This window comes from Aotus nancymaae, unplaced genomic scaffold (assembly GCF_030222135.1).
Source record: "Aotus nancymaae isolate 86718 unplaced genomic scaffold, 86718_ANA_hifiasm-v0.15.2.pri h1tg000025l, whole genome shotgun sequence".
NCBI classification, from domain to species: domain Eukaryota; kingdom Metazoa; phylum Chordata; class Mammalia; order Primates; family Aotidae; genus Aotus; species Aotus nancymaae.
This window is the reverse complement of record NW_026988438.1, coordinates 17,221,692-17,676,082: the sequence shown is the minus strand read 5'-3', so window position 1 is coordinate 17,676,082 and position 454,391 is coordinate 17,221,692. Positions and strand designations below refer to the sequence as shown.

At 38.6% G+C, this 454,391-nt stretch overlaps 4 protein-coding genes and 3 long non-coding RNA genes across 18 annotated transcripts; 3 read left to right on the top strand and 4 right to left on the bottom strand.

Annotated features, from left to right (window-relative positions):
• Positions 1–5,250: 5,250 nt before the first annotated feature.
• PEX1 (peroxisomal biogenesis factor 1) lies at positions 5,251–54,154 on the bottom strand. Of its 4 annotated transcripts, none has more exons than XM_021674212.2 (24): positions 54,088–54,154; positions 46,774–46,917; positions 43,073–43,156; positions 42,221–42,335; positions 41,353–42,122; positions 38,236–38,355; positions 36,156–36,279; positions 35,527–35,630; positions 33,956–34,038; positions 31,628–31,760; positions 30,943–31,039; positions 29,071–29,241; positions 27,411–27,565; positions 25,956–26,145; positions 25,576–25,742; positions 23,761–23,895; positions 20,763–20,827; positions 17,959–18,101; positions 17,765–17,868; positions 16,442–16,618; positions 14,338–14,568; positions 12,181–12,378; positions 11,764–11,894; positions 5,251–5,753 (listed from the first exon to the last, which is right to left on the bottom strand). In XM_021674212.2, exons 1-24 carry the CDS (start codon positions 54,127–54,129, stop codon positions 5,669–5,671), a joined length of 3,768 nt encoding a protein of 1,255 aa, XP_021529887.1. In that variant the 5' UTR covers positions 54,130–54,154; the 3' UTR covers positions 5,251–5,668. The 4 variants fall into 4 exon arrangements, with proteins under 4 accessions (XP_021529887.1, XP_021529886.1, XP_021529888.1 ...); XM_021674211.2 differs by lacking the exon at positions 54,088–54,154 and adding an exon at positions 53,787–53,930; XM_021674213.2 differs by lacking the exons at positions 5,251–5,753; positions 54,088–54,154 and adding an exon at positions 53,787–53,930 and having other exon boundaries at positions 11,804–11,894; positions 12,186–12,378.
• Positions 54,155–54,247: 93 nt separating this feature from the next.
• On the top strand, positions 54,248–62,793 carry RBM48 (RNA binding motif protein 48). 3 transcript variants are annotated; one of them, XM_012450821.3, is made up of 5 exons: positions 54,248–54,388; positions 54,944–55,134; positions 57,300–57,445; positions 59,300–59,868; positions 62,417–62,793. In XM_012450821.3, the coding sequence occupies exons 1-5, from the start codon at positions 54,278–54,280 to the stop codon at positions 62,501–62,503; spliced, it is 1,104 nt and encodes a 367-aa protein (XP_012306244.1). In that variant the 5' UTR covers positions 54,248–54,277; the 3' UTR covers positions 62,504–62,793. The 3 variants fall into 3 exon arrangements, with proteins under 3 accessions (XP_012306244.1, XP_012306245.1, XP_064236460.1); XM_012450822.3 differs by lacking the exon at positions 54,248–54,388 and adding an exon at positions 54,431–54,650; XM_064380390.1 differs by lacking the exons at positions 54,248–54,388; positions 57,300–57,445 and having other exon boundaries at positions 55,046–55,134.
• A 2,148-nt stretch (positions 62,794–64,941) lies between these two features.
• Positions 64,942–78,596, bottom strand: LOC105716218 (uncharacterized). Its single transcript, XR_002479132.2, has 4 exons — positions 75,697–78,596; positions 74,281–74,385; positions 72,312–72,456; positions 64,942–65,552 (listed from the first exon to the last, which is right to left on the bottom strand). It is a non-coding gene; the product is annotated as an uncharacterized LOC105716218 (long non-coding RNA).
• A 5,531-nt stretch (positions 78,597–84,127) lies between these two features.
• On the bottom strand, positions 84,128–116,897 carry FAM133B (family with sequence similarity 133 member B). 3 transcript variants are annotated; one of them, XM_012450820.3, is made up of 12 exons: positions 116,817–116,897; positions 115,709–115,908; positions 104,697–104,794; positions 102,469–102,547; positions 101,501–101,575; positions 101,329–101,361; positions 100,835–100,897; positions 100,305–100,397; positions 98,978–99,028; positions 92,097–92,189; positions 89,038–89,085; positions 84,128–85,704 (listed from the first exon to the last, which is right to left on the bottom strand). In XM_012450820.3, exons 3-12 carry the CDS (start codon positions 104,786–104,788, stop codon positions 85,618–85,620), a joined length of 714 nt encoding a protein of 237 aa, XP_012306243.1. In that variant the 5' UTR covers positions 104,789–104,794; positions 115,709–115,908; positions 116,817–116,897; the 3' UTR covers positions 84,128–85,617. The 3 variants fall into 3 exon arrangements, with proteins under 3 accessions (XP_012306243.1, XP_012306241.1, XP_012306242.1); XM_012450818.3 differs by lacking the exons at positions 115,709–115,908; positions 116,817–116,897 and adding an exon at positions 114,011–114,137; XM_012450819.3 differs by lacking the exons at positions 115,709–115,908; positions 116,817–116,897 and adding an exon at positions 108,692–108,789.
• A 7,169-nt stretch (positions 116,898–124,066) lies between these two features.
• On the bottom strand, positions 124,067–363,946 carry CDK6 (cyclin dependent kinase 6). Of its 5 annotated transcripts, none has more exons than XR_010344042.1 (8): positions 360,459–360,691; positions 302,283–302,418; positions 251,429–251,596; positions 199,428–199,537; positions 144,000–144,050; positions 138,992–139,127; positions 133,222–135,947; positions 124,067–124,303 (listed from the first exon to the last, which is right to left on the bottom strand). XR_010344042.1 is itself a non-coding variant. In XM_012450814.2 (8 exons), the coding sequence occupies exons 2-8, from the start codon at positions 360,689–360,691 to the stop codon at positions 135,801–135,803; spliced, it is 981 nt and encodes a 326-aa protein (XP_012306237.1). In that variant the 5' UTR covers positions 360,692–361,064; positions 363,851–363,946; the 3' UTR covers positions 125,708–135,800. The 5 variants fall into 5 exon arrangements, 3 of the variants coding, with proteins under 3 accessions (XP_012306237.1, XP_012306238.1, XP_012306239.1); XR_010344043.1 differs by having other exon boundaries at positions 124,067–124,299; XM_012450814.2 differs by lacking the exon at positions 124,067–124,303 and adding an exon at positions 363,851–363,946 and having other exon boundaries at positions 125,708–135,947; positions 360,459–361,064.
• Positions 363,856–395,528, top strand: LOC135276514 (uncharacterized). Its single transcript, XR_010344044.1, has 4 exons — positions 363,856–363,936; positions 370,507–370,640; positions 388,007–388,126; positions 394,547–395,528. It is a non-coding gene; the product is annotated as an uncharacterized LOC135276514 (long non-coding RNA).
• A 43,198-nt stretch (positions 395,529–438,726) lies between these two features.
• LOC105716215 (uncharacterized) lies at positions 438,727–446,733 on the top strand. The gene is made up of 3 exons (XR_001107223.2): positions 438,727–438,858; positions 444,984–445,190; positions 446,334–446,733. It is a non-coding gene; the product is annotated as an uncharacterized LOC105716215 (long non-coding RNA).
• The last annotated feature ends 7,658 nt before the right edge of the window (positions 446,734–454,391 follow it).

Genomic DNA, 454,391 nt, shown 5'->3' with positions numbered 1-454,391 from the left:
TAGAGAATGAATGGTAGAATGGGGGAAGGATTTGGGTCTTATGGGGTCAGCTAAGTTTCCTTTTGTAAGTTTATGAAGTGGTTTGGTTAGGAGAGCAAAACCTCCTGGTATCCAGGGGTGAAAGTATCCTGGGAAAGGGTTTGACTAAAGTAATGAGGGCTATCTCGGAAACCTTGGGGAAGAACAGTCCGAGTTAACTGCTGGGACTGGTGGGTGTCAGGGTCAGTCCAAGTAAAGGCGAAAAGAGGCTGATAGGAGGGGCGTAAGGGATGGTGAAAAAGGCGTCTTTCAGGTCAAGAATAGAATAGTGAGTTGTGGAAGGGGGTATGGAAGGAAGGAGGGTATAGGTGTTTGGTACTATGGGATGGATGGGGAGTGCAGTCTGATTGATGAGGCAGAGGTCTTGGACTAGTCTGTGGGATTTGTCTGGTTTTTGGACAGCTAGGATAGGGAAATTGTAGAAAGTTTGTAGGAATTAAAAAGGCCATGTTGTAATGGGTGGGTGATAACAGGCTTTAGGCCTTCTAAAGCCTGTTGTGGGATGGGGTACTGGTGCTGGGCGGGGTAAGGGTCGTTAGGTTTTAATGGGATGATAAGAGGTGCATGGTCATTTTGACAGGGATGGGGCGGATGTGTCCCATACCTTTGGGTTGAGGTAAGGAGATGTGAGGAGGGGTTGTGAGGGAGATTTTGAATTGGGTAGTAGGGTGGCAATGAGGTGTGGCTTAGTCCAGGAATAGCTAAAGAGGCAGACAATTTTGCTAGGATATCTCGGCCTAACAGGGGAACTAGACAAGTGGGGATAATTAGTTAAGAATGTGGAAAGGACTGCTGGCCTAATTGACACCAAACTTGGGGAGTTTTGAGAGGCCTGGAGGCCTTGCCGTTAATTCCCACAACAGTTATGGAGGCCAAGGAGACAGGTCCTTAAAAAGAAGGCAGCGTGGGGTGGGTGGCCTCTGTGTTAATTAAGAAGGGAATGGACTTACCCTCCACTGTAAGAGTTACCCAAAGCTTGGCATCTATCATGGTCCTGGAGGCCTCCAAGATGTTCAGGCAGTGTCAGTCTTCAGCTGCCAAGCTGAGGAGATCTGGGAAGGATTTGGTCCAGGAGCTTCCGGTTGGAGCTCTGGGAGCAGTGACATGAGTTAGACAGTCTGACTTTCAATGGGGGCTCCACACAGACAGGGCAGGGCTTAGGAGGAATCCCAGGCTGTGGGCATCCCTTGGCCCAGTGGCCAGGTTTCCAACGCTTGAGGCAAGGTCCAGGAGGGGCGGCTGGATGCTGCAGTCTGGGCACTTTGAGGTCTGTGAGCCGGTGGTGTGGCTGGGGTCTGTCTGATGGCAGAGGCAAGCATTTGTGGTTCTGAGATGCGCTGCTGCTGGGCAGCTTTTTTCCTATTACTGAACACCTTGAAGGCTAGGTTGATTAATTCCTGTTGTGGGGTTTGAGGGCCAGATTCTAATTTCTATGGCTTTTTGTAATGTTAGGGGCTGACTGGGTGATAAAATGCATAATGAGCATTTTTTTAGGGGTGAGAATAGGATGACATTTAAGTTACTCCAGGTGAGATTTTTTTTTTTTTTGAGACGGAGTTTCACTCTTGTTACCCAGGCTGGAGTGCAATGGCGCGATCTCGGCTCACCGCAACCTCTGCCTCCTGGGTTCTGGCAATTCTCCTGCCTCAGCCTCCTGAGTAGCTGGGATTACAGGCACGCGCCACCATGCCCAGCTAATTTTTTGTATTTTTAGTAGAGACGGGGTTTCACCATGTTGACCGGGATGGTCTCGATCTCTTGACCTCGTGATCCACCCGTCTCGGCCTCCCAAAGTGCTGGGATTACAGGCTTGAGCCACCGCGCCCGGCTCCAGGTGAGATTATAGGACTGGGTTAAGTATTGGAGGATCTGATGAAAAGGAGCCTAACTGTTGGCCGATTTGGGAAAGGTTGGATAAAGAGAAAGGAACGTGCACCTTAACTATGCCTTTGGCTCCAGCCACCTCTCGAAGGGGCAATTGTTGGGCAGGGGTGGAGGAGTTAGCCATGGGACTAAACTGTAAACAGGATGGGTTATGAGGTGGGGAGGTGACAGGAGGGGAATAAGGAGGTGGGTTGTGGGCAGAGGAAGAAGAGGGAGGCTTTCTGGGCGGGGGAGGAGTTAGGGCCTAGATTAGGGTCTAGTTCAGACAGGCGGGGAGGAGATAGGTTGGAAGGGTTTATGGACAAGGAAGATTTGAGTCGCTGGCATCAGCAGGAGGGGCGGATGGAAGGGAGAGAAGGAGTAGAGATTAGGGAGGGATTGGAGTGTAAAAAAATGCCTGGATGTATGACACTTCAGACCATTTGCCCGTTTGTTGACAAAAATTGTCTAGGTCTCTCAGAACAGAAAAAGTAAAGTGCTGTTTTCTGGCCATTTGGAACCATTGTTTAATTTGTATTGAGGCCAGGCCGTGTTACAGAAAAAATGAGACCTATAGGTTTCAGATTGGGTGACAGTTGAAGAGGTTTTAGGTTTTTTTTCAGAGGCAGGCTAGAGGCAAAGCCTGAGGAATAGAGGGCGGAATATTGCCCATAATGAAGGAGATAAGTTTTAAGGAGAGAAGTAGCGACGAGAGTGAGAGCAGCTACCCGGGTTTTCAGTAGGCGTTCCTGACTGCGTCCTGGGCTGTAATGTGGGTGAGTGATCAAGGCAGGTGTCCCCGCTATTGACCAGACACCAAGGGAAGACTCTCATCCCAAGTCCGTGACCAATGATGGAGTTTTTGAGCAAGAGGGAGAGACTTGTCTCCTCTGTCTCTACACAGATAAAGAGTGTCTCCTTTGTCTCTACTTAGATCGAGAAAGATTTAAAGGAAAAGAGAGAGTGGGATAGACTTGTCTCCTTTTCGCTACCTAGAAGGAGGATTTAAAAGAGAGAAAGAGGGAGAGACTTGTCTCTTTTTCTCCAAAGGAAAAGAGAGAAAGAGGAAGAGACTGCTTACCTGATCTGAAGGTGATGAGAGGGTTGTTGGGCTGGTCTGATGTGCTGAGGTTGCAGGTGGGTCTCTTCACAGAGGGAGAGTGGGGACAGGGGGTCGGTCTCCCAAAGGAGTACCCCTGTCCTGGGTCTCGGCACCAAATGTTAAGTGCACTCTGAATGAAGAGACCCCTAAACAGGCTTTGTGTGAGTAAACATGGCTGTTTATTCACCTGGGTGTAGACGGGCTGAGTCTGAAGAGTCAGTGGAGAGCGGTGGGATAGGAGTTGGTTTTATAGGTTTGGGGTAGGCAGTGGAAAGTTAGAGAAGTTACAGTTCGGGGTGGTTTTTGCAAGCTGGAAGTGGGTCATAAGATCTGGAGTCACGAGGTTGACCTATCAGTTGAGCAAGGTCAGTTACAAAGTCCAGTTGCCTTATCAGTTGAGGCGGGAATAAGGAATAATAGAAGAAATGTCTCAAAGTTAATTAGGTGCTGCAGGGATTGGTCATTCTTCTCCTTTGGTGGTTTTCCAGTTACTTCAGACTTTCTAGTTCCAAGAACTCATCTGGAGGTGTACGTGCAGGTCACAGAGGATACCATGCTGTCCATGGCACAGTCAGTCAGCCTAAAAGACCTTACTCTTGTCAGCAGCAGTGACCAACTCCCAAAGGAGTTGGTATTGGAGGATCTCCAATAAGCAAGTCCACACCTACGAGAGACCAGCCCAAGTCTGGTGGCAGGTTGATTATATCTTACCCTCTTCTATCACAGAGGAAGCAGCAATTTGTCCTTCCTGGAGGGACACATCTTGAAATTGTATCTGTTTTGTGTTTCTCCAAACTTTTAGCACCACCACCTTTCATGAACTTACTAAATGCTTTTTACATTGTCATGCTATCCCATAGTCATTGCTTCTGGTCATGAAACTCACTTTATGGTGAAAACAGGGCAGGTATGTCAGATCAGTGATGCCATCAAAGAACTGAGAAAGTACAGTGGCAGGTGGCACTTCTCAGTTTTATACCAGTGATCCACAAAGTGTTTGCTTCTATCCCCTGGGATTCTGAGCTTTGCTGGTTTAGAGATAATTGAAAGACAAATGCTTCTACCCAGTGGTTTGGAAGGGAACAGTTATGATGCTGGCTGAGTAAATTGATTCTAATGAAGGACTACAGAGTTGGTGCTACACACTGGGGGATGGAGAAAGTATGGATAGAACTTTGTGGATAACATTGGCCAATGACAATATTTAATGGGAGACTTTTGCAACCTTAAACAGGCAGGCCTACCCATGGTTCACATAGGAATGAAGGTTTTGGGCTATCCCATCTTTTTTTAGTTGGAGTCTTGCTCTGTCACCCAGGCTAGAGTGCAGTGGTGTGATCTTAGCTCACTGCAATCTCCACCTCCTGAGCTCAAGCATTTCTCCTGCCTCAGCCTCCCAAATAGCTGGGATTATAGGCATGCGCCAACATGCCCAGTTAATTTTTGTATTTTTAGTAGAGACGGGGTTTCACCACGCTGGCCAGGATGGTCTTGAACTCTCGACCTCATGATCTGCCCATCTTGGCCTCCCGAAGTGCTGGGATTACAGGTGTGAGCTGCTGTGCCCAGCCTAGAAAAGCTTTCTAATCCACTGAAGCACTGGCTCAATTCAGAGGAACATGAAATAAGTAACAAAACAGAGAAGTAAAATATATCAGCCATGGCCACATGTTTAGTTGGAGAAAGGGCAATGGTTGCTGCCTATACATCCTTCATTGCTGTCTCCTTTATTTAAATTTTAATTTTAGAGACAGGGTCTTACTCTGTTGCCCAGGCTAAAGTACAGTGGTACTATCATGGCTCAGTGCAGCCTCAACCTCCTGGGATCAAGTGATTTTCCTGCCTCAGCCTCCCAGGTAGCTGGGACTAGAAGCACACCATCATGCATGGCTAATTCTTTTTTAAAAAGAGATAGGGTCTCACTATGTTGCCCAGACTTATTTGTGTATTTAACTAATGTTCTCTTTTGTGCTTTTTCTTTACCCCATTACTATATAGATATCAGATACACAGATTGTATTGATAGTGGCTAATGTTACAATTTAGTTTATAGATGAGAGAATATCAAGATAAAATCATAACTGGAACTAGGAGAGGAATGGATGACATTTAAATATCTTGGGCTTGGAGCCAGATGTAGCATATTAGAGGGATGTGAGTTCATTTCTGGTTGAGCAGATAATTAAATGTATTTGAGTTATGTGTAAACTTTGCACTTTTTGATATAAGAACAACAGATAATAGTATCAGTCAGTAATAGGATATTTTATTTCAAAAACAGTGAAGAAGCTGCTAAGCATAAAATTTGTCAAATGCTACCAAGATGTTGAATGTGCAACTGTGAATGCCAAGAAATTTAAATTTAATTACATTCTTTATGATCTTTTCCTCAAAGGAAATAAATTAGTTCCGCCATTTGGCTAATATTATTTCATTAAAGACTGAATATAGATTTATAGGAAATTATAGAATCCATTATAAATGTCCCAATTTATACTACAGTATTAATCTCAATCCTGATCATTACATAATTACAGCATTTATCAATCTGATTTTATAAATCAACCAAATTTGTTAAATTAAGAAGAAATTTACAGACGCTATTTTTCCCTGTTACAACATATGGACAAGCCATCAAAAACAAAACCCCAAAAGAAGTGTATTTTATGCTAAAGTTACTTTCTGTCCAGGTCGAAACATTGTTCCACTTTGATTTTTCCTCTTCTTTGGATTTTGAAAGCTTTCATATCTGAAAAGAGATAATTTAATATGTGTAAATAGTACAATTACAAAAGATAATGGATTGTTTGCAAACTCAATTATATTTTAAGAAATGAATGGGAAATAACAAACTAGAAAAAAAAATGGCAGTCACAGAAATTAAAAGAATTCTTACAAATAAAGTTGCACTCCAATAGAAAACGGAGCAAAGGGGATGAAAAGACAAATTAGAAAAGATAAAATACAAAGGACAATGAATAATATAAAAAAAAGTATAACCTCTACACTTTTAATCAAAGAAATGTAAATTATTTTTTTTATTGCATTTTAGGTTTTGGGGTACACGTGAAGAACATGCAAGACTGTTGCATAGGTACACACGTGGCAGTGTGATTTGCTGCCTTCCTCCCCTTCACCTATATCTGGCCTTTCTCCCCATGCCATCTCTTCCCCAACTCCCCACCCCCCGCCGTCCCTCCCCTATTTCTCCCCAACAGACCCCAGTGTGTAGTGCTCCCCTCCCTGTGTCCATGTATTCTCATTGTTCAACACCTGCCTATGAGTGAGAACATGTGGCGTTTTTGTGTTCTTCTGTCAGTTTGCTGAGAATGATGGTTTCCAGATTCATCCATGTCCCTACAAAGGACATGAACGCAGTGTTTTTGATGGCTACATAATATTCCATGGTGTATATGTGCCACATTTTCCCTGTCCAGTCGATCATCGATGGGCATTTGGGTTGGTTCCAGGTCTTTGCTATTGTAAACTGTGCCGCAGTGAACATTCGCGTGCATGTGTCCTTATAGTAGAACGATTTATAATCCTTTAGATATATACCCAGTAATGGGATTGCTGGATCAAATGGTATTTCTGTCCAGATCCTTAAGGAATAGTCACACTGTCTTCCTCAATGGTTGAAGTGTTCCTATTTCTCCACATCCTCTCCAGCATCTGTTGTCTCCAGATTTTTTAATGATCGCCATTCTAACTGGCATGAGATGGTATCTCAATGTAGTTTTGATTTGCATTTCTCTAATGACCAGTGATAATGAGCATTTTTTCATATGTTTGTTGGCCTCATGTATGTCTTATTTTGTAAAGTGTCAGTTCATATCCTTCGCCTACTTTTGAATGGGCTTGTTTTTTTCTTGTAAATCTGTTTAGTTCTTTGTAAATTCTGGATATCACCCCTTTGTCAGATGGGTAAACTGCAAAAATTTTTTCCCATTCTGTTGGTTGCCGATTCACTCTAATGACTGTTTCTTTTGCTGTGCAGAAGCTGTGGAGTTTGATTAGGTCCCATTTGTCTATTTTGCTTTTGTTGCCAATGCTTTTGGTGTTTTGGTCATGAAGTCCTTGCCTATGCCTATGTCCTGAATGGTTTTGCCTAGGTTTTCTTCTAGGGTTTTTATGGTGTTAGGTCTTATGTTTAAGTCTTTAATCCATCTGGAGTTAATTTTAGTGTAAGGTGTCAGGAAGGGGTCCAGTTTCTGCTTTCTGCACATGGCTAGCCAGTTTTCCCAACACCATTCAGTAAACAGGGAATCCTTTCTCCATTGCTTGTTTTTGTCAGGTTTGTCAAAGATCGGATGGTTGTAGATATGTTACATTGCCTCCAAGGCCTCTGTTCTGTTCCATTGGTCTATATCTCTGTTTTGGTACCAGTACTATGCTGTTTTGATTACTGTAGCTTTGTAGTATAGTTTGAAGTCCAGTAGTGTGGTGCCTTCAGCTTTGTTCTTTTTGCTTAGAATTGACTTGGCTATGCGGGCTTTCTTTTGGTTCCATATGAAGTTTAAGGTGTTTTTTTCCAGTTCTGTGAAGAAGGTCATTGGTAGCTTGATGGGGATAGTTGAATCTGTAAATTACTTTGGGCAGTATGGCCATTTTCACGATATTGATTCTTCCTAACCATGAACGTGGAATGTTTCTCCAACTGTTTGTGTCCGCTCTTATTTCATTGAGCAGTGTTTTGTAGTTCTCCCTGAAGAGGTCCTTTACGTTCCTTGTTAGTTGTATTCCTAGGTATTTTATTCTCTTTGTAGCAATTGTGAATGGCAGTTCATTCTTGATTTGGCTCTCTTTAAGTCTGTTATTGGTGTATAGGAATGCTTGTGATTTTTGCACATTGATTTTGTATCCTGAGACTTTGCTGAAGTTGCTCATCAGTTTCAGGAGATTTTGGGCTGAGATGATAGGGTCTTCTAAATATACAATCATGTCGTCTGCAAATAGAGACAATTTGACTTCCTCCTTTCCTAATTGAATACCCTTTATTTCTTTTTCTTGCCTGATTGCTCTGGCTAGAACTTCCAGTACTATATTGAATAGGAGTGGTGAGAGAGGGCATCCTTGTCTAGTGCCAGATTTCAAAGGGAATGCTTCCAGTTTTTGCCCATTCAGTATGATACTGGCTGTAGGTGTGTCATAAATAGCTTTTATTATTTTGAGATATGTTCTGTCAATACTTAGTTTATTGAGGGTTTTTAGCATAAAGTGCTGTTGAATTTTGTCAAAGGCCTTCTCTGCATCAATTGGGATAGTCATGTGGTTTTTGTCTTTGGTTCTGTTTATGTGGTGAATTACGTTTATAGACTTGCATATGTTGAACCAGCCTTGCATCCCCGGGATGAATCCTACTTGATCATGGTGGATAAGCTTTTTGATGTGCTGTTGCAATTGGCTTGCCAGTATTTTATTGAAGATTTTTGCATCTATGTTCATCATGGATATTGGCTTGAAGTTTTCTTTCTTACTGAGTCTCTGCCGGGTTTTGGTATCAAGATGATGTTGGTCTCATAAAATGATTTGGGAAGGATTCTCTCTTTTTGGATTATTTGGAATAGTTTCAGAAGGAATGGAACCAGCTCCTCTTTGTATGTCTGGTAGAATTTAGCTGTGAACCCATCTGGACCTGGGCTTTTTTTGGGTGGTAGGCTCTTAATTGCTGCCTCAACTTCAGACCTTGTTATTGGTCTATTCAGGGTTTCGACTTCTTCCTGATTTAGGCTTGGGAGGAGACAAGTGTCCAGGAATTTATCCATTTCTTCCAGGTTGTTTTCTAGTTTATGTGCATAGAATTGTTTGTAATAATCTCTGATGGTTTGAATTTCTGTGGAATCTGTGGTGATATCCCCTTTATCATTTTTTATTGCATCTATTTAGTTATTCTCTTTTTTATTAATCTGGCTAGTAGTCTATTTTGTTGATCTTTTCGAAAAACCAGCTCCTGGATTTATTGATTTTTTTTGAAGGTTTTTTTGTGTCTCTAGCTCCTTCAGTTCTGCTTTGATTTTAGTTATTTCTTGTCTTATGCTAGGTTTTGAGTTTTTTTGATCTTGCTCCTCTAGCTCTTTGAATTTTGATGATAGGGTGTCAATTTTAGATCTCTCCTTGCTTCTCATGTGGGCACTTATTGTTATATATTTTCCTCTAGAGACTGCTTTAAATGTGTCCCAGAGATTCTGGTATGTTGTGTCTTCGTTCTCATTGGTTTCGAAGAACATCTTTATTTCTGCCTTCGTTTCACTGTTTATCCAGTCAACATTCAAGAGCCAGTTGTTCAGTTTCCATGAAGCTGTGCGGTTCTGAGTTAGTTTCTGAATTCTGAGTTCTAACTTGATTGCACTGTGGTCTGAGACCGTTTGTTTGTTATGATTTCTGTTCTTTTGCATTTGCTGAGGAGTGATTTACTTCCAATTATGTGGTCAGTTTTAGAGTAGATGTGATGTGGTGCCGAGAAGAATGTATATTCTGTGGATTTGGAGTGGAGATTTCCGTAAATGTCTGTTAGGTTTGCTTGTTCCAGGTCTGAGTTCAAGTCCTGGATATCCTTGTTAATTTTCTGTCTGGTTGATCTGTCTAATATTGACAATGGGGTGTTAAAGTCTCCCACTATTATTGTGTGGGAGTCTAAGTCTCTTTATAAGTCATTAAGAACTTGCCTTATGTATCTGGGTGCTCCTGTATTGGGTGCGTATATATTTAGGATCGTTAGCTCTTCTTGTTGTATTGATCCTTTTACCATTATGTAATGTCCTTCTTTGTCTCTTTTGATCTTTGTTGCTTTAAAGTCTATTTTATCAGAGACAAGAATTGCAACTCCTGCTTTTCTTTGCTCTCCATTTGCTTAGTAAATCTTCATCCCTTTATTTTGAGCCTTTGTGTATCCCTGCATGTGAGATGGGTTTCCTGGATACAGCACACCAATAGGTTTTGGCTTTTTAATGTAAATTTTTAAGATACCATTTTTCTCCAATCAAAAGGGCCAAGTTTAGAAAAATACTGCAACAACACACAATATTAGTAGTGATGGTGCAGTATATCTGACACTCTCACATACTGCTGTTGAAATATATATTGTACAGTATTTCTGGAAGGCAATTTGGCAATACATTTCAAAAGCCTTAAATGTGAGCTCCCCGTTATGTAGTAATTCCACCTCTATCCCAGTGAAACAATGAGATATGTGCATATATTCACAGCTGCAAGAATGTTCATTACCACATTGCCTGGGAGCAATTTAAATGTGTAAATATTGGATATTGTGGAATAGCTACACTATAAAATGACATTTAAAAATAAAGTAAACACTTAAAATGTAAAACAGTTTTCAGGATGTATATGGATAAAGGGGGACTGCTATATAGCAATAGGTACAGAGTGTTCTTACAGTAGGAAAAAGTATATAAGCATGTAAACTAATATGCTTTGGGAGGTGGTGGAGTTAGGTGAAATTTGTTTCATTTTTCCTTCTGTTTTCTGATTCTTCTAGAATAAATACATAGAACTAATGTATGTACACATACATACTCCGAAGTACTGCAAAATTAGGTAACAAAGGGCAGCAGCTTCTGAAGACCAGAAATAAATATCTCTTAAATTGAATTACATTGAATCATTGACCTAGAATGATTCCGAGTCATGGGTCTCAGATTCATAGGTGGCCATAAATTCATCTGCAAGAATTCTATAAATCCAATGTATAACAAATGTGGTTTGCAAATGAATAAATCTGAATGTATTTAAATGCTCTTGAGATTAATAAAATACAAATTATTTTTAAGCTAAAACAAGTATTTTATAACAACTTTTACATGCTCTTGAGATTAATAAAATATAAATTACTTTTAAGGCAAAACAAGTATTTTATAACAAATTTTACAAATTATACATTAGAATCAATTTGAACTTTTTTTTTTTTAAGATGCAGTTTTGGTCTTGTTGCCTAGGCTGGAGTGCAGTGGCGCTCGGCTCACCACAACCTCTGCCTCCCAAGTCGCTGGGATTACAGGTATGCGCCACCATGCCTGGCTAATTTTGTATTTTTAGTAGAGATGGGGTTTCTCCACGTTGATGAGGCTGGTCTAGAACTCCCAACCTCAGGTGATCCATCTGCCTCCCAAAGTTTTGGGATTAAAGGCGTGAGCCACCATGCTTGGCCACTTTGAATTTTTAATTTTCCTTCTTATTTCTTCAAAGTTACTATTTTTTTAAAATTGAGATGGAGTCTTGCTCTGTTGCCCAGGATGGAGTACAGTGGTGCAATCTCATCTCACTGCAACCTCCGCCTCCCAGGTTCAAGCAATTGTCCTGTTTTGGCCTCCCGAGTAACTGGGAATATGGGTGCATGCCACCACACCTGGCTAATTTTTGTATTTTTAGTAGAGGCGGCATTTCACTGTATTGGCCAGGCTGGTCTCAACTCCTGACCTCACCATCCACCTCAGCCTCCCAAAGTGTTGGGATTACAGGCATGAGCCACTGTGCCCAGCCCAAAGTTACTAAAATTAAATGAGTCTATTATGAATAATTCAAATATAATCAAATGAACTGGTTAATGAAACCTCAATTTTGACTTCTGTACTTCTGACATTTTGGGATTTTTAAATGCATAGCTACCACACAGATTTTTTTGAATTGGCTTTTAAATATTCAAAATATTACTTTTTATTCTAAACAAGAACTTAAAATTTTAAGTGTATTACTATGTGACTTGTAATAGTAGCTATACTTCCAAATCAGAATCTGTTACTTACAGCTCAGCAAAATTCTTCCAGTCATCTTCACTAATGGATGGTCTTGTGTGACCAAGTGCAGTCATTAAATGCGACTGATTAATAGCCAGTCTGGTTTTGATTGGTCCTGGTTGGTTAATGGATTCATCTTCCTTAAGTAATAAAAGAAATTGACAAAGAGTTAACTTAGGGATATAAAGAAAAATGTGATAGTCCAATTGTTATTTATTTTTGTCAGTTTTTTCAAGAGATTATATATTCTCTTCCTTATAATGAAACATCGAAAGCAAGAAAGTACATAACCATTTGACTGAGTTAATGTGTTCTGGTCCCTTGTTTATAAATATAGTTCATTTGTAAATCAAAGAAATACTATCAAAGGGAGAAACAATTTTTAAGAACTTTTAAAAATTATAATGAGGAGGAAAAAAGTCATACTCCACTTTGGCTCCGGTATCTGCCTTTGATAATACTGATATCTGCCCTCAGTTGATCTCTTTGTTCTTGTGTAAGTTCTTGGCAACCCTCTTGTGAAGCTGTCCTTAACACTGGAGGCTGTGAAAACAACTGGTCTTTCCCAGGAACTCCAGGCAAATCCTGAGTCACAGAGCTTGGTGCAGAGAGACACTGTGAGCTCTGCATGGTAAATTGCAGTAATGAAAGATGGAAGGAAGTAGGGAGAGAAAAAACTATCAGTTTACCAAAGATAAAAATTAAACATTTTAAGCAATAAAACATTAACACAGATAAGTATATATGTTAACTGAAGTGAAGCAAGTTGAAAAGTTGTTTATATTCTATAAAGGTTCACTGATATCTATGTTATAGAACCACCATAGAGTGAAAACTGCCATAACACAAGGTAGGTTTTTTTAATGCTTTGTTGCTTAAATCCAACACACTAATGCCCAAGGACAGGTTTCTTTGTTTTCAGAAAACAAATTTTCAGAAAACAAAGCTTCTGTAGATAGAAGAAATAAAAAACAGAATTAAAGACTAAAAACACCACCTTACTATTGGGAATAAAAATGGGTCATTTTTATATTTTTAAAGTCTTAGTTAGGCTGGGCATGGTGGCTGACACCTGTAATCCTAGCACTTTGGGAGGTCAAGGCAGGCAAACTGCTTGAGCCCATGAGTTTGAGACCAGCCTGGGCAACATGGTAAAACCTTGCCTCTACAAAAAATACAAAAATTAGCTGGGCATGGTGGCATGTGCCTGTAGTCCCAACTACTCAGGAGGCTGAGGTGGGAGGATCACCTAAGCCCATGAGGTCAAGGCTGCAGTGAGCCATAATTGTGCCACTGCACTCTAGTTTGGGTGACAGAGTGAGAGTCTATCTATCTCAAAAAAAAAAAAAGAAAGCACGAATAAAGCAAATGTACAAAAACACAGGAAACATGTAACCAAATATATGTACAATATATGTACAAATCTTACATGTACTAATAAAATTACAGTGAACCACTAACAGTTTTGAGAAGAGATGTTGAATGCTAGTAGAGTAACAGTGATACTGCCCACATTTAATCAAAACGCTTTCCTGTTGAAACATTATTAGTACACTTCACTGTGCTTACACTTTGCAGCAAAAGTATCACAGATAACATTTTGTTTTCAGGAATTTTTGACATTATTGTATCAAATTACTCATTATCCTCAACTGTTCGTGATAATAGAATTTAAGTTTACTATTACATGGAACTGCTCCTAAAGACGTTTTAAAACCACTAGGTTAAGAGAGATGAACCTGAGGGCCGGTGCGGTGGCTCATGCCTGCAATTCTAGCACTTTGGGAGGCTGAGGTGAGTGGATCACGAGGTCATGAGATTGAGACCATCCTGGCCAGCATGGTAAAACCCCGTCTCTACTAAAAATACAAAAATTAGCTGGGTATGGTGGCACACTTCTATAATCCCAGCTACTTGAGAGGCTGAGGGTGAGGGAGGAGAATCCTTTAAACCCAGGACCTGATGGAGGTCACAGTGAGCTGAGATTGCGCCACTGCACTCCACCCCAGCGACAGAGCGAGCCTTCATCTAAAAAAAAATCCAGGTGCGGTGGCTCACGCCTGTAATCCCAGCACTTTGGGAGGCCAAGGCAAGCAGATCATGAGGTCAGGAGTTCGAGACCAGCCTGACCAACATGGTGAAACCCCGTCTCTACTAAAAATACAAAAATTAGCCAGGTGTGGTGGCGTGCACCTGTAATCCCATAATCCCAGCTACTGAAGAGGCTGAGGCAGGAGAACCGCTTGAACCTGGGAGGTGGAGGCTGCAGTGAGCCATGGTTGCATCACTGCACTCTAGCTTGGGTGAAAGAGTAAGACTCTCTATCTCAAAAAAAAAGAGAACCCTGAAAGAAACCAAGGTTATCACAACCATGTGCTACTTTGGTTCCTTGCTTCCAGCTCTGTTTTAAAAATCTTAACAAGGAATGAAAATTACCAATTAGTGTTAGTAAGAAAACAAGACTATCTTACTGAAGAACCAACCAGGAAGAATATGAGGGGCTGGTTAAGACAGAAATCACTCCAACTTTACAACATACAGCTTTATATTTCAGAACTATATAATGATCACTGCACAAGATACCAAATCAGAAGAGGTTCCATTTCCAAGTTCTGATTCATAAGAGCTTCCAAAGTAGAGCCGGTACATATTGAATTTTGATTCATCTGGAAGGATCTCGGACATCTCTAAAGAAACAAGAGATTGATCTAAGCCACATTCTCCATCTCCAGCTGAATCGTCAGAGCCACTGCTATGGTTAAGAAAGACCATTGAAGACAGACTTAGGTCACTATCAGAGCTGGAACTTCCATCCTAAAATACACAAAAGGACAACCAGTTTAAATATGTAAACAATTTTAGTCTCAGAAATAAATAATAACATAGATAGCATTCTAATAGAGCAATACAAGAAACCTGAAGCATTTTTTCAAAAAGCTCATTAATTCTCTAACGGTTTTGAGGCACATGGTAAAAATTTAACTATTAAAATATAAAGACAAGACAGAATTTGTAGATAATTTACCACCATCTTCCCCTCCCTCCAAGCCAGAAAGTCTGTAATGAAGCTAACACTCAGACCTCTGGGTTTTATTTTTATGTCTCTGACTTTCCATTTATACTTTTCCACATCAAAATGATGAATGAACCATATTATAGAGTGCTTTCTCATTATAGCAAGCTCTACAAATATACACCTTTCTTTGTAGTAAAGGGAGGGAGGAGAACTTCAATGGCTTGCCAAAATAAATAACAAAAATTTGGGCAGTATCCGATTTAGAAACTGTAGGCTCTGTAGACATTCCAACAAAATGTGGTAAAGAAGGGTATACAGAATAATCCTTCCTAGAAAATATATGGTAAAGTCTATAACAGTTCAAATTATCTACTGTAAATAATAAAATCTTAATACTATCTTTAGAGAAAAGGCTGATGCTAGGGCTGGGATACAGAAAGAATAAGATAAACAATATATTTCTTGTTTTTGAGACAGGGTCTCTGTCATTCAGGCTGGAGTGCAATGGCACAATCATGGCTCACTGCATACTGGACTTCCCTCGCTCAAGGGATCCTCCTGCCTCAGCTTCTCCCAAGTAGCTAGGACTACAGGTATGTGCCACCATGCCCAGCTAATTTTTAATTTCTTTGTAGAGACAAGATCCCACTCTGTTGCCCATAGTGGGTATAGTTTGTGTGCCCATAGTTGGTCTCAAAGTAGGCTCAAGCAATCCTCCTGTATTGGCTTGCGCAAGTGTTGGGATTACGGGCGTAAGCCACCACACCAGGCCAAGAATATCTTGTATCTGGAAGTAAGAAAGTGATCCAAGAATGATGACGATGCGTCATAAGGATACAGGAGCCATACAAAAAGGGCTTCTATTGGCCAGACTGGGACAATTTAAGCTTCAAAATAACAACTTTAACTGATTTTTTTAAAAAAATTAAAGTACAAAACAAACTAAAAGCGCTAATTATTTTTCTGTTTGTAGTGAAGGCTACATGGTATCCCAATTCATGGTATCCCGATTTAAATAATATCCTTGTAAATACCAACATGTTTTTGCCAATTATTTTTTTTTATTTATTTTTTCTTTTTTTGAGACGGAGTTTCGCTCTTGTTACCCAAGCTGGAGTGCAATGGCGCAATCTCGGCTCACCGCAACCTCCGCCTCCTGGGTTCAGGCAATTCTCCTGCCTCAGCTTCCTGAGTAGCTGGGATTACAGGCACGCGCCACCATGCCCAGCTAATTTTTTGCATTTTTAGTAGAGACGGGGTTTCACCATGTTGACCAGGATGGTCTCGATCTCTTGACCTCGTGATCCACCCGCCTCGGCCTCCCAAAGTGCTGGGATTACAGGCGTGAGCCACCGCGCCCGGCCGTTTTTGCCAATTATTAAGGTAATGTTAAAGAAACAAATACCAAACCCTTCATGATTACAAATTCTCTGCAAAACCCATATTCCAACTATGGAACACTCAACTAAAGGTAAATTTAAATTTCTGTACAGTTTTAGCAAAGTTGTTTAAAAAATAGTATTATGCTGAAGAGTTTGAGGTTACAGGAAGAAAGAGAGGAAAGATACAAAAAAGAAAAAAAAAATAGCATTTTTTTTCAGGTTGAAATTTTGACACTATAATTCTCTTATCACTCATAAAATGTCATAACAGCTGCTTCATATAACTTACCTGGAGTCCACTTGAGAGCAGCCTTCCATGTAAGGCCTCCAACTGGGCATTGTAAAGTAAAGCTTTCAAATCAGCTCCAGTAAAGGAGTTGGTTAGTGATGCTATATGCTGAAGGTCAACATCATCTGCCAGAGGTAGAGAGTCACTGAGAACACTTAAAATTTCAAGACGTGATACCTGAAGAGAGAAAAATTTGTTTAACAAAAAATTAAAAACATCTTAAATTGTGTATCTCATGATTTTCTTCATAAATTAACCTTATACATCTAATAAGCTTTATAAGTAAGTTGAGAAATGTTCCAACAGCCTACTATTTATCTTCCTTGGAACTTTTTCCCCCGACAGAAATAATATAGGTAGGAAAATGAATGAAAATCAACATTCTTAAGCCTGGAAACGGTGGCTGACACCTGACCCTGTAATCCCAACGCTTTGGGAGGCTGAGGTGGGAGGATCACATGAGCCCAGGAGTTCAAGGACAGCCCAGGCAACACAGGAGACCCCATCTCTACAAAATAATTAAAAATAAAGTTAGGTGGGCATGATAGTGTGTGCCTGTGGTCCTAGCTACTCAGGAGGCTAAAGTGGGAATATTGGTTGAGCCTGGGACATAGAGGCTGCAGTGAGCTGTGATTCCATCACTGTACTCCAGGCTGGGTGATAAGTGAGACCTTGTCTCAAAAACAAAAAAACCGACAAAATATTCAGTGTAAATAATTTCTTATTCACAGTGCTTATTTTCTAGATCTGGGCAAGTATGCCAAGAAGGTATTTCAAAAGGAAAATTTAAAATAAATAGCTTTTTGTAACATATTCAGATACTTTATACTTTTGACTGTTCATTTATCTATGTTCTTTCATTTATTTGTTCATTTCTAAATTGGAGAACAACAGTTGGAACAACACAAGACTAGGTAGAATTGAAAAACTCTGTCTCTATGAAACCTGCTTACATGCTTATGATTCACATGCTTGATTCTGTATCAGAGTTTTTTTTGACAGGATAATGGAACTATGTGATTTCTGAACACAAGAGAATGTGAAAATACAGTACTTTAGGTTTCTTACATTTTTTTTCTCCCAAGCAGCCAACAAGGAAGGATTACAAAGTTTTCAGACTTGCATGGAAATGGCTGGGTCAAAGAAAGGCTTTGTATCTAATTCAGAATCTTTTTTATGCTTTGTGCAAACAAACAGTGGCTAAGGCCTTTGCCTAAGAAAGCTGGTCTTCTAAGGACAATTGCCATTACCTGGCAGAAGTAAAGCTCACAAGGAAAGATGTAGCATTTGTTGGGTTTTGGACTCTAAATATGAAATTGTCACCTGATCAGGAGGAGGACAGTATACACATTTATCTAGTCGACCAGGCCTAAGCAGGGCAGGGTCAATCAAGTCAGGGCGACTAGTAGCAGCCAATACATAAACACCTAGAGGAAAAAAGAACATTTTTTTACTAAAATCTGATGACATGATGACATTTTGTCAAAACATTATATTTCTGTATTTATAATTATTACCCTGTAAGCCTTCTACTCCATCCAACTGAGTCAGCAACTGGTTAACCACTCGGTCTGTAACTCCTGTATTATCATGACCCCTTCGAGGAGCAATGGATTCAAATTCATCAAAGAAAAGAATGCAGGGCTTTGCAGCCTGCGCTCTGGGAAAAACAAACAACATTTCATATTTGAATCAGGCTTCATGGTTTGCAAAGTGATTTGATGTATTTATTTTATGTATTTATATATATTTATGTACTTGTTTTAATCTTTACAACAAACCCTTAAAGACAAGGTATATGTAAATTATGTATAAATATATAAAAATATATGTATATATATGTATTTATTTTAATTTTCACAACAAACCCTTAAGGCAAGGTATGTATAATTACCCTCATATTCAGTAAACTGCTGGGGTCAAGGTGTTTATTAAGACCCATGCCTTCTGGATAGACTAACAGGGATCAAAACAAAGATCTGAGTCTTAGTCAATAAGTCAAACACTTCTTTGATTCCTATTATAAGTAACCATTTTTATATTAATATATACTTATTAGCCACCCTTACTTTTGTGAAATGTCTATTCATTTCTTTTGCCCATTCAAAATTTGGCAAGCTCATTTTGTTGGTACTTTTTTTTTTTTTTTTTTTTTTGAGATGGAGTCTCACTCTGTTGCCAGGCTGGAGTGCAGTGGCACTATCTCGGCTCACTGAAACCTCTGCCTCCTGGGTTTAAGTGATTCCCCTGGCTCAGCCTCCTGAGTAGCTGGGACTGCAGACATTTGCCACCACGGTCGGCTAGTTTTTTTATATTTTAGTAGAGGCGGGGTTTCACCATGTTGGCCAGGATGGTCTCCATCTCTTGACCGCATGATCCACCTGCCTTAGCCTCGCAAAGTGCTGGGATTACAGGCGTGAGCCACCGCGCCTGGTTGTTGGTACTGCTTTGTAAGGGCTCTCTATAAAATAAATTTTATTTCTCTTTCTTAATAATTGGAACTTTGACTTTGTTTTATTAATTTATTCACATTTTATTTCAAAAGAAGTGAACAGCCGATTGCGGTGGCGCGTGCCTGTAGTCCCAGGTACTCGGGAGGCTGAGGTGGGAGGAATGCTTGAACCCAGGAGTTCTGGGCTGTAGTGTGCTATGCCGATTGGGTGCCCGCACTAAGTTCAGCAGCAATTTGGTGACCTCCTGGGAGCGAGGGACCACCAGGTTGCCTAAGGAGGGGTTAACCAGCCCAGGTTGGAAACGGAGCAGGTCAAAACTCCCGTGCTGATCAGTAGTGGGATCGCACCTGTGAATAGCCACTGCACTCCAGCCTGGGCAACATAGCAGACCTTGTCTCTCAAAAAAAAAAAAAAAAAAAAAGTAAATATTCCATCTCTGGCAACAGGTGAATAAGATGTCTGGAAAATAAGCCCTAACATAAAACATCTGTCATAGTGATTAAAAAACACCAACAGCTATCTCATTAAATGCATGGCAAGTAAAAAGGTATCTTCTGGGGCCAAAAATAGACCAGAATTATCTGCTCCTTAAATGTTTGGCAAAACTCTCCTAGAAAACTGAGTCTGATGTTTGATTTGTGTAAAGATTTTTTAACTTTTCTAACTCTATTTTTTTTTTTTACTAAGTTATAGGGCTACTCAGATTTTATTTCTTCTTTGCTCAATTTTGGTCTGTCACCTAAGTTTTCCAATGTATTGGCATAAATATTTTCATAATATTCCCTTATTATCTTTTACATTTCTGGGATATCTTTAGTTATGTTTCCCTTTTTATCCCTAAAATTATTCATGCTTTCTTTTTTCTTACACCTGCTAGAGATTTGTCAGTTATACTCAGTTTTCAAAAAATAAATTTTGGCTTTGTGAACTTCTTTGTTGAATTGTTTTGTGTTTTATTAAACTTCATTCTTTATTTCCCTTTTAATCTAGTTTTTAGTTTATATAATTTTCCTAATTTCATGAGATACATACATAAGTGGTTAACTTTCAACCTTTTTTTTTTTCCTAAACATTTACGGCTATAAATTTTCCTTGAAATCAGTTTTGCAACATCTCACAATTTTAATGGATAGTGTTATTATTATTTGCTGCCAAATATATTCCATTATATTCTCTTTAACCTATGAATTATGTAGAAGAGGTTTATTTTGTTTATGCTCTTTCCTGGTAAATTGGGTAGTGAATACGTTAAGTATTCATTTTATTATTCTTCCTTAAGCTGCATAAGTATTTTATATACATTCTCTTAACTGTTACTTAACTCTTACTTTATAATAACATTTTTAGAATAAAACAGTAACTTCTAAAACTCCCCAAAATTCTGTTACATTTGAATAATTATTTTCATCCTTAAATACTATCTTCTGAATTCACATATAGTTTCTTAATATATGCAAAATAGTTATACTCACTGAAATTAAATTGGCCAGATGGAATCTTGATTTATAAGAGATAAATTGGGGGAAAAAAGAATTTAGAACTTATAAAATTTAGAGATAAATTAGGGGCAATTATTTGCTTCATATAAGAATCTACTTTAAGAATTCTTTGAATAAGCACTTATTATTCCACTTTGAGGAGTATTTCTATTGTAAATACAAAACCAAATAATTTCCAAAATTTAATATCTAAAATGTCTTATATTTAAGTAGTATTTGGTGAAATAGAGAATCCATGTCCTCTAGCTTACTAATTCACATAAACCACAGGTTTCAAATATCAGGTTCTTCAAAAAACAAGACCAAAAAAAACCACTGATTGACAAATAACAGAGTCAGTTACTTTAAAAACATTCACAGGGAACCAACCTAATAAAAATATCCCGAACAGCTTGTTCACTTGCTCCAATATATTTGCTGAGTAACTCTGGCCCCTATTGGGTAAAACAGAGTTGAGATAAAATTATTTATAAAGAAAATATAAATTTAGTTTCTAAGTCTAAATGAATCATGGAAATTTTTAATATGATTAAATGGATGTCTTGTGCATTTAAAAAAATTAATGTGTGCTAGAATAAATATACCACAAGTACTACACTTGGTGTTTCTTCTGCCCGGAACATTTTTCCCCAGATGGTCTCATGGCTTGTTGCTTCATTTTATTTAGATCTCTGCCCAAATGCCACCTCTTCAGAACCCTTTCCTGACAAGTCCATCTGTGACTCTCCAGTTACTCTAAGCCTCGTTACCCTGCTTTTCTTCCTACGTAAGACTTACCACCACCATCTGATGGTGGATTCTATACTGAATGTGTCTATCTGCTTATTGTCACTCTTCACTAGTAGAATGTAACCTCCAAAAAGGCAGTTTTGTTCACTGCTGAATTCCTGGTGCCAAAAACAGTATTGCCACATAAGTATTGGATAATCATTTTTCAAGTGAATAAGTGAATGGTTTAAGAAGGGACAAAGTCCCATCTATCTCAAATTAAAAAAAAAAAAAGTGTAGAGATATTACATTAATCCGCATATTCAATTACTGAAATAATTTATTTGCATAGGAGTTAAAGAATATATCATTTTTAGAACATGGGAAAAGGTCAAAAAAAGAGAATATATAAGCTTCCTTTAAAAGCCAACTGAAAAAACTTTCTAAATAAACTTTCCTGCATATAGCAAAATCAATAATGAGAATAGTCTTTCCTTAAATTGGAATCTTAAAAAAAAAACTGAATAGGTCCTAAAGTGATCTCTAGTAAAAAATCACTATCTCCAAAAGACCAACTACTGATCAGGATATGTGACCAAAGTAAAGAATTTCTAATCTTCAGCCACACAGATATCTGTTAACATAATAATATTTAATTACATTTCCTCAATATAGTCAGAGAAATATAGGACTAGAAGAGGAAACATGAAATAACTAAGGCAAGGCTGGGCATGGTGGCTCACTCTGTAATCCCAGCACTTTGCGAGGTCGAGGCAGGCGCATCATGAGGTCAGGAGCTTGTGACCAGCCTGGCCAACATGGTGAAACCTCATCTCTACTAAAAATACAAAAATTCACCAGGTGTGGTGGCAGGTGCCTGTAATCCCAGCTACTCAGGAGGCTGAGGCAGGAATCACTTAAACCCAGGAGGTGGAGGTTGCAGTGAGCTGAGATCACACCACTGCACTCCAGCCTGGGTAACAGCAATACTTGGTCACAGGGAAAAAGAAACAAACAATGAAGAAATAAGGCAAAATAACGGGAATAAGGCGACATCCTGTTACTTTTAGTGTTTCTCCATCATTGCCAGTGCACCAGGTATCCAGTTCACACACACACACACATACAAACATGATAAAATAATAATTTACAACTGAGCAAAACCCAGTTATACATTACTAAACTGAACTGGGTGTGGTAGCTAATGCCTGTAATCCCAGCACTCTGGGAGGCCGAGGTGGGCAGATCACTTGAGGTCAGGAGTTCAAAACCAGCCTGGCCAACATGGTGAAACCCCATCTCTACTAAAAATACAAAAATTAGCCTCGCCTGTAATCCCAGCTACTCGAGAGGCTGAGGCAGAACAGCTTCAACCCAGGAGGCAGAGGTTGCACTGGGCCAAGATTGTGCCACTGCACTCCAGCGTGACCAACAGAGTGAGACTCCATCTCAAAAAAAATAAAGAGTAAATAAATAAATTACTAAACTAATTTATAAATCAAGTTTGAATAAGGCTAGAATAATACGATTCCTTTGTCTTAGAATCTGAGTGCCCTTTGATAAACTAATATTGCTGATGTGCTGAAACTGTACAGCTATTAGATCTGCGACCACAATGACACAGAAGTGGTGGACTGTGAAGCATTACCCAAAATGATCTGCTAGCATGCCCCTTAATTACCAAACTCACTTTATGCCTTAAAAAACTTAGACCTAGTCTCACTTTGACACAAGCAAGGGTGAGATATAGTCAACAAGCCACAGAGCCATAAAAACCCCAGCTTCCCGCCTCAGTATGGTCTCCAGCCTCTAGCTGGCTACTCCTTTTAAGTATAGTTTGCCCTTTTATCTGAGTATTTATGTATAATTCTTTTCACAGTGCATGAAGATTTGCCTTAAGCAAGAACATAAGCCTTACGAGAGAGGTGGCTCGTTACTCAGTTTCACACAAATTTTAATAGATGGATCACTGCTCCTACCAGCTTTCCAAATGTGAGACTAGCCCACAATCGAGAAACATAATGGTGTTGGTAAAGATGGGAAGAATCAGGAACCCCCCACATTGCTGGTGGGAATAGTGTATTGCTGTGAAAGACAGTTTGGTGGTTCTTTGAAAAGTTAGAGCATTATCCTCAGACCCAACAATTCTCCTCACTTTATACCCAAGAGATGAAAACATGTCCATGGAGAAATTTGTACATGAATGTTTACAGCAACATTATTCATAATAATCAAAAGGTAGAAACGATTCAAATGTTCACTACTGATATATGGATAAACAAAGTATGGCATATATATACAATGGAACATTATTCAGTCATGAAAAGGAATGAAGTACTGATACATGCTACTACTTGGATGAACCATGAACACATTACATAAGTGAAAGAAGCCAGACACAAAAGGTCACATAATGCATGATTCCTTTATGAAATATACAGAACAGACAAATTCCTAGAGATAAAGAGCAAATTAATGGTTACCAGGGAATGAGAAGAAGAGTGAATGGAATGAAAAAGTTTTGAAATTAGAGAGAGGTGGTGGTTGCATAGCATTGTGAATGCACTAAATGCCAGTTAATTGTATACTTTAAAATGGCTAATTGCATGTTATGTAAATTTTATCTCAATAAAAAAAGAATGATAAATGGGCAACATACCTTGATGCTTATAAAATTCATTCTACTCTCTTGTGCAATTACCCCAGCTAGTAAGGTTTTTCCTGTTCCAGGAGGACCATACAACAGTATTCCTGTTCTTTGTCGTATGGGTAAGTTTGCAAATAATTCTGGATACTGAAAAATAAATATATGAAAAAGAGCTCAAGTCTAAACAGAAATGACTAAGTAGCACCTAAGGATCTATGTATAGAAAAAAATTCAGATGGTAATCACCACCACCTTTCTTTAGTAACAGCAAGTATAACAGTAGAAAATAAAATTTCTACTAAAAATTATAAATGAACTCAAAGGAACTACTAAAATTTTTCCCCATTAAGAACACGTTGTATATAAAATAAATATAACTGCATCAGAACTTCTATTTTTCCTGTTTTATTAAAAGTACTACATTTAAAGAGTAAAAACCAATGTTTTAATAAGCATATGCCTTTCATGAATATGCTTCATGGGGCAAGTTACGACAGCAGAGTACATTCAAATATATTCAATCAAAGATAGTAAAATATCCCAAGAGTATCCAGGCTGAACAAATGATCAACTGCTTCTCAAATTACCCTCTAAATCACCACTGCTCAAAATACAACAGAACTTTTTGAACAGGCGAGCCAAACATGAGGCTACTGTCAGCTACATCCTGGTCTCCTTTATTAGGTTTGCCTATTTAGTTCCTTCTAAATAGGCAAGGAACTATTCCCATTCACTTCTACCTCTGCTCTAATCTAAGAAGCCCAAAGTCAGCAGTTAACGCATAGAGTCTCCATGTATTGTATCTGGATATACTGAATCTCCATGTACTAATGCTTGATGCTCCCACCCCAGCATCGGGGTCATGATCCTGCTAGCTAGTACTTCCACGCCTATGTTCTCTCACACAGGTTTTAATAGTCCTGGGTTGCAATTAACATGTCCCAGGCCCCAGTGGCCACTGTTCCCAGGAGTTAATTGCCATGCAGTTACATGTAACCCAGGGTCCTTATCCATTTTTTTTTTTAATCCCTTTGCATGAGTCCTTGATCTCATGCAACAATCTTTGCCTCTTAGATCTCGGATTAAAACATACTACCTCCTAGTCTCTACCATCTGATCTTCTGAAGAACAATCTATATTTGCCTCCTTTATCTTGCCATCAGCCTCGTCTATGCCGCCTGCCAACTCTGCTTTTCAAGGACTGACATTCCGGGTCTGGAAATCTAGTTTCATCCATCGGTCCTGTGAACCTTGATAACTCTTCCACCTCCTAGTTTATTCCTATCTGTTTCTACTCAAATCCCAGCAGATGGTTCATCTTGCTTTACTAAAATTTGAATGATTAAAGCAAAAAGAATTATACATCAAAATGTATTTACTGTAACTATCACCTCAGCTTTCTATTATAAATTTCTCATGGCCAAAGACTGTATCATACACTTTAAAATCTGTCAGCCTGGGCAACATAGCAAGACTCTGTCTCTACAAAAAATTAAAGAGTTAACCAGGCATGGTGGTTCATCCCTGTAGTTCTAGCTACTGTGGAGGCTGAGGCAGGAGGATTGCTTGAGCCCAGGAGTTCGAGGTTGCAGCGAGGTATGAGTGTGCCACTGCACTCCAGCCTAGATGACAAGAGTGAGGTCTCAATTCTAATAAAAAATTAATTAATAAAATAAAAATGTGTCAGATTACCTAAAATAGTGCTAGACATTTATTTGGTAATTCACTAAACACTTGTTGACTCACATGAGATTAGGCAAGCTAACACATAAAGCCAAAGGCAATAATACAGTGGTTCTTCACTTTTTCTTTTTTTTTTAAACATACCTTGGCAGGTAGCTGGATAGTATCCATGAGTATCTGCCTAACTTCATGTAATCCACCAATCTTGTCCCAACCCAGGTCTCTGGGTTTATGCAGGTTGACACTTCGCAAAGACACAGGAATAAATCCTTGGAGAGCCTTTTGGAAGTCCAATGTTGTTAAAACTAATTCTGTTTAAAAATAAAATTTCTTTTAGTAGTTATATTTCACTATACAAATTTTCAAAATATGCCATCATCTTAGCTGGATATGCTAATTTTCTACTCAAATAACTGCTTATTCAAATACTACAATGGAATATATTTAATTCTTGTCTTACTACAATTACATTTCTCCACAATAGAAAGAAGATTCCAAGTTCAGGTTTTAACAGTAAAACATACCTTCCCTGGTGGATATAGTCTGATGAGAGAGTCGAGAATGTATGGCTCGATCCACAAGTACTGTAAAATCTCTAGCCACAAACCCTCCAGTTTCTTTAGCTACATGCTGCAGGTCAAGATTGGGGAACTTGTTTATATCACAGTCCAGTTTATTTTTTATTACATTATGCAGAATTTCACATCTTTGTTCCTAAAGAAAAAACACAAAATTCAAATTTCCAATTTTATTCAGCTGTATATTTTAGAATGTATCTTTGGAGAAAATCAGGTTGAAAAATCTATAGTGACAGAAAGCAAACTGGTGGTTGAATGCGGATGGAGCAGGGGAGGGATGGGTAGTAAATGGGCTAGGAGACTTCTGGGAGTGATGAAAATGTTTGTTTCCTTAATTGTGGTAATGGTTTCCTGGCATCTACATATGCTAATACTGATCAAATTGTACACTGTATGTGAGTTTGTTGTAATTAAATTGTATCTCAATAAGGTTGTAAAAAAATCACATTAATAAATGACTGTCATTTCTTTCTCCAATAAGAAGCATTTTTAGTGATATATGGCTTAAAAATTTTTTTTGGTTCCTATAAAACTTATTTCTAAAAATATATTCAAGCCGGGCGCGGTGGCTCAAGCCTGTAATCCCAGCACTTTGGGAGGCCGAGGCAGGTGGATCACGAGGTCAAGAGATCGAGACCATCTTGGTCAACATAGTGAAACCCCGTCTCTACTAAAAATACAAAACTTAGCTGGGCACGGTGGCGCATGCCTGTAATCCCAGCTACTCAGGAAGCTGAGGCAGGAGAATTGCCTGAACCCAGGAGGTGGAGGTTGTGGTAAGCGAGATTGCGCCATTGCACTCCAGCCTGGGTAACAAGAGCGAAACTCTGTCTCGGAAAAAAAAAAAAATATATATATATATATATATATATTCAATGACCATTATCTCAAATACCATTCTATTATCCTTAATAATAGATATAAACCTATGTTCTTCAACAACAGTTAACTAGCACAGGGTCTGAACATTTAGGGTAGATGCTAAGTGAAAATTTTAAACAAGAATTTAAAATATGTTTTCCAGTCCTGGAACATACTTCTTTCAGCTCATTGCCACTAAAACCCTCATGAGTTTCCAAAGGGGACTAAGTACCATAATGTGATGGTGGGAAAAAAAAACTTAATGAAGTATTTAAAAGCCATCTGTTTATTTTATGCTGTTCTTTCTCAAAGAAATGCCATTTTCAAAAAAGTCATTTTCTTGGAAAGTGCATATTAACATTTCAGGTGGCTATAAACTATAACTTGTGCCTCTAGCACAATACGTACCAAATGCTGACTTACCTACCCTTAAGATCATTAAGAGAAGCATAAGTTTAAAGCCATAAATTACTAATAAAATTGAAAAATAATTTCTATAAAAGGGACATATTTCAATAGTCTTTACAAGCAGTGTATTACCTGATTAGGAGGCTGAATGTGTTGGATGCACTGAAATATGTGAACTCCTTGAGCAGAAACAAGTAAAGGATGTAGAGAATGTTGAGACTGACTTGTGGCAATCAGTGCAACCAAACTTCCCATGGAGATGAACTCTTTTATCATATCATTCAAAGCTGGAATTAAGCAATACAGTGTAAAAGCTTAGGAAAAATAAACATGAAATTTAAAAACTACAGATTCATTAAAAATAATGGTACTCTAAGGTTGTGTTTTAAGGTGGAGTATGTATGGTATTGCTCTTTCATGACTTTGAAAAATTAATCCATCTAATTATTCACTGATTTATCTATCAAGGACCTAATAAATCTAATGGAAGCACAAGGGGTACTGCAAACTCAGACCATATACTCAGAGCAATGTCCAGTGAGGTTCCCTACTCCTGGATCTTATGAAATAAATGAATGACTAAAAATATTGTAGGAGGGTGATAAAATTCCATATTGTATTCTGTTCGTTAAACAAAATACAGCTCATATTCCTATGACTTCCAGAACAATCTCTTTCTATCCTAGTTCTTGTAAGGTTTGATATGAGAAGGTCAGAAGTGAAATAGGTAATAATGTACATCTGAGTCCTGTCCTGACCTAGAAATTTGCAGCACTCCCTTAAACACTGGACTAATAGATCCAGTGTTTAAGATCTAGTGTAAGAACAGTAACAGATCTAGTGTAAGATTAGTAACATTAGTGCATAATTTCAAAATCTGAGATTAACACACTAGTTAATAATAATCCGTGACTCTTGCTTGCATTTTATATCTATTTCAACTCTTAAGAACCTTGAAGCAAGTCAATGCTGCAAACCCTCCAACCTCACCTCCCTACCACTCCTCTCCTTGCACTCTAAGCTCCAGTCAACAGGGAATTCCCCAACATATCATTACTTCTTGTACCTCTGTGCCTTTGTCTATAGACCACGCTTCCTTTGCTTCTTTATTAGCATGAAATTGCTTCATGCTAATTTCTACTCTTCCATCAAAACTCAACTCAGTTATCAACTCCTCCAAAAAGCTGTCCCTGATAACTCCTCCTTATCCCACCTCACCCCCAGTTTAGGTTATATGCTCCCACACTACCCTGTGTATACTTCTCGCATAGTATTTTCTGTCACCTCCTCATTGGTCATGCTGGTCAAATTAATCTCTCTGAATTTCCATTTATTGACCTGTAAAGGCCAGAGAATATCTTCATGTAGAATACAAAGCAATCCAAGAAAGCCAAGAAAGGGATGGCTACTCATACATAGTAGCCATCATTAATAGCAGCATTCTGTACTAACACTGTTCACTCTTCTTTTTCTCCTAGACTTTGAGAATGCAGACTGTGCACAAGCATTTGATAAATATTTGTCAAATGAACAAAAAAGTAAATCTGTAAATTAAACAAGAAGGAGAATGAAAAACCCTAAAGGATTAACCATGAAGTTGCAGAATTTTCACACTGTTTTAACTCTACCATTTTTGCTAATACAGTCTATAGGACAATAGCAGAATGCTATCAGGGGCCTCAAACACAACTCTTAACACATACAATATTCTCTGAAGAGAGATTTATTATTAAGACTAAAAATACTGACTGACAAAAGAACAAGACCTTAAGCCAGTAGTGGATGCATTTACCATGAGCAAGCCGCTGGCTCTGCACTGCATCAGGACTGTGCTCGTGTTCTGGGACAGCAGGCAGTCCAGCAATGAGGTCAAGGTCATCCAGCAGAACAACAGATGGCTGCCTCCACACTGCCTCTGAGAAAGCCACCTCTAGGGTTTTTTGTATGTTTTCAAGCCTTTTTCCTTAATACAGAAGATATGAAATGGTTTCAATATTATTTCAGAGCTGGGAAAGTTCAGGCTGTCCTTTTGAAAGCACTAGAAAAGTTCAATTTTAATTTAACTATAAAAATTTGATCTACATTTTGTTAATATATCAATTACAAAAACTTGTTCATTGTTAACATGGTTCAATTAATAGAGTCTCAAAAGGTGCAGTAAATTATCAAATTTTATAAAACTAAGAAAAGGAGGCCGGGTGCAGTGGCTCATGCTAGTAATCCCAGCACTTTGGGAGGCCAAGGCAGGCAGATAATTTTGAGCTCAGGAGTTTGAGACCAGCCTGGCCAACATAGTGAGACCCCATCTCTACTAAAAAAACACAAATTAGCCAGGTATGGTGGCATGTACCTGTAGTCCCAACTACTTGGGAGGTTGAGGCATAAGAATCGCTTGAACCTGAGAGGCAGAGGTTGCAGTGAGCCAAGATCGTGCAACTGTACTCCAGCCTGGGCGACAGAGCAAGACTCTGTCTCCAAAAAAAAAAAAAAGAAAGAAAAGGAAAGAAAAAAATATGCTACCATAATTTCTGTATGCATGTATTCATTTATACCCAGTTTCATTCCATTGAGAATTTCAGATGGCTTACAACAAAATAAAAAATGTAAGATGTTGGAAAACATAAGTGAGAGTAAGGGATCAAGATTCATGTAACATCAAATGCAAATGCAGCTGCCTAGAGATCCTGTGGTTGCTATATTTAAATCACAAATTTGACTTCAAACTTCCTGGTGAGTTACAAAGGTTAAATTTACAAAGAACAGAAAACACACAGTTCATGATTAGTTGGGACTATATGATAGCGGTACCCAAAGGGGAAAAATGAACTGTTCAAAGTAAAATCTTCCCAATATTTTAATTAATTAATTAATTAATTTTTTTGAGACGGAGTTTAGCTCTTGTTGTCTAGGCTGGAGCGCAATGGTGTGATCTTGGCTCACCACAACCTCCGCCTCCCGGGTTCAAGTAATTCTCCTGCTTCAGCCTCTCCAGTAGCTGGGATTACAGGCACCTGCCACCATGACCAGTTAATTTTTTGTATTTTCAGTAGAGATGGGGTTTCACTATGTTGGCCAGGCTGATCTTGAACTCAAATATGGAGAGTCACCTGACTTCAGGTGATCCACCCACCTCAGCCTCCCAAAGTGCTGGGATTATAGGCGTGAGCCACTGCGCCCAGCCCAATATTTTTTAATTGAATAAATAATAATGTAAATGTTAAGGACTTTAAAAGTACAAAAGTATTACATGGTAAACTGTAATTCTCATTGCTGATCACAGCCTCCTACTTTCTCTCCCCTGAAGCAACCATTCTCCCAGTTTCCCATAGCAATTTAGAGATCATTTATACTGATTAGAGTGTATTCTAAGTATAATTTTTCAGAGCAGTCTCAGTGAGCACTTCCAGTAATACAGTCCACAAAGAGTTCTGGCTAGAAAAAAAAAGGCCTCTATCAAATATGGAGAGTTTTAGATATTTTATCAAAAACTTTAGAAAGCCAAAGACTTAAAATTTCTAAGAAATTTCAATGACTAAATGATCAAGAGAAAAGTTAAATAAAGACTAGATGATATGTGTTATTTATCAGATTGATAGCATTAATTATAACATTCCTGTCTTTCTAATGAAAAAGGGATTTATGTAGAGTGTTACCATACTCATACCTCGTAAAGCTTTACAGTCAACTCTCTCCACATGGGCATCCAGTTTGTCAAATGCTTCTTTACAGATTGCTTTGGCTAAAGTCGATTTTCCACTTCCCTAGAAAATAATTTCTTTATAAGAATTCCCAAGATATTCAGTCACAGAAATAGTTTCTGTCATTGTGGTAACCACCAAGTTTCAGCCTCAATTTTATACAACCTCTTACAAAAAAAACGAAAAAGGAGGAGGGAATACTTCCCAACTCATTTTATGAGGCCAGAATTACACTGATAGCAAAACCAAACAAAGACAATACAAAAACAGAAAACTGCAAACTAATCACTCTTAAACTTTTTGGACAAAAGCTCAACAGAACATCAGCAGACAGAACTCAGCAATGTAGAAAGAATGACACACCACAACTACGTGGTATTTATCACTGGTAGGCAAGGCTGGTTCAACATTTGTAAGCACCTTATAGCCTAAAAAAAAATCATATATTATCAAGTGACACAGAAAAAGGGGAGGGAGAACATCAGTCTTATTCATCACTCCCCCAACACCTGAAAGCAGGCACACTGAAATATTAGTGAACAAATGAGTGCTTTCCACATGTCGTATAAACAACTCTATATAATAGATGGTCAAGAAAGATAAATGAAAAGTTATTAGTTACTGAAAAATGAACACACTGTAACGCCTTACCTTTCCTCCTGTGAGTAAAAGAGCTCCATTCCTAAGTCCTGCAACAAGAGACATCAGCTGCCGAGACAAAGGGCGTCCCAGGAGGCTATGAGTGATGTGCTCCAAGGAGGATATGCCTAAGGAATTCACTCCTCTGTAAAAGATATACATGGTTACACGATAAAAGACTGAAGCAAGATAAAATTTAGCTATAAAAAAGGCTGAAGCTTTTCTTCCCAGTGTAGTTACTTTTATTTTTAATCTTTTTTTTTTTTTTTAGAAAGGGGCTTGCCGTGTCATCCAGGCTGGAGTGCAGTGGCGTGAACCCAGCTCCCTGCAGCCTCAAACTTACTGGCACAGGTGATCCTACCTCAGCCTCCTGAGTAGCTGGAACTTCAGGCATGTACCACCACACCCAACTGGTGTGTGTGTGTGTGTGTGTGTGCACATTTGTTATAGAGACAGGGTTTTGCCATGTTGGCCAGGCTAGTTTCTAACTCCTGGTCTCAAGTGATCCATCTGCCTCCACCTCCCAAAATGCTGGGATTACAGAAATGAGCCACTGTGCTCAGACTAGTTAATAAATTTTAAGACTAAAATCTTAGAAATTGTCCCCTACTTGAGAGAAAGTATACTGATTAATGTTGTATCTGAATCCTAGCTTTTTTTTTTTTTTTTTTTGAGACAGAGTCTTGCTCTGTCGCCCAAGCGGAAGTGCAGTGGCACAATCTCAGCTCACTGTAACCTCTGCCTCCCAGGTTCAAGTGATTCTCCTGCCTCAGCCTCCTGAGTAGTTGAGATTATAAGCATCCACCACCACACACAGCTAATTTTTGTATTTTTAGTAGAAATGGAGTTTCACCATGTTGGCCAGGTTGGTCTTGAACTCCTGACCTCAGGTGATCCACCCACCTCGGCCTCCCAAAGTGCTGGGATTATAGGCATGAGCCACTGTGCCTGGCCTCCAAGCTTTAAAATTAGTTTTATTACTTTTAAAATGTGCAGTTACTGAAAGTTTTGCCCTAATAGAACTCCTTAAGGAATCTTAACACACAAAAAAAACCTCTAACCCCCAAATGATTTTTAGTTTAGTAATCAACATAATCATAAATGGGTGCTTTTGAAGTACTGAGGATAACTAAAAACTTAATTTTCTCTTAAACATTATCTATGAAATCCAGTATCGATCTGCAGATTACATTATACAAACATGAACTTTAAAATACTTCTTGACTGTGACTGCCTGCCACTTTATCTTAGCACGAGAGTCTGAACAGATTTTACTTTACGCTGGGCGCAATGGTTCATGCCTGTAATCCCAGCACTTTGGGAGTCTGAGGCAGGTGGATCACTTGAGACCAGCCTGGCCAAAATGGTGAAAGCCTGTCTCTACTAAAAATACAAAAAATTAGGCAGGAGTGGTGGCGCGTGCTTGTAATTCCAGCTACTTGGGAGGTTGAGGCGGGAGGATCGCTTGAACCAGGGAGGTGGAGGTGGTAGTAAGCTGAGATCGCACCACTGCATTCCAGCCTGGGTGACAAAGTGAGACTCCAACTCAAAAAAAAAAAAAAAAAAAAGATTTTATTTTATATTAATAAATACTGTTCTATATTTAAACATTTTTACTTTATGGTTTAATCCTTTTACCAGAATATTTACAGATGATACCATTCTAGGACATCAAATCACTACTACTACATCAACCAAAGCTTCTATGAAGAATTCTAAGACGTAATGTTTATATGAGATTCTCATATAAGAAATATGGAAATTAAAAGGAGTTTAAAAAATTTTTTGTATATTATTTAGCCTTACTGAATCAAAAAGAGGAATTTTAAAAAATTTGTTTTAAAAGTTGAGAAAAATACAAATAATCTCAAATTATTACAGTAATATAAGACAGTGAAGGAATAACTTAATTTGAAATATTTTTAAACATTCAACTAATGTTTTGGGTTTAACTTTTAAAATATATTCATTTGTTCTAAGAATTATTGTTTTATTCAAGCATATATTATCCAGGTGATATCTGGTTGCTTCCTTCTCATTGATCAATCTCAAAGTAAAATTTCTAATAAGCTTCAGATTTCTTGTTATCTAAGAAGACAAGGTTATCACCTTCCATCAGGGGCTGACAAAAACATAAAAATAAAGAAAAACAAAAAGAAGACAAGGCAAGTTACAAAGAAAGTGTGAAGATAGAGACAATCCTTGAAAAAATATCTACTAATGCATTAGTAAGATCACTTATTGACATTAACATCTATTTTAATATTTACATTGAAAACTCTGCCAGATATAATGTCAAAACATGTCTCTAAACATGCTAGTTTGGCCATAACTTCTTACCCCAAAGAGCTCAGCTTTAAAAAAGGAAGAATAAAGTCAATTTCCTCACTGTTTTCTTCTTTTACCATAGGATCTAGAAGGACCTACAGTTGCAAGGAAAAATCAGTTTTACATTTCAAAATATGTCTTTTGCATGTTTTTCTCGGGTCCCAGAAAATTAAATTGCTGATTCTGTTATACCAGAGAGAACAATTAAATTATGCATGCAACATCATTATTTAAACACCCTTGATAATAACAATGTACTCATCCAGGGAACATAAATATTTACGGTCAACAAGCAGAAAGAATGTTATTGCCTTAATACATTTTACAGATATATTTTAAATTTTAATTTGTGTCAATTATCCTTTTCACAATTCTTACACTTGTAACTTCTCCGAATATTCCTTCAATAATATTTCAAAAATAAAGGAACAACATCTAATTCCAAAACACTGAAATTCTAAATGACTAGAGTATCTTCAATTTTATAATGACAAGAATGAATGTCATAATCAAAAAATAATATTAAAAGACCACTCTTGACTGGACGTGGTGGCTCATACCTATATTCCCAAGCACTTTGGGAGGCTGAGGAGGGCAGATCACTTGAGGTCAGGAGTTCAAGACCAGCCTGGCCAACATGGTGAAACCCCATCTCTACTAAAAATACAAAAATTAGCAGGATGTGGTGGCATATGCCTGGAGTCCTAGCTACTAGGGAAGCTGAGGTAGGAGAATCACTTGAACCTGGGAGGTGGAGGTTGTTGTGAGCCGAGATCGTGCCACTGCACTCCTGCCTGGGCAACAGAGAGAGACTTCATCTCAAAAAAAAAAAAAAAAAAAAAAAAAGACACTCTTAATATACTTCTGGAAGAGCTGGGCTCAGAGGCTTACACTTGTAATCCCACCACTTCAGGAGGCCAAAGCAGAACAATCACTTGAACCCAGGAGTTTAAGACAAGTCTGGGCAACATGGTGAAACCCTGTCTCTACAAAACATACAAAAATTAGCCAGGCATTGTGGTGTGTGCCTGTCGTCCCAGGTACTTGGGAGGCTGAGGTGGGAGAATCACCTGAGCCCAGGAGGTTGAGGCTGCAGTGAGCCATGATTGTGCCACTGCATTCCAGCCTAGGTGAAAAAGTGAGACACTGCCTTTAAAAAAATATTTATGGAAGAAAAGTGATCTGATAATATTTTGAAGAGTTGGGAATTTAAGAACTGTCAAAATAATATGGGTTGTGCAGTAGAACTGGATGTAAAAATAGGAATTTTAAAAATTAAACCCTTAAAACTACATTTTCATTTGTTTCAATCCTAGAAGAATTTTAAATCATGGTCCATTTACCAGTTAACACAACCAACTGTATTCTTGAAACTTAATTGTGCTAACGCATTCATTTTTAAGTTTAGGATAGGTCAATAATTTGTACAGATAAAGAGATTACAGAATAAAATATTTTAAATCAAGTTATTCCTTACTCTTATTCAGGTTTTTAATATACTTCATGACGCATGGTGTTACAAGGAAATTCATACTGTATTATCAATCATATGTAACAAATATTATTCGATAATATGCTATTACTTGTATTGTGGTCTTCTGCAGCAAATTGGGACTCAACAGAAAAATATTTTTTTCTTTTTCTTTTTTCCAAGAATGAACTATACTCAGAGAAAATTCCTTCAGCCCTATTAAAAAGAAAGTAATAAATGCAGAGTTAGTATTGAAACAGAGATGAAATAATTTAAGATTTTCAATGTCACATTTATTTAAGTTAAAGGCTTTTTTTTTTTATCTCAATAGGGTCTCGCTCTGTTGCCCAGGCTGGAGTGCAGTGACAGGAACATGGACCTCCTAGGCTCAAGTGATCCTTCTGCCTCAGCCTCCCAAGTAGCTGGGACTACAGGCATACACTACTATGCCCGGCTAATTTTTGTATTTTTTGTACAGATGGGGTTGAGCCATGTTGGCAGGCTGCTCTTGAACTCTTGTCCTCAGATGCTGTGTCTGCCTTGGCCTCCCAAAGTGCTGGGGTTAGAGGCGTGAGCCACCACACCTGGCCAAAGACATTTTTCAATATGTAAAATCTACTGTTCAATTATCATAATTATATTTCACTATTCACATGCTGTTCACGTGTCACAGGTTGTAAGAAAAATTAAAAATGTACAACGATTTAAATAGAAAAAAGGTTAAATAACAAATGTACTCACCATCTCTAGTTTCCAGCTTAATAAATTCTTCCTCTGGTATTACCAAAGGAAGCATGGTGGTAGTAGACTGCTGTAGCCATGAATAAAATACAGTTTTTATGTCTTCTTCACTTAGGTCTTTAGGCTGCCAAAGAAAGGAAGAGTAATGAATTATCCTCATATATGAACTTAACTTTAACACCCTTATTTTAACAACTCATCTTCCTAATAAGGTGTGAGCCTTACCAAAAAATCCAGTGAAGGATGTTCATATTCTATGGGCACAGGTTTGGGATTTGACATTACAGTTAGTACAATGAGTACAGTGTAGCCTGAAGAAACATCTGTTAGATGGAAAAGTTTTAAATGCTCCTCTTCTCTATGCCCAGTGATACACCTACCATAATTTGGCTCACTCAATAACCATTCCACCCCCATTCTCCCCTTCTTCCCTCTACTATAGAGATAGAAAAGCGATTCTCTTTTCTCTTTGAGACAGGGGCTTGCTCTGTTGCCCAGGCTGGAGTGCAGTGGTGCAATCTCCACTCACTGCAACCTCTACTTCCCGGGTTCAACTGATTCTCCTGCCTCAGCCTCCCAAGTAGCTAGGATTACAGGTGTTGCTGGCTAATTCTGTATTTTTAGTCTGGCCTAATAATCTGTTTTAAAAGATTTTTTTTTTTTGAGACATTGCCTAGGCTGGAGTGCAGTGGCATAATCATAGTTCACTGCTGTGTTGAACACCTGGCTGGGCTCAAGAGATCCTCTCACCTCAGTCAGCCTTCTGAGTAGCTAGGACTAAAGGCATGTACCACACCTGTTTCTTTCTTTTTTTTTTTGAGATGGAGTCTTACTCTGTTGTCCAGGTTGGATGGAGTGCACTGGCGAGATCTAGGCTCACTGCAACTTCCACCTTCTGGGTTCAAGTGATTCTCTTGCCTCAGCCTCCCAAGTAGTTGGGATTACAGCATTAGCCACCATACGCAACTAATTTTTGTATTTTTAGTAGAGATGGGGTTTCACCATGTTGGCCAGGCTGGTCTCCAACTCCTAACCTCAAGTGATCTGCCTGCCTCAGCCTCCCAAAGTGGTGGGATTACAGGCATGAGCTACCACGCCCGGCTTAACTTTTTTACATTTTTTGTAGAGATGGGGTCTTACTATGTTGCCCAGGCTGTTCTCAAACTTTCGGCCTCAAGCAATCCTCCCATCTCAGCATCCCAAAGTGCTAAGATTACAGGTGTGAGCCACTGAGCCCCACCTACAAAGATCTTTAAGTTCTATATCTCATTTCCTGACTCTACCAGTTTCCAAAGAATTAACTGAGTAGAAAAGTAAAACAGTATAGCACTCTTTTAGGCTACAATATTAATACTGAAACAACATGGGACAATGATTTTTAATTACATCCATGTGGCAAAAATATCAATATCTTAAAAACCAAAAATGTCCATATTTGTGTTGGCAAATATACATATTTGTGTTATTGTTTATTAAAGTTTTCTCAGGTTCTCAAAAAGTTAAACATAATTCCTAAGTATATCCCAAAGGAGCTGAAAAGAGGAACTCAAACAGATACTTGTACACCAATGTTCACTGTAGCATTATTCACAGTAGCCAAAAATGTGGAAATAACCCAAGTGTCCATCAACAGATGAATGAATAAACAAATGTGGTATACACATACAATGCAATAGTATTCAGCCATGAAAAGGAATGATGTTCTGATACATGTGACAACACAGATGAGCTTTGAAAACATTACGTTAAATGAAGTAAGTCAGATACATAAGACAAACGTATACTTCCACTTATATAGGAAATATCTAGAATAAGTAAATTCATAGACACATAATATACATTAGTGATTACCAGAGACTGGGGAGAGGTGGGGACAGGGAGTTATTATTTAATGGGCACCAAGTTTCTGTTTGGGGTGATGGAAAAGTTCTGCAAGTAGATAGTGGCGATGGCTGTACAATATTATGAATGTAATTAATGCCTCTGAATTATATACTTAAAAATGACCAACATGGCATATATATATTTTAACACAATAAAAAACATGTAAAAGAATTTTGATATATATATTTGAACTCACTAAATTCTCTCGAGGTTGTAACTTTAGAGATCTTGGAATTTTAGGGGTAATTTCCACTGGAGTTATCCTGACTACGGCATGCATTTCTATGTTTAGTCTCTTCCTCAGGTCATCTGGAATCTGAAATTTAAAAATAAATAACCAAAAATACAAATATGTTCAAAGCTTGGTTAAGAAATATTTCATAGCATAAATACTGATATATTATCTTCTAAAAATTTAGGTGAAATAATAGAAGCTATCATAATAAGTGTCTGAGTCCATGCAGGCTGCTATATCAAAATATCCCAAACTGGGTGGCTTATAAACGACAGAAACTTATTTTTCACAGTTCTTTTTTTGTGTTTTTTTAAAGACGGGGTTTCACCATGTTGGTCAGGCTGGTCTTGAACTCCTGACCTCAGGTGATCCGCCCGCCTTGGCCTCCAAAGTGCTTGGATTACAGGCGTGAGCCACCACACCCGGCCTCACAGTTCTCTTTTATAAGAGCACTAATCCCATTCATGAGGGCTTTACCCTTATGAACTAATCACTTCCCAAAGACCACACCTCCTAATACCATCACCTTGGGAGTTAGGATTTCAACATAAGAATTTGAGAGGACACAAACATTCAAATGGCAACAGTGTAACCAGATGGATGTTCAGATATTGTTATACCATGAACATTTCAATATTCTCCCTACATTACTTTCCTTTTCTTTACATAATCTTCAGAATTAGAGCTTTAAATGAATGTATTTGACTGTACCCACCAAACCCATCTTTTAAACTGTGGTACATTTACATCCTGATTAAATGATATTTCTAATCTTTGAGCAGTCTTTTATTTTCAAAAGTTGAGAACCAATGAAGAAGCAAGAATGGCCAAAACTAATCATAGACAATCTGCTAATTGTCTGATTAAATGATTAAATACAGACAGAAACTTAGAGCTAAGAGTAAAATTTCTCCCAACCCCTAACAAATATGTTCTAAACTTAGATTGGGGTGATGGTTGTACAACTATTATAAATATACTAAAAATGACTGAATTATACACTTTAATTTTTACCTCAATAATGATGTTAAAAATTTTTTTCAACTTCCCAAATATAAGAAAGCGTTGAAAGACATAAAGATGACTACTCTCTATTAACTTCTAAAGAGCAGGTGCAGACATATTAATGGTAGACAAAAGCATACAAACTCTAAGGTACACATTCTGACTTAAAGAGAATGTAACAATCAAGTTTCCTGTTGTTTTTTTTTAAATCACTATACTTCAGAGGGCAATAAAGTCTCAAGTTAACATGAATTTGTTAGTTTTATCACCAAGTGATCAATTTTGATCTCTCAAGCCAAGTCCATTTGAGTACCTGATTTCAACTACTGTGATTTCTCACTGTCCATGGCTCTCCAACCTTCAGTGGAGTGGGAAAGGTAGAGTCCTTACTGCTATCTTAATATGGTTCACAGGACTTTACCATCAACACTTCTTCTCTCTGTTCTCACCATACAATTTCAAGGAAATAAAAGGATATTCCTGTCTAATGACAGAACCAGCTAAATCATAATAAGCTCAGGGTTAAACATTTGGAATTTGAGGACGCAGTGGGATCTCCTAAACAAACAGTTTAAAGCAGAAAGTAATGATCTGAGGCCAGGCACAATGGCTCATGCCTATAATCCCAGCACTTTGGGAGGCAGAGGTGGATGGATCACTTGAGACCAGGAGTTTGAGACCAGCCTGGCCAACCTGGTGAAACCTCATCCCTACTAAAAATACAAAAATTAGCCAGGCGTGGTGGTGCACACCTGTAGTTCAAGGAGAATTGCTTGAACCCAGGAGGAGGAGGTTGCAGTGAACCGAGATTGTGCCACTGCCGTCCAGCCTGGGCAACAAAGCAAGACTCTGACTCAAAAAAAAAAAAATAAAGATAAAAATAATGGTCTGGAGCTTTAGAAAATGATGTAGGCCAGCTGGGCGCAGTGGCTCATGCCTGTAAGCCCAGCACTTTGGGAGGCCAAGGCGGTGGATCACCTCAGGTCAGGAGTTTGAGACCATCCTAGCTAATGTGGTGAAACTCCATTTCTACTAAAAATACAAAAAATTAGCCGGGCATGGTGATGCATGCCTGTAGTCCCAGCTACTTGGAAGGCTGAGGCAGGAGAGTTGATTGAACCCCGGAGGCAGAGGTTGCAGTGAGCTGAGATTGTGCCATTGCACTACAGCTTGGGCAACAAGAGCGAAACTCTTGTCTCAGAAAGACAAAAAAAAGAAAGAAAGAAAGAGAGAGAGAGAAAGAAAGAAAGAAAGAAAATGATGTAGGCCAAAGAGATTAAAGCTTTGTAAGTTATTTGGATAAAGGTCACAGGTAAAACTACAGGAGAAAAAAAAACCTACAAAGGAGCCAAACATCCCCTTCTTTATTCCCTTTCCTAACAGGTTCCTCTCTTTATGAAGTCTTACTTTACAGTGGTTCAAATTTAGGTTCAAATAAAGGGACTAGTGACTTATGTCATATAAAGGTAGCATTAATATTTGTGGCCAGGATGAGGAGCTGGAACACTAGTGGCCCCATCTACTTCCTCTCTATTATACAAATTAAAGAGCAGACACCACCAGGGTAAGCAGCTTCTGGGTGCATTCCAATCCAGGTGCCACCACACGCAGCAAGAAGATAACCTCATGCCATGGATCTCTCCCTACACTGGGCCTTTTCCCTAATACTAACAAGTCCTTCCTTTGCTTTCAGTAACTGGGGAACAAATCTGTAAGCATTAAAGATTAAGGCTTTGTAGGGCACTCCATGCTGATGAACACTCAAGTCAATCTGCCTGAGTTTGAATTCTAGTTTTAACACTTACTAGCTATACAATCTCAGGCAAGTAATTTTGACCTCTCTGGGCCTGAACCTATCTAAGCTTGCACCTATTCAAGCTTACTTGGCCAGAAAATACACAATCTTTATCTAAACAAGGACTTTACTCCACAAACATAAATGTGTCTGCCAATGCCTTTAGGCACTTGTTTCTTTTTAATTTTCAATTTATATATAAAATACTATTCTAATTCATAACTGGGGGATGTTTAAGCCACATACAATTTTTCCCAAATTATAAAACTTATACTAACCCACACTTTCCCAAGATGGAGAATTTCTACATTTTTGGTGTATTTTATGGCATTCTTCAATTCTTCAAGTCCATTCCAGACTACTTGTAGCACACAGTTCTTCTCATCTTCTTCACTATGATCTGACCTAACTTTTTTTTGATCTAGTGGCTCTGACATCTGCTTCTCTTTTTCAGGTGATAAGACATTTTGTTTTGTTTTACTTTGCTGTTGCTTTGGAGAAAGTAGCTTAACTAGCTTTCCGTAGGTCACAGTAAAGCTGGGCTCTATATCAAAATATTCCTGATCCCATGGAAATACATGAATGGCAAAGTGTTTATGAAAAACAGAAGTTGCTGATGCATTATATATACTAGGAGGTTGAGATTTGCATACTCTGAAAATATTGTCTAGAGGAACAACCTTTGACTGCATATTTTTGAATGCATGGATTTCAGTTAAACCCCAGGATGTCTCTTGTTTCTTCTCAGATCGAAAAGAAAAAATGCTTCCTATCATAGTCCATAAACTTGCTACTGATGATGAGTCAACTGGAAACTCTGACTTGTTTTCATTAGACTCAGTGATTCCCGCAGTATTTGACTGTAGTTGCTTGGTTTGAAGTTCTTTCATCACTCCTTTTTGGTCTCTTCCACAACTATGAAGTTTTTTACATTCAGCATCTGTTTTTGAAAATGCAGATTTCTCTTTGGCTTGGCGTGTCTTTGGCTGAATAAGGAGTTTGGTGTCAGTTTCCAGCCTTCCATAAGTGGCAGCTGGTATTAGTGCAACTGCATAGAAAATAAACCTCATTAGTGCACATTCCTTTCTACTTTGGACTCAATGCTATAGTGTAGAACGTGACAGCAAATAGTACAACAGCACCTACCAATCTGAATAAATATGTAAGTTTGTTGATCAACCCAAACAGGAAAAATGGCTTTTGGAAAAACGATTCGAATTTGATCTAGAAGATGCTGTTCAAGGGAAACAGCATGCAGCTCCTAGAACCAACAGACGAAAAGATCAATTCACTTTACATTTTGTCCATTCCATGTTTAGTAGGAAAAATCTCATTCTTTTTAAAAAACAAATTTAATGTGCATATTTATTGTATACAACATGATGTTATGAGCTACATGTAGATAGTAAAATGGTTACTATAGTGAAGTAAATTAACATATATATCATCTAACAGTTACCCACTTTTTTTGTGGTAAGGATAGTTAAAATCTACTCATTTAACATGAATTCCCAAATACAATTATATTACCTATAGTTGTCAGATTGTACATTAGATTGCTACCAATTCATTCTTTTTTTATGTGAAACAAGGTCTCGCTCTGTTGTCCAGACTGGAGTACAACGGCGTGATCCTGACTCACTGCAGCCTTGACTTTCTGGGCTCAAGCAATCCTCCTGCCTCAGCCTCTCAAGTAGCTGGGACTCTATAGGCATGCACTATCACGCCCAGCTAATTTTTGTATTTTTAGTAGAGGTGGGGTTTCACCATGTTGCCCAGCCTGGTCTTGAACTCCTGGACTCAAGCAATCCACCTGCCTCGGCCTCCCAAAGTGCTGGGATTATAGGCATGAGCTACTGTGCCTAGCCCCAATTCATTCTTATAATTCAAAACCAACTTGGAATATGTAATAAAGTTTAGAGAAGAGAAATCTAAAGACATTGATATTGTGAAGTAATTTAACCTTAAATGAGATAGTTCTTATTTGGTTTTCTTTACCAGTATCTCCCAATCATCTGCTGAGAGGGGTTCCACCTCAACTTGTTGACAAGATACCACATGGGAACATGGCTTGAGAAATACCTAGAAAAAAATTAAAAATTTAAAACTACTTTAAAAAATTTTTCTGTGTCATACAGAAAATAAGAAATTATCTTATCATTTTAGGTAAGTAGATGTGTGTGTTTTAGAGGGGGTTGTATATGCAGTCTATGTAATCTTTCTTTTTTTTTTTTTGAGACAGTCTTGTTCCATCGCCAGGCGCCAGGCTGGAGTGTAGTGGCACGATCTCGGCTCACTGCAACCTCCGCCTCCCTGGTTCTAGCAATTCTCCTGCCTCAGCCTCCTGAGTAGCTGGGACTACAGGTGCGTGCCACCACGTCCAGCTAATTTTTGTATTTTAAGTAGAGACGGGGTTTCACCATGTTGGCCAGGATGGTCTTGATCTCCTGACCTCGTGATCTGCCCACCTTGGCCTCCCAAAGTGCTGGGATTACAGGCCTGAGCCACCTCACCCAGGCTTTTTTTTTTTTTTTTTTTTAAGAGATGGGGCCTGACTCTGTTACCCACACTGAAGTGCAGTGGTGCAATCATAGCTCACTGCAGCCTGGAAACCCTGGGCTCAAGCAGTCCTCCTGCCTTAGCCTCCTGGGTAGGTGGGAAAATAGGTGCAAGCCACTGTGCCTGGCTATATGTGTAGTCTTTCATGTGACAGATATTTATTAAGTACTTATTCTTAGCCAGGCCTTGCTATACTCAGCAATTTAGGAAAAACTGCTTCATAACTAATTAGAGATTGAAGAAAAATACATCTCAGCACGTTTCGTAAATAAACGTGGTAATAAAGGTAATCATTAAAAAAGGTAAGTAAAAAATTAAAGAAGAAATGACTATATCATCAAGTTATAGCTTGATCTAATAAATACATATTCTCATTATTTCTAGAAGTTTTGCAACAGCCATGCTGCTTCGAGAAAAGTGGAAAAATACACTGAAATAGAAACTAGAGACAAATATTTAGAAGTATAATCCTTCACAGCTAAAAGTTAAGTAAAACAAATAATACCCTCTTATTGTAGTTTAAATATCTGAAACACTAGTATGTCTCAATAAGCTGGAGTCACCATCTTACTTCCTTTCCCCTTCTATAGGCATTTCCAAGGATTAAAGAAGTAAAATCCAAAGGCTCTGCATGTTAAATATTCTAGGTAACTTGACCCTTCCTCTCTGTTTTTGTGGACTGGAGCAGAATTTCCCCAAGTCCCTCACCCCCAGCCTCCTCAGTGAATTTCTCTTCAATATCTCCCTTACTGAAAAGGATGATTCTGAGCAAGTACAAAGCAGCTCCTGCCTACCAAGAAGCTAGAGACTCCACAGTTTCTTAGCAGGATTGCTGCAATAAATGATCTAAAAAAAGCAGGTAAAGTCACTTCAAAGCAAATGGGAATTAAAAACAATTAGGATTCTTCAGAGTACTAATTAAGACATGAAAATCAGGAAGTTGATGTTGCCCACAGGGAAGTGCTGGGTACTCAGAGAGCAGAACTGTAACTTGCTAAGCAATCCTGGGTAAAATACTCCATCTCCTTGTATTGTAGAACAAAGCACCAAAGTTAATGATTTCTAAGGTCCCTTTGGCGCAAAAATTTTAAGATTCTAGCAACAATTGAGAGTATGCAAGGGACTAGTGCTAGGTTTGTAGATTTCTCATGAGTAGCCTATTCTCATCAAAAACATGCATAAACAAAATTAGTCTGTGCTCAAAACAAGTAAAAAGACATGGCACTCTTGTGTATTGTCATGGGAAATTGGTAATAGAGAGCAATGTAGCCCCATCTATAGAAGTTTTAAATGTATAGCATCCTTGGCTATTCTGTTTTTAAATGTTTCACTCCACATATATATCTGATTCTGAGAAAGGACAAAGCAGCTCCTGCCCACTAAGAAGCTAAGGACTCCTGGGCTAGCCAGTCCACTTTCTGTTTCTATCAGTGATTCTTTAGGAGACAGTGTCTTCGTGGCAGTGCTGCAACACAGGATCATAAAGATACAGACAGAGAGAGGGAAAGAGACATGTTCAATGCACATTGTAATACATGGAAAGGTATCTGATATATTTTGTGGGATAATAATTGCAGAAAGTATGTATGATCTCATTTTTCAAATCCTAAAGGTCTAGTGAGATCCCCCAAAACAGTAGACATTAATTCTAAGGATGGGATTGGGGAAAGGTAAAAACTCATTTTTTACTTTCAATGGTAAAATAGGTATAATGAACATGTATTATTACTATTTCTTCTTCTTAGGAGACAGGGTCTTGCTGTTGCCTAGGCTGGAGAGCAGAACCATAGGCCACGTAATTCCTGGGCTCAAGCACTCCTCCTACCTCAGTCTCCTGAGTAGCTAGGACTATAAGCATGTGTCACCACACCCAGCTAATTTTTTTCATTTTTTTGTAGAAACAGGGTCTTGCTATGCTGCCTGGCCAGGCTCATCTTGTGAACTCGTGACCTCCAGTGGTCCTCCCACCTTGGCCTCCCAAAACACTGGGATTATAGGCATAAGCCACTGAGCCCAGCCTTATATTACTTCTACAGTTATTTTTAAAGAATAACTTGATAAACATAAAACAAAAAATAGACATGGGTTTCAAGCCTTCAGGTTTATAATCTAAGCATATTAAATTCATAAGGGAAGACAAAAGTGAGAAAATAATAATCCTGTGTTGTAGGATTATTTTATTTATTTATTTATTTTGAGACTTTGTTTCCCTTTTGTCACCCAGCTGAAGTGTGGTGGTGCAATCTCGGCTCACTGCAACCTCCACCTCCCAGGTTCAAGCAATTCTTCTGCCTCAGCCTACCAAGTAGCTGGGATTATAGGTGCCCACCACCATGCCCAGCTAATTTTTGTATTTTTAGTAGAGACAGGGTTTCACCATGTTGGCCAGGCTGAGTCTTGAACTCCTGACCTCAAATGATCTGTCCACCTTGGCCTTCCAAAGTGCCGGGATTACAAGCGTGAGCCACTGCACCTGGCTGAATTTTTATTATTTTTTTTAATCAAGTGAGACCATGGAAGGGTGTAAAATATGCCTGAAACAAAGTTCAATAATAGTAAGTAAAACCTAGTAATTCAAAAGGAAAAATAATTTCATGAAACCAAAATTAGGGAATGTGGAAAATGAGTTAAATAGTAGAATAAGAAGCAAGTAGGCTGGGTGCGGTGGCTCATGTCTGTAATCCCAGCACTTTGGGAGGCCGAGGAGGGAGGATCACAAGGTCAGGAGTTCGAGACCAGCCTGGCCAACATGGCAAAACCCTGTCTCCAATAAAAATACAAAAAAATTAGCCAGGCGTGGTGGCGTGGTTCCTGTAATCCTAGCTACCGGGGAGGCTGAGGCAGGAGAATCGCTTAAACACAGGAGGCAGAGTTGCAGTGAGCCGAGATCATGCCACTGCACTCCAGTCTGGGTGACAGAGTGAGACTCTGTCTCAAAAAAAAAAAAAAGGAAGCAAGCAGGGAGTAAACTACAAGATAATGATTTAAAAACAGAATAGTCAGCTTCAATATCTTACACTAGTTATATAATAGCATACAAGTTAGGTGTCATCTCATTTTAAAAAAAAAATCTAAACTTTTATTTCCATTGCTATATTATGTGACATTAGAAGAAAGTTACGGCCATCATATGTGCTTACCTGTCCCCCATTTGAGAGTCCAAGTTTTTGACCAACTTGTCTGTTAATTTCAGCTACATTTTCACCTTGATCACTAAAATGCCTGCCTTCTACCCAGCTCAAGAATGCAGGCTGGTGACTCCAGACCACTTCTATAGCTTGATTCTATTCATATAAGAAACGGGAGGAAAAAAGGTTTTCGATGTTTACACATTTTTCTAGACTCACATGAAAATAAACTATTACTGCAATTCACACATACAAAAAGAGTTCTATAGGTAGTTCTCTGTTATCTACATTTGTTGTAGCATTTAAAAATCTATAATCATTTCCAATACCCAATGCTGGTGATGGTAATGAATGAAACCTATACCATTATATTCTTATGGTAGCATTATAAATTTAATCAACCCTTTCAGAATTCAAAATGGCAACAGTCAATAAACTTACATAACAATTGAGCAACATATAACTATTTGAGCATTTATTCCCAATTAATGATTCAAAGGAAAAAGAAACAACAGCAAAAGCTATTTGTGCAGTTATTTTCTACAATAGTGAACACTTGGGACTGTCTTAAATGTCTATCAATAGGGAAAATATTAAATAAGCTATAAATTTACTATTTTAACATATGAGTTAATAAGTAGAAACATATATCATCTTTAAAAATGTAACATTATAGTTTCAGAATTATGAAACACCAAACAGATGGAGTACACAATCCATATTTATTTACTTATTGGAAGAGTAATACATGCATGTGGCAAAAACACAGAAAGTACAAAAGGGTAAAACGTGAAGCCATGTCCCTGTTCCCAGAGGTAATTACCACTGTTTCTTCTGTACCCTTCCAGAAATGTTATATTATGCAACTTCTTAATAATTTTAAGGGCTCATATAACTATGAAGTTTAAAAAAAGCAAAATATAACATTTATTCTTATTAAAAGAGCAATTATATAAAACATGTAAGTTTGTGGCCAAGGACCAAACAAGGGTTTTCTACGATTAAACAATTACAAACTCATTATAGGGACCTCGGAAAATATATAAACTTGGAAGGAAACAAAGGAATTACCAATATTCTCTCCACAAAAAACACAACCATGTAAACAATTTAGTCTATTTCTTGCTAATCGTTTTTTATGTGCAAGGTAATTTTTCATATAGTTGTGTATTATAGGCACAATTTAATATACTTTTCCCCTACTTATATTCATCATAAGCATTTTCAAACCTTTTTTTTTTTTTTTTTTTTTGAGACAAGATTTTGCTCTGTTGCCCAGGCTGGAGTACAGTAGCACAATCACAGGTTACTGTAACTTGAAACTCCTGGGCTCTAGCAACCCTCTCACTTCAGTTTACTGAGTAGCTAAGAATACAGGCACATACCACCACACCTAATTTTTTTTTTCTATAGAGATAGGATCTCACTAGGTTGCTTAGTCTGGCCTTAAGCTCCTGGCCTAAAGTGATCCTCCCACCTAAGACTTCAAACTGTTGGGATTACAGGCATGAGCCACCATGCCCAGCCACATGTATCATTTTTAAAATAAAAAGAATTTGATTAATAGATATCAAGACTAAATTTAAAAAAATCAGCCAGGTGTGGTGGCACACACCTGTGGTTCCTGCTACTTGGGAAACTGAGGTTGAAGGATCGCTTGAGCCAGGGATGTTGAGGCTATAGTGAGCCATGATAGTGCTATTATACTCCAACCTGGGAAACAGAGAATCTGTCACATTAAAAAAAAAAAAAAGACTTATTATATGAGAAACCTTCAGTTTTATTAATTTATTTATATCAAAATAAATTCATTAAGTTTAAAATATTAGGCCAGGCACAGTGGCTCACATGTGTAATCTTTATACTTTGGGAGGCTGAGACAGGGGGATTGTTTGAGCCTAGAAATTCAAGGCCAGCCTGGGCAACATGGCAAGATCCACATTTCTACAGAACATTTTTCATAATTTAAAACATTAAATATCAAATTCATTCATTTACACAGATTTTTTTTTTCCCGAGACAGGATCTCACTGTATTGCCCAGGCTGGAGTGCAGTGGCACAATCATCGGCTCATTGCAGCCTCAACCTCCTGGGCTCAAGTGATCTTCCCACCTCAGTCTCTCAAAGTGCTGAGATTACAGGCGTGAGCCAACATGCCCAGCCTTTATGTTTCTTTAAATGGGAAGAATTTCAAACAATGTTGGAGCAACTTCTAAGACAATATAATGTACTGGAAATTAACCATGTTATTATAATTTTAAGAAAGCCATCATCATGTATCGCTTAGTTGTATAATTTTTCTCAAAATTTTCACAGAACAGTCCAACTGTTCTGGCTGACAAATTCTTTCAATTGAGTGTATTTTGCCTAGATTTGGAGTCAAAAGTCTTAAGTTACTGTATCAGCTGTAACCATGTAAGCTACTTCAAGAATGAAAGTGACCAAGCCCCAGATGCTTTTTGTGGGTTTTCATCAGAGTCAGCAATACATAATCCAGATCAATTCTACTTCATGTGAAGAAACTTAAGAGATGGAAATATGAAAGATGCCCTGAAATATCAAAAAAGGAAACTCTACCAGCTCATTGAAAAAAGGAAAAATGAACCTTATTGAGGAGGAAAAAATACTTCTAATTATTTATTTGGTCAAAAAGTAGTAACCAGCTCCATAAAGCTATAATATGTGCCCAGTTAGATTTGGCAAACTTTGCAGACTAATGTTCTAAGTTCCTTTTCATGTCAAAATGCTTCACCTGAACCAGAGACCCCTGGCTATTTAGGTAAAGAGAAGAAACAGACAGCTAGAAAAGAACCTCTTTTCCAGGAGTCAAGTCAAATCAATCAATCAGTTGACCTTCTTTGACCCAAACTGAGGTATCAGTATTACCAGAAAATCTGCAGGTAAAACCATCAGTTGGAATGCCTTAGGAATGTCCAGGTCCAAAGCCTGGGGTATCTCTTGCTAACACAAGGAAAACGAAAATTGTGTAGCCATATCCGAATGGTGATTTAGGTTCATTTGCATTCACTATGTATATGAATCCTTTCCCTCTGCTGCAATCACAAGTCCTGAGTACAGAGAAGGTAACTTAGTTGAAGCAGTGGTTCTCAATCAGAGGTGATTTTGTCCTTCAGCAGACATCTGGCATTGTCTGGAGACATTTTTGGTTGTCACAAATAAAGGGAGGGAGTACAGGCCATCTACTGGATAGAGGCCAAGGGTGCTGTTAAACATCGTAAAATGTACAGGAGAGCCCCCAAAACAAAAAATTATCCAAAATGTCAACAGTCAGGCCGGGCGCGGTGGCTCACACATGTAATCCTAGCACCTTGGGAGGCTGAGGCAGGTAGATCACGAGGTCAAGAGACTGAGATCATCCTGGCCAACATGGTGAAACCCCGCCTCTACTAAAAATACAAAAATTAGCTGGGCGTGGTGGTGCGTGTCTGTAGTCCCAGCTACTTGAGAGGCTGAGGCAGAACTGCTTGAACCTGGGAGGCATGGGTTGCAGTGAGCCAAGACTGTGCCATTGCACTCCAACCTGGCAACAGAGTGAGACTCCATCTCAAAAAAAAAAAAAAGAATGTCAACAGTGCCAAGGTTGAGAAATCCTGACCTAAAGCATCTACTCGGTAGTCAGTCCTGAAATAATGACTTGAGGAAACAAGAGAATACACACCAGGCGGGGTGGCTCACGCCTGTAATCCTAGCACTTTGGGAGGCCAAGGCAGGTGGATCACCACCTGAGGTCGGGAGTTTGAGACCAGCCTGACCAGCATGGAGAAACCTCATCTCTACTTAAAATACAAAATTAGCCGAGCGTGGTGGTACATGCCTGTAATCCCAGCTACTTGCGAGGCTGAGGCAGAATTGCTTGAATCCAGGAGGCGGAGGTTGCTGTGAGCAGAGATTGCTCCATTACACTCCAGCCTTGTCAACAAAAGTGAAACTCCATCTCAAAAAAAAAGAGAATACTTGAAACACAGAACAGAGCATATCAAATGTGATGTGTCACATAACACAATAGTGAAGTTTTGAAAGGGAGACAAATGTGGGCAACAGAGAACTGGAAAGCTATGTGGAGGAGGTAAGATTCTGCTCTTTTTAAAGACGTGGAATTTGTATGAAAGGAAGAAAAGTGACTGAGGGAAGAACGGCATGAGTAAGAGAACAGAAGTGGGCAAAAGATTGGTTATAGAAGAAACAGTGATTGGGTGATGCAGAGTAAGCTGTAGACAAGAAGGCAAATTAGCTGCCTGGCAGTGGTACTGGTCTAGGAATGCCAGTTTCCTTACGTGTAAAAGTACAGAAATGACCTAGATGCATAAGGTCTCTATCGTCATTAATGTTCTATGACTCTAGGACGTCATTAATGTTCTATGATTCTAGGACAGTATGCTCAACTCTTTTGTGCATCCAAGTAGCACGAATAAATTTTTTAAAGTTAGAGATGCCTAAAGCCTATTCCCTAAGATTTTGATTTAATAGGTCTGAAGATTGATCAGAACATCTGTATTTTTAAAAGCTTCAAGGTGAGTCTGACACAGGCCAGAAAACCATTGTTCTGACCCTTCCTCTCATTACTGCATGATCTGTATTATGTACTCAACGATTCACCCCAAATAAAGTAATTCAAGTATTAACTCCCAACTTGTGAACCTTTCTGCTTTCATAATTGTCTATGGCCTCTAACCCAGTAATTCTTGGGAATATATCCTAAATGACCAGAAATAAAAATGATGTTTTCTAAACAAAGATGTGCTATTTTCAACGTTTTATTAAAATATAGTTTATCACTTCTAATGCCTAAGGATTAAGTACAATCTAAATGGTCAATCAGTGAACAATTAAATTATGGCAAATTCGTGCTAGAATGCTAATTAACAAATTAAAATGATGACCTTTTAACAAAATAAAACACTCATAATAACATTAAAGAAAAACACCAGGACACAAAACTGTATGTGTGTATATAGGACGTCATTTCTGTTAAATCAAGATTAGAAACAAAACTGGAAGATTTGATCCAAACTGTCAACCTTAGTCATCTCTAAGTTCTGGGATTATGGGTAACTTATTTTCTTGTTAACAATTTTCCATGCTTTCCAAATTTTCTATAAAACGTAAATTCTATTATGTTTATATAATTTATCAAAGAATAAATGTATAGATTTGTAGAAGCTATAAAGTAATAAACTTATTACATTGATAATTAGAAAGCAAAGTTGCCCTATTCTGCTAATACAGGCTGAATGGAAACAGCAATTTGTTCCAGAGCTAAAGACATTTACATTTCAAAAAGATAACGCATGAATTCTTAAAAGTACTTCTTGAAGTCTCAAATTTAAAACAAAGATCAAGACCACTCAACTCTTAAACAGTGATGAATCTACTGTAACAACTACATCTTAGGATCAAATTAGAGTTACTGTAAGAAAGCATTCCTACTATTACTTGCAGATTTGAAAACACGTTGAAAATCTCATGAGCTGACAGAGCACTGAACAAACTTCTACCTGGAACTTAGTGACAGTGACTGATTTGTCTGTCCCTAGCCATAAAGCCCATCAAGGACCAAAAGATCGTCTACTTAGTGGTAAAAAATAATAACGACAACGATAGAGGATTCTGCTGAATTCATGTTTTGGAAGAAGGACCAAAAAAATCTTCCCCTAGGTATGGGGAAGTAACTCAAGTGGAAAGAAGGGATGCTTGAAATTATTGCAAACTCTTTAACTATTATTGCATAGATTAGCCACTGGTGGGTACCACGCCTCCAGGATTTATGAGTATTAGGGACAAAGCTGCTTCAGAAAAGCCCTTCGCGCAAGCTGACCCCCGACCCCCACACCCGGCCCCCACAGCCTGATTGCTCTGCAGCTGCTTTCCATTCCTGAACGCCTATCTAGGTGCTACAATTAAGCAAAGCCTGATTACAGCCATCTGTGCAGGTCGGGGGAGGGCAGGGAAAACAAATGTTTGTTATCCATACTCATAAATTCCTGTTTTACATACACCTGTAAAATCCTGTTTCTTAAAAACCTGCCGCCACAAAAGTCACAGGATTCGCAGGATGATGTACTGTAAGTCAGTCACAAGTTAACAAACTATCTCTGTGCCTTGTACAAGCTGATAAATTATCTCAGTCCTGAAACTCTGCTAAGCCCCTCTCACCCCATAAAAGCCCCTCATTTTGTGACCTCGGGGCTGCCTCCTCTGATTGTTACTGGCAGCCTGGCAGGTTAATAAAACTTGCTTGCCTGACTTTGCGTCTATTCTCCTTTCCTCTCGGCTACCTTACAATGAGAACTTCAAATACGCTATCCTTTTGCCCCCATAAGCACGCTCAAATTCTTAAGACCATGTGCCTCTATTTTTAATTATGAAAATAGGGACGCTGTATCTCCGCCAGTGGTTACAACTGTGAAACTTCCCTACCACAAGGTCCAGAAGAGCGACTTATCTCGGAGCTTCAGGTGATCCTAACTACGTTACGTGTTCCTGACACACCACAGCTGTGTTCCGAGGGTCAGCGATGCCGCGCAGAACCATCATTGTATTAACCTTTCCCGCTTATGGGACGCGGTGGTCAGTCCCCGGGAATCTACCCGGGCTCAGCCAACAACTCTCCGCCTCCCTCTCGCGGCAGGGACGGCAGCAGCGCCGGTAACTGGAAATGGCTGGCAAGAAAAACACCTTTTAAAATAATAAAAACAAACGAATTCTCAGGAGATTTTCCAACCTGGAATAAGGAATATTTCTAAAAACAATGGTAGAATGTTAGGACGTTTCTAGGCCCAGTTTCACCAAGTGAAAAGACCTGGGATAAGACAAGCTCAGGGCTGCCCAGGACTTGTGGGACGCAGACTATTCAGAGGGGCCCTGCCCTTGAGGGACCCTCAGTCTGACCTCTGCGCGCTTCGGCGGCGCCCGAAAGGCAGCAGGCGTCCCGCCGCTTCCCAGAGAGGCTTCGGCCTAGTCCGACCCCAGGCTGAAGACCAGGTGGCCGGGGCCGGCACGTTACCTGCAGCAGGTGCAGCTGGGCCACGAGACGCCGCGGCAGGTGGAGGAAGCAGTCGCGAGCGTTGGTGAAGACCACAGTCACTGCCGCCCCGCCTCGCCCAGCACCCGCCAGGCTATCGCTGCCCCACATCGTCCCTGAGCGTCGCTCTGGGCTCGCCCACCCTAGCGCCGCAGCGGACGCGGGACCTGGCAGGCCAAGGGCTTCGGAGCCGGAGGAGATCGATGGGCCCCGCCCCCTCTCCCCGCTGCGCGTCTCTTCGCAAGCCTGTATTAGGTGGGACAAGCAAGCTTCTGTCACTCACCGCGCCTCTCCGCCGTGCCGCTCGGGGCGGCAACTCGTTCATCAAATCCTCTCACGGAGGAAACGATGGCCGACGCTATCGAGTCTCCAGCCAATCGTGGGACTCCTTGACCCAACTCGCTCTCTTATTGGGTAAAAGGGAGCTCAGCCGGGCGGATGTTGTCTTCTCGGCGAGGATCAAAGCAGGCAAGATGGCGTCGAGCGACGGGGAGTTAGGGAGTGTATTTGACCACCACGTCCAGCGGGCGGTATGCGACACGCGGGCCAAATATCGGGAGGGACGACGGCCTCGTGCTGTCAAGGTAAAGTGATTTTGGTTTCATTCGCTCTCCTCGGTAGCTTTATATGAGTGCTAGAGCTATATAGCCAGCCTACAGAAATAAAGGCATGAAAAGGCTGCTGTCAGATCCCTCTCTCTAGAGCTGGCGTGAAGAACCTTGCTTGGGTCAGGTATCAAAGATTCTCACGACCCTTTTGGTCGACTATTAGAACATCAACTCCACGAGACTAAGGCTTGGTTTTAGTCATTGGATCTTCTGTATTTACAGTACTACTTGGCACAAGGTAAGCGCTCAATGAATATTCGTTGATTGTTCCCGGTGAATTCTACCGACTCAATTTCTGGAAAAAAATGTCGACTGAAGGTAGTCTGTTATATGCCTTAGTTAGGTACCCTCTCACATGGGCTGTTATTCTTTATGCAGAGGGAATGGCAGACATTTTATTTTGTGTTTTTTGCTGACTGGGTTGAACAGATTATTTCTTGTTTTCAAAGCTCTGTTTAAAAAAAAAGATAGAGGCAGATTCGTCCTAGGTTTATTTGCGAAATACGTTTAACGACTCTGCATTTCTTTCAGGTATATACAATCAATTTGGAATCTCAGTACTTATTAATACAAGGAGTTCCTGCTGTGGGAGCCATGAAGGAATTAGTTGAGCGATTCGCTTTATATGGTCCAATTGAACAGTACAATGCTCTAGATGAATACCCGGCAGAAGACTTTACTGAAGTTTATCTTATTAAATTTATGAACTTACAAAGTGCAAGGTAATGTGCAAGTTAAGCAGTGACTCATTTTCTCCATTCATATTTCTATCATTTTGGCCCCAAGTTTCCCTCATTCATACCTCATTCAACGTAATCTAGCCTATATTCCACTTATTTTCCTCCATCCTTTTTAAAGGTATACTTTACTGAAGCACTGTTCCCATCACATCATTCCCATGCTTAACAATTTAATGTCCTGTGGTGTGGTAGATTAAAAGTTGGGTTTGGAGGCAGGGCACGGCGGCTCACGCCTGTAATCGCACCACTTTGGGAGACTGAGGCAGGCAGATCACTTGATGTCAAGAGTTCAAGACCAGCCTGGCCAACATGACAGAAACCCCAGCTCTACTAAAAATACAAAAATTAGCTGGGCATGGTGGTGCAGACCTGTAGTCCCAGCTACTCAGGTGGCTGAGGCATGGGAATCACTTGAACCTGGGAGGTGGAGGATTGCAGTGAGCCAAGATCATGCCACAGGACTCCAGCCTAGAGTCCAAAAAGGCTGAAGTATGCAATGCCTTATCTATTTTTATGTTATAAAGCAAGGCTCTGTCTCAAAAAAAAAAAAAAAAAGTTGGGTTTGAGGCCAGGCACGTGGCTCACGCCTGTAATCCCAGCACTTTGGGAGGTCGAGATAGGTGGATCACCTGAAGTCAGGAGTTCAAGCCCAGCCTGGGCAACATGGTGAAACCCTGACTCTACTAAACACAAAAATTAGCCAAGTGTGGTTGCACAAGCCTGTAATCCCAGCTACTGGGAAGATTGAGGCACAAGGATCACTTGAATCCAGGAAGTGGAGGTTGTGGTGAACTGAGATCATACCACCGCACTCCAGTCTGGCGAGAGTGAGACTGTCTCAAAAAAAAAAAAAAAAAGTTGAATGTGATCCCAGCACTTTGGAAGACCAAGGTGGACAGATCGCTTGAGCCCAGGAGTTCGAGATCAGATTGGCCAACATGGTGAAACCCTGCCTCTACGAAAAATACAAAAATCAAGCTGGGTATGCTAATGCATGCCTGTAGTCCCAGCTACTTGGGAGGTTGAGGTGGGAGAATCAGTTGAGCCCAGGAGGCACAGGTTGCAGTGAGTTGTTTATGGGCCACTACACTTTAGCCTGGGTGACAGAGTGAGACACTGTCTCAAAAAAATAAAACAAAAAGTTGGGCTTGGAGTAAGTTTTCCAGTCCCACTGCTTACTAGCTTCATGACCTTGGACAAGTTATTTAACCAGGTTAAACCTGTTTTTCCTCTTCCATAAAATCTGTATGCTAAAGGGACCTTCCTGAGGTTGTATGCCGATGAAATGAGATGATGCATATAAAGGGTTTAGCATAGTCCCTCCTGGTCAGAATACAGTAAGCTTAGCTATTGTCACTCCTTTCTGCGAATTGACTCAGTTTTTTCCAGCCTTCTATCTGACATAAGTCCTCTGCTCCAAAAAAGCTGAAGTATGCAATACCTTATTTGAATCCTTGCTCCTCAAATGAGAGTATGAGCATGGCTAAGTTATATAATGACCTAGTGCTTCACTTTCATTATAGGGTTGTTGTGAGGTGAAGCACTTATGACATTGCTTGGCATATGGTAAAATCTCAACAAGTATTGATCATTATGCCTGGATATAGGAGTAGTTAAATTTATTCATTGTAGTACTTGGCAAATCACAGATGTTTAGTAAGTATTTATTGACTGAATAACATATTTATGTTCTCATTGTTATATATTATTTCCTCAGTTATTGAAGGTATTATGATTATAGTATTTTTCATCTGATTTTTAAGGCATAAATCCCATTACAGAAGTACATTGTGCTGAAAAAGCTTAATTGGATGTGAACTAACTCTTCAGGGCCACAGAAAAGCTCTATTTTATGACTACAGTTTACATACCTCAGGCCAACCAGCTTGGGTCCTTAGTTGTTTAAAGACTAGGGAACAAATCCAAGAGGTTCAAAGGGAAGAGGAGGCTCTAAGAGTACAAACTGGATGGGTGGTATGAATACCATCCACAAACAGAGCATCTTAATTCCCAGTCCACAGGATATATACATACACATTGCAAAAGCTGGACTTTGGTCTTTAGCTCCAGGTATTGTATACTAGTTAAGCTCTCATTTTTAAGTAAATCTGTATTAAAAAACCATGCTATCTTGTATTTCCATTCAGGACAGCCAAGAGAAAAATGGATGAACAGAGTTTCTTTGGTGGATTGCTTCATGTGTGCTATGCTCCAGAATTTGAAACAGTTGAAGAAACTAGAAAAAAACTAGCAGTACGAAAGGCATATGTAGTAAGAACTACTAAAAATAAAGGTATTGAAAGCATATTTGCTAAATGCCTCCTGTGTGTCAGGCACTCTGCCAAGTGTGTCATCATGCAGTTCCCAGTCTAGTGGGAAGAGAGGCAAGTAAATCATCACAGTATTCAGCAAGTGTAAACCACAGGGTTCTCTGCAGCATACTACATAATCTGGGTTGAGAAGGGAGAAATGTTGGTTCATAGAAGACTTCCTACAGTCTGTGAGAAGTGGTTGAATTCTGAAGGATAAGTAGACATTACTTAGAAGGGAGAGGAAAAGATGGAAAGGCAAGCCAGGCAGGATGTTTAAATGCTTAGAGGAATAAATGAGCATCATGTATTTAAGAAACTTTAACTCATACAATATAATCAAAGCCCAGAGGTTTCAGTGAGAGATAAGTTTAGAATAGTGGATAGGAAGTGAATCATGAAGGGCCTTGTGTCCCACGCTAAGGAATTAAGGCTTTGACCAGAACGCAGTGAGAAGCAGTTGTGATTTGCAGACTAATTGTCACTGCTAATCATGGAGAAGTTCTACTTTTGACCAAGCAACTGTGTAAATGCCCCACATGCCCCTTCTGCCAGATAGTGGTAGAGAGAAATAAAGTGGGAAAACTCTTGGAAAACGTACTCAGAAATCTGGCAAGAGAGCTGTTGAGAATCCCCAGTCATTTGTAGACATTAACTTATAAGATATGTAAATAGCACCAGGAAAATTTGTATTATTTGTGTGAAATTATATAATATAAAAAAAAAAACAAAAAATAAAAAACGGAAAGGAAATTATAAAATATTAGTGTGGAGGAAGACCTTTGACATTATCTGACCTGTGTCCTAATTCTTCTTGGTGAGGAAACAAAGTCTCAGAGTTTGTGACTGGCCTATATTACTAGAGATAAATTAAGGACAAAAATAAGGATTAAAACTCAAGCTTTGGACTCTCTGGCCAGAGCTTACTTTTAAACTGCTTTAATCATCTCAGTGTTGGTGGTGGCCTAGTATTATCTTCATTATTTGCTCCCCTTCCCCTTAAGACCTTTTGCCCTGCCCCCTCAGAATTAGATTCAGTGTTGTTAAACTATGACTTTTTTGGCCTTGAACACTTTAGTTAAGCTCTATTTTATCTGCAGCATTCTAGCATCTACACGTATTTGTATATTTGGTCTTTTCAAAAACTTCTATTAATGAAATTTCAAAACACACAGGTAGAAAAACTAAGATAACATACCTCCCATGTATTAACACTAACAATCATCAACAGATAGCCAATTTCATCTTTACCACATCTTCCACACCCCACTCATGTTGTAGTCTGCTTTTGGGAGAGTAAACCAGGGAAGAGGCCCTTTCCAGCCCTAGAAGTAAGCCACACATATTGCTTTCTTTAGTAACTAACAAACACAAGCTAAGCAGCATGATACATCCAGATACTGGAATACTCTGAAACTGCAAAAATAAAAATAAAAATAAAAATTTATAAGATCTACAGTGAAGTGGAAAATACAGAGGTGCAGAGAAGTACCTATTACAGGTTACCTTTTTTAGTGGGGAGAAAAAGAATGGGAGGAAGGAGGCAGCAAAGTAAGGCATACTGAACAGATAAATAAAAAACAATAGCGCTTACTTATGGGGTGAAACCAGGCCCATGGAGAGCAAGGAAAGGGTGACACTTGATGCTACATATCTTTTTATCCATTTTAGGTTTTAAACCACGTGAATATATTCCCTTCTCAAGAAATAAATTTTTTGGCGTAGAATTTGTTACCATTTTTAAGTGATTTTTAAAATTATATGATTCTGAATGATGCAAACAATAAATAAACTACTTCTGTTTTCCTTTCTCTCATCTTTTAAATTGTAATAAAAAGACCATTATGTGACAAAGAAGAAATTGGTTACAGAGCATAAAGACACAGAGGATTTTAGACAAGACTTCCACTCAGAGATGTCCGGATTTTGTACAGCTGCTCTGAACACTTCTGCAGGGAGCTCAAATCCTTATCTTCCATATTCCTGTGAATTGCCTTTATGTTATTTCTCCTCAAAATGTATGTGTTCATCCGGGAAGCATGTAGACAGAGCATCAAACTCCTCTAAGGATGGTAGAAACCATGATAAAACAATGGAGCATTATAACCACAATGACTCTTTGCAGAAAACACAGATAAACCCTTTTAAAAACTCAGTAGACCGCCCTGGTGCACGAAAGGCTATTATTCCTTCAGAGGCAGTTGACAGATTTATGCCTAGGACAACACAACTGAAGGAGCGCAAAAGAAGACGAGAAGATGACCGTAAACTTGGAACTTTTCTTGAAACAAACCCAAGTAGTAATGAGGTTATGATTGGACCTCTGTTACCAGACATATCAAAAGTGGATATGCATGATGACTCATTGAATACAACAGCAAATTTAATTCGAAATAAACTTAAAGAGGTAAGCTTATTTTTTTAAAAACTGTTCTAAGAGACGATTTGGTTACAGGACTAAATAAATGGAGAATTATTTGTCGGAACAATAGTCATTTTTTTTTTCACCTTTTAGTTTTTTGACGTGTTCTTCTACAGTTCTCTGTTGAAATAACTTAATTTGGCTAATATTTTATTTGCTTTGATACTGTTAATACTTGCTTAAACAATGAACAGACATTTTATGTCACTGTAGATACAAAATATTAAAGCAGTGGTTTCAGCCACTTAAATCAATCTGTGAGAGTGGAGCCCAGGCCTGCCATTTTTGTTAAAAACTCCCCAGATAGTTCTAATATGAGCCAGAGTTAAGAAGGAAAAGTATTATAAATTATTTCTCTCAAATTTAGAATTATTACAGTTTATATAAAATTCAAAATGCTTAATTTGCTTTTGTGATAAAGAGCAATAGAAGGTGATGAGATTTCTAAAAATTGGGCCTCCAGGTATGCATTTCAAATGTAGACTTCTTAAATGATTAGCACCAGATTGTGCTGCCTAGGTAGTCTTTTTTTAAATGTCATTTACATAATCATTTTCCATTTCCTAAGCACAAATAAAGTTAACATTTGAGTCAGCTTTTGAAAGACACCTTTTTGGGCTGGGCGCGGTGGCTCAAGCCTGTAATCCCAGCACTTTGGGAGGCCGAGGCGGGTGGATCACGAGGTCAAGAGATCGAGACCATCCTGGTCAACATGGTGAAACCCCGTCTCTACTAATACAAAAAATTAGCTGGGCACGGTGGCGCGTGCCTGTAATCCCAGCTACTCAGGAGGCTGAGGCAGGAGAATTGCCTGAACCCAGGAGGCGGAGGTTGCGGTGAGCCGAGATCGCGCCATTGCACTCCAGCCTGGGTATCAAGAGCGAAACTCCGTCTAAAAAAAAAAAAAAAAAAAAAAAAAAGAAAGACACCTTTTTGTGGGGTAGGGGCTGCTGTTAAAAATCATAAACTGAGGGTTATGACATTCTCTTACATTTACTCCAAGAAGCAGAAAGTGCTTTTCACAGTTCTACTCACGTTTTACAATGTGATTAAGGGAGGCTAAGGTAGTGTAATTTCTTATATGTACATTTTTTACCTAAAAATTATTAACTGATTAAAGAGGCATTATTTAATAATAATTAAAATCCATGGACACAGTTTTTGTGCTGAAGCCTTCTTTAGTTTTTCAATTTAGGCTGGGCACAGTGGCTTACACCAATAATCTCAGCACTTTGGGAGGCTGAGACGAGCCAATTGCTTGAGCCCAGGAGTCCAAGACCAGCCTGACCAACATGGTGAAACCCCATCTCTACCAAAAATATACAAAAACTAGCCAGGCATGGTGGTACACTCTTGTAGTCCCAGCTACTTGGGAGGCTGAGGTAGAAGGATACTTGAGCCTGAGAGGCGGAAGTTGCAATGAGCCAAGATGATGCCACTGCACTTCAGCCTGGGTGACCGTGTGAGACCCTGTCTCAAAAAAAAAAAAAAAAAAAAAGAAGTTTTTCAGTTTGTGCTGTCACCCTTCCTTCAGTTATGGCTGAACTGAGGCATAGACATAGATACACAGCTGTCTCAGCCAGAGCTGATTACATTTTCAAGAAAAACGTGTGAAGTCCAAAATCTAGGTCCTTCTAGAAATAGTAGAACAACAAAAAAGAAATATTAAATAAAATTTGCTATAGTTTCTAATATTTTCCATTTCAAATGAAGACTCTTTTACTCTGTTTTGACTTACTGTATGCTCTTTGTACACTCTTTTTCTGATGGTGTGTTTGCTTTTCCTTTTTCACCGAGGAAATTGAGGATTATACTGCTTTCTGCTCATTTCTCTAAATGTTTCATTTCCCCCAAATCTATCAAACATTATCAATGTTTCAAGAATGCAAAACCAGGATATCTATCTGTATCCATAAAATAACAAGTGACTTTAGATCTATAAAGAAATGTTAAAGTAGAGCATATGTTCACTTTTCTTCCTCCAATTTCTTTTTTCTTTTTAAATAGCTTTAGAAATTTTACTCTCATCAGTGTTTGAACAGAAAACTTCACTTTGTGCCTAGATCATAGGCTGTACCTTGAACTTAGGCCAACTCTGCCTGAAAAGTGATGTCAAGGATTAAACTAAGGGCCGGGCGCGGTGGCTCAAGCCTGTAATCCCAGCACTTTGGGAGGCCGAGGCGGGTGGATCACGAGGTCAAGAGATCGAGACCATCCTGGTCAACATGGTGAAACCCCGTCTCTACTAATACAAAAAATTAGCTGGGCATGGTGGCGCGTGCCTGTAATCCCAGCTACTCAGGAGGCTGAGGCAGGAGAATTGCCTGAACCCAGGAGGCGGAGATTGCGGTGAGCCGAGATCGCGCCATTGCGCTCCAGCCTGGGTATCAAGAGCGAAACTCCGTCTCAAAAAAAAAAAAAAAAAAAAAAAAAGGATTAAACTATTGGATGTAATCTTACCTCTTCTAATAGCTTATTTACTCCTGCACTGTAGAAATTAAGTTTCAATGGTTCTTTTTTTTTTTTTAATTAGGTAATTTCATCTGTGCCAAAGCTTCCGGAGGACAAGTCCGAAGATGTACATACAAGTCATCCACTAAAACAAAGAAGAAGAATATAGAGTACCAGCAGCAAATTAGTATTTTCTGGAAAGAGCATTTATTTTTTATTTTTAGCCTGTCATTTTAATTCTTCAAGAGATTTTACTGCTGGTATTTTTTAATGCACTCTTCTTTGTAATTTCATTCAAGATATTTGTCTAAAGTCATTTCTTCTTTTTTTGATCCATACTTAATGTTGCAAACTATTCTTGTCATTATAACGTTACCTCTCATGTGCAGTAATTATATGTAAATTAATTGAAGCAAATATGGCAACTTTACAATATAAATAAAGATAGGCAACCAGGATCTGTTTCTGATTAAATACAATTATTGAATGAGTCATTGAAACACTAGAAGTCAGGATGTTTCCGAATGCCAGGATTTCAAAATCAAGACAATTCTGTGAAGTAGAAAGTAGATTAACTATTAGAACAAAGCTGAAATTAGAAGCTTACATGCTTTAGTTAACTTTTAAGAAGAATTTGCTTGACCTGTGGCAATACAAAAATAAATCAGTATTTGTAAATTCTAGACTTCTGTTACTACTTGTGGCATATCCATACTTTTTCCTGTCAGTTGATCACATAATTGGAAATTTCAATACATCTAGGCTGTCTCTATTTTTCTTTTTTTATTTTTAGTAGAGACAAGGTCTCACGGTGTTACCCAAGCAGGTATTGAACTCCTGGGCTCAAGTGATCCACCCACCTCGGCCTCCCAAAGTACTGGGATTGCAGGCGTGACGCACTGCACCTGGCCATTTTCTTTACTGATAAAAATAACTTGAGAAGGTCCATACCGTGGCGTGTTGTTTTCATTTCTCCCTATCTTTAATGGCCTCTTGCCTAGTAGATTGAATTTGAACATATCAGTTAATAAGGTTCCATTTCAGCTATAATGTACTGATCTAAATTTCCTAGGATGGCTCTAAGTGGAAAATGGTACTAACAGCAAGCTGCAGATAAGGAGGGTAGGCCCTACTCCATGTGAGGTAATTATATATAGTTTTTGCTGAAATCTCAAGGTAAAGGATATATTAGAGACCTAAGCATAGAATTGGAAGAGAAAATTGCTGTCTGCTTAGGCTTCTCAGACTATAAATAAGTTTTTATGATCTCTACCTCAGGATCTTGTTAAAATGCAGATTCTAGTGGTGGTGGCCAGGGGTTGTGGGGAGGGAAAATGAGGAGTTATTATTTAGTAGGTATAGAATTTCAGTTTTGGAAGATGAAAAGAGCTCTAGAGATTTGTTGCATGACAAAAGTTATCTGACACTTAAGGAGAGGAGCTGCTAAATGGGTCATGTGCTTCTGAATGGGTTCCTGATAAGTCTTGTGACCTTGTGTAAGTCAGCACTCCTCATCACCACCAACATAATTAATCATGAGGAGAGAAAGAAAGAAACCTCTGTGGTATCAAGCAGCAAAACAAAAAGATTCAAGTTCAGTTAGTTTTGGGTGGTGCCTGGGATTCTGCATTTTTCCCAAGTTCCTAGGTGCTGCCAGTGCTCCTGGTGCAAAGACCATGCTTTGAATAGTAAGGCTCTAGATAACTGGGCTACACATGAACTCTGGGAGCAGCTGAAGAACTGTCGGCTGTTCCATCCTAAGTTGTTACTCTCATCTAGTCCATTATGCTATATACTGTTTTCACCCATCTTTTTTCAGATTGGAAGCCTGCCTTTCATACATTGCTTTTTACCACACGTTTCCAGAAAGTTAAAATGTGGGGTAGAGAGAATAAACCACAGGGGTCAAATAGAGAGATGAGTTTAGATGGTAAGAATAGTTTAATAACATGCAAGTTGATTTACAAAATTTCCATATAGGTTATTATTTCAGACATGGTGGCTCATGCCTGTAATCCCAGCACTTTGGGAGGTCAAGGTGGGAGGATCACTTGAGGTCAAACGTTTGAGACCAGCCTGGCCAACATGACAAAAACCCCATCTCTATAAAAAATTCAAAAAGTAACCAGGCGTGATGGTAAATGCCTATAATCCCAGCTACTCAGGAGGCTGAGGCATGAGAATCGCTTGAACTCGGGAGGCAGAGGTCGCAGTGAGCTGAGATTGCACCACTGTACTCCAGTATGGGCAACAGAGGGAGACTCTGTCTCAAAAAAGAAAAAAAAGTGTTTGGTATACCAGTGTCTGAAAGTACAGTTGATAAAGGAAGAATATGTAAGGCCAAATCAATTATTAGACTGACACTTGCAGCTCAGAAAACTTTTTTTTTTTTTTTTTGAGACGGAGTTTTGCTCTTGTTACCCAGGCTGGAGTGCAATGGCGCGATCTCGGCTCACCGCAGTCTCTGCCTCCTGGGTTCAGGCAATTCTGCCTCAGCCTCCTGAGTAGCTGGGATTACAGGCATGCGCCACCATGCCCAGCTAATTTTTTGTATTTTTAGTAGAGACGGGGTTTCACCATGTTGACCAGGATGGTCTCGATCTCTTGACCTCGTGATCCACCCGCCTCGGCCTCCCAAAGTGCTGGGATTACAGGCGTGAGCCACCGCGCCCGGCCCTCAGAAAACTTTTGTCAGATGCATACGTGAAAAACCTTCATAAGCACAAAGTACTCTATGTCTCCAAAATTTTAAAAACATTGACAGCAATTGGGTTGAAAGGGATCAAGTGTTCTAGTAGTTTGTGGTATACTTGCTGAAACTCTTCCTAGAACCCTAGATTTGGTTTGGGAAATACACCATACTTACAGGAAACAGGAATTGTGTGTTGCTAAAGAGGTTAAAAGCTCAATGAAAGTCTTGAATATAGTTACTGAAATAATCATGAATGTCTTCTTGGGGCCCAAATGCCAGGATGGGGCTGAATTCTCAATGATAGCCTTAACTTCAGCAGTGGGCTGCAGCCCAACAGAGGAGAATGTCTAGCAAGTATTACTTTCTGACCCTTTAAAATTTTTCCTGAATCTATTTGGGCTGTTGGCACTAGTAACTATACCTTTGCTTCTGGTAAACATGGTCCAAACGCCTCCAACAGAAGTCTGTCTTCTCTTACTGCTTTTTCAAAGTCTGCAAGAGCTATCTTGCCATCATTGTCAGAATCCTAGAGAGGAGATATTTCTTGATAAATGCTTGTTTTAAATTTTGCATGGAAAATAGCTCTCTAGACTAAAAAAATTTTACCAAGTAAAAGTTGTCATACTTCTGTAGACTCTCTACATAAATTAAAAATTATTTACAGAGTCCCCTTATTTTATTTTTATTATTCTAATAGGCAAACCTGAGTCACTTTAGATATATAAAATGTAGCCCTGCTCCTAAAACACTTACACTCTAATTGGAGAAATAAGATAAAAATTAGGGGAAGTTCATTTTTTTTCTTTTTTTTTTTTTTTTTATCTAACACCGATTAAACATCTCAGGAGGGAAGTTCATTATTATACGGCTACTTTATGATAAAAATAAGTACAATAGGGTAATGATTTTCAAGCTTATTTTTTTGTAGAATTTGCTCCACAAAGGATCTCTTCCTTGGGAGCCCACCAGGTAAAAAGGGTAACAGTGAAGTTGCTCTATTAAGGAGCAAGGCACTGGGAGTTATTATGGCAGTAACAGTTCTGAAGAAGACTTGGAGACCACTACTGAACCTTTAAGGATGGTTGGGATCTGGATTGGTAGAGAGGTATGAGGAGGAAGTGCAGAAGAGTGGACCACCTGAATTAAGACAGCAAATGAGTATAAATTAAGAAGACAAAGCTGCCTGGAGTGAAGCGTTCATGACAGGGATCATGAGAGATTAAGTATATTGTATAGGAGTAGCGAGTAAACATAGCATGTGTAGAGATTATGAATGCCTTTAAGCGCTTAATTTAATTGGTTTCAACAGGTTCTTGTTTTTTCACTTATGGGCATAATTACTCAGGGCTGCTGAGAGTCTAATCTATAGAAAAATTTGAGTAATTGTAAAAATTTACTCCATTAATTTTCTTTCAAAGGAGAGGTCCTAGCTAGCAATTAGAGAAGACAGAAATAAAGGGGATCCAAATTAGAAAGGAAGAAATCAAATTATCCTTGTTTGTAAATGATATAATCTTACATTTGGAAAAACCTAAAGACTACACCAAAAAACACTAGAACTGACAAATTCAGTAATGTTGTGGTATACAAAATCAACATAGCATTTCAACATAGCAAAAATCAGTAGCATTTCTATATGTCAACATTCTGAAAAAGAAGAAAAGTAATCCCATTTACAATAGGTATACATAAAATTAAATACATAGGAATTAACCTAAGAAATAAAAGAGCTCTACAATGAAAACTATAAGATACTAATGAAAGAAACTGAAGAGGAAACCAAAAAAAATGAAAAGATATTCCATGTTCATGAACTGGAAGAATCAATATTGTTAAAATGTCCATACTACCCAAAGCAATCTACAAATTCAATGTAATCTTCTTCACAGAAATAGAAAAAACAATGCTAAAATTTATATGGAACCACAAAAGACCCAGAATAACCAAAGCTATCCTGAACAAAAAGAACAAAACTGGTGGAATCATGTTACCTAACTTCAAATTATACTACAGTGCTATAGTAACCAAAACAGCATGGTACTGGCATAAAAACACACACATAGAGCAATGGAACAGAATAGAGAACCCAGAAACAAATCCTTACATCTACAGTGAACTCATTTTTGGCAAAGGTATCAAGAACATGTTAGGGAAAAGACAGTCTCTTCAGTAAAGGGTGCTGGGAAAACTAGATATCCATATGTAGAAGAATGAAACTAGACCCCTACCTCTCACCATATACAAAAATTAAGTCAAAATGGATTAAAGACATAAATGTAAGACTTCAAACTATGAAAACTACTAGAAGAAAACATCAGAGAAACTCTCCAGGTCATTGGTTGGTCTGGGTGAAGATTTCTCACAAGCACAGGCAACCAAAGTAAAAGTGGACAAATTGGATCACATCAAGTTCAAAAACTTCTGCACAGCAAATCAACAAAGTGAAGAGAAAACCCATAGAATGGGAGAAAATATTAATATTTGCAAACTATCCATCTGACAAGGGATTAATAACCAGAATATATAAGGAGTTCAAACAACTCTACAGGAAAAAAAATCTAATAATAAAATTTAAAATTTCACAGAAGACCTGACATTTCTCAAAAGAAAATGTAGAAATGTCAAACAGGTATATGAAACGGTACTCAACATTCATTGATCATCAGAGAAATGCAAATAAAAACTACAATGAGATATCATTTCACCCCAATTAAAATGGCTTATATCCCCAAATCAGGCAATAACAAATGCTACCAGGGATGTGGAGAAAAGGGAACCCTCGTAAACTGGAGGTAGGAAGTTAAATTAGTACAACCACCATGGAGAACAGTTTGGAGGTTCCTCAAAACTGGACATGGTGGCTCACATCAAACCTAGCAATTTTGGAGGCAGAGGCAGGAGGATCGCTTGAATCTAGAAGTTCAAGACTAGCCTGGACAACATAGTAAGACTCTGTCTCTAAAAAAAGATATTTAAAAAATTAGCTGGGTATGGTGGCACATGCCTGTAGTCCCAGCTGCTTGAAAGGCTGAGGCAGCAGGACTGCTTGAGCACAGGTCAAGACTGCAGTGAGTTGTGATCATGCCACTGCACTCTAGCCTAGGTGACAGAGTGAGACCTTGTCTCAAAAAACTAACTAAAAATAGAGCTACCCTATGATCCACCAATCCCATTGCTTGGTATGTATCTAAAAGAAATCAGGATATCGAAGAGATAGCTGCACTCCCATGCTTATTGCAGTATCACTCACAATAGCCAAGACTTTTAGGAAACAATGTGTCTATCAACAGGTGACTGGATTAAAAAAAATGTGGCCGGGTGCGGTGGCTCAACCCTGTAATCCCAGCACTTTGGGAGGCTGAGGTGGGCAGATCACCTGAGGTCAGGAGTTCGAGACCAGCCTGGCCAACATGGTAAAACCCCATCTCTACTAAAAAACCAAAAATTAGCTGGGTGTGGTACCGGGCGCCTGTAATCCCAGCTACTCAGGGAGGCAGAGGCTGCCCTGAGCCGAGATTGTGCCGCCTGGGCAACAAGAGCAAAATTCAGTCTCAGAAAAAAAAAGTGGTACATATATATAATGGAGTACTATTCAGCCATGAAAAAGAATGAGATCCTGTTGTTTGCAACAACATAGATGGAACTATAAGCCATTATGTTAAGTGAAATAAGCCAGACATAGAAAGAAATTTCACATGTTCTCACTTATTTGTGGGAGTTAAAATTAAAACAACTGTATTCACGGACATAGAGAGTAGAATGATGGTTACCAGAGGCTGGAAAGGTAGTAGAGGTGTGTGGGGGAGGTCGGGATGGTTAATAGGTACAAAAATGGGAAGAATGAAGAGGACCTAGTATTTGATAGCACAACAGGGTGACCACAGTCAATAATCATTTCATTGTACATTTAAAAATAACTAAAAGAGGCAGGCGCAGTGGCTCAAACCTGTAATCCTAGCACTTTGGAAGGCCAAGGTGGATGGATCACTTGTGGTCAGAAGTTTGAGACCAGCCTGGCCAACATGATGAAACCCAATCTCTACTAAAAATACAAATATTAAGCTGGACATCTAATTTTTGGCATCTGTAATCCCAACTACTAGGGAGGCTAAGGCAGGAGAATCCCTTGAACCCGGGAGGCAGAGATTGCAGTGAGCCAGGATGGCACCACTGCACTCCAGCCTGGGCAACAGAGTGACACTCCTTCTCAAAAAAAGAAAAAGCATAATACTGATAATAACTAAAAGAGTATAATTGGATCGTTTGTAACACAAAGGATAAATGCTTGAGAGAATGGATACCCCATTTACCATGATGTGATTGTTATGCATTACATGCCTCTATCAAAGTATCTCATATACCCCATAAATATATACATCTACTATGTACCCACAAAAATTAAAAATAAAAAAAAATTGATACCAAAAAAACAGTGTGTGTAGTATTGGGAGCATACTGTCTCTCAAGAATGAATCTACCCTCAGCCTTAACAGGCCTAGTGAGTGTATTTCCAAAAGAAGAGGATACTTTGGAGACTGCATTATCTAGATCTGAGACTCCAAAACCTCCCACCATCTGTTTCTTTCCTGAACTCCAAGGTAATACAGGTGAACTGGGCCTGGGCTGCCTTAGAGTCACAAAACCTCACCGGTAACCAGCTTAGGATCAAAGAAAGAATAGGGTAGAAATCACCATGACCATAGTAAAGTAATTATCTTAAACCTTTTTTTTTTTTTAAGACAGTCTCCTTCTGTCACCCAGGCTGGAGTGCAGTAGCATGATCCCGGCTGATTGCAACCTCCATTTCCTGGGTTCAAGCTGGGATTACAGGTGCACACCACCACGCCTGGCTAATTTTTATATTTTCGGTAGAGATGGGGTTTCACCATGTTGGCCAGGCTGGTCTTGAACTCCTGACCTCAAGTGATCTGCTCATCTCAGCCTCCCAAAGTGCTGGGATGAGAGGCATAAGCCACTGCATTCAGCCAAGAATTACCTTGGGTTTTATTGAGAGATGAATTATGCACCTCATTTTCTAGAGTTACCTTGGGTAAAGCTTTCTGTATTTCATTTTTCTCATTTGCAAAATGGAGACAATAGTTTTTACTTCATAGTAATGGCAACAGGGGTCCATCTGGAGCAGCCACTGCAAAGGTGCCAACTGCAGCAAGGAGGCATGGCTGGGGCTATTGCACTCCACATAGCAGGCAGGAGCCCCACCCTCCTGGGCACAGCTGTAGCCACCCAAGCCACAGCTGCAGGCATCTCTGCACTCTTGGGGACTGGGAAGGGCCCCTTTCCCTCCACAGGCTTGGAGGTGCCTGCTCCTGGTGCCTACTCTGCAGGCTTGTGAGTGCCTGCTGCCACTTCCTGGACTCTTCCTGCTGACGTGGCCCCTCTGGACTTTGGGCACTAACTAGCATTGGAGGCAGGCTGAGGGGGTGCTGAAGGCAGCTCAGTGCTGGCTTGTAGGCACCCCTTGGCACAAACAACCTGGGCTCCATGAACAGCAGCAGGAGGCAGACAGGCTCTGGTGTAAAAAGGGGCGGGTCCCCAATTAAGCCCCACCTTCAAGCTGGGGAAGGCCTGGACCAGAGTGGGAACTTACGGTGGTTTTTCTGGGCTGCTCATAACTAACATTGGACCAATCAGCACACACTTCTTCTCCTCTGATGCTCATAAAAACCCCCAGACTCAGCCAGACTCGAGGAGACAAGGAGATGACCTGCTTGTGGAGAGGAGCTACCCAATTCAGTGTCTCCCCTCTGCTGAGAGTTGAACACTCAATGGTACATCTTGCCTGTGGAGAGGAGCTACCCACTGCAGGTCTCTTCTGAGCTGTTCTGTCACTCAGGAAAACTCCTCTTTGCCTTGCTCACCCACTACTTGTTTGCATACCTCATTCTTCTTGGATGCAGGACAAAAACTTGGGATTTGCTGAATGGTGGGGCTAAAAGAGCTATAACACAAACAGGGCTGAAACATGCCCCTTGCTCACCATGCTGTGGGTGACAAGGAGAGAAGAAAGAAGGAGAGAAGAGCTGTGGCCCTTCAGAGAGCCCAGACCTAGGAGCTCCCCAAGCCAGGGATGTGACACCCTCTTTGGGGATCTGCAGTTCCTGGCATCTCCAAGTTTCTGGTCACTACCACATTCCCTGGTGCCAACTGTGGAAGCTGCTTGCAGTATACCTGGTCCAGCTGTAGCCTCACAGAGAGATAGTGCCTGTGCTGGCACCTGGAGCTGCCCACCCCGCCACAGCCAGTGTGCCTGTGTGTGTGCAGTGGCCGGACCCCATGGTCACTCATTCACACACCCTTTGTCTAACTCACCCTTGGCAGACATGGGATCCAGGCCAGTAGCATAAGCCAAGCACAGCCTGCCAGCCAAGTTGGTGGAATGAGTCCAGTGGGACCAAGTAAAACTTAGACAAAGGTGCCACTAGCCACAGAAGTTTCTGGCTGGCAAAGTGATACCCCAAGAATCCCATGACAATAAGTTTGCGTTGAGGATACAATGAATTCATGGCCAGGTGCGGTGACTCAAACCTTTAACCCAGCACTTTCGGAGGCTGAGGTGGGCAGATCATGAGGTCAGGAGTTTGAGACCAGCCTGGACAACATGGTGAAACCCCGTCTCTACTAAAAATACAAAAATTAGCCAGGCGTGGTGGCACATGCCTGTAATCTACGTTACTCAGGAGACTGAGGCAGAAGAATCAGTTGAACTCAGGAAGGGGAGGTTGCAGTGAGCTGAGATCGCACCATTGAGATCCAGCCTAGGTGACAGAGTGAGACTCTGTCTCAAAATAAAATAAAATAAAATATAAAATGAGTTTCACACATTAAAGCTTCCTGAAGGGCCTCACATTTAGAAAGCACTCTATAGGGGTCAACTATTTTTATTATTATGTTATTGTATTATAATGAATATTTACATGGATTGGAGGAGTTAGGTCATGAAGACAAAACAGAGTAGCATTCAATTGTACATGCACTGCATCTGGTCTCCCCTGAAACTAATGAGGTTTTACTGATAGTAAAATTTTTTAAAATAATAAAATAAATATCCATTTTGAATAGTGATTCATTTAGTGCCCAGCTACTCTACAAATATTTATTGAGCACCACTATCAGCCAGGCATTGTTCTAGGCAATAGATAGGTCAGAGAGCAAACAAAAACTCCTGCACTCATAAAGGATGCATTCATTATGGAAGAAAAGAAATCATTTCCGTGCTTTATCTAATATCTATTTGATTGAATATAATTCATTGCAGTTTTCTTACCATTTTCTTCAGTGTTATATCTACCAGTTCTTTTATTGCTTCATCAGTATCTTCTTCAGAAGACTGTTGTAGACTGTTCTTCAACATGTCAAACATTGCTCTTGAGAAATGTAACCATCTCCATTCAAATAAACTTCAAAACAGACTTTTTAAAGCAAAAGAAGTTAAAAGATTTAGACAACAGCAGTTAAAGTGGCATTAGTCTTCTCTTTAGTTATTTCAATTTATGAAAAAGATAAAAACAATTTATATTCCATACAATTACTAATTTAATCTATTATATGGTAGAGATATTTTAGAATAAAGTACTCTTTACTACATTTTTTTCTATCAGATTAAATATTCTTTGGGATGTGAAAATAAAAAAATAATTTCTGGATATTTATACTGAAGGTTTAAAAATGATATGAAGCTGCAATCAAGAAGCTTTGAGATAAAGTTTTTAAACCTTCGATCATGCAAACGTATATACACATACATGTATAAACGTGTGTATCTTTATCAATATTATGATTCTCTTCTTCCATAGAGTGCAAAAATGAAGTACACACTTCACTATATCCCTGGCAAAGAACATTTCTGGATATATTTGGATGGTGAATCAGTAATGTCCTTGGGATCTGCCCATCTGCACTATCCAAAATTATCAAATAACCTCTTCCTGGAGAATGCTTTCCATGACTTAGATTTTTGTAAGTACCAAACTTCACTCACTCATCCCACAAATGATCTTACTCAGGTCATTTGTGAATAAGGGAGTCTCACAGTGAAGGAGCTTTTGTGGAGTTTGTAATTCTAATTAAATGTTTTCACAAAAGTAGGAATAAAACTCGAGAGTATCAGATTTGTTGGGTCTTTCTGTTGAATTTCTTCAATCTATAGCATACATATGAGTTTGCAATACAACCTGACCAGAAAGCAGTATTTTCTCAAAATTAACGTATCTTTAAATGTATATGAAACATTTTTAGGAACTGAGATTAGAGAAATGTTTTTTGCTAATGGGAGGCTGTTCAACCATGTACAGCTGCATTCAGTGTCACGACCATTTTCATCAAATATTAGCATTACCACAGAATTTACATTCAGAAAACAACTTTTCACTCTTCAGTGAGACTTTTGTATAAAACACTGCAGCAAACCTAAGTGGAAACTTTATTTATTTATTTATTTATCTATTTTCATTATTTTTTGAAACAGAGTCTCACTCTGTTGCCCAGGCTGGAATGCACTGGTATGATCTCAGCTCACTGCAACCTCTGCCTCCTGGGTTCAAGCTATTCTCCTGCCTCAGCCTCCCTAGTAGCTGGGATTATAGGGATGTTCAACCATGCCCAGCTACTTTTTGTATTTTCTATAGAGATGGGGTTTCACCATGTTAGCGAGGCTGGTCTCGACCTCCTGACCTCAAGTGATCCATTGACCCAGGCCTCCCAAAGTGTTGGGATTATAGGAGTGAGCCACCGTACCCAACTGGAAACTACATTTAAAAGTTATCTTATCTCATGAAAAATTAGAGTGGGAGAAAAAAAGTACAACACAGAGAAACTAAAACATTCATGAATGTCAAAGAATAGACAAAAGAATTACCCCTATATAATACATGTTTCCTCAGAGGCAGCCTTAGAAACTCAGCCTTGCCAGCTGATTAGAGTTAGCACAAGCCCTGACCCTTAGCTGCTGTTCTTAGCATGGGTTGGAAGCCAAAGACCCAACCTGGTGGTAACATTTGGGCATTCCGAAACCAGTGAAGGAAAATGTTTGGGAGCCCTGGGGCTGGGGACTCTTCCATGACCTTACAATTATGCCACCCATTTCATCTGCTTTTTTTTTTTTTAAGCTGTCATGAACTATTTTTGCAGGGCTGCTATAAAGAACACTGATTTTATATTTTTAAACATTTAAGCATTCACTAAGTACAAAATTGACTATATATTACTAAGGCAGTAATCACATACAGAAATCTTACACTTCAGCTTTTCTTCAAAAGTTCCTCGAAGAAACACTGATAATCCTTTAACCCATTCTTTAATATTTATGTAGTTATCATTGTCTTTGTCAAATGCAAAAAACACTGAAAGAAAAAGAATGTGTAAGTGTATTGTAATTTAGGGCTATTATGTAATTCAACAGTATGTAAGCATGAATAGATAGAAAAATGTTTCTCCCAAATTGAGGGGGAAAAGTTTTGACACAGTCTTCTTGAAAGAATCAAAATTACCAGAAATGTGTTTTTCACCATATTCTTAAAGAAAAGAACTCATCATTGCTTATGGAGATATTCTCCTCCATAAGCAATGAGTTTCATTTGTCATGTTTTGTACAGTTACTATGAGCCCAGAAGACACACAGTGGAGTTCATGTGATAGTTTCTTTTTTTCTTTTTTCTCATTTTTTAAATTATTCTAGCCACACATCAACAGAAGTGATAATGTTTATTCTAAAAAAAAGTGTCAAAAATTCTGTTCTAAAGTTTGCACAATATCTAAAGGTAAATTACTAAAATAACACATTATTTTTTTTAATTGGAAATTTTATTGTCCTATAAAAATAAGTTAAAACGTTATTCTTTTTGAGATGATGACTGTTAATTATTTTGATTGTGGTGATGGTTTAGTAGGTATACCCGTATCAAAACTTATCAAATTGTACATCTTAAAAATCTATTACTAGCCAGGCACATCCCTGTAATCCCAGCTACTCTGGAGGTTGAGGCATGAGAATTGCTTGAACCTGGCAGGTGGAAGCTGCAGTGAGCTGAGACTACACCACTGCACTCCAGCCTGGGCAACAGAAGGAGATTGCCTGGAAAAAAAAAAAGATACTGCTAGCTTACTTAGCTCATTATTGGTTATTTCTCTCTCTCTCTCTTTTTTTTTTAGATGGAGTTTCTCTCTTGCATTGCCAGGCTGGAGTGCAATGGCACAATCTTGGCTCACTGCAACCTTCACCTCCTGGGCTCAAGCAATTCTCCTGCCTCAGCCTCCCAAGTAGCTGGGATTACAGGCATGTGCCACCACGCCTCACTCATTTTTGTATTTTAGGTAGAGACAGGGTTTCACCATGTTGGTCAGGCTGGTCTCGAACTCCTGACCTCAGGTGATCCACCTGCCACTGCCTTCCAAAGTGTTGGGATTACAGGCATTAGCCACCGTGCCTGGCCCTACTGGTTATTTCTCAAAGCTGTACAGGTATGAGATATGAAATTCTGAGTGAGTTTGTATTGAAAACCATCCTCACAATCAAACCAATGTTTGCAGCCTACATTTCTGGAATTATGCCTTCTAGTTTGGAGTTAAAAAAATTCAAAGTCTTTCATGAAAATGGAATATGTGTATGTTTGCTATTTTAGATTGGCTCTTTTTAGTCTCTTATAACTTCTTACCCCTATTCATCAACGTATCATCAGTCATTCCAAATACGCTGTACAAGACTCCTCAAAATGTGTTACGATCTAGCCCAATGTTACCAAATCTTCCACCAGCTCTTCCCACCAAGCTGTAGAAGAGTCTTATGAGACACTCTAGCTCACTTTTTTTGACTGTAAAATGAAAAGAGAAATAAATACAACTTAATCACTGAGTTATTCAATCCAATTAAATATGGTCAGCAGATTAACATTTATCGTACAGGAGCAGTAGTTCTTATGGTATCATTTTTGGACCATTTGTATGAGAATTAACCCCCTTTCCACTGCCCCATGCTTGCAGTTTCCCAGAACTTGCCCTAGATCTGCTAAACCAGAATTGTTAACAGCAAGCCCAGGAATTCGCTTTTGAACAAGAGCTCAGCTTCTATGCCCCAGGAGCTGAGAATCTTTGGGTTAAGCCACTGAAAATTTTGGAAGAGGAGAGGGGCATAACAGTAAAAGTGGTTTAGGAAAATCCATCTGGTGAAGCTGTATTGAAGTAGGAAAGCTGGAAGCATGGAAGCCAGGCTTGGAGGTATAGTGTTTGGGATAGGGAGGTGGAAATAAAGACAGAAAGATGGGGGTGAGAGCCTCAGATGCTACAGAAAGTCAGTCAGTCTTTGTGACTGATCAGATCTGCAGTGTTCAAATGGAAATTTTTAAATATGCACATACCTGGTTCTCACTCCAGATTTAGTAAAATGCTATTTTGAAGAAGCGCACAAGCATCTGATGCACTGTCAGGACTGAGAACCAATGGGTGAGACTTTGTGGGCTGGGGATCGAAGACTTAATAAGCCCCTGGGTTCCACTTCCATTTCTTATCCTAAATAGCTGAGGGACTTACACAAGTCACACAGCTTCTTTATGTCTCACTGCCCTCACCTATAACACTTAGTGATCTCTGAGATTCCTTCAGTCTCTAAAAGCATAAAATGTAATCCTTTTTTTTTAACAGACAGGATCTCTCTCTGTCTCCCAGGCTGGAGTGCAGCAGTGAAATCATAGCCCACTGCAGTCTTGAACTCCTGGGCTCAAGGAATCCGCCTGCCTCAGCCTCTTGAGTAGCTGGGACTACAGGTGTACACCATTATGTCTGGCTAATTTTAATTAAAAATTTTTATTTCAATAGTTTTTGGGGTACATATGGTTTTTGGTTACATGAATAAGTTCTTTAGTGGTGATATCTGATATTTTGATGCATTCATCACCTGGGCAGTGTACAGTGTATCCAGTATGTAGTCTTTTATCCCTCACCCACCTCCCACCCTTCCCACAGAGTCCCTAAAGTCCATTGTATCATTCTTATGTGTTTGCATCCTCATAGCTTAGTTCCCACTTACGAGAACATGCGATATTCGGTTCTCCATTCCTGAGTTACTTCACTTTGAATAATAGCCTCCAGGTCCACCCAAGTTGCTCCATCCAAAAGCCATTAACTTTTAAATTTTTAGTAGAGATGAAGTCTCACTATGTTGGCCAGGCTGGTCTCAAACTCCTTGGCTCCTGCCTTGGCCTCCAAAAGTGCTGGGATTACAGGTGTGAGCCACTGTGCCCAGCCTGGAAGTAGATTTTTTTTTTTTTTTTTGAGGTGGAGTCTCGCTCTGTCACCCAGGCTGGAGGGCAGTGACATGATCTCAGCTCACTGCAACCTCTGCCTCCCAAATTCAAGCGATTCTCCTATCTCAGCCTCTTGAGTAGCTGGGATTACAGGCACCTGCCACCATACCTGGCTAATTTTTATATTTTTAGTAGAGATGGGGCTTCACCATGTTGTCCAGGATGGTCTTGAGCTCCTGACCTAAAGTGATCCACCCGCCTCAGCCTCACAAAGTGCTAGGATTACAGACGTAAGCCACCATGCCTGGCCACCTGGCAGTAGATTCTTGAAACTACCTTGTTAATGGTGAATTCTGATGAGGCTGTTTGTATTTTCCTAAAGATGATCATATCAATGTATCCCATTGAACATGCTCTTCGTGCATTGTGACTTTGATACTCCTCTCTTAGAGAGATAGGGGTCTATCTATGTCTTCTCCCTTTAAAAGTAGGAGGATTTTTGTAACTGTTTTAACCAATAGAGTACAGTGAAAATGAGGCTCGGTGATTTTCAAGGTTAGGTCATAAAACGAATGCAGCTGCTTTGAGGACAAGAACTTGGAATGTTTTTCTTGTTTGGAATATGAAGAAAAAGGAAGCTCAGGTATAGATGCATTATATATAGTATATTAATGCTTGCCTGAAAGCAACCCTGCTCAACTCTGGTAGAAAGTTATTATCTGAATGGAAATGTTAGCACCAACAGTGGTGTGAAAATGGAAGTCTGAGAAAAGGGAGGTTGGAATAATAAGTCAGGAGTTGCTCTGAGAGTCAAAGGTTGACAAGTCATCCAACAAAGCAATCAAATATTTGAGATACAATCTTCAGCAAGTAATAAGTTAACCTTTCCTGAATTTTATCAGTGTATCTCAGATTTCATTATATCTAAATACCTTACACATGTGGTCAAGAAACTATTGTAAAGCCAGGCACGGTGGCCTTACCATGTAATCCTGGCACGAGGTGGGCAGATTGCTTGAGCTCAGGATTTCGAGACCAGCTGGGCAATATAATGAAACCCCATCTCTACAAAAAATACAAAAATTAGCCAAGCGTGGTGGCACATGCCTTTAGGCCCAAGCTACCAGGGAGGCTGAGGTGAAAGAATGGCTTGAGTTAGGGAGGTCGAGGGTGCAGTGTGCTGTTTGTGCCACTACTACAGTCCAGCCTGGGTGACAAAGTGAGACTCTGTCTAAAAAAGAAAAAAGAAAGGAAACCATGAGTCATTAATGAGGATGGTGTTGAGATACTAGAAATTGACCCATTGTAGTTTGGAATAATTTTAGATTAAGAGATGCAGGCCGGGCGCGGTGGCTCAAGCCTGTAATCCCAGCACTTTGGGAGGCCGAGGCGGGTGGATCACGAGGTCAACAGATCGAGACCATCCTGGTCAACATGGTGAAACCCCGTCTCTACTAATACAAAAAATTAGCTGGGCATGGTGGCGCGTGCCTGTAATCCCAGCTACTCAGGAGGCTGAGGCAGGAGAATTGCCTGAACCCAGGAGGCGGAAGTTGCGGTGAGCCGAGATCGCGCCATTGCACTCCAGCCTGGGTAACAAGAGCGAAACTCCGCCTCGGAAAAAAAAAAAAAAAAGAGATGCAAAGATATTACAGAGTTCCTACATACCCTTCACCTAGTTTCTCCCTAATGCTAATGTCTTACATCACCATGGTACATTTGTCAAAACTAATGTATTAACATTGGTACACTACATTGGTTAACTATAGATTTTAACTGGATTTCCAGTTTTTACACTAACATCCTTTGTTTTAATACCAGAATTCAATCTGGGATACCAGATTCGGTTGTCATGCCTCCTCCAACCTGTGATAGTTTTCAATCTTTCCTTGCTTTTCATGAATATGACAGTTTTGGATTTATTTTGTAGAATGAAATGGTCATCATTTTAAGTTTACCTGTCTTGTAAAATTATTTTTTTCTTTTTTTTAAGAGATGGAATCTTGCTATGTTTCCCAGGCTGGAGAGCAGTGGTGTGAGCTCATTGCAGCCTTGAACTCCTGGGCTCAAAATATCCTCCTGCCTTAACCTCCCCAGTAGCTAGGATTACAGGTGCTTGTCATGACATCTGGCTGTGTGCCTGTTTTTCTCATGATTAGACTGTGATTGTGTTTTGGGGAATAATACCACAGAGGTAAAGTGCTGCTCTAGTCACATGTAAAGAGAAACATGATCTCAACATGATATATCACTATGGATGTTAAACTTTATTATTTGGTTAAGCTAGAGTCTGACAGCTCTCTACACTGTAGTTACTATTTTTCTCTTTCCACAATATTTGTTTGAAGCTAGTCACTCAATAAGGGAATTAAGCTCTACTTCCTGGAAAGTGGTATCTATACTACTATTTAGAATTCTCCCGTAAGGAAGATTTTTCTCTTTTCCATTTATTTATTTATTTATTTTTTATTTTTATTTTTTTTGAGACGGAGTTTCGCTCTCGTTACCCAGGCTGGAGTGCAATGGCGCGATCTCGGCTCACTGCAACCTCCGCCTCCTGGGTTCAGGCAATTCTCCTGCCTCAGCCTCCTGAGTAGCTGGGATTACAGGCACACGCCACCATGCCCAGCTAATTTTTTTTGTATTTTTAGTAGAGACGGGGTTTCACCGTGTTGACCAGGATGGTCTCGATCTCTTGACCTTGTGATCCACCCGCCTCGGCCTCCCAAAGTGCTGGGATTACAGGCTTGAGCCACCGCGCCCGGCCTTCCATTTATTTATAATTATTATTTATTTATGTCAGTATTAAGTCACATGTATTTAATTTATACTACGAGTTACATACTGCTATCGTCTGTTTGGGCCCCTCCCTGCCCCCCACCAAATTCATGTTGAAATTTTATCCCCCAAGGTAATGGTATTAGGAGGTGTGGCCTTTGGGAGGCAGTTAGGCCTCGTGTTCTTATAAAGAGGCCCCAGAGAGCTAGCTAGTCCCTTCCATTTCAGTGAGGACACAGCAAGGAAGTGCCATCCATGAGCCAGAAAGCAAGCAGGCCCTTCTTTACCAGACAGCGAATCTGTCTCAACCTTGGGCTTCCCAGCCTCCAGAACTATTAAGTACATTTCTTTTGCTTATAAACCATCCAGTCTATGATATTTTGTTCAGAAGCCCAAATAGACTAAGATGCCTATCAATACTGTCACTTTGCTGCTCAAGTTGTTCCAGGTTTGGCCATTGGGAGTTTTCAGGTTGGCTCCTGTATCTTTTTAATATATCCTCATCTTTTTTGCATTTTAAACATTTCTATGAATCAAGATGTTCAGGCAGCACTGAGGTCTGGCCAGTACTTACAGCTCTTGACAGTTTCACTGATGGATTCCACCAGTTTCCTCAGAGCCTTTTGGTCCATGTCCAGTATGGCTTTAACACACACCAGATTTCCCAGATAGCCTACCTTCAAGCCTGGGCATCCTGAGCTTCTACAGTTCACTACTCCAATCCCAACATGGTATGTGACCATGGCAACATCTCAGCAACCAAACACAGAAGATTCTCAAGAAACTAGAAAAGTATGCAATAATGGTTGCTACCACTCCAAATATGGTAATTTCATTACGGTTTCTGTGATCTAAAAATTTATTATTTTCTTTTTGAGACAGGGTCTTGCTCTGCATCGCCTAGGATGCAGTGCAGTGGCGCCATCTCAGCTCAATGCAACTTCCACCTCCTGGGCTCGAGTGATCCTCCCACCTCAGCCTCCCCAGTATATGGGATTAAAGGCAAGCACCACCACACCTGACTTATCTTTTGCATTTTTTTGTAGAGATGAAGTTTTGCCATGTTGCCCAGGCTGGTCTCGAATTCCTGGGCTCAATCAATCCACTCACCCCAGCCTACCTAAGTACTGGGATTACAGGCCTGAGCCATAGTGCCCGGCCTATTTTTATTTTTTAGGCAGGGTCTTGCTGTATCACATTGCCCAGGCTGAAGTGTAGCGGCACAATCATAGCTCACTGCCGCATAGACTTCCTAGGCTCAAGCCATCCTCCACTTCAGCCTCCCAAATAGTTGGGACTGCAGGCATGAGCCACGACATCCAGCTAATGTGATTAAAAAATTTATAACAATTCCAACATTTATCTTTTCTTTGGGGCTAAACACCACTTAAAGCAGTATTTGATATCATTTATACTCCTTCAGCACCAACAGAACAGTTGAAAACACAAACAGTTGAAAACATATTTGAACGTATTATAACTAAGATTACAAAAACCCTTTTTTTCATAAATGAATAAAGAACATGACACCTTTATTTCTACTGCTTTTTTTTTTTTTTTTTTTTTTTAAAAGACAGGGTTTCACCATGTTGGTCAGGCTGGTCTTGAACTCCCGACCTCAGGTGATCTGCCCGCCTTGGCCTTCAAAGTGCTTGGATTACAGGCATGAGCCGCCATGACCGGCCATAAAAACCCTCATTTTTAAGTGGAAATAATTTCCCAGACTATCAATAGCTCCTTCAAAGATTACAACCTCCTCTAAACTCTAACCAACCACCCTTTTATGATATCCAAACAGGCTTCAGTCTGGGAGCTTCTAGAAAAACAAAAAATGTAAAAACTCACTTTTACCCCTCCAACTTTGATTGGACCGACTGGTAAATCCTGGTGGAGAGAACAAACATGTCATCTACGTCTGCTGGCCTTCACTGTGGTAAGGCAAGAAAATGTATTTAGAATTGTAGAAATTGTATTTAGAAAATGTAATTTAGAATTTAGGACATTACATTCTAAATTTTAAATAAAATATAAAAACAAAATTTAAAATACAGAGTGGGGAGGCGGGGGGAGAGGAACATGCAAAATAAAGAAAAAAGAATTTTAAATATGGTAAAGGCTGGGCATGGCGGCTTATGCTTGTAATCTCAGCATTTTGGGAAACTGAAGTGGGAGGATTGCTTGAGCCCAGGAGTTCAAGACCAGCCTGGGCAACATAGGGAGACCCTATCAATACAAAAAATTTTAAAAATTAGCAGGGTGCAGTGGTGCATGCCTGTCACAGGTTCCAGCTACTGGGAAGGCTGAAGTGGGAGGCTGGCTTGAGCCCAGGAAGTCAAGAATGCAATGACCTATGATTAAATACAGTTGGGGAGAAAATAAAGTTTCCCAAAACTTTTCTTAAGCAAATGACAAAATGAGTATTCATAGATTTTAAGTTAAAAGGTGACAATTTTTTAAAAAGTGTGAACCCTGTCACTTAAGTTTTAAGAATAACTTTTCTCACTTGGTTTCCAAGTCTTGTCTATGGTTCTCTATGAAATGTCAGAAAATTAAGCAGTAAGTTTTTAATACATCTTGACTGAAGGAATGTAAATCTGTATTCTAATTAAAATAAATTCAGGACACTCTAATGGTATTTAAAACATCTATATATACTACAGGCAGCCAAAGGAATCCAAACAATTACAGAGGTAGCACGAGTATAAAGCCCATTTTTCTATCTGGACATCCACCAATTTATGGGTTATTCCAGTACCATTATCCTAGTAACATACCTTGCATTTGCAAAAAATTGGTGTAAAGTTTGTCAAGAAAAAGGGTAGTCTGGAAGGGAGGAAGAGATGTTAGTAATTTGCACAGGGTAGCAACTTTGGAATAAATATAACTGATAATATTACTCTGTCAGCTGGGCACGGTGGTTCACACCTGTAATCCTAGCACTTTGGGAGGCAGAGAGGGATGGATCACTTGAGCCCAGGAGTTTGGGACTAGCCTAGCCAACATGGTGGAACCCCGTCTCTACAAAAAATAGAAAAAATTGGCCTGGTACAGTGGCTCACGCCTGTAATCCCAGTACTTTGAGGCCGAGATGGGAGTATCACCTGAGGTCAAGAGTTCAAGACCAACGTGACCAACATGGAGAAACCCCAACTCTACTAAAAACACAAAAATTGGCCAGGCGTGGTGGCACATGCCTGTAATCCCAGCTACTCAGGAGGCTGAGGCAGGAGAATTGCTTGAATCCAGGAGATGGAAGTTACAGTGAGCCAAGACTGAGCCATTGCACTCCAGCCTGGGTAACAAGAGTGAGATTCTGTCTCAAAAAAATAAAAAAAATTAGACAGGTGTGGTGGTATGTGCCTGAAGTCCTGGCTACTTGGGAGATGGAGGTGGGAGGATCACTTGAGCCTGGGAAGTTGAGGCTGCAGTGGGCTGGAGTGCAGTGAGCTGAAATTGTCCATTGCACTCCAGCCCAGGAAACAGAGTGAGACCCTATCACCAAAACAAACAAACAAAAACTAACTAAAAATAAAAAAAATCACTCTGTCAAATATTCTTTTCTTTGCATATCTTGTGAGGAGACTGTTAAGGCTACCTTCAGAGGACTAGAAAAAAAGTGTTGCCTAGACAGTTAACAGTCTGAAAAGAGTAGTTTTTTGCCAAATCACTTTCTTCCCCAATCTAATAAAATAAACTGTTGCTTCTAGTGGGATATAATCATCATATACTGGACTAGTCTGTAAACTTATACTTCTGTGTCATAACAAAAGTGATGAACATACGACCTGATAAATTTATCTTCTGGCATTTTCATGAACAATTCTAGAAAACTTTCTTCTGGATGTAAAATGTCCCTCAAATTTTCTGAGTATTCAAAAGCATATAGATATCTTTTACTAGGAAATAGTATGTAGTTTTGAGTATTAAATTTAAAGAAACCAAGAAATTTTTTTTTTGCAGCTAAAAATTTAGGGATATGTCTTACCTATCTACAACTTAACATCTAGGAGTGTTTCTTATCTTTATAAGTTTACTTGCAGTCCAAAGGGAGCTGATAAGAACACTGCTATTTTAAAGTAAAATAGCTATTTATTCAGCCTGTTGTCATGCCAACATGTTCTGTGCATATTCCACTATAATTAGCACGCCCTTTGTAATAGGCAAAATTGTACATCAAGTTGTATTTCATGTTATCTGATTATATAAAAATGAAAATGAATTATCAATTCCTTTTAACATTCCTAGTAAACAATTCAGCAGTAGATATGAGGCACAAAATCTTAGTAAAATATGACACAGGAAGAGCAATAATGTAACTCTTATTTAAATTAAACTTGTCATAACTTGTTATTAATATGCAAAGACAACAAACTTTTAAAACATTACGTTTACTAAGATTCTGGCAATAAGACACAGCATACCAGGCTTGCCACTTAACTTGTTTATGGTAAGGTAAGTCTCAGCTTCAATATGAAGCTTTTTTTTTTTTTTTTTTTTTTTAAATCAAAACCCTGCTTTTTACATGCTAAATATCTTGGCAAGTAGGCCATTAAACATAGTAATGAACTTAAGACAGCAAGAGTGAGGAGTTAACAAAAGCTAAACATTGCAGCCTAAACAAAATTCATACAAAAAATAAACTATCACTGGTTACATAAAATTTTCCTGACTGGTTAAAACTTAGTATAAAACATGCATTTTAGAATCTTTAGCTATCAAGTTCAAAAAGTACCAGTGTCTATTTAAAATAATTCCTCTCCCAAGCCAAAGTATAATCAAAATTAATTCAAATGACATAACACATTCTAATGCTAAAAAATATTCATTATTATTGAAGTGGAGGTAAATCCCAGAGCTTTTGGGGCTTTCTCATGCTGCAAATGGCTGTTTCTCTGGTTCACTCAAAGCAGCATATGACAGCATCCAAGGATGACATTAAGCTCAGTAAAGGGCAAGACTGCTGGTAGCCAGCTCTGACCTCCCAGTGAAGCATGGCTACTGTGTCCACAATATAGGATGTGTGAAGATCAAAGGCACACTATTCTGCTAGTGAGATAGCAAACCACCTCCCTCAACCCTAAAAGCTCCTTCCCCAGGTAAATACAAGTATACGAGGGGAAAAAAATTAAAATACACTTATCTACAGAGTAAGAGTTCTGAAATATTAATGTAATCCCTCCTTCAAAAATTTTAACTAGAGTCATCTGGTCATTTCTGATTACATCTTAAAGGTGTATCCAGATTCAATTTCTGTTGCTTTATCCTTAGACACTTCTAGTCAAGAGTATTAATTTTATTCCCAAATATCTTAACCACTAGTACAACTGCAGTGTATTATCTCCCAGAGTTATCAAGCACTGAAAGAAACAGATGTTCAAGCAGCAGGCAACATTTATGGCCCTTTCACACAGTGGCATCTGAGTGGCTACTTAACAGTCCAGGAATAATTCTAAAAACAAGAAAATTCATGCATTTTAGTAAGTATGTTGTAGGTTTCACAGTTGAAATTTCCTCAGACATTGCACTTTCTTTATAAGAGAATCCTGATTTTTCTTAATGTTATGGTGAGTCAGGACTTGAACTAGCAGCCTTCTTTTTCTTCTTCTTACTGTGTTTCTTATGCTTCTTTTTCTTTTTTGTTTTTTCCTGTGAAGATAATTCCAGGTTAGACATTACTATATACAAATATGCGGATTAAAAGCATCTTTACCATGCTTCTTCTAAGCTACCACATAATTATTCCAAACAATCCACACAACCAAGTAAACTACTCAAAACATTTCTTGAAAAGTCTCAACAACCAGAATCATATGAGGACTAAGAGTTCTTGTTGATTTTCAAAAAGATAGGGAGAAACTCTTAAGTCATTAGCACATTAACATAATTTCTAACAAAATTTCCTGTAGGAAATAATCAATTGAATCATGCTCCCAATCACTATATTTTATGCTATATAACTTCTAAAGGTAAAGCAATTGCAGTTACTGGAAAGGAGTAACCACAGAAAAACATATTTGTTTTTATAAAATAGTTTACAGATAGAACAGAAATATTAAATGTGCTACAGGTATTGCGTACTGCTCAGACTGGCAGCACTACTTGAAGTTATCATTAATTATTAAATTAAATTATTATATTAAAATCAACTAATTAGTACAAATTATCAATGTATAGTTAAAAAGTCTATTTTGCTAAGCAAAACAGATGTCTGATTTTTAGAACAAAATGCCACTAAAGCCTGGTAAAAGTAGTTAAACTATGAGTGGATAAAAGAGAGCTGGAGTTTTGTTGAAGTCTGACTCTCCTATTTCTGTAACAGAAGGCAGAACTTTTAGAAACACAGATACTTGGAAAGGTAGTATCAAATGAGAGATTGCTGTTAGTCTATTGATATTCAAGAGAAGAAAATGAAAAGCAAGAAAGGAGAAGAGACCTATAAGGATGGCAACAGCAGAGCTTCCTACCATTTCCTATCTATCAGCACTGTTCACTCTCCCCTCTCCCAAAGTCTCTATCGCTCTGTGGCACTAAGCTAATTTTCATCATTCTTTTTTCACTACATGTTTAAAGTACATAGGGAACTTTACAGAGTCCAAAATCTTGTAATTTGGGCTTTTAAAACTAAGTTTTGGGTATAGGCTGCTTTTTCATAAAAGGACAGCTGACCACTCTCTTCTAAAAATAATTTTCTTCTTAGCTTCCATTACACCTCTCTGTTGGTTTTCTTCTATTAAAAAGACCTCTTCATGTACTTTGCTGACTCTTGTTCCTCTGCTTGGCTTTTCTGGGGCTTCCTTCCCTTGTTTTCCACACACTCTCCCAGTCACATGCTTTATACCAATGATGCCCAATCTTTATATGCAGTCCTACACTTTGACCTCAGGACTGTAAGTGCCTCATTAACAGCTCTACCTGGGATGTCTAGTAGGCATATCTGAAATTTCCACAACAAAAAGCTTCATTTTTCTCTCCAAATCCTCAGCCATCTTAGTAACTGGCACCACTAATCTGTCATTTTGCTTAAGTCAAAGAATCTAGGCTATCTTTGATTCTGCTCTTTGCTATAACTCGACTGCCCACATTCAAATCAGGCAAATCTTACCATTTAAGTAGAAAATATATCTCAAATCTATCCTTGCCAGTCCAACTCCATTACTATCATTGCAGTACAAACAACATTCCTCATTTGTGCCCACTTACCTCCTCTACCAAAGCATTTACAAAATAGAAAATATTTAGGTCACCCTCTTTGTTTAAAACTCTCAAAACAGCTTCTTCTAACATTCTGATGAAATGGACTCTGCTGTGTGATGTAAGCAGGCCTTTGCTTACTTCCTACCCTCATTGTATGGCATTCCTCTCTCCTCACCAGGCTTATACCACTTACGTTCTCAGTCCTTTAAATAGATCAAACTTATTCTCATTATAGGTCCTTAAAAGCTCTTCTCTCTCCCTAGGATATTCTTCCCTTTGATCTTCACATGGTTGGCTCTTTCTTGTAAATCAGATTTCAGCTTAATTTCACTTCCTCAGAGAGGATTTCATGAGCTTCTCCCCACAATCTCTCTCTCACGTGTCATACTCTTCTATCTTGTACTCCACTATATTCAAAGATTTAGAAAACTGCCTACATAGAGATGCTTCATATATACACACTAGCTGAAAGCATGAAACTGTGAAAGTATGCAAATACTAATTTGGTTATATCTTAATTAATTAATCCAAACCACAGACCAAAGCTGTCTTTACCCAAATTACTTAAACATTCAGGAAAAAAAAAACAACTTATTTGTCATCGTGGGCTTGGAGCACGTAAAACGTTATTTCTGAATCATACATTACTAGGTAAGCCTTCCTATCAGAGAAGGCACTTCATTTTTAGATCAGGGAAATTCAGGGAAGGGGTTACTCAAACCTACAAATGATGATGTTTTCATTTTTCTTTCACCTTTCCCCAAGAAAATGCCTCCGAAGGTCATACCTCACATTTACAGAGGGCCCCCTAAATTACTTTGCTGATATTGTATTTGCAATTACTCTCTGAAAACAATCTCTGTTAACCATTTTCTCTTGGTTGATCTGCTTCTTGCTTGGATACTACTTCTATTTTCCTTAATTTGCCTCTTTTTTCTCTTTTCTTCTCAATTTGCATTAATAGCAGAGGTTGGCTTTCAAAGCTATCAAAAGAATCATCTTTATTAATGAGTCGTTTAAATTGTTGTATTCTTGCTTATTTTTTCATTGCAGCTAGTGCTTGGAGAGGTTTTTTCTGTTATTACCAGATTTGGCTGTTTGGAAGTAACCACTATCAAAGATAAAGGAAATCACCATACTTTGATCTCTTATATTTCATATTGTAGCTTAAGAAAGTCAAAGAGCATTTGAGCTTATATTTCTTCTTCTTTTTTTTTTTTGAGACAGAGTCTTGCCCTGTTGCCCAGGCTGGAGTGCAGTGGCGTGATCTCTGCTAACTGCAACCTCTGTCGCCTGGGTTCAAGTGATTCTCCTGCCTTAGCTTCCTGAGTAGCTGGGATTACAGGTGCCTGCTACCACATCTGGCTAATTTTTGTATTTTTTTTTTTAATTAATTGATTTTTTCTCTTTTCCTCTACACCTAACCAATGTGCATATATATAGATACATATATATTTTTTTTTAGTAGAGATGGGGTTTCACCATCTTGGTCAAGCTGGTCTTGAACTTCTGACCTTGTGATCTACCATGCCTGGCCTGAGCTTTTATTTCTAACAGTAAAATACTGACGTGAAAACAGGACATGCTTGCTACCAGGGTATTCTTTATTTTTCCTGAACCATTTTAACTTTCTCCTACCAATTAGGTGAAGCTGCTGAACACCACACCTTTCCCAACAAATACTTATATGGTCCCAGTAAATCCAATCAAGCTTTACCATGACCCATTTTATATTAAACCAAACCACCTATACTATTGTCTGTAAAAATGTTAAGAGATACTTGCTGTTGCTTTTTCTCGTTCTTCACTGCTTTTCTTCTTTTTGGCTCGTACCTAAAAAGTTTAAATTTTTGTGGAGAACAGAAGACAAACATGTAATTTGTACTCAAGGCATTTTTATTTCAATCTCTATCTTGCATCTTCAAAATGTAAATGTAAAAAACATTTTGACAATCACAGGACACTTAAAGTAACTCCTGTTATATCTCAATGAGGTTTCAATAAAAAACACATAAAGAAAGGACAATAAAGATGTGAACTCTCTAGACACCTTCTCTTACATTCCCTTTCAGCACCTAAAAAAATGTCGTACAGTGGAAAAAAACATGAGCTCCAGACTAAGTGCGGTGGCTCTCGCCTGTAATCTCAGCACTTTGGGAGGCCAAGGTGGGAGGCTCGCTTCAGCCTAGGAGTTCAAGGCCAGCCTGAGAAAAATGGTAAGACCCCCTGTTTGCACCACGGCACTCCAGCCTGGGTGACAGAGTGAGGCCTTGTCTCAAAACACACGAATAAAACATCAGCTCTGAAATGAGACAAATTCCAAAGTCTGAATCCTATCTCACTCTCAACATCTGTAAAATGGAGATAATATTCACCTTCAAGGGGAAGTACCTGAAATATAGCAGGTATTTCTCTCACTCTATGGCGCTCAACAAATGGTAGCTCTATATTCAGTGTAGTTAGTATAAGCCAACAGATTAAAATTCTTCTAAGTAAGAATTATCATCCCATTTATATTTTATTTCAATCTTTTTGAGTGTGGTACACTGGATTTAAATTAAACTGAGGTTGGGAGTAGTGGTTCGTGCCTGTGATCCCAGAGCTTTGATAGGCCAATGTGGTAGAATTACTTGAGGCCAGGAATTCAAGACCAGCCTGGGTAACCTAGGTAACTCCACCTCTACAAAAAAATTTCTGTTAAAAATTAGTGTGGTGTGGTGGCATGTGACTGTAGTCCCAGCTACTTGGGAGGCTGAGGTGGAAAATCACTTGAGCCCAGGAGTTCCAGGGTGCAGTGATCTATGATTGCACTGTTGCACTCCAACCTGGGCAACAGAGCAAGAACCTGCCTCTAAAAAAAATTAGAATAAATAAACTGAAAGTTGCCAAAGCTTATGAATATTTCATGTTAAGTCCAAATGTAAGATATTTCATATTAAATTTGCTATTATGTAGCAAATGTAATACAATACTAATATATTACATAGAAAGCAATATTTATAAAATTGCCTAACGTTGAATTGTGTGGTTTTACTGACTACAATATTAAATATATGTCAAATACACAAAAATGCAATTAATAATAAAAGGAAACATAAGGACTAAAAAAATACAACATATAAGGATTAGAGATTATAAGCTCACAATACAGATCATTAGCTCACTAGCTCTCTTTATGGAGCACCTAAGAAACAATTATTTTTATTGTTATTCTTGTTATTACAATGACTAAAGGTGACAGTAGATGTACTGCATTCATGTTTAGCCAAGCACAGATGAGGGATGCTGTCACACCATGTCCTGAACAGCCCTGTACATCCTCCATGACTTTTGAATAGCCTGCTAAACATTCATGTGATTAATCTGTTTGTAATACAGAAACTAAACTTTTTTTTTTTTTGACAGTCTCACTCTGTTACCCAGGCTAGAGTGCAGTGGTGCAATCTTGGCTCACTGCAACCTCCAACTCCTTGGTTCAAGTGATTCTCCTGCCTCAGCCTCCCGGGTACCTGGGATTACAGGTCTGCGCCACCATGCCTGGCTAATTTTTGTATTTTTAGTAGAGATGGGGTTTTGCCATGTTGGTCAGGCTGGTCTTGAACTCCTAACCTCAGGTGATCCATCTACCTGGGCCTCCTAAAGTGTTGGGATTACAGGTGTGAGCCACCACTCCTGGCCCAGAAACTAAATTTAAAAAAATATATATATTTTTTAAGAGATGGGGTCTCAATATGTTGCCCAGGCTAGTCATGAACTCCTGGCTTGAACTGATTCTCCTGCAACAGCCTCCCAAATTGCTGAGATTATAGGTACCATAAGAGAGTCACTGTATCCAGTCTCTTGTGCAGGATTTTAAGGTACAATGTAATGCCACTGTATAGTTTTTAAAGGGCATATGTTATATACATGCTAGAGCCTGCATTTTGTTTTTTCTTCTGGTGTTTGTTTTGTTTGTTTTCTGGTGTTATGGCATTTATTTATTTATTTTTTGAGATGGAGTTTCACTCTTGTTGCCCAGGCTGGAGTGTAATCGCACAATCTTGGCTTACTGCAACCTCTGCCTCCTGGGTTCGAGTGATTCTCCTGCCTCAGCCTCCTGAGTAGCTGGGATTACAGGCACCTGCCACCATGCCTGGCTAATTTTTTTTTTTTTTTTTTTTTTTTCAGTAGAGATGGGGTTTCACCATGTTGGCCATGCTGGTCTGGAACTCCTGACCTCAGATGATCCACCCACCTCAGGCTCCCAAAGTGCTGGGATTACAAGTATGAGCCAACGCACCCAGTCTGGTGTTACCACAATTCAAGCATTTACACTGAAGTACAATTTCATAAAATTACACAATGCCTTTCGTAATTTATCAGCTCATTTAGTTCTCACAATAAAGTGATAGGTTTCCTTCTAACATTTCTTCTCCACCTCATCACTTTTCTACTGCCTGAAAAGTAGCGCAAAAGAAAGCTAAATAATATCAATTAAACTAAGATAGTATATGCAATGTTCTGTTTTAACAATGTAGGAGAACGTTGGGTTTCAACATGCTGTACGTTACACAACTTCTTTCACGTAATAAGAATGGTAGTATAATAAAAAGAAAATATTAGAAGACTAAAAATAAAATATCTCAGATTGGAAAGGTATGTGGAAATATGGTTAATTATAAAAACTAATAGATAATTGTCTTCTGGAAAAAAGGAAAACTTATTCCAAAATGAAATAACTTTCTTTTTTTCATACTAGAAAGGTGAATAAATTAAATATGAAATTTCTTTTTACTGATTCCTATTTATGAAATCAATAACTAAGCATTTTAAAGTAGAGAAAATGGATTTGATCATATACTCACCTCCTCAATATACTCTGATTCTGACAAGGACTCAGATGATAAAGGTTTATCTTCAGAATACATCTTTCTCTTTTTGCCGAGTCCTTTAATGTCCTATGAAAAAAAAATACATTTATCTTGACTTAAAAAGATACACTTTGTCACACAGATTTTACGTTTCTATTTAATTATTCTAATTATTACAATTACCCATTTTTATTTTAGAATGTCTAAAAATTGTGACATTTACCAGGATTTAAGTCTTTAATTCCACTAAAGCAATATTAAATAACTTAGAAAGAAATAACTATGTCTCAATTTAGATGTAATATCCTCCTTATTTTCTTAAATTATACAGAACAGACTTTTAAACAGTCATATGAAACCATGCAGATGGTATAAGATTTGGTTCCTTTGTATTCTAACTCTTTTGTTTCCACCCAGGATTGGATTAGACAGGCCCAGTACTGCAGAAAAGAAAACAAATGGGTAATTATTTGCAATGATCTAAAAGGATCTCTACATAGTAATTCCTAAAGTGTTAAATGTAAATTTGTGTTAAAAAAAATTTTAACCTCTAAGTATTTTTAATGTTGAAAAATGAGTAACTCTGGAGAAAGAAAGGGGACTGAGACTGGGAGTAGCACGTAGGGACTTAAATATATATCTGAAGAAATAAAAAATTAAAAAAACACCCAAAGGAAGTATAACAAAATGTTAAGATTTATTAGAGCTGCATAGTGGATATGCTCATTATCATCTTACTATTTTTCATATAACTGTTCTGTATGTCTGAAGTAGTTCATAACGAAAACAAAACTACACAATGGAAAAAATGTTCACCACGTAATCTTACATAAAAATTCAGGACGGCCGGGTGCAGTGGCTCATGTCTGTAATCCCAGCACTTTGGGAGGCCAAGGTGGGCGGATCACCTGAGATCAGGAGTTTGAGACCAGCCTGGCCAACATGGTGAAACCCCATGTCTACTACAAATACAAAAAATATCAGCTGGGTGTAGTGGTGCATGCCTGTAATCCCAGCTACTCAGCAGGCTGAGGCAGGAGAATCACTTGAACCCGGGAGGCAGAGGTTGCAGTGAGCTGAGATCGTGCCACTGCACTCCAGCCTGGGTGACAGATTTTATGTTTTGAGACTGCCTCAAAAAAAAAACAAAACAAAACAAAACAAAACTCAGGATATAAAACTTTTTATACAGCATGAGTCTAATTTTGAAGACAGACAAAAATGCAGAAAGTAAACTAACGGTGATGATCTCTCTATGGGCGAGATTACAGGTGACTTCCTTTTGTTTCTGCAAACAGCACTGTTATTCTGGCTAAAATGTTAAATGTTAATTGTAAGAAAATGGATCCAAATCTCACTACCAGAGATTAAACATCATTAAGATTTTTGGAAACATCTTTCTACATGTATGTTTACAAATACTACATAAATACTTGCCATTTGGAACCTGTTCTTCTCACTCAATAATAACTTTCCACGACAACTACAACATCATTTATGGCTGCATTTAACATTCACTGAAAGTATATGCCAGAATTTACTTAACCCATCTCCTTCTGGAGGGCAGGCATGTGGGTTCTTTGCTATTAACAACAAAGTTGAAATAGAATGAAGTGTATGTGAGTGCAAACTCTTCAATAATGATGACTAAATCAAAGACCAACGTAGCCTTCACACAAATGACCATCTTGCTCTTCCACCATTTCCTAAATTGTCACCCATTTATGAATCACACTTTATCAAGAACCTCCCTCTCAGGCTCTTTATCAATCGTATCTGAGAATACAGTTTGTGTTTTCTTTTAGAATTGCCTAAACGTATATTTGCCAATTTGTCTATGTGTGGTATTTTTTCCTTATTTAAGATCACTAATTTTTTGTGTTATATATTCTTAGAAGTTTTTCTTAGTCTGATCATTGTATTTAAACTTTGTTCAGTTTAATTTTTATTATCACTTTTTGCCATTCAGAATTTGAAATATGTGGTCAAGTTTCTGAGTTTTGAGGCATAAGCCTTCCTCACCTCAGCATTGTAATATTCACCCTTTCTGTAGTTGTCTTTTCATACATTTAAAATCTCTGCCGGGCGCAGTGGCTCACGCCTGTAATCCCAGCACTTTGGGAGGCTGAGGAGGGTGGATCACGAGGTCAAAAGATCGAGACCATCCTGGTCAACATGGTGAAACCCCATCTCTACTAAAAATACAAAAAATTAGCTGGGCACGGTGGTGCGTGCCTGTAATCCCAGCTACTCAGGAGGCTGAGGCAGGAGAATTGCCTGAACCCAGGAGGCGGAGGTTGCGGTGAGCCGAGATTGTGCCATTGCACTCCAGCCTGGGTAACAAGAGCGAAACTCCGTCTCAAAAAAATAAATAAATAAAATAATAAAATAAAATCTCTGACCTATATGGGATTTATTTGGCCTTACAGACTGTCCAGCTTTATGTTTTCTAAATGTTAATCATTTTGTTCCAAGAAATGCCTTCTTTCTCATATTAAATTCCACAAATTCCCGAATTTTTACCTGGACTCTACGCTGTTTCATTGTTTTATCTATTCCTGTACTAGTACTGCAATGTGTTAATTAAAACATTCTTTCAATGTTTTAATATCCAGTATGGCAAGTCATACCCAGGAACATGTTATGAGTCTCCATTTATTCAATCTTCATATATGTCTCTGAACAGATTTGTATAGTTTTCTTCAATTAAGTACTGCTTACTTCTTTAAAATTTTCCTACAGATTTTTGGTTACTACTTTAAATGGGATATTTTCTTCTACTGTATTTTCTAATTGAGTATTATTAGCACTTTCAGAACAATTTTAAATAATAAAGGGGCTAAAAACAATGATTATGTGGCTTAAAATTAAAGCCTTTATATGACTATAATAGATAGAAAAACAAAGTAAAGAGAAGCCAAGGACCAGAGAAAATGTTGTTGTGTTCCAACATAAAAATGGACAAAGACAATGAAAGGCAATGCAAAGAAGATAAAATAGGAATGGCTAATAAGCAAGTTAAGAAGCTCAACCATTTGTATACATTAAATTGGCAATAACGACATCTCCCTGGATTGACAAGTATGTGAAACAAGGGTACTTTTATACACTACTAGCAAGAAAGCAAAATAACAAGCACTTGGGCAAGCAAAATGTTGACAAGTTACATACGTATAGACATCCTAGAACTTAGAAATTATAGACTAAAGTAGCCTTTAGAAAATTAACAGTAACTGGCTGGGCGTGGTGGCTCATGCCTATAATCCCAGCACTTTGGGAGGCCGAGGCAGGTGGATCACGAGGTCAGGAGTTTGAGACCAGCCTGGCCAACATAGTGAAACCCCCTCTCTACTAAAAATACAAAAATTAGCCGGGCATGGTGGCATGGACCTATAATCCCAGTTACTCGAGAGACTGAAGCAGAAGAATGCTTGAACCCGGAAGGTGGAGGTTGCAGTGAGCCAAGATCGCGCCTCTGCACTCTAGCCCCGGTGACAGTGTGAGACTGTCTCAAAAAACTAAAAAGAAAAAAAAAAAGAAAAGAAAATTAACAGTAACTGTGGAAGAGGAGAAATGGGTAAGAAATATCCACCGTAGCACTGTTTGCATTACTGAAAAATGAAAACAATCTAGATGTCCATAAATAGGAAAATGAAGAAATAATTTGTGGTAAATTAATTAATAGAATACCATAAGCAAAAGAAATGAACTTGAAAGTATCAATAAGGATAGATGTCAATAGTAATGCTGAATGAAAAGAAACAAGTTTCAGAAGGAAACACGATGATACCATTTTGAAAATACACAATATTCTTTCCATTCCACTAGGTATACCTAGTTTAAAAAAAAAAGAAACAATATTCTTTTATTTATGAACACATACTAATATAATAAAACTGTATAAATGTGGATGGGAAAGACATACACTAGTTTCAGGATCAGCTGCCTCAGAGGAAGAAATGAGAGTCTGGGGACTTTTTTTTTAGAGACGGGTTTTTACCCTGTCATTCAAGCTGGAGTGCACGATCGTAACTCACTGTAACCTCCAATTTCTGGGCTTAAGTGATCCTCCCACTTCAGTTTCCGGAAAAACTAGGACTACCATGCCTTGCTAATTTGTTTTCTTTTTGTAGAGATGGGGTCTCACTATGTTGCCCAGGCTGGTCTCGAACTCCTGGCCTTAAGCGATCCTCCTGCCTCAGCCTCCCAAAGTGTTTGGATTACAAGCATGAGCCATTGTACCCAGGTGCCCAGTCTTTTTTTTTTTCCTTAACATAAAACAAGACCTGAAACCAGTGTGAATCATTTATTAATTCTAGCTGGTACATATATTAATGTTTGTTGATTATATGTGTGTATATTACTCTGTATCTAATAGTTTAAGTACTTAAAAATCACAATGCAGTTTTAGTATTTCATGTTTCTACATTACTAGATTTAATTTCACATACACACATATATATGTGTAAAATTATATATGTGTGTGTATAATGGTTTTGAAAATCAGGAATTAATGTTGAATTACATCACATTCTTCTGGTAACTACTGAAATAATCATATGGTTTCTTTCCTTCATCAGTTAATATGGCAAATTATATTAACAAATTATCCTTGAATTCTTGAAATTGGTCATTACAGTTTCCCTTTTAAGTGTCTTTTTAAATTAAATTTTATTTCTTTAAAATTTAGAAACAGGGTCTCTCTCTCTCTCTCTCTCTCCCAGGATAAAGTGTAGTGGCATGACTTTGAACTCCTGGGCTCAGTCTTACAAGTATCGAGGACTACAGGCATGTGCCATCATGCCTTGTTAGTTTTTGAAATCAATTAAAAAATTTTTTTAAATTAATTTTTTATTTGGGTTATATAAACCACTCCTAGGCATATACTCAAGAGAAATGAAAACAGACATCCATACAAAAAGTTGTGTTTACAAATGCCCATAGCATCATTGTAATAGCCAAAAGGCAGAAGCAAAACCAAATGTCCATCAACAAATAAATGGAGAAATCATGAAATACACACACACACACACACACACACACACACACACACACAAACACAGAGATTATTTAGCCGTACAAAAAACCAAAGTATTAATACATGCTACAACTTGGATGAAACTTGAAAATATGCTAGCTGAAAGACACAAAAGGTCGCATATTGTATGACTGCTTTTATATGATATATCCAGAATAGGCAAATCCACTGAGTTAGAAAGCCAATTAGAGGTTGCCAGAGAATGAGGGAGTAGTGGTGATTATTTAATGGATATGGAGTATTTTCATGGGATGATGAAAAAGTTTTGAAACTAGAGATGGTGGCTGTACAACACTGTAAATACACTAAATACTACTGAATTTTAGCTTTAAAATGTCAATGGTATATTATGTGAACTCCATTTCAGTTTCATTTTCATTGATTGACTGACTGATTGAGACAGAGTCTTGCCCAGGCTGGAGTGCAGTGGTGCGATCCGGGCTCACTGCAACCTCCACCTACCAGATTGAAGCAATTCTCCTGCGTCAGCTTCCTGGGGAAGCTGGGATTACAGGCACACGCCACCACACCCGGCTAATATTTTATGTATTTTTAGTAGAGACGGGGTTTCACAATGTTAGTCAGGGTGGTCTTGAACTCCTGACCTCATGATCTGCCTGCCTCAGCCTCCCAAAGTGCTGCAATTACAGGCATAAGCCACTGTGCCTGGCTTTTATCATTTAAAAATACATATATAAATTCTGAGTAAAATATAGTGACATTGGTCTGTAGTTTTCTTTTATTACTGCCCTCTTTATGTTTTTCTTTATTTTTAATAAACAGAATAACAATTTTAAATGTAAACTAGAAATTAAGGTAGGCATAAATTCTGCTTTAACTATATAGATAAGTTATAAATGAAGGTAAAACATCTATTTACAATAGTAAGAAGATTTTTCAATATTTATCTATGGCATATTCAATTTGAAAGAGAAATTCATGTTCTTAATTGGAAAGGCCTTCTTTAAAATGATTTAAGAAATCAAAGGAAATAGGCCAGGCGTGGAGAGGCTGAGGTGGCGGATCACTTGAGGTCAGGATTTTGAGACCAGTCTGTCCAACATGGTGAAACCCTGTCTCTGCTAAAAATACAAAAATTAGCTGGGCATGGTGGTGCACACCTGTAGTCCTAGCTACAGGGAGGCTGAGGCACGAGAATCACTTAAACCCAGGAGTAAGCTGAGATGGCACCACTGTACTCCAGCCTGGGTGACACAGTGAGACTCCATTGCCAAAGAAAAAGAAAAAAAAAAAAAAAAAGAAATCAAAGGAAATGGTTAATCTGCTAATCTGCATTATTTTGTATTTTTAACCTGAGATATTCCATTAACCTATACAAATTCAAACTCTCAGCCTGGAATACTCTTTTGATCCTTTATCTTCAATAATGAATCTAGCTTTAATTGAAACAAATATTACAAAAGTGTAAGAATTACATCTCTTTTTTTTTTTTTAAGATGGAGTTTCACTCTTGTTACCCAAGCTGGAGATCAATGGTGCGATCTCGGCTCACCGCAACCTCTGCCTCTTGGGTTCAAGCAATTCTCCTGCCTTAGTCTCCCGAGTAGCTGGGACTACAGGCGCGCACCACCATGCCCAGCTAATTTTTGTATTTTTAGTAGAGATGGGGTTTCACCATGTTGACCAGGATGGTCTCGATCTCTTGACCTTGCGATCCACCCGCCTCGGCCTCCCAAAGTGCTGGGATTATAGGCCTGAGCCACCGTGCCCGGCCAGAACTACATCTCTTAAATTAAAAAAGGTACACATTATTGTATTTAAGTCAACTAAGCATTATATTACACACTATATTAAGGCAATGTAAAAGTATAGTTACCTTTTCTTTCTCAGTTGCATCTTTTGACTTCTTTTTCTTTTTTAAACTATCCTAAATAAAAAAATGTATGTATCAATTTTAAATGCTAAGGACACAGCATTACAGAACAACGACAAAAATACCCAAAAAGCGATTTGCTCTATGACTGAAAAAAGGCTACTCAATCCCAGTACATTATTCCAAAAATTTAAGAGAAATGAATGGTATATATACATTTGCTTGTAAGCAAACAGGCTTCTTTATTTATTTGGCTGTATACCACATTTACTCTTAAAATTGTAAGTATTGCCTATAATACCCACATGGCTTATTTTAACATAGGACTTTGTGCTATTGCCTATGTTTGCTTATGGTGGTCACATGCACTGGCGTTGTAATTTGAGAAGGCAATAATTTCTGCTTTTGAATCTTTGAGTTCTAGCTATTAATCTTCCTGAGCCCAGTTTCCTTATCCACTTTATCTGTAAAGTGGATTACCAAATTACTTCCTAGAGTTGTTGAGATTAAATAAATAAATTAAGTTCTTAGAACTGTACCTAACACATAGTAGACACTCAATAAATTTTAGCTATCATTATCATGAGATTGGTTCTTCTGCTTTAAAAGACAAAGAGAAAACCAACATTTACTCATTACTTTCTAGATGCCAGTATTTTGTCAGAAGACCTCTCACTGGGGCAAGTAGCTATCTGTTATAAATGCAGACAGCTGCTTTGGTTTCCTGAGACCTAGTATAGTGTTTGTCAAATTGCGGTCCATATATACCCCAGTATCAGAATCACATAGGGCATCTGTTAAAGATGTCGATTTCTAAGCCTAAACAGATTTGTTAAATCAGACTCTGGAATAGGGCTCAGGAATCAATAATTTTATCTAGAACTTCTTAACTTTTTCCTGATGACTAATATTTGACAGCCAACTAACTGTGTGTCTGACAATCTTGGTTCATACAGAACAAATTTAGGTACAGTATAGTAGAAAGGACACTGGACCAGATTTTAGAAGGTAAAGATTCAACTTTTAATTCTAATACTAGCTGTATCATTTTAAGCAAATGCTCTTTCTCTGAACTCTAACTTCTTTATGAAAATGAGGACAATAATGTCAGTTGCCATGGAAACGTGGAGACATGGAAATATATATATGAAAATGCCTGAAGAATTATTAAATGTCACATGCAAGATGTTATCAAGTACATCAATTAAGTGGCACAAAACATCAAGGTACAAATATCAGACTATCTCATTTTTAAATTGAGAGCAACTTAAGGTAGGAAGAAAAACTAAATGTCTTTGTATCCAATATATTAATAATTTAAATAATTTACCTTACTGTCTGATTCAGTTTCTGACAAGGAGCTTTCAGAAGATTTATGTGAACGGTTCTTCTTCTTCTTTCTCCGTTTTCCTTGTTTTTTATCCTACATAAAATATTTTTAGAAACATTTGCTTTCTGTCTCAATATAATTTATACATTTATTAATATAAAACTTATCAATGAACAAAATTTAATGAAAGTATCAGCTTATTAACATATTTTTAAATTAATACTTAATACATCACTTTCCTGTTATAAAGATCAAGTGATTTGAATCACATGTAATGCCTAGCATCTAGTCAAATAGCATCTGATTTTTCAATTTTTTTCTACTGATATTTTTAAGTCAACAAAACAAATTTTAAAATCTAAGAAATATATACCAATATTTACGTTTCTAGTTATCACTCATTCATGTTAGTGTTCTAAGTTATGGATAATTAATCAAAACCTGGAAGTCAACATTTCACAATAGGTTTCCACTTGACATTAAAGAAATTAAGAGATTTTATTTCATGAACCATTATAAGCAAACCTTACCTCATCTTCAGAATCAGAAGAACTGCTGGAAGAATCAGAGCTTGATGAAGAAGAAGATGAATACTTGACCAAGCACAAAACAATGAAAGCTTGTGAGATGCGGGAATTTTTTTCTTTTACAAAGTCTCTCAAATACTTAGTGAAATCAATCTAGTGTCTGAGAAACAGATGCCATATTCGTAAGTCATAAATATGAAAATGTAAAATGTCACACTTGTCCCCCATACAACAGCTCAACAGAGTAACATGTGGCCATGGTCACCAATCTTCCTTTTTAAATAGCAACAGAAAATTTACTAGGTTATAAGGTGGTTGGTACCTTTTTTTAATATCAGTGATAGAACAAAACCACTCTTCACAAAGAACATCTAAGTTCCTTGACTCATCTAGAGTTTAAGTTACCTTGAGCATACAGGTTAAATAAATTATTCTTACTTTTTTTTTTTGTTTGCTCTTAATTGTAACATTTAGAAAAATGGAAAACTTTTGCTCACCCTACCAGATTTCTTCTTTTCTTTTTTCTTTCTCTAAATGGAAAAAATAAAAGCACAAGTCTAAATAAGCTGATGTGAGTTTCCAAATGCATCTATTAATAGCAGTATACAGCATTATTATGAAAATTCAACTATGAGATTAAGAATAGCAATAGACTAAAAGTGGTATTACCTGTCTTTTTTTGGATGAGCTCTCACTTCCACTTAACAATTTCTCCCTGTGTTTTTCTAGTTCTTTCTTCCAGTTCTGAAAAAGGTTATAAACACCATCAGGGGTTATCTATCCTTTCTAATACACCCAATATACAGAGACGGCCACTGCTTCCTTCCCTTCATCCTCTAATACCTCTCACCCAGCTCAGCTTCTAATTAAAGTCAAAAGAAACACAGGCGCCAATCTTTGACCCTTATCACCAAAGGACCCTCTACTAGCTCTTTTCAAAGAGAAACAGGTATTATTCAGAGAGGAGCAGGGATGGGGGTTCTGTATTATTGAGGAGCAGGTATTATTACTGAAGCTGAGGTCTCTCCTAGTCTGTAAAAGTTGAATTAATTGATACTGTGATTGATATGTTATATACATGTTTGTAATCAAAACAGGCTGGGTACAGTGGTTCACACCATAATCCTAGGACTTTGGGAGGCTAAGGTGGAAGGATTGCTTGGGCTCAGGAGTTGGAGACCAGCCTGGACAACAACAGAGAGACTTTGTCTCTACTAAAAAAAAAAAAATTAGCTGGGCATAGTGGACTGTACCTGTTACTCAGGTGGCTGAAGTGGGAGGACTGCTCAACCCTAACTTGGAATACAAGTAATCTAAGTCTTGAACGACTTATATTACAAGACGGTTTTTTCTCTATTTTTTAAAGCATGCACATAAATACAAACTTGTATTCCCTATGACATAACACTTCTAAAATACAGTACCTCTTTAACTCAGAAAGCTATGCCCAAATACTTAGGGCATTTTTTTTATTTTTAATACAGATAAGGGAGGGTTGGGGGGGTTTTATTTTGCTGCCCAGGCTGGTACTGAACTCCTGGCCTCCTGTCTTGGCTTCCCAAAGTGCTGGAATTATGGGTGTGAGCCTCAACTGGCCAAATTACTCTAATTTTTTTTAACAGATACTTTTTACAAACCTCATTCATTTTTTCTTCAAATTCAGCCAAAGCCTTGGAGCCTTTCTTTTTCTTTTCTAGTTGCTCTTTTACTTCTTCCCTTAAAAAATAGAATGTATGAATAAAATCTCAAGCAACTCAAATTAGATAAATGCTTACAAACAAGACAACAAAATTTCATAAACTCTTCTAAATATCCTAATAGACCACTATTCAATGTTAGTACATTTCAAATTTCTTTGTTCACATCTAAGAAAATAAATTACCATATTAAAGCCTATCAGATAACATCAATTCCTCCTTTTTTGAATATGGATTATAAGAGCTAATACACCAAACATCTAAGCACTTACAACAGGCACTATTTAAAACATATTTTCATTTAATTCTCACAATAACCCTGTGAGAAAAGATATGGATCCCCATTTTACAGATAAAGAAACCAAAGCTTGGACAAGGTAAGAAATCCACCTAAGGTCATAAACCTGGTAGTTTTCAGTGTTAGGATGCCTTCAAATCTCTCTGACTGAACGACTATATTCTATATATGACCCATTTAATAAGGTATCTGACATGCTGCGCAGAGAAGAGTTAATAAGCAGCTTGCCGGACTGCTTATTCTTGGAAAGACGAACTGGAAAGACGAACTTAAAAGGCTGGCCCTAGGTGGGCATCTGGGAGCTTGAATTTGGAGGATTCCTATTATTCTCTGATATGAACAGATCATTGTGCCTAAACTGTTTGTACAAACAATATCGTTGAGGCTAAAAACCTGTTTTCTTTCTGGGAATCTGGATTTTTTTTGTTTGTTTTTTTTAAAAGAGACAAGGCCTGATCTCTTGATTGACAAGAGCTTTGATTTGCTCTGTCACCTAAGCTAGAATGCAGTGGTGTGATCATAGTTCACTGTAATCTTCAACTCCTGGCCTCAAGCAATCCTCCTGCCTCGGTCTCCCAAGTAGCTAAGACTACAGGCATGTAGTACTACATCCAGCTAATTTAAATATATATATATATATTTCTTGTAGAGACAGCATCTTGCTATGTTGCCTAGGCTCATCTTGAACTCCTGGCCTCAAGTGATCCTCCTGCATCGGCCTCCCAACGTACAGAAACTATAGGCCTGAGCAACCACACCCAGCCCTGGAATCTGGAATTTTGGTTCACGACAGGTAGAGGCTGACCAGCCTCAATAAAAACCCTGGGCACTGAGTCTTTAATGAACTACCATTGGTTGGCAATATCTTACATGTATTACCACAACTCCTTACTAAGGGAATTAAGTGCCTCTCATGTGATCCCACTAGGAGAGGACCTTTCAAAATCTTCTCCAAGTCTTATCCAAATTTCGCTCCAAGTGCCTTTTCCTTTTGCTGAATGTGCTTGGTAGTCTTTCACTGTAATAAATCTTACCATGAGTACGACTATCTGCTGAAACTCCTGTGAGTCTCTATGAGTTACCCAACCTGAGGGATGTCTTGAAGATCTCTGCTATACATGTAATATATTTACTTGGACATTTCCCCTTTAAAGTTCATTCCCTCTCCCCATTAAAACATACTTTGTTTTGGGATGATGCATTTTCCAGTATGCTGCAATGGTTAACAATGGCACTCATGCACACTGCTAACAAACCTTACTTCCTATTTAACTCAAAGGAAGGATTCCCTATTATATATAAGCATACTTTTTGCCCAGTTTTCAGGGGCACTTGGGATTCTGAAGTTAACAGCTCTGAAGCATGTCATACGTTGTCTCAGGAGTATGGTATTAATAACAAGGAAGACATACTAAAGAATAATACAGCCGACACTCTAATGCTTTATTTACAAAAATCAGTTAAGTTTTTCTAACTCATTGAAAAGCTGGCAGATAAAACTAGAAACAAAGCTGAACATTATTCTTCCTGATACCTGCTTACACCTCAGTAAAGGACAAGACTATTTAAACTCACTAAACAGCTTTGACCACTGCAACGTTAAGGTTTTTTATGGGATAGAGAAGAGACTGGTGTGAAAAATTTACCTGGCAGTGCTTTCGCTAAATTGGGTAGTGGGTTCTCAAATGTTTGCTGTATAATTGCACATGTGTTTCATACATTCAAAAGAAAGCACATATCAAATGCTACTAAAAAAAAAATCACTTATCTGGTAATTGCTTGGCAATCAGTAAAATGAATTAAAGTCCTAAGAACAGGCTTTAAAAAGTTGATAAAAAGCTTATAAATAGGTAAAGTGTTTCACAAATACCAGGTTGGCCTTGGTCGATTCAGATAATCCTGTATTGTTGGCCCTGAAGACTGGATTGGACCCCTTGATCTTGCCATTGCTATTGGGTTCATATAGGCCTTTGGGAAAGAACAAAAATTAATTTCATTAAAGCAATCATTAAACATGCAAAAACTCACTTACTCATCAAGTAATCTTTACTATAAATAAATAATATATCCAGCTAAGTACATGCAATCTGACTAACCAACTTTTCATTCTAAAAAAAATTAATCCTCTTTTAAGTCTTGAAAGTTTAGGAGATAATATCACTGTTGCAGAGAAAATGTGTGTGTGTGTTTTACAAGAGATTTGAGGAAATAATAGATACCTCTGACCTACTGATGGCTTTACAGCTCTTTCTCCTAAAGCCCAGTAACTCTGTGAGGGTGGTATCAATATGTTCACTAGAAAATTAGGAAACTCAATTCCAGGCTGAGTGCAATGGCTCACGCCTGTAATCCCAGCACTTTGGGAGGCTGAGGCAAGTGGATCACCTGAGGTCAGGAGTTCAACATCAGCCTGGCCAACATGTTGAAACCCCATCTCTACTAAAAATACAAAAATTAGTTGGGCATGTGGCACACGCCTGTAATCCTAGCTACTTGGGAGGCTGAGGCAGGAGAATCGCTTGAACCCAGGAGGCGGAGGTTGCAGTGAGCTGAGATCGCGCCACTGCACTCCAGCCTGGGCGACAGAGCAAGACTCCTTCTCATAAATAAATAAATAAATAAATTAATTTAAAAAGAAACTCAATTCCAAAGAAGTTAAATAAGATCTAACTCTAAATTCGTTGTTTATTCAACGACATCTTGCTTCCCAGGAAATACTACGTCATACTGATGACAATTTTATTCATAAATAGATAACATCAAAAATTATACACAGGCAACAAAAAAATAAATAGAACACCAAAATGTAAAATGTTTATGCATCAAAGGACACTGTTAAGAGTGAAAAGACGATTCACAGAATGAGAGAAGCAAATATTTGTAAATCATAAATCTAATCAGAGATTAATATCCAGAATGTAAAATGAGCTCCTACAACTTAACAACAACAAAACCCCCAAGTAATTCAAAAATGGGCAAAAGACTTGAATAGATATTTCTCTTAAGAAGGTATACAGTAAATGGCCAATACAAAATATGTTCAATATCACTAGTCATTAGGGAAATGCAAATCGAAACCACAAAGAGTTGCTATTCTATACCCATTAGGATGGCTATTATCAAACAGAAAATTGCAAGGGTTAGCAAGCATGTGGAGAAACTGAAACCCTTTCACATTGCTGATGGGAATGTAAAATGGTGTGGCCACTGTGAAAAACAGTTTAGTGGTTCCTCAAAAAGTTAAACATAGCCCTACCACATGATCTTTTATTAACACTTCTAGGTATATACCCAAAAGAATTCAAAGAAGGGACTAAACAGATACTTGTACACAAATGCTCACAACTACAGGGTTCACAAAAGCTGAAACATGGAAATAATGCAAATGTCCATCTATGGATAAATGGATAAACAAAACTGTGGTATATACATACAATGGAATATTATTCGGCCTTAAAAAAGAATGCAATTCTGATACATACTATATACAACCTGGATGAGCCTTGAAAATATGCTAAGTGAAATAAAATAAGAAAAACACAAAGGAACAAATATATTATTCCATTTATATGAGATACTTAGAAAAGAAAATAGAATGCAGATTACCAGGGTCTGGAGAGAAGAGGAGTTTAGGAGTTTATTGTTGAATGGATACAGAGGTTCTTGTATGGGATGATGAAAATGGATAGTGGTGATGGTTGTACAACACTATAAATGTACTTAAGGTCACTAAACTATATACTTAGAAAGAGTTAAAATGGTAAATTTTGTTATATATATTTTAGTTCAATTAAAACACCTGCAAAAATTTAAATCATGCTGTCTACTACACTTACTACAGCAGAAAAATATTTTAAGAGATTTTTTTTCAAAAACATATTAAGGCAAAACAAAGCAAAAGGTTTCTTTGTTAATGGCAGTGTCTAGCAAAGAGATGATGTCTTATTAAAATTCACATTGCTACTGATATAAAGTCTGGTCTTTAATTCAGTCTCTTCTTATATTTAGTTTTTCCAAATTTAAGTCAGTAAAAATTTTATTTATTACTATTATTATCTTTTCAAAGACTGGGTCAGCCAGGCGCAGTGGCTCACACCTATAATCCTAGCACTTTGGGAGGCCGAGGCGGGTGGATCACCTGAGGTCAGAAATTCAAGACCAGCCTGGCCAACATGGTGAAATCCTGTCTCTATTAAAAATACAAAAATTAGCCGAGTGTGGTGGTGGGCACCTATAATCTCAGCTACTCGGGAGGCTGAGGCAGGAGAATTGCTTGAACCTGGTGGGTGGAGGTTGCAGTGAGCCAAGACTGAGCCACATCACTCCTGCCTGGGTGAAACAACAACTATGTCTCAAAAAAAAAAATAAATAAAATAAAAGACAGGGTCTAGCTCTTTTGCCCAGGCTGGAGTGCACTGGTGTGATCACAGCTCACTGCAGCTTCAAACGATCTCCCTACCTTGGCCTCCAGAGTAGCTAGGACTACAGGTGTGAGCCACTGTGTCCAGTCTCATTCAACTGACATTTATGAAACTATTCTACTTTTTTTTTTTTTTTGAGATGGAGTTTCACTCATTGCCCAGGCTGGAGTGCAATGGCGCGATCTCGGCTCACTGCAACCTCTGGCTTCTGGGTTCAAGGGATTCTCCTGCCTTAGCCTCCTGAGTAGCTGGAATTACAGGCATGCGCCACCACACCCGGCTAATATTGTATTTTTAGTAGAGACAGGGTTTCTCCATGTTGGTCAGGCTCGTCTTGAACTCCCAACCTCAGGTGACCTGCCCACCTCAGCCTCCCAAAGTGCTGGGATTACAGGCATGAGCCATCATACCTGGCCAACTCTTCTACTTTTTAAAGAAAAATAATTTTGATTGAAAATGACTACCCTCAAGGTTTGTTTTAAGGCCTTATGCCTTGTAATAATCCAAAATAAGTGAAAGGAACAATGTATTTGTTGCATTTTATTTAACATAATCTTTGAAAATGACCATAATTTCTCACCTTTATAACAGATAAAAGTTGTATACTTCCAGATTTTTTCTGGCAGAGTAAACAATATAAAACTAGCATAAACAACACATACTGACAAGTATTCCAGTCAACTGACACAGCCCAATTACTTGGCATGAAAAAAAGAAATCTTTGACATACTCTTCTACAAGCAGGAACAAATACTAGAACCCCTAAAGTTAGGAATGTTTATAGAATCAGGGCAAGATGTGGATATCATATACAATGTTAAAGACAGAGGCATATTGTTATATTTTTCGTATAAACTGTTATACCCTCAAATATTTCATTCAACTGATTCTGCTAAGCATTTCGATTAGTTGGTGTGGAAGTATGACAAACAATGAGAGCAGAAATGCAGACAATGAAGGCAAGTACCATGTGCAGCTTAGTTCACCGTTTGTAAAACAGAGTATTATTTGTACTGTTCACAGTCAAGTTTGGCTCAAAGCTTCCTCCTACTTGGGTAACAAAATCTGGCTCAAAAGGCCAGGCGCACTGGCTCACACCTATAATCTAGAACTTTGGGAGGATGAAGTGGGAGGAGCTTGAGCTCAGGAGAGACCAACCTGGGCAACAGCAAGATCTTGTCTCTACTGGGTGGCGGGGAGAAGAGGCTCAAAGCTGCCTCTGTATATGGTGAGCTGCAACCTGGCTTGATGTGCAACTAAGTTCTAATCTAATCTAACAGTATACCCTCTTAACCTATCAACTGAGTCTCAGCCAATCACAGTAGCCCAACCCTCAACCAACCCCAAACAGAAGGCTGCCAAATTATGCCCAAATAAGGCAAACTCAGAACTGTACCAATCAGGTAATCTCTGTAAGTCATTTCCTGTTGCACATAGAGCTCACCAGGAGGTGGAACATCTTCCTCCACTTCTGTAATCTTTTTCTTGCCAAATAACCTTTGTTAAATTTAACTGGTCTCAGGGCTTTTTTTTTTTTTTTTAACAATATTCATCATATTCTAACTTCCTTGGTATCATGTCGTAATTTTGGCAGTACCTAATGGCAAAATATTTTAGGTTAGAATAGTAAAAACTGTTTATTTCCAAAGAGTGCAAATATATACATATCAAGGATATTCAGGTCTAAATTACTAAAACAGCAAACATTGAAAACACCCAAATAGCTATCAAACTGGGATTCACTAAATATATTAAATTATACCACCTATGAAATATTATACAGCTACTAAAATGAATGAAGTAGATTCATAGTTCCTGATAAGAAAGATGTTTAACATTTCTCAAGTGAAAAGCAAAGGCAAGTTGCCAAAATGAAATAATTATTTTAATAAATAACTAAAAATTTAAAAATCAGGCTGCATGTGGCAAAATATAAAGGGAAACATCCATATTCATTCACACACTGGAGAAAAAAAATTTAAATAGTGACTACCTTTACAAAAGAAAACAAAAAATGTAACTATGCACAAATATTATTACAGTAATAATAAAGGTAAACAAAATGACAAAAATCCAACCACAATACTGCCATTCCAACTCAGAGAGCTGAACTTGTCCTTATGTAAAAATTCACAGATAATGCAGTAGCAATTTTTCATTCTAATGAAAAAAATACATAACATTTACCATGTTTTACAGTCTTCAAGTTTTCTATATCTTTAAAGTACATTAATATTTTTACTGTCTTACTGTGTACTATCAAACTGCTTTCTTAAAGTACATATCAACCTATTCCTACTTTTCAGAAGAAAATAATAGTAAAGTAGTATATTCACATGTTAGGACTACAGGTGCAATTATATGAGCTACTGCTGAATAAGGTTTACTTTAAACTTTTGACCACAAACACTATCTCAGTCTGCTTAAGTACACTCCAAATAGCTCCATTATTTATTTCAATTATAATAGCAATTTTTACTTATTTATTTATTTTTTTTTTGAGAGGGAGTTTCGCTCTTGTTACCCAGGCTGGAGTGTAATGGCGCAATCTCGGCTCACCGCAACCTCCACCTCCTGGGTTCAGGCAATTCTCCTGCCTCAGCCTCCTGAGTAGCTGGGATTACAGGCACGTGCCACCATGCCCAGCTAATTTTTTGTATTTTTAGGAGAGATGGGGTTTCACCTTGTTGACCAGGATGGTCTCGATTTCTTGACCTCGTGATCCACCCGCCTCGGCCTCCCAAAGTGCTGGGATTATAGGCGCGAGCCACCGCGCCCGGCCAATAGCAATATTTTAAAAGTACATCTTATGTTCTAGGCTCCATAAACACTTGATAGTCTGCTCTTACTCATTAAGCAACAATACTTTTCGTTAAAACTATACACATCAAAAAGCTTTTAAAACAAGAAAAGTAACTATTTTTACAAAGGTACAAGACTTTTCATTTTTATATCAGTGTGAAAAGGAATGCTCCTAACATTAAGTAGGTGGTATGGTTAAGCATTCACTAAAATATAGAGATCGTGCAATTTCTTGAAACATTTCACTATGACTTAATCATTTTAAGTACTGTGACCTTGTAAATCAAGCATTCATATCCATATGCAACTAGAATTGTCTGTGGCTTCAAAGTGCTGCATGAGTTTAGGTAAAAGAAAATTATTTGTTTTTGAAACTCAGGATGGCAAATTGGGCTCAAGGGGGTATGTACGTGGGCAGTTACAAAAAGAGCAAAGCAGCAAAACTGGCTAAGACACAATGTGCAGAATTTCATTTGTTAATTTGATTACCTATTATTATCTAGAGGACATACCTATTTTAGAGGGCCCAAAGTAGCAGAAAAGAACATGAAGAAAACTTCCAGAAAACAACAGGCACAAAGGGTGGCCATCATGAACTTAAGAGCCCTTTACGAGTCCTGAATTAAACTGTTCAGTTAAAAAAATTGTCAAGAATGTACACCAAGAGTGAACCCTAATGTAAACTACTGACTCCGGGTGATGATGATGTGTCAATGTAGGTTCATCAAACGTAACAAATGTACCACCCCCCTGGTGCTGGCGGATGTTGATAAAGGGAGAACTGCACAAGTGTGGAGGTATATGGGAACCCTCTGTACTTTCTGTTCAATTTTGCTGTGAACCTAAAACTGCTCTAAAAATAACATTTAAAAAACTGTTCAACCTGAAATTTCATGGTTTTTTTTTTTTTTTGGAAAGCAATCCTATCATCTTTAAAACTATGATTGTATCATTAATGTAAGAAAGAAGAGGAATTTTCCTGAGACAATCTCAAAAAATGCCAATATTTTCAGAGGCAAATATTCATTCTGCTACTCAAAATCAAGTGTTATGGCAAAACTATGGAGTCAGTAAAAAGATCAGTGGTTGCCTACTTGGGGGCAGGGGTGGTAGAGGAATGACTAGGCCAAACAGAGGATTTTTACTCTTTATACTATACTGGTGAACACACATCATAAAAAATTTGTTGGTTGCGTGTGGTGGCACTCTTATAATCCAAGCACTTTTGGAGGCCGAGGTGGGAGGATTGCTTGAGGCCAGGAATTTGAGACCAACCTGGGCAATATGGTGAAATCCCATCTCTACAAAAAAAACCCACAAAAAATTAGCCAGGTGTGGTGGCGCACACCTATGGTCCCAGCTATTCGGGAGGCTGAGGTGAGAGGATCCCTTGAGCCTGCGAAGTTGAAGCTGTAGTGAGCCATGATGGTGACGCTGCACTCCAGCTTGGGCCACAGAGTGAGATCCTGTCTCAAAATAAACAAATAAATAAGTACATTTGTCCAGGCCCACAGAGAATGAACAGTAAGAGTGAGCACTAATGTAAACTACTGACTGGATGATACTAATATGTCAATGTAGGTTCATCGATTGTAACAAACGTACACTCTGGTGAAGGATGTTCATAATGGGGAGGCTATGCATGAGTGGGGCCAGGAGGTAAATGACAGCTCTTTGTACCTTCCTCTCAATTTTGTGGTAAAACTAAAACTGCTTTAAAAAGATAGTCTTAAAAAGAAAATCAAGAGTTATGACACACAGAACTGAGTGTCAGATGACTGAAGTTTTGGTCTCAGTTTAAACAGTCTTATCCCCTCCTCTATGCAATGAGGAGACTGAATTAGACAATCTGTGTCTTCTACCTCTTAATTTCTTGTTCTTAATCTCAATCTTTGAAATGCATACAAAATGTTACCAGAATACTCTATGCCATGTCAGCATACCAAAAGTCTTAAGTAGAGCCCAGAGCTATCAAAGTGTTCTAAGTAAATAAAGCTAATTTGTTAAGTTTTTCAAACGCTTTAAAGGGATGTTTAAACTGAAATGTTTTTTCAGTAATATGAAACATTTTAGGTCTGTATATGAAACTGTATCCAATGTCAGGTGATCTCGGAACATTCAAGGTCCAAGGGTATTAAAAGAGCCCAAATACTCAAACACCTAAGGATGCTCCAGCATAACACCATATCAATGCTATGACAATCAAGACACCACAACAAAGCCTCATCTGTGGCCAGGAGAAAGAACATTCCGCAATCTTGTAATCAAGATTCACTACCACAGTAGTTCCTAGACATTTTCCATTATAAAGACTACAAAGTTTTTAAGATGGTGAAATGGTTTGGATCTGTGTCCCCGCCCAAATCTCATGAGGAATTGTAATACCCAAGGTCGGAGGTGAGGCCTGGTGGGAGATGACTGGATCACGGGGACGGAGTTCTCATGAATGGCTTAGCGCCCCCCTCTCCCGACACTGTATAGTGATGAGTCCTCAAGAGATGTGGTTGTTTAAAACCGTGTAGCACCTCTCCCCTGACCCTCTCTTGATCCTGCTCCTGCCATGTAAGACACCTGCTCCTGCTTTGCCCTCCACCATGAGTAACGGCTCCTGGAGGCCTCCCCAGAAGCAGAGGCTACGAAGCTTCCTGTACAGCCCACAGAACTGTGAGCCAAATAAACCGTTTTCTTTATAAATTACCCAGCCTCAGATTTTTCTTTATAAAAGCCATGCAACAGCGGGCTATTACAGATGGGAAGTGTCATCATTTCATAAATGTAAGTCTCCTTAAGTGCGAGACACACAGAGCTTGCAAATAACTGTTGAATAAAAAAGCGACTTCACGAAACGTAGCACATTCGTTTTACGTGAATTTTCCTCATTTTGCTACTCAATGGCTAAAACTTTGTCACAGACAAGCCCAGAATCTGTCAGGCTGGAACCCAAGCTTATTGGTGTTTCATTTTGTTTACTATCCCATTCAATCTCATTAATAACCTGAGCTTTCAGCCCTCCCCACCAGTGACGTAGACATCTCCACCTCTCAAAAGCGTCTTTTCTCTTAATGCCTTTGGAATCTATAATATCAATCAAGTACTATTTCTTACTCTTTCTGCTATAAGTTATGTATGCATCTCTTTTATCTCATTTACTAGAGTAATAATTTTCATGCCCAGTACTTGCTCACACATCTTGCCTTTTGTGGTTTCAATTATTCTGCAAGGTTGTAGGTAATAATGATCTCCTTTTACAAACGAAGGCACAGAGATGAAAAGTAACTTGCTCTAGGTCACCTAACTTCAGACGGAACAAAACTGACATTCCAGTTTTCTGCCGGACTCCAAAGCCAACTATTTTCACGCCATTCATTCCGTAACAGGTTCTATAGGTGCCAGGTCCTATAGGGCGCTGGAGATACGAAGGCAAACGCTGCCATCCCATTTTCAAACGAGAGCCCGCTTGTCAGTAAAACCAGGCGTGCTGCTCGCCCTCCCGGGCAGGGACCACGTAGTGGCCTCTGTGCCCCCCTCCCACTTGGGTGCGCAGAAGGAGAGTGCGAGCTGGCGAGGGGGCGGATACGGAGGAGCGGGTGGGTCCAGCGCCTCAAAGGGCCTAACACTTCGGAGTTACGTGGCGGGGAGGAGTTCCCCGAGCCCTCGCGGTTCTAAGTGGGCATTGCTGGCCCGCGTGCAGGAGGCAAGACTGCAAAGAAGCAGTGCCAGAGGGAGCGGCGGGGTGAGGAAAGAAAAAAGGGGCGGGCAAGAGAGAGTGTTGGGAACCCTAAAGCGCCAACTTCGTGCGCGGCGCACGCGCATCTGGGATACGGCAGAGGGTGCTGGGTCTCCAAGCCCCACGTCCGAGGGCTGCCGCTGGCTATCCGGCCCGGCCGGGAACTGCGAGGGGTCTCGCTCTCCCGCCGCCCAGCCCTGCGTCGCTCCATTGTTTTCCCCGCCGAGTACTCACCACCCGATTGTCCCGCTTCCCCATGGTGCTGGGCCGAGCGCACAGTCGCAAACCGAGGGAAACCGGGACGGAGAGACGGCCGAAGTGGGCCCACCGCACGTCCTCCTGCCGCCTCCCCACTCCGCCCAGAGAGCGGCACTGCGCGGACCCGACGGCCGCGCTTGGCCACAGCGCCCCCTGCCTCTGCGGAGGACACGGCAGCTCCGGCGATTACAGCAGTTGGTTGAGGGCCTGCGGGAGTCCGGTTGTTTATTACGGACCCAGGAGCAGGCGATGCTGCACTTCTGCACCGCAGCCCTACCAAGGCAGCTCGCTTCCGTTTGGCCTTGGATTGTTTTGCTTTCTTCCATTCTTTTTTTTTTTGGAGACAGAGTCTCGCTCCGTTTGCCCAGGCCGGAGTGTAGTGGCGAGATCTCGGCTCACTGCAGCCTCTGCCTCCCTGCTTCAAGTGATTCTCCTGCCTCGAGTAGCTGAGATTACAGGCGCCTGCCACCATGCTGGGCTAAATTTTTTGTATTTTTAATAGAGACGGGGTTTCACCATGTTGGCCAGGCTGGTCTGTAACTCCTGACCTCAAGTGATCCTCCCGCCTCGACCTCCCAAAGTGCTGGGATTATAGGCGGGAGCCAATGCTCGCGGCCTTTCTTTTATTCTTAATGCACTGAAATACTCATTCTAGGGGACACAGAGATTCTTCCGATGCTTATTTTGTGCTTGGCGGAGTGCAAGTGCTGGGGACAAAGTGAGGACCAAGGAGCCTTGGTCCCTCACGGAGTCCATCAGCTGGTAGGGGGGAAAGACAGTGCTGTCATAGACACTGCTAACGAAATCACCCTTTAATTTCAATCCCATTCATTCATCACCTATTCATTCATTTCACACTAATTTTTGAACATGTAGTTTGTACAGTTTTCACTAATTGGGTGGCTGGAAGCTGGAGCTGGGTAGGGCACAAAGATGATTAAGAAAAATTCCTATTGTAAAAGACCAAAAAAAAAAAGAAAAATCGCTATTGTCAAGAAGCCTGTTTATAAACTCGTAAGGGAGATAAACACACACAGGGCCAAGTTTACTGCATAGGATATCATAATACTGGCACCACAGTACTGAAACTTCAAGGAAGATGATCTGGGCTCCAGAGAAGATAAGTTTTATTTAGTAAGTATTTATACATAATGCAACCCCTCTGGGCTCACCTTGCAAGTGTCATTAGGAAGTAGTTGAAAATCAATTAGGATCTTCTCTGGACTCTTGGAAAATGGCAAACTGGGAATTATACTCATTACATACAAGAACATGCTTTAAAATCATCTTTCCCAATCTCTGCCTCCCTCCCTGCATTTTTCATGCTACACTATATGACAGATGCGCCAAACTCCCATTTTCTGTCTCAGAACTTTTCCAAACTCTTACATGAAGCCCTTGGTGGTTCTGCTCCCCACAAAGTGTTGATTCTTCCTCAATAACCCACTTTCCAAAATAAGGCCTCCAGTCTCTCATTTCTCCTCCTCTTCCCTTACCCCGACTTAAGCTGAGGACTCTGACTAAAGACAAGCTTCTCTTTATGCACAGGAGGAAGAGGAGAACCTGTGAATATTAAGTTATTCTTTTTTCCTGGCTCATTTTTCATTTTTTAAATATTCTATGCACTTGACAGATATTATTTTTAATACTCCAACATAATAAGCATGATAATACCTGTGAGAGAATATAGGTTTTTTTTTCCTCTTCACCTCCTTCTTGCCTTTCACTTCCTTAGTTGGCTGATTTTACAGAACACAGAGGTTTTTAAAAATATGGTATAAGCCAACAGAAAGGTTGTGTTTCCTTTAGAAGTCTCTCTCTCTCTCTCTCTCTCTGCCAATGTACACAGCCCCTCCTGGATGAAACATGGATCCCTGGGGAGGACAGAGAAAGAGGAAAATGACCAGGAGCCTGTGGAGATAATGAAGATGGCAAGAGCTATTGGGAGCTCATCTGAGTGAACTCCATAAAGACCAAATCAGTCCAAGACGTCTCAGGATATAATTCAGCAAGAGTAGAAATCTTTACACATTCTCTGCACATGTGTTATCTGCTAATAAATACACTTTCCTGCTAGCAGTGGGCCTATGTACCCTCCCAAATGTTCTAGGCATAACCAAGAGATTACCTTCCATTTTGGATGAAAAAAACTGAGTCTAAGAGAAGCCAAGTATTTTGTGCCAACTTCCACAGCAAGATTGAGCTCAGGAGTTGAAGGCCAGCCTGGGCAACAGGGCAAAACCTCATCTCTACAAAAAATCAGCCTGGATTGGTGGTGCATAATAGTTCCAGCTACTTGGGAGGCTGAGTCAGGAGGATCACCTGAGCGTGGGGATGTTAAGGCTGCAGCGAGCCATGTTCATGCTACTGCACTCCAGCCTGGGTGACAGGGTGACAGAGTGAGACCCTGTCTCAAAAACAAAACAACAAAAATACTGTGAGTATATACAGTATCGCAGTACATGCAACAAGAGGATGTATTGGTTGAGCCTTATGAAATTGCTGATATGCAGTAATTTCTAACCTATGAGAATGGCAATTTCATATGGTTCAACTTTTTACATATGTATGCTTGAAACCTTCACTGCTGGTTACTTCATGATGGTATTATATATAATAAAATCCGCCAGTTTAAAATGTTCAGTTTGATGAGTTTTGACAAATGTATAGAGGGTGGGCATAGGAATTTTTATTTCCCACCATATTCCCTTCTTTCCTGATTTATTTTATTTAATAGGACTGCTCAACTAATCAATTCCCTTTGCTCCGATTCAACACTCACCATGTAACTTCTGGATGCAATTTTGCCTACATGGAGAGAAAACGATGAGCAGCAAACATGATCATCTTGTGCTCCTGACAACTCTGTTTTTCACTGTAAAAAGTTTTAAAAGGATGTTTTTCAAAAAAGGATTTGGATCATGAAAAGCAAATAGACATTCATTTTAATTAATTTTCCTCTTGTAAACCCCAGGTTGAGTACTATTACTGGATAAAGGCAGTGGAAGCTACCAAGTAAAGTGAGTCAGAAAGGAAAGTTCCTGGTGTTCATGAGAGCGCCAACTGAATCAATGGCTTATAATTTCACTGTAATTTTCCTCTTGTTCCACCCTTGTTGAGGTGACTCACAAGCTATAAATGTTCTTGGACAATTATTTCAGGATGGCTTTGTTAGCATTTGAAAGAAAACATCTTTACTTTTTCTTTTAAAAATCAGCTTTGTTGAGGTATATTTCACATATAATGAAATCCACCAGTTTAAAATGTGCAGTTTGATGAGTTTTGACAAATGTGTATGATAATGTAACCATGACTACCATCAGGATATCATTTTCCATCTCTCTAGAAAGTTTCCTTTTGCCCTTTTGCAGTTAATCCTATAAGCTTGCTAAATTTATTCATTCTATTAGCTTTTTTTTTTTTTTTTGGTAGAGGCTTTGGAGTTTCTGCATAGAAACTCGTACTGTCTTTGAATAAAGAGAGACTTGCCAGGCATGGTAGCTCATGCCTATAATGCCAGCACTTTGGGAGGCCGAGGCAGGTGGATCACTTGAGGTCAGCCTGGCCAACATGGTGAAACCTCGTCTCTAATAACACACGCTTCTAATCCCAGCTATTTGGGAGGCTGAGGCGGGAGGATTGCTTGAACCCAGGAGGCGGAAGTTGCAGTGAGCCGAGATCTTGCCACTGCACTCCAGCCTGGGTGACAGAGGGAGACTCTGTCTCAAAAAAAAAAAAAGAAAAGAAAAGAAAAGAAAAGAAAAAGAAACAAAGAAAGAGAGAGAGACTTGACTTTTCTTCCAATCTGTGTGCTTTTAGTTTTCTTGCTCATTGCATTAGCTACCACCTCTAGTACAATATTGAATAGAAGTGGCAAGAGCTGACATATGTGCCTTGTTCTTGATCTTAGGAGGAAAGTATGCTGACCTTATCCAAGTGTAGGGTCACTATCGCACCAGGTCACACTTCACACCTCACATCTTTTACTTTATACTTAGTAACTTTCATTTCACAGTTAATATTGTTCACATCCCACTTACTGATCAATTCTTTATTGAATCCAATCTAATCAGGCTTCTACCTCTACCACCTAATCAAGATTTCTTTTCAAGATTGCTCACCTTCTCCATGGTGCTTAATCAGTTGCCCCTCGTTTTCCGTGACCTATCAGCAGCATTTGTCACAACAATGACTCTCTAATTATTACAACAGCCTCCTAACCCGGGCTCCCCGATTACAGCTTTGCCACACTGAAGTCTATTCTCAGCAGAGCAGCCACAGTGGTACTTTACAAACACAGTCAGATCATATGTCACGTCTGTGATTCTTGCCTTCCAGCAGTTTCCCATCTTATTCAGAGTAAATACCAGAGTCTTTGCATTGGCCAAGAAGCCCCACCAAGATATGCCTCTCATGCCATTAACTTCTCTGGAAGATCTCCTTTCTTTCTCCTGAAGTCAATTGCTGCTACAGCCCCTTTTGCTGTTATTTGAACCTGCCGGTCACGCTCCTGCCTTAAGGCATTTGCTCCTGTTTTTTTCTTCATCACTAGCACACCTAGATCCCTCTTCTCTGTAAGGCATTTGATCAAGTGTCACCTTCTCTTTGTGGCCTTCACTGACCTCCTCGTTTAAAATTGCATCCCCACAGCACTTTCTATTCCTTTCTTCGTTTTTTCCCCACACCACTTACCTAACATCCAAGTTTATTATAGTTATCTGTTTGTTGCCCGTCACTAGAAAATAAGCTCCATAAAAACAAGACATTTTGTGTGTTTTGTTTGCTGCCACATTCCCAGTGTCTAGGACAGTGCCGGGCACATCGTGGTGCTCAGTGAATAGTTACTAAATGAATGAATGGTTTCACCACCATATCTGCCGGTCTGTTTGTACCTGTACCCACAGCTTTACCTGCCCTCCCATTAATCCTTTTCTCTCTCAAGTCCAGCTCTTCCTCTTGTTCTCCTGACCCCTTCCTCTCCCCCTTCTCCTCACCTTGGCTTCTGCTGTTATTCCTTCTTTTTCACCCTCAGTCTCACTGTTTCCACAATGGACTGTCCTCCATCTCGTAAAACAAGAATTTTCCTTTGACACCACATTCTCCCTGAGTTCTACCTCCATTTCTCTGTTCTAGTTTATGATTTAGCTTCTCAAATAGGCTGTCTACATCCTCTGTCTACCTCTCTAACCTCTTCTCTGACCACTCCTCCCCCAACTGAGTATGCTCTAGTTGCCTTGATGTCCTTTCTGCAGACCAAACTTTCCCACCTTAAGGCTTTCAGTTGCCTTCCCCTCAGCACCCCACCTAGCTGCCTCAGTCTCAGAGTAAATACCGAAGTCTTTGCATTGGCCAATGCAAGTACTTTCCACCTTATAGCATTTATAGGACTTATCATAGTGTAATTATCATGTGAATATTTATGTTAGCTCCATGACAGCAAGCACCTTGTTTTGTTCACTGCTGTATTTCTAGGGTTTGCTGGTGACTGGAACACTTCATTAAGTGTTGAATGAATGAGTGTATGAGTTTCCAGTGATGAGATGACTTAAAGCTAGCTGCTGACATATGCAAATAAATGCATGCACAGTATTGCCCTTAGAAGCATTGTTCTTTTTTTTTTCCTTTTTGAGACTGAGTCTCACTCTGTCACCCAGGCTGGAGTGCAGCGGCACAATGATGTCTCACTACTTGGACCTCCCTGGCTCCAGCCATCCTCCCACCTCAGTCTCACGAGTAGCTGGGACTACAGGTCCATGCCACGGTGCCTGGCTACAGAGTTTTACCATGTTGCTCAGGCTGGTCTCAAATCCCTGGGCTTGGCCTCCCAAAGTGCTGGGATTAGAGGCATGAGCCACTGCACCCTCCTTAGAAGCATTGTTTCTAACGGTAAAAAACTGGGGATGTGGTGGGGTTGGGTAAATAAATTATAGTACATTTACGCAGTGGCTCACTATTCAGCTATAAGAGATATTGATATAGATTTATATGTATTGCCATGACAAATTGTCCAAGATCTTTTGTAAAGCACACAACTCTCAAAACACAAGTTATTGAATGGGGTGTACAGCCAGCCCATCATCACAGCGTAAAATTTTATTCCTGAATCTTACGTGTATCTATATAAAGCTAGGTGTCTAGAAATTATTTATCAAAATATTAGCAGTGATTTTCTCTAGGTGGTAGGGTTTCAGGTAATATTAATTTTTTTCCTTGGTAGTTTTTGTATTAAGTATTTTGCTGTAAATATGTGATCATTTTATTTCAGCAGTTACATTTCAGTCACTTGGCCACTGAAAATTCATTCACTTACTCGTTCAATACTGTTGAACCTCTCTTCTGTTTAGGCACCACTAGACCCTAGAGCATGCATTGGTATTTCTTTCCTATGTGTTTATATTCAACTTTATTTCAGAAGTTTTTGGGGCTGACCACACCATCTACTTATTCTCACTTGGAGGTAAGAATGACTTGAAATAAGAAAATTTGTGTGGCATGTACCAGAATTGGCAGTAGGGGAGTTCACTGATTGTTAATTGCTTCCCTTCTCCTCCAGGGTGCTATTTTTGCTGCACTCACAGTTAAATAACATTGTATCACAAAGCAATCCAAGGATCAGGAGGGAGGGTCTATTATTACAAACCATCACTGTTGAACCAATGAACTACTGGGTGCCTCTTGATGCTTCTGTCTCCTTGTATCAGATGCTTTTTGAAAGCCAAGACCCATTGTAGACATCCAGTGAATATGGGTAAACTTGACTTTCTTTATCACAGAATAGATATCATTTTCCAGTGAAGAATCCTGGAGACCAGAGGAGGTATAGCATTTAGAACGACAGGCGTCATTCCAACCAAGAGCTAATGTGTTCTCTTGGTTGCTGCGGTGCTTCTCAGGAGAGGGAATTTTCCACAGGAGAGGGAATTGTATCAAGTGGTGTCCTCCAATGCAGTTATTAAAGTCAAATAATATCTTTGAAGTTATCTGTATTATTTTTTCATTTTTATAAAAATGTGTTTATTTAAAAATAATTCTATGTAAGTAGAAATAAGTTGTCTTAAGAATCTAAATTTTGCATTCTGTTCCACAGAGTTTTGCTCTGTCACCCAGGCTAGAGTACAGTGGTATGATATCAGCTCACTGCAGGCTCTGCCTCCTGGGTTGAAGTGACCCTCCTGCATCAACCTCCTAAGCAGCTGAGATTACAAGTGTATGCCACCATGCTTGGCTAATTTTAGTATTTTTAGTAGAGACTGGGTTTCACCACATTGCAGAACAAATGTGGCCTCCTGGGACCTGTCCCTACCATTAGGAGTGTTTCCCTAGAGAACAAGAGGTGCAAATTGAGCTGACATTCCAAAGGGCAAAATCAGTGGCAAACGGCTACTAGGTTCTTAATGTAGTGTATAGTAGGTTCTGAGTGAGTAACACGGAGATAACTGAAGGAGTTGTTCATACATAGCTTCAAAGAAAATGGTCCAGTCAGGGCACGGTGGTGTACACCTGTAATCCCAGCAGTTTGGGAGGCCAACACGGGTGGATCACCTGAGGTCAGGAGTTCATGACCCATCTAACTAATGTAGTGAAACCCAGTCTCTACTAAATACAAAAAAATTAGCCAGGTGTGGTGGTGCATGCCTATAATCCTAGGTACTTGGGAGGCTGAGACAGGAGAATTGCTTGTACCTGGGAGGCAGAGGTTGCAGTGAGCCAAGATTGCACTATTGCGCTCCAGCCTGGGCAACAAGAGTGAAACTCTGTCTCAAAAGAAAAACAATAATAATAATAAAGAAAATGGTCCAGTCAAACCTGGTTGTAAGTGCCTACAGTTTGTGGAAACATGTATCATCATGATTGACTCCTTAATAAATCACAAGTTTTCAATATCTTAATAAAGATCAAATTCTTGACCCTTTATATTACCTCTCATGAATATTTCTTTTTTAATATTTAAATGCAGGACTGGGTATGGTGGCTCATGCCAGCACTTTGGGAGGCCAAGGCGGAAGGATCACCTGAGTCCAAGAGTTTGATACCAGCCTGGGCAACATAGACCCTGTCTCTACAAATAATATAATAATAATAATAATAATAATAATAATGGTTAGCCAGGAGTGGTGGTGCCTGCCCGTAGTCCCGGATACATGGGGGCTGAGGTCATGCCACTGCACTTTAGCCTATGTGACAGAGATCGATCCTGCCTCAAAAATAAATAAATAAATACAATTTAAATACAATTTAGGACCTATAAAAAAATAAAGGCAAGTCCTAATGGGAGCTTCTAGGGAATTCTGAAAGTTCAATTTAAATATAGTATACCTGCTATTATATACAAAGAGAGGAATATATGTATCAGTGATGATAATCTCCCTTTTGATTTATTGTGTACTGTCTCAGGAGCTGCTTGATCTATTCGTCCTTCTGCCTTCAGTAAATAAATTGTTGAACAAAGGTTAACAGAAGTAATCTTCTTTAAGGTCCTTCTGTGGTTTCAAGCTCCTTTACATGGCATATATGACCTTACCTCCTGACTCTTCTTCACAAACCCTCCTCCTTTATCAATAATTTTCAAACTGTAATTCATGGCCTATTCGTGCAATTGTGAAATCAGCATTAGTCACTAGTCATTTTCAGAGTAGAAGATAATAAATTAGAAGAGAATGTGTGGATCACATGGCATCATTTTGTAAAATGTAAGTTTGAACAAATATGGCCTTCTGGGAGCCATCCCCACCGTAAGAACTTCGTCCCTAGAGAACGGGAAATGTAAATTGGGATGACACTCCAGAGGGTAAAATCAATGGCAAAAGGCTACAAGACTTTTTTAATGCAATGTGGTCCTAAGTGAGTACCAAATAGCAGAGATAATCAAAGGAGTTGTTTGTACATAGTTTCAAAGAAAATTATCCAACATGTGTGTGTACCAGCTCATGCTGGCAGGTTCTATTTCTCTCTCTAGGTTATGATCCAGATATTTTGAAGGCCACTGTCCCAGGCACAGTCTCGCTAGCCTCCTGACCCTCCCTGCCTGCTCTTTCATAAAACTACTGGCCTCTCCATGGGTAAAGTACTTCTCCTTGTGAAACTGGAAAACATTGCTCTTTGTTTTTGAGTCCCATCAAGCATGATTTCCATAAAACTCCTTTGCTCATCTCCAGGTGATTAGCAATGAGTTACACAAACCTTTTTCACAGCCTCTTTTCTTTCCTGTAAGCTTCTCAAAGGACTGCCCATTGCCTTACTCATTTTTGTAACTTCAGTGCTTAACATAGTAAACTAATGAGGGTTCAATAGTCATGCACTGCATAATGATGAACTGCATAATGATGAACTGCATATATAACGGTGGCCTGGTAAGATTACAATGGAGCTGAAAAATTACTATTGCCTAGTGATGTCACAGTGTAACACATTACTCACGTTTGTGATGATAATGATAAATGGCTGTTACTGATTTATGCATTTACTATACTATACTTTTAATCATTGCTATAGGGTGTACTTCTCTTCTTATAAAAAAAAGTTAACTGGGTTGGGCGTGGTGGCTCATTCCTGTAATCCCAGCACTTTGGGAGGCTGAGGTGGGAGGATCACCTGAGGTTGGGAGTTCGAGACCAGCCTGACCAACATGGAGAAACCCCATCTCTACTAAAAATACAAAATTAGCAGGGCGTGGTGGCACATGCCTGTAGTGCCAGCTACTCTGGAGGCTGAAGCAGGAGAATCTCTTGAACCTGGGAGGCGGAGGTTGTGGTGAGCTGAGATCATGCCATTGCGCTCCAGCATGGGCAACAAGAGCAAAACTCTGTCTCAAAAAAAAAAAAGTTAACTGCAAAACAGCCCAAGGCAGGTCCTTCAGGAGGTATTTCAGAAGGCACTATCATAGGAGATGACTATGTGTGTTATTGCCCCTGAAGTCCTTCCTGCGGGACAAGATATGGAGGTAGAAGATAATAATATTGATAACCCTGACCCTGACCCTGTGTAGGCCTAGGCTAATATGCGTGTTTGCATCTTAGTTCTTAATGAAACAGTTAAAAAAAAATTAAAAATAGAAAAAAATCTTATAAATTATTTTTGTATAGCTGGGCAATGTGTTTGTGTTTAAAAATAAAGTGTTATTATAAAAGAGTCAATCATACCCTTGAAGTCCCAGCTACTTGGAGGCGGGGGACTGAAGTGGGAGGATAGCTTCAGCCTGGGAGGTGGAGGCTGCAGTGAGCCAGGATCGTGCCACTGCACTCCAGCCTGGGTGACAGAGTGAGGCCCTGTCTCAAAAAAAAAAAAAAGCAAAAAGTTAAAAAAATTAAAGTTTATAATCTAAAAAATTTACAGTAAGCCAAGGTTTATTATGGAATAAAAAATATAAAATAAATGTGGCGTGGCCTAGGTGTACAGTGTTATAAAGTCTACAGTGGTATAATGGCCTAGGTCTTCACATTCACTCACCATTCACTGACTCATCCAGAGAAACTTCCAGTCCTTAAAGCTCTGTTCATGGTAACTGCCCGATGCAGGTGTACCATTTTTTATCTTTTATACCATAATTTGACTGTACCTTGTCTATATTAGATACACAAATACTTACCAGTGTATTACAATTTGCCTACAGTATTCAGTACTACACAGGTTTGTAGCCTAGGAGCCACAGGCTATAGCATCTAGCCTAGGTGTGTAGTAGGCTATACCACCTAAGTTTGTGTAAATACACTCTATCATGTTCTCACAATGATGAAATCCCCTAACGATGCATCTCTCCGACTGTATCCCAGTCATTAAGCAATGCATGATTGTTGAATGAGTTTTTTTTTTTTTTTTTTTTTTTTGAGACGGAGTCTCGCTCTGTAGCCCAGGTGGGAGTACAGCAGCATGATCTCAGCTCACTGCAATCTCTGCATCCCAGGTTCAAATATTCTCCTGCCTCAGTCTCCTGAGTAGCTGGGATTACAGGGGAGTGTCCCACACCTGGCTACTTTAAATGTATTTTTAGTAGAGACATGGTTTCACCATGTTGGCCAGGCTGGTCTCGAACTCCTGACCTCATGACTTGCCTGCTTTGGCCTCCCAAAGTGCTGGGATTACAGGTGTGAATCACAGTCAGGCTCATGGCTTTAATCTCAGCACTTTAGGAGGCCAAGGCGGGTGGATCATGAGGTTAGGAGTTTGAGACCAGCCAGACCAACATGGTGAAACCCCATCTCTACTAAAACTACAAAAACTAGCTGGGCATGGTGGTGTGGGCCTATAATCCCAGCTACTCAGGAGAGTGAGGCAGGAGAATCACTTGAACCTGGGAGGCAGAGGTTGCAGTGAGCCAAGATCATGCCACTGCACTCCAGCCTGGGCGACAGAGACTTCTGTCTCAAAAAAAAAAAAAAGGGCGTGAACCACCGTGCCCAACCAATTGCTGAATGAGTTCTAAGGTCACTTAGCTGCTATTTACTTTTTAAACACTGGAAGCCTGAAAAGGAATCTCTTAACGTAAAAGTTTAAAACACATTCTTTCTACCACATGGCCAGGTTGCAAATAAGAAGCAAAAAAGAAAAAACAAAAACAAAAACATAAAAAACAAAGAAAAAAACATTCTGTTAAAACTTGCAATTTAGTGAACTGTTACTCATTACAGTTATACTCACGTTACATTCAAGTGAAAAAGGAAACAGCCAGGAGAGTAATTCATCTCCAGAAAGCAGTTTAAAATTATTTATTATTTTTATTTGCTACCAATATTTTTATTGTAAGAATTACAAAAGGCATGACAAAATACAAACTATTTTCTCTTTTTGCTTCATTCAATTTAACTTTCACATAAGTGAACACATTGGATAATGATATTTCAACATCAATTTTTAAGAAAAACAATGAATTTCACCATCTGACAATAAATACCTAAATTTGCATTCTAGCACCCAGTAAGACATCCAGTTTCCAAAGGATTATTGGTACGCAGCCCTCTGAATTTTCTGACATGTTACCTTTGCCACCGCAACAGAAACACTACTGCAGTTCTCCCTCTCCCAATAAATCAGAGTAAGGGGCAGGCAAGAATGGCTATCTGACTTCAGAAACCCAGGGTCATAAAGCATCCCTTACTTGAGCTACTTTTAAAAACACGTTTTTAATGATAGGGTACGTAACAACAGTTTTGGTGGTCCTTGACTGCCATATTTTATATTACATATTTACCTTCTTTTCTATCCTCCCCCTCAGATGAGAAGGGTCTAGATAAACTGGCCTGTATTTTCATCTTCCTCTTGGGAAGGGAGCAAGAACATTTAGCTCAGAGCACTCTAAAGACAGTAGCCTTAGAGATAAGCTTTCTTTCTTTCTTATTCTTTTGCTTCAAGAGGGCTTTCTGTGTGGAATGGAGGGATGGTTGCTAGAGGGAGACAGCCCTTCCCCTCTTGCTACGTCTATACCTGAGGCCATTTTTCTTAGAGGGCAAAAACGTTAGAATAGGTAGGAAGGTCCTTGCTTTCAGAGAGCTGTGCTGTACCCACAGGGTGGACCTGACAGGCCAGTGTGGTAACTCTCAATCTTGTGTACAGATAAAAGAGAAGAAGCAACATCTGATACCAAGTCACCTGCCAACATTCTTATAAGACTGTGTTCCAGGCAGTGAATTTCCACACTGTTTCTTGGGTCTGCAGAACTCAAAGCACCAAAACAGAGCATTCTGTAGCAATATAAGCAAACGGAATGAGAATAATTATGCACCTTTAAGGAACATGCACCCTTATAAGTCTGTACCCTGATATGAAAATAGCAGAATGAGTTTCAAGTATGAAGAAATACAGTAAAAGTATGGCCTGTAGATGGAGAGAAAACAGCAGCCTGGAATGTGGTTTATATTTTTGTTTAGTTTTTCTCTTGGTACCACAGCCAAAACTGAATGCTCTGTACAATGACTTGGTTTAAAAATCAAGATGCATACAAAGATGCTAGAGGCATTTCTAATGGGTGCCATGAGCAAAGTCTGTGCACAGAATCAGGAACCATCTCTTGATGAACCTGGCTAGCCAAAGGTCAAGTTGGGAGTGGTGGCCACGCCTAGACAGGCACAGCTGTGGTCCTTGGTGTGGAGGAGGATGGAGAGCACCATGTGGACAGGCCAGGATGGTGGCAGGGAGCACTTTAGTGGTAGAGAGGAAGAGATGCAGGGACAGGGATGCAGAGGTATGGGGATGTTGGTCATCTTGGGCTGGTTCACACGGCCTAGATTAGTATCTGATACACATAATTTCTACATTTCTAGAACTGTGATTTCAAACACAGAAATCAACAAGTCAAAATTTCCAAATTAAGAATTTTTTTTACTTTCAAAATACTTTCTATCATAAGTCAGAAGGAAAAAAGCTTACTGTATGTGACACAGTAAGGTTCCTGAAACCTAGTAGAAAGCTTTAACCAGGCCCTATGGCAATGCAGAAACACTAACACATTTTACAGTGAAAACCTACTTTAACATATCTCACAATGATAATCCTATAAAACTCTCTAGTTCTAATTTGCACTCTAGGGGAACCAATATTGTTCTTTTCTTAACACATACTGCTTTTCTATACCAAACACTTGCCCTTTAACCTTCAGATCAAAACCTCAAATACCCAAAAAATGCAACAAGCTTTTGAGGCGTTGGGAATTGTTGGTTGTTATAATAACTTCGTTGGTTATTATACAGGCAATCCTTGCTTTTTATTACCAGGCTGGATTGCTTCTGTACACAGCCAAGTTGCCTGAAGCATGGAAACTTGGACTTCTCCATCTGACACCTTCTGGAAGCCTCAAGGCACAAGCTGACAGTTCTGCTTATACAGAAAAACTCTCACATTGCTCTCCTTCTCAACAGTACTGCTTGTTCCCACTACTGCACATGACACCAATCACGTGAAGGAAGCTTCTTCATGAGGCCAGACAAGAGGAGGCATTACCCCGGCACCACTCTGCCTGGCGTGTACTCCGAGAGCCACCTGGCACAGTTCCTAAATTAAGACATATCTGAAATGCTTTTCTACCTTTAGTTTTATTTTTGCTGTATTTTCACACTCTACTATATGCATACTTAATAAAAACAACTACAAAGTACTTTACTTTAATTCCTTTACTTAATGATAAAACACCTAGATACCCAAAATACTACATCTATAGATTCAAACCTACTAATAATGTTAAAAATGCATGCAGCTTATTTGGGGGCTTAGTCTAATTTTAACTTTCTTAGCTCCATCAAGACCATGACAGTGAACGTTAAATGCAAGTCCTAACGCTTTCTGCCTTCAGTTGTACTTTCACAGGACTAGTGTGATTCAGAAATAAATAATATACATGAATAATAATAGAAATAATTTATGCAAATGTAGAACAACTTGAAAAATATTCTCCGCCTGTGAGGTGCTGTTCCTGGGGGTAGCTGATGCTATAAGTTCCATGTACTAACTAATATATTTACTATAGGTAATAGGAAAACAAATGAATAAAAAGGAACTATGAGATACATGTATATATTGTTGCAAATACAAGATCAGAATGAAAAGATATACCATGCACTGGGAGGTTCAAGAAATGTACTAGCGCTGGAATCTGTTTCATTATTCAGACTTTAAGGTCAAACTGAGAGTTGCTGGTGATCACAGAAGTATTGCTAGCTGATACATATTATTGCATTTCATAAAACTTAAGATTAGAAACTTTCAAGTAAGGGTACAACGGGTATCTTCAGAACTTTAACCTAAGCATATCAACAGAATTTGGCTAGGAACCACAGAGAGTTAGAAATTAAATAGTTGTGTGGCTCGACATTTGCTGATTAGTGCTACAGTCATAGTTCTTGGCAGTCAATCTGTACAGTTATATGTCCCCTTTGAGAAAAACCTACATTTGACAATCCAAACTCCTAAAATTGAGAAAGCGTTGTGTGACCAAAGCCACACAGAAGATTCCTCTCAACATGAAAATCTCCTGCTACATGAGATAATATGTTTACATACCTTTAATTACCTGACAAAGAAAGGAAACTGATAGCTAAAGAATTAGGAGCTTTTGCCAACTGAAGACAAAGCAGAAAATAAACACCTTTAAAAAAAAAAAAAAAAAAAACTTTTCCAGGCATATCTTTCACTATCACATATGTAGAATGATGGAAAATAAAAAAATAAAAAAAATCTTTCCTGCAAGTATACATCTTTTCTTAAAAAAGAAAACAAAAACAAAAAACAAAAACTGAGCTTAGCGCCTGAGAGATGCGGGGTAGACAGCTTCGCACAGAGCAGCTGCTACAGCATCTCTTTTTACCCGAACTTTCGGAGAATTGTGTTGTACATGCACAGAAGACACCCGTTTGCTTCTAGGGACATTTTTCCTCCTAAGATTTGCAGAACAGGTGCCTCTGATACAGCAGCAGGGCACTCTGACCTCGGACAGCAACCCGCAGAGCCGCACATCATTTCAGACACCAGTGGGTGAGCGGGAGGCGGGGCCCCAGCCGGCCACGCCCACTGCCACTCTCCTGCCAAAGGGGCGGGGCCACGAGCAGCGCACCCGGAAGGCTTTCAAGTGGGAGTCAAGTTTTGAACCCGAGCAAATAGAGTCAAGACTGGCCACTGATAACAAACCCGGGGGTGAAATTCGGCCTTTCATATAGGGGCTTTAACTGGACTCTAGTTCTTGGGAGCAGAGGGACAAATGAGGCGGGGGGATTTCTCTGTGATCTTCTGACTGCCTCTAGTGTATGTGGCACTTCGGTTCAGTATGAATTACTGAGACTCGTCTGCTTGCCACTCTGGAGGAAAGCTGGGCAGGCACCATCGAGTGTCTGCCACTCAGAAGGAATAATCTGCTTTCTGTGGTGCTGTGCTAAGGAAACTGAAAAACACTGCAATGTCCTTCCCTACTAAATTTCAAGTGACACTATTGTGAGGAAGGTGACTTCTAAAATTAACTTAATCATTTGGGGGATAAGGAGTCCTTAAGTAGACTTGTGAATTTAAACAAATCTCTGTATAAAGTTGTCAGAAAACTTCAAAAGTGAAGGAAATATGTAAGTAGACACACTCCTAAGTTGTTATGCTCATATTTAGATTTTTTTTTAAATTAGAGCTTCTTATGAATTTACATTTGTGATTACACAAATTTAAAAAAATCACAAGGTTTTTTGGTATTTTAGGGCTCTGTTTCAATATAGCAATTCTTCAGACAAAAGTTTTGTCTACCGAATTACTGATGTGTGACTTATTTTGCTCACCTGATCTTTAAATTAGGATTTTAAAATTTAATCAGTGTTGAAAGGCCACCATGCTACGGAATATGAAAGCAGCAGAGAGGGTATGAATGTTATAACTGGGGCCACCAAAGGAGTTTTATACTTCTAATGAAACTATCCTGTTCACAGATGAGGGCTGCCTTTTTAGTAAGAAAGCCTATTTTACTTTAGAAAAGTAAGGTAATTAGGTACCTCAAAAAATGTTTCTTGACTAAATGACATGACTAGGCTTTCTCTACTTAAATGGTCAAAATGAGTGTATTATCCATCCTTAAGCACAATTGATTTGCAGACAATTGTTCAGAACCTAGATAACAAGTAAAATAATGAAGTTACAGAACATTATAAAGACTATTAATCATCCCAAAAAACAAATGCTAGGAAAGAGTTAAATATGTGCAGAAAAATAAAGTTAGAATGAAATCTCTTTTAGAAGCAGCTCTTTAGTCTTCATGGAATTTGTTTTTCTCTACAAGTGGCATCTTGTGGAATATACTGGAATAAAACAAGAAAGCTAATCTCTTAGGACAGTGTCAATTTTTAGAAAGACTTTTGCAAGAAAGCCACCTTCCTTTCCTACCATAGTAACTTCAAATTACTGTAATAGTATTTCAATAGATGCTTGAAAAGAGCCTGTATTTATTTTCAGGTGGTTCTTGTTTTCTTTCTAAGGCTAGACAAGGTAACAATATGTTGAAGGAAATCCACTTCTACTCATTTATCTAAATGTTATAACTTCCTGGGAATGCTAAGAAATAGAAGACATTTTGAAGAGCTGATTGGTACTTCATTAAGAAAATAAACAAAAATCCCCAGAAAGACTAGTCGAGAAAAAACATTTACAAATTGGATCCCTTCTGTTTCTACATTTCTGTTGCTTACAAAGTTCAGAAGATAGAGAGGCCAAGGGACTATTTTTGGTTTATTTTCTGAAAAAGTACAAGGTAGAAATGCTTGAGATATAGTTATGTATTAAAATTGGGTTTGAATTGCATTGATATAGAAAGGAAGCCAGTAAGAAACGAAAATGCTAGTTTCTCATGCTTTTGAGGAAAACAGCATTTATAATTATTCTTAGGACTTACATTTCTTGGCAGGCTTTCGTAGCCTCAATAAGTTTTTCCACTGTGGAGAAGGAACATGTAAATATCTTCCTAATTATATACCCAAATGTACTTAATGGACATGATAAATAGTTTTGGGTAGTAATATTCACAATTTTTCAAAAGTATTGGTGGCATAGGAAACACATGCCTTTTAAAAATTTATTTGTATTTTTTCAATGAACATTCTTAGGCATGTGTAAGAAGTATTGCTTCATGTGGCTGCCTCTTCCCTTGAAATGAGAAAAAAAGTACAGATGATTTCGTTTGCTTGGAACAGTTTCTTCATAAAATTTGTTTTCGACCATATTAATCCCACAGTTGCCAGATGACCTTAGTATAAATTCTCATATTTGTTCATAAAGAATATATCCTTCAATATATATATAGCTTTGAAACTACCCTTTAAATACTTTCATTTTCTCCAGAATTTCCTTTATCTATTGCCCACTGTTTTATAATTTTTAAAGCCTTAGAAATCGTGTAACACCTTTTTCTGTCAATGTGAAACATGCATTCTTTTGAATTAATTATATAAATATCTAAGAGTTTATAATAATATTCCAATATTTTCTTTCCAAGGTAAATATTCTGTAGTTTCTATATTAACATAAAGTAATTATGGTGGCATGTTAACTTTTAACATTATTTTTTCCTAGACCCAATTATGCAATTAAAGCCTGCTTTTGGAAAATGTGAGACACTCTCATGTGCTTATCATAAGAATAGTGAAATTGTCACTTAAAAGAAAAGCAATTTTTAAGACAGAATTTTAATATATTTATGATTTTAGGAGGCTTACGTAATTTAATTTCCACAATGGAACAATAATTGCCATTACAACTTTAATAGGCACCACTTTTAAAGGAAGCAGCTACTGTTTCTTAAACACTCACTTTAAATGTATAATTTTAAATTCAAAATGTTTGGTACTATTTAAGTTTTCTCATCAAGATGGATAGTACCGCATTCTGGAGTCAAACTATAAATTTCTCCATAGAAAAGAAACATGCTTTCTTTGAGATAGGAACATCTTGTGCATTCTAAAGCTTTCATTTTTATTTAACACAATGTGGAGATTCTATTCTTAGGTGAATAATTTTGAACTATTTTTAGTAAGTCACCTGGGGCTAAATTAACATTCACAGTGTGTGCTTCCTAAGAGAAAATCATGAGAATACAGGGGGCTGAAATGGCCCCAAGCTTTCTTCTAAAACAGGTTCTTTGCACCTTGAGTTCCCATCCACTTCAAAGAAGGGACCAAGTGGGAGTCTCCAACCCATTGGGTTCTTACGCTTGGAAATTGTGTTTTTAAGATTAGGTTCTTTTTATTACCCTTTGCCATGGGATTTCTTATGAAAGCTAAATGGACAGGTTTCTCTGTTTTCCTTTTTATATGTAGGTTATTTTGACTCCACCCTATGCAACAGTTCCCAAAATGTCTGGGCCACCAGAACCAAACATCAAACAGAAACTAGCAGGCACATCCTTGTACTGGTCCTACTGTGAAATTCAAACATGATTTCAAATCTGTCACAGTATTTTTACTTGTTATGAGCTGCTTCAGTGTAACCTTGGGGCAGTATGCCCTTTTCAGTTAACCACTGCCTAGCTTTTGGCAAAGATGTTTGAAACCATATGTTACAGAAGAATAAGCTGCAGTCACTAAGTTCTTACTCTATTATCCGCTTCAAAATTCCCTAATGGCAATTTGTGTTGGATCTGGATTTCAGAAATGGTGAATCTGGACATAAAATACATAAATCAAGAGAATATTCACTCAAATGCAATAACCACAACGATGCAAGAGCTAGGGACAGATTCTTACCAAGTTCGGACAGGCTGAGAGATGCCCTTTCATTCTGTGTCATCAGAAGATAATTTACCAACAATTGAATGCCAGAATGTTGGTGCTTTAATTTTTCTTTACAAGCACTGCCTAGAAATGAGACAAAAGCAGATGCTAGAAATAAAAGTTGAGCTCTCTACTCATTTAAAATTCTAAAGAATGCTGAAAAATTCCAGTTCAGAACAGCTGCATTTTTCTTGAGTGAACTTATGAAAACACTTTTACAACAGCAAAAACTAAAGCTATGTTCACTCTAGCCACAACTACTAACCAAAAAGCTCAGGATGAATCAGTGCAGTGAGTTTCAAAATTCAATTTCTAGGCCCCAGCAAAAATGTCTTTGTATTTTGACCCTCAATCAAAGGAAAGGCAGAACTCACTTTTCCATGTGAGACTTCGAGTAGACCTGACCTTGAATGCTGTGACCTTGAAGGCTGTGGATTCACTATATCTCAAGCATTTATAGTACTGACAACATGTAATCAATGTTGTCACAACGAAAGTAGAAAACATGTGTATGGCCCATCTTCTTCATTATCTTCCTTCAGAATATAATTTCCTGTTCTTTAAGCTACTGAATTAGAACAATGTTAAACAATATAGCAATTAAAAAAGAATAGTTCCTAACCCCAAAAGCTCTTCAGGAGAAACATCTAGTTTTTTCTCTTGTTCAAGATAGTAATATAACATATTAAGCTGCAAAGAATTCAGTACAACTTGATAATATATAAATATCATCTGAATTATTTTCTGAGTGCCGCAACAACCATTCTTTGAAAATCCTAACTCTAAACATGATCTAACTGTTACATGCACTCTGAACTTGAGTCAGAAAGCACAGGTGGCTAAATTTCCCAAAAGATACTTTCTATGTCTTCTGGTTATTAGAGCCAGCTGAGCACTAAACCACTTATAAGGCAGAGACGGTGTGAAATATAAAGGACTGTAGAGAAAACAGTAGGAGAAAAAGGAAAAGCTGTTTACAGTGCCCAGGCCAGGCTGGCTCTGTAGAGAGCAGGAGTGAGCACAAGGCACTAGAAACAAGCACAGCCTGGGGGATGGAGGAAGGTCATTTGATAGAGTAATATACCCCTAAAACATGGCTAAAGACATACCCTCAGAACAAGACACTGACAATATCTTCTATAAAAATGTAAAACACAAAGTAACAGTTTGTAGCAATTTATGTGCTGGTAATAAAACAAAACAAGATCCTACTCATTGTTTAGGTAACAAAAGTGAACACCAGGTAGAAGGACTGCATTAGAGTGAGAACGTATGGGACCCTGTTAGGTTTGCAGAATTGAGGCCATAAACCAGAATCTGAGACTGCAAATTTATGAAAGGTTCATTGAAAGCAAGCTAACAGGTGGTGCATGGGAACAGCTTAAGCAATCTGTTATTAGTTATACAATGGTAGCAATATATTTCAGAAGTGCTGGGAGATAGACAAGATGGATACTTTGCCATCAAGGCAGTGTGTGGCAGAAAGTACAGTGTAATAGATGAGGAAAATTTAAAGGCCACTCCTGTCTCTAGTTAGAGTGAGAACTACTCTCCAAACCAAAACAGGAAAGAATTTCTGACAAACTCCTAAAAACAAAAACCAAATAACAACAACAACCACCACCACCACCACCGAGAAAAAAAAAAAAGGGAATAAAGGAATTTCAAACTAGGAAATAAAGGCTATTTTTCTTTTAACCTATCTGAGGTACACTCCCTAAATCTATAGCAAGTAATAAAAAGCTTATAGGGTATTTCCCAAAAGAAACAATGAAGCACGATTATCATATAGAAGGTTAAAACAGACTTACAATAAGTAGATTCAGCATTTTGAAGACTAAATAGAATGCATGCACATCTCTTAAAATATACTAGAATTTTTTTATCCTTTTTGCTGTGTATATAAAACTTCATCTTTTACTGCTAGCAAATTTACTGCTTTTGGCCAGAAAAGAAATGCTGAGGACATGGGCTTTACTTTCTAATTTGAGAACACCATTTTGGTGAATCACCTTCAGTGAACAAATGACTGTTATTTACCGGTCACCTTGAGTCTTTAAAATTCAATTATTCTTGTTGTTTACAGAAAGTAACACTTTAAGAGATCACAGAATCTCTCTCTCTCACACACACACACATACACACACACAAACACTCAGAAGTACCAAATCAGGCCCGGCAGCTGCAGAGAGATTACATCATAACTCAGCTGTGCCTGGATTACCCACTCCACACTGGCAGCATTCAAGGTTAGAAAAATGAAATGGCAGCACAATTGGTCAGCAGCTTCTCTTCTTCTGGAATTTTTCCAGGTTCTTGAAACAAACAGACAAACAAACAAACAAACGAACATAAAGCTGCAATCACTCTTGCATTGATTTCAAAACAGTAAACTAGGCGGTTTCCTTGGAGAAGCAGAGCCTGTCCAGAAGACAGCAGCTGGAAGGCCTCCAGACAGCAATCCTCCACAGCTCTGTAGGGCTTGCTCAGGGGGACCCAGAAGCCACCAAGGGTGTTCTCTGCAGGATCAGCTTAAGGCAGCTGCTGAGACCTCAGGCTGTATTCATCTCTGAGGTGTTCTGGCTGGGAGGCAGGTGGGTATCCAGGTTTTCTCTGCACCTCTCCAGGTCCTGGAAGTATGGGTGAGACAGGGCGCTGTAGGCAGATATTCTTTTGGCTGGGTTAAATGTCAAACACTTCTGTAATAAAGAAGAAAATAATTGGTTGATATAGAACCTATCAATGTAAATAATGTACTTACAGAGTTATCCCTTTATTCACTACCATGTGTTAAGTGCATCTAGACTGGGAATGAATATTTAATTAAAAGGACACTAACTAATATAGAGACAGTACTCATATATATCCCTAATGTATAAAATGCCCCTCAGAAGAAGACTCTTTAGGTGCCTATGGACTGTTTCTTGCCCAGAATTTCTCTCTAAGCCATTAAAGTATGCATATAACTTTATTTAGTAATACTTATATTGCTAGCAAACTTAGTGCTACAGTCGGAGACTTCAGTGTAACTTCTTACCCTGCCCCAAGGTAATATCACGCAGAGACAGGGATGTCTTCCTTCTAATTCATATCAAAGTGTCACATGGCTAGCAGTAGCTCTCCCAGGAGACTATTAGATTCGGTTTGAGTCACTAAACTCTATTCTACACGGACAGATCAAGTGTAGGGTTACCAAAGGTGAATGAGCTGGTGGCTGCACTTAATAGGCTCCTGGTCCTGGTCAAGTGGTTTGGGCAGTTTGGCTGGGCTACTAAGGTAGAAGGTGAAAGGAGAGAAAGGAAAACCTTTGCAGTAGCAACAATCTCTATTCCCAAACTGTCCCTACCTAAATTAGTCTGAATGTGTCCCTAATCTCAGTCTCATTTCCACCGCTACCTCAGGTAATCCTGTTCCTCAAATCCTCTTCCTCTCCTTCCATCAACACCTCCTGCTGGGTGCCTAGCAGGTGGCAAGCACTAACTAATGATGAGTAAGACCTCTTCATTGCCCCAGGAGCTCACATGTAACAGGGCTTCTCCATCCTAAAGTGAACTGGGTATACGAAATGTCTATGCATTCCAGTCATCTATGTAATTTACAGACTTCATGTTATTATGGTTAACGGAAGACCTCTTCCACTTAAGAGGCCTGCATAACCATGATATTAATAGGACTGCTGCTCAAGTGCTAGTCAGGTTCCGACTGGATTAGGGACCTCTCTTATATTCTACTGAAAGCTACTGACCTAGGAAAACAAATACAAACAGAAAGTTCCACATGTAATTTCAGGCAAATTCTTGGGTCCTCTGAAATCTGATTTATCCTGAGCTCCCATGGTGGCTAGCCTCCCTATAGGATCTTCTGAACACCAAGAGCTAAAGGGCATGTAGAAGAAACAGCTTGTTTGTAGAATGGTTCCAACTGTCTCTAACAGCAATAAACATCTCTGGAAAAGCTTTGCAAAGGCTAAACTCCCAAAGGACGGGAAAGCAGGGGCAAAATTCTTGAGCCCGAGTTTTCTTTTCCAAGAGTCCAAGAAGAAAACTGGTGGCATTAGAAAAGGAAGCAGTTAATTCAATCTCCAGGACATAGGAAAGAAGAGAAAAGAGCTGTGGGAATATGTTCATGATACAGAGACATGTCTCTAGAGGATTATGTGAGAAGAAGCCCTTTCCTCACAGCTACATTGATGGCTTAAAGCTGGGAAGAGGGTGGAGAGAAGGCGAATGCCTTAGCCAAGTGTGGGGATGCGGGAGAATCTCAAGTTGGAAGTCCTAATACATTTTGTCCTATAAAAATACAGTTAAATAAAGGTGTTTAAGTTCTATTATTGCCTACTTCAGAAACAAGGTTGCTGGCTTGATAATTAATTCAAAAACCTTGTGTTGGCCGGGCGCGGTGGCTCAAGCCTGTAATCCCAGCACTTTGGGAGGCCGAGGCGGGTGGATCACGAGGTCAAGAGATCGAGACCATCCTGGTCAACATGGTGAAACCCCGTCTCTACTAATACAAAAAATTAGCTGGGCATGGTGGCGCGTGCCTGTAATCCCAGCTACTCAGGAGGCTGAGGCAGGAGAATTGCCTGAACCCAGGAGGCGGAGATTGCGGTGAGCCGAGATCGCGCCATTGCGCTCCAGCCTGGGTATCAAGAGCGAAACTCCGTCTCAAAAAAAAAAAAAAAAAAAAAAACCTTGTGTTAATAATATTGTTTTTGGAAGAAAATTTAATTTAATTGCCAAATAGTTTACTTATAAAATGAGCTTCTGGAATCACAACTTAGTCAAGAGTTGGATACTATGGTAGATTGGATAACTTTTAGTAAATATTCTCTTTTTTCTCTCCCCTCTCGCCATAGGGGGAGCATCCTTTCCTCCACTAAAGTTGGCCTTAGGCATGGAACTTGCTTTGGCCAATGGAACGTGGGCAGAGTGGCGGATGTTTCTCCCAAGTATGGGCCTTTGGGGGCATTGTATACTTCTGCTTGCCCTTCTGGAGCATCCACCTTCTATCGTGAGAAAAACATGCCCCAGGGAGCTGCTGCCTCTCTGGAATGGGCCCCAGAATGAGACACATGGAGAAAACCTGTACTTTACCCACAGGCAGAAGCAGATATCAAAGGCTGTTAATTCAGGAGGTAAAGGATACACTCATTACTCATTGGATTTCAGACATCAAGATCAGCCCAATAGGTACACTCTTCTACCTATTGTTCTGGCCTCCAAGTACAGGAAATTATGTATATGGTTGAGTATTATGAGTCTGAGTCTCAAACGGAGCACAGAAGTCCTTATTTTCAGTGAGTTAAATGACTCAGTAATAGAAGAAGTATTGTTATATAGTTCTTTTGGAAAAACATCTCCCCAAAATTGTGGATGTTTAAGAAAAGGCACATTAAAATGACAAACAAATTGCTTAAGGCAGCATGAAACTGTAAGCAAGGAAACATAATATTTACTTCTAAAGAAACATATGTCCAAGTGAATTGTGAGGCTTCTAAAGCTGCACTGAAATAAACATTCAAAGATGGCAGATTTTAAAAAATGTGGATCAGAATCCAAAAGCCACCAGCTGCTGTAAGCGTAAAAATGAAACCTCTGGAGGAAGTTGCCTTCTGTCCCATGTTACTGTGGCATGTGATGCCTATAGCAGGTACTGAACTGATATTTGTGTCCACCACCCAGTCTGAGTAGGGCAGGTGTCTCATTGGCACAGTGCAGACCAGCTTGGCATCACAAAAACTTACCAGAAGTAGGTCTTTGCCTAGTTCATCGATATCTGTCACAAACTTCTCAATTGGTTGGGCAGATTTTGCATGAAAAGCCTGCCTGGGAAGGGCAACATCTCTAGGCCAGTCTTCTTCTCCTGGGAGTCCAATTACGCTACAAAAGAACCACACATGGACATGAGCATTGGCTACTACGCAGAAGCTGTTTTCTCATCAATTTCCAGAGAAAGGCAAAACCTAAGGGGCAGGCATGGGGGACAGAGTCCCAGGAGACCTTCACTTTATGACTGGCAGGGTCTCTGTTTAGCTCTGTCCTACTGCAATATGGTCATGAGGTAGAAGGTAATCTCATGGAAGAATTATAAAACTCACTGGGAGGAGATGAGAGATTGCTCTGGCAGCAGATACTAAATGTAAGGGACGATGTAGAAATAGAAAATATATTACCAGGCAGTAAGCTGTGACTTAGTGACAAAGCAGGACTTACTGTATTCAAAGGAGACATCCATACCTGTATACATTTTCCTTTATGCCCAATAATGCTTTTTGTGTTTTGATGGAACACCCCAGTATTGACATGATTTTATGATGCTCATCCAACATGGTTTATTAATGTATCAATTTGGTTGCATTTTTGGTTAAAGAATAATTCCCCAATTATTAAGTATATACATTAGAATCAGAAGGAAAAATGATGCTAAAAGGTGTGTTAGTCCTGCATTATGCAAACATTATTTTATGAAAGTCTGTGGTATTCCAAAATGAACAAACAATAAATTAAAAGACTATTATTTATATTTCCCCTGAAAACCACTCTGGGATCAGAAATATGGAAAGAATAGCAAGTGATAAAAAGCTCAGCCTTTGGAAATAGGCAGACTTGGGTTCAAATCTTGGACCTGCCATTTACTGGCAGGTAAGGACAAATTACTAAGCATCTAAGACCCTTAGTGTCTTTATGTATACAATGATAATAATTTACAGTTGTCATGAGGATCAGCTGTACTTTATTGAAATTTATAGTAATACATAAATTTATAAACAATCACACATAGTCAATATCAATTAATACATTGCCAATTATTATAATTAGAAAATGTTATTAATCCAAGATGCATAGAAAATACATCACTACCACACTTAAAATATGAACTGCTTATATCCTATTTATGTAGGACTTAAGACTCTTTAAAAATATTAATAGGTCAATGGACTTACATAACTTATACATTATATGGATATTATTTGTAGTTTACACATAGGTCATAAGTAGGTTTGACAGAGAAAATCAGAGGATGCAGGGACTTATTTCTCACACAGACTGCGTAACTCTGAACTAAAAAAAAACACCATAGTTTAGTGGATAGGATATATAGCTATTCAAATACTGGACCAAATAATTTTAACTACAGTTAGAAATTGTGCTGGCCCACATTAGGGTCTTCTGCTTGGCTTATACTTGCTGGGACTAAAGTCCAGGAAGAGGTATTCTTTTGAATGTACTTCCGGATTGTAGGAAGACATAGTACAGGTCCCAAGATTTATAAGACTTCATCCCCTTTCCTCAGCTACACAGAGCCCAGGCTACAGACTTCAGCTGGGAAGAGCAGATACCCCTGTCACCATGGCTTCTCTGCCTGGGTGTCTGCGGAAGACACTGTAATTCTGCCTCTATCAGGCATACTGAGAGAGCTACATTATTGAGGCAAAGACAGACTCATGGACATATTTACTTGAACCAATAAACAGAAATGACAATGAGCAATATATAGATTTGACCAACAGTAAGGTCTACAATAGAAGTAAAAAGAAAAAACCAAAAATACCACTATTAATTACGAAAACAAATGCACGTGTAAGTGTCTGGATACAATGGGACAGGGTAGAGGAGGGAATGAAGGATGTTTGTTAGAGATCTTTAAACATTTTCTTTCATTCCTTTTTAGTTTTTAGCTCTCTGTATATCAATATTTTTGTGTATATTCACCAGTCACCTAGAAATTGATTATATTAATAACAACTCCTAGAAATATTTAAAATCTTTTTATTTGTGGCTTTGAATATATCTACATTGAGTTAATCTTGCAAGCATATGATCAACTGAATGCCAAAAGCCTTCAGAGAATAGCACGTCTCTGCATGTGTGTGTGTATATATACACATTACTCTAGACAAATTTATATACAATTTTAAACAAACACATAACAATTTATATATATATAAAACTTTAAGTCTATCCTCTCCTCTGATTCCTATAACAATCTCCTAAGACATATAGGTCAGGTGTATTAGTCTCATTTTTTGATGGGGAAACTGAGAATGAGGAATAAAACGAACTGACAAAGTCACAGATAGGAAGTTCAGTCACAGAGCCCAGAGTGAGCTCAGTTCTATTCCAATATTTTATTTCCATTTAACTATGACATTGTTCTTAAAAATGCTCTAAGATGTCACAGGCTAAAACTATTGTTTCACTTTTAATACTTGCTATTCCTTGAAGGCTTAAATCCTCCTAAACACAGAAATGTTTTTCCCTTTAAGAGTATGTGAACATGGGCCAGGCGGGTGGCTCATGCCTGTAATCCTAGCAGTTTGGGAGGCTGAGGCAGGAGGACCACTTGAGCCCAAGAGTTCAAGAACAGCCTGGGCAACATGGTGAAGCCTCGTTTCTACAAAAACTACAAAAATTAGCTGGCCATGGTGTCCTGTGCCTGTAGTCCCAGCTACTTGGGAGGCTGAGATAGGAGGATTACCCGAGCTTGGGAGGCCAAGGCTTCAGTGAACCAAGATCGTGCCACTGCATTCCAGCCTGGACAACAGGGCAAGACCTTGTCTCAAAAAAAAAAAAAAGAAAGTGAATATGGCTTTCCTTAAAAAAATTTGGTTTTATGTCTACTATGAACTTTTATGGCCCATATATGTGTTGTGAAATTCTGATAGGTCCATTAAAAAATGCTTCCATTTAATTCCACTATTTGAACACTGAATATAAGCCTTAAAAGTTGACATTTATACTGGCAAGCCCGACAGGGCACAAAAATCTATAAATGGCAGTGATGGTGGAGACAAATATTTTTTCAAACACTCCAGCAGTGACACTAGGGTGCAGCATTGTCCCTCTACTCTGGCAAGGTAATGCATTCAAAGGAAATAGAACATAATTTTGATGAATCAATGCCAGAAACCACAAAGTAAAATCTAAAGGCACAAGCCATAGAACTCTACAGCTTCTTTTCTGTTGGCAACCTATGATGTCAGGCCTTTGCCAAAAGTAGAACTGGCTTTTCCTTGGAAGCAAGTCAAACATGCCGATCAAATGTTCCTTCTGGTCCCTTTCATCGGCCTCATGTACTAAGGGGGCACTAACAATGTTAACAAGGTAGCAGACATCAGCGCTGGAGGTAGACACAACTGTCAGGTAATATAAATAAGGGAAAGAAGGTGATGGCTTCAAGGCCCGGCAAGTTGACTTCAGTCAAGATTCTCTTTCCTTTAAACAGAAGGTCACCAGTATGTCTGATTTCCCTGGTTTCTTCTTTAAGATCACATGCATACAAAATATATTCAACAGTCATGGGGGAAAATAGATGGGAGTTTATCACTGAGTGATTAAAGAACTTGCCACTCAGAAACAGGGGTAACATGGAGGCTTTGTGTTGAATGTATCCACAGTACAGAGTAGTCAGTAGTAGGAGCAGTAGCATCAGCTGCCCTGGACCCAGGAAGACTCCAAGCATAATGTTAGTTGAATAACTAGCAAATGTTATTCAGGCCTTAAAGCTATTAGGTTCTGACTCAGCAGTAGCACTGGCACTAACAGAAGTCTAGCTGCTTCTAGTCACCAAATGAACAAAATCAGGTTCCAGTTTTATTAACTGCTTTAAGCAGTCATGCTTGAGCAGATAGTGCTGAAATGCAAATCTGTTCTTTAGGGGTGCTTTTTCTTTAAAGCATCTTACAGATTTCGAATTTCACAAAAATCACCGAGATTCCTATAAAATGTCACGGACCAATGATTAGGGCTATTTTTGGTCTAGAACTCCAACCTTCTTCCTACTCCACTCCAATTCTTTTTTTTGTTTTTCTTTTTACCAATTGAAGGTGCTGAAAACTCCACTCCAATTCTGATGGGCCTCACAAACCCAAAAGCCCAGGAAAGGATGCCATACTGCATGCTTTGTGAGAAGTGCCCCAGTTACATTCTAGAAACATGAATGCATACATGCCCTTACATGCATGAACATGCAGACATGAATGAAACTGCATAAATCATCAAGGAGCTATGTAACTGAAACCAAAGAATCTGAGCACAAGAAAGGATCTTATGGACAATTCAAGTCAGAGTTTCACTTCTCAGATGAAGTTAAGGAACAAAAAGGTTAAATAATTAATGATGAACTCTAATAATAACAATAACAGAACATTTTTAAAGTGCTTACCTATGTGCCAGGCACTGTGTAAGCCCTTCACAGGGTGTTTTAAATGACTTTCTCAAAGTTGCTGAGTTATTTTGCCAAAGACTTAGGGTTTTCATTTCCTATTTTGGATCTTCAAAGAAAAATGAGATGTGTAGCAAACCATCCCTGGCCCAGGAAAACAAAACAATGCAGAACCAACCTGGGTGACCGAGGATACTCACTGGGGACAGGAAGCTCACTGGACAAGGATGGGATGGGTACTTGGCCACCAGGAGTCCCATCTCTGATGGTGGCTGCATTTGAAATGATCACAAGCAGAGAATGTATTTGAACTAAAGAGCTGGAGCTCAGCCACGCGAAGAAAGAGAAGCAGCAAAAAGATTCACCACACAAGCAACATACAAGCTAGCAGAGCAGAGCAGTTAGGGCTCTGCATAAAACAGCGTTTCTACCATGTCTCCACTCACCACACAAATAGTAACGCTGTCTGCAGCAGCTGCTTGAAGTAAGAAAGACAAGAGATAAACATATGATATGAACGTCAGGGAAAGCCACTGTGAATGTTTTAATGCTACGGACACTGATGTAAAATTATAGTCATTACTTACTCCAAGATTTTTCCTAGTTGATCGACATCTGAACTTCCACGAAAAAGAGGCCTAAAAGAATAAAGACACATTTTAAACAAGAAATGTTCTCAGATTACATTTTAATCATATTTGCCATTATGATTGTTTAACAGGAAGCAAAATATTCTTTATGGGTTAGGAAGAAGTGAAAAATGGAGACATTTTTCCTTTGGTAAGTGAAGGTTTTCCCTGCATTTCACTTATGGTTAAGGATCTTTCATGAATACCTGGTGGTACATGATTCTGTTTTACAATCATGGGTATTCTACTTGCAGTCATTGTAACAACAGTGCTACTGTAAAATTCAGTTCCAGGTTTCAAAGATCTGCTTAACTTTGTGATAGGGTGGAACATACCACTGTTCTATTCTCGAACCACGAATAGGTGGGATTCTTTGAAACTTCTCAGAGTACTCTTTCCATACTACTCTGCTATCAGAGTACTTCCTTGTGGGTCTCTCTCCTTCCATTTGTCCTCAATGTTGTGGTGAACTACCTCTGGGTCTATTTTTCTAATTATACCACTTTCCTTCCTCCCAATATTATGGCAGCTAACCATTACAAGTTCTAAATCTTAACTCTGGGCTTTAGGGGCAATTGTGCCCGCTTTGAACACACAGCCTTCCTTGTCTACATTTAGCGTTTAACCGGCAATTAAAAAAGGTCATTTTGTGACATTTCTGGCATTTCCCCAAGAAGATCAAGTAGCCCCGTGAGGAGAGACTTCTCTAGGTTTCCCTATAAATCCCTGCCATAGAGCTTTACTCTGACAGACGCACAGTTACTAAATATTTTATTTGATTTTGCATATACCTATGGTACACAAGTAAATGTTCCCTAACTCCTTCCTCAACAAATGCCATAAACAGGTAATTTTTCAACATTAATATATTAAAAATATTTGTAGCCCATTATTAGGTATCGTATTTCTTTTTATATTATATATCAATTTATAGAGCCTTGACCTCTTAAATATTTTCTGTGCATAATAAATGAACTCACTATATATGGTCATCTATGGAGAATCCTGCAGTCACAGCATTTCAGTGGTTAGAACACACCCTCACATTTGTCAACCATACCTTCTATTGATGTTACTATGCTTGAAAATAATTATTTCCAAATGCAGTGGAAAAGAATTTACTTATGGCAAAGTGATGGGGTAAATTATTTCCCTCCAAATTCATGTTGAAGTCCAACTCCCAGGATCTCTGAATTTAACTGTATTTGGAGATAGAATCTTTAAATAAGTAATTAAATTAAAATAAGACAGGATGGGCCCTAATCCAATCTAACTGTTTTCCTTGTAAGAAGAGGCTATTTATTGATTACGAGGTTAAGAGATCGAGACCATCCTGGTCAACATGGTGAAACCCTGTCTCTACTAAAAATACAAAAAAATTAGCTGGGTGTGGTGGTGTGCACCTGTAGTCCCAACTACCCAGGAGGCTGAGGCAGGAGAATTGCTTGAACCCAGGAGGTGGAGGTTGCAGTGAGCCAAGATTGCACCACTGTACTCCAGCATGGTGCCTGGCGACAGAGTGAGACTCTGACTTAAAAAAAAAAAAAAAGAAGAAGAAGAAGAGGCTATTTGGACACAAAGAGATATCAGGGGTGCACATACACACAGAGAAATGAACATGTGAGAACCATGAGAAGGCAAGCCTAAAAGAGAGCCGTCAGAAGAAACCAAACCTGCTGATACCTTCATCTTGGACTTCCATCCTCTAGAACTATGAGAAAATAAGCTTTGTTGTTTAAGCAAGCCAGTCTGGCATTTTGTTGTGGCAGTCTTATAAAATTAATATAAGCCACTTGCACATCAGTAATGCAGCCAAATTCATAAAAATCACAAAGTTGGGTTCTAAAAGACCTCTGGATGGGTCTTAAAAGATGACAAGGTGAGAAGTCTAAGTTTTTTTCCAAAAGTTCCAAAAAAAGGCAAAAAATGGAATCTAAATAACTGTAATTTATTGAGCATGAATGTTGTATCTGGCCTAGTGCCAAGTACCCCAAATATAATCTCACTTAATTCTCACAAAAATTCCAGGAGAAATGTAGCAGTATAATCAACCCTACTTTCAGATGAGGAAACTGAGTACTGTAGATGTTACATGACTTAATTAAGGGCACAATATTCCCCTCTCCTTTTATCCCTTTTTAGTTACACTTGTACAGTGACATGTTGATTTTTCAAGATTTTTTTAGTGGGGAAAGGGACTATTTGGCGATGGACTGTCCTGGGAGTGAATCTCTACTTAGCTGTTTCTTCCTATATGATCTTAGGAAAGTCTCTTTATTTCTTTGACGTAGGTGCTTCATTTGTAAAATGGAAATAATGATACTTACTTCATAGGATCAACTAAGTGAGGTTATGAATATATCTCGTCTACTAGAACGCCCAGCTTACAGCACAGTTACAATTAAGTGGTAACTACATACACACACACACACACACACACACACACAATCTCTCTTCTTCCTGGCTAATATTATATACAGATAATCACATAAAGTATTTCACATGGTGAATTAGAAAGGAGGGGACCATTTACCACCATGTGGTGAGGTCCAAGTCACATTAAAGTCTAACAGTCTTTCCTGTGGGGTGACTATATATTGCTTACATGTTACAGCTCTTACAACTTTATCAAGAAAAGAATTTTCTAAAAAGTGAATGCCAAATTTTTAAGGATTAATTAATTCTGAATTGGCAATATCACTTCCTGTATGCAGTTTTGCAAACAACAACAACAACAAGAAGTATTAAAATCTATCAGTGAGATAAATTTTCTCAGGTCAAATTATCACGGGATTAAGTTACAGATTATATGCCTTTTTAAACAAACAACTCAAAAACACATACATAGCATTTGTAATCTCAGTAACAGTGGCAAACAGCATTTAGAAGTTGGGTATGTTTTTTAACAGATGAAAAGTGTATACTGATATGTCTGTTATAGAAAGGAAATGATTCATGCATAATGGGGGATGAAAGATTTCAGTTAGTTACAATACTTTCATTGTACTCAAAAGACAAGGAAGTCAGCCGGGCGCGGTGGCTCACGCCTGTAATCCCAGCACTTTGGGAGGCTGAGGCGGGTGGATCACAAGGTCAAGAGATCGAGACCATCCTGGTCAACATGGTGAAACCCCGTCTCTACTAAAAATACAAAAAATTAGCTGGGCATGGTGGCGCGCGCCTGTAATCCCAGCTGCTCAGGAGGCTGAGGCAGGAGAATTGCTTGAACCCAGGAGGCGGAGGTTGCGGTGAGCCGAGATCGCGCCATTGCACTCCAGCCTGGGCAACAAGAGAGAAACTCCGTCTCAAAAAAAAAAAGATAAGGAAGTCAAGTGTTAACCTATAGAACACCTTTGTGACCTGCAGCTATGCTTTGCTATTTTTCTTGATTAGTAGAAGAATTTTCTATGTTCATAAAGTGATCTTTCAAAAATATATTACTGGGGAATATATATTATTTTATACTCATTCCCACATTCCATTCAAGAGTTGTTACCAGTTAAGTTAAAATTGTTAACTTATCACCTTACAGTTACTACCTATTCAAATAACTGGATTAAACAAAATCAATTAACTGATCTGCTTAGTAAACACTAATTGAATGATCACCCACTAAGCATATATGGCTGTAACTGGTGCTGGGAGTTACTAAGAAATACATATATATAGAAAATATAAATTATATTGAAAAGCATATACTTATAATATAATAGTCATATACATATAATATGTATTTATACATTAATAACAGGAGACAAGATATACAAATGCAGAATCAATGAATAGAAGTTTACCTCATTTTACTAATGGGAGACAGAAGTCTCAGTAAACATTTCATCTTAATAGAATGTTAGGAGGTGGTTTGATTAACCTCCTTTTACAGATGAGAAGTAAAGTAACATCTAAGGAACACAGATGAGTAAGTGGCTAAGCTGATCTGTCTGATTTCAATGAACAGCAATATAGAAGAAGTGTTTTAGAAGGATTAATTTGGCAGGGCTTTACTGAGTCAATAAGAGGGGATGGAACCAAGCCAAGGAGGTCAACTGGGAAGTCCATGTACCAGTGAGATGACAAGGGCCTAAACTAGGTGGGCCAAGGAAATGGCTTGGGATTCAAAGACATTTAAAAGATGATCAGAACTTGATGGAAGTCTGAACATGACTTGAAAGGAGAAGCATGATTTTAAGTTTGTATTATGTTATTAGTAAAGTCAGGGAGAATGACACAGATGGAGGTGGTGGGGAGAGGAGATTAGAATGTAACTAATTAGTTTTAAATATTTTCCTTTTATAATAAAATTATATAAAACATTTCACTAAAATTTGAGAATGAATAATATGCAAAAAAGGTAGTTAGGCATACTTACATATATAATACACCCAAGAGAATTAACATACAGGTCTACATCAAAACTTGTACATGAATGTTCATAGCTGCATTATTCATAACAGCCAAAAAGTAGAAACAATCCAAATGTCCATTGACTGATAAATGGATAAACAGAATGTGGTACAGACACACAGTGATACAATGGAGTATCACTGAGCCATAAAAAGGATGAAGTACTGAAAACAACATGGATGACCCTTGAAACCATTATGCTCAGTAAAAGAAGCCAGTCACACAAGATCACTTATATTATGATTCCATTTATATAGACAATATAAATTTATGGGATCAGAAAGTAGATTGGTGGTTGCCTAGGACTAGGGAATTTGAAGGAACCGACTGTACACAGACCGAATGTCTGTGCCCCTGAAAACTTCCTGTGTTGAAATCCTAATAATTAAGGTGATGGCATTAGGAACTGGGGCCTCTGGGAGGTGATTGTATCATGAAAGGGATTAGTGCCCTTATAACAGAGATCCTGGAAGGCTCCCTTGCCCCCTTTGCCATATGAAGATGATTATCATCAATGAATGAGGAAATGGACCCTCACCAGATACTGGCTCTGACCTTGGACTTCCCAGCCTCCAGAACTGTGAGGAAGAACTTTTTGTTGTTTATAAGCCAATCCAGTTCACGGTATTTTGTTAGCAGCCCAAGCTAACTAATACAGACTGCTAATGGGTATGGTGTTTCCTTTTGGGGAAATAAAAATGTTCTAAAATGGACTGTGGTGATAGTGGCACAACTCTGTGGATACACTAAACTGAAAAACACTGAATTGTACTATTTATATTGGTAAATTGTGTGGTATATCAATTATATTTTGATAGAGCTGTTTAAAAATGTAGTTAAGAAATTATATTTCCAAGAAAACATTACAGATTCAGGAGAAGAGTAAAAAAACTGCTAAGAATTTGGAACCCATCCACACACACACCATAATAAATTTAAAAAAACTGCTAGGAAAACTGTTAGGCCTACATATATGAAAGGCTCAAGCACATGGTATTAACGTATAGTGACAAACATTTTACCATATATTCAATCAAGTACTTGTCTGGAGACATGTGCTCCACAAGTTTTGATAATCTATTGTTATGATTCGAATCTTTCCAAACACCTGACTTATCAGATTAGGGTTAAATAATAGACCAAAAATGTCTATGCATGGAAAAAAAGGCCCTGGTATGAAACTATTATCTTATGCTTTACTCTGGATGGTGAGATGACCAGTGATTTGTTTTCTGCATTTTTCTACTTTTCTATATTGCATTTTGTGAGTGTTAGTTTTAAAATCAGAAAGAAAAGAAACAACATTGCCTTTTGCCATATACTACATGTATATGATCCGTTCACCTCCCCTCTGCATTCCCTACTTTAATACTAATGCACTTCTATTACTCGTTTGCCTTCTGGTCTCTACACACAAACTGGAAGTTCTCTGAGGACAGGGCCAACCCTTACTTGATTCTGAATTCAGAGCACTTAATTTACTGCCCAGTTTGGCCATAATTAGAACTCAATTAATACATGCTGAGTGGTTATTGCTCCTCCCTGCAAGAAGGCTTTCTCTCCCTTCATTCCTTCAACTTCAGCTCCTCCTGTTTCAAAATTCACTTCCTTGGTTCATTTCTGGGTAATTCAAGTGCAAGCAGGTGTATCTGCAGAGATATGTATATATGATTAGATGTATACACACCAAGAGCCAACTCTGAATCCGATTTATATAGATTTATATTGTTGTGTCCGTTTATGCTTCAACCTGTCTGTGGCACCAGACAATGTCTGCCTGCAAATAATGTGTATTTTAAAACTGGGGCTGGCTGACAATTATTCTCCTATATCCGAAACCTTGCCAAAATCTTTATAGAAGCTGCAAGAGGCAAGCAGGATAGGAACTTTGCCCTCCAGTGCTTGCTTCAGCCAGGTATGCAGGCTAGGGATGGGCTCCTTGGAAGACAAAGAAAGAGAAGTGTTGAGAAAACGTGTAGCAAAGGTAAAACTAAGAGTATAGGATTAAGGAAGGTGAGGAGGGGACAGATGCACTTGAAGGAAACTGGTCCAGAAGGGAGAAGGGCTGGTGGGAAAGAGCACAGAAGGAAACAATTAAAAGCCCAAGTAATGAGACAGAAAGACTGGAGCAGAAAGAAGGATCTGAGACGAAGTTCCCTCACAGAGACCGAGACTGATAGGAAAAACCCTCTGCCAAGGCAGGGAGGTGCCACTTACAGGAAAGCCTCGTGTCTCTAACACAAGTTAGAGAGTGTGCTGGCATCACTGTCCATAGGAGGGACTACGAGTCTGGTAACTTCCTTAAAAATAAATAGCTGAATTAATTTTTCCTTGTTACCAGATGTGAATAATTTATTTATCCACAGAGGGCTCATATTTACTGGATTATGAGTAACTTCCTTTAGAGAGAGAGGGAGAGAAAAAAGAGATGGAGAGCAGAGAGACAAACCTTACCATTTTTCAACTCAAAATTGATGATTAAAATTAAACTAGAGCTCAAACTACTTCAGATTTCTGAAACATTACAAAACTCATAAATTAATATATTTACTGAGTCCATTTTACATATGACTAAAATAAGATTAAGTGATCGAGATGAAAAAGTCATTTCTAATCACTTTGACAAAAATTGAATGAGTATCTCCAATTTGCAAAAAAAAAATTATTTCTCTTAAATATTTAAAGAATTTCATTTCTGTTCTCACAGTGTCATCTCTTCCTGCCTTAGTCTTCTCAGGTTGCAATAACAGAGCACTGCAAACTGGATGACTTAAACAACAGAAATTTATTTTCTTGTGGTTCTGGAGGGTGGAAAGCCTCAGATCACCGTGCCAGTGTCGTAACTCAACAATTTAGGGTTCTGGTGAGATCCCTCTTGCTGGCTTGTTCCTGCCTTCTTGCTATGTACTCACGTGGCTAGAGAGAGGACATTCTCTCTAGTGTCTCTTCTTAGAATGGCACTAATCCAATCATGGGAGTCCCATCCTCATGACCTCATTTAACCCTAATAATCTCCCAGAAGCCCCATCTCCAAATAGCATCACATTGGGGGTTAAGGCTTCAACGTAAGAATTTTGGGGGGGACACAAACAGTCACTAACACGTCCTTCCTCACATTACTGAATACAATATACCTTGCATACTTTTAAAATAAAAAAGTTGGGCTGGCACATTCTTGTCCACTACAGCAGCAACAAATGTGATTTGTCTTTCTGTGTCTAGGAGCCAACTCTTCATTTTATATACTTTTTGATGTTTTTTCTTACCAAATTACATGTTTTTAATTTTAATTAATTAATTAATTACCTTTCCAAAGCCTCCCTTATCTCTTGCTCTCCAATCACACTGTTCAGGGGCATTCTTAAGGCTGAGAAAGAAACGGTGATGTATTTAGCGTTTTCTAAGGGCTGGGTTTCTAATACATTGTTGCATTTTAATTCTCACTCTAACCCTGAAGTTAGGCGACTAGCAAGTACTAAAGAACTTTGCAACTGAAAGTTTTAGAACCAGGAATATAAATCTGAGTCAAACTTAGGAAGCTATAATTTGCAAGGGTAAAGCCTTTATATTAGTATTACTAAAAAACTGGAGGCAAGTCAAGGATATGGTACTTCCATGGAATCACCCCGTCACCATGAGCTTCTTTAATAGTCAGATATCGCAGGCTCAACACTCCGGGGAATATTGTCTTCTCTCTCTTTATATAACCACAGAGCTTGGATAACCCTCCTGCTCCTTTGTGGAAATTCTAGCTATAATACTCACTATAGTTTAAATTGGGCTTAGGATTGAAAAACTTTAATGACAATATGCTGGAAGGTCATTTGGAGCAAGGATGACAGTGTTGTGTGGAGATAGAATAGATGATTAGAGATGATCAGAGACACCTGGCAAAATAAGTGCCACTGATTAATTAATGAGGCTTTGATTATTAACTGGACTCAGGGCTTATCAATTGCCTTCACTCTGCAGCAGAACTCTGAAACAGACATACCACTCAACCAGATCAGAACCTCATCATACCTGGTAATAAACTTATTCTGTCTCACAACTCCTAGTCTTGCTTTATACTGTGCCTTCCTGGGAGAGAAGGAAAAGCTTTACCAGGGAATTTGTTCATGAGTGGGAACCTTAGCACTGTTGTGCTTCAATACCTGGCCATTTGGGTAGGAGAGAGCCCAGGAATGGGGTAACTAATGATCCCAGTTTGCCCAAGATTGTAGTAGTTTCAGTACTGAAAATGCTGTGTCCTGGGAAACCTCTCTGTCCCAGGCAAACTGGGATGGTTGGTTACCCTATCCCGGAGACTCAGAACAAGAGGCTGTAGAAGACAGAATTAAAAAAAAATAAGTTCTTTGTTATTTCAGGGGGCAGGCTGTTTAAAAAAATCAAATGAGCATACCTCAAAAAAATCAGAACGAAAGTGGTCCAGACAGACAGGTTTTATTCTCTTTTTTTCCTAATAATTCCCTGCTACTTTGTAATAAGGAACTAGACCAAGGGGAGTCCCCTCCTCATACCAGAGTTCAATAGGTTACTTCTCTCTCTCAGTAAATGACCTTGTAAAACTATATGCATCTTGCCTCTTTTGCAGGGAAAGCATTGCCTATGGTTTGGTCCACATGGTTAAATTAATAGTCTGCAGGAAGTGCTGGATCTAAGGAGGCAACCACAACTGGGAGGGGTCACTGGGGTGGAGCTATCTACACATATAGAATGACAAGGAGATTTCATCCAATCTGATTGGTTGGTAGTAATAGGCTGTAAGCTGGGTTAAGAATGATTCTGAAGTGCTATGTAGGTGTAGCAGAAGAGAGTGCTAGATTAATCAGCAACACACACCTCTGAAAACGAACTAGCTAAGTGACTCACGTTTTCTCTCATGATAGGCTGACTTCAAAGCAATACTGACACAAGGAATAAAAATTAGAAAATACAAAAGTAAGTCTGTCTAACAGAGACATTTCAACAGTAAATACTACATACATTACAGCAACCAAAATGTGGCTCTCAAAACCACTTCTTACTTTTAACCTCTGAATCCACTGGTTTTGTCTTCAACACAACATTTTTTGCCAAAGGGAGTCTTAAGGGCTCTGTTGTGGGTGTGTCTTTGGGTATATAATCATCATCACCTCTATGCTCACATCCTTCTCTTGCAAAAACTCGAATATTGACATCAGCCGGATGTCAGCAAAATGACATCTTTCTGTGGCTGAAGGTTTTAATGTTGCCTTTGGGGGAAAATAATCACTAGACATTTTCTGAAATGGAAGTGTCTGTTGGCTGAAGTGGTTTCTTTAAAAAAAAAAAAAAAAGCTTTGCTCAAAATGGAACCAAAAGTATCAGTCATAGAGTATTACAAATGATCTAAAAATATTCTCAAATTGGATTCAATCATTGGTTAAAAATAGTCCAAACACTGAAAGACTGATTTTCTCATTTTTTCCTTTAAAAAATTATAATCTGCTCAATATATAAGGAAGGGCTCTGGCCCTTGAATGTCAGTGATGTTGTCTACCAGTCTCTAGTATTGAGAGTTTAGTGTGGTGATTAATCAACAAAAGCTAGCATTTATTTTGTCAGGATAAAATTTTACTGGTCCAACCGCAAGCTTAATTTTTTCAAAAAGCTTATTTACTGAATTTGTATTTTGAACGATACATCACGGATACTGTTAAAAATAACAAATTATTGCATGCCTGTATCAAAACAACTCATGTACCCCATAAATACATATCTACTATGTACTTACAAAAATTAAAAATAAAAGAATTTCAAAAGTAACAGATTTTGCTGATCATAAAATACATATGCATTGTAGAAAATTTGGAATATAGAGAAGAGTGAATAGATGAAAATAAATTACACAGCATCGCTTCCATTCTTATCTCTTTTTATATACAAATGGATATGATGGTATCTCTAAAGGTCTTTTATTTTTTTTTTTCAAATGGAAGAACCGAGTCCTGACTACAGTCCTTAGTTTTGAACAGATACAGTGTGACAAGGAAGTGCATAACAAAGCGATGACTGAATAAAACCCAAACCTTGGTGAAGAAAAGAATCAAGGACACATTAAGAAAAATTATGGGTACATACATTTTCACCTATCTCTTAGTTTGTATCTTATGACAGGAGCAAGGGTAATCTTTTCTTTTTCCTTTATGAATGGTAAGGACAACTGGTATCCTGTCTGAATATAATATGCCTATCCAGCACACTTTGGGTAGAATCCAATGATGTGTGATAACTCCACAATTTGGTACAGGAAACAGAGTCCACAACATTCCTCAGAAATTTCACAGACAATCTAGACAGAACAGACCTATTTGAATAGGGTTTTCTGTTCAGTAATATTTGAAGGATGCAATTTTTCATGGTGGACACATTGGGTTTGTGACAGATGCAAATTCAGATATGAATAAAACACAATTAAATGATTCAGACTCTCGAGCTGTGCTTCCACAGACCTGATTTCTGCATGGGTCAAACAAAGGAATTGGTGTTTGACAACTGTGGATGACTCATCAGAGGAAGTTCTTACCATGTGGATGTACTTGTTGAAATAGAGCTGGTTAACAAAGCTAGCCTTTTTTTTCTCTCTCTGTGGGCCAGCGAGGGTTTTGTTTTAGGAAATGGAAGTGTCAATGTGGACAAACTGTTCTGAAGTATTTATAGAATATTGTGTAGTTTCTTTAAACTGCCTTTGGACAAAGAATATATGAATGGAGAATAAGATCTGAATTTCTTTCACTGTCTTGTGTCATCTGAACTGTATTATGTTTATGTAACGATTTAGCACTGTGACATGTACAGAGTGTGATAGGAATGTAGTGTAGCTACAGTGTGATGTGCCAGTGGCTTCAGTTAAGAGCTCTTTTATTCATTAAGGATGCTACATCTTTGTCACATTGATTCATTTTCTCCAAGATTATCACATGCTTTTTAACTTGGCAATGTTTTTATTTTCTGATGAATAAAAGTTTTCAATTTTTATATAGTCAAATATATTAGTATTTTTGTTTGTGACTTTTTAATGCTTTGAAAATCTATCTCCATTATATGGTTACAAATACTTCTTATAGTTTCTTTATTCTTTTATGGTTTCACTTTTAATATTTAACTCTTTAAGCCATTTGTCATTTGTTCTGTGGTAAGGAATAGTGAGAATCTAATCAAGTTACCATTTTACCCCCACGAAATTGACCAATTACCCTTTCTCATTTGTTGCATATGCCATTCTGTTCTCCCAGATTTGTGATTTATGATAAATTGCATCACTTCCTAAATTATGGTTTCAAGTCTCATTCTCTATTCTGTTCTGTTAATGACTGTCACTTCTGCTGGTACCACATTGTTTTTATTATTGTAGTTGCATAATTTCTTTTAGTGCTTGGTAGCAGGAGTTTCTCTTCATAACTTTTTTTTTTAACAAAAAATTCTTGGCTATTTTTACCAGTTTAACTCTTCCAAATGCATTTCAGAAAATCCCACTGGAATTCTGACTGGAGTTGCATAAACATATAAATTAATCTGGAAAGATTTTATATCCTTACAACTAACTATTCAATCTTGTTCAGGAAAATGGAATATTTAATATCTTTCTAATATTCAAATATTCTCTACATCTAGGTAAGTCTTTTATGTCTCTCAACCAAGTTTTATAGTTTTCTTTCAATACAGATGCCACATATTGATTTACATCATCTACATTTTTGATTTTTTATACTGGGAATGAGATGGAGCTGCTGCTAACTCTGGAGAAATTTTCTGCTGATTTTTTAATCTTTGCACATGATCCTGACTGTTCTCCTGAGTCACGGATTATCTTAGATTTGAAAACTGTAGGAAGCAAAGTACAGGAGGGACATGTTGTGGGGATGCAGTAGAGTCTGTCTTATATTCATAGTGAGAAGACTCCGGACCTCCCAGGAGGGCTCTAAAGGTTAAAAAACATGCAACCAAAAGCACCGAGGATTAGTAAAAAGGAGAAATAATGTGCTAGTAAGTGCTCAGAGGGATGACTCATCGTATTGGATCATCCTTGGGAAACCACCTACTAAGCAGAATTTAGCAGCTAAAGTGTTATTTTTGGTGCACAGTTTATTGCTACTTCCTCTTGGGAAAAAAAGATTAATCCTAGCTCCCTAAAACACATAAGAATGGTCATTCTGACAAACCAGCCTGTCAGGTAACAATGCTGTTTCTAGAACACGGCAAGATTGGGTCTCTGGTAGAGATTTCTTTAGAACAAGCCAGAAGCACTTTACGACACGTTATGGAAAGGAGTATATAGACCAGGAGACAGAAGACCCAGCTCTTAATGCTGGTTCTGTAACTGATTAACAAATAAATCCCAGAGTGCAGGCAGGCCACTTAATCTCTGCTCATCTGTAAAAAACCAGATATCACAGCTTCTGTCCTACTCCATATTACAGATGAAAATAACACAAAATAATAAACCATGTGAATGAAGCAGTTAGAACTGCTGAGAAAAATTAACCTGATCAGTAAAAGTAAGGCTACTAATCAAGAACAAATAGAATGAACTCTTACTCGTTCCAAAGTTATTCATTTTTGCTTAATACTGTATTACCTTCTTCTCTGCCCTGTGGTTTCTTTTCCTTGTTTCATTGTGACTAAATATGTAAGGAAAATTCAATGCTGTTATTTTGGTCCTATCTCTGGATGAAATCTCTAGATTTAATTTACCCATAATACCTTACTGTGCTATTTACAAGATCACTAAGAAAACGAAGTTAGGAAAATGACAAATAATGGGATAAATGCGTTTCCTTATTTAGGTGAGGGAACTTTGGTTGAGGAGATTCTGTAACTTAGACATAGTCAGGCATGTGATAAGAGCAGGAGCTGTAATCAGTTTTGCTAATCATGATTTCTTAACAATACTATTTTATCAAGTATTTAAATGCAATCTATCACAGCACATCTAAAAAAAGTTATAACTTTTTTTTTTTTTTTTTAGATGGAGTCTTGCTCTGTGGCTCAAGCTGGAGTGCAGTGGTGCAATCTCGGCTCACTGCAACTTCTGCCTCCCCAGTTCAAGCAATTCTACTTCTGTCTCAGCCTCCCAAGTAGCTAGGATTACAGGCATGCGCCACCATGCTGACTAATTTTTGTTTTTTAGTAGAAATGGGGTTTTTCCATGTTGGCCAGGCTGGTCTCAAACTACTGACCTCAGGTGATCTGCCCATCTTGGCCTCCCAAAGTGCTGGGATTACAGGTGTGAGCCACTGTACCCAGCCAAAATATTTTTATATAATATGAAATATATTAATATTATACATGTACATCTATATAAAATACTAGAAATAAGGATATAATGAAAATGTTGATATGTTATCTATGAGTTACAGATAATTTTCGTTGTCTTTTTTTTGATTGTCTGTATTTTCCTTTTTTTTTTTTTTTTTTTGAGATGGACTCTCACTCTGTCATCCAGGCTGGAGTGCAGTGGCACAATCTTGGCTCACTGCAACCTTGTCTCCTGGGTTCGAGTGATTCTCCTGCCTCAGCCTCCCAAGTAGCTGGGATTACAGGCACCCACCACCACACCCAGCTAATTTTTGTTTTAGTAGAGATGGGGTTTTGTCATGTTGGCTAGGCTGCTCTCGAACTCCTAACCTCAGGTGATTTGCCACTTCAGCCTCCCGAAATGTTGGGACTACAGGCTTGAGTCACAGCGCCCAGCCTGATTGTTTGTATTTTCCTAAATCAAACTTCAAAAATTTTGCTAGTATATTACTTTTTAATATGAAAATACAATAAAAGTTGTTAAAAACGCAGCCATATGTTGCTACACATATGGTTTTAGAAAGAGAAGAATATGTAGACATAAAAAAATAAAAGCTTCAGGAGGGATTTCTTCTATACTGTACTTAAGATTATGTGGCCACAGACGGCTGCCAGGTTTTACAGACCTACAGGTTAAATTGCAACTGAATGTTTTACTCAAAAACTCCTTTTGAATTTAGAAAACAATTTGGTCTGATGTTGGAATATTAAGAAAATAAATGTCTACTTCCAATATAAAGGAAAATTACTGACCAGTTAGACTTGTTGATCATCACTGGCAGTCTTGGCATTATAACTGAGGGATACATTTTCTTTGAAAATGAAATTTAGATTCTTTCTAACTATAAAATAACTTCTGACAACTTCTGGCGAGATTAAAATCCTGAAAGGAATGTTAAAAAAATATATTAGAGACTTTCCCCTTAAGATCACTATTTTTAAGAAATTAAGTAGATAAAAACCAGTGTGACCTAAAAAATGTTGAGTAGATAACTTTTCTTCAACATCGACAGCTAATAATAATAATAAATGCAATTTACTAAACACTTACTACAGGAAAGGGGCTGCTTTGCTCTGTTTTACATATGTTGTTTTACTTAATCCTAATGACACTCTGCTAGGTAAATGTCATTATCCTCATTTCAAAGGGAGAAACTGAGACTTAGAGAGGTTAAGTCAAGATCAAACACCAAATTGTAAAACTCTAACATCTACTATGCAATAGCAGCCAACGACATGGCCAATGGTATACACACAAGGTGATTATCATATTTTGGGGAAGCAGAAAAAAAGTGAGTCTTGAGATAAATTTCAAAATTTGATCACTTGCTGAAAGGCACTGAAGAAAAAAGAAAGTCTGTACTGTGTTCGTTTATCTCATCTAATTAAGTAGAGCCCTTTAAAGCTTACAAAGCACTATGAGTAACAGTATTTAATATATTACAAATAACATGTTGGTATAATTTGGTAGTAGACATTGTACGCATTGCTCATAAAATGCACCTTCAGATGGTGTAATTTTAGCTATAACTAATGTATATTTTAGATTACTTTGGTTTTGCATGCTAAGAAGTTTAAAAGACATTTTCATTTTCTTTATATGAAAGTTTATTAATTTATCAAAAGATAGGAAAAATAAACTTTTAATTTATCTTTGGCATTATTTTTATCAACATCAGTATATTTTAAAAATAAAATGACGTATTTCAAAAGATTTACCTGGAAGTAGGAAGGCCTTGACACCAGGGAGGAGGCTACAGGCTGAGCACAGGGCAGCTGAGTGACTCTGCCACGCCAATCCCACATCCCACCATTGAACAAAGTTTTACTGTCTCATGTCTTACTGACCCACTCATTTAAGGCTGAACCTTTTTGGTACCTTTACCCACTTGTTTGGGAGTTCTGCCAGTGGCCAGATAGAAGGATGCTTCAGAGCAAACTGGGGTCTGCCTCACTGAGTCTTGCTTTGTGCCTGCTCTGACAGGGAGCAGGACAATACACCCTGTGTTGACCCTCCAGACTGGGCAGGAACGTCAGTCCAGCTCTGCCACTGACCGGCTGTGACCCTCGTGGGCAACATTACTCTGAGACTCAGTCTCTTTAGTCTATTCCAGAGTGGGTTCCTTGAATGCCTTGAAGGAACATCACTTACCTACTAAATTATAATAAAAATGTCCACAAATTAAATATGTCTTGTTTACTGGTGCTTGAAGATGTTTTTTGGCACCCCCAGAGTTAAACAAACATTGGATGCCAATGATACGCAGAAAATTACTAACTTTTGCTTTTCAAAGAGAACCATCATATCTCATCAAATCTAAGATGCCACCAACTGACTGCAATTCACATTCTGATTTTAGAAATAAATGTGAACAAAATGTAGATCTTAGAAACACTGCAATTGTAAGAATAGTTGGCAAAATGGCGATTTTCTTGTTGAGAGGTGATGAAATGCTTCAGCTACACTGTATTCAGACTCTCCTGATGTTACCCTGGTACTTATATCTTCTGCTTCTTCATGGATCTATTTAATATTTCATTCAATGAATACGGATTTACTGAAAATATTTTCTCAAATATTAAAAAAAAAATCTTGGAGCTTTGGAGAACACACATAGAAAGCTGCCTGCCTAAAGTTCTTGAAATAAAAAAAGTACACATGAGATAGACTATTTGCTAAGCACTTCTCAGTTACAATGAGCATTTCTTGATAAGCAATGAACAATAGCGACATTACTGAACATTTGTTCTGAAAAGGCAGTAAAAAGGACTATGGGATAAACTCTTTTGACGTAACTTTGTGACCAGATCCTTAGGTTCTTTTGCATATTAGTGGTCTGAGGAGCATGTTAGGAGACTGACAAAAATAGTCTCAATTAAACGCTATTCTCTTCCTTCAAGAAAAGCTCTCTTGCTCAGCAGTATTACTGGACAGCATGGCTTTGGTGCTTAAAGCTTTCCTGTTCTCACTGGAAAATTGGAGTCAGTGCCTTAGGCACCACCACACTGAGGCACCCTCATGCTCAATGATCACATCAGACTATGCAGGCTTCAACCACTTTAAACAATTTCCTTTGTCTCCCCTTCCTTTTCTGTAGATTTTTTTGTTGTTTCGTTGTTATGGGTAGTGACAGTTTCTGGTTTCTTTCGTTTACCAACGGTTTCCTTTACCACAGCCTCTATTCCTGCTGCTGGAAGCCTGGCATGATTGGAAGCTGGAAGAAAAACCACAACTGAATAGGCTGGCACTTACTTTAACAGTCATTTCCAACCACAGATTAATACTGTTACTGGATTTGACTAACGGCTCTCAATCAGACCAACTGTCATCACTTGAGAACATGCTAGCCAGTGAAAGCCAAAAAGGAAAATATAAGCAAATCCAAATCATGGTATAATTTTTCTGACTGCTCATCTTTTGAATCCAAAGGTATTTATCTCTCTAAATATCTTCTTCTGGCTTCTCCTTGATAATATGTTTAATTTACAGATCAGGAGATAATACACCACTCAGCTGCAACTAGTGGGAGGCTGAAGTCAGGAGGTACGGGTTGCCACAGGCACTGGCTAGCATAAGAGGGCAGGCACACTGCTCAGCTGCCCATGGAACATATAGGTATCCTGCCCCTTGCTCTGCCCACCTTTGGAAATGGCACTGGAAATGGCTGGTGTTCAAGTGTGCTAAGTAGCCAGCATCAAAGTGCAAATGAAAGGGGGCCCTCTTGGAGGTTCTGTGTTGATAGCAGTGGTGTTGAACGCTAGCAAACAGGAACCGGGTTTTTCTCTTTATCATTTACCTTGACATAGTAGACTTTAGGTCCAGTGCAGCAGATAGAATTTTTCAATAGATACAAAAGAAGGATGGCATAGCACATGATATAGTATATGACTGGCATAACTAAAATAAGAGTCTGTCCCAACTGGGAGCTTCCAGTATCAACAGAAACTCCATTTTCTATGACTGAAGGCTTTGAAAACCATTACTGATCCCAGCTTTTGGTCCTGACAGAATCTAACCTACAGACACAGAGAAAAGAATTTGGATGACTATTACTTTCTGGGTCTTACTCTGGTGTTTCACACAAATTTAATCCCTTCTTAAATCTTCCTTCTTAAAAATGTATTGAATGGCATTCATTTAATACACTCTGGAGGGAAAATAAAGTAGAAAAATCTTTCTGGAGAGCAATCTGGCTCTGTGTATCAAAGGACTTAGGGTTTTAAAATATGCTTTGTATCACTACTCCACTTCCGGGAGTTAGTCCTAAAGGAATAACCATGAGAACACAGAAAACTTTACTTATAAGGACAGGCATCACAGCTTTCCTTAAAGAAGTCTTGCAAATTTCATTCACTCAACCAGTATTTACTACGTGCCTACTATGTGCCTCAGAATATTTAAATACAAATAAGTAAGATCCAGATATGTTTTTATAGAAGAAATGCAGATTACAAAAAAGCATGATGTCATTTTATAAGAAATTAAAATGTTATAATGCACAGGAAACAGTTAAAAGATAACTATTAAACCATTAGTAATAGTCATCTCTTGGTCACTGGTTTATGGTTTTTCTTTCCTCTTTCTTTTCTTATTTTTAAAATAAGTATCTTGTAAAGAGCCATTTTGACACTATATAAATCTCCTGATCAAATGTCCACTCAGTAGTTTTAGCATCCACTGATAATTTTTTAACTCTATCACTCACTCTGTATTTATTGGTTGTCAGTCTATGGTAAGGCAAAGCTCTCTTTTCTCCCATTTTATTATAATTCTTTACTATAATTATGTATTTTGATGCCCAAATTGTTTCATATTTGTCCAGTGGTTCCTTCAAGCTAAATTCTGTGCCTTTTTGATATGTTCCCAAATTTTTGAGCATATTCTTACTTTCTGTTACAATATACTATAGACTTGTACTTTTTACTCTTTTTTAAAAGTTCTACAACAACCATGTATACTTTTGTTAAATGAAAGAACGTAATACATACTATTTAAAAAATAATAATACATAAGATGCATACATTATACAGATTTTTATAAGATTAAAAAAAAAGTCCAGATTGCTGATCCTACATGGTTCAGGAATATTAAAACAAATGGGCCTTTTCTTTGAGTTCCACTTGAGATGGGAGAGGATAGCACCTCTCCCATCTCAAGTGGTTTCATTACAAACCAATATGAAAGGAAATTATGTCCAGTGAGATCATTAAATGTGTAACTCATTGCTCTTTACTTGATTAAAACCAGCCTTAGATAAGAAAGGTAACAGTTAAAGTACATTCTGTTCAATTAATTAATGTCTCATAGCCAAACGTCTCTGTCTTGCCCCCTAGAAAACTGCATAGAAGAATGGTGAGACACCATCATTTTCATCTGAGTGATTGAGTTTCTTCCTGCTGACTGTTTGGAGTTCCCCTATGAGCTGGCATAAGGTACTTCTTCCTGTGGCTCAGAGTAGGACTCTGAGAGCCTGGGAGACTGCCCTCTGGATTCTGTGAGGAACTATGGAAAACAAAGGAAGACCAAGTAGGAGCCCCCAAGTCCTCCTTGTGGAACGGTCAGCTGACCCCATGCCTTGACCCCAGAGCCCTGCCTAGTTTCTTTAAATCTTACTAGATGGGTTTCCTTAAATTCACTTGCATACTCAGCCTTTTGCCAGACTCTAGGACCAGCTCTGGCCTTTGTGGTAACTGTGGTGGGATGCGGGGGGGAAAGACATAAGGAGCTCTGCAATTGTAACTCATCATTTGACTACTGAGTCATTTGGCCACGCCATCCAGCCTGCGGTGACTTCAGTTCATGCTCTGTACCCCAGGCTCGAAGCTCTATCTAGAATCCCAGTAGTCCAGGTCCTTGGCCTTTTTTGACTCCGAATTCTTCTAATGTCTTATGTTACCTCCAGCAAGAAGCCATCCTTTATCCTGTTCTAGAAAAATGATACACCAAAGTAACTTAACATTATGAACAGGAAATTCAATGGCTAAGTCTCACTGAACACGTACAATGCAAAAGACAAAAGTGAAGTGCTTTACACATACTCTTTAACCTCAGATCAATGCTATGAGGGAGATATATATTAATATCCTCATTTTACAGTTGAGGAAATTGAGGTTGAGGGATGGTTAATAATAACTCATCATCACTGAGCTAAGAAATGATAGAGACAAGGCTGGGCATGGTAGCTTATGCCTGTAATCCCAGCACTTGGGAGGCTGAGGTGGGCAGATCACAAGGTCAGGAGTTCAAGACCAGACTGGCCAACGTCACCACGTTTATAGTAGAGGTGACACCCCACCTCTACTAAAAAATAAACAAATTAGCTGGGCATGGTGGCTTCTGCTTGTAATTCCAGCTACTCAGGAGGCTGAGGTAGGAGAATTGCTTGAACCGGGACCCAGGAGGTGGAGGTTGCAGTGAGCCAAGATTGCGCCATTACACTCTAGCCTGGGATACAGAGCAAGACTCCATCTCAAAAGAAAAAAAAAAAGAAATGATAGAGACAACTAGTGGCTCTCATGACCACTTCACTCTATTGCGTCGTTGACTACGAAACTGCTAGAGGACTTGAGACTCAGGTTGAACAACAACAACAAAAATTTTTTTTTGAGACAGGGTCTACTTCTGTCACCAAAGCTGGAGTGCAGTTGGGTGATCACAGCTCAATGCAGCCTTGACCTCCTGGGCTCAGGTAATCCTCCCACTTCAGCCCCCAAGGCAGCTGGGACTATAGGCATGCACCATCACCCCTCACTAATTTTTTGTAGAGACAGGGTTTGGGCATGTTGCCCAGGCTGGTCTTGAACTCCTGGGCTCAAGTTATCTGCTTGCCTCAGACTCCCAAAATGTTGGGATTACAGGCATGAACCACCACACCCGGCCAAATCCCAGGTTTTTAAAAATAAAAATGAATGAATGGGAATAACACTGGTAAACCTGATGTTGAGACTAAGTAGTGTTCTTCAGTTGGTTCTAAGAAAAGAAAGAGGTGATCCCAAGGAGCCTGTAAGTCCATGAAGAACTTGGAACAGGTTTGCCATATAGCACACTGCAGTAGTTCATTCACTCATTCAGCACATTTGGAGTCTGTGATGTGCTCATCACTATGCTGAGTGCAGGGAATACAGAAATAAGACTGACGTGGTCCTTGCCCTTGTGAGGCTTACAGTTTAGGGAGAAAGAAAGAAAATGATTAAATAAGTGGTAAGTGTTATCAAGAAAGTAAGACATGCTGGTAGAGAATAATAGAAAACGCCTCTTTAAGGAGGTAGTATTTAACCTAAAGAACGAAACAGAGGAGTCAGGGCTGCTGAGGTCTATTCACTTTCTTTTTGTCTCTGGTGTAGCTGGAATTTTTGAGTACTCTTCAAGGGAGCTTTATGACTTGGGTTCTGTTAACAAGTCGACCACGATTTTATAATCCATGTGCTTTATCACGAATGCTTTCCGTCACCCTGTTCAAAACATCACAAATGTGATATAAATGGGACACTTACTATTCAGTCTAAAACCGTCCTCATTTATTTATTTATTAAATACCGAAAAATCCCTTTAGAATCAGGGGTAAGAGGAAAGGTCTTTGTGTTCCGCAGAGTTCATCCAAGTGTACTATTTGTTTCTTCCCTGGGGAATTGCCGTATCAGCTTTAAGAAAGATGATGAAAGAAAAGAAATGGGCCCAGAAGGACCTAAGGAAACCAGGCCAAGCTTGTTGTTCACGTGGACCCTTAGCGGGAGAATGGAAGGCAAAAGCAGAGAACTGGGTCCAGTTTTCTTTCTCAGTGCTATGTGTGCAGTGGTCAGATGTGGCACCCACAACCAAAAGCCTTTTGAAACAGCACTGGTGAGTCCTGATCGATCTTCTTCAAATTTCTGAAGCTGATACATTTTATTATCTCATGAGTGGAGATACTGAAGATTCCCCTTAAGGCAGGAGGGGGAGACCTAGGGTCCCTTTCTTTGCTATAATCTAACTGCATTTTCTCTGGGAGAACAGAAGTTCCCCACGGATTTGTGGGGTTGGGACAAGTGGCCATTTACAGCTAAGAAGGGAGTATTTTTGAGGTTTAGAGAATTCAAATCATGATTATTACCTCATGTTCAAAGACTGCAATAAAAATGGCTATGCACTCTTCATGGAGCAATCTGACGTTTTGAGACTCTCTACTCCCTGGCTTCTGGAAATCTGTTTTCCCTCCATCACAATATTTCCTCTAACTGTTGAATAATTAACCCTAAGTGACTAACCTAGTCTCATAGGAAGAAGGCTTGTGAAATCTGCTCCTGATGCATGTAATAAGTGTAGATTAAGTAATGTGTACAGTCTGGGAAGGCCAAAATTCCTTTCCCAAGGCCTGGTCCACGCTGAAAAAGAGGAAGGAAAGCTCATACTTTAATTATTGGAGCAGCTATTTCACTGGTTCACACATCACCAGGACCTTAGAGGTTTCTTCTATCATACAGAAGTCACCTGGATCAGCATGCTTGCCTCTCTTCTTTGTCTGCCAGTGGAACTCCACTGCCCGAGGCTGCCCATGTGGGCCTCCAGATTGTGAGGCCACAGGGTCAGATATGGGGCCTGGCACTGCACTGCCACAGGGCTGTGTGTCCAAAGAGGCAAGCAGCCAGGCAGAGCCCTCTCTGTCACAGCGTGGCCACCTGTCTGAGAGGGAAGACAAATCCCATGTCATTGGGTTTGGCATGGAAAGCAAATTGTCCACCCCCACACGCAAAAGCACTTGAGTGGCAGAAGGAAAAGTACACATCCCAGGTGCAAATATAAAAGTGGGTCTCTTCAGGACGAACCTTCTGGTTAATTTAATTTGGAGTCTATGGTGTTCTCATGGGTTTTTAAGCCATATTACAGCTCCCAGGCTTTTAGGATAATTCTCTTAATGAAGTAATGAAATGCCAAAGAAATGGCATCATAGGGCTTTGCCCTTTCCTGCTTTTTAAAGGCCATCAAAATCATCATTCTCTAACATACCCGTACAGGAAAAAAGATGAGGCTTATCTTGTTTTTAAGCTATTGTGTTGCCAGCATTTCCATCGTACAAGCAAGATAAGTAAATGCTTGCAAAATAAAGTCTGACCCAAGCTTCACCTGATATGTGTTTCTATCTTGCTGAGTGCACATGATAATAAGATTTCAAATCGGCATTAGAAACCATGGTTCAATCCCGAAGTGTGCTCCTGCAACCCTGTGGGGGATCCTGATGACTTCACAGTGAAGCCAGCGTCACAAACAGGATTTCCTAAAGAGGTCTTAGGGCGAGGAAGCTTCATTCTAACTTTGGCTCTGCCATCTGGGCAGCACTGCTGCTCCTCCTCTCCTGTAAACAGGCAGTTGGAGGGGGCCAGGGGCACTCCTTCCTATTGTTCCTCATGGCTCTCACTTCCCTTTCATCTTCAGTAATAGCTGGAATTTATGAGCATGTTGGATGACCTTCCAAGTCTTTCCTTCGCAGTTTATTTACTTTGTGGATTCTCCTTAGCAAGGCTCCATCTTTTGATGGTTCTCACCACAGCTGTATTTGTCCAAAGGTGTGGCTTTATCTGTATGGCATTTAACTGAATGGAAAAGGAGTCATAAAGACTGTATGTGATTCATATAGTCCAACAGTGATTGTGCATACATGACACTATTTCCCAGCGTATACCTTCCAGTACAGCCAGGTCTTGCTCTTCTGAGAATGCACTGCTATTTCTGTGGCTTGCCTCATGAAATTCTTGTTAAATATCTAATTAAACATCTCCAAAATCCAGCTCAGGACTAACTTCAGGAAGCCCCTACTATTCCAGTTCGGGGTAATATTTAACTTTTCTAAGCTCTTAACAGTTTTAAAAATCTGTACCATGTGGCTCAGCACTTACATATACATGGTCTGATACTGCTTGCTACTTATTACATGCTAACACATCATGCACATTTTTATTTGCTCATGTAGGTTATAACCTCCTTGAGGCTCAGTCTTCATGATTTTCCTGTCTTCCACAGTGCCCAGAATGATTGTAAGCACCTGGTACGTTTCTTTCTTTTCTTTTTTTTTTTTAAGATGGAGTCTCGCTCTGTTGCCCAGGCTGGAGTGCAGTGATGCAGTCTCAGCCCCCTGCAGCCTCTGCCTCCCAGGTTCAAGCGATTCTCCTGCCTCAGCCTCCTGAGTAGCTGGGATTACAGGCACCTGCCACAACATCTGGCTAATTTTTGTATTTTTAGTATAGATAGGGTTTTACCATGTTAGCCAGGCTGGTCCTGAACTCCCAATCTCAGGCAATTGGCCTGCCTCGGCCTCCCAAAGTGCTGGGATTACAGGCATGAACCACCATACCTGGCCAGCACCTGGTAGGTGTTCAAAGAATATTTGCTCATTCATTAATTGAGATTAATGGGATTCTTCTGGAAGTTCCATTTCCTTATTATGCAACTGAGTTAAATACATAAGTGTAAACATTAGAATTACCAAAGGAGTAATGCTAGGACCAGTACTGACTTAATATGTTTATACTGTTTTGATTAGTCAAATGACATGACACCTCTGAATTTAAAATCAAGTGCTTTCTGGGACTATAACATAAAAAAAATGACTAAACTCTACTGAAGAAAAATCTTGACTTTGTGACTGAAGAGAAAGATGGCAAAATGTTTTGAAAAAGGCGAGGAGCAAACAATGCATTTGGCCCATTTTATGCCAAAGCCACTCATAGCAATGGGCTCTGACCCACAGGCTGCAATATGTTCACTCATGTATTCATTACTCATTTATTTGGTGGCCACTTTATGCCAGGCTCTGTTAGGTACTAGCTATACAGTGGTGAGCAAAATAGAGATGGTCTGGTTTATAGTTTCATGAGTGATAGAGCAAATGGGTTTTAAGCCAGAAAACACTAAAATACATATAAGTACAAACCGTGCTAAGTGCTATGAAGGAAAAAAGCCAAGGTGTTGTGAGAGTGAATTCCCAAAAGTACTGATTTTATTCTGGGTTAGGAAAGGTCTCTTTGAGGAAATAACATTTAAGATGAGATTGGAAGAATGAGATGGAGCAGCCAGGAGGTGAGTTGAGGGGGTGAGCGGGCAGTGTTCCAGGCAGATGACTCCAAGAATCTCTGCAGGCAGTTTCTTGAAGGTACTCATGTAACTGCTGCTTCTGCACAGCAAAGCCAATAAACTTACGGATCCAAATAAGAAGAATATAGGAAATTCATTCAACGCATCTTTATTGAATGCTATGTGCCAGATATAGTTCTCTGCCTCTGGGATATCCAAGTAAACAAAGCAAAGATCCTTGCCCCTGTGGAGTTTAAGTTCTATAATATGAAATAAATGCACCAACATATATTCATCTAAATATTGCAGGTTTGGCTACAGACCTTGATATATGTGTAATGACACTTGACATGTCTCAGAGGAAGGAATAGTGGTGTAGCAGATGTAGGGGACAGCTGTTCCCTGTTGGGAGACAATTCTGCATGGGTCCCTTGTATTTCTGCACACCTTGCAAGTAGAAACACTAACTGCATTTGTGCTGGACTAGATTTTCAAGTAAACTTCTTTGGAAGGTGATAGTGTCTCCCTCTACAGCATGAGCAGGTTTGTTTACTCTTAAACATAATAATACCTTCTGCTGGGGCAACGGTCAAGTCGACTTACTAACCATTATAAAAGATTCATGTTCCCAAAGCTTGGGGATTTTTTTTTTGTAACACACACTGTGTGTGTGTGTGTGTTTGTGCATGCATGCAGGTGTCATCTGGTCCTCTTACTTTCCTAAGGGAATTGGGAATCTGGTGCAAATGCTGATACTATAGCTACTGCTATGGGTGTGAGTAATAAACTGGCCTTTGTCTCTAACCCAAGAGTCTTGTGTCTTTTGCCAGCATTCATGAAACTGTGGTAGACTAATTTGTTAACTTGTAAGTAGGGGAAAATCTCACATCCTTCAAAGGTCTTGACATGAGTCAAGTGACAAACTAAAAAATGGGGACTTTTTAGTCGAGAAAGACAATGACCAAAGGAGTGGAGGATAAGGCTGAAGTCTACAAAATCAATAAAAGTAAACTTGGTTGTATTCACCAGTTTTGAATATCAAGTGAAGGGATGAATCCCTGACATTTGAGACAGGTAAGTTTAGGTCAATAGAAAGGAATTTCCTCACATAGAGGATACTAACCTTATAGAACTTACCATTTCAATAAATGGTGCTGGCTGAAACTACAGATTCTTTTATAAAAGGCCTCACTAAAGTGATGGATGACAAACCATATATTGATGTATCGACTGATGCCCAGTTCAATACATATTTGATGACCAAGTGTTTGCTAAGTGACCAGCGACAAGATGATCTCATTATCTGTCAGAGAAGAACTACTGGGAAAAGTCATTAATCTGACCTAACAAGGGCCATTTTTAATCTATAAAATGGGAAATAGACTCTTCACTACTTTATCTAATTTTAGTTTTTACTATGGATACACATACATAAACATATACATTTGGGATATGTAAGTATAAAAATCTCCTTTACAACAGGCTACAATTCATAATAATCCTAATTCATAAATGTTAAACAATCCTGGTAAAATATGCTCCTATTTTAGAGCAGCTGTTTCCCAAACTGGATGTGAAGAATACTTCCAGGTAATTTTAAGAGGCATATCCTGAAAAAAAAGTCCCATGGTCAAATATGTTTGGGGAGCTATGCACTACATGTATATATATCTTTGGAAATTCACAATTTACATTAATAATAGGGCTTTGTTAAGTCCTGAGTCACAGAAACCTTTGTTTAACCCAGTGTTTCCCAAATTATTTAGTATTGACCCATCATTTCACAGCATGCCCGTCATTACCTCATAAAATATTATTCCATAAAACAGATTGAGAAATGCATTTGTCAACTGTTATAAAATGAAGATTTATATGGCAAGGACTCCTATAATGCCAACATTATCTATACAGCCTCACTAATTTGAAGTGAAAAACACCAGTGAAGGGGGGACAGATGGGCCTCATAGGTGACTAGCTGTCCTGGTTTGTTTCTCTCATACAGATGGTCGGGACATCTTCACTTGGGGGGAATCATTGGGATTAATTGTTTCTTGTGTCCAAGGAGCCCAAATGCCCCAATTTCATGAATATTTTCATGTTTAAGGAAAGGATAACAATCATAGTTATTGCTAACATTTATTGCTTCCAATCAATGTGCTAAAATGCCATTTTGAGCTCTTTATATTATAAAATTCTCAGAATAAACCATGAGAGAGGTAGTTTTATTATCTATTTTCACACCAAAGGAAACTGAGGCACTGGTGATTATGTCACTCAGCCTGGGCTATGCAGCTAGTAAGTGGAAGAGCTAGGATTTAAACCCAGGCAGTCTGGCTCCAACATTATCTCCTATGCTCGACTACCTTTGGAATTACAGCATATGTTAGCAAACTTCCACGTTACCAGTGCAATTCATACCACAAAGCAATTCACTGTATCTTCTAGTTGGGTTGAGCCTTACGTAAGTAGCCTTCAGAGCTTAGGAACCATAAATAACACCCAGATCTTGTGCTAACACATCTTGAAAAGCATGTCTAAGTTTTACAGTCGTACTAGAAGAAGTGAAGTACAAAAAGGACAGCACGTGCCATTGCCAAAACAATCTCCCCTTTGTATAGTTTCTTCTTCTCCTCACCAATTTGTTACTATATGCAATAATGACTTTAAGTAAACGAACAAGAAGCTACAAACAATACACCCACCCTCTTTTAATTACAGCACTATAACAAGGCCACTTTGTTAAAATGGTTCATCTCTAAAATGTTTTTCTTACCAAAAATGATACACAGATACATACATATTCACACATTTCCCCCTAAAACCCCAATCCTTTTTGTATGTTTTTAGTGGAGTGCAGTAAATAAAGCTCCCATCAAGTGCTTTTGGCCTTCAGATTTGGTGCTCATTACTGAGACATTCTCAGCCAGAGCGCGACAACAGCCATTCCTAACTGTGTTTTCTGCAATGTTTAGTGTTTATTCCACAACCTTCTGTTGGGTTTTTTGTTGTTGCTGTTATTTTACATGTTGGTATATTAATTTTCTATTGCTGTTGTAATAAATTGCCACAAATTTAGTGGCTTAAAACAACACTCATGTATCATCTCACAGTTTCGTAGGTCAAAAGTCCAAGTATGGCATGGCTCAGCTGGTTCTCTGTTTAGAGCGGTACAAAGCTGACATCAAGGTGTCGGCAGAGCTGCATTCCATTCTGGAAGTTCTGGGGCTAAATCTGCTTCCAATCTTGTACATGACTGTTGGCTGAATTCAGTCTGATGTGGTTTTAAGACTGAGGTCCCTGTCTCCTTGCTAGCTGACAGCTGGGGGCTGCCCATGGTTTCCAGAGGTCTCTCTCTGGTTCCTAATGTGGCTACTACGTCTCAGAGCCAGCAAAGCACACTTGATCCTTCCCATACTCGGAGTCTCTCTCTCTGTCATATCTCTTTTGCTTCTAGCCTGAGAAAGTTCTCTGTTTTTAAATGGCTCTAGATTGGGTCCACTCAGATAATCCAGAATAATCTCCCTATTGTAAGGTTCATAACCTTAAATACATCTGCAAAATCCCTTCTGCTATGTAATGTAACAAATTCATAGTGTTTAGGGTGTAGATCTATTAGGGGATCATTCTGGGTACCACTTCTGGTAAACATTTCTGTGCCAAGATGGCTAACAGCGGTTAATGATAATGCTAAATCTGCCCCAAAACAACAACAAACAACAACAAAACCAAAGGAAGAACTTCACAGCTAGACATTAAATTCCAAATTTTACCCATTTCCAGAAGCCTTCAAGGTCCAAGAAACAGGATAAAGATCAGAAGTGAGTTAGGGACTAGTAGTAGGAGGTCTTCGATATTATAAGGAGCATAATCAATTGCTCTAGACCAGCAATTGTGCAAATCGTACCTGGAAGAAACCACTGCCAGAAACAGGATGACTTCGGGGGGCTTAAAGAGAATACAGGAATAACAGCAAATGTCCTAGGAATGCATTTCTATAATCGGAAATAATACTAAAAAACCCTTTTCTCTTTTTTTGACGTGGAAGAACCTGGTGTCAGCTGTTAACTCTCTAGTGGTGGGATCTTAGGGAGGGCCTGGGGATCCTGGAGAGAGACAGGAGCATCCAGGGAGCTGGGGTGCTCCAAGGAGGGGCTCTTTACCAGTGGGTCTGGAAGCACATCAATATTTTAACAATGGGTAAGGGATGCAGTAATATTTATAACAATAACACATCCAATAACATGAATGAGAGTCGACACTCTGACAGGGAGGAACATTACAGTACAAATATTTTCAAATTTCAATACTTCATAATGTACTGATAGATTGTAATTTATTAAGCAATCCCACCAATAATGAACATTTTGATTAATTTCACTTTTTGTATTCATATACACTATTTTCAAGTAGAGAAATGTATGTTAAGAAAATTGGGGAAAATGCCAGAAATGATATCAGAGGAACACATCACCCACCTGAGAGTTTAACGCAGTTTGCCTTTGCATCACTTCCTCAATTCTCCTCAAGTGTCAGTTTTGTTCTTTGCTGCCTGCCTTAAGGGGACTGTAATTTAGCTACTCCATTTTACGTCTTCATAATTCTTTCTTATCTCATTTATCTCCCTTTCCGTTTCATCTTTGGTTTTTCACTTTGAATAGCCTTTTATATATTTATTTTTTAGGTCTTTAGAGACCATTTCTTTCTAGTCAAAGGTGGGCTAAAATGAAACACAGTTTTAGTCATACTTAATTAGACTTTTAAATCTGATGGTACACTCTGCCTGAAGCTTTTCAGGGGGAATTTCTGAGGGCTAGTCTCATAATAAGAACTAATAATTCATAATGAAATTATTTGCTTTTAAACCTCATCCAGATGCTGTTGTGAAAAATACAGTAACCCAACCACATTCCTATAGGGTCATTAACATGGCCAGTACAAACAGGGGAGGTCTGCTGAAGTAATAGTTCTCAGAGCTTCTGTGAAGAGTTGGATGTTGGTTCTGTGACAGTATCACTGCAGGGCAACCCTTTCGTACCAGTCCTTTCACAGTATGGCATCCTGTTCTTGCTGTACAGATTTTGATATCCTTCTCAGTTAGCTCAGGTATGCCCACTGGGTATTTACCAAATATACAAATAGAAACTGAATCCTTGTATCACTAAACTTTGTACTGCTTTCACACATTAAGACAACTCAGCTGAGAATAAAGTTCTTGGGTTACAGACTCTGCCCCCAAAAAAGCTGTAGAATTTTTTCTATTCTCCTCTATTCAACAAGAGAGTAGTCTGGGGCCAGCTTGATTTTCTTTTCTTTTGTATAGCTTTAAAATAAATGTATTTGATCCTTGTAGGCTATTTATTTTCTCCCTGCAATTCAAACATTTTTCCAAATGTGCTCTGTGTCAATCTTTGGAGTGAATTCTGTGGGTTGTCTTTTCCTCTTTCACCTTGTAACACAATGCTGATGTTCTTCAATCTACCATCTATCTGATCAACAAATTCCTTTGTTCTGGTCTCAGTCACTGGTTCTACTGCAGGCCCATATCACAAGCAGTCCTAAGAATGAATCTCAGGGCTCCTGTTTGAAATCCTGACACAGGCCGGGCGCAGTGGCTCAAGCCTGTAATCCCAGCACTTTGGGAGGCTGAGGCGGGTGGATCACGAGGTCAAGAGATCGAGACCATCCTGGTCAACATGGTGAAACCCCGTCTCTACTAATACAAAAAATTAGCTGGGCATGGTGGCGCGTGCCTGTAATCCCAGCTACTCAGGAGGCTGAGGCAGGAGAATTGCCTGAACCCAGGAGACGGAGGTTGCAGTGAGCCGAGATCGTGCCATTGCACTCCAGCCTGGGTAACAAGAGCGAAACTCCGTCTCAAAAAAAAAAAAAAAAAGAAATCCTGACACAGAAGAATGAGCTCATAGTATCTAAGTATCCTGCAGGGCCGATGTGAAACCTGAAACTACTGCAACCACTTTGCCATGAGAGAAGACAGCCTTTGAAGATGCCAAGACATAAAAAATGGAATCCTAGGGAGACGGAGCTGCAGCTTCTGGATTAAGCCAATCCTGAAGCTCACCTATGAGGGAATCACCATTTACGTGAGTCAATAAGTTCTTCATTCTTTAGTGGATCCAAAATGAGTTTTCTGTATTCACAGCCCTGAGTATACCAACTGCTAGTGTCTCTATTCAATGATTTCCCCCAAAATACTGCAAGATCTTTTAATCTGTGTACTCAAGTCTTTCCTCAGTTTAGGAACACGTTCTTTACTTGTGGCTTTGATTGCTGCATTTTAAGACCATCAGTTTCCTTTCTTTTTTCTTTTTTAGATACAGGGTGTCACCATGTAGCCCAGGCTGGTTTTGAACTCCCGGGCTTAAGCAATCCTCTTGCCTTCACCTCCCAAAGTGCTGGGATTATAGGAGTGAACCACCGCATCTGGCCTCAAGATCATCAACTTCTTAGGCCAGATTTCCATTATTTATCTTTCATGTTTGTCAGTTTCTCACCATTTTATAAGCCTTTTGTTCTTTTTCCTCAGTATTTTGTGAGAACTTCCAATATTGTCATTTATGTCAGTGGTTCCATTTCCTCCAGTATTAATTCTATGTTTTACTGCTTCCTATCAGATTTTGACTGCGCTACATACTTAGTTTCCTTACTATTCCATGTCTCATTCGTCTCCCTTTCCATCTCAGATTGCTGTTTTTACATTTTAGAGCGTTCAGTTCTTGTGGCTTTTCGTGTCTGTTTTAGAGAGTATGTCTTATAGCATTCTTTTGAGTTAGTCTACTGACTTTTAGAAATTTTCTTCTGACTTAGCTAATCATTTTCAGAATTTTTACCTTTTGGCTTTTTGAGCCTTTTGGATAATGTTACTTTGCCTTATCTAGTAGTATTTTTTCAAAAGTTACAATAATTTTTCTTTTAGATAGTTGTTCTTCATTTTCTAAGGGGAGCCAATCTAACCAGACAACGGAGTTAATGCAATGTAGACATTACTTTGAACTTATTCGGTAAATTTTTAATTTTAATTTTTTTATTTTGAGATGAAGCCTCGCTCTGTCACTCAGACTGGAGTGCAGTGGCAGAATCCTGGCTCACTACAACCTCCACCTTCCAGGTTCAAGCAATTCTCCTGCCTCAACCTCCTGAGTAGCTGGGATTACAGACGCGTGCCACCCCACGCCCAGCTAATTTTTTTGTATTTTTTAGTAGAAAAGGGGTTTCCTCATGTTGGTCAGACTGGTCTCGAACTCCTGACCTTGTTATCTGCCCACCTCAGCCTCCCAAAGTGCTGGGATTACAGGTGTGAGCCACCGTGCCTGGCCTCTGTAAGTATTTAATGCTCTCTGAGTAGCTTAGATGTTAATATCTAGCATGTTTCATCAAATATTCTCTTATGTCTCTGTCCCCACTTACCAAATATCATATTTTTCTTACTTCCAGACCCCTACTTCCTTTTGGTATGTATGTGTTTTCTGGTATTTGAAGCCTCTTACCTGAGAGAGCAAAAGATGTAATACTGTGGAGTAGATAAGTCAACAGCACTGTGGAGATCTCAATAGGAAGGGCAGTGGGAAGAGCTGGCTATTTTCTGAACTGAAATCAGCCTAGTGTTTCTGAAACAAGGGGAGTTGAGGGAGGGGGAAAAAAGGTCTACCTATTTCCAGGTGCATATAACAAACCTATGTCACCAAATATATATACTTTTTCCTGAGACAGAAAAAAAGCCAGTCACCCAGGCTGGATTGCAGTGGTGCGATCATGGCTCACTGCAGCCTCAATCTCCCAGGCTCAAGCGATTCTCCCACCTCAGCCTCCCAAGTAGGTGGGACTACAGGCATGTGCCAGCATGCCTGGATTTTTCCTTTTTTTTTTTGGTAGAGACAGGGTCTCCCAATGTTGCCTAGGCTGGTCTTTAACTCTTGGACTCAAGTGATCTGCCCACCTTGATCTCCCAAAGTGCTAGGTGTGAGGCACTGCACCTGGCCACCAAATGGATTTTTCAATCCTGTTCTGGCTAAATGAAGATTATTCCTATAATTTTGATAATTATTTCACTGCCAGTCTTAGTTTTCAATGTGGGATGTTTGTGCAGGCCAGTAGGTATCATTTTAAACCAAAAGCTCCTAACATTTTGAATAAATTTTGATTGAGGATTTACAGAGGTAAATGCAACAAGAAGCTGTTAACATGCAATCTGTAAAAAAGGTACTAGTTTAGAGAAAAAAATGAAAAATGCCCAAGTACTAAGTTCAGTGCTGTTTTTAATCAGGGCTGTATGCCACCTAACAAAGTGTCTTTTGAAATCAAGTTTATTGCATGCTGATGCCTGGAGAATTCAATATGACTCTGGCAAGCAAAACAGAGCAATTGGCTTCCAAATTACTGCTGAATATTGTAATATTAGTATGTCAAATTATTACCAATTAAATGGTCGGGCAACACAGTGCAAACACATTTGGCAGGCTCTTGTCGTTCCACTTTCAAAGTATTGGATCTCCTCCCAAGTTCTGGACTGGAAATGTCCAGCAAACTTTGTGCCAGTGATAAGAGAAGAGCTGGTAGTATCCAGTTCAGTTCATGGTAAAATCTAATCTCCAGTAGAAATCTGCCATATTGAATTGTCCCTTGCAATGTTTCAATCAGCAAGTAAGTACAGTCCACATGTCTGCAGTTGTCCCTGTCACACCTTTCTTTCTTCTGTTATAAAAGTCCACGCATGTGTGTGTGCACATATATACACACTCCCAAGCAGTCAACAACTTTTAATTAATCCTATCTATGAGTAAATTCTAATACCTGTAAATTTAATTTGGCAAGCAAAACTGGAGCAATAAATCACAAACCCAATACTATTATGTATTTCCAGAGAAGGTCAATGTGAAAGACCATGCTGAATGCTCTATATTTCTTATGGTTAAAATGGGAGGAAGAGAAGGACAAAGGGAGAGAAGGAAAGAGAAGGAAGAGAAAGAAGGAGAAGAGGAATGTGGACAGAGGGAAGAGGAGAAAGAAGTGAAGGAAGGGAATAAAAGAAGCTCGGTAATATCTTTTATTTCTCTAAGAATATATCCAGTGTTTCTCAGTTAAACCAAGTGCTGGGTCTTATCAGAGGCCAGCTCCTTCAGCCACCATTGGAACACCAGATGGGAGGTAAACAATACAGCAAGGGTATCAGACAGCCACAGACAGCAGGGGCCCATATGGAGTTACTCGGATTGTCACTACCACCTATCATTTTAGTACAAGATCTACTAGAATCTTTCGATACATCTTACTATTTATTGTAATTTAGTGCCTTAGTTGAGTTTGGTGGAAGATTGTGTAGGCATACAATAAAATCTCAGCAATCTACATTTACCTGAAATATCTTGCATTAATTACTCTATTTATTATTGTCTAGTAAATGTGCATGAACACTATAAAACAAATGCCAATGTTACATCATGCTTTAAAGGAGTCACCAAGGCCAGACTCAACACAGATTGGAGGTTCAAGCCCCAGCTAGAATAATTTTGTGCAGGTGTGGTTCTTTCTATTCTGTAGGGCTATGAGGTGCCTCCTGCTCATGACAAAAATGAGATGGTAGGTTTGCCACCAACTAAACATTAGACTGGTAAGAACTGACTTTCCATCCGGGACGCAAAAGGATTCTCTAATTTTCCTTTAGAGTTGGTCATAAACTTTCATTCCAGAGGTGCCCACGCTATACCTGGAGGAAAGGAGCATTCTTATCTCTGAAGACACGGTGACACAGAGAGCATCTGAATAAGCAGGCCTTGTCCGGTTTCCCCCAGTTTATCACCATTAGATCACGCCTTTGGTCTTCCACTCATGCTTCTGCATGACTGTCCATAAAAATGCACAGTTGTCCCTGTTTCTTTGGGTCTTCATTTTTGAAGGTCACACATGTTACATAAAACATATTAACTACATTTGTATGTTTTTCTCTGAAAGAAATTGGCTTTCAGTGTATAAAATATCGACTCTCTCTGTGTTTTATAATCAAAAGTGGGTGGCTTCTTGTCTCCAGCTGAATATTTTCATCTGACTCAATGGTTGAAAGATATGACCAGGTAGACCTGAGACTTTATGACCAGGTAGACTTGAAACTACTAGTTTGATTATTTTCCTATTATAAGTGGCTGATGGAAATGCTTCTAGAGTTATTCCAAGGATTAGACCTGGAAGGCATCCAAAGTAATGATGCACAAGCATCGGTGACTAAGAAGGAAAAATGACATGAAGGACCCAAAGTCTGTCTGGAAGGAATATCAGAACTCAATATACATTATTCTTCAAGCCTAGGCACTTATGAAATTCTGTAGAATAATCTTTGAACTGCTGTGCACTAGAAAAAAACCTGGTCTGAAAAACTGCTTGGGACATGATCTGAGATAATTTTTTTTAACTGACAAAATGAGGTTGATTCCTTCCCTATCGCTGTGCAACTGATAAAAAGGAAACCCACAGTGAATTTTACAGTTGAAAGATGTCTCTTATGCATCAAACCAAGCTTAACAAAAGTTTTATAAAATTTCCATATTCACTTATGTTTTCCACTTATTATTTTTGACACAGTCTCACTCTGTTGCCCAGCCTGGAGTGCAGTTGTGCAGCCCTAGCTCACTGCAGCCTCCATCTCCCAGGCTCAAGTGATCCTCCCACCTAGCCTCTGAATAGTAGGAACTACAGGAGCACACCACTATGCCTGGCTGATTTCTGTTTTTTTTTTTTTGATTTTTATTAGAGACAGGGTCTTACCATATTGCCCAGAGCTCCTGAGCTCAAGTGATTCTCCTGCCTTGGCCTTCCAAAGTGCTTGGATTACAGGTGTAAGCCAACCTGTCCAGCCTCCACTTGACACTATTTTAAGGTAGTGGTACAAAAGGTAGCAAGGCTTATGTAAGAGTTCTTGTCTTGCTTTACTGTTGACAACGTTTCTTCATCTTTGAGAATCTCGATCCTACCTCCCACCTCAAGCTAAAAACAGAGTTTTTAGTTGAAACTTCTTGCAGGGTAATTTGGTTTAGCTAGCAGAATTTAAAAAATTTGCATGTCATTTGACCCTGTAATTTCACTTCTGGAATTTATCATACAGAAATACTTGGACAAATGCTCCATAAAATAAGCACAAAGATTTTACTGCAACACTGCTTGCTGTAAACATTGTTTGTATTTTTTTGACAAAAAAATACCCTAAATGTCCATCAAGAGGAAATTAGTAAATTATGAAATAAATGAACTGTCAGTTATTAATCTGTTTAAAAATGAGTTAAATCTCTATGTACTGACATATTATAATAAAATAAAGCAAATAAGCAATGTACAGAAGAGTATCAGGTAAGCTTATTTCTGTGAGAGAAATGTACAGATCTACACGTGTACCTATGTATTTTATGCATTTATAAATGCATGCTCTCTCTCGCTCTCTCTCAAATTTGTGACAAGGAAGATGTGGAAGTATATCGAGGGGGTATCTTTGGGAGTTTGGAGGGGAGTACAGGAAAGACAATGTTCACATTTTATACTTCTGTATTAACAGGTGTTTTTACAACCAGACAATGTTATCTTACTTTTTGGTTTAATTTTTTTTTCAATTAAATAAAACTAACAGGCATTGAAATCTCCTACTTTGATCCCTCCTACAGCAATTTTTGTTTCTTAAAGTGGCATGTGGAATGAAAGCTCACAGAGACAATGAGGCTCCCCAGGTGCAAGCATTTTTAAAGTCAGGACACACTGAGGACGGTTCACTAGTGTCGATAAACACTTTATACTTGCAAGTTGGAGCTCAAGCACCACGAATTTAGGGGAAGAAGCCCGGGCAGCTGCTTCAACCTCAGCTTGGCTGGTTTCACATGCAAGAGCCCCAGTGTCTATAGCCCCTACACAAACCAGAAAAGACGACAATGTGGGAGACAGAAGAATGAGACTTCAGTGAGAAGGGCACTGACTTATTTTCTTCTCTCTTCCTGACAAATGGCAAGTTGTCTGCTTCTTCTTTAATTTATCCTTTTATTTGATGACTTAGACCTGCATTGTCCCCTCAGTACATGTGGCTACTGAGCACTTGAAATGTGGCCGGTCTGAACTGAGATGTGCTATAAGTGTAAAATACACATTGGAGTTTGAACACTTAGTTAAAAAAAAAAAAGAATGTAAAAATATCTCATTCATCCATATATTTATATTCATTACATGTTGAAATGATATTTTAGATGTACTGTGTTAAATAAAATATATTATTAAAAGTAATTCGACTTGTTTCTTTTTACCTCTTAAAGTGTGGCTACTAGAAAATTCAAAAATGTATTTGTGGCTCACATTACATTTCTCCCAAACAGAGCTGGTTTATACTTTTATAGATATTCCACATGCCAATGCAAATGTTCAAAAAAAGGAACAGCAGCGTAGAGAAACAGGCATGTCGCAAACACACACACACACACAACAGTTGTTTTATGGCTACCCTCTATCTTGTGCCTGCCGAATTTTCCAGTGTAGCTTGTTATAGTTCACTGTAGCTGCTATAGTTTATATAGCGTTGAGCTCAAGCTCTACTAGTGACCACATGTGGGGTCCTGGGACAAGTCACAAGGGAGGATTAAATTGAATAATGTATATCAAGATTTCAAGGTTAGAAGAGTAATGAGTTTGTGTAATAAGCTCTGTGGACACACACACACACACACACACACTCTCTTTCTCTCTCCTCACCTCCCCTTTCACTCACACATTCTCACACACACACTCTTTCTCTTTCCTCACACCCTCTTTCACACACACACACTCTCTCCTCACACCCTTTCACTCTCACACACACACACTCTCTTTCCTCACACCCTCGTTCACTCACACACACACTCACTCTCCCTCTCTCTCTCTCTTGAATTCTTAATAAGGAAGAACTGGAAGTATATCCAGGGGGATATCTTTGGGAGTCTGGAGGGGAGTACAGGAAATACAATATTCACATTTTATACTTCTGTATTAACATCAGCCATATTAGACATAGTAAGAATTCCAGAAATGACCAGGATATGGTTTTCTCTGGAAGCAAAGAATCTGAGAGTTGGAGTGAATCTTGAGCATCATCCATGCCAGTGTTTTAGAACCCTTTTAAATCTCAGAAGCCCAATAGAGAGAAAAGATGAAAGCAAGATACTCTTGCTGAGTGTGGGAGCAAGAAGGGCTGAGAACTCCCTGGACCATACATAGGAGGGAGATCTAAGTTCTCTGAAGCACAGTTTGAATTCCATGGATGTGGTATTCCAGCCTCTCCATTTTACAGATAAAGATGCTAAGTTCCAGAGGTTGATGGTTTACCTTCAGTCACAGAGCTGTAAGGGCAAGGCTGGAACCCATTCTTAGATGTCTGGTTCCTAAGAAAGAACACTGTGCTCTGCATGACATCATTGCTGCAGCTGTGGTGGACAACTTGTGTGCATGGAAAGATAGTGGTGCAGGAAAGTGTACCGACACAGGTGCAAACAGAATGCGATGCGGCTACTGGGGTGGGAGACAGTGCTTCAGGCCTCTTCGCTAAATAAGCAGCTTCTAGGTTTACCTTTGAAAGATGACAGAGGCCGCTGGGTACCCAGGACAAGAGAAGGGCAAGGGTTCTGAGGAGGAAAACCTTGAGGCATGTTTTGAGGCCAAAAAGTAGGTCTCTTTGACTAATAGTGACATCTTGGAGAATAATATATGCTATGGCCAGAATAGAGTGGGAGCCTTCTTTAAAAAAGCCTTGAGAGCCAAGGATCCTATGCCAGACTTAGCGAGGTTTTGAAAAGGGTGATAATAAGAATATTAATTCATCATAAACACGTGAATGGGCAAGAAACAGGGAGACAGATTGGTAGGTTACTGGGTGACCGTTAATGACAGTCTCAATTAGGGAGACGCAGGTCGTGACGGAAATGGGCCAACTGGAGGGGCCCCATGAGACAAAATCCACAGGACTTGGATACAGAAGGACGAAGATGATTCCACGGTGACTCTGAGGACCTAGCTGGGGGTGTGTGTGACAAGGGTTCCATTAACAGAAATGGAGAAGGTAAGAGAAGCTGGTTGGATGGATTCAGTGAAGAAAGGGTATCTGTGAGGTGGTTGGTGGAAGAGTCAGTCCATTAGGAAACTGCAGTGTGGCCCTAGGGCCCATCTGAGGGTCACCTGCATCTTATCTAGATAGAACTCTTTGTAAATACCTACGTTTGGGAGAAGGGAGATGAAGAGCTAGGGAAGGGGATACGAGCAGAGGCACCCAAAAGGGTGCTTTTCACCAACAGTGAGGACAGGGAGGCTTTCATGGAGTGAGTGGCCACAAGATTGAAATGCTGCAGACATCAAGTGAGATAAGAATGAAGAGGAGGCCCCTGGATGCAATGATGAGGTGATCACCATCAACCTCTAACACAGCAGCCTAAGTGTCTGGAGCACTCTGAAGTCAAATAACCCTGGTCAAAGCCTCTTCTTGGGCCTCAGTTTTCTTACCTGTAAAATGGGGATGACAACAGTACTCCTTACAAAGTTACTCTGAGATTTAAATGAAATTGCTCATTTCTTCATCCCTTCCAATTATAAAGATAATAGGTAACATTTATTGTGCACTTACTGTGAGCCAAGCTCTGTACAGTTCACCCTTGAACAACATAGGTTTGAACTGCACAGGTCCACTTACATACAGGTACTTTTCAGTAAACGTTACCAAATACAGCTGACCCTTGAACAACACTGGGGCTAAGAATGCTGACCCCCTGTGCAGTCAAAAGTGACTCCCCTAAAACTTAACTATAAACAGCCTACTATTGACTGGAAACCATGCAAATACCAAACAGCCGATTAACACATATTTGGTATGTTATATGCATTATTCCCTGTACTCTTACAATAAAGTAAGCCACAGAAAAGAAAATGTTATTAAGAAAATCATAAGAATGAGAAAACATATTTATTATTCACTAAGTGGAAGTGGATCATCATAAGGGTCTTCATCTTCCTCATCTTCATATTGAGTAGGCTGAGGGTAAAGGGGAGGAGGGGTTGGTCTTGCTGTCTCATGGGTGACAGAGGCGGAAGAGGTGGAGGTGGAAAGGCAGATAGGAGAGGCAGGCACACTTGGTGTAACTTTTACTGAAAAACGTCTGTATATAAGAGGACCTGTGCAGTTCAAACCTATGTTGTTCAAGGGTGAACTGTACAGAGCTTGGCTCACAGTAAGTGCACAATAAATGTTATCTATTATTTTTATGATTGGAAGGGATGAAGTAATGAGCAAGTGATGAAGAAGTGGAGGCTACATGTGCAGACTCTATTCTTTCAAGAAGTTTGGACAGGAAGGGAAAGAGAAAGACCAGGGGAATACAAAGAGGAGTGAGAATCTTTTTCAGAATGGAGAGATGAGGGCATGATTTGACTCTTTTTTTTTTTTTTTGAGACGGAGTTTCGCTCTTGTTACCCAGGCTGGAGTGCAATGGCGCGATCTCGGCTCACCGCAACCTCCGCCTCCTGGGTTCAGGCAATTCTCCTGCCTCAGCCTCCTGAGTAGCTGGGATTACAGGCACGCACCACCATGCCCAGCTAATTTTTTGTATTACTAGAGACGGGGTTTCACCATGTTGACCAGGATGGTCTTGATCTCTTGACCTCGTGATCCACCCGCCTTGGCCTCCCGAAGTGCTGGGATTACAGGTTTGAGCCACCGCGCCCGGCCTGATTTGACTCTTTAAGAGGCAAGTCAGAAAGGGATGATGGATGAAGTGAGAACCCAGAAGCAGGGTAGGAACGAGAGCAAGGGTTGAGGGATTTGCCTTATAAGCAGGGAGAATGCATCCTCAGAAACTGGAGTGAAGGAAGGAGAAGGTGAAGATAAAGAGAGATTTTTGAATTGAAAGAAAAAAGGAGCTCACTTTGAGGGCTTCACTCATCTTAATTAACTGGAGATGAGACTGTATGTTGGGTTGAGAGTGTAGGTTGGGGCTTAAGGACCGTGGGGATGGGAAGAGAAGGGAATCCTAGCATGGAACTGGGTCTGAGACCAAAGGAGGGGAGCTGGAGGAGAGGGAACATGCCCACCAAAAGCCTAGATCCAAGTGCTGAACAAGCATGTGCGCTCTAGTTCCTCTTATTTCTGTCTCCAAGTAGAGCTTTCTTTTCAGTGGTGGACATTTGGATGATGAAGTCCCTAATGTACAGCGTAGTGAGAACAGAGAAGAGAACATGAATTCTCACAGGGGTCACTAAATGCTTGTGTATAGGCTGGGGGACAGGGAGAGTGCAAGCTGAGTGACGCAGCTGCTGAGTCAAACTGCTCTGTCTCCACATATGTCAAAATACTTCCATCAGTGACATTTACTCTTGACTCTGTAGTGACTCTGCTTAAAAATCACGGGTCCTGAAGATCTCCAGGTCATGCAATTAGGACTGGGGAGATGGGAGTGTAAGAGAATGGCAAAGAAGTTGAGAGGCTTTGGCAGAATTGTGCCCCCAAGGAGCAGACAGCTAAAAACACTGCAATTCCCTTCTTAAGGGGATACAGCACCTACAGAAAAAGGCCTGGTTTTAGTTACTTTGAAGAAGAAGATTGTGAGTAAAAGTTCAGGAAAGAGAGGAACTTCTTCCTATGTGACAAGGAGTCCAAAAGGCAGATTTGAAAGAAGTAGCAGAGAGAGGGGAGGTGTTGGCTGCTAAGAACAGGGACGGGAACATGGGAGGAAGTAATAAAGAGGGAAGCAATGGCTTGGGAAGTAAGAGGGAAGAATGGTAGAGTGGTCTATGACATATGATAGGATGGCTAGAAGAAGACTAAGCAGAGAAAATCTGGTTTGTGGTAAAGACCACAGAGCAGGCAGACCCAGGATGTGAGACTGGGGGGGCCCTGGAGTGGGAAGGTGGAGGGCCAAGAGATGCTCCCACAGGGAAACGCCAGGTCTGGCAGTGGCTTCTCAATATATGCCATGAAAACAAATAGAGTTTTCAAATTCATGTTAAAATACACATTAAGAATTTAAAAAATCAATATTATAACATTAAAAAGTATTAATTTGCTCTTACTTAGAACTATCTTGTATGTACTACTCAACCAAGATTGGACCTTTTCCTGGGTGCCATCTTGGATATTTTCTCACTCATGAAAATGCTTTTTAAAGAGATCTTCCCATTTGGCTGGTCCTTTAAAGGAAGAATAAAAAGGGTCTAGGAAAATATCCAATAAGAGGTAAGAAATCTGAAAGTCTAGAGTGCCTGGTTTCCATGCACGTGTTTTGACCTGACTTGAAATGATGAGTTTCTTCTCATGGGCTAGGGTGTGCCTTCTGGTGCCTCAGTGTTAGGTCAGCTTGTGAAGGACCTCATTTCTTGGAGTTCACCAGGGAGGCTGCTCAAATATGAGGAGGCACCAACACAGTAACCAATGGGAAAATTGGCAAGGCACTCTGACATTTTAAAGACATTTGCTCACTGACCACTGACCCACAAAGGACAGTTTCACTGTCAGTTTCTCAGCTACTGGTGCTTAATTCATAGAAATCAGTGACGACAAGCCTAGAGAGGCCACCAGACAGAGGCAATATGACCGATCATGAAGCCTTGTTTGTTTCCTTCGAACAGTGACTCTATTTTTTACATTCTTCTTGGTAGCATTTGGCATTTCTTTGCTAAGGATTGGCAGAGCTGGCAACTCAGAACTTCTAAGAATTTGCTTACCACAATCTTCATATTCAAAGAATCATGTTTTCTTTTCTTTTTTTTCTTTTTGAGACTGAGTCTTGCTCTGTCACCCAGGCTGGAGTGCAGTGGCCCGATCTCGGCTCACTGCAACCTTCACCTCCCGGATTCAAGTTATTCTCTTGTCTCAGCCTCTTGAGTAGGTGGGGCTACAGGTGTGTGTCACCATGCCAGGCTATTTTTTTTCTACTTTTAGTAGAGATGGGGTTTCACCATGCTAGCCAGGATGGTCTCAATCTCCTGACCTCATAATTCGCCTGCCTCAGCCTCCCAAAGTGCTGGGATTACAGGCATGAGCCACCACACCTGGCCACATGTTTTATTTTCTAAATGTGCATTTTATGTGACTTTGCTGTAGCCTAGGAAACCCCATAACTTTCAAACTACAGACAATAGTTCTGACTAGGATCAAAAGGCAACCAACAGATACCTGGGGAGTTAATGTTGTGAATTTATTTTGCTGTATAGTTAAAAACCAATCTATCACATCCATCCATCCATCCATCCAGTTTCATTGTTTAAGATGACTAGTTGGTGACTAACCAAATTTATAACAATAATTTTTTTTTTTTAGTATTAAAATACAATTCCGGGGGGTGGGGAGTTGGGGAGAGACAGCATGGGGAGAAATGCCAGATATAGCTGAAGGGGAGGAAGGCAGCAAATCACACTGCCACGTGTGTACCTATGCAACAATCTTGCATGTTCTTCACATGTACCCCAAAACCTAAAATGCAATAAAAAAAAAATAAAATAAAATACAATTCAATGTGGAGTAAGGATGGGTTACTCTGGATGAAAAATTAAAGGAGAAAGATAAAAAATTTAGCTGTTATCCGCTTTGTAGAATGCTTCTGTGGGCCAGTGTGGGTAATTATTAAGCCCAGATAACAGTGACAGATTATATTTAAACTCTCTGGCTCTTTGTCAAAAATCTGCTGTAAGACTCTATTGAGTTTATATTTCCTAGGAATTTCATTTTTGAATAAAAGATACGCACCACTTAATAATATGACAGAGAACTGGCCAACCTTTCCAATACAGGAGAGATTCTTTATCAAAGCTATTAAATAAATGTGTGATTTGCTTCTTGATGACTCTAAAATCATTGCTGCTAAATCATAACTACACAAAACATTCCAGAAAAAAATACGGCCTAAGCTGGGTGTGGTGGCTCACACCTGTAATCCCAGCACTTTGGAAGGCCGAGGTGGGTGGATCATGAGGTCAGGAGTTCGAGACCAGTATGGCCAAGATGGTGAAACCCTGTCTCTACTGAAAGTACGAAAAAATATTTTTCTACTAAAAAATTAGGTGGGCGTGGTGGCACATACCTGTAGTCCCAGCTACTCAGGAGGCTGAGGCAGAAGAATTGCTTGAACCCAGGAGGCGGAGGATGCAGTGAGCCAGGATTGTGCCACTGCACTCCAGCCTGGGCGACAGAGCGAGACGCTATCTCAAAAACAAAAACAGGGATCGATCCAAGATGGCCACTTAGGAGGAACTCGGGAATGCAGCTCCGAGAGAAAGCACAGAGGGTGAGTGGACGCCGTATTTCCAGACTGATTTTTACTGCCCACAGACCAGGAGATTCACACGCAGGAGAGCCACACGGGTCGCCAGCGCCGCTGGTTTGAACGGTGCAGCCGCTGGGCCGGCACCCTGAGGCAACGGCTCACAGTACAGAGTGAGAGAGTCTGAGTCCCCTATAAGCCAGCAAGGGGAGCTGAAACGGGGAGCCAGGCCAGCGCCACGAATCTCAGAGCCGCGGCTTTAGCCAACGCAGCAGCTCCGGAGGCAGATCAGATGAGACGGTGTCCCCTCTTACCCAGCAAGAAGACCTGAAACAGGGAGAGAAGACAGGAGATTCCCGAGCAAAAAAAAAAAAAAAGCGCCACTGCAAACACAACTGAAACCGGGACGGTCCAGCTCTGTGGAGGAGGGGCGTTCTCCATAGGCACCCTGCTGTTCCCAGGGCAATCTAACAAGGCAATCCGCCACTACAGAGACTCCGTCACTACAGGGGCGGGCCAACATAGCGGAAGCAGTTCTAACTACACCCAGAAGTTCACACGGAAGCTGGGTGGAGCCCACAGCAGCTTAGCGAAGCCTCTGCAGCCTGAGTGTGACTAGGCTGCCACCTTGTGGGCAGGGAAAACAGCAACCGCACAGGGGAACATCATAAAACCGTAACTCCCTGGGACAGAACACCTGGGGGGAAGAGCAGGGGGTTTATGAGTTCTGCCACAGCAGACTTAAAATTACCAAAATCAGAAAGACAGCAACTACAAAGTCAACAGGTGGATAAATCCACAAAGATGGGAAGAAACCAGCGCAAAAAGGATGAAAACACCCAAAACCAGAACACTTCTCCTCCTACAAGGGATCACAACTCCTCACCAGCAAGGGAACAAGACTGGATGGAGAATGAATGTCATGAAATGACAGAATCAGCTTTCAGAAAGTGGATAATAAGAAACTTCCATGAGCTAAAAGAACATGTTCTAACCCAATGCAAAGAAACTAAGAACCTTGAAAAAAGACTTGACGAAATGCTAACAAGAATGGACAACTTAGAGAGGAATATGAGCGAATTGATGGAGCTGAAAAACACAACACGAGAACTTCGCAAAGCATGCACAAGTTTCAACAGCAGAATTGACCAAGCAGAAGAAAGGATATCAGAGGTCGAAGATCAACTCAATGAAATAAAACGAGAAGGCAAGATTAGAGAAAACAGGGTAAAAAGGAATGAACAAAGCCAACAAGAAATATGGGACTATGTGAAAAGACCTAATCTACGTTTGATAGGTGTACCTGAATGTGACGAAGAGAATGAATCCAAGCTGGAAAATACTCTTCAGGATATTATCCAGGAAAACTTCCCCAACCTAACAAGGCAGGCCAATATTCAAGTCCAGGAAATACAGAGAACACCACAAAGATATTCCTCTAGAAGAGCAACCCCAAGGCACATAATCATCAGATTCACCAGGGTTGAAATGAAGGAGAAAATACTAAGGGCAGCCAGAGAGAAAGGTCGGGTTACCCACAAAGGGAAGCCCATCAGACTCACTGCAGATCTCTCAGCAGAAACCCTACAGGCCAGAAGAGAGTGGGGGCCGATATTCAACATCCTTAAGGAAAAGAACTTTCAACCCAGAATTTCGTATCCAGCCAAACTAAGCTTCATAAGTGAAGGAAAAATAAAATCCTTTGTGAACAAGCAAGAACTCAGAGAGTTCATCACCACCAGACCAGCTCTACAAGAGCTCCTGAAGGAGGCACTACACATAGAAAAGAACAACCAGTACCAGCCACTCCAAAAACACACGAAAAGGTAAAGAGCATCAACACAATGAAGAATCTGCATCAACCAAAGGGCAAAACAGCCACCTAGCACCAAAATGACAGGATCGAATTCACACATAACAATATTAACCCTAAATGTAAACGGACTAAATGCCCCAATCAAAAGACACAGACTGGCAAATTGGATAAAAAGCCAAAACCCATCAGTGTGCTGTATCCAGGAAACCCATCTCGCATGCAAGGATACACAAAGGCTCAAAATAAAGGGATGGAGGAAGATTTACCAAGCAAATGGAGAGCAAAAAAAAGCAGGAGTTGCAATTCTCATCTCTGATAAAATAGACTTTAAAGCAACAAAGATCAAAAGAGACAAAGAAGGACATTACGTAATGGTAAAAGGATCAATGCAGCAAGAAGAGCTAACGATCCTAAATATATATGCACCTAATACAGGAGCACCCAGATACATAATGCAAGTTCTTAAAGACTTACAAAGAGACTTAGACTCCCACACAATAATAGTGGGAGACTTCAACACACCATTGTCAATATTAGACAGATCAACGAGACAGAAAATTAACAAGGATATCCAGGACTTGAACTCAGACCTGGAACAAGCAAACCTAACAGACATTTACAGAACTCTCCACCCCAAATCCACAGAATATACATTCTTCTCAGCACCATATCACACCTACTCTAAAATTGACCACATAATTGGAAGTAAATCCCTCCTCAGCAAATGCAAAAGAACGGAAACCATAACAAACAGTCTCTCAGACCACAGTGCAATCAAGTTAGAACTCAGAATTCAGAAACCAAACCAGAACCGCACAGCCTCATGGAAAATGAACAACTTTCTCCTGAATGTTGACTGGATAAACAATGAAATGAAGGCAGAAATAGAGACGTTCTTCGAAACCAACGAGAATGAAGACACCACATACCAGAATCTCTGGGACACATTTAAAGCAGTCTCTAGAGGAAAATATATAGCAATAGGTGCCCACATGAGAAGAAAGGAGAGACCTAAAATTGACACCCTATCGTCAAAATTGAAAGAGCTAGAGGAGCAAGATCAAAAAAACTCAAAACCTAGCAGAAGACAAGAAATAACTAAGATCAAAGCAGAATTGAAGGAGATAGAGACACGAAAAACCCTACAAAAAATCAATAAATCCAGGAGCTGGTTTTTTGAAAAGATCAACAAAATAGACAGACCACTAGTCAGATTAATAAAAAAGAAAAGAGAGAATAACCAAATAGATGCAATAAAAAATGATAAAGGGGATATCACCACAGATTCCACAGAAATTCAAATCATCATCAGAGATTATTACAAACAACTCTATGCACATAAACTAGAAAACCTGGAGGAAATGGATAAATTCCTGGACAGCTGCCTCCTCCCAAGCCTAAACCAGGAAGAAGTCGAAACCCTGAATAGACCAATAACAAGGTCTGAAGTCGAGGCAGCAATTAAGAGCCTACCACCCAAAAAAAGCCCAGGTCCAGATGGGTTCACAGCAGAATTCTACCAGACATACAAAGAGGAACTGATACCATTCCTACTGAAACTATTCCAAATAATCCAAAAAGAGGGAATCCTTCCCAAATCATTTTATGAGACCAACATCATCCTAATACCAAAACCTGGCAGAGACTCAACAAGAAAAGAAAACTTCAGGCCAATATCCATGATGAACATAGATGCAAAAATCTTCAATAAAATACTGGCAAGCCGATTACAACAACACATCAAAAAGCTTATCCACCATGATCAAGTAGGATTCATCCCGGGGATGCAAGGCTGGTTCAATATACGCAAGTCTATAAATGTAATTCACCACATAAACAGAACCAAAGACAAAAACCACATGATTATCTCAATCGATGCAGAGAAGGCCTTCGACAAAATTCAACTGCCCTTTATGCTAAAAACCCTCAATAAACTAGGTTTCGACGGAACGTATCTCAAAATAATAAAAGCTATTTACGACAAACTGACAGCCAATATCATACTGAACGGGCAAAAACTGGAAGCATTCCCTTTGAAATCTGGCACTAGACAAGGATGCCCTCTCTCACCACTCCTATTCAATATAGTACTGGAAGTTCTAGCCAGAGCAATTAGGCAAGAAAAAGAAATAAAGGGTATTCAATTAGGAAAGGAGGAAGTCAAATTGTCTCTATTTGCAGACGACATGATTGTATATCTAGAAGACCCCATCATCTCAGCCCAAAATCTCCTGAAAATGATAAGCAACTTCAGCAAAGTCTCAGGATACAAAATCAACGTGCAAAAATCACAAGCATTCCTATACACCAATAACAGACTTAAAGAGAGCCAAATCAAGAATGAACTGCCATTCACAATTGCTACAAAGAGAATAAAATACCTAGGAATACAACTAACAAGGAATGTAAAGGACCTCTTCAAGGAGAACTACAAACCACTACTCAATGAAATAAGAGAGGACACAAACAGATGGAGAAACATTCCATGTTCATGGTTAGGAAGAATTAATATCGTGAAAATGGCCATACTGCCCAAAGTAATATACAGATTCAATGCTATCCCCATCAAGCTACCAATGACCTTCTTCACAGAACTGGAAAAAACCACCTTAAACTTCATATGGAACCAGAAGAGAGTCCGCATAGCCAAGTCAATTCTAAGCAAAAAGAACAAAGCGGGAGGCATCACACTACCAGATATCAAACTCTACTACAAGGCTACAGTAATCAAAACAGCATGGTACTGGTACCAAAACAGAGATATAGACCAATGGAACAGAACAGAGGCGTCGGAGGCAACACAACATATCTACAACCACCCGATCTTTGACAAACCTTATAAAAACAAGCAATGGGGAAAGGATTCCCTGTTCAATAAGTGGTGTTGGGAAAACTGGCTAGCCATATGCAGAAAGCAGAAACTCGACCCCTTCCTGACACCTTACACTTAAATTGACTCCAGATGGATTAAAGACAAACATAAGACCTAACACCATAAAATCACTAGAAGGAAACCTAGGCAAAACCATTCAGGACATAGGCGTAGGCAAGGACTTCATGACCAAAACACCAAAAGCATTGGCAACAAAAGCCAAAATAGACAAATGGGACGTAATCAAACTCCACAGCTTCTGCACAGCAAAAGAAACAGTCACTAGAGTGAATCGGCAACCAACAGAATGGGAAAAAATTTTTGCAGCCTACCCATCTGACAAAGGGCTGATATCCAGAATTTACAACGAGCTAAAAAAGATTTACAAGAAAAAAACAAACAAGCCCATTCAAAAGTGGGCGAAGGATATGAACAGATACTTTACAAAAGAAGACATACATGAGGCCAAAAAGCATATGAAAAAATGCTCATCATCACTGGCCATTAGAGAAATGCAAATCAAAACTACATTGAGATACCATCTCACGCCAGTTAGAATGGCGATCATTAAAAAATCTGGAGACAACAGATGCTGGAGAGGATGTGGGGAAATAGGAATACTTTTACACTGTTGGTGGGAGTGTAAATTAGTTCAACCATTGTGGAAAACAGTGTGGCGATTCCTCAAGGACCTGGAAATAGAAATTCCATTTGACCCAGCAATCCCATTACTGGGCATATATCCAAAGGATTATAAATCGTTCTACTATAAGGACACATGCACACGAATGTTCATAGCAGCACAGTTTACAATAGCAAAGACCTGGAACCAACCCAAATGCCCATCGATGATAGACTGGACAGGAAAAATGTGGCACATATACACCATGGAATATTATGCAGCCATTAAAAACGAGGAATTCGCGTCCTTTGTAGGGACATGGATGAACCTGGAAACCATCATTCTCAGCAAACTGACACAAGAACACAAAATCAAACACCACATGTTCTCACTCATAGGCAGGTGTTGAACAAGGAGAACACATGGACACAGTGAGGGGAGCACTATACACGGGGGTCTGTTGTGGGGGAGTGGGGGGGACAGCGGGGGGGTGGGGAGTTGGGGAGGGATAGCATGGGGAGAAATGCCAGATATGGGTGAAGGGGAGGAAGGCAGCAAATCACACTGCCACGTATGCACCTATGCAACAACCTTGCATGTTTTTCACATGTACCCCAAAACCTAAAATGCAATAAAAAAAAAACAAAAAAACAAAAAAACAAAAAAACAAAAATAAATAAATAAAATAAAAGCCCTAGTAGGTCAAACAACAGCAATTGTGGAAACTCAGCAGAGTAGAAAAATCAAAGGTGATGGAGTCAGGAAGACCTGGGGGCTTGGCTCTGCCATTTAATTATTGTACGCTCATGGGCAAGTTATTCACTCTCCTTGTGGAAGGCTCTAGTTCTTTATCTGTAAGCTCTGGAGAGAAGCCTTCAGAATAGGGGTTTAAGCAGATAATGCACGTGAAGGCCCCCCCACCCCCGGCCCCGCTCTGCCACAGCATGGGCCTGTCACATGACAAACAGTAATTCCCTTTGCTTCTTTTCTTTTCTCTAGGTTATGAAGGATGGAGAGCCAGGCTGATGCATAGATGATTATTCCTCAAAGATTTTAAATAAACAACTAGGACGTGACCTCTAAAGAAGGCTAATCCCAACTTCTGGCCTTCCCCTGAGAAATCTTCCCTCTCCGAAAACAGACTTGTCATTATACCCACTCACAGTACCCTACACTTCTTCCCAGCATTTATCCCAGCTCCGACTAATTAACTAATTGTGCCGGTGATGCACCTTTTCTCTACTAGGATTTAAGTCACCCCCTCTAGAAGTGTGCCTGGCATACAGCAGTCACTCAGTAAGTTATTTGTAGATTGAAAGGAACACTTGTTATAGGGTTTCCAACATGTGACATATACAACATGTTTCCAACATTGGTGACATGTGAGATGATTTAGGGAGTAAAAATGCATTAACTTTCTCAATAATTTTAATGGTTATAAATTTATTCTCATGTGTATCAGACAAATAAATAACTAGTCAAATCTCTGATTTTTATATATAGCCACGACCCTCATAATAACGTTTTGGTCAACAATGAATGAACTGCCTATGTGAGGGTGGTCCTCAAAGATGATAATGAAGGGGAATGATTCCTATCTCCTAGTGACGTCATAGCCATCTTAATGTTATTGTCATGCAGCATATTACCGCACGTTTGTGGTGATGATGGTGTAAATAAACCTATTGCATTGCCAGTCATATTAAAGTATAGCACGTATAACTATATACAGTACATAACATTTGCTAATACAAGACCATGTTACTGGTTTATGTGTTAACTATATTATACTTTTATCATTATTTTAGAGTGTACTATTTATAAAAAGAGAGTTAACTGTACAACTGTCTCAGCCAGGTCCTCCACGAGGTATTCTAGAAGACGGCATTGTTATCATAGGGAATGACGTCTCCAGGTGTGTTACTGCCCCTGAAGACCTCCCAATGGGACAAGAAGTGGAGAGGCAACACAGTGATATTGATCATCGCCGTCCTGTGTAGGTCTGGGCTAATCTGTGTGTTTGTCATGGTTCTCACCAAAAAAGTATAAAAAGTAAAAAAAAAAAATAAATAAATAAAAAATAAAAAAGCTTATGGAATGAGGATATAAAGAAAATATTTTATATAGACATACAATGTGTTTGTGTTTATTTTTTGTTTAGTTTTTTTTTTAGACACAGGCTCATCTAGGCTAGGGTGTAGTGGCATGATCCTAGCTCAACCCTGAACTCCTGGGCTCCAGTGATCCTCTCACCTCAGCCTCTTGAGGAGCCAGCACAAAAGATGTGTGCCACCATGCTCGGCTGATTTTTCATTTTTATTTTTTGTAGCGATGGGGGGGATCTCACTAAGTTGCCCTGGCTGGTCTTGAACATCTAAGCTCAAGTGATCCTCCTGCCTTAGTTTTCCAAAGTGTTGTGATTACAGTGAGCCTCTGCATCAGGCATGCTTGTATTTTAACATGTGTTATTACAATAGAATAAAACAGTTAAAAATTTTTTAAAGTTTCTTTCTTTTTTTTTTTTTTTTGAAACAGGGTCTCCTTCTGTTGCCCAGTCTGGAGTGCAGTGGTGTGATCTCAGCTCACTGCAACTCCTGCCTACCAGGCTCAAGCAATCCTCCCACCTCAGCATGTACCACCATGCCTGGGTAATTTTTGTCTTTTTTGTAGAGACGGGGTTTTGCCACGTTACTCAGACTGGTCTTGAACTCTTGAGCTCAAGCAATCCACCTGTCTCAAATCCCAAAGGGCTGGGATTACAGGAGTGAGCCACCACACTCAGCCAAAAAATTGAAAAAGTTTATAAAGTAAAAATGTTACAGTAAGCCAAGGTTAATTGATTATTGAAGAAAAATACTTTTAGATAAATTTGTTGTAGACTAAGTGTACAGTGCTGATAAAGTCTACAGTAGTGTACAGTAACATCCTAGGCCTTCAATTCACTCACCACTCACTCACTGACTTACCCAGAGCAACTTCCAGTCCTGCAAGCCTTATTCATGTTAAGTGTTCTATATAGGTATATCATTTTTTAGCTTTTATACCATATTTCTACTGTATCTTTTCTATGTTTAGAGATATAAATACCATTGTTACAACTGCCTACAGTAGTCAGTACAGTAATATGTCATACAGATTGGCAGCCTAAGAGCCATAAGCTATACCATACAACCCAGGTGTATGGTAGGCTATATCATCTTGCTTTGTGTAAGTACACACTACGATGTTTGCAAAATGACGAAATCACCTAACAATCCATTTCCCAGAATGTAATCCCATTGTTAAGCAACAAATGACTGTACTTTTGTTTAGGATGAGGCTAAATGAAAAAGTAAACTGATAAAGAGTAGTAGAAAAACCCTGAGTAAATAATAGTACCAATGTCATAAGAATATGGCAAAAACAACACAGGTGATAAAGAAATGACAACATTTGTAACTACTGCCTTAGCATCAAGTGGGTAACCAGAGTGGTCACATGCCAGGATTCCCTGATTTAGGATTAGCCTAAAGCAATGAATGAGTCTGCTTTAAGAATCTACGGCTTGTGAAGTCTCAACAGGGTCAATACTGAATCAGGTGTACTTAAGTCAGAACCAGGTCAAGATGGGGAGGGACCCAGAACTCCTCTGGCATAAGTAAGAAGCATGCCACATTCAGATATCTGGCAGTATCACAGGAAATACCAAGGAGACAGGGTACCCACCCTAGGAGGGATGTATGTCCAATATTTGAGTCCCACTTCTCAGTCCCAATGCTGAGATGGAGAGAGGACTATTCCTCTAGTCTTGGATTGGAACATAGAATGAATTTTCCCACAGAAAAAAACGTTTTGATGAATTAGCACAATGGGTGTTTTATATATGCTCCAGGTCATAGAGGATTCTGCAAGCTAGGCTTGGAATCCAATGACCACTTATCACTTCAGGGGAAAATGCTTTTAACGCTTTAAAATAAAATCATTCCACGAGTGGAGATTGCCTATATTTAAACATACAGCAAATTTCTTAATCGTGAATACTTAATTCAATAAATCTCAAATTTTATCTTTCTTTTAACATCTTAAAAAAAGGGACTTTCATCATCAATCATGACTAGTATCCAAGTCTGTAACTGTTGAAGGACTCTGTCTTTACAGTTGGGACTATTCTAGACACATAAATATAATTCCAATAAGCATTTCTCTAATCAACTCTTGGCTGTGCAGAGTTATTCCCGGGATGAAGTAGAGTGACTGTCCAAACTCCTACTCTGCTCTATTGACAGTAAATTATTCTCAGTTCTAACTATAAGCCTTTAACCCATGTCTTCCACACTTGTTGGATAAAAAGAATTGCTGAAGGTACTTTTAAAAACAAGAATTCCTGGCCCCAGCCCAGTAATGAATCAGAATCTCAAGGGAGAGGCCTGGGAGCTGCACTTTTAAAGACTGCCCATCCCTGGTGACTGTCATTCAACCCAGGGGTTCTTATCCTGGAAGCTGTATTAGGATCGGAAGACGTGTTAAAACACAGGTTGCTGGATCCCAGCCCAAGACTTCTGAGCTGATAGGTTTGGGGAGGGGCCTGAGAATTTGCATTTCCAACAAGGTGCCTGGTGATGCTGAGGTTCCTGGTCCAGGGAGCAAACTTTCAAAATCACTAATTTAGCTGTTTGGCAAACACTGCAGCTAAATTCAAGATTACTTTTTCCCTCCCCTCCTTGGGAAAAAAACCAATGCTGGATTAGAACTTGCAAGACTTCCTTTGGACTCATACCCCCACTACTTCTCAGCTGTCTAATGTTAGACAAATAAATGTACCACTTCATCTCAGTTTCCTCTTATTGGTAGGACTAAGAAAGGCAGTATAAAGGAAGAGGCTTGACACTATACTTGGCATACGGTAGGGCTGCATTAAACATCTGTGTACTCTGATCTCCTTGCCATGCTCTTGCATCCTATGAGCCACAGATTAATTTGCTGAGTACTAGCAATAGTTCCAAAAATTTATTACATGCACAAAACTTTGGCTGACACCAACCAAACAACAAGCAAACAATGGCTGACCACTTCTTTTCCTTGTGAGCTACCATGGAGCTACATTTTAAACATAATATGTCCAATGGGAATATATTGTTTCTTAACTTATCTAACTCACATTTTCCCACCGAAGTAAAAATAGAAAAGAAAAGGAGATTAGATTATAATTAGGTTTAATTTTGATTAGGCTGAACTTAGTACCCAGGTATGGATTATTTTCCTGGCAAATCTTTATTATGTTATTTGGCAATTTCTTGTGACCTGAAAATCAAACAAATGAATCACATGCTCTCTCAGAGGGAAGTTGGAGGGCGTCTAGCCTACCCACCAACCCTATAAATGCTACTGAAACATCTCCAACGTGTGGAGGTCCAGTCTCTTCTTAGACACACAATGAGAACCCAATATTTTCACAATCTACTTTTCAGATAACTGTCTAATCATTAGATTTCTACCCCTTTTAACAAAAATCTTTCTTTTTGTGATTTCTGTATCCTTGGTCCTGTTTCTGTCCTCTATAGTTCCTGAATATGTCTAATCTCTCCTGTACATGGCAGCATTTTAAGTGCTCTGAAGTGGCACTGACATCCCCCTTGCCTATACTTTTTCAGCCTAAATATTGTTTCTTTTCAACTATTCTCACCATCAAAATTCCATTAAAAATTTTCATATAATTAACAGTCTTGGTTCTCCTCCTATGAATAAAGTCCACTTTGAGAATATTTCTTCACTAAAAAAATGTCAAAATATGTATTATGTTCACCATGTCCTATCATCACCAATAAAACAATGTAAATTATAAGAACAGTGAGGTGTTGCTTCCCAGGCAGAGTTTCCAAAAGCTGCAAGCTACAGTCATATAAAGCAACACTGTAAGCACTGAGAAGGCAGTTTCAAGACAGGCTTGTAAGCGTCAGCCTGGGGCAGATGGATCTGGCCATCATGACCCCTAATGACAGAAATGCCATGCTGCCATTTAAACTCACAAAGATCCACAGTCTCTTTTCAAGGAAAGCAGAGTGAACAAAACGTATTTCTTACTTTCTACGAAACATTTCTGCAAATATGCAGCCAACACTCCAGAGATCCACGGGGGTGGCGTAGCTGGACTGGAGCAAGACTTCGGGCGCTCTGTACCACAGCGTGACGACCTGCAACGGCAAGCGGATCTGAGTGTTACTGACGAAGACGGCTGTTGGCTTAGACTCCTCACAAAACCTGGTTTAATGACAAGATCTAGTTCGGAAAGAACTCCTATAAATCATACAAGGACACTGCAATAGAAGCAATAAGTAAATAGGACTCATCACTGAGAGGCCAGGAAATTACATCATCCCCACAAACTGGGTTCCCACCTCCGACTCTATGTCTAACTAGGAAGGCATAATAACAAGAGTTTCAGAAAGCAAAGCCTCAAAAACATTTTTTTTAAACTCAGAAACTTTTTTTTTTTTTTTTAACCCCTTAAGGCCCTTTAAAAAATAATACACGGAAAACAGGTGAAGGCAACAATTACAACTCAATCCCCAGGTCAGCATTATTGGCAAATTAGAAGATGATGCCATACAGAGCGGTATAATAGACTCTGGATTTTGGAGACTCAGAAAGGGGGTGGTTAGAGAAAGGGGTGAAAAAGAAAAAACGATATCTTGGGTAAAATGTACACTACTTGGGTGACAAGAGCACTAAAATCTCAGACTTCATCACTATACAATTCATCCATGTAACCCAAAACCACTTGTACCCCAAAAGCTATATATATACATACGCACATATATATATATATATATATGAAGATGGTGCCAGGGCTGCTGGATGGTGACCCTGAAGTCTACAGAACACCCAGGACAAGTCAAAACTGCTCTTACCATGACAGCTTGGGGAAGCAAAGTAAAACCCCTCTCCATGCTGCTCTTTTCAGAAAACAACTAAAAAATGGGGAAGAACTTGAGAATGTGTAACCCAATTGTTCATATCATGTGTGAAAAAGCCAGCCAGAGGAAGGGATTCCAAAAAGACAAGAAGAACCTCATTTAATACAGAGCAGTGTATAGTAATAGATGAAACAAACACAACTGTAATTTTTTCTGCCAGGTTGAGGGCTGAAGAAAGCATACCACGTTAAGGCTGTAGATTTGAGTACATAGTGAGGGTTCAGGTGATTCCTTTTGTAGGGGAAGGGGCAGATAGTCTGTGGATACCTGAAATGTGTATTCTTTATTGTTAGATAAGGAATTCAGAATATAAATCTATTATATCACAATTTTATAATATTCAGATCCCTTTTATCCGTATTGTTTCACCTAGTTGTATTATTATGGACATCTATCTAAATTTTCTGAAATTCTGCTATATATATATTTGATGCTATATTACTTGGTATGCTAAGATTACAGTAGCAAGTCTCCAAAAATGGCAGCTGCCATCAATTTCCTTCTCTCCTTATTTGCATACCCTGTTCCTTGTATCAAGGGATGGAGTTTATTCACCTCCCATTGAATCTGAGCTGGCCTTAGTGACTTGCTTGACCTACAGAATACAGTAGAAGTAATGTCTGAGACTACCAGTGTTAGGTCATAAGAAGCCTGAGCCTAGGGCTTTTCTCTTGAGATGCTAACTCTTGGAACCCAGCTGTCATGCTGTGAGAAGCCCATGAAGACGACGCCCTGGTTGACAGCCCTAGTTGAGCTCTCAGCTGAAAGCCTGCAAATGAGCCATCCTGGACATTCAAGCCAACTGATCTCCCAAATAACTGCAGTCCCAGCCAATGTCACACAGAGCAGAACTGCCAACTGAGTCCGGTCAGCTGACAATATTATGAGTGATAATAAAATAACTGTTTGAAGTTTTGAGGCGATTATATTGCAACATCAAATTAAAACAAGATTCTTGATAGGTTTGCCCTTTTTATCTCATCTAACTTATTTTGCTTTAAATTCATACATGGGTCAAGTTTTGTTTAAGTAAATAAAAAACAAAACACAGAAATAAAAAACAAAACACAAAACTGATAATACCAAAACAATGTTACTTATCATTTGCCCCCAACATATCTTTCTATCAATGCATCACCTCCCACAGTACTTTTCATTAATGTATCACCTCCCATAGAACTTCCATAGCCTTTATTACTAGTCACATCTATACTGTACCACTGGTTCTTAAGTCTGCCTGTTTATCAGAATCCTCGCGGGGCTTTTAGAAAGCTTAGGTGTATAGGTCTTACCTTGTGCCACTGAATTAGATTCTCTGTGGATTGAGCTTTTTGGGTTGGAGTTTTCCTCTTTTGTTTCTTCCATCTTTCTTCTTCTTCTTTTTTTTTTTTTTTTAAGAGATGGAGTCTCCCTCTGTCGCCCAGGGTGGGCTGCAGTGGCGTGATCTTGGCTCACTGCAACCTCTGCCTCCTGGGTTCAAGCAATTCTCTTGCCTCAGCCTCCTGAGTAGCTGGGACTACAGGTGCACACCACCACACCCAGCTAATTTCTTTTGTATTTTAGTAGAGATGAGGTTTCACCGTGTTTTCCAGGCTGGTCTCAAACTTCTGAGCTCAGGCAATCCTCATACCTTGGCTTCCCAAAGTGTTAGGATTACAGGCATGAGCCACTGCACCCAGCCCTTTATTCTTCTTCTTCTTCTTTTTTAAAGTTCTTCAAGTAACACTCACCCTTGGCTAGGTTTGAATATCACTAGATTATGCAAACATATCCTATTGCTCTTATCTCCATGCTTTTGTTTATATCATTTTCCTAGCCTGGGAAACTCTTCTGTCTCCTCTCCACATGTGTAAATTTCACCTATCCTACAAGGTCTAGCCTAGATGCCAGCACCACCCTGAACTTGCTGCTATCTGAAAATCATACCTTGTAACATAGCTCATAATATGGTTTGTTCCTGAGGACATGGCCCTGCCTTAATCTATGTTTATATCTGTAAATGCCTATCACAGTACTGTAAATACAACAATAAGGGTTTAACACCTATCTAATTCTTTTAAGGCAATCATTCCTAGAAAGATAATTGGGCAAAATTAAATGATCAGTCATTCCCAAAAGAGAAGGTACTGTTTTTGCTAAGAAAGTGTCCAATACTGGGCTCTAGTTTTCAGTTACATGACTTGTTTCTGCTTTATTAATATTTCTAGCTGGAAAAATACTTCTTTGCTTTCCTGACATACTGTAAACAAAACTGCAGGTGCAAACTGTTCATAAGGTTCCACTTGAGTGGTTCACAGAAATACACAGATATCATGAGGGCACACACTTATCTTTCCAACTCAATTCAAACAATTCAAAATAAAGTCTAGCATCATAAGAAGAAAAGTTTAATCTGAATACAGGCTTATTTTAAGCTGTTCTAAGGAAACTGTGATTTATTTATTTTTTCTTTTGAGATTGGATCTTGCTTTGTTGCCCAGACTGCAGTGCAATGGTGCGATTTGGCTCACTGCAACCTCTGACTCCTGGGCTTAAGCAATTCTCATGTCTCAGCCTCCCAGGTAGCTGAGACTACAGGCACATGCCACCACACTCGGCTAATATTTTTGTATTTTTTGTAGAGACAGGGTTTCACCATGTTGGCCAGGCTGGTCAGGAACTCCTGACCTCAAGTGATCCGCCCACCTCGGCCTCTCCAAATGCTGGGATTACACGTGTGAGCCACTGTGCCCAGCAAGAAACTGTGGTTTCTGATTGATTATCCATCCTAAAAAAACTTTAGTAGGGCTGACTGTCTTCATTTTCAATACTTTAGTCAGCTATACCTATTATGATCATCAAATAAATGTTTAGACAGTCAAAATAATAACAATATTGATATATTAGGGAAATTCCCTTCTACTCCTTTTAAAATTTAGTTACCACTCAAAATGTAGAATGAATTTTCATCAAATGCTTTCTAAAATGTCTATTAATAATGACCATAAGATCATTCACCTTTTATTAATGATATATTAATTATATTAACAGATTTCCCAATATTGTAGCATCCCAATATTGTAAACTTGCTTTCTTGGAATAAATAATTTGATTGTTGTGCATCATTCTTTTAAGACACTCTGAAATTCTATTTGCTAATATCTATTTAGGATATTAACATATTTATAAATGAGACTGATCTGTAGTTTTCTTTTTTTTGAGACGGAGTTTCGCTCTTGTTACCCAGGCTGAGTGCAATGGCGCGATCTCGGCTCACCGCAACCTCTGCCTCCTGGGTTCAGGCAATTCTCCTGCCTCAGCCTCCTGAGTAGCTGGGACTACAGGCGTGCGCCACCATGCCCAGCTATCTTTTGTATTTAGAGACGGGGTTTCACCATGTTGACCAGGATGGTCTCGATCTCTTGACCTTGTGATCCACCCGCCTCGGCCTCCCGAAGTGCTGGGATTACAGGCGTGAGCCACTGCGTCTGGCCCAGCTTTCTTTTTTGTGTTAATTTTTCATGTTTTGATATCAGAGATATTCAAGCTTCCAATATTTACTATATTCTGGAATAGTACAAATAACAGAATAATAATCAGTTCCTTGAGGGTTAAACAATCTTGCTCATAGAACTGTCTGGATCTTTGTTAGCAGTGTGTCTTAACAGTCTTTTGAATTTCTTCTTGGTAATTAGTCTGCTCAGCTTTCAAACTCTTTTTGAGCAAATTTTGGTAATTTTAAAGGTTCCTATGAACATCCTTAATCTAGATTTAAACATGCAAAGACTTAAACTTGAACATAGTATTTCTTATAATAATTTTAATTTCATCTGTTTTCTTGGTTATACTTACTTTCTTTTCCTTAATGTTGCAAATTTTTGTTTTCTTTTTATATCTGTCAGGTTTGTCAGAAGTTTAGCCATATTATTTATTTAAAAAAATGGACATAATTTTATTTCCATTTTGGGAGGATTCTTGTTTTATTTTATTGTATGAATTGTTGATTTCTATTTTTATGTTTTTAAATTTTCTCCTAATTTCTGTTTTTCTTTGTATTTTTAAGTTAAAATTTAGCTCATTACAATTTTAATTAATGATAAAATGCTAACTACATATTTGTAGATGAACTTTTCTCATTTTTGCTCATCTTTAAATACTATGTAATTTTTCTTTAATTTTCTCTTTAATCCAAGAGTACATCACTGTGAGGAATAAATTGTTTAGAAAAGTGTTTTAAAATGTCCATATAGGTTATTTATGGCTGTGTTTTAACGGTTGAATTTCTACTTCTATGAATTACAACCAGAGACTGTAATCTGTACAATTTCTACTTGGTAGGATTTATTGTTGTTTTCTTTACAATAATGTATATACTTGGTTTTTGTTCTGAGAGTGTAATGGAAGTACTCTCTTTAAAGTTCTTTACTGATAAGAGTTTGTCTTATATAAATCTTTACTTACGTTTGTCTATACTTTGTCAAACTCTAAAAGAGAACTGAGTTTCTGTTTTCCTTCTCCCAGTATCTGTCTGTCCTTCTAAGAGTTTCTACCTTGTGCTCATTGGCCTTATGTTTTTGGCAAATAAAATTTATAGTAACAAAAATATTATTAAAATCATAAAAATTTAGATGATGGTAGACACATGACATAAAATAAATACACAATTCATAGTAATTCAGTCACAAAATAAAATGGAAAAAGAAGCCCATTCATACTGGTAACAAAAAAATGTAAAACATTGAGGAATTAAAAGAAATTTACAAAATCCCTATTAGGAAAATGATATACTACTGTTGAAGAACATAAAATAAAATAAATAAATGGTGATACAGACATGGCTAAGATGGGAAAAGGCCATGTTATAACGGTAACAGTCATCCTGTATTAACATAAAAATTCAGGACAGTCCCATGATTTTGGGGAGAAACTTAACTTTGACAATAAAGAGGCTTTGTTGGAATAATGCTTAAGAAGAGCCATAAATAGTTTGAGAAACAGGAATAAGGAGCATTTTCTCTTAATACCAAAACATACTCTAAGGCATGTTAAGTAGTAAATAAAATAGTAGGTGCTAACAGATCAAGAAAACAAAATAATGTCCAGAAACAGACTGATATATTTATGCGGCTTAACATTCTTATAGGTGGTCAAATTTCAGCTTAGTACAAAAAAAAAGGTACTTCAATAACTGAAAGAAAGCCAGGTGGGGTGGCCAGTGCCTTTAGACCCATCTACTCAGGAGGCTACGATATCACGTGAGCCCAGGAGTCTGAGTTCAACTTGGGCAACATAGGGAGACCCTGTCTCTAAAAAAAAATTGTTTTAATTGAAAGTAAGACAAGTGGCCATTAATTTGGAAGACAGTATGTTTGATTTCTGCTTTATGTAGAAAAAATTTCTTTAAAAATTTCCTATGGATAAAATTTTTAAAAATTTCATGGAACATCTAAATGTATGGAGCAGAACTAGAAAAAGGTACTATAGGAAAACAGCAGAGGACCTTGGGATGTGAAGGACTTTTTCAGCATGATGGAAATCTAGAAACCTTAGATGAAGAGTCACAGATACCAGCTATTTAAAATTGAAATCCTCCTCAGCAAAAAACACTAGAAATAAAGCCTGGGAGAAAACACACATAAAGTCAAAAGAATATAACATCCATATTTCATAAAGCACTTGCATAAATCTGTAAGAAATAAAACCATACAACAGAAAAACAGATGAAAGATATAAAAAGGAAAGTCACAAAGAAAAAACCATCAGAGATAATCTCATTAAAGAAAAGAGGAAAGAAAAGGAAGGAAAGTAACAGAAACTCATTTTGTGCATGATTTGCAGGAATGAACACAATGACACTGTTCAGGGTTGACCATCATATTGAAAAAGTCTTTTAAATTGCAATTTGGGCTCCTCTTGGTGGCCCATGCCTGTAATCCCAGCATCTTGGGAGGCCAAGGCAGGAAAATTGCTTGAGTTGAGGGGTTGGGGACCAGCCTGGGCAACATAGTAAAACCTCGCCTCTACAAAAAAATTAAAACATTAGCCAAGTGTGGTGGTACATGCCTGAAGTCTCAGCAACTCAATAGGTTGACATGGGAGGTTCGCTTGAGCCCGAGAGGTCAAGACTGCAGTGAGCCATGATCATGCCACTGTACTCCAGTCAGGGCAACAGAGTAAGACTCTTGTTTCAAGTAAGTAAACAAACAAACAAGAAATAAAAACACAAACACAAACAAACCCCAAACTCCTGCAAATTGGCACAAACTTTTTAGAAGACAAAATGACAATATCTATAAAATTAATAGCGCACACGTTCCCAACCCAGAGTTCCACTTATGGAAATTTATCTTATAGAAATATTCATACTAATATACAAACAGATATTCACAAGGATATTTACTCCACAATAATTACCAAAAGGGGAATATCATTCAGTCATCAAAAAGAATAAGATAGTTCCCATCTTGCTTATTCCTGTTCACACAGAAAAGACATCCATGATACAGTAACTAAGTTAATAAATAAGTTTTGGAACTGTGTAAAATACATTTCAGTTTATGTTAAAAGATTATGTCTGGGTATAATTATAATAATCATAGATGCATAGAAAAATGTCTGTAAGGACACAAAGACATCAAACTTTAAATGGACAATTGCCACAAAACAAGGAGGGTGGAGGGTGGAAAGTGGAAAGGAAAAGAGATGCTGGGTGGTTATTTCAGGGGCACCGAGTTAGTCAGCTGCTGTCAGTAAGCACATGTTACATCTGAGACAACTGAATGTCAGAGAGGCTGAGTAACCAGCCAGCGTTCATTAGCTGAGATTTGGAAGAGCTGGGATTCTTACCAGGACTGTCTGATTTCAACCCTGTGTCCCTTCTTCAATTTGCAACATAGCACCTTCAACTCAGCCCCTCCAACATTCACAAAATAAGGGGCAAAGATACAGGTTGTAAGTAAAAAACCAACAGGAAACAATTTTAAATTTACTTTGAAATATCTTAATGTAAAAATTTATAATAGCTTACAAATCTCAAAAGTTCAGCTGTCCTTTAGGGTTAAGTGATTTCCCAAAAAACTGTTTAAGAAAAAGGTTTCTATTACTTTCCAGTGCTCTATATAACATCTACTCATCACTTCACATTTAATAACTTCAATGAAAGCTAAAATTTAAATATCTTGTTTTTATCTGTAATATTTTGCGTTAGTCTCCGTGTAAATCATTGTAAACAAGTGAGAGAGAAATTAGACTAATTATCCTCTATTTTGAACTATCGACATTTTGTATAAAGAGACATCATTTTTGGTTCCATCTTTGAGGAATTCAATTTCTAAAGAAAGTATGAATTGTGCAAGACTTACATTTCCAGTTAATTCTCTAATAAAATAACCCAACAATGACCTGGGCCTACATTTAAAAATAACAAACTACTGGGCCGGGCGTGGTGGCTCATGCTTGTAAACCCAGCACTTTGGGAGGCTGAGGTGGGCAGATCATTTGAGGTTAGGAGTTTGAGACCAGCTTGGGCAACATGGTGAAACCCCATCTCTACTAAAAGTACAAAAAATTAGCTGAGGGTGGTGATGCATGCCTGTGATTCCAGCTGCTAGGGAGGCTGAAGCAGGAAACTTGCTTGAACACGGGAGGTGGAGGTTGCAGGAGCTGAGATCATGCCACTCCACTCTAGTCTGGGCGACAAGTGAAACTACATCTCACAAAAACGAAAAACAAACTACTATATTTTGGAACAGATATAAAAGAATACCATTTTCTAATAGTTGTTTCCTTATTTATGTAATATTATTCTATATATCAAGACAGCATCCCCAGTTTTAATTTGTTAATTTACTTAGCTGTTCTATAATCTCTGAACCAGAGTCTTTTAATCCCTACATTAAGTCACTGTAATTTTAATTATCTAAAATTATGACAACTTTTGTAATTTTGTAGGATTTAAAATATCTACTGCAACTAAATCTGGATCCAAATTTTTGAGAACCAATTGTAACAAATTTTTCTGACAGTAAAATGTAAATTCCCTTTGCTTAGAAATTATTATATTTCTGTGCCTCTAAAAACTTCTGATGGAAGACTGCCTAACTTAAAATCAGTTTAAGTCGTGCATGAGCAGAAATTTATTTTTATTTGAAAGCTTTATAAAGAATGAATAATATCAATAAAATTGTTTCAAGGTTTTAGTGCATGAAAGTTCTCAACAATATAATCCATTCTACCAAAAGTTCTCTATGTTTAATAACTCTGTCCTTAAAAACAAAACATAATGCTAAATTTAAATTTTAAGATATGTTGAGGAAAACAATGAGTGCAACATATAAAGATCAACATTTAGAAATCCATAACAAAAGTAGCTACTAATGGTAACAATGCAGTTGTCTAGTAAGCAAAGACAATAGGAATTACAGACAGAGTTTGGTGATCGGAGCCAGCTGGAACCAAAGCAAATACGATGTTTAATTACAATCATTACACGTATCAACAGCCTCTAGAGGTGCGGAATGGATTTGGCAACATGCGGAATGGATTTGGAGGGGGAGCGGAAAGCAGGGGGAGTTCAAGGATATTTACACAAGTGGATGTATCTGTTTAAACTGCTTTGATCTCTATTCATATTTTTTTGAACCAGTTCAATAATAGTATAAGATAAAGTACAGCCAAGGCCAACTCTGACTTAAAATACATTTCAGAGTAAACTGCTCTCACTCGATATTATATTTAACAATCTTTTATCATGTACCCTTTCACCAAGGTCTTAAAAAAACTAGATGTTATCTTATTCATCCTCATTATATGGCCACAATGGCAGAAAAGCACGGTATGAACATTGTGCTGCATGTATTCTTTTTGTTGCTCCGGAAGCAGAAGTATATCTGCCACATGCCTCCAGTTTCTTATTGGCTTTGGCCAATGGGAAGCCTCGGCCGATGGGAAGCCTCGGCAGGAGTTCAGAGAAAAGGAGAAACGTGAGGTCAGGATCCTTAACTCCTTGATTTTCCTCCCAGCAAAGCTGTCTAGAGCTGACTGAGTTGCCATCACAAAGTCAATGTCCATCTCAAGCAGTCTACTCTACTTGATTTCCTCCCCCTGGATTCCAGTAACTGCTCGCTCTCTTCTTCTCAGGCCTGAGAGTATGCCACCTATTTCCTCTTGGGACCCCAGCTAATACATCCAGTTTACAGATGGAGAAACTAGCGTGGGTGGCAACTTCTCCAAGCCTCAGTTTTCCCATCTGTTAAAGAAGATGTTTGGACTGGGTAAGCTGTAAGGTGTCCTCTGTTAACATTTTCGGAGTCCCTAAATGATATGGGAACGGCAATGAAGGTTTAAAAAACATATACTTTACAGACCCAAGAAAGTTATCTTTAAATATCCTTGCTGTCTTTTTATTTAGTAATTACTTACGAAGTGTTCCAATATAGTGATATTCTCTTTATTGGGCCCACTTCAACAGCATGTGTCAAATGCAAACATAGATAATGGTTTATAAGGAATATAAATGTAATCCCTGATACCTATGGTATCTTTATTTTGTCAAAGTGAAGGTTTTCTAAACAGTGCTCTAATGAATGTTTATTTGCATCAGAATTTTATTTGCATCAGAATGTTTATTTGCATCAGAATTTGCATCTAGAATGTTTATTTGCATCAGAGCAATAGAAAACTCTCAAATACATGTTTTTCTCCCTATAGAAAACTAGTATGATATGGTTTTAGGAAGTGAAAATCAAAATTAGTGATAATTTTACTGACTTTTCACAGAGTTACAAAATTTACTTCTTTTGGGGAGGGGAGACTGAGCCTTGCTCTGTGGCCCAGGCTGGAGTACAGTGGTGCGATCTTGGCTCACTTCAAACTCCATCTCCTGGTTCAAGTGATTCTCCTGCCTCAGCATCCCCAGAAGGTGGGATTACATGCCCAACTAATTTTTTGTATTTTTAGTAGAGACGGAGTTTCACCATGTTGCCTAGGCTGGTCTCAAACGCCTGACCACAAGTGATCCACCCACCTCAGCCTCCTAAAGTGCTGGGATTACAGGTGTGAGCCATTGCGCCCGGCCAAAAGTTAGTTCTTTAAAATTATATATTTAAATTAAGAATATGATAATTAATCGGAATTTTAATTCTGCCAAGCACAGTCTTCTCATTATAACACCTTAACTGGTTATGGAAACTATTAAGAATTAAATACCAATATAATAATGGAATCATCTCAAATTCACCCATTTGTAATTTAAGGGCTAGAAGGAGATGTTTTGACATATGACAAAAAAATGTCTGAGGTCAATACAAAGATGAGAGTCTCAGAGCATGGAGCACTGTGCCAATAACTTTGTCCTCAGTGCTGTGATGCATCCATTACCAGCAGGAGCGCTGTATTTCCTCAGACCTAGAGCTGCCTTGGCTCACGTGGGGCCACTGGCTCCCTGCAGATGCGTGGATTTCCTATCACCTGCCATTGCTGGTGTGGTTCTCTGATTCTCTCTGTGGGATTCTCTTTCTTTGAGTCTCTGCAGGTCCAAATCCTACCCATCTTTTAAGCCTGACTCACATATTGCCTCCTCCACAAAGGCTTTCCTGATTTCCCAGCTGAAAGTAATGGCTCTCCTCTGAGCTTCCACTGCATTTCTATAGTACTTGACCCTTTCTATCTTGCATTATAGTTTTTCAATTTGTTGGCCACAATGCACTTATAGTATCATGCATGGAAGGTGCTCAGTAATTACCTGATAGCTGGATACATGAATGAACCACAGGAAACCCCCAGTGGCGGTGCTGAAGATGGATAGAGGCAATGCCCTAGACTGGAGAATATGAGGACAATACTGTCCAATAATCACTTAATATCTTTGAGTAATCATGTATCTTTAACAAAGGAAATGATCCTGTGGAGGGAGGAGCTGAACCTGATTAGATTTGGAGAATGCGTAAGAAGACTCACAGGGCGATGAAAGGCACAGGGAAAAAGAGCTGAATGGGTGTTCCCTCCAAATAGAGACGAAAGGCATCTTGGGGGAAGAGAGTCATTCAGTAGACAGCAGGGCTGTGTACTTGTGTCAGGGGAGGGATGATAATGACTCACTGAATGACCAGCAAAGGTGGAATTCAGGGATCCAGGCTTCTGACCTTTTGTGATAGCAGTGGCACTTACTATCTCTTACTGAGTCGTATACCTCTCCCCCATTTTATCTATGTCTAAGCAGATCAACATAAAAAAGGCCCAGAAAACAAGCCTTTAAGTCAAAGTAAGCTTCCATTCAATTCATGTGAATGTCTTCTCTATGAGATACCATGTTAGTCCTGGACAGTGTGGTCACAAATTAGGAAAGCAATGAGTCAAATGAGTTGGCTGAAGGACAACTGGGTTGGGGGGAAGAGTGGTGTCTGTGTAGCAATGTAAGTGCAGAATGCTATGGTCCTGTCCTAGTGTTCCTCCTGCCTTTGTCTCTTTTAAATTTTGCTTTATCTAAGGGAACATCCTCAGGCAGTCACTTTTCTTATATGAAGCACAATCCTTGGGGAGCATTCCATGTGCCTGTCCCCCCACCCCCAATGCATGCTGTACTCAACCCGGCAAAGTCTCTAACCCACAAATCCAACTGTCTCCTGGACATCACCACTTAGTACTGCTACCAGTACCTCAAATTCAAAATGCATGCATTGTCTTTCCTCTGGAACTTGCTTTTCCTATATTTCCTCTCTCTGCAAGCAAAATCACCACCTACCCAGCTTCCCTACTCATCTTGACTTTCAGTGAAGCCACCAGTGGATCCTGACAATTCCATCGAGAACCTGTCCTCTCCTGCATGGTGCAAACAGCTTCCTCTGGGGTCTTTTCCTGCCAATATGCTCCCTGACACTCTGTCTTCTCTACTGCATCTGAAGCTGAGCTCACCACTCTCCTGCTTAAAATCCTTGATCTATTCTTCAGAGATTTCAGGGTCAAGCTCAGCTCTAGTTTACCTCCAATGCTCTCATAATCTGGTTCCTACCCATTCTCTGGCTTCACTGTCTGCTCCCCTTTCAGATGAAAGCTTTCCTTAACTTGTCAGAGACCTTGAGGTTCTTTGAACACATGTGCTATGTCATGCCTCATGTGGTCTTCCCATAGGCCCTTCTTTGGAATGCCCTCTTCACAACTCCATTCTCAATTCCTGTGAAGCTTGCTCTGCCTAGTCCTCCCCAAGCATAAATAACTGCAGCACTTATCACACTGCATCACAATCATTGTATCCTTACAGTCTACTAGACCCAAAGCCAGCCCTATAAGCGTAGAGAGTATTTCTGAGTGGACTTTTAATTCCAGTCCCTTGCAGAGTACTGTATAAAGCAAGCATAAAATGAACATATGTTCCAACAAATGTATGGGTGGCCAGAAGACAGCAGAATGGAGAGAGTTACAGGGTGAGGAGGGCTAACACAGGGCAGGACAGAGTGTTTCTATTATAGTATAAATTTTACAGGCCATAGTTGTGTCTCCATGTCCACACCAGGCATTCTAAGAGTCCACCAACATGATCCTTAGTCAACAGATGACTTTTTAATAAAGTGCAAGGACCATTTTATTTTTGTAAAATGAAGTTTTAAAATGCCTAAAGGGCCCATGTTTTCCTTTAGGCTTCACTGTTTAAATTTCCTCCTGAACTCGTGAAACTTAAAATAGTTACCACTTGCTAAATGTCTATTATGTTTCAAGTAACAAACTCATTCCCTTTGTAGAAGTACAGTATAGTGGTAGTTTTGATTTTGACACTAAACAATCACACATTTGATCTCTCTCTGCCTTCACCATAGAAACCAAGCAAATATTTGTAGACATTCCTTCAACCTTCACAGATAAGTAGAAATGAAAAGTATTCTGAACACAGGATATGGCAGGCTGCAGGGCTCATTGTTTCCTCTTAAAAGTTGTTTTAACTCTTAAGGAAGTCTATTTGCTTTGAGAGGCCACATAATTACTCAGATTTGTAAGAGAATTAAAAAAATTTTTTTTCCCCTTACTATGGAAACAGTCAAATGCCTCTAAGTCTATGCCTTCTTTCTCATTGGTTACTATGTTCCTTTTGACACAGGCTGAAAGCAAACCTACTAAATGAGTACTAGCAGGTTATATGGTTAATGCAAGTGACGAGGGAAATGGAAGCATAGTTTTAAAATCCAAGTTCAGGCACAAACATTCTTGAACATTAAAAAATTCTATGGGCACTGCCTTCCTTAAATGGGGAGGATCTGCAGATTGTCAGCTGGCAGTAGTCATGAAGGTATAGCTCATACAGCTCATTCTGCAGTACGCTCTCCTCCCCAAACACCTTTACCTAAAATGGGTCATCAAGATGTGTGCAGGAAAATAAAACCAGTCACAACATGTCCCAGTAATCCAGGCAATCAGAAATGATTTAAAGTGCACAGAGGACTGGGGTGGGGAGGGGGGTGGTCCCACTATATTTTGTGCTTTAAGCTATTAAAGGAAAGACATAAAGAAAATATGCTTCTGGCTGGGCACAGTGTCTCACACCTGTAATCCCAGCACTTCAGGAGGCCGAGGTGGGTGGATCACCTGTGGTCAGGAGTTCGAGACCAGCCTGGTCAACATGGCAAAACCCCGTCTCTACTAAAAATACAAAAATTAGCCAGGCGTGGTGGTAGGCACCTGTAATCCCAGCTACTGGGGAGGCTGAGGCAGGAGAATCGCTTGAACCTGGAAGGTGGAGGTTGCAGTGAGCCGAAATTGTGCCACTGCACTACTCCAGCCTGGGCAACAAGAGCCAGACTCCATCTCAAAAAAATAAAAATAAATAAAAGAAAATATGCTTCTGAAGATTAGGGTGTTTCATGCTGTTCATTTAGCAAGATTAAAACTGCAAACAGAAAAGGAGGACACACCTGATAGAAGGACTCAGATTGCAGCATTAGGAATTTGGGTTAGAGAGAAGGAAGTATTTTCTGACAATAAGAACTGTTAAATATCAGAATGGATTACTGTGGACCTTGTAATGTTTTCTCTTCTCCAAAACTTTTCATTTTTATTTTGAGTATAAATAAGTAGGGGGCTATGGAATGAGAGAAAGGAAACCTTTGTAAAGCACAAAAGATGTAACATACTGTGCTGAATTAACTTCATCTGTTCTCTTATATAATTTTCAGTTTAATGGTGTGAGGTGAGTATCAATGACTCTATTTTTACAGCTAAGGAAGCTGAGACCCACAGAAGTTAAGAACCAATGGCAGAACCAGAATCTGAAGCAGGTCTCATTGAATTCAAGTTCATTCTCCTCACTGTGGAGTCTAAATGACCTCGGGTCTTTTCTCTTTTGGTCTTAAGCCTAATTACAGCAAAAATTAGGCTTGTATTTCCAGAACAGTCAACATTTCCATAGTAATGCAGTTTACGAGAAAAGCTGACAAAAACAAAAGAAGTTGTTTTTCTAAGATAATGAGACCCCAACGGATTTCACCAAGGTGGCTGTCAGTTGAGAGATCAGGGTCATTGGATATGCAAATGATGGGGTCCTGGATGGAGATTAGGGAAGGTTTGCCTACCCACAATGCTCTGCACAGGATCCAGCAGTCGGGCTCTGTGTGCACACGCATGTTTCTGCTGTCCCTTAGAACATCCCTTCCCTGGAGACCAACCATCACCCTTCCTCCCTAAAATTTTCTCCTTTTGTACTCCATCTCTCTGCAAATGAAATCAGTATCTCACCAGCTCCCCACGTCAGGCTCTTCCTCAAATTCACCCCTCACCCATTTTTGCAGATGTAGTATAAAATGGGTGCCTTTTTGTTTACAAAAGAACAAAATGCACAGAAGACTAGAGCTGTGAAAATAGGAGAGAAGGAAAAAACACAGTTTAGGGAATCTGAATACTATCACCCAATATTTTCTAACATAGTCACTAGGCAACATGTAAAAAAAAAATCATATTACTTGGCATAAGAATCCTTTGGGTTTGAACAGAGTGCAATTGTATGGACTTGATAAAATCACCTAGATTTTACTATCTGATTTCAGAGTTGCTTAAAAAAGGCCTAATAGGTAATATGTGTCCTAGCCCTTCATTTAATTTCCTTTCTTTTATAATACAGTTTTCTGTACTTACTGAATTTTAAATGTCTTCACAATCTAAAATCATTTCATATATCTTCTATGAGCAGAGATGAAAGGATCACTGAAAAGCAATATAGTTCTGTTGATTAAATAATTACAGAATATATAAATTAATTTGCTCTTAATGAGTCGCAATGCTTTTCTTAAAATTGTCTCAGTTTCTAGGAAGAACCACACTAATACCAAGGACTTACAGAGTATTTCTAGGTATATCCGCTGTCAGGAGAGATACATGTGTGAACATAAAAACCAGCGGAAGGCTTCTCACCTAGACTCAGGGACTCATGCTGCACACGTGCTGGGGGCAGCGTGGTTGTTGCATGCAAACACTACTTGAAAGGAAAAGTAACCCTCTGAGTTTGAATAAAACTTGGCTTCTAACTCAGAACTAATTCAAAGAAACGCTACCTTTCCATTTATAAACATTTCAAAGAATGTTATTGCTTTCTAGAAACCTGTGGCAGGAAGCTTCTTTTATCCTGGAAACTGTTAGGGCTTTGAAAATGGCCTAAGAAATATTCAACAAAAATTATAGGAGACCATTATTTTGCACTAAACTTCTGCACTAGGCCCCAACAAACTGGACTAAAAGTTAAAATGGAGTCACCCATGTCAGGAGAGACAGAGAGGTCACAAGAGAAAGATGGCCTGATTTCCTGAACAGGACAGTTTTGATTTTAAATAAGCATAATAATGAAGTTTCCTCTGTTTTAATCTTTACAACAAAGAGTAACTTGAAGTAACCTGATGTTAACCAGTTATCTTTCTATCGTTCTGTCTCCCTGTCCTTTTACATGGAAGTAACTTTGAAATGACCAAGCTGCTTTCTATTCTTGTTTCTGCTTTCTTCTGCTCCTTTTCTGCCTGTAAAGCCGGTCTCTTTTGTTTGTTTGACTCACTGGAACACTCACTGTTTTACAGAACGTGGTGTTGTCCAATTCTAGAATCGCAATAAAGCCAACTGAGATCTTTAAATCTCTTGTAATCACAGAAGTGATTACAATGATATCTAAGAAAAACATGTAGATTTCATATTTTAACTATCTTTTAGTAACTGAAAAGCACTTTCTTTCTCATTTATATATTTATTTACTTTTGTACATGAGTAAGTTCTTTAGCGGTGATTTCTGATTTCGGTGCACCCATCACTTGAGCAGTGTACACTCTACCCTACGTGTAGTCTTTTATCTCTCACCCACCTCCCACCCTTTCCCTGAGTCTGCCTTTGCATCTTCATAGCTTAGCTCCTGGGACTCCATGTTTGGATCCCCTTCCACACTCTCTCGTGGAAGCCCGTCTTCATGGACGCCGTCTTTCTCTCTCCTGGATTTCCCCTCTGGAGTCCCCTTCCACACTCTCTCATGGAAGCCTGTCTTCCCCTCCTAAACTCCATCTCTCTCTATGCCCTTCCACTCAATGTGGAAGCTGCTTTCCTCTCCTGGATTCCATCTGTCTGAATTCTCTCACATATTAAGTGTTAGTTGTTTCCTTCTCTCTCCTCCTGTTTTTCTCTCTTTAAATAAATTACTTTCTATAAACAAAACAAACAAACAAACAAACAAAACATAGCTTAGCTCCCACTTACAAGTGAGAACATATGATGGTGGTTTCCATTCCTGAGTTACTTCACTTAGAATAATGGTCTCCAATTCCACCCTGGTTGCTGCGAGTGCCATTATTTTGTTCCTTTTATGGCTGAGTAGTATTTCATGGTATATATACACCACATTTTCTTTATCCACTTGTTGACTGATGGGCATCTGGGCTGGTTCCATATTTTTGGAATTGTGAATTGTGCTGCTATAACATGCATGTGCAAGTATCTTTTTTGTATAATGACTTCTTTTCCTCTGTGTAGATACCCAGGAGTGGGACTGCTGGATCAAATGGTAGATCTGCTTTTAGTTCCTTAAAGAATCTCCTCCATACTGTTTTCCATAGTGGTTGTACTAGTTTATTTACATTCCCATCAACAGTGTAAAAGTGTTCCCTTTTCACCACATCTGTGCCACCATGTATTATTTTTTTGATTTTTTTAATATGGCCATTCTTGCAGGAGTAAGGTCATATGGCATTGTGGTTTTGACTTGCATTTTCCTGGTAACTAGTGATGTTGGGCATTTTTTCATATATTTGCTGGCCATTTGTGTATCTTCTTTGGAGAATTGTCTATTCATGTCCTTAGCCCACTTTTTCATAGGAATGTTTGTTTTTCTTCTTGCTGATTTTATTTGAGTTCCTTGTAGATTCTGGATATTAGTCCTTTGTTGGAAGAATAGATTGTGAAGAAAGGTACTTTTAAATCACAATTGTAGACACTTAATAGATAGAGGACTCTGACATATGGCAAAAATAGCAGCAGGACCTAGTGATACCCTCTGTGAAAGCCTTCCAGAATATTCTGAGAAAGGAAGCAGATTTCTACTTCACACTACTGCAGTACACCTCTCTTACAGTCCTTGCTGACGTGTGGTGTGATCAGAAGAATCTGTGTCCATCTCTGTTACCCCCACAAAATTGAATGCTACAGTGGCAGGGACTGGGGCTTAGTAGCTAATCTTTGGATCCCCAGTGCTTGGCGCAGTATCTCACACAAGGCAGGCAGGGAGACATTCAATGACTATTTGTTAAATATATGACCAAGAAAAGTTTCTTTTCTGATAAAGAAGTTCTTCCAAATTTGCCCCTAAACTCCAAAACATCAACTCCCCACAAAGCAACAAATCAAAACAAGAAGGAAAAATATCCATTTGTACTTGTGTAATTCTGAAGGTATGAAAAACGTTCTAGATTAATAATTATAGCAATAGAATACATTTTATACATAATATATTAAAAAATATTTCTTGTAAAGAATAATTTTAGACACTATTGGCATTGGCTCATATATAATTGCCTAAGGCATTTATTTATCTGTTTATACCAAGGTATACACAAATCTTAACATGTTTGATTTATTTTTACACATGTATGCACCTATATAACCACCACTTAGACCAACATATAGAATACTTACATCACCACAGAAGGTCCTCTCGTATTTTTCCTAGCAATACCATTCCTGCACCCCTATTTATATAACCATGGATTAATGTTGCCGTTTCTTGAATTTCATATAAAGGAATCATGTGTCTTGCTTCTTTTGCTCAAGATAATATATAAAAACTGTGCATGCTGTTGTCGTTATCAGGACATAGTTTTCTCCCTTTTATTGCTGTGTAGTATTCCACTGCATCATTACGCCAGAATTAGTATAGCTATTTTTTTCTGTTGATGGTTATTTCTAGTTTTTGGATATAGTAAAATAAACATTCTATTTTCAACATTTTTGTACATGTCTCTTGTTGGATATAGGAATGCATTTCTCTTGGGTATGTACAGAGAGTAGGCAAATGTTTAGCAGATACTACCAGTTTTCCAAGTGGTTGAACCATTGTACACTCCCACCAGAAATGTATGAGAGTTCCAGTCTCCCTACATCTTGGCCAATACTTGATATTCCCAACCATTCAAATTAGTGTGTAGTGATACTTTCTGTACTTTTGACTAAACAATTTTTATTCTAAAATGATAATATAATCTGGATTTATTAAAGCACGAACTAGACTTTCTTGGTAATGATAGAATAGTATCTGTCATTTGTGACTAACATTTTAAATTGTCTTAGACTATTGTGTGACTCAGTAGTTTAAGGCAGTTTTAAAATGTTAGGCTTTCTTTCTCACTTTTGTCCCTTCTGTGTCTAACTCAGCAAACTCCCAACTCTTTAAGCATCTGCTTGTCCTCCTCTTGAGGTGTATAGATTATATATCCATTATACACACACGCACGCATGCGCGCGCGCGCACACACACACACAGAGTTCTTAGGCAATCTGGGCATTGAAAAAGAAATGAACTTAATTCCTACATTAGTTAAGCGCTTCTAAATTACAAGGGAAAAATGGTACCATGTGTACACTGATTATTGTCCTTCAGCCTCCCTCCCCTGAAATAGTTGCGGTGGTTCCCCATTTTAAAACTCTATGCATGGGTGAATCTTTGCCTGTGCCTATGTCCTGAAAGGTATTGCCCAGGTTGTCTTCCTGGGTTTTTATAGTTTTGGGTTTTACATTTAAGTCTTTAATCCATCTTGAGTTAATTTTTGTATATGATATAAGGAAGGGGTCCAGTTTCAATCTTCTGCATATGGTGAGCCAGTTATCTTAGCACCGTTTATGGAGTAGGGAATCCTTTCCCCATTGTTTTCGTTAGGTTTGTCAAAAATCAGATAGTTTTAAGGGTGCAGTTTTGTTTCTGGGCTCTCTGTTCCGTTCCATTGGTCTATGTGCCTGTGTTTGTAGCAGTACAATGATGTTTTGGTTACTGTAGTCCTGTAGTATAGTTTGAAGCTGGGTAGCATGATGCCTCCAGCTTTGTTCAAAAAGAAATATTTAATTCAGCATTTACCAAGCTAAATGGCTTTCCCCCCTCCTCATATAATACCTATTAACATTCTATAGAATTAGTGTTCCTTGGAAAACAAGTTGAAAAGCACTACTCTATGATAATACATGGGGTTGAACACAAATACTCTAAAATAATATTTAAAATGTATGTATGCATGTAATTTAATAAGAAAAATAAGAGCCGGTGTATCTTGCTTTAAACAAGCAAAATATATGAAAACCTAGTTTTGCATTAAAAATGAAAGTAAAAGTTAAGAACCCTTCAGGGCTTTGGTATAACCATTATGGGTGTCAATTACCACTACATATTATTATAGATGTGGATAGTGAGACATCTTGCTATTTATCTGTATTAACTATATCATTTCTATTAATTCAGATATACTCACATTCAGGTAGTGGCTTTTCTGAATAAACACCTTATTTACTTTCAATTACTTCTTCATGATAAAAGTAGAGTGCAGAAAAAATTCTAATTACTTACACTTTCTGTCTGTACAGCATTTGAGAAAACATGTTTTGTAGTATAATGTTGAAGTTCATCAATAATTACTGGGCAGTCAACCTACCAACACAGAAGCTGAGACTACAAAGACAAATAATATATCATGTCTGTCCTGGAAGAGTTCATGGTCAAGCTAGGCAAATATAAAAAGAAATAACTGTAATACTGTGTGGTTGGAAGTATAATAAGGCATTGAGAAAGTGCTACAGAAACACAGATGACTTCATTAAACAGAATGGGTGATTTATTGCTCCTATAATAAAGTACACACCATGTCTATGTACAATAAATATATGACTGCAATCAAGAAACTAATAAATATTTATTGAGCACTTACTATATATTGTAAATCTGCATGCCGGAATTTCTTAATTATCAAATCACTATTAATCTCAGAGCATTTCATATTGTTCTCAAAAGGAATCTAAAATGTTTCTTAGATTTGTGGGCAATTTTATTATTCAGAATCAGAGGGAGCCAGACAAAAGTTTAATTTTACATTTTAGAAAACAGTCTAAGGAAAATACCATGGTACGCAAGCAATCCCTTGGATTGGTAACCAGAACTATATAGATTATGTGCTTTCATTTCACAGTTAGAGCCAGCAGAGGGAGTAAACCTCTTCAAAGAAAAGACTGAAGGATGTATGGAAAAATGTAAGACTTCAGATGTAAAGAATGCCTTTGATAAAAAAGAAATTCTGAGTACTGAGACACATATGTCAAATACAGGAAAGTAATTGAACTATACTTTTAAAATTCATTAAATGTAAGTACAAGAGCAAGAGCAACCATTGAGTAAACTGAAGGCTGCCATCTTACTGCTTCAATGAGACCTACGGGACTAAAAAGTATTAACTTGCCCATCTGAAAGCTGTGACAATAAGAAAGTTCTGTAAACATGTTCTGCAGCAAAATCTGACTAAGTGGCATTAACAGGAAGGAATTTCAATAGTCCATTTGCTAATCAGCAAGAGCTACCATCTGTTGAGTGCCTGTTTTATTACAAAGGTTAAGTCCATATACACCAATCACATTTCTGCCTGAATTTCTAAGGTTATGAAATTGCTACCTATGAAGAGAATGAAAACTATCTCAGGCTGGGCACAGCGCCTTATGCCTGTAATAATCCAGTACTTTGGAAGGCCGAAGTAGGCAGACTGCTTGAGCCCAGGAGTTCAAGACCAGCCTGGGTAACATGGCAAAACCCTGCCTCTACTAAAAATACAAAAAATTAGCTGGGTGTAGTGGTGCATGCCTGTGGTCCCAGCTACTCTGGAGACTGAGTTGGGAGAATCACGTGAGCCTATGAAGTCGAGGCTGTAGAGAGCCGTGATGATCATGCCACCGCACTCCAGCCTGGGTGTCAGAGTAAGACTCAATCTCAAAAATGAAAAAACAAAAAACAAAAATAACTACCTTAGGAACACAAATTCCTTGTTGAATATTTCAATAAATTCATTTTTTAACAGAACTACACAGGACTAAGCCTTTCTTTGATTTTCCTTGTGTGGAGTATTGAGAGAAAAAAATTTTATCAATGAAAACCAAGCATTTTTACTCACTTTCATCTCTGGTACACCCATAATATTTTATCATCTTTGCTCTTCACAGGGTACTTCTTGTACCCTTCCCAGTTGGTAATTTTACCATATTTGATTCACCTACCAAAAAAACTATAAACACAATCTGCACAGTGGAAAATTAGAATAGGAATGTCTGTTTTGCACAGGCCCAAACTCTCTTTTTGCAGGATATTATTTTCCCTGTCTTTTGCTTCCCTGTGGACCTATAAGAAGTATACGTAGGAGATATTTGTCTTTCTTGCCTGGGTTAAGAGAAAGAGATACAAGCAGAGAAAGAAATGAGGGTACCCAGGCTTGAGAATAACTGGGTATGGGCTGGGTTCACAAGGAAACCCTGATCAGCACTCCCTCCCAGCCCTATGTGATCCTGTTTTGTATGCCACAAGTTCTTTCAAAAGTTCTATTACCCAGTAACAAAGTGGGCTGGTGTGATCTAGCAGGTGACTCTCAGGACCAACTGGTAGGTTTATGTTTCCATTTTACCGTTACCTGTTTTCTGATTTATTCATTTATATTTTAAATTTTTCCTGTGTCCTAGTTTATATAGGTATATTCTAATTAATTTATCATTATGAACTTTAGCAATCTTTTAATTTTTCATAATGAGTATATGTAAATACAACAGATGCTTGTTGAAAAGAATTATTTTTCTTTTGTGCCACTTGGATCGAAGGCTTTAGCAATCAATCTTTCTTTTCTAGAGTTCACTGTTGTCATGTGAAGTCACTGTTACATATTAAATAGGCAAGTGAAGAGGGGGATTTTACAGATTGTGATAAATTTATAGTGAAATTGGGTATGAAGCTGAATGGTTGAAATGTCAGATTCCAGGTGCCCTTGGGAACAAGTAAAGAAGAAGACCTCATGTTACCTCCTGCTCAGTGCACAAAATGTCTGCTCATAATCATTTACGTGGTCATCTACTTGCTGAAGGTGATCTAAATATCAGCCATTTTTAGTCTCATCTTTAGTCATCAGTGAACACCATACAGTATAGGGGGTACATGATTAGATGGAGTAAGACACAGAGTCCCAGACTGAGATTTGGAAACCTGAGTTTTTGTTCCAGATGTACCTCTGGATGTTAGTTATAAATAACCTCTACACATTTATTATCTTGCAAAAAAGTAATTTTATATCATTGGGCCCTAGTTTTCTCAACTATAAAATCAAGAAGTCACATTTAATTATTTCTAAAGTCTTTCTAACTCCAGAATCCTCTAATTGAGAATAAATAAATTCTACACGCTCAGTGACACCATCTGAACATCGCACTGTGTACCAATACATCCAGGTCAATGATGCTGTTCACAGAAGCTTGACATTTACAGAAATCAAACTTTAACCAAGAGGAAAACTGAAAGAACATTAATAATTACCCAATATAATTTGTGATTCCATAAAGCAAAACTGGAATTCCAGAAGAGACTGTGAAGAGCCTTTAAGAGTTATTTAGCTTGACCGGCAAAAGGCAAAGCCACATATCACTTATCAATGCAGTTACAGGTGAGAGAACAATCATGTCTGCATGTCATGTAATATGGGAGGGGCTACTGTCTATCTCACGTTCTTTTCAGAATCAAGCATCATTGATCAAACACGAATGTGTAGTGATTGATTGTGCTTTCGTTAGGTAAGCATCCAAATTTGTTACAAAATATGCTCAGAGTGGCTGTTTCAGAAGAAATGTCTGTCTCTGAAATAGACAATTGTATATATAAAGACCGCAGCAAAAAGGAAAGACATGGGGTATAATTTTTCTCTTCTTACCTATTGAAATTTATCTCTGATTCATGTCTTTAGAAATTACTGAAGAGAAAAATATCATCTCAAATGACTGAAATTACTTATAGACACAAGGATATTAACCTCCTATGACATATTAAAAAGTTTGGGAGAGAGAAATGTAAGCTACACATGATACCTCTGGAAATTCCATTCTGTTTCATGCAAATGATCAGTGAAAGTTATAATGATACAAAGTTATGCCAATCAATAATAGACTTTTAAAGAATCAGGTATAAATGGCAGTGTAAATATACAAATCATCTTGGTTTCTTTTAAACATTACCAAACAAATACGATCCTAGCACTAAGGCAGAAATTAGGGGGAAAAGCCTCATAGCTTCTTTGTTGGTGATTAAAGAACTCTGAAGTAAAAATAATAATAATAATAAAAAAAAATCAAGAAGCAATGCTGAAGGTAATAAGTGCTTCCATGTTTCCAGTTCTCATATCTGAGGGCACTGGATCAAGCTAAAGGACAAAGAGATAAGGACAATATTGCAAGTTATGAACAAATGGCAGATAAAAGAGCTCTTCTGGGTTCTGATTAAGTGACAGCATTCTACACATTCTTTTGACTTGAGAAAGTCAGACTAAGAGCAGCGGCTAAGTTCCATGTGAAGCACCACTAAATAAGCGTATCTGCGGGCTTTCACATTCCGGCAGGACAGGATTCCTCCCCTTTCATTGAACAGACACACGTTCTCTGGGCTCACAGCAATAATGCGCCTCTGCTTCAACTTCCATAAAAAAGCATAAATGTATATGCTGAAAGCACAGAGAAGTTTTGTGCTTTGGGACGTGGTGGCCGGGAGCCAATGTTTACAATCCCCTGGGTGGGGAAGGCAGGCTGAAAGGCTCAGGACGGCAGGCTTTAAAAGTCTTTGCTGTTGCCGCCAGTGACCTTCGCCTCTGTTTTCAAAGCAGCTCTCACATTAACCCCTTGGATTCTGTGTGCACTGAGCTGCACAAAGGAAATACCTTTCTTTGAAGGACACCTCTCTCATGCACATCGGTTTCTGATTTCAGTTGGAGCAGCTCAGAAACACAGGATTGAGAAAGAAGCGTGTATTCAATCTGCTGTCAGACCCACGGGCATGTCAGTGGTATTGGATCTGGATTTCGGTGTGTGTTCTGTTCTACAAAGTGAAAGTTTCCAGCTTTAGGCAATGGACTCAAGGTTACAAACCGGGGGATTGTGAAACATGAGCATATTTGGTCTCCAGGGGAGAAGGAAGCATCCAATTTATGCAGAAATGCTCTTTTCCCAGCTAGCCAATGAGAGGCGAGGCTTCGAGAGTGGGCTTCCTATTGGGATCTCCTGACTAGAAGAATGGTGCTTAAAATTAAAGACAGGCTAAATTGCTAACAGCCCAACTTAAAAAGCAGCTGAAGAGAAAACACCAGTTGTAGAAATGAAAAAGGAGTTTTCCCATTATGAAATCAAAGCTGACCACATTTAGCTTATTATTATATGCTGTTGTTTTGCTGGGAAAGAATTAATAATTTTTTATTCTTAATGGTCAGAAGTAAAGATCCTGTAAAATCTTACCATATATGTGTATTTTTTTTTTAACAGTCTTTACTAAATTACTCAAATGATAATATTCAAGAGTGGTATTATTTAAGGCCTGAAAATGTTTTCAGGACACAAGATTTACTTTGAAAAAACTGGTTGATATGTCAGGGACTAGAACAAATGCTTTGGTCTATGAGAAATTTTGTGGATTTAAAGATGTTTGCCATCTAAACATTGATCATCATTAACATTGTCACCCCTTTATTCAATGGACAACATATGGAATTCTGGGGTGATAAATTGTACGATTCTAATATTCAGAGTCTCTGAACTCCTAACACATTTCCTGTCTTCAAGAGGGTTAAGATTTCTGGAGAAGAAAATGAAAAGCACCAGAAGATTTAACTGATACGCAAGAAAGTCCTGAAGCCTTACTAAAATCATCCAGTCAAATATGAGACAGGAATGAGAGACAGAGAATTTTCTCTTTCATTTGGGGATGAAGCCTGGCCTCTATGTTACCAGGCAGCCATCTCTAATGTCATAAAGTACGTTTATACTGTAGCTGGAAGTCCATCTCGGGAAGAATGATGATATTTGAGAGAACTGTTTTTCAGGACTAATAATTGGATCATAATAAGTGCTTCTGGAAACAGTTAATAACATTTCAGCTTCTCAAAGAATGCTTAATAGTAATCATAACTATCACCCTGGCTTTCATTACAGACCAAACAACCTGTTCCTTGTTATCTATTATAGAAGTCAATGGTGATTAAGAAAATACATTCCACCCTGATGCAGACACTGACTAGAAAGAATGTTTTGAGAGGCTCAAAGAAACCCCTGAGCTGCACAACAGAGAAGATACAGCTGAGGACAAACAAAGTTTATCATGGGTCTTCCATATGTCTGGCACTTCACTAAGGATTTCACACATTTTATGTGATTTAAATATAAAAACTTGCGAGATAGGCACAGAATTTTTTTCCCCCAATTTAGGTAAGATACTGATATTCAAACATGTTAATAACCACAGTAGTCCCAAACTAGCCACTCGTCAGAGTTAGAATTCAAACCCAGGTCTAACTCCAGAGTCTGTAAGTGTAACCACTGAGCATGACAACCACGCAAACAGCTCTCTACCACTGCAAAGAAGCCCCCGGGAAACACACTTCACAGCTCGAACCAATTGGTATACATTACAATTACTATTTTATTGGGGACTCCAAGGCATGTCAATCTTTTAAGAAGGAAGCTGTGTTCAGTTGGAGATTTTTCATTGTATTACTGAATTAAAAGTCACATATGACTTCTATCAGAGGTTGAGAAGCTCCAATACTTGGTTTCTGCAATAGATTTGCTAACATTTATATATTAATTTCACATTTTAAATGGAATCTAAAAGTAGCAGATGATACCATGCTATCACAAATTTTCATGTTTTACAAGCTAGTGGAAAATGCTTTATTCATAGGCTACAGGATCCATATTCTCATCATTCCCAGTCTGGGCCCCTCACTCCCGCTCAAAGCCTTTAAGACACTGTTTCTTGCCATCTTTTATAGTAATGACATGTCACTTAAAAAGTTTTCAGCTTAGACTCTGGTTTTTGAAGCAGCTTCTATGTAACTAAAAACCTAACAGCTCTCCATGAACTTTAATTATTGCAATAGAATTATTAGGCACCACCAGTTACAACTGAACTCCTCCACACACAGTATAAAGTTAAAACTGTACAAATGAAGCCAAAATATGCACAGCTAAAAGGAATGTTACAGGGGGCCTCTCTCAGCGAACAAAGCAAGCTCAGTTTGGCTCTTTTTCCCTCACTACCACATCCGCACATCGTTAGTTGGAAAATTCCTGATATATGCTGTAATTTTTTGTGCTTTTTTTTCCCCCCAGCACACTTGAGGCTTTAATGTCCAGATGCCATTTTCCCCCTTATCTGTCCCTGTTTGGGGCTCTGCCAGCTATGGTCAACAATTAATACAGCTGAAGAAAAAAATACAGTACGCTCCCTGGCAACTGGTACAGCCTCGCAGGAAATACCAAATAAAAACTTGATTATGTATTGTTTAACCATTTTGTTTGCCTGTAGGCCACCCTGTCGTCGGTGTAATTCAGACGAGCATGCTTCATCTGGACGGTCTGTGCACTGCACCATTGTTCCCAGAGTCTGTCACGCACAATCACTGGCTTCAGCCTGTGGCCCTCTAAATGAAAGGAGCAGATTTGTGGCAGCTTTCCAACCTGCATTCCTTTTAATTAGTCAACTTGTGGCCCAATGTTATAATAGATAAGTAACCTCTTAATATTCATGTAATTAATTTATTTTTTTCTCATTCAGTTATAAGCCTTTGCATGGGGGAGAAAAGGCTTTTTCCTATATGGGCTCTGGCTTATGAAATAAGCATGCTACTATTATAAAGGACATTAGAGATCATGTCTCAGTGATTCTCCAGGAGGACAATTCCAGAAACCACAGTATGCCCATACCTCTACTTTAAGCATATTATTCTTGCATTTAAAATAGTAACAGAAATCTTTCTTTTGCAATCAATTTGATGTATGTAAGATGAATCATCTTCTTGCCAACTTCAACTGGGCTGATACATTTTAACTGATAAATTAGTTCACTATCAGAGAGACAGAAAGCTTTCACTTTTTTAGGATCTCTTTTAAAGCAAGGCTGACATGAAAAGTGACCAGGAGTTCCCAAAGTACTAGAAGTCCTCTGCCCTAGACCTCGATTAAGTCAGTAATTAAACTGTGGATGCTGTTAGCTATTAGCACATGATGAACCTTTAAAAAGATAAGTTGATTTCTATACATACTAATAATCCCCTTGGCACCAGGAATCAGAATGGCTTTTAAAAGCTCCATATTTAAGTTCTTTCAACTATTTACATTTTTCTACTAAACCAAATTCTCCTCAAAGGCAGTAACATCATTTTTACTTCTTTTATGTCCTCATGGATGATACACACGGTGGGTGAAATACAGATATGTCTGTATTACTCTCACATATTCTCAGTAGCACTTCTCATGAGATTTATGAGACATTTACAATGTCACATCAACAATTCATTCATTCATACATATACAAATGTGCCTACTAGGTGACAAGTATTGGATCCCAGTTGCAAAGACGACACATAGATGACTGAAGACATCGTATCTGTTCTCAAAAGCTCACAGTTGAGCAGAGGAGGTAGACAGGTAACTTACCAATTGCATAAGCTCTGTGTGAGGTAGAGGTATATAATTTAAAAGCCTGGGTTCAAATCCTGGCTCCTCTTTTATGAGCTAGATCACCTTGGCTAAATAGCTTAACTTCTCCATACCTCTGTTTCCTCACTTGGAAGATGCAGAATCATAGTACCTGCTTCATAGGGCAACTGGAGAATTATATGATTTAAGATACATAAAGTACTTTGCAGGCACCTGGCTTTATAAACTTTAGCTATCAGCAAATGTTATATACAATCAACTCCACAGGGGTGAAGTGGGGTGCAGAGTAGGGGTATCTAGCGTTAGAGGCTTCAACGAGGAGGGGCAAAGGCATGATTGATAGAAAGAGCAACATGAGCAAAAATTGAGGAGTATGAAACTCCATGGACCAGATAACAGGACTCCAAGTGTTACTTGATGGAGCTAGGACTTCATCCTGAGGAGAAGAGGAGGTACTAAAGGGTTTTATGTAGGGCATAAATGTCAGATTTGCATTATTCTACATTTCCATTCTGGTAACTGCGTGGGGTGAAATTGTAGATGATCCCGAAGGCAGGGATCTCAATGAAAAGGCTGCAATGATCCAGATGCACCGGGAGGAAGATCTATAAAACCACAGCAGTAGGAGAGGAAAGGCAGGAAGAATAACTTTAAATGAGTCTAATGAGGGAGAAAGAAAGATAAATTGAATCTAGGATAATTTCCAGGTTTCTGGCCTAGTGGCCAGGTAGATGATGAGGCCATCAGCCTGAACAGGGACCAGAGGTGAATGACTGGAAGGCTTACTGCTTAGGATGATGTTCAGAAATATATTTGGGTCTGGGACTCAAGGGAGTGGACTGAGTTGGACATAAGATGAGTTCCCTGCCTCCAGGATTATCTCCATGGAGTGGAGGGGACTGCTGAGGGAGACAGCATGCACAGGCTATGTGACATAGGGGAGAACCTTTGGGGAAGGCAGAGGAGGGCAATCAGGGAAGAGGAGTGAGAGACGTGGAAGAAAAAGCAGGATACCACGATGTCACAGAAGTCAAGGTGGATATTTACAAGAAATAAAGAACAGAGAAGCATACATGTACCTGAAGATGCCAAACAAGGTGAGCTCTTTAGAATATCCACTACAGTAATATGATGGGAGCAGAAGGCTGCCTGCACAAAACTGAAGGGTTAGTGATATCCTTAGTTACAGAAGAAAAGAGACAGATGACAGAGCCATCTGAAGCTGCTGTCTCTGACTACTATGCCTTTCCCACTTGTCTGTAACTCTACCCAGAACCTCTGGCCCCTTTAAGGCTTCTTTGGAAAAGAAGGGGTGCAGATTGTGCTTCAAGGCATGGGGCAGCAGAGACATGATGGAACCAGGATCTGGAAAGGATCAAAGTGGATGGAATCAAGTGGCCAGGTAGTGAGATTAGAAGACCCCAAGGCTACAGACTCAGAAGTGAAGATGAGCACAGATAAACATAGGTTAATTGCAAGTATATGTTGTAGGGATGGACTGATGGAATTCACATTCAAAGGTTTATTCACTTGATAAAAATACAAACCTAATATTATTGTTAACAGGGACAATTTCTGGTTTGTGAAGCCTAAAGCTTATATACTTTCAAAAAGCCAACAAATGCCACAAAATGCAGAAATAAAATCACAATATTTTGATTAATAAACTGATACCTCCACTAGGAAACTCACTCGCCCTCCAGTATTTTAGTCACATACTTGTTGACTGCCTTTCTTCTGGCAACAATTTTTGAAATATTTTCTATAGGAAGATAATAAAGTTGATCAAAAATTATTTTTATCAATAGCTGTGATGCAGAAAACATGCCACTTCACATGTGCTCACTGTAGGTGGGAATGCTACAGGTTTTAGCCATCATCAGGTAGAATTTTGATAAAATCTATTTCGGATGATTCCTATAAGGCTGATTCTTCCCTTATAAAAGAAAAATTGCATGATTGCTTTTATCATTAAATATGTTGCATTATCAAGTATACTCTTTCTTTCTTTTTTTTTTTTTTGGAGTGCAATGGCGTGAACTCGGGTCACTTCAACCTCTGCCTCTTGGGTTCAAGTTATTTTATTGTCTCAGCCTCCCGAGTAGCTGGGATTACAGGTGTGTACCACCACACCTGGCTAATTTTTGTATTTTTGGTAGAGATGGGGTTTTGCCATGTTGGCCAGGCTGGTCTTGAACTCCTGACCTCAGGTGATTGGCCTGGTCAGCCCCCTCAAAGTGCTGGGAATAAAGGAATGAGCCATCACGCCCAGCCTCAAGTATATTCTTATTATGAAAAAACTTCCATCTTGACTAGGCATTGATGAGAACAGAAACATTTGCTTTCAAGGCACATGTCTGTTGCCTTGGAGAATTCTCCTCAGACTAGCCTTTGGTCCAGTATGTTTCAAACCTTGTTTCTACTCCACTACCCACAGACTTTGGTGCCAGAGAACACAGGACATGGTCATATTGTGAAATGACCTCTGAATCTCAGGTAAGTCAGCACAGTGCTGGTGGAAGTGAATTCCAGGAAGCAATTTCTACACTGGGGTAGCCAGGCATACTATGTTAGGGGGTTTCTCAATCTGGGCACTTTTGGCATTTGGAGATGGCCAATTCTCTACTGCAGGGAGCCATCCTGTGCATTATAGGATGTTTAATGGTATCCCTAGGCTTCCATCCACTGGATACCAGTAGCAACATCCCTCACCCCCATACTGTAACAACTCAAAATGTCTCCAGGCATCAGTGAGTGTCCTCTGGGGAATTAAATCATCTCTAATGGAGAACCATAGGTATACATGTAACTAGTGAACCCCATATACAGCTTATAAAATCCAAATGAACTTAACATCCCTTTAACCAGATCTCAAAAATGCCCGTGGTCACTCCATTGCCACCTGTCATGAAAACTGTGATAGGTGAGGTGGAAGGTTAATGAGCTGCATTTAAAATAGCTCACTTCCACAATTAAAAAAAAAAAAGGACCAGATGAACATATTGCTAGAGCCTCTCCCATAACCTTGGTATGTGATGGGGGCTGAAAGTGAGGAACTCTGAAGCTTAAAACTCATTAGACACAGATAAATCCACTTCTGATAATAATTTTAGTCACAAGCAATGACATATTTTAAAAAATTCTCTTTTTACACTGCATAATAACTAATGATATGACATGTTTCATGCACATACTGCAAATCTCAGGATGGGTGAAAATACATTTCAAATGACCTCATTAATCATTATAATATGATCTATGGTTAAGTAATCAAAGCACAAAACAAGTATTCTCAATTCTCTGGATAAACATCACATGTTTATGTCATGAATGTGTAATAAAAAGAATATCTGTGTGTTATGTATGCAAGCAACTAAAATTTTAACATTTCATTTATCTGGTAAGATGAATGAAGACTTAGATGTAACTAGATTTCCCGGATTACTCACATTTCTCTCTGGAAGCTCTGCAAGTGTATTATTTTAATCAATTAAATTTTTTCTTGCTTGTGTTTTACTATCAATTGCCTTTTTCCTGCTGTTATGATCCCTATGTTTAATCAGCCTAACTCCTTTCTAGTGTCTGCTTCTAATATGGACCTACTACACTTTAAAATGAATTCAAACACATTTCCCAGGTCTCGCACAGAGGGGCCTCAGACTATCTCCCTGATCTCAGCCCTGACCTCTCTCCTTCCCACTCACTCTGCCTCAGCCGCACTGACCTTCTTGCTTTCCTTGGACAGACCAAACTCCCCACTACCTTGGGGCCTCTGAATTTACTGCTCCTTATGACTGGAATGCTCTCCTGAATCTTAGCATGCTCTGCCCCTCATCTCCTACACAAAAACCTTCCTTGACCACTTTCCCTCTCTAAAATAGATTGCTGGTGTATCACACTCTATTGCACTGCTGGGCCCCAGAGAATTTAACACTATATAAAGTTATCTAGCATATTAATTTATCATCCACCTTCCTGACAAGAATGAGGGGAGATTTTATATGTCTCGTCAATTTCTACACTCTCAGCTCAGTGCCTGGCCAGCAGAAACTGTATAGCAAAACTTGAAGAAAATGTTAAGTAAGAGTATGGATCTAAATAAGCACTCAAGAGGTAGGTGTAAGGCTTTAATGATGTTATAGCTATTTGGGTGCTCAGAGCCCTCCTCTCTCTTTTGTTCTTCTACATTTCTAACTCCATTCCCTTGCCTCTTACTTCTCTTTGCCCCCTCCAGGCAACCACTATCCTAAGTCTCATGTTTTTAATTTTCTTCCTTAAAAAAAGTTACATTTATCATATAAATATACCTAAATAATAAAATATTTAGTTTTGCTTTATAACTTTCATTTTTGTTTTATTCCCCTCAATATTGCTACTAATATTAATCCATGTTATTGCCTGTAGCTATAGCTCATTCATTTTCTATTTTCACTGCTGTACAATTCTATTGTGGGAATATACCAGTGTCAGTTTAATCATTCTTTTGTAAGTGAGCATCTGGGTTGTCTGGAGTGTTGGTATTACTAACAATGCCATATTCCTGATATTATTCTTGGTACCCATGTGCAAGAATTTCTCTAAGGTATATAACTTAAGGCATGGAATTGCAGGGTTTCATGGTATAAGCATGTTAAACTGTAGAGTTAATGCCAAATTATTTTTTAAAGTAGAGTATCATTTTATGTTCCCCTCAGCAGAGGATGAGAGTTTTAGGTGTTTCTTGAAAAAGTACAGACTTGGTTTTAGAGAAATATTTTAAAAATCCAATCTAACATTCTTTGTCATTGAACTGCTAAGTTTTGTCCATTTACATTTACTGTGATTAACAATCTATTTGGACATATTTACCAATTTATGTACTTGACATTGTTTCTTGCATCTCAGACATTCCTTTTGAGATTATTTTCCTTCTTTTTGAAGTACATCCTTTAGAAAATTCTTGGTTTTTGTGACTATGAAAATTTCTTTACCTCATCAGTATAGAATTCCATATATACACAAAATAGTAATAAAATATACAGAATATCCAAAGTATTTCTACTATGATGTCCTTCAAGCACTGAGAGGAAGCATGTAACAAGTAGTTATTCATCAAGTAACCAACCTTCTCCTAGGTTTTGGGTCCATGCTAAGGCATGCTTAGCAAACACAAGTCATTGTTCCTAGTCTCAAAGAGCTTTGAGCAGCATTAAAAATAATTAGAAATCACATGAAACCTAAGTAGAGAGCAAAAGGTTTCATGTAAAGGATGAAGTGGGTGGCTTAAGAAGAGCTGTGGACATTCAGAGCAGGAAGTGCCCAAAGAAAGCTGGATCCCAGTCAGGTCATGTTGGAGAAGCTCCTGAGTTATGTTTCCACATACTGCTTATGTGGCCAAACCACACCTTTACCTTGAAACTGAAAAAAGCCAGGGTATTTCTTCTGAGATGGTACTGTGGCTTAACTGAATCCTGAATCGGGCACTAGATAGATAAGGGCAATGTTAAGACAAATGTTCTTAAAGACTAAATTAGAGAATAAGCAATTGTATAAAATGACAAATACAAATTTCCAGAATGGCAGGTTGAATGTGCTACTGAGTTACTAGTCTAGGTACCAACTCCTTTTCTGAATGGGGGGCATTCCTGCATGGCTTTGTAAAACAAAACAAGACAGTGCAGGTTATACAAGGGTTGGGCTGAAAGCCTCAGGAATTTCTTTTAACTTTTTTGAAAGGTTAATAGCTGAAAGAGTTCTTATATGACACATCTTAAGTAGACTACGTGAAAGAAGTGTATGTTATTTGTGACATTAATTCCTAATCCATAGTACAATGAGTCACTTATTCACTGGAGAAGAATCTAACCTATTTGGGAAATGAAACTTTCTGAATATTAACTACCACATATTCCCAAGAGAAAGCAATCAGTGGAATACAAAATGGCTAGTACAGAAATAACATTAAAATGCTCATTTTGGCTGGAGTGGTGGCTCACACCTGTAATCCCAGCACTTCGGTAGGCCAACGGGGGAGGATGGCCTTGAGCCCAGGAGGCTGAGACTGCACAGTAAGCTGTGTTTGTCCCACTGCACTCCAGCTTGGGCAAAAGAGTGAGACTTTGTCTTAAAAAAAAAAAGCAAATTTTGACTACAGTAGGGAAAGAAATTTAGTTTCATAATTTATGAGCTGCTACTTTCCAGTCAACTACCTTCCACTCTACAGAGATTAAATATAGAAAATGTCCTTCATGAAAAACATTTTTCTTATCTTTGTAGAATTCGTCCTGTGGGTGGTAAAGAAGAAAAGCATAACCATGAAGGTCTGTGCTCCAGGGCCACAACTCAATTCTTCTGTGCCATCCTCAACTACTTGCCTAGTGGTTGAAAGTATGCAAGGAACAAAGACTGCAGAAACAGCACTGGATTTCTGGGACTCTGAAATCTCACACTGAGAGACAGTGCCTGAAAGCGAAGCAATTAATACTGTCTATACAGTCCATTCCCAATAACACACTCATTCATTCTTAGACTCTCAGTAAAAATTCTGCAATTGTCTGGATTTGCACATCAACTTCCTGTATTCAAAGAATAGATAATGTGTGTAGCCTTGGAAAAAATGTATTTTATTTTTCTCCAGACTTCAACATTGTTTAAATGACACTGATAATGGAAAGATTTCCTCAACACACTCATTTCAGGAATACCAGAAACATTCTCTCTTTTGAGAAATAATAACAAAAAAAGAATGGTCTCCCTAAGATGTTAGTAATCTAAACTCTAGTAAAAGTGATTTCTAAGTAATTAACAGGAATAAAATGGTTTCATTGGTTTATATTCATTTCTCTACCTGTCTTCATATTCAGGTACAAAGATGAGTATTACTATTATATAATTATAGGACTTTATTGAGTACTTTTTCGTGTATTAACTGATTTAATTCCCACAACCTATTAAGATAAGTACTGTCATTTTCTCCATTTTAGCAGAAAAGAAACCCTGGATACAGAGAGGCTAAAGAATTTATTTAAGGTCATACAGCTTGTTAAGTTGCAAGATAAGCTTTGTCTAAGAGATTTGGTTTCAGAATATGTCCCCTTAACCATGTACTGTGGTATTATACTGTGTGTAATAGCAATGTACTGTGCTGTTATACGGCTTTTTGAAGGAAGCAAGGTTTTTTTTTTAAAAAAAATCGTCTCTTCGCCTATATTCGAAAATGATAGGAGAGAAAAAGTAATATTCCAGGAACACTTGATCAATTCAAGACTTCATAAACCATATTGCCAAAAAGGAAGTGAGAAACAAGGGAAGAAATTCTAAAACAAGATCAATGAAGTCACTGTTTAAAGAAAAGAAAGGACTTATTTTCTTGGAAGGGTGTGAACTATTTATTCACAAATACCTGATGAGATATAGAAAACGTGTGTGCGCACATACACACAGTCTCTCTCTCATAAGATAAATAAATGTAATATTAGAAAGAATGGTAGGTATATAATGTTTTAAATTCTGCTGTCTTCCCATACTCTTCCCTCTGGCCTCAAGAACACGATACTATTCTCTTAAGAGAAATGGCCATTATCAGTATGGAGGAAGACACACAGTGGTGATGACGAAATTTTTAGGCATATTTAGTTGTTTAAAAATCCTCAAATTGAACAGACTCTTACTGGATTATATCCAATATCTAATTTCTAAACTTGTTATTCTTTAGGAATCATGAGGGAAGAAGGGTGAAGGTAATTAGCCCCAAGGACAGAAAAATCTAAAATGGGCTGAAAACAAATTTGACACTTTTCTTTACTTCTTTACATCTTTCTTTCAAACTCCTGTTTGATTATCTGGCTTTGGATATTGAGAAATAAATCTGTGTTACCATTTTTGAGAAATGAATGGATGAGCTTAACCAAGAATGGAGAATGGAGAAACCCAAGACCACACAAATTTGCCTATAATGAATCATCATTACCAATTGCTATTTGGTGAGCATAATCTATGTGATGCCCCGTTTCTTCCCTCAAGGTGCTTTTTGTCTAAGGAAAAAAGTAAATTATGGTATTTGTTGCTGTTTACATTACAAAACCCTCATTACGGTTTAGTCATATAATGACAAGTGAGGTATGAAATCTGCCAACTTTAGCAAAAGCTGGATTATATGGAGGAAAAAGGAGAAACAGAAAGACAGGTGGCTAATCAATTAGCACATAACCATGCCACTGGCACTTTAGGCCCAATAAATAAAGCCTTTATCATTTAAGTCCTGATGAAATACTTTTTTTAAAAAGGCTCTGTTCGTAAATGGAAAAAAAGGTCATTTTATGATAGATTCATCTGCATTACAACTGGGATAAACATTAAACCACTAGAAAATTTCTGATTTATACAACTACTAGTGAGATGTCTTATGCAGATTCTTCATTATACAATTTGTTCCATTTTGAATGGAAATGTTAATCGTACCGGAAGGAATTACTATACATATTCGATACCACTGCCAGTAAAACTAGCAGTGACTACATCAGTAGTGGCTACTGCGTTCTGAGCATGCGCAGGACACATCCACAGCAGTATGTTAGGAAGGCAGTTGTGGCCACAGATACTTATTCGATTCAAAGAAATACATTTTTATTTCTTATTTATCTCACAAAGTAAATTTCATATCAGATTTTGACATGAACATGTTTTCCCCTGCTTTTCTCTGGATCTACATTTAACAGCCTCCAGTTTCTGTCCCGTCTCATTGTTGCTCTCATGCAGTCCCTCATCACACATCTTTCTTAAAACAGCCTCCACGCTGGTTTACCTGCCAGCAATTTCTTAATTCACACCAAATCCTCCCTACCAATCCATTCAGCACATTGTAGTAGAGTGTTTTTTTTTTTTTAGGTTAAAAAAAGTTTTAAAGCATCCTGCTCAACAACCCAGATACTTCTTGCTGCTTTGCTGTTGTGTGTGTGAACATGAGCTGTTGTTTCTCAGCCCCACACCTAGAACACACCTTTCCCTGTGCTTCACCAGGCAAACCCTCCTCACTCCTAAGCCTGGCTCAAAAATCAGCTCCCCTGTAAAGCCTTCCCTGGCTCTCCTAGATCTAACAATGCTTGTCTCCTAGATTCACCAGGGTTTATTTGGCTAGGTAAGAGTTGTAGAGGCAACTTCAGATTTATACATGCATATATGTAACTGAAAGAACATATACAGATATGTATTTTATGTGTACACTCAAATACGGAATATTACTTTTAATCCTATAAATGTATTAATAATGATATACTATTTAATATAAATTACACAAATAATATTAATGAAATTCCTATCTTTAAAAAAGTTCTTAGTTTAATTTAATTTAATTTTTCTTACTGCCTCACTGTTTTTAAAAGCAATCCTTAGCTTCCTGAATTTGCATAAGAATGTTACCTGCTGATTGCTGGTAGATGGATCAGACTCAAATGTGTTTGCTGATTGCTATTACTAAGGAATCTACAGAATCATAGTCCTGGTGGGTGTGGTAGGCATTCATTCTTAGTCTCATCAACATTTCCGTGAAACTCTAAAGCTTTCTGCTTTCAAAATATGTGGAGAACTTACGGAAAAAAGCACTGTACTTTATAAAACATTTTATTAGAGATCAGTGACTATACCAGTGTGTCTGTGAAAGAAACCAACAGCATGTTTTCCTACCTATACAGTGGCCCTGCTGCCTTGGTGGGAATGTATCCCTAGATCAATGAAGGGCCTGTCATTCGTATTAACCCAACAGTCATCCCCGCCTTTCCTGGTTAGCACAATCCAATTTTCTTCCGGGTAGCAATATGCTTATCTACAGACTGATTGGTCTATGGGTAGGTATTCGATTCAATTATGGGTGATGAAACCTAAAGTGGAAGTCTAAAAAGAGCTTTTGGAAAAGATTGTCTTCCCTGATTAAAGAGACAATAAAACCCTTTTTGGCCCTGCTTCCTTACCTACTGCTTAGAACACTATTGTATGAGATAGAATGCTTGAAGTTGTGGCAGCTGTCTTGAGGCCATAAGGGATGATACAATCAATTAACCAAAGAGGAAGGAATGAAATTTTCCCAGTATTTGGTTATTGGAACCAAGATGATACCATCAAGGAACAGCACCAATTGTAGAATTATCTGTCTCTAGACTTCTTATATTAGATTAAAAAATTATTATTATTCAAGACTAAATATATGATGTTATAAATGGGTCCAGAAAAAAATCTGAAGATTCTAGCTTTGGTGACTACTAGCAATGAAGTTAAACAAGGGAAAGCAAAGCAGAATTGCCTAGGAAAGGAGAAGCTGATGACTGACCTTTTTGTCATGATCTATTTCTACTGCCAAGGAACACCAGATGGAGACGTGGGGAAAACTAGGGATGAGGGCAGACTCCCAGAGGAGACCCCGGGCAGACAGATGACTTGGACACCTCTGCACAGAGATGAAAGTTACAGCCATGGACCTGAGTCAGACACAGAAAGGGCTTAAGTCAGAACATGCTGGATGCTTTATTAGGGGACAGGAGGAGCAGAAAGTGCCAGCAAAGGCAATGGCCAGAGGCACTCAGGAGAGACACAGCGGCGAGCTCTCTCATGTTCAGTTAAGGAGTGTAGGAGCGGGAGCTGAAACCCTTCTGGAGAACAATTCGGCATGAACACATTTTTGAATGTGCATTCTTTGCCATTGGTCCTGGTAGTGCCTTTCTTAAATACTTATCCTACAAAAATATTAGCATTTCAGTGAAAAAACATACGCCCAAAGACGTTCACTGCAGCCAAAAAATGAGAAACCACCCAAGTGTTCAACCTGGGAGACTGGGTAAAAATATGTAAATTTACACAGTGAAAGATATCCAACCAACTGACTAGTCATGCATTTGTGTAAAAGCAGTAACTCTGGTTTTCCAGAATAACATCTAAATATAAACACAAGATTTTAGCAATGAAAGTGACTAACAAAATGAGTTTAATTCCTGGTGTTTAAATCTCAACATGGATGCAGATACAAGCTACGAAGGCACCTGTCAGGGAAGTCAGTGTTTAGAGAGCAGCATCTCTTCCCAACCTCAGTCCTCCTCTAGCTCCTCTACTCAGAAACTTCTTATTTCACCACCCACATATACCCTATAAACACTCACTGAGCAGTTACCATGTGCCTGTGTGTTGTTACCTAAGGTACTGTAATGGCTATTTTGCAATGTTCATCTTTTTTTTTTTTTTTTTTTTTTGAGATGTCTCACTCTGTCAGCAGGCTGGAGTGCAATGGTGCGATCTTGGCTCATGTAACCTCTGCCTCCCTGGTTCAAGCGATTCTCCTGCCTCAGCCTCCTGGCACACGCCCCTACACCCAGCTAATTTTTGTATTTTTAGTAGGGACAGGGTTTCACCATGTTGCCAGGATGGTCTCAATCTCCTGACCTCGTGATCCACCCGCCTTGGCCTCCCAAAGTGCTGGGGTTACAGGCATGAGCCACTGCGCCTGGCCAATGTTAATCTTTTAAAAATAGAAGACAGAAGCCAAACAAATGAGGATACTACCATATGAGAACTACTACATTACAGGCAAATCAAAAGTGCACGGGAGGGTAGGTACCTAACTTTATCCTGGGGAGCTGAGCAGACTTCAGAGGTGGCATCTGAGTCTTGAAAAATGAGTAAGGAGATTGTTAGACTGGGAAGGGGAAAGGCAATCTAAGCAGAGAGAAGGTTTAATGACACAGAAGCATAAAATTTAATGGCATGATTTTTCAAGAAGGAGCAAAAAGGTCTGGATGGCAAGATCATAGGGTGTGTGGAAATGGGTTTGGCTTGGGTGGGAAAGCAAGAATGGAGAGAAACATTAAGAACAGTTGACTGCTGCATTCCAGGGCTCAGAGTATATGGACTTGTGTGTGTGGGCAATGGGGAGTCACTGGTAATTTTTACTCCTCCTTCACCTCCCCAAGCCTGCTTGTTTCCCACGGTGGTCCATGCTGTATCGCTGTTCCCACAGGTCCCTTCTCTACACCAGTCTTGTCTTTCCAGGAAAAAGAAAATCTGCTTTTCTGACTAACGGTAGTCTTGATCTTTCATCCATTCTGGAAAAATGGGATTTTATAGGCAGGTAAGGACATTCTCATGAATATATGTGAAGACCATCATTTTAGGAATTTACTTCACATTCTTGATAGTAACTTTTTAAATGCTTTACTTTATAAAAGTTTTATTTTATTTTATTTTTTTCCTCTAATCTGCTTTTTCTAAACTAGTAAAAGCTAGTTTTCTGGAACTAGGTTACAGACAGACTTTGGCCCATTTAACAAGGTCAGACTGTTTATTCTTGACAGAATTCTTTCCCACTGTAAAAAGGTACTTTTAAATGCCACATTCCAAAACCAGTGCCAGTAAGCCACTGAAGCATATTTTCCCACAAGAACTGATACCATGTGCAGTCCCTACCTCACTGAAATCACCCAGCGTTACATAAGGTGTAGATAGTATTTAACGTCACCATGAAATCTATCAACTGAAATATGCCAGCCATATATTTATAAAACACTTCCATACATTTCAAAACATTGGTAACCTTTAAAAAAGTAATTAATAAAAATAGAAATAAAAAAAAGGGGAGGACAGTGCTAGAAATTTTAAAAAAAGAATTTAAGACAGAGGAAGAAAATGTCTCGTAACTTTGTATCAGTATCCAAACCTGAAGTAGTAGAGCTTTTTCTCCCTTATTTTGGGGTTTTTATAGTTGAGCTGTTAAATTTACAGCCCCATTTTTAGATTCTGCCGGCCTTCAAAATAAATATCTGAGCAGTGCTAAAGTAAATTCTCCTACGCTTTCCCCTTTTCTCTTGTGGATGTTTCCCTGAGATTCAAAGGTAGATTCGAATCACAGCCAACAGTAAAGTTAAACATTCAAATTTATGAGGGATTTAAAAATCATCAGTATCCTTGTAGATAGATGCTGGGTGCAACAATGTCACTCACCCTGGGTTTCAATCCCTACAGAAGAGGAAATGGTTCAGTAGCCAAAAGACCATCATTTAGAAATGCATTGGGAAGATTAGTAATAAAGTCAATACATGCAACAGAAAATCCAACACTACTAAGTAATCATATAAAAGTCTGAGCTCAGCTTTTGGAGAAACCTATACAGATAACAGGAACACATATTTAATCTTCTCAAGGACCCAAATGGATTAGATAAAAGACTAAGGAAAACTACAATGGAGACATTTTTAACCCCTTCTTGGGACACCATGGTTCCTCCAAAGATCCCAAGAGATCTTAACTTTAAAATAAAAGCATAACATACAGAAAATCTAAGTGCACAAGTCAGGAGATCTGGCAAGGTTTGTGATCTCGAATAAAGAAGGACAAAGGACAATAATTATCTGAAGGTTATGAATGGCTGCCCAGACAGACATTGAAAGTGTAAATGTTACTCCCTCAGAGTTCAAGTTATTATCAAGGAGTGACGCAGGCAACTGGGAAGATTAGCTGAAAGTTGTGTCTAAAAAAAATTAAAAAGATTTTTTTTAGATGCATATAATTGATGATGGAATGATACAAGCAGTAACATGGAGAATGCAGGGTAGAAAATTCTTTCATTGATTCATTTGTAAAAGCAGGGAGTTGTGAAAGCATTTAAGGTCAAAGAATAGTGAAAAGCTGACAAAGAATACGTGCTTATGTATATGGGGCTGGACTCTGGGCAGACGTGATGAAAGGACAGACAGGTAGGTTGGAGCCGAGCTGCAAAAAGCTTTGTATGCCATGCTGTAGAGTTGCAATTCATTCTTTAGGCACTGGAGAATCATAAGGATTCATTCATTCATTCACCATGTACTCAAGTGCCCACCTTGTGCAAGAAAGGCACTGTGGGAAATGCTAGAATACATAGAATGTTATTTGGACTGAGTGAATAAAAATGAATATGGCCAATGTTACAGAACTTGAGAAACATTATCTTGGTTCAGAAACTTACACTATGATATTATTAAAGTCCCAGCAAAATATAGTGCCACCTCTCCTTTCCTTACGAGGAAGCAGTGACAGCTCTAAAATATAAGCAGCTCACATATCCAAAGAATTAAAGAGGCTGCAAAAGTCCAAGTTATTGAAATGTTGCTTTATAGTCAATCCAAGGACCATATTTCATACTCCTTTGAGTATGAACATAACATGTGAGTTAAGCAAATTTAGGGGAGATGGAATTATCACATTAAATAGAGCTCTAGTCCCTGGACAAGCACAGAGGCATATTCTCAAAAATGTTAAATGTAGGAGGCAAAATGTTTTTTCATTTTCTGGATCCCTGAGAAGGCTTTTGCTTGCAAACCTTTCTGAAGCATTCGGTCTCATTAATCTTAAAACGATGCTTGGTCTTTATGTTTAATTTGGCCTCAGGCTTTTGAGATTTTGAATGGCATCATAAAGGGTGTCTATATGAAAAACAGGTTCAGGCATGGTAACTCACGTCTGTAATCCCAGCACTTTAGGAGGCTGAAATAAGAGGATTGCTTGAGGCTAGGAGTTTGAGATCAGCCTGGGCAACATAGTGAGACCCTCATCTCTAAAAAAAAAACAAAGTAGCTAGGGATGGTGGTGTGTACCTTTAGTTCTACTACTTAGGAGGCTGAAGCAGGAGGATGGCTTGAGCCCAGGAATTGGAGGCTGCAGTGAGCTATGACTGTGCCACTGCACTCTAGCCTGGACAACACAGCAAGACGTGGTCAAGGAAAGGAAAGGAAAGGGGATAGTAAAGGAAAAGGGGAAGGAGAAGGAGGAAGGAAGGAAGGGAAGGAGGGAGGGAGGGAAGAAAAAAAAAAGACAACTAGACTCTCTCTATATCATACCCTAATAGATGCTGCCTAACAAATACAGGAAGAAAGCAAGGAACATCCAGCTCTTTCTCTGAGTAAAACATCCTCCATGCAGTAGCATTACAGTTGAACTGTTTTTGTTCAAACTAATTCACAACAGTAACCACTTATGAAGGAGCTAGAATTAAGTGAGTCAAATGAATGACTATCTTTTGTAAACAAGGAAATCAGTCACTTGATTCACTTCGCAAATCTACTTGGTGCAATTAGATACCCATACGCATGTACATGCACCAACAGCAGCTTTCTGTGCAGTATGGAATACGTTCTCTTTCTACATGGCAGAAATTCTCACAGTGGTCATCGATATTTGCCTTTACTGCAGAGGCAGAGTTAACCTATCAGATAGTAACTCAAATGTGTTTTATTACCACTGAGAACGTGCAATGGAGAATCTGGATGGGTTTTCGTGTTTGTTTTGGCTCTGGCATTTTCCACGTACCCAGCTCTGGGAATCCTAAAGAAAACGTGTCCTGTTCCCAGCTCTGTGCACTGCCCCCATTGTGTTCCACTTCCCTCATTGGTGAAAGTGAAAACGAAACCAGCACAAACACTCCATTGTTAACTATGAAATATGTACTGGCAACTGGATGTTTTAACAAAACAGACCTGGTTGTGTCATGGCAAGACGTTGAGCGGAGGAGTCACAGGAGCCCTTCCTGCTTCAGAGGTGTGTCCTGCACTTTCGCTGAGGTGACGAGGCGACAGGGCTTTGGGTTTTTTCCATTATACTCATGTAATGTTCTTGGTTTGATTTATTCAGTATGCACTGGCAGCATTTGGAGGCTTCTGTGGGAGCTACTCAGCTGCCCAAGCCGAGGCACAAACCCTGCCAGGTCTCCATAGTAAATACAAGGCTCACGAAGAGGAAACAAGCATAAACAATTTATTTTCTCCTGTAAAAGATGACATTGTTCTCCGATCTCTGGTCCTGCTTCACTGTGTCACTTGGTGGTGCCAACTAGGTGCTGTAGAATGAGTCACTCCAAACACACACGCACGCACGCACGCACGCACCCCAAGCACAAATTGGATGATGCACACATTCACAGGGTCCATATTCAGGTGCGTTCAAGAGGAGGATACTGGTGACCTCTTTAAGCATCCTGGCTGAGAAGGGAGAGCTTTTGACCTGGGTGAGGAGGGAGGGCTTCCCTGGCCCTTAGCCTAGGCAGGTTCCTGAGTCTTATCATATGGCCTCATAAAACCATATCCTTTCTTTTTTAATTGCACTTATCTCTGTTTCTAACTATACTTTTCTTTGTGTGACTATCTGGTTCAGATCTATCTCCCCATCTCCCTTGTAAGCTCTCTGAGAGCACAGATCTTGTCCATTTCCATTCACCATCATCCCTCAGGTTTACTGACAGCATCTGATAGAAAGTGATCAGTAATTATTTGTTGACTGAAAGCCACAATTCAATTTCATTGATTTTCTCCCCTAGGCTTATCAAGAAGTTTCTGAATCCACAGCATTCCTTCAATGTTACTAAATGCTATCAACACTGGGATCAGAGTAAGGAAGATCATCAGAGGCATAAGAAGGGGATGTAAGCAATTTTTTTTTTCTTCAAGTTCCAGAGTACATGTGCAGGATGTACACGTTTGTTACAAAGGTAAACGTGTGCCATGGTGGTCTGCTACACAGATTATCCCATCACCTAGGTATCAAGCCTAGTGCTCATTAGCTATTCTTCCTGACACTTTCCCTGGCAATTTTTGTAATACTTATGGTATTAAATAAGTTAATGATCTCAAATAAAGCAATACTGGGAATCTTATCAGTTACAGATTTGTACTCTGTACAGCTGTTGAATAAATGTCTTCCCATGTTTAAAATTTACTTGTTGTCTTTTTGGGATTTCTACGGAATAAAAGGTGTTTTCGGAAGATGTATATCTTTTATTAGTGAAGGTAATATGGAGAAAAAGATCCTTGGAGAAAGAGAATATAATTCATTTAGTGAGAATTTTATTAAGTCACTAAAAAGATAGGAACATATTCCCACTCTTCCATTATGGTACAAAAAGGAATTTTTCTCTAAACTATATGGGTGGGTTAGGCACGGCATTTGAAGGGAAAATGCTAACTTCATTAATAGCATTAAATGATTGTATAAAGGCCCTTAAAATACAATGACAGGCCACTCTAGGGCTCAGTGCAAAGAAGAAATTGATGGAAGGCGGGCCAATTTTGGATATCATCTCAGGAGGTGAAGCTACTGAGGTCAAAATGAGGTAAAAAAGAATGACCTCATTTTAGGTTATAGACTTCTCCCTACCCATGGATGGCTTTATGATGGCTGTCCTGGGGAGTGACTGGCTCTAACTGCCTGGGTGTTGGTAATCACATGTGGTATAAAAACATCAATACTGGCATCACCTTGGGTGGTCCCCAAAGTAGTCCCATGTACAGTGAGAGCAGCACAATGCATGTGCTGTTGCAATGACGCACTTGGGTAATTTTAAGGGAGAGGACGCAGATAGAAGTGAATCATTTTTTCTAAGCAATGATACTTTTATAAGACATTCAGGTCCATAGTGTGGAAAAGCTTTATTGAGATCTACATAAGAAAAGAAAACTAGGAGGTCCCAGTTCATGACCAGTGTTTCTCACTGTGTCAAAATGTGGCATGAGCTAGTTGTTTTTGCTCTTACCATTTTAACAAGACTCAAAAAAAATTTTTAAAAATGGACCCCTAAATATTTGTGGAACCTCTGAATACCGTTTGCAGAACCCGAGAGTTCCACAGAACACAGTCTGATACCCTCTGAGGTATTGAATTTTTGGTATGGAACGAAGAGGAGTAGGGATAGTGGGAAAGCCAGTGTTACGAACATCAGAATTCCCTAAGCCATTTACAATCGATTTGGTGAATTCAGACTTCATCTGGTCACACTGCCTGTTTGAATGGCAGTTTTCCCACTTTCAGAATGAAATGGTTGATAAAGAGTTCCAAGAACACCAAATCCAATGACAACAGTATCACCTTCCAAGCTGTATGGTTAGGTTTAGAAAAACAAAATAAAGATTTTGAATCATAAATGGGAAGATAAGACTGCTCCCTTCCTGAGCTTGCTGGTCACAGTGCTTTGTGACTGTCTGAGCCCTCACTAGGGCGGCTGGTGATGTTCTTGGCTCTGCTCTAAGATGTGTCAGACCCAGGTGCAGTCAGGTAGGACTGAAATTGCCAGCTGAGTGGCTGGTCTGTATTTCCCTTATCTTGACAAAAATGAGTTACACCATGCACTACATTTCACATGAGAAGGACTTAGAAATGTTGACTTCAGAGTGACTCTAAATATAATTTCAGCTAGTCACAACAGTCATTGTACCAAATATGTGTATATTCTTGAAATACTTTTGCCACAGACATTATATAACTGCATGTGTCATGATTCTTACCTATCAGTTACCTGCAATGGAAATAACCTCCCTGGAACCTGTTCTCATTGGTTTTCCAATGAGAATAAATGTAATAGTTCAACAGAGGTCAGAGAAGTTAATTTTTCATGGTTTCAGAGAAATTTTTCTGACAAAAATAAGCCATGCCAGGTGTTAAGTGTAACAGGCCCCACTTTTCTGCACATTTCCAACTCCTTCTTTGAACCACAGGGGGCCTCACACACATGCTTACGGACACTCCAGACTGCAAGTCCAAGCTCTGCTCATATGCTGCAAACAGCTGCCTCTGGGCTTAGGAGTGAACACGCAAGTGGCAAAATCTCTATTAGGAGGAAGGATGAGCCCATGCTGTTCCCATTTAGTCAGGGAACTGCAATGTCCTGTGTGTGGTATGGGGTGGGGGTGGAGGTCTCAACGGACATGTTTCCTTGGCACCCTGGGTTGTGTGCTCCACAAAGGGAGACAAGGTGGGAGCAGGGCCAGTGTAGGCTTCTCTAAAGCATGAGATCCAGGACAGGTGCCCCTCTTGCCTAGGATTAAGGCAAACACTGTTGCCATCCACATCTTAATTATACAACAATTAAAGAAATAGGTATAATACCCTGTATAGGTACATGTGCACACAAGACACTATACTGAGCAGCAAGAATCCAATACCCTGTAAAGACACCTGAATGTCATGCTGGAGGCAGCCTGGCAAAGTTAGGCATCCAAAGGACATTTAACTCTTTGATTAGTCCTCAATTTATCAGATGAGGACAAAATAAGTCATTTGGTACAATGTTACATACCACCTACAGCTATAACTATAGTCCAGGCTACTGTCCTAAATTAATTTCTACCAAAGGCCAACATATGAAGTATATTCTACTTATGAAACTTGTTTTTCATAAAAAGAAACTCATTTTCACTTGAAAAATAAAATAATGAAGATCAGAATATAAGGAGTTATACCTTAAGATGCCTGGGAAGCTTACCTGTCTAGAACAACTAATTTCTCAATTAATCCAAAAGATGCTGTGTCTTGAATACTGGCATAGAGCACACTGGCTCAGAAATTAAGGAGCAGGAGTTGAGGATCTACCAGGTGATCATGAACTTAAAAATGAAAATAAATACTGCTAACTGCTTCCTCAAAGTTCTCTATGTAAGAATATTTTGAAGCTTTCAGAAAGAAGCTAAGAATATAAACTTTTGTAATTGTTCAAATAGAAATATCATTTATTATGTAAATACATATATGTTAACATAGATAGTAAAAGTTGTCTAGTAATTCGCCCATTCTTTCATTTATAGGATGTTAATTATTTTAGAAGAATACGACTCCTCTTCTAAAACTTGCTTTAATACCAAAACAGTGTTCAAAGAAAGTCTTTGAATAGGTAGTAGAATTACAATAATGCTACATTCCTCTGTCTCTACAGCTTTCTGTTCAGGACAGGAAGTTCAATTCATACACATCATTTGTTCATGAGGCAGCAGAAGGGATTATGGTAAAAACATACACAGACTATGAACCTGGGTTTGCATCAACTTCTCACTCCTAACTTGAGACTGAGCTACAGCATGTATCAATAGGTTTCATGATTTTTGAAAGACCTATTATGAAAGGGCATTAACACTTATTAATACCTTTCATGATTTTGAAAATGGACTCAGCCATTTTAAGGTGTATGTTCTAGTAAGTCCTTCAGCTGAGCATTACCAGGTTGCTATGAGAAATATTGAAACACATCAAATGAGACCATTAAATGTATAACATAGCTCCTTCCCTATGCTTATTACAACTCAACTGCTTATATCTGCAAGTCAGCATTTGTCAATTTATTTACTGAAAAGTATTGCCTGAGTGCCTATCAAAATAAACAAGGCACTCTGTGTTAGGGCTGAATAAGATGAGCATCTGCCTTCGAGGAACTTATAGCCTGATAAATAAAATCCCCAAATAACAAAAAACAAGATAGAAAACAGTATTATGGACCAGGCGCAGTGGCTCATACCTATAATCTCAGCACTTTGGGAGGCCGAGATGGACAGATCACTTGAATTCAGGAGTTCAAAACCAGCCTGGCCAACATGGTGAAACCCCATCTCTACTAAAAATACAAAAATTAGCCCGGGGTGTTCTGTAATCACAGCTACTTGGGAGGCTGAGACACAAGAATCACTTGAACCCAGTGGGCAGAGGTTGCAGTGAGCCAAGAGAGAGTCACTGACTCCAGCCTGGGCAACAATGTGAAACTCCATCTCAAAACAAAAACAATAACAAAATATTATTCTGGAAACACAGAGAGTAAAGAGAAATTAATTTTTGCAAGGGATACTAGAAAGGGTACCCCTGGAGTCAGGCTTTGAAAGATAAGTAAAATACTAGCATTTCTCATAGTTTTAAGATGTCAGTTTCGAATCAGTTAACTTGTAATGCCTTTAACATTCCACAAATTAAGTTGATTCTCAGTTCCTGTATGACATAACCCACTAAAAAATGTGTATTTCCAGGAAGAGGAGTGTAGTCTTTTTCTCTTCAAGAGACACCAAAAATACATAACAGTTCACCCTGAAAAATTATGATTCCAAGTTTTTATATGTCACCATGTGTATATAAATCAATGCATTATTATATTAAATGGATATTTCCTTTAAGTAGAAAAATACGAAAGAGTGGGGACATTTTAAAATGTAGTACCCTATAGCAACATATCCTTTATTATTGCCATTAAATTCCAACTGTCGCTCTTTCAAATAAATTCTGAATTTGTTCTATTCTAGTGTACTCAGTTGCTAACATGTTTTACTTACGTCATTATAGGAAATACAAAGCATGCAGTAAAAACTAGGTACCAAAAAACTGTGTATTTATGACTGCCTTTCTCCTTCCTCTATGTCTATATTTTCCTGTTTGAACATATCAACTTTCAGCAAGAATGGAATGTTAATTGATGTTACGCACAAGCTGGGCTATTATTCCTCAAATTTAATAAGCAAAAAAAATAAAATAAAATCAAAACACAAACCAACTGGGTTTCCTGTTTTTATGTATGGTTAGTGCCCATTTGGAGGGATTAAAACAAAAGTGTCCATCTCAGTTACAGCTCATCCTTCCCTCAATTAATGTACCCAAGGAGAGGAGTTCCTTCCATCTACTTCCCTGATGACTCTCCAGATCACAAAACCTATTCAAGCTGCTCCCCAGGGCCCCAAAACAACATGCGCAACAACTTCCTAGGGAAACCCGAAGCCTACCTCACCCTTCCCACTGGGGAAATACACAGAGTCAACCCTTTCTGGTGTGATTATATATGAACACAAAGGCTTGCTTGACCCTGCCCAAAGCTGAGACCTATCTTTAAAACATCATCTCGTGCCATCTCTTCTCTAAAGCAATGGTGTATGCTGGGCAAAGAGGAAGCGAGTAGGATTTATCTTCTAACAATGGCAACATTTTCCAAGGGCCCAGGAAAACTCTATAATGTTTGGAAAGTAATTGGTCTTACATGTCCAGGTGGTAGCACCCCTATTTTGATTGGGGGCAGGAGGTGGGGGACACTTTTATAAATTGGATTTTTTCCTAAGGCAAGTTATCTGTCTCAGAGAACTTCCAACTCCTCTCTTGAATTTCTACTTATCAGCTGAAGTATTACTGAAATTTGGGGAAACAATTTTTTTGCTGTACAGAATGACCAAAGATGCTGCCAATCATTTCTTAACAACAGGGCCATGCTGTTGCTGATGTGAGAACCACTCTGAGGCTACAGATGAACAATATGGCTTCTTTTTATTTTTTATTTCTTTGAATATACAAAGACATTTTCTTTTTCTAAAATTCTTTTTCTTAAGGCTTAATTTACTGTATATAATTTATTTAATTTACTGTATATAAGGTGTGAATTTACTGTATGCAAAATAGGTCTTTCAAAGAGAAGGGTATTAACACCTATTTCCAGACTGCTCCGTTTGTATTTGAGGTGCAGAATTTCACAAAAATCCATCTGAGAAATAATAAACTATATGGAGAAATAGAAGCTAAGCAATGTCAATAGAGATTATGGTTTTGCACCTGAATGGCACAAAGAAACAGGATATCATAATTGTCATTTTTTGCCAAAACAGGGCCGTTGGGTTTGCTCTGTCTATTGAGGCTTATATGAGCCTTCACCCGGCATGGCGGTGTTAAACATTCATGCATTATCCAAGTTCACTGTGAATTTGATTCTTCTTTACAGCTGGCACCACAGCTTCAGAGGAGTGATTTAACACACCTGTGTAGGCACTCTGTTTCTCAAACCATGATGCTGCAGACAGGTCAACATTGCTCATACTCTTTCTTGCCTGACCTTGAGCTGTGTGTTCCCCAGACATTGTGCATACAGCTCTGAAAACAGTGGTTATGGCAGAAAGCATTTGGAAACTTGTAACTGATTCCTGTCCAGTGGCTAAGATACAACAGGCTATTTCTGCAATGGGTCCTGTTCACAACAAGCCCAGCCTGGATGTGACTGTAGCTGTAGGCAGAATGCTTTTCGCCTATCCACTGGCATATAAAAAAGGGCAAAGACATTCTATCCGCCAACTAGCCATGGGCAGTAGTAACATTAGGGACATGGAAGGGGGACAGACTGTCATTCAAAAGAGGAAAAGTAAGTTTAATAAAGGACAGCACTCTCCCACTCACCACTGAAGTTAGAGCCATCTGGAAACTGTAGATACGGGCAAGGCCGAAGTCAGCGAGTTTTATTTGTCCGTTGCTGGTCACCAGAATGTTTTGTGGTTTTAGATCGCGATGCACTACTCGGTGTGAATGAAGAAAGTCCAGACCTCGGAGAAGCTGAAACATCATATCCTAATAAAATAAAAAAAAAGAGAAAATCAATAAACGCTCAAAACAGAAGCTCAGCTCAGCATTTTGTGGCTACTTGGCATGCAGCAGGCATTCGATAAGGATGGCTGATTGAGTGAATCTGCGCAGTCCCTTCCTGCCTTTACACTCCCACACTTTCAACAACACTGCAAAAAATTTCACTCTCAACCTGTATTTTATTAATGAAAGGACAATTTTAAAATATTTTTGATGGGACAGGAAACGTTCTAGAAGGTTATCTGTCAAACTGGTCTCAGTGGCTCATGCTGGGGACGGGAAAGAAGAGGTCGTGATGGGACACTTTTTGCTTCTATATTGTTTAATGTGTCATTTCAATAATTAAAATCCAGTGTATAACAATATTGTTATTAATGGTGATTATTATTTTATAGCACCTAATACTAAACACTCACTGTATGTCAAGCACTATTCTAAGCATTGTCCACTTTTAGGCAGGCTCTTGCTCTGTTACCCAGGCTGTAGTGCAGGGGTGTGATCATGGCTCACTGCAGCCTTGACTTCCTGGGCTCAAGAGACCCTCCCGCCTCAGCCTCCCAAGTAGCTGGGACCACAGGTGCGCACAACCATGCTAGGCTAGTTTAGTTTTTGTAGAGACAGGGTCTCACTATGTTGACTAGGGCAGTCTCAGACTCCTGGGCTCAAGCTATTCTCCTGCCTCAGCCTCCCAAAGTGCTAGGATTACAGGTGTGAGCCACCATGCCCAGTGGTAATCAACTCTTTTAGAGTATTAACAGTCTTGATTTAAACTAGAGTCTGGAAAACCTCAATTCAAATATCCAATATGTATTCCTTTATCAAATCAATGAAAAAACGAGTATGTAAAATAAGGCAAGCCATTTAACCTCTCTAAGCCTTAGTTTCCCTCTCTGTAAAATGGGAAAGTAACAAAACCCACTTTAGCATAGGATCATTGTAAAGCACTCAGCACCATAGTTAATATTTAGTAAATGGCAGCTCTTATTACTGTTATTATTAACCAGCATGGAGGAGGGGAGCATTCAGAATATAGACCAGTATCAGATCTTTTTCTAATTTTAGGATCAATATAAATATGTACAAGATTTAACGCTCAAGAACAGTGTCGGAAAGTAGGAACTAAGACATTGGGCATGATGTCATGATCCTCTGAAATTTGTGATAATTAAGAGTGACCTACTCCCCTCACCCAAATATTATGAGAATGGTGTATACAAGGGAGGATGGAGCCGTTTTGTTAATACAAGGGTTAGAAAAATGACTGGGCACTCTCATAGATTTCAGAGCTGAAAGCGGCTATAAGGATACACTTATCATTGGCCGGATCACTGAATCCTCTGAGAACAGTATATCTGGTCACTGGTTTACAGTTTTGGTTACTGGTTTATGGTTTTGGTTCTTCCTTTAGAGTTGGGAGTTCTGTCTTTATATCCTAGCTTGTTTAAAACTAAAGCCTTAGTTTTTCCTTTTATTAGGTGGAGAAAGTAGCAATTACTTTTCCTGCTATTAGGGGGGTAAATGAAGTAACATATGCCAAGTGCTGGTGCAGTTCCTGGCATATGGTAAGCATTTGACAAATGGTAATTATTAGGATGATTATTGCCAAGATAAGTGTCCTGATTTCTGGGGGAGACAGATTCACAAACAACTAAAGGAAAACATGACCACTGCTACAAGATCGATGTGAACAAAGCACTTGAGGGGGCATGCAGTGACCTAGAATCATTTCTGAGATCCCCCTAAGTGAATATTCTGAACTGGCAGGGGTTACCTTCTAAGCTTCCCAAAACTCTGGAGAAGACTGCATTGGGGAGGGAAAGCCCTTCAAGACTTGAGAAACACTGCAGGTCCAATAAGTTGCAATGAAGAAGCAGGAGTGTGAAAATGTAGCACAAAATGTTCAAGAAGTCCTCTTCTGCTGTGGCAAATAAGCCTTTATTGGAAACACATGCACACAACTTGTAAGCACTGAATTTTAAAAAGCATGACTAACCTAAAGTAATGTCATGCTGGCTCCTCATCTTTAGCTTCTATACAGTTAAGTGTCACTCATTTAAAACAGTACAAAGAATAAATCTGGTTCATGCTGCAGTGTTCAGACAATTTTAGCAGCCAATTAGCAGAATAAAAATTTAAAAACATGTCTATTGCTTTTATTCGTGTGATAGCACATACTATGTGTTAATTTAAAAATTGATAAGATGTATAGATGCATGTTTAATGCAGAAAATAATGTTTAAAAAATCCAGAGAAGAAGAAAAATCACTCAAAAATTCCACCACTTGGAGAATGGAGAAAACTTCACTGTTAATAACACTTTTTTTGTGTGTCTTTCTAGTCTGTCTTTTAAAAATTACATATTTCATTATATTTGTATGTATAAGTATATTTAAGTAAAAATGGTTATAATTCTGTACACATTATTTTGTGGCTCTTTTAAAAACATGTAACAATTCATCGTCAACATTTTGCCACTTTAATAAAATTCTGCAATATGACTTTTTTTGTACAATGAGATTTTTAATGGCTGCATGGTTTTTCTCCCTGGGATATGCCATAATCATTATTATTCAGTTTTAGTTGTGTTACTGTGGCGCTTACACTACAGGCCTAGTTCTCCTTTGTTTAAAGGTAGAGTAGATTAAAAGGGCTTGTTAATATCATACCAAAGCATGGGTTAGGCAGTATGAATCCACATGACTGCAATAACATTGATGCCATGTGCATAGCGCCTATAGATGTAGGTTGCTTCTATATAAGAATTTCCATTCTTTAGATTTTATTAGGCTACTTAAAATTTTTGTTTGGTTAGCAAATGAGTTTTCTTTTAAATCTCCAATACCTAGATACAATTGGAATTCTCAACCAACAAACACTGAGTTAATGACTTAAAAAACAAAATCCTGCCAAACATCTCATGACCTTCAGTAATTCAACCATGAGTTAGGTTGTTGGGCGTTATGAGCCTGTTATCACAACTAGCGAACCTCAGTCTTCAGCCATCCTTTATTGCAATACCTAATTTCAAAGGTGAAATACATTCAGCTATGCCAGGAACTCTGGTCCCAAATAATCATAGGATATGGTCCCAATTCCAGAGGATGATATAAATAAACAAATTACAACATTAAATGAGGTAAGAAAAAACCCCTTTCCTACAGAATCACAAGAAGTGTTTTGATCAAAGACATTTCAAAGGATTCTCTACTTAAGCTTATTATCTGTTCTATCTCAATTTATAGTATTGTGAGACATACTCTTAAATTAGCTCCTGAAGATTTTAATCTAAATTATTCTGTCCCATATATGACTCAAATATTTCATAGTAACCGTAGTGATGCAATGCAATGAAATTACAGACACCACCAATTAAGGCTCTTTCAGTTAAAAGCAGGCTTAAAAGTTTCCCTTTTTATGTTATACGGCACAGTTCTGGTATAAAAGGTTTGGACATGTAGTCATACCTACAATAAACAGTCACTTGGGACCCTCACTCTATCTTTTTAAAACATGTGACTTACAAGCATGTTTCAACAGGACACCAATGTGGAATGAAGTCTGCTCCGAGAGATCTTAGGTGGGGCTTTATGTTGGCAAAGCCCCTAAAAAGACTCTGGACCTTTCTGAACACAAGAAATCCCTGCAGTCTTGTAATTATTTCTCTTAGGTGTTCTAGAGCTCTAATCCTCTTACTTAAAATTAAAACAAACAAGCAAACTAAAAAACTACTTCAGGCTTTTCTAAAGGGAAAAGAGTTATCGTGGGGTCTTATTTTCTTTTTCTTTTCTTTCTAGAGACAGATCTTGCTCTGCCACACAGGCTGGAGTGCAGTGGTGTCATCATAGCTCACAGCAACCTCGAATTCCTATGTTCAAACAATACTCCTGAGTAGCTGGAACCACAGGTATGTGTTACCCTGACTGGCTACTTTTAAATTTTTGTAGAGACAGGGCTCTTGCTAAGTTGCCCAGGCTAGTCTCGAATTCCTAGCCTGAAGTCATCAATCCTTCTGCCTTGGCCTCCCAAAGTGCTGTGATTACAGGTGTGAGCCACTGCATCTGGCCTGGGCCTTATTTCTTATTACAAAAAAGAATGATTAGTTCCAAAAGACACTAAAAACACCTAAGTCATATCATATAATAAGTCACAGAATGACAATTTTAAACAGACAATATCTAGTGCGATACTCACATCCTCAAAGTTTTAGCACCAAAAACGTACATTGACAATTTATTTAAATATTAAAAACAAGACATATCCAGCGTGTAGGCAAAGATAATCTTTTCTTTTCCTTACACTTCGTAAACCATAGTCTTCTGTTATTCAAGTTTTCACAGAAATCTCTCCATAATGGTTTGTCTGTTTCCTATGAAGGGTGTTAGAGGAGCCCAGAGCCTAAAATACATCCCATATAACAAAGACTTTTTTGCACTAAACCAGTAAGAACATGTTGAATTAAGGTGAGGGTTACGATTACAGCAGCAGAGGGAAAGGTCACCTGAGCCTGCAGAAAACTTCTTCTCTTGCATGCCTCCCCATGTTCCTCTCCCCTCAGCCCCGACGACCACCATTCTACTTTCTGTTTCTATGAATCTGCCTACTCTACATAGCTCACATACGTGGAATCACACTGTAGTTGTCTTTTTGTGAGTGGCTTACTTCAGTTAACATAGTGCCCTCAAGGTTCATTCATGTTGTGGTGTGTGTCATAATTTCCTTCCTCTTTAAGGCTAAATAATATTCCATTGTATGTATATATGACATTTTGTTTATCTGGTCATCCAAATTTCCACTTTTTGGCTACTATGAATATTGCTGCTATGAACACGGGTGTACAATGATCTCTCTGTGACTCTGCTTTCAACTTTTTTTGGATATATACTCAGAAGTGAAATTGCTGGATCTGTTCCCAGAAATTTAGTTCTCCCATAGTTCCCCCCTAAAATGTGGTCTAATATTGCTACCTAAGCAATGAAATAGTGATTAACAGAGTCATGTTAAGGTCCTAGAGGGTTAGCCAAGTGACTTCATTCACTCCTTGGAGATTCCATGCACTCCTGTCTGCATTCTGGGAGAATCTATGCTACAAGTCCCCACGTCAAGCTTGCTGTATGTACACATCTTCTACTCTGTTTCAAAACCTGACAGCGTTCCTGTGTGCTTTCACTGATCAATTCGCAATGTCAACAATGAGCTTCAAAGGCTGCTTATAAGCAGGTCTCCCCTACTTCTCACTTTGGTCCTCAGGAGGACCCAAAGAATGCTTCATCCAGAAAACAAAGGACAAAACAAATTCTGAGAAAGCAAGAGGAGGGTTCAAGAAGATTCCTTAAAATTTCCAGATTACCTGGAAAGTTGTAATAGGTGAATTCGAAGCAAGCCATTAACTGGCAACCTAAAACAGTCACATATCAGTTTTGTTCCACAGCATGGTCAAGCTGTGTCATAGTGCGTGTCTCTTTGCCACTGTGCGCGCTGAGCTAGGCACACATCGCCTCAGGGCCCCTCAGGAGAAACAAACTCATGGACCCTAAATGGAAACACTGGCTTCTTATTTTTACTGCTTCTAGGCAATTGGATAGAAGTGTAGTAAAGTGGCATTGCATGTAAATTTTAATAATCAAATATGCATTCTGAAATGAGAACAGAACCCATTTTTTATTCATTCCTGGAAGTGATGATAATGCTGAGAAGGTTATCATCAGTCTCAACTAACTAGAAATTAAAAAAAAAAAGATACGAATTATTTCCACCAAGCCTGAAAATGTTGGTGTTTGAGGAACAAGGTAATGACTTAAAACAACAGTATGAAAGACTAAATCATTACCTCATCATAATGGCTGTTATTAACCCACTGTGGAAAATCATCAGGAACTGAAACTACAAATATGCAATGCTAAATATAATTTCTTCAGAGCAGGAGATAAAAATCAGCACTGGGTAAAAAAGTAAGAAAACATGCAGCCTAAGTGCCTAGGTTGTTGTGTAATGACCCAAGTGGTTATCATTCTATACACATTGTTTTGTGAGGCTTTTAAAAACATTTTACAATGTGCTGTGAATATTTCCACATTTCAACACACATTTTTCTATAATGATATTTTAGGCCAGGGGTGGTGGCCCACACCTGTAATCCTAGCACTCTGGGTGGCTGAGGTTGGAGGATCACTTGAGCCTAGGAGTTTGAGACCAGCCTGGGCAACATAGGGAGACCCCGTTTCTACAAAAAACAAAAAATTAGTTGGGTATGGTGGCTCAAGCCTGTGGCCCCAGCTACTTGGGAGGCGTAGGTAGGAAGATCACTTGAGCCTGGGAGGTCGAGGCTGCAGTGAGCCGTGATTGCACAACTGCACCCCAGCCTGGGCGACAGCTCTCAAAAAAAGAAGAAATTTTAATAAGCTTTCTAATAGCTGCAATTGGACAAAATGCCTTCTTATTTAAACATTCTTCCTCTCAATTCCCTCTTTTGAGAATTTTCCCCTCACTTTGTATTTCCTTCCTCTTCAAATGAGGTAATGCTTAGAGAAGCTGGTTTTCCACAAGAGTAGAGCAGATTATGATTTGTGTGATGTAGAAGACACTGCTGGTTGTCAGCCATGAAGAGTTGGTCCAGGCCAATGAAGGCAATCACATTTCCTTTTGCTAGGAATTGATCCATGGATGAACATGACACCCAGTCCTGTATGGGCAAATTGGCTAGAGAGTTTCATGAAGCATTTTCCTCCTTGCTAAGAGGTGCACAGCAGAATGCTCTCTGTTGCACTTCCTCATCTCCCATTCCTCACCCACGTCTTTTATACTGAATGCTACCACTTTATAGCATCAACTTACAGCTGTAGCAACCATCTGGAAACATAATGAGACATCATCTGTACATATAAAAGGCCAGAGTGTAAACAGGGAAAGAGTCTGGGTCTTTGATGACATCAGTGAATAGCTGCATCAACTTTCGGGCAGCCTGCCTCCAGTAATAATATTATTTACATAATAATTTACATATTATTATGTAAATAATAATCATTTACTTGTAGTTACGTAAATAATAATGCCTTCTTCTGGAGCTGGTTTTTCATTGAGTGTTCTGTAATTTGCAGTTGAAAATTATTCTAACAAATCTAACTTAATTAAAATTATATTAACTTAAACATGTTATGAACATTATTTTTCATTTATAGCCATCATGGTTCACCCCAGGGTGAGGTACAGACCCAATGGGGCCTATACCAACATTCTTTTCTTGTTTCCAATTACCCCTTCCAGGTGGTTATCCTTTTCTTTTTGAGGTATGCACTTCCTTCCATTAATGTTTATAATATCGCCTTCTCCATCACTATCATTTCCTATTAACTCTCTATGTTACTCAGGGACTCTGGCTCACCCTGTCTCCCTCACACTCAACATCTTCCTGCAGGACGCCAACATCCCTGGGATGCCTGAGCTAACATTAGCTTCAGAACTTTGACTTCTTTAACCTCATTCAATTTTTCCATCTACATAATACTCATGCAGATGGTTAGTCTCTGTTTTATAAATGGAATGCAAATGCATACAATTTTGTAACTATCTTTTTCACATCACACTGAATACTGAACTCATTTGCATGTAGATCTATTGGCAATATATCTATAGCTTAATTTTTAATGGTTCTATATTATTCTATTTTTATTTATATACTATGATTAGCAAAAGGGTTTAAGCAGTCATTAAATTAACCACGAATTTTAAATACCACTATCTCTCATGTTCTAAATTACTTGAAGTTATTTTCTGGACTTTCACTCTTCTGTCCCTGGCTCTGTTTACAGTACCTCTCTCCTTTAATTATTAAATATCTGGAGTAAATTTTAATATCTTCAAGGAAAGTTTTCTCTTTCCATTTTTTTTTTTTTTTTTTTTTGAGACAGAGTCTCACCCTGTTGTCCAGGCTAGAGTAGAGTGCAATGGCGCAATCTCAGCTCACTGCAACCTCTGCCTCCTGGGTTCACATGATTCTCCTGCCTCAGCTTCCCGAGTAGCTGGGATTACAGGCTCCCACCACTACGCCCAGCTAATTTTTGTATTTTTAGTAGAGATGGGGTTTCACTATGTTGGCCAGGCTGGTTTCTCTTTCTACTCTTTATAAAACATTCCTGAATATTTTCTTAAAATAAAAATGTGTATTTATTTATTTTTAGAGACTGGTCTCACTAGATTACCCAGGTTGGCCTCAAAACTCCTGGGCTCAAGTTATTTTCCCACCTCAGCCTGGCAAGTAGCTGGGACTACAGATGTGCATCATCGTGCCTGGCATTCCTGGATATTCTTGTATGTTATGATTACAGACTGATTTTAGAATCATTTTATTGAGTGCCCACACCTTCCAAAAATTATTTTAGCATTTTCAATGATATTTAAAAGTTGGTAAATTGATTTGGGGATAACAGACACCCTTACAATATTGCATCTTTCCTTTTCCTCACTTATTCTTGTTGTGGGTTTCTCAGTCAAGTTGTGTCTTTTAAAATACAATTCCTACACCTTTGAGGCTCATACTGCAGCAGGCCTGGTCTGCCTTCTCCTTCCTCACATGCACTATTACCTAGCCTTTCCCCACTGAGCTCAGTCCGCAGATCCATCTTGTACTCTCCGTCTAGACTAAACCCTTAAAAGTGTAAACCTGATCCTATGAGATTATTCTCCTGCTTCAGGCCATTCTGCCAAAGTCCAACTAGCTCTCTGGCCCTGCCACCTGGTACTCTGTGGATTTCTGCCATCTTTACTCATTTACTGTCCCACAGCTCCATCTCCTGAGAGGGTTCTGCTTAAATCGCTCTTCCTCTAGATTTATTGGCCTCATCACATTGTGTTAATGGGTGTCAATAAATGCTCAATGACTTTTCATAAAGAAGTGAGGGCCCAAACAAAACTAAAAATGACCATGAAATCTATAAAGGCCATTAGCTTAAAAAGAACTCACTGACTCCTCTGAGGAGGAAGGTGATAAAACTCCAGGGGAATCAGAAAGAGCAGGTTTGGATTAGGGGATAGGGACCGAAGAGGCATGGCATATAAATTAGTGTTCATACCTGTTAGCCATTAAAACATGTTCATATGTGTGTTGAGACTTTGGGCTTATTATTTTAGAAATATAAAACGCCCATGGCTATAATGAACACTGAAGCATGGAACAAAAACAATGAAGGATGCTTCCTTTCTATCTTACCATTTCTTTCAGAAGCAACTTGCCCAGGGAGTCAAGAGACGTGGATTTCAGGACATAGTTCCACAGCTCGCAGTAGGACTATAAGCAAGTACCTTTTCCTCTATGAAGCATTTCATGGATCATATCACTTTGCCTGAGTCTTCATTTGGATGCAGAATTGGACTATTGGCCAAATCCCCTAATAATGCTTTAATTTCGTATCATCATATCCGAGTGTCTCAAAGTACGGTCTCTTAATCCAGTGTTACTAAGTTCCATTCATCTCAGCCACTAGTCAATTCATTAAGCAAGTTCTATCTCCTTTCTTTCTTTTCTTTTTTTGTAATAGTACAGATCTTTTATTTCATTTTTTACTTTTGTCAACTTTTATTTTAGGATCAGAAGGTATACGTGCAGGTTTGCTACAAAGGTTAACTACATGACGCTGAGGTTTGGGGGTGTGAATGATCCCATCACCAGGTAGTTAGCATAGTATCCAACAGGCAGTTTTTCAGCTCTTCCCTCCTCCTCTAGTAGTCCCCAGTTCCTATTGAGTCCCAACCTTTGGGGCCTCAGTATTTCATTTATAAAAACCAGGATAAATCCTGCCCTGCCTCTATCACAGAATTACGGAGAGAACCTAGACATTTGAGTATTTTATATTACATATTGATTTGTTTTATAAACTGCCAAGCGCTAGTCAGCTAGACTACAAACTCCTTGAGGAACAGGAATGCAATGCATCTTTATATTCTCCACAGAATCCAACAAGGCACCTTATACACAGAAATCTTTTGGTTTTATTTGATTAAATGAATCACCCAATAGTCTATGAATATGCATTAAGATGAATTACAGTGACCTTTGCTCTTGGCTTTGTGTAAAGGAGTTACAGAACATACTCACTGATGAAACTGGTGCCTGAGTCTTTCTTTAGCAAAAAGGCCATAATCTTGCATTGTGGCTTATTGGTTACTCACTAAGAATCTACTGACCGCTTGCCAAGTGGAGGGATGAAAGTATAAAAGAAGTTTCTTTTGGGTATGTATAAACCTAAGTGAGTCAGTTACACGAGATGTAAATTTCCATCTTTGAAGGCAGTATGATTTAAAAGAAAACACTGGGTTTTGGGCTAAAAGCTTTGGATATAAATTTGTACTTGCAAGTTATATAATCTAAGACAAGTCACTTACAACTTTTGCAGGCCTTGGTTTTTACATCTGTTTTTGAGGAAATGACCTCAAAAAAAGATTTAAACAAGATACCATATTATAGATTATATAATATATATTTATATGTAATTATGTGTGTTATGGATATATATATGACATAGGCTATATGATTAAGCACTTTATTTATTATAAAGTTTATACACATAATAAATTGCTACCACTTATTCAAAAGAACTATGAAGCCCCTACTATGTGTAAGGCATTGTGTTAGATGTTACATGGAAGCACCTGAATAGGAGATATTACATAGAAGCATAGAAGTATCCCAAGGAGCTCATATTTTAGCAGAGAGAGAAGAATATGTATCTACATACTTCATGTCAGTCTGTGCCAAGGACCACAAATGGCACAAGAGCTCTAGGCACTGAGTAAGCACCAAGGAGGGAGCAGCATCTATGCCAATCTGGGAGGAAGGCTGGTATTAGGTTTGGCGTGGGGAAGCATCTGTCATGGAAGACACTCGCAGAGGAGTAGAGGAGGAAGTACTTATGTGTTTGTAGACCAGCTATAGCTCCAGCAGGCAGGGTCCTAAAAAGGGCACACTGCTAAATGGGACCACACTGCTAAATGTGACCACACTGCAAGGGATTTATTGCTGGGTGGACACAGGGAGTTTATAGTGCTTGATCTTACAGTCAGCGGGTAACTAGTGAAAATGTGTAAAACAATGGCATGCTATTATTGACATATTAGCATACATAATGGATGGGAGGTGGTGTAAGGGGGCTATGATACTATTCTGAACATAAGATAGAGAAGGTCTAAACTAGAATATTAGAAACAAAAAGCAAGGGGAAAGGCAATTCAAGAGACAAATACGTCACTATTTGTTTTCACAGTTCGATTTTAATGGCCCATCTTTGGAGGGCTCCGCTGCATTTCCAGGCTGCACACTGTGTGACCTGGGCCTGCTGTTTAAGCTCCCCTCCGCTAGCGTCTAGCCTTAGTCTCCTCATCTGTGAAATAGAGACAACACTTTCTTGCAGGGTGGCTGCAAGGACTGAAAACAAAATGTGTAAACCTCCCAGGCTGGGTAATGGGTTCAGCACTGGTGCCACTAAATGAAGATGAGGCTCTGGTACCCACCACTAGTGATGGTATCTGGTAACACTGTAAGTTCAGATCCACTGAGTTTTCCCGTTAGTATGTGGACAGCCTTCCATCTTCCCTAACACTCTTTATTAAGATCAACAAACACAACTTATAATATAACCCTTAAAATATCCATTGTTTTAATTAAATCAAATGTTATATGGTCTGTTCTTAATTTTGAAAGTCTAGGTCCTTAGAAATCGTCTGTTATTATTCACTGAGTGTATTACATGTTTCTTTTTGTAAATGACCCAACTTGCTAAGATATTGGTTTAAGTTGCTTTTCCCTATACCTGGACAGATTTTTCTGTAGGCCCCTCTGACTACTGAGATTTCCTGAAACTGTCCTTGGGTGCTTTTATAGGAGAATAACCACAGACTGTAAGCATGAAATATACCGTTTTACTTAATCAACATACATATTCTGAAGCTACTACTGAATAGGGAAAAGCATTACAGATGAACTTGCTTACGTAGTTAACTCTGGTTGCTTTCTCAGCTTAACAAATAAGAACTAGAGTTTGTGACATTATTTCCTTATGTTATCCATTAATGCTGAACCGCATTCCAATACAGAGAGGGGGAGAGGGGCAAACAAGGACTCTGAAAACAACACTTAGCTTCACTTGGTCAAAAATGGTCTTTACAAGGGTTTTTATTATGGGTCATAAAACACTGCTTACCACAATGTACCTCCTTGAAAAAGAAAAGAAACCCTTGCAGTGGTGAGAAACTGAAAACAACACATTGAGAGTCCCGGTGCCTCCTTCCCATAAACACATCTGTGCATATTATCTGTTCTGGGTAGAGCTGCATGCACAGCTGTTTATGGGGACTCCACAGAGGCAGGACTTCAACATTTTTTATCTTGTGTTATTGCAAGGACTGACTTTTTAATCTGAAGTCAGTTACGACAAAGGTAGCCAATGTATTTCCAGGGGGAGGAGGACCAGGTACGCCTCACTAACACCTTCTTTAATCTGCAGGAGGAAGAGGTTCTGGGTGGTCACAACTAGTTAGGAAAAGCATGGAGGCCCAGAGGAAGGGGGACCTTCAGGCCAAATGGAACTGAAGTGTTACCCATCAAGGCAAAACTGAGAACTGGGTTAACAATCTCATGACTCTTACAAAGAAGAATTTATCCAGCTAATGTTAAAATTGGTGTCATAGGCCAGGTGTAGTGGCTCACGCCTGTAATCCCAGCACTTCGGGAGGCTGAGGCGGGCAGATCATCTGAGGTCAGGAGTTTGAGACCAGCCTGACCAAAATGGTGAAACCTCATCTCTGCTAACAATACAAAATTAGCTGGGTGTGGTGGCGCATGCCTGTAATTCCAGCTACACGGGAGGCTGAGGCAAGAGAATTGCTTGAACCCGAAAGGAGGTTACAGTGAGCTGAGATTGTGCCATTGCACTCCAGCCTGGGCAACAAGAGTGAAACTCCATCCCCCCAAAAAAAAAACCTGTATATAGGAATTGCTCAGGGAAACATGGGCATCCCTATGGATAGGAAACTCTTCAGCATACCAGAGTACACGTATCCAAGTACAGGTACATTTATGCATTCAGTGCTACTCTGGTTCAGGGATAACCCTGTCTAAAAGATAGGGTCCTATAACTTCTTGAACTAGTTTTCTTTTCTTTTTTTTTTTTTTGAGACGGAGTTTCGCTCTTGTTACCCAGGCTGGAGTGCAATGGCGCCATCTCGGCTCACGGCAACCTCCGCCTCTTGGGTTCAGGCAATTCTCCTGCCTCAGCCTCCCGAGTAGCTGGGATTACAGGCATGCACCACCATGCCCAGCTAATTTTTTGTATTTTTAGTAGAGACGGGGTTTCACCTTGTTGACCAGGATGGTCTCGATCTCTTGACCTCGTGATCCACCGCCTCGGCCTCCCAAAGTGCTGGGATTACAGGCGTGAGCCACCGCGCCCGGCCTGAACTAGTTTTCTTAAACATGCCCCTTTTGCCTTCAAACTTTCCCTGGCCCACCTAAAACCCCCAGTCAGCTTTTGGTATTATTCTTTTTCCAGGCACCAAAAATTGGCTTCCGCTGTTCCTTATCCTGGTCCTTAAGGCCTCATCTCAGAACGACGTGCCCATCTCTGCAACTAAGATTGCTGAGAGAAAATCTTCATAACAAGACTGAAGTGGTTACACATCCCGGTCTCCAAATACATCTGGGCTTTCGGTATGGCCTTCTCTGGGTCTCTGGTAAGCTCCCTTTGCTGCTGTCTATGATGGCTGCCACAAACATTCACCATTTGTTTGTGTTTCCATGAATACCTCTGCAAGTATGTTTCTTAAGAGTAGCTTAAATTTTAAACTCTGCCTTCACCCCTCACCTCACATTCATTCGTGGCTTCAACATTTAGTCACATTCTGAGGCATCCCAAGTCATAAGGCAGCTGGGGCTGCTCTCCCAAGCTCCGGACGTGCAAACTTCTGCAGGTGCAAATGTACAAATGCTTCCTGCTATGTGTTTTAGAAAATTCCATGGTAACTGTTACCTCTATCTGTTCCAAAATAACAATACAGTTTCTTCACTTCCATCAAAACCTGTTCTTCCACCTGTATTTCTTATCTGGTATAATGGTACCACCATCTACCCAAATGATCAATCCAGAAATCTGACAGACATTTTAGATTCTTTCTCTCCTCCTAAGCACATATCTAATGAGTCACCAAGTCCTGGTAATTACAGTTTCTACGTTATCTTTCAAATAAACCCTTCTCTCCCATCTCCTTGGCCCTTGTCAAGTAGTCAGTATCTCTTGCCTGGATTACTACAATGGTGTTCCAACACAAAGAAATCCTATCTTTAGATTTATGCATCTTTAGTCTTTTCTCCATAGCACTAAGTGACATTTCTTTCATTTTGTCTTGTTTATTTGAGACAGGATCTCAGTCTGTTGCCCAGGCTGGATGGAGTGCGGCAGTGAAACTCACTGCAGCTTCAAACTCCTGGGCTCAAGCAGTGCTCCTTCCTCAGCCTCCTGAGTAGCTGGGACTACAGGCACATGCCACTATGCTCAGCTAATGTTTTGTTTTTATTTTTGTAGAGACAGGATCTTGTTACGTTGCCCAGGCTGGTCTCAAACTCCTGGGCACAAGTAATCCTCCTGCCTCAGCCTCCCAAAGTACTGGCATTACAGGCGTAAGCCATCGTGCCTGGCCCTAAGTGATTCCTAAAAGGTAAATCCGAATCATATAGAAGTTCCCCACTGTTCACCATAAGACAAAGGTAAAACTTTGATTGTTATCTAAAGCATTTTAATGTCTGCTTCCTAACTACCTCTGGATTAACTGCCAGCTGTTCCTACGTCCCTGTTACTATGCTCTGAGGGTGACATGCTCTATTATATCTTTGTCCTGTTGCAATGCTATTCCCTTTTCCTGGAATGCTTGCTCCATTGTCCTCTCCCCTGAAATACACACATCTTCCAGCATACACATACACATCTTCTCTGTCTGGCTCTTTTCAACCTGTTTTTCAAGGCTTGCTTTAAGCAATTCTTGGCCACATCCTGGGCAATTCTCCTTACATGCACAGGCCCAACTCATATAATCCCACAACACTCTGAGCATAGTTCTGGCACAGAACTTATTCCACTTTACTCTAACTGCAATGTCACCCTCCCTAGGTTACAGCCTCTTGATGCTAAGAAAGTAACTAGAAATGGGGGTGGGAGGAGAAAAATAAAGAAGCATCCTAGGCATTTCATATACATTATTTTTTCCCAGGTACTTTGCATGTATTATTTCATTATTTTTTCTCAGCAACCCCTTGAATAAATTAATATTCATTCACTCATTCTATATTTGTATGATGGGCCAACTCTTGTGGCAGGCTGGAGAACAGTGATAACTGGTTCCATGGAGCAAACAGGGGGAGCGGGACGCTGACTTTGAGAAGTCAGAAAGGTGCCCAACACACACAAGGTCGATTCCATCAGAAGCCTAAGCTCCTCCTGACCTGTGCCCAGGTACACCTGGTCCCTCTGCGTCTCCTCAAGTCTCCGGCCTTAGACACTGACTAAGTATGAAAGGAATGACCAAATGCTACTTTAAAAATATGCTACAACCTAGTAATTCCACTTCTAGGAATTCATTCTACACAACCAACAATTTTACAATGAGTCAACACAAACACGTTCAGTGCTATTTTGTTTGAAAGAGTAAAACAATGAAGACAGCTAAAATATCCACCAATAGAGGAAGAGTTAAATGACGATGTGTCTCTATATGTAATATCCAGCAGCAGTTAGAAAGAACATGGGTAATTCTAACATATAAACTAGATAAATCGACAGAGAAAGGAGTTAACCTTAGAGTGATGTATACGGCTTGACTTTATTTAGACAAAACAAGAGATAAATGTACATGTTTATGTAGGTGTGGCTGTGTTTGCATTAGGATGGCCAGATAAAACATAGGACACGCAGGTAAATTTGCTTTTCTAATAAACCACAAATACTTTTTAGTTTAAGTGTGTCCCATACAATATGTGGAACATACTTAAATAAAAAAAGTCACTTGTTGTTTCTTTGAAATTCAAATTTAACTGAATGTTCTGATTTTATTTGTTAAATCTGGCAACTTTAGTCTGAATACATATAAAAATGTTTGGAAAAAAATATAGCTACAGTTAAAGATTGTTACTTCTGTCAGGTGTTGAAAATGGTAGCATTATGGATGATTTTTAATTTTTGGATTCTTCTGAATTGACCAGTTAAAATTATACATATATTTTAATGTTTCTTAGTCAACCAAACTTTTCAAGTTAGTAGCCAGCAGTCTTCTGAAAATAAAAAATGTAATAAGTCTCTGATAAAGTTTGTGAAATAAATCCTCTAAGGACCATTTAAAAAATACTCCACAGAAACAGACAGCATAGCACTTCAGAGTTTTATAAGTAACTGTACATAATTTTCTAAATTTCAGATAAACAATACTGTTTTATGTCCTCAACAGACTACAGCTACTTGAAGATAGTAAGTACAAGTTATTTAGGTTTTTTTTTGTTTTTCTTGCCTGCCACTTCCTGACAGATCCTAGGGAAGAACAGCTGCTCAGTAAGTTTTATGCTTTTAATATTTAAAGAATAAACTTACTGGAAAAGTAAAAGCTAGAACTGTTGCTGACAGACAATAAAATAAACCATTTTAGAGGCAAACAATGATATAAATAAGTACTGGGTTGTTTTTTAAGATTTATTCAGTTTGTTTAAATTATTTTAGAATGAAAATAAATCAATAATGGTCTCTCAGAACAGCCTTGAACTTTGTTTAGGTTGAGAGTGAAAAGTTTAATCAAAAGTTTATAGCAAAATAACCAAGGAAAATACCCTAAGTAAGAAGTTTCTTTTGACATAAATATTGTACTTTCATTCCTTGAATATTTCCAATCTCTGCTTCTGTTCAGAATCAGCATACAGACCCTTTCAAAAATGTTTTCTAGCCGGGTGTGGTGGCTCATGACTGTAATCCCAGCACTTTGGGAGGCTGAGGCAGGTGGATCTTGGGTATAGGAGATCGAGACCATCCTGACTAACACGGTGAAACTCTGTCTCTACTAAAAATACAAAAAATTAGCTGGGCATGGTGGCATGTGCCTGCAGTCCCAGCTACTCAGGAGGCTGAGGCAGGATAATCATTTGAACCTGGGAGGTGAAGGTTGCAGTGAGCCAAGATGGCACCACTGCACTCCAGCCTGGGTGACAGAGCAAGACTCCATTTCAAAAATATTTTCTGAAGGTTTTAAACTGATCTCTGTAAGCAGGCAACTTTTTAGCACAGATTTTGGGGTCATCTCAGAGTGTCAGACATGACACTTGCTGGTTTGCCAAGAGGTATCAGGCTCACCGATGCTATCTAATATTTCTTTAATACCTGTATTTGAATGTAGCTTACTTTTATTTTGTACTTTAATTGTATATTTAAGAGGAATAGAGTGTTTACACTCATCTAAAAATACACATACATACACACACACCCTCCACACACCAAGTTAGACTCTTCATTCACAAAGCAGCACAATGGGTAAGTTAAACAAATTGTTTTTCATCTTTAAAGTTTGTAAACTCTTTTTACCTGAATTTGCCAATTAAAATTTTATATGTATAATATATATATTCCTTTTGTACTTTTTTGGGAGATAAAATGCATACTGGAAATTTAAAGTGTTTAATGTTTAAAAGCCTAGCTATGAGGCTTCATTACCTGTCACATATATTTAGCCTGCAATTAAAAATATTTTACTGGAGACTTAAAATGTGCAAGTAGGGGATGTTTGAGTTCCATATTATGATTTGCTAAAATAGGCTAAAAGGGAGTAGGGAAACATTTTGTCTCTGTGTTTTTTAAGTGCTCAGAAGAGAGGTTCCAGTGATAAAACCACTAGTTTGCTGCTTTATCTAGGTGAAGAGAGAGGAGAAGGATCCTATTCAAATCCCTACATCCTGGGAGATTTTTGGACTGGACATATCTGATCAAAGACTCACACTCACAATATATAAAAAACTCCTGAAACTTAATTAGAAAAAGATATACAATCCAATATTTAAAAATGGGTTAAAGATGTGAACAGGCACTTCACAAAAGAGGAAATCCAAAGTCCAGCAGCTTATGAAAAGGTTGACCTCATACTCATCAGTAAATTGAAAATTAAAAGCACAACAAGATACCATTACAATGGCTTAAGCTGAGTATATCAAGAGGTGACAAAGATGTGGAGCAGTCACATACACTGAGGGTAAAACACAAATGGTCTATCCACTTGGGAAACATTTTGGCAGATGGAGGAACAAAAACTGATCTCACAGATAAGCTCCTCAGTAAAAGAAGTTGTACACAAAAAGCACATACTTTTTTTAGATGAAGTAAGTCAGTGTAGTGATTACCTCTGGGGGAGTGAGTTATAGAACGGGGAAGGCATGAAGAAGACTGGAATGTTCTGTATCTTGATCTGGATGGTTACACTAGTAAAATATCATCAAGCTGTATGCTTGAGATTGGTGTACTCACTTTACTCTACATCTCTTATTTTGCAACTAAAAAAAAAAACCCTGTCTTTCCAATATTCATCCAAATCTGGGAAGTTATTTCAGTACAGTTATGCTATTCAGGACCTCCCTGGCAGGCTCATCATTAGAGGTTTCATGGACTGGGACAGAGACTGTATTAGTCTGTTCTCACACTGCTAATAAAGACATACCAGAGACTGGGTAACTTATAAAGAACAGGAGGTTTAATGGACTCACAGTTCCACATGGCTGGGGAGGCCTCACAATCATGGCGGAAGGCAAAGGAGGAGCAGAGTCACATCTTACATGGCAGCAGGGAAGAGAGAATAAGAGCCAGATGAAAGGGGTTTTCCCTTATAAAACCACCTGATCTCATGAGACTTATTCATTACCACTAGAACAGTATGGAGGAAACTGTCCCCATGATTCAATTAACTCCCAAGGGGTCCTTCCCACAACACATGGGAATTATAGGAGTTACAATTCGAGATGAAATTTGGGTGGGGACACACCCAAACCGTATCAGAGACCTCAGTTTTCCTCTGAGATCTGCTTCTTCTTCTAGGTAGTACTTGACCTAATTTCCACCTGTATCAGTTTTCTCATTGGTAAATGCGAGGATATGATGTTTCTCTCAAACACTATTAATCAGGTAATATGCAAGTGTGTAATTGCTTTGAAAAGTTAAAACTATTATATGAATGTACATATTATCATTTTACAGCATTTGGAAGAATCCAAATTTCTCCAAGTAATGTTAAAGATACAACATTTTTATCACTGCTAACTTCCTGGATAGTTCTCAATTTCTTGAAACACAAAGAGTAGAAAGTTTATAAGTAAGATAAAAAGTGTATGGTCCTCTTCCTTTCACTCTAGTACACTGCAAGAGACTCAAAGTACAGGCTTTATGGGTTCTAATTCTTACCTTTCTTGCCAGCAACCTTGGGTAATTTTGTGTATTTTATTTTTAATTGACAAGTAATAACTATATATATATTCATGGGGTTCAATGTGATGTTTTGATAAATGTATAAATTGTGAGATGATTAAATCAAGCTAATTAACATGTCAATTTTATTGACTCTAAAGTGCTATATTAAGATTCACTATTACCTTAATGTAATAGTAGGAAAAACAAATGGTTGTCAATTACTAGTTTATCATTTAGAAGTTTTAATTATACCCATTAACAGGGTTTTCTTGCAGACTTCTTCATATTTGGATTGTTGTCTATATCATTCTTGAACATACATTAAAAATTAAATTTTAAGTGAAGTAATTTGATGAAGGTATTCCAAGAATTTCATCATATTCAGAGTCCTGCTCTTTCACATCCTTTTCTACTCAGAGTTGTTGGATGTCTGTGTTTTCCACACAGTTTTGTCTTCTGTCCCATGAAGGGCACTGATGATAGAGCAGTAGAATTCTACTGTGACCTCTAGGATTTTCACGCATGCCACTGAGTAATTCTGCGTTTCAGGCATATATGCAGGCAATCACCATTGGATCAGGACTGATGCCTGCAAACAGTGACTTCAAAATGCATTTTGTTTTCAAAGACCCATTTGTGAAAAAATGGGCAACTCAGAACTGATCAAATGTGGTACTTTACTCTTTGAACCTAAGGTAGAGGGTAGAGTATTTGAGTTTGAAAATAACTTTCCATGAAAACATTTAAAATGTAGTCACTATTTGCAGGAACCTGTATTGCTAATAAGTCTGCTGCTTTTTCACTTTGGGCCCCAAATCTGCTTCATACTGCATTTATCCATCCAGCCATCCAATAAACACTGAATATACAGCAAAAGAATATGCTGGGCATTATACTAAGTGCTGGGGACCCTAAATTAAAAAGTCCTTTTCAATAAAAATCTTGTATTGCTATAATATCCTTTGATCTACCAGCTTAGCAATGACATGAAAATGCGACTATGAGACTAGATCTTAAGACAACTGATTAATGAAAGAAGCTAACTCTTAGTGCTTATTACACTTTTCTTTTTTTTTGTTTGTTTTTTTTTGAAAGAAAGAAAAAAAGAAAGAAAGAAAATGAAGAAGAGGAAGAAAAAGGAAGAGAAAGAGAGAGAGAGAAAGGGAGTATTTCTTTCTTGCCCAGGCTAGAATGCAGTTTAGTAATGGGTATTGAAAACCTCTTTTATACCAATAATTATACTTGATGTAGACAGGAAGGAATAAGGGAAGAAAATAACAAACAAGCAGCCAACCAATATTTCATTTAAACCTATGAAATGCTATGTAATTACTGAGAAGTGATTTACTCCCAATATGTAGTCACTTTTGGAATAGGTGTGAGGTGGTAATGTATGTTTTATGTATTTGAAGTGGAGAGTTCTGTAAATGTTTATTAAGTTTACTTGTTCCGGGTCTGAGTTCAAGTCCTGAATGTCTTTGTTAATTTTCTGTCTCGTTGATCTATAAAATCGTTAGCTCTTCTTGTTACATTGATCCTTTTGCCATTATATAATGTCCTTCTTTGCTCTTTTGCTCTTTGTTGCTTTAAAGTCTACTTTATCAGAGGCGAGAATTGCATCTCCTGCTTTTTGTTTATTTGTTTATTTTTACTCTCTGATTGGTTGATACATCTTCCTCCTTCTCTTTGTTTTGAGTCTTTGTGTATCGTTGCATGTGAGATGGGTCTGGATGCAGCATACCGATGGGTTTTGGCTTTTTATCCAATTAGAATATATATATAAGTTTAATACTGGCATTTGATGCTAGCTGGCTGTTTTGCCCATTAGTTAGTGTAAATTTTTTGTTGTGTTAATGTTCTTTTCTTTTTGATATATTTTTGGAAAGGCTGATATTGGTTGTTCCTTTATATGTATAGTGCTTCTTTCAGAAGCTCTTGTAAAGCAGGCCTGGTGGTGGTGAAGTCTCTAAGTACTTGTTTGTTCACAAAAGATTTAATTTTTCCTTCGATTATAAAGCTTAGTTTGGCTGGATAGGAAATTCTGGGTTGAAAGTTCTTTTCTTTAAGGATGTTAAATATTGGTCCCCACTCTTTTCTGGCTTGTAGGGTTTCTGCTGAGAGATCTGCTGTAAGTCTGATAGGCTTCCCTTTATGGGTAACCTGACCTTTCTCTCTGGCTGCCCTTAGTATTTTCTCCTTCATTTCAACCCTAATAAATCTGGCGATTATGTGCCTTGGGGTTGGTCTTCTTGAAGAATATCTTTGTGGTGTTCTCTGTATTACCTGGAGTTGAATATTACCCTGCCTTGCCAGGTTGGGATACTTTTCCTGAATGATATCCTGAAGAGTATTTTCCAACTTGGATTCATTCTCTTCGTCACATTCAGGTACACCTATCAAACATAAATTAGGTCTTTTCACATAGTCCCATATTTCCTGGAGACTTTGCTCATTCCTTTTCATCCTTTTTTCTCCATTCTTGTCTTCTCGTTTCATTTCACTGAGCTGGTCCTCGACTTCTGATATCCTTTCTTCTGCTTGATCAATTCGACTGTTTAAACTTGCGCATGCTTCGCAAAGTTCTTGTGTTGTGTTTTTCAGCTCCATCAATTCACTTATATTCTTCTCTAAATTGTCCATTCTCATTAACATTTCATCAAACCTTTTTTCAAGGTTCTTAGTTTCTTTGCATTGGGTTAGAACAAGTTCTTTTAATTCACAGAAGTTTCTTATCACCCACCTTTTGAAACCTGCTTCTGTTATTGGAACACACGTGTAATCTATTAAGCCTTGTTCCGTTACTGATGAGGAATTGCGATCCCCTGTAGAGGGAGAGGCATTCTGATTTTGAGTATTCTCTGCCTTTTTACGCTGGTTTCTTCCATTCATTATATATTTATCCGTCTGTTGTCTTTGTAATTACCGACTTTCTAACTAGGTCTCTGAGCTGATGTCCAACTTGTTGATTCCCAGTGCCGAAATCTGAGCAATCCACTGCGCCGGCCAAAATAGCGGTGTTAAGATTGATGGTGCTTTTCTGCCCAGGAATCTCTGGACTCTGCACCAAAAACTGGCGCGCTAAGGCACCAGCAAAACCGCCGCGCCGGCCACAAGAGTCGCCCTGGTGACCCGTGGGGCTCCTCTGCTGGGAATCTCCTAGTCCCTGAGCAACAAATATTCATCTGAAAGTGTGGCGTCCTCTCGTTCTCTGCGCTTTCACTGGGAATTACGAGCCCGAGCTGCTAGTGATCAGCCATCTTGGATCTCTCTCACATTTTTCATTATACATACTTAGATTTTTTTTATCACACAAAGAATATGTGAATACATTTGTGTTATGAAAAAGTATAAAACTTAAACATGGAGTTAAATTTCTACTTTACCAACCACTACAGTTGTCAGATACAAGACTTTCAGTTAAAGTTGAATTCCAGATAAACAATAAGTAATTTTTAGTATAAGCATGTCCCAAATATTGCATGGAATATACTTATAATAAAACGTTTTTCATTGTTTATTTGAAAGTATTAAATTATTGAAAATGTAGGCACTATCTATTTTTATTTGCTAAATCTGGCAACCTTATCACCTATTCTATTCTCATTCTCTTCCAAAGAGAGTCCCTATTATCAGTTTGTTGTATATTCTTCCAGTTTTGGTTCTGTGAATTATATGAGATACACATGTACTTCAGATAAATGGAATCAACCAGACTGTATCTACAGTCCTAAAAATGGCTTTTCTCCCACTCAACACTGTGCCTTAAACATAATTTCTTATAGATCTATGTCACTCTTTTTAATTGTCACATAGTATTCCATACATAGCAGTCTATTCACATATCCCTCTACTAATGAACTCAGATTATTTCCATTTTTTCCATTATAATTAATGCTACAGCAAATTTTCTTATTCATGCCTCCTTTTGCCCTTGTATCAGGATTTCTGAGAAGTGAAAAGGCCCAGTCACTGAACATATGCATTTTACTTAGAGATGACCACCAAAATGCTTTACAGGCAGAGCATCCCTAATCTGAAAATCCAAAATCCAAAATGCTCCAAAATCTGAAACCTCTTGAATGCCAACGTGATGTCATAAATGGAAAATTCCACATATAAGTACTTAACACAAACTTTGTTTCATGCACAGAATTATAAATATTATATAAAATTACCTTCAGGCTATGTGTATAAGGCATAAAGGAAACATAATTCCGTGTTTAGACCTGGAACCTATCCCAAAGATGTCTCATTATATATATGCAAATATTCCAAAATCTGAAAAAATACGAAATCCAAAACACAGTTCTGGTCCTAAGTATTTCAGATAAGAGATACTCAATCTGTTCCAATTTATATTCCCAACAGTGGTGTATGAGACTATCCATTTCTTAACAATCTCACCAACACCTGACATTATAAAACTTTTTTTTTTTGCTTGCCTCAATTTATGGGGGAAATATTTCACTATCATTTTACTTTTCATTTCTCTTATTATGGGTGAGATTTGGGCATCTTTTCATACTTCTTAACCAGTTATTTTTCTATATGCTCACAACTTATTATCTTAATAACCTCAAATCAGTATCAATTTTGCTGGATTGTATTTTGTAGAATCCATCTTTTACCTGTTTTTAAAAAAACACAGAACATTTCTCACTTCTAGTATTTTGGCATCTCTCCTAGATTCCATGACTCCTCAAAAGTTTGTGGGGCTCAGAAGTTGCAGCCACAAGTTATTACAGTGCCCTGAGATATAATTTCCTATTCCAGGCCAAATTCAACAAGACTCAACTATATAATCACCTTCCCCAAACTGACAATTAACTTACCTATTTCTGTTTTTCCTTTACTCTAGACAATGAGTAACCAAGTTCTGTCAAGTCTTCTCAATTTCTCATTTCCTTCCAATTAATCATCATTGCCCCACTCCAGGTATAGACCTGATTATTTAATTTCCAAACCACAGGACCATTCTCTTTGACTGATCTCCTGTTGCAATTTCTCCTAAACAAGCACACTGCTACAAGATTAATCAGCTGAAAACACAACAATGATAGTATCAGCCACCCACCCAAGAGCCACTACTATTTCCCAGTGCCTCCACAATCAAGTCCACTTCTCTCCTGCTTAACTGGCTTCTTGTACTCATCTCTCCAGATGTGCCCAGCCTAATGGTGTCTTTCCCCAAGTGGAAACTGGCAAATCTTGAGCAAGACTTCAAATCCCTAGCTTCTGCTGGCTTGTGTCACTCATGCCTCAGAGTAACATCTTCAAGATTCTAAAAAAATCTGCCACTTTAGAAAGCCAATCCTTATTTTTCCCTCCTAATTCCTGTGGCTTTGTCATTTACAATGGTATTTGTATGGGTACACTGGCATTTGTACACTTACACTGTATTTGTCATATACTGCCTTAAATACGGTGGTTATTCTCTATATATTGCATTTTCCCTTTCTAGATTTGAAATTATCTACAAGCTGCATGTCCACATTAACATTCTGCTGTACAGGACTTACAGAATAAATAAGATACAAAAATAGGTTATATTTCTTTGCTAGATAGGCCTTCTTGTTCCCATTTAAAACAGGACAATAAAAGCTGAATACTTTAAATATATCAACTATTAGAACTTTTTTCATAATTATAGGATTTTAATTATTTTATGGATATACAGGATGAAGAGACTGGGTTTTGATAACTTTGATGGAAAGAGAGATTGACTTAGTTTTTAAGGGAGCAGACACTAGGGCTAAGAAGGATTAGAAGGCAATTCTTCTGCACTGAAATTTTTTTTTCTTTTTTTTTATTATTATACTTTAAGTTCTGGGGTACATGTGCAGATCGTGCAGGTTACATAGGTATACATGTGCCATGGTGGTGGTTTGCTGCATCTGTCGCCCCATCATCTACATTAGGTATTTCTCCTAATGCTATCCCTCCCCAATCCCCCCACCCACTGCTATTCCTACCCTAGGCCGCCACCCCCCAGGCCCGAGTGTGTGATGTAGAACATTTTTAAAATTAGCATTTCAATTCCATCAGCTGCCATCAGGAAAGCATGATGACTAAGAACTGAGAGAAAATGCACAGAGAGTAAATATACTATATTATTCCCAGGGCTTTTAATTTTTAAGTGTTTCAGTACACAAAGGAAAACACTTTAACTCTAAACTTATTGTGTGTTCTAATGGCATACTGCCTGTTCTATACTCAGAACTTTTACAGATAACCAGTTATAGAATTTGGCTTTCCAGAGAATCTGAGGATTTTTAACAGTATTTCAAGAAGCAACTACTATATCAACAGCAAGAAAGAGAAGGAAATGCAAAAAAGGCATTCTATAGTCAACAAAGGTCCAAACCAGAAGGAAAAAAGGCCTTTAGGGACATCGAGTAGATCAAGTGATCTTGGTGGGCCTTTAAGGGGTCCACACAAAATCTAGTTGATGTCACTTTAGTCAATTTTGAAATGCAGTATTATTACTGGTCAGATCCTTGGTATAGTTCTGTGACCAGTTGCAAAGTACATGAAGGTAACTAGACAATACACAAGAGAACAATCTCCATCCCTTATATCATAGGATGCTGAACTGTCTACAAAATACTTTGTATATTTTAACTCATTTGACTTGCATATTTTAATCCTTGTTTTACAGATAAGAAAACTGGGGATCAGAGAAGTTAAGTGACTTGTTCAAGTCACATGGCTAGTAACCAGGTGTCTGGTTGCCAGGGACTCTCTTTCATAACATCGAATAAATAAAATGAAATAAGCAGCTGGTGTCTCTTGGCCTTAAGACCTCTCAATACTAGAGTACTTCCCTAAATCTAGTTGAGGCCCTGCTTCCTCAGGCTCCATGGAAGGCAAATATATGACTACTCATATCCCGTCCCAATTCCCCATCCACAGCTATGCAATTAATGAATGTGATTTTGCAACTTAAGATCAAGTGAGCCAGGGGTGGTGGCACATGCCTGAAATCCCAGCACTTTGGGAGGCTGAGGCAGGAGAATTGCTTAGGCCTAGGAGTTTGAGATTATCCTGGGCAACATAGTGAGACACGGTCTCCACAAAAAAAATTTAAAAATTAGCTAGATGTGGTAGTGCACACCTGTAGTTTCAGCTACTCGGGAGGCTATGGTGGGAAGATTGCTTGAGCTCAGGAGTTCAAGGCTGAAGTGAGCTATGATTTCACCATTGCATTCTAGCCTGGGTAACAGAAGTGTCTCCGTCTCACAAAAACAAAAACAAACCAAAAACCAAAACCAAACAAACAAAAGATCAACTGAGAAAAAAACAGATACCAATGTCCAAAACCAAACCTGAAATTCTTCAGGGTTTTCATACCAAATTCTCATTCCTATAATCACATGTACATTTTTGATCCTTTGAGCCTCTTTCCCATTCATATCTAATAGGGAACTTCTGACTGCTCTGCAGTACTTGGTGTGTACGTCCTGTAAGTTTTTGAAGGCACTCTGCTGTACTGATTTGTAGCCTTCTTTACTCCTGTGAGGGTGCACAATAAATATTTACTGAATTGAATAAAAGCCATGTGTTTATTCGACATATATACTTATTTGAAAAATACGCAAGTGATTACCAAGGAAATAGGATAATAACTTTGATAGTGCATAATGAGCACTACCGTAATGAAATGCAGAGACATAAATTATTACAATTCTTCATGGAGAAAAAATATATACTGTACTTGGAATGAGGCTCTAGTTGAAGAGAATAAAATGTTAAGAATGAAAGTTCTAGTGAGAGAGTATTGCTGATTCTGGGGTAGCTCAGTCAAAATGAGGGCAAAGTTCAAACTAACATTGTTTTTAGAGCAATGTGCAAGCAAATATAGTAACTCATTCAAAGCAGTAAGAAGGTGTTTTAAATATAGGTCTTTATTCTAGGAATTAATTCTACATAAGTGAGAAAAACACATTTGTATGGCTTTTAGAAAGTTCACCGAACTAGAATAATAGGACCTTGGTTACAGTCCTAGCAACTCATCACCCTCTTTGAGACTCATTTCCTTAAACATAAAGTGGGGAGGCTGGGCTACATAAATTCCAGGGTATTTTCTGATTCTAAAAATTTTATAATTTCATTGATTTGCATATAAGTGATGCCTTCAGGGCTCTAAAATGGCCTCCTAAGCAGGTCAAAAAATGATTCCTCCAGTTTTGTTTGTATTTCTAATTTGTAGATCAGCTTCTCAAGATTTCAATTTGGGTTGCCACTATGCCATATTTTGAAAATTACAAGAAAGAGTAAAATGGGAATGGGCTGAATTTACAGGATCTATAAAGAATATTGAGGCACAGTGATAAAATCTTATCGTAACGAGCCATTTCTAAACAAAAGTAACACAAAGAAATGGATTTATGTCACAATGTGGAAAGCAAATCTTTTTCAGCACCCCAGTCATCTTTTAGGACTTGATGGAACAACTGGAATGCTGGCTTTGAAAATGTCTTGTTACATTCACAGTGTGAATTTGAATTGGTTTCTGCAAGCCCTTCTTTGGCTTAATCCAGTTTTCACAATAAAAACATTTACCTGGCATAAATGAAGTTTAAAAAAAAGGATTTAATGATACTTAATGATAGAGTTTTCAAAGGCTTATTACATTCATTCCTAGGTTTTGAGGTAGAACATGGATTATCAGCTAAACTGCTACAAGATTTATTTCCTGTACATACGTCATATTTGATCATTACAAGAATTGATAATAAAAATTATGGCCTGGGAGGTCTTCCTATTTCTTACAAAGGAAACAGACACAGATTCTAATATATACAAAACACTAACTAGACAAATTCCTGGGGTGCTTTCTGAACTGCTGAGAGAAACAATGCCATATAAAAATTCCTTCAGAACGCTAAAGCTCTGTTTCTAGTGGTCTCTCATAATCTTCGTTTGTTTTCAAATAAAAGTATAAAATACTTTGTCACAAAAGAAAAACTGCTAAGAAATCTTATGCTAGATTGTTGCTGATATTTTAAGGAGAAAAGTGTTTGAGATACATTTTTGTCTTGAATTAAGTTGGGCTCTAATTCACAGCTGTGCTAAAGTTCGTGTACCATGTGTTAATGTTGTGCATCATACTTTCAGATTTGTTTTTTAAGCAGGATTTTTTCATTGGAGAGAAGATAATTTAACTGGAGACTATCCTAATTCAATGATAACAATACAGCAACAGTAACCATAAACAGGTAACAATTTACAGAGATCTGTGAGGAAACAGCATCAAAATCGTTATCACATGGGCAGTTTTGTTAGCTTTTTGCAACGAAATTAGGCTATATCTTTACAAAGCGCATGGTATGTATTCTTCAATGGTTGTAAATATGCAGAGGTAAGAGTATATTCTCCTTAACTCTGAATATAATTTTAGAGATGCTAAGCAAAAAACAATATATTTAACGAATGGCCAATACTTAATGAACAACTTTTATTTCTGAATCCTATCATTGATACCATGTGGTTTAATAATAAAATTAAATACATGTCTTCATTTCATTTCTGAATTTATTTTATACATTAAGAGCATTATAATAATTAAAATTATAAAAATAAATTACCTTAATGGCCCAGAGGGCATGGAAATGCTAAAACATTTATGTAAGTAGGAGTTAACTCATTAAAGAGCACTGACAAAGATATAAAATTATATTTAATTCTACTATGGTGACTGAGATAAAATAAAAACCGTCTAATGGGTTGTGCAAGAGTCACAAATCTAGCTCCTGGCTCTTCACTTGTGTGAACTTGGGCAAGTCATTAAGTAGCTATTTATGCCAGCTGCCTCCATCTGTAAAAAAAAGGACAGTGCTACTTCTCAATTGCATGAGAATGTCCTAGGCTCAGTTTTGAGAAGTTTCTCTCAAAGTTTAATCTTTAAAAAAAGCCAAATCCAATCAAGATATAAAGGTATAGGAAATGCTGAATTTCCTTAAACTTGCAGACTAGGCAATGTCTTCCAATGGCATTGCAGAGGTTGAACTCTTCCACGAAACAGTCATGTTATTGATTCACTACTAGGCTTGTGTCTACATGAGAAAGAACTCTGAGGGTAAACAGGAGATAAGTTTTGGTGAAAAGAATGCAGTGAGTCATTAGGACCAGAAGTGAAATGAAATGCTATACCAAATGCTGTTGAAACTTTAGGACTTAAAATGAGAAACTACTTTTTCCCATGAGAACTCAGTAATTATCATTTTAATGCATGTTAGGAAAGATTTTCAAGTTCTTAGACGACATGTTTAAACACGAGTGTTTTCAATGAAATATGCCATTTTATAAAATACAGTCACTATTAATTAATGCCAAAACTAAGAGAATTTTTATGGAATTACATACAGACACATGACTACCAAAGCAGTTCAACATGATTGATGTTATTATTCTGAATACCATAGGAGTTAGTAATGATTCGGTGCCTTCCCATGAAGTTCATGCCAATGTTTTTTTGTCTAATTGGCTCATCATTGTTCACTAAATTGGTATTTTCTCTGCTATTCCTATTTCCAATCCTCTGGTATTCCTCTAGAATCTACACAATTTTCAGGTAATTGCTTCAAATGAAGCCTGACATTATACGATAGATCCTGAAAATAGGACGAAGAAACAATTCTGAAATAGCAACGCTTTTTAAACATGAAGTAAGCCTAATTTATTTACTTTCTATGTATTTTCATATTTAACCAAAGTAACAACCTACATTATAGTGATTAAATCTACTTCTGAACATCAAAGTATGACCATTATTATTAAATTGTATGCTTCACCTGTGAATAGTGAAGCATATAATAACTTAATGTTACAATTTGATGTTCAAAAGTGGATTTAATCTCAACTAGAATTCAATTACTGATGATCCCCTAAAATCAGAGATCAGCAACAAGAATAGATGAAAAATCATTTATAGTCTACCCATCTACAAGACAAGAAGAGATCTCATAATTAGTGACGGAGCCCATACTCATGAGAGCTCACATTTATGTGTACCTTACTGATTTTCCTTTGTGATCTAACATTTGAAAAATTATAAATACAGAATGAGGCAAATTTCTCCAAATCTCTGTATTATTTTGACATTAAAATTGAGAAATAAAAATATTTCTTAAAATTGCATAAGAAGACCTATCTTTTGAAATTGGCATCGCTTGCTCTAAGAGGGCCAACTAAAACTGGTGCTTCAAGTTTCCTGCCTGACATCATGGCAGAAGTATGGAAGAAAACTGCCTCTACCCCAGATTTGTGGTTCCCTCCTACTTCCTACTGTCAATGCGGCAGGGGGACCCCTTTGTTGCTGCTGGTATTGGTCATAACTACTCCTCTGCTGAGTTAGCTCATGGAATGATATAAACAGTTTACCTGGGAATGCGCGCCTTGCATTCCACCTCTGCTTCACTGTGAGGTCACAGACAAGTCTCTAACCTCTGATTTCTGTTTTCTGATGTATAAAATGAGGGTCTCAGACTAGATAATGTCACAGGATGGGAACAGCCATAACATTCATCACTGATAATCTCTCCAGGCTCTCCTTGGTGATCCTGACACTTCTTCTTCCACAGTGGAAGAGATGAAGTCTCAATAAACACAGTAACAGTGTTACTTCTACTCAATTATCCTAATGGTTGCTTCTATCCCTCACTTAAATATTTTAAATGGTGCCAGCATCTTCCTCAGTAACATTCAGGAAGCATCTCAGTAAAATCTAGAAGTGATTATTCCCTGTACGGCATTGTCTTTGGTTCAGTCATTCAGATGAACATCAGCTCATGTTTGCTGTACTCATCAGTATTGATCATTTTCAGAACTCCTGTCACTTTTATGCCCCCAAGCAAAATGGTCTTTTTTCAGTAAAGTTCCAGGTCCACAAATATGAACCCAAAACCTGTTGGAGTTAAAACATGGTAAGAAACCATTCTTTCTCTAAATAGTTTTAATGATTAGTTCAATTGAGTAAGTTAGAGCAAACATAATTTCACACAGGACCATCTCAGTCACCCATTCCTCTGTGCTGGCAATCAGACTTTCACCAGACAAATCCACTCCAAAGCACAGTATGTGCTTACAAAGGTTAGTCAGGACTCTATTTGGATAACAGCAGCTTAACAATTTCAATCTTTAAAAAATAAAACAACAGATTTTGAAAGCCTGTATTTTATTTAGAGTTTCTTTTCTCATCTTGGATTGCCTTTCTCCTCTATAACTCGTTCTCATTTCCCAAAGCCTCTTGTTTGTGCTCCCTAAAAGTCGCCATAGTGTGTGGTGAAGAACGGTTGACAGTCAGTCAGCAAGATGGATCTTTCTGGAAATAGAAGCCGTCTGGAGCCCACCAATTTTAACTACTTCAGTTTGAACTGAAGAGGAGTTTATTGCCGCTCTAGTCCCCTTCCCTGTGGCAATAAATTACCAACAATTAAAAGAGTCCGTTTCCTTTCACCCTTTTGGCCCTACCACTCTTCTCTGCTCCCAGGAAAAACATAAAAACGATCCCCCAAAGGACAAAACCTGCCACCAAGGCAGCAGCACTGTGGTAATTTCCCAGGGCATTATGATTGATAATGATCAGCAGAGCGTGGGATAATAGCTCCCCTTAATTTACCGGTCCCTTTGAAGGGTTAAAATATGGCAGATGTTGATAGCCGACACTCCTTGCTAACAGGAAAGACACATTGCTGTGGGGCCCACTTCTAGGCTTTCCTTTCCCCGCAGCTGTCTGTGTAGGGCTAATTGTATCCACTTGTTTAACCTCGGGGAACGTCTGGAGGGGACCCAGTGCCACAAGGGTACCTTTTTTTTTTAACGGTCATTTCCTCTCTGGTGTAACTTGCATGACAGTATGTGACAAGCAGAAATTAATGGGGACACTGCTGTGCCAATTCCTCCTGAATTGCTGACACTGGCTACAGGCTGCCTGTTTGCCACCCAGCCAAGACCTCACATGAAACATGGCGAGGGGCCCACAGCTCTATTCACCAACAAGCCAGCTGGTCAGTGATGAGAGGAGCTGAAACAATGTGGTGCGCACAAACCAGGAAGAAAATGCTTTACAAACCGTTTCAAACCAAGGAGGTGGCATTTGCTGGGAGTTAATATGCTAGTTTATTTTCCTGAGTGGCAAATTGCAGGACTCCAATCTCCAAAGTGCTTTAGATATAAAAAGTATTCCTCTTCCAAAGTCTCCTAAGGTGTAAGTTAGGCTACAGATACCATTCAGGCAAAAGGGAACCACGTGAGATTTATCTCCAAGGAGTCTCTTCCAACAGTCAGCTTCCAGGAAGGTCTGGGAGCCAACAGGGTATCTCTTGCCTCTAGCTAACTACCACAGAGCTGCCTGGTTTAAAAATTCTATGCATGGGTATCTCTTTCACTCTTTCTCCCACGTACAAGTGCACATACAAACATACACACAAAAGAACCTCATGTTAAAGCCCATTAATTGCCCACAACGTTTTGTAAGGTTGGAGAATCTGCTCCAACCTTGGCAAAGCCCACTTTCTCCCTTTAATATAATCAGAAATCAAACTCAGCTGGCAGTCACTTAAAATGGTGGCTCTGTTATAGGTTAGGCCCTGCTGATCTCGGCACAGATGCGTGAATAGAGGCATATAAAATTGTAAAAAAAGACACAGTAAAAAACTGACCTAACTATGATCTTGTGTACAACTCAAAAGTCAACTTTAAGGAGAAAAGATGGAAAGGTGTAATGGGAAAATTACATTGGTAAGAGTTTTATAACAAATTTGGGAAGCCCTAAGGCCACTTCAAAAAGGCACGACGACAGTCTCCTCAGTTTTGTGGCTGGGCATGGCATGTAGTGAAATATTGCTGCTCTGAAGTAGTGGAGATGCTCACAAAAACAAGAATCTATTTAATTCACTTTTCCTTCCATTCAAAGTTTTAAAGTGTACCAGTTGATGTGAATTGGCTGTAGCCAGTTTCTGAGAAAATAAGGAACCTTCACAGAAACCACAGAATTCAGTGAACGGACAATGTAGGTTTCGATCTAGGTTAGACAGGGCTCTCATTTGTTGGAGAAGAAAAGAGAAGAGAATGCAGTAACTTAAAGCGTTGTATCAGGTACACTGTTGGTATTAATTGAAGGAGGATATATGCTTCCACTTCAGGGGAATTCTTCCATAAAGCATTAGGGTGGTGAGTTCAGGATGGTCATTCTTTGGCGATCCTGTTAAAGGGACAGGCAGTCTATCATTCCAGCCACAAATAGGACTAACGAAATTCTCCAATTCAATTGGGCAAGAAGCACAAGACCAGAGGGGGGAAGAAACGGAGTGTGCATGCCCACCTCCACTGGATAAAGGCTCTGGGAATAATTTCTCTAAATATAATTTGTGAGACAGCTACTGAATTTAGGAAAGGCTTAAAATGTTTCTAACCCAGAACTGAAACACAGGCTTGGAAAAAAACACAAAGGGAGAAGTCATGGAATTGGAAATACTTGTTTAGCATTTCCAAAATATACTATATAATGCAACCTGAGTCTTTTAAAAACGTTCACTGTCAATATAGTCTTTAAGGATCTGTGCTTTCTGATAATAGAGTACTATAATATTGATTTTTAACTGTTAGGTTTTGGGGTACAGGTGAGATTTGTTATATAGGTAAACTTGTGTCACAGGAGTTTGTTGTACAGCTTATTTCATCACCCAGGTATTAAGCCCAGTACTGAACAGTTATCTTTTCTGCTCCTCTCCCTTCTCCCACATTCCACTTTCAAGTAGGCCCCCGTGTATGTTGTTCCCTGTTTTGTGTTCATAAGTTCTCATCATTTAGCTCCCACTTATAAGTGAGGACACGCAGTATTTGGTTTTCTGTTCCTGCATTGGTTTACTAAGGATAATAGCCTCCAGCTCTATCCACGTTCCTGCAAACGATATGCTCTCGTTCCTTTTTATGGCTGCATAGTATTCCATGCTGTATATGTACAACATTTTCTTTATCCAATCTGTTACTGATGGGAATTTAGGTTGATTCCATGTCTTTGTTATCATGAATAGTGCTACAATGAACATTCACATGCATGTGTCTTTATGGTAGAATGATTATTCCTCTGAGTATATACCCAGTAATGGGATTGCTGGGTCGAATGGTAGTTCTGCTTTTAGCTCTTTGAGGAATTGCCACACTGATTTCTACAATGGTTGAACTAACTTGCACTCCCACCAGCAATGTATAGCGTTCCCTTTTCTCACCACCTTGCCAGCATCTACTATTTTTTGACTTTTTAATAACAGCCATTCTGACTGGTGTGAGATGGTATCTCATTCTGGCTTTGATCTGCATTTCTCTAATGATCAGTGATATTGAGCTTTTTTTTAATATGCTTGTCGACCACATGTATGTCATCTTTTGAAATGTGTCCGTTCATATCCTTTGCTCACTTTTTAATGTTTTTTTTTTAAATCTTTTAAATTTGTTTAATTTCCATATGGATGCTGGATACTAGACCTTTGTCAGATGCACAGTTCGCAAATATTTTCTCCCATTCTGTAGGTTGTTGTCTGTTTATTCTGTTGATAGTTTTCTTCTTTTGCTGTACAGAACTCAAACTCAATTAGATCTCACTTGTCAATATTTGCTTTTGGTGTCTTTGTCATGAAATCTTTAACCATTTCTATGTCCAGGATGGTACTGCCTAGGTTATCTTCCAGGGTTTTTACAGTTTTGGGTTTTACATGTAAGTCTTTAATCCATCTTGAGTTGATTTTCGTTTATCATGTAAGGAAGGGGTCTAGTTTCAATCTTCTCCATATGGGTAGCCAGTTATCCCAGCACCCTTTACTGAATAGAGAATCTTTTCCCCATTGCTTGTTTTTGTCAGGTTTGTGGAAGGGCAGATGGTCACATACGCGCGGCCTCATTTCTGGGCTCTCTATTCTGTTTCATTGGTCTATGTGTCTGTTTTTGGACTAGTACTTGGTTACTGTAGTCCTATAGTACCATTTGAAGTTGGGGAGCATGATGCCTCTAGCTTTTTGTTTTTGCTTAGGATTGCCTTGGCTATTTGGGCTCTTTTTTGATTCCATATGAATTTTAAAATAGTTTTTTTTTCTAGTTCTGTGAAGAATGTCATTGGTAGTTTAATAGGAATAGCACTGAATCTGTAAATTTCTTTGGGCAGTATGGTCATTTTAAAGATACTGATTCTTCCTATTCATGAGGATGGGATATTTTCCATTTGTGTCATCTCTGACTTCTTTGAGCAGTGTTTTGTAGTTTTCATCGTAGAAATCCTTCACCTCCCTGGTTAGCTGTATTCCTAGGTATTTTATTCTTTGTGTGGGAACTGTGAATGGGATCTAGCCCTCTTGATTTGGCTCTTGGCTTGGCTATTGGTAGTGTATAGGAATGCTAATGATTTTGGTACACTGATTTTATATCCTGAAACTTTGCTGACGTTGTGGTTAAAAAGCTGCATAGCTTGTCAAAGGCCAGTCAACTATCCACATGTTCTATTTGTGAGTTAGGGAACTACAAATCGTATTTTAAAAGGCAATCCAGCAAGCAGCTGGATATAACACATGCCCAGGCCTCTTAGCCCTTCTTCATGCTTCCTTAGGTCTCTTATCAGAACAAGAAGAATAGAGATCTCTGTTATGGCTTTCCTGTAGCAAGTAAAAGACAAGGTGATGATTTTCCAGTCCATTTCCACTGGGGAACATGCTCATCAATCACCAAAGGCTAGGACTTTGTTACTTTGGCTAGAGGAAAAAAAGCTCAGTGGTTTCTGTCCTAGTGAAATGGGACCCTCCCTTAACCTGTGTTTTAGATTAGCATCAGGGCTTGCTGCCTCCACCTTAAGAGTATCTGCTTTGATGGCTTATGGGCTCACAGGACCCAGTCTGGAACACAGCAATTTTAGCTACTATAGAAATGATTTGGTCTGAGATAAAAGCCATTTTTTAAAAATGCGTTTGGTGGTGCCAGTTTTCTAAATCTAACAGGGGCATTACCAAAACTGTGGGTATTTATCTTTCTGCAAGTGATGTGTCCTTAGCAGTTTTCATTTACTGTCATTCGCACTGGTCTGTTTTCACCTTCATACTTTCAAAAGGTCACAATAGGATGGACAACAGACTTTAAAGGCAAAAAAAAAAAAAAACTTAAAAAATAAACATACACAAATTCCCTTTGTTTGGCATCACTTTCCTCTTTTATCCCACTTAATTTGAAAGAAATGTATATTGTCCTTGAGTGGACAGTGGAGTTATATGCATGCATGTATATATGTACATACAGTGAAGACTGGTGTTAGCATTTCACGGCCATGCACATACAATGAAGATTGGTGTTAGCATTTCAAGTCTCAAATTAAATATTTTGCTTCAAGAAAAACTGGAAAGACATCTCACACTGCTCCATTAAACCAATTCTGCATTCATAATATCTTATTTACTCATAGGCAATCTCCCTGTACCTGCCAATCCAGGATTTTAAAAGTACTGAAAGCCTAGAGATTGTTAAAGAAATCCCCGTACCAGTGCCTGCCATTGGAGTAAAAATAGGCTTGCAACTTTACTGTATTCTATACACAGATATTAATCTAAAAATTTACTACTCAGAAGCAATTGCTTCCATTTACAATTAAGTGAAATTTCTCCCTAGCTCAATTATACTATTTAATGGTAAAATGTCTGTAAGATTAAAGGAGATATAACAACACTGTCAGTAAATCTTACTAGAAAACTTGTATCATTTTTCCTAGTCCTTCAATGTTTGCTATTTTAGCAATACCGTCATCGTCAATAAACATGTACTGGATGTTTTCAATGTATACACACTGATTATTTTTCAAAATCCGTCCTGCTGTGTTGCCTGGGAGCAAAGGAAGTGCTACCATTTGTTAATTCTTATGTTGGGCTATGAAGAAAAGATTCAGATGTGAGAACTTCAACGTTTCTCTAATAGAGGGCATTCCACATTAAGATGTAAGTTAAAACACTCTTTTGTTGGATTATAAAAATATTGGGTTGAATTATACGAAACTGTCATTTTTGTAGGGCAAAACCAGCCAATTATTGGGAATGTCATAGGGTTTAATGTTGTATAACACAAGCTCATTGTAAACAATAAATTATAAGGAACTCATAATACCTTGACAGACATATATATATACTGTTAGTATTTTAGTATATTTCATGCTAGTTATTTAATACATGTATTTGAAATATATTCCCAAATTGGGATCATATTGTATACATAATTTGGATTTTGTATTTCTTTAGGAAATTATTCTTCAAAAATGTAAGATTTTTTGAAAAATCATCCTGTGAGATGTATTCAATTTGTTGATGAATTTTCATAACATATTTAATCATACCCTATGGTACATTCTGATTTTTAATGTTCATTTCTTTATTATTTGGGAGGTTGAACATTTCCCATGTCTAACAGCATTCTGTATATATGTGAATCTCTGCAAATTTGTTCATGTTCCTATCCATATCTAAATTGGGTAATACTCTTTCTCTTAGTAGTTTATAAGAGCTTTTTATATATTAAGGATATTAAACCTTTGCCATACTTTTCGCAAATATTTTATCATTGCTTTTTAGATTTATAATATTTTAAGTTTAAAATTTTTATAGTCTAATGCATGAATCATTTCCTTTGTTATATTTTCTACTGTTTTGCACTTAGAAAACTCTACTCCTGGATCTGATAAATATTTGCTAATATATTATTCTATCATTAAAAAATTAATAATAGCTCTCTCCTACACACATATCTTTTGAAACTATAAAGTATTTAGACTGTGTACAAAGTACGAAACAGGCCACTTGCATGGTATCCAAAGCTGAAAGTGCTGTCTTCAGCCTCCTAACCAGCACTAAATGTTACTAAATCAGGCCTGTTTCTAGCAAAATTTACAAGCAAACTCAGCTGTCTTCTTTTCTAAGGAAAATTTCCTGCTGTACAAAGGGTTACCTCTGAACAGTATCTCCATTATTTCACCCATGACTCCATTCCTAATTTTCTGTTTTCTGGCAGCTGCTCTCCAACCTACAAATAATGCGTGTCTTTGTTTAGCGTTCCTTAAAAAAACTGTACATTCTAAATGTGGAAGAAAGCTCAATTTATTTTACTTTGAAACCTGAGAAATCAATAACATGAACCATATGTTAATTATAGAACTTGGTGATAAATAAAGTAAGAAGTCCAGAGAAACTGTGGAGAAAGTGATGGTGGAGTTGAAACAGAAAAGGAGAGAAGTCCTTTCTCTTGATGTGTGATGCTATCATAAATCTCTCTACTTGGGAGGATACCAAAATGCAACTCTTTTTCCTAATTCACTCTAATGTAATTTGTGTTTTACTTCCTTCCAAGTTCCCAAGTGTTTTTATTAGGATCTTACAGCAAAGATAAGATGCCTACCATGGGCTGTTAGCATTAAGAAAAGATGATGTCAAAGACAAACTTAAATGATATTTGTGTCCTTTTGTGGTGTTTATTTCGATTTATATAGTTTTGTACTAAAGATATAAATCGACTCATCTTTAGTTTCTGGTAGAAATATTAAAGGACTTGAGGTTTACAAGATCAGTTGCTATAATCAGAGTAATAATCATAATGGGGGGGATAAGAATTAGCAATGTAATGTTTCAGACACACTCAATCACATGCTTTTTAAAAAGTCACTCTTTTTTTGGTTTATTTATGGTAAATAAATCTCTCCTTTTCTGTGACCCATTCAACCAATTCTCCTCCTGTGATCACCAAACTATTTCTTCCCTCTTCTTGAACCCCATCCTCCTGACCTAGAATATATTTTGGTAGAGGAAGGAAGTAGAGGGAAGCAGGGCCCTCACTCACAGCTTTTATACCATCTTAGTCTCGACAAACATTTCAAGTCTTCAGCTATGAGTAATGGTGAACTTCTCAGTTCCAGCCTTAAATATTAACATGTGATATATTAGTGAAATTAAAATTTCAACAAGTGTTCATTCCATACTAACCATATTCATAGAACATCTTAAATTGAGGATAGCTATTTCCAGATTGATCTAAATCTGACTGCTTAATAGTAAACTTAACTTTTAATGTTGCAGTTCCTAAACATAATTTTCATGCCTTGCAGTCCCCAACTCTGCTACATTCGGTTTGGCGTTCTAATCTAAAAGCGGTGTGACTATCCTACAGTAGAATGATCAGTATTTTCTTTGGTTTTGGTCAAGAAAGAAAAAAATAGCAAGTATGACCAGTGACTACAGTGAACAATGGTAATATAAAAATCAGAAAAACTGCTAGCTTAAATTTGTTAAAGGCTTAGAATGACAATTAGAAGAAATTGAGATTCTGACTTCTCACGGCTTTCAATATATGAGGCTCAGAGTACTATGTTTAGCCACATTGGTGTCAGCACTAAAAACCTATGACTATGATCTATTTAAATTTCATATAGTTTTGGTTCCTTACCAGTAAAACAGGACTAGGAATTCTGACCCATGATATTTGCAAGCCTGGTAATGGTTCACTAATTTAAGACCCTAGACGACTGTGAAATCATTAGTGTATTTGAAACAAAAAGCATCTTTCAAAGATCAAATCATGGATGAGTGATGAACACTTTTTTTTTAAAGGAAAGATTTCCGTATGGTTTAAGAATTTTTAGTTGGAATTCTCCTATTCCTAAGCATCTGTTTAACACATATCTCCTATTAATGAGCAAGTACTTTTCAAATAGAACGTTTTAAGGAGTAAAACTTCAGTGCTTTTAAGTAAGTTTCGTACATATGGATGACGTTAGAGAAAGCACCACACCTGACTTCACCTGGGCTTAGATTGCCTAAGCCTACTGAATGGCTGGGGTTACCAATGCACAGGCAAGCAAACATTCCAGAGGTTTGAGTCAACTCAGAATGTAAGAAATGACACATTTCCCACTTGTGTCATATGTCATACTGCAGGGGGAAAATGTCTTAAGCCGTAGTGTCTAATAAGTGTCACCAGAGGGTACTTATTAGAAACTCCCTCCTGAGACTATGTTTGACAAGGGGGAATCAGTTAGGGCAGGACTGTCATTTTAAGTGAGCACCCCAGGTGGTGGTGATGCAGGTCATTCACTGGCCACACTTGGAGAAACAGAGCATAGTGTTTACTGAGCCTTTATCAACCCTTTATTAGATGGTAACTCATTTCTGCAAAATCTGTTGAGTAAAAAAAAAAAAAATCTGTTGGGTTTAGTCCATTTCCCAGGCATCCTAATTAAGCTAGCCATTACATGGTAGTAGCCAAGTTTTTAAAGATTAGAGCTACATTTTTTTTTTTGAGGCAAGGTCTTGTGGTCTGTCACCCTGGCTGGTGTGCAGGGGTGCGATCACTGTTCACTGCACCCTCAATTTCCCGGGCTCAAGCAATCCTGCCACCTCAGTCTCCTGAGCAGCCAGGACTACAGGTACGTACCACAACGCCCGACTAATTTTTGCCTTTTTTTGTCAAGACAGGGTTTTGCTATGTATGGTTTGCCATATTGTCGAACTCCTGGGCTCAAGTGATGTGTCTGCCTTGGCCCCCTGGAGTGTTAGGTTAACAGGTGTGAGCCACTGCACCCAGATCACTTTGTCATTACTGACATTCAAGGAATTCTTTTACTTCCTAAAACTCCAAGTGTCACAGTGCCCAGATGCCAAGCCCTTGATTAAATATATGAATCCATATTCAGGCCAACCTCTCCTCCTCATCTGATTTACCATAAGAGTCAATCTTTCAGGACAATTTTGCTCTTAGAGGGTGATGATGAGGAAGAAGAAGAACAGAATGACAGTAACTACCACATTATTCTATATGCTGAAGACATCGGATTCTCATAACTGGCACCATGAGGTTTGCAAGGCTTCATTAAGTAACTTTTTATGAAAGCACATATTCATTCAACAAATATTTACTAGAACCAGTAATTACTTTCTTAACTGCAATGAAAGGATTGTTTAATTTTTTCCACCTTGCTTAGGAATGAGGAATAAGATACTATCTCAGATAACTGATGGATACCTACTTTGTATGCCTTTCACTAATTTAAAATTTCACAATGATAATATTGCAAATTGTTGGCAATTGCTCTAGTAGAATGGTGCTTTTTTTAAACCTATAAATGCCACAATATATATGGGCATCTGAAATGTTTGGGTTAGAATGATAGAATCCAAATGCATAAATATCGAATAGTATTTTTAGATATATACTCCTGAGTTACGAGAATAGGGTCTAAGACTCATGACATCAATCTTCATTAAACTTGATTCCCCATCCTTGGTATAAAAGGTATGTAAGGGTCCCACTTTGGGAAAGAACAATTTCTGGAATTCAGTTAGTATTTTTGGAACTAGTCAGTACTATTTTAAAGGAGAAATTGCCTTACAGTTTTGGTGGGATCAGTTATTGGTTTTAGACTATGTCTAAACCAAGCCAAATTCTTAGCTACAACGTAGATAATCCCAGTGTTCCTGCCCACCACAGAGAACTGAATGCGCAAGTGCAAACTGAATGTGCCGCAATATGACACACCCTCAGCTGATTTTTCTATAATATACATATTTACAAATTTTATCCTTGAAAAGGTACCATTTCCTCACTTGTACAATGGTGGTACTGAAGCCTACATTTCTGAGTTAATTAGAAGGTAAGCACGTAGTACAGTTACAAACGTGTTTACTGAGCATCCTCTATGTTCCAGGCAGTATGCTGGCCCTGGAGCTAATGCAATGGACTAGAGTCTTGACTTAAAGTCCCACCTAGGTGGGAAAGATAAAAAACAAACATAAAAAATAAAGGAGATAATTTCAGCTAAGTGCTATGAAGAAGATAAAATAGAATAATGTGGTATAAAGTGATAAACTATAGTTGTGGAGTTGTAGCTGAGAGAGAAGGAATGATGAAGACATGACATGAACTAAAGGGTGTGGAGCATTCCAAACAGATGAACCATCAGCACAGAAGCATGCTGAGCTAGAAGCGAGCTGGAGAACAGAGAGAAGGCCACTGTGGCTGAGAACAGTGGGCCCAAGGACGGGTGAAGGCAGATCAGAAAGGCAGGAGGTGGGGAGCACTAGATCATGTAGGACTTCTGATTTTATTCTACAGTCATGAGAAACCACTGGCGCTAAGTTTTTGGTAGAGGAGTTAGAGGATTTTATTTCTGCTTTAATAAGGTCCCTCTGGTTGTTATACAAAGGATGGTCCATAAAAAGGCAGGAGCAGAAGTGGTGTGTTGAGTTAGGAAGCTGATTGATGGGTTAAACTGGAGCTATAGCAATGAAGATATTGAGAAGTAGTCAGATTGAGGGTATCTTTTGAGATAACACCGAAAGCACTTATTGTTAGATTGGATGAAGACTATGAAGGAAAGCAAAAAATCAAGAATTATGCCTAAGCTAAGGGCTCAAACAACCGGGCAGATAAGGAAGGACTGAGTTGGGCAGAGGATTCTCGGTCAATGTTTTATATGATTGGCTATCTGCACCAAGAGCATGTGGGAGAGGTCAGGCTGGAGAATAGGTATTTGAAGATTCCGGACTAAATGACATCACTTGATTAGAAATGTAGCCAAGGAAAAGAAGAAGGCTGACAGTGAAGCCTTGGACGTTCTAATGTTTAGAGGAAGAAGAGCCAAAAAAGAGACTGTAACCAAGGAGTTTAGCATAGGCTAAATTTAGATGAGAAATATCTCTCCTTCTAAGCAGGAGAGCACTCTGCTATCTGTTGCCATGGTGACATAAGTGGGTATATACTACCTGCAAGTTTTAATGGACTTTGTAAACAGATCCAATGCCTAGGGTGAGGAAGCATTTTCTAAAGAGATTCCAACTTATCTGTTATTAGCTGATTCTGAGTGTCATTTGCCTGTTTAGTGAGTCATTATTTATTTAGTGAGTCAGTCTTACAGTACCTTTAGAAAGAAATTAGCTTTTCTTAAACCCATATTTCCTATCCCCCTACCACCACTATCAACCCTCTGTACCCCACCAAAGGTTCCCTTGGCTCTGCATAGCTCTGCCTCAGTTTCCTTTTAGACCCTGGCTTTAGGCTCTCTCCAACCTAAGTCCCAAGAGTCTTTCATTTTTAGTTCTGCTACTTTTTAAAATGAATGTAACTTTTTATAGGATTAGCGATTTTAAAAAACCTACTAAATTACTCTGTTATGTTTGTTATTAGAATATCAAATACATGCATAATTCTGTCTTCTTTCTCTTCTGATATTTTCAGTGACTACAAGGGTTGGGAATTTGCAAAAGGATTTGTTTCTGAGAGTCTTCAGAATCTAGATTGCATAAAAATGTTCTCCTTTAAGAAATCACTTGAGTTACTGAGTTTTCCCTTGGAATGAAAGATATTTGAAAGCACAACATGTATGTTTCTGATTGGAGCAGGGGGAAACAAATGGAAATTATTAGTAAGATTATACTGAAATCTTACTAATTAGAAGGATTACACTGAAGATTTCATTTCTCTCTACACTTTAAATCTGGGATTCTGAGTTTACTAGTATAAACTACCGCAGTTGTTAGAGTTCACTCACTCTGCATTCCCCCTGAATTTAGAATATACTCAGTATTGACTCACTATCCTTCCAAACTTCAAATCATCTCTCCTATTCCACTCCATGGTCAGCTGCTGGCGCTGCTTTGATTTATCCCCCTGTCTACTCTCAGACTGGCTGTTTAATTTTTGCTTAGCAGTATAGTCTTTAAAAAAAACCCAAATCTCAAAATTCTCAGTGTGTGCTGGGGGAGAGGCAGTAAAGTTGTGGTTTCTATGGAGAAAATATTTCTCTTTTTTCTTTGAGATGGAGTTTCCCTCTTGTTGCCCAGGCTGGAATGCAAATGGCATGATCTCAGCTCACTGCAACCTCCACCTTCCGGGTTCAAGCAATTCTCCTGCCTCAGCCTCCTGAGTAGCTGGGATTACAGGCATGTACCACCATGCCCAGCTAATTTTGTATTTTTAGTAGAGATGGGGTTTCCCCATGTTAGTCAGGCTAGTCTTGAACTCCCAACCTCAGGTGATCCGCCCACCTTGGCCTCCCGAAGTGCTGGGATTACAGGCATGAGTCACTGTGCCCAGCCCCGAGAAAATATTTCTTTTGAGTCAAAAGATTATATTAAAAGCTGATCTTCCACAGAATATAGGTCTCATTTCTGGTAGAAGTTTGGATGCCTGTTTTTTAACAAACAGAATGCCTCTAAACACAATAGTTAATATACTATAAATGATAGACTTTGAATAAGGCATAAGGGTCTACACTGTGCCTAAATCAACTAGGTAAAACATTATAATAACCAATCCTGTAAAAAGCTACATTAATGGAGAAGGGCAAAAGAACTAAAAATGAAAGAATCTTGGGACTCAGGGTGGAGAGAGCCTAAAGCCAGGGGAAGCTGGGGCAGAGCTCTGGAGAGCCAAGGGATGCTAAAGGTGGGAGGTTGATGGGGGGTAGACAGTGAAGAGAAAGGATACAGAAAACATAGGGTCTTGAGTGCTAAGAAGAAAATAAACTGTCTGGGAAACCACGTTGGTAAGTTAAAAGCCTTGAAAGATCCACTACGCTGTGAGGAGTGAACTACTTTAAGTCAAATTGCTGTAGGTTAAGGCCCATCTTACAGTAAAAGATGGCATCGCTGATCTATGAGGTCTTTTACACCAGAACTAGTGTTATTGCACCATTCGACTTTGCTTCTTTAAAGACATTTTATTGGACAGTCCTCTCAGGTATCTTTCACATAGGTACTTTCTTTTTAAAATTATTTCCTGTTACTATGAAAAGTAGTTTGCATCAAATATCAGGAGAGGTGTGTGTGTGTGTGTGTGTGTGCGCGCGCGCGCGCGCGCACGCGCGCACGCACGTGTGTGTGTTTTTAAAAACATGGTCTAATTAGTCCAGCTATGATATTAGATTGAAAAAAAATTTCCTTCCAAGATCTTTATCATTATGGTAGAGTATTTGTTCTGTGAATTTCTTGCCTTGTTTTTGGGATCACCTTATTATGCAACATCTGCTCTGAATTTCAAATGTGATAAACAGAGTATGAGTGTCGGTGGCAGATGGCTAATGACCAGCAGCGACAGGGCATTCAAGCCTGCCTTGTTTTCTGGGAAGCGATATTTTCATGTTAATTTGCTCTGTGTCCTGCAAAGATGAGACAAATCACCTGCTCGTAATTCAGGCAAAATGGAGACCACCAGGAGCTGAGAGGGGCCATGGCTTGATTCCTTTAGGAGTGAGAAGAGAAGAAGATCTGAGAGACTTTCCTCATCCACAGTACAGGCACCAGTCAGTGACTTTGCATTATGTCAATCGAGAAAGATGAATCAGCCCTGGACATCCCAAACTGACATCAGAGCCACTGTTTACTGCAAGCAGATATTATTCATGAAAACAGATATTTCCCAGAGGCAGAAAACAGGTACTATTAACAGTGTGTGTCAGTCTCTGAAGTCTGGGTTTTGTAAAATAAACCTAATAGTGTGTTTTATCTCTTACTGAAAATATTACAACCAATAGAAAACTCTAAGAAACATTCAATTGAAGATAAAATGAAATCTAATTCACAGAGAAAACGACCCACACAGACATAAACCCAGAGCATTTCTGACCCTCTCAAGCTCTATATAATTCACTTATCATAAAGATACATAAATCAAATAAAATTTTTATTCCAAGACTGAATCATCAAAAGAGGCCATATGGTCTTGAGCTCAAAGAATTCTGTCCTATTTTAGAGGCTGCTGTTTTTTTTGTGTGACCTTTCAGTGCCTCAAACTTGTGAAACTATATCACCAATTGCATCAAATACTTTTTTCCATCAAACAGGTTACATGCAGTTTCATGCACAGAATGTCCACAGAAAAATTCTAGGTTTTCAGAGCTTATAAGATAGTTGAGAAGTCAGGTCATATCCTAGGAAAGATTAATGTATTATACAGACAAGTTTAAATACCAAATGAATGATTCAGTAAAAGAGGGCATTACGTTTGGAAAAGCCTGTACAGGAGAATAATTTACATAAGAGTCTCTCCACATCTATATGTTGCTATGTACAGTTCTTTTTCTGGGCGGCAGTTAAAAATGACTAAGAAAAATGGTGAGGAAATTTATTTATAGTTCTTTCCAACCCTCTCTCATAGGATGGCAGATGAGGGCATCAAAGAGAAAAATAAAAATCTGAGGGCTGGTTTTTTTTTCTCATAAAGCTCCATAAATGGAAGGTGCTATATAAGCACAGATACTCTGAATTTATCATGTACCCTAAAAGAAAAAATAACATAATCATTAAGGTGTCAATGATTGCCTCATAAATCTAAGCACGGAAACCCAGAAAGGCAATATTAAATCTCAAATGAGCCAATAAAAATTTAATAAAGATGGCACTGAACTCCTCCACAATTAAACAGACCCAAAGATAATATTCTGAATTGGAAAGAGGAAAGCCAGATATGTCAACAATAAGCCTATGAGGAAAAATTAGAATATCTGTTGACTTCACAGGAAAGCAGCCAACACGCTGCTTTATGCAAATATCATCAGCCAAGAATGGATGCACCTTAAGGACATCAAGAAAAGAGGTTAAATAATGTGATGAAAACCCCGAGATGAAGTATGAATGTGATTCCTATGTATCCTTATTTATTTTTTTAGAATAAGGCATATTTAATGATGTTGGAAAGAATCACCTATGATTTTATTTTCTCCTCATGAACTTCTAAATGACAATTTTCAGCCCAGCCTATACGCTTAACATACTTTATTCAAGTCCTATATGAGCAATGTGCAATAATTAGAGTTTCCCTGATGAGTTCTTCCAACTATGAACCTTTATGAGTATTTATGTCTTATGGTGTGGTTTAATGTCTTTTTTATTTTTTAAAAAACAAATGGCATTTAAATGCACTTCAAAAATTGTTATGTGATATAAGTAAGCTGGAAAAATAAGACACAGAGTGAATATTCAATAAATATCTGTACAAGCAATACTCAGAAAACATCTTATTACAACAGAGCATTCTATATAAAGAATTCATTTCTGTGTTCCCAACAGGTTGTTCATACATACTAACAATATACGCTTGATCTAGTTAGTAAGACTTCCCATAAATGAGCCTATATAACAACAAAATATTTCTGTTCTTTGGTTGTGTGCTTTAAAACTTCAATTAACCAGAATTCGGAACCTCTCACTTAGCGGCTGTTTATTCCGCATTCCAATTCTTAAAAACAATGCAATCACAGAAGCAGAAGATACGAGGTTGATTAAAAATAAATTTGTATCAGTTATATATCAGCCTAAAACTATCCATTTAATGGTTTTATTATACTTTTAAATGATTATTCAAGTTTTCAGCAATGATCTTAAAGCATCACAAACACGCAAAATTTTGTTTTAAATCTTTAATAAGGAAGGAAAATAGATTAGCATAGTCCGGGAAATTTTTTTAAAATTAAGAATAAAGATAAAAGAGTCTTCTGACTAGCTTTTAAGTTAGCAAAAAAAAAAATGTTCAATTAACCACTAACACATAAGTTAACTGCGTGAAATATTTCATTTGACTGGTTTATTTTACTATGAAAACATCAATACACCATTAGCCAAAAACCTTAATAACCAGAGCCCCTTGCCCCCAACTCTACCTCTATCTGCCAATTTGGAACTAGGGGTGCTGATGCTGATGGCTGAAGAAATTTAACAGCCTCCAGGACAATCTCCTGTTCAACACAGAATGAAGTAACATTCCCTTTCCTGGAGACAAACAAAAAGCTCAGAAAAAAACATTTAACTTTGAGTATCACCTTGTTCAAGAGCTTCTGGCAACAAGCAACCCCTTCTAGCAAGCCTCCAGCTCCATCCTGGCTCAGCCACTGCCCCCAGTCCTCTCCTCCCCTTTCTTACTTTGGTGACCACCCTTCTGCCTGTTCCTTTTCCTATCCTGCTTGCCCCTCTACGCTCACCCTTGAGATTCCCCCACAACCCACTTCATCTCTACTCCTGTCTGATCAAGCCTGAGTCTAGTGAACCACTCTGGCTTATCAACATTTTAACTGCACAGATGCCTTTGCAAATGATTCCACTCAGTAGCCTCCTATATCCTAGGAGAATTTAATGTAACGCTCAAAATATCTATGGAGGTGGTAAGGTAAGATATAAAATAGGCCAGGCGTGGTGGCTTACACCTGTAATCCTAGCACTTTGGGAGGCTGAGGCAGGTGGATCACGAGGTCAGGAGATCAAGAAAATACAAAAATATTAGCTGGGCATGGTGGTGCATGCCTGTAGTCCCAGCTACTCGGGAGACTGAGGCAGGAGAATTGCTTGAACCCAGGAGGTGGAGATTGCAGTAAGCCTAGATAGCGCCATTGCACTACAGCCTGGGCAACAATGCGAGACTCTGTCTCCAAAAAAAAAAAAAAAAAGATATAAAATATATGGTTGCCTCATCTGTCTGCTTAAAAAAAAAGATACTCTCCAAATAATTTTGAACTTAGAAATGTATCAGTAAAAATCAATGATTATTTTGATAGTCTATGTTTAAAGCCGTTGAAAGTCATTTTAAAAATAATTTTGAAAAGTAATTATATCTAAAAGAAAGCTTGACAATGTGTCGTATTTATTTAGTACCTATGTGTAGAAATCATTGTGTAAGACAATGTCAGGACACAAGGAAGACTGAACACATAAGATATGTACATTTAAAAAATCCTAATTAAAGGTAGAAAACATGATCAAGAGAGAGAGAGACGTAGAACAAGTGTTGTAAGGCACATGAGATTATACCCAGCTATAAGAGTTGATCAAATGGCCTTTGAGACGACACTTGAAAAATTTAGGCAGAGAGCTACTGGTAAGAAGGAGCAAAAGAAATGGCATGAGAAGAAGGCCACCAAGGTGGAAAATCACAGATCATGCTAAGAGAATGGTGAGCAGTCCAATTTGGCTAGAAAACTGTGTAAGAAAAAGGACGATGCCCTGCTCTGCATGCTGAACACGGGGTTTTTGACAAACTCATAAAGGAGAGAACTACAGCTTCAGGAGTAGAATAGAATGCCAGAGGAGAGGGGTGCAGACACAGAAGACAGCCAAGAACAGGTAACTCTCAGGCATGCCTACATTTAGAGGGCCTTAATGTTCTTGAGATGGCTCAGGAAGAAATGGGACTATTGTTAAGCACCAGATTCTTTAGTGAGAGCCAGATAAGAAAAAACATAATATTAGTCTATAACAACAACAAAAAAACATTCAATATGTCAAATTCTAAATGTATCAGTATCTGAGAACGTCATTTAGCTATCACTAAAGACATTTCTTACTGTTAAGAAGATAAACTATTTTTAGCTATTAACTCCCGTCTAGAATGATGCTGAATTCTATAACTCATTTCTAAACAATGAATGATAAGGCAGGGAGTCTGTTTAACTAAGCTACCTAATTCCCACAGACAAAAAGTTTTCATGAAGACCTGCACATGATGTGCATACATGTAAAAGATCTACCGGGAAGTTCAGTTAAGCAGAATGCAAATAAGAGCAACAAAATTTTATCAGCAGCATTCCTACCCAAAGGTAGGAAGAACTTCCAGTCAGTATTCTGCATCTAGTTTACTGACCTTTAAGGGTAGAAAGCATGTCTCAACCATCTTTGAATCCCAGCGTTTAGCATAGTATCTGGTTACTTAGGCTTCCTATAAACGTTTCATGATAAGAAAATGAAGAAAGAAGGAGGGCCTAATAACTAGTATTTCAGATTCACATAGCATAGGCTGTCCTGGAGTTATTGTACAATTATAATATAAAATGTGCTCATGAATAATGTTCAAATTATGTCCCTCATAGACAATGAGCCATCAGAAAAAGACTGAGCTATACTTACTAAACTGTATTTTCTAAGGTCTAAGACAAGGCACAAATTGATTTTTTAAATAATTCTAATATGCACTAGAACTAAACGGTTTTTTTTCCACTTAGTTCTAAAATTAATAAACTAGAATACATATGTCCATACTTTGAACATCTCAGTTGATGAACTGGAATATACCCAATCTTTGAACATTTTATTTAGCTGATTTTTTAACTATATATCGAGTTCTAAAAGTTATAATTCTGACAATTTTCATAAGGAAAGAACGCCATTGCTTAACAGACTATAATAGTTGACTGCCGGATAAGACACGAAGATGATTTTTGATACCTTTATGGTTTCAGTGGGCACTCCAGGCTCTGGAACTTTATCCAAGTAAGTGGTCAAGTCTTGATCGACATGTTCAAACACTAAAGTTAGTTTGGTTTCTCTGTCAGTTCGTGACACTGTGCACACATCAAACAACCTAGAAGAAAAAAGAAAGAGATTAAGTAGACGGCAATAAGCAAAGACGTAACCTGTATGTTTTAAACATATCCTTCAATTTGGTCTCATAATAGAAAAAAAAAGGCCAGTGTTGATCATTTCTTGTGATCATATGTAAAGATACCAGATGAAATCTGATACTTTAATAACAATATGAAGTTCAGGAGGGGGACAATCAGAGTGTGTGGTTAAGTGTGAGAACATTTATAGTAACAAAGAGAAAGCAATGCAATTGGAGCACAAGAATGCTTGGAGAGTTTCCTTTAGTCAGGACCTTAGAACTTGGCAACAGGGATAATTTCAAAAACTTGTAGGCTAGGCAAAATATGTTTCTTCTTAGCTCACAATTTGAGAATTATCAGAGACAGACTGAACATTCTTTGGAGATGCTGAATGCTGTAATCAACATTTTCCTGGAATTTAAGGTGTCACAGCCACATCTGTGAAAACAAATATGATGGAATATAGAGAAATTTAGTTTATTTCTAAGACAGCCCTCATCCTGCTGAGTCAAATCATTCCCTGGAAAGGGCATGAATATTTAGTTTTTAAAATTCCAATACCACGTTTATCAACATTGTGAAATTAGAAAATTTTTTTGGGGGGGCGGGCAGGGGACCTGCATTGGTAAACTATATTGCCCTTACATGATAAAGTAAGGGCAGCAGATTCACAAATGTTTTGAATGGGTGAATCCAGTTTCTTCCATAAAAATCTTAGTATAAGTCAAAATTTAAGTTTTAAAAACAGAGCCTTCAGGAGTCAAAAGAATTTTCAAGCCAAAGGACAAAATTTCCTTTCGTTTAAACCACAGTACACTATTTAGCACAACGGATTCTCACCAAATGTTTAAAGAATTAAACTACCCATAAACAAGTAAATTTCTTAACAAGAATGTAATATAAATACTAAGAAAAAGCTAATAAAATGCTATTCATATTACTTTAATTTAAAAAAAATGAATAAATGCCTTCTTCAAAGAAACTAACTTTAAATGTGCGTAGAATCCAATAACTAATGCACAGGGTTGACTATCAATTATCCAGCTTATATATTATCTCTGTTAATTTTTTAAATTATATTTAAGTTCTAAGATACATGTACAGAACATGCAGGTTTGTTACACAGATACACACGTGCCATGGTGGTTTGCTGCACCCATCAACCTGTCATCCACATTAGGTATTTCTCCTAATGCTATCCCTCTCCTAGGCCCCCACCCACTGGCAGGCCCCAGTATGTGATGTTCCCCTTCCTGTGTCCTTGTGTTCTCATTGTTCAACTCTCACTTATGAGTAAGAACATGCGGTGTTTGGTTTTCTGTTCTTTTGTTACTTTGCTAAGAATGATGGTTTTCAGCTTTATCCATGTCCCTGCAAAGGACATGAACTCATCCTTTTTAATGGCTGAATAGTATTCCATGGTGAATATATGCCATATTTTCTTTATCCAGTCTATCAATGATAGGCATTAGTGTTGGTTCCAAGTCTTTGCTGTTGTGAACAGTGCCACAATAAACATACATGTGCATGTGTCTTTATAGCAAAATGATTTATAATCCTTTAGGTATATACCCAGTAATGGGATTGCTGGGTCAAATGGTATTTCTAGTTCTACATTCTTGACGAATCGCCACACTGTCTTCCATAATGGTTGAACTAATTTACACTCTCACCAATAGTGTAAAAGCATTCCTTTTTCTCCACATCCTCTTCAGCATCTGTTGTTTCCTGACTTTTTGATGATCACCATTCTAACTGCTGTGAGATGGTAACTTATTGTGGGTTTGATTTGCATTTCTCTAATAACCAGTGATGATGAACTTTTTTTCATATGTTTGTTGGCTGCATAAATGTCTTCTTTTGAGAAGTGTCTGTTCATATCCTTTGCTTAATTTTTGATGGAGTTGTATTTTTCTTGTAAATTTGCTTAAGTTCCTTGTAGATTCTGAATATTAGCCCTTTGTCAGATGGATAGATTGCAAAAATTTTCTCCCATTCTGTACGTTGCCTATTCACTCTGATGATAGTTTCTTTTGCTGTGCAGAAGCTCTTAAGTTTAATTAGATCCCATTTGTCAATTTTGGCTTTTGTTGCCATTGTTTTTGGTGTTTAGTCATGAAGTCTTTGCCCATGCCTATGTCATGAATGGCATTGCCTAGGTTTTCTTCTAGGGTGTTTATGGTTTAAGTCTTATGTTTAAATCTTGAGTTAACTTTTGTAGAAGGTGTAAGGAAGGTGTCCTGTTTCAGTTTTCTGCATATGGCTAGCCAGTTTTCCCAGGAACATTTATTAAATAGAGAATCCTTTCCGCATTGCTTGTTTTTGTCAGGTTTGTCAAAGATCAGATGGTCATAGATGTGTGGCATTATTTCTGAGGTCTCTGTTCTGTTTCATTGGTCTATATATCTGTTTTGGTACCAGGACCATGCTGTTTTGGTTACTGTAGCCTTGTAGTATAGTTTGAAGTCAGGTAGTGTGATACCTCCAGCTAGCGTGACGCCTCCAGCTTTGTTCTTTTTGCTTAGGATTGTCTTGCCTACACGGGCTCTTTTTTGGTTCCATATGAAATTTAAAGTAGTTTTTTTCTAATTCTGTAAAGAAAGTCAATAGAAGCTTGATGGGAGGAAGCACTGAATCTATAAATTACTTTGGGCAGAATAGCCATTTTCATGATACTGATTCTTTCTATCCATGAGCATGAAATATTTTCTATTTGTTTGCATCCTCTCTTATTTCCTTGAGGAGTGGTTTGTAGTTCTCCTTAAAAAGGTCCTTCACATCCCTTGTAAGTTGTATTCGTAGGACCTCTGTTAAATTTTTAATGCCTTGCTGGTTTACCATGTTGTTCTACTACATTTTTGGGCTTTACGGATCCTACATTTGCTACTTCTCTGTGAATCTAAACTAAATTTTGAAAGAAAGTTAAAAAAAAAAGTGAAAGAAACAAATAAACAAAACACCAAAAAAACCACCACTGTCATTAAGTTAAATCTGTTGGGTCAAAATCAACAACTACACCAACAACTTCACATATTTCACAGCCAGATCCAAACTTCTTTTTAATTGTGGGCAGTTTGAGGTGAGTTATACAACTCCATTAAAATTAACCAGAATCAACTGACATTTTTTTCCTTACTTTTACCTACTTCTAAGCATTCTGATTTCTAAGTTTTAATATCTACTTCTAAACTTAATATTTTCTCCCCGATGTCACTTATTCTGGAAAATTATTCTGATAAAGTAAAAACTCCTAACAGATTTATTAAAGATAGTACCATAAATCATATTAAGTCCCACACTCTAAAAATATGATTGCTATCATGCATGGATTTAGTACACGTGAAATTTACCAAAACCGTTCTTTCAGCTTGGTAATTCAAGGTGACTACCATTATTCACAGGCTTCTTTAAGCCATCTTATTTCTGTTAAATACACATAATTGGACAACTTCACTCTTTTCTTCCTATTGAAGAAGAAAAAGGAGGTCCACAATCCAACTTTCTTTATATCTGTTGCTTGTATTTTTCTAATAAAATAAAACAGCAGTGAACCAAAAATGGCACACCCTAAAGTACAAACACAGACCTGTTTCATACTACAACCATTTCAGTCATGTTTTTTAAACACTACTTTAAAAATATTTCCTGATATAATTAATACATTTAGCAAAAAAATTACATTGCTTACCACTGCCTGGAATCAATAATAATTTAAGTGACTCCAGTTCTTACTGTATTTATAGTTTATCATATATATAAAAGATATTATAGTAATTTCCAAAAGAAAAAATTTTCTTTTTTCAGGGATCTAACTGGAGAATAAAATGGTCCTAAAACACTGCTGAACCAAAAAGTCATCTGCCCCCTAGACCGTTGTCTTAGAAGTTACCTAACAACCCTGGCAGTACGCTCTGTTGCTTCATCTCACTGAAACCGTTTTCAAGCACTCTTTGCATGACACAATTTAAAAATAACATCTAACCCACCCAAGATGCTTTCCTCAGAGTTCTACTGCTCTCTTCAACATATTAAGACTCACTGATGTCACCTGCGGCAACTGGACTCCAAGCCTCAGTTTCAAAGGATGCTCAAGATAGGAAAGATGAGCTCACTGAAGCCACTACTAATTGTCCTAAATGATAAACACCTTGGAGAAAAAGCACTCATTTCAATCAGTAGTTTTTTAAAACATGAAATTTTAAAGAGATGTGTAATAGTCCATAGAGCAGAACATTTTCATGTAAACTTTAATGTGTATACTTGCATATTCTTAAAAAATGGTATTAGGTAGAAGTGACTCTTCCAGGTTCAAGGAAATAATCCTCTTTGATTTTTAAGGTGCCATTATTATTAACTTCATTTGGGAAATGGAGCGTATTAAGAGACTCCTCAGACATTCACAAATGGCAACAAGGGACATCAAAGTCCTAAAAGTGCCTGTAGGATACTCTCCTTTTTGGCTCCAGGGCTGGCTAGCCATTCACGTCCTATAGATCCAGTACTCCATGGAAGACATCTGGGGAAATATTGCCCTTCACTAAACTATGAAATTTTGTCTGACTTAAATTATGTCTAATGGTTAGTAAACATTACTGTAGTAAAACCTTACAGTTACATTAGTCACAATGGGTAGGAAATGCATTTTGAATCAGTAATTGTAAACATTAATCCTATAAATGTTAGAATATAATATTTATGATGCTTTTTTGTCTACAACGACTCCCTTTGGAATTGCCCCAAATTAAATAGTAGTCACTTTGGTGGGCAATAAAGAGAAAATAGAAACTTTATTTTTATTGAGATGGAGTCTCACTCTGTCACCCAGGCTGGAGTGCAGTAGCACAATCTCAGCTCACTGCAACCTCCTGCCACAGCCTCCCGAGTAGGTGGGACTACAGGTGCATGCCACCATGGCCAGCTACTTTTTGTATTTTTAGTATGGAAGGGGTTTCACCACATTGGCCAGGCTGGTCTCGAATTCCTGACCTCAGGTGATCCACTTGTCTTGGCCTCCCAAAGTGCTGGGATTACATATGTGAGCCACTGTGCCCAGCTAGAAACTTTAATATTAACAAATGAGTTTCACATAAAGTAAGTGAGCTAAACATGAATTAAAATCCCTGGTATTTGGCTGGAGGTAAACAATCTGTAATATATTTATATAAATCAATAAGGAATGTGGCTAGGCTACCTAGAAACCCTACACTTGCAAAACAAAAGAGCCAGACAGGTCTGAACATTTGAATGTAAAAACTGGAAAATAACTTCAACTGTGTGATTCCTTATACTGACCAACATTTTAAGACATTCTAAAATCTTTTTTTTTTGCCAGATAATCTGTAACCTGACAAAAATACCATCTCAATAATTATATTATAGCAGTTCCATAAGAAAAATGTAATCACAATGTGTTGAATATGAATAAAACACCTCAGATGACTTTCAAAGGAAAGGATAAATAAATTAAATATTTATCCATAAATATTTACCCATTATCCTTAGCATAATGTAATCCAAGTGAATGTTCAAAAAGTCAAAGTGCAAACTGATTATCAGCATTTACTAAGGCGATGCATTCTGTTTAGCTGTGCAAAATGCAATCCAAAAAAGGCATATAGGTCGTTATCATTTCACAATTAAGTTGGCCAAGCCCCTAACTCTCCCACAAAATAAGTTCTCTTGCTGTCTCTATTGTCCTGACCCGCCAGCTGCAGGGCAGAGAACAAGGCTTGCAGTCCAGCACAGCACTCAGCTTTCCAGCTGTCCTAGTGATGTAATTATCTAATAACAAAATATCTCTGGGAATTAACTCTGCATCCTACCCATTGTAATTCTTAATGACTACCTTCCTGTTCATGTTCTTAATTTAACTTGCTCTTCTGGAACTATTGCATAGGCAAGCTGCCTTCATCTAATGGATGGGATTACATCCAATAGGTTTGGGATTTCCAAAGATTACAATTTACAAAGGTCTCCCAAACAACATGCTTTGTAAACACAAGCCCTGCCTTTCTATTGTGGTTACAATAAAAGGGAAATCTGTATTATTTACTGTGATTAAACTTTGACCTGTCACAGGAAGTTCTATGAGGATTTTTTTCCGGTCACTTTTTTTCCCCATTCGCTTGAATGTTTGGACATCAAATAGTTCAAGAGCTGAGAGATGTCTGGCACAGCTACCTAAGGGCCACAACAAAATTTTATTTGAACTACAGCCAGTATTTGGAATTGAGAAGAATTTAAAAAAAATATCTAATCTCCTCCTCTTAAGTTCATGAAGCATATTCTGTGGCTATGGCTTGTATGCACCAAATTTATGTTCACACATCTCACTAACCCTTACGCTACTGGATATGGGCCACCATATTCTCTTTTTTCTCATTAAATATGGACTGTGTGTGCACTTATTCTCAACCAGCACTGAATGGTATAGTGCCAGGAGTACTTGCCACCAAGAATAATGTGCATGCTGCTAGAAGCAAATTGCGATTTCAGCAGGACCCATAAACATTTACCAGCACCTACTATGTGTAGGTGCTATACTCAGTTTTAGAATTTCTAATAGATATGACAGGCATTGTCTTTAAAACAGCTTTACTATCTAGTTGTGGGAAAGAAGACTTACATGTAAAAATGTAGGTAATGATGTACGGCTATGTATTAGTACCAAATAAATTCTATAAACACTGTGTACAACTTTATGTATCACATCAAAGTAAATTCAATCTACATCCTATTAAGTAAACGACAGGTGATCTCTGCCTTCCTATCCATTTACCTCTTCTGGAAGCCATAACCTTATTTTCTGTTCAAGAACTACTCCTGTCCTAGAATCTGGCAATCTGGTTTTAAGGGCAGAGGCTCAGGAATGGCATGTGAATAACCCTGGATTGAGTGATGATGAATGAATCAGAGGTGAACAGGACTATGAGAATCAGTCCCAGAAATTTGGCTAGGACTTCTGGGAGAGTAAAACTCTCTTTATACTGGGATTATCAAACTGGCAAAGTCTCAACCTGCAGCTACTGATGGCTGTCTTTGCCACCACTTTAGTCAACCTGTCACGGGATGCAGAAGAGGGCCAGAGCAAGGGAGAATGGGCAAGAGATTCCAGAAGACATTATTTATGCACCTGGACCCACTGTGTTTGATCTACCCCTGGATTTATTAATTATGTGAGTCACTAAAGTCAGTGTTTTGCTTATCCAGCTTGAGTTGGGTTTTTATTACTTGCAACAAAAAATTGTCCTAAGACCTCTATAAATATTTTGAAATGATTAAATGACTTAAAAACAGCAATATCTAGACTCAAGTATGTCTTACAGAGTAGACACAATGAGTGAAGCTTAAGCACAAAAGAAGTAGCAGTGTCCTCAAAGTGACTTTCCCAGTTCTCTGACTTGGCTGGGAGTCTATTCACCTTACATGGCTCCTCCATTCGCATGTCCACTGGGCAAAAGTAGCTGACAGCAGAGAACCGGATGAATTCATCCCTCCCAAGGAGCCAGGCAGCTTCCTCTCAGACCCTACTTGGGGTTCCTGGTCTGACTATACAGACATTGCATGGAAAAAAAGCATAGAAGGAGGAAGACAGACAAGCTTATCACAAATAGGAATATAGAAACTAGAACAGAAAATAACTCAATGGTAAGAGGAAGCAAGGAGAAGAAAGAACTTAAAAATAATACAAAGATATAGGGTTCAATCAACTTAAAGGTTGAATCCAATGTGTAGAGGTGTGTTCTCCTGAAGCCTTCAATTAACCCTTTCCCACTAGCTGTTGCTGAAAAGTGGAAAAGGACAGGAATGTCAAACCAACTCTAAAGCACAGAAATCTTTTGTATTTAAACTGATAAGTTTATGGCTGCTATTATCTGACAAGGGAAGGCAAAGTCAACGTCGCTTATTTACTAAATCATTTTATTCCTATAGCCTTAAAAGAGAGTATTCATAAGAAAGTTTCATTGTTTATCTTCTTTCTATCATCAGAGTTGCCATTAATTTAGTTTCAGCTTCCACCTATATAGACCTGGCACTGTGGCTCTATGAGTTAATATCTTCTGAATCTGTTAACAAAAAATGTTTTATACGTGGAACGGAAATCCCCTAAACTGTGCAAGTTTACAAGAGATGTGACCCTTGCACTACAGTAAATTTTGAAAATAGAGCAAACAGTAAAACCATGTATATGGAAACACATTCCTACACATGATCAGCAACAGAACTGATGTACTACTAGCTGGGCCTGAAAAAAGCTACTGAGGCTAGCTTAATGGGTATATGGGATGCCTATGTACAGCTCTGCTCATTCAAGATGAATTCCTGAACTGGACATTAAATAACAGAATTCAAACTTCTCCTATAGTCCTACAGCAAGCACTACAGGCACTTCTATGTCATCAAACACAATTCTTCAAACTGCTAATGCATTTCATCTGAGTGAAAGGCAGAGCGAAGAGTAAGTAAGGCTGTAACATCACTCTGTTATGCTAACTACATGCCATTGTGGGAAAACGAAAAATATTACTTTAGAGCTGCAACAAAGAAGGCATATCATAAAATCCAATTTGTTGTCTTGCAGGGAAGACAATGGTAGCAGGGGCAAAATCCATGGTAAGTGAACTCTGAGTCACTAACCGAGTGGATCATTATCACCCTAAAGACAAGAGAATGAAAACAGCTAAGCAATAGCTGTTTTCAATAGGCAGCTAAACAATAATCAGTTGATACTGCTGATGAGTCCAATTCCAATACAAAATAGTTTTGGAAGTTCAAAGAGAACACAGCCAACTCTACAAAAAGAAGAAATCTGCCAACTGAGAAAATTAGGGACTATTAGGTCTATATTTGAATAAAGAACAATTCACCAACCCCAGCTATAGGTCAGGAATGGGGCACTGTTTACCTCTTGAGGTCTCTACCTGAACATGATGAACTTTTAGTCCTTCCTTAACAGTTGACTTCAACCAGCCACTTCACAAACATAAATTTGATGGGAGGATGGGGTGAGGGGAACTCCAAGTCCCAAGCCCTACTGGCAGGTCAGAGATGACAGATGAGCAAACTAAAGACAGCCTTAAACTGGTGGTCCCTCTTTGTGTTTTGCTTATTCTTTTCTTTTAATTCTCAATGGCACCCACTGCTGTAGCTGATACACAGCAGGTGTTCAATCAATATTTATTGAATAAATGAAATTTTTCTAAATTATAACTTAGGGAAAAGTCAGTGTAAAATAAAGTACAAGTGAGGATACTTTGAGATTTCATTAGGAAAGCGTGGCATTCTGAGTAACCCAGATTTTGTAACTGATGTTAAATGAAGACTTAAACACTAAAATATTGTATTTACTAGTTAATTAAAAAATCCTAACAACTGTATGAGATGGCATTCATTTTAGAGACGAAGAAATAGACATAAATATTCACTGAACGATGACGCAGTGAAGGTAAACAAATATTCACTGTGGCATCATTCATGATAGCCCCAAACTGGAAATAACCCAAATGCATAAACAAAGTGTGGTATATCCATACAATGGAATATTATTTAGTAATAGAAATAAATGAAGAACAAATACATGCAACAACATGAATAGACCTTGAAGAGACTGTGCTAAGAGAAAGAAGCCAGTCACAAAAGGCTATGTATTGCATTATTTCATTTATATGAAATACTCAACAAGCAGATCTATAGAAATTGAAAGTGGATTTGTGGGCGCCTGGGACAATGGGCAGTGGGGGAGTGTGGAGGAATGGGGACTGATAACACGTACTGGGTTTCTTTTTAGTGATGAAAATGTCCTAAATTTAGATCCTGGTGATAACCGTGCAACTTAGTAAGTATACTGACCCTAAGTCTTATACAGGTGTATTTTACGGCATGTAAATGATATCTCAATATAGCTGTTTAAATACAAGAAAAGGAAAGCAACAGCGGTAGAGAGGTTTAATACTTTGCCTAAAGCACAAAGACAGTAAGTGGTGGAGATGCGCTTTGAAATCAGCCTGTCTGGCTCCAGAATCTGATATTCTAACCACTCTGTTATTCTGCCTCTGAATGCAGTGCAGCATTTGGAGCTGCAGTAAAGCAGGGGTCAACGATAAGGAGACTCTGTGACAAATGAGACACTGTTGACAGGCATTATGGGAATGCCAACGCCAAAATGTTTTTGGTAAATTTAGAGATCCCAATACATACTTTATATGCTGGGCTGAAAAAAAAGTTCAGAAAATTCACAGAAAAAAATTTTAAAAGCAAAGATGTTGATATCTCAAACCCTCTTACGTTTTTCCCTTGACTAGTTAGAAAAATGGCATACTTCAATTTACCCAACAGAGCTTGAAAAAGAGATTCTGATTTCAGAAATAAGTGAGTTAAGTGATATTTTTAAAAGCAAAGTGAACAGCTCTGGCTTAAGTCAGATAGAGTGTGGAACATTCTGGACAACTTTCAACATTTAGTTCTCTGTCCATTTCTGACCTGTGAAAGCCCTGTTCTCCAGCTTTGGGCCTCTCTTGAGGAAAAATGACTAAGCAGCCAAAACTAGGCAGCCGCCTGTGATGAAGACTGTCTGCTGTGTCTTAGAAGAAAGTCAACTAAGCTTTACCTACACTGTAAGCCAAAAACCTTTCATAATCACATCATTAATAGGTGAGTAAATTTATCCCAGCACTAATTCATTCAGGTACTTATGATTAGGTACTGATCTAATAAAACAACCACTGAAGTTAGTTCCTTTTAAGGAAACTTTTGATCATAAACATAGGAGAAAATGTTAAACCTTAGTAACTTAAAGAAACACAAATGAAAACCTCAGTGAAACACTAGACCTTTCAAATTGGCTTAAAAAAAAACTTGTTTAATGATAAAACTGCACAACACTTGTGAAGGTTTATGAAAATAGGCCCACATCACTGTGGAAATACAAACTGGTAAAAACCTTTCTGGAGAATAATCTGGTTGTGTAAGTGTGTGTGTGTGTGTGTGTGTGTGTGTATGTGTGTATACATACACACAAACATTATATATTATATATACACACATTATATATATGATATATATGTATTACATAATATGGCTCTTAAAATGATGGTACTGATACATATTTATTGAAAATGGAAAGATTCACAATATATTATTTTGAAAAATGCAAGTTTCAAAAGAGTATGTTCAGTATGATTCCAAATATTTAAATATAACAGTAGAAAGATAAATCAAGATGTGGCTAGGTGCAGTGGCTTATGCCTGTAATCGCAGCACTCTGAGAGGCTGAGACGGGCAGATCACTTGAGGTCAGGAGTTTGAGACAAGCCTGGCCAGCAAGGGGAAACCCTGTCTTCACAAAAAATACAAAAATTAGCTGGGCTTGCTGGCACATGCCTGTAATCTCAGGTACTCAGGAGGCTGAGGCAGGAGAATCACTTGAATCTGGGAGGTGGAGGTTGCAGTGAGCAGATGTTGTGCCACTGCACTCCAGCCTGTGCAACAGAGTAAGAGAGATTCTATCCAAAAAAAAAAAAAAATGTGGCCAGTGGTTATTTCTGGGCAATAAGATTTTGGAATGGTTAATTTCTGCTATTTGCTTATTTAAACTTTCTACTGTGAGAACCTATTAATTTTTAATGAGAAAATCATTATTTAAAAAATAAGAACCATAAAAGCCTATTTTTTTCAATTTAAGTTTTTTTCTCCTACCACTCATGTACTTGTCTTCAATCTGTTCCTCTGAATTAATAAGGAAATCCTAATAATCAATCCTGAAATGCAGTTTTGAAAATAAAATATGTAAAAAAAAATTTTTTTTTAATTTAGAATTGTTTGTCCTCTTAGAACAAAACATAAATTTTTTGTTTTGTTCTCTTAGAATCTTGAAATCTCTATGAATCTTAAAATATTGTTCTAAGAGAAAAAAATAATATGTCTTACTGCCTCATTAAAGTATGTGCTTTTCAATCCCCTCCTAACAGGGAATGACTCTATAAAAAAGAATATGAGAAAAAATTATTTTTCTGATACTTGGCTAAAAAGATCAAAGTAACAGAACTGCCATGAAACAAAAGAGAAACAATGATGGCTCACAAAGTCTTCAAATTACTCTAATGTTTCTTAAATAAGCCAAAGAAAAATTCTGCATGGTAGAATTCAGTGCCCTTTGCAATATAACAAGGTTCAAGCAACCAAAATAATTAAATTTTGGTCAAAAATAAAGATCCTCATAAAAATTAAAATATAACATCTTCTATTTTTAAGTTAGATCTATTCCAATAAAATTTCCAGGAATTATTATGTTAAGAACTGAGAAAAATTCTAGAAATATATTTTAAGATCAACAATGACAAACTACATTAAAAGATTAGAAAACAGACCACAGTTGGAGAAGTTAAAAGAACTGGTATTTCTACCAACTTCTAAACTTAAAGATCTAAAATCGGGTTGTTTTGTTCAGGTGTAAATACTTACAAAAATTATGATTTGCTATATTTCTGTAAGTCAATTTTATTTTAGAGTTTGATCTTTGTTCTAGAAGTCATGGTGTAAATAGTAATGAAAAACTAAGGGAGATAAGAATTCGTAAATGTAGTTGCAAGTTTATCTATTTCAAGGCAGACTTTTTCTTTTGCAAAGAACCACAGGAACACCTCATATACTGGTAACCTATTAGGCATCTGGTTGTCCCATGTAAATGAATATTTCAGACACCTGATTTTTACCCATGTTAATCCCCTATTTTTTAAAATTTAAGTTTTAGTGGAATTCTTGGTAATATGCATTGAACATTTTCTTGACTTTTTAAGCACAATATTATGTTCCACTGGTAGATGATTCATGGCCATTATTGTTACCATTACATTATAATCATTTAATTCAGCACCATTATTATGATCACTTATTTGAGTGTATACTAGGTACATACAGATGAGACCAAAAGATCCACAATGAGGCACATTGTAATTAAACTGTGAAAACCAAAGGCAAAGAGAGTCTTGAAAACAGCAAGACAGAAGCAACTCATCACACCCAAGGGATCTGCAATAAGATTAACAGCTAACTTCTCAGCAGAAACTATGGAGGGCAGAAGGCAGTGGGATGGCAATTTCAAAGTGCTGGAAGAAGCCAGGCATGGTAGCTCATGCCTGTAATCTCAACACTTTGGGAGGCCTAGGCGAGAGCAACACTTGAGTCCAGGATTTTGAGACCCACCTGGGTAACACAAAGACTCCCCCTCATCTCTACAAAATATTTTTTAAAAATTGGCTGGTCTTGGCACATGCCTATAATCCTAGCTACTCAGGAGTCTGAGGCAAAAAAGATCATTTGAGCCCAGGAGATTGAGGCTGCAGTGAACTATGACTGCACCACTGCACTCTAGCCTGGATGTAAGAGTGACACTCTGTTTCTAAATAAATAAAGAAGTGCTGGGGAAAAAAAACCTGTTAACCAAGAATTCTATATCTGGCAGAACTATTCTTCAAAGATGAAGGCAAAATTATGACATTCTCAGATAAACAAAAGCCGAGAGAGTTTGTTGCCAACAGATCTGCCCTACAAGAAATGCTAAAGGGAGTCCTTCAGGCCCAAATAAAAGGACACTAGACAGTAACATGGAGCCACATGAAGAAACAAAGAGCACTGGCAAAGATAACTAACTACACAGGTGAGTGGTTTGTAACTTTTAAAATATGATTTAAATAACAAATGCATATGACAGTAACTATAAATCTATGTTAATGGTCACACAATGTATGAACATGTAATTTGTGACAATAACAGCATAAAGGAGAAAGGGAAGAACTGTATAGAAAAAAGTTTTATATACTATTAAAGCTAAAACAGTATTAATTCAAACTGGATCGTTATAAATTTAACATGTTAATTGTAATCTCTGGGGTAACCACTAAAACATCTTTGTTTTGAAACTGCTCATACCTTCATGAACATTTTCTTGAATTTCCTCTTGAATTTACCATTTTAAGAGCACCTACAGTGAGCCTGGGGCTGTGGCAGGGACTTAACATATGCAAACTTATTGAATCCTTTCTCATTTTATAGCCAAAGAAGCTAAGATTCATATAATAATTTGTTCAAGCATGATAGAACGGAGATAAGAGGTAGAACCAGGATTTAAATTAGAAACCTTCACAGGGCCTCTCTCCTTCTTGATCTGGACCTTCAATATCAAGATCTCCTGGACCTATTCTCTTCTTACCGAATGTACTCACCACTATGACAACCTAATCAGCAACAGATGATAATTATCTCCTTTATGGTCACAGCTTTAAAGAGTACCTAGAGGTTGGTAAGTCTCCAACTTGTCTCTCCAAAATAGTACTTTCTCTAAACTCCATATCCAGCTATCTCTTGGACAACTTCATACTCTGAACATCTCAATTTCAAAATGTCTAGAACACAGCCCATTCCCCTTGGTGAATCACACTCCCATCCAAATAATTTTCTAAACCCAGAAACCTTCAAATAATCCTAGATTGTTTCATTTCCCCATATGTTCAATCAGCCACCAATTCTACCGTCTAAATATTTTACCATCCACCACCACTACCCTGAGCTCAGGTACTCGACACTCTTGGTTAGTTTTCCCAAATCCTCTGAGGCTCCTTATTCACATCCCTTACTCTGGCCAGTGAGCCTTTCACGGGAACAATCTGATCACGGCATTGAAGAAATGCTTTTAACCAGCAAAGGTATATTAAATATTTGTTATTTTATAAGCATTGCATTAGGTGCTAGGGATAGAAAAATCAAAGGGTAAAATAAAATTTCTGAAATTGTTCAGAGCCTAGTAGGAAAAGTACACAAAGTATCGGCTATTCTGTAAATGTTGAGGTATACATGTGTGTGAGGTATGTAAATGCTGAGGTATGCATGTGCATGGCATACATATATACACATACGTGTATACATATATATTCAAATTCACGCATGTGCACACACACACACACACAAACACACACATCTTTCTGTCTCTCGTGTATATACTTACGGTAATTTAAGAGTTATCAAAAGAAGCCCCTAATTCAAACACTGGAGGCTTCAATGTTTGTATATACCTATGGTATATACTTACGGTAATTTAAGAGTTATCAAAAGAAGCCTCCAATTCAAACAGTGGAGGAAAATTTTGTAGAAGAAATGACAATTTAACTGTCAGAGTATTAGGAGTTACCCAAGTAAGTGGCAAAGAACGGGCACTTGAAACCAAGAGAAAGTGTGAGCAGGAGGACAGCAAGAAGTCCCGTTGGAGAGAAATTTTGTATGCCATAAAGAACTTTGTTCCTCTGGAAAGTGGGTATCTATTTTTTATGGTTTTCACATAGCCCAATCTGATGGCATGGATAAGGGCAGGTGTGGTAAGACCACCTGTAAGAAGACTTGCTGCAGTAGCACAGGGAGAGTAAAGAAGGCCTGTCCTAAGGAACTGGCAGAAAGGATGGAGAGGAGAGTACAGATTCCAGAAATATTTAGGAGGTTGAATTGGCAGGACTTGCTGAGTGTCTAAATGTGGCGGGGGTGGAGGGATGGGGAAGGAGGAGAAGCCAAAGATGACTCACATGCTTTTGACTTTGGGGACTTGGTGCCACCCCCATGAGACACAGCAGTGTTCCCAGATGTTTGGTTTTCAGAGACCTGGAAACTTTCCAACAACTTTACAGCTCTGACAGAAAGTTGCGAACTAAAGACATTAATATACGCTACCATCTACTATCAACATCATTTCATAAAGAAAGTATATTTTAATATCCCAAATGTGAATAGATACAGCTTTCTGAAAAATTTACCACAGGGCCCTATTTTTCTAATTGCATCACAGATGATGGAAAATTGGTACCAGGCCTCAGACCAACACTGGGAAGGAAGCCCTGAGATAGAATATAGGAGAAGACAGTGAAGTAGTAAGATGATGAGCTGAAGTCAGAGGAATAGGTAGGCCTGCCCTGGCTAACTCTCCAGCCATACAGGAATGTATATATATTGAGTTGTAAAAAAGTTCAAGTGGTGTTGAGGCCCTGAAGAAGAGGCATTCAATGTACCTCGAGAGGAAGTGGCTAGGGAGCTGAGTCTCAAAGGACAGTCTGGAATTTGTCAGATAAACAAAAGAAGTTTGGTATGGTCCTGGCAGAAGGAACAGTATGTTCAAAGATATGTAGGTACACAGGAAAATTCATATTTGGGGAATTGCGGATAGTCTGGCATGATTTAGTGATTACCTTGGAAAATGGCAAGAGAAGAGCTGGAAAGTACACAGAAGTGAAATTATGAAAGGTTTAGTAATCCAGGCTAAGAAGTCTGGAAATTATCTTATGGGCACTGAGAAAAAAGCAAAGGACTTTCACAGTGAGCTATGCTATGGTAGGATGTGTCACTTGTAAATACTACTCTGGTTGCAGAATGGAAGTTGGATTATATGAGAATAAAAATGGAGGTGAGGAAAACAAGTAGAAGTATCTGCAAAAGCCCAGGTAAAAAATAGAGACAGATTGGTGAGAGAAATAGTAGCAGCAGAGAGAGACCAGTACAACCAACAGGTATTTACTGAGCACCTTATACTCTTCAGCCTTCTATCAAGATCATCAGGCAATTTTTTTGTATTTTTAGTAGAGACGGGGTTGGCGCGTGCCTGTAGTCCCAGCTACTCAGGAGGCTGACGCAGGAGAATTGCCTGAACCCAGGAGGCGGAGGTTGCCGTGAGCCGAGGTCGTGCCATTGCACTCCAGCCTGGGTAACAAGAGCAAAACTCCGTCTCAAAAAAAAAAAAAAAGATCATCAGGCAAGATCCCTGCTCTCTTAGAGTTTATTTTCTACTGTCAATGAACAAAGTTGAATCATGTTTTGCAATTTAAAATGTTTAAGTGTACCAATCGCTTTCGCAAATCTATCTCCATTTTTAGGTTGCACTAAATTATATTCTACATGTAATTTATTAGACCATTTTCCTGTTCTGGTAACATTGGCTCATTATTATCTTATGACAAATTCCTAGAAGTGGCACTATAAAAATAAAAACGTATATACTTTTTCTGAATCAAAATATATACATTTATTTGAAAGTTCTTGATCCAAACCACCTGAAAGATTATTGTACCAATTTATACTTATGCTACTTTGAGGGGGAATAAAAAGGTTCTAAAATAGATTGTAACAATGGTTGCAAAACCCTATAAATACAATAAAAACAGTGACTCAAGCACTTTAAATGGGTGAATTGCTTTGCATGTCAAGTATGTCTCAATAAAGCTGTTTAAAAGAAATCAAGGGACGAGTCAGTTTCAAGAAGAAAGAAGTGGTCGATGGTGTATATAAGATAAAGAAGTGTGTTCCGCTCTTTAAAATCCTTCTATTGTTGTCATTTATCCACAAGACAAAGTAGCAGTAGAAATAGCTAACATTTATTCAGTGCCTACTGTGTGCCAGACATAATGCTAATAACTTTGTTTCATGTATTTAAATCTCTTAACCCTACAATATAGGTACCATCGTCTCTTTCACAGATGAAAAGAATTAAGGTATAGAAGTTTAGTAAATTGCCTGGCATCCTAAAGACTGTAAATGAAAGAGCCAGGATTTGTACTCAGATAACCAAGCAACAGAAACCTCATTCTCAACCACTGCATACCCCCATCCCATGGCTTATTAGGTCACTTGTGATCTTGCCCCACTCACCACTCCATCCTCATCTTTTACTGGATCCTAAAAATACTTACAGTTCCTAGAATGTGCGTGGTTTTTGTGTTGTGCCTGAACACAGCTGTTACTGCCGACTAGAAAACTGTCTTTTTCTCTGTCCATCTGGTGACCTCCCTATTCATCTTCAAAGATTCTGCTCACACATAATCCTTACTGTCTCCCCTTCCACCCTCCCTCTTACACAGCCAGGACTCCTCTGTGCTATCACAGCATACTTGACTCACTGCGGGTGCTCAGCCGTCATTGTTGAATATGATATATAAATTAATAAGAATATTCAATTGTCCTGTAAGAGAGTACACTGTATTTTTGGAATAAGGCTGAACCAAGTCTGATAAATTAATTGGTGGACCAGGCTGAGTAATATTCTTTTGGGTCCAAAAAGAGGTGTGATAATAAAGTAAAGATGCTGACTTTTGGTTTGGCCTGTGAAACAATTCTGAGGACAATTCCGAGAGTCTGAAAACGTTTTGCTCAATTAGAGTAGGGCTAGAAAAACTGGACTGCCTCTCATGGGACCTGATTTATTTGGTCACATAAGTTCTTGTATGGAGTTTTTCATTTTCACTTTGTCTCATTATTTTGAAGTTACAAGGGATAAGGCAATTATCCTTTTATTAAACATATTCCATTTCCTAAAGAGCAAGTCTCTGAAAAGTTAGTCATTTTCCCCCTCATGCTTTCTTTCCTCAGTAACTGTCTTGACATGTTCAAGAAATATTTTATTATCAGAAGGGTGATTTTGCTTATTTCCAAAGAGGGAAGCAATTTGCTACCCTTTAATTTAAACTTACCTTAAATCCAAGGAATGTTTGGCTCATGAAAGGGAAAATAAGGTCCAGAATCTATTAACTTGTGATCCACAGCCTTCAAAGCAATTTACATTCAGTATACATTTGAGTTCATTTAGCTGTCAGAGTAGAGTCTAAATCCTCTGTGTATCTTGCCAGTACAAAAGTATACTCAGACCAAAACTAGGTCACAAAATGTTTTACAATGACAATGTGTTTCACTCTTCCAGCATTTTGAGAAATATCCAAGGAATTACAAAAAAGAAAGCTTCCTGAACGAAATAACTTCATGCCTTAAATCATCCTAAATAAGCCCTGCCCCAATACGGATTAAGGACACCATCAAAACGATAGAAGAGAACTAACCAACCAGTGCCACAGCACACATTCAGTCATGCTATGTCTTCCAAGTCTAAATCAATAAGCCCTGTTTCAATGTCCTTCAAAAATTTTAATATCTAGATAGTCTAATTTAACCAGTTTTTCATAGGAAGACCAGATAGTTTAATTTAACCAGTTTTTTCTTGTGTCTGAATTTATAGATTTTTACATTATCCATTTTTGAATCAGTTTATACAAAGCTTTGATCTAAGCATTAGCCTGTTAAGTACATCTCTGTTAATGTCATTTACTAGTATTTCTTAGCTGTTACTAGGAGGTCATTCTACTAAAGGCACCCCCTTGTTTTACATTTAAGGGTTATTTGAGTATAAGATTACTCTCTGAAGAATATTCACTGTAACTGATATGGAAAGTTGTAACACAGAGCAATGCTATCTAAATGGAGAAAAAGGGTAGCACCACCAGCAGCTGAAATTAACTTGAAAAAGAAATCTCATCAAAGAAAAAATTCACTTAGCGCATATCAGATTTTTCTCCGTAATAAGCAACAGATTTTTTGAAAAATAAAACCTTAGGAATAAATATATTTATACAATTTAAAAAAGTTATAGACATAAGGATATTTAATCACTACCCTCTGGGCTTGCATTTCTTTGTTTGAAGTAAAAGCAAAAAGCAAAATTGACGAATTAGCAGATAACAAGTTGATCTATGAGATCATAGATTTACTGACTTGTTTCAAGATACAAAAATGATAACAAACCAGATAGTTTACACAGACTCTTTTAAATCATTCTCATAGAATAATTTGAGAGAAAATAGTATTTTCCAAGTTGATACGTACACAAATATTGTTTATTTATCATAAACATTGTTTCTGCAGTCTCGATATTCCACATCTCTTTTCTACATTTTAAAGATAAACAGTCTATTTCTCTTTCACAATTGAAAGGGAAAGTTGATGAGAGTAAGATATTTCCCCCTTAATTGTAAACGTATTATTTTTTATTTAAAAGAAAATGATCTCTGTATCAAAATTCAAAAAAAAATTCAAAAAGACCCCTCAAAGTGTACAATGTATATTTTAGTACCTGTTTAACCATAGAGGTAAATAAAATAATAGGGCACTTTAAAATATTCCACTTATACCAGTTAAAACTCTTTTTTCAAATACCACTATCAAGTGATGTGTCAAAAATATATCTCCAGGAGGTTAGTTTTTAGTCTGAGAAGTTATATCAACGAACAAATGTATCCATGAGCAGGACATGAGACAGGTAACGTGGTAGCCCCTGAACTGAACTGATGGACAAACTCTAAGGTGGAAACAGGCAAAGACAAAATGTGGGGATGAGGATGAGCAACCAGTAGAAAAGGACCAAAGACTAGGACTACTCCAAATCTAACAGGCGAGGCTGTGACGGCAACTAAACGGTACTTTTACAAAAAGTAGGTATGTTATCTATAGAAAAGCAAACTCTGGAAAGATACAACTGGCAGCATGGCTCAGTCCTGTCATAGTTGAGAGGGTTTGTGTTAATAAAAATTTCCTCTCCTACTCTCAAAATGGATGCATCTGGCACCAGAGCTTGAGGCTATCAGACATTAAGATCATCAGTTAACTCCCCTCTCCAGGTTCCACGTTCACAATGCAACTATCCTACTGTAGCCTGGCTTTCCCACCGGTAAGTATGCAAGGGAGACAATGCTTTGGCTGGCAGAGGCAAGTATACTTGAGAGGTACAGCTTTTACTAGAAAAGAATGCATTAACATTTTTGTTCAAACCTCAGTTTTCTCGCAAGGTCGGGATGAGTCTGCCAACCCTGGACTCCCAAACCCTCTAGATATACTAATGAAATTGGGCTTCTGGGCATTTCGTGCCAGGCAGATACTGGAACATGGCAACCACATCACAGAATTGGCTCCCTGTGTTTGGGTAGCCAGCCACCGTTCTGACTGCCTCTTTAAAGGCCCTGACCCTCAGACATACCTCTTCTTCACACTAGCATAATGTTTCTGCATTTTGACTTTAACTCCTATTACTTTTAAATTATAAGAATAAAGATCTGGACAACCCTGGTTTGTTAGAATTTCTAAAAAAAACTGTCTCTTTGGGCAGTACAGATGAGCACTTTTGAAAAGGCTAATTCTTAGATTCTTTTATACTGAATGTTTTGGTTATGAATTGCCTCATGGGATGGGAAATCTCCTGCAGGGCCTTGTCAAACACCTCCTCACCCTCCACTGAGAGTCAGCCAGGCAGCAATGGGATCTTGCACACCTTCGATGTGCTAACACTGGAGATACTCCAGTGAGCGAAACTGTCCCCTCTGGAAGTCACTAGAATCACTATCATGGGAGCCACTATAATAGATGATTCTATTTCTTTCCTCAAGTGTGCTGGGGTGGAAGTTAAATTGAAAATGACTTGTTCTGAATGATGACTTGACTTTTCAAGTGAATTTTGTCAACACTGTTACAGAGAATTTTGTTCCTGGCTTTAGCCATACAAAGCCCAAATTTGTTCAATTCATCTGATGTAAGACTAAACAAAGGCATTCATTAATAAGAAGCAGAAAAAACACAGTGCCAAAATCTTTGTATATTTTAGTGCATAATACATTTATCTTCTTCTAGGCAAAAGGCATGCAACTTGTTTCTAATTCAAAGAAAGATAATGGAAAAAAACTGTTTACAGCAGAACAGTGTTTAATAATTCATAGCTTGATGATCTAATGAAATTACTTTAAAATGCCAAATGTCAAAATCTCTTTTTTTGCATTTCAACTCTAAGTTAACATTTTGATGCAAAAGGAATTCAACAAATATTAACTATGTTTTAGGGAGGCTTTGCCCAACTTCCGCTAAGCCCAGTTAAGCACATTAATTTTTATATATTTGCTGCATAAAAGAGTTCTTACTATTTATGAAATGTCACCCTAACAATTTTTAAATGTCTACTTATCAGTGAATAAATCCACTCTTATTGATGGATGGATAGTCTCTCTGTGGCTAAGGGAACGCAAGGGTGCTGACCACTTTAAAGTCTTCCACAGGCTTGGGTCCCTCTTAGGAAAGCCAATCCCTCTGCTTCCTCCTCTTCAACATCTGGATCCTCCTTCTCCTGCACTCTCTCCCTAACTCCAGACACTTCCTTCAGCCTTTACTTAGGGCTCCCAATTCCTTCCTGCTCCATGCAAATGTCCTTTTCTTGTAATAGAAGCTCAAAGCTATTTGTTCTCTTCTATATGGATTTTCTGTCCCTCATGATTCATAGGAAAAGGTCTTCCTCTTCAAGGCAAACCCTGTTCCTCCTGAACTGTGCCCCTCCACCATGTGCTAAACTCGCATTTCATCAGCTTTTATTCCCTATCATTCCATTCCCCTTTAAGTGCTCCCCTCCTGGCTCCTTCTCATACACTTCCCATTTCCCTATTTCCTCAAAACAACAAAGTTTGATTGTGATCATCTCTATCAGATTGTCATTCTGCCAACCACATGCCACGTCCCCCAATTTACTGAATGACAGTCTACACTTTGTGCTGCACTTTCTCACTCTTTAGTTACCTATTACCATGCTTCCCCTCTTTCTCTTCCAGCGAAATCTTTCTCTCAAATGGATACCAGTAATTCTCCACTACTGGATGAAGTCTTCAGGCTCTTCCACCTCTTGGGTACATCTGAGATACCAGAATGAGATACCTCCCCCTCCCTGAAACTCTCCCCTGCCATGACTTCCCTGAGAGTTTTCTTCTACTTCTCCCTCTACTTGTCTCTGTCTTTCTCTCTGCTCCCTTTTTTCTCCTTTAATCCTACATGCAGAGTCTCAAGTTTCCATATTCAGTCCTTTTTTTTCTCACTTAAAATATAGGATTTTTTGCTCATTCATCTATTTAACATACAGGGTCCTATATGCCAGCAACTCTGAAGATCTACTACAGACAGCAACTGCGTCTGAGGCATTTTTTTTAACCACCTGTGCCGTGAAGGTTGGCATGGGTGAACAAGTCACTTAGCTGGTGACTAAGCCTAGTCATGTGCTTAGTACCCATATTGGGGTATTCGTGGTTTTCTCCTTATTGTGGGACAAATTATGTGCAAAAGTGTTATTCCAAATGTGAGGCTCAAAAAGATCTCTATACATCTCCTTTAAGAATGTCACAGGTTTGCTGGATTCCTCTCTGGATGGAGCTCTCAATTTCCCGAACTTTGACTAAAACTCTGCCTTGGCTACTTCCTGAAAGCACATGTAACTCAGCATGTTCAAAACTGAATTCATCATTGTTCCTTCAAACCTGTTCCTTCTCCTGTGAATGCTATTTCTAACAGTAACATCACCATACTATCCCTTCACTCAAGCATAAAGCTACAAGTCATCTTGTTGACCCTACCGCTCTGTTCACCCACACATCTAACTACCCACATTGGCCAATTCTAGGACCCAACTATCTCTCATATGCAACCTTTCCTCTAATTTCAAGGGTACTACCCTAATTTAGGCCGCCATTATTTGATCTCTTTCCAGGGAATGGTCAATCTTGTAACTAGTTCACCTGTCTCTAGATTCCATTTCAAGCTGGTTTAACCTCTGCTATGATTCTGACCCTACTGATTGGGTATTATCACCATTCCTTCTCTTCTCCACATACTGTGGTTAACTCAACACCTTAGGTTCATCTGCCATATGTCATGTCATTCATCTCCATGTGATCTTTTTTTCATTTTAACATCATCTATCGCTTCTTTTTTTTTCTTTTTACATCATCTATCTCTTCTTTGGAGCCTAATTTTCCTGCTCTTGCAAATTAAACTAAATTTTGTCTTCTGAACTGGCCTAGAATTGTATCTGTATCTCTGAATGGTCCTGATGGCTTTATTCTTTGTATTACAGTCGTTAGCATAGGTACACACACACTCTCTCCCCCAACTAGGTTATAAACTCACTAAAAGCAGAGACTAAGCAATACACAATCTGACCCACTGTGCACAGTCCCTATATTAGGTGCCTTGCATTCGGGTGGGGGTGGGCACGGGACTCAATTAACCTCTGTTAAACAAAAAGTCATCTAAGGCACTATTTATGAATGTGTTCTATGCCACATACTGCTATTCCCTGTAGCAACATTAATTCTGGTAGTAATATCTAACATGTAGCTAGATATCCTTTGCATCTCTGGGCCTATCCTAAAAACATCTTCAATTTAGGCAATCTCATTATCCAAGTTCTAGAATGGCCTCTGGGGAAACGTATATGCCCTTAAGAACATAGACACCGTAGAAGTAAGCTTCATTTCTTGGGATGTATCCTCAGCCTGGTGAATATCTGAATTGTCACTTCTGGGAATAGAAAAAGGATAAAATTATCAAGGCTCTATTTAATTTTCCATCCAGTAAATAACACTTTATCATTTTGTCTAGTACCCAATAACTTCTGAAACGACGGATTAAAAACCTTTATAAAGCTTCCAAATGTGTTTTACCTTTACAAGCAAGAAATTTCTTAGATGTGGAACCATCTAAGAAATTCTAATATGAATTGTGTGAGAAAAGTCAGTAATATTAAAATAGTTTCTTTATATTTAAATATAAAGAAATAAAAGAAAATGATAAAAATTTCAAAATTAGCTAATAATGACACTTTTGAATCAATTGTAAATTTCATTTCACTTTTTATTTTGTTTGGGATCAAAGAACAACTTTTATTTATATTAGGAATTCTTTAAACACTGGAATTAAGCTTTTAAAGAAAGAGATATTTCTGAAATTCTAAGAAACAAACTGGAAAAATTACTGCCTTCAAAGTTTCTTTCTAAAATAACTTTCCCTACATAATCTCTCTCTCTCTTTCTTTTGGAGTGCAGTGGTGCTATATTGGCTCACTGTCACCACCACCTCCTAGGCTCAAGCAATCCTCCTACCTCAGCCTCCTGAGTAGCTGGGACCACAGGTGCGCACCATCATGCCTGGCTAATTTTCGTTTATTTGGTAGAGATGGGGTTTTGCCATGTTGCCCAGGCTGGTCTCGAACTCCTGACCTCAAGTGATCTACCTGCCTCAGCCTCCCAAAAGTGCTGAGATTACAGGCATGAGCCACTTTGCCTCCCCTTCTCTCTTTTCTTCTTCTCCCCTTCCCTCCCCTCCTACCTTCCTTCCCTTCCTCCTACCTTCATTCTCTTCCTTCCTCCCTCTCTCTCTTATTTGTATATATTCATGGGGAACAAGTGAAATTTTGCTACAGTGCATTGTGGTGAAGTTAGGGTCTTCAGTGCATCCATCGATGTTACAAATTATATTGTACCCATCAAACAACTTCCAGTCATCCACCCTCCATCTAGACACCTGCCAGTCTCCACCTCTGAGTCTCCACTGTCCATCATTCCACACTCTCCTTCCATGTGTACACATTATTTAGGGAAATAATATTATTCTTACACCTTAAAAACTGTCAAGCATTCTTCAAGGAAGCTTTCAAAATATTTGGAAAAATGGAAGGATGTATGTTTCATTCAATATTCTAATGTAGCTATCAATTCTTGCAAAGGAATTCCATTTTATTAAAAATTTGACCTAAAATTCCAATACCCATCCTTCTGGGTTAGCAAATGTCTCTCATTTTCTAAAATCATGGGCTATGTGCATTCAGCATTAAGAGAATTCTGTCTAGTTATCAATCATCCTTTCCTCTTGAAGTCCAGGCCAAAGACATAAAGTGCTCATTTATGGTATGAGCAGCTATCACATACCTTTTTAACTATCAGACTGTTCTGCTTTATGTACACAGCTGCAGTTCCCACAGTTTAGGAGTTTACAATGTATGATCATTTCCTCTATATAAAAATGTACTACTCTTTGCATGCTTTCATTCCTTTAGGTGGTAAAGTATGTTAATGATGGCGCCTACTCAATGCTGTAAATTAGAGTTTCTCAACCTTGGAACTATTGACATCTGAGGCTGGATAACACTGTTGTGCGGTACTGTCCTACGCACTGCAGAATGTTTAGCAGCTTCCTTCGCCTCTACTCACTACATACTAGTCATATCCCTCCATTTGTGACAACCAAAAATATCTGGAGATGTTGCCAAATGTCCCCTAGGAGCAAAACTGTCCTCAGTTGAGAACTACTACTAAAGAGGGCCAATTCATGGCTTCGTGTTCTTACAGTTTTTCAAATATGCCCTTCCCATGTACACCCAGTATTAAGATGACTGGCAGTAATTAACCTTTTCAAATACTTCTTGTATAATAGTTACTGTATTTGTACATATCATTACAATGAAAATTTTAAAGAAATAGGCTATCTTGCAAAATTGCCCACACAATAAACACTTACTGAGTACCTGCAGTATGGTTAGCAGTATGTGAACCTGCAATAAGTCACAGGTTCTGCTTACAAGGAGCTTTCACCATAGGTAAGAAAAGAAGACATGCACATGTGAATAACTAAGGACACTGCAGGACAAGATATGACACGAAGCTAAACCAGGTGATATAAACGTCACAAGGGAGGAGCGAACGTTAGTACTAAAGTTTTCAGAAATGCTCCCATGGAACTGATGACAGCCTTTGAAGATGAGTGCCTATCACACAGGTAACAAGGAGAAGAGCAAGTAAGCCATGGAGGGAAGCCACATGAACCAGGCTGGCTGGGGAGTGCAAGCAGGCTCTGTCTGAGAGCCATGAGGGCAGAGTCCCCATTTAGAGGACGGTGGGGCACGAACATGTAAGACAGATACAGATCACAGAGAGCTTTGGACCACAAATCGAAAAATCTGGGTTTGAGACAGCAGACATTCAAGACCATTTTGGGGCACATGTGTGATGTGGGAAGAAGGCATCATATGAACTGGAAGATAACCCAAAGAGAGAGAAAAAAACTTACCCATACAGGTCTATATTGATGAACTCCTGGGACAGTACAAAAAGTAAAAAAAAAAAAAAAAATGGCACCAGGAATATTTTAAAGGGAAAATCTATTAGACTTGGTTACTATCAAACTATGACAAGTAGGAGAAATTAATCTTCAAGGTTCAATTCTGGAAGACTAAAAAAATAAGTAAAGCCTCAACCTATTATAAGCCATCTACTGTATTCATAGATCTTAATGTTACATACCTTAATTAATCTTAGGCATCACTTCTCCACTGGTTTGTTTCATTTAATCACCTCATATGGATTAGTGACATTTTATAAATGGAGGCATGAAAAGAAAAATATAAAACATGATATACCAACCATATACATTAAGACAATTGAGAGCAGAGATGAGGCAATGCATTCATAATTTAGAGGGAACTCTGATTTGATGTCTTGGTTGCCTGGAATTACCTAGACCCTCTACACTTGAGGGTATGTATCCCCTCTTAGAAGAACCAGTCACTGAGCCAACCCATTCCTTAGGCCTCATTCTACTTAGCTTGCTTTTTTTAAACCCCTGATTACCTAGCAGAGTCTAAATACAACTAATTCACAAATTTGGCCAGCCAAAACAAATCAACAAAACTTTCAACAGTCTTTTGCCTCTTCATCATGGATTCTAATTCTGAGTCACACTCTTAAGGAAATGCCACATTCTCCAGTTGTCTTTAACTCCATCCGTTTCAGCCATCTCACCTTGCTCTCAATCAAACAATTACAGGAAAAGATTATCCTTACTCTTGGTTTTTCTCTTGTTGTCCATTGATGGTAATGAAAAATACTAATATTAGGAGCATTCCTGATTATATGAATGATAGCTTGTTAATGCTAGATGGTTGCGCCCATGTGTTTTTTCCAGTTTATGCCACAGATCTTTATTATATTTTGCCTTCTACAAATTGTTAACTAGTGCCTTTTTGCAATACAGAGTTCTGAATCTCAGCACTACCAACGTTTTGAATTTTGTTTGTTGTGGGGAGCCCATCTGTGAATTGCAGGATATTTAACAACATCAATAATTTCTACCTGTTAGATGCTAGTGGTAGTAGCGGCAGCAGTAGGAATATCTATAATCTCTACCTCCCCAGTTGTGACAAACAAAATGAGTCCAAATATTGTCAAATCCCCTTGGGAACAAATTTATCCCTGATTCAAGACCACTGCTGTAATGTGATCTTGGAAGACAAATACTGGCCGTGTACTGTTTGTATAATTCTAGGTTCAAAGACTGAACAAATGAGTGGAAAGATTAGATAACCTATTAACTCTGAAAGCCTATAATTTCTTAACTTCTAAGTAAACATATTGCCCTCTCTCTTGATTCAAAGAGCTTGAAGTCTCGATGAAAGAAAATTGGTCAAATAGCCCATGCCCTCAAAGTAGGCCTACTAAGAGGGGCATGGCTAGACTTGGGACAAGTCAGAGGCTGAATTCATGTAATCTGCCCACTTCACGCACTTTGCCACCATCACCTTGCCACTTCCCATGGCTCAAGTCATTCAGGATCAAAGAGATGCTGCTTTGGGGGTTAGTTCGTAAAAGCAACAGCTTGTGAGTTAACTATATGCAAGGTGTCTCCTAGCTATCATAAAGCCATATAGCATTTCTTCTCAACGGTTTAAAAATCCATTTTCTGTCATGCTGTTCTAACTTTTCACTCTGAAAGTATGATTTTCCCACCAAAATGAGTGAGCTCAAGATGTCACTATGGCCAAGACTGGTAATGCTCATCCATGAAAACTGCTCTTCATGAACTCCCTCAGCGTAATGAAGATGTGCTATAGTTCGAATTAGAAAGGATGTTATGACCAGAAAAAACTACTGCGAAGTCTTGGCACGCAGTTCTATCCTGACTAGTGACACCTACATGGCTTCAAAAGCCTTAGTAAAACTTTGAAATGATTTAAGAATTATCCTAAAGCACTCCACAAAGGCTCCTGTTGTCCAGAACTCCTGTTCCCGGAGACCAGAAGTGTAATGATTCTCATGAACCTTGCTTCCCCTTACAATAAAATCCCTCTTTCTTTAGCTAGATTCAGTTGGTCTCTATTATTTCCAGTCTGAACCCTAAGGTTACAGGCTATGGCATAAACTACTAACTGATTCTCTTCTGATTTTAAAATGTTATTAAAATAATGTACTCAACCCACTCCACACACTTTGCCACCATCACCTTGCCACTTCCCATGGCTCTAAAAACCTAAAAGAAGATTTTTAAATTCTCTTGTGGGGGAAGGGGAGTGAAGAGTCATTGTTTAATGAGTACAAAATTTCAGTTTGAGATGATGAAAAAGTTCTGGAGACGGCAGTGACAGTTGCTCAACAACGTGAATGTACTTAATGTCACCAAATTATACATTTAAAAATGACTAAAACTATACATTTTATGTTAGATATATTTTACCACAATAAAATAAGTTTTAAAAAAATCTATCTTCCTGAAAAAAGCATAATTGAAATATACTGACTACAGAAGCATCTAATCCTCAACGTGAGGTAAACCTAGATAGTTGGGGGTTTCCCCCCTACACTTATGAATCTATATAAAAGTATGTTCTCAACTCTCCCAAAGTTCAAGCAAAGTATTTTGAGCCTGTATCCAGGACTATCAAAAATGCCCCTGTTAAAAGGTAAACAACTGAAGCCTCAAGTGATCTTTTGCTTTGTCAGTGATTCCCGCACCATCCCTTTACTTTACCACTACTTACATCCCTTTATCACTACTCACCACTTCATTAGCATCTTTATAAAATGACGTAATTAAATGTAAAATGGATATACACAAGTCCACATGTAAGAGGCAAACGCTGATGGGAACGAGTGCAGGATGTCAGGGAGGAATGAAGAACCCAATTCTGTAAACTGATTACCACTTACCTATATATTTAAAGCAGTCAGTTCATGTTATGACAAAAATGCCTCTGTAACCAGATGATGGGCAAAGAATATGGTGTATATTAATGCCAACAATAAAAACCAATAGAAATTTTGCAAAGTGTGGAATAGACTTAAATCTCTGGGTTAGCACATCAGGCACAACAACTCTTTTTTCACTTTGACATTGAGAGCATTATGCAGAAATCACATTGAGTCAAAATCTACTGCGAGCCTTCACCTGCGCTTCATTGAATTTCTTCATTTTCATAACAACTGCTTTATCCACATTTTTCTACTGTTAGGACCATAAGTTAGATAAATGCAAGATAAACTGACTCTATGTTTTCCACAAGAGACAGAATATGAAAAGGACAAACAAATACACATTTATTTAGATTTTGAGCAACAAGACAACAACTTAAGATAAGCCATACTGAAGTTGTAGCTTATACCAATTTTGGAGCTAAGCTCGTTTTAATTCTGTATCACTCCCTTGAAGTTTTTGGTTTGTTCACCACCTGTCCTCTGTTCCCCTGAACTTCATTTCTTCTTTCTGTCTAATCTAGAGACCCTCTCTCAGATCCAGAAGTTTTTGCCATACTAATTTGTACCTTTTCATGATATTTTAAAAACTTTAAGAAATCATTTGTTTTCTTAATTTGATCTCTTCTAATTCAGCCATCTTTTATTCTATTTATCTACTTTCTGAAAGTGGATCTATATATAAATATCTAGAGATATATATATCTGTATCTATAGATATACATCTATATAGATGTATCTACTTATAAATATATCTGTAAAATTATATATGTAAATTTATATCTATCCAAAAATAAAATGTATTTATCTCTATATCTTTCTATATAGATATATATCACTATATATAGGTATAGATATAAATACGTATTATTTTTCTTATTTCTCATTATTTTATTCTCCATCTATACTTCCTGCTTGCCTTTCACTAGTACTATCTCAACCTTTCCCTCCATAAATGAATTTAAAAAGTGCAATTTTGTACCTAACCAAAGCACCATTCAGCAACTGACTTTGTGTTTCCAACAGACACGATACAAAGCCTTCTCTTATCTATCATGATGAATAGCCAAATGGTATAACCAAGTGAAAATTGTATTAACTATAATTCTCTAGTAGCAAGCACAGGCAACATTCATCATAACTACTGTTTTATTAGAGTACAATGAAGAATATATCTTGAAGTATTTTCTTAATACTCAACAAAGGTTAAATTACGAGTTTTAGCGTTAAGTGTATTTTATCACATTCGAATCCTCTGAAAAGGGGACTCAGAAGAGACAGCAACTTTCTAATCACTAAGCCTTCTTATTAACTGGAGTGCTCTATTTCTCAATGACGCAAGTTAACAGAAAACTCCCCTGTAAATTAAAAAGAAAATTAAAAAAAACTAGAAACCTCATATGGTATTTTTCTTTATGTTTAGTGAGAGTTAAGTAGAATCACCTGCTATCTCTCAATACAAAGAATGCCCATTAAATCAGCAGATGAGTAAAATGCATCTGCTGTAGGGCAGTATCAGAAGCTAGCAGTCTCAAGCATGTGCTCCCAATTCTCAGGTTTCTGCAGCAGCATCTCAGAGAACACGCAAGAAAAGAGAGTTTTCTTTGCTTTTGCCTATATTGGCCAGTATTCTCACATTCAGAATGCTTGATACTTTAAGGTATAGCTGGCCAAACAGTTTGGTAGACATGTTACAGATAAGTCTGAAACAAATGATTCACTTAAAGTGCCTTCTATAAAGTAAATGCTACTTAAAATAATTCACTATTAATTGGACAGGTATCCTGCCTAGTAAAAACTGTGTTTGTAAATTGTTTATCTTCTTGCTTTATTTGCTATTTACTTTAATCATCAATGGCGTTAAAGCCAATGTTCAATTTTCCAATGTTCTGAGCCCTTCTGAAAATTGTATGCTTTGGAATGAAACTCTTCATGTGATTTCTCAAGTATTTTGAGGTAGGGTGGTTAGATGAACAACCAGAACATAACCCATTTTCAGCTGGAAGGACAGTCAAATAAACAAAAATACATTTCTGAATGAAAGACATTCAAAGGAATACATATTACTGCATATTTTCAGTATGATTATGTAAGAAGACTCCACTTCAAAGCTAACTTTTTGTTTGGATTACATGTGCAAGAAGGTCAGGGCTATGTTTTCTGTAGGAATTTTTACTTTTGCTTATTTGGAAGCAGTTAAAGGGCCAGAAATCCTGGCCATTTAGAGGCCTCTGTAAAGATGAAAACACATAAACACATTTAACAATAAATATTTGTATTTTAAATATAGGCATATTTTTGCTATACTATAGCTATTTCCTTCACTGCAAACCACTGGTTTAAGACTTCCTTTAATAAAAAAATATATATTTCTAAAGAAATATATCTGGATAATCTATAAAACAGTTTTTAAATTGTTTCATAACTTTTAAAACAAATTGGTTGTCAACATGGAGAAACTCTCAACAGCCCAGGAAAACTCAGGCTTAAAAAGTTTCAAGGTTTCCTGGAATTTTCAAGTTTTCTGAACATTTTCATCTCCAAATGTACTCAATACTCTTAGAGTCTAAAAATTGTGGCTGGTCCTAAATATAAAACTAATTAATAACAACAATCTGGTTTCACTCATGGTAGACCTATTCTGGACCATGCAGAAAGTGATGAGGGACCCAAGGGGCAGACCCACAATTCCCTTCCCTCACTTGGCCTCATTGGTCACTAAGCCTTTCCTAAAACCAAAGCTGCAAACACAGTGCAACTCAAGTTTGAACTCCATTTCCTTCCACTCCTGCCCTACTTATTAGTTTGCACAGAAACAATAAAAGACCAAATGAATTATAGCAGGACTGCTCTAACTTGAGAGGTAAGGGTATATTTATTTATAGTCCAGGGTCAAAGCTACTTCCTTAGATTGTGAACATCTTAAGAACAAAAACTGTCTAATCCAGTGCGAAATATAATGGTTCATACCTAGTGCTGTTAATTAATTAAAAATCGAAAGGAAGGAATGACTGCAAATTTTTGATGATGAAGAAACCAAAGGTTGCCTAAAACTCACAGTTTGAACCAAGGTCATTCGGTATCATTAGCCAGAGTGTGTGGCTGCAAAGAGAAACCAGGAAGTGCTGAGTCATCGTGAGCATATGCAACATCCTCGTCAGCACTTCTGGTGCCAGATTCAAAGGTAAGACTACTTCCTTTGACCTGCTACTCTCCCATCCTTTTCTCAGTAACCTAGGGTAGGTTATGGAAAGCTAACTGCCACCAAGTTGAGAAGCAACGAACCCTAACAAATAACAGTACTTAACACCCTCAATTCTATATGCTGGTCTCTAGATATGGCTACGAAAATAAGTTGGTTAAAAAATATATGTGTGTGTGTGTATATATATGTGTGTGTGTATATATATACAGCATTTACTGCCTGTCAGAATTAAGCCATTGTACCTCTAGTTTCCAGTAAGAGAAGTCAAGATAGTTTCCTCTTCAAGTAATCAGCATGTCTTTGTCAGTATGCAGTTGATGTGCATTTAATTTGCCAAACAGGTCTGACCAAAATACTCAAATCCAAATAATCTTTGTATGACTGAAACACTTGTAATATTAGATAGAAAAACTACATAACAGAGGAAATCACATGCTGGAGTCAAAAGGCTTGTGGTCTAGTCCTGACTCTGCCAGCAGACAGCTGACCTTGAGTAAGTCATTTACATTCTCCATTGTCTGCTTCTTTATCAGCAAGGTGGGAATAACAATCCTCCCCCAGTCTCCCTCACAGCTGCTGTAAGCATAATTATATTAACAGCACATAAGAAGTGGACAACTGTCACGACAAAAAGAAGTGATGAATTCATTACATATTTTTTAAAAAACAAAACTTCAGTCATAGGGTAGCTTCTATGCATTTTATTAGAATCATACAATAATTTTACTGGGTTTGAATGTTTAAGTTGTCATCCAGGTTGAAAACGACATAAGAAGATAAACAGTAATAATAAGTAGATGGGCAGAATTCAGTAGTACTGGGCTATATAAAAGTTTACTTCAAAAAAGGCAATTATATAGAAGAAATATCACAATAATACTTTATTGCGAGAAAGAAAATTTGAAGTAACATAAATAATCAGTACCTAGCATTTTCTTATAGAATTTCCACAGGTCTCCAGCATTGCTTTCTGCAGTATTTTACTCATTGTACATTCTTCAGCTATATAAATAAGCATTGTGAACTAGCCTGGGATTCAACTACAGTTACAATGTTGTATCTACTAGAAATCCTGAGTGCTCAAACCCCAGTGTAGCAGGGGACTTCAGGCAATCACTTTTTTAGTCCCTTCACCATCCTTGTACACTGAGACACGTGGCTAAAAATATTTATGCTCTCCCTACTGTGTGTAAAAACAAAATGAGAAGGTTATTTCTTGGCCTTTCACTCTCAGAAGGAAGAACAAACTAGGGTGGGTTCAAGTAAACAGTCTTGAGATTAAATGTGGAAATAATTCTAGCACCTGAAGATGGCAGAAGGTGGCATTCAAGATGACAATGTAACTCTATCTAATAGCAAACATTTATTGAACAGCTCCTATGTCCACAGTACCCATGCCTTGTCCTTGCAACTACTACCTGATATAATGTCATGCTTACCCAGAGAAAAACTAGACAGACTTGAGAAATTCCTAAGGGACTTACTAATCATTTTGTCCAAGAGAATGAAAGACGCAGATAATATTAGAATTTGAAGAGGATTTTGTCAAGTTCAGCCACCAATCCTATGAAGAAAACCACCCCCCTTGAAAACATTCTGAAGGAGAGGAAGAATTAAGGCAACTAAGTATTTGCCAAGTAACAAGCACTTATACGACACCTAACGTCAGAGACATCAAGCACTTATACGATACCTAACATCATAGACATTAATATGCATCCTAATTTTACAAATGAAGAAATTGAAGCTTAGACATATGAAGCATAATGGGGTTAAGACATCCAGCCATGTGGCAGAACTGGAACATGAACCCACATTTGACCTCCTCTCTTAGGTAACCAATAATATCCAATGATCAATAAGTAATAGTGTTTGTTATTTCCGAGGCCCCATGTGTAGCCTCAAACTTTTAATTTAAATTTTCACACTCCATTTTTTTTTAAGAGACAGGGTCTTGCTCTGTCTCCCAGGTTGGAGTGCAGTGGTGTGATCATGGCTCACTGCAGCCTCACACTCCTAGCCTCAAGCCTTGATCTTCCCACCTCAGTCTCCAGAGTAGCTGGAACCACATGTGAGTGCCACTATAGATGGGTAATTTTTAGGAAATTTTTTTTGCCGAAATGGGACCTCACTATGTTGCCTCGACTGGTTTTAAACTCCTGGCCTCAAGGAATCCTCCCACCTCAGCCTCCCAAAGTGCTGGGATTACACACATGAGCCACTGTGCCTGACCCACAATCAAACTTTTTAACATGACAGCACAGTATCTTTCACAACAATATGATATATTGAATTACCGAGCTGTGGTTCATAAATTTGTTCATGGCTTACCTACAGACATCAACCACTGCTCAATAACGTCTAATAACACATGTATAAAGTTGATGCCAATTCACAATCACCGGAATATATTTTTAATTGTCATACTAACTGCGTGATCAGACCTTCTTCTATGTCAGAAACAAAGGCCATATATGTGAGTTGACTGCCTAGCACTAGGGCCGCAGTCTTCTGACCAAGGATCAATTTTCTTCTATGCCAGTTACAAATAAATTCCCAACCTTGGTCTGTATACCCATGATCTAAAAACTTCGTCTTTCCCAACAGTGGCCAAAACAAAAAACAAACACCAAAAAAACAAAAAAAACATGCAATTCATAGTAATTCATGATTTGGGATTTTATTTCTATGTAAAATGGGATAATTTTTAAGGACCCCAAAGTCCTTTAAATCACAAATCACTTTAGGGTAGCAATCTATTCCTGCCAGAATCCGTTTACTGGAATTACAAAATAAAAAACCATGAAAAGATGATGGAGGTGAAAATCAAGGTTGTAGAAAATTTGAGAGGGAAACAGGGAATCATACTGCTTGCTTCAAATAAAATGCACCAAAGCTTTCTTCATTAAAGCAGTTGGTTTTGTTCCCTAACTGCTCCCCCACATATCTAAGTGCAGTGAGTACATTCCCAACTCCTACTGCCAAGTTAAAATGAAAACGTTCTCAGTCTAGAAATGATTGAGGTGGTTTTCTTTAATCAAATTAGAGCAGCCAAATGTTCCTTTCAAAGGTAACTGTCTACTCTGCAGCTGTATGCAAACTACCACATCAAATGTGAGGGAAAAAATAGCGATAGAATTGTGTCCTTACAGTACAGAGCTAGCTGCAGAGATGGAGAAACAAAAGCATTTGTACAGTTAAGAATTACATTCACAGTGAGCTTCCAGAAATATGCTGACTTCACAAACTGTGAACAATATATTGAAACTTCCAGTACATAATTAGCTATTTTGGGGAGGGGAGGAACATTGGGGGAAATGCCCCCTTAAAAACAGCTAAGCAGCAATAGATACCTTGAGTCATTTACCCTCCCGACCAAAGCTTCTCAATGAGAAACATTAAAAGACTGGCTGAGACTTCACAGGAAAAAAAAGTCTCATAGACCTTGCTTTTTCACTTCCTGTCTCCATCAAAAACACACCACAGTGAGTAAACTTGAGTATCCTGCAAGCTTCAATTAAGCTTGTAATGATTCATTTGCATGTAGAATTTATTCTTTTAAATAATCAGACATGGGAAATTCCTGCAAAGAATTAATTCATAGTGGGCTTATTTTTTCAGTTGGTTTCCCTTAAGAAAAATCAATTGGCTAATATTCCCAATATGATGTCAAATTAGCTTTTCTATGTTACAATTTGTATCAGCTGTTGGTTTCAGAGACGGTACATCAACAGTATGAAAACCTAGAAGATGACAATGAATTTAGATAGCCAGGTGCAATCAGCAATGGAAGAATGAAACAATGTTCTTTCTACAATTATGGATCCTCTCCAGATGGTTATACTGTCCTCATAATTAAGGAATGTGGAATAAATAGGGGAAAAGTATATCTCATGTGATCCCAATATTTCTCCAGAGCAGCTGTTCTTAAACTTCTTTGCTTCTGGTGAAATTTGCAGACAACTTCCTTGGTTCACATGCACTTTGACATTACCCAAACTTAAGGACTGCTGCATAACAAAACATTCCTGCAGGTAATAAGCAATTCTTGGGCTGCAGTCCTTCTGCTCCCAACTGGGAAAGCCAAATGAATTGAAAAAAAAAAAAAAAGACATTTTAATTATTCAAAGATTTATTTTAAGAAATGTATCAGATAGACTTCCAGTTCAAACTGGTGGACCCATTACATATATTTGCCTCCATTCTTTCTCAGTAGAAGAAATAAACCCATAATTACAAAACGGTGTCATCCCACATACACAAAAAGATGAACATTTAGTAAATTTGCTGGGTGAATGAAAATAAACACAAACAAGGTGATAGAAGAAGTCACCAAACAGACAGTGGTCTCCAAAGTGAAGAACATATAATAAGGAGATGTATTAAGAAAATACCTTCTATTTGTAGGTATTTTGTACCTCTTTCATGTCAAAATCATTATTTTTATTAAATATATAACATATCTGTATATGTGCATAATTTTTATAATTCAGTGAATATCAGTGACACGCTCAAATATTTTTACTAGAAGGGAGGCCACGGCCCTTAAACAAGCTACGAGAGCACTGTGGAGGAAGCAGAAGCTGGACTATGAGTCAACAGGTGCAATGGAAAAAGGGAGGAAGAAGGGCAGCCACTTCCTACATTCAAGGGAGTAAACGGAATGTCTGTATATAGGATAATTGCACCAGTTAGCATTCCCATTGCAATCCCCATACCTAAGATCTTGGTGTAAACCCTTTCTTGTTATGACATTTGAGAGTTTTTCCACATCCTGACAGCTGTTTTTCCCAGTCACCCAAAAGTAAAGCCTGCGAAGCATACTCTCACCCCAAGATTCCTATGCCAAACAAGTCTCTCAAAAATTTTACTCAGAAATGAGAGCTAGCAGAGAGGGAAAGATTCTATTTAATAGTCTTACTAGCTAACCAGTCTTTATAAAAACAATGGGCATACAAGGCAGTAAGGGACCAGGAAGGTCCAGACTTCTTACCTGCTAGAAACAACTAGAAACTAGATAAACATATGAAACAACCATTTTTGATACTGGACTATAATAGGTAGTACAGGACTGTGATCCCTCAGAGAGGGGAAACAAATGAGGTGAGCCCTAGATTGCCCTAGCTTTCTGTTTGGAGGCAATTTCCAGACCACAGGCACAGGGAGGAAACTCAAACAGAGTTCTGTCGTCTTGCCCAGCTGAGTAGGCAGAAATCAGAGTTGAGAAGACAAGGAGGCCAAAGTGGCTAAAATTTGTAAGACACAGTACTGAAGAAGAGCTCCCAGAAATCTACATGGGGTTTATTGAGTCCCTGGCTGAATATTAAGCTACACATGTGGAACTGCAAGAAGTCAGGCAAAGGACAGCTTCTGAGAAAAGATCACCAAAGAGTTGTAAGATGAATGATTCCAGAGCTCACAGAGGGCAGGAAAATTTTCAAACTCCTTAACAGCCAAAAAGAAGAGACTACGAAAGAGTAATGTCTTAGCAGGGCTAAACTAGCCTTGAAGCAAAGCCTACATACACAAGATCCTTTCCCCAACAACAACAAAAGAGGCAAACTAAAAATAAGCCTTGGAAGTATAAAACTGACCCACAAGTAACTTTACTCCCTGTCAGAACAAAATGCAATTCTCTTTAAAGGAATAGAACAAAATCCGGCAGTTGACAATGTAATAGTCACAATGTTTGGCATCCAGTAAGACATTATTAGACATGCAGACATACAGAATACGACCCATAAACAGGAGAAAAATCAGTCAATAGAAATAGACTCAGAAATGACAGAACTTATGGAATAGCAGACAAAGAAATTAAATAAACTATTATTAATACTACAAAAATTCCCAAGGCCTTAAAGGAAAACATGGGCAAAATGAGGAGAAAATGGGAAATACAAAAAAAAGAATCAAATGATAAGCTATATGTCAGACCAAAGCAAATCTTACTAACTTTAAAAAGTATTAAAATCATACAGAATTGCTCTCTGATCACAACAGAATTTGACAGAAAGATATTAGAAAAATCCCTTACATGTTTAGAAATGTAAAAATCCATGGATTAAAGAAGAAATAACTAAAAATGGCTTAAAATAACCTGAACTGAATGAAAATCAAGCCACAACATATTCAAATTCATGGGAAGATGCTTATATTAGAAGATCTAAGCTTCTATTTTAAGAAGCTAAAACTAAGAACAAATTAAACCCAATGTAAGTAGGAAAATAAGATAAAGATAAAAGTAAGTATCAAGAGACTACAGACAGAGAGAAGTGCAAGTTAATGAAACAAGAAACTGGGTTATCATCAATAAAACTGACAAAACTCTATAGTTATTTCAAGATAAAAAGAGGAAATATAAAAATTAGCAATATCAGGAATGAAAGAGTGGACATCACTACAGATTCTACAGATGTTAAAAAAGATATGGGAATAGACCAGCGTGGTGGCTCACACCTGTAATCCCAGCACTTTGAGAGGCTGAGGTGGGTGGATCTCGAGGTTAGGAGTTCGAGACCAGCCTGGCCAGCATGGTGAAACCCTGTCTCTACTAAAAATACAAAAAATTAGCCGGGCATGGTGGGGTGCACCTGTCATCCCAGCTACTTGGGAGGCTAAGGCAGGAGGATTGCTTGAACCTGGCAGGCGGAGGTTGCAGTGAGCCGAGATCATGCCACTGCATTCCAGCTTGGGCGACAGAGTGAGACTCTGTCTCAAAAAAAAAAAAAAAAAAAGGAATAAAGAATCTATACCAATAAACTACCCCTCCAAAAAAAGCCCTAGAACAGACAAATCCTTTGAAAAACACAAATTATAAAAAGGGCTCTAACCTATAAGGTCTCATATCCATTAAGAAAATAGAATTTGTAGTTAATAACCTACTCAAAAATAAATGCTAGACCCAGATGACTTTATTAGTAAATTCTATTAAATGTGTAAGAAAGAAACAATGTCAACCCTACACAAAATCTTCCAGAAAATAGAGGAGGCAGAAACACTTCTCACCTTATTTTATGAAGCTAGCATTACCTCAAAACAAAAATCAGAGTCATTATAAAAAAAAATACATATAGACCAATATCATTCACGAAGATTCTTAACAAAATTTTAGCAATATATAAAAAGGTTACATCATGACCAAGTAGTTTATTCCAGGAATGTGAGCTTGGTTTAACTTCCAAAATTCAATCAGTATAATTCACAGCATAATAACAGTTTTAAAAAAAAACATATAATCAATTCAATTATTCAGAAAAAACACTGATAAAATTCAGTACCCAATCATGAAAAACTCTCTAAGCAAACTAGGAATATAAGATAATTTCATCAACCTGATAAAGGACACCTAAGAACACTTAGAGCTAACATCACACTTTAGGGCAAAAGTCTGAATAGTTTTCTCCTTATTATTGGGAACAAGGCAAAAACATCTGCTCTCACCACTTTTATTTAACATTATACCAGAGGTTCTAGCCAGGGAAAAAAATAAAGGAAAACAAACAAAAGACATATATGTAGGGGGGAAAGTACAATTGTCTATTCTCAGATGATGTATCTGTATATGTAAAGAAATTAAAATTTACAAAGAAGCTATCAGACTAATAAGAAAGTTTTTCAGATCACAAGATACAAGGTCAATATACAATAAAGATTATAGGTCTCAATGATAAACATTTAAAAAGAAAAAACAAGCCTTTTACAATAACATCCAAAAACATTAAATGCAAAGAGATACATTTAATAAAATGCAAGCAAGACCATTACACTAAAAGCTATAAAACTCTGATGAGGGCTCACACTTGTAATCCCAGCACTTTGGGAGTCCAAGGTGGGTGGATCACCTGAGGTCAGGAGATCGAGGCCATCCTGGCCAACATGGTGAAACCCCATCTCTACTAAATACAAAAAATTACCTGGGCATGGTGGCGCATGCCTGTAGTCCCAGCTACTCAGGAGGCTGAGGCAGGCGAATCGCTTGAACCTAGGAGGCAGGGGTTGCAGTGAGCCAAGATCACGCCACTGCACTCCAGCCTGGGGACAGAGCAAGACTCCATCTCAAAAAAAAAAAAAACCAAAAACTCTGATGAGAGAAATTAAAGACCTAAATAAATGAAGAAATATACCATGTTTATGATCATAAATCATAGCATCAATATCTATGTCCTCACCCTAATTAATAGAGATTAAATGCTATCCCAATCAAATATCAGGAAAATTTTTGTGTTAACTAACAAGCTGACTCTAAAATTTATATGAAAATGCAAAAGAACAAGAGCAACAATAATTTTGAAAAACAAGAACAAAGTTGGAAAATTTATACTACCTGATTAAGATCTATACATTATAGTAATTAAAATATTACATTGGAAAAAGGATATATAGATCAATGGAAAAGAACAGAGAGTCTAAAAATAGGCCCAAATGTATATGCTCAACTAATGTTTAGCAAAGCTGCCAAGGTATTTCAAAATGAAGAAAGCATAGTATTTTCAATAAATGGTGTTGAAATAGCTGGATATCCATACAGGAAAAATGAACCCAAACTCTTACCCCAAGCTATACACAAAGACTTAACTTGACTGCATCACAGATCTAACATTAAAACAAAAACTATACAATTCTAGAAGAAAACATAGGAAAAATCCTGTATGCCCTGGAGGTAAACAAATATTTCTTAGATAGGACACAAAAAGTATAAACTATCAGAGAAAAAAATGATAAATTGGACTTTGGTTAAATTAAAATCTTCTGTTTGACATAAAGCATTAAGAAAATGAAAAGGCGGAGAGAGATCCAAGATGGCTGATGATTAGCAGCTCGGGCACGTACCTCCCAGTGAAAGCGCGGGGAGCGAGAGGACGCCACACTTTCAGACGAATATTGGTTGCTCACGGACCAGGAGATTCCCAGTGGAGGAGCTCCACGGGTCGCCAGGGCGACTCTTGTGGCCGGCGTGGCGGTTTTGCTGGTGCCTTAGCACGCCAGTTCTTGGTGCAGAGTCCGGATATTCCCGGGCGGAAAAGCGCCATCAATCTTGACACCGCTCTTTTGGCCGGCTCAGTGGATTGCTCAGATTTCGGCGCAGGGAATCGACAAGTTGGACGTCAGAGACTCAGTTAGAAAGTCGGTAATTATAAAGACGACAGACGGACAAATATATAATGAAGGGAAGAAACCAGCGTAAAAAGGTAGAGAATACTCAAAATCAGAATGCCTCTCCCTCTACAGGGGATTGCAATTCCTCATCAGTAACGGAACAAGGCTTAATAGATTACACCGGTATTCCAATAACAGAAGCAGGTTTCCAAACGTGGGTGATAAGAAACTTCTGTGAATTAAAAGAACTTATTCTAACCCAATGCAAAGAAACTAAGAACCTTGAAAAAAGGTTTAACGAAATGTTAATGAGAATGGACAATTTAGAGAAGAATATAAGTGAATTGATGGAGCTGAAAAACATAACACGAGAACTTCGCGAAGCATGCACAAGTTTAAACAGTCGAATTGATCAAGCGGAAGGAAGGATATCAGAAGTCGAGGACCAGCTCAGTGAAATGAAACGAGAAGACAAGAATGCAGAAAAAAGGATGAAAAGGAATGAGCAAAGTCTCCAGGAAATATGGGACTATGTGAAAAGACCTAATTTACGTTTGATAGGTGTACCTGAATGTGATGAAGAGAATGAATCCAAGTTGGAAAATACTCTTCAGGATATCATTCAGGAAAATTTTCCCAACCTGGCAAGGCAGGGTAATATTCAACTCCAGGTAATACAGAGAACACCACAAAGATATTCTTCAAGAAGACCAACCCCAAGGCACATAATTGCCAGATTTATTAGGGTTGAAATGAAGGAGAAAATACTAAGGGCAGCTAGAGAGAAAGTTCAGGTTACCCATAAAGGGAAACCTATCAGACTTACAGCAGATCTCTCAGCAGAAACCCTACAAGCCAGAAAAGAGTGGGGACCAATATTTAACATCCTTAAAGAAAAGAACTTTCAACCCAGAATTTCCTATCCAGCCAAACTAAGCTTTATGTGCGAAGGAAAAATTAAATCTTTTGCGAACAAACAAGTACTTAGAGAGTTCACCACCACCAGGCCTGCTTTACAAGAGCTTCTGAAAGAAGCACTATACATATAAAGGAACAACCAATATCAGCCTTTCCAAAAATATATCAAAAAGCAAAGAACTTTAACACAATAAAAAATTCACATCAACTAATGGGCAAAACAGCCAGCTAGCATCAAATGCTGGTATTAAACTTACATATATTTTAATTGGATAAAAAGCCAAAACCCATCGGTATGCTGCATCCGGGCCCATCTTACATGAAACAATACACAAAGACTCAGAGAGAAGGAGGAAGATTTACCAATTGAACAGAGAGTAAAAATAAACTAATAAACAAAAAGCAGCAGATGTAATTCTCACCTCTGATAAAGTAGACTTTAAAGCAACAAAGATCAAAAGAGGCGAGGAATGACATTACATAATGGCAAAAGGATCAATGCAACAAGAAGAGCTAACGATTCTATAGATCAACGAGATAGAAAATTAACAAGGATATTCAGAACTTGAACTCAGACCCGGAACAAGTAAACTTAATAAATATTTATAGTACTCTCCACTTCAAATACACAAAACATACATTACCACCTCACACCTATTCCAAAGGTGACTATATAATTGGAAGTAAATCACTCCTCAGTAATCGCATAGCATTTCATAGGTTTAAATTAAATATTGGTTGGCTGTTTGTTTGTTATCTTCTTCCCTTACTCCTTCCTGATTACATCATTAAGTATAATTATCAGTATAAAAGAGGTTTTCAATACCCATTACTAAATTGCATTCTAGCCTGGGCAAGAAAGCAATACTCCCATTCTCTCTCCCTCTTTCTTTTCCTTCTCCCTCCTCCCCATTCTCTCTCTCTCTTTCTCTTCCTTTTTTCTCCTTCCTATTCTCTTTCTCTCTTCCTCTAAAAAAAAAAAAAAAAAAAAAAAAAAAAAAAAAAAAAAAAAAGAAAATGAAAAGGCAAGCCACAGACCTGAAGAAAATATTTGCAATACATGTAGCTGACAAAAGACTACTCCAGAATATATAAAGAACTCTCACAATACAATAAGATAATTGAGTTTTTTAAAATGATCAATTTGAATAGAAATTTCCCAACAGAAGGTATCAGAATGGTCAATAACCAAATGAAAAGATATCCAACAACATTAGTCATCAAATAAATGCAAATTAAAACCACAATGTGTTATTAGTTCACACCCACTATAGAATGACTAAAATTAAAAAGATTGACAATATCAGGTGGTCAGGAGGATGCAAATCAAATGAAACCTTCATACACTGGCACTGGAAATAGAACAACCAGTTTGGAGAAGTTTGACAATTTTTAAAAATTAAATACACAATTGCCATACCGGTCAGCAATCTACCTATAGGTATTTACCATACAAATGAAGCATATGCCGTATCAATACAAAGACCTGTACACAAATATTCACAACAGCATTATTCATAACAGCCCCAAACTGGAGACAACATAAATGATCATCGCAGGTAAATGAATAAACAAATTGTGGTAAATCCCTATGATGGAAATGTAACTACTCAAACAGTCAGCAATATCTAAATGAATCTCAAAAACACTATCCATGAAAGCCAGATATAACAGAACATAATACTCTTTGATACTGTGTATATGAAACTCTAGAAAGGAAAAATATAATCTATAATGACAGAAAGAAGATTAGGTTCCCAGGGGTCCTGGCAGAGGAAGGGGATTGACTGCAAAGGGCCCTATGGGATAATGGAGTATTTTAGATATTGATTGTGATGGTGGTGAGTAGGTGAATAAATTTGTCAAAACTCATAAGGCACACACTTAAAATGGGTGTATTTTACTGTATAAAAATTATACCTTTAGCTTTCTGGATTTTAAAAAAGCCAAAGGATATTCAAAGATCACCAGTCATTTAAAAAACCCAGCAGCAGGAAAAACAAAAAAAAAATAACCAAAAAAAACTAAACATTGACAGAACAGAGATAATGTGGAGGACTTTAAAAAAATTCACAGCAATTCAAACAAATAGTACAGAAAACCGGAGGAGGATGTTTTAAAAAGCAACAACAAGCAGAGAACAAAAAATGATGTTTTGAGGTTAAAAATATTAATTGCCAAGAGTAAATTCAGTAGACATTTGGAAAATAATATAGAAGTTTCTTTAGAACACAAAGCAAAAACCAGAGAAAAGAGATTCATTAGAAAACAGATTAAAAGAAGATACACAGAAATCCCAACTGCAAGATCAAATATCTGACTAACAGAAGAACCTCAGAAAGAGGATAGAACAAATGATGAGGAAAAAGCTATTTAAAAAAAATAAAACGAAGCAAATCTGCACTTAGATTCCACAGAATGCCCAGCAAATTAAATGGCAGAGGGGAAAATCCATCAAATATAGACATATACTGTTTCTGGAGAATACCGTTTGTGATAAAGGCAAACATGGCAAGAAAAAATAAAAAGGCAATTAGAAACTCCAGGAAAAACAAAATGATACAAGAAAGTCATGGCCTGAATAAGTACACTAAAATAGGGCATATTTTAAACAAGTGATGCAGAGTAAGAAAAGAGAATCCAGATGTCTGTTTTTAAGAAAGAAGGACTCCATCATCTTCATAGGGTTATAATGTTGAACCTGGAGAGAAGAAAACATAAAGGCTGAGCATTTGGCCTAGCACTGAACTCTCTCTATATAGTTAGAAGAATATAAGCACTGTTTACCAATGTTCAAGGTGTAGGGGTCAACCTTTAGAAAAAGCAAGGAAGCCTCTATTGCAGTGCAGAACAGAATGCAAATAAACAATTTTAGCAAAGTAGCTGACAGAAATTGTGATGTTAAAGGGAGAACATATGTGAAAGAAAGGTTGGGGGGATAAAATATTCTCTTCTTACTAAATGGAGAATCAAGAGATACTGCCCAAAGTGAAAGAACAAAAAAAATTGAAGTTTAGGGATATTATTTAAAATTATTATATGAAATAAAAATATCCCTATCTCACAGAAAGTGAAGAAAATACACAGTAGTATTAACAAGCTAAATCCTCATTTTTCAGAGTAGAAAGTCAACAGATACTATCTGAAGTTTAAGTATCAAGAACTAGAGCAATAGCATATTATCTGCATTTATGGAGACCATAAACAGAAGCACCAACAAAATGTAGCATGATTAACACTGCTGGTTTTCAGGAACACCAACTTTTAGAGTAAGTTCAACTATTCTGAAGCTTTGATGCTTAAAGGAAGCCCAGGCCACATGGCGTAGGTCAGTGTAGGTGCTCTGCTCAAAAACCCGAGCTCAGATCCCAGCCTATGCCAACCAACTTGCATGAACCACCAGACTTGAAAGTGAAGACAACTAGATTAATCAAACTCCCAGCTGTTGAGTAATTTCCAGCTGATGTCCCAGACATCTTGGAACAGAGATATGCCATTCTCACTGTGCTCTGTCTAAATTCCCCATCCACTAAATCCATGAACGTAAGATAATGGTTGTTTTAGGGCCCTACATGTGGGAGTAATTTACTACATAGCATTATTAACCAGAAAAATTGCTTTAATGGAAAAATGTAATTACTTTAAACAAAAACTGCAATTAACTCTCCTTCCCTGCAGATTTTGGTACTCTATTAACAACTTCCTTGCAACATATCTGACAATTGACTGGGAACATCACAAATTTTTTTTCTTTTCTAGTCTATTACTCCCTCCCTCTCTTCCTTCCTTCTCTTTCTTTTCCTAATTCTTTTATTACTATATATAATATGTAAATTGTTTTTTATATATAATTAGTTTATTGCTATGTAATATATTAGTATTATCAGTGATGTCACAAACCATTAGGTGATCACAATCAACTATTCTAAGCAGAGGAGGAAGGTGCTTGGAACGGTAGCCCCAAACAGGAATAATGGGACAAGGTTCATCATGGGACTGGCCACTTGGGCCCCACTGCTTGTAAAGGCTCTATAGCCATTTATACAAGGCTCTTTAGGGGAATGTATGCCAATATTTTAATATGACATACTTATTACCTGGGCATCCGTACTTATAAGGACGGCTATAGCCATTTATACAAGGCTCTTTAGACTCATTTTGGAGTAATACGAAAATGAACAATCACATCCCAGAGAATCTTAAACCATGTTCACAAATTTCCATCAAAACATCTAAATTGAATTTGCAAAAACTGATATGATGATTTAAAGTATCATTAAAATATCACTTAATATTATTGGCTTAAAATTATGTTCATAATTTAATAAAAACAGTAGTGGAAGGATTAGCTTAGAAGGGATCTATCTCAATGTCCAATCTACTTGCTAATCATTACATGATTAAATAACTCCTAATTCTTAAGTCAGGATGCAATTTACTACCATAATTATTAGAGACTGTATAATTCTGAAGAGTTTTAAATGCAATACTGAGTGAATAGAAAAATAAAATATCTAATAAATTATAGTGTTAATTTACATTTTACTGTCAATAAAGTTACTGTGAAAAGAGTAATCTTTAGTCATGGCTTAGCTATTTATTCACTCAGTCATTTACTCAATTGATATTTACCCGGCACTATTCTGGATGCTGGGGATAATGCAGTGAGCAAAACAAAAATTCTTGCCCTCAGGGAGCTAATATTCTAATGGGAAGCTAGCATTCAATATTAATTCATACAAATATTCAACAGATACTTGAGTGCTAGGCACACTGGGCAATGCAAAAATGGTTAAAATAAGGTGCCCAAGAAAAAGCAGACAGTGATGCCATTTTTGTGGAATTGTAAGAATGATATTCTGAGTTTACTCATTCCATAAGCACTGGTTTGAGGGTTTTCTAAATATGCCAGAATATTCATCTATTTTCAGATCACCAGGTTTCAGATTTTGCAGTTTATCAACAAACTTCAGATCTACTTGCTATCCCAAGTTCTCTCCCGGTCTTTTCTGTTTTCTCTCTTACTGCTACCTCAACTTAGCTCATCTTCTGCCATCATCTTCCCTTCTTTAAATGAGCATGTTGCCCTTTCAGATACTTAAATACATCTCTAGACCATTTTCTAGTTGCTAATGATAGATTTACCTCTTAATTTTATCAACTAAAGTGAAAAAAACCTATATCATCTTTCCTAAACAAAGATGCTTCTCTTGACTCATCTCAAAAGTCCAGGTTCTCTAGGATTGGACTGGTACCACCCGATCAGTCACATTCATACAGTTCTTCTTGAAATCAGTTCCATCACTTTGAGTCAATCAACACTTGAGGAGTAACGTCTGTGAAATAGACTTCTTCCCTTCACAAAACTTTAGCTGAGAACCCAAGTGGCATCACTTCTAGTCTAATTAGTTAGAAGTTAAATAGCCACTTACTAAGTTCCATGGGCTTAAGATAATTTGTAAGAATTAGCAGAAATCTTCTTTTGTTTCTTAATATGTAAAAAAAAAAAAATGTGTTATTTAAAAGAAGCTATGTTCTCCCAGTTCCAGGGAACTTAACATAATGTAAATGTGATCTCATTCTGATGAGCACTGGGAGTTCCTTCTAGCTCAATTTCCAAATCTGTCTCTTGATTTCTCACAGTTCACAAGAAAATATCCCATTTTTACCCAAGGTTATTTAATAACTTCTTTAAGTGATTTTACATGGGTGAAATGTATACTATATCTTTTAAAACTCCCAACTTCAAACCACTTGGACAGTCTCTTGGGTTCTTCTAAAAAGTTTTAAAATGTACTGGTCAGAGTAAACTAAACTTTTAAACTGAAGTTTAAAGGTCTACCCTTGAAATGCAAAGATATCTTTTTTCAGAAAAAAGTATTTATTCTTTGTAGAGACAGGGTCTCCCTGTGTTGCCCAGGCCGGTCTCTAACTTCTAGGCTCAAGCGATCTTCCCGCCCCAGCCTCCCAAAGTGCTAGGATTACAGGCATGAGCCACTGTGCCTGGCCTTCTTTTGTTTTTCTAGTTCTGCTGCTGGAAAGGTATGAGTGTTAATGTTCCTAACTTTATAGTTTGTACCTTCTAAAAATAAAAGTATTTTTAAAAAAATAAATGTTTGTTCTAATCATTAGGAATACCTACCACAGAAATTATGAGATTACTTTGCAATAAAAAGAAGCAAAGGAAAAAAAAAAAAAAGAAAATTCACTAAAGATTAGTGCTCCTAAAAGAGAACTGCTTCGTTGCTGTGAATAGAACTCTTAATGATTTAAACATAGAAGACAGAGAACAAAATTTTAAATGTCATAGGACAGTCATGCCTCAGAAAATAAACAAGCAGAAATTCCAATTTGTGACATAAAAATGAATAATTCTGTTTCAGATTTTGAAATTTAGAAAAAAGAAAGAGAAAAAACAAGCAAAGAATCCAACTCCTCTTTGGGTTAATTTGAATAGTAAATACAAAAGAAATCATCAAGCTCCTATCAGTTTTGACAACGTGTTCTCAGAAACATTTGGTCCACAGACCCTCCCACAGTAAATCCATTAATAAGCAGAATAGAGCATTGGGTAAACCTGACACCAATTTCTAATACCCAAATGAAAGATTATGTTTTACCTTAATTATTATAAACTCAATACACATCTTTTCAGAAATACCTAGCTCCATTCATACTTTCACAATGTGAGGTGGAATGAAAGTGCTACCAATCAGTAATACAGATATCTGTGTACATGTCAGTTTCTTCCAGGAAATGATAAACTACTTGGGAGTAGGAATTCATTTTGTTAATAATACCTTATATTTGTTTAATATTGGATCTTGATTTCATTTGATCAGAGTAAACCACTAAGGTCTAAAGAGCAGTAGTAATTCCTATTTTATCATGGGGATATGGCAGCCAAGAGACATGAGGAATTTACCCTAGGTCACTCAACCATTAAATAGTAATGAGAGGAATCAGGATAAGAATCAGTCTTCTGACTCCAAGTCCACAAGCAGGAACATTTTAAAAGCTTATTATTATGGAAAATTTCAAACATATATAAATGTGGAGAGACTAGTACAATAAAACTCCAGTTTCAATAGTGATCAACTCATAGTCCAGTCTTACTGCGTCTCTACCCCATTTTGAAACAAATTCCAGACCTCATGCCATTTTTTGGGTAAACACTTTAATATGCACTTTTTGTGACTGCTGCCTTATCCCATTCAACAAAAAATTGAATATAGCAGATACTCATAAATATTTGCTGAATTCCAGAGACCTCACCTGTATTTTCAGACATGATTACCCATTTCTAACCAAAAAAAATTAAATTCTGAATTTCTAAATGACACATATTCTGTCATTCACAAATATTTATTCAGGGTTACAAGACGCCAGATATCATGCTAAATGTTTGGGATACTGCAAGGAACAAGACAACAGTCCCTTCTTTCAAGAATCTTGTACTCCACTGTTCTGCATACACACACACACACAAACACACACACACACCCCAACCATGTGTCTCAAGGAACTGGAATGAGTTCAAACTGGAAGAATTCTTCTTAACTAAACCTACCAGTTTGTCAAGATGGACTCCAAATTTTCTATACACAGATTATGAAGGAGTAGAAGACAAAGCTTGAATGACGTTCAGAATCATCATCTTTTAGAAATTGTTAGCAAGGTTTTACCTAATTCTGCTCTAACGGATTTTCCACTATGAAAGCCAAAGAAATTAAAATTAATGAAAAAAAATAAAAGAATTCAAACAATTGATCAAAATGTATTTACAATAACTTATTTTCTTACATTTAAAATGTTCAAATCATTTTCAGCTTTTGCTGAAAGTATGCTCATTTCCTAATGTTAACGTCTTCTTTGTAGTATATAAATTAAGTCCAAGGTTTCACAGTTAACTATTAGAATGAATTATTTAAATTATTTCAATTTTTAAACTCGCTTTAATATAAACTATGTAGATTGGAGTAAAACAAAAATGAAACTTCCTTTTTTCAGTATTTCTTAAATTATTTCCCAGGAAACCCAGTAAGTATAATCCAATATACAGATCCATTCTCCCTCTTGACACTCCTTAGTATTAGCATTATTTCACATGATAGAAATAATTCATACAGTGTCCTCCTTTATAACTGGACCCCTTTTCAATGATTTCACTCATTTGTTAAGTATTCACCTTATTTTCACTGGATATAAGGTGTAAATGGACATGCTAACAAGACACTCTCTGCCTTAAAGAGCTTATAAACGGGGTAAGAAAGAGTAGACGGTCAGAAGAGGGTGGTCATGGGAGTTAATATTCCGTCGTACGTAACAGAAATAATATAAGGGGGCAGATATGCGTTAAGTGCCATAGAGGAGGTCCAAAGTTATCAGGGCTCAAAAGAAGTAGAGATGTTATCCAAATCGAGGTATTAAGGAATACACAACAAAAAAAGTGACATTAGAGGTTGGCCCTGAAGAATAAGCAGAATTTCAACAGGTAGAAAAAGTGGTGCAGGAGAGGCACCAAGTACACATTCAGAGATCTGTCCAAATTAAAGCTACAGAGGTGGATGGCAAGAAATCCATGAGGGGAAATGGAGTAGTTCATTTTTCTGTAGGATACATGTTAACAAATACAGAAGAACATGAGAAAATTCTGTCAAAGCCAAACCTAGTACAACATTGAAGATAAAAAACGGATAGTCAGGAAAAGTTTAAATATGAATAAGTATTTGAAGACTTTTACTAAATAGACTTCATGTGTGTATACCTAACAGTTAATACCCACAGATTTGCCAATGTCAACGTTAGTTCAAGATACTTGCTAATGCGATACACAACCCTAAAAGGATAAAAAGTGCTCCTCTGAGGGGTTTAAAATGTAATTTATTCTACTTAATTAATTCAATCAGGAAACATATACTGGTTAACCAATGGTTATGGACACCATGTTATTTATGGATATAAAATACACAATTTGGATCTTCAAGTCAGCAAACATAAAGTCATTAAATCGAAAATACTTTTATATCTCAAGGGACTTTTTTCTGGTACGCAATGACCATTAGTCATCCTGTCCTGCTAATGTTTAATATAAACCTCTGAATCTCAGCCATCCTCAATCAGTTTGTACCTACAATGCATATAATCACAAAATAAAATTGTTAACTAACAATGAGATAATTTTTTTGCATTCATAAAACAACTCAAATTTTATGATTATAAAACAGACTAAAGGGGGTTGGACTAGGTTAAATCTAAGATTTCTTCCAATTAAAAAACCCTCATGCTGTGATTCTAATTCTACTCAACTGAATCCTTTAGGTAGGCCAGAGAATAGGAATAATTTAAATGGCTACTTAAATTACAAAGCCAGTAGGTGTCCAAATTTCAGCAAAGTACTACAGGCAAAGGAGATGGTCGAAAATGCTTCATAATAATCCTGACTCAAATGGACTTCCATACTACAAATGTACACTTGGATAGATGCCTGCCACGTGCCTTACAGTCCCTCCAGTTCACCTCTCAGGCAAGAGCAGCTACACGTGCAGCTGGTAAAATGAAAATCACGTATGGCAGCAAACTGGTGATATTCAAGACAATTACCTAGCAGTTCTTGGAAAAATCTCTCTGACTGCTGGCCTCCCTGCTCCACCAAAACTAGCATCTATGGATCATCACTCAAATGGTGAGCTCTTGTTATCAACCACTGGTACCCATTTTCAGTGATGCCTCCTGGACCCTGAACAAAGCTCAACTTCATACACACTGCCTTCTCCTCTTAGCAATTCACTGACACCCAGATATCATCTCTGCTGTGTTCTGTTACATCAAGAAGCTCACAATTAATTTACTTCCTATGAAGACAGAGCAACTCACCTGAACCTCATGAGAAATAGTAATAGTGTGATTAGTTCCCTAGGAGGCATGAAAAACACATATGTGCTTATGTGTCCGATGGTTGTTATGCCATCTAATTTTTAAATATTGTGATGTTTATTTCATTAACCAGAATGTTACATAATGTGCCAGAGGCACATTATGTAATATTTTATCCATCAGACAAATACTAAGCATTTAAATTTTTCCTATTCTTCTTTGTCTAAAAGGAACTCAGTAGTATTAACGAATTACCTTATATTATTTACCTGTATTATGATTTAACTATAGCTATTTTAAATTATTATAATTAAATTAAATTATCATAATTATAGCCCAAATTCCTTAAAAGAAGAATTTGTTGGAATAATACTTTTGTATAGATATTCTTCATTATGGCATACTGCAGAATTCAGGAATTTTATGACTTGTTATTCATTTATTGTTATATCATTTATTCCTGGCGAACTCAGTTTTGTCTACATATAGTTCATTTTTTCCAAACTAGAAATGTACTCACCTGATTTAACTGCTTTCATCAAACAAATAAAAATTGCTAGTTTTAAGAACAAGTCAATAAGTTTAAAATAGCATGACAGACAAGTTGCTCAACCTACAGAGTGGCTTCCAACCCTAATATCCATGGTTTTACAATGATAGGCTGTATGTATGGGGTGTTTCCTTCTTAAATAACTTTCCTAAGAAATCATTAGTAGTGAGGCATTTGTTTTTTTAAATAAGAAATAATTTATTTTTAATAGGAACCTATTTGCATAGATATTCATTTACCCATGTCTTGAACATAGGAAATTATCCCCAAAGATATTTAAGTTTATGCAAGTTTTCCTCTTACAGACCATTTTTTCCTTGATTTCACAGAGAAATTCTAATAATTCCATGTTGATAATAGTTGTATAAAAGAGATATAACTGCAATGTCAAAATTTTAGCATTATCAAGTTCTGTAGGAACAAAAAATGAGCAGAACACCATTGAGAAAATGTATATTTACTAAACAACCTTGATAAATTAGAAACTTTTCAAGGAACGCTTAGAGACAGAAAGAACCAACATACTTTTAACATACTAAAATTTAAAAGGAGAATTAAACTCCTGCTTTTCCTGCTTTTATTGAAAAGAAGCCCTAGTAGATTATTATTCAACTACGCAAATAGCAATTTTATTCAGGATTCCCATGAACTAATCCACTTGAAGACCTGGCTTTAGAGAGTCAAATATGTCATATTTCTTTTACTCTGTTAACAATTAGGTTTTCCAGAAAAAAATTGTATTTTTACTCACCTTTTATGCTATATATTACTGAGATCTTTAAAAAAGAGAAAAAATTAGAAAACTCTCCTTGAATAATCATTAAGCTTTACAGCCTCTTCTTTGGGTTTTTTGTTTTGTTTTTAAAGCAGTGACTAAATATTCTAATAATGATATTTAAACATCACAAGTTTATTCACTGATTCGTAATGACGTTTAGTTTCCAGAACCAATACTTGAATTTGAATTGCTTTTACTGTTACACTAATCAATTTAATCTCTGGAGACAATATAGGTAGCACTTGCTTGTATCTTTCTTAGAGCACATGATCTTTACATATATATATTTTACTGTGCTTTAGGTTCTGGGGTACATGCAGCACGTGATCTTATCATGTATCAGGGTTACAGTGATCATCTTATTCCTTCAAACATGGGGAGAACTGCTTCAGGAGAGTAGCCAGGTGTGATTTACTCAGGTATCTCTCCCAGTACCCAGCCCCACAGTTTTTAAAGCACATGGCCTTCCTAAATCCTTTTTGAATAAATGGAGCTCAAATGTTCACCTACATTAGCTATTTGTCAGTATCTCATATAGATCAATACATATGACCCTAAGGTGAAATTTAATCTTCAAAAAGCACTTGATTCTGATTAGCCTTTTGGCTATGTTGCCTATTCAATCGGGAAATTCCTGGTAACCGAATTATCAGAAATATCAGTTGTTTTATAAAACTGGTTAGGTTAAGTATAACAAAACAAGGCAATTAAAATAAAGATGAGTAAATTTTTAAAGAGAAGAAAGAACTGCTCATCTCATTACAAGGCAAGTTCTACAAGTGTAGAGACTTTTCTAGACTTGTTCATTGCTATATCCTCAACTTCTAGAAGAGTCTGTAACAGTAAATATTTCATGAATGAACAGACTGCTGAAAAAGCATGTTATTATTTTATCTCTATTGTTTTTAGTTCAGGCTGTTAAAACGGGATCCATCTGTGCAGTGCAGAAACTCTAATACAGGTTCACAGTGAAGTCTTATTCTGGCAAAGTTTCCAGGATTGGGATTACCAAATATAAAGAAATAGAGTAAATTTACTTCCCAGACACTGACTGGCTGATCAAGCGAGGGCCTGGGATACATCAAGTGCAGGTAAGGAAGAATTTCAAGTATTATATCCGTGCATGCAGGCAGTTATCACCAGTGCCAGCAATAACAAGTCAGCTTTTCTGGCAAATCCATCAAAATTAAATCTTAAACTTTTGAAAAAACTAGTATGTTTATTATGCTCCTGTTGGCTTAGAGGCTTAACTATCTGTGGGGAGGGCCTATAATTATGATCAATTACTTATGACTTGAAGGCACTTATAAAACTATCTGCCCTTTTAAGTAACCATTAAAGAACCAGGCTTAAGACTGTAAAACTAATCCTAGGGGCAATAATAAATCACAGGTTTGGGGACCCAACTTTGACAACGCTCCCTTGGAAAGAAAAGAATTGCTGTTACCTGTCCTTAATTCCTGACCTTGTCTAAGCAAATACTAGCAACCTCCAAAATCCAGAATTCTTAGTCTGGCCAAGCAAGTCATGGGGACCAATCGTTGTTCCAACGCAGAGACAGAAGAGAAGAAACAGGAAGGAAACAAAAAGGGAATGAAGATCTGTAGCTCGTGAGGGTGACATCATCAATAATTTCCTTAAGTGTCACTGAATTTCATGGCTCCTGATTGATAGTGTTTTCTGACATCCTACAGGCTAATTATCCTCAAGTACCCTCTTGGTTCCAGAGCCTGTAATGTCTCAGTTTGAATATGATTTGTTCTACAAAAAAGGTCGGGTGAATGAATCCCTTCCTGCGAAGTTGCTCTATGGCAAGAGACCCACGAATCTGCTGAAATACAAACAATCCTTAGATATCTGAAGTGCTTTTAAATTTACAAAGTGCTTTCACATACACCATCTCAATTTATTCTCATGATTTTAAGAGGGAGGTGCCATCATCACCACTTAACATGTAAAAATAATTTTAGAAAACAATGCCTTGGTCTTCAGTTCATTAAGTATATCCTCCTGAAATTCACAGTACAGAATCCAAATCATGGGTCAGTTAGAAACATCTAGAAACACATCAATCTCAGGAGGATAAATCACGAGAAAAAGATGGATCAGACAAAATCTATCAGCACAATGGCAAAAAGTGTTCCTCTGTTATAAGAATGGCGTGAGCTTCGTAAACAATAGTGTTATAACAGGGGTGCCTCTAGTACCACTATGTCGGAAGGACATTATTTATTCATATACATGATAACCACTCTTAATTGGACACTCACAGGTAACAGACAAAATAAAACAAGAACTTTTGTCTTAAAATTGTTGCGGTGGAATTCATCTTTTGGGATGCACTTAGGTGATTTCTCTGGGAAGACAACTGAGTTACAGGGGGCTAAATGTACCCTCCCCTTTTCCCTCCAATATCACAAAGAGCCTCCAAAAGGTATTTTGTTGTTTTTAACAAAGAAAATACACACTAAAGAAGTCATCTATAGCTTTTATATATAATATCATCTTCCAAAACCCTCATTCTAGCAGTCCCAGTATCTTTTGTCCCTCTTTTCCTTTCTAGCTTAAGCAGAGGTATAATGTGGTCCTATCTTTATAACCATTTACTACCTTCTTTATGTATTTATGATTCTTTGATGCCTTCTAGCTTGAGTCTAACTGCATTGGGAACAAAGCACCACACAAATCACCAGCCTGGGATGAGAGGAGACAAGTAAAAACCTCCCAGGTTCTGTAGACACTTGGTCCCTCTGAGTCTGTAGAGAGTTTGGTATCTCAAAGGTCAGTCTTGGGTCTCTCCACTTTGATGACTAATGTTAAACTGTTTGACTTTTTACAAAAATATTTAGCTGTGCTTATTTACATAATTTCATCCTCAGTGCACACAGTAGGCATGTATTTGTTGAACAGAAGCCCTAGATGGATGAGAAAAAAGATCTTTTGCTACACATGATCTCGAGTCAAGAAAGGTAAAATCACAATCCAATTTGTAGAAGTTTCTAGGCATTCCTTTTCAATGCATTTCTGTTTAAAAAGGAAAAGGATGACACAACCAAACAATGTCAACCACACAATGGGGAAATTCCAGGATCACTAAGAAAACACCATTATCCTAAGTCACACATTTTCATTTAATGCTGGTTACCACACAGGAGAGACTAAGAACTGCTGTTTCCCCACCCAATAGCACAACCCATCTGGGAAAAGCATGGGCAGAACATTTATGATCTAACCGTATCACATCTTGGACTCACATTTAACCCTTTGGAGAATTAGTCTAAAGAGTAGTCCGCCCAGAGATACAGGGATAACTGTTTTGGAAGAAATTTTTACGACGCTGTTTGAATTTGGGCATCAGCATTCAAACTCCTTAGACCACCAGGAGTCATTCTTGTTACAAAACTTTAACAAAGAGAAACTGCGAGTATAATTGGCAAAAATATTCTGATGTTTTTGCATCTTCTTAAAGTGATTGACACTAGGCTCCACCCACAAAATTCTGATTATCACACCGCATCCTCATTCTCCAGTCTCACTCACTCTTTCAAAAATTCCCCAACTGCATGGCCAGGAAAAATATGCGGGGGATAGCGGGGCATGTCTCAGGTTGGCTTATTCTGTCCCTAAAACGCACCCACCTCCCCCGGACCCTCCTTCAGGGTGGGCTGGGAAAAAACACTTCTAAGTTGTACAGCTGCGGGGAAGCCTGTGCACGTCATGTTTTCTGACTCGTCTTTCTGCTCGCCGTCTGGCAAGGTCGCCGGCTCTGGCTCGCGGCTCTATCGACAAAACTTAACTCTCACGCTGCAAGATCAATGGGTTACGCCGGACCTCCCCAGTCGCCCTCTGCCCCAAACCTTTCTGGGCCTGAGGATTCCCGGCTCGGCCCTCCCCGCCCGCGGCTAGGGCGCAGCTCCCTGGCTCACCTGACCACGTTGGGGTGCTCGAAGGTCTCCAGGTGCCTCAGCACCGCCACCTCGCGGATGGTGGAGAGCGGCATGCCCTCCTCGCCGGTCTGCACCCGCACGCGCTTCAACGCCACGAAACGGCCTCCGTTCTTCAAGTCTCGGGCCTTGAACACCTTCCCATAGGCGCCCTCCCCGATCTCCGCCACGCATTCGTACTGCTGGTCCGCGCGGCTCAGGCCGTCCTTCTCCATGCCGCCTGGACGCCGCCTGGCGCGGCGCCGCTGGGACGGGTGGGGGTGCGCTCAACTAGCTGGCGGCTGCCGCTCGTCTCCTCCGGGGCTCCCCGGAGCTCGGTCTCGCTTTCTTTGCCCCCTGCCGGCTCAGGCGCTTGGGCTCTGGGGCTCTCGAGGCTGCGGAGGCTGGATGGAGCGACCTCCCCGCGAGGCTGGCGCAACCCTGGAGCCGCCGCCGCGAAACTCCGCCTGCAGAGTCGCCGCCGCCGCCGCCGCCGCCGCCGAAGCGAGCCGATCCCTCCTCTTTCCTTTCTGAAGCGAAGTCCTCAGCACAGACAGAGACGATTACATAGCATCTGTCCAAGCGCGTCTCAGTCCAGAATCATTGCACCTAAAGGAGGAGACGGGAGGATAAGAAGAAAGTGCAATCAGACAGCCCAGAAGCCTTCCTCGGGGTTTCTCCAGACTCCCCTCCTCCTCCTTCACGAAGCCTCCATCGCTACCCTTCGCGCGCTCCTGCCCTCTCCCAAGCCGCGTAATCCTTCCTGGTTCCTCCGAGAAAAGCGAAGTTACTTTTCTTTCCCTGCAGGGCTGAAGCCGTCTTCGCGCAGAGAGGTTGCAGGGGCCCCTCGGGGATGAGCGCGCGGCGCGGGACGCAGTGGAACGGGAGGGGGCGTGCCGAGCAGCCCAGAGTGTGCCGGGAGCGCGGGGGAGGGGAGGCGCCGGGCACGTCAATGTCACGGCTTAATATTTATCCCTATATCATTGTGTTGCGCTGCTACCCTCCCCACCTCCTGAGGCCTGAACGTGCAGGGAGAGGGGGTCCAGGGGTGCCGGAGGGCGTTCAGGGGTCGCGCACAGCTGGAGCGGAAGGACTGTGGGTCCATCCGTGTGGGGCCGCAGAATGCGGGTGGGGGCTCCCAGGACCCTGTAACCCGATGCTGGGAGTGTTGGAGAAGGGGTGGTCAGACATCTGCTCAAAAATTGCTTCCTTTCTTTCTACTTTCAGTTTTTCTACGAGGAGACATTTAAAAACGACTTGCACACACAAGTGGTCTTTTTGGGGTAAAGGAGTCCCAGTTGGAAACGGAATTCTCTCTGCGACTGAGAGGACCTCCCTGGTGGAAACCTTGGGAAGACCAGCCATCTGGTCCGGGAGGGTTGGGGCTACTCGGGGGTGGGCGAGCGAGAGGCCCTGGGGGAGGGGAGACCCCGTCACCCACGGGATCCCAAGGGTGGGAGAAAGGGATGTTCGCCGCACTTTCGCTTGTCGTCTCTTAAAAGATAACTTCAGGAAGAGGGTAGCATAATCGCGCCTGGTCCTGAAGTTTTAAGCTGATATCGACCTGAGCAAAACTCAACCTCCCTTTCAAAGGGTGGGGGGTGGGGGGTTAAATCCTGCGCCTCCAGGGGTGAGACAGAAGGTCTGTGCCTTCGGGGCTCGGACTCGCAAACCTCTTCCCACTCCTAGGACCTCCCGGCTGTAGGTAGCGGAGGTGGCGGCCCCATTCCCCCTCCGGCTAAAGGCCAGGTCCAGTCTGCAGCCGGACGCCCCCGGAGCCCTGTGCACAACAAAGCGCTGGAGAAGGGTACCCTAACCTTTCCTCCCCATTCAGCAGCGATCTGGGACTAGGGGGCCTCCCTCCCCCACGGCCGCTGCGGCCTCGTCAGTACTTTCGCCATGCCGGCCGCGTGTCCAGAATTCCCCGGGGTACCTCGGAATTACCTGTCCCGCAACTGCTGGCCCGCTCGCCTTTTGCCAGGAATTAAACAAACAGCGCGACCCCGCAGTGGGCGGGTGGACCGGACCTCGGCGAGAACAGAGATTCTGGCACTCACTCCATTCAGAACTTAAAATCCGAGGAAAGAGCCCCCAGTGACTGCCCGGGGCCTGAGCCAGGTCGAGGGCCACACAGGTAGCCGAGGAGCCGCCGCTGGCCGCCCAACCAGCCTCTCCTCCGTCCCCCCCATCCCCCTCCCGCTCGAGTCTAGCCCCGGGCTCCGCAGCGAAGGAAGCGTCGAGGACGTCCCACCCCCGCAGGGAACTGTGCCTGCTGCCCCCGCAGGGCCCCGCACGGCCCCGGCTCTCCCCCCATTCGCCCCCCAGAAGGTCGGCTTCGGCGGAGAGAAACGGGAGCAGCAATGCCTTTTCCCCCTCTCTCCTCCACTTTTTTTTGTTGTTGTTGTTGCTTTCCCACGCTGGCTGAATGTGACTTGACCCCATTTCAAAAAAGTTTGACATAGTGCTTCAACATTTCCGCATTCCTCCACGACTACAAAGGCTGCAGCCGCCTCCTTCTGCTTTCTGTCTCTGCTCTCTGTCTTCACACTCAATGAAATCCTTCATGCGCCTCTCCTGAAGCCTGCCAAGCACCACAAGGGTCGCCACCAGCACAGCGACAAGAGGCCACACCGGGGACCGCGACTCCCGCGTGTGCGCACACGCAGATGCGCCCATGTGCACACGGTCAGGCGCGCTGCGGGTACCAGGGTTGCTCACCGCGGGGCGTGTGTTTAACTCCAACATTTTAAATTATAAAAGGAAACTTGGAAACTAAAGCAAACGTGCGTCTTTGCGGGGCTCCAAGCCTGGGCACTGGCCGGTTGCGTGCACTCTTCTGTGCATAACACGCCCGCAGGAAGCCTGCGTTAACATTTATCTCGTGGAAGGGAAGGTGGAGCCCACAGCCACACCTCAGTGAGCTGGAGGGGGAGCTTTGGTGGGGGAAATATGAGGGATAGAAGCACATTTTCCAGCATGGAGTCCCCAGAGGCAGTGCATTTTAAACCCTAAATGTGAATTATTATGTGAGTGTCCGAGTAGAGTTCCAGTTCCGTTGGAGAAACTGGATGAGGAGTGTTCTGCGTGGGTGTGTGTGCGCACGGATACGTGAAAGCAGGATCTCGGTGTCGTGGGTGTCCCTACCATGGGATCTCCCCTTTCGTCAAGAGATTCCTCTAGCTTCCCAAAACTGGCCCCCATAACCAACCCCGTCTCAGTTCGTAAGGGGTTAACCAAAGCCGATTCCAGGGAAACACAGTTTCCCCCCCCAACCCCCCCCGCCACCCTCCATTTACCCCCACCCACAGTTCTGCCTCGGACCCGGGCCAATCCCTCAGATCTCCCCCGGGACCCCCCACCCCGCAGCCCACCCACCCGAGCGCACAGCTCCTCACCTGAGGGGCCCAGTCGCATCGGGCCTCCCGAGGGGGCTGCGAGTGTCAGTCGGCTCTCCGCACGTGTCCACGGCCTGGCGGAGCAGGTATTCAGACTGGGGAAGGAGTTACCAGCACTCTCTCCGGCGAGGGGGTGGGCACAGCGGCGGAGGGCGGAGGGACGGCGGAGGGCGCCGCCCGCGCTGCTCGCTGGGGGCGGACGGGGCCGCGGGGCTCCGGCCGGCGCTGGGGGCCCCAGCCGGGGAGGCAGCGTGGGAGACCGCGCGGGGGAGGCGGGGACCCGCGAAGCTAGCTCTGCCGGAGAGCCACCCCTCGGCGGGGCTGGGGGCTCGTGGCGCAGAGGCAAGCTTGTGTGCAAATTAAAGCCTTCCGGAGAAAGGGGAGGCGGCCGAGCCCCGGCAGTGCTCCGAGCTCCGGGCTCCCCAGCTCCGGTCTCCGCGTCGGGGGCTAGAAGGGCGCGGGGCGGGGGCGGGGGAGTTAAATGAAAATTTCCGGCTTTCACTGAAACTGGAGTAGGGGGATCCCGCGACTAAAATAACCGGCGTTAGTAGAGTGGGGACGTGTCGGGAGTCGGCGGAGTTTCCAAACCCAGGGTCTCCAAGAGTTGGGGTTTTGACAGGGCGAAGTGGGGGTTATCATCACTGTGTGACGTGGACGGATGGGAAAAACAGAAAACAACCAACAATAATTATGAGGGGGCCGATGGGGGTGGTAAATACCAATACTTTCCAAGAAACTGAAAAATCAGACCAAAAAATAACTCTTATTTAAAAAAAAAAAAGTTTGGCAGGATGCCTTACAGAAAAGAAATACTAATCTGTCCAAGCACTTTTCACTTTCAGCATTAGCTTCATTTGTTTTGTTTTCCTTCGCTTCCTTTCGGCCTCACAAAGCCCTATATTTTCCTTTTAGAGGATATGGTTTGGAAATTGTCAGGCACTCTTATGGTTAACGATCTACTTGAATGGGCTGGCGGGTTCACAATTATTAAGTGGTTAGTAACTGCTGAGGGTTCACTAACGTATTTCAGAGGAGCTAAAAACTAAAATTTAGTGCAAATAATAGAACTGCAGATAGTAGATACATACACACAAAGAGGAGTGCTCAGTTTAAATGCATTATTGGAATTATGAAATTTGAAACCTTGTAAGAATGTATACTCTACCTGCTGAGAAACCCTTGAATACAATTATTTTAGGTGAAAATGAGATTTTGGACCAAAAAAGTCTTTAAAACTTTCTACAGTGGAGTAAAAGAAAACTTGAAATAGCTGTCTTTTTGGAAAGAATTTAGTATTCTCCAAAATCTATATCTGTAGAATACTTGAAACACTTTAAGACATCTAAAAGCAAAACTTTTCACAAAATTATTTACTTCAGTTCTTTGTAGAAAAATTAAAACCCGGCAAAATTCTGTTTGAGTTGGAAATACTACTTCTATAAATCTTTTGACTTTAAAACCATGTTATTAATCTCACAGTAAATCAAAATTTTGCCTTTATAAAATTGATTCTATATTACAGTGTGAGGTAAGGCTAGGGAAATAAAAATTGATGCATTTCCAGTAGCACATATTTTGCAATGCATTATAATACTTTTTTCCTAAAAAATAAAAGTGAATAATTGTATGTCTTTAAGCTTAAGATAAGTCATAAGATACATTTTGTGTTAAGAGCATATCTTCTAAAATAAGATCCAGTTTTCTGAACAAAATTTGCGTTTGAAAAGCTATCTATAATCTCACATACCTTATAAATTGAAGAAAGCAAATCATTAGATTTTATATTTACATAAAATATTGGATCACTAGAAATCACTAATTAGACTTTAAGCCAGACACACAAATGGGTATCCTCCATTTTGGTACTTGTTCACACTTATTTGCTTTTTAAAACAAGATTTACTTGCTGGTAATTAACATGTTTATATAATCCAGAAATAATTGCCAGTAAATAGGAACCAGCACATCATGACTAGAATTTATTTGAATAAACCATTTATTTAAAAAATAGTAAGCTACAAATGTCTTTGAAATTAACAGAGAAGTGTCTTTTCCGCACTGGGTTGAATTTTTAATTACTGAATTTGACAACAACCATTGTTAGATCAGAAATTCCATGATTTAGGTTACTAGATGATTTGGGCAATGTAAAAAACAATGAAACTTTAATTTTATATGTTAATACTGAGTGTTAACTCTCTGTCCTTTTTTCCTGTTATTGCTATCTTTTATGTTAATTTATTATTGTTCACTCTTCCTGGTTATGGTTCACATTAAATCCCAGTTGGTTAAAGCTTCAGACCCAAGGAGGTTTTACAATTGATTGTATAAAATTAGTAAATACCAGATTATTTTTGTTTATGGATAACTTCTGCTGTGGGTAACAGGTTATCATAACAAAATTTGTTCAAAGTTTATGAACTGTGAACCAAATTCCAACTTCTTTGTTTAGGAGTCTTCTGAGAATGAATATATAGAACTCTAGAATAATGACGCCAACCAGTATTTTCACACCACATATCAGATATTCTAAAGTTGCAAATCATCTTACAGGTATTTAAAAATTAGAATTCATGGACTTATTTCCAAATATGGTGGTGTAACTTACACTGAAAGACTTATTAGTGTCACATAAGGAATGTGTTTCATGTGTGAGCATTTATATATCAAATATCTGTAAAGTCTTGTTTTCACTTAAACAAACATAAAATTTTAAATTCTGATCTATAATTTTTAACCTTGTTAAGGAAATGAGTAATTTATTTAAAAATAATAATTGCATGATGTACACCTAAGTCTAATTCATTTCTGATTTATATTGGTTATTTGAGTTTATAAAATACATTTTTCAGAAACTCAGAAATGAGATATTGCCATAACCTCCTATACATTTCAAAAAACATTTCTAGTTTAGCTTTGAAACAAGTTACCCTACTTTTTAACCTGATTTGTGTTTGTGTAAATGTTATCTTTATTGAGTAATTATGAAAAACTATAATTTAAACAGAAATAGGATAATATAAATGCAGTGCTTGCATTCTTCTCCCCCTTCTCAGGCATTTCCAAGATGTTTTCTTGGGTTTTCCCCTAAACTATATTATTGAAAGTTTGTTAAATATCTTAGGAAAAGTTAATTGTATTATCAGCTTTTTGCTTTGTAAAATTCTGAGCTTTAAATGATTTTTAAAACTCAGTCTTCTATTTAAATTATTTCTGTCAATTTGGAAATGACCTGGATTTTTCTCTTTTTATTGTTTCATGTGATCTATTGGATTGCATATGGGCAGTGAAACTTGAAATGATTTTGCCATGAGAGGAAAAAATATATATAAACTAGTAGCTTATGCCATTTAAGCAGGAAAAAAAACCCAAAACATTACTATCTTTTGGAACATTCTGCTTCCATTGGTTCTACTACTCTATAATTTTCCTTGTGCAACATGTCTGTACTATGTTCATATTTGTATAATTGCCATCGTCTTTTAAAAATTTTCCCTTTTGATAGACACCCGTATCTTCTTTTTCCTTTGTGTGTGTGTGTGTGAATACCTGTATGTTCTTGGCATATTGTTATGACATGTTTGAAACATGTTCTTAAGATCATTTCATCATCTATATTAGAATTCTGAGTAATCAGAAAAATAACTATGGAAATATACTTACAAAAGAATGTGATAATCACATTGAAATACCTATATTTTCTTTCTATTTACAGTGACCTGTAATTTTCACTGGCTTCTAACATTTCTTTTCTGAGATAATACTTGCATCTCAGCTGCACACATGGCCTAAAAATTGTGTTGCCATAGCTGCTTTTGGTTGAGCTAAAAGGTGTGTACATGCTAGATCACTCAGTTGGAGCAGCGAAGGTATAATACGGTGGGGGTGAACGATGATAAAGTGGGATCTTGGAGGTAGGAGGAGGAACAAAGAAGGCACTCAGGGAGAAACTTCTGTGAATGGCCTGGCAGCAAGGACAAGTGAAGGAAGCACATGCTGAGGTTGTGGGGCTGAGGGATGTAGCTTTAGTGCTAGAGGTACGGCGTAGCCAGGCAACCCGATTCTTTCAGAATGAATGGCCTTCTGTGTCTATCCTATTATGCAATTAAATTTGTCTTATTAAATGAAGTTATATACTGTTTATGATCTATATTCACATGTAAATCTATTTTATGTTGTCTTATTCTGGATTTCTCCTGAAAATAACATAGAATGGAATTCTTTGCAGAATTATTTGAATGCCTAGAAGAAAATATATCATGACATAGGTCTGTGGATCAAACATTTTACCATAAATTGAAGCAAGGTTCTGATTGCTAAACCTTGTTATAAATTTGTTCAAAATTACTCGCCTCTTTGCATCCCCAGTACCTAGCACAATAACTGGCAAGCATTTGACGTCTAATAAATGTTTGTCTATAGAAAACTTGACTTTACATCCTTTAGACCCTCTTCTTTGGGACTACTTCTTTCTATTTCCTTCAGAGAATACATTAGAATAATTTTGTAGATAATCTTAGCAAAGTATTTAAAGTTTAAGGATCTATGTGCCAATTTCAGGACCTCAGCAATGTGTTTTCTCTACCTACAGTTCTTTACCTTTTTAGCCCTCTTCTCTAAGTCCTATCACCCTTGCAACGCTCAGCTCTTCCATAAAACCTTTGAAATTCCCTCAGCTGGAAGACATCCTCCTTTCCTCTAACTCCTTGAGGCAATTTGCTTTCTATCTTACTGAGCCACCCCGAGTCCCCCCAGAGCATCCAGCAGATGGGTTGCAGACATCAGAGTCCTATCCTCCCACATTACTCTTGTTTTCCCTTAACAATCCTCCAACTCCTGGTTGTGCCCTCTGGCCCTAGTAAGTGGTCAATGAATGCAGCAATGGTTCTTGTCCCCTTCTGGGAGTGTTGCTGAGCCAAGCAGGCACAGAACAGACTGGAACACCGTGACATAACTAGAATAACATTTGAAAGTTAATGACTGGTGTTCCATGTTGCTTAAACAGGAAAGCCAGGTCATCCTGCTACTTGGGGTAAATTTGGTATGTTTTTTCTCGTGTTGCCGTTATTAGTCATTTAAAACATTTTTGTCTGAAAGAAAATGTGTTTAGGTACATTTCTAGATTTGTTTGAAAGACAAACTTCTAAAATCTTGGCTGAAGAAAATGTGTTTAGATAAATATCTCTGTTGCCTCAAAATTCCAATTAAATATATTTTATTTAAAAAGAACAAATACTAGACTTTGAGGTAGATACTACAGAGCCCAGAGTTTGGAAAGATTGCTAATTTTGTTTGTCAATATCCTTAATATCTATGTGACTATGTCCTAAAAGATAGAATCCTTGATTTCTAAGCCAGAAGACTTGTATTTTCATTCCCAGTTCATTCTCTCTCGGTACTTACTATTCATTGCATCCTCGCTGACCAGTCATTTAATTCTTCTGACCTTCAGTGTCTATTCCTATTAAATGGGTTTTCTTATCATTCAGAAAGATATTATAAAACAGTCTGGAGAGAGACAACAAACAATTTTATCTTCACAAGAGAAGCTACGAAGATAAAATGGAGGTTGCTATTCTGAGTATTGAAAGACCTGAAATTTAAACTGGAGTTGGCCACAAACTACCTGTATGACCTTGGGCAACACACTAAGCCTCTGGGCTTTAAGGTCCTCATCAATAAATGAGATGATTGGACTGGATGATTTCTGTAGCTGCCACAGCTTGGAAATGCTGTAGTTCTGAGCAGCGTGACATGCCAGGTGCCATAATTACAGAACTGGTTTTATAAACCTCCTAAACAAGAGTAATATGGGAGTATAGGACTCTGATGTCTGCAACCCAGAGAGGTATCTGGATTTCAAATGTGGATTATATTAGTTCTCTCTAACTTAACCCTGTAGGTTTTTAAGACTGAATAGAAATGAAGACTTCTAGAAAAACATTAGGGAAATTCACTAGTGTTTCCATTAGAGATGGGGAGGTAGGACCTAGACTTTAATCATTTGGCCAAAACTAAAAGTGACAAATTAATCAACCCTCATTAATAAAAATGTGATAAATAAATTACAATAGTATTCATAAAACCAGGATATCCAAGATTAGAAATGTTGGGCTGTCACAGAAATTCTTCAAAGGTGTCGTGAAGCTTATCTGTAAACTATTAAAAACGTCAGTGCCAGTTGGACTCCAGTGAGACAGTGGGAAGGTGGGGGTGGGAGGGTCAAAGGCAATATACTGTGAATTTGAAAGGTTCCAGCATATTTCTCCAGTTATTGATTAAAAGCCATTATTAAAATGTGAGTAGAGGAATAGCTGTTCTCTCTGTGTTCTTATTTTCCACAACATCAGACCATATGCATTGTTTGAAGGTCCTCTCTAGATGTTCAGGGAAGGGAAATATAGGCAGTTAGGACCAGACAGTCATGGAATAAAAGTCTGGCTTTATTATGACCTTAGGCTGTTCTTAAGCTTTCAGATCACCAATTTCCCTTATCCCTAAAGTAGGGGTACTATAATCTGCCACATTAGGCTGGTATGAGGATTAAATAAATGCCTGCTATATGCATTTTGCATGTAATGGACATTTAATAAATATTTGTGTACAGTCAATATCCTTTTCACAAAATCATATTTTCCATTTTTTTTCTCTTTCAGGAGAAAACTATCCTTTAACAGACATGTCTTTCTTTTTAACTGGAGTGAAAATCCACTTATTGCAGAAGAGCAACCCAAGAAACAGCACATCCGAGATTATCTTGGGCCTTGACAAAAACCATAGCTGACCCTAGGTATGTGAGGAATGGAGGAGAGGGTGGATTTTCTCATCGGAGACCTCTGCGTCTTGTTCAGATCTTATCTCAGTACTGCTGAATCTCCTTATTCTGTTCTTGCTGTTTTTCTTACCCTTTTCCCTCCATGTAGTTCTGTTTTTCCTTTTCTTACCGCTTCGATGTGGTGCAGTGACCACCCCATAATGTCCCTTAAATCTATACCCCATATATTTGCTGGTATTTTTCTTTAAAACCCCATAATTTTCTGCCTTATTGCAAGAGGTCCCTCATTGGTTACTCTTCCGTAGTCACTATGTCCTCTTCCATTTCTGTTGAAGTGCTGAGTGTCCCCATGTTTGTCACTGATATGGTTTGGCTGTGTCCCCACCCAAATCTCATCTTGAATTGTAATCCCCATGTATCAAGAGAGGGAGGTGACTGGATCATGGGGTGGTTCCCCCATGCTGTTCTTGTGATACTGAGTTCTCACAAGATTTTATGGGTTTATAAGGCAGTTTTCCCTGCTCTTGCTTGCTCTCTCCCTGGCCGCCTTTTGGAGAAGGTGCCTGTTTCCCCTTCCGCCAAGATTGTAAGTTTCCTGAAGCTTCCCCAGCCATGTGGAACTGTGAGTCAATTAAAATCCTTTGTTTATAAATTACCCAGTCTTGGGTAGGATCTTTGTAGCAATGTGAAAACGGACTAATACAATCACCATATCAGTCTCTTCCCTACCACTTGCCTTATCTTTTCGGCTTAGCATGACATTGCATTTCCTACCCCATACTCTCTTTCTAAAGACACTCAAGGGGAGCTACCTACCACACTTGTCCCCATGCATTTTTTTTTTTAACCTCCCACGGATATTTCCACAGTTCCTTGGCTTCTTGGACTTCGATATGCAAATGTTACCTTGTCAGCCATTTTTCTCACAGCTTTCTTATCCTTATCCATAGGCCATCAGGTACCTTGACCACATGGTTCCTGTGCTTTTCTTCTCCACTGACTCCTACTAAGAGAGGCTATAAAAATGTATATAGGACTATATGCCTGGGACTATAAAGGATGATGGACTGACTCAAAGGTAGGAGGGGCTGAGGACTTTCTTTATATCTGAGTCCTAGTCCAGCATCCTCGAGCAGTAAGTATAGGTTGAATGAAAGATATAAGAAACACAGGTGCCATCAGAAAATTTTCCACCTCAGAAGTCACCTGGTACGCACTTCTACGCCACATCTTACTTATCGGTTGTTTTTTTTTTTTTTTGAGACATATTCTCGCTGTGTCGCCAGCCTGGAATGCAGTGGTGCCATCTCAGTTCACTCCAACCTCCGCCTCCTGGTTCAAGTGATTCTCCTGCCTCAGCCTCTGAGTAGCTGGGATTACAGACATGCACCACCATGCCCAGCTAATTTTTTTTATTTTTAGTAGAGACAGGATTTCACCATATTGGCCAGGATGGTCTCGATTTCTTGACCTTGTGATCTGCCCACCTCGGCCTCCCAAAGTGCTGGGATTACAGGCGTGAGCCACCACGCCTGGTTACTTCCCTGTTTTCTTATCATGGATTCTATATTATCTCCTTTGAGGATGAATTCTTAGGCATGGCTGGTAAAAATCTTCATTTTTATTGTTCCAATACCCTCAGTCTCCATCTTTGGGTTGCACCATCATGACCTCCCTCAAAAGAAGCATAGAGAGTGGTGGATGGGAAGCTCAGGAAGCTAAATCAGTCTGACCCGCCTGGGTCTACGTATGTCAAAAAGAGTCATGAAATCCAGGCAGGGAAACTTAAACCTGATTACTGGGCAGAAAACACAATTGATTTAAGATCTTCAAGCAGAAAGGGTAGCTCTTGGAGCAGTGATAGGACAAAAGCTTCGCAAAAAAAGATGACTTGGCAGTCACAGGTGCAGGAGGTGGGAGTCCGAGAAGCCAATCTTCAGGATCCTACAAGTGGTGAAAAGACCCCGGGTGATAGTCTAGGAAAGAGGGGAAAGAAAGAATGTCTACCAGAGAGAATTTGAAGTAAACATTTGACAGGGTTTGGTTAATAAGACAAACAATAATGAGAAGAGTGAACACGTATACAGCCTGCCAGGATACCGCGAAGCACTTTATATAATTTGCCCATTTAAACCCAATTATCTCCATTTTGCAGACAATGAAACTGAAGCATAGGACCGAACTCCTTATTAGGTTTTGGGTTTGAGGTATTAAAAAAAAATGGTGCATCTCACAAGAGATAAAAGAAAGACGGCAAAAGAAGATGCCTTGATGAAGGTTTTGAATTTGAGATGGCAGCCAAAAAAAATATCTAGTAGCACAGGGAGTAGAGAACTTTTTATCTTTGCCTAGCTCTGCCTCAAAATAACACCCAGACCTGCCGTCCTGGAGAAACCCACTGCTGTTTCCAGATGACATTCTACTTTTCTTCTTTTCTGTCTGTGGGGCCAGCTTCATGGGTCCTTCAGTGTAGCACAGGCCCTAGACCTGGTATAATTTCTGCTCCTTCATCTTAATAATTTTTGAATTAGGTGTCCCGCATTTTCATTTTGTACTGGGTCATGCAAATTATGTACTCAGTGCTGCTTACCCGATAGAAGCTCTGGGGTGGACATTCCAGGTGTGGACATTCATTTTACAGTTCCAGGTTCCTTCACCTTCAAGGGATGTTTGCTCCTTTGTCTCTTTCATGAAATTGTTCTTTCCAGCACCGTCACTGATGCAGTCAGATGCAGATTTTCTTAGTTGTTAGGCTCTGCACTTCTAACACTGGTTTTCAATATTTTCTCAAAATTTTCTTCTCTCATTAGCTGTCATGACAAACGACTGCTGCCACTTCTTGATTCAATGTTCTTTTGTCTCGCATTGCCAGCTTTTCCTCCTGGTCTTGCCTGATATCTGGAGGTATCTTCTAAGACTTAACAATCAGCAGTTGAATTGTTCCTTTACAAGCTCATTTACTCCCATGGAAGTTATCAAGCCTTTCCCTGTGCTGTGCACATTAAAAATAGGTTTCCATCATCCTTCTAGGATTCATTTTCTCACCCCTAACCACAAAGCCGACCTATTTCACTCTCCTTTTCCCTACCTGCCTACACTGCTTCCCACTTGCTGACTTAGTAACTCTTTTCAAACTTATGGCCTCTTCTCACTGTTAGCCTTCACCTTTGGCTTTTCTATTCAATTGCTAGTCAGTGTCAGGCCTTCACTGATTCCAGCTGTTTTAGGCCACCCTGGAAAATACTTTACCTAATGCAGTCCTATTCTGACCACGCACTAGAGGCTGATGCTCCTATGGGGTTGGCCCTAACTCTGTTAGAGTCCTTCCCACAACTTCTGCAAATCTTCTCTCTGACACTGAAGCTGAGCAAGTCTGAGACTGAATTTTGCCAATCAGAGCCACCCAACCCACCCACCCACCCTCTTTTTTTTTTTTTTTTTGAGACATGGTTTTGCTCTGTCACCCAGGCTGGAGTACAGTGGGATGATCTCTGCTCACTGCAACCTCTGTCTCCTGGGCTCAAGTGATCTTCCCACCTCACTCTCCCAAGTAGCTGGGACCACAGGCATGCACCACTACACTTGGCTAATTTTTGTTTTTTGTATTTTTTGTAGAGACGGTATCACCATGTTGCCCAGGCTGATCTCAAACTCCTGAGCTCAAGCTATCCACCCACCTTGGCGTCCCACAGTTCTGGGATTACAGGCGTGAGCTATTGCACCTGGCCTCCAAGCCACCCTCTTCTAGGTTTGCTAAAAGAGCAGCTTTCTTTAACAGCACACCACTTATAGGCAATGCTACTGTGTTTCTCTAGTCAATTCTCTATCCTGCTTTCCAGAGATTATTTCATTTCTTCCCCTATCTTCCCAAATTTCCAGCACCTTCTTCCTGGCCTCATTGTCATGATGCCTTTGCTTTTTATTTCCTTGAGAAAATAGAAGACATCAAGGGAAAAGTCCCATGCACTTTCCTTGCTCACCCCCCTTGAACTGCTGCCTTCATTGTCCCCAGGACTTCACTCTCTTGCTTCTTCTCGACCTCCCTCACAGCCACTCCTATTCACTCTCCTTGTTGGTGACATCTTCCTCTTCCCAACCTCTAGATTGCTGTATTCTGGGGCTTAGTGCTGAGACCTCATCTTCCCCTCTCCACTCTCACTCTGGGTAACCTCATCTAGTTCCATGACTTTAAGTATTATTTGCATATTGACTCTCCAAAATTTATATCTCCATTCAGATATCCTCTTAGAATTTCAGACACGTATATCCATCTACCTACTGGATATTTCTGCATAAATGTCTAACAGACATCTCAAACTTACACATCCAAAACTGACCTCCCAAAATCCCTTCGCCCACGTTTTATTCCCATCATAGAAAGTGAAGAAATGTATTCTTTTGTCACTTAGTCAAAAATTTACCAACCAAGTTTGACTCCTGTGTTTTTTGCATATGCTATAGGCAATCCATCAGCAAATCCTGCTAGCCTTATAGTCACAGCTTGACCACTGGTGCAGCCACCTTCATCTTTCACCTGGTCTATTGCATTTGTTGCAATAGGCTCCCAACTGATCACCCTGGATCACAGTCAAAGTGATCCTTTTAAAACCAAAGCCAGATTATATCAGTCCTCTTCAGTATTCAGATCCTTCAGTGACATCTCATTTCTCTCAGAGTAAAATCTAAGTCCCTTCCACGGTTTGTAAGGCCCTGCACAATCTGACCCCTACTCTGATTCTTCTTGTCACTCTCCCTCTTGCTTTCTCTATGACATCCAGAATGGCCCCCTTGCCATTCCTGAACTCATCAAGTATATTACACCTTTGAGTCTTTGCACTTGCTGTTCCCTACAGCTGAAATGCTCTTTACCCACAGGCCTGTCTTCCTCACTTCCTTCAGGGCTCACTCAAAAGTCACCAGAGGGGCATTCTCTGACTCCCCTACATAAATTGCATTCACCCCAGTCTTTCCCTTTCTCCATCTGACTCCAATTTATTTTTTGTTCTCAGCACTTGTCACCATCTGACACATTATAGGCTTATTTGTTTATTTGTTTAGCGTCAGCCTCCACCATACCCACCAGAATGTTTTCTACAGGAGAGCAAGAACTTTGCTATATAGGCTCTTGTATAACCAAAACAAGCATTTGGCATATAGTGGGCACTAAATAAATATTTGAATGAATAAATGAACTCCCCTCCTATTACCCAGGCTTGCAACTGACCTGTCCTTGGCAAGGTTACAGTTTACTAGTTAAGAATAACTATCTATAATACTTACTTTAGTATAATCTTCTGAAATTTAGGTATTTTATTTCCAAACAATTTCCTACTAGCAGCCTTCAGCTGGGATTGTTAAACTTTAAGGATAATTTGTCTCATACACCAAAGATAAAATTAAATATAAAATTATTAAGACTACAGAGCAAGTATATTCAATTAATTGAAATTATCTCCTACACTGGAATGCGTATGTAACAAATGTGAGTTTTGTTCAAAACATTTGTCTTTCCTCATAGAGAGATATAGTTTGAAAGCCAGAGGTGGCGAGATTCAAGTCTCAGTCCATCAGCTTATTGCTTCAGCTTCTTGCATGCTTGATGACAGGAGTAGCATAGAGCCTAAGACTAGGGACACTGGGACCAGACTATGTTGGTTCAAATCCAGGCTCTGTCACTTGTTAGCTTTGTGACCTTGGGTAAATTGCTTAACTTCCCTGAGTCTCAGTTTCTTTATCTGGGTTGATAAGATAGTTGATAATGAATACAACTCCCTGTTGTTGTTTTTTAATTTTTAGACAGGGTCTTGTTCTGTCACCTAGGCTGGAGTGCAATGGTGCAGTCAGCTCACCATTGATTGCAGCCTCAAACTTCTGAGCTCAAGCAGTACTTCCTGGCCTCTGGAGTAGCTATGTCCTGATGATGTATTGAGTTAATCCATGTAAGCATTTACAGGATTGGCACATAGAAAGTACATGCTAGCTATGATTATTACTGATACTCTTCCAGAAAAAAGCAGCTGTCACTTCTTACTGTCCTTGTTCCCATGCAGCCGGCACAGGATTTACTGCATAGCACTGAGTCCAGCTGGTACAGTCACCATATCCTTTGAGCCCTTGCCGCCAGTGTTGCATGTTCAGTCTTTTTCTTCCTTCTTTTCCTTTTCCCTTTCTTTTCTTCCTTCTCTCCCTCCCTCCCACCCATAAGTTCTGCCTTTCCTTACTTCTTTCTGTACATCCTCTCTCATATGCTAGTCTGTTCTGCATCCGCTCTCTCTTCTCTCTTCCTTCTGCTGATTTTACTCTCATTCACAGAATTAGAGTTCTGGAGGGGAAAGACTTGTCATGTCACCAGGAAGAGTCCTCATAAGCAAATCTTTCACAGTTCTCACTTCCTGGGTAGAATTTTGCTCTTTCAAGCAGACCCTACTTTTAGAGATCAGAGACTCTTCATCAAAGACTGCTTGTTGCTCAAGTTGATCAGAAATGCTATCCCAGCACTTTTAACCCACGTGTGGGTTGTACCAGCAATGTCTATTTCTTTAAGAAAACAGTGGCTCTCTTATCAACAATCATGGGCTAACCATAAAATTGACCATAACCAATTGTCTTGCTTGCTACTTCTAAGGGGCATTGATAAAATAATGCGGTTGTTTTGTGCCTAATAAAGTTCAACTCCAATGATTGTGAGAATGTAGGGACAATGAAAGACATGTTCAGTGGAAACATTATTTGTTCTTTCTTCTATTAGATTAGGAATTCCTCAAGTGAAGAGACCAATACATGCTCTATTTATTTTTAATATATGTGTGACTAGCGCCCAGCTTAGTGCCTTACAATACATGCTCAGTAAGTAAATGCGCCTTTAATTTTTGCTTCCCAAGAATTAGGCAAACATGGCAAAAAATTCTGAGAACTCAAAGCCTAAAACCATGAATAAGGGCAGTGCTTTGTGTGATTTTCATTCAGGCAGCCTTGTAAAACACACAATTCTATGCACTAAATTTTCACCCTAATGAAATAATTATCACAGATCCCTACAGTCCTATGCATTTTTATAACATCTGTTTTGTGATGATTATTATAAGTTATAGTGAAATGTAAACATACATTATTTATATTATTTGAAAAACTCCTTGGAGAATTAACTCATAATTTACTCCACACATTCTATGCCTGTTTGCTGAATAAATGAATGAATAATTAAATGAATGACATTATACTTAGATTCATTCAGAATGTTTGAAGAGGTTTACATAAGTGAATGGTTTTATTAAGTAACAGCATCTATAGAATCTACGTGGGTTATTATATTAGACTGTAAAATTAAGTGAATATTAAATTATATTAAACATAGTGTTATTTTTTGCTATTCAAAAGGCACTTCAAGATCTTGAAGCTAGAAAATTAAAAGAAACCAGCAGATCTTCTAAAAATATGTCTTCATCTTTTGTTTTGGTCTGCCAGTCCTTTACTATGTCTTTAAAATAAATCTGCTTTTACAAGTTATAAAAAGCAACTTTATATTCTGTTGGAAAGTTTTAAAGTTAAATTACTTTGAAAAATACTATAACACCAAACCAAAGTGATGAAAATATTTGTGTTTTAATTTTTCTTCAATCTATTTGTATCTCAACATATTACATTTCTAGACAAAACTGGTTTGTACATCTCTCTTGCTTGAGCAGGAGGAAATCATTATAATGAAAAGAGTTATTGAAAATGGTCCATGTTGTGTAATTCCCAGGATAACTGGGCTGAGTAGCAAATATTTCTGTTGTGAACTGTTTTATACCGAAATGTGCATTATTAAACCCATTTGTTGAACACATTGAAAAAAGGAATATCTTCCTAACCCGACATGGAAGATGTTTATTTGCCATTCTTCTCCTTCCCCTTCTCAGATCTGGTTAGATGTTATTTCTGGGCTTCCTGGAATTTATCCACATTTGAGGGGCAAAAACATCATAGATGAAAAAATCAGAAAAACAGAATTTAAAATGTATAAACATATATTTTAAACAAGATCATAAGAAATTGAAAATAGTGTACATAACAGAAACAGCATGTGGGAAAGCATATAGAACAATGTGGTAAGTGACCATTTTTTACACTGTCATAAACTTCCAGTACACTTGAAGAATGAAGAAAGCACAGTGGTTACCAGACTATAAGAATCTGAAGGTAGCAAAGAGGATGCTCATAATCAGGATGGTTTGGGGGTGATTTCACACACCTTCTGCTTTTATAAGGATACAACTTTAGATATACTGTGTATTTAAGTAATATATATCGAACTATTGCCCTTTAAAACATTGCATATGCAATCAGGTTGCTTTTATTTCAGCTAGATTAATCTTATGTATGTCCAATTCCATATACCAAACAACCCTAAAAAAGCCTCAGTTAAAAAAATCACTAGACTGCTCCAATACTAGATTTGAAGAGAATAGTAGCAGCTGGAGTAGAAGGAGCAGAAAGCTGCTTTCCACGACAAAAGAAAACATTCTTCCTCTTTGATGATTCTTTTTCTTTCTTTTCCAGTAACTCTACTATTTTAGAATCATATTGAAAGTAGCACATTCAGGTATAGATTCATTTATTTATTCATTCATATGATAAATATCTACTGGGTGTAGACTAAGCACTGGGACATGTTATAAGAAACTTTTAATGTGGCATTGGACTTCAGGAGAGATCTCAAGGTTAACAATATAGGATTGGGGGTTAGGTAAATGGTGGTTATAGTGCCTTTGTGGCAGATGGAAATGGAGAGAGTTAAGTGAAGGGACAGCTATATATTGAAGTGAAGAGGAGGGAAGGGTAGGTGAGACCTGTTTATAGTTGATTGTTTTATGAAGTCTTTGCATGAATGGTACAGGGAAGATACAAAAGGCTTTGAGGTAAGTGAGCAAGAATGATGTTTGTGGAGCTGTCGGAGAGAATGTTCCTAGCAGTGAATCAGAGGATTGCTGTTAGCATTTCCAGCACAGTGGAAGCTAGTGTGAGCCAGGGCAATCCCAGGTTTTCTCCAGCAATGCTTGTCAGCAAAAGCAGACAAATTAGAGTATGTATGATATAAGTTTATCCACTGACACGGTGGGTAATGAGAACTGGAGACTCAGTGTTAGAATGGATGATAAAAGAGGCTGAAAAGAAGAAACTAGAAGAGGGTCCCATTTTATAGAAAGTTAATGAACGCATTAAACTATGAGGGCTTTAGTGTTTATTGAAGTTGGTGAGCAGAAAGCAAGGTGGGAGGTGGGAAGATGGAGAGGTGCAGTGGTAGAACTGGGGTTGTGTGGAGAAGGAATATTCTTAGCACTGGTAATGATTAAATTCAGTGAATGCTCTTGCTGGTGCATGACTCAGGTAGGGTGGGGTTGGAGGATTACAGGTAGCAAGATTATGGGACTATATAGTTGAGGTAGCTCATGGCTCCCTAGCATGAATTTTGAAGTTATCAGAGGTGATGATGAAGAATGAAGATGTGGAGGAAAATCAAAACCAGGTGCTGCATTCATTTAGAAAGGTGGAAGTGGGTCTTATAGGAGTTCAGTAAACAACAGCCCTGGTGCCTTTAAGATAGTAGAACAAAGATCCAGTGTAAATTTTAAATGAGAAGAAAGAAAGGGACAATTGAGTAGTGAGTAGTTGAAAGACTTGTGAATTACTAGAAGAAAAATCCCAAGAGGATCAGAATTTATTTTGAAGACACTCATATACTCTATTCTAATCAGACAGCCATAATTTTTTACCAGACTCTTTCAAATCAATATTAGTTGTTGTTGATTTGGTTATTCATCATTATAGATACTGTCTATAACTATCTATATGTTATTTTATTCTGACTTATTCCTTTCTGACACTGTTTTTGTAGTATTTCTGCATAGTTTCCAGACTTAAAAAATGCCAATTAGTGGGAGGATATACTTTTCCAAATATCAGATATCATAAGTTTCTAAAATATATATCAAGGCTGTGATCCAACTGGCAGAATCACTAAACTAGAGAGCATGTTATTTTTCAAATCATCTGTATCTAAAAAGAAAACACTGTATTCTTCCTAATATTTTCTCCCTGAATACCAAAATGTATTTAATCTCACTCATATGATCATACTCTTGGATTAGTTTTCCAAGCCACCATTATTTTAAGTATGTAAACTGTAACTGATATAATTATTAATTTACCCTTTGCATTAGAATAGAGAACATACATTTCTATGATCTTCTTGATGTATAAATAATGATCTGATAACTTCACAGGCACACAAGTATATTCACAGATATTCTGGTCATTACAAAGCCAGTTTCTCACACTTGTTGCTAAATAATTTCTATACAAAGCACACTGTATGCTATTTAAATCACAAGTCTCTTCCTAGAAATTTATTTTCTCCCGAGAAAGTTCTTTAGTAGGGGTAGTATATGGTAGCAGTAAAGGTTGATGGTGACAAACACCTGTCTTTTAAAGTTAAGCGCTAAAAGGCAGGTGTTCTCACATTTATATTTCTATTGTGCTTTCCATCACTATTCTATAACACTTATCTGAAAATTGAGAATTTTGAAAGATTTCATAGCTGCAGTACTCTTTGTGCTTTATCACCAAGAACAAACCAACCCTATTCATTCAGTGGGATGGACTTACTACTTTTCAATCCTTATTTAAGTAAACCTAGTTTATGGAATTCCAAAGTAAGATATTACTGCTTTCCTACTTTCCTCCCTACAGTGTTCATTCTTTGGAAGACAGACATCTTGCCTGCTGTCTCCTGCTCTTAGTCTAACTCTTGTTTGATATAAGATCAAAAGGTTTTCTGTATCAATTAGGCAGGCTGTCTTGTCTCAACGAGATTAAGTAGCCTCTAGAGAGAAGTGACACCAGGGAGGAGGTAGATGAACTGATAGTTAGCATACAATATGGCTGTCTTAATTCTTTCTAAATGATAGTGTGTCTAGTCTGATGTCTTTCTTTTATAATTGTGTCCGTGGCTCAGTTGTTCAAGGCAACCAAGCAGCACACACCAGACCTGCTAATCAGTGGTTTGGGTTTCTAATAAAGCTGGAGGGACACATCAATTCTTTCTTAGGCTTAACATTTTTTTTTTTTTTTTGTACTAGGGAAAGGCCCTAATATTTTCTTGTTTCTTTGATTTTTTGTAAGGATATTCATGAAGTACCAGAATATTTTATTCAAATAAATTGTAAGGTCAATACCTAGTATCAACCCCCAAATTGCTTAAAGAAAATGTTATCAAAAGCAATTATTGAGCCCCAGACAAAGCTATGTAAGCAGGATATCAGTCCTGCTTTAGGTAGATTCTATCTAGAAGTTTATAGCTTGAGTTTTCCATAGTTATATTTAACAAGGTTTCTTGAGGTAAGACTTCAATTATCTCATTATAGAAAGTGAAGCAGCGTTTTCAAAGGAGCAAACAAAACACTGGTATTTATTAACAACATTTTCTTTCAGCATATTTTCTCTCACTTCACTTTCAGAGATCTAGCATTTGCTTCTCTAAGAAAAAAGATTGTTAGGCACAAACTCCCTAAGTTTAGCTTCCTTGCCATCATCAGACTTCTAGACGTGAACCTATTTTTATCTACTTCCTATTCTCCCAGAGGCAACATTTCTACCCCTTTTTAAGTCTTAGCCTTCAGTCTGTGCCCAATCTGGCTTCCTCTGGTATCTCCCGTTCTCATGGTTTTGACCCATCATTTTTCTTCTGGCTGTGCATGTGCTCAAGACATTACAGAAGTTCAAAACAAGTGATCCAAACAACCATTCTTTCTTTAGCTCAGCTTCTTTTCTTACTAGGTTATTGCCTTACATTTCTCCATCATCAAATTTTTAAGAAACACATTTACATAACACTTACTCTAATCATTAGTTCTATTTTCTTTGCAATCCACCCCTGGCTGATTTCTGCTTCCACCTGCTGATTTCTCCAAGGTGATAACAGTGATGAAGCAAAACCTTCAAACCACAGCACAGTAAGAAGATGCTGAGTTTATATGTGGACACTGCTTTTGTGACTATGACTATTGTGGTGGGCTTCCTTGCATTCCATCTCTCCACCACAAGAAGGGAGAGATGTCACCCTTCTTGACATTGTACAGCTATTTCCTTTGTAATACAGAAACTCTCTTACAGCATCTTTTTCCACAGCTGGCTTTCATTACTTCTTGATAGATACCTAAATATTTCAGTTTTTTCCACTTTATTTTCCTTTAACAATAACTGTTGCCCAATTAAATCATTTATCTTTTCCCCTGTATAAGTATTTGTGGTACTGAATGAATGTTTATTAAGCACCATTTGGAATCTCCTATTTTCTCTCGCTTGGCTTTTTCACAGACTCTTGATCTCAATTACACATGGCAGTTTGAATTAAGTTTATTTAACCATTTTTAAATTAAGAATGAGTCTAAATTTGTTTTAGAATTTTTTTCCACGCTATAGAGATGATTATGTGTAAATTGAAGACTAACTTTAAAATCCAGGAGTTTCTTTGTCATATAATAGATCATATACATTTATAAATAACATTCAGAAGTGTGACAAAGAAAAGCAAACATTATGCTTTAAAATGTTCACAAATGATAATAACTAATGTTTATTTCCTGCTTACTATGAGGTAGGTGCATAACTAGGTTCTTTATGGGCATTAATTTATTTAACCTTTCCATCAGCCCTAGAAGTTTGGAATTTTATTATTAGTTCCAGAAAGGTTACAAAAGTTGCCCTAGACAACTCAAAACTGGTGTAGTTAGGATTCTCAAGTCTCACCCCTGCATCATATGCCATTCTGCCTCTCCAAGAATGTCTACATGTCAGTGAGTTTGACAAAACAAATACTACCATGGCTTCTTGATTCTAAGATACCATCAAGTGTAAGCTGCATCATCTATTTAATATCACCTTTCCAGGATAAAGTGAATTGCTACCAACAGAGGTGTGTGTGTGTGTGTGTGTGTGCGTGTGTGTGTGTGTGTGTGTGTGTAGATATATCATACTATATTTAGTCTGTTGGTCTCAAATTATAATTTTTGATATTGAGAACATGTATGTCTTAATTTTTCATACATATGGGAATTTTCAAACATTAAAATATATAAAATATTTAAGCATATAATTACTATATTAATATGAATTATGTATATATTATATAATATGTGATTATATAATTATACTATGTAATAACTTATAACTATATGCTTAAGTATATTATATATTATAGATAAATACAGAAATTAGTATTCCTTTCCTCTCATTTTACCCTCTATATTAAGTCTTTATTCTACAAAATGGTAAAAAAATTAATCATATTGATTTTAAGGGAGCTCAGTTTTTAAGATTTTAAAATCCTTAATTAGGATTTATTTCTACACACTTTTCCTTAAGTTACATCTGAGTTTCTGGAGTTTGTGCTAAAATTATGCAATTACCACGAAGGGGATATTTGCTCTTCATTTGTCCTTGATCTTCCGCTGGCATCTGCTGAGAGAGGAATTCCACAGTTTTTGGTTGCCTGCCTCTGTGTCTTTGTCCTATGTTAGAAGACCTCGACCTCACAGAACTCCTGATTGTGAAGACTACAAACAACCCCCTCCTTTTTCCAACCGTCAGGATTCTGGGGTCTGCTGGCCTCCTTTCAGTCACATATATACCTCTCTTTGGGGTACAGTGGCTGCCAGTTGTTCTCTGGTATCACACTGGGGGTGCTTGAGGCTCCTCCTAATCTCCACCTCACTTAGCCCCTGGAACTTCATTCTGCTTTGATCCCTGGGGAGAAGTGGAGTAAGGCTCCTTCCTAGCTCTTTTCTTATCTGCCCTTGGTATAGCAACCAAGACCTCTCCTTGTAGGGGTAGAAAAACTCACCCTTTTATTGTTAAATACTACTATTATCTCTATGGTATAAACTTTACAGACCAAGTTCTTCAGGGTTGTTGCTTTTTATATTCAGTGCCAATCTTTCAGTGCTCAAAATGCTTCTTTTAAAAAAAACTGGGCAATTCCCAAATCAAAAGCTCATTGGCTTTCAAGATGAAGTCCTCTGTCATAAATTTTTTAAAAACCTATTGCCTTCTTGTTTTCCCCTGTGTTAAATTGTGCCCTGTTTTCTCTGGGACAAATAAATGTTCCCCAGAGGCTGTGAATATGATTTACTCTGGAGGTAGTGATCACCAAGACAACAGCAAAAACGCTGGCTAATATCTCCATTTGTAATTCCTCACCATATATTAAAATGTAAAAATATATTAAGTATTATCATATAACATATATTAATATAAGTAACTCGATATTTATGGTTTTATATATTATATATATGTGTAACATGTATACGTATATAGGTATAGAATTTTTTCTGCCTTCTTTTTTATTTTTATTTTTTTTCGAGATGGAGTTTCGCTTTTGTTACCCAGGCTGGAGTGCAATGGCGCAATCTCGGCTCACTGTAACCTCCACCTCCTGGGTTCAGGCAATTCTCCTGCCTCAGCCTCCTGAGTAGCTTGGATTACAGGCACGCGCCACTGTGCCCAGCTAATTTTTTGTATTTTTAGTAGAGATGGGGTTTCACTGTGTTGACCAGGATGGTCTCGATCTCTTGACCTCGTGATCCACCCGCCTCGGCCTCCCAAAGTGCTGGGATTACAGGCGTGAGCCACCGCGCCTGGCTTCTGCCTTCTTATGTGAAGACAAATGTCATCAGGACAACCTGGACCAGGACAATGGCAATGAGAGTAGTGTTAAAAAAAAAAGATACATATGAGAGATATTTCAAAGAAAGAGTGGTTGCAACTTAGCAACAATGTGAAGACATGGCACTGTCTACACTGGTGGGAATGTTTATATTGAATGACTAGACAGATTTTGGCAAATCACCTTACCTTTCTTTGCTATGACAGAAATGGCCTTGGAGGCTAATGAACCTTAGACACAGGTTTCAGAATTTTTCCATTCCTTACAATCTGCTGTGCTTTGAATGTTTGTCTCTTCCAAAACTCATGTTGAAATTTAACTGATAATGTCACAGGCAATGGTGGGACCATTTAAGAGGTTATTTGGCCATAACAGCTCTGCCCTCATGCGTGGGATTAATGCCTTTCTAAAATAGAGGGCTTGGCCCCTTTTAGGGCTTTGTTCTTGAGCTCTTATGCCATATGAGGAATAGCATTCCTCACCCCTGAAGGATGCTGCATTAAAGGCACCATCTTGGAAGCAGAGACTGGGCCCTTATACCAAGCATCCTGTCACCTTGATCTTAAGCTTTCCAGCCTCCAGAACTGTGAGAAATAAATTTCTGCTGTATATAAATTACTCAGTTTCAGGTATTCTGTAGTAGCAGCAAAAAACAAAGACACAGTCACATAGTCACATTATACTCAACAAATATTTATTAAGCACGTATTACATGCAAATATTTGAATAAAGTGTTTCAAAGAATTCAGAGATGATTGAAACACATGCTTGAGCTGAAAGTCATATAGTAGGGAGTAAGTATATATCATACTTCAAAGAATATAAAGGAAACTTCATAAAGCTCAAAAGTGGCCTGATCAGAGAAGCGTTTTGTACATTACAGAGACGTAGAATTTAGGGATCTTATTAATAATAATTATATTGGACTTGGAAGATGTCAGGGAGCCAGCAAGGAATAAGCTCCAAAATTACAAAATAACTAAAGTTAGAACTAAATATGTAATCAAATTAGAAAAAATGAAAAGTTATGATGTCAAGTATGATACGGTAAAGAGCAGTGATACAGGCAAGCTCATATCCTGCTGCTGGTTGTGTCCTTCTATCTTGCTGGAAAATCATTTTTTAATCATGAGTCAAAATCCTCAAACAAGTTTGACCAAAGGAAATCATTTGGTAAATATGCAGGAATGTATTTACGAAGGCTTTCATCATGGCAAAATTAGGAAAAGCTCAAGTTAAATACTTTGTATAGTATTATAATGGACATTTATCTACCAATTTGACTGCCAAATAAGTTTTCTCAGAATTGCCCCTTTACCCATGTCTTTCCACTTAATTGAGTTGGGGTTGTTATGTAACAATCTAGCAAGGCACAACTGATTAATCTAATTGATGGAATTGCCTAGGAAGTTTAGAAAATTGCTATTTTCTGAGAATAGAATAAAAATTGCTATTTTCTGAGAGCAAGAATAGAAACCACCTATGTACGAGAAAGAGGAAAACACCAGGCGCTACGTGTGTGGCTGGACCAGGAACATACACACTCCTGGTGGCTTTTTTTTTTCCACCGCAGGAAGCCATCTATACAAAGAGAGAAGAATAAAACACGTCCATAGTAGAGACAGTTCTGATAGCTTAATAACCTCTGCTTCTGATTTGATCCAGAGGTTCCAGAGGTTTTCTTACCCTTGGTGTCCATGAAAAATATCCAATCATTATAACAGTTTGAGTTGTAACCCGAAAAAGATTCGTTTGTGTAAACATGATATATGTCATCATATATGCCTATGTCTGTGTGGGTTTGTAAAATAGAGTATATCCCAGACAAGGAGAGATCAGATATAAAAGAGTGCTCTGTCCATCTCATACTGAATATACAAAGGCCCAGGGGAACCTTCTGGGGGAAAAATACCATACCAAGTATTTGAGTCGGGAGGCTAACTTGCAAGGATTTCATTTGCATGGGTCCATTGAAAGGGCTTGACTTTGAAAGAAGAAACTTTGAAGGTCTGAGGGGTTGAATAAGTAAAACATAAATTGGTTTAAAAAACAGAAAGATATACAATAAAACTCTCCCTACCATCCTTGTCCTCTGATCAGTTCCCATGCAGTTCCTTCCATTGATAAGTACTGTACTTAATATCATATGCAAATTGTCATAGTTTCTTCAAACATATACAAGCAAAAACAAGTATTGATTCTTATTTTTCGTTTGTTTACAAAGGTAGTATATTGCACATATTGTTCTGTACCTTGCTTTAAATATATATACATTTATATATCTATATTGTTATAGATTTATTATATATCTAAATATATATATCTTCTTTATCAGTATAAAGAAAGATTCCTCATTTTTTACAGCTTCCCAATGTCCTGTGGTATAGATACATCATCACTTATTGAACTAGATCCTATTGATAGACACTTAGTTGTTTGGCTCTTACAAATAATGCTACAATAAATAACTTTGCACAAAAGTCATTTCTCACCTGTGCATGAGTATCTGCATGATACATTTTTCCATAACTAATTCTGAGTCTTTAGTGTCTTTTGTTTTTTGAAAGAACTCACATGATTATGTTTTCTGTGGAGATGTACCCTGGTGGGAGAAAGGATGTGTTTCTATAAAGTTAAAAAGCTATAACATGTTAGGGCTGAAGCCACTCTGTTACAGGGACTCCTTAAGATAGTCCAACCCGGAGAAGATCCAAGATGGCCGATTAGACACAACTCCAGTGCACAACACCCAGCGAGAGAGACACAGACATCCAGAGATCTCCTAGCTCCAACCAAGGTACCAGGTGCATTTCAACTGGTCTGGTCTGATGGTAGGCAAAGCCCACTCAGGGCAGACCGAGGTGGGAGGGGTGCTGCTTCACCCAGAAAGTGCATCTGACTGGCAAGTCAGAGGCTCCCCCTCTGGCAGTTTGGTCCAGATATAGCGCTTCCCCCAACGCCTCAGCAATACACAGAACAGGGGATCTTTGCCAGTCAAGCACTGGGAATCACAAGCGTGGAGTTGACTAAGAGCCTGCAGACTGAGCTATTGCCCCCTCCCCCAGCTCAGAGAGAGAGGGAGCTGTAAGTGGGAGCAGGTGGGTGGGCCCCTACCCCATGATCGGAGAGAGAGGAAGCTGAAAGGGGGAGACAGCAGGGTGCGGCTGGGCGGGTCCTTCCCCTCCCCCACAAACCCCAGAGGGCTGAAGCTCTGACTCTAGTGGGTTGCACAGCAGTGCCACAGTCTGAGATGAACCCTGAATGATCTAGCCCAGTGGAGGAAGGGTACAACCCACCACTAGAGGGGTGGGACTGGGCTACATATTTTAACAAAAAACAGAGGAAGCCTACATAGTAACGGGACAGCGTTCTTGACAATCCAGCAGCACCTACAGGTCAGTAGAAGAGGCAGGCCTAATCTCCCAGTATAAAGAAAAAAGACACAGGAAGCTTCCCTAGTAACCTGAAGGAGTCCCTAGAAACCCAGCAGCGCCTCCACAGGCTGACAAACGACCTCATCAAGCAGCTCCCTGACACCACAGCCAGGTAAATCTACAAAGATGGGAAAAAACCAGCACAAAAAAGATGAAACCATCAAAGACCAGAACATCTCTTCTCCTTCAAGGGTTCACAACTTCTCAACAACACAGGATCACAACTTGACCGAGAAGTGCAACAAATTGACAGAAACAGGCTTCAGAAGGTGGATAATAACAAACTTTTCTGAGCTAAAGGAACACCTTCTAACTCAATGCAAAGAAACCAAAAACCTTGAAAAAAGGTTAGATGAAATGCTAACTAGAATAATCAGCTTAGAGAAGAACATAAATGACTTGATGGAGTTGAAAAACATAGCATGAGAACTACGTGAAGCAAACACAAGTTTTAATAGCTGAATCAATCAAGCAGAACAAAGGATATCAGAGATTGAAGATCAACTCAATGAAATAAAAAGAGAAGGCAAGACAAGACTAAAAAGAGTGAAAAGAAATGAACAAAGCCTCCAAGAAATATGGGATTATGTGAAAAGACCTAATCTACACTTGATCGGTGTACCTGAACATGACGGGGAAAATGAATCCAAGCTGGAAAACATGCTCCAGGATATTATCCAGGAGAACTTCCCAAGCCTAGCAAGGCAGTCCAAATTTCAAATTCAGGAAATACAGAGAACTCCACAAAGATATTCCTCAAGAAGAGCAACCCCAAGGCACATAATCATCAGATTCACCAGGGTTGAAATGAAGGAAAAAATGCTAAGGGCAGCTGGAGAGAAAGGTCAGGTCACCCACAGAGGGAAGCCAATCAGAATCAGAGCAGATCTCTCAGCAGAAACCCTACAACACATAAGAGAGTGGGGGCCAATATTCAACATCCTTAAAGAAAAGAACTTTCAACCCGGAATCTCATATCCAGCCAAATTAAGCTTCATAAGTGAAGGAGAAATAAAATCCTTTACAGACAAGCAATTATTGAGAGATTTTGTCACCACCAGACCTGCCCTACAAGAGCTCCTGAAACACTAAGCACAGAAAGGAACAAGTACCAGTCACTGCAAAAGCAAACCAGTTGGCAAAGACCAAAAATGAAATGAAGAAAATAAGTCAACTAATGGGAAAGAAAACCAGCCAGTAACAAAATGGCAGAATCAAATTCACACATAACAATATTAACACTGAATGTAAATGGCCTAAATGCCCCAATCAAAAGACACAGACTGGCAAACTGGATAAAAAGTCACAACTCATTGGTGTGCTGTATTCAGGAAACTCATCTCACATACAAAGACACACATAGACTCAAAATAAAGGGATGGAAGAAGATTTACCAAGCAAATGGAGGACAAAAAAAACCAGGGGTTGCAATCCTAGTCTCTGATAAAATGGACTTCAAACCAACAAAGATCAAAAGAGACAAAGAAGGACACTACATAATGGTAAAAGGATCAATCCAACAGGAAGAGCTAACTATCCTAAATATATACACCCCAACACAGGAGCACCCAGATACATAAAGCAAATTCTTAACAACCTAAAACAAGATTTAGACTCCCACACAATAATAGTGGGAGACGTCAACACTCCACTGTCAATATTAGATCGATGAGACAGAAAATTAACAAGGACATCCAGGACTTGAATGCAGAGCTGGACCAAGCAGACCTAATAGACATATACAGAATGCTCCACCCCAAATCCATAGAATATACATTTTTCTTAGCACCACATTGCACTTACTCTAAAATTGACCACATCATTGGAAGCAAATCACTCCTCAGCAAATACAGAAGAACAGAAATCATAACAAACAGTCTATCAGACCACAGCACAATCAGACTAGAACTCAGAATAGAAACACACTCAAACCCACACAACCACTTGGAAACCAAACAACTTGTTCTGAGTGTCGACTGGATAAACAATGAAATGAAGGCAGAAATAAAGATGTTCTTTGAAACCAACAAGAATGAAGACACAACTTACCAGAATCTCTGGGACACCTTTAAAGCAGTGTCAAGAGGGAAATTTATAGCAACAAATGCCCACCAGAGAAGAGAGGAAAGATCTAAAATCGACACCCTATCATCAAAATTGAAAGAGCTAGAGGAGCAAGATCAAAAAAACTCAAAAGCTAGCAGAAGACAAGAAATAACTAAGATCAGAGCAGAACTGAAGGAGAGAGAGACACAAAAAAACCCTTCAAAAAATCAATAAATCCAGGAGCTGCTGTTTTGAGAAGATCAAGAAAATAGACAGACCGCTAGCCAGATTAATAAAAAAGAAAAGGGAGAAGAATCAAATAGATGCAATAAAAAATGATAAAGGGGATATCACCACTTATCCCACAGAAATACAAACTACCATCAGAGATTACTACAAACAGCTCTACTCACACAAACCAGTAAACCAGAAAGAAATGGATAGATTCCTAGACATACGTACTCTACCAAGACTAAACCAGGAGGAATTTGAAACCCTGAATAGACCAATAACAAGGGCTGAAATAGAGGCAGCAATCAATAGCCTACCAACCAAAAAAAGTCCAGGTCCAGATGGGTTCACAGCCAAATTCTACCACACATACAAAGAGGAGCTGGTCCATTCCTTCTGAAACTGTTTCAAACAATACAAAAGGAGGGAATACTCTCTAACTCATTTCATGAGACCAACATCATCCTGATACCAAAACCAGGCAAAGACCCAACTAAAAAAGAAAACTTAAGGCCAATATCCATGATGAACATTGATGCAAAAATCTTCAATAAAATACTGGCAAACAGATCGCAACAGCACATCAAGAAGCTTATCCATCACGACCAAGTAGGCTTCATCCTAGTGATGCAAAGCTGGTTCAACATAAGCAAGTCCATAAATGTAATCCATCACATAAATGGAACCAAAGACAAAAACCACATGATTATCTCAATAGATACAGACAAGGCCTTCGATAAAATTCAACAGCCCTTCATGCTAAAAACTCTCAATAAACTAGGTATTGACAGAACGTATCATAAAATGATAAAAGCTGTATATGACAAACCTACAGCCAATATCATACTGAATGGGCAAAAGCTGGAAGAATTCCCTTTGAAATCAGGCACTAGACAAGGATGCCCTCTCTCACCACTCCTATTGAACATAGTATTGGAAGTTCTAGCTAGAGCAATCAGGCAAGAAAAAGAAATAAAGGGTATTCAATTAGGAAAGGAGGAAATCAAACTGTCTCTATTTGCAGATGACATGATTGTATATCTAGAAGACCCCATCATCTCAGCTCAAAATCTTCTCAAACTGATAAGCAACTTCAGCAAAGTCTCAGGATACAAAATGAATGTGTAGAAACCACAAGCATTCCTATATACCAATAACAGACAGAGAGCCAAATCAAGAGTGAACTCCCATTTACAACTGCTACAAAGAGAATAAAATACCTAGGAATACAACTAACAAAGGATTAAAGGACCTCTTCAAGGAGAACTACAAACCACTCTCAACAAATAAGAGAGGATACAAACAGATGGAGAAACATTCCATGTTCATGGTTAGGAAGAATCAATATTGTGAAAATGGCCATTCTGCCCAAAATAATCTATAGATTCAGTGCTATCCCCATCAAGCTACCAATGACCTTCTTTGCAGAACTGGAAAAAACCACTTTAAACTTCATATGGAATCACAAAAGACCCCACATAGCCAAGACAATCCTAAGCAAAAAGAACAAAGCCGGAGGCATCACACTGCCAGACTTCAAACTATACTACAAGGCTACAGTAATCAAAACAGCATGGTACTGGTACCAAAACAGAGACATAGACCAATAGAACAGAACAGAGACCCCAGAAGAAACACCACACATCTACAACCATTTGATCTTTGACAAACCTGACAAAAACAAGCAATGGGGAAAGGACTCCATGTTTAATAAATGGTGTTGGGAAAACTGGCTAGCCATGTGCAGAAAGCAGAAACTGGACCCCTACCTGTCACTTTACACTAAAATTAACTCCATATGGATCAAAGATTTAAACATAAAACCTAACACCATAAAAACTCTAGAAGAAAACATAGGCAAAACCATCAGGACATAGGCATAGGCAAGGACTTCATGACTAAAATAAAACACCAAAAGCAATGGTAATAAAAGCCAAAATAGACAAATGGGATCTAATTAAACTCCAGAGCTTCTGTAAAGCAAACGAAACCATCATTAGAGCAAATCGGCAACCAACAGAATTGGGAAAAATTTTTGCAATCTACCCATCTGACAAAGGGCTAATATCCAGAATCTACAAAGAACTAAAACAGATATACAAGAAAAAAAAACAAACAAGCCCATTCAAAAGTGGGCAAAGGATATGAACAGACACTTTTCAAAAGAAGACATACATGAGGCCAACAAACATATGAAAAAATGCTCATCATCACTGGTCATTAGAGACATGCAAATCAAAACCACACTGAGATATTATATCACACCAGTTAGAATGGTGATCATTAAAAAATCTGGAGACAACAGATGCTGAAGAGGATGTGGAGAAAGAGGAACACTCTTACACAGATCATGGGAGTGTAAATTAGTTCAATCGTTGTGGAAAACAGTGTGGCAATTTCTCAAGGATCTAGAAATAGAAATTCCATTTGACCCAGCAATCTCATTATGGGTATATACCCAAAGACCTATAAATCATTCTACTATAAAGTCACATGCACACGTATGTTCATTGCATCCCTGTGTACAATAGCAAAGACCTGGAACAAACCCAAATGCCCATCAATGATAGAGTGGACAAAGAAAATGTGGTACATATACACCATGGAATACTACACAGCCATAAAAAACAATGAGTTCGCATCCTTTGTAGGGACTTGGATGAATCTGGAAACCATAATTCTCAGCAAACTGACACAAGAACAGAAAGCCAAACACCATATGTTCTCACTTATAGGTGGATGTTGAACAACGAGAACACGTGGACTCAGGGAGAGGAGCATCACACACTGAGGACAGTTTGGGGGTAGGGGAGAGACAGCGGGGGTGGGGAGGGATAACATGGGGAGAAATGCCAGATATAGTATGCACCTAAAGTAAAATAAATAAATAAATAAATAAATAAATAAGATAGTCCAACCCAAGAAGAAGAGCCATGTTTTTGTCTACTTTCGCAGACAGGATGAGTAGTGGTCCTAAACATAGCCAAAGAGATGAAATTGGGGTGAAGATAGTAACACTGGGCTGTGGCTCAAATTTGAGGCCATGATTGTGTTATGGGCTACTGAGGTTTGAGCAGAACTTTGCAATGATGAGTGACTCTAGTATTGCAAGTGGCAAAGGGTAGCACAAGGGTAACTTGTTTCCATGTTCTTACATTTTCTTACATTTTTCACAGCTAATGAAAGCCATAGCACTGTGAAGCTTATTGACATTTGAGTAATATATGTTAGAAAAGGTTGGGAAGAATGGAACCGTATTAATGGTAGTTTTCTCTAGGAGTACAAGGTAATAAATGAATGTATCACTTTACCCATTTCTTGACATTAATAAGTGCAACCTCTGTTGAGAATTGGTGCATATCTCTCCTGATCTTTTCTGATATAGGTACATGTATTTACCAATGTAAATGATTTTCTTTTATTGTATGGTGAGGATATTTCTACCTATACATATGATTGTGAGATTATCTGTTTTTACGTTATATATATTTTGGAAATCTTTCCAGGTCCAGATGTGAATCTAGGTCTAGATCCAGAAGAAGCTCCTAAAGGCATTCTGCACGGTCATGGTCTGGGTCCTGCTCCCACAGATGATCCCCTACAGGTCTCCCAAGTGGAGATTTTCACAGACTGCACAGCCACAGTCATTTTCTCAAATCTACTCGCAGGTGCAATGTTGGGAGTCTGGCAAATCCTGATCTCAGCTGTTGTCTTGGAGCATTTGGGTTGAGCTTGCACACCACAGAAAGAGATCTAAGGGAAGTGTTCTCTCACTGTGGTACTATGGGTGATGTGTCTAAAGTATGACCAGCAGTCTAGGTGTTCAAGAGGATTTGCCTTTGGATTTTTGACTATATGGGGGATTCCAAGGAAGCTAAAGAATGTGCCAGTGGAAGGAGCTCAATGGGCGTGGGATCAGAGTTGATTTCTCTATCACAAAAAGACCACATACCCCAACATCAGGAATGTACATAGGGAGACTACCTAAGGCAGCTCTCCTGTTGGGATCACTACCATAGAGGATATGATGGAGGCTACAACTATCGGGATTACTGTAGCATATCATACAGAAGAGGAGGTGAAGGAGGAAGATGGAGAGCTGGTCATGAGAGGGATCAGATTTATAGAAGGCAGCCATCTTCGGCTTACTACAGTTGTGGAGGATACAGATCACGTTCCATATCTCTGTACTCACGTCCTTGCTACTAAAGCATGAAGTTGAAGACTTTCTGAAACCTGACCTACAGATAGGATGTTGTTTGTGGATAATATATTTTATGGACTCATGTTTAAAAAGTGAACAGTGCTTTTGAAGTTAGGTGACTTTTACACTTTTTGTGATGACTACTTTTTGTGGAGTTGAAATGATGTTTTCATTCTGCATTGGTGTAGTTCAGGTTTTTCTCTGACTCCAGGGTATTCTGAAGATTGAAGTTTGTGTGTAAACTGCTACCAGATGGTAAAAAGCAACAATAAACAGTTTGATATTTTTAAATATGTCAAGTTTGATTCTAATGTTGAAAAAAAGTGTGCATGTATATATAATTTTTATTATGCCCTTAGAAAAAGCCTTCAAAATGTTAGAAAGCCTTCAAAATGTTAAAGGTGTATATCTTTGGGTTGGCTCTAAGTTTACAAATACTTATCTTTATACTTATTTTAAAAGTTTTTTATAAGAAGAATTCCTTTTATAATTAGCAAAATTATAAATGCAATTTGTACTACAATATAGTATCTACAGTCCTGTGCCACAGGAGAAGACAGACATAGGAAGAGTTTGAAGAAGTGGGTTTTAGAATTTGGGGAGGAGGATCAATTAAGAAAACCTCTCTACCCATGGACTTTGGCACCAGCTGAGAGAGGGGCAAATGGAGATCAAATTATCACTATTACCAGAACAAATACTGCATAATATCAGTTGTATGTGGAATCTAAAGGAGTCCAACTCGTGAAAGTAGAGAATAGAATGGTCATTACAAGGTATATTAGTCCATTTTTACGCTGCTGATAAAGACGTACCTAAGACTGGGCAATTTACAAAAGAAAGAGGTTTATTGATCTTACAGTCCCAAGTGGCTGGAGAGGCCACACAATCATGGTGGAAGGTAAAGGGCACATCTCACATGGCGGCAAATAAGAGAAGAGAGCTTGGTCAGGGAAACTCCTTTTTTTAAAAACCATCAGATCTTGTGAGACTCATTCACTATCATAAGAACGGTGCAGGAAAGACCCACCGCTATAATTCAATCACCTCTCACCAGGTTCCTCCCACGATATGGGGGAACTGTGGGAGTTATAATTCAAGATGAGATTTGGGAAAACAACCAAACCATATCTTTCTTCCCCCGGTCCCTCCAAATCTCATGTTCTCACATTTTAAAACCAACCATGCTTTCCCAACAGTCCTCCAAAGTCTTAACTCATTTCAGCATCAACTCAAAAGTCCAAATCCAATGTCTTATCTGAGAGACAAGGCAAGTCCCTTCCCCTATGAGCCTGTAAATTCAAAAGCAAGTTAGTCACTTCCTAGATACAGTGGGTGTACTGACGTTAGGTAAATACAGTTGTTCCAAATGAGAGAAATTGGCCAAAACAAAGGAGATACAGGCTCCATGCAAGTTTGAAATCTAGCATGGCAGCCAAATCTTAAAGATTCAAAATGATATCCTTTGACTCAGGTCATGCTGATGCAAGAGGTGGGTTCCCGCAGTCTTGGGCAGCTTCTCTCCTGATAGGCTCTGCAGGGTGCAGCCTCCCTCCTGGCTGCTTTCATGGGCTGGTGTTGAGTGTCTGTGGCTTTTCCAGGCAAGTGGCACAAGCTTTTGGTAGATCTACCATTCTGGGGTCTGGAGGACACTGGCCCTCTTCTCACAGCTCCACTAGGTGGTGCCCCAGTAGGGACTCTGTGCGGGGACTCTGACTGCACATTTCCCTTCTGCACTGCCCTAGCAGAGGTTCTCCATGAGATCCCCACCCCTGCAGCAAACTTCTGCCTGGGCATCCACGTCTTTCCATACATCTTCTGAAATCTATTGGAGGCTCCCAAACCCCAATTCTTGACTTCTGTGCACTTGCAGGCTCACCACGTGGAAACTGCCAAGGTTTGGGGCTTGCACACTCTGAAGCCATGATCTGAGCTCTATATTGACCCCTTTCAGCCATGACTGGAGTGGCTAGGACACAGGAAACTGAGTCCCTAGGCTGCACATAGCACAGGGATGCTGGCCCCAGCCCACAAAACCACTTTTTCCTCTTAGGCCTCTGGGCCTGTGATGGGAGGGGCTGCCTTGAAGACCTCTGACATGACCTGAAGACATTTTCCCATTGTCTTGGGGATTAAAATTTGGCTCCTTGTTACTTCTGTAAATTTTTGTAGCCAGCTTGAATTTCACCTCAAAAAATGTGATTTTCTTTTCTATCACATTGTCAGGCTGCACATTTTCCAAACTTTTATGCTCTGTTTCCTTTTTAAAACTGAATGCCTTTAGCAACACCCAAGTCACATTTTGAATGCTTCGCTGCTTATACATTTCTTCCACTAGATACCCTAAATCATCTCTCTCAAGTTCAAAGTTCCACAAATCTCTAGGGCAGGGGTGAAATGTTGCCAGTCTCTTTGCTGAAACATAATGAGTCATCTTTGCTCCAGTTTCCAATAAGTTCCTCGTCTCCATCTGAGACCACCTCAGCCTGGATTTCATGGTTTATATCACTATCAGCATTTTTGTCAAAGCCATTCAATGAGTCTCTAGGAAGTTCCAAACTTTCTTACATTTTCCTGTCTTCTTCTGAGTCCTCCAAACTGTTCCAACCTCTGCCTGTTACCCAGTTCCAACAATGTTTCCAATTTTTTGGGGTTTTTCTTTTTTTTTTTTTTTTGATACAGCGTTTTGCTCTTGTCATCCAGGCTGGAGTGCAATGGCGTGATCTCAGCTTACTGCAACTTCTGCCTCCTGGGTTCAAGTGATTCTTTTGCCTCAGCCTCCCAAAGTAGCTGGGATTACAGGTGCCTGCTACCACACCCAGCTAATTTCTTTGTATTTTTAATAGAGACAGGGTTTCACTATGTTAGCCAGGCTGATCTTGAACTCCTAACCTCAGGTGATCCACCTGCCTTGGCCTCCCAAAGTGCTGGGATTACAGGCATGAGCTACCATGCCCACCCATTTTTGGGTATCTTTTCTGCAGCACCTTACTCTACTGGTACCAATTTTACTGTATTAATCCATTTATATGCTGCTGATAAAGACATACCTGTGACTGGGCAATTGACAAAAGAAAGAGGTTTATCAGCTTTACAGTTCCACATGGCTGGGGAGGCCTCACAGTCATGGTGGAAGCTGAAAGGCATGTCTCATGTGGTGACAGACAAGAGAAGAGAGCTTGTGCAGGGGAACTCCCCTTTTAAAAATCATCAGATCTCATTCACTATCACAAGAACAGCTCAGGAAAGACCCACCCCCATAATTCAATCACATTCCACCAGGTTCCTCCCATGACATGTGGGAATTGTGGGATGAGATTTGGGTGGAGACACAGCCAAACCATATCACAAGGCGAGAGGAGAAAAATGAAGAGTTGTTAATCAAATGATACAAGTTTCAATTAGACAAGAAAAATAAATTTTGAGGTCTATTGTAGAACAAGGTAACTATAGTCAATAATAATGTATTGCCTACTTCCCAACAAATGAGAGTACATTTCAAATGTCTTGCCACACAAAATGGTAAGTGAGGTGATGAATATCTTAATTAGCTTGACTTAATCATTCCACTTTGTATACATGTATCAAAACATCACACTGTACTTTATAAATGTATACAACTATGATTTGTCAATTAAAACTAATAATTTTTTTTAGACGGTCTTGCTCTTTTGCCTAGGCTGGAGTGCAGTGGCACAATGTTGGTTCACTGCATCCTCCATCTCCCAGGTTCAAGCAATTCTCCTGCCTCAGCCTCCTGAGTAGCTGGGACTACAGGCGTGCATCACCATGCCCAGCTTATTTTTGTATTTTTAGCAGAGACGAGATTTCACCATGTTGGCCAGGGTGGTCTTGAACTCCTGACCTCAAGCAATCCACCCACCTCGGCCTCCCAAAGTGATAATGTTTTTAAAAGTAAAAAAAATAAATAAAAACACATTATTCTAAAGAAGCTTTCTCCCCCCAAACCAATCACTGTTGTTACTAATAAAGATGAAAGGATATACCTTTACGTTTGTTAGCTAAGCTGGTTTGCAAACAAAACAAGACAGTTTTACAAGGGCGGTCTCTGATAGTTTTGCCATAGTCACCTTAGAGCAAGGAAAGGCAAGGAAGAATGCATCTTCTCTATAAGGAAGAGGCTGACAAGCAAAGCTCTGCTCCTTCTCTCAAACTCATCAATCAGAAAATTTATTCTTTCCCTGTGGAGGGCAAAGGAAGTGCTACTTTAGGGATCCTTGTTCCATATGAAAACACGTAGCCAGAAAAATATGGAGGTGCCCCATCCCCAACACTGGGGAATGTTTAGTCGAGTCAATACCATAGGAAGATAAACTAAGCAAAGTAGCAAAAATAATTTCTGCAGAATGGCGAAGAAGAAATTAGAAGTAAATAATTCACTGGAGTAGGACAGTATCTCAACCGACTACGCTTTTAAGATGTATGCCAGTTAAAAAGTGGGAGAATGGGATGTAGGCTGAAAGAGAGTGCATAGAGAAAATAAGGTTCACTTTTTATTTTAATTTCATATATTCATTAAGAAAATTTTAGAATCAGAGAAACTTAAGCCTGTTTATAGCTTGAGGAGAGAGAGTGAAGAGGGGGAATTTAAACAGGAGAGAGTAACTGGTAGTGTGGATGTCTAGAGTTGGTTGGAGGCAAAGTGAAGCATATTTTTTCTGAAGCAGGAGGTTTCATCATCAGTTCAGCCCAAGAATGAAGTCATGGAGAATAACTGGGAGCTGACTACAGATAGTTGAACCATATTTGGTCAAGTATGAAGTCCCCAACAAATTTGTAATTAAATTGATAATACAGTTATTTAATTTAATTTAATTATTATAAGGGCTTAGAAGCAAAGGAGATAAATATTTTGTTACATTTGGTTTGGGAAATTGGCAAGGCAGAAATAGCTTATAAAGATTGGGCAAACAACTCAAGCAAATAACTAAAATTTAACAGATCATGAATTGTTTTTCCTGAAAAGAAACCTGTTCTAGAGAATAAAATTCAAAAGGAATTTAGTGACACATAAGGCTTAGGTTATAGTAAACGTAAGAAGTAAAAGTTCACTTTGTTGACCAACTCTGAATTATGCTTTATTGTTATTATCACGTCAAGTTCTATTAAAATAAGCATATTTAATAATGCAAGCTCGTATGTCAAATATGTTATTAATAGAAAATCTTAAGTGATGATGTTAAGTGTCATAAATGATCTACTGAACTGAGAATGTATGCCTATGGCAGTACTTGGTTTGAATTACATATACATATGTGGACATGCTCAATGAGACAAAGCAGATAAACATACAAGCATTGGTTTTATCTAGTTACTATGATCATTCAATCCTCTGCTCTCATGAACCTTCAAAACTGGCAAAAGAACAAAGTTAGAACTGAACAGTGCTGCTATTTTTAATCAGTCATGTGTTCCAAATACATTAATTGCATACCAGCTCTTTGAAATAAGTGTGCTTGGCTAAGAGCAGGACATTGTGTTTTAGAAATAAAGAATTTCCCCAAATGTCTACTTTTTATAAATGTAATTCATGTTGAGATTTTATTACAGATTAATCATAAATATCATACTGACTACAATATGAAGTTAGGAACTACAATACTTAATATTTGACCTTCTTCATATTGGATCCCACTTATGCTATAGGCTGTTTTAATTGGAAGATACTTTATGTGTATGGGAGGTACTCATCAAGTAACAGAGATTCAGGGTCAAGCTACCAGTTTGTATAAAAGCTAAAAGCAAGGTAGGAAAGATGGAGATCAGAAGCAGGTTGTCATGTTTAAGCCAGGACTTGGCAAACAAGGCAGGCTTGTCAAGTCAAGGTCAGAACATGTAGCAATCAGTAAAGTAAGGGAAAGTAGGAGAAACATTGTAATAAAGGATAGGCATTTTAGTGAGAGGTTTTAAGTAGCTTAATAATTCTTCCCTCTCTAACTGATCCCACCTATCAATTGAACTCCCATTTAGTTAAACCATGTTCTGTGAATTCACATTTTAGTGCGTTCCATGAAAACAAGTCATCTATCGTAAGTTAACAGGTGTTTCTGAACGCCATGTAAGCGTATGTTTCTGGAATGATTATACCTGTAGTGATGATCATTCTCAAGAGCCCAAAGTCTTCCTTAGGATGTGTCTGTGAGCACCTGCATGCCTTGGTGGAAGAGCTGACTGGAATTAGCTGTTGGTCTGTATTCACGTTGATGAACAGAACAAAACCAGTTACGGGTCAGAGTCTCGACTTTGCGTTTAGTTGTACCCTTCTCTAACCTATTGAGCCAATTTGCCATAGACAGAGTTGGATCAAAGTTAAGCATATTTAACTTAAGGAAAGGGTATTTTCTGATCCTTCATCTTTAAAATACAGTTTTGAAATCTTTTTTGTCAAGTCAATCCAGACTTTTTAGTCAAGGAAATAAATAAATAAAGACAGGTAAAAAGGTGAATGAAAAGCATTCTATACTTGTTTCTGAATACTGGTAATAAGTGACAAGATTTCTTTGGTAAAATTCAAGTTTTACACATTGTGATTAGACATTTATTCTTGTGAATATAAAGCTGTTTTATTTAATATCTTTCAAATTATCACTTCCATTTTCTAAATTAGGGGTCAGTACACTTTCTCTATAAAGGGAGTAAATATTTTAATTTTTGTGGGTGATACTGTCTCTGTGGCAGCTGTTCAACTCTGCAGAGTGAAAGTACCCATGGACAATATGTAAATGGTTAGATGTGCTTATGTGCCAGTAAAACTTTATTTACAAAACAGGTGACAGACTGCACTTGCCTCTCCTAGCTGTTTATTATGTTTAGGAAATTGAAAACATCAGTTTGCTTTTGATGATAATACTATTAGCTTGACAGCATTGATTGGATGCTTACTCTATGCTAGGTACTGTCGTGAAATCTTTATTCATTCATTTAATCCCCCACTAACCCCAATTCTGTATTTATAGGTGAAGTAACTTAAGATTCCGCAGTCTGCAAGTGTTGAAGCAGGGATTTTGACCTTAACAGTGTACCTCCAGAGTCTGAACTCTTAACAATGAAAAATACATATCACCCAAGAGACACTCTACCCTTTTCTAGTGTCACTTTATTATTTTGCACTTGGGAAAGCCTGGCAGGTGAATTTACCCCACCGTACCTGAGTTGTCTAACTGATAGCCATTTCTCCCACTTTGTGACTGGCTGGCCCCTGTTCACTATGCTGCAGCTTCCCCATGTGGATGTGCACAGGAAGGAGGACGTGGGCCAGGTCACATCCCTAGATACTGCTCTGACTCTGCATGCCACACGCCACATAGAGGTGAATCTAAATGATCAGGAACTCTTGGTGTGATTAATGAGATTTCTGACTTAGTGGGGCAACATTTGAAAGTCTACCCTGTATGGCTCTGTTCCCATGCCCAAAAGAAAAGCACGCACACACAAAAGACAAAGTTGGTATAGGGGAGCCCTTGGTGGACCCACCCCTGTTTCTAACCTTCCTAATTTTGGGGCTCCTCTCCTCTTTAAGGGGCTTCTTCAAAATGGCACTGTATAAATCCTCATACTGTGGGGATTCACCTTTTTGAGAATTTTGCTGCCTAACCCACAGACGGTGATCTGGAGCTTGGTTCTAACTTCTTCCCCAAGACTCCAAGTAATCTATGGAATCCTGTAACCTGTAAGGACTCCATCAATGAATTCTCCGTCTTCTAACTATTGGTTGGGCTCAGCTGATGGAGAGCCCTGGAAGGGGGTAAGAGGGAAGCAAAGAAGAAGAAGAGTGAGGTCAGGATGTGTATTCCTTGGATCCTGTTTTCAAGATATCAGAGATGGTTAATTTTTGTGTCAACATGGCTAGACAATAGTCCCCAGTTATTCAGTTAAACACAAATCTGGATGTTGCCATGAAAGTATTTAGTAGATGTGATTAAAGTCCATAGCCAACTGCCTGTGAGTAAAGGAGAGAGATTATCTTAGGTGGGTCTGACTCAATTCATTGAAAGGCCTTAAGAGATAACTGGAGCTTCCCAGAAGCTTCTGCCTGTGGACTGTTGCTTCTCCCCGTGCCTGAGTGTTCCAGTCTGCCCTTTCTTACGGTGGCCTGCCATACAGATTTTGGAGTTGCTTTGTCAGCCCCCACATAAGCCAGTTCTTCACAACAAATCTCACAATATATAGCTCTTACCAGTTCTGTTTCTCTGTTTGGCCTTGACTGATATAGTGGTCTTGAGCTGGCTGTGTCTTTTAACCAAAGGTCAATGTTCCTCTGAAGCAGCTAACTCTGCCTGACTCTTTATCCTTCCTTTTCCTGGAAATAGTTCCAGCCTGAGGGTGATAATAGTTTAAGTTACATCCCATTACTAGTAGTTGTTTTACACCCACATTTGTATATAATCTCTTTGTAAGTCAACTACCCTCGAATTATCCTATTTTGAGTGTGCTGTCTCTTTCCTCTTGAGAGTAACTAGATTCACTGATTAAGAATACTTAAAATCTAGGGCAATCATCATATACATTAATTCATTTATTCAAAATACTGGTGAGTACCCTTTAAGAGCTTGCCAAGTGATAAGTTCAAGGGATACAATGGTTAATTTAAGAACATAGTTCATGTATTCTTGAGCTTACAATTTAGTGAAAGACGTAGACAGCTAAACAATTACTGTTTTGTGAGGGAAATTTTATGATGAGGAAAGACAGCGTGTTGTGAGAAATGCAGGGTCAGGCACGGTGACTCATGCCTGTAATCAATCCTAGCACTTTGGGAGGCTGAGGCAGGCAGATCACCTGAGGTTGGGAGTTTGAGACCAGCCTGACCAACATGGAAAAACCCCGTCTCTAGTCTCTACTAAAACAAACAAACAAACAAACAAAACAAAATTATCTGGGTGTGGTGGTGCATGCCTGTAATCCCAGCTACTTGGGAGGCAGAGGCAGGAGAATCGCTTAAACCTGGGAGGCACAGGTTGCGGTGAGCCGAGATCACACCATTGCACTCCAGCCTGGGCAAAAAGAGTGAAACTCCATATCAAAAAGAAAGAGAGAGAAAAAAAGGAGAAGTTTCTAACCCGATACTATTGAGTTTAGGCATCCAGGAAAACTTCCTGGAGGAAGAGATCCCTAAGCTGAGACCTGAAGTAGGAGAAAGAATGAGCAAGGCAAAAGTGTGTGTGGCGTAAATGGTATATGTGTGTGGTGGGGAGGAGGTGTTTCAGACAAGGGAGTAACATGTCCTAAGAGTTGCTGGGTATAGATGGGGGCAAGCACAGGCTGCAGAAGCTGGCAGGCACCAGATCGTGGAGGACCTTGCTGTCATGATGAAGAGTTGGGGAAGGGGAAACCACTGGAGGGTTTTAGGCCTGGGGATGTTATAATCAGTTTTGAGTTTTAGAAAGATCTCTCTGCAGCGGAGAAAATATCAAAGGGGCAAGCCTGGAGTTCTAGTTATGCAGGCAAAAGATGACGGTGACTTGCATAAGAGCCGAGACTAGCCTAGGAAAAGAGAAAATGGTAGGTTTTTAGAGATGTTTAGAAAGTAAATTTGACTGATCTTGAGGAAGATTGGGATTTTGGCTCTGGGGATTGTGGAAGATAAAAAGAAGCGCTAAAGTCCCTTAGGTTTCAGCACTGGGTGGGTAGATGACGGTGCGTTTCCTGATACAGAAAACACAGTTTGGGGAGAAGAAGAGTAACGTTATGAACATGCTGAGTTTGAAGAACTTGTGAGATGAGCAGGTGGATGGTGAGTAGTAGGGTAAACAGGCCTGAAGGTCAGAGGAGAGTTTTGAGCAAGAGGTAAAAATCTGAGTTTTAGCAGTAAATAGATAAGTCTTGCTCAAAATTCTGTAAGTGCTGGAGTCAAGAAATCAATTAAGACTGGGCATGGCAGCTCACACCCATAATCCCAGCACTTTGGCAGGCTGAGGCTCTGTGGAGTCACCTCAGGTCAGGAGTTTGAGACCAGCATGGCCAACATGGTGAAACCCCGTCTCTACTAAAAATACAAAAATTAGCTGGGGATGGTGGTACATGCCTGTAATCCCAGCTACTTGGGAAGCTGAGGCAGGAGAGTCACTTGAACCCAGAAAGTAGAGGTTTCAGTGAGCCAAGATTGCACCACTGCACTCCAGTCTGGGCAACAGAATGAGACTCCATCTCGAAGAAAAAAAAAGAAACCATCCTTCTCAGCAAACTGACACAAGAACAGAAAAGCAAACACTGCATGTTCTCACTTATAAGTGGGTATTCAACAATGAGAACACACGGACACAGGGAGGGGAATATCACACACCAGAGCCTGTTGGGGGGTGGGAGAGCTAAGGGAGGGATAGCAGGGGGTGGGTGGATTGGGAAGGGATAACATTAGGAGAAACACCTAATGTAGATGACGGGGGGATGGATGCAGTAAATCACCATGGCATGTGTATACCTATGTAACAATCCTGCATGATCTGCACATGTACCCCAGAACTTAAAGTATTAAAAAAAAATCAAGCCAGGAGAAATTCTTTGCTGTCACACACAGTTAACTCATGGAATAGTTTTCTGTTAAGACCAGTTTTAGAAGTATTTGAATAGTTGCTCTTGAACAATAACCAAATGTATAGTGATATGCTGTAATATTATAGCTAAATACCTAAGGACATCCAATCAAAGCTAAAGCCTATTCAAGTGCAGTTTTATTTGTTTTTAATCATATCATGCAGAGGGCTTTTTGGTTTTCTTTTTTCTGTAGAGTTGGGGGTCTCTCTATGTTGCCTAGGCTGGTCTTGAACTCCTGGTCTCAAGTGATCCTCCTGCCTCAGCCTCCCAAAGTCCTGGGATTATAGGCATGAGCCATCATGCCTGGCCCTTGCATGAAGCTTCAGATATCCCAGTCTGTTGGCTATGCTCAAAAATAACAGTGGCAAATACTTATGTGTCATTGACAATGTTTCAGGCAGCATTCTAAGCACTTTACAGGTATTAACACATTCATTCTTCAAAATCACCTGTGAAGTAAGTACTATTATTATCCACATTTTATGGATGAAGGTTCTGAGGCACAGAGGTTATGTCATTCCCAGGTTCATACAATTGGGTCCAGAGCTCTAGCCCTTGGCTACACTGCTTTGCTACTCTCTGATGGGCTTCTTATAGCCAGCCTGATCTGCTGAAGCTCAATTTCACCTCTTCACAGTGGGATTGGCTACCTGTAAATTTGCCGAAATAATGAATGATAGATGGAAGTGCATTTAAACTATCCAGTGCTGAACTTTTCACAGGCTTTTGAAATAGTAGGAGCCCCAGGTGAACTCTCTTTGAAAAAGAGTTACTAAAGTATATTTTATCACATTTCTAAGGAACCATTAACTTGGGGGAAGAGTCCACCTCTAGCCTCTCTAGAAGGAGTTTGCCAGGATGAACTTATTTCTCGGTCTGGATTTATTTTGGGAAATGCTCTGGGACCCAGGGAAGGGCTCTGGATTCAAGACTCTAGGCACCAAGGCTCCCAGGAAGTGGTTAGGCTAGAGTTGGCTAATGTTTGAGGCAGTGAGACCTGCTAATCCCTAATATTGGTTATCGTGGGCCACTATCCTAAATCTCTGCTCAGTTCCTAAGCTTTCATATATAATTAACCTTTCATATGAGAAGAAATAAAATTTTGATTTTGTGCCTTTTTGGAAAGTGCTTACATAAAACCAGTGACTCAGTTGGCTCCAATAAAATAATTATTTTATGCCACTCTGAGAGTCCAGTGAACTGGTGATAAATAAGCAACTAGCAGAGGATCTGCAAACTTTCAGTACTAATTTAGCCAGTGTGGTTCTGCTCCTCTTTTGTGGCCAAATTACACTGGAAAAAGCATTTGCAAATACCTCTGGATACCTTCAAAGTTCATCCTGCATTTAATGATATGCTCTGTGTGTGTGTGTGTGTGTGTGTGTGTGTGTGTGTGTGTTTTCATACCAAAGTCAATCCTGTTGAGGGGGCAGAGATTGAAACATTTAATTTAAAGGAATTAAAGCAAGAACTAAATATCAGGAAACTCAATAAAGGGAAATTGAAATTAAAGTAATATTCCTTGAACAGCGAGTATAATTTTAATAAAATCATAAAACACAGTTATACAAAAGCACAGAGAACCTGCAAATATAAGCAATAAATCTCTTTGGCTAATTTGGAGCCTAAGCAGGTATAGAAGGTAGGAAACGTGTTTGTCGATTCCTAGAACACTAGCAATGAAGCCCAAGGGTAGAAGGGTAGAAAACTCTGTTTTGTGAGTGTCTTGTTTATTCCTGAAATAGAACTTTTATTCCTGTTATTTTGGTTCTGTCCATTTTCCACTAAACTGACAGAAGTTTCAGTTTATCACAGCAGCGTCTGGTCAGTCTGGAGATCAATTAATAAGGTGTCTTCGTAATCACCTGATAAATCATATTGAGATAAAAGCCCTTTGCTCATTCAGAGATGGAGTAAAATATGTGGGATCCAAAACTGGTTCACAGGCCATTTGCTGATAAGCTGCTGTTTCAGAAGAATTCAAGCTTTTAAGAAATCCCATCCTACTCTTCCGGGTTTCCAGTTTGTTTTCACTAGTAATTGCACATTAAAACACCACTTTGCTTTGCTTAACAGATGACATCTAATACCACGGGTGACAAAAGACAGATTACCAAAGGAAGTTGTGGGAACTCTTTCTAAACCATTTTAAGAAAAGAAAAATTTTAAGCCAGGAGTAATTAAACCCAGCCAGGCCTAAAGTCAACACACACAGACTATATATTGGGGGCACTTCTATCCCAATAGTTGAATAATTTTATAGCTTAGTGCAACCTTTATGAAGAAATGAGTCTGTTGTTGGATAGAGCAAGATAACACAGAAAGATTATAACTATCACTAGATCAATTAGGGTCAAAAATATAATATTGTCTTAATTATCTTGTTCTTGTCAAAAATGCAGGATAAAGAATGCCCGTAAATTTCTCGCACTACCTACTCGTGTCTATTATTTGCTAAATAGCTTTGTAGCAAATTTAATGTCTTTTTGGTATTTATTTGATTCTGCTTTGTTTTCAGGTAAGGGCATATGAAAACACTAGATTAATAGCATAACAAAAATTTTACATGTGTTAAAAAATTTCTAGAGGGCATTACGGGCATTTTCTATTCATTCTCCAAGACCCAGCTGAAAGGTCCCCTTCACAGGACGCTTTCTCGGCTTTACTCATACAGTCAGCTGTTTCCTCCTCTGTTCCCACAGCACTTAGTCCAGACCATTGTATAGCATTTTAATCTATTACTTTTAGTGTAATTATTTGCTTCCCTTGAAGCTGGAAATTCTTCAGAAACAGAGACCTTGCTTTAGTCATTATGTCTTTAGCATCTAGCACAGTGTGTGTCATACAGTAGGTATATAATAATTACTATGGGACAACAATATTTATGGTAAATGAATGTAGAAACCCATGTTTAGCTTGCAGATATACAGCTGCAATTCAGAAGCTGAAGCCCTTTGAGACTCCATTTTTGCCATTAGCTTGTCTGATGACTCTGTTAAAAAATTCAGCATGGTCTGGTTCAGTTTTCTAGTCTTCCAAGTCTCCCAAAGAATGGTTACATTTGATTTGTTATTTTGAATTCAACGTGAAGTTAAAAGGCTGTAGGAGAAAAAACTGGAAATCTCTGGGCTTTATATAAAGACTTGGAGGGGAGTAATATCAGCAACATGGCAGATAGGAGGTCTTAGGCTTTTGTCCTCCACACAGAAAGTCCAACTAGCAGCTATTCAGACAAGAACACCTTTGTGAAAACTGCAAAACTTGCAAATGAGACTGAGATACCTACATGGACCACAGAAATGAAAAACTGTATTAGAAGGGTAAGAGGAACTGTCTCACTTTCACCATGTCAGCACAGGGCCACACAGAGAAAATTCCCCAGGCCTATGGTTTCTAAAGTGGGAAAATGAGCCTGATTGGACATCCAGCTTCCCCAGCATCACGGGACACACACTCTTATCTTGCCTTATGGGGAATACTATGGGTAATGGTGGGACTAGAGTGCTTGGAGTCAGGTAAAAACCAAAAAAGGGGCAGGATTCATAGTAACCACTATGCAGATCTTGGTGGTAGCTCTGTATTCCTGCCAATGGTGGCACCAGTGCCTGGCCAGTAGGTCAGCCAGACTGCAGAGTCCAGTAAATGGTCTCACTGGACAGCAGACTCCAATGGTAATCCCACATAACCTCACAGCAAAGGCAATGAAACCTAAATAAACAGAGATCTATAAAATGATGGACAAATAATTCAGAATAAATCTCATAAAGAAGTTTGATGATCTATACAAAATAAGGATAGAAACTTAAATAACATTTGGAAGCCAATACATGAAAAAAAGGTAAAGTTTCACAAAAAAATATAAACAAAAACAAAATAGAAGACATAGAAATGAAAAAGACAATTGCTGAATAAAACAATTCAATAGGAAGCTTCAACATCAGACTCAATTAAGCAAAAGAAAGAATAAGTGCCCTCAAAGAGGGAACATTTTAAATTTTATAGTAAGAGAACCATAAAGAAAAAATGAGGAAAAATGAAGAAAGTCTACAGGAATTGTGAGGTACTATCAAGAGAACTGACTTTTGCATAACAAAAATACGAGAAGGAGAGGAGAAAGAAAGTGCCACGAAGCATATTTTAAGAACTAATAACTGAAAACTCCCCAAATCTGGGGAAGGATGCCAACATCCAGGTTCCAGAATCCCAGAGGACTCCAGTAAAATTGAACCCAAAGAGGAGTTCATTAAGACACATCTAATCAGACTATTAAAAATCAAAGACCAAAAAGAAAAAGATAAAAAAAAGAATTCTGAAAGCAGTGAGAAAAAGGAGACTCATCACATAAAAGGGAGTCCTAATGCAACTATTAGCAGATTTCTTAGTAGAAACTTTGCAGGCCAGGAAAGAGTGGGATGATATATTAAAAGTGCTGAAGAAAAAAAAAAATTGCCAGTTAAGAGTACTTTACCTAGTAAAGCTATGCTTTGAAAATGAGGAAGAAATAAAAACTTTCCCAGACAAACAAAAGCTCAGGGAGCTTATCACAAGGCCTACTTTACAGGAATTGCTACAGGGAGTTCTTTAAGCTGAAACAAAGGCTGCTAATTAATAACACAAAACATATGATATTATAAAACCCAATGGTATAAGTAATATAGAGTCATATTCAGAACACTCTAGTATTGTAGTAATGGTGGTGTGTAAAGTAATTTTATCTCTAGCATATGGGTTAAAAGACAAAACTATCAAAAACAGCTATAACTACAATAATTTGTTAAGAGATATAAGTTACAAAGAAATGTAAATTTTGACACCAAAATCATAAAACGTAGGGGATGGGGAGTAAAAATGTATAAAGTATGATCAGATGTAAGTTGTTACCACTTTGTAAAAGCCCATTATAAATGTAAGAAGTGTTATGTAAGCCTCATTATAACCACAAAGAAAAAATCTGTAGTACCTGCACAAAACATAAAAAGGATTCAAAGCACTCCACTACAGAAAATCATCAAACTGCAAGGCAAAACAACAAGAGAGGAAGAAAGGAACAAGGGATCTACAAAAGAATCTTAAACAAATTACAAAATGGGGGTGGTAAGTCTATATCAATAATTACTTTGAATGTAAATGAATTAAATTATTCGATCAAAAGATATAGAGTGGCTGAATAGATAAAAAAAGACACAATGATATGCTGCATATAACAGACTTATTTCATTCTTAAGAACACACATACACTGAAAGTCAAAGGGATATAAAAAGATATTCCGGAGAGATCCAAGATGGCTGATCACTAGCAGCTCGGGCACGTAGCTCCCAATGAAAGTGCAGAGAACGAGAGGACGCCACACTTTCAGACGAATATTTGTAGCTCACAGACCAGGAGATTCCCAGCGGAGGAGCTCCACGGGTCGCCAGAGCGACTCTTGTGGCCGGCGCGGTGGTTTTGCTGGCGCCTTAAAGCGGCAGTTCTTGGTGCAGAGTCCAGAGATTCCTGGGCAGAAAGGCACCATCAACCTTAACACCGCTGTCTTGGCCGGCACAGTGGATTGCTCAGATTTCGGTGCTGGGAATCAAAAAGTTGGACGTCCGCTCAGAGACCTAGTTAGAAAGTCGGTAATTACAAAGACGACAGATGGATAAATATATAATCAAGGGAAGAAAGCAGCCTAAAAAGGCAGAGAATACTCAAAATCAGAATGCCTCTCCCTCTACAGGGCATCGCAATTCCTCATCAGCAACGGAACAAGGCTTAATGGAGAACGAGTGTGTTCCAATAACAGAAGCAGGTTTCAAAATGTGGGTGATGAGAAACTTCTGTGAATTAAAAGAACTTGTTCTAACCCAATGCAAAGAAACTAAGAACCTTGAAAAAAGGTTTGACGAAATGCTAACGAGAATGGACAATTTAGAGAGGAATATAAGTGAATTGATGGAGCTGAAAAGCACCACACGAGAACTTCGCGAAGCATGCACAAGCTTAAACAGTCGAATTGATCAAGCAGAAGAAAGGATATCAGAAGTCGAGGACCAGCTCAGTGAAATGAAACGAGAAGACAAGATTGGAGAAAAAAGGATAAAAAGGAATGAGCCAAGTCTCCAGGAAATATGGGACTATGTGAAAAGACCTAATCTACGTTTGATAGGTGTACCTGAATGTGATGAAGAGAATGAATCCAAGTTGGAAAATACTCTTCAGGATATCATTCAGGAAAACTTCCCCCACCTAGCAAGGTAAGGTAATATTCAACTCCAGGTAATACAGAGAACACCACAAAGATATTCTTCAAGAAGACCAACCCTAAGGCACATAATTGCCAGATTTATTAGGGTTGAAATGAAGGAGAAAATACTAAGGGCAGCCAGAGAGAAAGGTCAGGTTACCCACAAAGGGAAATCTATCAGACTCACAGCAGATCTCTCAGCAGAAACCCTACAAGCCAGAAAAGAGTGGGGACCAATATTTAACATCCTTAAAGAAAAGAACTTTCAACCCAGAATTTCCTATCCAGCCAAACTAAGCTTTATGAGCGAAGGAAAAATTAAATCTTTTGCGAACAAACAAGTACTTAGAGAGTTCACCACCACCAGGCCTGCTTTACAAGAGCTTCTGAAAGAAGCACTATACATATAAAGGAACAACCAATATCAGCCTTTCCAAAAATATATCAAAAAGCAAAGAACATTAATACAATGAAAAATTTACATCAACTAATGGGCAAAACACTCAGCTAGCATCAAACGCCAGTATTAAACTTATATATATTGCAATTGTATAAAAAGCCAAAACCCATCGGTATGCTGCATCCAGACCCATCTTACATGCAACAATACACAAAGACTCAAAGAGAAGGAGGAAGATTTACCAACCAGAGAGTAAAAATAAACAAATAAACAAAAAGCAGGAGATGCAATTCTCGCCTCTGATAAAGTAGACTTTAAAGCAACAAAGATCAAAAGAGGCAAAGAAGGACATTACATAATGGTAAAAGGATCAATGTAACAAGAATAGCTAACGATTCTATAGATCAACGAGATAGAAAATTAACAAGGATATTCAGGACTTGAACTCAGACCTGGAACAACTAAACTTAATAAACATTTATAGAACTCTCCACTTCAAATACACAAAACATACATTACCACCTCACACCTATTCCAAAAGTGACTATATAATTGGAAGTAAATCACTCCTCAGTAATCGCATAGCATTTCATAGGTTTAAATGAAATATTGGTTGGCTGTTTGTTTGTTATCTTCTTCCCTTATTCCTTCCTGACTACATCATTAAGTATATTATCAGTATACAAGAGGTTTTCAATACCCATTACTAAATTGCATTCTAGCCTGGGCAAGAAAGCAATACTCCCATTCTCTCTCCCTCTTTCTTTTCCTTTTTCCTCCTCCCCATTCTCTCTCTCTCTTTCTCTTTAAAAAAAAAAAAAAAAAAGATATTCCATGCAAATGGAAACCAAAAGATAGCAGGAGTAGCTATATTTAAATCAAAGTGGAATTTAAGCCATAAACTAAAATAAGACAAAGAAGGTCAACATATAGAGAAAGGAGTCAGTTCATTAAGAGGATATAATAATTATAAATACATATGCACCCAACTTTGGAGAACCTAAATATATAAATCAAAAATTAAATGATCTCAAGGGAGAGATAGATTGTAATATAATAGTAATGAAATTTACTAATCTCAGTTTCAACAATGGACACATCAATCAGACAAAAGTCAATAAGAAAACACTGGACTTGCATTGCACATTAGAACAAATGGACCCAACAGATAAATACACACATCCCATCCAACAGCAGCAGAATACATGTTCTTCTCAAGTGCACATGAAACATTCTCCATGGTAGATCATATGTTAAGCCATAAAATCAGCCTTAACAAATTTAACAGGACTGAAATAATATTAATTATCTTTCTAAACACAATGCTATAAAACTAGAAAATAAGAGAAATCTTGGAACAATCACAAAAATGTAGATATTAACAAGCTCCAGAACAATTTGTGAGTCAAAGAAATAAAGAAATAAAATGATCTCAAGACAAATGAAAATGGAAACACAACATATTAAAACTTCTGAGCTACAACAAAAGCAGTTCTAAGAAGGAAATTAAAGCAATTAATGCCTATATCAAAAAATAAGTATTACAAACAACAACCTAAAATTATATCTCAAGAAACTAGAAAAAGAGGCCGGGCGCAGTGGCTCACACCTGTAATCCCAGCACTTTGGGAGGCCGAGGCGGGTGGATCACGAGGTCAAGAGATCGAGACCATCCTGGTCAACATGGTGAAACCCCATCTCTACTAAAAATACAAAAAATTAGCTGGGCATGGTGGTGCATGCCTGTAATCCCAGCTACTCGGGAGGCTGAGGCAGGAGAATTGCCTGAACCCAGGAGGCGAGGTTGCGGTGAGCCGTGATCACGCCATTGCACTCCAGCCTAGGTAACAAAAGCGAAACTCCATCCAAAAAAAAAAAAAAAAACTAGAAAAAGAAGAAAAACTAAACCCAAAATTAGCAAAAGGAAGGGAATAACAAATATCAGAGCACAAATAAATGACATAGACTATAAAGCAATAGAAAAATTAATAGCAGTAAGAGTTGGTTTTTTGGAAAGATCAACAAAATCAACAAAATTTTAACTAGACAAAAAAAAAAAGAGAGAGAGAGAGAGAAGATTCAAATAAATAGAACCAGATGAAAGAGAAGACATCCCAACTTATACCACAGAAATACAAAGGATCACAAGAAACTACTATAAACAATTTTACACCAACAAATTGGATAACCTAGAAGAAATGGACAAATTCTTAGAGACATATAACCTATCAAGACTGAATCATGAAGAAATAGAAAATCTAAATAACTAATAACAAGTAAGGAGATTGAATCAATAGTAAAAAAGGTCTTATCAAAGGAAAGCTAAGGACCTAATGGCTTTACACCTGAATTCTACCAAACAACCCTTGCAAAACCCTTTCAAAAAACTGAAGTGGACGGAATACTTCCAAACTCATTTTATGATGTCAGCATTATCCTCAATCCCAAAGCCAAAGAAGGACACTATAAGAGCTGAAAATTACAGGTCAGTATTCCTAATGAACATAGATGCAAAGTTTTTCAACAACATACAAGCATGCCAAATTCAACAGCACAATGGAAAGGATCATTTAGTATGATCATGTATTGGCTTCCAAATGTTCCATCCTTTGGATTCAAGAATGATTCAACACACAAATCAATAAAGGTGATATAGCATATAAATAGAAGAAAGGACAAAAATTATATGGTCATCTCAATAGATGCATATAAAGAATTTGACAAAATTCAACACTCATGATAAAAACACTCAACAAATTCAGTATAGAAGGAATATACCTCAATAAAGGTCATATATGACAAGCCCTCAGCTAACATCATATTCATTGGTGAAAAGTTAAAAGCTTTTCCTCTAAGATAAGGAGTAAGACCAACATGTCCTTTCTCACTACTTCTTTCCAACATATTACTGGAAGTCCTGGTCAGAGCTATTAGGCAAGAAAAATAAATAAAGGGCATCCCAATAGGAAAGAAAAGATTGGAATTATTTGCCAATGACATGATATGTAGAAAATCCTAAAGACTACACTAAAAAACTGTTAGAACTGATAAGTGAATAAAGTTGCAGGACAAAAAAATCAACGTGCAAAAATCAGTAGTGTTCCAATAAGCTAACAATAAACTATCCAGGAAAGGAATTAAGAAAAAAATCCAATGTAATAAAAATTAAGACACTTAGGAATAAATTTAACCATGGAGATGAATGATCCCTATACTGAAAACAAGAAAACATTGATGAAAGAGGAGGGGCTTCAAGATGGTTGATTAGTGCATCTGGTATTCACCTCTTCCATGGAGAGGAACCAAAATAGTGAGTGGATAATCACATTTTGAATAGATTATCTAAATGAGAACACTGAAAGAGAGAGTGGGGGGAGAGAGAGAAGGAGAGAGAGAGGGAGACAGAGAGGGGAGAGAAAGAGGGGAGAGGGGAGAGGGGAGAGGGAGAGGGAGAGGGAGAGGGAGAGAGAGAGCACACTAGCTCTCTCCACAGAGAGAGTTTATGCTGGGTCCCACAAACCCCCAAGTCCTAAGCAGCTGCAGCATGGCACATTTTGAGAACTTGGTTTCTACCTGACTATGTCTTGCCCTGGGGCTCAACAGTTTCTGCAACCCTACATCCTTAGCATCCCACTGACATTCAACAGAGAAGTGATGGGAGGGACTGACAGCAAGGAAAGAGAGAAAAGTGAGGCAGCCTGTTCAACTGGGATTGGCTAGGAGACTGGAGAGCTACCTAATGTGGGTAAAGGGTAAATGAGTGACCCCTAGTGGTCCACTTTCCCACCATGTACACCTACAATTCTAACCATGGGAGAGTCCCTTCACGTAGGGAGCTTCCTGAGTACTGTGAGGCATTACTCCAGAGAGAGAGCTCATGCTGGATCCCACAAACCTCCAAGTCCTAAGAAGCTGCAGCATGGCACATTTTGAGAGACTGACTTTACCAGACTGTGTCCTGCCCTGGGGTTCCACAGTCTCAGCATCTCTACATGCTTGGAGGCCCACTGACATTCCACTGCCCACAACTGCCATCACTAAGGGCTGCTGCAGGGCAAGGCACAAGTGAAGGATACGCTCTTGCTCCCTCTGCTCCCACTGAAAGCAACCGCATCCTCCCCAGTAGCAGAGCTGCAATGCAGCCACAGCTGTCCCCCACCCATCTGACCATTTTGTCAGTGGCCTGGGATCACCCTGCCACTGGTTATAACAGCTAGCAACTGTAGGCACCACTTGGGGTCCTGAGGTTAGGTCTGCCTGACCCAGCTCCACACCTCCGGTACCCAAGTACGCCATTTGGGGGCCTGGGGATTGCCCAACCCAGTTCACCACCATTGGCACCTGAGCATTCCTCCCAGGATATGAGGTCGGGCCCACTCAACCTGCCTCTGCCACCATAGGTGGCACACAGCTGTATGTGCCATTTGCAGGTCTGAGGACTGGCCTGCACAGCCCATCATAACCAACACCAATGTGAACTGCTTGGTTCCCAGAAAGTTTTCCCACCACTGCTCCTTCCATTGCCCATGCCATGCTCACCACCCAGGGGCTGGGGAACTCACCTATTTGCCCAGCCTACTGCTGCCATTCCAGGCACCCAAGCCAGCCACTTGTAGGCCCATGAATTGGCTGGCCTGTATGTGCTAACACCAGTGCCAGCATACATCACTCTAGGGCCCAAGGACAAGCAAACTCAAACCACTACTGCCACTACTGGGGCCTGAAGACTAGCCTACCTGGTATCCTTGTCTGAGCAAAACTTCACCACAAGCCTCCACTAACAACCACATCCTAAGTCACTGAGGAAATCACAGACACCACTGATACTGTTTACAGCCAAAGAAATCATACAGCAACAACACTACTACATACATCCAGAATCAAAGCCAAAGCGCCTTACCCAACCAACTTCATAGATACATCTTCAGGAAAAGTCCTCCCCTATGAAAGCAAATTGAAACAATTAAAGGCAACCGTTACACCAGATGGGCAGATATCAATGTAATGACACAGGAAACATAAAAAAGTAGGAAAATAAAATACCTCCAAAGGAACACAGTAATTCTCCAGCAACATATCCCAATCAAAAGGAAATTTATGAAATCATAGAAAAGAATTCAAAATTTTGATACTAAGGAAGCACAATGAGATACAAGAGAATACTGAGAAGTAGTACAAAATGATCAGAAAAACAAATCAGTATATGAATGAGAACTTTATCAAATAGTTAGCTATCATAAAAAAGAACTAAACAGATATTTTGGAAATGAAGGATGCATTGAATGAAATATAAAATTCAAAAGCTTCAATAATAGGCTAGATCAAAGAGAAGAAAAATCTCAGAACTTAAAGACAGGCCTTCTGAAATAACCCAGTCAGACAAAAATAAAAAGAACCAAAAAGACTAAGCAAAGCCTTTCTGGCTTACAGGACACCATAAAGCAACCAAGCAAGTATTCTAATTCTTGGTGTCCCAGAAGGTTAAGTGAAAACTAAAGGGTTAGGAAACCTGTTTAACAAAATAATAGATGAAAATCTCTCAAGTTTAGTAAAAGATTTAGATGTGCAAATACAGGAGGTTTAAAGATCCCCAAATAGGTAAGATTCAAAAAGTCTTCTCCATGGCACATTATAGTCAAACTGTTAAAAGTCAAGGAAAAAGAAAATTCTAAAAATAGCAAGAGGACAGTATTTAGTATCATAAAAGAACCTCATCAGAGTAACAACAGACATCTCAGCAGAAACCTTACAGGCCAGGAGAGAATGGGATGATATATTCAAAGTGTAATAGAAAACAACCTGCTGCCAGTGACATTATACCCACAAAGCTATCATTCATAAATGAGGGATAAATAAAAGTCTTTCCCAGACAAGCAAAAGTTGAGGGAATTCATCCCCACTAGATCAGCCATATGAGAAATACTTAAGGGAATTCTATACCTAGAAGGGACAGAACAATAACTACCATCAGGAAAAGACATGAAAAGATTTAAAAAACAAAAACAAACTAACAAACAAAAAAACCAAAAAACACTGGCAGAGCAAATACAGATAAAAAACTCAAATGTTACCACTACAGAATACTACCGAACCATAATGATGAACAAGAAAGAAAGGAGCAAGGATATATAAAACAACCACAAGTCAATCAATAAAATGACAGGAATAAGCCCTCACATATCAATAATAACACTGAATGTAAATGAATTAAATTTTCCACTTGAGAGATATAGACTGGTTGAATGGATTAGAAAAAACAAACAAAAAAGAAAACTCGAACCAACTATATGCTGCTTACAAGAAGTTCATCTCAGTTGTTAAGATATACATACATTGAAACAAAAAGTGGAAAAAATATTCTATGCAATTGGAAACACAAAACAAGCAGAAACACTTGAACACTTGATGTATTATGTAAAATAAATATTATTAGATCTAAAGTGAGCGATAGACTCGAACACAACAATAGTTGGGGACATTAAGACCCCATTCTCAGCATTAGACAGATATCGAGACGAAAAATTAACAAAGAAACATTGGATTTAAACTGTACATTAGACTAAATGTACCTAACAGACATTTACAGAACATTTAGTTGAACAGCTGCAGAATACACATTTCTCTCATCAGCACATGGAACATTCTTCAGGATAGACCATATGTTTGGACACGGTGAACAAATAAGGGTGAACACATTTTTAAAAATTGAAATCCTGCCTAGTATCTTTTCAGAACACAATGGACTAAAACTAGAAATCAATAAAAAGAGGAACTTTGGAAACAGTACAAATACATAGAAATTACACAATATGCTCCTGAATACCACTGAATCAAGGAAGCAATGAAAGAGAAAATGGAAAAAAAAAATGTGCTGAAACAAATGAGGGCTGGGCATGGTGGCTCATGCCTGTAATCCCAGCACTTCGGGAGGCCAGGGCAGGCAGATCACTTGAGGTCAGGAGTGTTTTCGAGACCAGCCAGGCCAACATTGTGAAACCCCATCACTACCAAAAATACAAAAATTAGCTGGGTGTGGTGTTAGGTGCCTGTAATCCCAGCTACTTGGGAGGCCGAGGCAGGAGAATCACTTGAACTGGGGAGGTGGTGGTTGCAGTGAGCTGAGGCTGCACCACTGTACTCCAACCTAGGTGACAGAGCAAGAGTCCATCTTCACAAAACCAAAACAAAAACAAATGAAAAGTGACATACAACACACCCAAACATATGTAATACAGCAAAAGCAGGGCTAACGGTGACGTTTCTAGCAATAAATGCCTACATCAAAAAAGTAGAAAAGTTTCAAGTGCACACTCTGATAATAAACCTCAAGGAACAAGAAAAGTAAGCACAAGCCAAGCCCAAAATTGGTAGAAGGAAAGAAATAATAAATATCAGAGCTGAAATAAATGAAATAGAGACTTAAAAAACAAAGCAAGAATTGATGCAATGAAAAGTTGGTTCTTTGAAAAGAGAAATGAAATTGACAAACTGCTAGCTCTTCTAACAAAGAAAAAAAGACTCTTTTAATTTTATATAACCAAATCACAATTGAAAAAGGAGACATTACAACTGATACTATAGAAATATAAAATATCACTAGAGACTATTATGAACAACTACATACTAATGAACTAGAAAACCTAGAAGAAATGGATAAATTCCTGGACTTATACAACCTCCCGAGAATGAGTCAGAAGGAAACAGAAAGCCTGAACAGACCAATAATGAGTAATGAGATTGGATCAGTATAAAAAGTCTCCCAAAAAAGAAAAGTCCAGAAGCAGATGACTTCACTGCTGAATTCTAACAAACTTTCAAAGAAAAACTAATACTAAATTATCTTCAAACAATTACAAGAAATTGAAGGGAGAATTCCTTTTAACTCATTCTGAGACAAACATTAGCCTGATAGAAAAAACAGACAAGGACTACAAACTACAGGACAATATCCCTGGTAAATATAGATGCAAAGATTCTCAACAAAATTCTAGCAAACTGAATTCAACAGCGTGCGTGCGCACGTGCACACACACACACACACAAAACTTGTGACCAAGTGGGATTTATCCCAAGGGTGCGACACAAATCAATAAATGTGATACATCAAATCAACAGAATGAAGGGCAAAAATTGTATGATCATCTTGATGGATGCAGAAAAAGCATTTAGTAAAGTTGTCTCCCTTCATGATTAAAAACTCTCAAGAAACTAGGAAGAGAGGGAACACACCTCAACTTACTAAAGCACATGTATGACACACCTAGAGCTAACACCACACTGGATGAACTGGAGCAAGACAAGGATGCCCACTTTCACCACTCCTACTCAACATAGTACGAGAAGTCCTAGCCACAGAAACCAGGCAAAAGAAAGAAAAAGCATCCAAATTGTAAAAGAAGTAGTCAGATTGTTCCTCTTTGCTGATGGTATGATTTTATATTTAGAAAAACCTCAAGACTCCACCAAAAAACTTTATTTGTATTTGATAAATACATTTAGTAAAGTTTCAGAATACAAAGTCAATATACAAAAATCAGCTTTTCTCTATACCGGTGATGAGCTAGCTGAAAAGAAAATTAAGAAGGTAATTCTATTTCTAAAAGAAAGCAAATTATCTAGATACAAATTTTTGAAATTAATTTTAAGTTCTGGGGTCCATGTGCAGGATGTGCAGGTCTGTGACACAGGTAACTGTGTGCCATGGTGTTTTGTTGCACCTATCAACCCATCACCTAGATATTAAGCCCAGCATGCAATAGCTATTTTTCCCAATGCTCTCCCTCCTCCCACCCCCTACTCCAACAGGCTCCAGTGTGTGTTGTTCCCCTCCCTGTGTCCATGTGTTCTCATCCTTCAGCTCCTACTTATAAGTGAGGACATGTGGTATTTGTTTTTCTTTTTTTGTTCCTGCATTAGTTTGCTGAAGTTAATGGCTTCCAGCTCCATCCATGTCCCTGCAAAGGACATGATTTCATTCCTTCTTATTGGCTGTATAATATTCTGTGGTGCATATGTACCACATTTTCTTTTCTTCTTTATATATGTGTCACATCACACACACACATATATTTTTTATTGTACTTTAGTTCTGGGGTACATGTGCAAATCATGCAGGATTGTTGCATATGTACATACACGGCAATGTGGTTTGCTGCCTCCATCCCCCCGTCACCTATATCTGGCATTTCTCCCCATGTTATCCCTCCCCAACCTCCCTACCCGCTGCTGTCTCTCCCCTAGTCCCCCCCAACAGACCCTAGTGTGTGATGCTCCCCTCCCTGTGCCCATGTGTTCTCATTGTTCAACACCCACCTATGAGTGAGAACATGCGATGTTTGATTTTCTGTTCTTGTGTCAGTTTGCTGAGAATGATGGTTTCCAGATTCATCTATGTCCCTATAAAGGACACGAACTCATTGCTTTTTATGGCTGCATAGTATTTCATGGTGCATATGTGCCACATTTTCCTTGTCCAGTCCATCATTGATGGGCATTTGGGTTGGTTCCAGGTCTTTGCTATTGTAAACAGTGCTGCAATGAACATACATGTGCATGTGTCTTTATAATAGAATGATTTATGATCCTTTGGACATATAGCCAGTAATGAGATTGTTGGGTGAAATGGAATTTCTATTTCTAGGTCCTTGAGGAATTGCCCCACTGTCTTCCACAATGGTTGAACTAATTTACCTTCCCAGGACAGTGCCAGGTGTGCACCACCATGCCTAGTTTAATTTTTGTATTTTTAGTAGAGATGGGATTTCACCCTGTTAGCCAGGCTGGTCTCAAACATCTGACCTCAGTGATCCACCTACTTCAGCCTCCCAAAGTGCTGGGATTACAGGCATGAGCCACCACACCAGGTTGTCTTTTCTTCTTTATTAGTCTAGCTAACTGTCTATATATTTTACTAATTTTTTCAAAAAAAAAAACTAGCTCCTGGATTTTTTTTTTTAAAGGATTTTTTTGTGTCTCTATCTCCTTTAGTTCTGCTCTGATTTTGGTTATTTCTCATCTTCTGCTAGCTTTGGGATTTGTTTGCTCTTGGTTCTCTAATTCTTTTAATTACAATGTCAGGGTGCTGATTTGAGATCTTTCTAGCTTTTTGATGTGGGCATTCAGTGCTATAAATTTCCTGCTGAACACTGCTTTAACTGTGTCCCAGAGATTCTGGTACATTGTCTCTTTGTTCTCACTGGTATCAAAGAACATCTTGATTTATGCCTTAATTTCATTATTTACCCAGGAATCATTTGAAAGTAGGGTGTTTAATTTTCATGTACTTGTGTGGTTTTCAGTGAGTTTCTTAATCTTGAATTCTAATTTGATGGCATTGTGGTGTGAGAGACTGTTTGTTATGATTTCAGTTCTTCTGTATTTGCTGAGGAGTGATTTACTTACAATTATGTGATCAATTTTAGATTAAGTGCCATATAGTGCCAAAAAGAATGTATATTTTGTTGTTTTGTGGTGGAGAGTTCTATAGATATCTATCAGGTCTACTTGATCCAGAGCTGAGTTCAAGTCCTGAATATTTTTGTCAATTTTCTGCCTCAATGATCTGTCTAATATTGAGAGTGGGATATTAAAGTCTCCAACTATTATTGTGTGAGAGTCTAAGTCTCTTTGTATGTCTCTAAGAACTTGTTTTATGAATCTGGATGCTTCTGTATTGGGTGCATATATATTTAGGGTAATTAGCTCTTCTCATTGAATTGACTTATTTACCATTATATAATGCCCTTGTCTTTTTTGATCTTTGTTGGTTTAAAGTCTATTGTGTCAGGAACTAGGATTGCAACCCCTGCTTTTTTCTGTTTTCTATTTGCTTGGTAAATTTTCCTCCATCCTTTTGAGTCTATGTGTATCTTTGCATGTGAGATGGGTCTCTTGAATACAGCACACTGATGGATCTTGTCTCTTTATCCAGCTTACGATTTGTATCTTTTGATTGGGGCATTTAGCCCATTTACGTTTAAGGCTAATATTGTTATGTGTGAATTTGATCCTGTTATCATGATACTAACTGGTTATTTTGCAGACTTGTTTATGTAGTTGCTTCATAGTGTCACTGGTCTGTGTATTTCAGTGTGTTTTTGTAGTTGCTGGTAACAGTTTTTCCTTTCCATATTCAGTGCTTATTCAGAGCTCTTCCAAGGCAGGCCTAGTGGTGATGAATTCCCTCAGCATTTGCTTGTCTGAAAAAGATTTTATTTCTTCTTTGCTTATAATACTTAGTTTGGCCAGATACAAAATTCTGAGTTGGAAATTCTTTTCTTTAAGAATGTTGAATATTGGCCCCCAGTCTCTCATGGCTTGTAAGGTTTCTTCTGAGAGGTCTGCTGTTAGGCTGATAGGCTTTCCTTTATTGGTGACCTGGCCTTTCTCGCTGGCTTCCCTTAACATTTTTTCCTTCATTTTGACCTCGGAGAATCTTATAATTATATGTCTTGGGGTTGATCTTCTTGTGGATTATCTTACTGGGGTTGTCTGGATTTCCTTAATTTTTATAATGGCCTGTCTTGCTAGGTTGGTGAAGGTTTTTTAGATGATACCCTGAAGTGGGTTTTCCAACTTGGTTCCATTGTACTCATACCTTTCAGGTACCTCTGTCAGTACCAGGTCTTTTAATATAGTTCCATAGTTCTTGGAGGTTTTGTTGGTTCCTTTTCATTCGTTTTTCTCTAATCCTGTCTACCTGTCTTATTTCAGCAAGATAGTCTTTAAGCTCTGATATCCTTTTCTTCCACTTGGTCTATTCAGCTACTGATACTTGTGTTTGCATTGTGAAGTTTCTTGTGTTTTTCAGCTTCATCTGTTCATTTATGTTCCTCTCTAAACTGGTTATTCTGATTAACAGCTCCTGTAATGTTTTATCATGGTTTTTAGCTTCTTTACAATGAGTTAGAACATAATCCTTTAGCTCAGCAAAGTTCATTATTACCCATCTTCTGAAGCCTATCTCTGCCAATTCATCCGTCTCAGTCTCAGTCCAGTTCTATGCCCTTGCTGGAGACATGTTGCTATCATTTGGAGGGGAAAAGACACTCTGGCTTTTTGAGCTTTCAGCATTTTTTTGTTGATTCTTTCTCATCTTCATGGGTTTATCTACCTTTGATCTTTGAGGCTGCTAACCTTTGGATGGGGTTTCTGTGGGGTCTTTTTTGTTGATGTTGTTGTTGCTTTCTGTTTGTTTTTCTTTTAGCAGTCAGATCCCTCTTTTACAGGACTGCTAAGGTTTGCTGAGGGTCCACTCCAGACCCTATTTTCCTGGTTCCCTCCTGCTCTTGAATGTATCAAAAGTGGAGGCTGCAGACCAGCAAAGATGGCAGCCTGCTACTTCCTCTGGGAGGAGGAGTACTCTCGCAGAGTGGCACCAACTGATGTCAGGAAGAAAACTTCTGTATGAGGTGTCTGGAGACTCCTGTTGGGAGGTGTCACCCAGTCAGGAGAAGTGGGATTAGGGACTTGCTTAAGTAAGCAGTCTGGCTGCCCCTGGGTGGAGTGCGTGTGCTGTGCTGCCCTGACTCTCCAGAGCCAACAGGCAGAAAAGACTAAGACCATTGATTCATGATACCACAGCCACCCCTCTTCCTAGGGGCTCCTCTCAGGGATATCAGGATTCTGTCCATAAGCCCCTCCCTGGGAATGCTGAAATTCCCAGAGAGAGACCCTGCCCAGTGAAGAGGAGTGGATCAGGGTCCTGCTCAAAGAAGCAGTCTGGCCATGAAGTGACCCAGCTGCTGTGCTGCACCATAGAAAATTGCTCTTGGTCCAGACTGCCCAGTCTCTCTGGCACCAGTGGCAGGGGGAATATGGTCAACTGTAGCTGCACTGATGGTGGCTGCTCCTCCCCACTAGGAACTCAGTCTTCATAAGCAGTCTTCAGCTTGCTGTGCTAGCCGGCAGGGATTCCAAACCAGTGGGTTTTAGCTTGTGGGGTTTCATGGGAGTGAGGCCCTTGACTCCCTGGCTTCAGCTCCCTTCCCATGGGAGTGGACAAATCTCCTGCCTCATGGGAATTCCCAGAGCTGGAATATGCAAATACTCTTGTGTCTCAGTGGCTGCTTAAATGTTTGCCCACTTGAACAGCCACTGCAATTCTTCACAGCTCTGTGCTTGGGACCCAAGGCCTTGGTGGTGAGGGCTCACAAGGGTACCTCCTGATCAGTGGTTTGCAAGGATCCATGGGAAAAGTGTGGTTTTCAGGGAAGGGTAGCATAATCCCTCACCACCTCTCTTGGCTGGGAGAGGGAGCTCCTTTTGCCCCATGCAGTTCCAGGGTGTGACCTTGCAATACCCTGCTTTTCCTTGCTTTCTGTGGGTTGCACCAACCACCTAGTCAGTCCCAGCGAGAGAACCTTGGTGTCTCAACTGAAGATGCAGAATTCACTCACCATTTTTCATCCTGAATAGAGCTGTTTCTATTCAGTTTTCTTGTCTGCTCCCCCCAAGTATAAACTTAACCGAGGAGATGAAAGATCTTTACAAGGATTACTATAAAATGCTGATGAAGGAAATGGAAGAGGGCACAGACAAACAGAAAAAACATCCCAAGCTCATGGATCAAAATAAGTATCATTAAAATGACCACATTGTCAAAAGCAATCTACAGATTCAGTGTAATTCCTATGAAAATACCAATGTCATTTTCATAGAAATATAAAAAACATTCCTAAAATTTATATGAAACCAAGAAAGAGCCCAAATAGTCAAAGCAATCCCGAGCAAAAAGAAAAATGCTAGAAGCATCATATTTCCTGACTTCACAGTATATTACGAGGCCATGGTAAACAAAAAAGCATGATATTGGTTTTAAAAAAAGACAGAGTCCAATGGAACTGACTAGGGAATCCAGGTAGAAGTCCACAAATTTATTGCCAACTGATTTTCAGCAAAGGTGCCAAGAACATACATTGGGGAAAGCATACTCTCTTCAATAAATGGTGCCAGGAAAACTGTCTACCCACATGCAGAAGAATGAAACTGGATCTCTACTTCTCACCATATTAAAAAAACAACTAAATATGTATTAATGACTTAAACTTAAGGCCTGAAACTAATAAATAGGAAACATAGGGAAAATACTTCAGGACATTGGTATAGGCAAAGGTTTTATGGCTAAGACCTCAAAAGCAGAGACAACTAAAACAGCTCTGTGCTTGGGACTCAAGGCCCTGGTGGTGAGGGCTCACAAGCAAAACAAAAGTAGACAAAAAGTCTATGTTAATTGACAAAGCTTCTGCAGACAAAGGAAGCAATCAACAGAGGAAAGAGACACCTGTTGAATATGGGAAAATACTTGCAACTGTTTAGCCAACAAGGTACTAATATCTACCATATATGAGGAACTCAAGCCACTCTTCAGTAAAAATGCCAAATAATCCCATGAAAAAGTAGGCAAATGACATAAATAGACATTTCTCAAAAGAAGGCATACAAATGGCCAACAATAAAAAATGCTTAACATTGCTAATCATCAGGGAAATGCAAATCAAAATCATCATGGGATATTGTCTTACCCCAGTTAGAATGGCTAGTATTAAAAAAAAAAAAAAACAAAATATAACAGATGCCGACAAGGATAGAGAGAAAAGGGAATCCTTATACACTGTTGATGGGGGTATATATTGGTACAGTCAATATGGAAAAAGGGATAGAAATTTCTCACAAAATTAAAAATAGAACTACCATATGATCCAGCAATCTTGCTATGGGGTATTTACCCAAAAGAAAGGAAATTAGTATATCAAAGGGATACCTGCATCCCCAGGTTTACTGCAGCACTATTCACAATAGCAAAGCTGTGGAATCAACCCAAGTTGTCCTGGACCTGGACCTAAGTATCCATTAACGGATGAATGGATAAAGAGAATATGGTATACACACAATGGAATACTATTTATTATGTTCCTTAAGAAATAATAAAATTCTTGGCCAGGCGCGGTGGCTCATGCCTGTAATCCCAGCACTTTGGGAGGCCAAGGTGGGTGGATCACAAGTTCAGGAGTTCAAGACCAATTTGGCCAATACGGTGAAACACCGTCTCTACTAAAAGTACAAAAATTAGCCAGGTATGGTGGCAGGTGCCTGTAGTCCCAGATACTTGGGAGGCTGAGGCAGGAGAATTTCTTGAATCCAGGAGGTGGAGGTTGCAGTGAGCTGAGATTGCTCCATTGCACTCCAGCCTGGGTGACAGAGCAAGACTCCGTCTCAAAAAAAAAAAAAAGAAAAAAGAAATAGTAAAATTCTCTTCTTGTGACAAGAAATAGCCTGGAAGACATTATGCTAAGTGTAATAAGCCAGTCGCAAAAAGACAAATAAGGCATGATTTTGCTCATATGTAAAATCTGAAAAACTCAAACTTACAGAACTAGAGAGTAGAATGGTAGTTACCAGAGGCTGGGGGTTGTGGGAGGATGGAAAATGGGGAGAAGGTAATCAAAGAGTAAAAAAGTTCAAGTTAGACAGGAGAAATGAATTTTCAATGTCTACTGAGCAGCAAGGTGACCATAGTTAATAATAATGCGTTGTATGTTTCAAAATTGCTAAGAGGAGATTTTAAATATTCTCACTACAAGAAAATGATGGGTATGTGGGGCGATGTACCCTGATATAATCATTCCACAGTATATTAATGTATCAAAACATCACATTGCACCCCATGCATGTATACAATTATTTGTCAATTAAATATAAAAATTTAAAGAAAAAAAGACTTGAATGTAAGGCTTAATCAGTTTCTATACGTCAAACAAGAATGCACCACTTTAGTTACCATATAACATTCACCGTAGAAGTATGGATGGGCAGTCTTTACGTCATCATTTTTTAAATTCAACTAAATTTTGCTGCATTAAAAAAGAAGTTGTATTGAGATATAACTCACTTTCATACACGCCATATATTTAAAGTGTACAATTCAGTGGTTTTCACTGTATGCATAGTGTTGGACAACCTAATTCAAGAACATTTTCATCACTCTCCCCAAAAACTCTGTACCCAGCAGCAGTCATTCCCCGTTTCTTCCCAGTCCCTATCTTGAGTCATAGGCAATCACAAATTAACCTTCTATTTCTATAGATTTACCTATTCTGGATATTTAATATAAGTGAAATTATATAATACATGGTTTTCTAATGATTGGCTTCTTTCATTTGATATGTTTTCTAAGGTCATCTGTGTTGTGGCATGTATCAGTGCTTACATTTTTTTTAAGATGAAGTTTCACTCTTGTTACCCAGGCTAGAATGCAATGGCATGATCTCAGTTCACCACAACCTTTGCCTCCTGGGTTCAAGTGATTCTCCTGCCTCAGTCTCCTGAGTAGCTGGGATTACAGGCATGGGCCACCGTGCCCGGCTAATTCTGTATTTTTAGTAGAGACAGAGTCTCTCCATGTTGGTCAGGCTGGTCTCAAGCTCCCGACCTCAGGTGATCTGCCCATCTCAGCCCCCAAAAGTGCTGGGATTACTAGCATGAGCCACCACACCCGGCCACTTTATTCTTTTTATTGATACAGCCCAATCATATGCACATACTACATATTATTTATCAGTTGAATGGACATTTGGTTTTTTTTTTCCCCCATTTGTTGGCTGTTATGAGTAACGTGGCAGTGAACCTTCCTGTACAAGTTTTTGTGTGGACACACACTTTAATTTCTTGTGGCTGTATACCTAGCAGCGGAATTGCTAGATCACATGATAACTTTATGTTGGACTTTTTGAGAAACTGCCATTCTATTTTCTAAAATGTATATACCATGTTATATCTTCATCATAATAAAGCTTCCAATATCACTACATCCTCATCAATATTTGTAATTATCTGTTTTTAAAAATTATAGCCACCCAGTATGTGTAAAGTGGTAGCTCATTATAGTTTTGATTTATACTCTTTGATGTCTAATGATGTTGAACATTTTTTCATGTACTTTTTCACAGAAATGTCTATTCAGATCCTTTGCTCATTTAAAAATTAGGATATTTGTCTTTTCAGTATTGAATTACAAGACTTCTTTTTTTTTTTTTACAATTATTATACTTTAAGTTCTGGGATACATGTGCAGAATGTGCGGGTTTGGTACATAGGTATACACGTGCTATGGTGGTTTGCTGCACCCATCAACCCATCATCTACATTAGGTATTTCTCCTAAGGCTATCTCTCCCCTAGCCCCCACCCCGTGACAGGCCCTGGTGTGTGATGTTCCCCTCCCTGTGTCCATGTGTTCTTATTGTTCAACTCCCACTTATGAGTGAGAACATGCAGTGTTTGGTTTTCTGTTCCTGTGTTAGTTTGCTGAGAATGGTTTCCAGCTTCATCCATGTCCCTGCAAAGGACATGAACTCATCCTTTTTTATGGATGCATACTATTCCATGGTGAATATGTGCCACATTTTCTTTATCCAGTCTATCATTGATGGGCATTTGAGTTGGTTCCAAGTCTTTGCTATTGTGAACAGTGCTGCAGTTAACATACGTGTGCATGTGACTTTATAGTAGAATGATTTATAATCTTCTGGGTATATACCCAGTAATGGGATTGCTGGGTCAAATGGTAGCCAGTTTTCCCAACACCACTTATTAAACAAGGAATCCTTTCCCCATTGCTTGTTTTTGTCAGGTTTGTCAAAGATTAGAGGGTTGTAGATGTGTGGTGTTGCCTCCGAGGCCTCTGTTCTGTTCCATTGGTCTATATCTGTGTTTTGGTACCAGTGCCATGCTGTATTGATTACTGTAGCCTTGTAGTATAATTTGAAGTCAGGTAGCATGATGCCTCCAGCTTTGTTCATTTTGCTTAGGATTGTCTTGGCTATACAGACTCTTTTTTGGTTTCACATGAAATTTAAAGTAGTTTTCCCCAATTCTGTGAAGAAAGTCAATGATAGCTTGATGGGGATAGCATTGAATGTATACATTACTTTGGCAGTATGGCCATTTTCATGATATTGATTCTTCCTATTCATGAGCATGGAATGTTTTTCCATTTGTTTGTGTCCTCTCTTATTTCTTTGAGCAGTGGTTTTTAGTTCTTTTTGAAGAGGTCCTTCACATCCATTGTAAGTTGTATTCCTAGGTATTTTATTCTTTTTGTAGCAATTGTGAATGGCAGTTCACTCATGATTTGGCTATTACTGGTGTATAGGAATGCTTGTGATTTTTGCACACTGATTTTATATCCTGGGACTTTGCTGAAGTTGCTTATCAGCTTAAGGAGATTTTGATGCTGCTGACCTTTGGATGGGGTTTTTGTGTGGACGTCTTTTTTGTTGATGTTGTTGCTCTTCCTTTCTGTTTGTTAGTTTTTCTTCTAACAGTCAAGCCCCTTTGCTGCAGGTCTGCTGGAGGTCCACTCCAGATTCTATTTGTATCACCAGTGGAGGCTGTAGAACAGCAAAGACTGCTGCATGTTCCTTCCTCTGGAAGCTTTGTCCCAGAGGGGCACCTGCCAGATGCCAGCTGGAGCTCTCCTGTATGAGGTGTCTGTTGACCCCTGCTGGAAGATGTCTCCCATTCAGGAGGCACAGGGGTCAGGGACCCACTTGAGGAAACAGTCTGTCCCTTAGCAGAGCTTGCGTGCTGTGTTGGGAGATTCATTGCTCTCTGCAGAGCCAGCAGGTAGGAACATTTAAAACTGCTGAAGTTGCCCCCACAGCTGCCTCTTCCCCCAGGTACTTTATCTGAGGGAGATGGGAGTTTTATCTATAAGTCTCTGACTGGGGCTGCCACTTTCTTTCAGAGATGTCCTGCCCAGGGAGGAGTAATCTATAGAGGAAGTCTGGCTACAGCAGCTTTGTAGAGCTACGATGGGCTCTGCCTGTTTTGAACTTCACAGCTGCTTTCTTTACACTGTGAGGGGAAAATCACCTTCTCAAGCCTCAGTAATGGTGAAGTTTCTCCTTCCACCAAGCTCGAGTGTCCCACGTCGACTTCAGACTGCTGTACTGGCAGCGAGAATTTCAAGCTAGTGGATCTTAGCTTGCTGGGCTCTGTGGGAGTGGGGTCTGCTGAGCTAGACCACTTGGCTCCCTGGCTTTATCCCCCTTTCCAGGGGAGTGAACGGTTCTGTCTTGCTGGCATTCAGGTGCTACTGGGGTATGAAAAAAAACTCCTGCAGCTAGCTCAGGGTCTGCCCAAATGTTCACCCAGTTTTGTGCTTGAAACCCAGGGGCCTAGTGGTGTTGGCACCCAAAGGCATCTCCTGGTGTGCAGGTTGCAAAAACCATTGGAGAAGCATAGTATCTGGGCCAGAATGCACTGTCCCTCAAGGCACAAGTCCCTCATGGCTTCCCTTGGCTTGAGGGGGCAGTTCCCTGACCTCTTGTGCTTCCTGGGTGAGGTGGTGCCCTACCCTGCTTCCGCTCACCATCTGTGGGCTGCACCCACTGTCTAACCAGTTCTGGTGAGATGAGCCAGGTATCTCAGTTGGAAATAAAAAGTCACTTGCCTTCTGCGTAGATCTCCCTGGGAGCTACAGACTGGAGTTCTTCCTATTTTGCTATCTTACCAGCCACCTCTGAATTATAAGAGTTCTTTACATATTCTAGATATGAGTCTCTCATCAGAAATATAATTTGCAAATATTTTCTCCCTTTCATCGGTTGTCTCTTCACTTTCTTGATAACTTGTAGCACAAGAATTTTAAATTTGGATGTAATCCAATTTATCTATTTCTTTGTCGCTTATACTTTTAGTGCATATCTATGAAACTGTTCTCTTACTCAAGGTTATGAAGGTTTAAGCTGATGTTTTCTTTTAAGAGTTTTATAGTTTTCATTTTATAAAGTACAGTTTTATGAAACTATAGTTGTAGTTCTTACAGTGAGGTCTTTGATCCATTTTGTGTGAATTTTTCTATATAGTGTGAGGCAAGCGTTCAGCACCATTTGCTCAAAAGTGTACTCTTTCTCCATTGAATGGTTTGAATAGCTGAGTCGAATGTGTAGATCAATTTGGGAAATACTGCCCATTAACATGGGTGTATTAATGGTATCTAATCTGTGAACGTGGTATGCTTTTTCATTTATTTAGGTTGCCTTTAATTTCTTTCAATAATATTTTATAGTTTACAGTACATAAGTTTTTCACTTCCTTTGTTAAATATATTTCTAAGTATTTTATTATTTTTGATGTTGTGGGAAATGGAATCGTTTCATTTTGGATTGTTTGGTGCAAGTGTGTAGAAATACAATTGATTTTTGTATAATGATCTTGTATCCTGCAACACTACAGAACTTATTTATTAGTTTGAATAGTTTTTGCTAAATTATTTAGGATTTTCTATATTATCATGACTTAATCATATCATGTATACAAATATTTTACTTCTTTCTTTCAAATTTTGATGCCTTTCATTTCATTTTCCTCCCTAATTGGCTCACCTATATAATGTTAAATGGAAGTAGTAAGAATAATCACTCTTGTCTTGTTCCTGATCTTAGAGGAAAACATTCAGTTGTTATGTATAACACAGGTGTGTATACCTTATCTGAACTACTTGGGACCAGAAGTGTCCTGGATTTGGTGTTTTTTTTTGGATTTTGGTATATTTGCATTATACTTAGCAGTTGAGCATCTCCAATAAACAAATCAAAAATTTGAAATGATCCAGTGAGTCTTTGAGCATGATGTCAGCACTCAAAAAGTTTTGGATTTCAGGGCATTTTGGATTTTGGACTTTCAGATTTGGGATGCTCAACATGTATTAACTGTGGGTTTTTCATATATGTACTTTATCAAGTCGAGAAAGTTCCCTTCTGTTCCTAGTTTTTTTATAAACCGTATTTTAATCTCACATTGTGTAAAATGTTTTTCCTTTTCTATTGAGATGATCATGTGAGTTTTGTACTTTATTGTATTGATATATTATGTTAATTAATTTTTGGTCTTTAAACATTTGTCAGCTGTTACTCATTATGGTGTCTGCTCAACAGTTACACATTCACAAGTGTGAGACAAATGCTGAATCCTGGCCATGTTGCTGTCCCTCATTTTTTTAAAAAAACATTTGATATTAAGTAAGACATTTCTAGTGGAATCTTCTATTAAATGTCACACTGTAAAATTCAAAATTTCCCATTTCTCAGTTTTCTAAACTGAATAGTGCTCTTACCAAATTGTCTTTATGAAATATGTGTCTCTTTCTATTTATCTGAAAGTAAATGAAGAAAATTTTATATTGCTCCAGCCCTTCAGCCAAAATTGAATTAGAATAGGATGAAATTCTTAAACAACATGAGTGTGTATCTATAATACACCTTTCAAAAAGAACATGTTCTTAGCAAATTGACCTGTTGTTTTTACTGGAGTCTTAGCTTTTATGATTTTTAAAAAAACATCTCTAAGGCTCAAAATCAATCTCTTTTTTTCCTATATGGTTGAAAGGGTTACATACCTATGACCCACAAGCAAAATTTGGCTTGTAGATATGTTTTATTTGTCCATAGACTTTTGAAATTTAGGGCAAGCATGTGCTCCTAGCTAGACACCACATTCAATCTTCCTATTGCCTTTTATTATGCATTTAAGCATGGATTTGGAGTTTGTAATGCTTGCAGTAAACATCTTGTTTTTGGCATCTTTACTTATCTCAATGGAACCATGATCTCTTGGCTTACCCAAATTTGAAATATTGGAATCATGGAATCATTATAATTTTTATAAAGTTATTTTATATAAAAAAATCACTTAAATACACATTCTCATTGTGTAAGATTTAGACAATCAAAAGTACAAAATGCTGAAAGTCCCCTTTCATTTTTGTCTAACCACATTTTTTTTAATCTACATGTAATCATATCATTAAGTTGGGATGTATTCTTTCAGCTCACTTTGTAGACTTTTACACACACACACACACATACACACAGGCTTCTTTTTTTTAACATAAAAAGTAGGCTTGACAAATATAGTTCACTTAACAATGGTTACTTCTAGATGGGGAAGAAATAGTAGAGAGAAGTGAAGGGAGGCTTTTCAATCTTTTGCCATTACTACTAATTCTGTATAATTATGACTTACACACATATTAATATGAAGACTAAGTGAGCAAGACACAAAACCCAGCAGCTATAAATGAGATTATTGATAGATTGACTATGTAAAAATATTATACTGTATCAGCCAGGGTTCAACCAGAGAAGCAGAACCACCAGGGAGAATAATATAAATACAAATTCAAATATATATATATATAGAGAGAGAGAGAGAGATTCTATATATATATATATAGACATATATATATAGAGATATATATACAGACAGAGATATATATATATAGACAGAGATACAAATATATATATAGACAGAGATTCAGATAGAGATATGTGTGTTTACACACACAGACACACACATGGATTGGCTTGTGTGATTGTTGGGATTTACTAAGAAAGTCTGAAATCAGTAGAGAAGGTCTTTAGAAAGGGAATATCGTAGTACGAAACTTCATATTCCTTTTGGAGAAGACTCAGTCCTACTTTTAAGGCTTTTCAACAGATTTAATCAGGTTTTCTCAGATTATTTAAGATAATCTCCCTTACTTAAAGTCACCTGAGTAGGGGCTTTAATTATATCTGCAAACTACCTTCACAAGGAAAGTAAGACTAGGTGTTTAATTGAATAATTAAAAATTGTAGCCTAGCCAAGGTAACACATCATAAAAGTCATCACGTATACAAATTAAAAATTTACATATAGCAAAAGACACTGTGAACAGAGATAAGCAACACACAGGTAAAATATCTATACAATATAGGTAACAGATGGATTAATATTCAGAACTTATTGAGTTCCCCTAAATCAGCAAGAAAGACAAGAAACAGCTGATAGAAAAATGGGCAAAGGATATGCATAGGCAATTTACACACAAAATTTCATAATCTGATTAAAAAAATACAAGAGAATGCTCAAACTCACTAGTAATTAGGTAACTGAAATGTAAAACAATAGCTTTTTTCCTGATCATTTTAGCAAACATTTAAAATGATGGATAGTATCAAAAGCAGGCAAAAATGCAGAATAATAGGAACTCCTGATAGGGATCTGTCCTTTCTTACTTTCTTTATTAATCACTAAGCTCATATGTTTGATTGTTTATAGCTGAGTCTCTCAACTAAATTCTCTGATTCTTTTCTCCCTGAGTTCAGCTTGCATAGTACCACTAGATATGTCTTAATTCTTTTTCTCTTACATACACACATACACACAATGCCTTAACATTATTTGTAACAGCCTCAGCCTGGAAACCACTAACTGATTAACAACTATAGCCTGGATAAAAAACTTGTGATATATTCATGCAATAAATTATTTATAATAAAGAAAGTGACTATAAACTACAAGAATTAGCATGGATGACTCTTCAAAAATACTGTTGGGCAAAGAAGCAAAACAAGGAAGAAAACATCAAGCATGATTGTATTTAAACAAGTTCAAAAATGGCAAAACTAAACTATCTTATTTAGCGATGCATACCTAGGTGGTAAAACCATAGAGAAAAACAAAGAAATGGTTATTCCAAATATTTGGGTAGTGATTACCTTATGGTTTGGGAGTGAGGAATGGGGAGGGAGAAAGCTGTGATTTGGAAGTTAAGCTCAGGAGATTTCTGGGGTGCTTTTGATCTTAGACTTCTTGATCTTGATGGCAATGACATGTTAAACAGACACATTTTATGTTTTCTCTTTATTTGGTTATAGTTCATAATTTTTAAATTTAAAAATACCACGAGGGAACTTCCTGAGGTGCTGGTAGTTTTCTATTTCTTGACATGAATGGTGGTTGCATAATGTGCGATTTAAAAAAATTAAATTCACTTAAAATTTCCACACTTTTCTCTTTGTTCTATTTGGCTAAAAAATTGTAAAAATAAAGTAGATAAAAAACCTTTGTGAATTACTCCCTGCCTATAGAATAACGTTCAGACTCCTAACCTTTCAAATTCCTCCACATATTGACTACCACAGCCTTTCTAATCCTAACTCCCACTGTTGCCTTCAATAGAAACCAGTAACGATAGCTCAAAATAAATAAAAAACCCCCCAAAAACTCCAATCCTCAAAACTTCAAACAAAACAAAAAAGTCCCCAAAGACACTAATTTTACTAAATGTCCTTTAAGAAAAAACTTGACCTTGCCTCTTTTTATTCTTTATTTGAAGGATTTTGAATTGCCTACCACATGTTTTCCTAAGATGAATCAGAGCAGGATGAAATGCTCACTTAGTCTTTGATGATAATGAAAATGTGTTTACACATTTGTCAGAAAGGACACATTTCTCCCAAGTTGTTACCTAACTGGTATTGTGTGTTTAGATTAAGAATTTTCTTTCTGATTTAAAACAGCTAAAGCCAGTTTTTTAAAGAACATATATATATATTTATATTTATTATATATATATTTATTTTTCATATATATATATATTTATTTTTCACTGTGTTTTCTTGGGTACAAACTGGTTATATATTTGGTGTTAGTTACTGGTTTGTGCCCAAGAAAACACAGTGAAAAATAAATAACCCAAATCAAGCCCTGTGTCTTCATGTGCAGACTATCAGCTTCACACTTAGTCATAGTTAACTTCACACCTAAACGCCATTGAAAGAAGCAGGGCCAAATGTTCCTGAAAAATGGGACTCTTAGGTTCACAGACATTTGCTGCAAATACCTGAGCCCCATGCTTCGGGAGGATCTCACTAAGATTGATGTGCAGCTTCCAGAGGAAAGAATGAGGGAGGGGCAGGATGTGGTCTTGGTGAATAAGAGGCGGCCCTCCTTCCCCACCCCTCTTCTGAGTCAGCATGCAGCCACACGGCCCCATGTTGGTGCAGTTCTGCCTCTCGGATGAGCTGTCACACCCGGTCCTCCCTGCCTGTCTTCATTAAAGCACTTGGTGATTTCCAGCAGCCTGATTTGTCATATGAATAGTTTTGTTCTGTCTATAAATTAGTCAAGCAATGAATTTTTGAAACTTTCTGATGAGTGACACAGTGGCATGAGGTGTTGTTGGGTTTGCTTCTTGGTGGATTTGCTTGCCTAATTTGGTCCTTAAAATGGTAAAGTAACATCACCTCTTTGTAGACAATCTCGCAAAAATTTGAGCCCCTGGTTTTGGAACCAAGTCAGCTAGGTTCAGATTCCTGCTTGCCACCTTCCAGACCTGGGATTTTATAAGTGCATGCATTCCTTTTTGCTTTAGGGCATGAAACATGTGCTCAACACTTGGTTACTGCAGTGGGAACTGAGTCATTCTTGCTGGTGGTGCTGGTGGCAGAAGTTATGGCAAGCTTCCACAGAGCAGTGGCAGATTTGCCAGTGCCCATGTCTGGGTTTCAGGGCTGGCAGTGTGGCAGAGTGGGTCACACTTTCTGGTGCTGGGCAATAAAACAGCGTTTTCACACTGGACTCAACTTGGCTATTCTGGCAACTCGGGGAGTTCTGCAATGCCCTTTTAAGCACATTCCCTTTTGCTTAAACCAAACTTGGTCTCTTTTAAATGTAACAAAAGATATTGACTGATACATTGACCTTGTGAAAATTTACTTCCTCATCTATAAAGCAGCTTAATAATATTTATCTCTAAGGGTTACTGGGAGATTTCAATGTATTAATGCACGCAAGCACTCAGTGTGGTGTCTGCACTAAAATATTAGCTATTAATTATTAATAATGTGCTGGGCACAGGACGAACATTGGACTGTCTGTAATGAGAGTGCATCTTGTTATCAGGAAGGCCTCACTGTTTTAGTTTTAGAAATGATAGGATTAAAAGTAATTTGGGAATTTTTATGACTCATGACTTTAAGGTGGTTGATTTAGGCAACCATTTTGTTTCACTTATTTAGTTTAAATTTAATTTATGGACTGGTAAAGGCATAAACATTAATTTTACAGCTTGATTATGACATAAAGTAAGATACTGAACATTACCACCACAGAGGCCCACTTTGTGCTCCTGTCCCTGTTGTTACTTCCCCAAAGGTAACCACGGCACAGATTCCTGTTACTATAAATTTGTGTTGCCTGTTTTTGAATTTTATTTGAATGAGATTACATAGTGTATACTCTTTTTGTTGCTAAATGTTATACCCTTGAGATTCATTAATGTTTTTATAGATATGATTTTATTCATTACAACATTGTATTCCACTGTACATGTATACCACAGTTCATCCATCCTGTTGTTAATGGGCGATACGGTTTGGCTCTGCGTCCCTACCAAAACCTCACGTCAATCGTATCCCCCGCGTTGGAGGAGGGGCCTGGTGAGAGGTGATTGAATCATGGGGACAGACTTCCTCATTGCTGCTCTTGTGATGTACTTCTCACAAGACTAGTTGTTTGCAAGTGTGTACCACCTCCCACTTCACTACCTCTCTCTCCTCCCAGCCACATGAAGACTGTGTCTGCTTTCCCTTTGCCTCCCACCATAACTGTAAGTTTCCTGGGGCCTCCCTAGAAGCAGAAGCCTGTACAGTCTGCAAAACCGCAAGCTGATTAAACCTTTTTTCTTTATAAATTACCCAGTCTCAGGTGTGTCTTTGTAGCAGTGTGATAATGGATTAATACAATGGGCATTTGGGTTGCTTCTAGTTTTGTGCTATGGAGAATAATGTGCTAGGAATATTCTCATTCTCATAACTATGTTTTTGTGCACATATATATGCATTTCTGTTAGGTTTATACCTGTGGATTGAATTACTGAATCATAGGGTGCACATATATTCAGCTTTACTGGCAACAAAATTTCCAAAGTGGTTTTTACCAATTTATACCCCTCAAAGCATCCTGAGTTTCTGTTGCTGTATATCCTCACAAATGCTTGGTATTGTCAATCTTTTTAATTTTAGCCATTCTGGGGTGTGTGTAGAGATATCCTATTTTGTTTTCAATTTGCATTTTCCAGATAACTAGTGATGTTGAATACCTTTGCATGTTCATCAGCCATTTGGATATCGCTTGTAAAAAGCCTGTTCAAGTTTTTTGCCCTTTTAGAAAAAAATTGAGTCTGTCTTTTTTAAAGATTTATAAGAGATATTTATACAGTCTAGATATGAGTTATATGATTTAAATGTCAAATATCTTCTTCCACTTTGCATCTTGCCTTATCGTTCTCTTAATCATGTCTTTTGATGAGTAGAAGCTTTAAATTTTAATAAGTCCAAATGATCAATAATCTTATTTTGGTTAGTACATTTTATTTTGATTAGACTTTATTTTTAAAGCAAATTTAGTTTTACAGAAAAATTGAGTGAAGAACAGAGATTCACATATACTCCCTGCTCTTCCAGTTTCCCTATTAATTTATGTCTTACATTAATGTGATACATTTGTTACAGTTGATGAACTGATATTGATACATTGTTATTAACATAAAGTCCATCTCTTCTTATATATTTATAAATATCCTATTGGTTCTGTTTGTCTGGAAAGCCCTGATTAATACACACTGGCAACCACTAATCTTTTTACTGTCTCTAAAGTTTTGTCTTTACTAAAATGACATTTGTTGGAAATATACATATGTAGTCTTTCAGACTGGCATCTTTCACTTGGCAATATGCATTTAAGTTTCCTCTATATCTGTTTTTAGCTTATTTTTTCTTATTGCTCAGTAATATTAATATTCCATTCTAGGGATGTACCACAGTTTGTTAATCCATTTATCTGTTGAAAGACATCTTGGTTTCATTCAATTTTAGGCAATTATTAATAAAGTTCCTGTACACATTCATGTCAAGTTTTTATGTTAACATAAGTTTTTAACTTATTTGGGCAAATACATAGGAGTATGATTGTTGGATCATAAAGTGAGACAAGGTTTACCATTGTCATAAAATTCCATTTGTCTTCCAAAGTGGCTGTACCATTTTGCATTCCTACCAGCAACGAATAAGAGTTCTGGATGGATATGTGTGCATAGGTGCGTGCGTGTGTGTGTGTGTATGTATACTATATATGTATATGTGTTTCTGTTTGTGTATATATATATGTACGTAAAACTTAACCCCGACTTCACATGAGATATAAATATCAATTCCAGATGGATTGAAAGATAAATCAATAAAGGTTCTAGAATAAAACACAGGAGAATATTCTGTTTATAATATCCTTCAAAGCACAAACTTAAGAGAATTAAAAACAAGTCACAGACTAAGGGGAAATATTTGCAAAACACATATCTGATAAAGGTCTTGTGTCCAAAATATACAAAGAACTCTTAAAACTCAACAGTAAGAAAACAAACAACCCAATTACAAAGTGGGCAAAAGACCTGAACAAACACTTCACCAAAGAAGATATACAGATGGCAAATGGCATATCAACAGATGTCCAACATCATATGCCATTAGAGAATTCCAAATTACAAGAAGATATCACTACACATCTATTAGAATAGTTAAAATCCAAAACACTGATAATACCAAACGCTGATGAGAATGTAGAACAATCAATCCAGCATAATTTATTTAAAAGACCATCCTTTTTCCACCGCATCATAGTAACACTGTTGTTGGAAATCAGGTAACTGTATATTAGGACTATTTCTGGATTCAATTCTATCTTCTTGGTCTATTTTTCCTGATGCCAATATCACTCTTTTGGCTACTTTAAAATAAACTTTAAAAAAGCTTTAAAATAAACTTTGATAGCTGTAAGCTAATCTTCACAATTCTCTTGGCTATTCTTGATCCTCTGCATTTCCATATAAAGCTCAGAAACAGCTTGCCAATTTCCACACACAGACAGATAAACGAAAAACACGCTGAGAACTTGATTGTAAGTGTTTACAATCTATAGATCAGTATTATCAAACTTTTTGGTCTTGCAATCCTTTTAAAATCCTAAAAAGTATTTAGAACTCTAAAGAGCTTTTGTTTATGTGGGTTATATCTATTAATGGTTACCATAATTAAATGGGAGACTGAGAAAATTTAAAAGACTTACTAAATTATTCAAAAATAACAATAAACCCATTACATGTTAAAATATATAATTAAGTGAAAACAGCTGTATTTTCTAAAACAAAAAATATTAAATGAGAAAAAGAACCTTGCTTTACATTTTTACAAATTTTTTAAATGCCCAGCTTAATGGAAGACAGTGGGATTCTCTTATTGCTTCTGTCTTTAATCCACTATGGTGTGTTGTTTTGATTGTAGTACATAAAAATAATCTGGGCTCAGGTATATGTAATTGAAAAGGGAAATGTTTTAATAGTGTTTTTCAGAAAATGGTGGATATTCTTCTATGATACTACAATGAAAAGTAAAAAGTGGTAGTTTCTTAAATTTTAATTGTAGTGTTTGATACTTAAAAAAATGGATTTTAATTCCCTGGTGATTTTTTTTTTAAATCTTCTACGTTTTTTCAAAATATCAGCTTACAGCTACTTTAAAGTCAGTGTCTTATAACTCCAATATCTGTATCACCTATGGTTCTGTTTTTAATTGTCTATTTTTTCTCTTTATTTTTGTTTGGCCCCATTTCCTAGTATACTTAGGAATTTTTTACTGATTATAAGAAATTTATTGTAAAAATTGTAGAGTCTCTGAATGATGTAAGCTTTTCCAGAGAAGATTTAATTTATTTTCCTGGATGGCAGGTAGAGTACCTGCAGAACACTTTAATCTGGTTAAGGCTTTTATATTTCTGGATTATTCTTACTCCTAGGGTATATCTTATTCAGGGCTTTAACTGAAAGCCTGAAGTGTTTACTAGTGTCTCTTTTACTTGGTGGTTCCTGAATTCCAATTTTCGTTTCCTTGGTACCATGAGATTGCCTAAATATCTGCTTAGCTTTTTAGCTTCTTAGCAGCTGCTTTCTGTCTAGTTTCTGCCATCTTGCCCCATATGTGCTCATTTCAGAAATCAGGAAACGCTTCATAGGAAAACTTGCATGCTGAATGTTGGGATTTCTTCACTGTAACTCCCTTTTCTCCTGGAGCTGGATTCTTATATTCTGGGCCTTAATTTCTCTTCTATGTGTAGAAAGTATATTAAAAGTAAGAGAAAAGTTTATTACAGAAAGCAAATATGTCTTAATATTAGGGAATTTATTAATATGATTCATCAAAATATTTTAAAAATCAACAATCCTTTCTTAGAAAACTCTAAATGTTTTTCTTAGTAAACTATAGCTTGATGACTGCTTTATCAACAGGACTTAAAGAAAACTTAGTTATCTATCCAAGGGGTTGGCAAATATGGTACATGGGTCAGTCTCTTGTTTTTGTAAATAAAGTTTTATTGGAACACTGACATGACAATTTATTTATGACATCTATGGCAGTCTGATGGTAGAGCCATTTCTATTATTTCTCTAAGAATATAACACAGGCAGAGTAGCTGATAGCTTAAGAATTCAGGCTTTGATCTGGATTCAAATCTGTGCTTTACCACTTTCTATCTACATAATGGGAAATGTATTTAATATTCCTAAGCTACCATTTCTCATAAAATAAATAAGAATACTTAATAGGGTTGTTGTGAGGATTATATGAGATAATGCATATAAAATCTTAGTTGTAAGGGTACAATAAATAGTAATTTTTATTAATATTACTGCAAGTGAATGGTACAGCCAAGATTTTTTTGACTTATTTATCTTAGTATCTTCAGGACTTAGAGTAGTATATAGTCTTCAACAGAGAGAGTTCTCACACAGCACAGAGAAAGTGAGTGAAAGAATATTTAGGAATAATTAAACAATAAGCGTCTTCATAGGCCTAGAGAATAGCAATATTGACAACATATGTACCTAAAAGTATAAAAGGAAAATATGCAAAGTTTGATATTTTTGTTGGTTTGCTTCAGAAATACCAATAAATACATTGCAATGCATTGAGAGATTATTTTTTAATCTGATGACAGTGCATGACTTCAATTGGGTCAGAGAAAACTAAATTGAAGGTTGAGCCTAGGATGAGAGGGAATGAAGGCCTGCTCCAGGGTGGCAAAGGGAACAAAAGAAAGGCATAGATTTCAGAGACATCATGAAGGAAGATGCAGACTGATTGTCTACTGTGGGTTAGGTGTCATGCCAGGAGCCTGCATAGTTTTCTCATTGATTTGAAGGTGACAAACAGAGGCTTTGAGAGACTAAGTGATTTGCTTAGTGTCACAGAACTAATAACAGATTTAATGTGGGGTTCTAATTTCAAGGCCAGCTTTGATTTTTAAAGATACCTCAACTACCTCTCTTGGAGTCAATGACAAATTGGACATGGAAGAAAGATGAGCGGGGAAGCAAGATAATTGAGAGAATACCATGAGAAATCAAGAAGTAAACATATACCAGCATGCATATGTATACACATGCGGGTGCGTGCACGCGCGCACACACACATACACACTCTGTCCCATCCTCCCTGTTATGGTCTAAATGTTGATGTCTCTCTCAAATTCATACGTTGGAACCTAGCCCCCAACAAACGTGATAGTATTAAGAAGTGGGAGTCCTTTGGGAATAAAGTTATGAGGGCTCTGTCTTCTTAAATGTGATTTGTGCCTCTTATAAAAGAGGGTGAAAGGAGCTGCCTTGCCCCTACTGCCATGTCAAGATGAAACAAGGTGTCCTCTGTGAAGCAGAGATTCCTCACCAGACACTGAATTTGCTGGTGCCTTGATCTGGATTTTCCAGCCTCTGGGACTGTGAGAAATAAATGGCTATTATTTGTAAGTCTGTAAGTCAGCCTCCAACATGAGCATCCAGTTTTCTCTGACCCTACTGAAATTATATACTGTCATCACATTTAAAAACCATTTCTCATGCACTGTAATTTATTTACTGATATTTTTGAGCACCCAGCCTAAGGTATTTTATTATAGCAGTCTGAATGGGCTAAGACACTCCCAAATATATAACAATACACACAGATTCTCTAGTTAATATCCATAATCACACGGAATCCACAAATTTCTTATCTGACAGCAATGTTGTGAAATAAACTGGTGTAATATGCTTCCCAATAAGAACGAAATACAAACAGATATAGTAAAGGTTTATGGCTAATTTTTATGGAACAATTATCAAATCATAGTACTGTGGTTACATGCATTAGGCCATCGAATCACAATAACCCTCTGAGAGTCTTATGAGATAGGTATTCTCATTGAATCAATTTTACAAACAAGAAAACAAATGCACAGAAAGATTGCCCAATGTCAACTATGGTATAGAGCTGGCATTGTCTTTCAGCTAGAAATTGGAAATTGGAAGCATAAGTCTACTCCATGTTCTGCTTTGCCCAATTCCTATTTTTAGGATATTTAGGTGTTACATGGCAGGGTTTGTAAGCAACTCAGATAAATGAACATTATCTTTCTACATTGAGGACCCAGTGACAAAATGACAATGTATTATGATCTTTGTGCATATATGAAAAGCATATCTTAGAACTTTGCCCATAGCAAACAGAATAAATACACTATTTTCTCTGCAAAAAAATGGGAGATGTTGCTTCTAGCCAGTGTTCCCTCTTCCTATTTACTAGGTACAGTATGCGTTTTTTAGTTGTTTACCTCTTTTTCTCTGTTATTTTATCTTTCTTCCTGCAGGCTTACATTTTTGGAAAATGCCCATCAATTTTTACTACCAGTCCCAAAATAGAGCTTCTCTCTAGCTCCTCCCCAGTCTTGAGCATCTTCCCACTCCACTTTGGAAGCTGAAAACCTCACAGGCCATGCTTGGACATGCTATGGATGCCTGGACACCCCCAGTGTGTGCAATGAAGCTCTTTATATAGAAGATGGAATTATGGCTTGGTATGTATTTGAATTTGCTGTTCCTGGAACCAGAGATAGTTTATTTGTGACCAACAGAAAACTTATTAATCTATCTCTTTTAAGGGACAAGTGACAGAAACCCAGCTCAAACTTAAGCAAAGGAAAAAATATTTTGGGTGACTGACTCTATTTTTCTTCTTTAATCAGTGAAAAGTAATATATTACTTTTTTAAAGCCACGCTTTCATATATAACCACTGAAGTGAAAATAACTGCATATAGTTGCATTAGTTTCTAAGCTCACCCTTACAAACAGGAGAACTTATTCTTGATATCAGTTACTCAAGCGCAACAATGCATAAGTTTTGGAAGAAATAAGTCAATATAAATGTATGAAATGTTAGGAAGGCATTTCTGGGTATAGTGAGTATAATAGTTCAACTTTGCTTCTGAAAAGTATAATAGCTAGAAAAATTATTTTTAAAAACACATTAATTTCTTATTTTGATAAAATTCTTAGAAATAATACATGAGGAGATCTGCCATGAAGATAACTAATGGGAAGGTGTCCTTCATTATGTTAAAGTAAGGCAAAGTATCTTTAAAAACTGTGAAGATGTATTTTAAAATGCAAATATTCTATGCAGTATGATACAGCAAAAATGTATGAGAGACAATTTATTTGTTTTTTGGCTTAATCGATAGAATATGTATTTTATTTAACCTAGGTTACAGGTCAAATGGATTAAAAAAATTAACTTTTGCTAAGAACATGAGACAGTGGTAAGGGGTCAGTTGAACTCATTTAATATTACTGTTTTGAAAAAGTAAAGACTATATGGTGTAAAAATATTAATTTAAAAATGGACTATATTGGTTGTAATCTTGTTCAACATATCTGTAAGCCTCATGCTTATAAAATCTGAAGCAAAAATAAGTACAGATCACCCTGTTACTCCTTTGGGCATTCCTAGTTGAATTAAGTTTGTCCTTGTTAAAGAAATTATCTTCGTTTTTTCCCCCTCAGGCATGCATGTAAAACAGTTCCTCTCTCAATGTATGCCTTAGGCAAAAAGTTCAGTGCTCAATTACCTGCTGTCTGAAGTCTCATATTTTGCAGCAAGCAAGTGAAATTGCATTTTAATCAGAAGTCTTGACCTCTGCTCTTCTTTTCCCTTCACAGCGCTGCAAGCTATTTGGCATATAAAGGTCTTGACCTGAGAAAACCATCTTGGATAACCATAGCAAGAAAAAGGAAAAATGCAACACCTAGGAGATTTCAGTAAACAGTAGAATCATGCCAACCTAATCTGTGTTAAAATGCTTGGAATGTGGGAGCCGCTGATGATGCCTGTTGTCTGTGTGTCTGACTGAATCCTTTCTTTTCTCAGAGCAGCAAAGCAAAGCCTGGGAACCAGGCCAAATGCCTGCCACTTACCTTAAATTGATCAGCCACTTTGAGATTAAAACCCCTGAAAGCTGCCACACCGTGAAAACAAGGCCTCCTTCACATTAAAGGCAAATTGCGACTTTGGGTTTGCTGTGATCTTTTTTCCATTTTATCCAGTTTTTCACAGTGCACTTTTTTTCCCCCTTTCCATTTATGCTCCAATATAGAAGCCAATAGTTACAGCATCTTGGCCAAGCATTCATTAAGGTTTATAAGAACAAAATTTATGGTTATTTAGGAGTTGGCGCAAAGGCAGACTGTTGCTGGAAAAAGAAAAAGAAATACAGGTGGGAAATAGAAGCCTCCATAAAAGCCCATACTATACAGTACTATACTGGGCTCTAGTAGTGGGCTGGGAGGAAAATGAAATAGTATTTGAAACCAGCTACTCTTCTATTCTGAATTATTCTCATTTTATGGCTCTGCAGATTATTGAAACAAGTATATTGGTTATTCCAAGAGATTTTTCTGTCTTGGGTAAAAGCTACCATTTATAGGAGCTGGCAGTAGAGATAAATTGATGTGTGTTTATCTGGCTGATTTGCCAGTTTGGCTAAAGGACAAAGTGTATTTTAAAAAGTGCATGCATATATATATATATATATATGACCAGAATGAGGGCTCTCGCATAAAGAGAAGAGTCACATTATCCTCCTCCTCAGCAGACCTTACATAATGCAGGGCCTGTATTCCCAAGAATCTAGGGTGTGGGTAAAACACACCCTTAATCGTAGAATTCGGGTAGTAATGTGGAATTCTGCTACAGGCTGGAAGGCTGTATTCTCCTTCAGGAAATACTGTTAATGATTCTTCTTCCTTTAAAAAAATACCCTGATTTTCTTCACTAGGGGAATAAGAAAGCTCTTTGCCCCATCTTTGCAATACTTATGAAGTAAGCCCTTTAAAAATATAGTTTAATTTCTACTCATTGTTGTCTAAGAACTACCCAGGGTATTTTCATTTATTGAAAAAATACAGAGTTTCAGTGTTTCCTGATGTAAACTGTTCCTAAAATATCACTTATTTTAGCTGACCCGGTAACACTGTATGACCTGGGGGATTTTAATTTAGATGTTCAGCCATCTCCTATTATCAAATAGGAATACTAATAACAATGATGACGATAAAACATACTCTACCAGGTACGCTGTCATGAGGCATTTGCTTCTACGTCCATAACTTTGCACATGCTAGAATATTTTACCCTTTTCTCCCCATGAAATTAAGTTCATCATTTTTACTGACGCGGTTTTGAAAATCTTCCACCTGATTCTTTCTATTCCTTTTTATTACCATCACTTCAACAGGGATACACATACTGATATTTTGACCCGCATTTGTTCACAGGTTGCTCTGCAATGGACCTATTTAATTGTGCATGGATATAAGTACTTCCTCTTAACTACACACTCTTAAAGGTCCCCAAGGGCAAAGGTAATGACCTTCTTGATATCTTGTTCTTATTATAGTCCTCTGTTCTGAAAAGACACTCATTAAATTTGGAAAATTGAAGATGGGCAGAATCTTTTGTGTCATTTCATAAAATGCCAGCTACAACTCTGGATGCATGAGCACTACGTGATCATCATTTGCAGATAACACTGATTATTTCTGAGCCTGGGTTAGTCTGTTTAGTAATCATAAGTCATTTACCTCGTTTTGTGGAGTGTCAGAAAACCAGAGCTGTGATAAAAGGAAACACAGAAAAAAGCTATGGTTCAGTCTGTTGGTCAACTCTGTTTCTGCCTCTTTTTAACCAGTTTGTGTTATAATTTTGTCACTTAAATTTTCCACCACACCTAATTGACTTTTATCTTGACCACAAATTTTATAATAATTTCCAAGTCTTCATATTTCCTATTAATTCTGATACTTCTGTATTTCTTTAGCTATCAAATATTTACAGAAGTCCTGGTTATATTCAATGTTAGGCTAATGATAATTCAAAAATCGCTATATACAATGAAGTAGTTGGTAAGAAAATACAAACAAGCAAACGACTGCCTGTAGCAATTTGCTCTGTATTTTGTTGCAAAGGGTAACAATTAGAGAACAAGCCAAGAAAATACATTAAAGAGTCATATTCCATGATGAAACAGTCAATATGGACAGTTCAGAGAGTACACATTGAAAACACCATCACAGAATGTATAAGATTTGAACAGGGTCTAGAAGGATGAAGGAGAAAGGAGGTAAGGATCTTTAAGTGGGGGAATGGCATAAACAAGGGCACAGAGGTGGGAATGACCTTCGTGAGCTCACAAAGCAGCCAACCAGGCTTCAGATGGAGAGGTGGGAGTGTAGCTAAAAATGTGGTTGGAAATAGGATTGAGAGAGAGACAAGAGCCAGCTAATGGAAGGTCTTGAAAGTCAAACAGAAGAGTTGTCACTGTCTTGGGAGAAAAATGGGACACTCTTAAGATTTAGAGTCCAAGAATAAAAGATTTTAAAATGATTATCCTTTTTTTTTTTTTTGGTGCAAAGAGCATCGAACCTGGAAACAGAATGCCTAGGCTGTCGTCTTGGTTTCACCATTTTCAAAATGTGCAACCTTGAGCAAGCGAGCGGATCTTTCTGAGCTTTAGTTCTTGCATTCATAAATTGGGGATGAAAATATCAGCCTTGCCAGTCAGGTTCAGTATACCATTAAGCCACCGCAGCTACACAGGTGTGAGGAAATGAGGATCTGGAGGGTGGCAGTGGCTACAGAAAATGAGTGGGAGAAACAATCAAAGAGATGCTGCAGAGGCTGACATTGTGTCATATAGGTGACTTTGGTCTGCCTGTCTCCAGAAATAAATAACACTTCCAATTCACTTCTTTCTGGAACTTTATCTTGTCACCTGAGGTCCTCTACAAATTCTCACATTTTGCTGTTCTGTCTTCCCTTCTCCATTTTGGGAATCACCCAAGAGGGTTCAGATTCTCTCTGAGGAGTCCCAGCAGATTTCCAAAAGACCTCTGTTGTCTACTGAGTTTCTTCACCACTCAGCTTATATGCTTTCAACTATTAACCTGATAACATCTTTCCTTAATAATATACATCTTTTATTTTTTTTTAGTTCAAATGATTGTTTTATTGCAAAGGGAAATAAACTGTTACTAAGTTAAACTACCACATGTGAGTTACAGGTGTCACTGCATGAATGTATTGACTGAACATCTGCTGGGAAATGAAATGTGAAACTTAAGCATACTTTTAGAATTATATACATATTTTTGTTTAAAGCACATTTTAATGGTTCTGTAAAAGTATAACATCTTCCTTAGAGCATACAAATGATTAATATAAAAATTACACATATAAATACCATGTGGGTTCATTAATTTTTCATTATTCCTGCCTGTTGCAGAACTAGCCCTGTGACCAGGTTCTGGCTGTGTCTTAAATCACACGCACAGTACATTAGTCCTTCTCTCTTCTTCTGTTCTGGGCTAAGGGAGTCCAGAATAGGCACCATTAGCAATTCTGAATGAAAGCTCTAATTCCTACTTAGAAGCAAACAGTAGGAAATTAAATCGGTTCAATCTAAAAACATACGGTGATAATTCTGTTTCACAAGGGATGCTGTTTAAACAGTTAACTCAGAGTGAACTCCTCCTATTCTTTGACTGGGAAGCCTTTCATACCTTAATTACTGTGTTATGTGAATCTGTGACAGATTTGGTAATGTACCTTCTTATTTTCTGTAGCTCTACAGAGTTTCTGCAGAGTCTGATTCTAAAATAAAAGTCGACTTTTATTTCCCACCTAAAAGAATTCTTGAGAGTGATGTCAGCAAGAATCACTTTTTGATTATCATCACCCCACAGAAGCACTCATTTTAATAACCATACATGCATGACAGTACCTTTGAGGGAGTCTGGGAGTCCAGTGGACAAGTTCCAGCACACCATTAAAGAAGAAAATTTGAGAATAGATGCATTGAAGAGGGTAAGAAAAACAATTTCATTTACCTATGTCACTCCTCTAGGTACAGCTCAATACCAAGAGAGACTCCTTTAGCCCATGATTCTCCTACAGGAAAAAGTGAGAGTATAGTGAGTGAGCACCCAGCTTACTCAACCATGGGGTGGTGCCAAAGAGGCCCACTTGTTTCTAGCCCCACCCAGAATACTTTGGTGGTTAGCACTGCTGAGCGGCTGGGAGAAGCTGGAAGCAGGGAAGAGAGATGGGGATTCACAGCAACCAGGGCATGGAACTCAACCAAAGGCCTTGGATTCTACTAACTACTTTGGGGACTTCATCAGAAAACCTGCCCATGAGCTGCCTGCAGACCCCTTCAGCTGGCTCATGGGAACCCCCAACACTGTGTACCTCACTCTTGCCCCTGACTACAGCTGGCCCTGTACATGCCCCCATGAACAGAAAGTAAAAGTCTCTGCAGATGGCTTGTGAGCTTGCACAGACAACCCGTCTGATTCTGAAAAAGAGGAAGAAGATATACAAATTTAAGCATTTCAGGACACTGACGTAGGAATAAGAAATGGTAGCCTTTTATTATCTACCATGGCTTGTGTGATTGAGAGAAGATATACAATCTTAAGCATTTTTCTTGAAGAGGGAACAAGAGATGCTGAGTGGGCAAATCCATAGGTAAGTTTTGAGAGAGCCTCAGAAATCCCTAATCAGGCCGGTTGGTGATGGTGTATCTTTTCTGAAGCTAGTCAGTAGAGACTTGAGGAGGTGATTACTTTTTCAGGTGTCTTTACTTTCAGGAACAAGAAAAACCAAGTGAACAGGATACTATCAAAGGAATATAATAATTTTCCAGTAACTGACCCTAAAGAAATGGAGATCTACAAACTGCCCACAAAGAATTTAAAATAATTGTTTTAAGGAAACTCAGCTGTGTTCAGCATCTGTTCAACACAGACAACTCAACATAATCAAGTAAACAAAATGAGAAGTTCACAAAAGAGATAGAAATTATAAGAAAGAACCCTTATGAAATTCTGGAATTGAAGAACAGAATGAATAAAAAAATATGCATCAAAGAGCATCAAAAGCAGACTTGATCAAGGATCAAGCAAAAAAAAAAAAAAAAAAAAAGAACTCAAAGACAGGTCATTTGAAATTATCCAGTAAGTGAAGAAAAAAGAATGAAAAGAAACAACAAAGAAGCCTATGGGATTTATGGGACACCCTGAAGAGAATGAATTTATGAAGTAATGGAATTCCCTAAGAAGAAGAGTGAGAGAAAATAGAAGAAAAGCTCATTCAGAGAAATAATAATTGAAAACTTCCCAAATCTGGAAGAGATATGGACCACCAGGGATATGACACATTTTAATCAAACTATCAAAAATCAAAGTCAAGGAGAGATTTTTGAAAGCAGCAAAAGAGACTCATCACATACAAGAGAATCCCCATTAAACTATCAGTGGGCTTCTCAGCAGAAATTTTGCAGGCCAGGAAAAAGTAGATGATATATTCAATGTGCTAAAAGAAAAAACTGCCATCAAGAGTACTTTACCCAGCAAATCTGTTTCAGAAATGAAGAAGAGAGAAAGACAAAAAGCTGAGGGAGTTCATCACCACTAGACCTGCCTTGTAAGAAAGCTAAGGGAGTTATTTGAACTGAAAAAATGCCAATTAGCACTACAAAAAAATATGAAAGTATAAAATCCACTGGTAAAGCTAAGTATATAGTCAAATTCTGAATACCCAAATACTGTAATGATGGCATGTAAATCAATTTAAACTCTAGTATAAAGGTTAAAATACAAAAATATTAAAAATAACTAGAACTACAATAACTTATCTATAGATATATAGTATAAAAAACAGATTGTGGTATCAGAACACAAAATGTGGGGATAGACACTAGAAGTGTAGAGTTTTCGTATGTATATTTCAGTATGCCTCATATAGAAAGACAAATACAGCATCATCTTATGTATATGTGGAATTCAAAAAAGTTGAACCTGTAGAAACAGCAGAATGGTGGTTATCAGGGGCTGGAAGGTAGGGAAAATTGGGAGATTTAATTAGAGTGCAAACTTTCAGTCATAATATGAATAAGTTCTGGTGACTTAATGTACAGCATGGTCTCTCAAGTTAACAATAATATATTCTTGAAATTTTTTGAGAGAGTAGATCTCAGCTGGGTGCATTGGCTCACACTGGCAATCCCTGGCACTTTTGGAGGCTGAGGCAGGTGGATCACCTAAGGTCAGGCATTCAGGACCAGCCTGGCCAACATGGTGAAACTCCATCTCTACTAAACATACAAAAATTAACCAGGCGTGGTGGTGGGTGCCTGTAATCCCAGCTACTCGGGAGGCTGAGGCAGGAGAATTATTTGAACCCGAGAGGCAGAGGTTGTAGTGAGCCGAGATTGTGTCATTGCACTCCAGCCTGGAATACAAAGTGAGACTCCATCTCAAAAAAAAAAAAAAAGAAAGGCATATTTGTTGCAGATCCAGAGATCTTAAATATCCACTTATTAAGGAATTTTGAAGCTTAGCCTATCATCTTTCCTCATTCCTGGTTTCCTCCATGATAATACCATCTCTTTCTACTCTCTGACTGTTCTCCTAGAACATTAGCATAAGACTCAACAAATTTATTTTTTAAATTTCCTAGTGATAAGTATAATTCAATTCAGTCATTTCACCTACTGTCTGTGACTACTTTTTCCTCACATAAGGAAATTTATTCCCTTAAATGCTGAGGTGGTTGCATTTAACATTGCTGAAGGTGTACAATTACCCTGACTATGTTTTAACTCTCCTGTCTATTCCTCATTCCTTAATGTTCTCTTTGTCTGGAGGGGAGCATAGAGCAACAAGCATGGACTTTGGAGTCATATCTAAGTTTGAATTCATGCTCATTCACTTCTTAAACGTGTCACTTTGGGCAAGTTATCTAACTTCTCTGAACCTCAGTTTCCATAAATGTAAAGTAGTGACATTAAAACCAGCCTTTTAGAACTGGTGAAATAGTATATACAAGGAGCCTAGCACAGATGCATTGCATCATTGCCTGGCATGCGGTAGCTTCAACACACTACAGCTGCTGCTAACCCAATAATGCTTCTGCTACTAATCTTGCTGTTGTCACAATCAGATTCGTCTTAACCTTTTTCCCTACCCCCAAAAACTTTATTATTTTAAAAAAATTTTACCTTAAGTTCTACGATACATGTGCAGAACGTGCAGGTTTGTTACATAGGTGTATATGTGCCATGGTGGTTTGCTGCACCCACCAACCCATCATCTAGGTTTTAAATTTTGCATGCATTAGGTATTTGTCCTAATGCTCTCCTTCCCCTTGACCCTCACCCTCAAAAAACAATTTTTTTAAATACTTTAAGTTCTAGGGTACATGTACAGAATGTGCAGGCTTCTTATACAGGTATACACATGCCATGGTGGTTTACTGCACCCATCAACCCGTCATCTACAGTAGGTATTTCTCCTAATGCTATCTTTCCCCCCACTGCCCACCCCCCACCCCCCGATATCAAAAATATTTTTTAAGAACATTATACCGTGCTGAGCATTACACAGTGGCTCATGCCTGTAATCCCAACACTTTGGGAGGCCGAGGGAGGTGGATCACTTGAGGTTAGGTGTTCAAGACCAGCCTGACCAACATGGTGAAACCCCATTTCTACTAAAAAGAAAATACCAAATTAGCTGGATGTGGTGGAGGGCACCTGCAATCTCAGCTACTTGGAAGGCTGAGGCAGGAGAATCACTTGAACCTAGGAGGCAGAGGTTGCAGTGAGCCAAAATCGTGCCATTGTACTCCAGCCTGAATAACCAGAGCGGAACTCCATCTCA

Coding starts and splice junctions, on each gene's coding strand:
- PEX1 (XM_021674211.2), bottom strand. CDS start 53,915: ATGTGGGGCAGCGATAGCCTGGCGGGTGCTGGGCGAGGCGGGGCGGCA. Junction 12,379..14,337: donor ATGGAACCTCTTCTGATTTG/GTATCTTGTGCA, acceptor TTTACCATGCAG/AGCTCACAGTGTCTCTCTGC. Junction 5,754..11,763: donor TGGAAGAATTTTGCTGAGCT/GTAAGTAACAGA, acceptor ATCTCTTTTCAG/ATATGAAAGCTTTCAAAATC.
- RBM48 (XM_012450821.3), top strand. CDS start 54,278: ATGGCGTCGAGCGACGGGGAGTTAGGGAGTGTATTTGACCACCACGTC. Junction 54,389..54,943: donor GACGGCCTCGTGCTGTCAAG/GTAAAGTGATTT, acceptor CATTTCTTTCAG/GTATATACAATCAATTTGGA. Junction 55,135..57,299: donor ATGAACTTACAAAGTGCAAG/GTAATGTGCAAG, acceptor ATTTCCATTCAG/GACAGCCAAGAGAAAAATGG.
- FAM133B (XM_012450818.3), bottom strand. CDS start 114,034: ATGGGGAAGCGGGACAATCGGGTG. Junction 101,576..102,468: donor TTGAAGAAAAAATGAATGAG/GTTTGTAAAAAG, acceptor AACCTTTTTCAG/AACTGGAAGAAAGAACTAGA. Junction 89,086..92,096: donor AATCAGAGTATATTGAGGAG/GTGAGTATATGA, acceptor TAAACTTTTTAG/GTACGAGCCAAAAAGAAGAA.
- CDK6 (XM_012450814.2), bottom strand. CDS start 360,691: ATGGAGAAGGACGGCCTGAGCCGCGCGGACCAGCAGTACGAATGCGTG. Junction 199,538..251,428: donor AGATGGCTCTAACTTCAGTG/GTGAGTGGGAGA, acceptor TTGCCGTTGCAG/GTCGTCACGCTGTGGTACAG. Junction 135,948..138,991: donor TAGGCAAAGACCTACTTCTG/GTAAGTTTTTGT, acceptor TCTTTATTACAG/AAGTGTTTGACATTTAACCC.